This window comes from Perognathus longimembris, chromosome 18, assembly GCF_023159225.1.
Source record: "Perognathus longimembris pacificus isolate PPM17 chromosome 18, ASM2315922v1, whole genome shotgun sequence".
Taxonomy (NCBI): Eukaryota; Metazoa; Chordata; class Mammalia; order Rodentia; family Heteromyidae; genus Perognathus; species Perognathus longimembris.
Window position 1 is genome coordinate 18,772,951 of NC_063178.1, and position 576,716 is coordinate 19,349,666.

Genomic DNA, 576,716 nt, shown 5'->3' on the forward strand with positions numbered 1-576,716 from the left:
AATTTTTGTCTTATGAAGTTGGGTATTCCAAGGTTTGATGTCTTCTTGACATATTGTTGCTTTACTATTATAATGTGTTGATCTTTCTGTATCTCTTCTAGTTTGAAGTATATTTTACCCAAATTGAGTATGTGCCTGCTTGCTTTCAGCCTTCACTTTGTTTGTGTATTATTTTCCATCATTTCACTTTCAGTCTGTGTGTCTTAGTGAGGTATAGCTGTTGTACACCACAAATAGTTTCATCTTGATTGTGCTCCAGCCAATCTCTATCTTTTAATTGAAGGGTTAAGGCAATTTACACTTAGGGTTAAGGTTGAGAAGTGTTTGTTTTCCTTTTTCCTTTTCTAAAAAGTTATTTTGGCTAATACTGTGATTTGCACCTCACGACTTTACATCTGGTAGGCAGGCCCTCTACCACTTAAACCACACCCTGAAGCTTTTAAGTTTCTTAATTTTTTTCTTTAGTGTTTTTTTTTTATAATGTGTTATGCTTTTGAATGTTAAAAGCATGTAGGTCCAGCAATGGTCTTTCTACCTAGACCTCTCAGTATCTGGGATTATAGGTACATGCCACTGTGTTGGATTGTTGGAAGATGGAGTCTCACTCGTTTGTCTACCTAGGATGCCTTGATCCTACCTATATGTGCCTCTTGTATGGCTCCACTGTAGGCCTAAGAGGTGTTTTCTGACATATAGCACACAAAACTGGATGGCTAGTGGTTTGTCTCTCCCACATCCCTTTCTGCCTCTTTCCTGTGGGATTTTGTTGACTAGTTGTACTGTCCATGTGTTTTGTTTTGCTATCAAGTTGCTCCATCTTTGAGAACTTGATTGCAGATTCTAACAGGAGTGTTGGCTGATACTTGTATAGCATTGAGTCAAGAATGGTCTCCCGTGTCTGGTAAGGCTATCTTCTTTGACTCAGCATGAAACTTCAGCTAAGATGCACATGGAGGTGTGAAGGCAAAGGGAACATGTGTCCGGTCATCCAACTCAGCCACATCTTCCCTAGCAGTCAGTGGAGTGACAGATGTCACAGCTAGATTACCCTCAAATCCTACTTTCTCTGTCTTTTTTTTTTTAATTTTTTTTATTATTAATTGAACATAAATTTTTTTTTTACAAGGTGTTGTGCAAAGAGGGTGCAGTTACATAGTAGGGCAGTGTGTACATTTCTTGTGATATCTTACAACCTGTTTTTCCATCCCTTGTCTAGGTCAGGTAGACCCATATGCAATATACAATGTATCAAGCACATATACAGTGTTCACAGACTTGGTCTCTACTGTCTCTCCATCTCCCTTTGTTAACAGTCATATATCAGGGAGATCATGCCCCTTTGTTTTCTGTGTTCTAGGCTTGTCTCACTCAACATTATTTGTTCGAGTTCTGACCATTTCCCTGCGAATAACAATATTTCACCATTCCTAATCGCTATGTAGTATTCCATTGTGTATAAGTACCATATATTTTGGATCCATTCATCTGTGGAGGGGCATCTGGGTTGTTTCCAAATTTTGGCTATTGTGAATTGTGCCGCGATAAACATGGAAGTACAAATGTCCTTTTGATATCTTGGGTTTTGCTGTTTAGGATAGATGCCTAGGAGTGGTATGGCTGGGTCATAGGGTAGGTCTATATTGAGCTTTTTGAGAAACCTCCATACTGTTCTCCAAAGTGGTTGTACTAATTTGCACTCCCACCAACAATGGAGAAGGGTTCCTCTTTCCCCACAGCCCCTCCAGCATTTGTTGTTTCCTGAGTTCAGAGTATAGGCCATTCTAACTGGGGTGAGGTGGTATCTCAGGGTTGTTTTTATTTGCATTTCCTTTACTAGCAGGGATGTTGAGCATTTCCTCATGTGTTTCTTTGCCATTTTTATATCTTCTCTTGTGAAGTCTCTCTTTAGCTCTTTTGCCCATTTCCTAATAGGTTTATTGGGCTTGGAGGGGCTTAGTTTTTTGAGTTCTCTGTAGATGACAGATATCAGGCCTTTGTCTGTTGCTGTGCTGGTAAATATCCTTTCCCATATCGTTGGCTGTCTTTCTGTGTTGGTGGCTATGACCTTAGCTGTGCAGAAACTTTTTAATTTGTAGTAGTCCCATTTGTCGAGTCTTTCCCCTATTTGTTGTGCCCCTGGGACTCTATTCAGGAAGTTCCTTCCTGTGCCTATAAGTTCTAGTGTCTTTCCTACTCTGTCCTTCAGTAGTTTCAAGGATTCAGGTCTGATGTTGAGGTCCTTGATCCATTTTGAGTTGATCTTGGTGCATGGTGATAGGCTTGGGTCTACTTTGAGTTTTCTGCATATGGCTGCCCAGTTCTCCCAGCACCAGTAGTTGAAGAGGCTATGTTTATTCTATTGTATGTCTTTAGCTCCTTTGTCGAATATCAGTTGGTTGTAAGAGTGCGGTCTTATTTCTGGGTCTTCAATTCTAATCCACTGGTCTTCCGATCTGTTTTTATACCAATACCATGCTGTTTTTGTTATGATGGCCTTGTAGTAGAGCTTGAAGTCTGGTATGGTGATACCTCCTGCACTATGTTTTTTGCCTAGAATTGCTTTGGCTATTCTAGGTTTTTTGCTGTTCCATATGAATTTATGGATTGGTTTCTCTATTTCAGTGAAGAATGTGGCTGGGATTTTGATAGGTATTGCATTGAATTTGTATAACAATTTGGGCAATATGGCCATTTTCACTATATTGATTCTGCCTACCCATGAGCATGGGAGGTCTTTCCATCTCCTTGTGTCTTCTTTGATTTCCCTTATTAGATTTTTGTAGTTTTCATTGAATAGGTCCGTCACGTCCTTGGTTAAGTTGATCCCTAGGTACTTTATTCTTTTTTTGGCTACTGTAAATGGAATTGTTTCCATAATTTCCTTTTCTGTTTGTCTATTGCTGGTGTACAGAAAAGCTGCTGACTTTTGTGGATTGATTTTGTATCCTGCTACTTTGCCAAATTGGTTTATTAGATGTAGGAGTTTGGGTACTGAGTTTTTTGGGTCCTTGAGATATAAGATCATGTCGTCTGCGAATAGGGATAACTTGATTTCTTCCTTGCCGATGTGGATCCCTTTGATGTCCTCCACTTGCCTTATTGCTATGGCTAGGGATTCCAGCACTATGTTGAACAGAAGTGGGGAGAGTGGGCATCCTTGTCTTGTTCCTGTGTTTAGGGGGAATGATTTAAGTTTCTCTCCATTTAATATGATATTAGCAGTTGGTCTGTTGTATATGGCTTTTATTGTTTTGAGGAATGTTCCATCTATTCCTGTTCTCTCCAAAGCTTTTAATAGGTATGGATGTTGTATTTTGTCGAAGGCTTTTTGGGCATCGACTGAGATAACAATGTGATTCTTGATTTTAGTTCTGTTTATGTGGTGAATTACATTGATTGATTTACGGATGTTGAACCATCCTTGTGACTGAGGGATGAAGCCTACTTGGTCATGATGTATGATATTCTTGATCACTTTCTGGATCCTGTTAGCTAATATTTTATTGAGGAGCTTTGCATCTGTGTTCATTAGTGATATTGGTCTGTAGTTCTCTTTTTTTGTTGGATCTTTGCCTGGTTTGGGGATGAGTATGATATTAGCTTCGTAGAATGAGTTTGGGATTTCTCCCTCCGTTTCTATTTCGCGGAAGAGTTTGAGGAGTATTGGAATTAGCTCCTCACTAAAGGTTTTGTAGAATTCATTGGTGAATCCATCTGGGCCTGGGCTTTTCTTAGTAGAGAGGTTCTTGATTACTTCTTGTATCTCACCGTAAGTTATTGGTTTATTTAGTTGATTTATTTCTTCTTGGTTCAGTTTGGGCAGTTTGTACTTCTCTAAAAATTGATCCATTTCTGTAAAATTATTGTTTTTTGCCGAGTAGAGGTTTTGGAAATAGCTCCTTATGATTGTTTGAATATCGTGTGTACTTGTTGTAATTTTTCCTGTGGAGTCTCTGATTTTACGAATATGAGTCTCTTCTCTTCTTTTTTTTGTGAGTCTTGCAAGGGGTCTGTCAATTTTGTTTATTTTCTAAAAGAACCAGCTTTTAGTCTTATTTATTTGTTGAATGGTCTTTCTATTTTCAATCAGATTTATCTCTTCTTTAATCTTTGTAATCTCTCCCCTCCTAGTCGTTTTAGATTCTGTCATTTCTTGTTTCTCCAGTTGTTTTAGTTTCATCGTGAGGGTATTCACCTGCTCTGCTTCCATTCTTTTAATGTGGGTACTGAGTGCAATGATCTTGCCCCTCAGTACTGCCTTAGCTGTGTCCCATAGGTTTCTTTGTGATGTGTTTTCTTTGTCATTGTGGCTATGAATTCGTTGATTTCATCTTTAATTTGATCTGTGGCCCAAGTGTTGGATAGCAGCGTGGGGTTTAGCCTCCAAGAGTGTGTATAGGCTCTGTGGTATCCTTTGTTGTTGAGGGTTACCTTTAATCCACTGTGATCAGATATAATACATGGGATGATGTCAATACTTTTGTATTTGCTGAGGTTCTTTGTGTGGGCTATGACGTGGTCTATTTTGGAATATGATCCATGGGCTGCTGAAAAAAAGGTGTATTGGGTCTCTGTAGGGTGGAAGGTTCTATATAGGTCTGTTAGATCCATTTGGGAAATGGTGTTATTTAGGTCCTCAGCTCCCTTACTAATCCTCTGGGTGTTGGATCTGTCTCTTGGAGAGAGAGGAGTATTAAAGTCACCCACTATGATTGTGTTTGCATCTATCTTGCTCTGTAATTCTGTGAGAATTTGCTTGACATATGTCGGGCCTCTTTTGTTCGGTGAGTATACATTTATCACCGTGATGTCTTGGTTCTGGATTTTTCCTTGTATTAATATGTAGTGTCCTTCTTTGTCTTTTTGAGTGGACTTTAAAGAGAAGTCCAGCTTGTCTGAGATCAGAATGGCTACACCTGCCGTTTTGGTGGGTGCATTTGCTTGGTAGATCTTGCTCCATCCTTTCATTCGAAGCCTGTTTTTGTCCCTTGCTGTAAGGTGGGTCTCTTGTAGACAGCAGATGTCAACTTTTTGTTTGCGGATCCATTCTGCCAGTCTGCTCCTCTTGATCGGGGAGTTTAAGCCATTTATATTTAAAGAGATCAAGGATAAGGGTGTTTTTTCTCCTTCCATTTTCTTGTTGGGCTGTTTTTTCCTGTTTTTTTTTTTTTTTTTTCTTCTTGTCTTTAGTGAGCTGGTGTTTCTGCTGGACTTTGGCTGTTGAAGTTTCTTTCTGATTCTGTCTGTGTGTCTTTTACGATCTCTGTTGGGTGGGCTTCCCCTCTTAATATTCGCTGTAGGGCTGGTTTTTTATTCACATACTCCTTTAGCTCCTCTTTGGTGTGGAAAGATCTGGTTCTCCCTTCGAATGTGAACTCCAGTTTCGCTGGATATTTGATCCGAGGTTGTAAATTGTTATTCTGAAGTATTTGGATGGTGTTCTTCCACCCACTTCGAGCTTGGTAAGTTTGTGTGGATAAGTCAGATGTTATTCGAATCCTCTTCCCATTGAAAAAAGTTTCCTTCTTCGCTTTGGCTGAATTCAGAATTTGCTCTTTAATCTTGAGGTCTGTAGTCTTGAATATTATGTGCCTTGGGGTGGTTTTCCTGGGGTCTGGCCTGCCAGGTGTCCTATAGGCTTCGGTTACCTGGATGGGGTCCCCTGTGAGATTGGGGAAGTTTTCTGCAATAACTTTATTGAGAACATGATTAAGCCCTCTGCTCTGATATTCGGCTCCTTCTTCTATTCCAATTATGCGGAGATTATATCTCTTGTCTTTGTCCATTAGTTCCTGGATTAATCTTCCCTGAAGCTTCACCTTTTCTTGGAGTGTGGTCATTTTCTGGTTGTTGTCAGCTGCTTCATCGTCCAGGCGAGAGATTCTGGATTCCATATGGTCAACTCTTTGTGTTATGGTTTCAATTGCGGAGTTTATGGATGTCAGAGAGCTATTCATGGTTGTCATATCAGCTCTGATCGTGGAAATTTCTTCCTTTAAAGAGTTGTATTTTAAATCTATTTTTTCATGCATTTCAATTCTCAGGGTGTGGAGATTTTCTTTAAAGGCGGCTTGCATTGTATCCATTTTTGCTTCCATTTCTTTAAACGAGGCTTGCATTGTATCCAGTTTTGCTTCCATTTCTTTCTTGGCTTCCTGGGTGTCCTTCCAGATTTCTGCTCTAAACTCCTGGAATTGTTTTCTGATTTCATTTCTGACGCTTTCGATCATTCCTGTTAACATGGCCTCATTTGCTTTTTTATTCTCCATCTCCTCTTCAGTCGTGCTGCTTTTTGGAGCTGGCGAGTTGGCTTGTCCTTTGATGAACTGAGTTATGTTTCTTTGTGATTTGCGCATCTGGAGCTCTGTGTAGGTCTTCCCTCCCTTCTGTGTAGGCGTGTCTACGGCAGCAGGTGCTGTCACTGTGGCCCCGCCCACCAGTGCAGGGCACGCCTACCAGAGCGGGCGCTTTCGCTGGGGCCCCGCCCTCCTGTGCACTGTGAGTCCCCTACAACAGGCACTTTAGCGGGGTCTGCCTCCCAGAGCGAGCCCTGGGTTGTTGGGTTGTGCTTGCGCCCTCCCGCGAGTCCGTTGTGGGGGGAGGCAGGATGTGTGGGGCACGGTGGGATCGACTGTCCGGGTGTGGCTTGGCACCCTCAGACCTCGCCTCCGCTGCGAGGAGGGGGAACGAGATCAGGCTCAGGTGACCCTGCTGGGCTGGTATTGCCCACCAGCGCCTGTGATTTTAGTTGTAAGAGTCCGCAAGGTCTAGGCGCCTCGGGTGGGGCTTGCCCTGCTGGCCGTCCCCGGCCCCTGTTGGGTAGGGGACGGGGCCGGTTCTGCCAGTTCAGGAACCTTTGGGGGCTTGGGGCTGTTCCGCCCTTCCCCTGCTAGACTGGCTTCCCAGCGCCTGATGGGAGCTTCCCGCCTGATTTGGGGGTTCTTTGTTCCCACGGGAGTGGGGAGGGGGAGGGAGGGAGATATAGCTTCTTTGTCGGGCTTGGGTCTCCCGTTGGGGGAAGGGATTATGGGGGACTCACTTTTGCTGCTTTGTGTGTGTGTCCCGCGCAGCCGATGGCCCTTCAGGGGTTGGCGAAGTGTTGTGTGTGGTTTCTGCCGCGCTGGGTTCCCTTGTCCGAATCCGGTGTGGACCCGAACTTCTCGTCGCTGCCGGTGTGTGTCTTGCTCCGCACCCTGCCTTGTGTCCGTGGGGTCTCCCGCTATATGGATTCTGCGCTCCTGGCAACCTGTCTGCCGATCGCCGGGTTCCCCTTTCCCAGCCTGACCCTGTTTGGGCCAGGGTCGGCTGGTGGGGGGAGGGCGCCCCGATGAATCTCCGGCTCCGTGTAGGTTTTCGGTTCTTCTTTTTTGCTCCTTTTTGTTTTCCTGCGTGTCTCCACTGCTTCTGGATGATGGTTTTGCTGGGTTCTTGGTGGAGTGTTGGGTGTTGGAGTTCCCAGCTCGCTATTCAGTTGGTGCGAGTCGGGGTGCCTCCCTATTCTTTCGGCGCCATCTTTCTCCTCCCTTTCTCTGTCTTTTATAAGATGTAGAGGCATTGAAAACTATGAATGTACTGCCACCATTCTTGATTATTGTCATTGTAAAGTATATATATATATATATATATATATATATGCTAATTCTATCTTATTTTCTTTTAAAAATCAATTCCACAGAGGAAAAGGAAGTGGGATAAAGAGTACCCTTCCTTTCCAGAAAAGAGTCCATTACAGGTCAGAAGAACAAGTCTTAAGACAGTGGACACAGCTACCACCTCCCTCTCTGAGGCATGGCTCAAGTGTGGAGAAGGATTTCAAGACACTTCTGAAACTTTGGTAAAGTAACCCCCAAAAATGCAGTTGGGCGAATCTTAAAATTACTGTTTGGGCCATTGTTAGTGTATTTTGTAGTGTTTAGTGTATTTTCTTCTATAATTGATCCTGTACTTTTTTATTCTCATTCCTTGAATTGCTTTACCTCTGGCAATTTATTCACCTCTTTATGCAACTTTTTTTGTAAATTAATACTATATACTGAGAGTCAATATGCATTGTAGTCATAAACTGACATATTGAATTGAAACTTTTGTGTGAGTACTAAAAGATTGTAGTCATAAACTGACATATTGAATTGAAACTTTTGTATGAGTACTAAAAGATAATAATAATAGAATAAGGGCACACACACAAAAGATGCTCTCAAAAGATGCTCTTTAGTAATGTATTTATGAAATATTTATGTATACAGACATTTTGGCTCTTGAGTAATTTCTTCTAATGTTAATTTACAATACATGGCAATACTATCACAGTCTAAATATAGTGCAGGCACAGGTAGTAACACAAGTAGAGTGATATATATGAACCATCACTGACATTGAATTAACACAAAATGTTCTTTGTGGGGTTTTTTCCAGTCCTGAGGCTTGAACTCAGGACCTGAGCACTGTCCCTGGCTTCTTCTTTCTCAAGGCTTGCACTCTGCCAACTTGAGCCACAGAACCACTTCTGGCTTTTTGTATATAGGTGGTGCTGAGGAAGCGAACCTAGGGCTTCATGTATACCTAGGGCTTGCCAGTAGGCCATATTCCCAGCCCCAACACAAAGTGTTTGTTTTTTTTGGCCAGTCCTGGGCCTTGGACTCAGGGCCTGAGCACTGTCCCTGGCTTCTTCCCGCTCAAGGCTAGCACTCTGCCACTTGAGCCACAGCGCCGCTTCTGGCTGTTTTCTGTATATGTGGTGCTGGGGAATCGAACCTAGGGCCTCGTGTATCCGAGGCAGGCACTCTTGCCACTAGGCTATATCCCCAGCCCCCCGACACAAAGTGTTTTGATCAACTCTTTACATTCTGGAAAATATGAAAATAAAATTTTAAGTGTATGAAGAGCACAAGCTGAATTCAAGCCAAAGATAGCAGAGAGGAATATACTGAGAGTAGAGTTTAAGACTTTGTAACTGGATTTTTAACTAAAAAGAATTTTGAATGTTGTTTGCTCTTATTCATAAATTACATTATTGTTATTATTTTGCCTGCAGCCAATAGTTGCCAATAAGGCAACTATTATGGAAAAGGATATTGACTTATCTCCAAGACCAAAGAAAGGTAATAATAATTTGTTGATTTCTTCATAGTGAAGGTCTAAGGCTATCTTCTCTGGTGTGTTTTGTTTTATTGGTCCTGGGGCTTGACCTTGGGGCCTGGATGTTGTCCTTGAACTTCTTTTGCTCAAGTCCAGCACTCTAGTACTTGAGTCATAGCTCTACATCCAATATTTTTGAGTAGTTTGTTGTTTCATGAACTTTCCTGCCTGGGCTGGTTTTGAACCATGATCCTCAGTTCTCAGCCTCCTGTGTAACTAGGAGTACAAGCCTGAGTACCCACACCTCGCTAAAAGATATTTTTGAGAATTCCTTAATCTCTATCACCATCTAACCCATTTTTTTTCTTTCCTATTGATAATTATTGTTTTTTCATGTCTTTACTAAGTTTACTTTGTTGTTGCTATTGAGAGTAGAAAGTTTTGTCTCTTTGACTCTTTATCAGATTTAATGCTTCCCTTGTAAAAATAGAACCAAGATTACAAAAGCTGAAAATCAAGTACTTGCCAGAGATTTTTTCTTAAGTTTTTAATCATAGAGTTCTGTAGGTTAGTCCAGACTACATCTTCAGAGTAAAATAAAACAAAATAAAATCTCAAAGCACTCAAGATTTTGGTCCTAGCACTGAAGGAGAAAGAACTTAGGATCTATAATATAAGAACTGTATTGCTATAAAGTAAGAAATTCTTATTTCAGCAATTAGGGAAGCTTTTTAGCAACAAGTACTAGGGAACTTTTGTTGAATTTATTTCCTGTGATAAGATATCCAGAGAGCCCAACTCAATTTATACTCTGAAGCCTTCCTGTGGGTTTGATATTCATGGGAATAAGATAGTAGCAGAATTCTTAGGGTGAGCGTATACTTTTATTAGATGAGCTTGCCTTTCTTTGGGAAGGACTGTCTGTCCTCTTCAGGACCTCTACCTTTCAGTCATTTCCAGTAAAGCCTGTCTAGTTAAATTAGGATTTTTTTTTTTATAAAGATGCGTTGCTGTCAGTAAAGCTGAAGAAATGGGGGTATGTATCAGGTAACTCCTCGGTTTTGATGCCATCCTCTGTCAGTCACCCCGTGGCTGAATGAGAAAGCAGAAGCTAGCCGCTACAAGGACTTTGCTGTGCCTTCACTGTAATCCTGGGAAAAGAAGCTCAACGTTCGGAGTTTCAGTTTCTGCCTCTGGAAAATGGACATAGCATGGTGCACTGCATATATTACAGTATTAAATGAGCTATAAAAATAGTCAAAATACCTTGCTTAGAACTTTTTTTTTAATTGAGTGCAGGATGGTAGGGAAATACAGTCATAGTACTCAGTATACCTACATGAAAATGAAACTGGGAGGGCTGGGGATATAGCCTAGTGGCAAGAGTGCCTGCCTCGGATACACGAGGCTCTAGGTTTGATTCCCCAGCACCACATATACAGAAAACGGCCAGAAGTGGCGCTGTGGCTCAAGTGGCAGAGTGCTAGCCTTGAGCGGGAAGAAGCCAGGGACAGTGCTCAGGCCCTGAGTCCAAGGCCCAGGACTGGCCAAAAAAAAAAAAAGAAAGAAAATGAAACTGGGAAACCTGAGGAGATAGTGGGGTTGGTATAGGTGGAAAAGGGGGCTGAATGATGGAGGAGTGACACTGATCAAGTTAGATTATACATATATATTGATACATTGAATTCCTTTGTGTAACTATTTAACTTTTATTTATTTATTTATTTATTTTGGCCATTCCTGGGCCTTGGACTCAGGGCCTGAGCACTGTCCCTGGCTTCCTTTTTGCTCTAGGCTAGCACTCTGCCACTTGAGCCACAGCGCCACTTCTGGCCGTTTTCTGTATATGTGGTGCTGGGGAATCGAACCCAGGGCCTCATGTATACGAGGCAGACACTCTTGCCACTAGGCCATATCCCCAGCCCCACTATTTAACTTTTTTAAAGAACCTTTTATTTAGCAGGTGGTAAATTGATGGTAGCAATTGGTCTTACATCTAATGATAAAAAGTAAAATGCAGAAGCCTGCTTAACAGTCCACAGAATGGAATACAGTTAATCACAGGATTTTTGTGATTAAGAGATTGAGCATTCTAAGCTAAATTGTTATTTCACTAACACTCAAGAAGATTTCTATGCAAATGAAAAATAAAATATCTTAAAAGTCTTTAAAATATTTTACATGAATATGCTGTCATGGATCTTCCTATAACACATAATCTTCTGATGGAGCTTTTCCTTTTCTTATTTTACTTTTATTAGTGACAAATGCTGTGATAGTCAAGTACTAATTTAGAAGCAGTATAAGTAGATGTGGCTTATAATATTTTTCTGGAAATTTCTAAACATAGTAAATTTTGTCTGTGAGAGAAAGGTACTTTATAAATTACTACATTCTGTTCAATGACTAGAAGATGTTTTGGAATAATTTGCTCAGGTCAGAAGATGCTTGATTTTTCTCTGCTATACTTTTTGGAATTCTCAAAGAATGAAAGAACTTTTACCAACATATAATTATTGTAGTTATATTAATAAAGTCTTAGATAGAAAAAAGCATAGAAGGTAATTTGTACAAATACATTTTAAATGTAGCAGCTCTTGAAGTCTTAGTTTAAGACTGACTACTAATTTAATACCACACTTACTTTATGAGAGCTGAAATGTAGAGCTGGGAACACATTTTTGCAAAGTTTTCATAAGGTCAAAGTCTTTTAGAAATTATCTCAAGTAGTTTTTCTCCTTACAACCTGGCATTAATTAAGCACCTCCTTCCCTGATTGTACATGGAACTTTAAGCAGGCAGGTTTGATATATGATATAGTTTTTACTATCAAGGGTTTATATGGTTGGAACTTCAGAAAAATTAACATGCTTAAAATCTCATTCTGATAAATAACCATGTCACTTGTTTACATTTATGTATTTTCTTTTTCTTTAACAGAAACTGCCACCTCCAGTACCGTTGAGCTCACAAATATAACATGGAGTTCCAGTGGAAGTGACCTGTCAGATGAAGACAGGACAGTTTTTAAATTACAGAGCAATAGTGGGAGAGGCTCTGGAATCCGCAGGAATACTTTGTGTCCAGAAGACGGGTCTAGTGAAGGTAAATTGCATGTTTGTATAGGAAATCTACTTTCTGTGGAATAGTAGGGGTTCAGTAGTAGAAGAAACTTCAATTCCTCGTTAATAGGATTTTCTGAGACCTAATCCCATGGAAACCCTTTGTGGCCACGTACCTTGCCTGTAATTCTAGCTCCTCGGGAGTCTGAGGTCTGGGCAGAAGTGCGCGGTGTTGCCTGATATTGCACAGTGCTTTATAGTATTATACTTTAGCAGTTTAGGCTTAGACCCGTTAGAATTGATTGGGTTTCATTTGGTCTCTTTTCCACCAATACCCGTTCTCTGTATTCCCACATAATGTTATACCCACACTGCCTTGCTAACTTGATGCTGAGTAAATACTAGGACAACAATGTCCGTTATTATTTGGTAAGGGCTAAATTGGGTCTTTTCTGAAGGCATTTTATATCAGTAACATGTTTTAATTTAAAGCAGACTTTCTCAATTTTGACACTGTTGCTGTTTGACGCCAGATCCCCTGAAGCACAAAATCCATTTGATGATGATATATATTATGGAAATATCCTCTGCATGCGTGTGTGCGTGCGTGTGTGCACGCGTGTGCACTCTTCCTTGTCTGTGTGCATGCCCGCACACTGCTCCTTGTGCTGAAGCTCAGGGTCTGGTCTCTGTTCCTGAGCTTTTTTGCTCAAAGCTAGCACTTTACCACTTAAGATTTTTTACTGATTAATTGGAGATCTCACTGACTTTCCTGGCTTTCTACTGCAATCCTCCAATCTCAGTCTCGGGAGTAGTTAGGATTATACGTGTGAGCCACAGGCTATAATATCCTTTTAATTTTTATAACATGTAGCTATCTAGAATTTTTTAAAGTTTTAGTGCATTCAAAATAAGCTTGTTACTTAGCTCTGATAGTTCATGTTAATTTGGCAAGATTGGGTCCAGACAGGCAGCTTATACATAAGATTGTTAAATTCCTTTGATCTGTTTGCATGTCATTTTGGTTACTGCCATTGACATTTTGATAGCCATCAGGTAAAGTGGTACTTTAACGTTATACATTGGCTGATAGTTCTCACATTATTAAATTCAACTGTATTAATTTAAACTCATTGTGATATAAACATGGTTTGCCTTCATTCAGTTCAGACTAAAATTTCAATATAAAAACATGTGCTCTTCATAGTGAGAACTGTCATATGTGAGTTGTATTGCAATAAAATTGGCATTAAGAAGTAAAAATTAGGGGCTGGGGATATAGCCTAGTGGCAAGAGTGCCTGCCTCGGATACACGAGGCCCTAGGTTCGATTCCCCAGCACCACATATACAGAAAACGGCCAGAAGCGGCGCTGTAGCTCAAGTGGCGGAGTGCTAGCCTTGAGCGGGAAGAAGCCAGGGACAGTGCTCAGGCCCTGAGTCCAAGGCCCAGGACTGGCCAAAAAAAAAAGAAGTAAAAATTAGGTTGTTTCTCCTACTGAAAGATTTTCAGGGGCTGATCATGATGTCTTATACTGTAAGACACCTATATACACCTACTCATGAAACAGAAATTCAGAAGAGCATGGTTCTAGACCAGCCTTGGACAAAACATTACCTAGACCCTATCTCATCCAACAAATAGGGAATGATGGGATTCACCTGCAATCCCAGCCTTCTGGGAGGAAGAGGTAGGAAAATTGAGGTCTTAAACCAGGGCAGGCAAAGGAGATGTGATACCTGCCTGCAAAAAAATAGCAAAGCCAAATACATGGCTCTAAGTGGTATAGTGCCTGCCTAGCAAGTACAAAACCCGGAAGTCAAACCCCAAACCGTGTGTGTGTGTGTGTGTGTGTGTGTGTGTGTGTGTGTGTGTGTGTGAGAGAGAGAGAGAGAGCTCAGTAGTTTTCACACTTCTGTTTATGATGGAAAGATACACTGAGCTTTAAAATAAGTTAAAACATTGTGGACCTCTTGTCTAAGTGGATCTTATATAATGATCCCTGTTCCCTAATGACCCCTATAATGTACCATCATGTTTATATATGTATAGATGCTGGACTCTTCCTCCCTTGCTCCACTCTCTTCTTCCATCTATCAGTAGGTGGTTTTTGTAATGTGCATATCTAGATGGGTTTGATGAGGACTTGGTAGGCACTTGCTTTGTTGATTGAAAAAGTGAATTAATGAATAAGTGATTCTCAAGTATGCAATGCTGGCAGCTGCTCGGATTACATGTTTGTTCCTTCTTTGGCTCTTCCCTGTTTCTTGCTGAGATGGTTCAGCAACTTGGTGAGTTTCTCATGCATTTATTTTTCTGCCTGGCTTGGATAACTAATTGTAAAGTTAGCTGTGGAAAGTAAAATCCCTTTCATATCTGCTTTTCTTGGTGGTAGTCTGAATTCAGATCTTTTTTTTTTTTTGCTGGTTTGTCCTGGGGCTTGAACTTGGCCTGGGCACTGTTCCTGACTTCCCTTTGCTCAGGCTAGTATTCTACTACTTTGAACCACAGCACCACTTCCGGCTTTTTCCTGTGATTAATTGAAGATAAGAGTCTCATGGATTTTCTGGCCCTGGATGGCTTCAAACCTTGATCTTCATACCTCAGCCTACTGAGTAGTTAGGATTGCAGGCATGAGCCCTGGCACGTGACTCCAATCTTTTTTTTTTCTAATGTGATACCAAGGAATTGAACCCAGGGCTTCTAATACATGCTAGGCAAGTGCTCTACCACTAAGCCATATCTCCATCCCCTCCAATCTTTTATAGTAGACTGCATTTCCTCTAACAATATCAGAATCATTTTGTGTGTATTCTATTCCATATTTTAATTGTAGCCTATTTTTCCTTTTTCTTTTATGTACTAAATGATGGTGCATTTGTTTCTTTCTAATAGTACTTCAGTTTTCTGGAAGTGAGATTACTACTATTAGAACCTCCAAAATAAGACAGTAATATCTTATTACCTTTCTGAATTGATGGACGGAGGCAGTACCTGTGCTTTGTACTTCATGAAATGTTTTGTGTTATATGTCATGCCTCAGTGACTATTTTTATCTTCAATAACTTCTCTCATTTATTTAGGCATGGCAGATTGGAATCAGTGTATTTGGTCACTTAATACATGAGCATAATGTAGTCTTTTGACCTAAAAGTATAGAAAAGTATTATCAAGGCAATGCTTACTGGGCTAACAGTTTGAATTGACCTTAGTTTTTTTTTTTTTACTGAAGAAATAAATCTGTAGAACACATTACTGGGTAAAGACATCTGAAAGTCATTTTTAAAAGTTGGACTGTTTAAATAAAAATACGATTCCATGATGAAGTAATGGTAGAGAAGAATTAGAATGCTGTGTGTTTACTAGTAAGAAAAAAACTCTTTTTAACTAGAAATGTCAAGATGCAAGAATCAAGAATAAGCTGTAAGAGTGGAGGATAGAATGGTATTTAATTTTCATGCACATGCCGGCAAAATTACAAGCATTTAAAAACAACTAATAGGAGAAAGAAGAAACAGTGACTAGAGAGAAGTAGGAATGCATTTTCTATTGTCAGTAAATTTTTAAAAAGTTATAGTATACTAGCTACTGAGAGTCTATTTTATAAATAAACATTAAGGGGCTATAAAATGAAGAAAGTGAAGACTTGGATTTGTTTTAGGTGAAGTACAGTGTATTGACTGGGACATGGATAGTGACAGGGAAGACGCTAGCGACGGCGATGAGTCTGAAGATGGAGAGGGCGCTGTGGACATCTCGGACTGCGCTTCTTGTGCGAGTAGTCATTCTTTGGCAAGCGATGACAGGAAGCCTGAGCTCCTTAAGGTAACAATGAATTATTTCGAAAACTTTTGTTTGCTGTGTAACATTTGCTTATATGTAAGAGCAAACTGTTTAAAAACTTTTATAAACTAGGTAACATTTGTTAATTATAGCCTATTGATGTTCCCACTCTTACCCTTGGCGCCTCCCCCCCCCCCACCTTTTTCAGGGATAACTGCTTTTTTATTCCAGTGGATTCTTTTATTCTTAGCTCCTCTCTGTCTCAATGTCAGGCTAACCCCTTTATCTGTAAATAATGGGCTTGGCAGTACATGAATACTGAGTCCTTGTTACACACCCTTCACTCTCAACTGTACCTTGAACATTTGCATCTTTTCATTCTCCCTAACCCTAACCCTATCAGATGTATCAACAGTTGGTTAGATTAGTATTCGATAATTATGATTGTTCATCAATAATAATCACTAAAGTGAATTGTAGAGAAGAATTAGAATTTCTTTCACAGCCTTTTCCCCTCTGGGGCTTAGCAATTACTTTGGAGTTTTGGAGTTTTTCTTTCTACTAATAAAATCTTCAGTCTTCAGGCATTCTATCTGTTCCGTTTACTTGGAGAATTCCAGACCTCAGCTTCCTATGCACTCCAATTTTCTCTAATTGCTTATTGTCTCCCTAAGGCCTCGTTTTACCTTTAGTATTAGTTACTTTGGCATGGCTGTGATAAAAATATTTGAGAGAACCTTAAAATAGGAAAGATTTACTTTGGCTCGGAGGGTTTAGTCCCGGCAGCAGGAGTGTTTGACAGTGACAGAGAAGAGTCTTATTAAATAGTAGTAATGGACAGGACATAGACAGGAGTGGAAGTGGCCACTGCTACAAACAGCAGCTATCTAAGGCACACACCCAGTGACCTACTTCCTCCGTCGAGGTCTCACCGCTCAAAATAGCACTACCAACTGGGAACCAAGCACTCCTGCAATGAACAGTGCAATTCCATATCATTACAGTACGGGAATTTTTTGCACAGCTCTCTTCTTCATGCAGCTCCATTTTACTCTGTTTCATCTTTACTTTTCGCTTGGTTTTCATTCTGACTTTAGTGAACATATCTTCCAGTTGTTTCTTCTAAGTGATTTATAGAACAGTTTTTGAGACTTGACATGTTTGAAGATGCTTTTAATATGCAATGATAAATGGTTGCAAATTGGTACAGAATTTTAGGTTGGGAATAATTTTCCTTCAAGACTTTCAGTATAGTTTCATTGTCTTTTAATTCCATAGTTACTGTTACAGAAGCCCCTTGTTTTCTCTACTTGCTAGCTCATCAGCTGGTGCTCTGCCCTTCAGCCATGCCTCTAGCCATTTTGTATGCTGGCTCATTGGAAATGGAATCTGCTTAGACTGGCTTTGAGCCTTGGTCCTCCAGATCTCAGCCTCCTGCAATGCTAGTACTACAAGAGTGAGTCACCAATACCTGGCCAGCTATTTTAATTTTTAAGCTCTTAAGCTTTTCCCTATTTCTGGTTTTAAGCAATTTGATTGTGCTATCCCTTGGTAAGGTTTTTCTGAATACCTAGGATTATTGACGTCCCACTAGTGCCCCGCTGAACTTGCCTTTTGGTTACAACTTATTGCATGACGTCAGACATGGAATTTTCTACTTGTGGTACTGTGCAAAAAGTAGCATGTGGTAGCATGCACAAAGTTTTAGATTATGAGTGCTCAGTTATACAGATTTTTTTTCTCTCAGTTTGAAATTATTTTTGGAGCATTTTGGGAAGGATTGATATTAATTCTTCAAGTGTTAGGTAGAATTCAGCAGGGAAGTTGCCAGGTTTCAGGCTTTCTTTTTTTTTTTTTTTTAACTACCAGTTTAGACTCAGTACTTGCTAATGACTTAGATAGATTGTTCAATTCCAGTGTTTTTTCCTTATTTACTATTTGTCTGTTGTTGATAGTGAGTAATGAAAGTATATTAATTCTATGATACACTCTTTCTTGAGATATATTATTTGCGCTTGAAATTGTTAAATCCTCCGGATGGATCAATCCCTTTATCATTGTAAAATGAACTTCTTTCCTTACAGTTTGTAACTTGAAGATCATTTCCCCTCCTGCCTTCTCCCGGCTTTCCTTCCTCCTTCCCTCCCCTGCTGTCCTCTCCCTCTTCCTTCCTTTAGGCAGGGTCTTGCAGTGCAGTTGAGGCCGGCCTGGTACTTGGTTTCCCCCTTCATCTTTCTTCGTGTGGGGATTTCGGGCGTGCACCACCACCTTGGCGTCCCTAACCAATCTCATGTGACTATAGCTACTTCTGCTGCTTTCGTTTCCACTTGTGCAGGAAACCTTTCTGACCCTTTCACTTTCAGTTTACATGTATTCTAAGGGCACCGCCATTCTTGGCACAGCATACATGTGGATTTTGCAATCTTTGTAAAATCCATTTAGCTAGTTTTGACTGGACTTATTTATTTATTTATTTTGTCGGCTCTAAGCCTTGGGGCTCAGGGCCTGGCCACGGTCCCTGGCTTCTTTTTGCTCAAGGCTAGCACTCTACCCCTTGAGCCCCAGCGCCACTTGTGGCTTTTTCTGTGTATGTGGGGCTAAGGATCAAACCCAGGGCTTTGTGCATGCTAAGGCAAGCACTCTGCCACTGAGCCACATTCCTAGCCCTGGACTCATGTATTTAAATTCAAGATACTAATCCAAAGGTAAAGACTTACTCCTGCCATTGGTTCTTGGTTGTTTTTTGTTTGTTTTTGTGTGCCAATCTTGGGGCTTGACCTCAGGGCTTGGGCACTGTCCCTGAGCTTCTTTTGTCATTCTATCACTTGAGATAAGTCTCATAATTTTCCTGCTCAGTCTGGCTTTGAACTGAGAGCCCTAGATCTCAGCTTCCTGAGTAGCTAGGATTACAGTTGTGAGACACTGGTGGGATCTTTTTTTTTTTTTTTTTTTGGTTGTCTTAATAAATCTTTTCATTTATCCTTCTATGCTCTCTTGTGCTTTTGTGATTAAATGATTATCTGTCTTAGTCTGATTAGATTCTGTACTTTATGCTATAAAGAATAAAACACAGGAAGATTTTATGTATTTACTGTGTTTTTACTTATTGGTGTTGTCAGGCTGACGTATAACATCTTATAGTTACAATGCTATTTTTTGAACCAGTAGCACTTTCAAGCCTTTTTTTTTTTTTTTTTTTTTTTGGCACAGGTATCAGGGCTTGAATTCAGGGCCTCTCTCTTGCTTGTGTTTTCCACTCAAGGCTAGCACTCTTCCACTTGAGCCATACCTCTGGTTCTGGATCTTTGCTGGCTAACTCCAGGTAAGAGTCTCATGGACTTTTCTGCTGAGGCTGGCCTTAACCCACAGCCCTCAGATCTTCACCTCCTGAGTAGCTAGAATTATAGGTGTAAGCCAGCAGGCTTGGCTTCAAACATATTTTTAAAGTCTTCACTTTTATTCTACCCTCTCATATCTTGTTTTTGATATCTCATTTTATATCTTTTATGTATACCTAGATTATTCGTTTAGCTCTTCTTTTTTGTTTTGAGACAGAATACAACCTGTAGCTCAGAGTGGCTTGGAACTTGGAATACTTTTGCCCCTGTCTTTCAAGTAATGGTATTAAGAAGTATACCACCACACCTAGTTCTCCTTCCTTTCTGAGGACAGCTTTTTATCAGTGTGTAGTTTATTTACAGGACTTTGAGCATATCATTGCCAGTTTCTTCTAATCTGAAAGATTTGTGCTGAAAAATCTGTTGATACCTGTATTAGAGATGCTTTGTATGTAATATGCTTTTTTTTCTCTTGTTGTTTCCAAGATCCCCTTTTTGTTTGATTTTTTTTAATGGTTTAGTTATATGGTTTGGTGTAATAATATTAGGATTCAATCTTGGTAGCTATTTGAGATTTTTGTACCTAGATATATGTATCTCTCCCTAGATTTGGGGAAATTTCTGACATTTTATCTTTAAGCTTTCTCCTCCTTGCCCTCCCTCCAGTCCTTTTGCTTTTTTCTCTCTTGGTAATTTTAGATGACTTATCTTCAGACTCTACTGTTCTGCTTTGTTGAGTCAGTTGTTGAAGCTCTGTGGAATTTTTCAGTTGCATCATTGTGTTCCTTAGCTCAAGGATTTTTATTTGTTTTATTTTTTAATAGTTTCTATATTTTTGTTAAACTTTTAATTTCACTTATTGGGTTAACTGATTTTATTTAATCATGTCTCTACTTTCTTACAACTCATGGAACGATTTTTTTTTTGCCAGTCCTGGGGCTTGAACTCAGCGCCTGAGTGCTGTCGTTGGTTTCTTTTTGCTCAAGGCTAGCACTCTACCACTTGAGCCACAGTGCCACTTTAGGCTTTTTCTGTTTATCGGGTGCTGAGGAATCGAACCCAGGGCTTCATGCATGCTAGGCAAGTGCTTTACCACTAAGCCACATTCCCAGCCCTCACGGAAGTATTTAACATAGTCAAGAAGTTTTTAAGTCTCCTTTTCTCTGGAGCATCTTACTGCTGCTTTATTTCGTTGGGTTTTCTTTTTGGTGATGTTATAGTTTTCTGATTCTTCTCAATCTTTGTGATTACTCATTGTTTACTTAATTGGAATTAATTAGTAGCATTACTCAGAAGTATGTGGCAACCTAAAATATATGGGAATCTTTCAAGATATAGACTAGACTAATAAATTCTGTATAGAAGTAAAAATTTCTTGTTAGTCTCTGCTTCTATTGGTATTGTCGTCTTGAATTTAAAAAACATCCTTTAAGTTATTTTCTCAATATTCACTTACTGCCATGGTTGCTCCAGTAGCTGATTACCTGTTAATTCATATTCCTAGCCACCCCACTCCCTCCCATTCCTCCTCCCTCCCCCTCATTCTGGAGTTGAAGTCAGTGCCTCACAAGTGTACTTGAGCCGAGACTCCAGCCATTTTTGCCTGATATCCTCCTATTTCTGCCTCTTGTAGTTGGAATTTTGGAAGTGTACCACCATGCTCAGTGCGTGTGTGAGTGCATGTGTGTGTGTGTTTGTGTGTGTATGTGTGTATGTCCATAGCAGAATTATACTTAAATTCAGAGGGAAGAATTGGTTATAATTCAGATCTGTCTTGAATCCCTTGCCATGCTGAAGTGAGGTCAGGGCTATTAATTCAACGTAGAACCTTGCCTGTGATCATGGTTTCATGGAGTTCTTGGAAACAGAATCCTATTATTGCTTTTGTAAAGGCAACTGGACTTGTAATATCAGTTAACATATTGAGTACTTTCTTGTTGAGTGCAAAATACTTAATGTATATTTTCAGATCATTTAAACTTAATATATTTTCCAGAAGAGGATTATGAAACAGAAACAAAATAATTTTCCTTCTTCTCTCAAGTAGCAAGTAAGTAACTGAGCCAGAATTCTAATTTGGCCACTTCAGCTTGCAAGCTATGGCTGTAGCCATTTTACTGTGTCAATAGTGGTAATACTATTGACCCCCCTCCCCCATTTTAAAGATGAGGAAATGGATGTGTAGCTAGTAGATGACAAAATGAGACTCTAACCCATTTAGCTTGATGCTATATATTTTTAATTATTGATGTTGTACTTCTTGGAGTTACTATTTGGAGCAAAAGCAGAAGAGCCAAACCCTAAAATAATTCTGTGTAGTATTTCTAGAATTATTTTTCACTGCTTTATTGTTAAAGTGATGTACAGAGGGGTTACAGTTTCATATGTAAGGCAGTGAGTACATTTCTTATCCAACTTGTTAACTTGTTATCTCCTCCCTCATTTTTTCCCCGCCTCCCCCTTCCCCATCCCCCCCCCATGAGTTGTACAGTTGGTTTACACCATATAGTTTTGTAAATATTGCTGTTGCATTGATTTGTCTTTTTATCCTTTTTCTCTTGATTTCGGTATGCCCTTTCTCTTCCCTAGTTCCAATACACATATATAACAATATCTAGGGTGCTAAAATCAGTTACAGTGATATTGGGTAAGCCATGAAAAGTCTTAAAATATTGGTATTTAGTTTGGCAGTACTGTGGCACTACTTTCTAATATTGTTTTGTTCGTGTTTTCTCAGATCATTCCTGTAGAGGGCAGCAGAGGCAAAGCAGGGAGTTGTCTTCATAACCTACATTTTTCAGGAAATTACTGTTATGTAATTCTCATATGCTTTACGTAGTGACCCGTATGCAAGTACACTGTAATCGACATAATAAACATCAGATAAACCAAATGAGATTTGGGCTTTTTAATAAGAGAGAACAAAGCTTGTAAAAGATCCAGAAATAATTTATATTAATTATTTAATTTTCAGTGTTAGTCCCAGGGCTTAAACTCAGGGCATGGCCTCTGGCCTTGAGGTTTTTTTGGTCAAGGCCAGTGCTCTACCACTTGAGCCACCAGCTTTTTGATGGTTATTTGGAGGTAAGAGTCTTGCAGACTTTTCTTGCCTGGCTAGCTTTAAATCACAATCCTTGTATTTTACCCTCCTATCCTAGGATTACAGACATGAGACACCACTACCCGCGGCTTTCATATGAATTTTAAGAGAAGGCAAATGTGGTTTTCAAACTTGAAATTTAGATCCATTGTTATAAAGTAGATGTCTTCTTTATATTCTTACCAGTATAGGTAGGGAAAAAAATGATCTAAGTAAAGATCAAATTTTGGAGTTGTTTTTTAATGTAACATAGGATTTTAACCATTTATAAGAAAGTGATCTGACAAGCTTCAAACATTTTATGTTTAAAAATCATATTTAGTTATGAAATACATACAATATAAACTTGTCATCTTGACCATTTAAAAATGTATAGTGCTGGGTGTTGGTGGCTCATGCCTGTACTCTTAGGAGGCTGAGACCTAAGTATCACAATTCAAAGCAACTTGGACAGGAAAGTCCATGAGACTCTTATCTCCAATTAACCATCAGAAAACCAGAGGTACAACTGTGGCTCAAGTGGTAGACTGCTATCCTTGAGCTGTAGAGCTCAGGGACAGCACCTGGGCTCACAGTTCAGGTCCCATGACCAAAAAAAAGTATACAGATAATGTTATTAAATAAATAAAATTATTATATATTATATTTATTTATATATGTTATATATTTATTATATATTAATACACACAATGATATGCATATGTGTATGGACACAGCTATGGTCACAACTCTTTTTGTTGTTCTTTTCTCTGATATTTTGGTTTGAATTAAAAATTTAACTCTGCTAGGCAGTAGACACACCCCTGCCCGTAGGCCTCTTTGTGTTTGTTATTTTTCAAATAAGGTCTCAGTTTCTATCCAGGCAGACTTGGAGCTAGATCCTACTATTCACACCTTCTGAGTGGCGTAGATGGCAGGTGCATGCTACCCTACCCATCTTGGTTGAGATGGGGTCTTAGAAATATTTCTGTTGCCCTGTTGCCTTCAGATCGACATCCTCCAAGTAGCTAGGATTACAGATGTGAGCCATCAGCACCTGGCACATATAGAGTATTTGGGGCAAGTTCATAACTTTACAATATTCCTCTCCCCCAATCTTCTCCCTTCCTTTTACAAATAATATGGCTGAAGTTTGTCATACTATCTCAGTTCATATATATGTAATGTACTTTGCTCTTCTCCCCAATCCTATAATCACTCCATTTCCCTGACCCCTCCTATTCAATAGTCCCCTTCAACAGAGACTAATTTGCATTTCAGTCTCATTATTATTACTCTGGTCATTTTAGACCTAGGTGTCACATATTGACTTGAACTTAGTAAATATGATATCCAATTCCATTCATTTTCCTGCAGATGGCATAATTTCATTCTTCTTTATCAAGTTATACCTCGTTTTGTTTGTATTCCACATTTCCTGTATCCAGTCATTGCTTGTAGGGCATCTAGGCTGATTCCACCACTTTGCTATTGTGAATAAATGGGTGTGCAGGTGTCCATTCCTCTTACATGTTGATTTACACTCCTTTGGATAGATGCCCAAGAGTGATATAATAGAGTCATAAAGGTAGGTCTACTTTTAGTTTTGTGAGGATCCTTGATATTGATTTCCTAGTTGGTTACACCATTTTACATTCCTACCAGCAGTGTATGAGGGTTCCTTTTACCTGTATCCGTGTTAGCATTTGCTGTTATTTGCTTTCTAGAAGCAAATTTCATCCATTCTGACTGGGATGAAATGGAATCTTAATGTGTTTTTTTGTTTGTGTTGGTTAAAAATTTTGTGTTGTTATTATAAAGGGGATGTACAGAGGGGTTACCACTATGTAAGTCAGGTAGAGTGCATTTCTTTTTGGACAGTGTCACTCCTTCCCTGGCTTCTAATGTGGTTTTGATTTGCACTTCCTGCCTGGATGATATCTATTAACCACTCATAATTTCTTCTTTTGGCAACTATCCCGTTCGCTTGTCTATTTATCTTATGTCAGTACTGGAGCTTGAACTTGGGACCTTGTGCTTGCAGCTTTTTTTACTTACAGCTAATGATCTACTACTACTTGAGCTATACTTCTAGTTGCAGCTTTTTGCTGGTTAATTGGAGATACATTCCCGGGATTTGCCTATCTAGGCTAGCTTTGAACTTTGATCCTCAAATCTCAGCCTTCTTAGTAGCTGATTTGCTTGCTCATTTATGAATTACTTGGGTTTCGTTGTTCAGTTTTTTGAGCTATGTATATTCTGGATATCCTTTGTGGGTTTTTTTTTCCTGTGTAAAGATTTGATATAGTTGTATGAAACTGTAACCTCTCTGTAATTCCGTTTGATAATACAAACTTTAAAAGAAAAGATTTGATATAATCACAGTCAAATTTTTGGATTTTTTTTGCAAGAAAATAATACTTAAAAGAATAATTATCGGGCTGGGAATATGGGTTAGTGGTAGAGTGCTTGCCTAGCATGCATGAAGCCCTGGGTTGATTGCTCAGTATCATATAAACAGAAAAAGCCGAAAGTGGCACTGTGGCTCATGTGGTAGCGTGCTAGCCTTGAGCCAAAGAAGCTCAGGGACAGTGCCCAGGCCCTGAGTTCAAGCCCTAGGACTGGCAAAATAGTAATAACTATTATAATCATAATTGTGCCTATAACTTACAAGGTTTTCTCTGTATTAAAATTTCAGTTCTTATTTTGAGTTCTCTGATGCATTTGGAGCTGGTAGGGTTCAAGTTTTAGTTTCCTGCCAGTAGCTAACTATTTTCCCAGCACTATTTGTTGAAAAGTCTGTCTTTTCCCTAGTATGTATGTTTGGCACTTTTGTTGAAAATTAAAATGTTGGTATTTATCTAGTTTTTTAAAATTGTGTTCCATTGGTTTTTGGATTTGCTTTGTGCTTGTACTGAGCTATTTTTATTACTGTTCTAAGTAGTATAAAGTTGAATATTATGATTGCTCCTAAGTTTCTCATTTCATTCTGAATTTCTTTTGCTTTTGAGGATCTTTGATGTTTCCTTGTGAATTTTTAGATTGATATTTCTATTTCTGTGAAGACTGACATTAAGACTTTATTTCGTTCAACTTCTTTATTTTTCAAAATTGTGCCACATGTACAAACATTATATAAGCTTAACAATCTCAAACAAGATTTGAATGCAGCAGCTGTTTGCCATATCATGCTAATTGAATGTGATTTTCAACATTATCTTTCTTGTTCTTTTCCAATCACTAGAAGAGACAGACACGTGTATATGATGGGGAATCTGTTACCCATGTATCACCAATGAAGGAGTCTCAAGCACACACCCATTTGGAGTTACGATTCAAGAACAGCATTAGTTGGTATAATACAGGTTGATACCCACATGTATTTAATTTTAAAGCTCGAGGAGCCACATTACAAAGTAGAAAAATAATACGGTCTAGAAGTCAAGGTGGGGATTTGTTCCTAACTCAAAACTATATACAAACTAAGTTTCAGTCAGTTTCTAGCTTTTGTATCAGTTTTCTGATATATAAAATTAAAAAAATCCATTTTACTAAGTTGTTATGAAGAAGAATGGACTAATGTATGTAAAGCACATTTTTTAACGTGCATTATCTTTGATCAGTTCATTTATTTAGGAATGTATTCTGTTGGTGCATTGAGGTTCATGAAATAAAACACAACAGCACACAGAAGGATTAGAAATAAATATTAAGATTTTTGTGTGTGTGTGTGTTTGTGTGTGTATGCGTGTGTGTGTATGCCAGGGTATACATTGGTTCAGTACTATAATCACTAATTGATAGTGTACAACATAAGTCCTCTGAATATTATCTTTAAGAAAGCACAACACAGTGTCATGAATGAACAAGGAACCCAGGGAAGTTGAACATACATTTTAGGAATATATTTCTGAGAAGAACTAGCCTATAGAAGAAGTTCTTCTTTTGCTTGAGTTGATGTTGCTGCCATGAATGACATTAAGACTTTGATGACTATTGCATTGGATCTATAGATTTTTTGGCATTATGACTATTTTCACTGTATTGATTCTGCCAGTCCATGACTTACCACTTTCAGGTGTTTACCAGGTCTTACCATTTTTCAGTGTTTTCTTCTATTTTTTTTTTCTTCCAGGTTTTGTAATGTTCTTTTAGTCTCTCACTTCCTTGGTTAAATTTTTACCTAGGTATCTGCTCTCGAGACTACTATGAATGGAATCATTTCCTTGATTTCTCTCTCTGTAGATTCTGTAGGTATATGGAAAAGTTACATTTTTTGAATGTTAATGTTCTGATAAACAGCTCTCTTTCCAAAGTTGTTTTTCAGATCTAGAAGAGTTTTTTTTATTTTTATTTTGTTTTTGTCAGTCATGAGGCTTGAACTTAAGGCCTGGAGCTGTCCCTGAGTGTTTTTGCTATACCACTTTGACCCACAGCACCACGTCTGCTTTTCTGGTGGTTAGTTGGAGATAAGTCTCATAGACTTTCCTGTTAGGAATGGCTTGGAACTGTGATCCTCAGACTTGAGCCTATGAGTAGCTGGGATTATAGATCTGAGCCACCAGTGCCTGGCTAGAAGGAGGTTTTATTATTATTATTATTATTATTATTATTATTTTGGCAGAGTCTGTAGGGTCTCTCCAGTTCAGAATCATGTCATCTGCACATAGGCATAATCTGACTTCTCTGTTTGAATTTCTTCTCTTTCTCATTTCTTACTGCTCTGTTTAGGAATTCTATTATCATACTGAATAAGAACGGGAAGAGTAGACTCCTGTCCTATTTTTGCCTGTATGGGGAATGATTTCTCGTTTTCTCCTTTTAACATGATATTGACTATAGGTTTGTCATATATATCCTTCATTAATTTCAGGTACATTTGTTTCTATTTCTAGCTTCAGTTCTTTCATCAAAAAGGATATTGACACAACTACAATATCTTTTAGACTAAAATTTTTTAATGTCCTAGGCTTTTAGGTCATGTAAAAAAATCAAGAGTTCAAATGCTGCTAGCTTTTAAAATCTCCATGAATTGATTACTGTTAAAATAAATGGGAAAAAATAATTCACCAATGTTTTACATTGTTCAGTATACACATCTGTTATTTAAATTTATTCCTATCTATTCCTATTTTTCTTAGCTTAGTCTAATTTAATTTTTTAAAACATTTTCTGAGTTTTCTCTTGAGATTGTTCATTGCTAAGATATAGAAATGTAATAGATTTTAGTATCCTAAAGCTTTGATGAGTTTGGTTACTAGCTTTAATTATTTTTTCTTGGGGAGGGAAGTTAGGATCATATCATATGGTAATAGAAATGGTTTTAATTCTGCTTTCTATTCCTTTTTTCTTTCCTAAATGATTTGGATAGAACTGCCAATGTAACGCTGAGTGGAGTTTTGTGTTGTTTCTGATGTCAGAGGAGATGCTTTCTCTCTTGAATATGTTAGCTTTGACTTTTTCATAAGTGCCTTATATCTGGTAGGCAGATTCTTTTCCTATTCCTAGATTGTTAATCATGAAAGGGTGTTAGATTTACTAAATTTGTGTAGATGGGGTGATGTGATTTTCCTTCTTCATCTCATTGGTGTGGTATAATTTACTGATTGGTTTTTGTATGTTGAAATAACCATGAAATGCTAAGATAAACTTGCTTGTGCTGTATATCCTTTCAGTAAGCTGCTGGATTCTGTTTTCTGATATTTTTTGAAGATTTAAAAATCTATATTTATGAGAGATATTAATCTGTTTTCCTGTGATGCCTTTGTAAGGCCTTTGTCAACAGAATGGACTAGGAAGTATTCCCTCTTTTTACATTTTTTTAAAGAGTTTCGGAAAGATTGATACTAATTCCTCTTTCAAGAGTCCTGGTATTTTCTTTCTTGAGAAACATGTACTACTTGGCTCTTTCTACTTGGTGTCATTCTGTTCAGATGTTTTATTTCTTCTTGAGTCAGTTTTGGTAATTTGCATGTTTGTAGAGATACATCCAACTCTTGTAGTTATTTCATTTATTTGCAATATTATATTCTTATAATTTATTTTATTCCTATAAGAAAGAGCCATGTCTCCATTTCCATTTGTTGTTTATTTGCACACTTTTCTTTGTCATTTTGGCTAATGATTTGTCCATTTGGTTGGTATTTTCAAATAACAAGATTTGGTTTCATTAATTTTCTCTTTTTAAAAAAAAGAAATCTGTTTAAAATTGCCTCTAGAGCTGGGATGTAGCTCAGTGGCAAAGCGCTTGCCTACCAAGTGCAATGTCCTGGGTTCAATCCCAGTACCAAAAACTAAAAGACAGAAAAAAATACAGTTAAAAAATTGCCTCTAATATAATCTCTTATTGTTACTCTTTCTGCCAGTCTCGTGTTTATTGTACCTTTACAGTCCTATAAATTGAAAGTTAGGTTATGATTTTAGATCTTTGTTCTTTTTATTTTTCATAATGACATTATACCACTAGATTTTCCTTTCATCACCAATGTGGTTAAGCTCAAAACTTTAGTTATGCTATTAATCAATTTCAAGTATTTTTAAAAATTTATTTCTTCCAGACTCCTAATTTTTTAATACCTATTGTTTACTTTCTATGTATTGTGAATTTTTTCAGTTTTCTTCTGTTAGTGATTTTTATCTTTATTGTGTCCCAAGAACATGTTTTATGTGATTTTTAACCTTTTAAAAAGCATAGTGATTTGTTTTATGGTCTAACATAATGTTTTATCTCAAGATCAGAGTGATGGCATAGCCATGTTCCCTCTGATGATATCACAGAAGAATCTGTTTCAGGTCTTTCTTGAAGTTCCTTTGCTTGTTGCAAAACTCCAGCATTCACATGATACACTCTTTGTGGATTTGACTCCCAAGTCCATCCCTCTTTTAAAAATAAAGATACTAGTCATTATAATTTTTATTACTGGATTTAATTTTTAAAACTTGACTGAAGTCACATTTTGAGATCCTATGTTAGGACTTAAATTTATGATTTTTGAGGATAAAATACATGTCAGAGAGAAATATTCCTGTCTTGTAAATGTTTCACAAGTTTGTGAAGGATTGGTGTTAATTTTCTGTATCAATGAAGGGAAGTTTTAGTATTGCTAATTTGGTTTCTTTATATAGTCTTTTCCCTCCTCCTTTCTTTCCCTCTCCCCCTTCCTTCCTTGCGTGTGGGAGTGTGTGTGTACATGCAAGTGTGTGTGCATGTGCTAGTGTGTGTGTGTGTGCTGGGACTTGAAATTGAGGGACTTGTATTCTTCCTTGGCTTTTTCAATCAAGGTGGTGTTCTACCACTTGTGGAACCACTCCTCCACTTGTGACTCTCACTTTCTGTTGACACTTGAGATAAGTTAATAGTTTTATGACTTGCTAGGAGTTTTATATTTTGACTCTGTTACCTTTTTTTCTTGGAATATATTTGTTCACCGTCTTCCTTTGGGATCTTTTTTTAAATTTCTGCCACCTAAATATCTTCTTTGGTAAGGTGTTCAAGGGATTTTGTTTTGTTTTTTATTTTGGTACTGAGGATTGAATCGAGGGCTCGCTCTGTACATGCCAAGCCCACATTCTGTCATTGAGCTGTATCTCTAGCCTTGACCAATGTAGGGGTTTGTTCTTGTTAAATTTTAAGGGTTTTTTTGGTAAGGTTCGGATAATATTTATTAAATATGTTCACTTCTATCTTTTAAAAAAAAAACAGTTAATTGGAGGTAAGTCTCATGAAGTTCCTCCTCAGGCTGGATTTGAACTGTAATCCTTGGGTCTCAGCCAACTGAGGAGCTAGGATTGTAAGCATGAGCCACTGGCTGATTTATCTTTTTATTCTCTTAAAGACAAGTTTCTAACTTTAATATCTTACAGCTTACCCATTTTTTCTTTTTGGATGATGCTTTGTTATGTCTTAACATTTTACCAAACAAGAAGTTATCTGTAGATTTTCTTGCATTTACCTTCTAGGAATTTTATAGTTTCGAGTATTTTATTCTTATGATTGTGACACATTTTTAGTTAATTTTTGTGAAGATTTTTGTGAAGGTTTGGGAGCAAATTTATTCAACCTCCTGAGTATCTAGTATTACATATGTCTAAGCCATAGATGACCAGCAGGATAAATTTTTATATTTGTGTCCCTATTAGTAAGGTTATTTCCCTCTGGCATCTGTCAAAATAACTCCTTAAGCTTGATTTTTTTTTTTTTTTTGCCAGTCCTGGGGCTTGAACTCAGGGCCTGAGCTCCGTCCCTGGCTTCTTTTTGCTCAAGGATAGCATTCTACCACTTGAGCACAGCGCCACTTCCAGCTTTTTCTACATATGTGGTGCTGAGAAATCGAACCCAGGGCTTCAAGTATGTGAGACGAGCACTTTACCACTAGGCCATATTCCCAGCCCCACCCCCCCTTTTTTTTTTAGTTTAAAAATGATAGGTCAGCCAGGTGGTGGTGCCTCATGCCTGTAATCCTAGCTACTCAGGTGGCTGAGATCTGAGGATCATGATTCAAAACCAGCCCAGGCAGGAAAGTCTATGAGACTTTTATTTCCAGCTAACCCCTAGAAAACTGGAAGTGGAGCTGCTGGCTTTGAGCAAAAGAGCTCAAGGACATTGCCTGGGTCCTGAGTTCAATCCCCATGACTGACCAAAAAGAAAAAAATGTCATATGTAGTTTTGTTTAGTGTTTATTCAGCTTTGCATACCTTGAGCTTCCTGGATCCTGGATCCATGGTTTGGTGTCTGATGGTAATTCTCTTATCATTGTTTCAGCACCAATAGTTGAAGAGCTTATGCTTTTTCCATTGTATGTCTTTGGCTCCTTTGTCAAAGATCAGTGGACTGTAAGTGTGTGGTTTTATTTCTGGATCTTCCAGTCTATTCTATTGGTCTTCAGGTCTATTTTTATGCCAGTACCAAGCTGTTTTTGTTATTATGGCTCTGTGGTAGCACTTAAAATCTGGGATTGTGATACCACCTGCATTGCTTCTTTTGGCTATAATTGCTTTGGGTATTCTAGGTCTTTTGTTGCTCCATATGAGTTTTTGGATTGTTTTCTCTATTTCAGTGAAGAATTTCATTGGGACTTTGATGAGGATTGCATTGAATTTGTATATCATTTTTGGCAGTATGGCCATTTTTGCAATACTGATTCTGCCTACCCATGAGCAGGGAATGTCTTTCCATTTCCTGGTGTCTTCCTTGATTTCTCTCTTTAAATTTTTTGTGTGTGTGAGACGCGCAACCCAGCCCCATTCTCTTTAAACTTTTATACTTTTCATTGTATAGATCCTTTACATCTTTGGTTAGGTTAATTCCTAGATATTTTATTCTTCTTGAGGTTACTGCAAATGAAGTTTTCTTTATGATTTCCCTTTCTATTTGTACACTGTTGGCCTAGGGAAAGGCTACTAATTTTTGTGGATTAATTTTGTATTCTGCTACGTTGTTGAGTTGTTTTATTAGTTCTAGGAGTTTGGGAGTGGAGTTTTGGGGGTCGTTTGAGTATAAGATCATGTCATCTGCAAATAGGGATATCTTAATTTCTTCTTTTCCTATGTGGAGCCCTTTAATCTGCTTTTCTTGCCTGGTTGCTCTGGCTAGGGATTCCAGTACTGTATATGGCCTTTATTGTTTTAAAGAATGCTCCTTTGACTCCTATTTTCTCCAGAGCTTTTTCAGATTTTTCAACTGAGATAAGCATGTGGTTCTTGACCTTGGCGCTATCGATGTGATGAATTACATTTATTGGTTTCCATATGTTAACCCATCCTCGCATCTGTGGAATGAAGCCCACTTGGTCAGAGAGTATGGTTGTTTTGAGTTTGTTTTTGGATTCTGTTGTGTAAGCCATTCTTATGGAGAACACTTTTCTATACATGTTTCTTCAAACTTGTGCTTGCTGTTTTCTTTACAAGTTTCAACTTTTGCTGTTCTGTGGGAAAAACTTAAGGAGATTTTTTTTGTTTTGTTTTTGTTTACCAGTTCTGGAGCTTGAACTGGCCCGGGTGCTCTTTTGTTCAAGGCAAATGCTCTGCCATTTGAGCCACAGCTTCACTTCTGGCTTTTTGGTGTTTAATTGGAGGTAAGAGTTTCATGGAGTTTCTGCCCAGGTTGGCTTCAAACCGTGACCCTCAGATCTCATCCTTCTGTAGTTAGGATTACAGGTGTGAGCCACCAGTACCCACCTGAAGGGGATACTCTTATATGCTATTTCTTTGTATTTTTCAGTCTCCTTTTCTAAAGCTCTCTTGCACCTGTGGTGACTTGTGTCACAGCAAGTAGACAGCTCGGTCTGACACCGCTGTGTTAGCAACTCCTGCAGAAATCTCCCTTGGCAATCCTTGTCCCCCATTCTTGGCTGGCATGCCCAGGCTTCTCAGTGCTGTGTCTGCTCTGCTTTGACTTCTTACTGCAACAGAGCATTATGAAGGGGTTTGTTTCAGCTCTACTTTATTCCCAACCCTACTATTTCTAATAATCATAAAAAAGGATATTTTGCAGGGAAAATTGTATTTAAAGAAAACTGCTAAAAATCTATTTGTTCTAAAATTTAACTAAGGAGAATTTTCCCTCATATTTCCATATGCCATTTTTTTCCCCACTTAGAAGCATCTGAATTAGAGAAGCAAAAGGACTCACTATTGGAGGGCTTGTCAACCAGGAGCAGGGTAGACTAGGCCTGCTGTCGACGTAGGCTATTCACAGCAACCTTTACATCAACAACACTGACATACATTATCTTCTTGTCACAGGACTGCAGGTGTATTTTCTTCCTCATACTTCTGGTCGACCCTCTATCATACTTAAAAATTAGTTCAAATTTTATATTTTTGAAGGTAGCTTTTACAATGTATTTTAAATTACCTTGTGTGTACTGGTATATAAATACCTACTTATCTTTAGTTCTGGTACCTCTCTTGGTGGTCCTTTCTGCTGTAGGCGACACTGTACTGACATAGTAATTGTGCTCATTTTCCCAGCATATTTTTTAAACCAGACTGGTCACATTTATGAGCAGACATTCCAGAATACATAGTTAATTTGTAAACCAAATTTCCCCCTAAAAGCTAGAGCTCTTGTGGATTAGAATGTTAAAATACATTCTCTGTGCTCATTATCTTACTCGTCAATTTATGTTTAATTCAGTAGATACTGTATTGTCCATGTTAACTTTTCATTCAAGAAAGATTTGAAGGAATGTAGCCTTGATTTTTTTCAAATATTTTTTCGTTTAAATTACCTAATAAAAAATCTAGTATTATATATGCGAATACACACACACGTGCACACACTCACACGCGCACACACACACCCATACATGTGGTTATTTTACTTAGATACTTTCACAAAAAGTTATTGTAAGTGTGAAAATATGATTTCAGTACTATAAGTAAGCAAATTAAAGACTGCCTTATTGTTAATACCATTTTAGGCTCTGTGTACCTGGGGGTTGGCTTTTCCTTCCTTTTTTGAAAATTTAAATTTTATTGTAAAGATGAAGTACAGAGGGGTTGCAATTATGTAAGTCAGGTAATGAGTATATTTCTTTGTGAGCAGTGTTACCCTTCCTTCATTTTTTCTCCCAGTTTTTCCCTCGTGACCTCCTTCCCCCCATATTGTAAAGCTTACTTGATTTGGCTTGTCTTATGTTAAAGGAAATATTTTGAATGATTCCACCTCTTCCCTCACTCTCTCCTAGTTTTCCCCTCCCATCCCACACACAAGTTGCAGAGTTCATTTTTCAACAGCGTGTCCAGCGAGTGCCACTGCTGCATTTGTTCGTCCTTTGTTCCTCATTGCTGTGACATCCAAAAGGAAACTTACTCTTAGCCTGACTTATATAACTGTAACCCTTGTGGGTTTTTTTTTTTTTTTAGCATTTTTCAAATAAAAATAATTTAATAAGGAAATGATTTTGAATCCCTTGTTTGGTCTTAAATCTTAATTTCTCATCCACAGATTTTAGTGTAGTAGTTGTCACGCAATACTCCACAAATGTTCATTGAATTAAAAAATTGGTGAATTGGAGGTTTTGAAGCAGATTCACCATGGATAGTTACTAATTTACAGGTTTAGTGACATGAGACAACCCCCATATAACAAGTTACATGAAGTATATTTATTACTTACAAATGTACAACAGGTACAAAAAAGACTAAGAATTCATTGTGATCTAATTTCTTAAAGCTTAAAAAAGTCATGAAAATGTCAACAGTATACTTAGACTTCTTATTTTTTTTTTTGATCAGTGGTGGGGCTTGACTCAGGGTATAGGCATTGTCCCTGAGGTATTTTGTTAGTGCTAGGCTAGTGTTCTACTACTTTGAGACACAATTCCACTTCCAGTTTTTATGTAATTTAATTGGAGATAAGAGTCTCACAGACTTTTCTGCCAGGGCTGGCTTTGAACCGTGATCCTCAGATCTTAGCCTCCTGAGTTGCTAGGAATCCAGGTGTGAGCTACCAGTGCTTATCTTCAAGACTTTTTATGTATATTTTCTTTAGCCTCGAGATTATATATTGCTAGAAGGTGAGAGATCTAATTTCTGCTATCAGTAAGAGTTCTAGTAGTTAAGACTGAAAACTATAGCGTTTATGGATGAAACAAAGCCATAAACATTGTCCTTTTGGTGGGACTTCTGCCAGTGTGGACTATTTAATGTTGGTGATTTGAATCATCATCACTTTGAACAGTCTAGGACTCATGTAGGTTTCACAGATTATGAGATCAGAAATTCCTTTAAGTAAGGAATGGACTATCCCTTGTTATACCAAGGATGGCATTTTAAGAGAGTTGGAATTTGAAGAAGGATAAAAGGAGAATGGCAAAAAGTAATGGAAGAGATTAGTGTTTTTTTTCTGAAGACAGTATGAAGATCAACTTTGTATGACAAATTGTGTTTCTGTTGCCTTCTTATCTTTATACTGTCTTATAGGCTGAGTTAACCTACCTCTGTGGGAATGACATAACTTTACTCCTTCTTTCCTACTCAAACAAGCATGACAGAGATGAACTGTGACCCACATTTTCCCTAGCTCTCCACGGAAGTGAGTCAGCACATTGTTTCTGGCTTTACTTGTTGTCCCTCCCTAATACACCAGCTTAGGGTGGTGTGGAATTTTCCAGGTACCATGTTGAAGGGGGAGTAACCACAGGAAGGACAGAGCACAGGTTTAGTGTCTGCCTCTTAGTAGGTGGAAGTGATAATTCATCCATTAATGCATTGCAAGTGACCAAAATGCACAATGAGGAAATCATGTAAATACTGATTATACCAAAATATCGTTTATCATAATAGATAAATGCCAATTTAATGTGTATACAGAAGATAATTCTTCATGAGTTGCCACACATTTCTGTGCATGTATGTGTATATGTGCATGCACACTAAGAACACACTTCTGTTAAGTCCTTGAGTGATGAAAATGGGTCAGGTTCACTCCAGTAAGTTCAGTATAGAGTCTGACCAAGGAAGGAAGGTCTCGGATGGCAAGTAGTTCTGGGTAATTAGTTATTATTTAAACAAGCTTATTGACACTTTTTTCCAGTTACAGTTTTTTCTTTTAAGACTTGATATATAAACACAAACTGCTTTGATAAGATATCACTTTTTTTTTTTTTTCTCCCAGTCCTGGGCCTTGGACTCAGGGCCTGAGCATTGTCCCTGACTTCCTTTTTGCTCAAGGCTAGCACTCTGCCATTTGAGCCACAGTGCCCCTTCTGGCTGTTTTCTATATATGTGGTGCTGGGGAATCGAACCCAGGGCTTCATGTATATGAGGCAAGCACTCTTGCCACTAGGCCATATTCCCAGCCCCAAGATATCACATTTTTGACTGCTTATTGGTCTTGCTATGTTTGAGTTGTTAAAATCACTGCTCTTTTACCATGCCTCATATTGATTCTGCTGTGCCATTTACTTTATACTGTTCAAGGGATAGATTCAGAAAGTATTTTTCTCGGTCATGTTTAAAAATAGGAAAATTAGGTTAGACTACTTCTTTTCTTTTTTGAGGCAAGGTCTGGCTGTGTAGCCTAGCTAGACTGAGAGTGAGAATCCTTCTGCCTCTTAGCCTCCTGAGTTCCGAGATTACAGGCATGTACCACCGCATTCCTGTTTGGAAACATTTAACTTATATGATAGCTTTCTGCTTTTTCATCTTTGACTTACATGTAGTCTTAGATCCAGATTTCTGGACCTTGGCATGAAGCTGTGTCTGTTTGGATTATAAGGGAAGGATAGTCATTCCACCAGCTTCCCATACCAAAACACCCACTCGTTGGGTACCTGTTAGGACTCGTCGTGCTTATCTGGGCTGCGTGGGAGACTGTCTCACTCCGCTCTGCTCCTAGAGAGGCCTGCCAGATCCTCTGTGTACCAGAGGAAGACACAGGTGAAAGGTTTAAGAGGGCAATGAGAAATCGACTTCACTCAAACTTCTCTCATTTGTCTTATTTTTACTTCTGTCATGTTTACTTTGGTTACAGTTTACATTCTCTCTGTAGGGTGATGAACTAATAGCATTTATTTTCCCCAGCCTTTAAGTTTAGTTCTTTGTTTTCATTGAGCCAAACTTCTAAGAAAGAACAGCCAACCTTATGCTTATTTCCACAAAAGTATGCTTTTGTTTTTGTTTTCCCTTGTAAGAAAATAATTCTTGGTCTGCAAAGTCAACAAGTAGAAATTGACTGAAATATAAATAAGGTATACTTCCTTGTGATGTCAGTAGGCTTTTGAATTTTGAGGCAGGCAACTTTTTTTTTTTTTTTTTGGCCAGTCCTGGGGCTTGGACTCAGGGCCTGAGCACTGTCCCTGGCTTCTTTTTGCTCAAGGCTAGCACTCTGCCACTTGAGCCACAGCACCACTTCTGGCCTTTTCTATATATGTGGTGCCTGAGGGATTGAACCCAGGGCTTCATGTATATGAGGCAAGCACTCTTGCCACTAGGCCATATTCCCCGCCCCTGGGCTTTTGGACTTTTAGTCACTAAAATTTGTGTGACTGTTCACTCTGGTCCACTTAGGTGATAGCATCCGTTTTTTACTAAATTATTAATAAGTGAATTGACTGCTGGACAAACGTTTTGAGTTTGTGTTTGTTTCTTGTTTTCTTGACAGACCAGTACACATTAAAGACATAAATGTTGAGGGAGTCCTTTCCATTTCCTCCCCAAATAACCTATGTGAGAGATGTTGTATTTACAGTGTTCCCTTCTCTGAGATTGGCTCATTTTCCTGAGATGTCAGGGGAAAGGACCTAACACCTGAGTTTTTGAAGGCTAATTTCTCCCATTTCTTTTCCATAATAGTCTGGCAAAGAGGAAAAGATGAAGTAAACCCATGTCATTCCTTCTCCCTGTCGCTTGCAGTAAGCATGGCGTGACATTGGCTTGGCTTGTCCGGTTGAAATCAGCCAGATCAAGAGCATTTACCTGACCCTTATATTACTTCCATGGGAAGCTTCTTTAGATTTTATTTAAGTGAATTTTTTTTTCTGGTTTTGTAGACTTCAATCCTGCTGTTATTTATATTTAAGAATTTAAGATATAGGATATGTACACTTACCTTGTTGAGTTTTTTCTACATTACCAAAATAATACATAATCATAGTAAATTCCCTGTAGTTTCTTGCAATTATAGTGACAACATTTTTGTAAAATTTCTTTTAGGACACTAGCTCTAGCATGACTATGATTTCATAGACATCTGGTGATGGGAATGAGGAGGGATCTCAGACCCTGTTACTTTTACAAAATTTGAGAATAATTCTGTTTTTATCAATCTGTGGTCATTCAATGAAAAGTTTACCGTTATGTTTTAGCATTATGTTTTTACCATTATGTTGGACAAAAATCTTTGTTTCAACGTTGACATTTTTTTCCCTTTGGAAAGTAACTCAGGTCAAAGCCTCTGCTTGTTTGGTAATCTCAGGTATGAAACAGAGTGATTGAAGGAGATACCTTTTCTTTTTGGATATCCCTAAAGGGGCAAATTGGGATAACAAGCTGATGAGTTCAAATTAATGATTTTGTGTCTCACTTTTTCTGCAGGGGCATAGGTAGGAAATGAATTGGCTTAAATATGTTTCCCCATATTTATAGGAATTTGATCTAACTCCTCCAGATAAACTGAAGTGAGATTTTTATCGCTGATCATTGTATCCTATAGAGTGTATGATTGATCTCAAGTGTAGTGTGGGGAGCATCCCATCTCCAAACAAAGTATAGTTGTTTCTGTGTAATGTGGGTATTTTCTGTGCTTCAAGAATATATGATGAGGGGCTGGGAATATGGCCTAGTGGCAAGAGTGCTTGCCTCGTATACATAGCCCTAGGTTCGATTCCTCAGCACCACATATATAGAAAAGGCCAGAAGTGGCGCTGTGGCTCAAGTGATAGAGTGGCTAGCCTTGAAGAAAAAGAAGCCAGGGACAGTGCTCAGGCCCTGAGTCCAAGCACCAGGACTGGCCAAAATAAATAAATAAATAATATATATACACATATATATTCATATATATGTATATATATGATGAATGGTTTTTATTTCAGAATGTGCCACTGAATTCCTCCTTCAAAACACAAATCCTCGTTTCTTTTCCATTCCCTCCCCCTCTCTCTCCCCCCTCCCTCCTCCTTTCCCCCTCAGTCCCTCCCTCCCCTTCTCCCTCCTCCCTCCCTCTCTCCCCCTTTCTCTCCCCCCTCCCTCCTCCTCTCCCCCTCAGTCCCTCCCTCCCCTTCTCCCTCCTCCCTCCCTCTCTCCCCCTCTCCATCCTTCCCTCCCCTTCTTAGTCCCTCTCTCCCCTTCTCCCTCCCTCTGTCTACCTCTCTTTCCTTCTCCCCCTGTCTTTAAACTCGGGGCCTGAGCAGTATCTATGAGCTTTCTTGCTCAAGGCTACCATTCTATCACTTGAGCCACAGCTTCACTTCTCAGATCCTCAATACCAATAAGGTTACAATGGTGTGATAAGGATTGGCTTTCATAATGTATTATGTGTATGTATCCGTGTGTGTGTGTGTGTGTGTCTGCGCGCGCACATGTATGTGTGTTTTAAAAACCTAGAACAATTTGTCACTTTCTTATAGAAGTGGAGGGACTGGATGTATCTGAGAGGCAGCAAGAATTAGACTCTCTGTCTCTTTACTATGTGTCTTGTGTTTTTTCTGTTTTCTTAGTAGTCTGTAATCACCAAACTATTATACTTAAAGTATAATGTGGAGAGCCTGGAGAATTTTCTTCTACTCATTCTACTTCTTATTGATCTGTTTTAACTGTATATGGAAAAGCTCCAAAGCCTGCGTTCCCTGCGAGTTGTTGGAACCAGGCCCATGTGCCACAGGCCTGGACCAGGCCAGGATGGCCAGGTGGGCTGCTGCCAGAGAGGCTGCCTAAGCACAGCTAGCTGCACTGGCTGCCTGTGGCCTCTCAGGAATACAACTCACTGTCACTCAATCCTCCAGATTCCTAGGGAGGTAACGTTCTAGTCTGCATTGCAGTCTTCCCAATTTCTGTATGTTGTAAGGAGTTCAGAAAAAAGTAAAGAAAATGAAAAGTAAAATCTCTGTAGGGGGAAAACAACCTACAGATTGCCACTTCGTGCTGTCTTTGCCTTGTTCTTGGAACTGCTGGGCCACAGACTTTGCGTCGATGCTCTTTGTATTGATGGCAGAATGAAAGTCTGATTCAGCCAACATTTGTAAGTGTGTGTGGTCAACAGTCACACATTTTTTTTCCAGTTTGTTAAATATCATCGTACTTTTAGTACTGAGACAATGATGAATGATGCCAATGCAATTGTGAGAAAGTATGCAGCTAAATGAAGATTTCATGACCACAGAGACAAAAGAAGCTAAAGAACTAGAACTGTGATTGTAGGAAGTAGGCCCATCATGTCTAGAGCCCACTGTGATGGTTACATGGCTTGCTCACTTGCGGCTAGCTCAGCATCTGTAGCAAAAGTAGTAGTTTATAAGTGTTTGGGGTGTAATGCCCGTGTTGCTTAGTTCTTTCTGTCAGAAAACTTGTAAAGACATAGATGTGTTTTTCCTCTGGAAGCTGCCTTCACAGGATCTGACTGCCAGCTTCCTCCGATATGATGTATTCTCACCATCTGTAAGACCTATCGCCTACCCTTTATAGACAGATGACAGCGTATTCCACAGCTGCTATGCACTTGGAAGCATGCTTGGCATGACTCAGGTCTTTCGTGATGACACAAGAAGTCGTATCTTACACTCTGGCATAGTGTTCCTTATTCACATAGCTTTCCTCTGTGAATAGACTTTCAGATTGGTTTACATCTTAGGCACGCAAAACTGCACACTTTCCAAGTTCTAATCTTTAAAGATTGTATTTCCATATGTCCGCAATATCTGAAAGAAAAAAGATACTTTTCTATAATCTCTTTTCTATTTATTCTCACTTTTTTTTTTGGTCTGTTATGGGACTTGAACTCAGGGCCTGGGCACTAACCCTCAGGTCTTTTGCTTAAGGCTAGCACTCTACCACTTTGAGCCACCATACCACTTCCAGTTTTTAAGTGGTTAATGGGAGATGGGAGTCTCACAGACTTTTCTGCCTAGGCTGGCTTTGAACTGTGATCCTCAGTTTTCAGCCTCTTGAATATCTAGGAATATAGGCATGACCCTCTGGCACCCGGCTTTTATTATCAACTTTTAGAGTCTCAAGTGTAATTTCTATCAAAATAGTTAAGGAACTGGCTGTATCTAACTCCACTTTAATTGCACTATTTATGACTTTACTCAAAGTAGAGTGAATGGCTTACTTTATTGACTTCTCTCCTAAAGACTTGGTTTTTCTCGGCAAGGAAAGATTTGAGATGATAAGAATAGGTGAAAGGTCAAGAATGAAGTTGTAGATGTATTGTGGGGAAAAGGAATTGTTTAGCTTTCTATGAATGTTGCATAAGATGGGATATACTGTACTTCACACTCACAAACACACACAGACACATGATACCTGATACATAGTAGGAAAGGTAAAATGTACCTTAAAATGATGAGATACCAGAGCAAGTTAAAGATAATACCAGATGGTCTAGATCAGAAGATAGCCAAGAAAGACTGGATGAGAACAGTGGGGAGTCTTGGTGGAACAGGTCCTTCCAGACTTAGATGTGTCTTCTCTCTCCTTCAGAGTGCAATTGAGTAGAGGTTTGAGGTGGGGTAAAATGGTGAGACATCCCAGAGGTGAAAAGAATGGTATGAGATTGGATGATGATGTCTGACTGTGAGTTTGGGGCTCGGGGCCACTGGGTGTTGGCTGTGAGCGCTAGGATGAGCAGCATCGGGAGCTGTGTGTGAGAGAGGGGCTGGTGTGGTTCCTGAAGAGAAGGTTGAGCACAGCATTAGGGAATTTCTCACTAGGAACGGTGAGGACAGGACATAGAAAAACAAAGTAAGGGAATAGAGATCAGGTGAGAAAGTCTCTGTTTCTAATGATCCTGACTTAGACATGAAGTATTGGAAATGGAGAGGAAGAATAAGTTGACAAGATTTATGATAATAAAAATTCATTAAAAAGTACATAAAGTGAATAATAAGTAAAATACTCATTTGAAGATTAGAATCCCGGGTAACAGAAATCTGAGCAAGGGGAAGATTATTATAATTTGTTTTTGTCATGTGAAGTAGAGTGATACATACAAATATTTCTGACCCATTTGCACAGGTGAATGTATTAAGGCCAAAAGTGCTTTATTAAAGCATAGATCTGAGTGTTATTGTAGTTAACTGTTGTTACAGTTTCAGTGCCATAATATCTCTTCCTTCTCTTTGTCTTTTCTCCTCTCCTCCCCTTGGCTTCATACCTTCTTTTCTGTTTCCTCTCCTTTCCCTCTCTCTCCCTCCCTGTCTCTATCCCCCACATACTCTCTCTCTCTCTCTTTCTCTCTCTCTGTCTCTCTGTCTGTGTGTGTGTGTGTGTGTGTGTGTGTGTGTGTGTGTGTGTGTGTGTCTTTCTTGCTTCCTCTCTCCTCCCCCCTCCTCATCCTGGGGCTTGAACTCAAGGTCTGGGCTCTGTTTCTGAGCTCTTTTGCTCAAGGCTAGCACTCCTACCACTTGAGCCACTGCTTCTTGCTTTTGGCTGATAGGAGATTAGAGTCCCTTGGACTTGGCTCTTGGTTATATTTGTAAACTTGTTAATAAACAGAAACACAATACAGAACATTGTTTGTATAAATAAACAGTTTGAAGGTACTTAGCCTATTATCATTTTGTGTGTATGCCAGGGCTTGAACTCAGGGCTGGAGCACTGTCTCTGAGTTTTGTTTTTGTTTTTGTTTTGCTCAGGGTTATCATTCTACCAATTGAGCTACAGCTTCACTTTTGGCGTGTGTGTGTGTGTGTGTGTGTGTGTGTGTGTGTGTGTGTGTGTGTGTTTAATTGGAGATAAGAGTCTTAGGGAGGAGTTTCTTGTCCTAGCTGGCTTCGAATCTTGATCCTCAGATCTCTGCCTACGGAGTAGTTAGGATTACAGGCATGAGCCACCTGTGCCTGACCCTCTCTTTTCTTTTGAGACAGTTTTACTATCTAACCCAAGTTGGCCTTGAATTCATGATCCTTTCGTCTCAGTCTCTGAGCTCTAGAATTGCAGGTGTGGTACCATACCTATGTGTAACCATATTTCTTCAAGTTTTTTTTGTTTTATTAACTGTTGTTTGTAGAGTTCTAAGTTACTTCCACTACACTGCTTCCTACTACATGATCTAGCTCTAGGCATAAAGAACATTTTGAGGATGGAGAGAATGGGGGAGAGGAGTATTGAAGGATTGTGAGAAGGATGGATTTTTTTTAAACTACTGTGATTTGCTTATTTGTTTTTGAGAAGGGGCTTTTATTCTCAGTGAATTTGACCTAATTTCTTTTTTTTCCCATCTCTTTATTGTCACAGTGATGTACAGAGGGGGTTGCAGGTTCATATGTAAGGCAGTAAATACATTTCTCATCCAACTTGTTACCTCCTCCCTCATTTCCCCCCTCCCCCCTCCCCATTGCCCCTAAAACTGGAGTCTAGCAGACTTCTTTTGGCTGAGGAAATCATAAATTTGAAGCAGGAAAGGATTTGGTGTGCTTTTGCTGGTCTGAAGAAGGGAGGCTCAGAACAAGAAACATGGCGGCATTTTAAAGCTCACAGTAGACCCAGCTCAGTAGCCAGTAAATAGGAATTTTAACCCTGTAATCACAACTTGCTTAATTTTGCCAACAAAAATGAGCTTGGAATTGAATTTTTTTTCCTGCGCCTCTAAAGCAGAACTAAACTGCTTTCACAATTAAGTTGTGAAAAGCTCGGTTGTATTCTGCAGAGCATATAGCTAAGGTACCAGATTGCTAGTAACTGTGAGCTAATAAATTTGTTTGTTTTAAGCTATTACATTTATGGTAGTTTATTACCCAGCTGTAGAAAATAAACACTCAGTTAATGACCAACATATATGTATATGTATATACACACACAGTGTGGACCATTTTATACACACCAACATAGACAGTGGGAATGTGGTTATATATAGAAGTTAAATATTTGACAAGAAGTTTTACTGCTAGCCTCCATTTTTCTCTTCCTCATTCTCTTATAGTGCTTGCCATCTGATTTGTAGTATACTAGCAGTAGCCCTTAGCAGATACTTGGTATTCAGCAAATCTTGTTAAATGAGCAAAGTCAGGAAAGGTGGAGAAAAAAGGCTGAAGGAAGGAGAGCAGATGAGCCTATAAGAACACAGTGATTCAGAAAAAGACTTCTGTGCATGATTAATACAGGTAGATGAGCTACTGGAATATGAAGTTCCTTTGCGGTTCAAGCATTTTAGATAAAGGGGCTGCAAACAGCTTCTACCAGATGTTCCTCCTTCCTTATTATAAAGTCTGTATTCATGTAAACAAAAATGTGTTTTCTATGACTAGAATACATTCCCTACGTATGTGGAAATGACCTGTCTGTGAAATTAGCCACTTATCAGGTAGTTATCAGAGTGTATTGAGTGGTAGATTTATATCTGAAGAGGATGAAACAAGTCATCATAAAATATAAACATGACCAATATTCTTACAGCATGTAGGAACTGGTGAGTCAGTGTCCAAGTTCTTCCCTGTCCCTTTCTGTTATCATCAGATATTTTTTTCCGGAAAAGGTTTCTACAAGGAATAGAGCAAGAGAGAAGTAGCTCCTAAGAGGATAATGATTATATAAGTATTATTTGATTTTTTTTCAGGCAAAGCTTTACCCTGAAGTGCATGAAAGGTTTGGACTTATAATTAATGATTACCTGAACTACTTAATGTTTTAACTGCATTTGAGCCACAAGTAGTTTCTTTAACCTTTTCTTAAGTGCTTAAGCCACTCAATTCTCCCTCTTGACTTCCTCTTCAACTTAGAAACTGTAATTTCCTTTGTAGGGACAACTTCCTACTGCGTGCTGCCCTCTCCAACCACTTCTGTCTCGGGTGCAGTGTGCTTGTATCCAGTGCTGTAAATGCATTGCAACACTCACCATTGCATCATGGCTGAATTGAGAAAGCCAGATAGGAAGTCCTAAGTGGTCCCCAGCACAAGCCTCATGTTTCTTAGTTGCTGTGTCATAATAGTCAGTTGATGTTCCAAATGGCAGTTATGAAGAGAACACTGTACAGAGGACTTCTTTTCTAAAGGATGTGTTTAATCTGTTCATCTGGAGAGCGAAATATATATGGAAACATGGTGTTTTCATTGTCTAGAAAATAGATTGTGGCCCACTGCTATTTTCTCATAAGATTATATTAAGTTCATTCATTTTTCAACCATGACTTTTCTGGTTTATGTTCTTAATTATATTTTCAAGTCCCTGTCCTCCATTGTAGTAATATTTTCCTTTAATAGGATAGAAATTTCCATTTGTTTCATCATCCATTCTTTCCTGTTACCTGTACTGCGAGTCTTTTAGGTACTGTTAATGTCATCTTTTCTGTGCAGGAGCTGCCTTCAGGATTATCGGCTGAGATGAAAGCTTCTGTAGGCATAGGAATGGGTCTAAAGTGGTTACCAACAGATTAGTGTCTATAAATAGAGTCATGGTCTCTGGAGGGTCTGTTCCCATGTATAATATCTAATGTAAAAAGAAATTTGACTCTTCTCATTGCAAGACAGAAGAAACGCTTTCAACTGCAAAAGTGGTGTAAAGTATATTTCTCCTTTGTTGGTGCTCAAATAAAACAGTTACCTCTAGGGCTTCCAACACATGAGGAAAGGTATGTTGTGAAAGATAGTTTTTCTTTGTCATACGAGAGATGACATAAAGAGAAGTTTTCAGTAAGTGGACCAGATATATTTATTTCGTAATCTTACATAGAGTAAACTTCTCTATGCTAGTCTGTATTCTTAGAACCAAGCACCCAAAAACCAAGTGGGGTCTTCAGTCTTAGCCCATAGTATCAGAGAAGGAACAGGTATATGGGTAAAAAATAGTTGTAGCATACTATGTGCTAGTGACCAGCTTTTAAAAAAAATGCTCATAGGAGATCATGCTAAGAATTCCTTCCTGTTTGTCTTCCTAGACCTCTTTGTGATGGTTTGGTTTAAAATGTTCTTATTTTTAGTTGACTTTTAGTCTTGCAATTTGTTCTGGGCAAATTTGGCATTTAGTAAACCCTAATTTAATGAAGAAGACAAAACCTCTATTTTAAGAAATACCATTTAAGCCTTTCACTTTCAAATAAACATTCTGTTTCCCTTTATAAAAAAGAAATACCATTTAAAAACAGACAATATTGAAGAAAGGAAAGACATAGTAAGTAGACAGGAGACACTTATCCAACCCATAGCAAGTGCTGAGTTGAATTTTAACATTCATTTGAACTTGAGTTTTATTGTAATATATAAAGTTACTTTAAGTAACTTTAAAAATCTTGTGATTTTCCAAAAAAAAAACTGGTTTTGTTTCTTATTTTTTAAGCTAGAAAAGAAGTTGAGAAAAACTATTTTTATTTATTATTAAACCAGTTATTCTCAGTTATTTTGGATCAGGATTGGCCAACTATAGCTGGCAAGCCAGAGTTGGCCTACTAACTGTCTTTGCAAACAAACTTTTAGTGTAACCTAGCTGCATTCTTTAGTTTATGTGTTGTTTCTGAGTTGACATGGCTGTTCTCTAAAATGAGCTTATGGCATCAGGAATCTTTAAAATTGGTAAACATAGTAGACATGGTAAACATTGCTTTGAGCTCACAATTTAAGCCAATGTCTTTAGAGCAGGGTTTTCAAGCCTGCCTTGCTGTTTCTGTTTTCTTATAGAAATAAAGTATCTGACACTTGATTTTTCCATAGTCATATTGTTTCATGGATATCAAAGAGTAATCGTCTTAATGATAAATTAGCTCCATACTTTGTTTTGGCTTATTGTGACCAGCGAAATTCCCAATAGCATATTAAATATTATCTTTTGGGTATTGAAATAATGATGATGAAGCATTATGAAAAATGTTTTATACCTTTTAAAATTCTTTAAATTTCTTGGTATATCACATTTATTGAACCTCATGGTTGTGGAACAATACATAGGCCAATTGTTTTTTCTCTAGCGATACCTCATGTTACCTGTTACATTTGTTATTATCTGTTATTAAATTGAAATATTCTCCCCTTGCCATTCGTCTGGCTTCTAGTATTTTCTAAACAGTGACTGTTGTAATGTGTGCAGGTACTATGTGGATAGTGCGAATTCTAAAGATTATTTTACTTTTTTACTGTGTGACTCTAGTCAACTACATATAGTTAAATCATCTAAACTTAATTTACTGTCTTTGATCTCAGTAATCTCATAGTTTATTTTGACAAGTTGAGATTATTTAAAGAAGTACCTTCATGTGCACATGAAATATAGTGATATGTACTTGTTAGAAGTTCAGTCAGGGCCTTTGGTTCTGACCCTCCAAAATAATTCCTTCTAGATTTGTTTCATAATTGAGTAGCTCTTAGTATTTCACTTCTTTGTGATTTTGAAGACAGATGTCCATCTCTGAAGATTTATATCTATATTTTTATCAATTACTTTTGTCTTCCTGGTGTGGAGTTTTGCAACTCCCACGTTGACTGTTGCTGCTCCCTGATTTCTTTTTTAATGCTTAATTTATTTATTGTGAAAGTTTTGTACAGAGGGGTTACAGTTATCACTTTTCTTCCTTGAAAAGCACTGCTAAACTATGTAGAAAATGTCCATTACTTGGAATTAGTTCTATTTCTTTTTTTTTTTTTTTTTTTTTTTTTTTGGCCAGTCCTGGGCCTTGGACTCAGGGCCTGAGCACTGTCCCTGGCTTCTTCCCGCTCAAGGCTAGCACTCTGCCACTTGAGCCACAGCGCCGCTTCTGGCCGTTTTCTGTATATGTGGTGCTGGGGAATCGAACCTAGGGCCTCGTGTATCCGAGGCAGGCACTCTTGCCACTAGGCTATATCCCCAGCCCCAGTTCTATTTCTAACAGTAGAATTTCAAAAATAATTTCTCTATGTTTATTATTTGTTAAAGTGATGTACAGAGAAGTTACAGTTTGATACATAAGACAGTGAGTGCACTTCTTACCCAACTTGTTACCTCTTCCTCCATTAATTTCCCTCCTTCCCCACTCCCCATTTCCCTTCCCCCCATTGGATTATGGCATATAGTTTTGCAAGTAGTGCTGTCGCATTGGTTTGTCTTTGACCCTTCGACTCTCTATTTTGATGTGCCCTTTCCCTCCCCTTCCTTTTTGTTCCCTTCCCTTCCCTTCCCTATTTCCAATAAACACACACACACACACACACACACACACACACACACACACACACACACGGTCCCACAATCAGTAACAGTGACATCAGAGGTAAATCCCTGGGGAAAGTGGCATAATTTCAGATGGAAGATTGAAAATAACAATGACAATGGTAATCTACTTATTTCTATAACTTGGGAGTTCATTTCACTTAGCATCATCTCATATGTTAATATGTACTAGCTATTGAGCTATTGTGATCTTCTGCTAGGACTATCCTAGACAAGTACTAATTATTCCCAGTGAGGGAAACCATAGAGTCTATATTTCTTTGGGTCCGGCTCACTTCACTTAGTATGCTTTTTTTCCCCCCAAGTCCTTCCATTTCCTTATGAATGGGGCAATGTCATTCTTTCTGATAGAGGCGTAGAATTCCATTGTGTATATTTACCACATTTTCTTGATCCATTCATATACTGAGGGGCATATGGTTTGGTTCCATATTTTAATGATGGCAAATTATGCTGCAATGAACATTGTTGCACTGGTGGCTTTAGTGTGGTCTTGCTTGTAATCTTTTGGGTAGATGCCCAAACGTGGGGTTGCTGGGTCATAAGGCTATGTTTAGCCTTTTGAGGAACCTCCATACTGCTTTCCAGAATGGTTGATCAAGTTTACATTCCCACCAACAGTATAGTAGGGTTCTACTCCCTGATTTCTAAATACAAGGTAAACAAGAAGTTTTGAGTCAGCTTGTAAAGCATTGGGAACAGAAGTGGGGCATTATGGTAGTGCAAAAGCTAGCACCTTGCAGACTTGATGATAGGCGGAGTAACCCATCTGGCACAGGCAGAACTCCCTCTGTGTCCAGAACCATGGTTCTGCACAAGAATAATTGAGCTGGGGATATAGCCTAGTGGCAAGAGTGCCTGCCTTGGATACACGAGGCCCTAGGTTCGATTCCCCAGCACCACATATACAGAAAACGGCCAGAAGCGGCGCTGTGGCTCAGGTGGTAGAGTGCTAGCCTTGAGCGGGAAGAAGCCAGGGACAGTGCTCAGGCACTGAGTCCAAGGCCCAGGACTGGCCAAAAAAAAAAACAAAAAAAACAAAAAAAACAAAAAAAAAAAAAAAAAAGAATAATTGAGCTATAAAGGGAATAGTCAACTATATACAATATATAACATTTAAGATGACAGAAGTTGAAGAAATGATGGAAAACTTCACTTGTAAGAGATTTTCATTCAAATGATTAAAATGAGTGTTTTTAGGAGAATCTGTACCATGAAATGCTCAGTGAAAGATTATTATAGACGCCTTACAATACACATCTAACATCTAAAACGCTCCTGAGAAACCTCACCGTAAAGAAGCCTATCTGAATATATTCAACCAATGTGATAATGGAGGCCCTCGTCCTCTTCATGCTGGAAAAGCTGGCAGGTGCATGAAGGCCTCCTGCAGTGGAGGCCCACAAGGTGGCTCCGCACCAGCTTTGTGCCACTGCTTTTGCTTTTGTTCGCTTCCTTTGTTCTCTCACAGCACTCACCTGGCTCCATGCCTCCTCTGTCTTCCTAGGGCTTCTCTCTGTGCTTCTACTTTCCCTTCTTCCATAAGGTTCCACCTTCTAGGATATTAGTGTAGCTCGCTGCTGAACTAGCTTGTAGATCTTGAGGATAGTAGCTCATTGGTGGAGCCTTTGCCTGAGACACATATTTTATCCTATTTACTGCTCAAAAAAACCGATTTGCAGTCTTGCTTCAGGTTCATTTGTATAAATGAACAGACTTGATTTTAAACATACTTTTCCTTGGTATGATGATATACGTGTATAATTTCAATCCTCAGGAAACTGGATTCCAGGTACCCTAGACTATATAAGGATACTGTCTTATAAACAATGCAACCACCACCACTTCTCCCTGCCCCAAATGATCACCAAAAAAGAAAAAACCATGCCGTTGTGTTTACTTCTCTATCAAGGTATGAGTGTAGACCTCAGTTAGATGATGTTCACCCGTCACAGACTAAAGAATAATTCCTATCCCATTCAGAGACTGGCAGGAGGTCAGAGACTCAGGCTATCTCTCACCAGATAGCTTTTGAAACACAGAACATGACTTCTTAGGTTATATCACAGTTGAACACTGTTCTCCTTTAAAAAGGTTTGTTTCTCTTTCTCTTCAACTGTGATTACTGCAGACTTCAAGTGCAAGAATCTCAAAGGCTGAGGAACTGCAGGGCCAAGTAGGACATCTGCTGTGTGTTGGGGCAAACTGCTCTTTTTCCTCCTTGACTTCTGCGCGATGAACTTGGACTGACCCAGCAGGTTCCTTCCTGGAACATTTTTATTTCTCCCTCCCTCCCCTCTTTTCTCTTGGTGTATTTTTGCCCATGTTCTTCATTTCTTGTCCCTTGGCACATGCGAGCAGGTGCCTTGGATGTGGGATGCAGTGGAGTGGTGCTTTTGCAAATTCACCGTGGAAAAACTTTTCTCACTAGGCCTCTGCCACTTGAGGTTAGAAACATATTTGGTTTGGCAAGCTAAGTGGTTTGCAGAGGTATAACTGGGTGTAGCTTGTTAAACCTGTTTACCTCAGAAAAGATTTTTTTTTCCTTGAATCTGTGAGAAAACCAATAGCTTTTGTTTTCCCTCTCACTAGCTGGCTCAGATTTTCATGGATACAGTTTCAGTCAAAATAAGAACACAACGTAGATAGTGAAAGTATCTTTTACCAGTAGGCCTTTCTTTTGTCTGTCATTGTGTTAATTTTATTAATTTTAATCCCCATAAAACCTAAAGATCTATTTGTAGCTAAGAGTTAGTGTATTGTTAATTTTGAGGGTTGTTTTATTGTACTTTTCCTATAGCCAATATGTTGGTGGATAGCCAGAGAAGAGTTGTCATTAAGATGTATGTGTTGTAATCCCACTAGATAATAAAGACCACTTGGATAAGGACTCTAGTCCTTTGCACCCAGAATGCTTCCTGATACTTAGGAGTCACCCCTATAATTTGTTAAATGAATGCATTCCCATTTTAGAATTGGAAGTGGGAATGATGACATTAGATCCACCAAGTTTATTGGTATGGGAACCACCAGTTCTGTTTCATTCTTCTTAGTATTTAAAAGCAATTTTGGTTTTGATGATTTTACTTGCCATAACATGTCTTCAGTAGCATTTATTTTGTTACCCATTGTCCAACATGCTTAGTAGTTTGTGAGGGATTAAATGATTGTAACCTTATAATGCTCTTGTTCTTTTCCTTGCGCTGCTACTGACTGCTCTCATTTGCGGTATGACTTTAAGAAACAGGCTGTACCCGGGAGAAACAGGGTGAACTTAGCATAGCACTCTGGATGATCTCATAGGATCCTAAGAAGACAGGTCTGGGCCTTGCCAGTAATTGGGTGGGAGGCCTTAGAGCCGAAACTAGCTCCTGTTTGACAGGATGTTATGGGGAACATGCAAACCTGGCCTGCAAGTTAGGGCATAGCCAACCCCTGCCCACATGACACCAGGCACATAAGGGATCCTCACAGGGCTGCCAAAGCGTGCCTTCTTGTGCTCATGGAGGCCGCGACTTCAGAGACTTTTGTTTTGGCATGAAATATAAGTGAAATGAGACGCTTCCTGTATTGCAGTTGGATTGTTGAAGAATGCCTTTAGTTTCATTACTATCTTCTCTTTCTTTGTTCTATCAATTGGGTAAAGATTTGGTTAAAGGAGTCAGTTAAAGATAAAAGAAGAGATCCTGTATTAGTGGTATGCCACTATTGCTTCCGGTTTGACCTCTTTAAATTTTAGAACCTTAAAACAATTTAAACCCTTAATTTCTGAACTTTAAGAGCAGTGCTTCATATGACTCATTTGGTTCATTAGCCATTGAGGCAGCCTTACCAATGTTTCATCCAGCAATTAGAGCCAAATTTATTCATGATAGTAGGAAACAACTTTAAATCTGAGAGAGCCCAACACATGTAGATGTTCATACATGGGTTTAGATGAAGACTTGAGACACTTCAGTCACCTCGGGTGATCACTTAGAAGAATCTTTTCTGAACATTTTATGAAGAAATTTGTAAGGATTATAGGAAGTAGCAGCTTAGTATATGAAAGTAGCTTTCATATTTAAAGCTTTTTTTTTTTTTAAGTGCTGGTGCTGGGGCTTGAACTCAGTGCCTAGGTATTGTTTCTTAGCTTTTTCAGTCAAGGCTGGCAGTCTGCCACTTGAGCCATACCTCCACCTTGGCTTTTTGGTGATTAATTGGAGATGAGAGTTATTTAAAATTTTCAGTATTAGTTTATTTTTTTTAAGACAATATCCACCAGGCCAAGACAGCTGATATCTGTGAACCTGTAGATCCTCTCTGTGTCCACACATGAGATCCCTTACTCTCAACAGAGGGCTTGGGCTTAATGGGAACTGGCTTCCAGTTATCTTTTCCCAAAGGTGCTTACTATGCCTTGGTTCTGTTAAAATTACTATTGAAAGAATATATGATTTACTTAGATGGTTAATACAAGGTTTTGACTGCCTGTGAAAGATATTCATTACAGCATTTCTCACTATCCTTAGAAATCAAGAAAAATATCTTTACAGGAAAAATAAATACAAATAAAATACCTAAAAATAGGCGTGAAGGTATGTTGTAAAACGTGAGTTTATATGAGATATAGCTGTGTCTTCAATTTGAAGATGGAACAGAAACATGGAGAAGTTAAGTAACTTCCTTAAGGTAGCCTGCTAGTAAGCGATAGGACCGACAATGGGACAGTCGAGATCAAACATCATCTGTGTTGGGGAACACTTAAAGCCAGAGTAATACGTGGGATTTTATGTCAAAACGGAGGCCCCAGATACTGTATTTAAAGAGCTGGCTTGAAGACTATAATCAAAAGGAAGGAAATAGAATGAGAGACATGTATACATGAATAAAGTATATTTAATTGCATTTTTTTTAATTTTTCAGGCAGTTTCTACAGAAATTTTAGAATATTCATCAGATAGTGACAAAGAAGATGGCCTGGAGAATAACTTGGTTATTAATTCAGAATCTCCTCACAAATACCATGTGGATTCTGGACCCAGTGTGAGTCCGGTTCTGGACAGACTTACAGTCTCAAGTGTGACCTCAACAGAGCCCATCTTCTGTACCCCCCAGAAACAGACAGCCAAGTCTCCCAAGACGCCAGAAAGTTCATCAAAGAACAAAAAACTTATAAGGTGAGTATGCCGCCCCCGTGTTTATCTTTAAAAAAGCAAACACCTGCGCTGTTAATTTAAAATACTTGTTTATGCAGAAGGACATTGGCAGGAAAGAATTAGAATTCTGACGTGCAGTTGTTGAAGCTAATTTATGAACCCGTTCATCCAAACAGAGCATTCTGATATTTATAAAGATAGAGAAATAGAAATATATACAAATATTGTCAGATTACTTTTTTGTGAGTATAATGAAAAAGATTAGCTAGAGTAACCCTTGAAATGCAAACAGGTTGTCACGAGAGTGACCAGTCCCAATCTTGTGTCATACAAGGTGACTTTCTTTGTCAAAGAAGGAAACAATACTCTCCCCCAAATAAAGCAATTAAACTGAGAACCATGGTAAAGAATGTCACAAGAGGAAAAGTCATAGGGAATTCCTAGGAAAAGAAGTCTCAGTAGAAAGCAAATATGGTCCTGAGGAATAGACTGGACATATTGATGTTATCCCTCCATGAAAGGAGAGAAAAGTATGTACCCTGAGAGCTGGTAGAGCAAGGAATCCGTAGTGCATGGATGGAACCAAGGCCCTTATCTTGTTTTGAATGTGGGCTTGGGAGGGTGGTTGGGCCAGCAGCTTGTGTCATGGAAAAGAGCTAGCTTCTGGGACAGGTTTGGGAGAATAGGAAAGAAAGTAATTTTTAGAGCAAGTGGAAACAGAGAAAGAGGAATAATGGCTCTTAGTATCTTGCAAAGGAAGTCACAGAAGAAAGACTAGTGGAAAAAATGGGTGTTTGTGTGTGAGTGTGAGAGAAAGACTGGTTATATATAATTTTGTGTGTTTTTTGTATTTGCTTGTTTTTTGGTTTTGGTTTTGGTTTTGGTTTGTTTGCCAGTCTTGAAGTTTGAACTCTGGGCCTGGGCACTGTCCCTGAACTCCTTTTGCTCAAGGCTAACACTCTACCACTTGAGCCACAGGACCACTTGTGGCTTTGTCTGTAATTTAACTGTTAAGAATCTAACAAACTTTCCTGCCAGAGCTGGCTTCAAACTGCAATCCTCAGATCTTAGCTTGTTGAGTAGCTAGGATAACAGGTGTGAGTCACCCACTTACCTATTTGTAAATACATCAATAAGCATGTATATTCATTGCAAATATTGGAATTGCCTTCCTACCATCACTGGAATTTTTCTTGCATGTTTATAATTTGTAGAGTTTATGTAAGAGTCTCATACCTAAATGTTCTTATTTGAGTGCTGTATCTACCAACCACTTATAAAGATTATTCTTGATTGGAACTCTGAACACACTTTGTATTTTATTTGTTTTTTTTCCTTCAACTGCTGAGGCTATTTAGAGGTTCTCCCTAACTCCCATTATGACATCTAGCTACCTTGTATAGTTTGTATTTTGCAAAGTGCCAAGTGGCAGGATGTAGCAGATAACAAGTAAGCAGTGTATATTAATGGAATGAATAAATGAACTAAGGGAGTTAAATTTGTATTTAACTTATATTTTGAAGAATATGATATACTTAGGAAGTACTATTAGTCCATAGTTATGTATCAGAGTTTCTAAGAAAACCATAAACTAAAGAGGTTTGACTCCTAGAAAGAGATTGTAATATAAAACAATGTCTAAATTTTGTGTGCTTTTTGTCATTTTTTGTTAGGGATATAAAATGTAAGTGTGCTAGTCATTTTGAAGCATCTTTTGAACTAAATACATTGTGATTCATCAAACAGGGGTGGCCTAGCAGAAAGACTCAATGGACTGCAAAATAGAGAGAGATCTGCCATTTCTTTGTGGAGAATTCAATATGGTTCTTACCAAAAGACACTTCCAGGTAAGATTTGCACAGACTTCTGAGATGGTGGATACAAAACTTGCCAGGTAAAAATTGTTTTTACATTGAAGGAATTTTCTTCACATATCATTTTTTTACGTACTGAGAGGCAGTATCTATTTAATGTTTTCAACTTGAAGTTGGAATGCGAGTATATACCCATCAAACCTTTTTGTCTCAGTCTGTGCCTCAAACCTTCCCGCCACCTCCAAACATTTCATTATGCTTTCTTACCTCTCATGCACAAAGCATGTTGGGTAACACTAGACTGTCTTCAGATTTCCCCTAGTAGGATTTAAGAATCATTCCTTTTTGAAAAGTACCCATTCCCCTTATGAACTACAGTACTATATTACCTGTAGATTCACGTGCATGTGGCCAAGTGAACAACTCCATGCTTTCTAAAAGGCCTTAGAGAACGTTTACTGAGTGCTTCTGCTTTCTTGGGTGTTCATCATTTTGTCAGATTTGAGATATACCTCTCAAGGTTCCTCAAACTGAAAACTTAAAAGTTCTATTTCTTTATTGTGGTATTAGGGCCTTGTCCATTCAGCTAGTCTACTGATAAGCTGCATCCTCAGCTCTTGAATGGCTTTTTTTTTTTTTGAGACTAAGTTTTAATAGGTAGCCCGAGTTGTCCTCAGATTGGAGATACTTCTGCCTTAGTTTTCTGAGTACTGGGACATCAGGCCTGGTCATCATTCATAGCTCCAAAATAAACTTTAAATGTGGGCCTGTTTCCTTGTCTACTTTGTGTTGTGCTGAGCAGACAGATCAAGCCTGGCTGTTTTTAAGAGCAGCTCGTGTATTGATTGCACAGGAAGCTGAACAAGTGTGGTAGCTGACGCCCAGGGAATGGCAGGAGGTACAGAGGCTGGACCTCACAAGGTCCTGGAGACCTTGGCTATATATTTCATTATTAAGGTGATGCTTTGGAAACTAGTACTTTTAAATATGGCTGTAAATATAGAGTGGCCGGTTATAGAGTCAAGGCAAAATATTTTGCAGATTTCTCCTTAGGAACTATTTTACTTTCCTTATTTTCTGAGGGGAAACAATTTTCTAAAATATTTTTGCCATTTACCTAAATAATAATGGCCAATGTTTGTGAATTTTTGTTTTCTTTTTGGTTTTTGGTTTGGTCATGGGGCTTGAACTCTGAGGCTGGGCATTGTTCCTGAACTCTTTTGCTCAAGGCTAGTGCTCTACCATTTTGATCCACAGCCTGAGATCTCAGCCTCCTGAGGAGCTAGGATTATAGGCATAAGCCACCAGTGCCTAGCATGCGCTGTGTGTGTGTGTGTGTGTGTGTGTGTGTGTGTGTGAGTGTGTGTTGCCAGTGCTGGGGCTTGAACTCAGGGCCTGGGCACTGTCCCTGAGCTTCATTGCTCAAGGCCAGCGCTCTACCACTTGAGCCACAGTGCCACTTGTGGATCCTTCTGGTACTGAGGAATCGAACCTGGGCTTTGTACATGCTAGGCAAACACTCTACCACTAAGCCACATTCCCAGCCTTTTTTAAAAACTCATTTAGTCCTCGTAACATTCTCCCAATTGGAGTCCCACCGTGTGTGTTTTAGAGATGAAACAGAGGATGTGTCTAGGCTTGGCCCTGTGTGTAAAAGCCTGATCTCACCTATAGCCAGACTTGGTGGGTCCTTAATCCTGGCAAGCACAAAGAGCCATGAATATGACCAGGTTTTATAGATGTAGTCACAGGGATGCCATGTCCTAATTCCTGCTTGGTCTCTGTTTAATGCGGTTTGACATGTTTATGAAGTATTCAGTGCCAAAACATTTATTTATTTATTTATATATTTTGGTGCTGGGTTTTGAACTTAGGACCTCATGCTTGTCAGACAGATGCTCTACCGCTTGAACTATACCTCAAGCCTTTTTTACTTTATCTATTTTTCTGGTAGGATTATTGATTTTGCCTGGGGAATCAGCCTCAGACCATCATCCTCTTACCTACTAGCTATCTGTCCACCTGTGAAACACCATCATTATTAGCTTATTGATTGAGATGGAGTCTTACTAACTTTATCTCTTGAATGATCCTTCCGACCCTTGACTTTTTTTCTCCAGTTATTTCCCTCCCAAGTCCCTGTCCCCCATTTCCAATATAGTGTCTAGTGAACATCACCACTGAATAGTTCACCCTTTCTCCTCACCATTTCTGTGCTTCTCCTTTACCTCCCTAAATCAGATAAAGTTACATACAAGACAGAGAACAGAAGTAAAAAACAGCAGTAAAAGGGGAAAGACAGAAGGAAAAAACACACAAATAGTATTAAAATAAAATACCTCCATTCCATTTCTTGGAGTTCATTTTGATAAGCATCATTTTATATGATCATATGCGCATAGCTGTTGAGCCCATGTGATCCTCTCCTGAGAATAGCCTTCTTTGGTTTCACTGTACGAATGTTTAGAGTCCTGTTTAATTAATCACATCCAAGTGTAATTTTTGTCTTTTACTATCCACTGGGTATACTTGTAGATTTATAGGCACATTCTAATTATTACAAATGAGGAAAACCAATGCAACCTATGATTTTTTTTTGCCTTAACCTTTAGTCTTTAAGCTAACTTCGCTTAATATAATTTTAATTTTTTCTAAGTCATTCCATTTCCTTATGAATAGGGCAATATCATTCTTTTTGATGGAAGCATGGGATTCTTGTGTGTGTGTGTTTGTGTGTGTGTGTGTATGTGTGTGTCTGTAACATTTTCTTGATCCATTCATCCACTGAGAAGCATCTGGGTTGATTCCATATCTTAGCTATGGTAAACAGTGCTGCAATGAGCATGGTTGTGCTGGTGGCTTTCATGTGGCCTGGTTTGTAGACATTAGTAAAACTGCCCAGGAGTGGGCTTTCTGGGCCATAGGGAAGCTCTGTGTTTAATTTTTTACAGAACCTCCATAATGGTTAAACGAGTTTACATTCCCACCAACAGTCTAGTAGCATTTCCTTTTAGCCACATCCATGTGAACAATTATTATTGCTAGCTTTCTTGGTAGTGGCTGTTCAAACTGGGCTGAGGTAGAATCTCATTGTTGTTTTATTTCTCTCTCGTTGTTTTGATTTGCATTTCTTTTATGGTCAGAGATGTTGAACATCTCTTCATGTGTCTATTGGCCATTCTTATTTCTCCTGAGAAGTTTCTCTTCAGGTCTTGAGCCCATTTATTAAATAGGTTGTTGTTGCCTTGAGGATTTGTTTTTGGGGAGTTTAATTTTTTGAGCTGTAAGTATATGTTAGATATAAGGCCTTTGTCTGATACATAGCTAGTAAAGATCTTTTCCCATTCTGTGGGCTTTCTATTTATCTTGCTATGTCCTTTGCCATGCAGAAACTGTTCAGTTTTGTGCAATTCCATTTATCCAACCTTTCTTGTGATTCTGGTTCTTTACTTAAGAAGTTTCAACCCATGCCAAGGTGCCCTAGTGTTTTCCCTAGTGTATCCCTTCCTGTAATATTTTCAAGGTATCTGGTCATATATTAAGGTCTTTGATCTATTTGGAATTGATTCTGGTGCAAGGTGACTTATAAGGATGTAGCTTTAGTTTTCTGCATGTGGATAGCCAGTTCTGCCAGCACCATTTGTTAAAGAGGCTGTCTTTCTTCCATCCTGTCTTTTTACACCCTTATCAAATATTAGGTGGCTGTAGGTCTATAGGTTAATTTCTGGGTTTTCTGTTCTATTCCATTGGACCTCAGGCCTGTTCTTGAGCCAGTACCAAACTGTTTCTATTACTGTGGCTTTGTAATAGAGTTTGAAGTTTAGTATTGATATTCTTCCAGCACTGTTCTTCCTGCTAAGGTTTTGCTATTTTGAATCTCTTATTATTCCATTTGAGTCTTTGGATTGAATATTCTATATCATTGAAGAACATTGTTGGGATTTTGATGGTTATTGCCATTCAGTAGATAGCTTTGGGCAGCATTGCTATTTTCAGAATGTTAATTCTTCCAGTCTAGGTGCATGGAAGGTTTGTTTACATTTCCTTAGATCTACTTTAATTTCCCTTTTCAGATTTTTAAAATTTTCATCATATAGGTCCTTCACATCTTTGGTTAAGTTAAGGTTTGTTTTTTGTTTGTTAGTTTTTGAGGCTATTACAAATGAATTGCTTTCCTGATTTCAATCTCACCCTTCTCATGGCTGACATACAGAAAAGATACAGATTTTTGTTGGTTAATTTTATACCCTGCTACTTTGCCAAAGTTTCAAATCTGCTCAGGTAACGTGGGAGAGGAATCTATGGGGTTCTTTAAATACAGGATCATGTCATCTGCAAAGAGAGATCGTTGAACTTCTTTTTTCCCTGTTTGAATCCCCTTTATGTTTGTCTTTTGCTTTATTGTTCTTGCTAGGAATTCCAGTACTATATTGAAGAAGGGTGGAGGGAGTGGATATCCTTGATGAATTACATTAATTGACTTAGATATATTGAGCCAGAGCTTTTATCATGAAGGGGTGTTGGGTCTGTTAATTTCTTCTTCAAAAATATTTTATTTAGGCTGGGAATGTGGCTTAGTGGCAGAGTGCTTGCCTAGCATGCATGAAGCCCAGGGTTTGGAGTGCGCTGGAAGTGGCACTGTGACTCAAGTGGTAGAGTGCTATCCTTGAACAAAAGAAGCTCAGGGACAGTGCCCAGGCCCCGAGCTCAAGCCTGGGACTGGCAAAAAAAAAATTAAACAATTTCAAGAGAAAACTATTATCCTAATGAGTATGATAAACAGTTATTGTCTTTGTAGAAAATTCTTTATATTATATACTTGTTTGAAAGTATGAGTAAATATAATATAAATGAACCTGTGGGAAGCAGTGAACCAAGTTAACTATTTGGAAAGAGGATCGGGATAGGATCTCTCTCTAAGAGGAACTAATGGTACAGAGGGGTGTATTTTGTGATATTTACATACATACGTACATATGTACAATATGCTTTGAAAAAATTGACATTCTTTATTATTTTGTAGATTCCTTTGTAAACAGTCAGCAAGCCTTATTATTCTATTTTCCTATGTGTATGAAGTACTTTGATAATATTCATCCCTCCACTCTTGACCTTCTACTAGTTGTCACACCCTTAAATTGTTCGCCCTTTTCACATCCATGTCATTCTTTTTTCTTTAGGCATTACACATGAGAGAACATGTGATATTTGTCTTTCTCACTTATTTTTGGTATATGTTGAGCTAGTTTCTGAATCTTCTTCTGCATTGATCTGAGTCTTTTTTTTTTTTTTTGCCAGTTCTGAACTGATTCTGTTACTATGGCTTTGTCATATAGTTGTAGCGTAATTTGAAGTCAAGTATTAATAAATATCCACCATTGATCTTTCTGCTCAGGATTATTTTTGGCTTTTTTATGCTGCTATGTAAATTTTATGAATGATTTTTCTATTTCTGTGGAAAATGACACTGAAATAGATATAAATTACATTAAATCTGAAGACTACTTTCAGTAGTGTAGCTATTTTCACAATATTAATTTTGCCAATCTATGCACATGGGAGATCTTTCCATCCCCTAGTGGCTTCAGTTTCTTTAATAGTTTTCATCGCAGTGGTCATTTACCTCCTTTGTTAGGTTCATTTCTAGATACTTGCTATTGTGAATGAGATTATTTTCTTGATTTCTTAGCCTGTTAGTAGTGTAGAAAGCTACTGATATTTTAAATACTGACTGTGTATTCTACTTTTTCGAAAGTATCAGATCTAGGATTTTTTTGGTGGAGTCTTTAGAATCTTTTAAGTATATTATTACATCATCTGAAAATTAGCTCCTTTTTAGCTTTTCATTCTCGCCAGCTAGAGACTGCAGTCCTCCTACTTGTCTTCTGCTTAGCTTGGATTACAGATATTTCTCACAGTGCCCAGCTTATATAAGTTGTCCTGTGCATCTGATGAAAGTGCAGGGTAGGATGGAGCTGATGATGAGTCTTAAACCTGACTCATCTCATTTCCCAGGTCCTCAGGCAAGCCTTAGGTACTCTCATTAGTGAAACTCATAAAATGAGGTTCTGTGGACCTTTTCAAGAACACGAAGCCAGAGGTTTGACAACTTAGTACCAGCTGCTTTCAAGGACCTTCTCTGAGGTTGAGATGCTCTTGAAACGGGGCTGTGACCCAGACCCACTTCTTGAGGAAGAAGGAATATCAGGGATAGTATTTATATACAGAAACAAGGGGAAAGAAGACTAAGGATTCTGTGTAATAGGTGTGTGTCTCAAATTAGAGTGGGGAATATCTAACCTACAGGCTGTATAAGGCCTGTGGAATCATTTGGTATGGCCCTGCCAAGGCAACTAAAGGCAGGACTAGAAATTCACTAAATCTAGGGTTTGTTTGTTTGTTTTGTCAAAGTATAATTTAATAAATTGAGGCCCGAGAATGATGTTATAAATATCCAGATGGTTCCTGACAGAAAAAGGGTTCCCCATTCCTGGTAAAAGACTTTACCAATTTCCTTGATGTTTTCTAATAGTTAAAGACTGTTGGGATAAAAAATGGTTAGCTGATCATTTCTACCAAATAAGCTTGGCTGATCTCTCATTTATTGACAAGTGTTTTTTACAGACGATTTGTATTAAGTCTATAGTACTGTATATTTAGCTCCAGAAAAGTATCTGATTATCCATCATTTAATTTGACCAATACCTGCCAATAGTTTATACATTTCAAAATATAAGAGATCTTTTACATAGTATGCCAAATGTAAAAAACGGTGTATATTTGTTTAATGTTAGAAATGAAAATGATTCATGAAAATAGGAGGTCACTATATCTTCTTCTGTCCTCTTCAAGTTCCAGGTATATAAGATTGTTCCAGGTCTATATATATGATTGTTGTGGGTCTAAAAGTATATTGGCCACTTGGCCTAATCACTTTTCTCTTTCAATGCACCATAATTATACTTTCTGTATCCTGTAGTATTCTAATTATATAAAGTCTGTGGGATGAAGAAGGGTTGTTTTATTATAGTTCAAAGTCCCTAAGAAGTCATTTAATTTTTTTTTCTTAAGACTATTTGGTTACTGTATTATCTACCACACTTTATCTCTGGATTTTGCTTGTGACCTTAGCATGTATCTGCCTTCATTTGGCCAGAAAGATCTAGCTTCAGTTCCTCTTTTTACTTCCTCTTTCTTCTGGGGTCAAAGGAGCTGATTCTGGATTATCTCCATGTTCCCTCAGCCCAGTAAAACCAGAAAGCCAAAGCAGTGTTAGCCTGTGCTTGTCCCCCCTTTTTTATATACTTACCCAAGTTTCAAAGCATTGATGGTAGTTAATGTAGTTCTTTGTTGCTGTGGAGCCACAAAAATTTGCATGGAAACATGGCTGAATGATTCATGTCAGGAAACTATAATATTAGTTTTTCTGTTGTCAGAGCTATAACTGTCATTGTCAAAGATCATTTTTAGTGTAAAATAACAGGAGTAAACAGTTAATATCTGACTTTCATAGGGATACTTAAATGTCAAACTGGAACTGTATAGCTAATATATTTGTAATACTATAGCTGCTTTTCTTATATTCATTTTAACATTTATTCCTGCAAATAAAATGCATGAGGCAACATTTGGCTATACTATGGAATTGAGTGATTCTTTTGGATGCCCTTGTGCATCTATTTAACCTATGCTTTCTCCATTTTTTTTCTCACAAAATGTTTTAAGATAATTTTTGTAGACCTAGACTTTGTTTCTGTTCTCTATTATAAATGATCCAAAAATGAGACTGCAAAGTTAACCCATTCTAAATGTATTATATTGTAGGTAAATGTATTTTTTGTTGAATTCCATATGTGCCTTTATAGATAACTTATTCATAGTTTTAAGACCTTCTTAATGGTGAAAACTGTGTGGAAAACCCTGGTTTTGCCACTCATAAAACTGGCTAAGATAGCATTTTCTTTGGCCTGCTCAACAGTGTCTTTTTTTTCTCCCCCTCAGAATAGTTCATATCACTAGCATTTGTCCATGCTGTGAAATCTTGCCAATAATATAGTTTGCCAAAGGTCTTCAGCTCATTTTCTAAAGTTATATATTTTCTTTATTTTCAGTTTTCTTTATTTTTTATTATCTTTTAATTGCATAAAAGAGTTGCCATTTAACAAAGCACTATATGAATACATTGCACCTTGATCAATATTACCTCTTTCAACATTCTCACCCACCCCCTCCCCTCCCTACCCCTTCCTTTAGTTTTCCTCGTAAGGTATACATTGAAGTCTTTTTATTGTTACTGGAGTCCTATTCCCTCTCCTCATCTTTTTGAGATTTCCCATGGAAAGAGAGTTGGCAAGGCCGATGGCCCTGGTGTTGCTGGTTCACATGTTTGAGTCTTCTAGAAATAAGGCCGTCTAAGATAGGATCGTGGCTTATAACAAAGCACTTCCTATGAAATAGTTTATTTTTCCATTAAAGTATAGGAAGCTTATCAAATGGCAAATGAACGAAATTAGTACTAGAATTAGTAAAATGTTTTGTAAAGTTGCGAGACAACAGGAACTGCTATTTTGTAATGTGTTGGAGATCTCAAAGAGCAGCCTGTAGCACATGTTCTCTCCCTGTCTGGTTTTGTGGTTTTGTTTTGTTTTGTTGCCAGTCCTGGGGCTTGGACTCAGGGCCTGAGCACTGTCCCTGGCTTCTTTTTGCTCAAGGCTGGCACTCTACCACTTGAGCCACAGCACCACTACTGGCTATTTTCTATATACATGGTGCTGGGGAATCGAACCCAGGGCTTCATGTGTACAAGGCAAGCACTCCTACCACTAGGCCATATTCCCAGCCTCTGTTCTCCCCCTTTCTACCCTTTCTTTCCACCTGGCTAAAGACAGGTCTCTGCTGAAGCATACATGCAACACTGAATTCTTTTAGGGATCAAGCCATAGCTTTTACCATGTAAGTTTGACCCCTAAGACACTAGACCTAATCCACTTTTCTGTCTTAATGCTTTCTTTGTAATTGTACTTTCAGTATCATGCAGTATTTTAAATATACAAAAATGCTACAGAGAAGTTATCTGATTTCCTAGTAGTCTTGAATCATGGCCACTAACTCAGGAAACCAGTGTTTTATTTAAAATTTTTTGACATCTAGGTCTAATAACGCTCTCAACTCTGCCAGGGCTGAAGGCCTATGTAGGGTACTTTATTTTTGCTTTAATTTACTGAGAAAGGGTGGCCTTATTAAATCTGAGATTATTTCTACTGTGTTGTATTTTACTTTGCTGTTTTTGTCATTCTCAAAGAGTGTTTTTATTCAGGAATCTCTGTGTATGACTGCTCTTACAGTTTTTGTTGTTGTTGTTGTTGTTGTTTTGTTTTATTTTGAACACCAGACAGAGCTCACTGCCTCTCGCTGGCTTGCCTTTCAAGTAAGATGTTTATATGGCAGTGGTCACTATGTGTTTTTATCATAGCATCTCATTTTAAGCTAATTTCACCTCCCATTTTTCCTTCACTCCTTGCCTTATTGTTATAGCACCATGGCAAGGAGGTAGCCCCAAGACACAATATCTATTTGTGTCTAGCAGTTGTGCCTTTGCTAAACTTCTATTCAGACATGTACTACTCTTGTGGATCTTGCCAGTTTCTACCCCAATAAAGCAATGCAACCGATTAATTAAAAGATGTTTATTAGAAGCCAGGTGTGGTGAGGATCCAGATTTCTAACCAGCCTGGGAAAATAATAGCTTGTAAGACGTACTTCAACCACTACCTAGTCATTTTATTGGGCTTATTGGCACACATCTGTCCTCTTCAGTGACATAAAAAAGCATAAGTAGAAGTTTCACAGCACAAACCTGCTCTCTCATAAAGCAAGATCCTACCTTAAAAATAGCCTACATAGGAGCTGGGAATATGGCCTAGTGGCAAGAGTGCTTGCCTCCTACACATGAAGCTCTCGGTTCGATTCCCCAGCACCACATATATGGAAAACGTCCAGAAGGGGTGCAGTGGCTCAGGTGGCAGAGTGCTAGCCTTGAGCGGGAAGAAGCCAGGGATGGTGCTCAGGCCCTGAGTCCAAGGCCCAGGACTGGCCAAAAAATAAAAATAAATAAAAAATAGCCTACATAAAAAAAAACTAGCCAACATTGCTAAGTGCCAGGGGTTCACACCTGTAATCCTAGTTACTCAGGAGGCTGAGATCTAGGGATTACAATTTGAAGCCAGCCTGGGTGGAAAAGTCCCTGTGAAACTCTTATCTTCAATTAACCACTCAAAAAACGGAAATGGAGTTGTGGCTCAAGTGGTAGAGCACCACCATTGATTGCGCAAAAGAGGTCAGGGACGGTGCCCAGGCCCTGAGTTCAAGCCCCACAACCAACAACAACAACAAAAAATTAGCCAATACAGGAAAGATCTGGAAGCATGGCTCAAGTGATGGAGCACCTCTCTAGCAAAAGGCCCTGAGTTCAACTACAAAAAACGAAAGGACAAAAAAAGTTCTTTACTGGTAATCATAGGATTGAAGGTGTGTATCAAAGATACAGTGGCAGTAGGAAGGCCCTGGATTCTGTCAGTTGGTCAGGAAGTCATCCTAACTCTCTGCTACACAGAAGCACACTGAGTTGACTGTGCAGTGAAAATGCTGTTTGCACATATGTGAATGCATTTGTGGTATTCATAGGATTGCATGGAGGAGAGTGGGTTTGTGGCCTTTAAACCCTAGAGGACTAGAGTAACCACATATAATTAGTAACTTGCTATTTTAAAGTTGAGTTCCTGAAAGTTTTCCCAGTACTTATTTATTTCTTAGTTGATGCTTCATTTATAAAAATAGAGCTATTTAAATGTGTATTTGTGTACTTTCTCTTTAACCCTATGACCTTTTAAACCTTGTTTTCAGTATGATTTTGTGGCACCATTTTATTTTTTTCTGAGCCCAAAATATGTAGAGTAGTATGAAACACGATGTTTTGAATAAGGAATTTTTCTTCAATAAAGAATTCGGTTTCTGAGCTGGGGACCAGTAGGTCACACCTGTTACCCTGGCTACTCAAGAAGCTGACATGAGAGGATCATGGTTCAAAGCTAGCCTAGGCAGAAAGATCCACAAGACTCTATCTCCCGTTAACTAGTAAAATGCCAGACAGCGGGCATAGCTCAAGTGGTAGGTCTAATTCCAGCCGTGAGCGAGCAGTCATAGTCACACTTCTGAGTTCAAGTCATGGTACCAGCACACAAGAAAAAAGGGCGCCTTCCAGGTACTCAGAATGAGTGGTGGCCGGTCAGACACATCTGTGTGTATGGCAGGCGGCTGTCTGTGCCACAGCACGCCAGTTCAGTTGGCCCTGCTGATGTCACAAAGTCATCGCAAACTGTGGATTAGACAACACTCACGTGTTTTCCATAGTGCTGCAAAGTTAGAAGTGGGACCAGTGGGGTTAGGCTCTGTTGAACACTCTTTTCCTAATTTAGGTAGCTGCTTTCTCACTGTGTGCATGTGTGAAAAGAGCGAGTTCGCCTGGCATCTCTTGTACAAATGCTAATTCTTCCAGACTGGGGTCCCCCCAGTACAACTTCATTTAACTACTACTTCCTTACAGACTTTGTCTCCAAACATAATCACACTATATGAATTTAGGGAAACATAAGCATCACCTTGAGTTTAACTGTGCTAAGAGATCTTAGTTCCAGAAAACACCCTGGAACTCTTTGCATGCATTTTCCATGCATCGATTTCTTTGACAGTGGGATTTTCACTGTCCGTTCGCCCTCTGTAGGAATCTATAGAACCAAAGAGTGAAGAGATGTACTCAGTTGTAGGCAGCGCTATTGACATTGTCATAGTGTCTTGGGAGTCCGAGTCCGAGGTGTTCAGCCTCACTTTGATTGCTCTTATCCCTGTAGATTCTGATCACCTGCTTAGTCTTGTCTGATTTTTTTTATGAGTTGAGTTTCAGATTTCTGTTTCATGCTTAGAATAATTGTGGCTTTTGGAGAATATTTTAAACTGGGTGAAAAGGCAAAAATGTGGAATCAAGAAGTGAAAGCACAATTGTTTACAGTTCAGTAAGTGGTTGTGGTTAGGAAATGTGTCTGTTCATCATTGCCAGATGACTTAAAATTTTATACAGGAGCATAAGTTCCTTTTAAGTTATTATATTGTTTTACAGAGTAAGGATGTAAATTTTTCTAGAATTCTTTAGGTATTATGATTGAGATGTGCTTATTAGTCTTGTAAACTTTTCCCTAAAATTCTCTGTGATTTCAAAGAGTATAATGACAACTTAGATTTAAACTCAGTGATTGACAGAAACTAATTTTTCAACTTTTCACTAGACTATATCATTTATATATATTATATATGGAGAGAGATTTCTGGTAAAATCTGGCATAGCTATAACTTATCAAAAATAAGAGTATTGTATGTTAAATACAATTCATGTTTAATGTATTTTAATGAAAAACAACAGTACAGTACAAACAGTGACAGCTAAAACCTTATTTACATTTGATTGGAATGTATAATTGTTCACTTTGAAGTATCATTTGAATCAGTTATCTGGATATACAAAGTACAGTTGTAGTAAATGAAGGCAAATCAGAAATATCCTGCTTATTAGCAAAATCAGAACTGAAAACAGTCACCCAATTTTTTTACACCAGTTTGTATTAGAGTTTATCCAGCTTTTAATGTATTTATTAGTACTGTTCCAGGTATAGCTCTGAGTTCACAGATTAATAGAAAAAAATTTATCTTCCTATGTCAAAATAAGAGACACAAATGAGAGGTAGTGGGAAAACAAGAGTATTAGCTCAGAGAGATGTTCACAGGGAGACAGTGATGGGCTTTATTCCTCATATTAGAGAAATAATTTCAAGTTATTAAGTGAATTATAGAATTTGAGGCTAGACCAGAAGGAAGTAATAGATAACAAAAGAGTTTCTATACAATGGGATAGAGCATAGTTTGGATTTGGGGTGTGTGTACACCAGTCTTCCGGCTTGGACTGAGGGTGTGTGTGTGTGTGTGTGTGTGTGTGTGTGTGTGTGTGTGTGTGTGTGTCAAGGCTAGCACTCTACCTCTTGAGCCACAGCACATTTCATGCCTTTCAGTGGTTAAGGGGTGATAAGATTCTCACATACTTTCCTACTAGCTGACTTTGAACCATGATCCTTAGATCTCAGCTTCCTGAGTAGCTAGAATAACAGGTATGAGCCACTGGCGCTCAGCTTATAATTTTGATTTTATTCCCTAGATAGCCATTGAAGGTTTCATATGCAAGGTGGCTGTCATTCAATGTACACATGACATTTAAGGGAGAATTACTCTGGTGGGCCTCGAGCACATTTGGAAGAGTCAGGTACTAGACTGGGAAGGCCATTTAGGACCAGGCAATTGTAATAACTTAAAAGCATCTCAACTTTAGTATATCCCCACTTTTTTTATATCAACTTTTGATCTCTCTCCCTTTCCCTGTGAAAAGAAACTTGTTCATATAAATCTTTTCTATCTCAATAGATAACTATTCTTGTTCTTATATGACTCCCTGCACCTCAGCTATTACCATCTTTCCTGAATTGCTGCACTTCTATAATCCCAACTGCATAAAGGTGAAAATTGGAAGGATTGAGATTCAAGGCCAACCCTAGCAAAGTTAGCAAAACTTCATCTCAACAAATAGTTGGGCATGACAATAAAAGACTAAATTAGTTATTGCCCCTGAAATAGCATTTTGCTCTAGCAAAACTGGATTCAGAAGAGACATTGTTTCAAAATATTTCACCAGATACTATGTTAGAAATGAACTTTACAATTTGGGGGGGGGAGGGGAGTAGGGGGTCGGAAGGTGGGAGAGATTGAGGGAGGGGATAGCAAGGTTCGACAAGAATTATATCCACTTCCTTACGTATGTAATTCTAGCCCCTCTGTATATCACCATTACGTAAAATAAAACAAAGAAATTAAAAAAAATACTTGGCCTCACCCTCAGTTCTAGTTTCTATAACCTTCCTGTGATCCTGAGGAGAGCATTTGCCAAAGGGACCTGATTAGGAATTAGCCAATATTCAGAATGTTGTGGGGCCTTCCCAAATACCTGATGATAATAAGTACAACAGGTCAGAGCATAGCCCATAGTATGAGAACCTCTAGACTCAGGGTCAGACACAGCGAGAGCCTCCTGGGGAAAAGAGGATGGACAGACAGAGCAGCTGTGGACAGTGACAGCCAACAACAATTCCAGCAAGATACTGCTCTTCTGAATAAAGTTCTTCACACTTATCCTTGTTGTCCTGGACTTCATGCATTGAACCCAAGGAGGCTATAGCAGAGCTGATAGTGTAGTTGCCGCAGTAACTGGCATTGTCTGCTGCTGAGCTGTGAACAGGTACACAGGATTGCAACCTTAGCCATCTCTGCTGGATTCTGGGCCAGAAGGGCTATATGGCCTGTGCCTACCTTGAGCCACAACAGCAGTGCTTCATGTTTGTAATTCCAGAGGTAGGAGGTTGAATTTGGAGGATATTGATCTAAGGTTGGCCCCAGGCAAAAAGAAAAAACCGTACCTCAAAATAAAGTAATTTGCTGGGCACCAGTGGCTCATGCCTGTCATCGTAGCTACTCGGGATGCCGAGATCTAAGGATTGCAGTTCAGATCCAGCCTTGGCAGGAAAGTCTGTGAAATTCTTATGTTCAATTAACCACCAGAAAACTGGAAGTGGCACTGTGGCTCAAAGTGGGAGAGCCCTAGCCTTGAGCTGAAGAGCTCAGGAACAGTGCCCAGGCCCAGAGTTCAAGCCCCATGACTGGCAAGTTAAGTAAATAAATAAATAATAAATACATAAAAGTAATTCAACCAGGATTTAGGGTGTGGCTCCAGAAGCAGAATACTAGCCTACCAAACATAGGGTTCAAACCCTAGTATGATCAAGAGGGGTGGAGACAGTCATAAGCCCGTGTCGTATTACAAAGCTAAGATTCCTCCCCTTGAGAAGTTAATCAAATAGGAAATGTTGCTTAGTGATAACTATTTCACAAGTAACACCAGATATACTCCAAGCCATTTTGGTTCTGACTTAGACCCCAAACCCGTAAAGTAAAGGGTAACATATGAAGTAGTTATTACATCCTGATAGTTTGTCATGAGTGCTACAAAAGATTTGTCAGAGTGTGTTGAATAAGGACAGAGATCTTATCATTCAGGGAAGCCCAAAGCTTTTAAAATGCTCTGTCACCTGACTCCAGTGGCTCACACCTGTAATTCTGACTACTCAGATTGAGATCTAGGGGTTGCAGTTCAAAGACAACCTAGGCAGGGAAGTCTGTAAGACTTATTTCTCATTAAAACACCCCCAAAAGCCTAAAGTGGAGCTGTGGCTCAAGTGCTAGGGCACTAGCCTTGAGCAAAACAGCTCAGCGACAGCACCTAGTCCCCAAGTTCAAGCTCCAGGGCTGGCATAAAAAAAAAAGTCCACTGATGTCCATTCTTGACCTACTGTGCTATGTTAGAGCTGATATGTTGGGGGTGTGAGTGTGTGTGCATGCGTCTATGCACGTGCACATGTGTTTGTCTCCTTGTTCCTATGTGTGGTGGGTGAATAAAAGAAAAAGTGGGTTCTTGAAAGTACTACTTTCAGAGCAGGCTACTAGATAGTGATAGGCCAGCGTGTTGGAATAGAGAGAGATCGTAATAATGTAGAAGTAAAATTCCAAATTACAGTGTGGGCAGTTTGGATAACTCAGTGAGCAATTTACTGTAGTGTTAGCAATTGTCAAGAAATATTTCTGTGAGCAAAGTATACAGAAGTTCCTGTCCTCTGTAGCTATGTAAGTTCAGATCTTTTCCATGTACTAATAACTATCTGCTTTTTGTCTGTTCTTGTACAGCATTCATTATCCCATAATGTGTTAACTTATCAACATAAACCACTAAAGAAAATTTGAGTTGACATCCATTTAAGTAGACTGGTTACCAAATCAAATAAGTCATAGGTCTCAGTAATCGCAAATAGATTTTATTCTTCTATCACTTAATTTTTGTAGCCTCTTTGTCATTTTAAACCAAAGATTTTTAAAGGAACTGTAGCTGATTAAGTACCAATTGATGCATTCATTCCGCAAATGTTAGCCTCTGGTTTCAATATTTTGCATTTTGACCACAAACTTTCATCTGCCAGCATATGTCTGTATAGATTCATATATTGGTGTATATTCTATGTGACTCCTCATGTCTGTTCATTTAGGATCACTGCTGTTGTCTATTAATATTTGTGGTCTCCATTTAATCTCTGTGGCACTGTTTGACATTTAGTGTTTGGCAAGTTATTCTGTTTTTTAATTGCATGTTCTGTTGCATGTTCTGCTATTTCTCATTCCAATGAATGCACTCTGTTTTGCTACAGTTGTAGATAAGCTCCATGTTTTAACATCATGAAGTAGAGGGAAACAGGTCACAATTTTCTATCTCTAACTGGTTTTTATCCAAGAGTCATTTTGGCTCTTGTCTTGTAAGAATACTTGATTTCTAGGATTGGACCTGCTAGTAGTACTAATTCTCTCTGTTCTTTTGTTTTATTTTGTTTTGTTTTGTTTTGTTGTTTTGTTTTTGGTTCCCTGACTGGGAATCGAATCTCTCTGTTCTTAATAAGTGCCGCTTAACTAACCTTTACTTTATTTTCTGTCAAGAGGGAGACCAGTGTCTTCCTTATCTTTTAAAATGGTTCTTGTAGATGGTGTAAGAAAATGAACCAGGAAAGGTGATGATCACTGGCTACCCCACTTGCTGATCCAGGCAATGTGCTGCATGTTTTCTGAGTTATTTCCTGGATCACAGTGCTCCCAGGAACAGCCCATACCGGGTGCTTTTGAAAATTCAGCTCCTCTTCTTAGAGAGAAAATGTAGATAAGATACTTGAGGATGTTAAAGGAAGAAATAATTGTTTTTGGCTAGGATTCATAGAATACTTACTGGATGAAGTGATATTTTGGCTAAGTCTTGCAGTATTTATGGAAAATCCTGCCCTGCTGGCACAGAAATGGCCTTGTATGTACCATTCATTTAATTGCAAAACAGTTTTCTTTGTTTGTCAAGTGAGTATCTCTTGTGCTTGGATTGGAAGCTTGCCTCAAGCACATAATTTGGCATAGGTTACTTTTGCTTTTTTTCTTTAAGCAAGAGGAAAACACTGATTCATTTTCTTCTGGTAAGGACGACTGCTCTCTTCTCAGGGTTCTGGAGGTGCCCTGCCTGGAGGAGAGAATGGAGTGCTTTCTCCTCCTCACCGCTGGGTTCAGAGTGACAGTCATTCATCACAGCTTCCCAACCTGCTTCCCAACCAGGCATTGTGGAGTATATAAAGCATTATGATAGTGAACATCATAAAATAACTTGTTTATGATACAAGGTATTTGATGCTACATAGCTTGAGCAGAATTCATGGTTTCGGGGATATTGTCAGGATTTACTGTAATGGTTTTCAAAGAAACCACAGTCAATGTCAATGTGATTCATCTAAGATACACGATGGTATTTTTGCTTAATACTGTTCATATGTTTCTGTAACAGACTCCTCAATAAATGCTCAGGCTCTTGGGCTAGGGCATGTCGTTGAAAGTATGTCACTTGTTCAACCCAGCTGTCCAAGACAGTACCAGTAGAGTGGACTTCTGCTACTTGGCAAGTGATTGATTACTCATGCCTTGGAACTGCTTAGCAAATACTGCAGCCTGTAGGACCAAGAGCCTGGGCAGGTGCTCAAGAATGCAGGTGGCCATGGAACCCTGAACAGTACTTGCTTTTGGAAGAATAACAGGCCGATGGCCAGCCTGCCATACTGTTGGGAAGACCCCCTAGTACAGGTGCACATTTTCACGATTCTGAAAATATGTCCATAGTGCTTCTATGGTCACAGCAGCCCCTGTATTTTGTACTTCAACCCTTCGCTTCTGAATCCCAAATGTCCTACCTCTGCTCTTGCTGCCCTGAAGACCAAATGGCTCCATCCTCTGCTCTAGTTGCCCTGCCCGGGAACAAGTATATGAACTCATAATGACCTCCATGTGATCCTAAGTTTCCTGTCTACCATGATAGAGCAGCTCCTTCCCATCAAAAACACATCGGTTGTGGCAAAGGCACTGTGTATTCATCATAGTCGGTGCCTGTCCTCAGATGCCGATTTCTCCTTCTATTTTTCCCCCTCTGGTGACTAGCAGCAGCTTCACACTGTGGCTTTTAGTCCCCTTCCCTACTCCCCTTACCTCCTCCCCTTACATCCTCCCCTCAAGAAACTGCAACAAGGTAAGTGCAAACCTTTAGAATTTAGAAATGGTTATTTCTGGGACAGCACTTTGGGAAGATGAATAGCCTAGATTGATATGTACACTTGTGCTGGAAACAGACAAAAGAAAGGAGGAAGTTTGAAGTTCAGTGAAGTGAAGTGAAAGTGAGGAGAAAGAAACAAAATTAACATGTATGAATAAAAACTAAATATCAGGTTTTTTTTTTTTTAATGTTTTTGCTTTTAACAATTGGCTCCAGGGCTGGGGATATGGCCCAGTGGCAAGAGTGCTTGCCTCGTATACATGAGGCCCTGAGTTCAATTGCCCAGCACCACATATACAGAAAATGGCCAGAAGTGGCGCTGTGACTCAAGTGGCAGAGTGCTAGCCTTGAGCAAAAAGAAGCCAGGGACAGTGCTCAGACCCTGAGTCCAAGCCCCAGGACTGGTAAAAAAAAAACAAAAAACCAAACAAACAAACAAAAAAAAAATTGGCTCCAGCGGAGGAGAAACTTTTAAAATGAAAACAAGAAAAAAGCCAGTCACATATCAATCAGTAGCTCATGCCTGTAATTCTAGAAGATTGAGATCTAGGCTGAGATTGGAGGCTGAGACCTAAGGATCAAGGTTTGAAGCCGGCCTGGGCAGGAAAGTCCATGAGACGTTCGTCTCCAGTCAGCCACCACAAACCAGAAGTGGAGGTGTGGCTCAAGTGGAAGAGTGGCCACCTTGAGCAAGAAGATCACAGGAGCAACACTCAGGCACGGAGTTCCAAGCCCGGAAGTGGCACACTCACACACACAGTTAGAAACCCCAGGTACCAGCTGCCACACCCAACGTAGAGAACCAGGAAGATGTTTTACTTTTGTTAGTAGTATGGGTGCCCTACTGTGTGACCGGCTAGCCCCGTACCCCTGTACCCCATGCTGGTGATGGACTCATTCAGGCCCTCACACGTGCTGCGTGAAGCTCAGTACTTTGCCACCGAATCAACATCACCAGCCCAGTGTATGTTTGTACTTGGATAGACAATATTGTATTCATTTCTGTGTTTTTTTCTTAATTACATTATAGGCATAGTGAGCTATGTATCCTGTTTATTCTACCTTGTTTTTGAGGTCTCACAGCTAATGACTGTAGATCTGTCTACTTGCTGGAAGAACTGTGTACTGTATTGTGGTGTAAACACTCTGTCCTTCTCATGTATACTGATCTTTTTTTCTGCTCTTACAGCCATATTGAAATGTATATCCCGGTCTAGGTCCCCCGGTGCCTGTGACCGTTTCCAGCTGATGCCTAGGGCCAATGAACTATAAGTGATGCATACCACCGAACTTCATGTATCTCATTTAATTCTCACAAATATGCACTAGAGCATGATCTTTATTTCAGATATGAGAAAAATTGAGGGTTTGAAATGCTTTAATATGGTCAACTTTACTAAAACAGTCACTGCCTGAATCCAGGTCAAATTCCATCCATTTAAATCCCGAGTTCTAGCACCTAAAATTTTAACCTTCATGATCATTAGAACAGTTGCAGCCAGCCAGTAATACGCGTGATATTAAAATCAAATCAGATAATGAAAAGTGGGGGGATAGCGTGAAAAGGAATCGGGAGAGTTGCTATATTCCCTTTGTTGTGGTTATCAAAAGGGTTCAAACTGGGGAATAAAAACTTACTCTGGCTGGGCATTGGTGGCTCACGCCTGTAGTCCTAGCTGCTTAGGAGGCTGAGATCTGAGGATCAGGGTTCAAAGTCAGTCAAAGCAGAAAAGTCTCTGTGAGACTCTTACCTCCAGTTAACCAAGCAAACACCAAAAGTGGAACTGTGGTTCAGGTGGTAGAGTGCTAGCCATGAGCACAAAGAGCACAAAGACAGCGCCCCTGAGTTCAAGCCCCAAGACAAAGACAGAAAAAAAATGCTCTAAAGCGTTGAACCTGTGGTTTCTGTACGCACAAGACTAATAGAAGACTATCATGCTTTTTTATTTTATGTGTATTTATATATTTATTATTTATACATGTAAACATATATTTTATATGTTTAACCTAACATATTAAGCCTATTTTGATGATATTACAGTGAACAAGAAAGTCTGTTTTACTTTGCAAAATGTGTAGAATACTTTCACCACGTACAGAAAACCATCTCAGAGTGTGTTGTTTTTATAACGACACTTTTTTTTATAGTGGCACTTTATTCATGCATGAACCATGTGCTTCATTTTTACTCATATTCTTTACATCAACTTTCAGGTGGACAATCTGGAGTATTAACTGTAAAGATTCTGGAGCTCCATGAGGAATGCAGCATGCAGGTTGCGGTGTGTGAGCAGCTAGCGGGCCCGCCAGCCACCAGCCCCACCCACAGTGGGCCCCCAAGGCCCGGAGCTCGCCTGAAGGTTCTCTTCACCCGAGAGGTGGCGGGACACCTCCGGGGCCACCCCGAGGACATCATCCACATCTTCCCTCCCTGGTGAGTGCAAAGAGCTGAGCTACAAGGCTTTCTCATAAGAGAAATGCATTTTTATCAGGGACATTTTTGTCACTTTATTATAGATAAATGCCAGGGAAGAAAGCCAGGATTTGATACAGGTTTTATAAACAGCACCACTGAATTGTCTCTGATGTCTGTTTGTGCTTCTGGCAGCAAAATTTTGATCATTTGGGGGTGATTAAATAGGAAACAACTACAGCAAAATTCTTGCTCAAGTAGTGTGCTGTTATAAGAACTAGCTGTTTTTGTTTTTATCCTTCTTAGGAAAATAGTTTTAGTAAGATGTATTATGTGACAGTAGAGTAGTGTGTATTAAATTAGTATTTCTTTGGGAGTCACTTAAGGGGAAAGGATAAAAGGATACTAGTATGGGGGGGAACTCATCACTTTTGAGAGAAAATTGAAGCAATCTTGTTTTAAAAGTTATTAGTTTTATTGATAATTTTATCGGGCATGGTTTTGTTTTGTTTTGTTTTATAACATGTAGGTGAGACTGGCCTGGAACTTGTTAAATAACCCAGGCTATAACTTCTCTTTGGCTGTTTTTTTGGTTGTTTTTGGTTGATTGTGGGGCTTGAACTGAGGGCCTTGGTGCTGTCCGTGAGTCTCTTTGTGTCTAAGGCTAGCTCTCTACCACTTGAGTCCCAGTGGTTAATTGATGATAAGAGTCTCAGGGAGACTTTTCTGCCTGGGCTTCCTGAGTAACTAGGACAACACCACCTGACTAAACTCCAGCCTCAGGATTCTATTACTCAGGTCTCCTGGGCTCCCTGAAACAGTGAGCCAAGGGATTGAACTGGTATCCAGAGGAGGGAGAACTTTGGGCTTTACTGTCTTCAGGCTATATATGAGCCCGACACTGTCTCCTCATATACCAGCCCTGTTCCTCCATGAAACCATGTGGCTAGGATCCCTTGTTCCAGGCCATCAGCTTTTCCCCACCCTTTCCCCCTCCCACTTCCTCATGAGGATTTTAACTATCTATGCTGTCTATGCTGACTGTCCTGGCCACAGGCCCTATAGCTGCTTCTCCTTACCCCCAGCCAGGACAACTCCAGACCTGTGTAGACCCCTTTCCTTACCTAAGGCTTATTATTCTTATGAAAGAGAATAAGAAGTGCCATACTTTTTTTCAACACACACACACACACACACACACACACACACACACACACACACACACGTATTTAACAGTTTATCAAAGGACAAATAGGGCTTCCTCACTATACTTGTTCATTCATTCATCCATTTATTCAGATGTGTTTATTAGTACCTCCAATAATTTGCCAGGTAGTTTGTCTCCCCTCAGAATACAACCCTGATATGAGGGAAGAAAGTGAAGCCTGACTTTTCCCATTATCCCATTATCATGAGTCCCTACTTATAGATAGTAAAAATCACATAAATGACCACTTAGAGCCAAGGGTGGTGGAGCACACCCACAATCTCTGATGCTTTGGAGATAGAAGTAAAAGCATTTTCTTGTAAGGCTGGCCCTGGCAAAAGTTTGTCACCCTACTTTTTTTTAAAGCTAAAATGAAAGGACTGGGGCAGAGCTTAAGTCATAGAACACTTTCCTGCTAAGCATGAGGCCCGGAGTTTAATCCCCAGTATCCCAAAGAATTAAAAAATGAAAAGTAAGTGTGACTTTAAATCATGAACTATCCATGCAGTGGAATATTAAGTGATTTTTTTTTGTAATACTGGGGATTGAACTCAAACCCTCACAGTTACTTAGTAAGCACTCTACCAGTTGAACCTATCCTCAGTTCTTTTGGATTTTTTAAATAAATTTGCTTTTCAGATAGGATCTCATTCTAACTTTCCTCCAGCCTGGAACTTGCAGTCCACCTACCGCCTCAATTTGCAGCTCACCTTACTTGCCATCTACCTAGCTCCTGAGGCAGGTGGATTGCATGCCCAGCTTGCTTTTTAAGACAGTATCTCACTTTTTGCCCAAGTTGGCCTCTAACCATCCTCTTGTCCCTTCCTTTCAAGTAGCTGAAATTGCAACACCATACCCAGAGTCTTTATTTGGGGGTCTTTAAGGTTATTTCCCAATTGGGGCTGTTTTAAACAGTTCTTGAATAAGATATTCATCCCAACTCACCCTTCTTATCATATTCTTAGCATATTTTTAGAATTAAAAATTCAGAGGATATGAATGGAATTTAAATCTTAATTGTTGTAACAGAAACCTACAGAGTTTGTATCTGTTTCTACTGCTGCCAGTTTCACATTAGTACCACACTTAGTGTTTTTTGTGGATGTATGTTATGATATAATTGCTTTAATCCTTCCCATGCAGTACATATGTATAGTAGACAATGGTACATGTGTAGTTTGTGTATACGTCAGATGATTTTTCTAAGAGATTTTTGGGGACTGTTTTAGTAGGCTGAAGGGTGTACAACTTGTTGCTGTTGCTTTGACTTCTTACTGTTAGTAAGAGTAAGTTGTCCATAGCAGAGTACATGCTCTTGGTCATATTGAATCCTTTTTCTTTACAAAGGATTTTTAAAAATAATATTTACTCATATTTATTGGGATCTTAAGGTCTCCCTTACTAACTCAGGTATCTGTTTTAGATAATAATGTGGTTTCCAGTTACATCACTTAAAATAATATTTTCTTGTTTCCTTCTCAAGAGTTATGACTATCTTGTTCATGTCTTATTACTTTGGCTAAACATCCAGATCAATTTTTTTCACTACTGTGTTCCAATTTCCTAGAATAATGCTTGGCATATAGTGGATAATGAGTAATGTAGAATATTCAGTACTGGAGACCTTGCCAGTCCTGGTATGCCCCCTTTTTGAATGAGAAGACTGTTGATGTATATATTTACTTTGAAATATTTATTGACTATTTACTGAGCATATGATATCTCATATTAGAAAATGGGAATGCAATATCCAAATACATTGTCTCTGCCTTTAGGAGGTTAGAAGTGTGTTGAGAGAAAAAGATAAATGAACTTTATATAAAAATCAGAGTACCTGTTGGTTAGCAGGGTCATATACTCTATATAGAGGTGACAACACTGAGGAGCTAAGCCTAACCCGTAGTGGTGAGTGGTTACATGTTTGAGGTGGGCTTGGGTATAGTGCCTGTGCACTTGAGCTCTGGGCAGAAGGTCCCAGTGTCACAGGTAGCTTCTTGGATTTGGTGATGCCGTAATTGAACGATAAGGGCTAAGATGGAAAGAATCAGGGGAGGAAATATAATGAGATGACTAAAGACCAAAAAAGTCGTAATAATACAAGTATCAGACATACTTAGAAGTATACAGAGTGCTCTGTGGACAGGGTAGAAATGACAAGGTGGGGGTGTTAGAGCGTGAGGCTGGAGAGTACACTCACACACTGCTGTTCATGAGGAGGGGTGTGATCTGATTCACGTGTTCAAGTCACTGATGACGACTGGGGGACGGAGGGAAGAATGAGGTCATCTCAGAGGCTTGGGAAGAGGCTTTGTTGAGAAGTTAGTTGTCTTCCTTGTATTCTATCTTGCCTTTCCAAGCTGTACCAGCAACTAGTGGCTATTGTATCCAACTGCATAATCCATTCCTAATCCACTGTTTACCATCTTAGTCCAAACCATTCCCTAAGTTGTTGGCTTGAAAAATAAGTACATGATGATGCCATGTACTAACGTGCGGAAACGTTGGGACAGATTTGTGAGCGCATTGAACATGTTTGGTACTAGTAAGACCTAGAGCCCTGAGATGACACAAGAAGCTGTGATGACAAAAGAGAAAATTCTTATCAGTTGGTCTGTGTGGCCAGTATAAGCCATGTGATCCATGTGATGGATAGACAGCAGAGTATTGAGGTACAGCCTATATAGTTTTGTTACAGTTGCCTTGGTTCCTAAATTATATAGTCTGTCTTGGAGTCTTTGAACTGAAGAAACTACTAACAGCAGCGTGTCTTGAGGGGAAATAAGTAGGAAAGAAAACTAATACAGTACCAAAAAAAACAAAGCAAAGAAGAATGAAGACTATGAGAATAACCTGTGGAATCTGCAAAACCTGGAGGGAGGAGAGAAGGAAAACAATCATTTGTGCTGGGGCTGGGGATATGGCCTAGTGGCAAGAGTGCTTGCCTCGTATACATGAGGCCCTGGGTTCAATTCCCCAGCACCACATATACAGAAAATGGCCAGAAGTGGCGCTGTGGCTCAAGTGGCAGAGTGCTAACCTTGAGCAAAAAGAAGCCAGGGACAGTGCTCAGGCCCTGAGTCCAAGCCCAGGACTGGCAAAAAAAAAAAAAAAAAAAAGAATCATTTGTGCTTACATGACCATGTGAAGCAGATGCCACTTTTCCATGCAGTGTTGCTGTAACTGTTCAGGTCTCTCCTTTGCAATGTGGAGTGCCATTTCTAATAGAAGAAAGCAGAAACAATGGGGAAAATAGAAACAAAGCATTAGTAACAAATGACCATGTTCTTCCTAATCTTACACAGTGGATATAGATGATTCTCTGGAATTATTTGTTTATTTGTTTGTCCTGGTACTTTGAACTCAGGACTTTGAGCTCTAGGTTGTCTTTCTTGCTCACAACTAGTGCTCTACCACTTAAGCCTGCCTCTACTCCTTTTTTTTTTTTTTTTTTTTTGCAATGAGTTGAACTCAGAGCCTTTGTCCTTACAGGAAAGCACTCTGCTACTTGATTACTCACATCTAAGACAATAAACAAAGAACAATCGAGACTGTGACGTGACTCTATCTCCACTTTAAAAACTACTAATCCAGTAACCTCTAAGCAGTGAAAGAATTAGATTTTGAGAATTACTACGAAATTATACTTAAATGGCTAATTTTCAACAAAATAACACAATATATAAAGAAACAGTAAGGCATGAAAAGAAACTATACTTCGCTCCTTTGCCATCTGTCACATGGAGGTTACACTGAAACCCACATCAGCTAACAGAACGTTTTCTTTTTTTTTTTTTTTTTTTTTTTTTTTTTTTTTTTTTTTTTTGGCCAGTGGTGGGCCTTGGACTCAGGGCCTGAGCACTGTCCCTGGCTTCCTTTTTGCTCAAGGCTAGCACTCTGCCACTTGAGCCACAGCGCCGCTTCTGGCCGTTTTCTGTATATGTGGTGCTGGGGAATCGAACCTAGGGCCTCGTGTATCCGAGGCAGGCACTCTTGCCACTAGGCTATATCCCCAGCCCCAGAACGTTTTCTTTGGTGTCACAGCTTCCCGTGTTTATTTAGGGCTTTAGCTATTGCTGTTACCAAAAAGATAGTATTGACTGTGCCCTGCAAATCTATTCCAAGTGTCTCTGTTTCAGTACATGGCATCATTCACTTAACTTTTGAAAACCAAAGTAGTAAGAGTTGTAATTACTAACTTTTACATGCATGTTCAATGTATGTCAAGTACAGTGACAGTATCCTGAGTCTCCTTTAACTTCACAGTAGCCTTTGGGTTTTTACTCTTTATCTTCCCCATTTTCTCTACCAAGAAACCTAAGCATCTATGCTTTTCTCAGCCTCTACAATGAAAAGTAGCAAACAATGTTCCTTCAGGTCTTTTTGGGCTTAACAAAAAAATGACAACTGGCTGCAAACATCCACCTACAAGTGCTGCTATGGGATTGACCTAAAACCACACCTTCTACTGTTCAAAAAGAAATGTACTCAATACCCCACTTATGTAAATGTAACCCCTCCGTATAATACCTTTACAATAAAAATTTTAAAGAAAAAAAGCCCATATCTTCACTGTTTAAGGAGAGGCAAGATCATAGGCTGTCAACCAGTTCAGGCCAATTGTGGGGATCCGAAAGCCAAAATGGAGAGCTGGTTGCTGATATACTTAGGTAGACACTACTTTGACCTTTTATAATGTGGCTGCACTGGCCGGGGGGGGGGGGGGGGGGGGGCGGGGGTTGGGGACAGCCTTCTAACCAAGTGTTGATTGGGTTGGGGGGCTGTGGCCACTGAAGCATGTAAATTTCTTAGACTTGAGGAACCTGGATGGAAAGAGAACAGAGCAATGCAGTTTAGGGCCCAGGATCACATTTATGGTCATTTCTCTAAGCTTTATACTGTGCCTTTGTAACATGAAAGATAATATCTGTTAGGCCTCTTCACAAAATGACCGAGAATAGATGATAATCAATCAGTAGTTCATTGTGAACTGATATTTTTTCTTCATGGTGTTCTCTGACACAATATGAAAATATAATAACTCTTAAGAGCTCTTGATTTCCTATTCCAAAAAGGGAAATTGTCACTTGAAAGTAATAGTTCCAGAGAATTTTAACATGACACAGAGTACCAGAGTGTGATATGTTAACATAAGATGAGACTGTACTTGTTCTATCCAGAGCAAGGTGTTTTGTTGTTGTTTTTTTAACTTTACAGAAGCCATATATCTCTGGTCTCAAAGTAAGTAATTCTAATGCAGCACTATAGAAGGCATTTTCATCTAGCTTTGAAGCTTAGTAAATAACTTTATGGCTAAAATAATAAACTGTGGTTAACTATTAAACATTATTGAATGAATGGAATGCTTCTTTCTATTGCAGCATTCTGATTGGTTCTTTTGTATTCTTTATCACAAAGGTAAAGATTAGGAAAGCAAATAAAAGTGTTAAACTGTTTGTTTTTTCTCTTTCTGGCCATAGTGTTCTAGGGTGGGGTGTTAATAAGACCTGGCAACCAGCCAAGGTCTGTGAGCACCTGGACGGCTAGGGTGTGTTGGTCGCAGTACTGTTTCACAGTACTTCCCTTTGAGAGGACATGCTATGGAGCACGCTGTGGCTTATCAGGCCAAATAATGTATGTCAGCAAATGAGTATGATTTTATTATCGAATACAGATTTATTCTTATTTAAAAGGTATTGGAAACCATCAGATTCTGTCTTCTGAGTTCACGTGGTGTAAAGATAATGGGCTGTACCTGCACATCAGCCCACTTGGAATGAAGAATATCTTTAGATTTTCTGTTATGTTTCTTTATACTATAAAGGCAGAGATCTGGAATAGAAATTATCTTTAGGCTTAAATTTAATTATTTAGGCCTACTGTGGACCACAAATCCTGGAGTAAACTTGAATACTTCTGCTCTGCCTAGGAATGCCTATGTCTCCCACCTTCTTTCTTTCCTCTCTTTCTCTCAATTCTAGACAAACTTGGGTGGTTCTCTCCTACATGGCACCGTTGTTTCTTCTACATGCTGTCCATGGCAGCAGCCAGTAGAACCTGTCCTTATATTTCTGTCTTTCCTTATACAGTATACTCTGAACTTTGGGGGGGTAGGTAAATGCGTTTTGTGACTTATGTGGAAATCTCAGTGTGCAAGATCAGTCTAGCCCTATAGTCTTCATGTTTCTCCATAGGATCTTAAAGTTAGAGAACATTTCATTTCTATTTTTTTAACTGATAAGCCTTACTCTTCCTAAATTACAGTTCTAAAGTATTATTAGACTTTCATCTATAAGAGGTGCTAATTTATTCCTGAAAAACTGTACTGGGCTCGTGTGTCTCAAGAGAGGAAGAGTAGGTCTAAAAGGAGACCATTTTTCAACTACTGCTCAACACTGGAGTTTTGTCATTTGGGGGAGAAATTTCAGCAACAGCATCTGCTTCAGCTGTTCTGTGTCCAGAAGTCAGCCTTGGTCTGTGCACTGAGTTTGCTACTGCCCCTTGTTTGTGGCTTTATTTACTTTTTTAGGCAGGCTCATGCTATATAGTGTAGGCTTCAGAATCCTCTTACCTCTGCCTCCAAAATGCTAGAACTGAGGGCACACACCATACCTGGCTGGCCATCCTTTTTAAAAATTGAGTTCATTGACTTTATAGCACTTCTGAATGAGGTGAATGCATTGTTCTTCAAAATGAAAAATAGAAAAAGGTATTAAAATTAAACCATCTTAATTATCTTATTGCTGTAAGTAAGGAATGACTTTAATGAGAAGCTAATTAAACATGGCTATAGATCAGTTACTCAGAAACTGAAGCTTTGATAAAGATGCAGTATACTCATAAATTGACATGTTGGGTTGAAACTCCTTTTATATGACGAAAGGTAATAAAACTAATAAATAAATAAAACAATTCGAAAAAGCTGTAGCCTGTGTGAACATTCCTCTCCTTTCAGTGATCCACGTTATGGCCAGTTTAATGTGGCAGGTCCACCTGATGTCTTACTGGGGTATAGTTCAGTAACGTTTTACTGTTGTTTCCTCTTCAGTGCGGAAGTAAGAGCTTGCAAACACTCAGAAATGCTCCTTCCTGGGCAGAGTGTTGGACCACGTGGTCCTCTTGGGTTCCCCTGACAGCCTCTCTGCAGAGTAGGCCAGGCATTCTGGGCACACTCAGATTCAGTACTTCTTTCAGCAACCTCAGCTCAGCTGACTTTAAAGCACAGTTGCTCAATGTGCACATGTCCAAAGTGTGAAGAAAATCCTAAACCTGGCCTCCTTCTTTGTTCTTTCTTGTGAAGGCAGTACTATCTATTTATTATACTAGGCTTGAAGCTGCCAGCTAAAAACTGTTATCTTCCAACCTGCATTCTTCTAGTCCTTCTCAGGATCCATCAGGATTCCTCCTCATTGATGCTCACTGCTCTTGGTCCCTTTTGCCTGATGATCACTACTGTTACCTCCTTAGGGGTGTGCTTTTAACCAGGCTTCATCCTGTACTAATTCTTTAAATCACAGACCGGATGTACGCTCTCTGTAGACTTTCCAGCCTGTGTTTATTCTCCCTCACAGTCCAAGCCCTTGGTACCCTGGATGCTGCGGTAAGTACTCTAGCTTCATCCTGGCCGAGTTATTTTGTTCCTAAGGTTTTCCATTGTGGTCTCCAATCCTGCCTAGCCTTTCTAGCTTCTGCTTCCTAGTGTAGCAAGGCTCTTTATGCTATGGGTAATGTCTTAGGAGTCCCTGCCCTCCTGTGCTGCGTGCTCACTGTCCTGGTTAAAGAACTGCCAGCTCTATTAAGGCCCTGACAGGACAGCACCACAGACAGCACTCAGTACCCTAAACATATTTATCCAGTGAAACAAAGAATGAAAATAGTACTTGAAATGCCTTGCCAATCAATGCTTATCAGGAGACATTGGTGCAAAAATTGACAGTAGTTCAATAGTATCTTAAAGAGTTTACACTAGATATAACGAGCATTCCTCAATTAGATACACCACTTCCAGCTTTTTCAAAAATTATTTTTATTGCAAAGAGCATTACCAATTACTAGGAATAATAAATTAACATTATTGAACATCTACTATGCACCAGGCTTCTTATAATGCTTTATTTTTAGTTTCTGTTTTACTCATTAATAAACCATGTCATGCCAAGCTCTAGTGGCTCATGCCTATAATCTGAGCTACTTAGGAGGCTGAGATCCAAGGATCATGGTTCAAAGCCAGCCTGGGCAGGAAAGTTTGTGAGACTCTTATGGCCAGTAAACCACTAGAAAATCTGAAGTGGCACTGTGGCTCAAAGTGATATAGCACTAGCCTTGAGCAAAGAAGCTCAGAGACAGTGCCCAGGCCCAGAGTGCAAGCCCATGACCAAAAAAAAAAAAAAAAAAAAAAAAGGAAAAGGGAAGAAACAAAGTATTTAAAATACTGAATTTCATAGAGCTTCTGTGAGGATCAAATGATTTTATAGGACAGAAAATCACAAACTGTATTAAAGGACAAGTATTTTATTATACCGCATGCCATTGTGTATGGCTTATGATAGCTATTAGAATGTTAGACTAATTGAGACCCGCCTTTCTCCAAGCATTAAAGAAGGGATTTCCTACCTCCAAGCAATTCTTTCACCGTCATTCAGCAAGGATTTAACATGCCCTGCTAGTTCTTATCGCCAAAGTGAGATATTTCTGTTAGTCCATCTCTGAATGTGGTGTTCAATTATATGATCTGATCATAAAAGGGAAGGTGTATGAGGCTGTGTGTAGCTTACAATCACGTTTCCTTTGTTGAGTACTACTCCAGTGAATGTTTCTGTTTGTGACTAATTTTATTTTTCTAAAGCTACTGTTAGAAGTCTCTTTTCCTCCTTTAAAAAAATTTATGGTTGTACAGGGAGTTTTAATTCAACAAATCAATTTATAAGAAGATATAGCTTCATCAATGTCACCCCTTTGTTCTGTTTGGAATCTTACTTTGCTGTCTTGCGTGCATATCTATTGCACAAACCAGGCACCTGATGGACAAGGCATGGCAGCAATACTGCCACTAGGCGCGGCTCTTTGAGGTTAACCCAAAGATATCATCCTAATACATATTTTCATGTCAGAATTGGCTTGGCTCCTACTAAATGAGCATTCTATCGAGTGCATCCAGATCAATTCTGACTCAATATATTGAGGTTTTCCGGTGGCTGATCACATACAAAAATGCAAGATCTTATCCAAAGGTGAGGTTGGGCTGGAGTCTGCTCAATGGGCCCACCCGAATTCAAAACCCAGCACTGCCAAAAATAACCACAGAACAAATCATCTTCAGATATATTAGTTCAGTGGCTCTTAATATATCCATTGTTTTGTACAACTGTTAGGACAATCAATATATTCTTTTCAGCTAGAATAATTTTAATGGATGTGTTGTACAACATGTTGACCACAATTAATACCAATGTATTAGTTGTGTTCTTGTGTTGTTTGCAAACTTATATTCTTGCAAATTGCTAAGAGAATGGATTTTAACTATTTTCATCACAAAATAATGCTAAGTATGTGTGGTAATGTACATCTCAATGAACTCTGTTGCTCCTCGGATGTATCTATATTTGTATTTTACTTTTCTTTGCGTTAACATACATGTATTGAATGAGAGGGTTTCATTGTGACATTTCCATACTTGCACTCAGTGCAATTTGAACAATTCCACTCCTTCCCTTTTTAATTTTTTTAAATTATTATTATAAAGGTGATGTACAGAGGGATTATAGTTACACAGCCAGGTAATGAGTACATTTCTTTTTGAACAACGTCACTCCTTTCCTCTCTCTTCCCCAGTATTTCCAACTCCCATCCCCACCCAGAAGTTGTAGAGTTCATTGTCAACAGAGTATCCAGTGAGTACCACTGCTGCATTTGTTCACCCTTTGTCCTTCCATTTCACTGTTCCCCGTACTCTCCCAAAGAGAGATAGTGAACAAGATGTAAAGAAAACAAAAACAGTAAAGAAAATTTTTTTTTAAAAAACCTCGTTTCCATTTCTTGGCCTTCCTCCCTTCTTCAAATAGCATTTGCTGGGTTTCATTATAGCACAATCAATTTAGAACATTTTCACCACTCCCCATTTAAAACCCAATACCTATTAGTGGTTACATTTGATTCCTCTCAAGCCCACAACACTAGATAACCACTAATATACTGTCTCTGTAGATTTTTCTAAAGAGACATTTTACATAAATGAAAGAGTCAGTGAATGTTTATTTGTAAATGGCTTATTTCATTTATCATAGTGAGTTTACTTCAGTCCTCTTTGTGGTCATATAATACTCTATTTTGTGGATATACCTCATTTTGTTTATCTTCTGATGAACATTAGGGTTATTTCCACTCTTTTGGCTATTGTCAACAGTGCGACAGTGAATACAATAGGTAAAAGTTTTTAGGTGGACATGTTTTTAGTATCTTCAGATCTATATGTCTATGCGTAGGCCAGTACCATCCTGTCTTGATTACTTTTGTTCCTAGTAGGTTCTGAAATAAGGATGTGAATCCTTCAACTTTGTCTTTCTCAATATTGTGTATGAGGCGAGCACTTTACCACTAGGCCATATTCCCAGCCCCTCGCAATATTGTTTTAGCTGTTGTAGATCCCTTGCATTTTCATGTGACTTTCAAGAGCAGCTTGTCTTTTCTGCAAAATGCCCAGATAGGTTTTTGCTAGAGGTTGAGTCTGTTGATAAATTTAGGATACTTGGCTGATTAATATTAATTAAATCTTCTAATCTATGAATTAAGAATGTCCTTTCATTTATCAAAATATTTTTTTAATTTCAAGAGTTTTTTTGGTAGTTTTCAGATTAGAAGTTGTGTTAAATTTATTCTTGAGTATTTTGTTTTTTGATAGTATTGGATATGAAATTTTGTTTTAAATTTTCATTTTTTACACTGTCCATCAGTGGTATGTAAAAATACAAGGATTTTTGGTGCTGTTTTTACTTTTTGAGTCAGGATCTCGATATGTAGGAGTACCTTTTCCATTCAAGTACAGCAATCTAGAGCTGATTTTGTGTGTGTGTGTACTGTACTGATTGTTATGTTCTGATCTTTTATATACTGATCTTAAACACTGCACATTTCCTGAATTCATTTAGTATTTAGAGTAGTTTCTCAGGTTGGTTGTGCCAATCCTGTGGCCTGAACTCAGCGCCTAGGCCTTAGCCCTGACCTTTTTTGTTCAAGGCTGGCACACTACCACTTGAGCCACAGCTCTACTTCCGGCTTTCTGGGTGCTTCATTGGAGATGAGAATCTCACAAACTTTCTTTCCTACTCTGGCTTTGAATCTTTTTTTTTTTTTTTTTTGTCAGTCCTGGGGCTTGGACTCAGGGCCTGAGCACTGTCCCTGGCTTCTTTTTGCTCAAGGCTAGCACTCTTCCACTTGAGCCACAGTGCCACTTCTGGCCGTTTTCTATATATGTGGTGCTGGGGTATCCAACCCAGGGCTTCATGTATACGAGGCAAGCACTTTTTGCCACTAGGCCATATTCCCAGCCCACTGCCTTTGAATCTTGATCCTCAGATCCCAGACTCCAAATAGCTAGGGTTACAGATATGGACACTGTTGCTCAGCTTCTTTACAGTACTTTCTAAATGGATTCTTTAGGATATGCACGAATATGTTATCTGCTAATATGGATTTTTACCTATTGCTTTCCAGGCTGGATACTTTGCTTTCTGCCTTTTTATTTAATCTTCTTTTTTCATCATATTACTCTCTGTGTCTCTCTTTTTCTCTTGCTTTTGTTTTCTTTTTCTGTGCACTCCTTTCTTTCATGCCAGAGGGAAGCACATTGTTGGTCAAATGACGTAACAGTACCTTTGCTTCATTCTGCTAATAAACAACATGAGTAGATATATTCTTTCTTGAATGAAGACCAGCCATTTTTTATCAAAATGTTGTGGGTTAAATATGCTTTTCTGTTCACTAACACATGGTATATTCAAATCACAGTTTCTAAAGGTGAACACTATTGAAAAGTGATTTGTTTAAAAATCTGTAACATCATTAATATATTAGTTGTAATGACCACTTTTTATGTTTTTAAACCTTCTCAGACATTCTCTAAGAAGACTTCTCATCTGCTGACTATAAATATAACTAGATTCCTTGAATATTACTACAGGCAGATTCTTTTTTTTTTTTTTTTGCTGCCTAGGGAAAGAGTATCTTGGCAAACAGGTCATGAATTATGTATGTTTGCAACAAATATGTTAAACATACCCTATTAACTTTTCCATCAGAGAGAATCCTAATGTTAACTTTTTAGTAGCTGTATTCCCCTACTTAGCTGGTTCACTCATATCCCAAGTCCAGTGTTTCCTTACTTCACCTTTTGATGCTTATTAAAAGAAATATTTAGCTAGGTGCCAGTTGCTCATGCCTATAATCTTAGCTACCCAGGAGGCTGAGATGCCCTGGCAGAAATGTTCATGAGACTCTTATCTTTTTAACCTCTAAAAACAAAGTAGCAACTAGAAGTGGAGCTATGGCTCAAGTGGTAGAGTGCTACCTTAGAACAAATAAAGCTCAGGGACCCCACCACCCAGGCCCTGGGTTCAAGCCCCAGGACTGGCATTAAAAAAAAAGAGGAAATATTTGTACCATTGAGCCACAGCTCTACTTCTGGCTTTTTGGTGGTTAATCGGAGATGAGTCTCATGGACTTTCTTGCCCAAGCTGACTTCAAACCTTGATCCTCACATATCTTAGCCTCCTGAGAGGCTAATATTATAGGCATGAGCCACTGGGGCCTAGCAGTTCTTTTCTACTCAGCCATATATATATTCCCTTTAGTCTCAGACACTGTGGAGAGAGGTTGCTTACTTTGTGTCCTGGCACATATTAAAGGGTTTGTTTTTCTGCCTCATTTAGTATTGGTAGCTTCACAGGGTACTCACTAACTATGTCAAGGTCACATACAAATGGATGACATGTTCTTTCTCTAAAGACAATAGGAATTTTTTCCTTTTGATTTTTTTTTGTAGTAGTGGTACAAATATTTTTTTATACTTTGGAGGCTATGTCTTATACTCTGGTTTATTATCCCAGTAGAAATTTTACTCAGGGAGCCATTCCTGAAATTTTTCAATATTTATGTTCTACCCACTGACACATACTTGTTTTTACCAGGATATCTCCAGAAGAAACAGAGTGGTTGTTCTTGCTGATAAATCCTATCAATGCGATATCATCGTGTTTTGTGGCTAGTCAGATAGTTGGCACATCTGTGGACTACGTTAGGACATAGAACTACAGTTGACATAGTCCTCAATCCAAATGTTCTAAATGTAAAATTCTATAAATAAGCAATAAGTTTTAAGTTTCACAATGTTCTGAATAGGACTGTAAAATCTCATGCCATCCTGGTTGGGCCAGAACCATACTTTTGTCTAGAGTATCCATGCTCATTAGTGATAGTCTTCTCAACTGTGATGGTACTAGGCTAATGTTCTAGTTATTTTCTTTTTATAATGCCCGCAAAGGACCTATGATATGCCAAAGAGAAGCATTGGTGAAAGTTCTTGACTTAAAAAAAGAAAAAAATATTGTCTACTCAGATTGCAAAATCTGTGGTATAATAACATATTGAGACAGAAAGAAACCACATTTACATACAATTTCCATTTTATTATTGTAGTTTATTATAATTATTATAACAATTCTGTTTCCTCTATCCCTAAACTTTTTGACATATGTGATAGGAAAATATTTAGCAGGTTTTATACTATCTGTGGTTTGGAGCTGGCAGTCTTGGAATATACTCTATCAGTGAGGGAAGACTACTATACACAGTTCCAAGCACAAACATGAAAACTCAGCCTGTTTGTGAATATATACTCCATCTGTAAACTCAGATTCTGAGGATGTAATCATTTGTGTCTTGACTCATAAAGCCTCCCATCTGATGAATAAGACCCATGGGTAGTGAATCCTAAGGATTCGCCTTAGTTTAGGGATTCCATCTAATAAATCTCAGCTAGTCTGATTATTTTCATTTTGATTAAAAGTAGCTGTACATTGAGAAGGAATAGAAGAATTTAAGTTACATTATTAGATTCATTTTTTTCTGTCATGGCTATTTTTTAATTAACTTTATTGTCAAAGTGATGTTCAGAGGGGTACAGATGCATATGTAGGATAGTGAATACATTTCTTGCCAAATGTGTTACCCCTCCCTCATTTTTCTCCCTTTCCCTCCACCTCAGTGTCCTCCCCCCAAGTTGTACAGTTCATTTCCAACATATCGTCTTGTGAGTATCACTGTTGCACTAGCTCTCCCTTTGTCCTTTATCTCACAATTGGATGTTTACCTTCCCTTCCCTAATTCAGATAAATATATATACAATACCCAGAGTGTCAAAATCAAATACAGCAACAACAGGATAAACCATAGGAAGGAAAAACGAAAGAAAGAAGAAATAACGTCACATAGTACATTAAAAATAACAACAATGAAAAACCTTGTTTCTGTATCTTGGAGTTCATTTCGCTTACCATCTTCTTTTATATAATCATATGTACATAGCTGTTGAGCTTTTGTGATCCTCTGCTAGGACTATCCTAGATGTATACCAAATGGATCAAAGATCTCGATGTAAAAGCAGATACCATTCCTTTGGCCCTCTTTCCGCTAGAAATTTAACTTGAGTGTTCCTAACCCTCATGGAAGTCAGGAAGCTCTTCAGGCAGCATCCACGTAGCCTCCTGGAAGAATGTAGTTAGCGAGCTATTTGGTAAGTCTTCCCCTCTCTGCATTTTATCAAGACATTTCTAACATCTGGCTCTTCAGATTTCTATTCTGGGCTGTTACTACAATGCCAGAAAGTTGGAAGCTCCAAGCACCTTATCTCATATCAGGAGAGTGCCAGTTGCATACACATATTTTGGCAGCTGTGATGAACTCACAGTTTTGTAGTTTGGAAATCTTTCGTAGTAACATGTTTGAACACCTGAGAAAAACAACATCAAATAATACCAATAATATCACAGAGTACTTTCGTATCTACTTTCTTACTTTTTCATCTGTACTTCTCCCGGGAAGCTTTAGACATTGTACCATTGAGACTCACTAGGGCATGGTCTGCTGGCTAAGACCCAACTCCTCTGTTGTGTACTCAGCCTGTCTACAACACTGACGCCTAAGATGACTGCTCAGTAAGGTTTGGTGATCAATTAGACACCCCACCCCCTGTGTCTTACAAGTCATTCATCCATTCTTTGTGTTTGTTCTTACTTTTATGCTTTTCTTTCATTTTCCCTCTTTCTCTTCCGCCCCCCCCACACCCCAGCCCTACACTGGCCATCTTTAAAGCACAACACAGGCTCTTAGTATGATTTAGTACAGGCCTGAGCTGCTATCTCTCCCAGTGTCTTTTCTGGAGGCCTGAACTTCCCGACAGCCCTGACCATGGAGAGGTGGAATGCGGTGCTGACGTCATGGCTGCTCCTGGGAATGTTTTGCATTCCTCTTCCTGGCAGTGGTCAGGTGGCTTCCAGCAAAAATGAAGGACAACAGCTTCCAAAGGAAAAACAGAGAGGAGCAAAGGAACAGTTTATAAGCAAAATATTGTGGGGGAGATACTTTTATTTTGAGCCAAAATTGAAACTAGAACCAGATGGTTTGCATTCTGAAGCTGCATGAATGCTAAGGACGTTTATTAATGGCTGTAATAGCTCAGCTATTTGGCTTTTTCCTGAACTTAATTCTTGAAACTATCTTTAAGAATTAAATGACAGCTTAACTAAGAAAGCAGCTTTCTGAGTATAGTAGTAAGAACTCTTGATGAAAATGACCTGAAGTTAAGGTACAGGCTCTCTTAAAGTCTGTTGGTCTCCTGCGAAGTCATTTCTGAAAGAAGCACAAGCACAAAAGAAAACTTAACGTATTTTGTGCTGTTAAATTATTTTAGTATCTACTACAGAACTTTTTTTTCTCAAAGTATGTACATTTCCAGTGTGATTTCCGTTCAAACCATAGACTCTTACTTTACATTCCTTTTCAAACCAGATATTCAAAACAGAGATCAGCAGATTCTTAATATAACAAACACAGGCTGTGCCAAAGCCATACAGCTCTGCAATAATGTTTGCAACAGAAAAGCCAACCGTTACTTAGTTAGCTTTTAAATTTAATTTGTGCTTTCCTTTTCTCCTAGCCACTGAAATACTTATGTTCAAATTTACTATTCCGATTTAGCTGATCAGTTTGTGTGTTTGCATTTTAAAATAAGATAGTGTGATCTTTAAAATAAAATTGCCTTTCAGTATCTTTTCTCTTAGTTTGTTGTAACCACAGTTACATTAACAGTAGTTCCCCAGTTTAGGTGAAATTCACTTGAAAACTTCCTGTTATACATTGAAATGGAAAGTTGGCTTCCTGTTAGGGGTCATGTTGCTGGTAAGGAATTTCCAGAAATGTGGGGAACTGCTGACTCACAGTATACAGTGGACTGATCCAGAGACAGCAGGGCTTAAGGGGTTTTTTCGAGCTCTTGGCGGAAGCAAGCAAAATATGTGGCTGTAATGTTCTCATTTATTTTTAGATCTAGGAATGGGGCGGAGGAGAGACTGTTGCTTTGGATGGGATCCTTGCAAATAGCTTTAAAATGGCTAGAATTCATATTAGGTATGTCTTTCAGAGTATGTTTTTCCATGCTAGAATTTGGAAAACAGATTGTTGTCATTCCCTGATATACAGGTGAGCCATAAGTTGGTGTAGTGGGTTGGCTGAATACTATATACCAATCATATTAGTGCTTGCATGTAGAGTTAGTTGGTCCAGAAAAAGGCCCAGGTAGTGTGCCTCTTATATTATGAATAGAAGTCTCTGAATCTATCTATTTACTGAAAACTTTAAATATTAGCTGCCCAGAATCAAAAGAAAAAGTAGGATTGTTGCGTGTGTGAGTGTGTGTGTGTGTGTGTGTGTGATACGCATGCATGCAAGCGTATACAGGCTGCTCCTGGGGTTTACCTGAGGGCCTCCTCATGGTCCCTGAACTTTTGTGCTCAAGGCTAGGGCTTCCACTGTGAGCAACAGCTCCATTTCTGAGTTTTTGGCCATTGAGATAAGAATCTCGTAGACTTTCCTACCTGGGCTGTCTTTGAACAGTGATCCTCATATCTTAGCCTCCTGAGTAGCTAGGATTGTACTAGTTCGTCTCCAGTGACCTGCAGAAGGTCTTTTTTTTTTGGCCAGTCCTGGGGCTTGGACTCAGGGCCTGAGCACTGTCCCTGGCTTCTTCCCGCTCAAGGCTAGCACTCTGCCACTTGAGCCACAGCGCCACTTCTGGCCATTTTCTGTATATGTGGTGCTGGGGAATCGAACCCAGGGCCTCATGTATATGAGGCAGGCACTCTTGCCACTAGGCCATATCCCCAGCCCTGCAGAAGGTCTTGTTTTACCTCATAGGTTTACTGTTTACAGAAGTGTTTAAACCTGACATTATTGAGATTTCTTAGGATTCATTTGATACTGAAAAGACTGTTAGATTGGGATTCAAAGGAGGGAGGAAGTTCTGTAGCAAAAACTCAACCTTCTAATTGAATCTCTGATGTCATTAGGGTTACTATATCTACCAATTCCACAACTCCTCCGGGCCAGGGCTGAAGACAGGAGGATGAAGAAGATGTCTTCCTTGTTGTTTGTTTGAGGGGAAGGATGTACGTACAAAGCATGTATAGTATTGCTTGATACTTACTTAGCATGGTATAAATCTAAGGTCCCGATGAGACACAGAGGAGGGAAATACTTCAAAGGACTGCTTTCTTTTGCTGTGATTGTGGGACTGTTAAGAGTTGCTTATTGATTGTAATTTGAGCAAACCATGGTAGAAAATATAGAAAACACAATCTATTAGCAGATAAGAGGAAAACAAAATATGTGATATATTCAGACTGCTTTAAAGGAAAAGAATAGGTTCACAATATAAACAGCATACTGAAAATTATATTTATAATAGGATTTGAAGCTACCAGCCAAAACAGCATGGATGTCAGTGGTTTCACTGCGTTGGTGAATGCTTTCAGAGAAGCCAGCATGCCCTGTTACTTCTTTTTTTTTTGGCCAGTCCTAGGCCGTGAACTCAGGGCCTGAGTACTGTCCCTGGCTTCTTTTTTGCTCAAGGCTAGCACTCTGCCACTTGAGCCACAGTGCCACTTCTGGCCATTTTCTGTATATGTGGTGCTGAGGAATCGAACCCAGGGCCTCATGTATACGAGGCAAGCACTCTTGCCACTAGGCCATATTCCCAGCCCACCCTGTTACTTCTGAATGCTACCTATCTCTCATACATTGCTGGGGATTTGAATAGTTGGATATTAACCATAGGAATCGCAGAATCATAAAATACTCTTTTAAAACTATTCCTTTTGTTTAAGATTAATAAAAAGAGACATGCAGCCAGATACTGGTGGCTCACGCCTATAATCCTAGCTATTTTGGAGGCTGAGATTTGAGGATTGTGTTATCTCTGATTAACCACCAAAAAGACGGGACGTGAACCTGTGGCGCAAAGAGGTAGAGCACGAGCTTTGAGCAAAAGAGCTCAGGGACAGTGCTCAGGCCCTGAGTTCAAGTCCCACAACCAACAAAAATAAAAGGAAAGACACTTGACTTTTTTTAAGCAATCTTTGTGGGAAAGACGGATCATTGCTGTATATAAGATGCCCAGTTAACCATAAACCATAATTCTAAAGTGCTTCCTGACAACAATCCTATCATTTAACTATATCTACAAGTTTTTTTTCTGCTAAAAGAAGTTAGAAACTAGTGTTCTGTTTTGGTGCTTGTGAGGAAATATTCACAGAATAAAGTTTTTATTTCTTGCTTTTTAAATTGTGTTCTCAGAATTATTAGCAAAGGGCTTTGTAACCCCAATTCATTGCACGAGAACCAAATGGTTATTTATGTGTGGTTGTCTTCTGTCTGATGTCTTCTTACCCAGGAGCCACTGAATGCGATATGTAGAGTCCCTTAGGATTTGTCCCAGGTTGCAAGCAAGCCTTTAGAAAAATAATAAGCTCCTTGCATCGTCAGTTTACAAGACTCACAACTGGAGTAAACACATTTGTTTTCACATTTATAGGCCTTTCTTGTGCCTATGTATTTTTTTCAGTTCTTGTCAATTGCTCTATGAAATTCTAGGTACTAACTTCTGAGCCATTTTTCTGTGTACATACTATTAATTTTTAAAGAGTGAGTAAATGAAGTTTCTCTCCTTTAAGCTTTCCTGTATATACATATACACATAGTTCATGAAGTGCTTTTTTAACAACTGTGGCAAACCAGAAATGTCTATATTCCTTGTATTTTGGAGATGGAAGCAGGAGTATTGCCAGTTCAAGACCAGCCTATGCTAAACAGAGCATTCGAGACCACACTGAGTAACATAAAGAGACCTATCTCCCAAAACATAAACAAAACAGGGTAGTAACATGAATATAAGATAAAATTTACCTTTGCAACTGTTTTCAGGTGTCTATGTCAGTTATACTAGCTATAGTCATACTGTAGGCCAACATTCAGTATCCATTTCAGAACCCAGTACCTCTTAAAAGACAAACTCCTTCTCTCAGCTAGCCCTGCTAACCTCTAGTTTACTTTCTGTGTATATGTCTTTGCCCATTCTAGATAACGCATAGAAGTGAAATCATGCAACATTTATTCTTTCACTATTCATCTATATTTATATACATATAGTACATATATAATATAGTATATAAAATATTAATATACATATATAATGATATTGTATTATATTATGTCATAATAGGTGCATATCATATAATATATGTAATACATATTTCATTTAGTATGTGTAATATACATATAACTATATATAGTTATACATATAACATACACATAATATGCATAAAACATATTTAGTATATATGATATATACTATGATAACAACTATATGATGTAATGTACTTATGTATATATATGATATACATATACTAAATGCACTATAATTATGTAATATATATTGTGTATGTTATACACACATGCATATACCATATTTTGCTCACTTATCTGCTCACTGCTATGTAGTTTGTTTCTACCTTTGGCTATTGTGAATAATGTTGCTATGTGTATGGGGGTGTGGGCATTTGTTTTTGAGTCTTTTGATTTCATATTTAGGAACTGCTAAATTACATAGTAATTCTCTGTTTAATTGTTAAATTCTTTTGTACAAGTCTTTGCATATGCTAGGCGAATACTGTAACACTGAACTATATCACTAGTCACACCCCCACTTTTTTTTTTATGGAACTAAAGCTTGAAATCACAGCGTCTTTGCTAGGAAGGTACTTTTCCACTTCTGTACCCTCAGTGCTCCCAGCCCTTGGTTGTTTAAGGTGGTACTGTGTAGCCCAAGCTGATACTGAATTCCTAAATCTTTAGTTTCCTCATGGTGAGTGAGTGTTGGAATTAGAGGACAGTTCTACCACATCTATCTGTATCTTTGACATCTAGTTATGTGAGTGTGTGCGTGTCTTGTTTAGTGCCTGGTATGGAACCAAGGTCCTAACGTGCTAGGCAAGTGCTCTAGCACTGTGCTACGTCCCAGCCCTGAATCTCTACCATTTTCACAACCAGCTGGTTGGCTGGAACATTCTCTTAGCAGAAACTTTTCCTTGAATATCACTTAATCATCTTTGGTTGCAGTGTACAAATGTTTATTTAGAAGTCTTTTTTTGCAACAAGAAAAACCTCTTGTTTCCATTTCCTGGAGTTCATTTTGATAAATATTACTTTATATGATTAGCTACACATAGGAATTGCACCTTTGTGTTTCTCTCCTAAGAGTGTCCTCCTTTGGTCTCACTGTGTAGAATTTTCTTTCCTTTAACACATTTTATTGTGGTTTATGATGTTTTTCTCTTTACTCAATGTTTCAGTGTGTTCAGTCACTGTACTGGATGTGGTGAGTGGCACACACACACACACACTCCTGAGAACCTTGCATCTTGTGATGGTCACTCATTGGTACAGATTCAGGAATGATAGTGCATTTTATTATGCCATGCAGAATTTACATGACTTGAGCAAAGTGAAAAGACATAAATACTGATAAAACCTATTCAAGGCCTTAAGAAACCTTCAAAAACTACAAATTGAAAAGTCATTTTAACAATGCAATTACAAAGTAGTCAAGAATATTATAGGATTGACAGTTATCTGACCTGATATGTTCTTGTAAATCTCATAACAAAGTTTACCAGTTTTTTTTTAAATAGTTTGGCTATCTCTGAAAAGAAGTTGACAAGGAAAACAATTGAGATTATCAATATAGATTAATAGCCATGATTACAAGAAATAAACCTTAGCCCAAATTTACCCATTACATCTTGTATATATAAGTAATTTGTAAGTAAGTCTGTTTGGGTATACGATCTTTAAAAATTAAAATTGACATATGTAGTCAAACACAACTAAAGACAGACTAGGGAAGGGAAAGGGAATACCAAAATCGAGAGACAAAGGATAAAAAGACAAACCAATGCAACAGCAATTCTCACAAAACTCTATGCTGTACACCAACTGTACAATTCATGGGGGGGGGAAGTGGGGGAAAATGAGGGAGGAGGTAACAAGTTGGTTAAAAAATGTGCGCACTGCCTTACGTATGAAACTGTAACCCTTCTGTGTATCACTTTAACAATAAAGAAATGGGAAAAATAAATGCAGACAATTTCAGAGATGTTAATCAGTAGAACACATTCTTCTTATTGAAAGGGGGAGGCTAAACAACTAAAGATCTTGCATCCTGGTAATAAATCATACATAACATATACTCATTGCAAGGATTTTGAATAGAGTTACCTGGTACTTGATTCTTAATTATTTTCATTCCTCAGTTTACCTGAAAAATTCTAAAAGGAATGTCAGTGTTATGCCTCCTGTAACATGGAAAGCCAAGTTTGTTTGTTTGGTTGGTTCCTTAGATTTTTGAGGCAACATCCCACTGTGTAGCTCAATCTGTCTAAAAATGTGCGATCCTCCTGCCTTAGCCTGCAAAGTGCTAAGATTCTAATCATGCGCCACCATGCCTGGTTTCAGAAACAGATACACTTGTCCCTCACTATATTGTGGTTCACTTAATGCCAGCTTCACTGTATCACAGACTTTTTGCTGTATCATGGAATTTTGCAGTACATAAGTATTTTAAAAGCATAATATTTATGCTTTTAATTATTTTACCTAAAATTAAAAAATATAAAAATGTTAATTCAAACATATTAAAAGAATGTTAAATCAAAGCAAAATATAGTATATATTTCATCAGCAGATGAATACCGTAATGTACACAATGGATATACAGTTCACTACTACCACCTGAGCAAGTTTGCCAACATGAGATTGTATACTATTGACTGATAGAATGGAAGGCCACCAACCACAGAACTGTGTTCTGTATCCTGTGTGCTAATTGGCTCAATGATGGTAGCATCTGTCTACTCTCCTGTACTGTGCCCATACGTTGAACATCTCTCCTTGTCCACTTCACATCAACGTCTGGTCACTGCACATAGTGTGGCTCTGCAGTGTTGTGTTTTTGTGATATTTCTGTAAAAGGTTGAATTTATTTTGAGCCCTACAGTGCCACCCAAACTTTCTGTGCACCTAAGGCTTCTGGCAGTGAAGCCAAGGGCCAGAGGAAGATGCTTACCATCAAAGGAAATGTGGAAGTTCTCAACATGTTAAAGGAAGGCAAAAGTGATGGCTGTAGGCCACCATTACAGGATCAGCAAACCCGCTGTTCACTACCTAAAGAAAGACGAGAAGAATTACTAGGTCTATGGCAATGATGACTTTTCACAAGACTGCGAAGAGGGTGGCACTTCCCGCAATAAGGCCGTGCGAGGCTGGAGTCTGCCTTGGTCCCGTGGATAAACGACTGCAGGAAGAAGAATGTCTCGCTGGACCCCAGCACCATCCAGTCAAAGGCCTAGAGACTTTGGTAGTGTTGTGGAAAGCACAGACGCTCATGAAGGTGACAGGAGGAAGACGAGGGCACAGAAGCAGAGCCATCGAGTGCTTCCCCCAGCTGACCAACCCCATTCAGTGCCAGCAAGAGCTGAGTTGACACGTTTCAAGGATGCTTTGGACCCAAGAGCATTTCTCTGCATGGAGAAGTTGTCTCTGCGGATAAAGGCAAAGCCAAGGAGTTCATGAACAACATGCTTAAGTCTGCCATCGAGGAAGGGGACTATTAATCCTGCACAAGGTTGTTTGGTTTTTTAATTGTCAAGGTGATGTACAGAAGGGTTACAGTTACATACATAAGGTATTGAGTACATTTCTTGTCAAACGTGTTAACCCCCTCTCATTTTTCTCCCATTTTGTCTCCCCCCGACCCCTCCCCAGTTGTCTTGTGAGTATCACTGTTGCATTGGCTTGCCCTGGTCCTTTGCCTCGCCATTTCTGAACATGTTTTTTATCATGAATGAGAGGAAGTCAGCAAGTGAAGAAGAGGATGAGGAACAACCAAAACTATGGGTTGGAGAAAAGGAGGCCTTGCACTTGATCATCTGGCAGACATGGTCAGAATGGCCAAAGAACTTCAGTGAGTGGCTGGAGAACAGGGCCCCCAGTTGCTTTGTTCATTGCACACTTCATACATATAACAGAGTTTATAAAAATCTTTTCACTCAGAAGAAAAAGCAGCACAAGCACCTCCCCGTAACTGTGTTCATCACCCAGAGGGAGTGATGAGTTACACCTAAGCCTTTAGTGGAACTAGAAGTTATGGCCCAGAGCGAAGATACTGCACCGCCTGATGAGCTGATGCAGCGGAGCCTTCGGAAGAGCTGTCACGGTCTTCTCAGCTGTGCGTGCAGTGCGCTCCTCTCACCTCAGCCTCGCCGCCAGCAGTGCCGCACAGCTGCCTAACCATGATCTCCACCTTAGGTTTCTGAATTGAGATTTCCACCTTTGGAGCCAGGGTTTTGGTTGGAGGTTTTTTTTAATCTCCTATATTCTTTCAGTTAAAGTGTTTGCATCATTGAGGCAAGACTAGGTAGGGACAAGATTGAGGTATAGTTTCTCACCACTGGACTGGTGGCACATCTTAGTAGCTAAATATTTGCTGATGGGTTCAGGGCATCAGTTTGATCCCCAACACTTCTTAGGAATAAACTAACTGCAGAGGCAACCAAAATGGTTAGATATAGTCACTATCAACTGAAAACATTGCTAATAATGAAGAATGGTAGAAAGAGAAATAGAGAAACCAATGAGAAAGATATTTAATAAGATAATTAATAATTATTACTATAGCCAAACTATGGAATCAGCCCATGGATGGATGGATGGATGGATGGATGGATGCAGACAGATACACACACACACACACACACACACACACACACACACACACACACACGGGTTTTTACTCATCCATTAGTAAAAATGGTATTGTACCATTTCTAAGTGTTTGGTCCACCCAGTAAAACTGATCCCTTTCCCATTGTTCTTTCTGGGTGTCCCCTTCCCTGGAAGCCCACACCTAACATTTGTAACCTGCCAGTTGGTGTACCTGGGTGTAGTGGGAGGTCCCCCGGCTCCGAGGCCTTTGCTGTGGCCACACCTCCTCCCCGCATGCTCCCTGTACATATCCGTCTCCATCATTAGTTCACCCCCTTTTTGCCCTGGCCCCCTTGCAGCCTTGCCCTTGCCTCTGGCTCCTTTCTCCCCTTTCCCTTCCCCTGAATTCCTTGCACTCCCTGCATGCCTACATCTTGAGCAGGTGAGCAATAAACTCTTTTCTGCCTGAACCATATGGTAGTCTCCTTTCAGCCAAACTTTACAGTAAGGAAATGGAAACACTTGGAAAAAAATATATGAAGTGAAGTAAGCCAGATCCAGGGAAACAAAGGTTGCATGGTTTCCCTGATTTATGGTAGGTAGAATGTGCCTTTAATTCTGTAAGTAAACAGGTTGGGTGGTATGCAAATGGTTATAAATAAATTAGCTAACGTATAATAGACTCTATGGAGAGCTCAAATAGTATAATTTTTTTAGACAGACTAGGGGTTAGAGCCCAACAAAATAAGCACCAGGAAATGGGTACTTACAAGAGAAAGGGGCCACGGAGGGAGAGGCAGGGTAGAAGGGGAAAAGGGGGAAAATGCAAGCAAGAATTCATCATATATGCCATAAGCTTATGAATGATGAAGGGGTAACACTGATCAAGATACATTGTATTCATAAATTGCTTTGTTAAATGACACCTTCTCTTGTACAATTACTTAAAAATAATTTAAAAGTAAGAAAAGAATTTAATAGCCAAAGTAACACACCGCTCTCAAATGTCACTTTGGAAAATTACACTGATATCAGTCATGTGTTTTCTTTTCATCATTTGCTCCTTGAAACCACTTAGTTTCTGTTGGACTCAGTTTGTAAAACTTTATTGCTTACTGACATTGTCTGCTTTGAATCAAAGCTTTACCAAAGGACTTGAAACTCAATAACAAAACAACCATAAATCCTCCCTTATTTTTAGGGTGTAAACTTTGCTTCTGATATGAAAAAATTATTTTTAATTTTCCCACACCGCTCTTAGTTCTTCTAAATTAGGATCTGATCTCTCCTGACATGGCTCTCTTACTAACCTGTTGTTGGTGTTCTATTTGGTGTACTTAACATTTGCCTGCAATGGTTTCCAGAATTAGTCTATATTCCAAAGACTATATAGAGTAGAGCACTGAGGATTTTTTTTCAGGGCAATTTAATGAAAGAAAAACATTTAACTGTTAAAGATGGGGTGTGGTGGCTCACATCAACAATTGCTGTACTCAGGAAGTTGAGTAAGGTAGACAGTGTGGGCCCTGTGGGAAGAGTTCATCTCAAAGAATGAATCCTAAATTCAAGGCACTTGACCACAATGGGCTGCTAAGAATGGAGTATCACATTCGAGACAGATTGGATGTATTAGAAGACTGATCTGTTTCCTGGGGGCTGACTCCAAGAAAAAGTTTACTTGTAGACATTCAATTGGAGGTGCCTTGACTAATAAACTAGCAGTAACCAGATTTCACATTTCTTCTGATTTCTTTTTAAGATCAAATAATTAAAACCAGAAATTTCTGTATTAGGTATTATGGACCCCACGTGGCTATAAATGAAGAAAACAGGGAACCTACCAGGAGGATTTTAGAAATAATCCCCAGATGTTGTGATGGTGGTTATTCTAATAGAGAAGACACCAGTTTTGCCTTTGGAAGCATTCCAGTTAGTTTCGATAGAAATCTAATCTAATCAGTAAGATATGGGAGTATTTTGTGTTAATGGCGGATGATCCCAGCTGTTAGGAATGTATGAGCAGGAGAAGCAGCAGCATAGACTCATCCTGTTCCTACCAGCTCCCACTCTTCCATGGACCATGTGCTTTGACTCTAGTTTCTGCAGCGTCTGTAATACGTGAGTCTGTTGACTTACATGTGTCTCCTTGCATAGCTCCTTTCCCTGAATATGGGGAAAACGCAACTTTTAAGATTGACGTATTTTCTCCATTTGTTCTGGAGGGTTGTCTGTTGACAGTCTGTTGAAGGCTTGGAAATGCAAAGCACCAGAGAACTCAAAAGGAAAGGGGAAGTTTTCCTGTCATGGCTGTTCCAGTGACCCTAGGCTAATAATTCCCAGATATTCTCCCCCCTGCGGAGGCTAATTAGGGCACAAATATGTTCATACAAAAATATGTTCATGCAAAATATTACTGAGTTGTGTGTGCTCAATATTATGTTGCTTTGTTCATTTATAAGAAAATGGGGCTGGCAGTATAGCTCAGTTCCCAGCACTGCAAGAAAGAAAACTGAAGTTTAGAAGATTTAAAGTAGAAAATATTTGTTGAATATTGAAGTTGTCTTAAGGTCTATCTTTATTTTTTTTAATTCTAAAATATGTTATATTTTCCTGTTTGGGGTTAGTTAGGGGTTTGTTTGTTCATTTTCCCTGGTAGTAGTCTGTTTCTGAGAGAGCTCTTTATTGTGAATTATTTTTGAAATTTATAATAACCAGATATTTATGCCAGATTGTCTCACAAGCAACCTTTTAAATAAAAAATTAGATTTTACTAGAGCAAGTTTTTCTTTTAGAATTTGAGCATTAATAATGCTCTACTGTGTTTCTACCTAAATTCCATGTTGAGAGTTTCCTGGATTCTATTGGAAACCTGTTGAGTTTTGCTTAACCCTAACAAGACTGGCAAGATTGAGTTATTGTGCAAAGCTGGTCTCTGTGGAATTGTGCTCACAAAGAAAGGTCAGTTTTGTATCCAGATAAAGACTAGTGTAGAACAAGAGTCTGGCTTGGGAAAAAGATACCTTTCCACCTTTGCTAGGAGATTTTGAAGACTGTATGCATGTACTTTGGGGAACAGGTCAACTGAATTTAGGAAGGAAATGTGGTAATTGACACTTTAGCCTTTTAGAAATCACTGCATCTAGCCTCACGTAGAGCCTAGCCCATTTGGTGGCTCTTTAAATTTTGCTCAGCACACTCTAGTGGTATAAGTCACATTGGAGCTTTAGTACAAATCACATTGCATCTATATCCAGCATTTTTCTCTTAGTTGTGGTGCTATACACCGTGGAGGTCTCTGAGATTTCTCCTTAAGAAAATAAGCTGGGCACTGGTGGCTCATGCCTGTAATCCTAGCTATTCAGGAAGTTGAGATCTGAGTATGGTAGTTGGAAGGCAGCCCAGGCAGGAAAGTCCATGAGACTCTCAGCTCCAGCTAACCAACAAAAAAGCCAAAGGTGGAGCTGTGGCTCAAGTGATTAAGCTCTAGTCTTAAGCACAAAAGATCAGGGACAGCACCTAGGCCCTGAGTTCAAGTCCCAGGACTGGCATCAGAAAATAAATAAATAAATAAAAAGATCAGACCTAATTGAGTCATGCTTGCTTTCCCAGGAAAAGAGAAGTAAGATATATACCAGTACAAAACCCATTTCCTCTGGTGGCAAAATTTTCGTTTTTCAGCATTGTTTTCCTAGACAGGGTGAAGTTTTGACAGTATTGTTCATGTAACCAAGAATGCACACAGCAAAGGCTAGTTGAAAGTCCCAGTGGCTCATCGTCTGCTTTAGTTTAAGTTATCATCCTAAAGTCCTAGAACTATAAGTTATAGGGATGAATTGACACCTGATTCATGTTGCCAGATAAATGTGTATTTCAGGTAGACCACGGGGCGTGCATATGAGAAAAAACTTCATTGTTTATCTGAAATTAACATTTAACTGGACATTGTATATCTTAGGTGATAAATATGGCAATTGTACACCTGAAGTTAGTTTGAGTAAAACATCAATTCATATTAATCCTTGTGTATATGAAAGATATTCCCTTCTTTTTCACCTAAACTTTTTAGTTTATAAAGCTTGTACCATTTTTTCTATATTCTCTTCCCATGCGCACACACACACACACACACACACACACACACACACACACACACAGATTAAAATGTTTGTACCTGGTGTTTAGCTCAATTTTTTTTTGGGGGGGGGTGCTCATGATGCTTGAACTTAGGGCCTGACTGAGTACTTACTGTCCCTGAGCTCTTCAGCTCAAGGCTAGCGCTCTACTACTTGAGCCACAGTGCCACTTCCAGCTTTCTGGTGGTTAACTGAAGATGAGTCTCACAGACTTTCCTGCCCGGGCTGGCTTTGAACTGTGATCCTCAGATCTCAGCCTCCTGAGTGCTGGGATTACAGGCTGTGATGATCTGTACCCAAAGGCGAAAGAGCAGATCTGACAATTTCTTGCAAAACACTTCTGATATCACTTAAAATTTTTAATCTTTTGTAGAGACCTCTTCCTGAAGGAAGCTTTAATTTCCAAAGCACTTCATGAAAGGTGTAAAGGCCATATTGTGCATTGGGGGATGAACACACCCTGTTTTGAACTGCATTTCCTGCTAGTGCCGATCGTAGGCATTCTTCCCGGATTAGGGTGAATTCAGTTCCAGTGTTTGCTTGTAAAACTGAATCCACTCATTGTATTTGCAGTTTGGCTTCCTGCCTGTACTTAAAGTACAGAGCAAACTTCAGCTACTCCTTATGATTCTGTGTCCTCCATAAAGAGGAGGGAAAAGAAAGGGGAAAACCCAAGAGGTGACTGAGTTCATTTACATGTGGAGTGCCAGAAGGCAGCTGCCTTGTGGTCACATGATTCTGTGGAGAATCCTGATATTCCATTTACTGGAATAGGAGGCAGCCTAGGCAAAAAAAAAAAAAAAAGAAAAGCTCTTTTGTTTTTGTTTTATAGTTTTAGCTATGCCATTACAGCTGATTAACCTACTTACTTTGTCTTTAACGAATCCTTTCCCATCCCACACCTTTCCAAAGTATTTGATAAAAAGAGCTTTTACAAGGAGAAGCTAGTACTAGCTGGGACTAGAGCTCTCATGCTGTCCTGGTGGGAGCACTGCAGATTGAATTTGGGGGGAAGGCCTCTGGGGCTCTTATTTTCCTGGCGCTATAGAACCTGTGAAATGGTCTACTCAGTGTATGTCCAGGAGCCCTCTGAAGACACCTGGCAACAGAGTCGCTCCGAAGGGACTAACATGTTTCACCAAATGTGAAGAGATTCAAAAGGAAACCATAGCACCAACCTGCCTGCCATTAAGAGCAGTGCGCTGAGGGTCGCTTCCTGGGCTAAACTTTGAGCCTCTGGGTTTGAGGAAGAGACAAAAAGGAGGGGTGGCAACTACGTAAAGATTTAAAAAAAAATTTTTTTTTTGAAGTAACGGGATGGTCTGTGTGAGGCTGTTCCCATGGTCCACTTCCTCATGCTGAGACAGTATCATCCTGTACTAAATTAAAAATCCTTGAGAAAAACCCTGGGCCCAGGGAACTCTCGGGAATTTGGTGACATTGAAACTCAGGAATCTCTTGCAGATTGTTAGCTTCTGGTCTGGCCCACTGGATTAAAGACAGACCTATTTTTTTTTTCTTTAGGCTGAGAAAAAGAAGAAATTTGAATGTAAAATTGAGTAAATATTAAAATTCCTTTGACTTTACTATTAACAAAGAGCAGAGATATGCTAGGAGCTAAGAGGAAAATCAGCAGCCTTAAGGCATGAGATTTTGATCACAAGGGATCTGTGATCTTTGATTTGGACTAGAAGCCTTAAAAAGCACTAGAATCCTAATACTTGGAAGGCTAAGGCAGAAAGCCAGCATAGGCTACATAGTAAGACTCTGTCGCAAAAAATATAAACAGGACTGGAAGTGTATCTCAATGGTAGAGTATTTTCTTAACATATGTGACCTCCTGGGTTCAATTCTTAGCACCACAGACATAAAAATATTAATGGAAAAATGTGAAAGTCACTTTAAAAGGCAGATAGAACTATATTCTGCTGGATTTTTAAGTAATTTAGTGTCTTTGTGTTTAATTATTAATCAGTATAAATTATCAAATGTGTATAATTTTTAATCATTCAGAAATACTAAGCTTCTCTCATCCAGCCTTGAATATAGCAGTTATAATAATTTTCCCCTAAATCTTAGTTGTGATCTAACCTGAAGTTCCTAGAAGTGTCATAAACTATTCTCTTTTTTCATTATTTCTTTTGTTTTTGCTTTTCTTTTACTTTTCCACTCTGTACCCAGTATCATTGTTCAGTTGTCTTAAAGCTTCCTTTCAGGAAGTTACATATACAAGAAATGGAAATTATACTAGAAATAAACCTAGTCAGAATTGGAAAACATATTAAAAATGAACCAAACCCCAAATATATAAAATAACCATTCGAAGCTAAGAATGAAATTCTAAAGGAACTGAGAAAAACTCATGCCAACAAATATCCATTCTTTTCTTCTATTTGTCTAGCATTTACTGTGAAGTTAAAAAAAAAAATCAAAGAGGTAATTCCAGTGTCTCATATCACTAAAATAGCATTGGAATATTCATGGTAAGTGTATAAAAGAACTCCACTTCCTTCCTGTGTACATGGCAGTTTAATGGAGCCAAACTAGTTGGGATTGAGAATGGGGGGGTCATATATGTTCTTTGGACAATGTAATGCATCTTCTCCAAGAAGAGAGACACAAGATTTTCTGGATATGATAGTTTTCATCCTTCCAGTGGATACTGAGGCATTCTTGTGGGTTTGGGTTCTAAATATTCTATGGATGTAAGTTCTTACTCTGATAAAAATCATATATTACACTGTCATAGCAACAACGTTACAGAAAGTTCTCCAGGCTTTTACTTTTACATCTACCAAATGAGAATATTGACCTAAGAAGGCTGTTACAGGATGAGAATAAAATAATGAAAGCAAAATATTTAAAGAAATTATAGGCATAGTGGTGAGTTATTACATGACCCTAAACAAGTGAGCATTTTCAAGTACGGTCTGGTTATAACTGATGTATTGTCAATCAGGGATAACTTTTCTTCCCTGCTGCTCATAGTGAAGCCAGGACATAAGAACTAAACTAGCTCATAGTTCCCACAGCCTCAGATTTAGAGGCACAACTGTGTCAGGCTGACCTCAAACAGCCTGAATAGGGACTGGGCAGGGTTTCATTTTTTGAGAGTCATTGGCTTAGCTTGCCACAATGATTGTCTGAAACTGAATTCCAGCTACTTCATTCTACTAGAGTTAAGTAGAATTGCTGGGTCTAATTTCATTCTCCAGTTTCAGAGATGCCTCCCAAACCAGATCATTGGTCTGAGACCAATATATTTGAGTTGAAAACTCCTACTTTTTGTTTTCTGTAACAGATGTGTCTTATAAAAACATGTATGCTATTCATATTACTTGAAGAAAAAAGTCCTGTTGTTAGTCATAAACCTATAATATCTAAACTACATGCTCTAATTTAAACCTATAGGTGAATGCTTAGGACTAGAAATTATCACAGATGGAAGATCAAAGCTTAGTAAGTTTAAAACAGGATATTTGTGTGTTCCTACCTTACTAGTCTTTACTTTCCTATCACAAAGGACAGAGCTTTTAAGTAAGGACAGATTGTTTCTTCAAATTGAATTTTTTAGAATTTAAACTGGATTTTCTTAGAGAAGAACAATAGAAACCATGGATCCATTCCCAAGTTAGCCTCCTTCCTTTATTTCTAACATAATATTTTATTGATAATAGGATTTCAGTGCTCCCTAGCCATATATATAACATTATTTCCCTGAAAATAAATTTAAATACAAGTCCGGATGCTATTGAGAAATGTCCCCTGGAATGGAAAAACGTGGGGTGGGAAAAAAAGAAAAGAAAATAACTCTAGGTATTTGTGGGGCTGACATGTGTGAGCAAATTAGAAAGCATTCTTAAAACACCAGAGACCAAAGTCTTTATCTCTGTATAGAGAAGTTATCTGTGCAGGCCAGTCATTGTTTTTTGGCTCTTCAGTGGTAGGTAAAAGAGCAGTTTCTGGCTAGGCTCTGGTGGCTCACGCCTATAATCAATGTTCTTAGTTTCATAGGATATGCATTGATTATTACAACTGCATTCATCCTCCCTTCCTCTTTTCATTTGTCTGTCCCTCTTGCCTTGACATCCCCCTCATGTATCTCAAGTACCTGTGTCCTGGTATTATTTTCTTGGACTAGGAATTTCTCAAAGGAGTTACATTATTTTAATTCTCCTCTGCATATACAAACTTCATTTAGTACATTTGTATGTACTTGCATATGACTCCATATGTTTCCTGTGTATGAGGTCTAACGTCCCCAGATTAGAGAAAACATGCATCCTTTGTCTCTAGGACTGACTTACATCATCACTTAACAATTTTTCCTGGTCCATCCATTTCTTTGCAAATGATATAATATCATTCTTCCTCATGAATGAGTAAAATTTCATTATATATAATATATTCTATTACATATATGCATATTTATTTTTTATATTTGCCCACCGAAAGTCACCTGAGCTGATTCTACTTGGCTCTGGTAAATAGTGCAGCAATGAACATGATTGTACAACTGTATTCTTCTTTGTAATCTTTTGGATAAATGCCCAAGAGTGGTATTGCTATCATAGGGTAGCATAGGGTAGGTTTGTGCTTAGTGTTTTGAGGTGTCTTCAAACTACTTTTCAGAGTGATTGAACGAGTTTACATTCTACGAGTTTACATTACATTAGGATTCCTTTTCCCCTACATCTGGGCCAGCATCTGTTGTTATTTTTATTCTTTTTTTGGGGGGGGCAGTCCTAGGCCGTGAACTCAGGGCCTGAGCACTGTCCCTGCCCCTAGATCTTAACTCAGAAAGTTCCTGCCTGTGCTAAGAAGTTAAAATGTATTTCCTACTTCTTCCTTTGGTAGTTTCAAAATTTCATGCCTTACATTGAGATCTTTGATCCATTTTAATTGACAGTATAATACAGGATGAGAGATAGGAATCTAGTTTTAGTTTTCTGCATGTGGATATCCAATGTTCCCAACATCATTTGTTGTAGACATAAAGAGCATCCAAATAAGAACAAATGAAGTAAGATTATCCATGATAACAGATGATAAATCCTGTACCTGAAGGACCCAAGAGACTATACTCCCAACCTCCTAGAGCTAATTAATAAATTTGGCAACGTATCAGGATATATAATCAATCCACAAGAATCAATTACTTTCCTGTATGCTGACAATGAGAAGATTAAGAGTGAACTCAGGAAAGCTACTCTATTTTAATTAATGGTCTTTAAAAATAATAAAATCGTTGGAATCAAGCAAGGAAGAACTTCTGCAATTAAGTCTATAAAATTTTGAAGAAAGAAATTAGGAAGTAAAAAGACTTCCTGTGTTCCTAACTTGACATAATTAATAACATGGAAATAATAATACTGCCTAAGGCAGTCTACAAATTCATTGGGATACCCATCGAAATACCAGTGTCATTCTTCACCGAGATTGAGAAAACAATCCAAAAATTCATATGGAAGCACAAGACCCTGAATCACAAAAGCAACCGGGGGGGGGGGGGCAACAACCAAAAACAACAATGCTACAGTAAGAAAAATAACTTGCTACTGTTATAAAATAGGCCCCAGGACCAAAGGAACAGGAGACCCAGAAATAGACCCATAGATCTTAATTCTTTAATTGAATTCACTTTTGTACTTTATTTTTGATTGTTCTTTTGTGGAAAAGAGAGTTACAATGGGTACATATTACAATTCTAATATTGTTAAAGATAGAGCTATTTAACTTTGATACAACTATCTATATCATATGTGTTGAGTCTTATATAAGCTCCTGTTGAAGTGTGTGTGTGTGTGAGTGTGTGTGTGCATGCGTGTGCCAGTCCTGGACTTAACTCAAGGCCTAGCTGCTGTCCCTGAGCTCAGAGCTTTTTTTGTTCAAGGCTGGTGCTGAGCCACAGTTCCACTTCTGGCTCTTTGTTGGAGATAAGAGTCTCATTGACTTCCCTGCCTGGGTTGGCTTTGAACCATGATACTCAGCCCTCAGCCTTCTGAGTAGCTAGGATTACAGGCATGAGCCACTGATGTCCCACTGAAAATAAATTATTTTTTTCTTAAAGAGAAAACATCCTTCAGTGTTTTTTAAAATTTTTTTTAAATTTATTTATTTATTAAACAAAATTTTTTTGACAAGGTGTTGTGCAAAAGGGGTACAGTTACATAGTAGGGCAGTATGTACATTTCTTGTGTTATCTTACACTGTGTTTTTCTTTCCCTTCCCTAGGTCAGGTAGACATATATACAATACAATGTACCAAGAACATATAGAGTAGCCACGTGGCCTACGCCAAAGAAAATTCGCCTAGGTCTTTAAATGTAATGTCTACAATAGACAGTATGTCGACAATAGTCTTATATGAACATACATACATAGCTTTTGAGCTATTGTGATCCACTGAGAGGTCAATTTTTGACCTTTATCCTTCAGTGTTTTATTAACATACCAATAGGTATGAGTTTACACTCAGAATTTCTGCATGATGATTATCTTTAACAACCCAGTTCTGGATAAATAATCAGTTTTATACAGAAAGAAGACTCTAGATTCCAAAGTAATCTTGAAATAAACCAGTGCAATGATGTATTACGTGGTCTGGCTTTTATCTGAAGATTTTAATAACCTTTGTGGTTGCTGGTGACGTGATTTGTTTTAGTCTGAGGAATGTTGCTCAGTTGTTTCTCTAGTTTGTCACTTGTTTGGAGTGACCTGACTATATAACACAAAAAGAAAATAAAAACAAGTTGAGCGTACAATGGTGAAAAAAACCCTACCTTGAATGAATAGTGATAATAATACCATTCTTAAAATAATCACAATTCACACAGAACAAATTTGTTCCTGCATTACATTTAACCAACTGTAAGCATCTTAGTATATTTAGCTTTATCTGTATATTATATTTTCAGAATACAACTGTGTCCTGTCTAGCTCTATCTACAGTACATATTTATGTTCCATTGACAACAAATGCTTTGCATATCCCACTTCAGACTATGTAAATGCATCTTTCTTCCTTTACTCCAAGTCACTAGCCACCGATCACCTATGCGTCTGCTTCCCTGACTATAAAGTGTCTATAACAGCACAAAGAAATAGTTGTCTACTAAAAAAAAAAAATTATGATTATCTTTCAGTAGCTGTATAGTGGAGTTGCCTGTTGACAGTTTACGAATACATCGTATCTTGATAAATGACCGTCAACATTCTCACCAATCCCTCCCCACTCCTTACCTCACTCTTCTTAATTTTGTAGGATATACATTGGATTCTTCTCTGCATTTTCCCCTTTTCCTCTTCATTCATCCACCCCTTTCCCCTTGACCTCGCCCTACCCCTTCCTGGTGTTTTATTTTGCTGAACTTTAATTTTGCCTTTTTAAGGAATTATACTATTTTAGATCTCCTTTGAGCCTACAATAGTTCAGTTAATTCTACATTTTTTAAAGGAGAAAGGTCACTGAAAATTAGGTCTTTTGTTAATACAGTGTTAATGGAGAAGACAGGAGACTCAGATATGGCTTGACCTAGAACTTTTCCATACTCATAATGAATGTAAAGATTAGAGCAATGGGAAACATCATGTGGTGCTATATTCATGGATCTTGCTTCCCTTGCTTCCTGTTGTGAAGAAAAGGAAGTGAAATAATTATGAAATTATTCTTGTAGGAAAGACTCCTTTTGGTAGCATCTTCTGGCTTTCATGATCTGAATCCAAGTTTTCTCTTTCAGATGAAAGTGACTGTAGTAAATACAAACAGAAGCCTTGATTTTCTTTTAAATTAGGTGTAAAACACCATCTGATGGTAAAAATAATATCAAATATAACGGTAACTGTTTAAAGTGAAATGTTAATTACCTTGGGGGAAGGTTAAAACAGATAGTGACTTTTAAACTGGTTAAATACAGTTGACTGGCTATATATGATAAATCACATGTGATTTATCATGATAGCATAAATAATATGAGCAGATGATCATATAGAAAGAGGTTATCCTTTTTTATTTTTTTTATTATAAAACTGATGTACAGAGAGGTTACAGTTTCATACGTTAGGCATTGGATACATTTCTTGTACTGTTTGTTACCTTGTCCCTCATACCCCCCTCCCCCCTCCCCCTTTCCCCCCCTGAGGTATTCAGTTCACTTACACCAAACAGTTTTGCAAGTATTGCTTTTGTTGTTGTGAGGTTATCCTTTTTTATTAGCATACATTAGTTGTCCAAGAGATTTTATTGTGATATTTTCACATACACACATACAAGGTATCCCCATCAACCTCTATCATTCTCCTACATCCTACCCCACCCCCTTCTTAAAGCACTTTCTACAGGTTTCATTGTTCTCTTTCCATACATACAGATAAAGTGTGTGGACCACACTCGTTTTCATTTAACCATTTTGTTAGATCTCCACACTCTAGTTGGCACCCATGTACTCCATTCCAAGCTTGTGTTACAGAAAGGGGTTATTTTTATTGGCAGAATCAAAGATTATTTCATAATTTTCACTGATAGTCCCTCCTGTAGACTAAGAGATGCAAATGTTAATGTGCAGCTTGACATTTGCCTAACTTCTGATAGGAATTACTGTTCTTTCACTTTAGGTGATATTTCACAGTTTGGACTGTTGTTTGTGAATATCCCTCTTCATGCACAGTGTTGGTGGATCAAAGGAAGACTCTTCTCTAGCTATACAGATTATTGGGCCCAGCCTAACTTCTGGACAATTTCTTCCAGTGCTTTTGTGTCACAGACAACCAAGCACATGTTTTTTGTCTCCTTTAATTTGCAACTCTCGTCTTCAATCTGACCAGGTCCTCAGTTCCCCAAAAAGACTACAAGTGTCTAGTGATTAAAGAAGTTTAGACTGCATAGCCAGTGTGCCTAAATCTCCTAGGCTTGCTTAGGGCCAAAAGTCCAAGAAACCCTCATTACATATTACACCAGAATTACATGTCCATATGGTTATTTGCCTAATGATCTTTTTTTTCCTTCTCATTTTCTGTTTCTTCCAAGTTAGCTAAAATGACCATTCATGACTCTTTAATAATCAGAAAACACTTTTCTTTGCTTTTTTATTGTTCTGTTCTCCATTTGCATGCATCTTGGAGTGACCTAGCCATTCTTAAGTCTGCAGTGACTCTTATATTTTACCAGAATTAGTATCTCTTTGTATTTTCTTCCAAAGGACCAAGGATTTCCCTTTTGAGAAACCAACACAGTTCTTTTGTTCCTCAAGGGTAGTGTTGTTTGAGATTATTTAAGGCATACAATGAAATGTAGCTTCTCCATTCTTGGATTTGTCAAGTCACTAAAGTAGTGTATCATTCCTCAGTTTCCTCAAATTTGAACATGTAATAATAGTAGCATCTCCTTTTGAGTAACTGTGATAGTTCATTAGGCTAAAGCTGCAACGTGCCTAACAGCATGTCTAGCATGGAACAGTTACTCATATATAGTCTTTATTGTTGTTTTATGATAGCTCCACAATGAAAACATCCAAATCAGACCCAGGTCCCATTGCTAGCTCTATCTCAAGACTCATCTCCATGTTGAAGAAGAAGCCCACAGTGTCTCACATTAGATTTCCCTTTCTGCTCTCAACCAATTGCACTTGATCTTTAACTTGCCTGCTGACATTGCTGTCCCCTAGCAAATTCTTATCCAACTAACTTTTTAATTAACTTGTTTTCTTCAATGTACATTCTGTTGGCTTCTTCTAAGCCTTTCCATTACCGACCTTGGACCTGACCAACCTGGCTATCTTCCTCCTTTCTGTGACCCTCACTGTTGTTTCTTTGCCCCTTTTCTGCCCTTGCCATTTTTCCCCTTTACCTATCTCTACTCACTACTTCCTTGCTTCCTTCCTGCCTCTCCCCACTTCTCCGATGGGTTCCTCGCTCTATTTCCCTATAGCAGGCTCCTTGTGCTTTCTTTCTGTAGGTCCTTCACACCACATCTCCTGTAGCTGCCCTGACCATTCCATATGTAGGACTTTGTATGAGTCAACATGGAGCCTTTTAAGCAATAATTGACACATATTTACTATTTTAATTAGATAAATACAAAGAAATGTTATGTAACAGCATCAAGAAGTAGTGTAATAAAATTTGTTTAAAGCCCAGTTTACAGCTATGAATATGCAAAGTAACGGGTGACTGATCATACCAGTATTCATCACTACTTAGGAATAGTTTTTCTTTCTACTTTTCTTATTTTTTCCAAATTTTATATTTACTTTTTTTGTGTGTGGTACTACTTTGGATTGAACTCGAGTCCTTATGCTTTCTAGAGAGGCACTACATTGAGCCATGCCTCCAGCTTCTTTTTGCATTGGTTATTTTCCAGTTAGGGTCTTGCTCTGTTCCTGATCCAGCCTGGGCTGAATCTTCCTACATGTACTTACAAACCTAGTGTTACAAACCTAGACAAACAGAGAAGCTCTTGTCTTCATCCCGTTAGCATTTTATTCTAGTTCTATAAAATAATAGAAAGTTTCCACACATTTTAAATCAGGTGGTTGGTTTTCTTTATTTTTGTTTTTAGTGTACTAGAGTTTGAACACTTGCCTAATACTTGTGAGTCAGGTGTTCTACCATTTGAACCACTCTTAAAGCCCTTTTTGCTATAGTTGTTTGTTTCATTTTCAGATACACTCTCACCTTTTGTCTGCACTGATCTCAGACTTCCTTCCATTCTCCTACCTAACCCTCATGGGATTTTGATCAGAGGTGTGAAACACCATGTCCAGTTTGCTGAGATAAGGTCTTGCAGGCAGGCCTTAACAATAATCCTCCTGATTTCTACCTCCCATGTAGTAGGAATACAGGTATGAGCCACTATGACCAACCTCATAAGTTAGAATTTTGAATAGAGATTGCTACCTTTGATAATTTTTTATTTTGGTATAAATAGAAAGAAAGAACCACTTATATAACATGGTCTCTAAGATTTTTGGCGGATTACTTTCTGGTTCAGTCTGTAATTAATCTTTGGTTGTAGTAAAAATCATAAGTAAATCTTTTACCAATCATTTATGAAATCACATTCAAATATTTGGTTTTTATAGAACTTAACAATTACGTTTATTTTCATAATTGCGAGGTATGTATACTTTTCTTTATACTAGAGATACTTTTTTTTTTTTTTTGGCCAGTCCTGGGCCTTGGACTCAGGGCCTGAGCACTGTCCCTGGCTTCTTCCCGCTCAAGGCTAGCACTCTGCCACTTGAGCCACAGCGCCGCTTCTGGCCGTTTTTTCTGTATATGTGGTGCTGGGGAATCGAACCTAGGGCCTCGTGTATCCGAGGCAGGCACTCTTGCCAATAGGCTATATCCCCAGCCCTAGAGATACTTTTAAACGTTTATTAGCATGCATTATATAGTATATTTCATTGTGATACTTCCATATGCGTATACAGTGTACCATAACCAAATTCACCACCCTTATCACTCTCATCCTCCCATTTGTCTTAGAAAATAATCTATGTAGGTTTCATTGTTCTATTTTTATCTGCCCCTCCCTTACCACAGGTACCCATCTTCCGAGAGAAACTGTTTTACATTCCTGTCACTTATGTTTTCTATCAAATATGCTATCTAGCCATAAAAGATAGACATATATACACATACATACACACATATATATGCATATATGCAGGAACACTACTGTTATTGTGAAATTTGGAAAAAGATGAGGGGAACAGGAGGGAGGGTAAAAGAATGATCGAGAGGAGTATGTCAGAATACATTGTGTCTTTATATGAAGAGAGCCTAAGGAAACACTGAATAATAACGGAAGGAAACACCTTTGTCTAATTAACATACAAAATAAAAGTTATGCATAATGTAAGTACATATTTTCAGAAGTACCGTGTCTGCCCTTTAATCTCACCAGATTGGACCAATGACAAAACAAATCAGAGAAACAAACCTTCTCCTGGCTAAGCTCACTTATTCTGTCCTTCGCTTTCAGGTGATTGGAGGCTCAGAAACTCAGTTTCCGGGGGACAATCTTACTTTCTAGGTACAGCATACAAAAATTGCTCATGTGTTTCTGACTCTCTGCGTAGTATAGTATAGGTTTAATTGCAAGGGTGACTGGCCTTGCTGTGCTCTTTTGCTGTGCACCAGTCTGCGGTTTTGCTGTCTTTGTTGTCCTAATTTCTTTGTGAAATAATCTGTGCCATTCAAGAAAAATTGTTTCCTCTGTGAAAAGTAGCTTTAATCCAAGAACATTCTTACTACTCTTAAAAAATTAAAGCATTGTCCTCTAACCAGTGTTGCACATTTATCTAGTTTAACCGGGGTTTCTTCTATTTGAAGTTAGACTCAGCTTGGTATTTGCTTTGTGCCTTTTGAAGACAGTATTTCTTGTTCTTATTTTACTGAGTCTTTTATGTTAGTAGTGTCAACTTCAACTCTTTTGTAGTTGTCTTCTCAAACTTATTATATTGACATTCAGTATGAGTAAAGTGAAGGCTTTTGTTCTGAATTGCTTCATAAGTTTTCAACTGAAAGTTCAATTTAGGATATTCCCGAGATTTTAGAGAAACCTTGTTGGGTCTGCTTGATTTGACTTTGGTTTTCCTTTCTGTCTTCAGCATACTCTTCAGATACTAGTCTGTTCTTCATATCTCATACCATCTGAGTGTGGTTTTCTTGAGGGGGGGAGTGCTTGGATTTGATTCCCCCTCAAGTCTTTTGCTCAAGTAGTATACTACTACTTGAGCCATACCACATCACATCACCAGTACTTTTTTAAAAATTTTTATTAAATAAGGTATCACATTCCTGCCCAGGCAGGCCTAGACATGATACTCTTATTTTTACCTCCCACATAGCTGGGATAACAGACAACATAATAAGCGATCTCACTCTTTTTTTATTTGAGTTGAGATCTTATTAACTTTTCTTCTGGGATGGCCTCAAAATCCAATCCTGCCGATCTCCGCCTCCTGAGTAGCTAGAATAAGATTTAGCCCACCATATCCAGTTCCATTCCAGTTTTCATTTCTGCTTCTGTACCTTTGTGACATCACAATATTTGGCCATTGGGCTGGAAATGAGTGCTTGTCTAGCATTCATGGAAGCCCTGGGTTCGATTCCTTAGTACCTCATACACAGAAAAGCCAGAAGTGCCACTGTGTCTCAAGTGATAGAGTTCTAGCCTTGAGCAAAAGATGCTCATGAGCAGTGCCCAGGTCCTGAGTTCAAGCCCCAGGACTGGCAAAATAATTTTTTTCAGTCATTGAAACATATTTTATGTATGAACATCCCTGGCTTTTATTGAGATAATATTATAGTGACCATTAAGAGAATTTTTTTATTTTGCCAAGTAGCCAGGCTTGAAGAGTACATTTTTAGTAGGGCACCTATAGCTTAGACGTGTAATCTTTGCTACTCAGGAAGCTGAAATCCAGAGGGCCATGGTTTGTATCCTGCTCCAGCAGAAAAGTCCTTGAGACTCTTTTCTCCAAAATACCCAGCAAAAAAGTAGGGATGGCTGTGTGCTAAGACCACTACCACCACTGCAAAACAATACTGTGTGAAAAAGACACCAAGTTATCCGTATATAATTCTTTCATGTGGGAATAAATGTCTTAATTTGAGGAGTATAGACCATTTACTTTCTCATTTCAAGAACTTTACATTAGTAATATATACTCCTGCCCTCTTGAGATCACATAGTCATAGAAGTCAGGGTCTATTCTTCTTAATAATGAAATGGGAACATCTATAGTACTGTTAAAGATATTTTCTGAATTAGGGTTTTTAATGCCATCCTACATAATGGTTATTATTTTCTTTTTTCCTAGAAATTTAGTCTTTATTTTTTACTATAATAAGATTAGAATGAACTTTTTAAAAATATTTTTCTCCCTGTCTCTGATTAATTATTGGTATTGATTCTTTTTTTTTTGTATTGATTCTTAACCTGTTAAGAATTACATGGTTATAGGGGCTGGGAATATGGCCTAGTGGTAGAGTGCTTGCCTCGTACACATGAAGCCCTGGGTTCGATTCCCCAGCACCACTTTATATAGAAAACAACCAGAAGTGGTGCTGTGGCTCAAGTGGCAGAGTGCTAGCCTTGAGCAAAAAGAAGCCAGGGACAGTGCTCAGGCCCTGAGTTCAAGACCCAGGACTGGCAAAAAAAAAAAAAAAAGGATTACATGGTTATATATAGGAATGAATATATAGCCATTAGCCTTAAAAAAAGAAACTAATTTTTTCTAAGTTAACTTGTCTACCTGGATATTGAGGTCATTCTCTAGTAATATTAACTATTGCTATAAATGATAAGGTTAATAGACATGCCAAACATTGTGCATGTATACATATACATATACATAGACACAAAAATATGTGTGTGTGTCTCCATGGCTAACTTGTACACATTACCATATTCATAAACTTTGACAGCAACACCATTAGGTAGGCAGTATACTCACATCAGATGTGAAAAAGTGAACCACGAAATTGAAACGATTTGGTCAAAACAAAATATAAGGCTATAAACTTCCAACGTGAATCCCTCCCCCCCTTTTTGGCGGTACTGGTGGCAAACCAAAGGCCTTGCACAGGTGTTCTGCCAGGGAGGCACGCTCCCAGCCCACAGCATTGAATTACACAGGTTGCTCTGACTTCAGACCGTCTTCTTCCTCTTCCTTCATGCTCCCTATTTCTATTTTCTTCTGTTAAGTTCTAGCAAAGTTTTCAATAATTTAATGATAGAACAGTATTTAAGCTTGAAAATGAAATTTACAGCTATCGCCAGAAGTACATTGTCTCCTTCAAATTTCATTTCCAGTGGCCATATGTCTCAAGCAAGGAAATCTTCAGTCCTGACACAGGTTTGTGGAGGCAATTAGACTTTGGATGTGTAGAGAAAGCTGTCTCATTTTTCTGTATTTTTCTTTAATTTATTATACTCTCCTCTTTCAGACAGAAACCATGTAAATTGTGGTCTGCCCCTCAGTGGTTCTTTTGTTTTTCTCTTAAGAATTGAATTAAACAAAGTATACTCTGAGAATTTAAAAATAGCATGCGAATCACAGATGGCAGTCCTTTAGTACAGTGTTTTTAATCCGTTTCTTAGGTATGTGGATCTGGCCTGGGCAGGGAAGTACAAGAAACACACATGGAACCCATAGATATGGAGGTAGACTGTATAGTCATTCATATAGCAAACAATTTATTGAGTCCCTTGCAAATGTCACATGTTGTTGAACACTTTAAAAAGGAAGGAAAGAGCCTGGCACTGATAGTTCAGTGCTATAATCCTTGCTACTTAGGAAGCTGAGATCTGAGGTTTGTAGTTCAAAGCCAGCCCTAGTAGGAAAGCTGTGAGACTTTTATCTCCAATTAACCACCAGAAAGCTGGAAGTGGCTCTGTGGCTCAAAGTAATAGAGCACTAGCCTTGAGCACAAAAGCTCAGGATCAGTCCCCATGCCCTGAGTTCAAGCCCCACAGATGACAAAAGAAAAAAGGGGGAGAGGAGGCAAGAAGGAGGGAGACAGAGAGCGTGTGTTAAAGTTAAAACAAGAAACAGCAGCTGTATTGATTCGGGAATTGGATGTGGAGAGATACTTTAACAAGTGCAAGCACAGAGAAAATAATAACTTTTCCTGGGATAGCTACAAGAAGGGTGGCATTTATTCCAAAAAGATTTTTTTCCAAGGGTTATGGTTTTGAACAATGAACTGAATTTTCTCCCCAAGATTAATAAGCCAGTTAATGAAATGCATACACATGTCACATGGCTACCACAGTGTAGCTGTCACAATGTCCTCACCCGTACACTGTGTCAGCTGCATAACAGTGTCCCTGAGTGCAGATAGCACCGCATCCTGCTCCAGTCCTGGCCGGTGGGGCTTAATTGAGACTGAGTGGTAAATAAAATCGATGGCTTATCCCAAGCATGTCCTCAAAAAAAGAAAGAGAAAACCTGGGTGCTGTTATGCTGGCCGCTACAATTCTTCATACAACTTCCTTTAGCTAGCAATTTATGAAAGGGTAGAGAAAGGAAGGAAGAAAAAAAAATTGCATGTTTTTAGGTCACTGAATTAATCCCCATTAATCTATTAATCCTGTTCACTAATCACATTGTACTTGAACATATTTGTCCTAGACAATATAGAGGCAAGAGTCTTATTTTTATGACTTTGAGTCTCTCTTTGCTTTTGAAGGTGTTATGATAATCTACGTATTAGCCACATTGTCCCAACCTACACATTCAGTGCCAAATGCAATCTTGACCTAAATAGTTGCTAGACATAGAAAGTATTTGACCAGATTAATAGGAAAATAAAAGTTAATTTCTCTCACCAGCTCAGGATTTCCTTAAGTTGTTAATGAAGTATTTTACACATGACTGTGTTGACAGTGAGAAGAAAAGTAAAATGATATTTCAGCTCCCTGAGTAGCTAGTATTACAGAAATGAGCCACTGGTCCTTGCTAGCTTCTTTTCTTTCATGCCTTATTGCATTAGCAAAAAGGTACTAAGTTGAGCGTCATACTAAATTGAATCACAGTGATTGTTTGTAGTAGGTGAAAAGCACTGGGACTGTTTTGAGGGCTTCTTTTTTGTCAGCATCCATTGTTTGTTTTCTAGATTGCTGGCTCTTTTGTCTCTCAGTGTGGGATATGGGAGGTGCCCAGAAATACCAGGACTCTACTGCTATGTTGTTCCTCATTTCCTGAGGTGTCTAGCTCCCAACTGGTCTGCCTTCTTCTCTCCATTTTGCCGTTTATTTACTTTATTTACAATGTCAGGTATTTCAGTTTTACGTAATGAGAGAGATAGGGAAAAGTATGTCTCCTTTTCTTCTCACAGAATCTGAAGTCCCAAGTTTTTCTTATTAGCAGTACCTCCTCTATTAAGGAATGGGCATTAAAATGTTTTGTCTTGTCAAAGGACTGAAAGGAACTTGGGGAAATTCATCTCTATGTTTCCAGACTCTTCTTTCTATATAGTTGCCCATGTTTATTTCAGTGACTGATCATGGATATTTTGGCAGCAAAAGAAAAAACTCCTTGGGCATTTACTGTCATGTTCTTTGAATGATTCAAACTACTGAAATATCTGAGATTTGATTTATAAATAATGTTTAATTGTTTATTTGGAGACCGTGCATATTGGTAATTTTTGCTCATTCTGTGTATCTGAATTTCTTCCTGAGAGGCCTGGAGGTCTGGCTTATAAGAGTCTTCTACTCTTGACATAGGACTTTCACTGGGAAAGTAAGATCAGCTCCACCGATGGTCACATTGAACGTTATGGGCTATGGGTTGCTCTCTCTGTTGTGGTAGGCTCCTTGCTATCTGTTGTTGGGGATGACTATTACTCTATGACCTGACCCTGGTTATCGCTGTCTATCATTATGGGCATCGTCACTGTGTGGACTGGCTTGGTCTTAGCTGTCTATAATAAGTGTGTGATTGTTCTTTTCATTCCTGGTTTATCAAAAATACAAGGAGAATACAAACTACAAATAAGCCTCTAAATTTGTCTTTTCCAGGCAAAAACTTGTTATGCCGAATGGAAGTTGCCCAATTATTCTGAATGCTTACTTTTGCCAGAAAATCATTGCCAAAGAAGATTCAAAAACAACTCATGAAATGTATACCCCCCTACCAAGAAGAAACATCACTTTGGCCCAGATCTTTCAGATTAGGGATCTAATCAGTAATTCACCTAAAAGCCAGGTAAGGGCTCATTGGCTTAGAGGGCTAATGTTTGCAGTAATATTAGTGACTGGAGTTGAAAGGTTTTAGGTGTGAGCTATATACATTTTGTCCCCTCCAAATATTTATGCTACCTACCACATCTTTAAATTATACTTAAATATTTGCTAGCTCAGGTAGCATGTGGTTATGGATTTCGTGTTCCTGATTGACTAAAATAGATGAAAACATTTATTTTCTCTCTTCCTTTCTAATTATCTAAGAATCTTATTTAAGTACTTCTAAGTGTCTTTTAAAAAGCTTATTTCTCTCCATAATATCTGTATCCCTAGATATAAAAAGCTGCATAAGCTTGAGATTTTTTTATAATTTTTTTTTACCCTGAGCCATGACCATCTGCTAAAATTAATTTGAGACACTACTGAAATGCACTGTGAATGAACACAGTGTGTGCCCAGGATGCCCTGAGCTCTGGGAGTCAGGGGACACTACTGAAATGCACTGTGAATGAACACAGTGTGTGCCCAGGATGCCCTGAGCTCTGGGAATCCGGACACTACTGAAATGCACTGTGAATGAACACAGTGTGTACCCAGGGTGCCCTGAGCTCTGGGAGTCAGGGGACACTACTGAAATGCACTGTGAATGAACACAGTGTGTACCCAGGGTGCCCTGAGCTCTGGGAGTCAGGACACTACTGAAATGCACTGTGAATGAACACAGTGTGTACCCAGGGTGCCGTGAGCTCTGGGGGTCAGGACACTACTGAAATGCACTGTGAATGAACACAGTGTGTACCCAGGGTGCCCTGAACTCTGGGAGTCAGGGGACACTACTGAAATGCACTGTGAATGAACACAGTGTGTACCCAGGGTGCCCTGAGCTCTGGGGGTCAGGGGACACTACTGAAATGCACTGTGAATGAACACAGTGTGTGCCCAGGATGCCCTGAGCTCTGGGAGTCAGGACACTACTGAAATGCACTGTGAATGAACACAGTGTGTACCCAGGGTGCCCTGAACTCTGGGAGTCAGGGGACACTACTGAAATGCACTGTGAATGAACACAGTGTGTACCCAGGGTGCCCTGAGCTCTGGGAGTCAGGGGACACTACTGAAATGCACTGTGAATGAACACAGTGTGTACCCAGGGTGCCCTGAGCTCTGGGGGTCAGGGGACACTACTGAAATGCACTGTGAATGAACACAGTGTGTACCCAGGGATGTCCTGAGCTCTGGGAATCAGGACACTACTGAAATGCACTGTGAATGAACACAGTGTGTACCCAGGATGCCCTGAGCTCTGGGAATCAGGACACTACTGAAATGCACTGTGAATGAACACAGTGTGTACCCAGGATGCCCTGAGCTCTGGGAGTCAGGACACTACTGAAATGCACTGTGAATGAACACAGTGTGTGCCCAGGGATGTCCTGAACTCTGCGAGTCCATCTTTCTGGATTACAGGATTCACCACAGAGCACAGCACTGAGACTGCCAGGTTGAGGGCAGGAAAACATGAAAGAAAAATAGACCAACGTTCACCCTGTTGCATACCATAAAGTACCCCATTGACTGTCAAAAGAAGTATCTGGCGGAGATTATTTGAAAAGCAGGGCACTGTAGTCAACTTAATGGTAACATTTTCTTCCAAGTTTTATTTTTTATTTTTTGAGACAGCTATACAGTGTGAAACTGTAGCAATCAAGCTGTCCTAAAGCACAGTGACTCCGGGTAGACTTGGGAAGTAGGGTGCTTGATGCTGAGTGACCTCAGGCAGTCTCTGTGTCTCCGTTAGCGGGGTAATGATGTAGTCTGCTTTGCTGGGTCATTGTGTAGATGAGTATATACAGCAAGGAATCTGGATAACAGGAAGTGCTTGTGGAGTGCCATCTGTGATTGTTGATGTGCTCACAGAGAGTCGTTGGGAGGATGTATGAGCCTGCAGCGTCTACATTCAAGCACATTATGGAATGGTTCTTTTTTTTTTGTTGTTTAAAAATGCAGTATTTTGCCAGGTACTCATGGTGGCTCACTCCTGTAATCTTAGCTACTCAGAAGGCAAAGATCTGAGGATCTCAATTCAAAACCAGCTCAGGCTGGAACGTCCCTGGAGAGTCTTATCTCCAGTTAATTGCCAAAAAGCCAGAAGTGGGGCTGTGGCTCAAGGAGTAAAGCCCTGCCCTTGAGCACAAAAACTCAAAAGCAACACCTAGGCCCGGAGTTCAAGCCCCAGGACCGCCAAATAATAGTAATAATGGTGTTTACTACTTGTTCTTTTTTACTTTAGTTTGTCTTCTTCAAACAAAAAAGGGGGAAATACTTAACTACTGTGAAGGATATAATAGCAGGAATTCACTATGGGATTACATTGGTAGACCATACACCGCTCTTGCCCACTCTCCTCAAGAGAGCTGTAGCCTGGGAGATACAACATTTCATACTTCATGTTCCTTTACTTTTGTCTTCATTCCCCAGGCATTGGAGAATGATGTCATGATGTAGTAGTGAGCAATATGTTATAAGCCAAACTGAAACAACTTCCTTTGCATGTCTTGGCCAGGTTGTATGTAGTGATCTGGCCACTGCCAGCATAGACTTGAGCCATGGGCATGAAGAGACAGAGCAGCATCCTGCAGCTGGCACTGCCCTGAAGAACTCTCTCCTAGATATGGTGGGAAGCCTGGGAACTGCCCCATGGAACAGAGTGGGGGTCCGAGTGGTAGTGCAGAGAGTTTACTCACTCCCTGGAAGAGATGGCACCAAGATCCAGCAGGAGAGCCTCCCGGGGCACACGGACCCACCTGGAGATCGGTGAGTCGCAGAACATAGGCACGGGTGGGCAGGAGTTATTTTGGGGTATCATTTTCTTGCATCAAAATTTGGTACGTATGGTGTGACAAAGGATTTTATTTATTTATTTCGAAAAGATGTATTAAAAGCTGAAATGGTTGCATTTACTTTTACGCCCAGTAGCTCGTGTTATTGGAAGTAACACAAGTGTAATAAGTGTTGGTATTGTTCTGGAAAAGCAAATTCATGTGGTTACCATCATTACAACACGGAATATCCTATGTCTTCAATGCATGATGGCAGTTAGAAACTCTGCGGCTCTCAGAGGGTGCTCTCTCCAGTGGCGTGCCTACGGGCCCACTTCAGCAGCATATACACTAAAAACGAAATGCTACAGAAAATAGTCTCCCGCCCAAGGGTGGCTGACATGCAACTTCATGAAGCATCACATATTTTCTTAGGATTGAGGTATGACTCAAGTGATGATGATAGAGGACCTTGCCTACTAAGCTCAATCCCCACCACTACCAAAAAATAAAAAACAATGTGCATTAGTAATGCCTAAGAGAATGTCCTGAAACACGTAAATGTGTATCTACACTAGCCAGTGAAGTAACACCTGACCACTGAATGTGATTTCCTCCATAAGAATAATCACAAACAGTGTACATCCTTGAGGCTTGTCTCTAGGCTGCCTCACTGGTGCTTACTTTAGGTTTGTTGGTGGTGGTGTTTGATCTGGTTTGGGTAATTTTTTGTTTTGTTTTGTTTGGAAATGTGTGTGTGTGTGTGTGTGTGTGTGTGTGTAGGTCTTGGGCTTGAATTCAGGGCGGTGTGTGTGTGTGTGTGTGTGTGTCTGGGTCTTGGAGCTTGAATTCAGCACTGTGTGTGTGTAGTGGTGTTGGGGCTTGAATTCAGGGCCTGAGTGCTGTCCCTGAGCTTTTTTGCTCCGTGCTAGCACTAACACTTGCGCTACTGCTTCACTTCAGGCTTTTTAGTAGTCAATTGGAAGGTTGAATCTCATAGATATTCCTGCCCCAGCCTGCTTTGAAATGCCCAAGTATCAAAGATTGCAGGCTTGAGCCACTATCACCCAGATTTTGCTTTAGCTTTTGATTGAAGAGACTTTAAAGCTGAAGTCTGGTGAATAATTGCCAAAGTTCAGCCTTGTCAATATTTTACATTTTCACCTTGGAACATTTACCATGATATGTGCTTACGGTATATTGAGATAAACCCAGGCACATACTTCAAAACAAGAAAGAAGGGCTGGGGATATGGCCTAGTGGCAAGAGAGCTTGCCTCATATACATGAGGCCCTGGGTTCGATTCCCCAGCACCACATATATAGAAAATGGCCAGAAGTGGCGCTGTGGCTCAAGTGGCAGAGTGCTAGCCTTGAGCAAAAGGAAGCCAGGGACAGTGCTCAGGCCCTGAGTCCAAGCCCCAGGACTGGCCAAAAAAAAAAACCCCAAAAAACAAGAAAGAAATATTTATTCAGTAGTAGTGAATATTCCTGTCACGTGGTACATTTCTTGTAGCACAGATGAGATGGCATAACATTGAAATAGAGGACATTGTTCCTATTTCACAGGTAAGGAAATAGCTTCAGAGATGTACTTACTTGCTGATAGCTATAAGTGGACAAAAAGAAAGGTGTAATGGAATATAAGGCCTGCTATGAAAAGGTGCTATATTAGAGTCAAAAAGAATAGGAGAAAATTAAGTTAGAGTGATTCGGATAAAGGAGAACTTAGGTTAGGCTATACTGAGGCAGAAAATTGACTCACTCTATAGTATTTGATTGGACTTGGTAGGAAAATGAACTTTGACCAGAGAGTCATAGCAGTTGGCCTTGGATTTGAAGACAAGACTGCTGAGAGAACTTTGGGTATCAGAAGGTCTAATCAGTAATAGTGCATTGATATATTTGTAAAAATTGAAATTTAAAAAGATTTAGAGATGAGTAACAGTCACCATAAAAACAGGATGATTGTTTATATTCTTCTTACCTACTTTAGCTAAAACCAAGCAGAAAAACTGCTTTGATGAAGTTGCATGTATACTTTTTTTTTTTTTGCCAGTCCTGGGGCTTGAATTCAGGGCCTGGCTTCTTTCTGCCCAAGGCTAGCACTCTACCACTTGAGCCACAGCACCAGTTCTGGCCTTTCCTATATATGTGGTGCTGAGGAATCAAACCTAGGGCTTCATGTATGCGAGGCAAGCAGTCTACCACTAGGCCATATCCCCAGCCCTGCATATGTACTTTTAATTCCTATTCTTTTGCAAATCCATAATTCATCAACACCAGAAACGTAACCTCAAAAGATTCTGTCAAAAGTTATACTGGTCTCTAGGCATTCACACAGAGTGAGACCAAAGGAGGACATTTGTAGGAAAGAACAGAGAGGCACAATACCTATGTGTGCCTCATCATAAAATCATATTTGTCGGGCTGGAAATATGGCCTAGTGGCAAGAGTGCTTGCCTCGTACACATGAAGCCCTGGGTTCAATTCCTCAGCACCACATACATAGGGGAAAAAAGGCCAGAAGTGGCACTGTGGCTCAAGTGGCAGAGTGCTAGCCTTGAGCAAAATGAAGCCAGTGGACAGTGCTCTGGTCCTGAGTTCAAGACCCAGGACTGGCAAAAAAAAAAAAAAAAAAAGAACTCCAGGAAATAGAAACATGGGTGTTTTTCTTTGTTGCTGTTTCTGTTTTCCTTTTGTCTCGTTTGTTTGTTTATCCTGTCTCTGGGAGGGTAAGGGGGGGATGGAAATGAAGGTACAAAGGGGAAACAAATGCAGCAGTGTTGCTCACTGGACGCTGTGTTGAAAACTATACAATATGTGAGTGGGGACAGGAGGGAAAAACTGGGAGAGAGCAAGGGGAAGGGTGACATTGTAACCCCTCTGTACACCACCTTTACAATAACAATATACGATACATTTTAAAAAAAGAGTAAGGGGGGCTGGGGATATAGCCTAGTGGCAAGAGTGCCTGCCTCGGACTCGGATACACGAGGCCCTAGGTTCGATTCCCCAGCACCACATATACACAAAACGGCCAGAAGCGGCGCTGTGGCTCAAGTGGCAGAGTGCTAGCCTTGAGCGGGAAGAAGCCAGGGACAGTGCTCAGGCCCTGAGTCCAAGGCCCAGGACTGGCAAAAAAAAAAAGAGTAAGGGAAGGAATGGGTAGAGCGGGATGGATGAAAATGTTGAGAGTGGTGACATTGATCGAAATATAGTTTATTCATAAACTGCTCTGTTAAATGGCAACTCCTTTATACTACTCCTTAAAGATAATAAGAAAAAATTTTAAAGCAAACAAAAAGCATTCAGCTTATAAATCATATTAATCTAAGAGACTTGTATTTAAACACCACTAATGACTTTTCCGTGTGTTTATGTGTGCATATAAACCTATGTATTTGCCTTAGAAACACTTTGGTGACAGGGTTTTTTTTCTGCATTTTCTATTATTGTAAGGATGATATATGGAAAAGTTACAGTTGCATAAGTCAGATAAAGAGTACGTTTCTTTTTTAACAATGTCATCCTTTCCCTCACTCTCTCCCAGTTTTTCCCTCCTACCCCTCCCCACGAGTTGTATAGTTTATTATCAACATAATATTTAGTGGCTATCACTGCTAAACTTGTTTACCCTTTTCCCCACCATTTCTGTGATATATTTTCTAATGTAGACTTTCCGGTATATGTAATATGTGTGTATATGCGGGTGTGCACTTGTGTGTATATACAGCACATATATAGATGAGAGAACGCTATTAGAAAATATAATGTTTACCACGACTGTGGCGTGATGTCCTGTGACATCTAGGTTGTTCTTGGACTATTGTTCAGTGCAGCAGATAGAAGGACAAATGTACAGGCAATACTCTCTTCCCAGCAAGGGATCCCTTATTCTGGTCTCTGTTTTTCAGAATGGCTTTCCTTGAGCTCTTGCTTTACTATAAAGGTCCTCAGTTTGTCAACTTAAAACCATGCTTAATCATGTGTTTTTCTATGAAGTACCAGAAATTACCATGTCAGAAGAAATGGAGGCCTCTAGAAAAAAGAAATGTCTGTGTGACCTAGTGGACTCTCTTGCTAAAATCATTGCTAGAGCAGCTCTGATGTCTCTTGAAACTTTTCAATAAGTTTCTGTCTAGCTTCCCTTAGCGCCTCAGCAATAGGTGTCATCTCTGCGTCCCCCGCATTCTGGCAGGACCTTCTGCTGAGGTCAGTATCTTCTGAGGGCTGTCAGCCCACTTGGTGCCAACTTTGAAATTAAAGAAAATTTATTGAAAGCCAACTAGTCCTATCCTGTTCTGGGTAAGATAGGCTCAGTAAAAAAAAAACAAACAACTTCTATCCTCATAACTGGGTGCTGGTGGCTCATGCCTATAATCCTAGCTACTCAGGAGGCTGAGATGTAAGGATTGCAGTTCAAAGCCAGACTGTGAGGAATGTTCTTATTGCCAACTAACCACTGAAAAGCTGGAAATGGAGCAATGGCTCAAGTGGTACAGCAACCTTGAGTGAAAATGCTAAGGAATAGTAACCAAGTCCTGCATTCAAGCCCCAGTACTTGCCAGAAACAAACAAACAAACAAAAGGCTACTGTTCTCTAAACTATAAAAATAGACTTTATACTTCAAAAATAGAATAGGTAGTAACCTCCCATTTATTGTTTTTCTGGGTGATTTCATGTAACTCAGTGCTGTTCGTGAAAGCAATTCTATGGGGCTTCTCATGGTGCGTAGGTGAGAGTAACCAACACAAAGAAGTTTTATAAATCACTGTGATAAAATGTTTAAAAAATGAAAGTCAATGCAAAGGATACTACTTAACTAAAAAGTTTGGCAAACTTACCAGAGCCCCAAGCACAGCTTTTTCTAGATCAACTTCATGTTGAATGTTGTTAAATAAATACATGAAAGCCAGAAGCCAGTGACTTACACATATAATCATAGTTACTCAGGAGGCTGAGATCTGAGGATCATGGTTCAAGCCAGCCCAGGCAGGAAAGCCTGTGAGACTCTTATCTCCAATTAATCATCAAAAAGCCAGAAGAGGTACTGTGGTTCAAGTACTAACATGAGCAAAAACAGCTCAGGTATAGTGCCAAAGCTTTGAGTTTGAACCCCAGACTGGCACACATAATAATAATAATAATTTTTAATGCATGAGTAATAAAACTAGATTTTTTTTATTTCCTTTTTTTCCTTGTGGTACAGAGGATAGAACTCAGGACCTTCCAAATGGGAGCCATGTACTCTACCACTGAATATGCTTCTAGCCCTAATCATAATCTTTCTTCCTTTTTTTTTTTAAGTAGAATGGAAATAGTAGTATTGGAGTAACCCTAAGAAAACTAGTAATTAGCATTCATTCCCTAACTTCTAGTGGAAACTGAGGCAAAGAAAAGGAAAATGAATTCCCTAGTGACTCCCTTTATTCTGGTGGAATGAGACTAGATTGCCTCACTCCCTGCCCATACTGATCCCCTTCGGATGTCACCTTCCTTTTTCCCATCTTTAAATGTGTTCCTTTCTCCATGGGATACTTAAGTTATGACCAATAATTGCCCCTCAGAAATGCCTCATTGCAGAAATATTTTAAAGGGGACAAAGTCTCTTGTGAAAGTATTTAATTTGGAGAGCTTACTAAATAGCTGTGTCTTCAAACAAAAATGCTAGAAGGAGTATCTTTCTGTTTAATAGTTTGTTTCCTTGCCTTATGGTTTTTGGAAGTTCAGTAAGCTTAGTCCAATAAAAAAAATGTTCATGTTCACTTTCTATCCTCTATATTGATGTTTTGTTCTAACATTTCTTCCATTGTCTGTTAATGCTTCCTTCTTTTCACTAAAAAAAAAAAAATACATTCTACTATCATGTCCTGAGCCAATTTTTGGATTATAGTAGTGAGCAAAACTTTGTGCTTATAAAGTATAGTCTAGTGTAGTCCCCAAAATAATGAAAATCATGCATTGATTATTATACCTGCGGTTAAATACCTTGATGACACAAAACAGAATGCAATTGATCGTGGATAAAATTTAGCTTAGAAAAATTAAGAATGCCTATACTCAGGTGGTTCACACCTATAATCCTAGAGGATCTCAGTTCACAGCCAGCCTGGGCAGGAAAGTCTGTGAGACTCTGATCTCTAATAAACTACTCAGAAAAAGCCAGAAGTGGCACGATGGCTCAAGTGGTAGTGCCCTGGAGCAGCACTGTAATTACAGTAGAACTTTTCTATGAACCAGATTTCAGGTCTGGAGTGTATCTTGGTGAGATGATAGTATGGAGAAGAGAGCCCATGGGAGACAGAGTGCAGAGCGTGGCAGAGTCTGCAAGGGTGACCAGATGCAGGTACATAGTATCGCATGCCTCTGTGGCCAAGGAACTCAGATAGGTTGAGATCAAGCTTCATTGGACTTGACTTCCTGCACCAGAGAAGCTGCTACACCTTGCTCTCCCTCTCCTCCCTGTTTCCCCCTGCCTAGTAACCCACTCTGTCCTATCACCCAGCTGCTCCCAAATCCAGAGCACTTGTACACCAACCGACAGTCTTGGTAGGGTCACCCCTGTGCTGTATCTTGGGTATTTAAATGGCTTGAGCCAGATCACCTCCATCTGTGACAAAACTGAAGCAAACATACTCCCAAGCAATTTGTTCAATGAACACTCTCTTTCCTGAAAGAGAGACAGGCAAACTGGCTAACTCACTATGATGTAGGAGGAGATAATATTTTTTCCTGACCTGTTGACCTGGCAGTAATATTAAAAATATTCAGAACCTTCACAGTTACTTGCAAAAGAGAGTGAGATACATAAGGACATCTAGACAGGTACTTGCTTATATAGTGAGACTAGTGACCTGATAATACACGTAATGATATCAAGCCAACACCTTCACACTAAGTCCATATGTGTTTTCTTCTCCCATTGAGCCATAAATAAGCCTTCTGAGACCATCTCGTTTGGGTACATAACAGTGAACTGAACACAGGAGACATTTAACAAGAGTATACTGATGAGAAACACAGCACCCAAGAACGCAGCTGAGGAAGTATAATGAAGTTGTATGATCACTTTCTTTTCTCATGGAGCTGTGCTGCAAGCATTGTCCTGGGTCTAAAGATATTGACAGGGAAGCCTGGTGAGAGTTGCCAGAGATACTCTGCTTTAGTATAAAAGTGAAATCTTTTCCAGTCAGATAATGGAAACTGGGATAATGAAACTGGGATTCCTGGAAAGTGTTTATTCAATGAAAAGGACCGATGAAGAGGAACCCTTAAGGAGTTAAGCAAGGGGGAAACAATTCTTGAATGATGATGTTTATCTTTTTTAAGTTTCAAACTGATGATTTAGGGCTCTAAAACATTCACTAAAATTAACATAGAACAAAGATCAAGAAAAAATTAAATAACCACAGAAAAATGATTAAAGTATCAAAACATAACATTTAGTATTGAATGAAATCAAATTATCTGGGAAGAAAAAAACCACTAAGACAATTTTAAAAGAAAGTAAAAAAAGAAAGCGCTTAGCAGTGCAGGAGAATGGAGCAGAGACTCCAGATTTGGGATGGGTCTGTCATATAGCACTGTGTGACCCTACCACTACTGTGCCTACTACTGTGCTTTGCACTCGGCCTTCTCTGTGCTATGTAATCTGCATCTCGGTGGAGGTGTGAGACGCTCAGCAGGAAGGAACAACAGCAAAAGAGGACCAATCTGGTTCCTTGGTCAGGGAGAAGAAGAGTGAAGTGAGTGTCAAGGTCTCCCCCGTGTTTAGCACTCAGGAGACCTAGGAAACTTTGCAAGCAGCTTATTTGATTCTATATGTGAGCAGTTGTGCCTCCTGGAAACCCGCAGACATTGGAAGGGCAAAAGGTAAAAGCCTCGGAGGATCCATCCATCCAAGAACCAGACAAATGTGGGAAACCGCTTGTGGTCAGCAAGGAGACTGGAAAATCTTGTCTTTCAAACTTTTGAATATGACTAATTCCAGTATTTACTCAGTGAAGCGTTGAATGAGATGTCCTAAAGTGAAATACTTTATACAAGGGATACTCCATATTGAAAATTAGGAAATATTCATCATATCTATTATGCGAGTACTATACAAGTACACTATGAAAGCACTGTCCATTGTTGTTTTGACAGTTTTTCTCTACGTTAAATTTTTGAATTTCTAAAGAATATCCGAGTCGTGGGTGAAAGGTCAGATAATCTATGAAACTGAGAAGTAGTGAAGCTGCCTGTCTGCAAGGGCTCCATCGGGCCTGGCGACTGTGACTCATCCGTCAGCTCGGCCTGGAGTGAGCATGTTCAGCTAAGCCTGGGGTAGAAGACATAGCACTGAGTAGGCATACCTGCACGCATGTGTCCATGTACCCTCTTCCGTATAGCCGATCTGGAAGTCTACATGAAAGGAGATTGTTTCCAGTCGCTGGCATACTCAGTATCTTGGAGGAATTCGATTCTGTAGAGCAGGTTCCTCTATGACCTAGAAGAACCATGGGACTTCTCTGTAAGCATATCCATTTTTTCATTTGTATGACTGAGACTAATATGACATGAAATTAATCATTTTAAATGTACAGTTCAGGGCTGGGAATGCGTGTTATTGGTAGAGTGCTTGCCTCGCATACATGAAGTTCTGGGTTCAATTCCTCAGTGCCATATACACAGAAAAAGCTGGAAGTGGCACTGTGGCTCAAGTGGTAGAGTGCTAGCCTTGAGCAAAAGAAGCTCAGGAACAGTGCCCAGGCCCTGAGTTCAAGCCCCAGGACTGGCAGTAAACTGATAAGTAGCTAAATAAATAAATGTACAGTTCAGTGGTAGTATATTAACAGTATTGTGTCACCTCCAACTCTATGTAGTTCCAAAACATTTTCCCCGTGCTGAGAGAAAGAAACCCTGTACCCACTGAGCAGCCCCTCCTCAGGCCCTGCTGTGACAGCCGCTGGTCCGCTTCCTGCCAGCGGTGGCAGAGGCAGCCGTTGCGGGGATCACAGGTGAAAATGTCACAGCAGGATTGCTGGGTGTCACCCTTGTTGCATTTCTTAGAACCTAGCCTGGCACCAGGTGTGTGATAAGCACTCTGCGCGGCAGGTTTTTGATGCAGGAAACTGAAGTAGATGGCTAGTCCTGTGCAGTCTCCTTGTCCCCTTAACCTTACCGTGGTGGTGGGAACGTGCAGAATAAAGGTCTCGTGCTCTACCGCGCCTCTGCACCTGGAGCCGGTTTCCCAGCAAATCCCCTGCCACAGCTGGGGTCAGGCGCATTGCACTCCTGCACTGGTCTTGAGCAGTGCTGTCCTTGAGTGACACCTCCTGCCGTGCGCCCTGTCACCGCTCCCCAGGGCAGCCCTGCTGTCACCGTCTCAGTGCCGTCCTGCGTCCTCCCAGCTGCAGCGGGGACCTCCGAGAGCCCACCGTCCTGTGCAGATTCGTAGGCAACCAGATGTCACCTGTCTTTCTAATTGCCACCCGCCAGGCCAGGTTCCGTTTCCTAGAATTGCTAAATAAGCATTTCGTTTGTGTAGTCTGAGTGAAAGCACTAGAATAAAAGTCTGTTTTTGACGTAGTCATTTCATTTCTTGGTCTTTAAGTGTGTGCAGTGGGGTGGAGTTGCTGTGTGACGTGCATGCTTTGTAAATAAAAGGACACATCCCTAGCCCCATCAGGCGCAGAACAGAATGAGCCCTATTGCTCGGATGCGTGTTCTTGTCACAAAGGCTCTACAGACAGCTAGACCTAAGTCTGCAAACTGGCTCCACCCCCTGCTTGCTGCTGGACCTCGAATGTATATTTTTAATGAAAAAATGGGAAGACTACACATGCCTATTGCGGCCTTGTTGGAAGCTTGCAGTGACTGGGTTGTGAAGCAGTGAGCCAAAGAGTACTAAAATCATGTTGATTTGGATAACTATTCACATTTTACATTAAGATTTCTGCTCCTTTAATGGTTATGCTTTTGATTTCGGCCCTAGAAGCGGAGAGTTATATAACTTATTATCAAAGCAAACAGTGGCAAACCCTCAGCTATTCCAGAAATCTTCATCTTGCTGGCAGTGAAAGGCTGGAAGAGAAGAGGACTGACCACACAGAGTAGGCGGGGTGAACACTGCTGAGGACCCATCTGAACCGTGTGCAGTGTGCGTGTGAGAAGCGGTCTAGAGATGCCAAGGTAGATAACATACTGGGATTCGATGACAGATGGGAGTGCTCTCTGGTGCAGTGTTCTAGTGTCGGACCTTCACATTGCACCGGCATACACACACACACACACACGCACGCGCGCACACACGCAAGTGAGGTCTGGTTGATAAAGAATCCACATACACAAGAAGGAAGGCAGAGACCACGGGTCATTTTATCAGTCAATATTCAAGGCTTGGAATCAGAGTAGTACAAAGAAGCTGCCAGTCACAACGTGAATTATTTAGCCTCCCTAAGACTGGATTTCCTCAAAATGCTGATGCCCGACAAAGTCCATGTGTATAAACCAAGTGTGTCCAGAAATGTCAAGTGTGAACACAGCAATAATGCCCATCCCCCTTCCTAGGTGACACAGCAGTCCTAAGGGAATATGGAGGTGATACTGCCATAAAAACACACATGCTGTATCTTTCAAAGTGCAGATATTGTGATAAATCTCAAGTTAGTGAAATCAAATGAAATACCTTCAACGTTACACGAAAGGAATATTTGATTTGGTAGTGGGGATTAGGGCTCAGGGCCGTGTCAGGGACAAAGCTTATGTGTAAACAGAAATGAACCTGACAAAACAAGTGACTTCCTTTCCGAGCTTTGAAGCTAGAGGTCAATGTTCAGCCTAAATGAAATGGGGAGTTTTTGTTAAGTTCTGGAGCAGGAGAATAATAAAGAAAAGCTCTCACTACATTGAGATGCTATAGAAAGAACAGTACCTCACACTACTAGGTTTTAATTTAGACGGTGGTGTTGCCTAACTGCATTGGCATGCAGCAGAGAGTCACCACCCAGTTTTAGTTGTGATTTCTAGTAAATAATCTGACTCATTAGTGCTAATCTTCACAGTGTTTTATTCTGTGGTTCTTTTGTGTCTTTCAGAACAGTTCCATTCTTTAGTGTTATATACATATTTTTTTAAATTTTTGTCGGTCATGGGGCTTGAACTCTGGGCCTGGGCACTGTCCCTGAGCCTTTCAGCTCAAGGATAGCGCTCTACCACTTTGAGCCACAACACCACTTCCAGTTCTCTGATAGAGAGATTGTCTCTAATTGGAGATAAAAGTCTCACAGACTTTCCTGCGCGGCCTGGCTTTGAACCATGATCCTCAGATCTCAGCTTCCTGAGTATCTAGGATTACAGGCGTGAGCCACTGGTGCCCAGCACAACACTGCCCTAACTAAGCTTTGAACTCAGGGCCTCAAGTAGCCTCAGGGCTACAGCTCAGTAGCTTTTACTGTGTTCACAATGTTGTCCGACTATCACCAATGATTTCATCCCCCAGTAGGAAACTTGAACATTGGCGGTTATTCCTGTTCCTCCTAGCTCCTGCACTTTGTCTATCTGGACATTTTCCATCAGTGGGCTAACGCTATATTGTGGCTTTCTGTGCCTCATATTTGGTTTTTAAGTATTTCCTTACATGATTTATCTTAACAGTAATGGATAATACCAAACAAATGTCCTGGACACCTCATATAGTCTCCTCCTGCCACGGCTACCAATAAATTACATATGTATAGCTTCATGATCACTAAAACCACATTGTCTTGTCATCTCTACTCATGCCCTATATTGTTTGGTTAGATCTGTTTTCTTGTGTGAGGAGCATCTTTGAAGGAGATTATGTCTTCTTCGTCTATATGTGTACTCCTCCATTTGCCCCCAGGCTCTTCAATACTGTCTGACACAGCTGGGTGAATGGTAGGACCTCCATATATTTGATAAATAAATGGTATATTCAAGTCTATACCGAATGCCCAGACCACAGTCATACCTTAGCTCTAAACAGTTTTAAGTGCAGAAGTGATTGTAAATAAGATTGGAAACATAGATTGAGATTACATTGCAAAGACCATTAGAGTATATTTTATTGGCAGATTCCTGACTTAAATTTGACATGATCAAAGTAGTGTTTTAGTGGTGAGGCTACCAGCAGCTTGGAGAGGGTGAATGTCAAGGGTGAGGTGCTCCAGCCCTGGGAGTACACAGCAGAAAGGGGGAAACGCAAGCAAAGGCTTCTTCAGGGAGGGGGAAGTCATTAGGATTTGGTGATGGTTTTGTTTCAGGAATAAGGGAGACAAATGAGGTCTAAATACAGGTTTGAGGAACTTGAAAATGACCTTGAGGAAACAGGCTTCAGAAAGGATAAAAGAATGATTAAATTTGAAATGAGAGACCTGCCAGTGAAAATCACTGGGTCTCTGGAGAAATGGCTCAAAAAATGAGCACCGCGAATCAAACACCAAAAGAACAAATAATCCTTTTAATTAAAGAGAAAGGAATCATACTGACAAGTCTCAAAAGAAGTACAAATGGCCAATAAATCCAAATGTTTAACATCCTTAGCTACAAAAGAAATGAAAATTAAGGCCAGGAGCTGGTGGCTCACACCTGTAATCCTAGCTACTCAGAAGACCTGAGGATCTGAGGATCGTAGTTCAAAGCCAGCCTGAGCCAGAAAGTCCGTGAGACTCTTATCTCCAATTAACCAGCAGAAAATCGAAAGTGGCACCATGGTTCAAAGTATTAGAGTGCTTGCCTTGAGTGAAAAAGCTTAGAGACACCACCTAACCCCTGAGCTCAAGCCCCACAGCCAACAAAAAGGAAATTGAAAAGGATGCTAAGATTCCATCTCCACTCAGGAAGAAAGCAGTTCAAAGTCAGCCTTTCCTTATTGGATTCCATCTCCAAAAATACCGAGCAAAAAGCAGTGCTGGGGGCTTGCCTCAAAGAGGTAGGATGCCTTCCAAGTGAGCACACAAGTAAGCCTTGGGAGCACAAGATCTGAGTTCAACCCCAGTATCATGCACGCACACACGCACGCACAAAGAATGGCTATCCTTAAGAAAACAAACAACAAATGTTGGCAAAGATGCAAGAAAAAAGATACCTTCAGACACTATTGGAATGTAAAATAGTGCAGCTACTAAAATTTACTATGGAGTTTTCTTTTAAAAATAACAAAAACAAGTAAACTAAAATTAGAATTCTAGAATTCCCTATGATCCTTCTATATCATACCTGGCCATATATCCAAAGGGTCGCAAGTCAGCAGGAGACCTACTTACACACCATGTTTATATCAACACTTAATAACAAAACTATGGTATCGACCTCAATGTCCATCAGTCAATAAATGGATAAATAAAATAGATAGATGGACAATGAAATATTATTCGACCACCAAGAATCTAAAATTGTGTCATTTGAAGGAAAATGTCTGGAACTAGAAAAAAGACAACTATTTTATGTTTTCTCTCATATTCAGAATATACACCTAAGAAAACGGACAGGTATATAAAGGGAGACTCTGTGGGAGGGCTAGCATAAAGGGAGGGAAGAAGGGAGCGGGGTCAAGTGGGAAGAGCCACACCGCATGTGCTTACATGCAGCAGGGCCACTGGCCTGGGTCCCGCAGTCAGCGCCAGGCCCCTGCTGTCCCCTGGATGTGCACCCCACACCCAGGTGGGGTGTTAAACCCGAGATGGATGCTGGGGCTGGAGTTCTGGGCCAGGGACATGAGTCACGAGTCCGCATCTGTGCTGCAGATTACCGTCTCAGAAACCAAGCCTCAGTTCTCTGTCGCCAAGAGAAACTTTGATCCAACAGACCAGCTCACTGAACAACACTTTAACCCCATTCAAGAACTCGAACAGAATGCCAAGGCTACTCCCTAAATGTTCAGCTGACATTGCCAGGAACCTCATTTACTAAAAGACTAGGTTAGACCAAACCCCATGACATGATGAAATCATCCGGGAACTCTCTCTGACTTCCTCTCAGCCCTGTTCATAGCCACAGCCAGCACAAGGAACAGTCAGCAGTGCCAGGATAGGTTCTTGTGCCACCAGGCAGCATCATGTTCTTTGCCTTAGATTCGCTGTCTGTGAAATGGAAGAAAATCAGCATGGTCTCATCTAGCCATGTAAAGAATTAAAACAGTGAAGATTCCTTTGTCTTAATATAGTCTCATCCTAGAAATAAATTAATAAGAAACAATTGATCTTCAGACCTGGAAGCTACATGCAATGGGCAGAGGCCAGAAGAGTGAGTGTTGTAGATCAGCCTGGGCTATAGCAAGACCCTGTCTCAAAAACAAAAAAGGGGTGGTGGGGGAAGGGAGGGAGGAAAGGGAGGGAGGGAGGGAGGGAGGGAGGGAGGGAGGGAGGGTGGGAGGGAGGGAGGGAGGGAAGAAGGGAAGGAGGAAAGGAGGAAGGAAGGAAAGGTTGATTTGTGGCTTTTCTTTGCCTCCTAGTTGTTGGCTGAATTCAATCCAAGATAAACCAGAAAAATTGATTTTGTGCACTAGTAGTCCATATGACATATATCCCACCCCCTCCGTGCTCAACAAGTCTCCTGCACACACTGTTCAGTAAACAAGTTTAGAGAACCAAGCTTGGCCAGTTCTTTCACTGAGAGCATTTGGAAAGCTCCGCGCTTGTGCAGTCTTGTGTACTGCCCTGAGTGGAATAGAGAAGTTAGCATTTGTGTTTTCATTAGTTCTTTTTATAGCAATGAGCCAGCTGTAGCTGGTTAACACCGCCTGGCCGCCTGTGAGTGTGCAGGTCTCTTACGCAGGATAAAGAATTTGTGATGGAAATGGATTTTGTTACTCATGATACCACTGGCTGTGTTTACATGAACTCACTCATGCTGTCATGTGATGTGATTTAGAATGGCCCTGTTAAAAGACAGGAAGTCCTTGGCTACTGTTCAACTCTATACTTACAAACAAACAAGCGATTCAAAAGTGCAGACTGCTTTCTATATTAAACTAGCCATCCTTGGGTAATGCATTTAAGAAGAGCTAGGTTCTAGGTTGTTTCCTCCTCGGTTTTTTAAAACCTTGAGTGGAGAAAGTCATTTTCCCTCATGCTTTAAGGAATTGCCTTCTGAGGGATAGAAAATAATTAACTACTTCCGGTTAATTATTTTTTAAACTTCCTATTACTGTAGCTTTTCATGGGTAAACATTAACTTTTTAAGAATCACGAATTTAGTAGACATTAATAGATGCATTAGTTTTGTAGACATCCATAAAAATTTAAATATACATATATTAATTACTGTCTGGCGAATGGGCGTGAGAAATGAAGAACATTTTTGGGTTTTTTTTGTGCTGGCATTAGGCTTGAACTTAGGGCCTTAGGCACTTGTCCCTGAACTCTCTTGCTCAAAGCTAGTGCTCTACCACTTGGACCACAGCTCCACTTCTAGCTTTTGTTGTAGTTAACTGGAGATAAGAGTCTCACAGACTTTCCTCCCTGGGCTGGCTTCAAGCCATGATCCTCAGATCCCAGCCTCCTGAGTAGCTAGGGTTGAAGGCGTGAGTCGCCAGTGCCAAGCTGAACATTTTAAATGTAGTATGTTTATTGGAGGATTTGTGTGTGTGTGTGTGTGTGTGTGTGTGTGTGTGTGTGTGGCTTGCTTTAAAATGAAAGGATAAACCCATTTAGACAATATTGTCATGTATCTACTTCAGTTAGTTCACTTGAGAAAAAGTTTTATTTCATTTTTTCCTGATGCTTTTCTCTTCATAGAAAATAGTATAACAAAATAAGAGATTTAGTAAATTGTATGTGTTAATAAGTTGGTGGGATAGACTGAACTATTTATCATCTACCTCTTAGAAACAGTTAGAAGGTAAAGTGAACAAATATGACATGCCTAGAATACAGTAGCTCTTGACCTTTGTTTTTATCTTCTCATATTTACTATATATACTATGATAAACATAGTATGACACAGTATTTTATTTTTAGCAGGCCATTCCATTGTCTCTTTTGCAAATACTCAGCTGTATGAAAAACAACCATAGACAATAATGAATAAATACATTGATAGAGCCAGGGTCGGTGGCTCATGCCTACAATCCTAGCTATTCAGGAGGCTGAGATCTGAGGGTCATGGTTCAAAGCCAGCCTGGACAGGAAAAGTCTGTGAGACCCATCTCCAAATAAGTACCAGAAAACTGGAAGTGGCACTGTGACTCACATGATAGAGTGCTAGCTTTGAGCTGAGAAGCTCAGGGACAGCTTCCAGGCCCAGAGTTCAAGCCCCACAACCTTTTCTTTTTTTTTAAAAAAAGATAGATACAACTATTTGCTAAATTTTTTAAATAAAATCAGGTGTTAGAGTTAAGGCACTAGTAGCTCAAGCCTATAATCCTAGCTACCTAGAAGTATCCAGCCAAGGCAAGGAAGTCCATGACATTTATCTCCAGGTAACCACCAAAAAGGCTGGAAGTGGAGCTGTGACTCAAGTAGTAGAGTGCTACCAGCCTTGTGTCAAAGAGCTCAGGTACAGTACCCAGGCCCTGAGTTCAAGACCCAAGATTGGCACACACACACACACACACACACACACACACACACACACACACAAAGGATGGCAGAATTTGTCCACAAGCTATAATTTGCTAACCTCTGATCTATAAAAGGGGTTAATCTTTATTTCTAGAAATGTCTTTGTACGTTTTGTTGTGTTTTTTTAAATTTTGTTTATTCTGTTTGTGACACGATCCTACTAAATAGGCCAGAATGACCTCTAACTTTCAGTCTTCCTGCTTCATTCCAAGTGCTAGTGTTACAGACATGCAGCCACACACCTGCCATCCTTGTAAATGACAAGGGAACTTTCAGCCGCTGCTTCCTGCATATTTCCAACCTCACACATCGCACATCAAAGCAACACTTGCTTATATGCTTTTGAACTACAAGCAGAAAAGAATATGAAATTACATTGATGAATATATTTATATTAATTTTCAGGTCAAATATATCCTGTAACATGAGGTAAAAAAATATGAAATTTGGAATTGTCATGTTTTATCTATATACTTTATCTTTCAAATATGTTTAATTATTAAGTGACTTAGGTAGCAGTGCAGACTTTTGTACCAAGATAAAATAGGAATGAGAACCTTTACACTAGAAGTGAGAAAAGGGAGCTTAAGGAAAATATAAGACCCCAGTAGAAGAACATATAAGTAGTTTAAAATAAAAATATGGGTGAAAGCAACATTTACTATAAAAATTCTGAGAAAAGCAGTGGCGAAAATTAGGAAAGAATCTAGGATTTACAATCAAAGGCTCTAAATCCAGTGCCAGCTCCTATCTCGACCCAAGCACGTGACCTTGAACTATTTATTTAATCGCTTTGGGCTCTAGCTTCCTCATTATTAAGCAGAGAGAATAATATATTACGCACGTTGTTTTACAGCATTAAAGAGATGCGTGAGGTGCTTTGCAGACGTTAGTTGGTCGCTGACTGTTCCAGGACAATAGGACTTGCAGGACCGAGGACCCATGCCCCCTCTCCGTTACCCACACACTCCGCTGTCTCAATCTGCCTTTACAGCAAGTGCGTTCGGGCTACATGTTCTGAACAAGAAACAGTACTAACTTCTTATTCTGCGGTGTCGCATAACCTACAGACTCCCGAGTTCTTTGAGTTCACCTCTGTGGGGTAGCCCTCACGCTGCCCCGTGTGCTCGATGGGGCTCCCTGAACCCCACTACTTGGGACTGCCCGGATGCCCTGCAACAATGGAGAGAGGAAAGGGCCCACTTTGGTTTAAACATCTGTATGAATGATAGGCACTTTACAAGCTTTTCATAAAAATAAGAATTTCGGCTTTAATTTGCAATCGTGAGTCTGTGCCTAATGATTGTTATTTCATGCATTAATTAAAGAATGATAAAACCCCACACAAATATTATTAAACGATGTTTTTAAACTGTAAAGTAGCATAGGAAAATTCTAGAACCATAAATCACACATATCAGGCAAAATAGTGAAAACGCACATCCCTATCTCAAGCAGATTTAGGTTTTATTTGAGATTCACACAGAGGGAATGAAAAATCAATAGGAAATTGTTGTGTTATTCTATTATTGTTGATGTGGTAGTAGGTATGGTTTGACCTGAGGATTGAGTCCAAGGCCTGTGCACAGTAACCGTATGTTCTACCAGTGAGCTATACCTATTTGCTTTAGTGAAGGATTCTTTTTTGTTTTGTTTCATTTTTTGTTTTTTAAGATAAGATCTCCCTATATAGCCTAGGCTGATCTCAAACTCCCAGTTCTTCTGCCTCTACCTCGTAAGTACTGGGCTTACACCTGGCTGATAATTCTCACTTGACTTTTCAGAGTCACAGTTTGCCAAAAATGCAGAAAATCAATGTACAGTGTTCCCATTTATAATTGTGGTTTACTTTCTGTGTGATTTATACTGAAATTAACTCCAAGACAAACAAGAGCCTTTCTAGTAAAAACCAGAGTCCAGAATTTAGCTACTACCTCAGGACGATCTGAGAAAAATAAAGAGCCAACTGTTTTATTGTTTTAGATTACTTAGGTGATGATAACCATGAACATTTATAATATTTTAGAATTGGCCCTGTGAGTTTTTAAGACACAGAACGGGATGTACTGCCAGATACTTTTGTGCAGGAGTCACAGATGTGAGAGAGATCTGCACACATCCACCTCCCCAATACCCACATGCAACATGTTTGGGGATTATTTTTAGAGAAATGGAGGTGGAGAAATTCTTTCAGCACAACTTTTTTCATTACATATAATAGAAATACTTAGATTTTAATATAATAGTAACATTCTGGACAGTAATAGATCCTTCATATAGTAAAATACTAAGTTGAACGACCTTCCCTTCTTTTTCAAAGGAAGGACAAAGTTTGGCCTCCTCTGAAATTTGAGAGTTAACACATGGTACCCAGGCATGGGCCAGGCTTGACAGAACTGAAAATTCCAGCAGCATTGCTCAGCCTCTCACTCTTTTCACTGTTTCTGCTCGTGGCTCATCTAGTGCGTAAAATAATGCAACCTTGGAAATGGTACCCTGGTCCGTTAATATTTTTAGTATAATTTTAAGTGAAGAAAGCAGTAGAGTGACATAGGTTTCAAAATTTGAAAAAGTAGGGGGTGAGAATATGGCCTAGTGGTAAAGTCCTCGCCTCCTATACATGAAGCCCTGGGTTCGATTCCTCAGCACCACATATATAGAAAAAAGCCGGAAGTGGCGCCGTGGCTCAAGTGGTAGAGTGCTAGCCTTGAGCAAAAAGAAGCCAGGGACAGTGCTCAGGCCCTGAGTCCATGCCCCAGGACTGGCACCAAAAACAAAACAAATAAATCAAAAATGTAAAAAAAAATTTTTTTTGAAAAAGTAGAATGTTCTCTACTTCCCATATAATTATTTTACATATGATCTGCTAGTCTTTTTATAATGATTATTTTGTTAAAATCATGAAATGTTTTGTTCTTAACCCAAAGAATGTCAGCAAACTCTTATCCTCTGTTTGCTCTGTGCAACATTTTAATTTAACTCTATCTCTGAGAGCAAGAACAGGCTAGGTGTATTTTCTCTTGTCTTCTGGGGGGCAGGAGTGTGTCTAGCCTGCCTGCCTGCCCGCCTGTGTGCTGTCCCTGAGTTGGGCTGGTTTTCTTTTCTCCTCAAGGCCGGCACGCTGAGCCACACGCTCCACTGCTAGCTCTTTTGGTAGTCTCTTGGAGGTAAGCATCTGATGACTTTCCTGCTCAGTCTGGCTTCAAACCTTGATCCTCAGACCGCAGCTTCTACAGCAGCTAGGAAAATAGTCATGAGCCACTAGTGCCAGGATAAGTCCTTGTTTTTAAGGTAGCTTCTCTCCCTCTTCTCTCCCTCTTCCCTCCCCTCCCCTCCCCTTCCCTCTCCTTGTCCCTCTTTCTCTCCCTCTCTGTCCCCCTTCCTCCTCTCCCTCCCATTTCCTTCCTCTCATTCTCTCTCTTCTCTCTTTCCCTCCTTCTCTCTCCCTCTGCTTGCTCTCTCTCTTCCTCTTTTTCCTTTATTCCTCTTTTACCTGGCTTTTGGGTTATTCTTCCACAGGGGTTCTGGAAAGAAGAGCCCCACTGAGGGGTTGTGTGGTCTCCATTGTCCAGAGGAATCAGCTAATAGGGACTTGAGCCTAGAAACTCATCCTGGGCCAAGATGGAACTTGAGGCCAAGTCTGTCTGACTCTGAGCATTAAAGCCAAGGAGAATACAAGGCAATTGGCCTTGATACATGTAGCAGCCAAGTTGTTTTTACATTGTGTGCTAGGAACAGCAGCTATTTAGAACTACTGGTCATTGGCAAATAAACAGTTATTCTCACTGACTCTAATGGGAATCACTAATCTTACAGATAGATTTAAAACTAAGAGTAATATTTGCATTTGAAGAGTGGACAGTCATCTATCAGCTTCACATTGAAAGAATCCAATATTAAATAGGCATCTGTAATCTGAAATTAGGCAAATTAACTTGTTAGCATGTTATTTCTTGATGAAGGAAAAAGACAAAAGTCAGTCACCGTGGACTCTGATGATGTAAGGAAATAAATGTGTTTCTTTGTCACCTTCTGCTTTTTTGAGTGTTTGACAGCAAGGAAGAGGCTCCATGCTTTTTTCTCACAAAACGATAATAGCAAATCCAACAGGGCCAAGAACAATAGAATATTGTTTCCTGCTGCTCTTAGGCTTCTCTGTTGCTCCCTGGAGTGGATGACGGGGCATGGAAAGATTATTTTTTCATGACTAAACAGATGGGAGGGGTATAAAGATAGGAAAGAATAGGTAGTAACATGAAGTAAGTCTGGAAGCATGAAGAGAATGGGAAGAGAATCACTTCTGGTTGGATGTAACTGTAGAATTGCTGCTTGTCCTTGTTCCTGTTTCTACTTAAGCCCAATCCCGCAGACAGAGTGCATACTTAGGGAGGAGGCTGAACCTCTAGGGTAGATACTTCTCTGCCTTTCCTGGATATTGAATGAGAATCCCCAGGATTCCTGGAGGGACTTGGTCCAGGAAGGCCTTCACTGACTGGTCTTGCCCTTCCACTTAATAGAAAGGCAAGGCCTACATCATTGATAATTAAAGATGTTTAATCCATCCTAAAATCAAGACAAATCTGTGATAAGAGAGGTTTAGCTAGAAAGATGCTTATGGAATCTGTTTCCTGTATCATGTGACTAGGTATATTTATAGTGGAAACATTAGACTTTAGTTCTCATGCAACAGCGATTTTGGTAATAAATGGTCTAGCATTGTTCTCAGCAAAGTATTTTTGTGTGTGTGCTGGTCCTGGGGCTTGAACTCAGAGCCTGGGTGCAGTCCTTGAGCTTTTTTGCTCAAGGCTATCACTTGAGCTATAACTTCCTACTTTGGGGGTAGTTAATTGGAGATAAGAGTCTCTTCGACTTTCCTGCCCAATGTAGCCTTGAACCTTGCCCCTTAGATCTCACCCTCCAGCGTTGTTAGGCACCTGCACCTGGCTTCAGTAAAGTTTTTAACATCACATTTGGCTTGGGGGTTTTCCCTTTGCATCTTTTTGATTGAAAAATTTTAAATACTTTTATTATTTTTTATTTTAAATTTCTGTTGTCAAGGTGAAGTACAGAGGGGTACAGTGACATACGTTCAGTAGTGAATACATTTCTTGTCCAGCTTGTTACCTAGTTGTCTAATTGGTTAAGTTATAAAGATCCTAGAATGGATTTTTTAACTTCATACATAAGGATTGTACTGTGTGCAATCTTATGAGTAGAATATTGTAATTATTGGATATTGGAATCTGGAATATTGTAATTTACTTTATATTGAAAGCCATTACTAATATATTACTTTTCTTATCAAACATCTTACACATTGATCAAGGTTTCAAGGTTTGTAAATGTCTAGAAATATGATGAATATATACAAAATTGTGGGGTGTTTCTCTTTACAAATGGGATATATTTGTTGGAGATGTGGCTCCAGTGATAGAAGTCCTAAATTCAAACCCTAGTACCAGCAAAATGTTAAAAAATATTAACTGAAAAAATAAATAGCATGTGTTTTAAGCCAGTTCAGCCTATATTTCCTTATTTATATTAGAAAATACTAATATTCAGATGACTCTTCTATCCAGTATTGTATGTTTTCTCCATATATCTGTATCTGTGACTATGTACTTCAGAGGAAGCAAAAATTCAGTAATTAGTGGAATATTTCCTTTAAAAAATGCCTTTGATGGAAACAGCCCAGAATATTCTATAACTAATGAGTGAATCAAAAAAGTATGCTATAAATATACAATGAGTGTGATTCTGCCATAAAAGATAATGGAACTATGTTACTTTCATGGAGATGGATAAAACTGGAGATCACCATTGTTAAGTAATGTGAGCCAGATTCAGAAGGACGAAGGTCACTTTTTTCTCTTCTATGTGGATACTGGGCCTAAAAGGTTAACATATGTACATACATACAGAATTTTATATATGTGTACATACTATGTTTGTGATTGTGGAACTGTTTGAGGAAGCTAGAAAGAGGGAGAAGAAAAGATGTTAGAGGGTAAACAATACCAAAGAACATTGTGTCTGTGAATAAAGACTGCAAAATGAAACTCACTGAAAACAGTCAAACTTCATAATATGGGCTAGTGAGGATAGAGAAAGTAAGAGTAAGCAAAGGATCAATCTCTATAATGAATGATACATTAACATACATTTTTTAAGTGAATGACATAGGGTGGGAAGTGTTAAAGATGATAAAGGAAGGTGAATATGGTCAAAATACTTGATATACATAAGTGAAAATATAAGAAAACCTTTTGATATTGTTTGGGGAAAGAAAATGATAAGGGAGAATGCCAGAGCTTAATGGCTGCCAAGACAGATGGGCTTGCTGTGTTCGGATTGCCCAGGGAGGCTCATGTACCTGGGGCTTAGTGAGCTCAGGGACTAGGACAGAGGGGAACACAGAAAGGAACCGGGATGTTACTTTAGGCTTCCGAGGACAATTAGAAGTGTTCAGGGTGTTCACCGTGGGATGGATGGTATTTAATCTGTGCCCTTAAGAAACCACTGTGGTTGGCTGCTGAGGACTCAATGGAATATGGAAGTACAAAATAAAACGAAGAAATACTCAGACTATTTCAGAAATTCAGACCTGTCAGACTGGTGACCAGGACCAGAGTCCTAAGAGGCACATCATGAAAAACAGACAGATTCAAGGACCATTTCAGAAAAGCCACACTTGAAGTACTCAGAAAAATTAGTATTGAAAAGATCAACTCTATAAAAATAGGGTAAGAATGTGAACACAGCTCCTAGAAAAAAAGAAGCATTTGAAAGGACAGTCAACATTTATTCAGCAAATTTTTATTATGTGCCTACTGAGTGTCACATTATTCTAGGTAACAGGAATACAATACTGAAACAAAATTCATAAGCCATTGGAATTTCCTTATTTTGGAAGCACATGGCACCAGACAGGTACAGTCTAAGAAGGCAATCATGATTGCATCTTCAAAGAACACAGGAGAAGGAATACTAGAGGTGTAGGGTTGCTATTTTTACATGAGACACAAGTACAGCCTCCTTGAGACAACTGGCATTTGAGCGAAGCTCCCAGAGGATGTGAGAGTAAGCCGTGCCGCTGGGTGGACAGAGCAGAGAGAGTCTTAAGGGCGTGCGACACAGGGGTGTGCTCCGTGTGCTTGTGGAATGGCAAGGAGGCCCGTGTGTCTACTCAGTGCTATAATAGGGGCACAAAAGTTAGGCCAGGTTTGTGGTCATGAAGAGGTCTGGGATGCCATGGGAAGGCCCTTAGACTTGATTCCACGTGTGCCATTAGAAATGTTGGATCACAGAAAGAGCCTATGTGAGGTCAAGCTGGTGGACAAAGATATGGGGAATCCCTGGAGATAGATGGGTGGTAGGAAATGCAGCAGCTTGTTATTGATTCAAAGTGGAGGCAAAGGAAAGATCTGGAAGGATACTAAGGTGTGGGCAGCAAGGTGATTGATGGTTCCATTAAATGAAATAGGAATTGAGGAGGGAGAATGAAACTGGTAAGAGCTATTGAGTTTGAGGGAACAGTGAGAAAAATATAGAGAGATCAAAAATGAGCCAGAGAGGCTGGGAGTGTGGCTTAGTGGTAGAGCACTTGCCTAGCATGCATGAAGCCCCGGGTTGATTCCTCAGCACCATATAAACAGAAAAGGCTGGAAGTGGGGCTGTGGTTCAAGTGGCAGAGTGCTAGCCTTGAGCAAAAAGAAGCCAGGGACAGTGCCCAGACCCTGAGTCCAAGCCCCTGGACTGGAAAAAAAACAGCGAACCAGACCCTAGGTTAATCAGAATTAGTTGTAGAGTACATCTAATAGGTAAACATGTGGATGAATAAACAGAAGCAAATGTGTGTTCATGTGTGTGAAAGGCGATATATATACACATTCCCCAGTTCCCAGGTAGTAGCTCCTAAGTATCTGCAAGGAAACTGAGCTCCTAGGCAAAGTGGCTGAACACATAAGATTATATGAAGCAAAATGAACTCCAAGTTATGGAAATAAGTGGTTTATCATTGTGGTTTTACTCCTGATGTCACTATAACTGATTTTGGCACCCTGGGTAATATATATATATATATATGTATATATATATGTATATATGTATATATATATATGTATATATATGTTTATTGGAACTAGGGAAGGGAAGGGGAACGTCAAAATGGTGAGACAAAGGTGAACCAATGCGACAGCGGTACTTAGAAGACAATATACTGTAAACCAACTGTACAACTCGGGGATGGAATTGGGGAGGGGGGAAGATGGGAGAAAAATGAGGGAGTTGGTAACAAGTTTGATAAGAAATGTACTCACTGCCTTACCTTTGAAACTGTAACCCCTCTGTACATCACTTTGACAACAAATAAATAATTTTTTTAAAATATGAGAGCCTTGATCATGGAGTGTTGAAGATATCAAAGCTAATTTTAAAAGCCAGCTAAGGCAGAGCATGCCTATAATCCCAGTACTCCAAAGGCCAAAGCAGGGGGATCATGAATTTGAGACAGCCTGGGCCACATATCCAGCTTCAGCTACCTAGAAAGAAAGAAGGAAGGGAAGATGGAAAGACGGAAGGAAGGAAGGAAGGAAGGAAGGAAGGAAGGAAGGAAGGAAGGAAGGAAGGAAGGAAGGAAGGAAGGAAGGAAGGAAGGAAGGAGCAATAATAAAAAAGGGACCAAAAGTTAAGGAATGGTATGTTACATAAATGTACATTATCTCCCATGCAAGATTTTTTATTTTACATAAAACGGAGTAACTTAACCTTTGAGAAGCCTGGTACATATCATCTTAATCAAGTACCATCGAGACATCATGTCATCTCACAGAATGTAATGGTAGGTGTACAATAGACAGAGGTGGTAGGTGTGTAGGCACCAGGGCCAGCTAGGGATACCCAGCTCTGGTAAGGAAGTGGGTAGTGATGTTGGCCAGGCCTAACAGGCTTCCTATAGGCTAGAGCATTCACAGTGGGGAAACTTCCTTTTCCCTGGGAGAGTTATCTTCTGAAAGTAGCCACTTGTCTGCTCTTTCAAGTACAGTAAACTGAATATGCCTTAGTCTGAAATTGGAATAGCTTTAAATTAATGTTTTATTATCCTTACATAGCTGTACAGAAGTGTTTCAACGACTTAATTTATAACTTATCTAATTATTTACATATGAATTTTTAAGTATACCTCATCTTGATCAGTGTCATCCCTTTCATCAATTCCCCTCATCTCTTCCAACCCCCCAAAATATATTTTAAACCATTTATTTCTTGTTGCGACTGTTCCTAGAACAAGCACTCTTAGGATTGTAGAAGATTTTACAAAATTCTCATTGGTATTTGAAATAGAAAAAAGAAGCTTTTTATGTATTCATTTTGCCAAGATTGTTTTTTATTTGACATAGTCAGAGCGGGTAGAACATGTATGGTACTTCACAATTCAGATAATTTATCAGCTATAGCATTGGACAGGACTGGTTTCTAGGCCAGTTAGTCGGCTTTGAATTAAAATGTCTATTCAGAAGTAAATGTCTCAGCATGACTCAACACTGTGCTCCTTGTTACAATACCAAGGGGCACTCTCCAGTAGTGCTAGACTCTCAGCTGGCTCCCATGTTGGAACTAACTGCAGAGCCCTGGAGGTTAAACATGACTGGCTTCTCAGTTCTCCCAAGACGACACTGCGTGATCTGTGCCATCCATCCACAGACAACAGGGCCGTGCCATGGGACTCCAAGGGCTTGGATTCCTCACAGGCCGCTGACTGAGAAAGTCTGGGATAACTCAGTTTTACCCGTATACAATTTTGTAGCCAGAGGAAGCTGTAGAAATTTGTAATGTACCTTTGATACAACCGTAACGCAAAGCCACCATGGTTGGTATTTCTATTGTTGCCCTTTAAGAGTTCAGTAAAGCCAGTCACTGGTGGTTCACACCTATAGTCCTAGCTACTCATGAGGTTGAGATCGGAGGATCACAATTAGAAGCCAACTAGGGCAGGAAAGTCTGTAGACTGTTATCTCCAAAAGCACCAAAAAAAAAAAAAAAATGGAGCTAAGGCTCAAGTGGTAGAACACTAGCCTAGCCTTGAGCAAAACATCAGGGACAGCTCTCAGGCCCTGAGTTCAAGCCCAGAACCACTCCCCACCCCCCACGGAGGGAAAAGTGACTTTCCATAAGGAGGAAGCAAATGAACGGGGAAATAGCAGAACCCCTCATTTAGGAGTGGAGAGGGGAATAAATGAGAGAAAACAAGACCACAATCTCCTTTGGGCTACTGAAGTGATGGACTTTCTTGGACTAGGCCCTCGTCCTTCCTCCTTCCATCATTTCCTTCATCATTCTTGTTCTAATTTAGAACTTTACCTGGACAACTAACACATCCCTTACTGCTTCTATACTGTGTAGTAATATTCAGATCTCAATTTATGAACTACCACATAAAGCATTTTAGTACCTATTAGTCCCCAAGGGCAGGAGCTGAATAATAACCTTAACTCAGCTCGATACAACAATCATGTATTGGTCATCTTTAAAGTATAAATCTGAGTGAAGAGCTCTGGTAGGTACAGGGGGAATAAGAAGTATGATTTCTGCCCTCAAGAAACTACCAGTCTAAAAGGAGAGAGAAAAGATACCCTCAAATTGTTATACTACAGAGCAGAATGTGTTAGCTAAAATCAAGTGAAAAAGTGAATTACTCTGAATGCAAAGACTAGGAGTGTTGGGGTTCAGCTTTGGCCTTGAGGGGGAAGGGCAGAGGAGAGCACTCCCGAGACACCGCCCTACCCCCAGCCCTGGGGGAATGCGGAAGCAAGCCACAATTCTCTGGGTCCGGAACCAGAAGAACTGGCTTTGCGACCAGCCCCCCAACTTTCTCGCCAGCCCATGTGCTCCCCATCTTCGCGGGCTTTGGGTGGTGCTATGCAGGTGACGTTAGCTCATGAGGGGGTCCTATGACAAGCTCGCCAGCCTATCGCCAGCTCTTTGGTCAATGACCCCTTTTCTCGTCGCCCCTACTATATCAACTGCTAGCCACTCCCTTATTAAATCAGATTTGCTCTCGAAGCGTCTCCGAGATCCGCACACGCCTGGCTTTCTCCACGGGTAAGGAGGGAGGACAAGGGATCTCCTACGGCCGCGTGCACCTGAGGTCTTTCCTGAGCCCCCCACTCCACTCTGGCCTTCCCTGCGGGTCGGGTGACCAGGGGAGAAGGTGAGCAAGGGAGCGATTAGAGTAGAGCCTGACCCCCCCGTGCCAGGGGAGGTGACCCAAGCCCGGCATAGGAGGAATAATTTATATCATGGGAGTGAGATGAGCATCTGTGATCCCAACCCCTGTGAGGCCAAGGAAGTAGGATTACAAATCCAAGGGCACTGTAGGCTGTGTAACAAGACTCTTCAGAGGAAGGAGGGAGAGAGTTCCCATGGAACTGTGGTTCATACCCATGACACTTGGCTAAGTATGTTCTTGTAACTTCTGTACAGATGTTCGTAGTATTATTACTCAGAGAGTGGAAACAACCTCAATGCCCATCAGCTGATGAAGTGATAAGTAAATATAATATATCCATGTAGCGGAGTATTATTCAGCAACAAAGAAGAATGCAACCACATCCCGTGGTACAACACGGACGAACAAAGACTAAGTAAAAAGGAGCCATTGCATAAAAGGCCACATAGTATATGATTCCATTTAAGTAATTTATGTAGACTAAGCGAATCCATAGAGACAGGAAGATGTTGCTAGGGACTCAGGGTAGGAGAGACTGGGGGTGACTGCCTTAGAACCAGATAGCACTGACAGCAGCAGAATATTCCCAGTGCCCTCAATGGCGTGGCAGCACACTTCTAAATGATTAAAATCATAGATTTTATGTTATGTGTATTTTTCTACAAAAATGAAATTTACGATGTGTGAGTTATATCACAGATAAAAACAATGTTATTTTATAAAAATAAAAGTCATAATACCTTATTCAGCGGATTGTGCTAAAGGTAGGAATACAGTTTCAAAGATTACACTAAATGATTCTCTTTTTATACACTTTTGAAGTGGCACAATTTTAGCGAGGACAGGTTAATGCTTTCCAGTGGGAGGGGTAGGACAGGGTTGGTTATGGGACACACAACCTGTGAACCCTCTGGCAATGGAATCGAGTAGCCCAGAATCCTGGGCTGTTGTTAAGCATCAACGCATATTATGCCTTATCTTCAAAAGCAGTAACCAGAAGCCAAAGTCCAGGCTGGCCCCGAGCGTCTCTCCCTGGTTTCATTTGGGCCTTGCTTAAAGACCAAGCTGCAGCAAGCTGTTACGGACTCCAACAATGCAGTATCGTGCACAAAGAAAGAGGATGTTGAGTATTTAAACAAAACCTTTCATGATTTTTTTGTTAATCATATTTACCAAAGAAAGATTGGGGCTCCTTCCTATTCACTGGCATTAAAATTTTAGCTTACATGTCACATTTCAGCAAAGGAAAAAAATATGATTTTTAAGTCCGTATAAACCACATTTATGTGTAGCAGAAACTGTGCTGTTAACATCTCATGTTAAAAAGATAAACAACAGGATTAACTGTTTACTTTGGGAGCCTGCGCCTGGTTGTTTTTGAGGAGAGGAACACAATGTCCTGCTGTCTCTAGTTCCAGTCTGGAGGCGGCTACAGTTCAGCCCTCCTCCCCCTCCGCTGGGGAGCTCCCCTCACACACTCGGCCCCCCTTCTCTCCTTTCTCTTACTTCCTCTCTAATTTCTTTTCTCTCTTCCCTAGGTTGAGACTTCATAAGAGATTAGGACGTGGAAAGCAAGCTCCCTGTTGATTTTGAGCCTGCTTGTAGTTGACAGTGACCTAGAGTAAAACAGCCCAGCCTGACTCCGATTCCCGGAATTCTTGGTGGACTGCTAAGAACTGCCCCCATCGCTCACGTAAACACCCACATGGTCATTTAATCTCCCTTCTCTCAACACACATACATGCGCTGACACACACGTTTCCCTTACTCGTGGAGCTAGGGAACGGAGCCAGTGAATGAAAGAAAGGGAAGTTGCACAGAAAGGAGGGGTTGGGCATTGAAATTTTCAGAGAGGAATGAATTGTGCTCCCTAAATGGCCCTCTACAAACCTTCAGTTTGCTTCCTTTGTGATTTTTTTCTGTTGCCTTTACAGATGAAAAAGATGGTGTATTTTTGGGGGGGTAATTTTTGAAATGTTCTCTAGTAGACATGATGGGACATTCAGCTAACTAGCTTAGTGGTAGAGCTCTTTGCTTTGTATGCCCAAGACCCTGTGTTCAGTCCTCGACACTACAAAAATAAATAAATCCTTCTCAAGGACTAGTATTTTTCCAGCATGATACAGCTGTAGTGAAACCACAGCGCTCTTATGTATATGATTTTATATTGCTGGTGATGCACTGAATGTGACTTCATTAGTTGATTCTTCTACCCTCGTGGCTCACGATGGCTATGCTCCTGCTAATGGCTTCTAATGACTGAAACAGGAAGGTTTTCTGTAAATCTGTTTTCTTGGTTTCATTTGGTTTGGTTTGATTTTGGAAAAGGGATCTATGAGCCAGTTTGGCCTCAAATTCAGAATCCTCCTGCCTAGGCCTCTTTACTGTAGGGATTAGGAGAATCTTCCACAACTCCCAGATGTGAATCTGTTTCACAGAGAGACTAGAGTGTGGCCGGCTGGGACCAGGACAACCTACAGACAGTGAGCAGTTTCACAGTCGCTTGTGGCTCTACCCTGAACGGAACTTCACGTTACAAAGCAAACCTACAGAAGCTAAATAATGGGATCAGTGGCGTAACACGGATCATAAGGTGGCTTTCCACGTGAAGAGCTCATGAAACGTGAGGGGTAGAGCAGTAAGCCTTAGGCTGCTCAAAGGCTCTTCCTCGCGAGCCCCTCCACCCACAGCAATCACCCTTTTTATGAAGGCTTTATTTAGTGCGTGGAGATTTCTGATGATGTAAATTTTCCTGATGCAGATTTTTGATGTGTTCCAGGCACTTGGCTAAATGTGAAGCAAGTGCTGAGTGGCACAGGGGCGAGGACCGAAGCTCCCAAACCCAATTGGCACCCTGGTCCATCAGCTGCAAAGGTCGGGATGGAGGCTCTTCTCTAGGCTGTACCCGGAATCAGGGTGTATGTCTTAGGACGTGTGAAAATTCTTGATCTTGACATTGAGATGGCACAATTCACTTGTCATTGTTACCCCGAGAGCTTTTAGGGAGTGAGCGCTCTGTCTCACAGAAGGAGTACACTTTGGGGGCTCTGATTCTAACCTCTAATAGTCCTACTTTCTAACAGGTGTGTTAGCCCATACCTGTAACCCCAGCATTCTGGAGACCAGGACAGGAAGATTACAAGTTCAAGGCTAGCCTGGGCTATACACCAAGACTCCTTCCAAATCAATCAATGAATTATTGAGCCAACAAGCAGACAAAAAGAATGTCAAACCATGACTGAGTTTTTAAAAAAAGTCTTACTTCCTTATTGTAAGACATTTTTGTGTTTGCTACCCTAAACACTGATTTAAGGTGATGTCTCTCACTTGAGTTTCAGGATACCCATCGGCCGTTCTCAGTGCTGCATAAGGCACGAGAAATCGTCTGCAGCTCATCCTTAACAGGAAGTTAGCTGTGACTGAACGTGCACGCTTGCCTTGCTCAGAGGCAGGCCCGTCAAAGGACGAATTCAATCTGCTTCCCAAAGTGGAAGCTCAGCGTTATGAATACTAATCCATTGCACAACTGTAAAATGTCAAACCCTCTCACACCCGCTCTCCCCTGCGGCTTGGCTAGCCACTGCTCCCAGCGTTTCCGAGCCTGCTACAAACGAGGCTGCGTCTGTTTGTTGTCGTGTAGGGCACACCATGTTAAAGCACCTCCTCCGTGAACTCTGGCTCTGTAACCCGAGTTGCAGCCTGCTGTAAAGATGCAGGTCCAACTAACCATCCGTGAATGAGCTTGTGGATGTCTCTAGAAAGTCTCAGCTTGGAGGGCAGGTTGGCCAGTATCCTAGCCCTCTGTTCTTGTATTTGTCTCTGCTGCATGTTTCAAGTCCTATCTCCACTGAGCAGTGTGGACTTTGAGATTCACTGTGAATCAGCTCAAGCCTTGACCACATCCTGACTACAGTCACTCAATTCCACAGCTTCTCTCTTCTCTGAAAGGAGACATCTGACTGCAAGTCTCCAAGGCTGCTCTGTTTTCTCTGACCACTGCTTTGAAACTGAGCTCTGGAAGGCTCTCCCTGTACCTCACCTACCATTCGTGACCGTGTTTTTCTGTCTCTACCTTAAACTGGCTCTCTAGTGCATTCTCACGTGCCAGCCGGAGCCAAGGAAGCACAAAGAATGTGGGGGATGAGGATCCAAGACCAAGCAGGAGGAGATGAGCAGGGGGAAGTTCCAGACAGTGAACTCAGTGCCACCAGAGTTTGGGGATTTTTAAGACAATGAAGAACTTGAGTATACGTAAACAAATAAACTAGTGGATGTGGCTTGTGTGAAGTATTTCACAGCTTCACTTCCTTTAGTCAAGTTATTATAGGTTAGGTATGAACTGTTCTCCCCAAAAGCTCATGTGTTAAAATTGTGCTCTCTAGGTGGGAGGTTCTAGAAACTGTCTAATACCCTTGAGTGACACCTCGACATTTGTTTGAGGACAGCACGAGATGTAGAAACTGTCCCCAGTGCCCTTTATTCACCACCCCGCGTCCCTGGTGAAGCCAGCCTCTTCGTATAGGTCCCTCCGTGCTCTCATTCTCCACTGTGCATCCCTGGGTACCATTTATGCTTCTCCAGTAGACGGTGTGTTGGTGCCTCTCCCCCTCCCCCCACCTTCCTCACTACCTCTCACTTGCTCCCTTCTTTTCAAATGGTTATCAGAACTTTCACTTCATATGAACTGAGCACGGGGACAGTGGTCTCATCTACTGGCACGTCAGTACTGCTCTAGAGTAAGTACTATGGCAGGGGTGTGGCTCTTCTGGACTTTCTCCCCTCTTAGGAAGTGTTATATCTGTGGATGAGCTGAAGTCGAAAAGTTGTATCAAGATTCTTGGCCTGCCACATTGGATGAGTTGCAAAATATAATAGTGGCCAGCCCTCACCCCCTTCTAGGTCCCCTACACTTGGAGCTTAGCAGAAGTAGGCATCTTCTTGATTGTACCCCCTGGAGAAGCGCCACAGTATAGTATAGCCACCGCATGATGAATTCGTTGGTAGTAGAGTGGGCTATGGATCAGGGGTGATATATGAATTTGGGGAATACGCAGATCCTGAGACCACAGAAATAGGAAAGCAGAGCTAAGCAGAAAGACTCGTCTTTGCAACTAAGTAACTGGGAGTTTCTATATGACTTGTTCTTTACTAAAAATCAAATTTCTATGTATAAAAGCCCAGGGAGGAAGACAGCAAAAGGGAAGCATAGTGTAACACTTCCTAAGGGAACTTCACTCAGAGCACAGAGGGAAAGTCCACGTCCATGTATGTGTTGAAAATAGTAGGGATCTTGATGGAGAGCAAGTCTGTATGTGCAGCTCCATGATACTTAGCCACCAAAAATGGCAACGCAATAAGTTTACGGAGAGAATCAGAGAAAAGAGAAGAGCCCTTGGAGTGAGGAGGCAAGGTGCGCCCCTGCACCCACTCAGAAGCAGCCCGGGCAGCCCAGGGGGAGCCGCAGAGCGAGATCAGCCAGCCAGAGCCGAAGGCCTCACTGGTACTGCAGCTTCAGTGCTGCTACTGACCACTCGAGGGGAGCAAGGAGGCCGCTCAGACCCAGGACTGCCCCAAGGACGCCAAGAATTAAAATAAATCCACATGCAGCCTTGGCAGTCGGGCAATCCCATTTATCCAGCCTCTCTTTGATTTGTTGTGATTCTGGATCTTTACTTAGGAAGTTTTGACCCATACCAAGCAGCCCTAGTGTTTCCTCTATGCCTTCCTGTAATATATTCAGGGTATCTGCTCTTACATTAAGGTTTCTGATACATTTGGAATTGATTCTGGTGCAGTGTGATATGTGAGGATTCTACCAGCATTATTGTTGAAGAGGCTGTCTTTCTTCCGTCCTGTGATTTGGGTTCCCTTATCAAATGTTAGCTGGCTATAGGTCTATGGGCTCTTTTCTGGGTCTTCTATTCCATTGGTCCTTAGGCCTATTCTTGTGCCAGTACCAAGCTGTTTTTATTACTATGTGGAAGCCTATTTGAAATACCTTCTTATGTTCTGGACTTCCTAGTATCCTCTTCTTTGTTATGTATTATTCTTCAAAAGCTTGATTTCCCCAAAGTCATACTTTTCTCGTTTCTCTACTACTCATGCTATTAAACTAGAGTGCCCACTAGGGTGATCACTAGCCACATTGGTTATTTATATCTAAGCAAATTAAAATCAAATAAAATTTAAAACTGTTCATTAATCACCTTAGCCACATTTCAAGTGTTCAGTATTCATATTGACTAGTCAAAGATAGAGAGCATTCCGTTAGTACAGAGTAGATGAGCTTCAACCTGAATTTAAGCACTCATGGAGTGTTAGCTCCAGAAATTAGACAGTTCTCCACTTTTGTAAAGCTTACAGAGATACTTATATACTTATTTCATTTCACAGTTCTCTTATGTAATGTTTCATGATTGCTTTAGCTTAGATCTGGAATGTCCACAATGAATTGGCTTTCTTACTTCTTCCAAATTGTCAAAACACAGATCAAGCCTTATACAAATTACTCAGGGAAATGAAGTCGTCATCAACTCATTTTTTGAAGCTTATGTGAATGATGAGATCAAATATGGATGAAAAATGAAGTTTAGGACCAGTTCACTAATGGGCATAGGTAAAAAATAATCCTAGGTATATCTGCAAGTAAAGAATTTGTAGCCTTTAGCAAGTATACACAATGATTATTTTCAACATAATCAAAGAGGGGAATTAATACAAAAAATACATTTGACCATCTGTGTATCACTTTGACAGTAAATTAATTAATTAATTAAAACACATTTAATAAGATCCAAGATAAATGTGTATAAATTTTTAAATGTCATAACAAACTAGGAATTCCTAATCGGAAGAGAATTATCTCCCCCAAAATATTCAGAGCAAACAATCATTTCTATAATGTATTGAAGAGATTTTCTTCAAAATCAGGAATAAGGATGTCCAAAGTTACTAGCTGCTCTTTAGTACTAAATAGTAGCCAGATAAGATTCATGAAAAGCAAAAGGGTTAGAAAAGAAGAACCCAAATTGACATTATGACATTCTAAGGAACTACATAAAGAGGAATTACAAATAAGTTTAGTGAGATTCATGGGTTCTAAGTCATTCATACTTTGTATACCAACTACACGAGACAAACAACTATTTAAAATAGCAAATAAGGCTAGCCACAACAGTGATTTGTGTCTGTAATCGAAGCTAGTTGGGAGATGGAAATCAGGATAATCATGTTTCAAGGCCAGCCTGGGCAAAAAGTTAACAATACTCTAAGCTCAACAAGCTGGTCATACTAGCATGTTCCACAATCCACAATAGTGGACGGAAGGTCATAGAACAATCTGAGTCTAGGCTGACACTGGGCAAAATCACAACACCCTATCTAAAATACTGCCTGGAAGCAGAGAGGGTAGAGACCTGGCTCAAGTGAGAGAGCGTTTGCCTAGAAAACACAGGACCTGTAGTTCAAACCTCAGTACTGCCAAAAAGTTTTTAAATAAAACCAATCCATAAATGATGTATGCATAGATCTAACAAGACATGTACAAAAATACGGTGAAAGTGTAAATTTTTATTATGAAAACTGAGCAAGGTAAGATTTTGTTTTCCACTGCCATTAATGAGCCTACTTCTGTTATGCAAGTCAGTTTAGTGACTACTAGAGTCCTTATTCAAGCCATACAATTATCTTTTGGGAAATCTAGAGTCTCTAACCTGAAGCTTCCTCCCTGGAAAGGTTGTACTGAACATGATATAATTTACAGTAAATTTCAGGTGTCAGGAAAAACAGGTTGATCATGGGTCCCTTTCCTGCCCAGACTTGCCCTGCCAGCACTGATTTTAGGAGAAGCATTGACGAGTTGTTCATTGTGCGCCACTGATAAGCTGGCTCTGGTGTGGAGGCTTTTTAATGCCCGTTCCAATCCAGTTGAGCCAGTGGAGAGGATGACGGGCTCCACCTTGGGCGTGAGCCAGCCTGTCACTGAGCCTCAGCTCCGTGAGCGAGGAGAGCATGTGTAGTCAGGCATGAACAAAGGGAAAAGGGCAAGAATGGTGACAAATCATTGGTAGGGTGAAAGGAACAAACAAAAGCTCTCCTCCTTGGTTATTTGAGATAAAGACAAAACATGAGGCAAATAGAGTACCCAGTTCCCACCTCTCCTCAGCACACCCCAAAAGAAGGAAACTTTGTATTTGGACTTACGGGGATCACAAGCAGACATTAATGTCATGATATACAGTGGGCAGGAAACCTACGACCCAGCTTCCTCTAATAAAAACCCTGGGGGCTCCTCCTCAGAAAATGTAGCCAGGTTCCATATCTGTGTTCTGTTCCCAATGCCCTGCTTCAAGCTCCCTATTTAGAGTTGACAGTATGGTAAAGAAGACCTTTAAGTGGTCACAAAGACAGACAAAAGTTCCACGTAAAAATGTGTACTGTTAGCCAGTTGCCAATGGCTTGCACCTGTATTACTAGCTACTCAGGAGACTGAGATCTGAGGGTCACACAGTTCAAAGCCAACCTGGGCCGGAAAGTCCTTGGGACTCTTATCTCCAATTAACCACCAGAAAACAGGAAGTAGAGCTGTGGTTCAAGGTGGTAGAGTGCTAGCTAACCTTGAGCACAAAATGCCCAGGGCAGTACCTAGATCCCATGAGGGGGAAAAAAAATGTGTACTGTTGTTCTTGTTCTTACATAGCACTCTGGAAACTTAAAACAGTCCTCAGCTCCCAGAAAGAGGGAACAGAAAGAAAGCAAGATTGGATTTGAATAAAAAATTAGTTGTAATCTAGAAATTGATATGCAGCCAAATGGCCTTAAAGTCAGAGGACAGGGTATCAATAATTTCATGGTTTCAAAATGTTTTTCCTTTTTCTTTCTTTCTTTTTTTTGGACTCTGGGTCTGGTGCTGTCCCTGAGCTTTTTTGTTCAAGGCTATCACACTACCACTTGAGCAATACCACCACTATCAGCTTTTTTTGTGGTCATTTGGAGATAAGAGTCTCACAGATTTTCCTGCCCAGGCTGTTTTCGAACCACAGTCCTCAGACCTCAACTTCCTGAATTGCTAGGATTGTAAGCATGAGTCACCAGCAACTGGCTCATGGTTCTAAATTTTTTAAGGAGGACAGATGCGGGGTATAGGAAACATGAGATCCAATATAACTCAGCAGCAAAGAAAACTCAGGTTTTGTGACTAGAAAACCCAGGATTGTGCCCAGATAGGAAATTTTAACACATCTACACTAGAGGAAAATGCAAGGCTTCCCAAGAGCTTCTCCAGATTCAACCTGTGAGGCTCTGAGAGAAGAATTTGGTAATGAACAGAGGTTTGGTATAGAATTTACTAATTTTAAGGTGTAAATAAGAAAAAAACTGTTTCATTGTACGGAAAGCTATCAATTCCTTAACCATAATTTTTTTCTTTTCATCAGTAATAACTGAATTTTCCCTTTTTCAAAGTCTTTTTTATTATATTATTAGTTTTAAGTAGTTGTACAAAGAAGTTGCCATTTAACAAAGCAGTTTATGTATACAATATACCTTGATCAATGTATAAATTTTGATGGGTGGTATTTTTTTATTAACTATTGGCTATTCCACTGTGATTCTATTGATATGTTATAAATTTTCCAAATGTAAGGTTTTTTTAAGCGCATATTTTTGGCTTGGTTATTCATTCCATTACATCATAGAGAATGTGTGCCTATTAGATACAAGCTCTTTGAAATTCGTTGAGACTTCCCCCTTTTTTTTTCGGTCAGTTATGGAACTGTTATGGGCACTGTCCCTGAGGTCTTTAAGGCTAGTAGTGTTCTGCCACTTTGAGCTACAACTTTACTGAGACTGGCTTTATGGCAGTACAGATGATCAGTTTTTATATATGTGCACATTTGACAAAGGACTTTTTCTAGCTGTTACAATTTTCCTAATGTTTATCTAGCAAATCAGACTCATTAAGCATCCAAACATTTTATAAATCATTTTTGTTTGAGTAGAGGATTGAATCCAGGGCCTCACACATGCAAGGTAAGCAGCTACCACTTGAGTCAAACCTTTAGCACTTTCATTTGTATTTTGTTTTTGAAGCAAGGGGCTTCCTAACTTTGCCAGGGCTGACCTCAAACTTGCTCTTTTCCTACCTCTGTCTCCCAAGTAACTGGATTACAGGTATACACCTCCAGGCCCAGCTAAGTTTTCTAAATCTCTAACTTCTGTTGACGATAATTGACAGTAGTGTGTTTGATATTTAAAATTTTTCCCTGTATCATTAGTTCCTATGTTATATATTTTGAAGCTATTAAGTGCACACAGGGTTAGCATTCTGTGCTTTCCTAGTAAATTAAAATATGAATGATAGCAGCCTCTCTCTTATTAATAATGCTTTCTCTCCTGAAACTCTCGTGAACCTTCTTTGGTTAATATTTGTTGAATTTCTTTTTTCTCTCCTTTTACTTTGAAGCTTTCTGTACTTTAGTAGTTCTGTCAATAATTTGATGGAAGACTTTTTTTTTCTTCCTTGAAATAACATGACAAATTCCTTCAGCTGACAAGTTTAAATAACTTTTATTCTGTTTCTAATACATAAAGATTTAAGTCCAAGATCCTATTACTTTGTTTCTTGTCTCTTTATAGTTTTTCCTTATGTTTCTTATTGTTGTCACAGGCCTGTATTTCTCATTCCATTTCTTCTCCCTCTTACCTTCTCTATTTCTCTTGAAATTTCACCATGTATATTATACTTGATAGCTTAGCTTCAGGAATGGAACGACACCCTGGAGCCTTTGATCTTACTTGATTTTCATGCCATCTGCCCTCCACTTTCTAACTCTACTCATTAAATAATGTTCATGGTTATGTTGTTATTTTATTTCATTGGGTTTATTTTGATTTGTTTATATGTTTCACCACTAGTCCTTTTATCTCAAGCCTTTTTACATACAATATTTCTATAAAATTTCCTTCTAATTTAGAAATTATTTTAGCAATCACCTTAATAATGAGCAAATATAGTCTGTGTAGGTGGAAAATGCTCCCAATTTTTGCATAATGTGAAAATATATTTTGTGACCATTCTTGATTATGATTTTGTTGCTACACCATTTTGAAGTGGCTCTCAGTATTTTGTATTTTGATATATTCCATGACTTTGGCTTTACACACAGCTAGAAATCAAATTTTTACTGTTTGAAGATGTTCTTCGTGAGACACTGGTGGCTCTCACCTGTAATCCAAGCTACTCAGGAGGAACAAGAGATCTGAGGACCAGATCTGAAGATCAAGCTAGGCCAGACAGGAAAGTCTATGTGACTCTTACCTCCTATTTCGCACGCCCCCCCCCCCCCACACACAAAGTGGAACTGTAGCTCAAGTAGCCTTGAGCAAAAATGCTTAGAACAGCACCCACGCCCTGAGTTCAAACCCCAGGACTGGCACACAAACAGTAATAACAATGATGATGGTAATGATGATGATAGTTTTATCAAACTCATTTATATGCTCTTGCTTTTAAATTTCCATCATCTTTACTGTTCTCTCTGTTGCATTATGGTATCATTACAAGCATTTGTCCTGCTCAGTACTTTTGTACCTGTACCTTAAATTAGTCCAGAAAAGTTGTCACTAAACTACAAATGATCTCTCCTTCCTCCGTTTATTTTTCTTCTGGGATTCCCAACAGGCCTATGTTAATGCTTCGCATTCTGTCTTCTCTATGTTTCATCACTCTTGTATTTTCTCTTAACTCTTTCCTTTTTCTTTTTGCCAGTCCTGGGGCTTAAACTCAGGATCTGGGCACTCTGTCCTTGAGCTTCTTTTGCTCAAGGCTAGCACTCTACCACTGGAGCCACAGCGCCACTTCTGGCTTTTTTTCCTATATATATGTGGTGCTGACGAATTGAACCCAGGGCTTCATGCGTGCTAGGCAAGCACTCTATCACTAAGTCACATTCCCAACCCCCTCTCAACTCTTATTAAACTTTTTTCTGGGTGACCTATCCAAATGTGGACCTGGGAGCCCAGACCCCCATATACACATTCTTCCTATAAAATGTAGCTTGTACACACTTGGTTAATTTGTTATTCCAACAAGCAGTTTCCCTTTCTAAAAGTATTTTATTCTTTTTCAAATCTTCCAAGTAATTTTGTATAGTTCTTGAGCCCTAGTAATATGTTTGTGATTTTTATGTTTTTAAAATATTTGTTCTCAGTTTTACACGTGTTAATTGAAACATCTCTTGTGCTCCTTAGCTCTTCAGTTTGGGGATCTTGTGTTGTTCTGCATATGCCCGTCCCAGGTCTTCACACTCTCATTAGGCCTTCCTAATCACAGCTTTCTTTTTCAGGGCTGCCACTCTACCATTTGAGCCACGTCTCCAACTTGGCATTTTGCTGGTTAATTAGAAATAAATTCTGGAAAAGCTTTTTTGCCTGGCACAGCTTCTAACTGAGATCCTCAGAGTAGCTAGTATTACAGATGAGAGCTACCAGCACCTGGCTTCAGTTATTGTTTCAGACTCTTTCCATATCGTGATTGTGTTTGATAATTTTTATATGGGGACATCATTATTTGATCTTCATGACACATTGGTAACCCAGTAATGAGGCTTTCTTCCTGGCAAGATTTCCATTTGCTTCTCTTACAAACTATACTTCTCTGTTCCCCTATGACATTTCACAATGAAGTATATTTTTTGTCCCACTTACCACTGTAGCACTTGAGACCCATGACTTCAGATGTTCATTATTTGCTTGTCATTTGTTCTTCTCTTTACATTCTTATCTTTAATATTGTTTCTGTCCCTTTGTAGTAGTATAGTTTACTACTTTTTAAGCCCCATGACATGCCTTTTGAAAATGTTTCATTTTGTTTCAGGACTTCGCCAAAATAAAAAACTACATCAGAAATAAAAATAATAATAAATTTACCAAGTAGAGTAAGCTCAAGTCTCATATGCTATCTGAAAACTACAAACATTATTAACATAAATTAAAGAAGACCCAAAATAAGTTGCAAGTTAGTGGATGGTCATCTTTTCATTTATGTTTTGCTTAGGATTTTATGACAATAGACAATTATGTCTCTATTTTGTGGCTAATGACCTAAAATATGTGCATGTCTAAATCAAAACAATATATGCAGGAGTCCAACTTCATTTGCCTTGATTTAACCATTTAGGAAGATGACTGCAGTGAATTTCTAATGAAATAGCAGGAAATCAGATATCCTATCTCTTCAAAAACTAAATGCTAAATTTTTTTAAACAGACTGTGCCTTCTAGTGCAAGATGCTTGTGGAATGTTTGGTGAAGTCCACATGGAGGGAGCTGTCTCACAGATCAGACAGCTGGAAGGCAAATCCTGCAGCCTGACTGGAATGAAGGTTCTACAGAAGGCCACCAGAGTAAGGTGAGCACATTCTGGAAAATTACACAGTTTGCTACAGTTCCTTCATTAGTCTTTGATCTCTAATTTTATCTTTAAAGAGAGTATCATCATCCCATACTTTGCTGTGAAATAATGGTGAGTGGAACCTTTAAAATACCTCTAGGGAAACATAATTGATAATAAAAAGAATCGTGTGTGTTTAGTGATTCATAATTTTATTGAAATTAATAAGGAAAATGGGGATTCAAAACAGCAAAAGTCTCCTGGGCATGACATCTACATGAAATCATGTGTCTGGTACAAAAAGTAGTGTTTTACATTTGCATTGCAAATGTACTGTCATTTTGGTTTTCAACGTTTGTGGTCCCTTTTATAGAAATAAATGAATTTTAGGGACCGTAAAGTGGGTTATACCTTTTTGAATACTATTTCAGGTTAGAATAAAGATAGCAAACTGCAAGAATGCTAATCACTCCTTGGAGTGTCTATGGAAACCGCCTCCCGGAAACCACTTTCTTGAGTGGTCCTCTCCCTCTGCCTCTCCAGCTGTCCATCAGCAACCTGTAACTATAACCAAAGACTTGTTTTCTGTAAGTTTTCCCAACAATAATAATAATACATCTTTACATGATATTTTTTGTAAATAAAAATCTAATGTAGTGAAAAAGACCTTATGATCTTTAAGCAAAACTCTTAAGTTATGTTGTTGTGTTTTCCTTAGTAAACAAACTCATTCTCTGTAAGTATATGACACTTTGCCCTAAAATCTTTTGCATAGACAGAGGTACAGTGGTACATAGATCTGGCCTGAACTGTAGCTATTACCTCTCCAATAATCATCCTAATCTATGAGAAGAAGGAACACTTTTTCTTTTTTGCCAACCCTGGGGCTTGTGACTTGAGGCCTGAGCACTGTCCCTGGCTTCTTTTTGCTCAAGGCTAGCACTCTACCACTTGAGCCACAGCGCCACTTCAGGCCTTTTCTGTGTATGTGGTGCTGAGGAATCAAACCCAGGCCTTCATGTATCCTAGCTCGGCAAGCACTCTACCGCTAAGCCACATTCCCAGCCCAAGAAACACTTTTAATAGAACTATTCTGTCATACGATTAGTTTAAACAGTAAATTGGGACTTTTCAATCTTGTACCTTTATTCAAATAGTGTTATTTTAACTCTCTTGATGTTGGTATTTTGTTTAATTATAGTAATATCTGAGCTTCTAATAGTATATAAGTGGAAGGAAGCCCATTATGGTTGTAATATTTTTATTTGAAGTATTTATTGTTAACATTCCCTGGCAGGTTCTAGAAAGGCTTTTCTGACATGACCATTCTAAACCGTGAATACTCACTGAACAGTTTTCCTGATTGAAATCAGTAAGAAGACAGCTTTCCTTGTAGGCCTCAGCCACGTGACCTGTTTTTTTATTTTTTTTGGGGGGGGTGGTTGGCACCATGAAGGTAGATATCACCTCTGCCCAAGAGATTATTTTCCTGGACCATCATGAAGAAATCTACTATTAGCCTATTAATCCACTATTCCACTGTTAAGTAAATATAAAAATGTATATTCGTTATATAGGTGTATCTTAAGACAAGTGCTTCCTTTTTTTGTTTTTATTTTTATAAAAAGTGGCTGTGTAATTGGGATGTGGAGGAGCTAGGATCCTGTATTGGAAAGAGTCGATTTGACTTGATGTTTAGAAGGCATATCTAGACATGAAAAAAAAAAATGTTACTGGGGCTTATGTCCACTATCCTCATTTAAGATGAACCTCATGTAGGTCTTCTTAGAATATCCTTTGTAAGCAGTTTCAGACTCCCAAGCACCTATGGCTAATGGTGTTAGGGTAAAATAACATCGCTGTCCTGAAACCAATGAGGTGACATTACTCCAGGAAAGCCATTTAGGGGGGCATGCCGCCTGCCATGAACTCCACACAGAAGTCACCCACCGGGGCCCATCGAGGACCTGAATGGGCTCCACCACCAGACACTCCAAGCCCCGAGACCTACACTGGCTAGAAAACGCTGGACCTCCCTTCTTGTAGAAATGCTGTGGAATACTGCCATACTGGAGTCTCTGACGCCAGAGAGTTTATGTTTTCTCATCATCCTGTACCTAAAATTTAACCTCGTCTTTTGCGTATTTCTTCGGATATGTTACTACCATGGGAAATACACTCAGTTCAAGAAAGTCTTTTGCCAATAAATTTCTCCAGCCCTCACACATACTGAGGAAATTATTGCTCCCAGCCTGATTTACTAATAAACATCTAATCCCCTTTCCACGTTTAAGTGGCTGACACAATATTTGGTGCTTTTTTTTTTTTTTAGATTGGGATTCGTTATGCATTTAACTTTACTGGCATGTAGCCATCCACATAAATATTTAGTGTCAGTTTGTTCTTTTGGAAGCTACATTTCTTCAAAACAAATTATTAAATTGTTTTGGAATGCTGGATCTTATAATTACCTATTAGTGACATCATCCATTGTCAGCCATCCACCCAGGCCCAGTAAACACAATATTGTCCCTCTCCAATTTTTTGTCCTAAAATATTATGTTTCATAGCAACTCTCATAAGCTTTAACAAAATCTACTTCTTGAAAACCTTAACAAAATATGCTTCTAAAAATAAGCTAAAATGACTAACTTTTAGATACTAATATCTAGTACAGAAAATAACTGTGAGGTTGAAAGATAGCTGTGGGGTAGATCCTGGAGTCTTCTGCTCTCGGTAGTCTACCAGATTTCCGTGGGAAGGGAGCGAGGATGGCCGGAGCCCTCCTGACATCTCGAGGACCTTCTTCCAAAAGCAACCCCCGACCTTTGTCCTCCTGAGTGGCCTGCGCTGCCTAGCGGACAAGCATATCAACCTCCAAAGAGAAATCACACTGCTTTGGTGCCCTAAGACTTCATTTGAACCTTTTGATCCTTAGTGTTCGTTTGCCTGCGGTATTTGGGTTTGAAGTCAGGGCTTTTCCCTTGTTAGGCAGGTCCCCTACCACTGAGCAGCACATCTTGTCCTTTCTTAGGCTGGATATTTTGAGATAGTCTTCTTACCAGGACACATCTAGACCCATGTGCTTTAGGCTTCCTGTTGGAGCCGGGATGGTAATAAGTGCATGCCACCCACCCAGCTTCTTCAGTTATCATACATACGTCTTGCACTTTTTCTGCCCGCGATCACCGAGACCCATAATCCTCTCGATCTCAGTTGTATGGGCACCTGTTTTGACAGGCATGCATCTGCATGTCTACCTCCCGGGTGAGAACAGGTCTTAGGCCTGGAACTGCAATCCTCCTGAGATCCGCCTCCCAAGAATCACAGGGCTGAGCCACTGGCACCCAGCTTTACTGTGGTCATTATATGATTTAGTTCTTATAGAACAGGACAGGAGTGAGAAAAAGAAAAAGCAATCTGAAACACATTCATCTACTTTAGGCATGGGAACAATACCTAGTAAATTATTTTGTTTGACAAGGGAATGAAGTAACTTATTTCAGTTCACAAATCCTTAAAAAAGAAAAAAAAAACCTTCCTAATTTGTTAAACTAATACTACTAATCTCTTGGTCTAAAACAGATGATTAATTTATAGGTGCTATTTTGTGTAGACTGTTTAAAGAATCCTTTTAGAATAAAGTAAAATCATCCCATTTTCTTGAAGAACATTTTGTTGGTACTCAATGCATAGAGTTAGTTATTCCTCAGTGCTGAAAGTGACAAAGGTAGCAACTGACTTAGTCTTTGACCTTGAAATGCACCCCTTTGAGCCAGAAACAGGGTAGGCATAAGTAGTGGGGCAGTTGGTTGGTGATTTAAGTGACTACATAGGTGTTAGCTGACTCTTCTCAGATTTAATAAAAGAGGCAAGCACACATGTTTTAAACAGCTTGATGTGGCAGAAAGACAAGTCAGTTCCCATCGATGTTACAAGATCAGTGACTAGTTAAAAGTAGGATTAAGAGAGATACATGCAAAAGAGAAAGTAAAGGGATTTGTTTTAAAAAGCAAAGACAATTCATTTGGGCAATGTGCTCACACCCAAAATCCTAGTGCTCAGAAGGCAGAGGCGGGAAGATCACCAATTGGAAACCAAATTCTAGACCAGCCTAGGTTTTTTGTTTGCTTGTTTGTTTGTTGACACCCTATCTCAAAAAGAAAAAAAAAAAAAAACGGAGAGAGAAATGGAAGGAAAAAAGGAAGGTGAGGAATTGTGTCATTTATTTAGCAAACATTAAATACCTCTTAGAGCTGTATCCCTGGCGAGACACTGCAGTGGTAAGTCATGTGCTAGAGTAGATTTGAGAATATGTCATGTTATAAAATCAGTTAGATAAAGCTTTAAATCCTAGTGATAGGGATTTTTACATTGTTCCCAGAAAAACTGGTGTCGCTTAAGGAGTTTTTAAGAGAAGGGGAGAAGTGATTTAAAAAAAATTAAAATGGAATAAGATTATCCTTCCTATTGACAAAAAGTGGAGATACAGTGGGGAGAAGACTAGTGTGGTAACCTCTGTTGAGGGAAGAACTGAACCAAGCTAATCATGCTAATGAATTTCGAAGCTCCATTGTGTACAGAGCTCTGTTAGGAGCAGCAATGGCGATCCTGGCACTCGCAGAGCTCTGTGGAACCAGGAGGAGACTCACCGAGACAGCCCACGGCCCAGGCCCGAGGGGAGTCCCTGTGGCAGCTGCTCAGAGGGTGGGATACGGTATAGTAACCGACCAGAGAAAAGGAAAACCTTGGGCCAACAACTAGAATTAAGCAGAGAAAGAAGACAGCTCCACAGGATAAATCACTGTTTTACCACCCTGTAAAGTGACAGAAGTTACAGACAGGTTGCTGCCCCGGTCAGCTTTAATGATAGGGTCAAGGGGAAGGGCATTTGCATTGTGCAAGGTATTTTTGCATGCATTGTACTTTTAGTTAACTCTCCGATTCAGTCATCCCAGAAGTTGGTAAAGAAAGCATAGGCTATGCTCCCATCTTGTCTCAAGGAGGAGGCCCAAGTCAAAGGTAGGGAGGCTCCTCTAGAGTGTGGCTCTGGGGAGTGGCTCCACATACTCAGATCCTCATCTTAAAAGTTAAAAACCAATGTTTCATTGCCTTTGCTGAGTGGAGTACTGTGGTTCACACTGAACAATTGTACGGAGAAGCATAAATAACAAACAGCGGATAGAAAGGTCACTGAAGCAACTATTGTCAAAGTTTACCCCTATTTGATAATCAGTAGTTGGGCATCAACTTTTTTTCAGTCACTTATATGGTGTATGTGTTGTCTTGTGTTCTGATGCATCACGTCTTTCTTTCCTTCCTTCTTTTCTCCCTCCCTCCCTCCCTCCCTCCTTTCCTCCTTCCCTCCCTCTCTCTCTTTCTCCCTTCCTTCCTTCCTTCCTTCCTTCCTTCCTTCCTTCCTTCCTTCCTTCCTTCCTTCCTTCCTTCCTTCCTTCCTTCCTTTCTTTCTTTTTTTTCTTTCTTTCTTTCCTTCCAGTCCTGGGGCTTGGACTCAGGGCCTGAGCACTGTCCCTGGCTTCTTTTTTTGCTCAAGGCTAGCACTCTGCCACCTTGAGCCACAGCGCCACTTCTGGCCTTTTCTGTATGTGGTGCTGAGAAATCCAACCTAGGGCTTCATGCATACAAGGCAAGCACTCTATCACTAGGCCACATTCCCAGCCCCCCCCCAACTCTTATTAAACTCTTTTCTGGGTGACCTATCCAGATGTGGACCTGGGAGCCCAGACCCCCATATACACATTCTTCCCATAAAATGTAGCTTGTACACACTCGACTAATTTGTTATTCCAACAAGCAGTTTCCCTGTCTAAAAGTATTTTATTCTTTTTCAAATCTTCCAAGTAATTCAGTAACCATCTCAAAAGTATCACTAGCCTTTCTCCATCACTACCTATCGCCACATAACCAAGGGACAAAGGTAGAACCTGTGAGCTCAGAAGTATATGACTGTAAGAACTTGCAGGATGAATTGGTGGGTGGGGGAATGCAGTTACAATAGTCAATGCATATCCTTTGAAATTAACAAGATGGAGAGGAGATGGGTGCTTGTGGCTCACACCTGTAATCCTAGCGACTCAGGAGGCTGAGATCTGAAGATCATGGTTCGAAGCTAGCCCTGGCAGGAAAGGCCATGAGGCTCTTTATTTCCAATTAACCACCTAAAAACCACAAGTAGAGCTGAGGCTGAAAGTGATAGAGCACCATCTTTGAGCAAAAAACTCAAGGACAGAACCCTGGCCCTGAGTTCAAGTCCCATGACAGACCAAAAAGAAAAAAGAAAAAGGTTGGGAAGGAGAATCCAGAAAGGGTGAGAATGACGAAAGGGGTGACATTGATTGGGGTGCGTTGCTTTCATAAACTGGTTTGTTGAATGGTAACGCCTTTGTATAGCTATTTAAAGATAATAAAAATATAAAAATTTAAAATTATGCAGGAGGAGGGCTGGGAATGTGGCTTAGTGGTAGAGTGCTTGCCAAGTGTGCATGAAGCCCTGGGTTCAGTTCCTCAGCACCACATACACAGAAAAAAGCCTGAAGTGGCGCTGTGGCTCAAGTGGTAGAGTGCTAGCCTTGAGCAAAAAGAAGCCAGGGACAGTGCTCAGGCCCTGAGTCCAAGCCCAGGACTGGCAATAAATATATATGCTTTTTTAAATTATGCAGGAGGGTCTCTAGTTAGAAAGGAGGGAACTGTGATTCAGTGCTGATTCAAGGCGCTGGTCTTTGAATCATTGTACTTCAGTGCATATATTTGGTTCTTAAGTGAGCTCACTGATTGACACTAATTCCGTTCTTTGTTATCAATCGGGATAAATAGCATCTACTCCCCAATTTGTTGGAATTCAATGAGATTGTGTGCATAAAAGTGTTTTATATGGTATAAAACAACATGTAAGAAGTATTTCTTTGCCCTAGGCATAGTGGCACATGGCTATATATAATCCTAGCTAGGTAGAAGGCACAGATGGGAAGACCAGAAATCAAAGCAAAAAAAAAAAAAAAAAAGAAAAGAAACTTAATGATACTCTTATTTGATGCACAGTATACGTGTCAACCCTGCAACATCAAAGCATAGGTAGAAAGATCACCACTCAAGGAGACCCATAAAATAAACAAGCATAAAGTGCTGGGTATGTGGTTCAAATGGTATAGAATCCAGACAATGTAAGGCCCCGGTTCAACCCCAGTAATTTTAAAAATAATGTGTTAAGTATTTCTTCCTCTGTTTTGTTTCATTATTTGTTTGTTTCATCTTTTCAAGTGAGCTAAGTAGAGACCTAGCTAGTCAAGGCTTTGTTTGTCCCATTTTTACAGCAAATGGGGAGAGAAAGACCATCAAGAGTAATTCAGAAGAAGAATGAATTTGGAAGTGTTCTTTTTCCAAGGAAGGAAATCAGTCCAGTTGGCTATTATTGGACCTTGCAATTCCCTGATAATAGTTAGGGGGGAGATAGATAATGAAACCAGAGGAATTAAAAGCACAGAGTGTATTAATTAAAGTAGATTAAAAATAAAAAACCAAAAGAACAGCTGATAGGGAGGCATTAGAAACAAATACTACACATCCTTCCAGGTCTGTAATTTAACCTACGTAACTAGCTCTCGGCATAGTCAGTCTAGAAAGGTGTTTTGCTTTTTTAATTTAATTTTTCTTTTTCATCTTCCCTGTCCATCCATCTTTCTACCAGGAGAAAGTGAAGTTTTAAAACTTGCAGATTCTCCTTTTAGCATGGCAGTGTAAAGAGGAAGTTCAGTGTTACAGTGCCTGTGGAGTTGGTTGTTGAGTCAGAGACTGGAAGGTGGACGGGCCCAGCTGCCCAGCCTCCCCACTCAGACTGAAAGCTGGAGAGTGAGTTACTGCACAAGCAAGCCTTTCATATGGGGAGTGGGTTTTCTCTCAGGTGACTATCCTGCAGCTGTGAACTTGAGGACGTGATTCGTAAGCACAACGAAACTACTTTCATTATTTTATACAGAATCTCTCATATTGACCAAGGCAGCCTCAAACTCATCCTCCTTCCTCAGACTCCTGTTGAATATGTTTAAATTAGCTCTGCTCTCAATTTTATAGTAATGGATTTCAATTTTACATAGAATGCTCTTAGATCTTGATACTTTACTAATAAAGATCTCTCTGTTTAGTGGATGCTGATGGAATAAGAAAATGAGACTTTGAGTACCACTACAGTTGGTTTCATTTGACCCTCAAACTAGCTGGAAAGTTAGGTAATAGTATTTGTTTTTTAGATAAAGACCCTGAAGCTCCCTGGGTTAAGTAACGTGGCTTCCTCTCTGTGAGCTGGGCCTCTGGCCAGGCTTGTCACATCCCGAAGCCTGTGTTTTTGGTGCTGCAGCTGACATTTAATTACTTCCAGTTTTCAGAGATCCATTTCTGTAAATTTCCAACTTGTTTCATAGTTAGAATCCTACCCTCAGAACTGAAATCCTTTTCTTCTAAGTAATATTGATACTCATATATATTCTTAGTGTTTCTATCACTTTAAACATAAAAAGCTGTCCCAACTAGAATTTTCCTTAGTAACCAGGAGGAATATTAGATCCACAGTAAATACAGTACTGCATTTCCATTGTGGACAGTACAGTATTCATCCACTGATGAGATACATACTGTATTTTACTTCAACTTAATGTTCTTTTACTATGTTTGAATTAACTTTTTATGTTGTTTTAAATTTTAGGCCAAAAAATTAAAATAATAAATATTACATAAATACCTATACACTGCAAAATCCCACAGTATAGTGAAAATTTCACTATATATATATATATATATATATTTATTTATTTATTTAACCCACAATACAGTGAAGCCCAATAAGTAAACTGTGATATAGTGAGGGCAACTGTAATTTCACTGTACGTTTTGGTCTTAGCTATGTTGTTTTTGTTTGCCCATTTTTCAGTTTACTTAGACACTAATGAAGATATGAACTTTTAAGAAGTGAATTTATTACCACTGTTAAAAATATAAAAGCAAGTGAATTCATTTTTCTTCCTAGAACTGCTAGCCACAGAATGGGCTGTCATGAAATTGTTGGCCTTAGACCACACATTTCTTTTTTTTTTCTTTTTTCTTTATTGTCAAAGTGTGGTACAGAGGGGTTACAGATTCATATGTAAGGCAGTGAGTTCATTTCTTGTTCATCTTGTTATCTCCTCCCTCATTTTTCCCCCTTCCCCCTCCCCCTTTCCCTCTCCCCCAAGAGTTGTGGCGTTGATTTACACCAAATGGTTTTGTAAGTGTTGCTTGTAGAATGGTTTGTCTATTTGTCCTTTGTCTCTCGATTTTGATATTCCCTTTCCCTTCCCCAGTTCTGTTTATATCCGTATAAACAGTGTCCAGGGTATTCGGATGAGATACAGTGTAGACCACACATTTCTAAAAAGTCTCAAATGAAGAGTTTCACTGTTGTCAGACACTGGTGCTCACATCTGTAATCCTAGCTACTAAGAAGGCTGAGATCTGAAGATTGCAGTTCGAAGCCTCTTCAAGCAGCAAAGTCCCTGAGATTCTTATCTCCAATTAACCACCAAAAAACCAGAAGCAGTGATGTGGCTGAAGTGGTAGAGTGCTAGCCTTGAGCAAAACAGTTCAGGCCCAGATTCAAGCCCCAGGACTCCCTACCACCACCACCAAAAAAAAGTTTCGCTACTATTTGAAAATGAGGTAATAATATAGTTACTGTTGGTTAGTTGTTGCTGTTGAAATAACATATAAATTAAAAGAAATCTAGTATTCTCCTTTATTTCCTTACTCATTGGATATTCGGTCCAATAAGCAGGTTTCCACACTTTTTGTGTAATATTGTAAACATAGCAACAGAGTGGTCACGATTTGCTTTTTCCATTAAATTTCATATGGTGCCCCTCTCTTCATAAGCATTCAGATTGTGTCTGATTTTACCTCATTAGAGCAGAGCTGCATGTACCTGTATATTTATCTCCTTTGCTTCTTCAGCTTTGTATTTTAAACTCTTTTGTCATGAACTATAAGAAACATGTAGAAGCCTGCCACGCTGGGGGCTCATGCCTGTAAAACTCCCTACTCAAGAGGCTAGATCTGAGGATCGAGATTCAAAGCCAACCCTGGCAGCAAAGTCAATGAGACCCTTATCTCCAATAAACTACCAAAAGAGCTGGAAGTGGAGCCATGGCTTAGGTAGTAGAGTGCTTGCCTTGAGCAAAAGAAACTTTGGGACAGCACGCAAGCGCCAAGTTTAAACCCTGTACAGGACCAGCAAAAGATAAATATATAAAATAGAAGCACGTGGTTACAGTGAGTAATGAATACTAAGTGAATGAATAAAGACTACGTATTGCTGGGTGCTGGTGGCTCACGCCTGTAATCCTAGCTACTCAGGAGACTGAGATCTGAGGATCACATTGGAAGCCAGCCCAGGAAGAACATTCATGAGACTCTTATCTTCAATTAATCATAGAAAAAGCTGGAAGCAGCGCTGTGGCTCAAGTGGTAGAGTGCTAGCCTTGAGCAAAAGGAACTCAGGGACAGCGCCCAGGCGCCAAGTTCAAGTCCCACCAAAAAACAAACAAAACAAACCTATTATGATACCACTAAATTTAAAGTCAAGGAAGAAAAATGTGGCCGGGATCCAGAAGCCACATGTCCCGTGTCCCTGTGTCCCTTCCTGGTAATCGTGAGATTGCATGCATGTGTTTCTGTACAGGTGTACTATTTTGGGTGCATCCTTACAAATCTGTGTAGGTTTGCCTGCTTTTGAACTTCAGAAAGATAACACCGCGGTTATGCTTCTCTGTGTTTTGTTTCTCTCTCACCAGACATGCCGGTGGCGGGCTGCGTACCAAAGAACCCCAGCCAAGTGGGGGGGGGGGGTTGCTCACTTTGGAATGTGTTGTATTGTTCAGATTTTGCTAACCCCATAAGCTTTGTGGGACTCATCTATGTCCTGCACATAGCTCTGGCTCTTGTGTACACTGGCCATAATCTATGTATCTATGCAGGTAGGGGCATTTCCGCCCATGAGAGTCCAGGCATGAGTCCCTGCGGTGTGTCCCCTAGGTCGCCATGGTAACGGAGTCTCTTCTGCATCTCTGGATGATGCCAGGCTTGCTTCTGAAAGTGGACCTTCAATGGCTTTCTCTGTTAGAGGCTTCCCACTGCTACTTTCTTGATAGTTCGCATTTGGCACCTTTTTAGCCTGATAGGTCTCTAATGGAAACTCCTTGTGGCTTAAATTGTAGTTCCTGCTTACTACAAAGGCTACAAACTTCTTGCTCAGTATTGGCCATTTATATGTTCTCTTTGTAAGGTACAGTTCAGATATTTTGCTTATTTTTTTTTCAGAATGTTTTTATATATTTTGGATAGGAGCCTTTCATTCCTTTTATATATATACATATATATATGTGTGTGTGTGTGTATATATATATAGTTTTGTTTTGTTTTAGGTGGCTTTTTTATTGTTGTTGTTGTTCTAGTTAGCTGAAACACCATTAAATTCATCCATCTTTTCCTTTGTGATATTTTTTCCTATTTTTTTTTTTGGCCAGTCCTGGGCCTTGAACTCAGGGCCTGAGCACTGTCCCTGGCTTCTTTTTGCTCAAGGCTAGCACTCTGCCACTTGAGCCACAGCGTCACTTCTGGCCTTTTCTACATACGTGGTGCTGAGGAATCAAACCCAGGGCTTCATGTATACAAGGCGAGCACTCTACCACTAGGCCATGTTCCCAGCCCTATGTATTTCTGAAATCTTTACAAACCCTGAGTCATGAATAGTATTTTTCTTCAGGGTAGCATTCCCAAGGAGAGACTGCTTGACCAGAGGCTGTAATTTGACTTGTTTCCAGACCCTGGGGCAGGGCCTCGGGAAGCCTCATAAACTCTTTGAACTGGCTCGTGAACTCTTACCTCTGCAGATGGGGTCATGTTTACCCGGGCCACTTCCAGCATGTCTCCTTCCTCTAGAAACCTCCTGCGGATCAAATGAGATTCACTGTAGCACAGGGAACTATGAAAGAAGTCAAGTGAGGGGTGTTTGTAAGGATGAGACCTACCGTATACCACATATTCTACATGTGCTCTTGAGTTATCACATTACATAGGTCAAGGTCTCCTTTCGGGCAGTGGAGTGCTATGGAGCCCAGGTTGGAATCCCAGGCTTGGCCTTCCTGCCTCCACTTCCCAAGTGCTGGGATGACAGGCGTATGCCACCGCACTCGGAGCACAGAGCAGGAATGAATCCTCCACCCTGTGTTACACAGTTAGAAAATGGGAAGCAAGTGGCCGAGAGCCAGTTCTGCTCCCATGGCAGTAGCTTGAGGCACAGTCTACCTTGACTGTACCAGAGTCCTGAGTCTGGGAAGACTTGAGGACCGAGAAATCCGAGTCACATACCTAACCGTGAGAAGACCCACCAGCCCTGCACACGGCCTCCTCTCCTTACTAGCAAGGCGGCACGAAAGGACCCACGGGGCGTCCTCAGGAGTGCCAGTCGCGTTTCCAGCCGGGCAGTCACAGGGCTTCCCCTCTCCCAAGCAGGTGGGTAGGGCCCCGGGCTGCGTCCTTACCCCTTCCTGAGGTTGCCGCAGCTCAGGTGGCTTACTGTGTGGTTGAACATAGGGGTGTAACTCATTGGGGGAGCACTTGCTTAAGGGGAGGCCCTGGGTTCCTACTCTCATCACCACCCCCCCGCAATGTTGACGCCCAGCCCCTCGGTGTTTTGTTACTTTTTCTCTTCACTATTTAATATAAACGTTTCTTTTTCTAAACAAGGCCTCACTGTGTAGCCCAGGCTGGCATGGCGCTCTTAATCCTGCCTGAGCCTCCCAAGGGCTGAGATTTACAGCTACCATACCTGGCCTCCATGTCAATTACCTTAATAGACGTCCTAGTTCACGTGTTGAAAGAATATAGGAAGCAGCATTACTTGATACATGATTTTAGGGTCATACACGACAAGGATTTTTTTCAGTTACCAGAACACATTTATAATAATATTTGGTACAAACATAGTTTCTATGAAAACATATGGCCTGACAGATGATGCGTGGAGATGTGGGTGTTCCTGCCCCTGACAAGTGTGTCATGTGACACTGGTGAAACACTAAGCACCACCTGGGGCATGAGAGGAGATCAAGTGCGGGAGCAACGCGTTTCAGGAGTTCCTTACTTCCTGTGCTAGTGAATGCACGTCCGTGTGTGCATGCGTGTGTGTGTACGTGTGTGCGTGTGTGCGCATGTGTGCGTGTGAGAGAGAGAGAGAGAGAGAGAGAGGGATGTACTGAAACGTACCAATGAGGAATGACTTTTTTTATTTTGTAGGTCTTGGCTTGAACTCAGGGCTTGGGCTGTGCGCTCTACCACTTTGATCCACAGCTCCACTTCCGGTTTTAGGGTGGTTAATTGGAGATTAGAGTGTCACAAACTTTCTTACCTATGCTGGCTTTGAACCATGATCCTTAGATCTCAACTTCCTGAGTAGCTAGAATTACAGGCATGAGCCACCAGCACCTGGCTGTCATTCTTTTTTTTTTTTGGCCAGTCCTGGGGCTTGGACTCAGGGCCTGAGCACTGTCCCTGGCTTCTTTTTGCTCAAGGCTAGCACTCTGCCACCTGAGCCACAGCGCCACTTCTGGCCGTTTTCTGTATATGTGGTGCTGGGGAATTGAACCCAGGACTTCAAGTATACGAGGCAAGCGCTCTTGCCACTAGGCCGTATCCCCAGCCCATGACATTCTTTACTATAACTAGCAAATGCTCTATAACGTGTGAAGTCTCCCAGAGTTAGAAATTTTTGCACTGACTCACATGAACAGTGCAAAAAGCCAAATTTCAGTTACATGTCCCTTTCTTTCTTTTTGTAATTTCTAACTAATTTGAACTTGAGAAGACTCTTCCTAGAATCTAGGGAAGTAGCTCTGGGAACTATACCGTGATGTTTCTCTGGAGTCTGACCCCCAATCTCGCGCTCTTGGGAAGGCCCATCTTCCCAGGGCCACCCTCGGACAGCCGGGGGACAGCAGATGTGCATGCCCAGCAGATGTGCATGGTAGGTGTCATTGCTGTCCATTGTTCCCTGTTATTACTGGAATACAATTTTACAGTTGGTATTCCGGCTTTTTTATTATATCATCTTTGTAGAAGGCTTAAGTATGAAATATATAGAGATATTCGCAGAAACCTAAGGTGAAAGGACACAGTGTTCTTCCTATTCTAAATCACCTTCTCCAAAATCGCTACCAACACCGAGGCTGCCAGTACAGCCGACCTGCTGCCGCGACCACCTCGCAGACCCGTGCCGGGCTCACCGGGATGCGGGACGCCGCTCCCGGGCCGTCCCCTGGGGGTCAGGGGGAGCTCCTGTCCCCAGGTGTGTCTGTGTGGACTGGGGAAAGGGAACCGCAGCCATTCCAACCACCAGCACGGATGACTATCTCATCGCCCTCCTCGCTCTGCCTCTCTCCTCTCACCCTCCTTTCACCCACTACCTGTAGATCCAGAGTCAGCTTTCCAGGGAAGATAAGGGCTTTACTATTTTATTGCAGAAGTCCCAGCCCTTTCCTGGAATCTTTGAGATTAGTTGGGTGGGGGCTGCTAGTAAAAGGAAGGAAGATAAAGTTTGAAGCAAAATCTTTAATCTGAAGATGGCAAACAGTTCTGGGTTGGAGGAGTCCTTGCTAGAAATCCTTGTCTTGCTTTAATATTTCCTTGTTTTCTTCAGTGCTGAGCATGGAACCAAACATTGGGCAAGAACTCGGCCACTGAGCTGCTCCCCTGCCAATGATGCCTTTTTAATAACATAGTCCAATTCCTAGAGAACTTACCATTTGAAAATATGCCAACATTGAGGATTTCTTATATATGTTCACAACGTTGAACAAGCATTACTGTTTAATTCCAGAACATTTTAATTGCCCTCAAAGAAACTTCACCATTATCAATAATTACCCATTAGCAAGTATTGCTTTACTTTCTATGACTAATTTTCCTATTCTGGACATTTCATATATATATATATATATATTCTGGACATTTCATATATATATATACATATATATATATATGAAACCATTCAGCGCATGACCTTTCGTGTCCCGTGTTTTCCATTACCAGCATGTCTTCAGAGTTCATCCATGATGGAACATGTATCATAATGCCATTCCTCTTCATGGTTGAATATTATCCCAATGTGTACTTATATCAGAGCTGTTTATCTGGTCACTAGGTGTTACACATTCAGGTTATTCCATCTTCCGAGGTGTTGTTAATAGCCTGCTGTGAATTTTCTCATGAAAGCTGTGCGAGTGTAAGTTGTCAGTTCTCTGGGGTGGACACCTAAGGGTGAGATTACTGGATCAATGCACTAGTTTGCGAAGCAACTGCCCCACTTTATTTTTTTTTTCACATGTAAGGTTTCATATATTTATTCCTGTTTGACTCTGAAAGTCTCGTGAGAAGGCATGGCGAGAAGCCCAGGCAGGCTCAATAACCAAGATGGCAAACAGGCAGAAGAGAGCCTCACTCTATTTTAATCATAGCATATCTAATCTTATTATGTCCCAAGGATTTCACAGTGCCTACCAATTTGTTAATGATTTCCCCCAGTAATTATTCATTAATAAATGAATAGTCTTGTTTAGTATTGGGGCAAAGGTTTATTTCATCCATTGAAGTTTTTGCCTTTTATTGTATAACCAGGCTTTTATAAAATACAAAAGACATTCTTTTTCCTTCTTCTGTTATTTTTTTGAGCCAGAGTCCCATTGTATGTACAGTGGCCTTGAACTCAGTGAATCCCAGACTAGCTTTAAACTCCTGATCCTTCTACTTCAACCTCCTAAGTGCCGGCCTACAAGCGTGTGCCACCACACCCAGAACCACCTTCTTCTTTTCTAAAAATTCTTTTTGGCAGCTCTGGGGTTTGAACTCATGCTTACTAGGCAACTGAGCTGTCCTCAGCCCTTTTTATTTTGGTTATTTTTTCAGATAGCATCTTGTGCTTTCTTTTGCCTGTGACGAGCCTCAGACCTTGATCCTCCCATACAGCTGGAATTACAGGCATGCACCCATGGGTCTGGGTTTGGCCATTTTTCTTCTTAACTGTACCTCAGCTATACCTCCAGCCAAGCATAGGGTCTGATACTAGATGAATTAAATGAGCTTGTCTCTCCAAAAACCAACAACCAAAGGTCATGAGGAACTCTCAAACGGAAGCATTGAGGGATGTTTGCAATACATGCATGACAGGTGCCAGTGTTGCTGAAGTGCTGCTGTGTTCTTCACGGTGTAGTGTGCTGACCGCGGGGACCTAAAGAGGACACAGGTCTACCAGCACAGCTGCTAGACTGGGCGACTCTGCCCCTGTGTAGGCAGCCTATCTAGAATGGTTGCCTGGAGCCTACACTGAGGAGGCTCATATTCTCAGAGGAACACAACAAGCACTAACCAAGCGAGATGATTTCAGATTCAAGGAGGAGAGCGAGGGGGGCAAAGGTGCTTCTGATTGATGACCAAGGAGACCTTTCTGCCTCTTGTCACCTTTTGATCCTACAGAAAATAACCACGACTCTCGATATTGCCTCTGGTGCTGATGTAGCACTTGCAGGAGAAGTGGAGGCAGACAAAGAGCACACCTCAGGAGACAGGCCTTCTGGGCTGGGTGACTATGTTGCCTGTCTCTTAGCTTGGGCACAGCATTAGAACCTGGAGATGGGTGTACAGCCTCACCTCACACACTTGGTGCTGGGAACTGTGAAGACCTTTCCTCCAGCAGACACAGAAGCTCAGGATGACATCAGCATTCAAGAGTGGAGGAGAGGAAGTTGAAAGAGATCTCAGAACTCTGCCTTGCAGATAAAGGTGTCCTCTCTAGACCTCCTTTTCCTGTCTTCCTCAGAGCTGATCCTCAGTGGTTGGAATTGAGAATGTGCCCCCTAAACCTTGACAGGGATGAGTTGGCAGGATTCCTTTTTTAAGTGACTTCCATCTCTATTACAGGCGTAAGTCCTAAGTCTGGGAGGCCTTGGTTAGATTCAAGTACTCTGGTACTTCCTCCTCTTCATTGTATCCTGCCTGCCTTCTGCCAGGACTTCTTTATAAATGAGCCTAGGTTCTTGGAAAAGGTCTCCTGCATTTCAGTAACTAGAGGCTTGTGGAAGACTTGAACACAGTGTTGAAAGAGATTCCCTATTCCACTCCCTGCCAGGAGTGTGTGTGAGCGTGCCTGAAGCAGTGTTCACGCTCACGAACTCATGAGCTCCCATCGGTCAGCTTGTTCTGCTGCACAATGCTGAGCCAGTCTCCAGCTACTGGCTTGTTGGCTTTCTGCTAAGGTAATTCTTAAGTTTATCCACTTTTCTTCCTAGGAAAGTTCATCTCTAAGAAAGACCTATGAACATCCAGGATTTAATGAGGCTAACTGTAATAAGAGCCTATTGGCATGTAAATTATTTTCTTAAGGAAAAGAAGATATCATTTTTCATTATTTGTTCAAAAGATTATGTTAAGAATGAAAAGCATTTGAAATTTCTCACTCCTAGCCTTAGCAAATAGACAGTGAGGGGAAAGTCTAAGTCTCTGAGCAATGTTAGCCACCCTTCTGCTCACCCCGACCGCCAGTCCACTTGCTCGAGCGGGGCTCTAGGTCCCGGCCAGTGCATGCTGACTGATAGGCAGTTGTTGTTGTTGTTGCTTTTCTCTAGAGGTCCATATTGGTTCTGTCCACCCACCCTTCTTTGATTGTAGTTTTATCTGTTTGTTTTGTCTGAGAGAAAACGACCAAGACAGACTCAGGGAAAGAAGTGTTTGGAATCTGAGTGAAGATAATAATGTGAATGTGACCTCTCAATGTCATCCTTGTTACTTCATCTGCTTTTGCAGGGTCTTATCACTGACACTGGGTCCACCATGTTAGGAAAATGAACTCTGTTTTGTTCATGGCCTTAATGTGCTCTTACGGAGTTTTCTTCTTACATGATAGCCTGGGCTAGATAGCTTAAAAAAAAAACACCAAAAAACTAGACAAACTTTTGAGCAAAAATTGCATACAAGTTCATGGTCCTAATAAGAACATTACTAATAATACAACATCAGATATATTGACATTCTACTCTAAAACACTGCTTGCTCATATCTTTTACTTGTTTCAACAATACAGACCACAGGTACTAAGGAAACACAGATCCAGTAACTGACTTGCTGAATGTCTCACAAGTACATCAAGGTGGAGGGATCTACGGAGAGAGAACCAAGTGTTTCCACAAAGGGCTGGAGTAAAGGTCGAAGTTTTGTCTTAGAAAGTCAGATTGAAGACATAGAAGTGGAATCATAGGATGTTTGTAATCGTTTTTCTTACTAAATAAGCAACATACAAATGACTCCTGCTTTACAATGCTTCGACTTAAGACTTTATGACCTTATGATAGTACAAAAGCCATATGGATTTCAGTAGAAGCGGTGCTTCAGATTTAGTTATTTTCAAAAAATCTGATCACAAGGGGAAAGAACTCCATGGTGTACTATTCTGCCAAGCTATGATATTTAATAAGTTAAGTAGATATGTGTGTATATGTGTATACATACTCAGATCCAATATATTTTATATGCAATGTTTTCAAATTATAGGTTTATCAGAATATAACCCTCCTGAACATAAGTTGAGGAACATATACATATATAAGTATATATATACATAAATATATATGAATATATATATATATGACCATCATTTGCTACTGGCTTATGCCTGTAATTCTAGATACGTAGGAGGCTGAGATATGAGGATTGTGGTTCAAAGCTAGCCTAAGCAGGAAAGTCTGAAAGACTCTGTATCATTACTTAACCAGTAAAAAGCTGGAAGCTGAGCTGCTCAAATGGTAAAGCATCAACCTTGAGCAAAAAAGCTGAGAGACAGTGCCCAGGCCCTGAGTTCAAGCCCCAGCATAGTGTGTGTGTGTGTGTGTGTGTGTGTGTGTGTGTGTGTCCTCTAGATATTATACCTACAAAGAGGCAATTTAATTTGTTGCTTGGTTTTCACTTAGCAAGTTTTTCATTCCAAGTTGTGTTTTTGGTTAGTGTTTTCAGTCTTTGAGACAAGATCTAGCGATGTCCCCACCTAACAAGAGCTAGGATTACAGGCATGAGTCACCACTTCTTAAGTGTCTTGTACATAACTGTTTGAGTGGCTGGATATATGTCATAGTACACAGCTTTATAATTTAATGAGCAGTCTCCTATCACCTGTGTCAGTGTGTCAGTGTGCCACAGATGGCTACAGGCCATCTGAAATTGTAGCTCCTTGGCTGATGTCTGTTTTAAGTATTTCAACAGTTAACTGACCGGACACCTAATAGGAGATAATTTGAAGATGAATACTTGTGTCAGAGTCTTTTCTTTTTCTAGGACACCTGGACTCTTCAGTTTGATTGACACTCTGTGGCCCTCAGTGATGCCACTGAAATCTCCCAGCCAAGACCAGCCCTGTGAAGAAGTAAGTCCATTATCCACAATCCCCTCCCTTCTTGGTAGGCCAGTACCAAGCCAGATACTTCCCCTCGATCTCTCTACTCCCTGTCTCTTCTGTGGCAGCAAGGAACCCCTGCAGCCAGTCCTTATGTCCGTGGTCCCATGCGGATGTAATCCAGCACCAAGCTGTGATGTCCTTCCTCCTCCAGCTCCAGAGACCCAGCTCTGGCTGATGCGCGCACGGCATGCGTCTCTGCTTCTCAGAATTCTAATTTCTGGATTCCTAAACTGGAAATGGTATTTTTTCCATCCCCTTCTAATCATTCATGTAACCAACTCTAAATCACTAATTCGATCAGGAACAGGATAGAATCTGTATTACTTCAACTGCCAAGGGAGCCAGAAGTTTCCATTTTTCTGCCCCATCACATTGTTTATGGTAGTGACTCACCGCAGCAAACCTGGCCGAAAGGCGTCCTCTTCCCTTCTTCCTTGAACTTTGTCCAGCAAGGTGCTTTGAGCAGCCTATAACTCTGAACTGTGCCAGGCAACACAGTCGTCAAAAATATTCATGTGTACATTATTTAAGAGGAAGCAATTTGTAAATGGCGTGTTGAGTGTGCCCTCTAAAGAGTAGATTCTAAGCCGGATGCCAGTGGCCCACACCTGTAATCCTAGCTACTCGGGAGGCAAGAATCTGGAGATCATGGGCATAGCCAGCCAGGGCAGGAAAGTCCATGAGACTCTTATCTCCAATTAACCACCAAAAAAAAAAAAAAAAAAAAAGTAAATGGAGCTATGCCTCAAGTGGTAGAGAGATAGCCTTGTGCAGAAAAACACGACAACGCACAGGCCCCGAGTTCAAGCACGCGTCTATAAGCAACCATGTATGTATGAAAGAGCAGATTTTAAAAATATATTTGTTCAGTAGTATATTTTCAACAATACATTTTTGTTCTACCTTTGCCTTTATTTTCAACAGATGAAAACTAATCTACCTCCTCCTGCCTTCTGCTATATCCTCTCGGCTCTTCCCAACGTGGGACAAATTGACATAATCAAAGATGATTCTCTTTTGAAGCTTTACCAGCCTCCAGTGCTCCGCTGCTTAAGAGAACTTGTCCAGGTAAATCTTTATTCCTAACAAGTTCGCCAAGCACTTTGACCATGCCTGTACGCTTTGTATGGCGTTACCAGTCTTCCTCAATGACTTTCCAGATTCCTGAGGTGGCTACCCGGTGCAGTTTCTATGCCAGAGTGCTTTATCAAAGGCCACAGGTAATCTCTCAATCAATCTCCCTCTCCCGCCCTCTCTCTCTCTCCCTCTCTCTCTCTCCCCCCTCCCCTCCCCCATCTCTCTTTGTCTCTCTCCCTATCCCCTCTTCCTCTCCCTTTCCCTTCCCGCCCCCACACTCCGGCTATAAAGAAGAATTATTAGGCATTATTCATACTTCATAACAGAAAATGGTCTTTAAACTTCAGGTCAGCATGGGCCATGATGAGGTGGCACTGCACTCGTCCCGAGCTGGGGTACAGCTCAGCGGTAGAGCACTCGCTGAGCTTGCACAGTAGCCTGAGTTCCATCCCCAGCACCAGAAAAGGACAAAGTGGATCTCTCCCTCCGTGGACATGTGTTGCTATGCAAAGGACTAGGGTAGAACCAGTCCAAACGTCACCTTGTCCATCCCCAAACATTCTTGGCCTTACAGTGTTTGTTTTGCTGACATGTAGGTAGGATGAAGAAAGGACAGAAAACGGGAAACCTGTGTGGTAGAAGTGGCATTTGCAGGATTGAGCTCAGCTACTTATGGGAACACCAGAGCCTTCCAGGGTGGAAGGTACCCTAGAGCCCTTATAAGGCCTTGGGTGGTTCTAGTAGTGTCAGCCAAAAAGAGCTGGGTGTTGGGTCAGCTAGACATGGAAGAAAACAAACACGTGGGCCATCTAAATACGTGGGCAGGCTTACCACTTTGGAGCCTTTGGAGCCACATTAATCCACTGCACCGAGAGGCACAGAGCAGGTCCCATCTGTTAGGCCCTGTCCACTGGTGCGCGAAGCGCCCCGTGCATCTGCTCCAGGGTGGGAGAGGGCAAGGCCCGCACTGCCTTCTCGCAGGGCAGCTGCTGAGGAAACGCCTGAGGCCAGTCGGGAAAATGGCTCGTGGAGGAAGCTGAAGACTGCTCGGGGAGTACAACGTAGGGGCAATGTAGTGACACGGAAGACTGCCAAGTTTCCCCCCACAATACTGGAGTCTGACCGGGAAGCCCCGTGCTAGCCAGACAGGAACTCTGAATCTGACCCATTCACCCCAGGCTTTAATGCTTCATTTTTCAAGTAGGATCGTGGCTTTGCCCTGGCTGACCCTGGGCTGAGTTCTTCCTACTTATGCCTTCCCTATAACTTGGATGACAGCTGCCCACTGGCATACTGACTGAGAGGAGACCTTGCCGGCCTTTGCCTGCTGTCCTCCCCGTATCTGCCTCCTAAGCAGCTGGGGTTACAAACATAAGTCACCATGCCTGGCCCAGAGGCTGACTTTTAACAGACCTGGACCTGGCTGTCAAGATTGGATACATTTACCCAGTTTCTCTTTTAGTCGCTGAACTATTCTAAGGCAAATTCCAGGCCTCGCATAATTTCAGTCTTGCACATTTAATATGAGTCCTAAAAACAATCTATGCTTTATATACAGCCACACATAGGCTGCCATGTTTGAGGGCCTTTTTTTTTTTTCTGTATAAGCTACCCAGAGTTCTTTTCTGTTACACATCTATTCTGAACCCTTCTTTTGGGGGTGGGGGGGTGGGACATGTCTCTGATTATCCTTAGAAAGAGCTAAAGATTACCAGAAAAATATGCTTCTTCTAATCAAGTTACTGATGAGTTTACAAGTATTGAAATATCACTAAATTTGTGTCATCACAGATGTGATATGTCAGTTTATCCCTTCCTCATCTACATCAAGAATGAGCAGACTATCCTTGTGAAGGAACAAGTAGATGGTATATAATTCTCCCAGGCCATATGGTTTCCAAGCAATGAATCATTCCACCATGTAGTACAGAAACAGACATATTGTCAGTCATAACTGGATAAAACCTTATTTATAGACATTGGAATTTAAATGTTATATAATTGTGCCACAAAATAGTCTTGTGGTTTTTTTCAGCCAACATAAGAAATTTAACTTTTAAAAGCATACTTAGCAGCCAAGAGCCAGTGGCTCACGCCTGTCATCCTAGCTACTCAGGAGGCTGAGATCTGAGGATAGAGGTTTGAAGTCAACCCGGGCAGGAAAGTCCATAAGACTCCTATTTCTAATAAACTACTCAGAAAAGGCCCGGCGTGGGGCTGTGGCTCAAATGGTACAGCACTAGCCTTGAGCCAAAGAAGCTCAGGAGAAGCACCCTGTCCTGAGTTCAAGCCCCAGGACAGACAAAAATAAATAAATAATAAATAATACTTAGCTTGCATGCTGCATATAAGCAGATAACGGGCCAGATCGGCCTCAGGCCGTAGTTTACTGACACACACCCCCACCCCCCTGCCCCCCGTCTACAAATCTTCATTGGGCTCCTTGTGCGCTGTGTGCGGCTCAGGAGACAAGGCCAGGGTTGGCTTGAGTGCGGTACGTGCATCTGAATGAGTCCATGATGTGTCTCTTACTTTGCAAACGTGAGGTGCGCTGAAGGCCGAGGTTGTGTTCGCGGACGAGTCTGCAGAGCACCGAGTGTGTAAAGGCGTCCCGAGCATCCGTCCCATCCTGTTAGGCCAAAGCGCGTTCCAGGCCCGAGGTTAGGCGAGGTTCCCCGTGCAGGCGCCCTTTACCCTGAAGACCTCCCGCTGTCTCCAGAGGCCGTGGACGCCGGTGCTCCTGCCCGCGCTCCTGCCCGCGCTCCTGCCCGCGCTCCTGCCCGCGCCCCTGCCCGAGCTCCTGCCCGCGCTCCTGCCCGCGCTCCTGCTCCTGCCCGCGCTCCTGCCCGCGCTCCTGCCCGCGCTCCTGCCTGTGCCTGCAGCCGAGGGCAGATGCTGAGGGGGGAGTGGGGGGTGGTATCCACGCTCACTCCAGTGCCAAGTGAGGGAGCCCAGGAGGAAACGAGGAGAAACCACGTCCTCCCCCCACCGAACAAGGACACGGGAGGAACACTCCTCGCTTCCCATGGGAGAAGCAGGCACCCATCCTGCAGGGCCACCAAGCCGGGCTCTCCAGGAAGTATGTGCACCTGAGAACGGGGCTCACCAGGAGCAAGTCGCAGGCCGGGAACAGGGGAACAGGTTCCTGGATTCAGGAGAATTGTGGGTAGCCCTTCCATCTGCTGTCACGGTAGAGGAAACCGGCTTCCCCCCGAGGAAATGACATAGCGGAGTCTGTGGCCAACTGCCTACGGTGAAGGCTGTTGCTTAGAATGGCAGGGAATCTCGACTGGAACCCAGGGCACTCATGAATGCAGATGGCAAGTGGGGCTGTGGCTCCAAGCGGCAGAGCACTGGCTTTGGGCGGAAGACCTCAGGGACAGCTCCAAGGCCGCGAGTTCAAACCTCCCCACCACCACCAACAGCAGCAAAGGATACAGTTGCATTTCCATTAAACTAGCAACTCAGTTATAGAAAAACAAAGGCTTTGAAAACTTTTCATTTATGATTTTAAGTAATTATAGATTCAAAGTGTCTATTTCAATGAATATGCCAAGACGCCCCAGGTCCTTTCCCCGCCACCATCGCGTCCACAGCACCCAGAGCACACAGGATCTCACACTAGCACGGGCCACTTTGCCCGTGTGTGTGTGTGTGTACATGTCTGTGAGCTCCAGTGCAGTTCTCTGTGGTCTAGCCTTGTGTCACTATCACCACGCTTGCTGTGATGGACTCTGCTCGCTTGGCCACATTAACCGCCACACCGGTGCCCTTCCCCCTCCTTTCTCTGGCAGCCGCCCTGCTCGCCATTGTTGTGTTCTTCTATAATCTTTACCTACATAAAACCACACAGTATGTACCTGTGTCCATGCCCTGGGATGCGTGGCTCTGTAAGTGTGAGAATAAATGTGTGTGTGTGTGTGTGTGTTGAATGTTGCTGGGAATGGAACCCAGGGCCCGACACATGCTAGATAAGCACTGTCCACTGAACTATACCTCCAGCCCCACCAGATGGCTTAAACACACATCTGTAATCCCAGCTACTCAAGAGGCAGAAACAGAGGGAACTTCAGTTCAAGACTAGCCTAGACAAAGCTAGAAACCTGTCTCAAAGCCAGAATATAAATATAAAGGGCTAGCTCAAGTGCTAACACACTTGCCTACTATGTACAAGGCCCTGAGTTCAATCCCCAGTGTACACACACACACACACACACATACACACACACACAAATTTATTCTCACACCATACAGAGCCAAGCAATCTGAAATTCAGGAATGGAAAGTTGTGCTTCTCTAACAGCCCCAAGGGAGGATCCTGCCGCCTCCTGTCGCCTCTGCTGTTTGCTGGTAGTGCTCCGGTGGCACGCTGTCTCCTCCCTGTGTGTCTTCATGTGGTCCTCCCTGTGTCTACATCAATCCAAACTCCCCCCGTGTTGTGACATCCCAAGATACTGGATGAGGGCCCACCCCCATGACCTCATCTTAACATAGTTAAAGCTATGAAGCCCGATTGATAAATTGCATTCTTAGATGCTTTAGGACCACAACAAATCTTTTTCTTTTGAAGTGAGGGGACACAAGTTAAACCTATAACAGATTGTTTTGAGATTGGCTTTTTCCATTACTGTAATTCTCTAGACTAGAGATTTGTCCAGAGGACTAATGATGTTGAACATTTTTTCTCCTGTGCTTGTTTGCTATCCTTGTTGATGAAATATCTGTTTTTCTTCCTCTCATTTTCTAATTAGATTGCTTGTTAATTCACTGTTGAGTTTTAAAGTTCTTTATGTATTCTACATACAAAGATTTTAAGTTTGTGATTTTCTTAGGGATTATAAATTATCTTTTCATCCTTTCAACAGGGTTTTTATTTTGTATGGTTCAGTTTTTGTTTTTTTCACAGCAGAAGTTTTTAATTTTATGTGGTCAAATTTACCAAAATTTTGTCAAAATTTTATTGTGAAATCTAAGACAAGCCAAATCTGTTTGCCTAGTCTTGGGGCCCACATTTATCTCTTACATTTCTTTTTAGAATATTTATAATTGTATATTTTATATTTTTATTTATTTGTTGTCAGAGTGATGTACAGAGGGGTTACAGTTTCATACGTAAGACCGTGAGTACATTTCTTATCCAACTAACATTGTTACCTCTGCCCTCATTTTTCTTCCTCCTTCCCCCTTTCCCATTTCCCTCCTCCCCCCATGAGTTGTACAGTTGGATTACAGCATATAGTTTTTTAAATATTGCTATTGCATTGGTTTTTCTTTTATCCTTTGTCTCTCCATTTTGATGTTCCCCTTCCTTTCCCTAGTTCCCATAAACATACATACAATCCTCAGGGTACCAAAATCAGTAACACTGACAACAGAGGTAAAGCCCTGGGGAAGAAAGACAAAAGAAAATGACATAATTTCACATGGTACATTGAAAATAGCGACAGTGGTAAACCACGTATTTCCATAACCTGGAGTTCATTTCATTTAGCATCATCTTATATGTTCATATGTACATAGCTATTGAGCTGTTGTGATCTTCTGCTAGGACTATCCTAGATGTGTACTAATTATTACCAATGAGGGAAACCATAGAATCTATGTTTCTTTAGGTCTGGCTCACTTTCACTTTATGCTTTTTTCCAAGTCCTTCCATTTCCTTACGAATGGGGCAATGTCATTCTTTCTGATAGAGGTATAAAATTCCATTGTGTATATGTACCACATTTTCTTGATCTATTCATCTCCGGAGGGGCATCTGGGTTGGTTCCATATTTTAGCGATGACAAATTGTGCTGCGATGAACATAGTTGTGTTGGTGGCTTTAGTGTGGTCTTGCTTGTAATCTTTTGGGTAGATGCCCAAACGTGGGGTTGCTGGGTCATAGGGGTGTTCTATGCTTAGCCTTTTGAGGAACCTCCATACCGCTTTTCAGAGTGGTTGAGCAAGTTTACCAACAGGGTAATAGGGTTCCCATTTGGCCACATTCTCTCCAGCATCTGTTGTTGTTAGTTTTCTAGATAGTAGTACTGGAGTTTGAATTCCAGCCATGCCTTGTAAATCTTTTTGCTTTAACTACTTTTCAAAGAGGTCCTTACATTTTTGTGGAGGGTGAGCCTTCCATTGGATTTTTAAAAGGCTTCATTAGTATTTCATACACATGTGTGAAATTCTTGGATCACATCCACACACTATTGTTCATCTTGATGTTCGGAATTTCCAGAATTTAGCTGGCTCCCATACTCTTTGGACATGTTTCCATCATCTTTTGAGTCTTCCCTTACTTTTGACACAATATGTATCATACTTATCTTTCCTCTTTTTTACTTTGGAGTCAGCCCTCCCTTTAAAGAGTACTGACTGTTAATGAAGAATGGCCTTTAGAACCCAAGATCTGGATTCTAGGTGAGCTTCCTGCTATTGAGATGCCAGTGCTTTTAGAACGTCTCAGTGGACAGAGCAAGGGAAGAGATGTGTGCATAGTCATGTACGTGGATATCCATACCTACTTCTGTATTTCTATCTAAAGTCCCTTGCCTGTACCACAATTTGCTCTAGACTTTTCCATATGCATAAGTCCAGCCGCATAAAACCTGGCTCCATTTTTTCCTCAATATTACCCCCAACTTCCTGTATGTCATTCTCCTCCCACCCATGAAGACTACCTCCTCCACTCCCCCCCAGCTCCCGCCTATGCGGTTCACATGTGTGCAGTCCCGTCCATTAGCCAGGGTGAATTTTCAGCCTGACCACAGAGTCCACACTAGCAACATGAGTGTGAATCTCCGGCTAGCCACGCTGGCAGGCTCTGGCCTGTTGGCTCTCTCTTTGGCCCCATTTCTATTGAATCCTCAGTTCTAACCCTTGAGCAGAGACAAAATGCTCATTTAGTGAAACTTGAAAAAGCATTACAACTATGCAGGTAAGAAAGAAATAAAAATGAAAGAGATGATAGAAGAAGTAAAGAAGAAAGACTAAGCCAAGAAAAGCAAAAGCTGTTGCAGATTCATGACACCTACTTTGCTGCAAGGTTTCATGAAAATCTAAGGGCCAAGGTGATCCATTGTTAGCAGCTACCCAGAGACAATGCGTGTGCACAGAAAGGCAGCAGCATTCCAGTTATATGAAAGTAGGACCGGCAAGGAAAAAGTGATAGACGACGCCTAACCCAGAAGAGGATAGCGGAGCTCGGCCCGCGGGAGGGGGGCTTCAGCACAGCAAAGGAACACTTTAAGCAGTTGCATAGTAACAAACACCAAAATCGCACTGGGGCCGTAGCTCCAGCCCCGATGAAGTACTGTCATTAGGGATCAGACACCTCTAGCTGCTTTGACAGATTGACCTGGGGTGCCGCTGACAGACGTTCCTTTCCCACCGTAGCTGAAGAGTCTCCTTCTTTTGGAGCCAAGGGAGATTTGGTTGCTGGTCACTGACAGGACCCTGCAAGCCCAGGACGAGAGGGAGCCCCGCCTCCCCAAGACCCTGCCCGTCTGTGTGACCCCCGCGTGTGTGCTGGGCCCTGAGGTCCTGGAAGCGCTCACGGCCGCACCTCACACCGTTCTCTTCAGGGATGCGCTCCGAGAGAAAGGTAGGCCCACCCCTCCGCCACCGCTGGGCTTGGGGTGCCCGGCCAGTGCCACCCAAAGGCCCTGTGGCTCGCACCCGCCTCCGTGTCACTCCGCGCGGGTGGCACCTTCCGGAAGCCCAGCACGCGCACAAGTCTGCAATCTTACCTACTCACAAGGCTGAGACCCGGAGGATCATGTTTCAAAACCAGCCAGGCAGCCAGCCAGGCCTACGGGACTCCATCTCCCAATTATCCAGCAAAAAGCAGGACTGGATGCGTGGTGCAAGTGGTAGAACACCAGCTGTCACCAGCAAGCTAAGCCAGCACAAGGCCCCACAGTTCAATCTTAGTACTAGCAAAAGAAAAACAAAAACAGTTCAGCGCAGACATTGTGTTTGGGGTCTAAATGGTCAGCATCCTCGCCCCGGGCTTTCAGTGGTCCTGGCATGGCTACCAGGGCAAAGCTAGCACCTCACGGTGACGGTCAGTCCAGTGGAGACATCATTGACCACTCTGACTCTGTCGGCAGCACCCTGTGCTGGCATGGACGCCACCTGAAGCCATATCCTGGCTAGCACATTACACGTATTGCTCACTCCAGGTGTGGTGCTGAGTCATTTCACTCTCAGCATTCGAGAGACAAGGCAGAAGGAGTACCGCTTAAAGCTAGCCTGGGCGAGGTAGTGAGATCTATCTCAAAAAAAAAAAAAAACCCTTCAATTATTAAGCCCTTTTTCTGCAGGAGTAAAACTAAAGTCCTAAAGTTAACTAACTAAATATATATATATATATATATATATATATATATATATATATATATATATATATATATATTCCTGCTTCAACAATATGTGTGTGTGTGTGTGTGTGTGTGTGTGTGTGTATGTGTGTTTGCTGGTCCTGGGGCTTGAACTCAGGACCTGGATATTGTCACTGAGCTTTTTTGCTTACGGCTAGTGCTCTACCACTTGAGCCACAGCTCTCCTTCCAGCTTTTTTAGTGGCTAATTGGAGATAATGAGTCTCACGGACGTTCCTGCCCTGTCCGGGCTAGCTTTGAACTGCCTCAGATCTCAGCCTCCTCCTGAGTGGAATCACTGGCACTCAGTACCAAGCTGAATTTAAATGTAGTACTCAGATGCTTTTCTGGCTTAGTTCATTGGCTGCTTTCAGACAAAACTGTACAGAGCGTGTGCACTGCTAGACGCGTCCTGGCATTGGGCGGACATGACCTTCATCTCTCAGAGACTGAAGAACACTGTTTTTGCTAGCCATGAAAACTTAAAATTGTCTTCAATGTTCCAATAACACTAAGGGTCTCCGTTGTCAGGTCAGATCATTTGTGTTGAACGGACCGTCCTCTTGCCTCAAAAGCTGCTTGTGTGTGAGGATCCTGGTGTTGGCCCCTGGGAACTGCCCGGCCCGGTGACGCTGGACGAACTAAACTCCTTTACACCTGTCAACTCCATTTGCAGCGTGCGAGGTAAGCAGCCATCTCGCCAGAGATCGCCGTTTATATCCTCTTAAATAATGTACTACTTTATACTCAATTATTCAAGAAGACTCTGTTTTATTCTAGACATTGATCCATAAGGAACAAATAAGAAGAGGGTTTGTTTTTTTTTACTACTGGCTTAGAATATATAGAGAAAGATAAGAGTCAACGGCATGCATGAATGAGTGGAATGTTTTGAATGTCCCAGCTTCTAATAATGAGACCCTCACCCTAGTGGGGAAGCTCAAGGAAGCTCACTACAGACTGGAGTATGGGTCTGAGCTCCGTACCGTACCGTGTGGAGCAGGTGCACCAGGAACGGAGCCGAGGAAGGCAACCCACAGGAGAGAGTTCACAGGCAGTCGTGTCCTGGAAAAGGCAGAACAGTAGGCCGCGGGGTGGAGGAATGGGCTGACTGAGGGGGCCGGCACTGGCAGTCAGGTATCGGGGTGCTGCTGTTCAGGGAGACCAGCAGCCCCGGGGAGGACGATGCAGGGGGAAAGGGCTTACTTCCACCCAGGCAGAAGAGACGGAGCCGTGTGGGCAGTATCAGATCAGGAGATAGAGCGAGCGTTCGCCCCGCGGGGAAGTGGATGGATGGGGGGTACAGTCTGGGGTGCGTAGAGCTGCCTGGAGCTTCAAGCGTCGGCGGAGGTGGGGACGGACAATGCTGCTGGCCACGCAGTGCACGGTGGGCAGCTGGGAGAGGACCGGCCGCCTGTCTGGAGAGGGTGGGTGCTCTCCATGTGTTTAAGGAGAGGATGGTCCAGCAGCTGGCTGGGTAATCACATGAGCGCTCTCTTTACATAAACTGTTTTATGATGAAAGCAATACGTGTGCGTTGGGACGGCTAAACTCGGTGGCAGGCAGCCGCGTGGGGCTGGGCGCCCACCTGGCTCGTCCGCGCTGCCTCTGGGGGGGAGGGCGCGTGTCTGCCGTTGGGATGGCCGGCCGCGGGCTCCTCTGTCCCTGGCTTCCCTCACGCAACAGTCCAGCCGAAACCTCTGTCGAGAGGGGTATCTGAACCAAGCAGGCCCAGCCATGGCCGTCGACAGTGTCCCCTGTTTCTGCAACTCTAAACCAGGCTAAAATATGTTCTTGGCCATCATTCCCTACTGATTTCTAAAAAGGAAGATTGCAGGGGCTTGGAATCAGGAATTTTCTCAACCATTTGGGGCCTGACTCACATATTCTAGAATTCACTATTACACACCAGTCTACTTTCTGCTTGAGTGATCTTTGAGTATTTTCAAGGTTCACCCACAGTGTAGCAGATAGCATTTCAAATATATCTTCATATATCTTCTCAAAGAACCGGAGTTTATGTTCCTTGGGATTCTGTCCCCAGTTTTGTTGATTCCTGCTCTGTTTTTGTTCCTATTTTTATTCTCCTTGGTTCTAATTCATGATTCTTTTCTTTGTTCAAGTAAAAGTTTAGATTGTTGTGTTTACATTTCCTTTTCTAGTAAAAGGTGAAATATCCAGTGCTATAAATCTTATAGTTTTGCTTTCATTATATTCACAATTTTTTGTTTCATTTTACTTTGATTTTCTTTCTTTTTTTTTTTTTAGACAAGATCTTACCATATAGCCTAGCTGGCCTTGAACTCACAATCCTCTGCCTCAGCCTCATGAGTGCTTGGATGACAAGAATGCCCCATTACAGCCAGTTCTAGATTTCTATATTTTTTAATGTAGAATTTTGTAATGCTATTTTGAAGTGTGATGTACAGAGGTGTTACCATGTCACAAGGCAGGTAAAGAGTATGTTTTTTTCTGTTTTGTTTTGTTTTTCATTTTCCAGTCCTGGGGCTTGGACTCAGGGCCTGAGCACTGTCCCTGGCTTCTTTTTTTGCTCAAGGCTAGCACTCTACCACTTGAGTCACAGTGCCACTTCTGGCCTTTTTATATATGTGGTGCTGAGGAATCGAACCCAGGGCCTCATGTATGTGAGGCGAGCACTCTACCACTAGGCCACATTCCCAGCCCCAAGAATATGTTTCTTTTTGAACAATGTTACCACTTCCTTTGCTCTGTCCTAGTTTTTTCCTTCCCATCCCCACCCACAAGTTGTATAATACATTTTCAACATGGTATCTAGCGAGCACCACTGCTGCATTTCTTCATCCCTTCATTTTTATGCTTTCCCTTGCCCCTCCCAAACACCACTATATATATTTTTAATGTGGCTAAGTACGTTTTACAGCCTAGAATATAGTCTTTCTTCAGGAATGTTCACTGTGAACTTGGGAAGAATGCTTATTCTGCTGCTACTACTAGATGAATAACTCAGAAATATCTATTTAGTATTGCATGATGGAACTCTCAGTTTGATTCTATTCCAGTAGCTTTTCTGCCTGCTTTATCAGTCACTGGTAGAGGGTTGTTGAAGTCACCCATTATAACAGGAAGTTTTTTTATAAAGGAACTTTCCTCCAAGTTCCCTTTAACTTCATATTTGATGCGTTTTCAAGTACGTACACATAAAGGATTGCTAAATCTTCTTAGTAACTTGGCCCCATTCTCATTGTCTAATGACCTTTTTAGCCCCAATTATTCTCAGTACTCTGAAGTCTGCTCTGAAAATGTTAAAGCCTTTCTTTTTTCAAGGTTTAGTATGGCATATCTCTATCCATTTAAAAGCACAGGTCTTTATATTTAATGGAGGTTTCTTGTAGACAGCATTTATCTGTTTTTTTTGTCCACTTTGATAATCTGTCTTTTAATTTCATATTAGATTGTTCATACTTAAAATGATTTTTGATTAAATTGAATTAATACTGTCTACATCTATACCTTTTCTAATGTATTGCTCCAGATTCTTAGTCTTCTGTTCCTTTTTTTGCCTTTTATCACTTGATGAGCATCCTGTATGAACCCACTTTCTCTTTTCAGCATCTCAGTTTTTTAGAAGTTAAAATCTCAGCCCAATGTGGTTGACACTGCCCCTATCAGCACTTAGACAGGAAGATGGTAAGGCCAGCCTAGGATAAATAAGGAGACTGACATAAAATAAAAATTTTAATTTAGTAGAAGGCATCCTATTTTTTTCATGTTGGTGATTCCCCTCGATTTTGCAGATTACATTTCCAAGCAATCAAGTCCACTTTCAGAGGGCCTTTCCCTCCTTCTCCAGGAACAAGGGGGCCTTGCAAGGAAGCGGTAGGGATTCCCACTCCCGCCCTTATGTGATATCACTGTCATTCCCTTTACTTACCTATTAGGCACAAGCGCTTAATACATCATTGTTATTATCATCTAAACTGTTAGGTCAGTAATAGCTTATTGATCAATTTAGAGTAAGGAATGTAGAATAAGGAATGCGCCAGGGGCTGACGCCTATAATCCTAGCTACTCAGGACGCCGAGATCTGAGGATCACAGTTCGAAGCCAGTGTGGGCAGGAAAGTCTGTGAGACCCTTATCTTCAATAAACCCCCAGAAAACTGGAAATAGCACTGTGGCTCAAAGTGGGAGAGCACTCAGGGACAGAGCCCAGGCCCTGAGTTCAAGCCCCATGACCGACCCCACTCCCCCCCCTCCAAAAAAAGAATAAGGAATGTAAAAGATTTTATTTTACTGTCCTATATTCCATTGTTGGCCTGGGTTTTCCCCCTATAGATCCAAGTTTCTGACCCTTTGACCTTTTTTTTTTTTTTGGCCATCTTCCGTTTTCACTTGAGGCCCCCAGGCAGGTCTGCGTGCAGGCCTCCGAGCCGCCTCTCGGGCCTGGGGGACAAGGAGCCTGTGTAAACACACTGTGGCCACAGAGCAGATGCCTTCAGACCAGAAGAAAGCCCGGCCCCGCGCGCTCGGCCGGAAGGCCTGCCTGCCCGCTCCCCAGCCCCTGGGTGTCACCCGGGTCCTTCCCCTGCCACTGTCCCGCTGATGCCCGCCAGCAGTCCCTCCAGGCCCAGTCTCGGGGGGACTGAGAGCTAGCAGGACTTTCCAAGGCTCTGTCCCACGGGGGAGAGGTCCGCGCAGCCCTCGCGGCGCTGCGTCTCGGCAGCTGAACACTGAGCGTTTTCTCAGAGCAAGAGCCGAGAGCACCCTGGACACATTTGCCGCCTGGAAGCCATAGGTGTCCAGAGGTCCCGGGAAAATACCTGGGGCAGGGGTGGGGGGGGGGGGCAGACGGACAACCCTACTCCAGGCTTATCAGCACATTCCAGAAAGTCAGTTCCCAGAGTAGGCAGATGTCCTTCCAGCCTCTTATCGCGAGTGAAGCAATCCTGCAGCATGGACTTCTCTCTCCTTCGCACAGCTCATGCTTCTTTCTCCATGGCTCGCCGTGACTGGGAATCTACCTCTGGCACCCTTGCTGGGGACAGGGCAGCCACGCAGACTTATGCCACATGCCTCCTACAACAAAGGCAGCAAAATGTCCTCCTCAGCCTCCAGGTAGAGGAAAACCCAGGGCTGACACCGACTTCTTCCTTTAGGAAACTGGGGAAGAGTTACCAGAGAGACAGGTACTGGAGAGATTGGGACACCGAGCCTGGTGTGAGTTCCAGCCCAGCCCAGGACTCCAGGGCCCCTGGGGGTGCTTCCCTCGGGACTCTGTGTGAGTGTGCGTGTGCGTGTGTCTGTGCAGACACTGGGGCTTGGAGGCAGGGCCCGAGCACTGTTCTTTAGCTTTTCACTCAAGGCTGAAGTTCTAGCACTTGAGCCACAGCTCAGCTTCCCGTTTCTGGTGGTTAATGTAAGTTAAGAGTCTCACAGACTTTCCTACCTGGGCTGGCTTTGAACTAGGAGTCTCAGCCCTGTCTCCTGAGTAGCTGAGATTGCAAGTGTCAGCTACCAGCACCCAGCTGAAAGACTGGTTTTAAAACTAATATGCACTTTCCCAAGCATAATTATGATAAATGTACATAAGGCAAGCTGAATAAAGATTTTTCATATATTCGTTTATTTAATTTTTTATTATTTAGTAGTTCTATGAGGAGGTTCCGATTTGATAAGGCAGATTATGAGTACTGCATAATGCATCTGGGTCATGGTTACCTTTCCGTAGTTCTTCCCTGCTTTTCCCTCTTATCCCTACCCTCAAGCTATGTGCTTGAGTTTATACACGATGTGCATTGGATATAACGGCGGGCCAGCATCAAGGGTACAGTAGCAAATGCTCGTGGAATGCGGGGAAGGGAGCCCGGTTACACCGTTGGTAGGCATAAAAACTCGTGCAACCACTCTCTAAGACAGCTTGGAGGTTCATAAAAAAAAACCAAAACCCTAAACATCAAAACGTCCACTAGCCGGCCTCTCGGGGAGTCTGCAGGCCACCCGAAGCCCCTGGCACACCCACTTTCCTTCCCGCCCTCTTCCTTCCTCCCTTTCCTTCTTCCTCTTTTCTTTGCTTGTTTTTGAGACATGGTCTCATTACTCAGCCGAGGACAGACTCAAACTCACCATCCTTCCTCTGCCTCCCAAGGGTTGCCATTGCTGGGGTGCGAAGCCAAGCCTGGCTCCTTTTCTACATTTCCCAGCCGTTCTTTGAAAACCATTTAAGGTTATCCAAAATAGTTTCCAATGGCTTGCAGACCCCAGATGAAGTGCATTTCCTCAACTTTTGCCTTACTGTCCCATTCAAAGGAAATTACTTAATTCCCTATAATTGCAAGAGCTGTTAACACTAGCAGATACCCTTGGGTAAAAGGAGCTTTTGTTAGTGGAGTTTACTTTTTTATTCATTTATTTCATGGTTGCTTGCCAAGGGCACTGCCCTGACCCAGCTTGGTCAGCAGACCCGGCCACAGCGAATCACAGGACAGGACCTTGTTTGGGGCTCGGGGTACAGGTTCCTTCCTCTCCCTTGGACCATTCTGTATCTGATACTCCTTTCCAGCTGCATTATAAGACTTTATTGACTTTCTTTCTCATCCCTTTGAACCCACTTTGATCCTATTAGCAAAGACAATATCTTTAAATAAAGCAGCCTTTTCAAAATCAAGGCCTATTGTTCTCACTTTTAAGAAGTTATTCAAGTCTACATTGCATGAAGGCACTTCAATAAACCAAGCTCGCTAGTGGTCACAATTCTATTTTATCCTCTACTGATATATCTCCCAATGTCTCTTCTAGTTAGGAATGACATTTTTTTGCTTCAAGAGTGGAGACAGGGCTAGAGGCAGAGCTCTTCCGTACAGCGCTACCCTAGCCTACACACGGCCGTGGACTCAGTTACCAGAACCACAGAAAAGGGGCGTGAACTTTGGTGGGGTCTTTTTTTTTTTTCTGGAAACTTACATCTTTTGTTTTCTTCAAACATCTGATCACATTTCTCCGAGGACGCATCTACCATGATGTCTGTCATCCTTCACCCCCAAGCGGAGGTAGCTGTGGGTTCTGGCCCCGAGGCTGCCTCTTGGTGGCTCTGTGGCCCGCCCAGCCTGCTGCGTACGCTGGTGTGCGTCGGCTGAGCTGCAAGTTGGCCTGGTCCAGGTCGGCCTACAGATCCACCGTGGTCCCTGCTCTGGGAAGCCGGGCCCCAGGGACATCCCAGCTGTACTTCTTCTGGGTCTTTTTGATTTCTCAGTTTCATACTCATTTCATGGTATGTTTTCAGTCACTGTTTGTCAGTTGGCTTTCCTAAGCCACTCTTCCTTCCATGAAAGTAGAGACTGTGCACTGTATCTTGGTTAGTAGTGTTCCCTACAACAATCAACATACTACAGATGTTTCAGTAGGAGCTGGGTTCCAGTGGCGCCTGTAGTCCTAGTTACTCGGGAGGCTGAGATGAGATCTGGGAATTGCAATTCAAAACCAGCCCCGGCGAGAAAGTCTGTGAGACTTTCTCCAATTCACCACAAAAAAAAGCCAGAAATAAAGCTGTGGCTTGAGCTCAGAGACAGCACCCAGGCCCTGACCAAAAAATTAATTAAATTGAAAATATTTCGGAAGAAAGGAAAGTTACGTATTCTTAATCATAAATAACTACAGATGCCCCAGAAATCGTAAGAAATTTTCTCACCAGGGACCAGGGGCTCGCGCCTGTAATCCTAGCCATTGGGAGGCTGAGGTCTGAAGGTCAAGACAGTCCGGGCAGGAAAGTCTCTGAGACTCTTACCTCCAACTAACTACTATAAACGTTGGAAATGGAGCTGTGGTTCAAGTGGTAGAGCATTAGCCCTGAGCAAAAAAGCTCGTGGACAGCACCCACGACTGTACACACGCAAAACAAGTGTTTTCTCTTGAAAGAAGTAGAGCTCAGTAGACAGTGCTGGGTGCTGGCGGTAGCCCGGTGCTCGAGCACTTCACTGGCTTGTAGTAAGGCCGCAGGTTTGCCAGCGCCTCAGAAGACACTGACGTCAAGGTCAGTAGAGTAGAGTATAATAAGCAAGGCTGGCGCTCCGTGAATTAGGACCTTGTACAGCGGAAGTATTAGGGGGACATGTTCTAGAAGGATCTTTCTGTCTTGAATACTCTCTGACATGGCAGTCCCACTTGCGGGCATGTGTCGTTAGGGAAGCCCTCAGAACAGAAAGGGCCTGCATACAAAGATGGTTGCCGCCATGTCACTAACACAAACCCTGACGTGCTCCGGGGGGAACTGCCGGGGACGCCCCTCCCTGGCCCACCCCCTGCGTGGTGCTGTGGACGTAGTTAGCAGTCCCCAGGGCAACCGCGCCACCGGGTAAGAAGGAAGACGTCCATGAAGGCTGGGACTAACTATGGAAATGTGCGTGCTTGGGGAGAGGCAGCCCACCACCTCAGCGCTCAGACGAGGGCAACGTCTAGCAAAGCCAGGAAATCTTTGGTTAGATTGAGGTATTATAGACAATTTTTTTTAGTGGTACTGGGACTTGAACTCAGAGCCTTGTGCTCTCTAGGCAGAGATTCGACCACTTGCACTGTTTCCTCCCCGCCCTTCTTGGCTTTCATTATTTCTGGTTTCTTTTCAGATAGGCTCTTTTTCTTTTGCCCTGGCGGGCATGGAGCCATGATTCTCCTGCCTCTACTTGGTGTATAGCTAGCGTAACTTTCTGTCAGAGCTGACCTCGAATCACAGTCCTCCCGGCCCTGCCTACTGGAATTACAGATGTGAGCCACCTGTAGGCAACTTGGAATAGTTCTCCTTGTCATCGTTCCGTGTGAACTCTGCACAGTAATCAGAAAAAGCGCGGGAACATTTACGTACACTTACAAGTGAGAAAGAAAATGGCGTGTTCTCTCCTCCTGTTGTCTCGCGTGGTCAGAGCAGAATCCCCCTGTGAGGGTCTGGTTTTCCCCCGCTGTGTCTAGGGGCTGTGGTTGGCGTGGACGAGAGCACGGCCTTCTCCTGGCCCGTGTGCGATCAGTGTGGCAACGGACGACTGGAGCAGAAGCCGGAAGATGGGTGAGGCCAGCCCCGAGCCCCGAGCCCTCCACGGAGCCTCGCTTCTGTCCGTCCCCGCCCCAGGGCCCCAGGGCCACACGGCCTGGCACCCGCCCTGCTGAGCCGCCACAAAGAGGCCCTGTGGCCCCTGGGGTTCCCAGGAGGCAGTGATTTTGGCTTGTGTCCTCGGCTCCTTTACTATCAGTCGGAAGGGGAAAAGAAGGGACAGACAGGAGCCCGAGAGCGCCAGGTGGCCCCCGCACGGGGTGTCTGTCCTCTGGGAGGAGCTGACTCCCCGGGGACTGGGGGGCTGAGCACAGGTCCCTTCCCTACCCATTTTCCTGCATCCCAATGGGCCATGGCCAGCACCAGTGGCTGGTGACATTTGTCCCTCGGAGTCATTTGTGGACCTCCCAAGTAGACTTGTCACGTGACAAAGGGATGCGTTGCAGATGAGCTGGGGAGAGGGGGGGCCATGTGTCCATCAGTGAGCGCCGGGCGCAAGCGGTGGGAGTCCGTGGGAGCAAAGGCCCCCCCGTCCCCCTCTCCCCCGGCCCCCTAGAGAATCCCGCCTCCCTCCCCGCGGAGTTGGCCGCCCGCCCGGCGGTCTGTGAGCAGTGCTCTCTGCCCATCCACCCGCGTTCTCGGGCCCCCGCCGCCCCTCGCCAACCCCAGGCAAAGCCCCCTCCCTCCCTCCCTCCCTCCCTCCCTCCGCACACACCCGTGTTTAGAGAAGCACCTGTCTGCTCCTACAACGCTCTCACCTGGGCCTCCCCATGTGCCCCCACACCGCAGAGGCTCCTTGTCCTGTGGGCAGTGTGTGAAGGTGGTCACGTCCCCTGTTCTCAGGAGGCACCTGCAGGTCTTTCTGGAATGCCCTTTGAGGCCTCAGTGCCGCGTGAAGGTCAAGGTAAGAGCCGGTTCCTGGAGCCTGTGCTCATCGCCCATCTCTCCTGTGGGCTGTGTGTGAGTCTAGATCTGGGGACACAGGTCACCTGCTGCTGCCGCCACGGGGGGTGCTGTGTGGGACCTGGGCGAGGCTGAGCTGCCCCCCAAGCTCTCTCCCTCGGGAGCTTCCGTGGAGAAGGGTGGGGGGCTTACCCTTCAGGAGGTCTCTCTGTACCTCTAAGTCACGTTGGACTTGCAAGTCCGAGACTGAAGGTCTGAAGAAGAGACATTGTGTTTCAGTGTAGCCCTTTGCTGGGGGACAGGCACGATCTGAGCAGGACTTCCTTGCTACCTTTGGGGTGTAACCCAGCCCTGTCTCCCTGTCGCTGCAGCTGTTACAGAGCAGTATTTCTTCCCTGCTGAGGTCGGCTGCCTCTGAGGATGGGGTAAGTGAAGGGAGGCCCAGCCCCCCACCGCCAGTGCCCGCTCCCACCCCGCCCTGCCATGCCGCGCCGCCACCTTCGTAAGCGCGGGTGCGGCTGGCCACGGTCATCCACTGACACGACGCCCGTCCGGCCCGGCGAGATCTCTTCCTCTTCGGAAATGAGATTCTTTCCAAGCCTGCCCATTAAGCAGGTCACCCCCACTTCAAGCGTGGCTCCACAGCCTGGAGACCGCGCGTGTGCGCCCCGACTTCCCCCGCGGGGTAGGGTGGCTCGGGCGCGCTCTGGTGTCGACCGCGCGTGTGCGCCTCGACTTCCCCCGCGGGGTAGGGTGGCCCGGCCGCGCTCTGGTGTCGACCGCGCGTGTGCGCCTCGACTTCCCCCGCGGGGTAGGGTGGCCCGGCCGCGCTCTGGTGTCTCCTGGTAGCTCCGGGGCACAGCTGCTAAGAACTGCTCACCCGCCGGGCGGGAGAGGCGCCGCGGCCTGACTCGGTACAGTGCTCCTCCCCGCAGAGTGGGAGCATGGCGGGGATCATCTCTCGGCCCGGGACAGTGTCTTGCGGTGTGAAGCAGGCTGTTCGGAGGCCGGAGCTCTCACCCGGCGTGCGTGAGGCCGCCCGCGTCTCCTGGAACCGCCAGACCCAGAAAGGGGCACCGCTGGAGGGCGCAGGCCCGGCCCCGGGGCGACCCGTCCAGGCTGACTGAGGCTGGCCGGCCGGGCAGACAGAGGGGACGGCCCTCGCCGGAGGACTCTGGCACACCAAACAGGGGACTCTTTCTATGGGTCTCCGTGGCTAGCGGCCAGCTCCAGTTCCGGCCAGAATGTGTGCGTGAGGAGTTGAGGGGTCACTGCAGGCCCCCCTCCTCCCCCCCCCCCCGTCCCTCCCCGTGTGCAGCCAGGACTCTTTCACCTAAATGGAGCTATCAGAGTTTGGATTGGACTGGAATATGGATGCGCCCGTGAGGGGCAGGGCGGACGATGGCGGGGCCCAGCCCTGGCCCCGGCTGCAGGCCCGCCCCGTAGAGGGACGCGTTGCAAATGAGCTGGGGAGAGGGCCGTGTGCCCATCAGTGAGCGCCCGGCCATGGCACAGAGCGCGGGCGCACGCCGTGGGAGTCCGTGGGAGCCAAGGGCCCCGTCCCCCTCTCCCCCCGCCCCCTAGAGAATCCCGCCTCCCTTCCCGCCGCCTCGTCCCGGAGCCCGCGGGCCCTGAGAGCCGGAGGACGAGGTGACCGGGAGGCCGCCAGGCTCCGACAGCCCCGGCCCTGAGGTCAGGCCGGGTGGAGCGGGGCGGCGAGCTCGCCTGCTCCGGCCCCGGGGCGACCTCGGCAGCCAGCGCGGGGGACAGGCAGCGGGCCTGGGGGCCCCGGGGTGACAGGCAGCGGGCCTGGGGGGCCCTGGGGCGCAGGTGACCGGGCAGCGGGCCTGGGGGGCCCCGGGGTGACAGGCAGCGGGCCTGGGGGCCCCGGGGTGACAGGCAGCGGGCCTGGGGGGCCCCGGGGTGACAGGCAGCGGGCCTGGGGTCCCCGGGGTGACAGGCAGCGGGCCTGGGGGCCCCGGGGTGACAGGCAGCGGGCCTGGGGGGCCCCGGGGTGACAGGCAGCGGGCCTGGGGGGCCCCGGGGTGACGGGCAGCGGGCCTGGGGGCCCCCGGGGTGACGGGCAGCGCCTGGGGGCCCCGGGGTGACAGCAGCGGCCTGGGGGGCCCCGGGGCGCAGGTGACCGGGCAGCGGGCCTGGGGGCCCCGGGCCGCCCCCTCGGGCCCCGGCTTTGGTCTGAATCTGAAGCCGGTGGGAGGCGGAGGGAAGCCCCGCCGTGTCAGGGCCGCAGGGCCGTGCGGAACCGGGTCCTCGTTGGAGGCCACGCACCGAGCGCCGCTGGAGCGGAGCGGGCGCGGGATCGGGAAGCGGCCGCCCGGGAGGAGCGCGGGGCCGGGCGGGTCCTCGCTGCCCCAGGCCGCCCTTCCCTCTGCGGAGCGCGGCCACCCCGCCGTTCCCGCGCCCTCGCGTGGAGCGGGGGCTGTGGTCCGGCCTCGCCGTGCCGCCCTAAACCGTCGCCCCCCCCCCCGCCCCTCACCCGCCTGTCTGTCTGTCCCCGCAGAGCTTCGACGTGAGCCGCGTGCTGGGCGCGGAGCTGGCCCTGCCGAGCTGCTTCCTGCGCTCCGTCAACGCGGGCCCCGGCCCCGCGAGCGGCGCCCGGCTGGAGGAGGTGGAGCTGCCGGGCTCGGCGCCCCGCGGACCCCGGGGGGGGCGGGGGCGGGGGGGGCGGCTCGCTTGTTAACCATTGACCGAGAGCGTGTTTTATAGCCTTAAAATAAAGCGGACTTTTCTAGAAAGCGCCTTGTGAGTGGCTGTGCGCCCGGGGCGCCCCCCACCCCCCGCGGAGCTTCCCGACCCCGGGTCCCCGCCGAGCCGCCGCGCGCCCTGCCCTGCGCGGGGGGGGGGGGGGGGGGTCGACCTCCGCACCCGCACCCAGCGGGCCTGCCGGGCGTGTGTCCTGCGGGGAGGCCCGGGACCCCGGGGTCAGGCGCCTCCCCGGGCTCGGCAGGGACTCTAAGGCGTCCGGGTCGCACCGAACGCCCTGATGGGCGGCACCTGGACTGCGGGGCGCGGGGTCATCACCGAGGCTCAGGCCTCGCCCGCCCGCCGAGGGGCCCGGGGTCCGGCGCGCGCGCTCCCAGCAGGAGACCGGGGACCGCCACGTCCGGGGGGGGGGTCCCCGGGGCGCCCCGCACCAGCGGAGCCGCTGGGACCGACCTTCGGTCCGTCTGTCCGCACGTGCGTGCGTGCGGCCGGCCTGGGCGCGCTCCCCCCCCCCCGTCCCCGCGCCGGCTACCCGCGCCCCCTCCCCGCGCCGGCGCGGCCCTCGGCCCGCGGGACTCAGTGCGATGCAGGAGGCGCGGGCGCGGTTGGAAAGCGGCTTTATTACAAACACCGTAAAAATGGGCGGGGGAGGCGCGCGGGCCTCCGGGGCTGGGGCCGCGGCGCGGGGCCTCGGGGCCTCGGCGCCGCAATAACTTAGGGGCCGCGGGGGCTCCGTGCGCGGCCCGGCGCCCGCCGGGGGTCCCGGCTCCCCCGCTGTCCGGCCCCGCGGGCGGGCATGAGTCCGGTGGCGGGCGGGCTGCGCGTCCCATGGCGGGCGGGCGTGAGTCCCGTGGCGGGCTGTGTCCCGTGGCGGGCGGGCGTGAGTCCCGTGGCGGGCTGCGTCCCGCGGCGTCCCGTCCCGCGGCGGGCGCCGTCCCGTCCCGTCGGGGCTGAGGTATGGGTGGTTGGCGAGTCCGTGCGGCGGGCGGGCCGCGGTTACCGGGCGCCGGGGTCGGCGGCGGGCGGCAGGAAGGGCGCGCCGGGCAGCTGCTTGAAGAACTGGCGCAGGCCGGCGAGGTCCCGCGTGAGCTGCTCCACGCGCCGCCGCAGCTTCTCGTTGTCGGCCGACAGCTCCACGAGCCGCTGCTGCATCTCCTGGTTGCGCCGCTTGGCCTTGTCGCGGCTCTTGCGCACGGCGATGTTGTTGCGCTCGCGCCGCTGCCGGTACTCGGGGCTGCCGCGCTCGGGGCCGCGCTTGCCGGCGGCGCGGTCGCGGGGGGCGCCGGGGGGCGCGGGGCCCGGGCTGGCGCGCGGCGGCGGCGGCGGCGGCTCGGGCGAGGCGGGCGGCGTGGGCTGCGCGGCGGCGGCCGCCAGGCTCACCACAGTCTGCGCGCACGCGGCCACCTGCGCGGGCAGCAGCGAGCCCCGCGCGTCGCCCTCGCCCCAGTCGGGCTCGCGCTTGAGCGCGCGCGGGGCGGCGGGGCCGGGGCCCGGGGCGCGCGCGGGGCCGCCGGGCGGCAGCAGCTCGAGCGCCGCCGCGCCGCCCGCGGGCCCGGCCTTGTGGTTGCTGTTGAAGAGGTCGGCGAAGAGCTCGTCGTGGCACAGCTCCAGCGTGGGCACGGCCGCCATCGAGTCGATGTACGCGCTGAAGTCGATGGCGCTCTCGTCGTCGTACATGGCCGGCGCGGCGGCGCCCGGCTCCCCCGGCTCGGCCCCGCGGCCCGGCTTCCCCGCGCGCCCGCCCGGCTCGTAGAAGGCGCCGCAGTCGGCGGGCCAGGGCGCGCCCCGCGCCGGGCCGTCCAGGCTGAAGAGCGCGGCGCTCATGGCGGCGGCGGCGGCGGGGCCCGGCCGGCGTCCTGGGGCGGCTGTCACCCCGCGCGCCCGGCCGCCGCCTTTTCTAGCCCGGCTGACGCGCTCGCCCCGCCCCGCCGCGGCCCGGCCCGCCGGGGGCGCCCGGGGCCCTGGGGCGGGGGGGGCGGCGGAACCCCGCGCTGCGCCCCCCCCGGCCCGCCCCCTTCCCCCCCCCCGGGCGCCCCTCTCCCCGCCGGCCGCTCCGGGGACGGACGCCCCTCGGCGGCGCCCCGACCCCCGCGCGGCCCCCGCGCGGCCCCGCCCCTCCCGCCCGCCGCGCCCCGCCCCGCCGCCGCTGCCGGGAAGGAGCCGCCCCCGCCCGCCCGCCCGCGCCGCCCTCCTTCCTGTGTGCGGGGCCCGGGGCCCCCGCGCTCCCCCGGCCTGGCCTCACCGGGGGCTGAGCCCCGCGCGCCCCGCGCCCCCCGGCGGCCGCAGCCGCCCCGCTGCCCGGGAGCACGGAGGCCCCTGGACGGCGGCGCGGGCCCCGCGGGGCGGAGCGGGCGTCCGGGCGGAGGGGGCGGTGCGCGGGGCCGGCCGGAGGCGGGGCGGTTCTCGGCTCCCGCACAGTCGGGGCGCGCAGCTCACCCCGCGCCCCTGCCCCGCGTCCGGCGGGGTCCCCCGTGTCCCCCCCCCCGGCTGCGCCTCCGCGGACGGCGGCGCGGGGCGCGGGGGCCGTGCGGGGCTCGGGTCGTCCTCCCTGAGCCCGGGCGCAGCCCCCGCCCGCCCGCCGGCGCTCTGCGGGCTCCCGCTCGGCCCTCGGCCCCCGGAGCCCCGGGACGCCCCACCCGTGACCCCGGCCGCCCCGGAGGCTAAGGTCGGGGGTGGAAGTTCGGGGCCAGCGCAGGGAGGAAAAACCCACGCAGCCCGCACGCCCGGGCCGGGGGCGGAGAAGACCGAGCCCAAGCACCCCGGTACCGAGCCCAAGCACCCCGGTACGAGCCAGGAAACGCGACCGGGCCCACCGGGCCGCAGCGCCCCGCGACCCCAGGCGGCGGCGCCCGAGCTCCGGGGAGAGGCCGCGCTGGCTGCGCCCTGAGAACCGCGGGGCCCGGCGGCCCCGCCCCGCCCCCGCCCCGCGCCGCCCCCGCCCCGCATCGCCCCCGCCCCGCCCCCGCCCGCCTCCACCGCGTGCACCGTCCACCCTCGCGCTCTTTGCCGATTCCCGCCAAGGACCGGGAAGCCTCCCTGGCGGGGTCTGGGGCGCGCAGCCCCGGTCACCGCCCTGTGCCCCCCACCCCCGCGCACGCGTCCCCCCACCGCCCCGCTCGTCTGCGGGTGGCCGAGGACACCGCGTTCTAGAACAATCGGCTCTAGACAGGAGGACTCTCCTCCTCTTACTAAAAAGGGGGGCGGGGGACCCCGGGACCCCGGGGCGCAGCGAGCATGCGGGGCGCGGGCGGCTGCGGGCGCGCTGAGAACAGAGTCACTGAGGCTTAGGTTGGGGTCACCCTCACCGCGCCCCTCCAGGAGCCCGGCCCCCCACTGCAGGCCAGGAGGGCTCCCGTCCCCCCACCCTGAGCGGATCCGGGGTTCACTCGTGTCCCCCCCACTCTGAGCGGATCCAGGGTGCTCCCGTCCCCCCCACTGTGAGCGGATCCGGGGTTCACTCGTGTCCCCCCCCGTCTGAGCAGATCCGGGGTTCACTCCCGTCCCCCCACTCTGAGCGGATCCGGGTGCTCCCATCCCCCCGGTGCTCTCGAGCCCTGGCGGCGGCGCCCAGCACCGCGGCGGTCAGCACGTGTCCGGGGAGCCGCGTGTTCTCGGGTCTTCTGGAAGGTTCCAGTGCGGGCCGCTCGGCGGAGTGTGCGCCGTCACGTGACGCCTTCCCGCGCCGTGGCGGGGCGTCGGCGGGGCTCCCTAGAGGTGCGCGGCGTCCTCCCTGCCCGGGGGCGGGTGGGGGGCTCCCCCTCCACGCGGGTGCGCGGCGCGGCTCGAGGGCGGGGCGGGGTGCGGTGGATGGAGAGGAAGAGCGCGCGTTCTGGGCCGCCTGCCGCCAAGCCTCGACCCTGCACCCATGGCGGCCATCAGCCCGGGCCGGAGGGGCCCCGCGCCCCGGCCCAGCGCCCCGCGACCCCGGCCCAGCGCCCCGCGCCCCCGGCCCCGCGCCCCGCGACCCCGGCCCAGCGCCCCGCGCCCCGCGCCCCGCGCCCCGCGACCCCGGCCCAGCGCCCCGGCCCCGCGCCCCGGCCCAGCGCCCCGCGACCCCGCCCCCGCCCCGGCCCAGCGCCCCGCGACCCCGGCCCCGGCCCCGCGCCCCCGGCCCAGCGCCCCGGCCCCGCGACCCCGGACCCGCGCCCCGGCCCAGCGCCCCGCGCCCCCGGCCCGGCGCCCCGCGCCCCGCGCCCCTGCCCAGCGCCCCGCGACCCCGGCCCAGCGCCCCCGGCCCCGCGCCCCGCGCCCCCGGCCCAGCGCCCCGCGCCCCGCGACCCCGGCCCAGCGCCCCGCGCCCCCGGCCCCGCGACCCCGGCCCAGCGCCCCGCGCCCCCGGCCCCCGCGCCCCGCGCCCCGCGCCCCCGGCCCAGCGCCCCCGGCCCCGGCTCCGCGCCCCGCGACCCCGGCCCAGCGCCCCGCGACCCCGGCCCCGCGCCCCGCGCCCCCGGCCCCGCGACCCCGGCCCAGCGCCCCGCGACCCCGGCCCAGCGCCCCGCGACCCCTCCCTCGCTCCTCTCCCTTCCCGGCCGCGCATGCGAATCCTGCTATGGGGACCTCGGAGGCTCCGCCCGGAGGCGACGCACCGCCCGGGGCACCGCGCGGGGAGCACCGGCCGCTGCTGCGGGGACCGCGGGGCTCTCCGCGCTCCCCCCAAAGGACCCCAGCAAGGAAGGCCCGTCTGCTTTTGTTGGAAGGATGAAAACCATTGGCTAAGGCAACGTGACAACGGGCTAATGTACATGTGTGTATGTGCACGTGTATGTGTGCACGTGTATTTCTGCACGTGTATACATGGATGTGCACAGGCACGTATGTTTATTCTGGGAAGGGAGAATTTGGGAAAGCGGACAAGGTAAATAAGGGCCGTTAGCTCAAGGCCTCGAGTTCGAATCCCAGGACCAGACGAGAAAGACGGCGCCCGAGAGCACAGGCGCCCCGCAAGCACAGCGACGGTCACGCTGGGCGAGCGCGAGGCGGGCGGCTGGCAGAGCCGAGCTGTCGTCATGTTCAAGATGTCCGGTGTTGGGACCAAAGTTTACCGGGCTCGCGAGAAACCCGTAAAAAAAGGGGGGGCTCCTCCGCAGAGTCGGTCCGCGAGGAGCGGGATGGAGACCGCGCCGGGGCGCCGGGTTCGAGGCCACGGCCGGGCAGGGCTGCCTGTCAGGAAGCCGAGTCAACCGTGAGAGGAAGCAGCTCGTGCCCGGCCCTCGGGGAGCCCGCGCGGGGGAGGGCGGGGGAGGACGCAGAGGCGGCGTCGAGGGAGCGCGGGCCGCCCCCAGCCCCCCCCAGCGCTCCGTGGAGGAGGCGGGGCCGCGCCCCCAGGCTCGGGTGACCGACGCAGCTCCGCTCCGCTCCGGGACTCACAGCCTGCGAGCCGTGCAGAGCGACGGGAACGCCGGGCCCGGCGAGGTGGAGCCCGAGGGGCCGCGGCCCGGCCCGCGAGATGGAAAGCCCCGGGTGGCCCGGGCCGCAGCCGCAGGGGTCCCGGGGGCCGCGGGCTCCACAGGGCGCCTCCACCCGGACCCGCGAGCACCGGGCCGTGGGAAGCGGCGGGGCCGCACGTGGGGCCGGTGCGGCTGCCCGTGCCCAGGAGGCCGCGCCCGTCGTCCTGGGGAGAAGGGGGGGCGGAGGGGGGGGCCCCCCCTGCACTTACCCGGACTCGGGCAGCACCACCCGCAGCGCCGTGGCCCTGTGTGGACGCCCCGAGGCCCCGCGGGCACAGCGCAGCCGCGCGGCTCGTCTCCTCCGTCCCCAGGCCTTGCGCTCTCCATCCCCATGGTGTCAGTGTTTGTGAGATGGAGCGCAATGTCCAAGTCTCTTGCGTGTGGCTCTCCAGACCCCGCAGCCGCCGGCAGAGGCGTCCCGCCCCTCCCCTCACCCCTTCCCCTCTCCCCTCGTTGGACAGTTTAGCACCACTGCGTCTCAACAGGCAGGAAGGGAAGGGTTCGCTTCTTGGCCTGCATTTCCCTGGCGGGTCTGTGCAGTTGCGAGCACAGTGCCGTCATGTTTATGGTAAAGCTCTGTCACAAGTTCCTAAATCAACACGCACAAGCCACTCCAACTGTGTGTCTCCCTTTTCAAGCAAGTTTTGACTGCCCAAGTCAGTGATGATTATGCACGACTGTAATGTCATAAAAATATTAAACCTTCCAACCCTTAACACGTAGTTTCTTTCCATTTCGTCAGGTGGTCTTCGTTTTCAGTAGTATCTTAATTTTCAGTGTACCTATCTCTGAATAAACTTTTTATAGACTTTATTCTTGTTTTGACAGTACTGGGGATTGAACTCGGGATGGTGCTTGCTAAACAGACGCTCGGCCCATTAAGTCTAGTCACTCAATCTAACCTGCTCAAGTTCTTATACTGACTCCATAGAACTCGCCATACGATATGATGAATGTGAATCTGTTTAGTTAGACATAATGCGCTTCTTCCCAGCTTTAGTTACTTTTCGCATGACAAGGGTTAAAAACTTACGCACAGAAATGGGGGATAGTTTTTCCCTCCCATCCCCACCCACAAGATGTGTAGTCCATCTTCACCAGTGTCTCATGAGTACCACTGCAGCATTTGTTCACCCTTTGTCCCCCCAAAACTAGAACAGGTATCTAAAACAGCAGACTGTAAAAACCTAAGGTACACGCATGCACGCACGCACACACCCCCCACACCCCCCTTGTACCTGATGTCCTCACTGGTGAATGCTGTGCCATTTAAGGAACTCATCCAGAGAAGGGAAACCTTCCTAAACAGTTCTATAACATCAACACGGCCTTTGCACCAAGCCCAAAGGCAAAAGAAAACTGGACACCAATATCTATAATGGATACTAATCAGTTTTATTGTGCCTGTCCTTGAGCTTGCGCTCAAGACCTGGTGCCGTCTCTGGACGTTTCTGCGCAGGGCTAGCACTCTACTTGAGCTGCAGCTCCACGTCCGGGTTTTGGTGGTTAATTGGAGATGAGAATCACAGAGCCGGCGCCAGCGGCTCGCGCCTGCAATCCCAGCTACTCAGGAGGCTGAGATCTGAAGATCGGGTTTGAAGCCGGCTCTGGCAGGAGAGTCTGTGAGACTCTTAATCTCCAATTAAAACCACAAAACCAGAAGCAGCGCGTGATAGTGTTACCCTGAGTAAAAAAGCTCACAGACAGTGACCCGGGCCCTGCGTTCAAGCCCCGTGACTGGCCAAAAAAAGACTCACGAGACTTTGCCTGCCCAGGCTGGCTTTGAACTGTGATCCTCATGAATAGGTAGGCTTATGGGCATAGCCCCCCCCCCCCCCCCCGCAATAAAACCCCAAACTGAAATGAGCCGCGGATGGCTCCTACACGAGAGGGCCCGTCACCGTGGCCGAGCGGGGTCCGTCACGGCTCAGCGTGCACGCACACACCGCACACCGTGCCAACTGCAGGATGGGACGCAGCGCCAGCCACGCAGCACCCAGGCGCCCTGAGAAAAGAGAACTGGGGGTGGGGGTGGGGGTGCCAGGTCTACAGCGTCCAGAAGAACTAAGTACCCAGGAATAATGCCAACCAAGAAGTCACAGCACCGCGACAGCAAGCTTCTGATTCAGCGCAGGCCCCGCGCCTGCCTTTGCGTGGTGAAGTCTCTCCTGTCAGGAGCCCGTCGCGCGTGACCGCGGCCGGGAGTGCAAGGCGCACAGTGGAAACACCTGAGACCATTAACCCAGAAGCTAGCGTCGACCACCGAGAAGCTCGGCGCGAGCTGTGCTTAGCAGGTACAGGGCCGGCGTGAGGGAAGAAGGCCAAGCGAGAGTGAAGAGCACTCAGCTCAAGTCCCAATATCAGCACGTGTGCACACGCGCGCACACACACACAGAAAAGCCAATGCCTGCATTCTTTGTCTAGTTTCATGAGGTTGGGAAGGGAGGAAGTGCTGTCGGGCGGCGCCACGCTCCCGCTGGGCTGCAGGGCGATTTTCAGGGCAGAGGTCACTACTTACTGGTGGCTGGCAAGGGAGGGCGCGCGCGCAGGGAGGCCGCTCTCAGGGGCGGCTCCGCAGGGCGGCTCCGCAGGCGGCTCAGGGCGGCTCTGGGCCGCGTGGGCGAGAGGCTGGCGAGAGGGCGAGAGCGGGCGCAGTCACACCCGTCCCTATCCACACACCCACACTCACCGCAGCGGGATTCGGAGGCTGGGGCGGATGTGCGTGTAACGTACGTGTTAGCACCCATGTGTTTACAAAGCCAGAGCACAAGCACACCAAACTACAAAAGCAAAAACACAAACACGAGCACCGCAGCCCCCAGTGTGCGGCAAGTGGGCGGCGCTGTGACTCAAAACGGTAGAGCACTAGCCTTGCGCATGGAAGCTCAAGGACAGCATCCAGTCTGTGAGTTCAAATCTCAGGACTGGCACGAGACCAAGCAAAACAAAAAACGGGGTTTGTTATAATGCGGAGCATGAATACAGCCCACATTATCAGGAGCACAAATTACATCTAAAATCGTTGCAGAGTTATGATGATGGAATGAACACGAGTCCAAACAGGCCTGTACTGTTGGTTTGTGTGCTGCAGTGAGGCATCTCCTCAATCATGCAGAGACTGAATTTTCATGTCGTTCCGCGTTGGTTCAATAGGTGCTACTTCATAAGGAGGCAAAATACATTCGACGTGTGTTTACCTCAATCAACTCGGCAGGTGATATAACGAACCATTTTGTAAGACGAACGTCTTAGTCTTAAAACTCCACGAAGGACTGTGTGCTCCATTTGGGATTTTTTTTTTGGGGGGGGGGGGGGCGACGACAGCACTAAGGTTTAAATTTAGGTCCGCGCACCAGCTGGGCTCTTCCCAGCCCTCTCTGCTAGTCATCTGCAAGGCAGGGCCTTCCCGGGCTGCGCCCCCCCCACTTTGTGCTTCCCCGTGCTGATGGGGCTGACAGCAGTCCCGCTGGGCCTGACCCTGAGCGAGGCTCCTGCGATCTCCACCTCCCCGGTAGCTAGCGAGGCTAGAGACGCGAGCCACGACACCTAGCACTGAAACGCGGAGGCGGATCGTTTTCCTTGCGCTGCTGTAGAGTGGATTTAGACCCTAGCATGTGCAGGACGAGAGGTTTGCGGAGCCACAGGCCCCAGAACTAAGCAAATTCCCAAGGTGACTTCTCAAAGCCACAGAAAACCTCCCAAAGGGAAGTTTCCAGACCAAAACCAACCAAAGTCCCGGAGCCAATCTGCAAACAGCTACGGACGCAGCCTGGAGACAGCGCTCTTTCTAGGTTTCACAATCAGCTCTGGCTGCTCCAGATGTTCCAAATAAGGAGTCCGGCTCACGCAAGGAGACCTCTCCTTCTTATCTTCCTCCTCATCCTCTGTGAGGTCTGGAAGATTCGCGACTGCAGCTGTGAATCACAGTCACAAGTGCGCTAAGACCGAGGTTCCTGCCCTCCTCAACTTCCTCTTTGTCAAAACTAGAAAGAGAAAAAAACCAAAAGCCCCAGAGAAAGGCGCGAGCTCGCCTGCTTCTAAACAGAACGCGTTCCTCGGGCTGAGCGTCACGCACAGCTCGTTAGAACGCGCACTCCTCGGGCTGAGCGTCACGCACAGCTCGTTAGAACGCGCGCTCCTCGGGCTGAGCGTCACGCACAGCTGCGCTGGTTCTCAGCGCCGCTCGCCACGCACACAGCGAGTGGCGGAGGCCCGGCTCTCTCCAAGCACCAGGCCGCTGCCCCACCGCTTCATTTCCTGGCCATTTCCTGAAGACTTGGATGAACCTGAACACGGTTCCCTTTATCAGGTTGTTGTAAAATAGGAAACGTTGACGATCAACATTGCTCCACTCGTCGTGATCTTCACTGAAGCCGTGCTACGGATTCTGTCACGAAAACTGGGCGGCTCTGCCAAGCCCGCCTGCTGAGGGCGGGGGCGACAGTCTAGAGCTTTCAATAACGTCTTCAGAGTCAACGCACGGCTTTATTGCCCCCCCCCAACTCACACCCAGGGCTCCCAGCCCTCCCAGGTTCTGCCCAGGATGTTGGGGTCGGTAGCCTGGTCCAGCAGGCACCTGGCTTGCGTCTCCTCCGAGAGTCCGCTGTCGGGCTCCCGGGCACGGACGTCGTGGTCTCTGCTTCCTCGAGCGACGGCCGTGTAGCCCCCGAAGGCGGGCGACTTCTCGTGGCCCAGAAGTAACTCGTCACTGGAAAAGAGAAAACAGCCATGAAGACCCAGCACCTGGACGGCACCTCCTCGCCGCCCGCGCGCAGCCCTCCTCGAGAACCTTCTAGCTCACACCAGGACCTCTCTCTGTGGCTCATAACCTTAAAGTCAAGAGTCGCATTGCAAGGAAATGAAACCCAGGTGACGCCGCTGGCCACAGTCAGTTGCTCGTGCGGACACAGGCTTTCCATTCCTCAGCGACACTCACAAGCAGCGGCTGCGATGGCACCTTCCGTCTTGCTTTTGCCCCTCTCGCGTCTCAGGGCTGGGGAAGGGCCCGGGTGGCCTGAGCCGCCCCTCGCCCTGGGCGGCAGCCGCATTTCACAGCCTCCCACTCACCAGCACGGGGGAGCAGCGGGGGGGCAGCGAGGGGCAGCGGGGGGCAGCGGGGAGCAGCGAGGGGCAGCGGGGAGCAGCGAGGAGCAGCGAGGGGCAGCAGGGAGCAGTGGGGGGCAATGGGGGGCAGGAGGGAGCAGCGGGGAGCTGCTCCTCACCGCCATGCCAGCATCTGCCTTCTCCTTCCTGTGTACTGAGGGGCTAGCTGTGCGCTTTCCTTAGAGAAATGTGTTGATTTTTTAAAAATTGCATTTTCTTTCCTTCTTTCCCTCCACCTCCCTCTCCCTCCCCCGCCCTCCTTTCTCCCCTCCCTCCCTCCCCCGTCTCTCTTCTCTCCTTCCTTCCTTCCTCCTCCGTCTCTCTCCTTCCTTTTTGTGTTAGTCCAGGGTCTTGAACCCAGGGCCTGTACACTGTCCCTGAGCTTCTTTACTCAAGGCAAGCGCTCTTATCAATTGACCACAGCTCTACTCTGGCTTCTTGTTGATTAACTGGAGATAAGAGTCTTACAGATTTTCGTGCCTGGCCGGGCTTTGAACTGTGATCCTCAGATCTCAGCCTCCTGAGTAACTAGGATTACAGGTGTGAGCCAATGCCATCTAGCTGGGTTTTTAGTTACTGATTTGTAAGAGGTCTTAAATATATTCTATATAAAATTCCTTTATCAGACATATGATTAACAGGGCTGGGAATGTGGTAGAGTGCTTGCCTAGCATGCATGAAGCCCTGGGTTCGATTCCTCAGCACCACATACACAGAAAAAGCCAGAAGTGGCGCTGTGGCTCAAGTGGCAGAGTGCTAGCCTTGAGCTAAAGAAGCCAGGGACAGTGCTCAGGCCCTGAGTCCAAGGCCCAGGACTGGCTGGGGGGAAAAAAAAAGCCATGACTTATAAGAATGCTCTCCTAGTCTGCGGCTCTGCACTGCCTCCCTTTGGCAGGGCCCGCTCGCGTGCGGGGCAGCGCCCTCCGCCGCCCACACCCGGCCCTCTTGCTCCTTTCTCGGTGACATCCTGTGAGACACAGAGTGCTGAGCGGATCTGCTTTGTTCTCGCTTCTGGTGTCAAACCTCAGAATGGTAAATGCCACAGCCAAACTCAACGCAGTCAAGATTCATTCCTCTGCTCTTTCCTACTTGTTTTACGGTATTAGCTCTTACATTTGCTCCATTTTGAATTAATTTTATAAATGGCATGAGAGATCCAACTCCATTCTTTTGCCAGCATGCTTTGTCGGAAAGACCTTGGCAGCCAACCACACATGGCCATTGACTCCTACTTTTCTTTGGCCAGTCCTGGGCCTGAGCACTGTCCCTGGCTTCTTCTTGCTCAAGGCTAGCACTCTGCCACTTGAGCCACAGCGCCCCCTCTGGCCGTTTTCTGTCTATGTGGTGCTGGGGAATCGAACCCAGGGCTTCATGAATATGAGGTGAGCACTCTTTGTACTCCTACTTCTTAACTCTTACTTTTCCATTCCCTAAGAACAATCTATATATCTAAGTCTCAAGAAGAAAACAATTAAAACCAAGCGAGAGCGAAGGCACTGTGGGTTTTGGTAGTGCTTGAGCTCAGGACAGGGCCTTGCGCCTGCCAGGCGGGCATGCCTCCAGCCCTCCTCCTGCTCGGCACACTCCAGCCTGGAGCTGGGGCGAGCGCCACCTTTTACTTGTGCTTCCCAGGGCATGGGCTTCTTTGTTGAGAGGAGGCCTCAATCACGTTTTGCCCAGCCTAACTTTACACAGAGGATCCCTCAAGCAAGGCGTCTTGAGTCGCTGGGATTATCGGCATGCACTACTACATACGGCCTTACGAGCACACACTGTGTGAATCACACCTTAGCGCTGTGGCAATGAGGGCCCGATGGGGCAAATGTGCTAGAAAGAAAAGCTGAGAGACAACTGACTGTATTTTGACATCCACCTAAAAACGCACCTTTGTCCTCATGTGGGCACCGGCTATGGCAGACACTGGCCCGGGGCGGGACACGCCGGTGTCCACGCAGCCAGCCCTCCCCCCCACCCCCGTCCGAGCAGCGAGGACGGCCACACCCCCGAGGCCCGAGGCGCTCAGCACGCCGCACACAGTCCCGAGGGAGCGTGTGACCACTCACCACGTAATAACGGCTGGATTGGCACCTGCCAACTTTCTCTTAGCGTAACAGATTTTCTGTCGAGGGTACCAGTTCTTCTCAGTTATATTTATTTCTTCAATCCATGATCCTCCTTTCCTCAGCATTTTTTGCTCAAAATTCTAAGTAAACAGAACATGATTGTTGTCTATGTGTTATAACAACATGCACAAACACATTCATATTGGTTGAATCAAGAAGTAATCTTTGTAAAAGCAGACACTCCAGGTTGGGAACAGCCGGATTCTCGGAGCCCTGCAGCGGAGGTGGCAGGGAGGTGCGTGGGTCCCCCCTCCACAGGGTGACGCCTCTCGGGAAGACCTTGGAGACTCAAGACAGCACTGTCTGCTTTGTTTGCTCAAGGAAGCCTTTTCATCTAGTGCTTTTACACTAAAAGTTGTGTCAGGACTGGGAATGTGGCTTCGTGGTAGAGTGCTTGCCTAGCATGCTTGAAGCTCTGGGTTCGATTCCTCAGCACCACATAAACAGAAAAAGCCAGAAGGGGCGCTGTGGCTCAAGTGGCAGAGTGCTAGCCTTGAGCAAAAGCAGCTCAGGGACAGGGCTCAGGCCCTGAGTTCAAGGCTCAGGACTGGCAAAAAAAAAAAAAGTGTGTCAAGAGAAACATTGGACCGCCACCACGAATGGGTCCATTTTCAGTAAGGAATAAACTCTAGCGAAGCAGCAGTGTTCTTCAAATCAAGTTTTCGCTTTTTAAAGTGCTGATCCTGGGTGATGCCCCTCAACTTCGTTCAAGGCCGGCACTGGACCACGTGGGCCACAGGTCCACATTCAGCTTTTTGTAGTTAACTGGAGATCAGAGGCCCATGAACTGTCCTGCTGGGGCTGGCTTGGAATCACAATCCTCAGATCTCAGCCTCCTGGGTAGCTAGGATGACAGGCGTGAGCCACCAGACCAGTGTTTTATGTTTTTATCTGGATTTCAGACCAAAGGACTCTAAATGTTAATTGTGGGAAATACACCAAAAATAGTAACTGGATGCGTTTTGCCATCCAACAGGAGGTACGGGATCAATCACTGGGACAAAAGCAAAGCCTACTTTCCAGTCAAAGGAGGGCTCCTTCACGAACACGTCCATGGTGTTGGTGAGCAGGTCGGCGTCAGCACGGAAGGCCCGCAACGCGTGCACCATCACACCGTACAAGAGGCCCGTCTCTTTCATCGGTGACATCAGGGAGAGAAACTGGCGTGTGAGACGGAAAGGCATCAACTCAGGAACCGGGAGAAACTAAATAAAAGGAAAAACAGACACGAAAGAGGTAGACCACGCGAGTCTCAAGGTAACAGGCAAGAACAAACAGGTTTCCCAAGATCGTTACTCTCAGCGAGACTACCAAGTCCACGACTTCTCTTTCCTATCAGTCATGGGCTTCAACGCAGCAGGGCTGGGGCGCTGGCCCTGAGCTTCAGTGCTCGAGGCCAGCCTCTACCACCTGGGCCACAATGCCCTTTCCAGTTTCCTGGGGGTTAACCGGAGCGTCTCATGGGCTTGCCCGCCCGGGCTGGCTTCGCACTGCAATCCTTCCATCCCAGCCCCCCAGTCGCTGGGACTACAGACATGAGCCACCAGTGCCGGGGACTCTGCTTAACCTCAACTCCCCAGCCTGGCCACGATCTCATCCTGTAATCCCAGCCGCTCGAAAGGCTGAGCTCCAAGCCAGCCCAGGCAGAGGAGTCCCCGAGAGCACATCTCCAGACAGCCAGCGGAAAGCCAGGCGGGGCCATGACTCAGGGGGTAGAGCACAGGCTGAGCAAGCACTGGGCTCCGATTTCAGACTCAGGTGTACACACGCACACCATGTGCTGCCTCTCACCTGACTGTCTAAACAAGCCCCAAGTGAGTTTCCTTCCTTCAAAAATGTCAACTTTAATGACCACGACAGAAACCAGCCTTGAAAACCGTCCCCCTCTGGAGGGTGTCACGCGAGGGCTGTAAGCTAACGGGAGTTGAGGCGTACCTGCGTAGCCGACCCGAAGGCGTGGCCAAAGTCGATGCCGATCACGCCCCCCGTGTCCGTGGCCACCATGAAGTTGTTCAGGTGCCGGTCTCCGATGCCGAGGAGCCAGTGGCTGACGCACAGCAGCGCGTGGGAGCTGGCGAAGTGGGAGCGCAGGGCCAGGAACGCCTCGGGGCCCGTGCTCATCCTCACGAAGGCCCGCCTGCGGACACCGTGCCCGTCACCATCCCCGCCCCGGGTCCCCGCCCCGCCCGGCCAGCCACCAGCGCAGGGGAGGGACCGGGACGCTCACCTCAGCAGGTCGGCGGGCACCTGGCTCTCCCGCTTTCTGAAGGCCGTGACCGTTTCCGTGCGATTAGCGCTCCTAGGAGGTCACAACCGGAACACAGCTCGTTACACTTGCACGTTAAGCGAGCGGCGTCCACGCGTGCTCCACCCCATGTGCGAAGGGCCTGCCTGCCCGGGCGTCCACGAGCGCCACCCCAGCTGGAAAGGGGCCGCCTTCCCGGGCGTCCATGCGTGCTCCACCCCATGTGCGAAGGGCCCGCCTTCCCGAGCCCCTTGGACAGCGGGGTCGCAGGCACGTGCCGCCAAGCCCAGCTCGAATCTCAACTCGACTTTAAGGATCTCCGAGACAAACATCCTAGGACGCGAGAGCGTGCAGCGGTGTCATTGTGAGAACGAACAGAACGACAAATGCCAAACGCCCCTCGAGGCCGCGCTCACCTGAACACCTGCATATAGGCGCCAACATCATGTTTCCCTGACATTTTTGTCAGCCAATCTTTATATTCAAAAATGGGTGCTTTGGGACCACTAACAAGAAGAAAAAGGGTACAGAATTAGAGCGATAGCATCCTATGATTTCTTTTAAGGTGAAAATCACCAAGAATTTGTTGAGAAACAGTGAAGAGTCAGGGAAAAATAAATACAACTTGTCATACTGATCTCCCATTTCTTACACAGAATAAGATGAAGCCAACACCAGTTCCTGTCACCTAGGCCTGAACGCTAGCATATCATGTAACAAAGGACCGCGACCACGCGGACGGCCACACACAGCGCCCGGGAGCAGGCCGTGGAGTGGAAAATGAACCTTCACAGGCTGCGGTGAGAGTCAATGAGTTCACGCGTTAGGAACTGAAGCTACGATCTGGAACCCGGGAGATGACAGCCCGTTAACTCTTGATCTTATCATTAATGAATACTGTCAAGGCTGTACACCATGAAATCATCCCAATACTCCGTTCTAGTAAACATTCACTCTGTTCACCTCACCAGAGGCAAACACAGCCCAGGCCAGGGGAGTTTTGAGAGCAGAATCACAAGGCGTCCCGGGCGCGGCTGGAAATGGTCGCGCAGACACCAGTCCTGCGTGCCAGCTGACAGAGGAGCACCCAGGGGATGTGGGGGGAGGGCAGGAGCACCCAGGGGATGTGTGGGGAGGCGGGATGGAGGGCGGGAGCACCCAGGGGATATGGGGGGAGGGCAGGAGCACCCAGGGGATGTGTGGGGAGGCGGGCTGGGGGGCGGGAGCACCCAGGGGATGTGGAGGAGGAGGCGGGCTGGGCTGGAGGGCAGGAGCACGGAGCGCGGGCAGCGTCCAGTACCTGGTGTAGGCCGCTCTCTCCCCGGGTGACATGCTGGTGAGAAGCAGCTCCTTCAGGGTCACGGTGTTTTCAATCCACTCAATGACTCCTAATCTGGAAAGCAAAGCGCACTGTTTCTGGGTAACCGCAGAGCTGCGCGCGGTCTCTTGGCTGGAGCCTGACGGGAGCAGCTGTCTGTCGGGTGGTTCTCCGCATCCTCTGGGTGGAGGTCCCGCAGCCTGGGACGCCAAAACCCGGCCCGCGTTCCCGCCTGCAGGATACGGCACTGGCGGCCCTGCCTGCCAACCCTGACGGGGCCGACAGGCAGCCCCAGGACCACGGCCGGCGCCTCTCTCTTCCTCCCCCTCGCTCCGTGCATATCCCCCCTCCCCCCCCGTGCACACCTGGAGGTCATGGGCACGACGCGGTAGGTGTGCAAGCGCAGGCTCCTCTGGCTGCAGGCGGCGTCGCGGGCGAGGACGCCGTTCATGACCTGGCAGAGCTGCTGGACGCGCTGGTCCTGGCGCAGGTCCTCGCCGCCCTTCACCAGGAGAGGGTGCTCCCGCGCGTCATGGCCGCGGACGACCAGGCGCTTGGGCTTGCGCAGGGAGGCCATCACGCTCACCTTCAAACCATCAAGACACTGCTCGAGGGGTTTCTTGGTTGTTGCTGTGGCTTTTTTTTTTTTTTGGCCAGTCCTGGGCCTTGGACTCAGGGCCTGAGCACTGACCCTGGCTTCCTTTTGCTCAAGGCTAGCACTCTGCCACTTGAGCCACAGCGCCACTTCTGGCCATTTTCTGTGTACGTGGTGCTGGGGAATCGAACCCAGGGCTTCGAACCTAGGCGAGCACCCTACCACTAAGCCACATTCCCAGCCCCTGCTGTTGCTTTTTTTAAACAAGAAAGAGAGAGAGAGAAGGAAGGAGGGAGGGAGGGAAGAAGTCTCACTTATGGAAATCTCTGGACAGTGAAAACTTGGAAATTCACTTTTAGGACATAATACCTCCCAACATGCATACTATCATTCCAACTTTATTTTGGGCTTGTTTCTTTTTATATTGCATTTTCTTTCCACTTCTGGCTTTTTTCCCCCCTCTATACATATGGTGCTGAGGGGCTTCATGTATACGAGGCAAGCACTCTACCATTAGGCCACATTCCCAGCCCCTGTATTGCATTTTCTAGACTCAATTTACATTTATTACAGAAGAGACTAATGATTAAATCTTATAATGGATACATACAACTTATTATTTGAATCTACTACAGCCTTAAACATGATTGATGTTGACCCACTGGCAACATCATTATAAGTAAGAAATTTAGTCAGCAATAGAGAAAAAAGTGCCATAAAATCTGAGACCAGCGTAGGACGAATCGCACATTCTCACATTTACATTAACACAACGAGGGTGCTCACAAATGCTCACACATACCCGCTCGTCGAACCCAGAGATCCGCACATGGTATTCAGGCAATGGTTTTCCCTGGCCGTCGTACTGACCTAAAAGAAACCACACAGCCTTGCTCACGTACAGCTCGGAACAGAGCCCGCATGTTTTAAAGCACATCTGTTGATCCAATAAAAATGTTCTTTGGATATGATCAATTTAAGACTCAAAGTGTTCATTTAAAGAAAATGCACTCAGAATATCTCCATTCAGCCAATTAATGGAAGATCGTTTCCTATTCCAATCAGACACATTTCCAGCAAAAAATATACCACACTGACCTAGAACACAGCATTATCTCAAAAAGGGTCTACACATTAGAAAACTTATAGGTGAATGTCTTCCTTGAAATCGACAGAAAGCAACTGCATGCTTGTCAATAAAAACATACTTTTTCATATATTTGCCAGAATGAGCCAGATGAATACATTTTCCCCCCTTTGGAAAATTCCAGGGCAAAGAACACGGAATAGACACGTTTCTCCTGAAAATAATTACACCTTGTTCCCACCTGGCCAACCTGCTGTGTGACTCCACCCCCAAGGCACAATCCAGCTCCTCTGGGTAGGTCATTTAACCACCAACTAGTCCCTTTAAAGGGGGTCAGCTGGTGCCTGAAGTGACCTGTTTCTGTACTCTATTTCTGAAGAAAAAGGAGCAAAGCAGGACATGCTTGGAAGAAATCTATAGTTCGGGATAACCATTTTACTAAATAAAAATCTCAATCACAATTAGGGATATAAAAAACCAACAACTCTCATTGCCTTAGCCATGTGGTAAGGTGTACAAATGCGCAATAATTAAGTATTTTCCTAAAAATTAAAAGTATAATAATTTATTTAAAGGGAACTGACATGACCTGAGCTTCACTGTTTGGAAGCAAAGGGTTCTTGCACAGTATAGCATACCACTGCTTTGCATAGAATTCGGTTTTGTTACACCGGTGGTAAACCTACCAGGAATCTCCAGCTCATTTCTCAGAAACTCCACTTTGAACTCGCTCATCCATGGCGAGTATTCTTTCAGATTTCCAGGTGGCTTCGAGTGTTGCCTCATTTTTGCAAGCAGTGAGTCAGTAATGGCATTGAAGTCACAGAGCTTCATTCTGGAGAGCTTAGAACCGCTGTTCCCAAAGTGTTTATCAAATTCTTTCCCAAAAGCCTGAAACACACAATAAATTACTATAAAGATTAATAATGTTCAGCTGGAACTTTGGAAAAACTTCTATCCTTACAAACTTTCCTAATAAACAAGTACCCAATTATACACATTTCTTCTTTTTTATTATAGTTTCACCTTCCTTGAACATTTCAATACTCTAACAAATCTTTTGTTTGTTACATGTCTTCCTTTAAAAAGATTATAGCTAGAATGGCTGGTAGTTATAATATAATTTTAAAAACTTCTTCGTGCTTTTGTCTAGTTCTGTGTTTACATCATTATGATGACATGAATAACTAGGAGCAAAGTTAAAAGCAAAATTAAAAAAGTAATTCAATAACAATTAATAGCTCACATATTTTTCTTTTGAGGAGGAAAACATAAAATTGCTATTGTCCTTAGAATGGGTCTTTGGAAACATTAGTCTGAATCAAAACAGTTTGAATCATATAAGAGCTATAAATAAACATTATTTAGAAAAAATTATAACTATAAAAATATAGAAGCAGGGCTGGGGATACGGCCTAGTGGCAAGAGTGCCTGCCTCATATACATGAGGCCCTCAGTTCGATTCCCCAGCACCACATATACAGAAAATGGCCAGAAGTGGCGCTGTGGCTCAAGTGGCAGAGTGCTAACCTTGAGCAAAAGGAAGCCAGGGACAGTGCTCAGGCCCTGAGTCCAAGGCCCAGGACTGGCAAAAAAAAAAAAAAAAAAAATAGAAGCAATATCTTGGAATGTAAAAATTCTTTGTATCATACCTATTTAAATAATCTTGATATTAAGATTTTTAAAAGTCTTAGGAGCTATCAAGATATACCTGAACAGCATTAATTTAAAACCTTTTTAGCTGGGCAGTAGTGGTTCACACCTGTCATCCTAGCTACTCAGGAAGCTGAGATCTAAGGTTCAAGCTACAAAGCCAGTCCAGCCAGCAAAGTCTGTGAGACTCTTATTTCCAATTAACCACCAAAAACCTGGAAGCAGAGCTGTGGCTCAAGTAGTAGAACAAAAAATGCTAAGGGACAGTGCCCAGACCCTGAGTTCTTCAAGCCCTAGCACCTGCACCCCCCAAAAAAAATCTTTAACTAATGCAGAACCAATTCTACAACATAAACCTGGTCATCATGAAATACATTATTTCACTATTTCTAAACTCCATTAGTTTCTAATACAAATTAGTACCTCAGGTAATTACAACTCCCGTTGTTTATTCAAGGATCTACAGCATACAACAGGATGTGAAGTAAACTACTCAGTTTGTGTGGTATTACCTGCACTTTTAAAATGTCTACCTGGTCATATTAGGTCCTGATTGTTCCTGTGTTCATGTCTTTAACTCAAACTACACTAAGTGGAAATGACCCACCCCAAATGACCCACTTAGCAAAATTATCCCATTCAACCAGGTACCAGTGGCTCATGGCCATAATCCTAGCTACTCCTGAGGCTGAGATCTGAGAACCACGGTTTGAGGCCAGCTGGGGCAAGAAAGCCCTTGAGAGTCTTATGTCTAACCATCAAAAAACACTGGTAGTGGAGATGTAGCTCAAGAGATGTAGCTCAGACCCTCAGGGACAGTGTCTAGCCCAGGCATACCACTCCCTAGTCTCGATCTCAGGCCTGGGTTATTCACAAAAAACACAATCACGAAGCTCCTCTTCTGTCTTGTAAGATGGTGGGCTGAAGAATTGCTGCCAACCTGAATGCCAGGACTTCTCCTTCGTGCCCTTAACCTTCTTCATGTTTAACGAATAGCTGCCAGCTTGACAAAGACGGGGAGGGAAAAGTCCGTGTGAATGAATGGTGAAAACAAGGCATATGGAAGGTGCTCTGGACCACTGGGAGGAAGAAGGCCAGGGAAGACCCTGAAGAGGAGAGGATGCTGGAGTCCGTGTAGGGAAAGGAATCACAGCAAGCTCACTGCAAGCTCCACTAGCTCCAGGACTCCCTCCAAACACAAGGGGTTTCCTTCCAACGCTAGAGCAGTTCTGAAAATCAATTTCCTTTACTACACTATCCTGTGCGCAGATTTCTTTAAGTGGCTGTCATGTGACGCCTGGCCTCAGGAATGGAGTCTGTCTTTGTATCTCCAAGTACAGCGTATTTCCTGTGTCAGAGCGCTGCTTGGGAATATTAATAATTAACTCAAGTAAGATCAAAATATTTTCTTGATCCCGTCTCTAAATCATCTGAAGAATTAAAAATATCAAGCTACGTAAGCTTCAGACCTCAGAATGTGCAAGTACAAGTTGGCGTACTGACCCATCCCGCCGCCATCTGAACTGAAGGCGTCCTGGCGGCACCTCGCACCAAGTACCAGACAGGTGTAAAGCAAGTTCGTAAATCCAACAGACATTCCAAAGCCAGAGCTGTCAGCCAGCCACCGGGCATGAGCAGATTTCCCCAGTGCCCGTTCTGCAACCAGAGCAGGTGTGTTCCCGCCTCACCTGAACGAACCTCCTTCTGAAGGGCCCGAGGCCTGGGGACTTCGCGTTGCCCAACGCTGCATGCATCCTTTCATAAAGCTTTTCAATGTTTTTTTGATTTACATGCATTTTTCCTAATTCGTCTTTCATATCAGCAACCCAGTCCTGTGTGAAAAGAAGAGAAAGGAAAAATGATCAAGAATCAGGCCAGGCTGCAAGTGAGCTTTAAATCTGCTTTTATGTATCAAAACATGTTTTCTTACCTTAAAGAGCAAATCAGGATTAGAGAGCTGTTCTAAAGCATTAATAAAATCTTGAATCACTCCTCCTTGATCTAACTTACTTTTGATCCTATAAAAAAATTGGACAGACTAGGCAATCAAACACCTTCAAAGATCAAGACATATACAGATATTATTTATACAATATGTAATAACTACTGAACAGCTCCATAAAATCACACACAAGTATATGTATCTCATTTAGTCTGCCTGACCCAACAGATGATCTAAGATCACAATCCTGATCATAGGATCACTGAGATGAAATCTGTTTTTAAAAGGAAAGAAATGCTCTAACAAGTACTACACAAAACAAGATACCTTCAACAGATGTCTAAAGTCTTCTATGCTTTGCAGAGAGGTCAGGGCTATTGGTTTCTGCAGGTTTGCTTTTACCACACACCTTTCTTATACCCTGTAGTATGAAGATAACTCAACCCTTTTCTATAGCATCACCTTGCCACAAACTCCTTGTTCTTATGACCAGCAGCTGTGTCTTGGAAGGAGAAGTTCTCGCTGCTTATGATGAAAGGATAGACGAGGGCCTGTGGGTAGTGACTGGCTATCTCCTCCACCGTGGGCTGCACCGCCGTGGCTTCCTCTTTGTCCAGCAGCGCCACCATGTGGCTGATCCAGCCAATGAATTGCCAGCAAGGGATGCAAGACATCTGAAACACAGATGGGTGAAACGGAATCACAAACAAAACAGTGAACCGACTCTGTCCAAAATGCTATGCGTACAAGGTAATAGTTCCTATTCCTTGGATCTCTTTCAGTGAAGTGAGTGCTGTTTTCTTCGAGACATTTCCTGTGCAACAGAACACAGAACATAGTCTTTGTTTACAAGAACGAATTCAGACTTGCTGCTTTTCATAGCTGTAGCTCACTTTTTTTTGGGGGGGGGTGTCGATCATGGAGCTTGAACTCAAGGCATGGACGCTGTCCCTGAGCTCTTTTGCTCAAGGCTAGGGCTCGACCACTTTGAGCCACAGTGCCACTTTTTCTGGTGGTTGATTGGAGGTAGGGGTCTCACAGGGACTTTTCTGTCCCGGGCTGGCTTTGATCCATGATCCGCTGGCGCCCAGAGACCACACTCTTCCTGACAGCAGCTCACTTTATTTTTACTTTACTTTTCAGATGGAGGGTCTTGTACTTCTGCCTGGGTCTGGCAATGGGCCACCATCCTCTTGTTTCAAGACTGCACTTAACTATGGTGAAAGAATAAAGGTGTGGGCCACCACCACGAGTGTGCTTCCTAAGGTAAGATCTTGCTATCTTTTTGCCCGCGTTACCCTCAAACTGCGCCCCTCTCATTTCTATCTCCTCCAGAGCTGGGACATAGGTACTGTCCCAGGGAGGGTCACACCAGGCACTTTCCTTCAACCATTTCCTACTGGTCTTTGGCAATCACTTACTTCAGAAGTTGCAAATGTTAGTTTTCTGTATCACATCTACTTTTCTTAGCGTTCTTTTAAGCTGTACCACTGTACCGATGGCATTTGACAGACCTTTTATGTATTACACATATCAACATATCTTCCATTTACAACTCCAAGAGATGGAAATAAGAGGTTTTTTAAAATTATTTATTCCCTTCTGTGGCGGCTTTTGATTTCTATACCCTTTGCCTTGTATGTAAGTTTATTTGATTTAGGGAGGAGAAGGGGAAGCACAGAAACGGTGGGACAAAGGGTGAACATCTCAGCAGTGCAGTTCACTAGACACCACCTTGGGAAGGACATGGGGAGGGGAGGGAAGGGAAATGTACTCATTACCCGAGTCATCTAACTGTAACCCCACTGCACATCATTTTTACAATAAAATTCAAAATAAAAAAAGAAAGAAATAGCTTCCATTTAGTAGCTTCTGGCTTTTGTCTCTTAACTCAGCAGTCCCTTAAAAATGTGCACTTGTTCGCCTCCAAGTTTTTAAAGATGGTATTTTCAAGGTAAACCTTGATATGCTTGTAATGCTAGCATAAGGAGCTTCCCAGCTGCAGGTAAACTGAGGACAGGGCAGTGTGTGCGCAGACAGGAGGAGGAAGACCACAAGGCATCTGTCATAACAACACTAAATAATGTTTGATTGACTAAGTCAGATTGGTTTCTGAGCTGGGCCCTTGCGCCCAGGCCTCCTTTGTGATGGGATTAAAAGTATGTAAGTCACAAATTCAAAATGGACTTTTCCACATATAAGTAACATATTACATTAGGAAAAAAAATCAAGCCCATAAATGTTACTTAAGTACTTCCTCACTTATCTTTAAGAAAAACACATAGCCATGAGCCGGTGGCTCAGGCCTGAAATCCTACCTACTCCGGAGGCTTGGATCTGAGGACGGAGGTTCAAAGACCGGGTAGGAAAAGTTCATGAGACATCTCCAATTAACCACTATAAACTGTGCTTCAAGTGTTCGAGTGCTAGCCATGAGCGATAAAGAACTCCTGGAGCTCATGCCTATCACAGTTACTCAGAAGGGTGAGATCTAAGGATTGTGATTAAAAGCCAGCCCACGCAGGAAAGTCTGAGATTCTTATTTCCACCTAAAAGCCAGAAGTGGACGTGTGGCCCAAGTGGTAGCACTAGCAAGAAAACCGGGGACAGCATTCAGGCCAGGAGTTCACGCCCCAGGAATGACTTAAAGAAAAAAGAAAAACACATATTTTGCAGTTCTGCATTTACTTTACTCTCCTGTTTAAGGCCTGCTGGCAAAGCCTACTAATGGACATCCACAGGAAGTGAAGAGTGTAGTCAGAGCCCCGATAACCACGCCAGATCTGCACAGCTCAGACAGTACTGTTTAAGAACTTGCAATACAGCAGGAGTGGTGGCTCACACTTGTAATCCCAAGCTACGTGGGAGTCAGCGGCAGGAGGCTCATGAGTTCAAGGTTAGCCCAGGCAGACCCTATCACCAACACAAAATAACAATAAAGGGAAGGCCTAGGGGATGGCTCGGTCCAATCACCAATGCTAAGAAATAACAAATAACAACACAAGCTAACAGAGAGTGCCAGTCAAGCCTTTCTGAACTTGTAATTTCAAATCACAGGTTGGCCCTATTTTCTAAGACAGGCCAAAGATCCATCGAAGACAGGTCTTTCCGTAAAATCTCAAGGATTAATAGCCGCAAGCCTCTGCAGGGAGCCTTCCCCACAGGAACAGCGCCCACGGGACAGCACGGCCAGCAGGTACGGTCCCAGGAAGGCAGAGGAGCAGAGCGGGGGCAGAGGTGCAGTGCCCTGTGTGCGTGTGCACATGCATGCACGCACGCACACACACACACACACACACACACACACACACACACGAACGCCTCCGTCCCACCGACGGCGAGTCCTCGGGCCTGTGGGGCACGGGGCCAGCCGCAAGTACTATCCACCGTGGGAGGGGGGACGCAGACGGAAGCGTCGTCATCCCCCTCGGCCACGGAACCGAACCTAAGGCGGCAGCAGATGCTACAGACCGCAGCTTCATCTACGTGGGTCACACCTGCGAGAAAGTCCTTGTTTCCGCCCCGGACACAACACTTTGGGTCCTTGATTGCTTTGGACGTTTGTTCAGATGCAGCGTTCTTACAAACACCCAAAAGGAGTCATTGTACATGCTCTGTCCCACACGTTAAATGATCTGTGTCGTGAAACGGCAGCAGGATCCGGTGCTGTCTGGAGAAGCCGCAGCCCGTGCGTGGCCCTCGCTAAGGAGGTCTCTGTGTGTGGGGGGGGGTTTGGTTTGAGGGTCCTGGGATCTGAAGCGAGCGCCTGGCATTCGCTAGACCAGTGCCCTTCTGCTTGAGCCGCACCTCCAGCCCACCAGCGGGAGTGTCTTCGTGACGTTCCGTCAAGTTCCCTTCCATCCCCTGGGGTACCAACCTCTTTTGTCATCAGGCTCAAGGTCTCCTTTGGATACAGTTCTACGATCTGAAGTAATCTAGGAAACTTGAGTCTGGCTTCCGTGGAATTTAGTTTTAAAGCTCTCAACATTTTCTCTACCACAAGTGCTGGATAGGCCTCCAGTTCGACACAACCTGTACCTTTGAAGGAGGAAAACAACGATCAACACGTCACTTACAGGCTATCAATAGGATAAGTGGTAACATTTTTCCCTTTAGGCTTATATTTTTTGCATGTCACTGCTGTTTTTTCTTTTGTGCTTAAACTCAGGTCTTCGCACTCGTCCTGAACTTTTTTGCTTAAGGCTGGTGCTCTGCCACTTGAGCCTCAGCTCTACTTCTTGCTTTTTGCTAGGTAATTGGAGATAAGAGTCTTTCAGATTTGGCTGCTGGGCTGGCTTTGACCCTCGATCCTCAGCTCTGTCACCAGTGTAGCTAGGATTATAGCGTCCAGCTGTAACGCTCTCTTTTGAACTACTTTTAATCAACAAACATCATACACATTTTTGTTTTTTGTGTCTGAAAGCCAAATTTTTCCTTTAGAGTATGCATAACAGACACCTCCTGATCACTGCATTTATTCCCAGAGCAAAAGGCAGGCCACACGAGCTAGTACCAAACTGTAACCAAAAACATGAAGAAGTTGTCTCATGCCTCTAAATCTTAGCTCCTTAAGAGGCTGAGAACTAAAGACAGAGGCTCTAAGCCAGCTTTGACAGAAAAGCCCATGAGACTTTTATCTCCAATTAACCAGAAAAAAAAAAGAGAAATGTAGTAAAAAAGAGAAAGTAGTAAAGCACTGACCTTGAGCAAAAAAGCCAAACAAGCTTACTAGGAAGGCCCTAAGCAAAAGCCCCAGTACCAACACACACACACACACGAAACAAAGCAAATGAGCGGTGTGGGTTGACACTTATCCTCCCAGCACTTGGGACATGAAAGCAGGAGGATCCTGACTTAGAGTAGCCTAGGCTACCTAGTACAACCCCATCTCAAAACACCTTGGGCTTGGGATGTGGTTCAGCACTTACCCACCATGCACAAGGCCCTAAGTTCAACCCCAGCAACATCAAAAGTAAGTAAATAAACTAAAATAAATCAAAGGGATAGACTGAGGACAACTTGACTCTTTAAATGCAGGCTACCATGCCTGGAGATACTAATACCATTAAAAAAGAAAAAGACTTCTTTCAAGAAAGCTGTCATTGGAAAACAAATGGAAAACTAAAAGCATCTTCAGTTTCCTCTGGACATTATACTGATAGAACAACACTAACTTGATTTATTCTTTTGAGAGTCACCGGTTGTATTTTCTTCCACTTTGCGGAGCTCTTGGTCACAGAAATCAACCAGCGTCATATAAGCCCTGGTCACCCCAGTCACAGGCCCGTGGCCCCTGGAGGAAGGCGGGACTTCCCCTTCCACGGACTGCAAGGCCTTGGAGAGGTGATGGAACGCTCTCTGGTGCAGACCTGTGATCACCTGAGAATACATGCCACCTCAGTGAGTCAGTAACTTCAAAGTCACACGGCACGTGCCAACAGACGCAGAAGGATCACTTGAACTCGAGGCCAGCCCGCACAACATAGCAAGACCCCATCTCAAGATAAATAAACTACTAATACCAAAAGCTATGGTAACAGGAACAGGAGTTAGCCCTAGTTGTGAAGGAGGAATAATCTCCCAGTAAAATCCTGGGCATACAACAGCTAGCCAAACAAAAGAGACAAAGCCAGGGAGTCGGAGAGCCACACACAGAGCTGGAGCAGGCCAGCAGGGCCGCGGCCCCCCTGGGGATTTACGGTAAGGACGGAAGCTGGTGTCTTAGGCTGTCTGTCTGCAGGTGGCATCAGCCCGTGAGAAGACAAGGCCTCACGACTCCCTAAGGTGAGGAGGAGGCTGCTACCACGAAAACGTAACACAATCTGAAAAAAGCTAAGCCAGGCAACACCCAGCACTAGCTACAAAGGAAAAAGGCCGGTTTGTCCCACAGGCTGGGAAATGTCGGCATGACGACTAGTGGTAACATCTCATTAAGAAAATCCAGGGAGGAACTCCCCACATCAATACAACAAAAAGTCCCCAGCTTTACCCCTAACACGTTTGTACCATTCAAACAAACAGGAAACACATGGAACAGGTCAATTTTCAACCTAAGAAACTTGGCTGTGCCTAAGTGTCACTCTCCTGTGGCCCGCAGGCTAGGTGTGCATGAAGGACACACTGCACACAAACAAACTCTGCCATTACCTGCTCTGCACTCGCGGCACTGGCTCCAGACAGCTCCAAGATCCGCCTAGCCTTGTTCTCCTCGAGGTTAGCCAGGCAGGCGGGCTCCCTGCCGAGAGCCCCGGCCATGAGCCTGTAAGTGGAACCCAGGAGAATGTTCTGATCACAGGAAGCCACAACATTTTTGCTTAAGTAGCTTGATGTGTTGTTCTCCTCTGTTGGATTAGGAAAAAACAGAACAAAAAACAGGATTTAAAAAATGAAGTAGATTAAATAGAAAACATTCACACAGTGTATAAAAGTTGTTTTCTGTTAAGATATTAAGGAAAATAAATCTTGAAAGCACAGAAAAACTGGCTTTAAGAGCTGGTTAACAAATTTCATAAACTCAGTTATTAATGGAAAAATATTTTCCATTAAAATCTTGGTAAAAACAACTATATCAAGACAAATGCAAAGGAGGGAAGGTGAATTCCATCAAAATGTGTGAAAATGGAGCAAGGAAACTTGGCAAGAATGGTTTAGGAAGCAGAAAGGGGAAGAAGGAAGCTGGCAGGGGAAGGTTAAAATCAAGAAGCACTATAGACGTAAATGGAATCCAAATGAACACTGATATTGATTAAAAGAAAAAAAGTAACTGCACACAAGTCAAGTAACTAAAACTAGAATGAAATCTTTCATTAGCCTACATTTTATCCAAGCAGCTTGGATAGTAGGAAACAGATCTTATCAATGCATTTGCGCATACACATTGACACCCAGGAATAGAGTTTGTAAGTGATACTGTGTCATGAAACTGATGAAACTTCAGCAACAGCCGCAGCTGAAGTCCTCGTCACACTTGTGATCGAATGGTGCCGGGCAGGGCTCCGGCCTGTAACCCCAGCGGTGTGACGAAGTGTGCTCCGCTCCCTGGAATCCTGGCAGGGTGCGCCCCACTTCCCGCACTCGGGACTGTTCCAAGCCACAGCCAAGCAGCCAGTACCTGCAGGGCTGCTGGCGTTACGGCGTGGGGACCAAAGCCAGGTCATCACGGATGGTCGGCGAGTACGTTCACACGCTTAGCGTTGGCAAACCCGTCCCCATGATGACCCAAGTAATCCCGGGTCACACAGAGCGAAGGCTCACCACCCCCCGCCTTTCCCTGAGGCTGCTGCTCCGGGATGTGCTACACGCGTGGGCAGAGCCACGGCATCCCGAGAGCACGCAGACAGGAGCGCCCGGCCACGCCCGCGAGAGCTTCGCAAAACGGGCGGATAGAGTTCAATACATCGAGCACCTGCCTAGCAAGCAGGAGGCCCCGAGTTCAAATCCCAGTACTGCAAAAACAAACGTAAACAAGGGCAACAACACTAACAGGGGCGCGGCAGCGCGTACCCAGCAGGGAGAGGCTCTTCAGGCCGGCGAGGGCCTGCGCAGGGGCGCTCTGGGCCCGGCCCCGGCGGAGGCTCAGCCGGCAGTAGCTGTGCGCCCAGCTCACCCGCCAGTCGTCTCTGCTCTTGGACTCCTTGTGCAGCTCCTTCAGCAGTTTCATGGCAAGGGCAAAATTGTTCTATAGGAAGAGAAGAAAAAGACGATGCCACAAGGACAGTCAAGGAGGCAGTTCAGGAGAACCATTATTTTACCAAGGACATCTTCAAAGGCCTTCTCTTTTTTCAATGACCCTGACTTGAAGCGGCCAGTCCATTTCCTCAGCTGGTTTTTTGTTTCCCCCCTTGGGGGGGGGGGGGGGAGTAGGCATTCCTGGGGCTTGAATTCAGGGCCTGGGCGCTGTCTCTGAGCCTCTTTGTGCTCAAGGCTAGCACTCTACCACTTGAGCCACAGCGCCACTTCTGGCTTTTTGATGCTTAACTGGAGATACAGAGTCTCATGGACTTTCCTGCCCTGGCTGGCTTTGAACCACAATCCTAAGACCTCAGCCTCCTGGGGAGCTAGGATTACAGGCCTGAGCCACCAATGCCCCTCTAAGGAATAGGCTTTTGGGTTTTGATTGTTTTCATTGTTTCTGTTTAGTATAGTTACAAAGTCAGACAGCCACCATCTAACCCCAGATTTAAAAGCTTCACGAGAGGAGTTCTGCCCACTCGCAGTCAGCAGCCACCGTCGGAGGCACTGGCGACCATTGCATCAAAACGACCCCAGGGAAGATTTCTGTGTGGCTTCTTTCCCTCAGCATGCTTTCCAGGCTCACCCAGTCGTACTTCATCCCTCCACACACCAATGATAGCTCGCGCACGGCTGCGCCATACATGCCCTGTTCATCCACCTGCAGACACACATTCCCGCTGCTTCTCTTCCCGGATGTCTGAGTGAGGCTACTGTGAACCGCGTCCGGACTTCTGTCTTCATGTCTCTTCAGTCCCGGCCGATGCGTGGAACGGCTGGGGCGGATGGCAAGACTGAAACAGCCAGTGTGGTGTCCAGAGCAGACACAACAGTGTGGGGGAACAAGGGCGTCGGTTTCTCCACACCCTGAAGAATGGCTGGCTCTCTCACGGTGACTTTTATTCGCGTGGCCACGGTGACTGAGGCGGGCATCTTTTCATGGGCTTGAGGACTATGTTCACATCTTCCTTGGAGAAGTGTCTGTTTACATTCTTTGCCCATTGATTTAATTAGGTTGCTTGAATTTGTGTTCAGTGGCAAAGAGTCTCTTTTTAGAAAATGGCATTCTCTTGGTTTGCTTTGTGAGCTGCGGTCTCCCTCCCCTGTGGCCCAGACCCACCTGCTTCCGTGCGCTCTCGACCATCTTCATTTTCATGGAGAACTTGCAGCTCTGTATCAAGGAGCGCACGTCCTCCTCCGGCCGGCTCGCTTCCGGCCTGTCGCTGGGATCGGAATCTTCGTCCACACTCATGCTGTGCTCCTCAGAAATGGCCAACTTCTCCTCCAGTTTGCTGAGAAAGAAACACCTGCAGAAAGCAAGGGAACGACACTTCAACCGCAGAATCACCACAGAGATCCTGGGTGCTTTAGAAGCTGCTGGAAAGCAGCGCTCACCCATGGAAATTCTATAGTTCTGAAGGCTTTGCTTAGGAAACAGATTTTCCTCACTTAAAAACCAACCCTTGAAAGCGTGACAAGGATATTTTAAAAGAATTTTCTAGGTATCAGTGTTTTTTTTTTGGCCAGTCCTGGGCCTTGGACTCAGGGCCTGAGCACTGTCCCTGGCTTCTTTCCGCTCAAGGCCAGCACTCTACCACATGAGCCACAGCGCCCCTTCTGCCTTTTTCTGTTTATGTGGTGCTGGGGAATTGAACCGAGAGCTTCATGTGTAGGAGGCAAGCACTCTTGCCACTAGGCCATGTTCCCAGCCCAGGTATCAGTGTTTTTACTTGCACAAAGGAAAAGCATTTCAACTCCCAAGTTTTTCCATTTCTGAATAACATACTCTATGTTGTGTCAAAAGCTACCCAAAGGTTAAAAAAATAAATAAACAGATCAAAGAATCACTAAGAATTCTAAAACCTAAGCTTATAGAAATTACTTTCTATATAGTCAAATATTTATCATTTACATGTTTCCATATACATTTTCACAAGTAAATCTCTAATTATATATTTATAATTTACACTTACAACCTTGTTATTTGAACAAGGTTCAATGTTCTTTGTTAATGTCAGTGACTTTCACAAAGGGCCGTAACATATAATGCTCATAATGCTCATCCCTAACCAATAATTAAGTAACTTCCATTATTTTGAGATGGAGGTCTTGCATTATTACTGAGGTTGCTCTCAAACTTGTATGTTCAAGCAATTCTCCTGCCTCAGCCTCCCAAGTAGCTTAGACTACAGACATGGAACATTATACCCAATTTCCTTAGAAACACTATTGGTTTGCCAGGCAAACCAACATGCCTCCCATCTACCTTTTGTTTCTTTTTCTAGGAACTTCCATGATACCAGCCTTTCTGGCCAGTAGCCCGCAACTTTTCTCCTTGCCATGCTGGTGTGTACTCTTGACACCCCCCCTTCACACAACCGCCTCTGCCACCCACAAGCCATTGTTTTTAAGCTTCCATTTGTCGATCAAGTGATAGTGGGACAAAATGAGGACTTAACACATATTCAAATAAATAATGAATAATATGTTCACCACCCACTAAGATACATTGTAGTCATAAAGTGTTACGTTGACCGCTTTGTGCAACTACTTAAATTGAAAAAAAATTGTTCACTCACCAGTATGAGTAAAATGCCCTGCGATAACAGAAAGAGGAGGAAGACAGAGGGCGAGTGGCTCTGCCACAGAGGAGACGGAACCTCTGGGGCTACGAGGGAGGCGCCAGGTCCAGGGGGGCAGAGCTGGCAAGGGAGCCCCAGGGAGGAACAGTGAGTGAAACCACGGTGGAGAAGTGTTATGCCATGTGGCACATTTTTCTGTGGCATGTTGGTGAAAACAGAGCCTGAAGTAGAACCATTTTTCCTTGAAGTAATAGAGCTGCGGCCCAGTAGCATTATAACCGTGGGAGTCCATCTCTTTGCTGGTAATGACTAGAAACGCTGGCTAAGATACATAACACACCTCCTTGACTACAGAAGAAAAGAGCCAGGCTCCTGTGTTGGAGGAAATCAAAACTGGGAGAAGATGCTGCTACTGGGGTAAGCTTCGCACGTCTTTTGCCTTTTGGTTCTCCATGCAGAAAGCCGCCTGCCGTATGGAAGAATGTGAAGGTGTGAGTGACACAGATTCTGTGCCTGTGCTTTCTGTCCAGAGAAACCACAGAAGCCCACAAGGGGGCTGGGAAGGTGGCTCAGTGGTACAGTGCTCGCCTAGCACACAGGAAGCCCGGGGTTCGATTCCTCAGCACCACATGAACAGCAAAGGCCAGAAGTGGCGCTGTGGCTCAAGTGGCGGAGTGCTAGCTAGCCTTGAGCAAAAGAACTCAGGGACAGTGCTCAGGCCCTGAGCCCAAGCCCTAGGACTGGCAACAAAACAAAACAAAACAAAACAAAGAAGCTCAATAAGCTTAAATAGGGTAAAAGAAAATTATACCTAGACTCATCATAATCAAGTTGCTGGCAGCCAATAATAAGGAAAAAATCTCAGATTGGCTGGCCTGGCCAAGCACAAGGACTCCTGGGAGTTGTAGTTCGTGTCCTCGGCTGAGGATGCTAAGAAGGACCAGGGGTCAGAGGATCCAAGCAGAGTTCCACATATCAGAGCCCTATCATGTGAAACGCACTTGTGTGGACCTCGTAGAGCTGATCTGGCATGCTTGTCATTGATGTCACCTTCTCTCCCACCATTTAAGTTGCAGGAAATCCAATTTTAAAATCACTGTGCATCATTTTTGAGAATCTGTGTCACTTCAATGCACACATCAGTCAAGTGGTGACCTGCCTACAGGGCTACCGTCTAGTGTGTGTTCCAGACAGTGGTCCAGACAGCAAGAGAGAGAGAGTCCTTTAAACACAAGGTCACCTGTGTTTCTGGCTGGCCAGGGCAGGCCAGATGGAGGCTTACAGATGACCCTGGGATTGGGCTAGTGAAGGAGAAGGAATAAAGAGCAAGACTGGCACAGACTGTGCTATTCTAGACTTCCCAAAGGCCTGGGATGACATCTTGGCCTAGAGGTAGTTAGGAGGTTCTTAGGCTATGAGCTGACCTTTGGTGGGTCACTGTAGGTGTCTGTGTACGTTTACGTGTCTGTGTGAGAAACAGACACAGAGACAAAGAAACAGAGGACGACAGAAACAGGCAGACAAACATGCTAGGAGACATAACCAGAGGACTTGAACCATCTGATTAGGCAGAAGGCATAACTGCTGTGGTTGTCCTTCACAACAGAGAAGCTGCAAATCTATCTTCAGGAACACAGAGCCGCTCTGTGATCTTCCCCAATGGAGCGCCTACACAGCGGCCCCGAAGCGGCCTGTGCAGTGCACTCCTTCAACATCTCAGATCACAACAGCACATCCTTAAGGTGCAGCAGGTGTGGACACGGACAAGGATGACCCACTCCTCAAAGTGCATCAGCTACTTTGATATGCCCCAGCCACTTGGATGTAAATGGTTTTCTGTGTCCAGCAAGCCTTGGTTTGGACCACCAGAGAGGAAAGTGTGTGGCGAGAGAGCAGATGATACAGGGTCATTCCCAGCAATCAAACACCCAATGACTCCAGAATGAGTGGCAGAAGTGCCCCCCCCCCCCCGCACGGTCTGTGTGTGTGTGTGTGTGTGTGAGGATAATGCACTACAAACCCAGAGAGTTTTGTCAGAAACTAATGTGAATGATCAGCATGAAAGAGAGAGGTACAATTGGCTCAAATATCATGTTTCTTTAAGCCATGGTTTGAAGAACCCTTATGGTAATTTTGCTAAAGAAGCCACATTTGGCTTGCAAAGATCACAACTCACCGATTTGTGATAATATCATCCCAGATGTTCATGGGGTCCATTTTAACATCTGGGTATCTGTTTGTCCAGGTTTTCAGAAGTCTCTTAAGGGCAAATTGAGATGATAAATTACCTAAAAATAATATTAGAGAATGATCTTACCCATAGTTAAATGATACAAACCAACAGACAGAGGGGTCATCATTAGGTAATTGAATTTCTCGAATTTCTTGTCCAAATTAAAAAGAAAAAAATTATTTTCTTTCACAAAAGCCACACAAATACAATTCTGATACTTAAATTCAATCACTTGGGGATATAGGAAAAAGATTCGCACAAAACTTTTTACAGGGCTGGGAATGTAGCTCAGTGGTAGAGTGCTTGCCTAACATGCACAAAGCCCTAGGTTTGATTCCTCAGCACCCCATAAACAGAAAAGGCCAGAAGTGGCGCTGTGGCTCAAGTGGCAGAGTGCTAGCCTTGAATAAAAGAAGCTCAGAGACAGTGCCAAGGCCCTGAATTCAAGCCCCAGGACTGGGGAAAACAAAAACAGAACAAGCACAAAAAAGTTTCACAGATCCACAATCCTTTATTCTACAATTTCAAAATCACAATGCATTCAAAACCACAGAGATTTTCATAAAGGCGTGGTCAACTTTGTGGAAGACCAAAATCTGATCTGAAGTCTGGCACTGGGGGCTCATGCGTGTAATCGTAGCTACTCAGGAGGCTCACATCTGAGGATGGCAGTTCAAAGCCAGCCTGAACAGGAAAGTCCATGAGACTCTTATCTCCAATTAACTGGCTCAAAGTGGTAGAGTGCTGAGCTCAGGGACAGTGCCCAGGCCCTGAGTTCAAGCCCCAGATGACAAGAAAACAAACAAAATAAATCTGATCTGAACTGACACACAGCTATAGTCTTCGTTTACATGGATGAGAATACTACAACTTAGGTTGGAGACTTAACACTATGTTTAACTAGGGAACACGGACCTGGCCTGCGTACATTTCTAGTGTCTAAAATAACTGAGCTTCACGGATCTTAAAAGAGTTCCATCATCTTCTTGGAATTGAAATTTTACACTATAATATGCTTAAAGTTTTAGTTTGCCCTCTTTTTTTTACTTTTGTTCTCCTTTCCTTTTCCTTCCTTCCTTTTCTTTTATGCTGGTAATGAGACTTGAACTCAGGGCTTCACACTCTCCCTTGGGCTTTTTTGAACCAACCTCCAGTCCAGTTTTCTCTCTTTCTGTTGCCTGAAAGCAATAATTAGGAATACCTATGTGACATATAAAATGAGGAGACATTTATCTCATAAGTTATAGGATCAAGATAATATAGATTTAAGAAACTAACAAACTCAAACTGCAAAAAGCTCTTAAGACTTCAAATTTATAGCAAGTAACAATGAGAAAGATACAAAAACTGATTTTTGTTTGTATCCTGAAAAAACTTATTTGTTTATTGTTTTTGGCAAAGCTGAGATCTGAATCCATGGGCTCGTGCTATTAGGTAAGTACTTACCTACCTCTTGAGATACTCCAACATCCCTGAAACATAATTCCCATTTATAATTACTTTCAATCATTTAGAGCAAAAATTGAAACAGACTGACAATTTGTAACTGAGCCTCTATCAATTCTTAATGAAGACTTTCGACTGTTCCTTTGGAAAGATGTGCTGTCTCTCTGGGACTCTTAGGCAGCTCCTCCCTCCTAGGCACAGGATAAAAGCTCTTGGGCTCACACAGACCCTCTGACCCCTATAGCCTTCTCCCATACTCCCTCCAGAATCCTCTCGGTGAATGGCCTCCCTCTCAGGCACCCGGCGGTGGAATTTTCTACAGAGTGAGCTTCGGTAAGCTTTCTTCCCTACTGCATTGGGTCCCCTTGGGCCCCTCCAACAAAAGCCTTCTGTCCTCTCAGAGCAGAGTGGACCAAGGGCCTACACTTGCTCACGACATGCAATCATCCACCATTCTAAATACTTATTCAAGACGGTGTTTTGTTGAGCTTTGCAGAGCTAGTGCCCACAGCAATATCTGATCATTGTATACATTTATTCTAAGGACCTCAACATATGTATCTGTAGAACAAATCCAAGGCAATTTCCGACCCATGCATTAAGATTGTTCTTACACGAAGCAAAAGAAAAGCAGGTGCTAAAACTCATCCATAACTAGAGAGGAAAAAGAATGGAAAATTAAAATCATATTACCTTGTTTACTGATAAAGCTGATGAACTCCTGAATTTCTGTTAATGCTTGTATAGACTGTAATTTTGCAAGTCTACTTTTATGTAAGAGAACATCAATACTAGAATAATTCTAGGAAAAAGAAAAGGTATTTAGTAGCATTTGTCATAAGCCAACTTACTACCTAATTTTTTGAATTTTTTTAATGTGGGAATACAGCAAATGACTTATACATTAACTAGGCAATGTGTTTTAGAGTTGTTAATAATTAGGTATAAAAATGTCATAGGAATAATTACCACATGGTTTAAAGTTGTATAATAATTTAGGTTTGCAATCATATTTTAGTTCAACAATGGCAACAAAATCAACATAATCAGACTACTATCCCTACTTGTACCCCCTCCCAAGTTGGAAATGGAACAGAGGGTCTTAAATAAGTCAGGTTTCTACCACTGAGCTATAATCCAAGTCTGAACCAACTTTTAAATATCATAACATTTTAAAATGCAAAACTGCCAACCATAGAAGCCAATGGTTCTTTCTCTTTGAGTGTACTAATCAACTTTAATATGAAAATAATGAATGCATTTGTATCTAGGATACACGTGGCAGTGATAAAATATTGGTGGTAGACTCTACACATGATTCTGGCTCACAAGAGCTAAGCACAAGACTCAGGAAAGTACGAAGGCTCAATGGGTGTTCTTCTACACAAAGCAACAGAATTTCTATACAGCTATTCTAGAGGGAAGAGTCTAGCCTGAGACTTCGTTCACAATGTGGGAAAGAGAAAAACCAAATAAAGAAAAACTCCAAATGGAACTTCTAATATGGAAAAAAAAATTTAGTTAAAAAAATTAAAAAAGAAATTAAAGATAAAAAAACAGTCAAAACACTCAAGAGCAAGAGAAGGAAATGGGTGGTATACAATGGTACATACAAACGTAGGCCTACTCACTTTTTATGAGTTTACTGACTTTGAAAACCACCATAAGGATGGTGTAGTTCAGACAGATCTATCTGTATTACCTGCATAAAAATCTGGATGCCATTTTCAATATAGTATTTGGCTCTGTCCACATCGTCTTGCAATATGTAGAGCAGACTCAACTCCTGACTGTACTGAAGCTCCAGCAGAACCTGCTGCAGCTCTCTGTGCATGGCCTCGTCCATGAACGTCAGCAGGGACTGGTCTCCCTCCCCTCGAAGCAGGAGCTTCAGCTTGCTGCGAATCATGTAGGGCAGATAGGTCTCCTGGGGAACATCAAAACTGTCCCATCATTAATCTGGACATATACTTTGGAATAACTACTTCAGACACTATAAGCCTAACCGTATAATTTTAAAGTAAAATTAGCCTAGTATGCCTTATTTTGTAACCATAAAACTTTTCAGAAATATATGCTATTAAATTTTTTTTTTTAGGGCTGGGAAGGTAGGGCTTAGTGGTAGAGTGCTTGCCTAGCATGCGTGAAGCCCTGGGTTTGATTCCTCAGTACCACATACATAGAAAACCGGGGAAGTGGTGCTGTGGTTCAAGTGGTAGAGCGCTAGGCTTGAGCAAAAGAAGCTCAGGGACAGCGCCCCGGCCCTGAGTTCAAGCTCCAGCACTGGCATGCGCATGCATGTGCACGTACACACATGTGCACACACACACACACACGCAAAACTGGGATCTTAGCCAGGTACCAATAGCTTAGGCCTATCATCCTTGTTATTTGGGAGGCAGAGATAAGGAGGATCAAGATTCAAGGCCAGTCCAAGGAAAATAATTTTGTAAGCCTCCATCTCACGGAATAGCTGAGGACAGTGGTACTCGCCTGTCTTTCTAATTGCATGGGAGGCTGAGATAAGAACCTGCAGTTACAGGCCAGCCCAGCCAGAAAAGTCCACAAAACTCCACTTTTCAGGAAAAAGCATGTCACCTAGGCAATTGCAAGAGGAAAAAAATAAGGAGTATCATAGCTTAAGTGTGTGCCAGGGTAGAAAGTGAGACTCTGTCTCAAAATAACCAGTACAAAAAAGGCCTGAAGTCACGGCTCAGTGGTAGAACAACTACCCAGCAAGTTAAAGTCCTAAGTTCAAGCCCCAGTACTGCCAAAAAAAAAAAAAAAGAAGAACCCAAAACATAAGTGAAGGGGCCTGCTCTTAGCTGCAGATACTAACATGTAGGATACATGGCAGACAGAGCAGGAGGGGCCAGGAATCATTTCCTGGTGTGGCCAGGCAACAGGAAATATCTTTCCATGCAGCAACACCAGGGCCGTTACTCCTTCCTTTAAAATGATGAGATTTAACACTATCAAGTAGGACTGGAGTCAGGCAACATACACAGAGTCGGGTGACATAAATATCCAAATGCTTCACAACTTCTGCCTTGTGAAGGATCTTTACACAACTTTACTAAGCCGAAGACACTGGACCATCTAAACTATTCCTTTCAGTGACCTGGATGAAATTCTACCCACTTGATAAAATGGCTCGCTCCACATTTTATTTAGGTCTGGAGGGTTCTCACTGTCCACGCTGGCTGTAGAACAGTACTCCAGCGATTTCCACTCTGAGAGGTGGTTGTAACAGTCCAGGGCTGCCACTTCCCAAAAGTCCTTCTCGGACTCGCTAGGCTCACCATCTTCCCACTCTTGCTTGTTGAGAGCCTGGCAGAGAAAAGATAATGGACTGCTTTACAGAGTGGAAAACAATACAAAGAAAACATGTAAAAAAGAGGGAAAGAGTACTCAGAGTAATTGTTCATGTAAAAAGAAAGAAAAAACAGAGATCTTATAGGAACAAATGATGAAACTCTAATCCTGAGGAAGTGATTTCACTGAGAAATTTGTCAGTGAAGCCAATAAGTAACTCTAAAGATTTTTAATCTTAAAATCTGTGTTATTTACTTCTCAACAAGCTCCTAGACTAACACCTAAAATACAGAATGCTTATACAACATGGAAATGGTTTTAAAACTGTGTTTGCTCCTTCAACAGCCTCAAAGATCAGGTCCTGGCCACTAGTAACTCAGCAAAATGTACTGAGCCAAAGAGTAACGATCCCAAGTTCTTCTTACTTCCTTAGAAATTCCATACTTACCAAAACTAACAGTTCTCAGACAGATACTGTAACAAAAGATGTGAAAACAACCAGAAACAGTGTTTTGATATGTGGAAATTTATGAAATACTTTATCTTCTATGCCATGTTTTCTTAAGAAAGTCCAAGAGATAGCACAGTAAATGTCACATAGGGTATTTGCTAACCTTCGTTAGCAGTAAGAAAAAAACCAGTTGTTTTTCATAAAGAGAATCAAATTGTTTAAGCAAGTGACATACTGGCTAAAGACTACTCACCTCATTGTACAGCTTAGCAGCTCCAGAATAATCATTTCTGGCTTCTGCTAATAACGCATTCTGACTGTGCAGTTTTGTTCCTATCTCAGTGCTAAAAATCCCACGGAGTACGTCATACTCTCCAATCGATCTATACAGCCTACAAAACAAATGAAGACAGGTCCAAACCAGTGAACATGCAACTATTTATTTCACAAGTGCTTACACAAATGAAGTTGATGCCACACAATTAACTAAAGAATACATTTAAAGGGTTTTTATTTTGCTAGAACTATTTTGAAGTTATCCCTAGATTTGACTGTTTTAATCATACAGAAAGCAAAAGGTATTCTAGTGTACTTTTAAAAGGAAATCGGAAGAGCCAAGAGTTTATAGTGTGCAGATTCTTTCATTAAATAAATGTCTTCAGATGATACATTTGCAATTTTTATGCAGCAAGAACAAAACAAACAGCAACTTTTACCCTATTGATGGCACATTTTTTTTAAACTCACGTCTTAATAGAAAAATCTGTTTTTCGGGTATGGTGTTATGTGCCTATAACCCCAGCACTCAGGAAGCTGACGCAGGAAAACCATACATTTGAAACCAATCTAGACTACACAGTGAGACTATCTCAAAAAATAAAAATAAAAATTATACCTTGATCTTGTCAAGCAAGCGTCCCTATGAAAATCTCCAGTTATTACTTAAGTTTATCCCCCTGCTGTTGGAATTGCTTTTCCCATTCTCAACTCTTAACCCCAAAGTCATCTTTTCCTAAAACTGTAAGCACCTGACCAGTCACCCAAGGTCTTTTCCTTGGTTCTACTGCCTGCCTGTGGATTCCCATGCCAGACACTAAGGCGCTGGTCCTCCCGTCAGAAAAGCAGCAGAATCTCTGCATACTTACTGATTACAAATCTAAACAGAAATCTAGTCGATCTCTGTTAATGCCCAGACTATAGTACCCTTTTACATAATTAGGCCTAAACAAGGTCACTGAAATTATTGCTACAATACTGAGTCCTGCTGCAAACAGTAGACGATCTAGTTTAGCCAAGTTGGGGAAATAAAACATTAAGAATTATTGTTACAGACACTCTTATAAGGAAGCTAAACTAGATAGAAAGTAAGTCCAAACAAGCACACAATGAAAGAACTTGACAGGTTTAATCTTTCATCGTGTACATTCGTTTTCATGGCAACTACTCTGAACTTTCGTAGAGTGGTATTCAGCTTGAGTAAGTTTTTAAAATTTTCAGGCAGGGTTATGACCCATTTCATGGATTCATTTCCTGCTAAATGAAGCCCAGTGTGTTTGGGTGTTTGCCTGTGTCACACTGGTTGGACGCACGGCTTACCTGGCCAGTTCCAGCCACCGCAGCACATCGGGAGGAAGGGGGGACTTGCCCCGGATGCGTTTGGCAGGGGGCTCTGTGGGCGTCAGATGAAGCAGGGCTTGCTCAAGAAGGCAGATGCCCCCGGGCTGCTGCAGACTGGCCAGGCAGCTGGCACGGACGGCAGCTGGGTCGAGACCCAGCAAGTCTGCCTGCTGACAGCTGATTTCCTGTGAAGGCCAAACACGTGCCCGGTGAGCCTGTGAGGCCTGGAGACATCTTCACAACTAAGTCACTGTGCTAGACATTGAAGAGATTTCTGATGCAGTGATAGCACTACGAGCTTCTCTGATTCTACTCACAAACTTCCCTCCAATATTTAATTTGCCCAAAGGAGGAAATTACCTTTTAATTTTACATTTCCAATCTAGGAATGTAAGGCAAGAAAAGCAGTGGTAAAATTAACACACACGCACACACTCATTCACACTCACACAAAATCCCTTGCCCTGTCTGCCCTCAATACATCCAAATAACATTTGCAATTTTCAAGACTATTAGTTTTAAAAAGCAACTGAAACGTGAACTTTTCAAATCCAATCACCAAAAAATGGATCTGATAATATTTTTTTCTATATAGGAGCCTTGGTTATTCAACAGTATCGGAACAGATTTAAAGGATTATTGTAATGTTCTTTACTTTGTAGCTCTTAACTCAAGAGTGCTATAAACACATTAAGTTAGTGAAGAATAACCCCCAAATCCATGACAGATAAACCAGAACAGTGTGAGAGCCACATGCACAACTGCACTGGCCCTACAAGCTCCCTCACACCCGAACCACAATGCCACTAGCCATGCAGCAGCTGGTGCATATGGAAGAATGTAATTTTCCACAGTAAGCAAAACAAAAGCTGTTTGTCACCCTTAGGAAGAGCAGTGAGGTAGGAAATCAAATTCACCAGGACTAACAGAAGAAAAAGAGAAGAAATCAAATTCAAATATAGCTCTATTTCAAATAGTAACCTGTGCTTATGCCACATAACCATTTTTTAAATGAGAAGACATTCTTCTGATGAGTATCTTTAAGCAGTAACTGAAAGCACATCCACGTTAAGTTCTCTGCTCAAGCTGGGTTCCCTTAGAAAAGACTTCTCCAACCACAGTGTCCAGGCCATCGATAACAGCACACATGCCTACCACATCAAGAGGACACCCGTGCACTTGCTTTGTTACTGCTCTATGCGGCTTGAAGACCACTGTCTTGCTCAAGTACTGTGGCAAACCGCCTCAGCTTCTGTTCTGTGTTTATCTGTGCATTGCCTGTCACCTCTCAAAACAGCAAATTTGAAGGGTAGGGATTTTGTCTCTTCATGGTTGTCATCTGACCTGACCTCTCCAATTAGAATAAAGCCAGACATATATGGCATCAACATCTTAGGAAGCAAGATAATTACACAAAATACAGAGTTTAATTAAAATGCTAAAGAGACTGGCTTAATACAAAATAAAACACTTTGAAAGCAACTTTCACTTTAGATTATTCTGTCATATTTAAGGAGTCTGCCACATTAAAAAAAATGTCATGTGCCCACCTGAAAAGAGGTAACTCAGTGAAGTTTCACTTCTCAGTGAAACACCTTATTTTTACCGAGTTTCAACTCAAGAAACAAAGTGATGGTGACTTTAGCTACATGTATGAAAGTAGACAATGCACGCTTGACCAGGAACAAGTATATATGCTCACCTGGATGCAAGACACAAATGGTGGAAAGAAAAAGAATGTGGTATTAAGAAAATGATTAAAGTTTTGGAGCAGTTTCTGAGTAATCATGTTTTTTTCAGACTTCATCTTTAATTTATCCATCTCTTTTACAATCCCAGAAAACAAGCCACTGAAGAGCTGTTTGGCAATTATTGGATCTCTCTGTAAAAATTAAAAAAAAAATTAAGAGCTGAAGTTTAAAAAACAAAAAGAGAGCTGAAGTTAAAACACTGTAATCCACCAGTACCATCAAAGCTTTTCTTTAAATATCAACTATGAACACATCTTTTTCACACTTGAGTTCTGCTCAGAAAATCTTTTTTTTTTGGCCAGTCCTGGGGCTTGGACTCAGGGCCTGAGCACTGTCCCTGGCTTCTTTTTGCTCAAGACTAGCACTCTGCCACCTGAGCCACAGTGCCACTTCTGGCCATTTTCTGTATATGTGGTGCTGGGGAATCAAACCCAGGGCCTCATGTATATGAGGCAGGCACTCTTGCCACTAGGCCATATCTCCAGCCCTGCTCAGAAAATCTTAACAGGTAATGTACATGTACAGAATTTGGAATTTATCCAAATGAATACAGAGTTGATTATGAAAGCATGGACCTTTGAGAGATCAATTTAAAAGCTCACATCTTGACCTCTCAATTCCAAAGCTTCACAGCTGTGAGGAAAACTGGCCAAAAATAACATGTCAAGTGTTTTGCCAAGAGCTGGACAAGACCTTGGGTAGAGTGGGGTTCAAGGTTCAACATTTGGCTTAGAGTAACTAATGATGAGCGTAAATAAAAAGTCAGCTTCTGTTTTTGATGCTGTTTTTGTGTTTCAGTTATCTAACGGTGTTCAGCCTTAATCCTCATTGGCTCCATTACCAAAGAAACACCAGACCCTCAAGCACGCCTGCACACATCAGAAACAATAGCAATGCCGATCACCCAGATGTATCGAATAAACGCCTACGTATAAAAATCAACAATTAAACATCACTCTGAGCCAGGCGCTGCTGGCTCACACCTATAATCCTAACTTCTCAAAAGGCCGAGATCTGAGGATCGTGGTTTGAAGCCAGCCTGAACAGAAAAGTCCCTGTGAGACTCTTATCTCCAATTAACTACTCAAGAAGCCAGAAATGGAGATGTGTGGTAGAGTGCTAGCCGTGAGCACGAAAGCTCAGGACTGATGCCCTGGCCTGGAGTCCACGTCCAGGCCTGGCACACAAAAAATAAAGAAATCAAATCACTGAGAAGAATACGCGTGGCGGGTGGGGCAGACCTGGGCCACGGCCTGCAGGGGGGTGATCAGGCAGCTGTGCTGGATCTGGATGTCAGGAAGGTCCCCGTGACGGTAACTTCGGTACAGAGTGACGTGGGCGTCCCGCTTCATCTTTAACTCCGTCTCCATCTCCTGTGATCACCCACAGCAAAAAGAGAACAGAAGAATCTCCATTTAGGAAAACCAGGTCTGTGTGCGCTATGAACCTGGATGGATGTAACAATCCATCTGTGATGGAGGGTGAATAATTTCAAAATGCAATTCATCCACACGTAAAGCAGCATGAGGAACCGCAATGAAAGCTGCAGACCGGTCAGGGGATTCGGAGAAGAGGAAGAGAAAGAAAATGAGATAGTTCCCAGCAAAACAGAATATATGCATGTCTGAAACACCAAGCTGAAAACCTCTTAGTGAACTAGAAAAAAAATTAAATCTGTGACCAGAAAGTAAACCAGGCTGGGAAGCAGCAGGGGAGGTACAGAAGAAGAGAAGAGAGCAAACAAGGATGAATAACATCCAGGTACATAGTCTGCCCATACAAAACCAGGACAATAAAACCTTGTTGAATTTGTTTTAAGAAGGGAGAGGGAGGTAGTAGGCGAATGATAGATGGGTAAGGCTGATCACAATATTTTATATGCATGTGTAGAAACCCTTGTACAACTAATATATGCTGATAAAAATAAAGGATCCATCTTTAGCATAAGTGAAGTGATACTTTTATTCACATGAGTATAGTCACTGTGGCAGAGGAGCACTGAAAAGGTAAAAATGCTCATTGCAAAGTAATCAGAAGCTTCAGAAAACAAGAAAATTTGATTTAAAACTTCTGTAAAAAGTATTCATCAAAGGCTGTGGTTCCTTTTTAAGCCCTCGACAAGTAAACTTTGGCTGAAGGCGCAAAGTAACTCTCAAGGCTTTAGCCATGACAAACCCCCAGCCAGATTGGGGGGTCTCACTGTCCCTGACCATCCCTGCTGAAATCAGTCCATCTGTTTTCCCCTTCTCAGTATTATCTTGCCATAGAGGCTTTCTTCTACCATCTCTCCTACACAGGTCTTCTCTAGATACGTACGCACATCACGTGTCTACTTCTAACCCCGCCACTGCTACAATCTCAACTTGTCTGCCTGCCTCTCACAAACTGCACTCCGTGAAGTCTTATATTCTGCTTACCACTACACTGCTAGCACCTCGCCTAGTGCCTGGCAGTCAATAAAACGCTTATTTTTCTCAATGAATACATTACTATAAACACAGGCCCTTCTGATGTCTGATTACCTCTGTGCCACTCCAAATTACCGCCCAGCAGCTCCACACATGAATCCTGTATGAGAGGGAATGTGGGGGCTTTTTGGAGAGAGAATCTCACCATGTATACCCAGGGCCCACACCTCCCAATTGCACTGCCCCAGCCTCCTCCCAGTGGCTGGAATTACAGGCATGTGCCACCATGTCCGCTGTCTTCCGGCAGCTTCTATCTAGCAATCTGGGTTTCCATGCCTTCTGTAAGTAACCTATCAAGCCCTGCCTGAAGAAAATGGCAACAGTTTGTCAGCAGCCAGAAAAATCTCAGAAGAATCTGAGGAAGCAATGGAGGCTCCTGAGCATTGTGATTTGCGACCTTTATGTTTAAAAGAATTATTATAGTTACAGAGAAAGCGATGAAAAAGGCAATGTATTTTCTCTCACTTTGTACTCAGATTTGAAAGGATTTACAATGAATTAAAACAATGACGGGGTTATTCATAATCTATCCTAACTTTCCTGGAAACTTGTTCATAATTTCTGCTTTGTATGCAAAATCAAAATAGTTAAACAAATTCAGGTTTCTGGACTGTCAAGTAGCTTTCTCCGGCCCCTTGTCTGTGCTACAATGTTCTCCAGGTTTATACCCTTGCTTTCCCACCGCAGTCAGATCTTGAGATTCTCTCTCCAACACCTTGGCCTTCAGATAGATTTGGGCCGATGCCTTGACAGCAGCTACCACAAAGAACATCAAGGAAGCAAGGTGGTCATGTTTTCACCCACAGAGAAAGCCCATTTGTAGAGAGAAGGGCAAAGCTAGCTGGAGTAGCCACAGAAAGAAGAGGCAGAGCTGGGTCCTGGCGGTCCCACAGAGATAGACAACAGATTCAGGAGGACATCAGGCATTAAATAACCTTCACATTCAGGGATGGCAAAGGTGACTTTGGTTCATAACCAAACCAACTATGGTTTTTAGTTTAAAGACTGATAGTGGAATTAACATCTCGAGGGGAACTTGTTCCCTTAATATAGCTACTAAGATATAAAATAAGTACTTCTGAAATTAAATTCATGAAAAAGATACAAACCTTCTCCCGTTTTTGTTCAGCAAGGCCTTTTCTGGCATAAATCATACTAAGTTTTTCTTGGTCTTTTAAAAATCGTCTGCGTAATTTCAGTATTTCTGCCCGGCTGTCTGTGCCTAAAGAACATAAAGTAAGCTGGTTTCTAGCAGTCAACTCAATATCTGTAGTTAACCTCAACTTCTTCCCAAGGTCCACTGAAGTAAGAATATATGTTTATCTCTATGTTTTAATTTTTCTCATTAATATTTTCTTTAAGACATTAACCCACAAGAAACAGCAAGGGAGACCGTTAACAAATTCTGGAAGCTAAAGAACAGGAGGATCATCTCAGTGAATCCTAGCGAAGCATTAGAGAAAACAGAGACACAACAAGGACTACAGAGAAAATGGAAAAGGCTGAGGATCTAACAACAATAAAACTGAATTATAACTTCTAGTTTATAAACTCTATTTTCTTTCAATGATAACAAATAGTATACAGTAGATATTAATTTTAAGAAATGTAAGATGTTTTTATTTAGGCAAGAAAGTACACATACCCAAAAATGGCATGTGAAATATTTTATATCTATAAAGGTTTATGGGCAGACTTGAGTATGCTAATCAAGTGAAAACAAACAGCTAATGGCATCAAAGTTAGCTACTTAGCTACTTATATGACTGAGTTTTTACAAAACGCATACATAAACTCCTATGAAAAATGGTTCTGGGGCTGGGAATATGGCCTAGTAGTAAAAGTGCTCGCCTCGTATACCTGAAGCCCTGGGTTCGATTCTTCAGCACCACATATATAGAAAAAGCCAGAAGTGGCGCTGTGGTTCAAGTGGTAGAGTGCTAGCCTTGGGCAAAAAGAAGCCAGGGACAGTGCTCAGGCCCTGAGTTCAAACCCCAGGACTGGCAAAAAAAAAAAAAAAAAAAAAAACAAAGAAAAATGGTTCTAAACTAGGTTTTACCTCTTACTTTAACTTGGACACAGTCTCTTGAATTCCTTCCATACCATCCATGATATTTTTTTACTTGGAAAAGGCAGACAGCAAAGCACTGCTGTTTAATTTGAGTTATGACAACCGCTGCACCCCCAGCAATTTTCACTTCATGCTGAGCTTCATCTTCATTCAGTAAGAAGCCAACTAGCCCAGAGACCATCTACCAGTCTGCACACATTAAGTGGACTACACACTGCTCCAAAGGCAGACCTCTCCTTCACAATGCGTCAGAGCTCACTGCAAAGGCCTCATTCACCCGAAGATGCGTGTGTCTATATGTCTGAGACAATCAACCAAAGAAGTGATGAGAGGCAAGAGCCACCTTAGGACTTCCTTTTAAACATGATAGCTTAAGCTTGTGGGAAAGACCAAGGGCCATACACACTTGTGGACCAGCAGCTTGAAGGACTAATAGCAGCAGAAGAAAGTAAGAGGAGGATTTGTGAGGAGCAGCTGAGCAGGAAAAGAGAGAGAATGAGATCACACTATTGAGTGTGGAGCAAGAAAATGGCTACTCTTTCCTCTCTCTAAAGATAAAGGTAAAGAATTGTGAAGAGCCACAGATTGGTAACTGAAAAGAATGAAAAGGAATAGAGGAAAGAGTGCATGTACGTATCACCATTACATAAACTTAGTTCCTACTTTTAGTTACTCTAGTAATCTTACTTCTATAAATCTCAACAGACATGGTTCGTTTCCCCAGGGGTCCATACGGGGTCCATACGGGGACCTGGTGCTGCCCATTTTCTTCCTCTGGGCTTTCACTCACTCCCAGAGCTGCAAGTCTTATAGCGAGTTAACATCCGCCGTGTCCGCCTGGCGTAAGGTCTGGAGCCTATCAGACTTCCTACTCTGTTGCCTTAGGATCTCACTGGCTCGGACACGAGGATGTCCCCTTCACTTTCACGCCACCAAACCCTTACGTAATGGTGCCTCTGGCCCTGCTTCTTTTTTTTTTTTTTGGGCCAGTCCTGGGCCTTGGACTCAGGGCCTGAGCACTGTCCCTCGCTTCTTCCCGCTCAAGGCTAGCACTCTGCCACTTGAGCCACAGCGCCGCTTCTGGCCGTTTTCTGTATATGTGGTGCTGGGGAATCGAACCTAGGGCCTCGTGTATCCGAGGCAGGCACTCTTGCCACTAGGCTATATCCCCAGTCCTGGCCCTGCTTCTTAATATTCCACTCTACCTGCTGGTCTCAAGTACCGCTCTAACAGGGCCAGAGTCCGCACACCTGCCTCTACCCGGTGTACTAGGTGGCTGCTTCTGAAGTAGACCTCACCTGCCACAATCCTGTCTCCTTCTGAGCGTCCTTAACCACACCTTCCTATGTGTCCCAGAGCACCCACCTCGCCCGCTTAAAACCCAGGCGGCCTTTGCACAAACAGCTCTCCATCAACATTCCTCACTCAAGCTCCCTGAGTTTCGCCCACTACACCAACACCTTGCTGCCTTTCCATCCTCCTCCCCTCCTGCATGCCAGGCCCTCTCCTCTGAGAGACCCCTCCTCCTCCAGACTTCCTCTCCATTCCCACTCTCGCTGTAAACTCACTCAAGGCTTATTAGACTTGGCTTACAAGTATACCTTATGTGATGATAACCCATGCAACTGATGGGTAAGGCTAATGTTGGACAAAGGCATTAAATAACTTCATTTCAGTTCGCTCAGTTATTCTGCAACATTTAAAAAACAATACTTTCAATATGCCAGTGTCCAGACAACACTTACTGAATTGAATCTTAATGGGTTTAATTATGTTACAAGGAAATGTAGATACAGGCAGAAATACTTTCTTGAGCTAAGCCTTGGCAGGCATTTAAGAGGGTAAGTAATTTTAAACATGTTTTAGCAATCTTACCATCTTTTGCTTTGTTATCCACCTCATCTCCAGGAAGGCCCAGCTTTTTTTGCCCAAAATCAGGTCCCACAGATTTCCAAGACACTCTCTGTGACTTTTCACCCCTCTTGTTGGCAAACAGCAAGGAGGAAGACAAGGAATCGGATGACAAGGACACTGTGTAATCTTCCAGTGGGTCAACGCTGCTTCCGGTCAGCCAATTAAATGAATTTCTTCCATCTGTAACACATATGGCCAGAGCAGTCAGGACACTGGGCATCATCCGACACAACCCGCACAGGGCAGGGACATCCACTAGGGGGCCCCGTGGAGGCAGATCTCCAGGACAACTTGAAACTCTGGGCTGAGACAGTTTCCCAGTGTCCAACCCAAAGCAGACTAGGCACCTTAGACTCTTATCTCCAACTGACCACCAGAAAACAAGAACTGGCGCTGTGGTTCAGGTGGTAGAGTGCTAGCCTCGAGCTCTTCTGTAGAGCTCAGGGACAGCGCCCAGGCCCAGAGTTCTAGCCCCATGACCAACAAAAAAAACAAACAACAAAAAAACCCCACTATAGCTCCCCAGTTTTCTTCCCCTACTTCCTAATAGCCATTATTCTATGTCTTTACTGTTCTAGAAACTTGCATCATCTCGTCCTTTGGCTTTTCTTCACTGTGTTTCTTATAATTGTATTACTGTCATTTAATGCCTCACAAAGGGCAATGTTCAGGCAATAGTTGCCGCTTTTTACCTGTAGTTTGTACCTTTTTACAGGTGCTTTTTACCTGTAGTTTGTGTAGGAGTAAAATCATACTGTTGTTGGGTGACTCGAACTTGTCCAGCCTTTGGCCCTCGAGTTTGGAGGCGGCCTTCCTGAGTTGGGGTCTGGAGGGTGCTGGGGGAAGCCTGGGTCTCAATAAACATTGGAGTGAGAACAGTACTTCGGAAGCGCCAGTCAGGATCAATGGTACACTCCTGCAGGAAGAAAGTTTCCAAGGAAAGAATGTTCTTTGGACAGCAGCGGTAGATATTTTTATTTAAGATCCAAGAATAAACCGGATGCTGGTGACTCACATCTGTAACCCTAGCTACTCAGAAGGCAGAAATCTGAGGATCTCAGTTTAAAACCAGCCCAAGCAGAAAGTCCATGAGACTCTTAGCTCCAAAAGCCAGAAGCAGAGCAGGGGTGGCTCAAGTGATAGAGCATCAGACTTGAGCAAAAAAAAAAAAAAAGCCAAGTGAAAGCAAGAGAGAGGCCCCGAGTTCAAGTCCAAGTACTGACAAAAACAAATAAAATAAAACCCAAGAATACAGCCAGATGAGCTTGGGCTCATTATAATCCCAGAATTAGGGTGATAGAGGCAGGAGGATAGCAAGTTTGAGGCCCATCTAGGACTACATAGTGAGTTCAAAGGCCATCCCATAAGATGCTGTCTAAAAAATTTAAAAATAAATTTAAAAAATCAAACAGAATCAGGCATTGGTGGCTGGTGACTATAATGCTAGCTACTCAGAAGTCTGAGATCTGAGGATCTTGGTCCAGCCAGCCCAGGCAGACAAGTCAGAGTGACTTCTACCTCTAATTAACCAGCAAGAAACCAGAAGTGGAGCTGTGGTTAAAGTGGTCTACCACCGGCTCTAGTACCAACCATGAGTGAAACAGCTGAGCAAGAAGACAAGTTTTTCATTCCAATATACAGTAAGGGCACAACAAAAGAACCAAACACCACCATCAGTAAAGCAAGTGCACCTGAAGAAGAACCTTCAGCAATTTAAATATTTCAACAAGAGCAAAAAAAAACAAAATTAGTCTCCACCAGGCAGACACCGTTCCCCACTTCCACCCTGTGCGTGGGGAGGCTGACGCCCCTGGGCGGTGGAGGCGGAGCTGAGACACAGCGTGCACAGGCCACACCACGGCCGAGCCGTGGGAAGGAGCACCCCTAACCTGAACACGCAACACCCAAAGTGCTTCAGCCTGGGACGTTTCTTGAGCAAGGACATGGTGCCTTAAGGGAAAGGCTCAACTGGCTTCCTGAGTTGGAGTTTAGTCAGAGTGTATGAATTTACCTTTACACTATGTGTTTATAGAGCAAATGAAACACAAATAAGTTTTGTGTTTACATTTGGGTTCCCTTCACCGGACAACTCATTATAGAAATGCAGATACTCCAGAATCCAAAAATAATCTGAAATCCAAAGCACCTCTGATCCCCAGCATTTTGGATAAAGTATCTTCAACCCGTACCAAGGAATACCAGAGTAAACAGGATACAATCAAGCCCAAGGAGTATCTTTGTCAGTGTGTAGTCTATTGTGATCATATAGCTGTCAGGGGAAGGCATGAATTGCAAATCCCCCAGGTAGGACAGAGAAGTAACAGGAAAGGGAGAAATCCAAGCAGAATTAAGAAAGCAGGTTTAACACTACTAGAAGACATTCACTAACAAAGAAAGTGTGTAGGGCTCATCATGCTCCATACACAAGCACTTCACCTGAAATTCGCATTCTGACAGGGGATGCTCAAACATGGGGTTCAGATAATCTGGGCTCATCCTGGTCATTTCAAGCAGAAAATTTGTAGCTAAACTTAAAAAGTGAACTTCAATCTTAGGAGAATATAAAGAATTTAGTGCCAATAATCGGTCCAAGGCATTTGACGGTAATCTGGTTTCATGGCTCCAGAAATTCCGAATAATTAATCTGGAAAACAGAGAGAAGAGCACAGGTTCAGACACGGCCAAAGGCAGGAAATGACTGCACGCAGGGTTATGTTTGAAGGATATGGCTTTCCATCCACAGGCGGGAAAACCACACCCAGAGCTTTGTCAAGTATGAACTGAGTGACACAAAGGAAAGACACACAGAAGCAGGTATATCCCTAAGAAGTATATCCCTTATCAAGAAGTAAGGCACTCCCGTTTCTACTGCTCCTGTCTCTACTTCCTGGGAAGTTTTCAATGACAACTAAATTAATGTTAGCAATGTTGAAACTGAAAACTCATTTTACGGAGTTTCAGTCGCTGATGGCTAACATTGTTAATCCTATATGCTCAGAAAGGCTGAGATCTGAGAGTCATGGTTTGAATCTAGCCCAGGAAGGAAAGTTGGCTAAGACTTTTATCTTCTATTAACCAGCAAAAGGCTAGAGGTGGAGGTGTTTCAATTGCTAGAGCTCCAGCTTGAGAAGAAAAGCCAAGTAAAAGTATGAGGTACTGAGTTCCAGTGCCAATGTGCACATGTGTGTGCGTGCATGGATGCATAAACGCACACATGCACACAGACACACTCACAAAGAAGATAAAAGAAATTTCAGAGCCAGGGTGTAGCCTAGTGGTAGAGTGCTACCTAGCACATATAAAGCTCTGGGACTGATCCCCAGCACAAACAACAACAAAAAATTTCATATAGGCTGGGAGTGTGGTTTAGTGGTAGAGTGCTTGCCTGGCACACTTGAAGCCCTGGGTTCAATTCCTCAGTACCACATACACAGAAAAGGCCAAAAGTGGTGCTGTGGCTCAAGTGGTAGAGAGCTAGGCTTGAGCACAGAAAGGCAGGGGCAGCGCCCAGGCCCTGAGTTCAAGCCCCAGGACTAGCAAAGAACATTTTTTTTTCATATAATCATTATTTCTTTACTAAAACAGTTCACTGTAAGATTATAGGTTATGAACAAAGAGGAATTAAAAACTGTTTTAGACTTAACAATTTAATAATCTTACGAAACCTAGGTGTAATTTCTGAAAGCTTAATGAATTTAAAATTGCAGCCAATGAAAAATAAGTGATATATCAAATTGAAGCTTATGGCCCTTCTTATATAACTGGTCCTTGATAAGACATGTATATAATGAGTTAGGGTAGACATTAGATCACTACTATTATCATTCACATTCCCATATGAACATCAACTCATAATACGATTGTTTATTTTTCTAAGGTTTCTAACATACCACTCATCGTTAATACGTACAGTATGATGGTGACTATTGGTGTTATGTGCAAAGCAGAACAATCATTATTTTCATAGTGAAAAATTATAACCCACATTGCAGAGGGAATGCAGGAAGTAGAGAAAATGCTCATAACATAAAGACATTCCTAAAGCTACTAGAGAAATATTTTAAGCTGCTCTACAGAACAAGATCCCTAAAATGTCATATGTTAGACCAATAATTCCAGGAAAAGCACATACTGAAGCCCAAGGTTCTCATCAATCAATCCTTGAATCAGCACATCTTTGGCCAGTTTAAGTATTTCCTGGGAGTCACTATCCATTTGACTTTCTGGATCTCTGTTTGAGAAATTTTGAAGGAAAAAAAAAAAAGACAAAACATTAGAAGTCTTTTCTATCTCTGCTGTGTAGACTGAAGAGAAAAAGGATGGCTTTCCCAGAGGACCCCAACTTCCTGGGATGCTGCCTCTGAGACTGTCTTCCCTGCGAGGCACAAGCAGGGAGAGGTGACACATCATGGCAGAATTTCCTCCTTAATCTAGCCAGATCTTAAAAGTGAAGCTACAAAAATAAGCCACTTAAGAGAACACCCTATATATTTACAATGTAACTGATGTATCAGTGCCTAAATATTTTCAAACATTCATGAAATGGTTTAGAATAAGGATAGAAATCAACATATGGAAGTAAGCGTGTAAAAACTTTAACTATGATGTAACTTGCCTGTAGTTGTCATAAATCCACATGACGATGTTATACATTTGTTCCCTACACATTGGAGAAGGATGGGAAACAAACTCCATGACAGGGTTCAGAAGTTCTCGGAGTTCTACTGGTTTTAATTTTGCCATCATCTTATAAATTATGTCCAAACACACCTTTTGTCTTTCATCATCTCTATAATAAAAAAGAGTCTTTAAAACATACAAACTTAATAACTCTCATCATCATACTTTTTTTTGTTGACACTATGTTTTTTTCTTTTGAAGGTACTAGAGTTCGAATTCAGAGCCTCATCTTTGCTAAGCAAGTGCTCTACCCCTTCAGCCACACTGTTAGCCATTTTTGCTTTCATGAGACTCTGTCTCAAAAAGAAAACAGGAGGAATGAAACATAAAATAAGAGAGGAAGAGCCCACCAACAGCATACAACTTTCAAGGGTACATTCACAGGGTGTATGTGATTCTACTATTAATTAATAACCCTTTAAGGGGGGAAAAAAAAAGGGAGGGTGGAAGAGAGGGAGGGAGGGAGGGAGGGAGGGAGGATCAAGTTGTTTCTAGCAACTGTCATGTCAGACAATGAAGTTAAAGTGTAGCCTTGGTTCTAAATGAAGCAAGTGACTATTTCCTTGGTTTTCGATCTTGTAGTCCTTAAAGCACTCAGCATAAGGCCTATACACAGTAGATATTTACTGAAGAGTAATAGAATACGACATACATGCTTTGCTAGTACATTATGCACTTATCAATCATTATATAAAAGGTATGTATAAACGCTAAAAAAGAGTAATAAATAAGTAACCAGTAGCTTCTTCTTTGAAATTTACTTTTATGCTGCAGCATAATTTTGAAAATAAAAGGACAATTTTAACACATAACAAAAGGCTTGTACCTGACAGAACAGGTATGGAGCTCTAAACCACACACAAATCTGAAGAGCCAGAGACACTACCTGCATTTATCGGTAAGGTGTTCAAGGCCCAGGACATGGCCTCTCAGGAGAAAGGCAGGGATGGGCCCCCATCTTAGTCCTATACCGTTTCCCACCTTTTCCTCTTAGGATCGAATCTTGCAGAGAGGCCTCTCGTGAAAACTCGTAAGTACTTCCTGAGTGTCATGAGATACACGAGAGGACATCGGGGATCCTGGGTGTGGGCTGCTGCTCACTTACCTATGTCTCATGACTTGAACAAAGTTTTTGCTCTTCAGCTGGAAGTACAGGTCTGTTATTTCCTCTGCACGACAAAGTATGACCTCTAGACAAAGTGTTTTCATTATTCCGTGAAATTTTGGCAAGAGAAAGAACACAGCGTTCAAGAACCTAAAGGGCAGGACAGGGGCTGGTGAGGAACTGGCCACTGCCCACCTTGCTAACATGTCCAACACAACCCACCCAGCGGACCGGCCCCTACCTGTCAGCAAGTGGAGGGAAGCCCTTCACTGCTTTGTTCAAGCACACAATAAACTTGTCTTCCATGGTATTCTGATGTTGCTTCAACTGTTTTACTACCAGTTCATGTACCGACTCTGCTAGCACCTAAAAAATTAGGTTGCTTTTGAAATACACAAAAGTGGAACGTTATGTTAAGTATTTAAAAATAAGGTTTATCTTGAATACTTAAGTGAACCCAAGGATGATGTCCAATGTTGTTGCCTACACCAAAGAGAGAGAGAGAGAGAGAGAGAGAGAGAGAGAGAGAGAGAGAGAGAGAGAGAGAGAGAGAGAGAGAGAGAGAGAGAAAGAAAGAGAGGAAGGGAAAGAAAGGAAAAAGGAAGGGGCTGGGAATATGGTTTAGCAGCAAAGTGCTTGCCTTGCATGCATGAAGCCTTGGGTTTGATTCCTAGGCACCATATAAACAGAAAAGGCCAGAAGTGTCACTGTGGCCCAAGTGGTAGAGTGCTAGCCTTGAGCAAAAAGAAGCCAGGGACAGTGCTCAGACCCTGAGTCCAAGCCCCAGGACTGGCAAAAAAAAACAACAACAAAAAAACAGAAAAAGGAAGAAAGGAAGGAGAGAAAAAAAATCGAGGGAGGGAGGGAGGGAGGGAGGGAGGGAGGGAGGGAGGAGGGAGGGAAGAGGAAGGAACGAATGAACGTAGGTTAGGTACATCTAGGAATATCATTAACCACAAATTTCAGTGAGACTGAACCCAACAAATAATATTTCAACTATTATTTTACTATTGATTTATATATACTAGCTAGCTTGTGTCTGCTTAATATTTAAAGTATTTAACGACATGAGGAAATGGCTTAGCAAGTATACAAGCATACAAAGCAAGTTATGGAGTAGTATGGATAAAGAGCTAGGAGCAGGCGCCCGGCTACACAGAGCTGGGAGTAAAGAAGGACAATGCCTGGTGGAGAAAGCAAAAGAAATATTCTACTTCCTCATACTTTGTTTTACTCCCCAAATTTCCACACCAACTCTCTACAAATTTAATACTTGTGAAAAAAGAAACTATGTAAGGCAAAAGCATTTATCATTTAAGTTGAAATGTAAGTAAATGAGTCAGGCACCAATGGTTTTACACTTGTAACCCTGGCAATTCAGGAGGCTCAGATCTGAGGATCACAAAGTCCAAAGGTAGCCCGGGCAGGAAAGCCCACGAGTCACTTCTCACCTCCAACCAACCAGAAAAAAGCTAGAAGTTACAGGCCCAGTGGCTCACGTCTATAATCCTAGTTACTGAAGCTGATCTCAGGTTCCCAGTTCAATGCCAGCAAGGGCAAGAAAGTCTTTGAGATTCTTATCTCCAATTAACTACCAAAAAGTCAGAAAGGAAGCTGTGGCTCAAAACGGTAGAGCACTAGCTCTGTGCACAAAATCCTCTGGGACAACAGCCAAGCCCTGAGTTCAAGCCCCAGGACCATCTGCCCTCCCCCGCTCCCCAGAAACACACACACACACACACACACTTATTTTCCCAAGGGGTGAGGATGGTATTTCTAAGTTGGTTAATTTCACTTAAATATAAACAAACCAAGAATCAGAGCTGTGAATATAAGCCAAGTTTGCCCTCCTGCATCCCTTGGTATATACCTAGGCTCTCTGGACTCTCCTAAGACTCTTGCCACCAGCACTAGCACCAGCCTGACAACACTGTAGACCAGACATCACCCTGTCTTTCCTTTAAGGGAAGAGTGAAGACACAAATGTGGGAATCCTAACACAAAGGCAGTTTTAAATCCATAAAGCTGGATGAGGTAGGCAGAAAGGTAACGAATAAGAAATCAAAAACAGGGGAAAGCAGCTAGGAAAATGCAGAAGGAGCTAAAGCAAGTGGGAAGGAAGCTACGAGAGTATCCTGGATGCCGGAGCTGCCTGCCCCACCCAGCCCAAATGCAGAACTGAGATCCTGGGGAGCTGTACAGCAACTCTTTTGTTTTCCTGGCACTGGAGGTAGAACCTAGGGCCTCCCACATGCTGCACTCTGCATCCTCCGACCCGCGCATGGCATCTGAACACGGGAGGAGGTTCTGTGCTGCAGAAGCCTCCCTAGGCTGCACTACCGTCAGTGCAGTTAGAGCATGCTGCTGGACACACCCCGATCTCAAGGTGAACTACACTGGAATGCACACTGCAAAGTCATGCGAAGTTAGCAGGCCACAGGAGACAGGGACGTGCCCCGAGAAGCCCCTGCTCCTGCTCCACAGCTCTGGGCATCTGGAAGGAGGATGTGGCCAGGATACGTTGGCCTGAACCACAAGATATGTCTACCTGCATACTTCTCCCTAAAAGAACTCCTATAAAAAACAATCTGGTAAAAAAAATACTCTTATCCCAATTCTTAAAATAAAAGCCAATTTTCAAATGTTTTGCCACAATTCTAGGTATGTAAAGTCTCATGACAGCTTTAAATTGAAACGGCATTATATTTGATAGATATATAGCAGGAAAGAGAATGAGACCTAATCAATGGAGGTGCCCACTTTGTTTCACAAAGCATACAATACACACATAGAATGTGAAGGACCACTAAAGAACAAAACTGGAGAATAAGTACTCATTGAGAATTATTTAGCACACTCACATTTTTTCTTTCAATCAAATACTGAAGAACCAGTCCTAGAACTTCTGCTGCTGCTGCATACACCTCTTTATATTTTACAAAAGACATGTTATTAACCAAGGCTTGAAAATATCTGCAACAAATACAGAAAATTATAATACGCATAAAATAATCCATGGATCTTTGACACAAAAATACAGTGACTCTCTTCCTTGTGTCCTAATAGCACCCAATGAGACAATGTGAAGATAAACACGATGCGCGGCTGGGAATGTGGCTTAGCGGTGGAGTGCCAGCCCCGGGACTGGCAAAAAAATGCCAACTGCTTGTACAGAAGCATGCTGACAGATGGACTGAAGGGCTCTGACATCGTAACCATGCCAGCCCACTGTTCAACCTCGGGGGATCACTGGTCGTATACTGCCTCGCTGACACCACAGCAAACCGAGAAGAAGGCTGACGTTCTATGTAAAGAGCACTCTGTGAGCCCTCAGACTCCGTCAGGTTGTTCCCGGTGTGGAAACCAAAGCTCAAAAAAAAAAAAAGTCTAAAGGTGAGCACGTCTGTGCCGAGCCAGGAGCTACCTCGGCCCCGGGCTCACATGGCCCCTAGCCCCAGAGGCTGATACAAAGAACTAACCGGAAAAACTGAAGCACCCCTAGCAAGTGGAGAGGTCAGCAGACCGGGCGAAAGTGCATGGAGCAACCACCATGTAAACACCCGCTTCACAAGTCCTAAATGGTAAGGTGACAGACAGTTGAACACTATCTCACTCAAGCCCTTCCCTTCACGCGGGGGCTCACGCATCCCATCTCCACGGAGGGAGGCCTGACTCGGTGGGGGAAGCCAGGCCAGGGGCAGGGCAGCTGGTGTTGGGCACAACCCCCCCCGCCCCCCAGTCAAAACCTTTCAATCAAGCTTCTCACTATGTCCATGTAATTCTCCAGGGTAAATGCTGAAAACGTCCATTTCCATCTAACACCTCTCATCTATCCACACGTACGTGAAAAAGATTACACTAAGGTTTTCAAATTTTGATTCATTTTGTTCACTGCAGAAATATTCCTCCTCCCATTTGGCTTGTTAACCCAATCGCATAATTTTAGGTACAAATATTTAAAACTCAAGTTCTGGTCCTTAAATGTATCAAAATGGAAACTTGCTCCACTTTGAAAATCTAGTCCAGATATACTACGACCTAAAAAAAAGAAATCAAATAAAAACTATGATACTTACTTAATACTCTCTATGCCACACTTTGGGTCATAGGGAGGCAAATTATTGGCCATGACAATGCCTAATAACTGAATCCCTATGGAATTGTCTTTAGAATTAGAGTTTGGGCTGGAAAACTTCTCAAATATTAGCCTGAAACAAAAGTAGAAGTGAGAAAGCAGATTGTCATGAAATGAAATGAGAAGTAGGGATATAATGCAATTTCTAAAGCTAATTTGCAGCTAAAAAGTATGAGAAGCATGCCTTTTCCCACCTCTAAGACACGTTCTTTTTTCTTTAAATTGAGATTAAGTAACTAGAGTTCCACTGTATACAGGTACCACCACAGTGTTTGGATCCGTTCCTCTGTAGTGAGGCATCTGGGTTATTTCCAAATCTTGGCTATTGCAAACGTGAAGCAATGAGTATGGAGGTGCAGGAGTCCTTGTCATATCCTGATTCCTATGGCTCTGAGCAGGTAACTAGGAGTTGTATGGCTGAGTTGTAGGGTATGTCTACGCTGTTTTCCGAGGAACCTCCAGACTGCTCTCCAGAGTGGTTGTTCTAGTTTGCATTCCCACCAGCAGGGCAGTAGGGCTCCTCTTTCTCCTCCTCCTTGCCAGCATTTGTTGTTGTCTGAGTTCAGAATATAGGCCATTCTGACTGGGTATGGTGGTATCTCAGGGTTGTTTTTATTGGCATTTCCTTCACGGCCAGGGATGGTGAGCATTTCCTCATGTGTATCTTTGCCATTTTTACTACTTCTTCTGAGAAGTCTCTCTTTAGCTCCCTCGCCCATTTGGTGATTGGTTTATTAGATTTCTTGAGCTCCCTATATATGATGGATACTAGGCCTTTGTCATTTGCATTGCTGGTAAATATCTTTTTTGGTTGGCTGTCTTTCTAGTTTAGTAGCTATGTATTTAACTGTGCAGAAACCTTTTATTTTAATACAGTCCCATTTGTTGAGTCACTCTCCAAACTGTTGTACCCCTGGGACTCTGTTCAGGAAGTTCCTGTCTGTGCCTGTATGCTCTAGTGTCTCTTCTACTCTATCCTGCAGTAGTTTTCAGTTTTAGTTCGGATGTTGATGTCTTTAATCCATTTTGAGTTAATATTAGTGCATGGTGACAGGCTGGGATCTACTTTGAGTTTTCTGCATGTGGCTGTCCAGTTCTCCCAGCACCAATAGTTGAAAAAGCTGTTTTTTCCACTGTATGTCTTTGGCTCCTTTGCCAAAATCAGCTGACTTTAAGCACGTGGTTTTATTTCTGGGTCTTCTAATCTATTCCACTGAAAAAACACGTTCTTATATCCTCCCCTTGTCCATGTAGTTTATTCTAGTTTTGTAACATCAGTAGTTTTATATTTCTTATATCCTAGAAATTTAAATGCCCAAAGTCCTAATAGTCAACATGAAATCCTGTTTGTAAGTTTTTGCTTACATTAGGCTGTGCTACAAGTAATCAAACAAAAAAGTCCTACAGGTCACTCCTGGAATGAGGCAATACAGGGCAGATTGCGCAAGGCATGGAGGCAAAGCCAGGCCTGAGCCAAACCAAAACAGGGACCATAAGAGGCACTGTCTGCAGCTATGGACAAATTCTGGAGGGTGTGAGTTTATGGGTAGCAAAATATTTCGTATAAGTGGGCTCTACTTCAAATTACATTCCACATCCCATATAGTTACATATTATTACCATCACTATTTACAGTATTTTCTGTTATTGTTATTGTTGGTTATGGGGCTAGAACTCTGAGCCTGGGCGCTGTCCTTGAGCTCTTCAGCTCAAGGCTAGCTAGTTCTTTACCATTTAAGCCATTGTGCCACTTCCTGTTTTCTGGTAGTTAATAGGAGATAAGAGTCTCACGGGCTTTCCTGCCTGGGCTGGCTTTGAACTGTGATCCTCATATCTCAGCCTCCTGAGTAGCTAGGATTACAGGCGTGAGCCACTGGCACCTAGCTTATTTACAGCATTTTATCATCAACTTCCAAATAATATTGCAGAAACCAGAAAATGAATACCTGTAAGGAATTGAGAGACAATCTTTCCAGCATTCAACAACAGTTTTTATAATTTCAAGGTTGTGTCTAAACACAGCTCTTTTTGAATGAAATACATGTTGCATCAGGAAATGAAGCAATCGATTTGCTAATATTTCATTTTTGGGGACCCCCTGAAACAGAGAGATTCTGTATTAATATACAGCATTCAATTACAGAAAAAGCAAGTCTTAATCCGAAAGTCCCCCCCCCTTTTTTTTGTCATTTGTAGGGCTTTGAACTCAGGGCTGGGGCGCTGTCCCTGAGCTTTTTTGCTCAAGGCTAGCACTCTACCACTTTGAGCGACAGCACCACTTCTGGTTCTCTGGTGATTAACTAGAGTTAAGAGTCTCACAAACTTTCCTGCCCAGGCTGACTTTGAACCCTCAGATCTCAGCCTCCTGAATAGGTAGGATGACAGGGGTGAGCCACCGGCACCTGGCTGCCAAAGTCCCATTCATTCAAAAACGAAACCAAACCTGCAAGACGTGGATGCAATCAGGATCTCAGGCCTTGGCTGCCGTATTCTTCGTATAGCTACCCAGAGCCAGTAATTATAAATTATAGGTCCTTTTTTCCTGAGGCCCAGGACAGAGGCCTCTGATGAGACCTCCTGCCATGAGGGGCAGGAGTGGTAAGCAGGAAGACTTTTTCCACCGTTACCCAGTGCTCCTTCTCTCCTGCATCCTCCCTGTCCCCCATCTATTTCTAAGTCCATGAAATTACACGAGTCTTCTTTGGGGCTCTTCCACAGAATTCAGCTGCCTGAGCCCGAAACAGCCTCTGCTGTTCCAGACATTTTTTTTTTATTTTTTTTTGGCCAGTCCTGGGCTTTGGACTCAGGGCCTGGGCACTGTGCCTGGCTTGTTTTTGCTCAAGGCTAGCACTCTGCCACTTGAGCCACAGCGCCACTTCTGGCCATTTTCATGTGGTGCTGGGGAATTGAACCTAGGACCTCCTGTATACGAGGCCACTAGGCCATATCCCCAGCCCCTTTTTTTTTAAACTCAAGGCTAACACCGTATCACTTCAGTCACAGTGCCACTTCTGGCTTTTTCCGTGTGTGTGGTGCTGAGGAATTAAATCCAGGCTTCATGCATGCTAGGCAAGCGCTCTACCACTGAGCCATGTTCCCAGCCCTTGTCCCAGAGATTTTGATTCATGCTAGCACACTGACCACTGACGTGACTGAGACTGAAGGCAGCCCAGGCACTATCTTTCATGATTGTGTTGTTCCACAAGTGTATGTCACCTCTACCCTTACCTGCTTAGCTTAATTCCTGACATCTACATCTGTCACCTCAATGGTTCCCAAGTAAAACTAACCACACTCGCAATTTTTTCATGGCAAAATCCTTGAATTAATCTTCTCATCAAGTCCATGTAATTTTCAAGTCCACGACTGCCCCCTCTCGCCTCCCGGAAAGTGTCAATGGTCCACCATCCAATCTCTTAGGTATCATCAGCAAAGGAATAATAATATGACTACACAGAGATATATTGTTCCTTACTGTAGGAGTAGCCAAGCTTGTCCATGAGAGAACAGTAGCTACTATCTCAACCACCATGTAGTGAATTCCTTCTCCGCCATTGTTTTCAGAAACAGCTAACTGTAGTAAGGGGCTAAGCCAGTGCTTTGCATAAGGGCGAAAGACCTAAAAGAGATTTCAGTATTGAAGAATCAAATGATTAATTCAGAAACGTATCCTCCATCAGTTAAAATTCCACTGCAACCTGAATTGAAAACAGATGCAGAATTATAAAACACAGCATTTACCTTGCTTAATCAGAATGTATTTGCACTGACTTTCCTCTTCATGGAATCCTCAAACAAGTCAATGATAATTACTAACGACGCTTACAGCTACTGTTACCATGGGACAGAAGCCTGATGAGCTGGAAATTCAATGAGGCTCAGGAAGGCAGGCCTTGCTGCAAACAAGGCTGAATGTTCCCGGTGGGCAAGAATCTGCACAGCATCCGGGACCTTCTAAGACTCAACGACTGAGCCAGGCACAATGGAGGGCGCTGGGCAGCCTGGCCAGCTCACCCCGCTCGCGCCTGCCTTGCACGCAGAGCATGTCCTCATGGTCCATGTGGCCACTGCAGACATGGTAGCTCTCGCAGGGCCCTCCTTTTTTTAGGGAGCTCGGGGTGTGAAGGGTGCTGAGAGTGGAGCTGGAGCTCAGGGCTCTGTGCTCTTGCTTGGCTTTTTCACCCAAGGTGGGTTCAGCTTGGGAAAATGGCTCCGCTTTCAGGGGGTTTGGGCGGGTTAGTTGGAAATAGGAATCTCTGGGATTTGTAGGCATTTGCCCAGGCTGGCTCTGAGGCACAATTCTCAGATCTCAGCCTCCTAAGTCGGGAGGATTGCAGGTGCGAGCCGCTAGCACCTAGCCAGCTCTCAGGGCCCAATTCTCCTTACAGAAGAACGGTACATTCAACCCTGCTAAGCTCAAGATCATTTCCAAAATATCCTTCAGTCTCATTTTGTGGAATGTGTTCCATTAATGCTCATTATGTGTGTACACAAACTAATAAATTCAGCAGGCACAGAAGGAAGTCAGCTATTTTTATAAAGTTAATAGGAACATCTTCACTCATTCTGCTAATCTAAACAAGGTTGAAAGCCTTAAGAAAGTACATGTACCTTTACTTTGTACATAGTTCATCTTTAACTCAGTACAAGTTAGTTAACATGTTTGCTAAAAGAACGTTGAAAAATCAGATCCAGGGTCATGGTTCAAGAAGTAGAGTACTGTAACCCAAGTATAAGATTCTGAATTCAAACCCCAGTACTGCCAAAAAAAAGTTGAAGTAGTTCATTCTGTCATGGTTGGGTAATTGATTGCAAAAACAATAATATCATGCTCTATTCCTTTAAAGCTTCTTTTGTTGTGCTATTTAAGTAGATGCACGAATATACAAAGAACTGTTAAAGAAATAAGAAATTACCTCTTCTGCATTAATAACAAGCTTGGCTAAGAAGAGACGAATATTTAATGGTACTGATGAATTTCCTAGTTTGTCATGAAGAAATTTCATCCAGGGAGGAAAATCTTTTGACACTGAGTCCTGAAATACACAGAATTACTTTAAAATGTAGGAAAAAAGACCTCACATTTTAATATAAGAAAACAATGAGAAAGGAAGATATAAACATTAAAAAAAACAAACAGGTTTATTTGATATACATTGTGATTTAGATTTCCACATAAAATGTTAATCCTCAATAAGTCAACAGATAATATAAACACAATATAAAATCAGTGGGGAAAAAAGAAACACCCACCTCTTCTCCTTTGGGGGTCAGATTTCTCTTTATGTGTTTAATCAGCGCTGTCATAGATGCCATACATTCATGCTGATTGAGCTCATCCATTTCTAACTCCAAAACGTCACCTTGGATCTTGGGGTCTTGTTGTTCCTGTGAAGGGAAAAATCCAGTAAAACAGAATACACCTCAAATATAAGTGGACCAGAAATGGAAATAATATCAAGTACATGTTCCTAGTGGGCCAAAATCTGCAAGCATCCAGGACCTTCTAATGACTCAACAATTGAGCCAGACACAACGGAAGGCGCTGGGCAGCCTGGCCGGCTCACCCAGCTCTCGAGTGCCGTGTGTGTGACACACACACACACACACACACACACTCCTGGGACTTGAACTCAAGGCCTGGAGCCATCCTTGAGCTTTTTTTCCCCTCAAGTCTAGAGCTCTAACATTAGAGTCACACCTCCACTTCTGGTTTTGACGGCTAATTATAAGAGTTTCATAGACGTTCCTGCCTGGGCTGGCTTCGGATCTCAGCCTCCTGAGTAGTTGGGATCACAGGTGTGAGCCACTGCTAGCACCTGGCTGTCCTATGTTTTCTTAATAACTGAATAGTGAACAGGACCTCTATTTTCTTTATACTCCAGGCATGCATTTTCTCCAGATCCCATATGGCCAGTCACTCTCTGGGGTAGCACTTCAGGTCAGAGCATCCCTCTACCTGGACTCTGATCTCACAATTTGCTTCCTGTGCTGATGAAATCAGATTGCAAAGTTTACCAGATCAAATGTTAACAATTCTTACAAAAATCTTCCAATTAACACTACTCTCCAAAGACAAACATGAAAAACTGGCATCTACTAGTATAGCTACGACTTTTACAAACTTGATTTAATACATGAAATGTGATTACTCGTGTTCGAAAATGACGGATGGAAGATTTAGGGTCTTGGGAGCTGTACGAATAGCTCTGGACTCCAGTTGAGAAATCAAATTGACTCATTTCCTCACTGAGGCTACTGTCTGCCATATATGACAAAGAAGACATATAATGGGGACCATCTGCAAAAGAAGAAAACACACGGGTTCAGAAATAGTAAGAAATCTATTTCTCTCAGCTCAAATGATATTAAAATTAAATGACACTTTTAGATAATAAGGCTTTTATTCATCCCTGCAACCCTCCAACCACTGAAGAGAAAAACAAAAAGGAACTGAGGATAAAACTACCTGTCTTCTGTCATTATGAAGCACTCTCTTCCAGTTTAATTATGAAGAAATTAAACTAGATTCAATTTTCAGTAGAATGAATCTAAATGTAAATTTGGATGATGAAGCCAGACATAAAAGACATACCTGAAATCCCAGCACTCAAAAGTTTAAGCTTAGCAAGACTGCAACTTTTCAGGATAGTCTGGGTGACAAGGAGATAGTCTAGCCAATAAAAGCAAGCTGCCAATGGTTAACTCTTGTAATGTAGCAACACTGGAAGCTAAAATCTGAGGACTGCAGATCACAGTTCAAAGCCAGCTTGGACAGAAAAGTCCTAGACTCTATTTCCAATTAACCACACACACACAAAAATGCAGAAGTAGAAGTGGTGCTCAAGCAGTAGAATGCCAGCTGTGAGTGGAAAACTGCCCAGTCCTGAGTTTAAGCCCCAGTATTGGCATGTGCGGGCGTGTGTGCGCGTGCACGTATACACACACACACACACCTACATAACTTATGCAGAAAAATAAAGGAGAAACATCGTTTAGCGGTAAAGTGCTTGCCTCCTATACATGAAGCCCTGGGTTCGATTCCTCAGCACCACATATATAGAAAAGACCAGAAGTAGTAGCACTATGGCTCAAGTGGTAGAACACTAGCCTTGAGCAAAAAGAAGCCAGGGACAGTGCTCAGGCCCTGAGTTCAAGGCCCAGGACTGGCCAAAAAAAAATAGCTCAACAACTAACAACAACAGAAATTACAACAGTGAGTAGATGTAAGGAGAGAGGGTTAACTTTAAGCAGGGAGAGTTTCCTTCACAGGCTGGCTTCAAATGAACTGTGCTGAGGAAGCTGACATCCAGAATGGACAGACAATACAAGTGCCCAAGGCCAACACCAACCCTGAACCCTTGAGGCCCGGGGGAAGCGGGCGGAGGGAGAGGGCGGCAGGGGCAGCCCCACGGCAGCTCCAACGCTTGAAACTAACAAGTCTGCAAGAGGGGAAGGTTAGGAAGACTTCCATTCTGTCCTGTAGCTCCCTGAATGTGTACACATAAAATACCAACATAACCCACACACAAACGCTAAACCAGACTCGCCTCAGACAGCACTCCAAAGAGAACTTATTAGTTAAATTTAGCTAATTATCTTTCCTTCAAATTTTAATTCCAGCAGTCGCTTGAAAACAATATACTTTTAAAAAGTCAATTTCAGTGTTTTGGAGTGTTTAAATGTATCCTGCTTACGTAAATACAAATGTTAGACATTTTCTAATCATTTTTTAAATGTCCTACCTGAGCCTCCGCTTGCTGCCTCCCTGGCTTCTTTCCAAATTTCAAAATACTTTTTCTTTCTCTCCATTGGGACCTATTTTTAAAAATAGCACCGTTTAAAATATTTCAGTCACATTTTTTATTTTTATAGCAATCTAGCCGAAAAAAAAAGAGTTGTTATTATCAATCAAACCCAAGGTCTCATGCATGCTAGGTAAATGTACTACCTCTGAGCTACATCCCCAATTTACTAATTTTGAAATAAACAGTTTACCAAATTTAAAAGCATTCATTAAAAAACTATGTAGGTGTGTGTGTGTGTGTGTCCTTATCCTAATAGAAAACCTTTCCGACAAACTCCCATAGAACCCAACAGAAGTACTCGGCTTTAGTGTAACTTACTGAACGTACTGTGTGCTTAGCTTTTGCAGTCACAGACCTCCATTCCTCAATTACCAAAGTTTTTATTTGACCTTTGAGTGTCCATTTCCTCAATTACATAGCTATGATATATGCATCATATCCTTGCTATATGTTACATCTACCTTTTAGTGTATAAATAACATACTACAAGTATTTATATCCTTACATAAGTAGGTACTATTTGACTTTAGGGGGGCTTTCAACAAATACCTTGTAAAAAATAACCTTATTCTTGCTCCCAAAGGGCAGCAGCAGTAATTCACATCCACTGAAGAAGAACTGAGACGGCTGAAGCCAACAGCTGGGCAGGGAAGATCCAGTCCACACTGTGTGAGGCTGGTGTAATACCCATCTTCCCATGTCACATGAGACCTAAAGGCAGGAGCCACCCCCTTCTAGTCAAATGCTATGGCTGGCACCCAAGGTGAGCTAGGCTAATGCCTCATCGCCTATCCTATGTGCTGGACAACTCTCCAGATATTCCCATTACTTCTCCATCATCCTGTCAGGTCAGACAGGCAGGGCCACACAGCCACAAGTCCTATCCATAGGAAACAGAATTTCTGGATAATTGCACTGCAGTTGCTTAGGATGATACCTCAATAAAAGTGCCCATTTTTGTGTACTTGGAAGCAAACTTTACTAGTTAAAGTCGTTCATTCTATATGTCCCCTATGAATAGTTGGTAAGCTTTTTAACTTAAAAACAAAATTAATAATTTCACTCACCTCAACTTCAATAGGAAATGTATAGCAGCGCTTCAAGTCCAACAGATTTTCAAAAATAAGCAAGTTCTAGAAATCAAAAAATAATCACACATAAATGTGTAAACTGGCAGAGATCCTTATTATTATTATTTTTTTGGCCAGTCCTGGGCCTTGGACTCAGGGCCTGAGCACCGTCCCTGGCTTCTTCCCGCTCAAGGCCAGCACTCCGCCACCTGAGCCACAGCGCCCCTTCTGGCTATTTTCCATATATGTGGTGCTGGGGAATCGAACCAAGAGCTTCATGTGTAGGAGCTCTCTCTACCACTAGGCCATATTCCCAGACCCCAGAGATCCTTATTACCAATCATATTACAGAGTTATTTTTCATATCAGATCACTGAAAAGCACTTCATATTTAAAATGCATCTATCCAAAGCTAAAAACTTTAAAGTTTTTATAAACTTCATCAGAAGGCAGAAGTTATGATATAAAATTAATTGATAAAATCTAACTTTTAAAATCTGGCAATGGCAACCGCAGTGAAAACCTACGGAGAGGCTACCTTTTCTGGTTTTTCAGTGAACAGAAAACCGTGGTAAAATTTCAATTCATTGAAGACACAGCAGATAACAGAAATGGCGCAGTTGTACGCAGCACAATGGTAAAGCCTTCTCCTCTCCAGCAACTGGCTCTCTCCTGCCATGTTCTCTGTAAATGCATCATGGCACAACCTGAAAAGCAGATTCAGGTATTCAGTGGGGGAAAATGAGGGAAGGGAACACTATTCAAAAAGAAATGTACTCATTACCGGACATGTAACTGTAACCCCTCTGTACATCACCTTTACAACAAAATTTAAATTTGTTGAATTCATTAATGAATTCACTCAACTTGGAAGTCGAAGTTGGAGCCTAACAACACCAGAAAACAAAATTTAACTCATTTCAGTCTTTTAGCATCAGTTTGGCTTTTAATGCCTAGACACAGCAATGGGCATTAAGAAGATAAAGATTGGAAGGCCCCGAGTTCGGTCCTCAGCCCTGCAAAAAAAAAAAAAGGACGAAAGACAGGATGAAAGGATGAGAGAGAGAGGAAGAAAGAGAGAGAGAGGAAGAAAGGATAAAAGAAAAAAGAAAGGAAGGAAGAAAGGAAGGGAGGGAGGGAGGAGGAAGGGAGGGAGGGAGGGAGGAAGGAAGGGGAAGGAAGGAAGGAAAGAAGGAAGGAAGGAAGGAAGGAAGGAAGGAAGGAAGGAAGGAAGGAAGGAAGGAAGGAAGGAAGGAAGGAAATAAAGATGAGCTGAGAATCAGTGGTTCACACCTGTAATCCCAGCTACCCGGGATCACAACTGAAGCCAGTCCTGACAGGGAAGTTTGTGAGACTCTTGTCTCCAATTAAGCAGCAAAAAGGTTGGCTATAAAGCTGTGGCTCAAGTGGTGCAGAGATACCCTCCAGTTCAAAAGCTCTGGAAAAGCACCCAGGCCCTCAGTTCAACCCTGGGACTGTCCCGCCCAGTCCCCCCTCCCCCTCCCCAGAATAAAGACTATAAACAGGTGTCACCATTTCTCAGCACAGGCCATATATGTGGATCTCAACACAACTATGTGTCAAGTGAAATAGGTACAAATACAGAGATCAGGATGTAAGGAGGAGGGACGGAAGCCCAGCTAACAAAACTTAAAAAAACAAACCAGATCCTTTAACATACCAAATGCTCTACAATTTTTCTACAGAGTATTCTAAGGTTTTGTTCTATTTTTCCCAGTAATAGATTGAAATTCATTCTTTACAAAAGATGAGTATAGCATAAAACATCTGCTATCCAATAACACACAAAAGCTGATCTAAATAATTTGTAGGGTTTTTGTTTTTATGCTGTGAAAACGAAAAGGTAAACATTTAAGTGGAACTTTCATTTGTACTATATACTCACACAAAAGCATATGCAACAAAATACGAATACATCAAACAGGATCCAAAATTGAGAAAATTCTTACTTAATAAGTTTCTTTGTAAGTTCACTTCCTTCTGTAGTACTGGAGCCATGGAAAGCTTGATTAATTATAGATTCCTTAGAGTGAACATCATCTTTTGGAAGACGAGAATACATCACATCTATTATCTTATAATAGCCCATCTTCTTGGTGATTTGAGTGTCAAATGTAAATTCATTTAGCTTAGAAAAAGCAACAAGTAATTATCTTTGGTTTTATCAAATATGAAAAATACCTTGTTCAAAATATCAAATTTAATACTTAATGCCCCTTACACAGAAAATTAGCTTAACAAACATGCTAAATGACTTCAGTAAGAGATTGCCCTGTTATTTCCATTACGGATATAAGACTGAGGTAAAACACAAAATATCACACAATGTCTAAACAGTGAACCTAGGATATACAATATTTACACAGTCTTATAGAAGGCATGTTTAGAATCAGCAAAAAATCTAGCATACTGCAATTTCAACTTCCCAACTGCTTTGAAGTTTACTTTATGTGCCTTCTGAAATCTATGTTATCTCTAAAAGTAACTCGTGAGAATCAATGATGTCTCCATAAAACTATCCAAAAGATGTCCTCGTTCCTGGACTCTGTGATGTTAACTTCCTTGTATACTAATAAAAAAAAAACACCAAAAAAAAAACCACTCTGGGACCTGTTTTAAGTTAAAGACTCATAGATGAGGAGGTTAACTGTGGATGGTTTGGATGGGCCCTAAACGAAGCCACATGCAAACTTGGGAGAGAATAGGAGGGAGATGAGACAGACAGGAAAAGCTAAGGTAACAAGAAGGCAGAGACTGAAGTGACATCGGCACAGGCTCAAGAATGCCAAAGCCATTTGAGGCTGTAAGAGACAAGCAAAGGCTCTTCCGAAACGGCCTCCCCAAGAAGTGTGGCCTACCAAAACTCTAAGTGACCCAGTGGAACTCACTTTGAATTTCTGGCCCAGAACTGTGAGCAAATCCATTTTTGAGATTCTAAGGCATCACACTAGCAAATGATAGAGCAGGCACAGTGAACCGAGTGAAGTGCAGATTGCTAGCTCAGAGGGAACACTCCTTGATGAGCACACAGCAGTCTCTAATGACCCCACATTCTCATTACAGTTTAATATAACATAGAATACCTTTGTAAACCTGGAATTCAACACATCAATGGCATCCACAACAATTTTACTAAAGAATTCTCTCAGGGTGTCCAGACTGCAGTGCCACAACAGGGTAAGGAGACAACGATCTACAAATGCTTGGCGCATGACATTTGAAAGTAGGTCATCCTTCCGGAACATTCTATACACACTTTCCAGAAGGCCTAATTGCATGACACCAGAACTCCTAAGAAACAGATATAATAATATGGTCATTCGTGCTTTGAATAAATATTTTAGCTCAAGTGGTAGAGAGTCAGTCTGTCTAACAAGTATAAGACCTGAATTCAAATCCCACTACAACCAGAAAACAAAAAAAACAACTTCCAGTTTATTGCTTCTCAATTTTTTGTGTAAGATCCAGTAAACAAATATTTTAGAAATGCGTACTTATATATGAATTGAAAAAATAAGTAGCTGTTATCTAAATAGATATTAGAGTTAAATATATAAGAAACCCAAGAAGTACAAGTGCATTATGTTGTTTCATTAATTCCCAGAAATCTATTCCCTACCCCTATCCCTGGTCCTGGGACTTGAACTCAGGGTCTGGGCACTGTTTCTGAGCTTCTTTTGCTCAAGGCTAGCACTCTACTACGTAAGCCTGGGCTGGCTTCAAACCATGATCCTCAGACCTCAGCCTCCTGAGTAGACAGGATTACATGCATGAGCCACCCGCACCCAGCAAAAAAATCTATTTTTTAAAAAGTTAAGCATTAGGGTCGCAGTCTCTCTCTCTCTCTCTCTCTCTCTCTCTCTCTCTCTCTCTCTCTCTCTCTTCGAGAGCACTCACACCATGTTGGTGTAGGCCCCTACCCTTCCATTTGTCTGTCTACTTGCTTACTTAATAAAGCTCCAAGTTTTCTTGCAGAAAAAAAAGTTAAGCGTTAGGAAGAATGATCTTTTCCATTATTCTCAAATCTATTCTTGCTTAAAGAACATTTGGAAAAGCTTTTGAAGAGTTCCAAGCCTAGAGACAATCACATTTCAAGGATTTGAAACTCAACTAGTCTCTCCCTACTAAAGAACATCATTCCGCAGGAGGCATAACTTAGCAGCAGAGCAACTGCCTAGTAAGTGCAAGAATCTGAATTCAAACCCCACTGCCACCAAAGATAAACAACAACAAAAATCATTGCGATTGTCTACTCTGAAATCTACTCTTTCACCTAGCCCTGCCTCACCTGAGAAAATAAAACATTCAAATGACCAACTAACTCTAAGATTTCTGTCAATAAATCTATAAATTAAGAGTATTTCCAGGCCTGGTTGCCCATACCCATATAATTCAGCATGGGACTTTCAGCCTGGTCCTCAACTACAGAAGGAAAACATTCATTTTCGCTCTGAAATCTTTCTTTACTATGTAATAAAAAAACAACAACCTGTTGGCTTTGTCATCAATGAGTATTAGGTTTTGTTTAACATGAAAACGTAGCAATGGGACTCACTGGACACTGTGTTGCAAATGAACTATACAACTTGTAGGTGGGGGTAGGAGGGGAAACCTGGGAGAGAATGAGGGAAGGGGTGACACTGTCCAGAAAGAAATGTACTCCTTACCTGACCCATACAACTACAACCCCCTCTGTACATTGCCTTTATGATAACAATTAAAATTTTTAAAGGATTTATTAAAATATACTTCATTTTCTTCCTTTTTTGTAAGTGGTACTGGGGTATGAACTCAAGGCACTGTGTTTGCTAGGCAACCACTCCATCTGCCACGTGAGTCCTATCTCCCACCCCTAGTTCTTTATTCAGCCAATATGCTCTAAAACACTGAGTTCTAGCTAAAGCAGCTGTGCATCCCTAGGATAAATACCAATTGTGTGTATGTGCGTACAATGGCTTCAACTCAGAGCCGAGGCTCTGTCCATAGCTTTTTCATTTTGACTGTTTGCTGATAATTAGAGGTGAGAATCTCATGGAGTTTCCTGCCCAAACTGCCTTTTACCCACGATCCTCAGATTTCAGCATCCTGAGTAGACAGGATTACTGGCATGAACCACAGCCCCCTGGCTTAGCACATAATCTTTTTTTACATATACTGGATATGGCTTGTTAATGTATTTCTAGAGTTTTGCAAATGTAGACTCGTGAGGGATATTGGTCTATTTTTCTTGTGCTATATTTCTGGCTTTGAAGCTAAAAGTTCCTCAGTAGAAAATATTATTTTTTGTATTTTTGTTTTTGGCATTACTAGGTTTGACCTCTGAAACTACTATTGAGCCACACCACTAGCCTTTTATGCTTTTAGTTATTTTTATATAGGGTCTTATGCTTTTGCTAGGACAGACTTCAGATCTCAGTCCTCCTATCTCTGCCTCCTGTATAGCTAAGAACACAGGTGTGCACCACTACCCTAGGCTTGCTCATTGAGAAAGGGTCCTGTGACATCTTTTTGTCTGGGATGTCTTCAAACTGGGATCCTATCTCCAAGAAGCAGGGATGACAGGCCTGAGCCACTATGCCTGGACAGGAAACAGCATTATTAAAAGAGATGGAGAAAAAAATTTGAGGTGAAATAACAAGGCACCAGACATGTTTTGTTTTTTTTTGGCCAGTCCTAGGGCTTGGACTCAGGGCCTGAGCACTGTCCCTGGCTTCTTTTTGCTCAAGGCTAGCACTCTGCCACTTGAGTCACAGCGCCACTTCTGGCCATTTTCTATATATGTGGTGCTGGGGAATTGAACCCAGGGCCTCATGTGTAAGGGGCAAGCACTCTTGCCACTAGGCCATATCCCCAGCCCAGCCAGACATGTTTTAAAACTCAACAACCACAGGAAAAAAAATGAGGGGAACAAAGCCGGAAAAATGCTAATTTGGGGGACTGGGAATGTGGCTTAGTGGTAGAGTGCTTGCCTAGCATGCATAAAGCCCTGGGTTCAATTCCTCATACCACATAAATTTAAAAAAAGCCAGAAATGGTGCTGTAGTTTAAGTGGTAGAGTGCTAGCCTTGAGCAAAAGAAGCTCAGGAACAGTGCTCAGGCCCTGAGTCCAAGCCCCAGGACTAGCAAAAAATAAAAAAAAAATTAAAAATGTTAACTTTTTTCCCATTTCGAGTCTCATTTATACTCACATTTATCTTTAAGAATGTTTGAAAAGTTTCATAATGAAAATTTGTTTTAGAGAAAAATAACAAAGAAACAATACCAAGGGTTTGCTACAACTGCCGCTCAACTTTCCTTGGAAGAGACAAGGTAATCCTCCCCAGATCTAACCTGTGTCCCCTCTGACATCTGGGATTCCAAACTATACACTTACCTCCTGGCAATATTTTTGAAAGTGGTTTGAAATAATTCTTCCATGACATGTTGCTGTTCCCGACAAAGAATTTCTGTCATCAATTGTAACAATATCGGACTTCGAGATAATTCCAGTGCATCTAAAAACTGAAAAATTAAAAAGCATATCAATTATAAAATTTTTGGTCGATTTTGTTTTTAGTTGGCTTTCTTTTATTTTTTGGCAGGACTGGGGTTTCAAAAGGCCTTGCACTTGGTAAGACAGCGCTCTATACTAGACCATGCCCACAGCAGTTTGGTTTTAAACTGTTCTAGGGGCTGGGAATATGGCCTAGTGGTAGAGTGCTTACCTCGCATACATGAAGCCCTGGGTTCGATTCCTCAGCACCACATATATAGAAAAGGCCAGAAGTGGCACTGTGGCTCAAGTGGTAGAGTGCTGGCCTTAAGCAAAAGGAAGCCTTGAAGCATAAAGAAGCCAGGAACAGCGATCAGGCCCTGAGTTCAAGCCCCAGGACTGGCAAAAAAAATTCTCAGGAAGCTGGGATCTAAGGAACACAGTTTAATGCCAGTCCTGGCAGGGAAGTCTGAAACTCTTATCTCTAATTATCCAGAAAGAAGCTGGAAGTGGAGCTGTGGCTCAAGTAATAGAGTATCAGCCTGAGAGAGAAAGCTAAGGAACAGCACTCAGGCCCTGAGTTCAAAAGCCAGTACCAGCACGTGCACACGTACACACACACACAAAATATACAAATGCCCAACAAGTACATGAAAAAGGAAATGAAATCATATGTCAAAGAACTACTCATAACAGGTAAGAAACTGAAATAACCTAAGTGTCTATCAGCTGATACATGAATACATACATAATGAACTCCTCTTTAGCCTTATTTTATCATCTATGGTGACAAGGATGAAGTTGGAGATCATTCTGGAAAGTAAAGTAAGGCAGGCACAGAGACAAGAACGACACGATGTCACTCGTACGTAGTAGCACGTTAAACAGTCCATCTCACTGTAAGTTCAGAGAACTGGTTACCAGAAGCTGGGGAGCACGGGGATGGGGGAGGTCGGTCGATGAGTACTAAGTTACAACTGGATAGACGGGCGGAAGAGGTCTGGGGCTCTACTGCACAGTAAGGTAACTAGATAATACAGACTTATTGTACATCTATAAGACCTACAAGAAAGGATTTTCAAAGTTTTCACCAAGAAGTAGTCGTAACTATTTAAAGAAATAGATATATTTAGCTTGATTAAAATACTATACAATATATGCAAGTATCTAAACATTGTATGATATATAAATGTATGGTATATAATAATTGCATAATATATGGTATATATACAATATACATGATATATATGTATGACATATAGTAATATATGTGTGTATGATATAATATATAATTGTATGATATATAATATACAATGCATATAATTTTTGTTTCTGTGTACCAGTGAAAAATATACTTTAAAAGAAACTTTAAGTTTTAAGAAATACAGCAAAAGTCTATCTATATTTTAACTTTGATACATCTAAAAACTAACCTTTTTCATGCAGTCCACATAATTGTTGTACTTCAGAGTTCCTGGGGGAAATTCAGTCGACTTCATAGGGAAGCTGGAAACGATGAGCTGCTCGAGAATATGCTTCAGTTCTTCCAGACTGCTGCCAGTCGTGTTGGTGAAGAATGGAAGAAGAATTATAGCTTGACTCTGTGAGCAAAGAAAACAAGGGAAATCAGTAATTGTGGCTTACAGATCATGTGGAATAAATAAAATTACTATATTCTGAAGACTGTAAAGAAAGCATTAAATGACTTCATCACACATTCTACATTATACTAAAAACCGAGAATAATAAAAGGGTGACCCTGATCAAGATCCATTGCACTCATAAACTGACAGGTCAAATTAAAATCTCTTTGTACAACTACTTATAAATAATTAAAAGTAAAAATAAAAACCAGGTTAAAAGTAAAAAAACAACCTTAATGCAACTGTGTGTCTCAGCTTTGACGCTAGAGGTCAATGGACCGACTTAGGAAAATAATCACAGAGACATAGGACACTATACACTAACTCTGTATACATATATATTTTTTGCTCTACAAATAAAACCCTTATTAGAAATGGATGGCACATATTCTGTGAGGAAAGATAATATTCATTCAGATATTCATACTGAGCTTAAGAAGAACAAGGTGTTGATTCTGGTCTTCTTGAATGGCAAATAAATTCCAAGACATTCTCATACAGTAAAATGGAAAATTTCATCAATCAAGCAAACAGAAAGTTACAAAAAATTATCCCTCCTATCAAGTAAAAAAAAAAAAGGGGGGGGACATTTACTAAAATCTCAACTTAGAAAATTTAAATTAATATTATAATTATAATATTTACAAAAATTATTGGTTGAAAAAGCTTACCAAGCGATTTTGTATTACTTACAATAGAAACAGGATTGAATAATAGCTTATAATTAGTATAGCAAATCCAAAAGCAATTTAAATCACGTGTATGCAAAGATAAATGTAAGTTATTCTAAGAATGCTAAGTTCATGCTTGTACTCACGGCCACGTTAACCAGATAGATGCCACCTGGGTGGGGTGGCGACAGTTTCTGTGCAATCCTATCTTTGCATATTTAAAAATTTCCACACACAGGGTTGGGGATGCGGCTTAGTGGTAGAGTTGCTTGCCTAGCATGCATGAAGTCCTGGGTTCAACTCTTTAGTACTGTCTGTATACACAGAAAATGCCAGAAGCGGCGCTGTGGCTCAAGTGGCAGAGTGCTAGCCTTGAGCAAAAAGAAGCCAAGGACAGTGCTCAGGGCCCAGAGTTTAAGACCCAGGACTGGCAAAAAAAAAAATTCCACACACAAAAAACATGACCAAACAGTAACATAAAAATGTAAAAGTAAATGAGAATGTACTCTGGAAAAGAGTAGTTTAACATTGTTTACCTTTAAGTGTAGATCCAATTTCGAATCAGAAAGTATACTTGTGTATGTTGTAAAGACTTCAGGAAAGGAGCTGTGATTTGTATTAAAAGACACAGACGAATCAATCTAGAGGACAAATAAAAACATAACACTCTTTTTGTAGTAGGCCTCTATTCAGTGTTTACAATTTAGGAATAAATTGTGCATTTGTTCTAAGCCTTTGAATATTTTCTAAAATCTTGTTCTAAAATACTTTCATATTCAATATTAATTACTAATACAAATACTAGTACATGTAAAGATGCAATAGAAAGGATAAAATGATCATGATAGGTAAGTATAAAAATGAGAACTTAAAAATGTATGGTAATTAGAAATCATCTCCTCCAAATATATTCTTTATCAAAACCAATGAGCTTTAAAAAGCCAGATGTCATGTTTTTACTTATATGTATTAGTTTAAATATATATCTATTTGTTGATACCTATTTGTCTATATGCCTGTAAACATTATTATGGACATTTGTAGAACATGAATTTAACTGAAAGGACTACTTATGAGAAGAAGAGGAAGGGAATGGAAAAAAGAAAGAGCAATTTTGAAATACATGGCAATAAAAACAGCATAAAGAAGCTCAATGGTACCTGCTGATCAGTGGCAGGTGAGCAGGGAAGGAAAGAAAACAGGCTCCACTGGAGAGTGGGAGGTGAGTGAGAACAAATGCGTGAAAATGAAGATGCTAAACTGTCAGACTTGCTGAAATAGTTTTAGGAAGAGGGGAGGGACAGGGCTTTCAGCAACTTCAAAGGCACCTTCCAGCACTTTGGAAGACACAAATTTCAAACTTCAAAGCCTAAGCGTAAGCCAGGGCTCCAGTGGCTCACACCTGTGAACCTAAATGAGGAGCCTGAGATCTGAGGATCTCAAAAGCCAGCCGGGGCAGGAAAGTCCATGGGAAGCTTAGCTCCAATTAAGCAGCAATAAGTCAGAAGTAGAGCTCTGGCTCAAGCGGTAGAATGCCAGCCTTAAGCAAAAGCGATGGGGCACTGCCTAGGCCCTGAGTTCAAGGAACAGTACCAACATAAAGGAAAGAAAAGGCAATAAACATGCCTGTCACGGAGGCCCACACACTGTAAGGAAGCTGAGGCAGGCTAACTGCGATTTCGAGGCCTCTGAGCTCCATGTTGAGGCCTTGTTTCCCAAGCCCCGTCAGCCCCTGAGGGGAGGAACACAAAAGTGCAACGCTTCTGTGCCTCTGACCATGTAAGACAGGATTTATCAAAATGAGCTCCAAGAAACGGAAACAAGAGGGGCTCTCTGCTTTGTTGCTTCTATTTTCCTTTCTCTTTCTCTTGTCTGTTCACTTACCCATCTTGGGGAGAGAGAGGCACAGAAATGGAGGGGACAAAGGGTGAACAAATACAGCAGTGGTACTCACTAGACACTAGGTTGACAATGAACCCTACATCTTATGGGAAAGGGGGATCAGGAGGTAAAAATCTGGGAGAAAAGAAGGGAATAAGTGACACTGTTCAAAAAAAATTTTATACTTATTACCTGACTTACAAAACCCCTCTGCATATCACCTTTATAACAATAAAAATATTTTAATTCAAGTCAGAGTTAATGTTTCTAATTAGTAGGAATGCTAGAAAGGAAAGTAGTTATGGGAAATTAGTAGCCTATTATTGTGAAGTATAATTTTAAAATTTAATAATAGTTGTGACAGAATTGTTAGCAAACATGGATATATACACATCTATAACTTGTACCCTAGTCTTCCAATAAAAAGAATTGAAAGTGGAAAGAAAAAAGACAATAAGCAAACAAAAACCCTGACCATGATTGCCTTTTTTAGGCTTCTCAAAATACCTGTAAAATTTTTGCCAGTAATGTCAGCACTGCCATTTTGCTTTCTGGCGCAGAATCCCTGGCCCACCATGAATCACACTTTCTCCAGTTGTGTAGAATTGCAGTTGCAAGCTTCAGGCCCTGGTGTTTCTGAATGGCTCGATCCCTGAAGCTCTGATCCAGCATGCCATTTAAAATAGCACTCACCTGAAATACATTGGTAGTGTTTGAAGAAAAAAAAAATCTTAATATTAAGATAGATACAAAGCTGACTTTAGTTTCAAAGCTATCCTTGGAAAGTGAGTATGCTTCTTCTTCTGTTTCTCTATTTTAAAACTTGGGATTTAAAAAGCGCACTCTAACACATGCAATTCAGCCACAGGAAGGAGAGTGTGGCCCGGTTTATGTCAGCATGCCCACCGTGCCACTCCTGGGCTCTCAGGGACATTCTTGACGGATTCTGCCTACAAGAGAGCAGAGCTCCTTTTTGTGGCCACCTTCACAGCACATGCACCCATACCACACCACCCCCTCACAACAGTGACACCCTAAGCTTGCTTACATTAACATTCACTATTCCTACCACTTTCCATGTGACTGGTGTTTCATAGTGAAACCCCGGGGTTCTTAATCCTTAGGGAGTGAGCTCCATGTTGAGTTTTCTCCACAGACCTTTTCCATCGGGAATGTAGGGCTTTCATTACTTCAGTACTCCCGAGCTATCACGGGAAGCCTTTCTCAGCCTCTTTCCTCTGGAGCTTCTATCTTGCTGCTCAGCTCTATGGAACTATGGTAGATCACCATTTCTCTCCTATGTTGGTTTGTCTTTTCACACTAGTCACTGTTAGAGTTCCTCAAGTTTATCTTATAAATCCATTTCACTTTTAATTTCTGATGCTTATGTTCGATTCTAGAAATGTTCTTTTTTAGCAGCAATTCTTATTTCATGAATATACTGTCTTGATGAAGAGTCCCTGCCTTTCCTTGCTTTTTATCCTGATATTATTTTTGGTAGCCCTCTCCTCCAGCTGGCTGTTGGTTCAAATATAAGAACTGATTCGGGAGAGAGTGAGGGAAGGGGTAAAATGTATTCCTTACCTAAATTATGTAACTGTAACCTCTCTGTACATAACCTTTATAATAACAATTACTAAAAAGACCTGGGGGCTGGGAATATGGCCTGGTGGTAGAGTGTTTGCCTCACATACATGAGGCCCTGGGTTCAATTCCTCAGCACCACATATATAGAAAAGGCCAAAAGTGGTGCTGTGGCTCAAGTGGTAGAGTGCTAGCTAGCATTGTGTGAAAAGAAGCCAGGGATAGTGCTCAGGCCCTGAGTCCAAGTCCCAGGACTGGCAAAAAGACAAAAAGAACTGATTTAGAGGTGCCATGCAGAGAGGAAGGGCTACAGGCTATCAGCGCACCTAGTTAGTAAGGATTTCTCTTGGGCCTATCACAGTGTTTTGATATCCTGCAGGAGGCTGACAGTAGTCCATTGGCCTGGACAATAATCCAGGAGGAGGCTGACAATAATCCATCCAACTGGCTGACAATAATCCATAGGCCTAGAATCTACGTAGGCTTTAGCCTAGTTAACTCCTCCAGTTTCCATGTGGAGTGGGGAACACTGGCCCATGCACTGAGAGACTGACCTTGTTCCAGGGCCTCTCTTCAGCTTCTCTACCAAACCCTGCTCAGCATGCGGGCTGTGGGCTGCCCCAGCCTCCTGCTGCGGCTAGAGTCTGCCATACCTGTCCTTTTTCTTCATTGCTTTTCATTCTGGGAGGCTTTTGTCTATATCCTTTAACGCTATGCTACTGGTGTTGGGTTGTTGCAACTCTATTCTATAATTTTAGAGGAACGTAGAAAAGGAACATAGGACTTTATCCATCATTTTCATCAGAAATCTGAATAGCTTGAAAACTCAAAATGTCAATGTCCTAAGAGTATATTTCTACTATAAGTCCATTTGTAACTTCAAAAACTACCAAGTCCTGATGCAATCTACTACTACAAAAAAAAAAAAAAAAGAAGAAGAAAGGAATTCTCAGCTACTGACAAGCATTCTTTGGTTAAAAAAGTTTAATTTGTAAGAAATATAATGCTCATATACCAACAGTGTATCATTTTTGACCATCTACAGACACGTTATATTTTCAAAATCCCCTAAGTTTAGGAACCCAAATCAAACATGTATTAACTGGAGATCTCAAAAGAGACAACATGAGGGGACAAAGAAGGCCAGAGCAAGATCAGACAGGAAATGATGAGCTGGCTTTAGGACCAGAAGCACTCTAACGACAGAAAGGTCCGGCAATGTATAGGTTCAGTTTGCAGTTGCAAGAACAGCTCTGGGCCACAGTTCAGGGTGGAAAGTGCCAACTTGACACCTGAGCAGAAGTCAATTTTCTGTAAGGTCAAACCTTATATTAAGCCTAGAGATCTGGGGCTATAAGGAAAAGGAAAAATAATGTGTTTTTTGTGCATAGGTGTTGGTTTTCAAACATAAGCAAGAACTTATAATGTTTTAAAAAGATACCTTGGTGTGAGAACATACTTCAGAAATATGGTAACTCTTTTATGAGCATTAAAAGAAAATACTTACCATTTTGGGATTATGCGCTGATGATCTCATGAGCTCCGATACAGCAAGGTCGAGATCTCTCAAGAGTTCGCCGTTGATGGTTTCTGAGAATAAGCTATAGAAATACTCTCCATGGGAGAAGCTGGTGAGGCTTCTCTGTGAGCTGCCCGAGGAGCGTGTGGACAGTGTTGCTGGACTCAGGAGAAGACGGACAAGGTGCTCACACTGTGAGGACGCGAAGACAAGACCATGTTAGGGACCCATCTTCACATGCCAAAGGAGACAAACACACTGTATGTCTACAGGGACTCCAATAGGCCAAATCGGGGTTTAAGTTCAAATTGTACATACTTCAATTAACTTCTAGGTTCTAGGTTTTACTTTCGGGAAGAACGTTTCCTTAAGTGATACTGCTTCAAATTTTCCAGAAAACACGTCTGCTGCTCTAGGGAGAGCCCAGTAAAGTAAGAGTAAGGAGTTATCATTTTGTCCACATCAAATGGACACTGGGAAAGGGAAGAGGCTCCTGCAGTGGGAAGAAGGACAAGAGAGGATGGAATGGAGAAAAGTGACTTAAGCCACAGCAGACTATCCGAGAGCATCCCTGGCCAGTTTCAACAACTATGAGGACTTTTTGCTGTAGTGCCTCTAGAATTATCCTACAGGACCATATCAAATCATCCATCCCAAGAACCAACAAAGATAATGGAAGAAATTGCTTTTTAACACAGGTCAGCTTTAGATTCTGGTGTTGTCTGCTTAAAGTCCTTTTGAAAACAAAGTGGGACAGACAAACCTCAATTTAAGAATGTTGTTCTATTCTTTGATTAAAAAAAAAAGTGGTGGGGGCTGGGAATATGGTCTAGTGGCTAGAGTGCTTGCCTCGTATACATGAAGCCCTGGGTTCGATTCCCCAGCACCACATATATAGAAAACGGCCAGAAGTGGTGCTGTGGGTCAAGTGGTAGAGTGCTAGCCTTGAGCAAAAAGAAGCCAGGGACAGTGCTCAGGCCCTGAGTTCAAGCTCCAAAACTGGCCAAAAAAGGGAGAAAAAAAAAGTGTTATGGGGTTAGAGGTATGGCTCAGATGGTAGGGTACTAACTAGCCAATGAGTGTAAAGAGTTAGACAACCAAGTTTGAATTCTAATCTCCAATAAAAATCTCTAGTATAAGGAAAAGTTAGCAATTATAAATCAACTACTAGTCCAACTCACACTTTACCTAATAAATCCTGCTGTTTCAAGAGACACATCTCAAGTGAGTAGGTAAGTTGCCTATACCTCTCACTAGGACAGCACAGAACAAGGGTGTTTTTCCTACCAATCCTCTAAAACAGAAGGCCAGCTCCAGAAGTCCTCTGGCCAGACGTAGAGAGCTGGGGTCCAGGGATGGGAGGCACTGTCTCTCCTCTCCAGATGCAATGCCTTTATAAACCAGGGAGAGAAGTCTTGTGCCAACAGAATGACAAACAGCTGTAGGCTAAAACAGAATCAACATAAAGTATTTGACAAGAAAAACTACTTAGCAGAAAAGCCCAATTTCACTTCTTTCCTTAATTAAAAGGTCCGTATTTGAACCAGGGATATACCTGGATGGTACAGTGCTTGCCTAACATCGGCAAGGTCCTGGGTTCTATCACCATCACTACACTAGTCCCTCCTCCCAAAAAATTCATGTAGACTTCCAATACTTGGGACAGTTCTGATTCAGTTCTGCTTTCCTGTTCCCATCTGTCATTGAGCGTCTCACCACACAATGACAGATGTTTCCCATAGTCTTCCAGAAATTATCAGCTGTCCGTCATTTCACTTTAATCTTATATTTACTTTCATGTTCCTATTCCAGATAATATCTACATGTCTAGAGAAAATATTCTAAAATTCCTATCTCAACATAAGTTATAGGTGAAAGATTTGACAAAGAATATAAATGTACATAGATTAAAAAAAATTGGTTCTGATTACCTGAGATGGTAAAATAAGAAGCAAGAAGCCAGCTTTGTGAAGTTGTTTACAGGCTGACACTAGAGACATCAGCTTAGTCCTCTCCAGGTGAGCCTCGGGACCATTTAAGTCAGTGGAACAGAGCTCCTCAATACTGGCCAAGTGAGGAAAACAGAAAATCACATGAGAGCTAACACCACTAACTGACCACACTGAGGAAATGGGTGTGTGGTTAGAAATTCACTAATTAGCATCATCCTGGAAAGCAAGCAGACAATACCAGACAAGGCTTTCCTGGAGCAGGAAAGACAAATGTAACAAACATATTATGGATGAGAGCCTTCCTTAAAGGCACAGGGACCACAGCAAGTACACCAGTGGTGCATGTGGTTGCAAGGATCACTGTGTGCACGACAGCTTTCAATCTGACTATGCAGTGACTGACAATGAGGACTGAGTGCCCACCTCTGTGCTGTTATTTCTTCTTTCAGGTGAGTCTCCAACAGTCTTCTGTAAGGAGACTTCTTTAGTGCTTTCATGAGGTCCACACATATCCTCGGGAGACTATCCATGACCTGGACATCACCAATATTGAAACCTATGCTCGAGGGCTCACACAGCATTTTCACTAAGAGTTTCATAAGGTCTGCATTACATATATCCTTCTCTAGGAGCTGCAAAAAATGGATTGAATAAAGACTTCTATTAGCCAGTAACTATAATTTCACCACAGTGTAGACCACAGGTTGGAGACAGTCATATAACTAGGACATGGAAAACTTTCTCTAAAGAACTGGGCAATAGGTTAAACATGGTGGCCCATCACTGCAATTCAGGTTACTTGGAGGTGGAGATTCAAAAGGATCACAGTTTCAGGCCAGCCAATGCAAAAAGTTAGCAAGATGCCATCTTAACTAATAAGCATGGTGGTAGACACATGTGACACAGTTATGCAGAAATCCTAAATAGAAAGACTGCAGCCCAAAGCCAACCCCCAACAAAAATATGAGCTCTTATCCAAAAAGGAACTAAAAGTAAAAAAAGAGGTGGTGATGTGCTCAAGTGGTAGGTGGAAGGCCCCGAGTTCATACCCATTACCACCACTGTATCACCCCCCACCCCCATAAGAGTTGAAACAACTCTGTGACCCAGAAATCCCACTCCTGTGTTTTTATCTACAAATAAGGCCCCACTAAAGCCACCAGCACAACTGTGTTCATTGCAGCATTATTTACCATAGCTAAGATATAGAATCAACCCAGATGCTCCTCAATGGACGAACGGACAGTAAAAAAAAATTACAATTGGACATGATAAATTAAAAAGGACTCTTAAACATTTACACACTGAAACCAAAGGTGGATATTCTTAGAAGATAAATACAAGGGCTTAATAGCTATGTGCATATGATCATAATGCTGCTTATCAAAATGAATGCCAAGAAATGGAAACAAAAGGTTGTCTATGTTACTTTTTACAGTTCTTTTTTTTTCTGTTTTCCCTTCTTTTGTAAATGTTTTTGATTTCTGTACCTTTTGTCTTGTATATAAGTCAAGGACTGGAAAGGAAAGCACAGACATTATGGGACAAAGGGTGAACTAATTCAGCAGTGACGCTAGACACCGTGTTGGAAATCAACTATATAGCTTGAGGGAGAGGGGAGTTGGGAAGAAAAAGCTGGCAGAAAATGAGGGAGAGGGTGACACTGTTCAAAAAGAAATGTACTCAATACCTGGCTTAAGTCACTGTAAGTCCTCTGTACATCACCTTCACAATAAAATTTTTTTTAAAAAACAGTAGCAACAAGGCATGGCAAGACACACCTCTAGCCCAGCACTCAAAAGGCTGAGGCAGATAAATCCTGAGTTTAAGGCCAGCAGCCTAACCTATAAATGAGATTCTGTAACCTATAAATGAGATTCTGTCTCAAAAGCCAAATATCCAACATGTACAAGGAGCTCAAGAAACTAACTCCTCCCGAAGTTAATATACCAATTATTAAATGAGCAAGGGAGCTACGGAGAGACTTCTCAGAAGAAAAGCTAAGAATAGCAAAGAAATGCACATGAGGAAATGCTCATCATCCCTGGCCATAAAGGAAATGCTAATCAAAATAACTCTGAGATTCCATCTCATCCCCCCCACCCCAATTACAAAAACAACAAATATTGGCACAGATGTAGGAAGAAAGAGACCCTGCTGCACTGCTTCTGGTGGGAATGTAAGCTAGTACAACCCCTCTGGAAAGCAGTCTGGAGGCTCCTCAAAAAACAACACACAGGGCTGGGAATATGGCCTAGTGGTAGAGTGCTTGCCTAGCATACATGAAGCCCTGGGGTCAATTCCTCAGCACCACATATATAGAAAAAGCCAGAAGTGGTGCTGTGGCTCCAGTGGCAGGGTTGTTAGCCTTGAGCAAAAAGAAACCAGTGATAGTGCTCAGGCCTGAGTTCAGGTCCCAGGACTGGCAAAACAAAAACAAACAAACAAACAAAAAACGGACATACAAACCTTCCCTATGACCCAGCCATACCACTCCTGGGAATCTACCCTGAACAGCAATAACCAGGATATGATAAGGACACCTACACATTCCTGTTCACTGCCACACTATGCAGAATGGCCAAGATATAGAAACAGCCCAGATGCCCCACAATAGATGAGTGGATCGAAACAATGTGCTATCTATACACAATGGAATTTTACACAGCCATTAGAAAGAATAAAGCCATGCCATCTTCAGGGAAATGGATGGAACTAGAACAAATCATGTTAAGTGAGGTAAGCCAAGCATAGAGAGACAAATGACGCATGTTCTCTCTATTATGTGGAAGATCTAAAACACACGGGGACATGAGAAATTACATACATACTCACCTATAGTGAGACCAAGAGGACAGTCTTGGAAGGAGGAGTGCGAAAGGAACCCTCATACAGTGTTGATGTGAATATAAATTAGTTCATCAATTGTGGAAAACTTAGGAGTTCAGGCATGTCCATCACCTGGAGGAGGGACTTCACCTTCATTCACCAATATGACAAGATGGCACCAGTTAAGCCTAATTCTCTATTATCCACCACACTGCCAAGATGGCGCCAGTAGATCCAGTATACTTATTTCAATTTCTTTATATATAAACATTAGATTTTCTTTATCCACTCATCTGTTGGTCACCTAGGCTGATTCCATAACTTACTACTGTGAACAGTGCTGCACTCAACATGAACGTGCAGGTATCTCTATTCAATGCTGACTAACTGCTCTGGACATATGGCCAGAAGTGGTATACTAGAAAGCTACAATAGTTCTATTTTAAGTTTTTTGAGGAACCTCCCTAAGTTTTCCACACTAGATGGACTAATTTATATTCACATCAACACTGCATGAGGATTCCTTTCCCACTCCTCCTTCCAGCCTCACAATCCCCACCAGCATTTGTTTTCTGTATTCCATTTTTCACTTTACTTTATTGTACATTTCATTTCATTTTCGACAGCACTGGAGTATAAACTCACATGGCTTGCTTGCTTAGCTGCAGCTGTACCATTTGGGCCTCTCTGCCCCAGCCCTGCTTTTTTGCTGGTCATTTTGGAGATGGAGTCTTGAGGGCTTTTCTGCCCAAGATGGTTCCGAAACACAATCCTTCTCCTCTCAGTCTCCTTAATTGCTAAGATCATATTACAGGACTAAGCCACGAGCACCCACTTGGTTTGGGTATTCTTGATGACAGCTATTCTGACTGGAATGAGATGGAATTCCAATGCAGCTGTTTATTGATTTACATTTCCATACCAGTGAAGAACAGAAACTCCTATCTTTTGGCAGTACTGGGCCTCACACTTCCTAGGCAAGTGCTCTACCACTGAAGTCACACAGCCAGCCCTTTCTCTACCTTAGTTTTCTGATAGGGTCTCATGTTTTTGGCCAGGCACAGGTTTAGACCTTAACCCTTCGATATAACTGGACGACAGGCTTGCACTCCTATAGTAGCCACCACGTCTGGCCTAGTAAGATTTAAAATCATACCAAGTACTAACTTCAATAACAAAGCTGCAGGAGAGAACCTACCTTCCATCCTTCAGGGGAAGTACTGAGCAGGGTTGTGGTAAATTCCATAATTCGGACAGTAACAGTGCACTTGCTATACTTGTATTTCTCCTCCTCATGTGGACTGGGATGGCTACCTGCTGTCCCTGTGCCAAAGCACTGTTCAGCGGCGGTGATACCATGAGCAGCAATGCGTTCTAAAAAGAAGCCCACTGACTTGAAGAGTGAAGACTGTGATTCAGCACCTAGAAATAAGTGTGTTAAAGATTAACGTAGAACTGTTTCTGTACATATAGGTCAGGCAGACTTCCAGCCATAACTGCACAGTTAAAAAATAGTTCTGCTGGGTTCTGATGGCTCACATTTGTAATCCTAACTCTGGAGGTTGAGATCTGAGAATCAGAGTGCAAAGCCAGCCCGGGAAAGAAAGTCCATGAGATTTATCTCCAGAAAACTTCCAGAAAGTCAGAAGTGAAGCTGTGCCTCAAGTGATAGAGCAAAAGCCTACCACAAAAGATCAGACAGTGCCCTGGCCTGGCACACACACGTACAAATGCACGCACACATGAGCATACACATACACGCACACAGTTCAAGAAAAGAGCTGATTCCTCTTTTATTGAAGGATCTGCTGATTCTTCTCATTTCACACTGTATGATTATAGTCTATATAGAACTCAACTTCAGACTCATCTAACTACAATATGTTTATGTAAGATTAGCTCCATTAGAGTCCAGCTAGGAAATGCCTCCACAGGCTCAAGTATCTGAGCAATTGACTCCAAGCTGGTGGTGCTATCTGTGAAAATTCTGAAAACATTAGGTGGAGGGACAAAGCTGATGAAAACAGGCTTGTGTGAAGAATCCTGGGCCCTTCTCGTCTGGCTCTCCACCTCTAGTCTACCCTGACGTGAACAGCCTCTGTACTCACTCACAATGCCACGATGTTCTGCCCAAGTACACAGGGCCACACCACGGCGCACCGGATCCCCCAAAACCTTGAGGCAAAAGTAATCTTTAGTCCTTTGAGCTACCTCAGAAATTTGACCGCAACCAATGTCTGACTAACACAAAGGGTGATTCACAAACACTATTTGTAACAATATAAATGAATGACTATTTAAAAAGAATAATTTAGGGCTGGGAATGTGGCTCAGTGGTAGAGTGCTTGCCTAGCATGAATGAAGCCCTGGGTTCGATTCCTCAGCACCACATACACAGAAAAGGCCAGAAGTGGTGCTGTGGCTCAAGTGGTAGAGTGCTAGCCTTGAGCAAAAAGAAGCCAGGGACAGTGCTCAGGCCCTGAGTTCAAGCCCCAGGACTGGCCAAAAAAAAAAAAGAGTAATTTAGAAATTCATCCAAAAGCTTTTAAAATATGCATTCTAATCCCTATCAAATGTTTTAAAATTCAAGCTTTGCACTAGCACTGAATTTTTAATTTAGTAAACTAAGGCAGAATAGCAAAGAATGTTTATTTTAGCTTTTACTTTTTTGCTTTTTTTTTTTTTCCTGTGACAAGGTTTCCCTGTGTAGCCTAGGCTAGCTTCTATTCTGCAAGTGCAGGGATTATAGTCATGTGCTACCACACCTGACAGCATTGCTTTTAGTAATTATTACATTTAAATGTTCTTCAAAGGGGTAATATAAAAATAAACAAAGTGCATATAGACCCTGGTCATCTTAGATAGTCAATTTCCAGATCACCCTCACAACTTTACCAAAGCCACCCCAACAGTGTGAGCCAGGTTTTCTCCTTTCCAACTCATGCTATCCACCATGACCCTCTTCCCACCTAACCACACCACTAACTGCTCCCCATTATCACTGTGCATGTTGCTGTTGCAGGAGGTAAAGACCTTTAGAACCTCAGACAAAGGGACATATGACGTAGTGGCACACACATTCAAAGAGTGAGCAAAGGTAAGAAATCTTGAGTGAGAAATAATCCTCTTAAAAATCTGTGGATTGCTGGGAATGTGGCTTAGCGGTAGAGTGCTTGCCTAGCATGCATGAGGCCCTGGGTTTGATCCCTCAGACCACAGAAACAGAAAAAGCTGTAATTGGCGCTGTGGCTCAAGTGGTAGAGTGCTAGCCTTGAGCAAAAAAGGAGCCAGGGACAGTGCTCAGGCAAGAAGTCCAAGCCCCAGGACTGGCCAAAAAAAAAAAAAAAAAAATCTGTGGATTGTCAGTTCCTTCAACTACAAAATTTGAATGAATTTAATCAAATCATCAATACATAGACCGTTATAAATCGTTTTAGTAGCCAGGCATCAATGCTCATGGTTGCACTCCTAGCTGCTTGGGAGATCTGAGATGTGGAGAGTGGCAGCTGAAGGCCGGCCCAGGTCTACCCGTGACACTCCCTCGTAGCCAAGAGTTGGGTGTGATGATACAAGCATCCCATCGTCATTATTAGGGAAGGTGAGACGGGGGGATCACAGTGTCAGGCTAGACGATGCAGCCAAGTCCATGAGACTCCATTTGAATGGATGAAGCTGGATATGGTGATTAGGGTTCTGTTATCTCAAACAGTGGAAAGCATGGAACAAGAATACAGCTGTTCAGGAAGCAAGACACTCTTTCAAAAATAACCAGTGTGAGACATGCTGGGCATGTGGCTCAGCCGTGGAGCACCTGCCCTGCCAGCACAAGCCGAGTTCAAACCCCAGTACCGCCAGAAAATAGAAGAACCATAATAATGACAATAATGTTATCTAGGCTCGGTGGTCCGCACCGGTCATCCTATGACATCGGAGGCTAGGATTAGGAAGGTCACACTTTCAAGTCAGCCCAGCAAAATAGTTCACAAGATTCCATCTCAAAAAAGAAAAAGATGGGTGTAATGGCACCTGTGCAGCTGTGGCAGAACGCATAAGACTGGATCACAGTCCAGGCCAGCCAGGGTGCTGCGGCCCCATCGCATAAGCAACCAGAGCAAAAAGGCCCGGAACTAGGGCTCAAGCAGTCAATCGCGAGTAAACGTGAGGCCTGGAGTTCAAACCCCATCAGTCTCCCAATCAACTTTTTTTTTTTTCCTTGCTGGTCCTGAGGCTTGAACTCTGGGCCTGGAAGCTATCCCTGAATTTCTTTAGCACAAGTGCTCTACCACTTGAGCCACAGCACCATTTCTGGCTTTTTTTGAGTAGTTTATTAGAGATAAGAGTCTCACGGAGTTTTGTTTTTGTTTTTTTGCCAGTCTTGGGGCTTCAACTCAGGGCCTGACCACTGTCCTTGGCTTCCTTTTGCTTAAGGCCAGCACTCTGCCAACTTGAGCCACAGCGCCACTTCTGGCCTTTTCTATATATGTGGTGCTGAGGAATTGAACCCAGGGCTTCATGTATACGAGGCAAGCACTCTACCACTAGGTCATATTCCCAGCCCTCTCACGAAGTTTCTGTGCTTTGAACCATGATCCTCAGATATCAGTCTCCTGAGTAGCTAGGATTACAGGTGTGAGCCATGGGCGCCGGGCTCCAGAAACCTTTTTGATGAGAATAGATTGAAAGGACTAAGAGAGCCTATGTTAAGAATTATATCCTTAAGGACTGGTGGAATTGTTCAAGTGGTAGAATGTCTGCCCAACATGTGTGTGACCAAGTTCAAGCCCCAATACTCCCTAAAAAAAAAAATTATTCACATCAAACATCCTTGAATTCAACAGAAAGACATATCCCAACTTTACAGATCTGTTAAATGTGAGAAAATGTGTTATTTTATACTCAATTCTAACAATTGTTTATTTAATTAAGTTTTGTCTTAATGCAGTCATGCACTGTATAGCAACATTTCAATAAAAAAAAACAAGCAATTCTCAAGATTATATCACCTAGTGATATGGTAACCATGAAGTTTGCTCAAAGGTGAAATAGCCTACTATCTCAGAACACATCCCTTTCATTAAATGCAACATGACTGAAAAGACAAACCATAGCATTCTAACCAGATAATTTTTATATACAAACTTTTTATATACAATATTTACCAAAAGTTTATATCTATTTTTCTATAGATAAAATAATAAAATTTCCTTAAAACAAATGTGGTAATAATACAAAGTAAAATTTTAAATATGCTTTCTTACTAAAGCACTGCTAGGGCATAAATAAAATCAAAAGCCTTAAAAGCATAAGGGCTTCAAAGCAAAGTGTTGAAGGGTATGAAATGGAAATTCTAATGTGAAGATTCTACACAATTTTCAGTGAAGCAACTTTATTTTGAAGTGATGGTGCTGAGAATGAAACTACCGCGGTTCTTAATTCAGTTCCGCTGTCCTCTTTGGCCAGGCAGGTCCTGGTGTCATATTTCACTCCTCACTCTAACACTCACCGACGCTGTCTTTTGGAGACGTGCCCTTTCACAGACCCAACAGCTTGGGTGCCAGGCTTGGGGCAGTACAGGGAAAATGTGCACCTTTTAGGAGGTGGCACCTAATGGAAGGAAGTTATGTCACTGGGGGACATGCTCCTGAAGGGGAAACTGAGGCTCTGGAACCCCCTGCCCTCTCTCAGCCTCTTTGCTTATCGATTGCCATAAGGTCAGCAGCATCCGCCAGAATATACCCTGCCACAATATCCTGCCTCATCACAGATCTAAAAGAAATAAGGTCAATGTTGGACTAAAGCTTCCAAAACTGTGAGCTAAAATAAGCCTTCCTTCTTATGAAGCTGATTATCTCAGGCATCTTCTTGTCACAGTAATGGAAAGCTGATTAACATGCATGAAAATGCAAGTAAACTCTTTCCTTCACAGTAAGTAACCATGTCTGCAGCCCGTACTGATACAGCACCGAGCTTCCACCTGAGCCAACTCTCAGCAGGACTGGGTAATGTTAACTTAAAGGCTTTGGCCAGGTAGGGTGGCCCACCTCCATAATCCCAGCTCTTAGGAGGTTGAGGCAGAAAGATCACAAGTTCAAGGTCAGCCTGTGCGACCTACAGAAGCCTTATCTCTAAATTAATCACTACGCAAATGAACAGATAAATAAGTGAGGTAAACTTTACCTCCTAGGACCTCGTGAGCGTCCACGGTCTTCTCCTCAATAAACGTGTTGTAGCACTCCAAGGCGGCCAACAGCAGCTCCAGCCACTGCAGGGCTGTGTGCAGGCTAAATGGGCCTCGCAAATGGGAGAGAGTTGGCTGGGCCAGAATCCCCGATGGCTGATCACGTCTGCCGCCTCCCCCCTCAAACAGGTTTGTGAGAAAGGAACTATCTTCTTTCTTGATAATATCTTTTAGCCACAAGGAGGGGGATTTGTTGCCTTAAAAGAGAAACAAGGTTGAACATTTCATAAGGAAATCTCTGTAGTCTAACTGTTCCATTAAAATTAAAATTTTAGATGATATGAAATCATCTTTTTACTGCGGTATTCATCACTTGTTTCACTACAGTTACAGACCAGAGCCGTATCTCCACCAAAGCCACTCTCCTTAGTTTCTTTAAACTTTACAAAACTGCGTTTGGCATAGTTATTTACAAAGACCCTCCCCCACATCCCACCCCCCGCCACCGTTTTCTTTTAAAGTTATAAAAGAGTGCCATACATTTACCTCTTCAGTTGTTACTACAATTCAATTCAGGGCCTTGAACTCTCTCTTGATTTTTTCACTTATGGCTTATACTCTACCATTCGAACCTCTACCTCTGGCTTTTTTGGCGCACGCGCGCGTGCGTGCATACGTGCATGCGTGTTTGTGTGTGTGTGTGTGTGTCTGTCTCTTGGGGCTTGAACTAAGGGTCTAGGTGTTGTCCCTGAACTATTTTTTTCCCTCAAACCTATTTTGTGTGTGTGTGTGTGTGTGTGTGTGTGTGTGTGTGTGTGTGTGTGTGTGTGTGTCTGTCTCTAGGGGCTTGAACTAAGGGTCTAGGTGTTGTCCCTGAACTATTTTTTTCCCTCAAACCTATTGCTCTACCACTTGAGCTACGACTCCACTTCCTACTTCTGGCTTTTTGCTAGTTAATTCCAGATACCAAAGTCTATGGGGAAATTAGTGAAAAAGCCTACAAGGGCTCAGAATGTGTACTGAGTTCAAGCCTCAGTACAGGAAAAAGAAAAGAGAAAGAGAGGGAGGGGAGGGTGGGTTTCTTGGATCTGAATCTCTAATCCTGAAATCTCAGACTCCTAAGTAGCTAAACATGAGCCACTGATACCTGGTTCCATATTTCTTTTCTCATAAATACTCCTATCACTTTCGCTTAGAAAGACAGAAACCTAAAAAGATGCAGTGACCTAAAGAAATATTCAATCCTCTTTAAAAAAAAAAACTGCAAGTAAAAAGAAAAGGACCACTTTGACAATAAATTAATAATAACTTTTAATTAAAAAAAGCAAAAATGAAAAACCACAACACTGAAAAAGCTAGTAACCAGTGACACATGCCTATAAATCCTAAGTACTTGGGAGGCAGTTTGGGAAGCTAAAAGTTAAAGGCCATTCCAGGCAAAATTTTCATGAATCCTCATCTCAACCAATAAAATGCTGGGCATAATGGTGTGCGTCTGTCAAGAAGTGTACAGTAGGAAGTATAAACAGGAGAGGGTGGTCTGGGCTGACCAGAGCAAAAACAGACTATATCTCAAAAATAACTAGAACAAAAAGGGGTATATGCATGTCTCAAGTGTACGGTACATACTTAGCAAACACAAGGCTCAGAGTTCAAATCCCAATATCTAAAAACAACCAAAAGAACAGGTGTAGGGAAAGCTTACCAAAGAAGAAAGTGAGAGGTTAAATGCAACTCAGCAGACCACAGAAGAGATAAGTCAAGGAAGCTCATGGGTTTTGTTTTTATTTTGTTTTGTCAGTCATCAGTGCTAGAACTCTGGGCCTGGGCTGCTGTCCCTGAGCTCTTCAGTTCAAGGACAGGTCTCTATTACTTAAGCCACAGCACCACTTCCATTTTCCTGGTGATTAACTGGAGATAAGATTCTCTCAGACTTTCCTGCCTAGGCTGGCTTTGAACCACAATCTTCAAATCTCAGCCTACTGAGGGGCTACAAGCATGCAACACCTCCTTCTTCATTTCAACTCCAGTTCATATTAAAACAGAACTCCATCGGGGGCTGGGGATATAGCCTAGTGGCAAGGGTGCCTGCCTCGGATACACGAGGCCCTAGGTTCGATTCCCCAGCACCACATATACAGAAAACGGCCAGAAGCGGCGCTGTGGCTCAAGTGGCAGAGTGCTAGCCTTGAGCGGGGAGAAGCCAGGGACAGTGCTTAGGCCCTGAGTCCAAGGCCCAGGACTGGCAAAAAAAAAAAACAAAAAAAAACAGAACTCCATCACTTGTCAACTCACTATTGTGAACGTGTTTGTGCATATCTGTGTGTACAGTACTAGGGACTAAACCCAGGTCCTTGGGCATGTGCATTCTATTGCCAAGTCATATTCCCAATGCCCAATATTTGGAACATTCATTAAGTAGGTTAACCGAATGGCCATGCAACTATTACTTACTTCATTTAAATGGAATAGAAAAAGAAAAACCACAGTGAAACTTAAAATTACTAGCAAATGCCAAATTTCCATCTTCTGTATCATGTAAGTATCACTAAATAGTAACTTTCCCCCTCTACCTATCTTCAAGAGATGTACTCATAATTTAGAGTCTGTCATACAAATTTAAATTAATCACATACTCATTTTTTTGTATTTACTAGATACATATTAACATTCATTTAAATAGATGGGCAATCGTATGTTTAATGAGTTTGCATCTCGCAGCCACCAGTAAAACCAAAACTCTTTTTCACTTCATAGAATGTAATGGATTAACATACCTGGTAATAAAGGAACGAATTTGTAAAAAAGTTCTATGGTCTTGTGTCGACATTCTGTCTGGGGTCTTCCACAGTGAGCTAACAGCCACTGGACGAGATCCAACAAGCACAAAGACGCTGATGGTGGGAACCCTCTGCCCAGAGAAGATAGGTGAGCCTGAGTCTTCCCCAGAACCCAGAGCTTAGCAGGAGTCCAGAAGTCACGGACTCAATCGCACCACAATGATAAACATGCAGAGACTTCCTTTAAGGCTTTCTATTACCATGAGGACGCAATGAAAGCATCATGGCTTAAATGGGCCTAAGAGCTCTTGGTCTTCACTTCAACTTAGTTCTTATTTTTTAACTTTTGTTTTTAGTGGTGCTGGAGAGTGAACTGAGGGCCTTTGCAGTGACAGACAAATATTCTGGTCACTGAAGATACATCCAGGGCTGGGAATGTGGCTAAGGGGTAGAGTGCTTGCCTAGCATGCATGAAGCCCTGGGTTCGATTCCTCAGCACCACATACACAGAAAAAGCCAGAAGTGGTGCTGTGGCTCAAGTAGCAGAGTGCTAGCCTTGATCAAAAGAAGCTCAGGGACAGTGCTCAGGACCTGAGTTCAAGCTCCAGGACTGGCAAAAAAGAAAAAAAGAAAAAGATGCAGCCATTCTTATTTTCTCATCTTTACAAAAATTTAAAAATATGTCTCAACAGAATAGCACTGAGTATTTCTTTTCCAAGTGCCTTGAACAAACGAGGCTGTAGGCCCCAGAGCAGCACTTCTCCAAGGTGGCCTCTGGGCCAGCTGCACCAGCATCTTTGGTAAATGACTTAGAAATGCAAGTTCTCTGGCCCTATCTATACTACATCTGACACAGCAGTGCTTACGATAGTCAGCCCAACACCTGTGTTTTAACAGGACCTCACACAGATTTTACAGATTCCTTCACTCTGACCTCTTGCCAATTGTCATATGTACTAACGTTTCAGGGAAGAAAAAAAAACTACCTAAAGAAATGTCGTAAGTCAACAGAAAAACTCAAGCAAACTTTTTTGTTTGAAATTGCTTCTCACACTGTACTCTGACTGGCAATCCTCCTGCCTCAGTATCTTAAGTACCTGGGATTACAGGTGTGCACCATTACACCCAGACAAATCAATGTTGGAACAGAGGAAAATACTAACATCTACTCTACAAGGAACAAACTTTTGCCCAGAGAGTGGTGGCTGCCCGCACAGACACCAGAGCTCCCCAAATACTGAACAGATGAAGCTGGGGGGGGGGGGGGGGCAGTGCCGCAAAGCTCAGGGCTGAGAATAGGGTAACAAGTGGCATAGAAATCAAAGTACAACCACTAGCCACTTCCCAACTTGGCTCGCCATTGCTTTGCAATTCTGTCTGCCGAAATCCTGTGTCAACATTCAGTTCCTATACTTCAAAATGAACTGCTTTTTCCAGCCAATTCCACATCAAACTTGCATTCAATAGCAATACTGCCTACTCAGGAGGCCGAAGGCCTCCTTTGCAAATACCCACACCAGCACGAGCAACCAAACCTGTCCTCTCTTAGCTGAGCATCAATTTTAAGGTTGAAGGGAAAAAACTGAAAAGGAAACATATCACCTACCGTGGCACACGTCTTTTTCTTGCTTTGTTTAAAGAAACGTGCTTCTTTTCAACGATGCGCCTTAGGTGATCAATGGCGTCGCAGCACTGTTGAATTGTACCTGTTCTCAATACCAAAAGAGAGTCCAAAGAAAACCAATCTGTTGGCTTATTTTATAATTATAAAGGTGCTTTGGTTATAGACTTTATATTGCATCACCCCCTAAATGCAAAATTAAATAATTACATTTCATGTCTAAGATAAAACCCGAGCTCAAACCCCAGTACTACCAAAAAGAAAAAAGAGCATGAAATTACTATTTTCACTTACAACAGCATACTAATGCATATTTGAAATACTGGTAACAATTGTATTTTAAGGATAAAGCAGTCTGGCATATTGATGTCTATTGATAGGCCTGTGAAATGTATATTAAACATGTATTAAGGCTTGAGATGGGTACATAAATTTACATTGTGTCGCTTGTTTTCGGCTAATATACGGAAAATATGTAACAATAAAACGCTAATAGAGATAAGCAGGCAAGTAGATTTCCTGGGAAAACATGGAAGTATATTCTACTTAACAAAGTACTTAGGAATTTTGAGTGAGAGAAGTGCTAAAGAATAGCAGTACAGTTAAGTTTACAGATAGTATTGTAGAACTCTGATGGACATGGTAACCATAGTGTAGTCAAGAAAAAGGTCCTGAAGAAGTAAGCAAAGCACAAAAGCTCCGTGGAACTGTAAGGGGACGGAAGTGGCAATAAGGGGAGCCCACATACAAGGAAGCAATGTGGGAATCTTGCCTAAGCTCCAAGCCCAACCATTACATGGCCTAGACATCCTGAGACAAGCCTTTCACCACTTTGAAACTCAGATTCCTCATGTAAAGTGGAAACTACTGTCCCACAGGATAGCAGGGCACAGAGACACATACATGTACACCCAAGACCACATCCAGCTAGAAACTACACCACCAGCACTGTGAGCACACCCCCACACAACTAACTCCTCCTGCCAGGCCAGAGCTGTTATTTTATTTTATTTTATTTCTGATCCTGGGGCTTGAATTCTGGGCCTGGGCACTGTTCCTGATCTTCTTTTGCTCAAGACTAGTGATCTACCACTTGAGCCACAGCACCACTTCCAGCCTTTTCTGAGTAGTCTATTGGAGATGAGGGTCTCATGGACTTTCCTGCCCAGGCTGGCTTAGAACTGCAATCCTTAGATCTCAGCATGGTGAGTAGCTAGCATTACAGGCGTGAGCCACTGGTGCCCAGCCCGAGCTATTCTTTAAAGGGTGTAAATTCCTTAATCCTTTTCTACCCCTGTTACAATTCAATAATATGACCAGTGTAGAAGACCAAAACTAAAATGATGAACCACCCACAGAGGCCTACAATTGTTTAGAAAGAGAAAGGAGTCTCATCAACCAAAAAAGCGAAGATAATTTTATTTCTATGTATTTTGTGGGGGCGGGTAGAGGCAGCACTAGGGGATCAAATGCAGGGCCTGGCACACAGAACTAATTTGAGAAAACGTTTCATTTGTTGAAGAAAAATTATACATATGGGAAATCAAGATAAATCAAAATTAAGCTAAGGTAAAAACTGTTAACATCTCTGCCAGTGGTATACTGTCAGTGTAAAGGATGGCAGAGCTCAGTCTGTCAACATAAACAGCTCAGGTTCTTAGCTCGTGGCTACCTCCCTAACGACTCGGGAGGCTGAGATCTAGAGGATGGCTGTTCCAAGCCAGCCTCCGCACAAAACTCCACAAATCAATCCCCACTTAACTAGCAAAAAGCTGGGCTGGGCTTTTTGGCTCAAGTGGTAGAGTGCCAGCCGTGAGCAAAAAAAAAGCTGAGTGAGAGAACCAGTATACAAGTACAAGCAAGCCCAGTAACCGCCCCCCCCCCCCCCCGCCCCCGAGGGGAAGCGGGGAGGGAGGCCAAGATCTGAAGCAGCGAAAGGGAAGTGTTGTCACACCCATAGCTATGTGACCTAGCTTTCACTGACACTGACCTCCAGGTCCTAACCATACCAAGTGATGAGACAAACAAGGTTCTAGAAAGTCTTCTAGCTTAGAAACTGTATGACGTTCCCAAAGGATTCTAGACAAATTTTAATTTTAAAGATTCTTGTAGCACACTTCATTTACTTTTCTGTTGTTGTTTTTGTACCAGTGCTGTGGCTTGAACTCAGGGCCTGGACACTGTGCCTCAGCCTTTTCACTCAAGCCTGGTACTCTACCACTTTTATGTTTCTTAATCATGGCTAAAACACTCTTACAAGCTTACCATGAGTTCAAAGACAATGGCTACAACTCGGTGTTTTCTGCCACCCATCTCTGGTGCTGGGGATCTGTTCTATTTTCCCCTCCGTGCTATGGCTGCATGCGGACTAGCTACACTGCCTTGCGGGTCCTGGGCAGGATCTCTCCTCAACCAGGGGTCAAGCTCATGGCTGCCAGGGGTGTACAGATACACACACACACAAAGGAGATTCTAAAAAGGACTCTGTGCGGAGGAAGGAGGAAAGTATTCTCTCTCACATTTATCAGATTTATTTATGGGAGATATAAGAAAGGGAAATAACATTTGATGGAAATCATCTGTGCCTTTATGAACTCCAGAGTAGAAAAGCTCTTCAGCCTGGAGGCAAACAGAACTGGCATGCAAACCACACGCTTGGAGAGCACATACCTAAGGATTTCTCATCTGCATGGGCCAGAGCCAAACTTTCCAGATATACCACCAACGCTTCAAACACAAACTGCTCTACCAGAGACTCTTCTTCCCTACAAAATAAAAGAATATTAAGCTTCATATAAAAAATAGTAAAGCGCCTTAATAGAGCTAGCAGTAGACAAACTTTAGGAGGTAACCCAACTGCCACTCCATGCTCCCACGGCCAAGGACTGGCAGCCACCAGGTGACTCACATCCTGCCTGGGGAATCGCACAGCCACGTCCTCAGCCCCAACCTCTGCCTTGTAAATCTCAGATACGTCACTGGGGTGTTTTTTTTTTTTTTGCCTCCACTGCCTCAGATGGCAGCTTCTTTCCTATCTCTACTCTTCACCCTTCATGTCCCACCCGTAAGGGAAGTGGCCTACCCTACTCACACATACCCCTTTCCTCTGTGCTCCGAAAGACCTTATACGTTGATGTCTTCTGCCTCGTTCATGAAACTGCTGCAGTGTTACATCTACATATATTTCTCAGTCGTTTTTTGTTTTGTTCTGTTTGGATACTTAACGGAACTAGAGTCTGAACTCGGGACTGCGCGCGTGCTCATCAGGAACTTCGAGCCACATTCTCGTCCTTTTCTGCACTAACTCTTTTTTAGACAGGGTTGCAAGTCCTTTTCTGAGGCAGCCGCAGACTGCTATATTCCTACATAGATGGGATGACAGGCAAGCAGCATCGTGTGCAGCTTACTGGTTGAGCTGGGACAGCCTGGGCTGTCCCTGAACTTGATGCTCCTGATCTCCGCCTCCCCAGTCGCTGGAATGCAGGCACAAGCTACCATGCTTAGCTCCTGCTAGGACTGTTGTGGTTTGTTTTTTTTTTAAACATAAACTGAATTGTACTTGACTTTTTAAAAACCTCAGAACACAACACTCAGTGCAAAATTAGTTTATAAATTTGTGACATAGATACATGGAGTTAAACAAGCTTTTCGAATCACTGAAGGTTTCAACAGCTCCTTTTCCACTCTTGCCTACCATGTGGCTTATGTACCTGAATTCCCTGTAGATGTTATTAAAAGCAAGAGCTGCTCCCAGCCTCTTGAAAGCATTAGGATGAAGTGCAAAACTGTACAACCGCTTGAAAAGTGATTTGGTGTTTACTGGACTCTTCTCCTGTTGCTGTGGTGTTGTTTGTTTAATAGACCATTTGAGGAATTCTCGAATACATCGACCACAAAAGTCTCTTAAAGTGCTATCAATGGGGTCCACAATACCATCCTGGAACAAAACAAAGACATTCTTACTGTACTCATTGCGTGTCCACATAGTGACAACTGAATGCCCGTGGTCTGCCTCTGAGCATAACTAGAGTATGCTACAAAAATGACATTAGTCAACAAAAAAGAAACACTGAAAATACCAGTCTAGTTGTCTAGACATAAGAAAAACATTCTCTTTTAACAAATAAATAAACAGAAAAACCTAGATAAAATGGAGAAAATACTGTAGTGGTTTAAATTTGTTCCCCAAAATGATGTAAACATAATCTCGGGGCTGGGGATTTAGCTCAGCTGAAGAGCGTCTGCCTGGCAACTGTAAGGCCCTGAGTTCGGTCCTCAGCTCTGGGGAAAAAAGAAAATCTATAAAAACAACCTCTAGGATAGGCAAAAGAGCCTATGCCTGTAAACTCAGCTACTTGGGAAGTGGAAATCCAAGAATCATGGTTGGAGATCAGCTCAGGCAAAAAGTCAGGGAGATCACAATTCAATCAACAGCTGGGCACAGTGGCACGTGCCTGTCATCCCAGGGGCGTGGGAGTAGGAGAGTAGCAGTCCAGGCTGCCCGAGCAAACATGAGAGCCACTGAGGACATGGCTCAAGTGACAGAGTGCGCATGCAGCAAACACAAGGCTGAGTCCAAAGCCCAATACTGCCACATACACATGCAAAAAGAAAAACAAGACACCATCTGAAAAGTAACTTAAGTAAAAGGGGTTGAGGGCAGGTCTTAAGTGATCGAGAGCCTGCTTAGCAGGTAGGAGACTCTGAATCCAAACCCCAGTACTTTCAAAAATAGAAATAAATGAGCATAATCTCTGAGCTCCTGGTGGTGGCATCTGGAGGGCCTCTGAAGGACTGAGATTGGGTGAGGCAGCAGGGGAGAGCCCTCATCAAGGTATCAGGGGCTCTATCAGAAGAGCCCCAAGCTGCCAAGTGATGTTGATACAGCAAAGAAGGTCTTTCCAAGTACCAGAACTTTGACACTGAACTTCATAGTCTCCAGAAACACAAGCCAACTAAGCGTCTATCCTTTCCAAATTTCCCATTCTATGATATCCACGGGCACTGCAGGGTGAAGAACCTTGTATCAGCCCAAAGGTCATTTGGATATCTGTAACATCATTCATGGGCCAAACAAAATTACCAATACAGGAAGTCAGCCAACAAGAAGCATGCCTGTGTGTCCTGTCACGTACTGTACCCAATGATTTCTTGGACCTTCTATGGACGGCGGCCCAGAGGTCCCTCATGAATTACAGCAGCAGAAGACTTGCTGATGTTAGGGAAGTGGCAGTTCTCACTAGGAACCCTATGCTATGCCTGTCCTGCACTGCACTGCTGCTCTACCTTTTACTATTTCTTCTTTGCCTCTTTCCTTTGCCATCTCACTTGACTTTACCCCATTTTACCAGATTTCTTCTGAAACCCTCACTTGAACCATTTTCAAGATGGAAAAAGGAAAACAAATCAAATGGAAACCTCAGAACAGAAACACTGATTTGAGTAAGGCTATCTGCATACAAAGAATCCCAGTTAAATTTAATTAGCCATGTTTATTACATGCAGTGTTGACTAGTTGAAACTGTAGCAAATTAAAACCAGAGATATAATGTGGTCACTATTTTAACAAAAAGTATTCAGTAACGGGCTGGGAATATGGCCTAGTGGCAAGAGTGTTGGGAATATGGCCTAGTGGCAAGAGTGCTTGCCTCATATATATGAAGCCTTGGGATCGATTCCTCAGCACCACATATATAGAAAAAGCTGGAAGTGGCGCTGTGGCTCCAGTGGTAGAGTGCTGGCCTTGAGCAAAAAGAAGCCAGGGACAGTGCTTAGGCTCTGAGTTCAAGCCCCAGGACTGGACCTTCCAAAAAAAAAAATCTTTAAAAAAAATTATTCAGTGACTCTCCACTGTCCAAGGATATGGTACATGACTAGACTGACTCTGAGAACAAAAGAAACCCTATTAGTACTTACACTGCCTGGCAGCCCTGGACAAGCCAAGTCGGGATATGTGTCTGTTCTACGTGCCTCACCCAAAACATTTAAGTCATTACAAACACATAAATGTAATGCTGCCTGCCTGTCCTCCCTCCCCCCTCCCTCCCTCCATCCTTCCTTTCTTCCTTCTGCTAGTTCTAGAGCTTGAACTCAGGCTTGCTTACTCACAGCTAGCATTCTACCACTGGAGCCACACACTTCCAATCTGGCTTTGTGCTGGTTAATTACACAGAATCACTCAATTTTCTGCCTGAACTGGCTTCAAACAAGATACTCCGTCTTACCACCCAAGAAGCTAGGGTTATAGGCATGAACCACAGGCACCCAGCCCTCTTTTTCTTCTTTTTGCATGTTCTTGCCAACTTTCCTAGTTCCTCTAACTCATATCCAACTTAGTATAAAAAAAAAAAAAAGCCATAGAAACACAAACTGGAATCAGTTTCAAGAACACAGAATTAAAGGAAGCTTGTTTGGAAGAACTCACTGTATATTTAACTGGAGCTTTTGAGTTTATGAAAAGGAATATATGCTAAGAAAAATACGGGTTAAAAAACAAAACCACAGAAAGTCACATAATAGAAACTGAATGTAAACTTATTACACAAGTTCTAAATTATAATCAAATAATGTTAAAAAAAAATCACTACAGTTTATCTGACCACACTCAGTGAGCCAGAGATCAAATTCTAACAATTCTGCCTTGACCATCACAGGAAGAGTTCTATGTAAAAGGTAAACTGGTTTTCTAGGTAGCTTTAAGTATGGAATCTAAGTGCAAGAGAAAACTGAATAGGCTTAAAAACTCCTTTTACTCTTAAATCCGTTCTTTAAGAAAAGCAGCTCCCACACAAATTGAAGAACATTCTTCTCATGCCACCAATACACATTCTCACTCGCTTCTTCTCTCTCCCCCTCACAAACATACACTCTCATTCTCTCTAATCCACACACTCTCATACTCTTAACTCTTGCACATCCTAATGTCAATAAAGTTTGTAGAATTACACAATTTTAGCAGAAAACAAAATAAAAACTCATGTGAACTAATACTTAGTAACATATATTGGAAGTATCTCTGGTAAACGGCATTCTACAAATCAAACTGAAGAGACAAGATGGTCCAGAGAGTGGCTACCTTTTGATATGATAACAGGCAATTTTTCCTGAGGATCTAAATCTACAGGATTAGTAGGAAAAGTCAAGTACTACTCACCAATATGGCTTCTAGTAAGGTAACAGTATCTTGGCTTTCAAATTTCTTATTGTTAGTGAACCAGTGAATCAGCTGCATAACAAGTGGCTCATACAGTTGCCTTGTTACCTGGAGAAACAATATTACCAGTTTATTGCCTTCATATAAGTGCACATTGAAAATTAAACATTTACATGGCATTTGCAGTGAGGTAAAAAGAAGCAAAGCTGCTTCTACTGTTTTCATTTCTAGTTCAACTTTGTGAACATACTCCTCTTTTAGTTTTTTTTTTGGCAATTTGGGGCTCTGCCCTTGACCTACATATTTAGTCCTATGATGAATATATTCTAATGTCTTCTCATCTTCCTAGGAGTATAATAAAAAAATATGCAAACTAAAGCTCAATGACCCTCTAGTTAGAAGGGTAATTTGAAATAGTTAGACTTTTAATATTCATCTTTACTAATGTGATCTTTGTTTAGTTATTTTTGAAACAGTATCATGATAAATTTCTCAAGCTGGACTTGAACTTGCAAAATACTCCTGCCTCAGCCTCTCAAGTGCTAGGATTATAAGAATCTGGCACTGCACCCAGCATATTCATTTGAAATTTAACCTATTCATGAGGTATTCAAGATTACAGATTATCATTATTCAAAATTTTCCCCACATTAGGACCTTGTGATGACAAAACAAAAAACCAGACAGAAATTGTACATATACAAGTTTCAAAATCTATATCACAAGGGAAAAAACACTGAAGGAAATATTTAATTTAATGATGCGCAAGACAGAGCTTTCTCTCCCCTGGCTATCTACTCCAGTTTCTGAGCAAAATCTTCCAGCAACAGGCACTGCTCCCCGTGCTCTGGCCAAAGCGCATTAGGAGTACCAATGCTTCACATACAGGATGACTTGGCTCAGATTCAAGTCACTGTCCTATCAAGATGAAGCAGCACTAAGTCACACCTATAATCCTAGCTACTGAAGAGGCTGAGTTCTAAGGATTGCAGTCTGAAGCCAGCTCAGACAAGAAAGACTCTTCTCTCTCATTAACCACCACAAAAGCCAGAATTCTGAAGCTGTGCCTCAAGTGGTAGAGTACTAGCTTTGAGCACAAGATCTCAAGGCTAGCACCCAGGCCCTGAGTTCAAGCCTCAGATCTGGCACCCCACCCTCCCAAACAAAATTATGCCCACTTTACCAGGACTTTAGGGCTTCTACAGAGAGGACCACTGCCCCATAAATCTAGTTCTCTAGTAAATTTCCACATACTTTTACCTGTGGCACTTCTTAGCACACCATCAGATTTTATTTATTCACATATGTTATCAGAGTGCTCATCTACCTTCCTAAGTATATCTTTTGTGTGCACACATCCTATTAACAGGATAAATATATTTCAATTCATTATCATGAAATGAATTAAGGAAATTTCTATGACTTTCTACGTCATGGTGGCAGCAGCAGCAGATCTGTCCATAAAGTCCTGACGAATGGGCCACTTGCAATAGCTCCAATTTCTCCTATTGCTTCTAGTCACAGTTGTGTCTTCTTTGCTCCCTCAAAGATTCGCCCATTCTTGAGCGAGACAACAGCTCACCCACCTCAGGAAATCTAGACACACAGTAGAACAGAGGTTCCCATAACTTTGTGGGAACTCATTGGAAAAGATTTTGAAGGTCATGGTCATATTTCTGACCAATAAACTTCTGAGTGTCTTAAGGTGACAGCCCAGGCAGCAATGGATTTTCTGTTTTTGTTTGTTTCTTTAAAATTGTCAAGGATTCCAAAATGCATGCTCTGCTGACCAGTTAAACAAAACCATACTTTTTTAGGTTCTGTAACTGTTCCAGATTCAAACTCCTGTGCTTACCTGATCCACATCACAAGCAAGGCGAAGCAGCACAGGAAAAGTGTGCTTGTAGAGCTGGTACATGGGTGGGAAACCCTGGTCACTTTCAGGTATCTGAGTGGCTTTTCCCAACATAAACATGACCGTGCTGTGTAACAGTTCACAAGCCGCCACCTGAAAGAGGCCGGGAGTTCAACAAACCTGATGCTATTATGATCACAAGAGAAAAATACTTTAATGTTTTACATGGTTTAACCATTGAAGAAGAAAAGCTTCCTTCTAGCTTGCTCAGGAGGCTGAGATCTGAGGATGGTGGTTCAAAGCCAGCCAGAGCAGAAAAGTCTGTGAGACTCTTATTTCTATTCTAATCACACACACACACACACACACACACACACACACACACACCCCACCCCCACCCAGAAGTGGAGCAGTGGCTCAAGTTTACCACTAGCCTTGAGGAAAGGAAGCTCAGTAACAGTGTCCCAGGCCTGAATTCAAGCCCCAGGACCAGTACACACAAAGAAGACAAAGACAAAGATGAAGGAGAAAAAGGAGAAGGAAGAGGAGAAGGAGGGAGGAGAGGAGGGAGAGGAAGAAGAGGAGAAGGGAAGGAAGAGAAGGAGGAGGAGACTAAGACGAAAAAGAAGAGGAAGAGGAGGAGGAGGAGGAGGAAGAGGAGGAGGAGGAGGAGGAAGAGGAGGAGGAGGAGGAGGAGGAGGAGGAGAAACTTCTATTGCAGATAACTACCACATAATCTAGTTAATGGAAGTAGTACTTCTTATATAAAATTAATGCTTTAGTTAATTTTTATTTTTAAGAATTAAGAACTAACATTTAAACTTTAGATACTGGGCTAATATACTCCTAAGAAATAAATTTTAAAGCTACCCCTTTACAGAACTATGTAGCCTCATGTTATTTGTAAGTACTTTTTTTGGTGCCAATACTGGGTCTTGAACTCAGGGACTTGCATTCTCTCTCAGCTTTTGAACTCACAGTTGGCACTCTACCACACTGAGCCTTGACTTTAATCTAACTAGTACTTTGCTAGTTGACTGGAGATAGAGACTCATTGAATTTTCTGCCCAGACTGGCTTCAAACTACACTCCTCTAGGTCTCAGCCTCTGGAGTAGCTAGGATTACAGGCACGAGTCATCAGAGCCCACTAAAGTAACACTTGTAAATACAAATTTTAGTAAACTTATTTGAAAGCACTTCAGGAACTTACAAATTTGCACTAAAATCTGAGATTATTTGTTTCTATACTCCTAGGTTAAAAGAATAATTGAGCATTACTTTCAATGCCCTTTGTACTATACTTTCTCTGATAAAGAACTGTTGGTATAATAATGTTTTGCCAAGTTATTATCTATTAAGATAATCTAACATTTAACTTTCATTTATCAGTGACAACTACTTCTGGTAAATGGTTACAGAAAATATAAAACTAATGATCTCTGACTGGCTAAATACATCATCTGTTTTAAACATATATTTACAAGCAATACATTACAAATGAGTGAAATGAAACTGAAAGTACTTTAGTTTGTCTATCACTAGCTGAAAGAGCCAATTCAGTGACTCGCGGCAAGAATACATCCAAGTAGATAACGGGCTTCATGTCTCTGAATGGCACCGCAAAGCTGAGTCTCTTCTCTCTGTCCCAGGCCACACACTTCTTCATCATTTCATCTGAAGACACAGCTGACAAAGAAAAGTTAGGGAAGATGACACGCATTCATAATCTCCCTAAGAACACTCAATCAGAGTGCTTTTAGACTTTTAAACTGAGCAACTTATTCATCTTCAGAGCATTAAAAAATAGTAAATGAACAATGTTTTCATTAAAAATCTCTCTAAGACACTTTCCAACTACACGTTCTAATATTCTAAATAACTAAAAGTCACTTGAATAGTTAACATTCAATTTAAAAAATACACCCAGGTGAGTTCTTGCTAAAAGTTAACTCTCTGTTTTAAGAGAGGAAGAAGGAAGCTGGTTCACCCCGGTAATCCTAGGTACTCAGGAGGCTAAGATAGTTGGAGCAGGACAGTTCAGGAAACTCTTATCTCCAACTAAGAATCCCTTTAGTACAAAATTCAGGGACAGTGCCCGGGCCCTGAGTTCAAGCCTCAGGACTGGCATTTAAAAAAAAAAAAAAGGGGGGGGGGCTGGGGATATAGCCTAGTGGCAAGAGTGCCTGCCTCAGATACACGAGGCCCTAGGTTCGATTCCCCAGCACCACATATACAGAAAAAACGGCCAGAAGCCACATATACAGAAAAAACGGCCAGAAGCGGCGCTGTGGCTCACGTGGCAGAGTGCTAGCCTTGAGCGGGAAGAAGCCAGGGACAGTGCTCAGGCCCTGAGTCCAAGGCCCAGGACTGGCCAAAAAAAAAAGAGTTCTCAGAAGAACAAGCTACAAATACCCACATATTAAGCCAATAGAAAGATTCTCTTTTAGGCCATAACATTCATTGTATATTGAATCATTTCAACTGCAGGTATACATTTCATTATGTGAAATAGTCTCTATAATTTCACAGGAAAATGACTGTCACACATAAGCACAGAATATGCTGTAATCTATATGTACCTAAAGTAAAATACAAATATACCTATACCAACTGTTAAAGTTTACCTGTCACAAGATTTTTGTTTATTTGTCCTCCTAGAGATCCAAGCATTTGTACTACTCGAATTCGTATTTCTTCTAAGGACAGTCCTTCTTTCTGAAAATATATACAATTATATACATGTGATAACTGAATTAAAAAACTAGAGATCAGCAGAAAAATTATTTTACCATCTTCTCTACTGTTAATGCTTCCTAATGCTTAATCCAGAGATCTGCAAATCTGCATTTTTACTGGATAAAAGATATGCTTAGGAATAATATCAGTTTCTGACTTGCTTACTAGTATGAGCTATAGTCCCTTTCACTAAGGACCTAACACATTTGAGTATAGGGACAAGTAGGAAAGTAAGGTCAAAACAAGAGGCCAAAATTATATATTTTATAGTTTCATTGCTAAAAGTATACCAAAATTATTCCTATAGTGTATTAATTCGTTGCAAAAACAAGAGTTTTTTCTTCTTTCCATATGCTGGTCTCTGTATTATTTAATGTAAAGAAAACATAAAAGTTTTTCTTACTGATGAAATGGTCTTTGTCCTTTTCAAATGCTTTAACACAACTTTATTAAATCCTTTCTGGGCAGCATGCGAAAGTGCTGACACTTCCCATTTATTCTTGGTGTCATCTATCAAAAACAAACAAAAATCAGTTTTATACAATATTCACAATAGATGGCAATGTTATCACACTGCCATCTTAATTAGGATACACATGCCAATTCTTCCAAACCTCACCTGATAAGGTAGACGTTTTCAGGTATCCATCAAGAGAGGGGAGAATGTCTTTGTAATAAGGCTGAATTACATGTTTCTGGATATGTACTGACCAATCCTCAAGAGCATTCAGACCTACTTCAGCCAGGGGTGGATAGCTCAGGCCCAGCTTGAAAGCCATCTATATGTCAATACAAATAAGATAAATTAAGACAAAAGAAATTTAAGGTTCAAGGAAAACAGAAAGTAGCAATTACTTGTGGTTTATAATATAACTTCCACTGCTGGAACCAAAAAACTGCTTTAGGGAAGTAGGTATAGCCCAGGTCACCATGAGGAAGACCAACTGCACCAGCACGAGCAAGTGGCAGTTTACTGCAGATTTTCACTATCCACAAGACTAAATTCTCGTGTTAATCTGCAAAGGAGGCCCAGAGAGGCCACGCCAGGTATTCCAAGCTCTGAAACTTGACAGTGGCAGAAGCAGAGGTGGGACAAGGTATGCTTCCTAGGTGAGCACCTGCTATGACTACCAGGACAAGGCACTGATATTCCCACATCCTCTACGAAATGGACACTGATAAGGAGATGGATACGCTCAAAAAAATGTAACTACCTGCAATGCAGGAACATAAGCTCTAATGTCAAGTTCAACGATGCTGGGTGGCAGGGACAGCACAAATGTCAAACAGGAGGCCAAAAGTTCATCTTTGTATTGCTTCATTTTAACTGATACCTTAACAGGAAGAAGAAAACAGTGTTGTATGCCTGAACAGATCCAACAACAGGAAAATCCATTAAAAATAGCTGCATTCTTTTATTAACTACAAAAAACAAGCAAGTAGACTTTACAGGACATGACTTCATATACTTACAAAGTAAGGGTTAATCTCTAAGTTAAATCTCTCTACATGGAAAAACTAAGGAATGGACTTAATTTTGAGCTGTCATCACTCAGCTGGATTACTTTAAGAGAACTAAAACACTTTTGAAGCACAATCATTTCTTTTTATTGTTGCTGTTGTTGGTTGTGTGGCTTGAACTCAGGGCCTGGGCACTGTCCCTGAGCTCTCTGGTTCAAGGCCAGCGCTCGATGACTTGGAGCCGTATTGCCCCTTCTGGTTTTTGAGTAGTTCATTGGAGATAATAGTCTCACAGGGACTTTCCTGACCAAGCTGGCTTCAAACCACAATCCTCACATCTCACATCTCAGCCTCCTGAGTAGCTAGGATTATAGGTCTGAGCCACCAGTGCCCAGCTCACAATCACTCCTAATGATAGTTCCTATAGAGACTGTACTCTCAAGCAGGTTATGACGCACACCTACCCAGGAGGTTGAAGCAGGAGGAACACAAACTTAAACGCAGCTCGGGCGCGTACACAGAAAGCTCAAGGCTAACCTTATTCCATTTATCAGGATCACCAATTTTTAAGTAATTAGGTCACTGACCTATCATTATGACATTTTTCTCCATGTATTCATTGAAAAATATCCCATGATACATGAAATTATTTTAAAAATTACCTCTTTACCAAATTTTGCAAATAAAGCAAAACAAGAATATTTTTCTGGTTCCTCAGGAGACTGTGTCAGACTCTTTGGGCTTACTCCCTGTGAAATAAAATAGCAAATTAAGATACTGTGCAAAAATTGAGCAATTTATATCCAAATCTAACGGCTTCCAACATTACTCCAGAGGTGCTAATAAATCTCATTTTATCAAAGTCTACTGTGGGAAGGAGACAGATTCGGCTCCATGTTTCTAGGCAGAAGGCCAGTCGCCAGTCAGAAACAACAGAAAGAGAGGAGGCAAATTCGGGTCAAAAGCTATGGGCCTGGGCAAAGTCCATCCTCTTTCCTCACCTTATAGAAAAGTGGCACCTATGCCCTGAGAGACCTGCCCACCCAATGATTAATTACTCAAGCTGGCTCCTGTGTGACTAAGTTGAGCCTCAGTAGTACAGTCATTCTCAAACCTCAGTGTACCAGGGTCACCTCTATTCCCAGAGATCCTTATTAAATGAGTATATAGACAGCCTGAGTTTCCAGAGTAATACTAATATTGCTGGTGCCAGAACCAGTTTGAAAAGTACTGTTAGTGTCACATAATTATGCAGATGCTTAAAAATCCAAGCAGAAAATTCGACTACAAATATATGTCCTACCACTTACGAGTCATATAATTGACATTTACATACCAATTTTTTAAATATACATGATGAATAAACAATGAAACCTATTGAAATTATTTTAAGAAATAAGGAGGGCCAGGCACCGGTGGCTCCTGTCTGTAATCCTAGAAGATTGCGGTTCAAAGCCAGCCCACGCAGGAAAGTCAATATAAAACTGTTATCTCCAATTAGTAGCCCCTCCCCTCCAAAAAAAGACAGAAGTGGAGCTGTGTTAGAGCATTAGCCAACAGCACAAAACTCAAGGACAGCACCCAGGCCCTGAGTTCAAGCAAAAAATAAATAAACAAGGGAAGAAGGAAAGAAAGACAGAAAAGAGGGAGACATAAGAAAGAGTGATCAGAAGGCATAAGGTTGATGAGTACACTATGTGCATACATGAAAATGTCACAACACCCTCGCCTTATATAACTACTATATTATAATTAAAAACAAACAAATGACCTAAAATTTCTTAATTCATAATTGGGCACTAGTGGCTCATATCTATAATCCTGACTACTCAGGAGTCTAAGATCTAAGGATTGAGATTTGATGCCAGCTCAGACAGGCAGATCTGAGACTCAAAATCTCCGATTAACCATCAAAAAGATGGGATTGCAGGCATGGCTCCAGTGGTAGAATACTACTTGTAAGCAGAGAGCCAAACATGAGGCCCAGAGTGCCAGCCCCGGCATCATCACCAAGAACAAACAAACAAATAAACAACCTCTCAAAAGAGTACGTATGTTGTGTGTATGCATATATTTGTTTGTGTTTTGTATACGTGTATATATAATGACATTGGAATTCAAAACTCTGTATGTCATGGTCACATACTTGGTAATGCATTTTATTTGCCAGTGTAGACTTAAACAATTATGCTCAGAAAAGACTTACCTCAAAGTATTTTATTTTCTTGGCATTTCTCACCGCAACAGAAAGCAACTTGTAGAAACCACTGATAAGAGGCAACCGTGTAGACTGCAAAATTAACTCATATGCAAAAGAATACACCCATGGTTCAAAATATCTTACTTGTTTCTCAGGGAGGAGCTCTCTGTAAAAACAAATTAAATGGTTAAAGCAGAAATTGTAGCTTTATACTACAATTTTATCTTACAATATTTTTAGGTATTCTAGCAATTTTAAGGATGCATATCTTCCTTTTTACCACATACACCATGTGTGTTGTGTGTGCGCGTGTGCACACGCATGCACGCACACATACACTACGAAAAAGGCAGTACTGAGGTTTGAACTCAGGGCTTCACACTTGCTAGAAAAGTGGTCTTCCACCTAAGCTGCACCTACAGCCCATATCCCAAAGATCTATATCATTATGTTTTAAGTCTCATTTCTTAAATTCATATAAGGGTGTTTCTTCTATTTTAGCCTAGATTGATCAATTAAAAAATTAAAATTTTACAAAATACCTGCAAAACTCCACCAAGTTAATAAAAGCTGAAAAATCCTTAGGTTTAGCGGGATGCAAGTTAGCGGCTGGATCTGAGGTAGGGATCACCCAAATGCCAGCAGCTTCAGCTCCATCCTGAAAAATGAATTATACCAAAATCACACCATCCAAACAAACTTCATTCAAAATCTTTCCAACTGACTGCTCCATCTATACCAGATATTATGAGGAAAGGGAGCAAAAGTAAGAAGACAGAGATGAATCCTCAAAAACTGACACTTCAAGAAGAACAACAAAACTTGGAGAAACATTAAAGGACTCACAGGAAGAGACTTAACGAATACAACAAATATACCTTGTAACTACTCAGAATGTTATGATCTGAGGATAAGTTCAAGTCCAGCATAGGCAGAAAAGTCCATGAGATTCCTATCTCCAATTAACCACCAAAAAAACCAGATGTAGGGGTGTGGCTCTAATGATGTAGTGCTAGCCCCTTGAGCAGAAAAGGCTAAAGGAGAGCACAAGGCCGTAAGTCTAAACCCTAGCTGCGGCAAAAAAACAAAAATATAGAGGGCAGGTAATACTTTTTGAGACAGTTAACAATAATGCCTTGATAAATGGATATTTAAAAGGTATAAAATCTCAATAAAGATTAGACTAGTTCCAAGTGAAAAACAGAAAAAGAATAATGAGCAATAAAAAAAGAAAAATGAAAATCTTAATAGGGAAAGTACATGAAGGTCAGTTTGTTTCTACTCTAAGTCAGATTCTTGCTATGTAGGTTAGGCTGATCTTGAACTTAAAATTCTATTTCACCTTCCAAAATGCTGAGATTGCAGGTATATACTTGGCAAAAAGAATGGCTCTAGTACATTAAATAAACATAATGAGAAACTTTTTGAAAAATTAATTGGTAATACTTTCTATACATTAGACTATATCCAACAGAAAAGAATCGATTGCCCATAATTACCACTTTAACTGAAGAAAGCAATTTTCCTCAGTCCTCAGAGGATGGGCTATTACTTTATATGCAAAGACAGCTAGCATAAAAATGATACAAAATTATGATCAATAAAAACTTCTAACCTCATGTTCACCAGGAGTCTGTTTTTCTAATGACAGGTCCAATTTCTCCACAATATTCAAAACTGATTTGACAAATTCATCATAGAGTAAACGGTTCAGACTTCGCAGAGATGAATTCACAAAGAGAAATGTCTCATCTACTAAAAGGAAATCCTTTGAAGAAAATTTTAAAATGTCAAAATCTTGTACATAAAGTATTAGTGTGAACAATATAGTCAAAAAGATAGAGAGGCATATGTATATTGAGGTATTACGGCTAAACTATAGCAAACATACTTGGAATTTTCAAGCTCCAAAATTTAAATACCTCTCAAATCAATGTGATAACATCTTTTCATTCAAACAATCTGACTCAGAGTCTAACTGTGCGACTAATAATATATAGTAATAAACAAGATGATTGAGGTCAGTGCTTGCCAGCATTTACCCCAAGCATTTGTGTGTGCATACATAGGCTCATGTACGTATGACATACATACTCTCTTACGCTTGCTGATATACATACATGTATGCATGTATATACGTACAAATAGATGTGTACGCAAGCACTCATAGGTACATAAATATATTTCCAGCCTCAGAATGAGATTTTCTATTTATAAATGAAGTTTTCCCCTGCCTAAGTAATATAAGCTTAAAAATATATTCCTAAATATTTGAAAAAAAGAAAATATATACTAAGTATATGTATACAACATATGTATATGTACATACATGTTTGTATTTATGTATATACATACATTCTATATATATGTGTGTGCGTGTGTGTGTGTGTGCACAGGTGTTGCGGGGAAGTCTGAAGCTGGAGTGGCCGTAAACCTGGAAAAGCTTTGAGAGGCCATTATTACCACCTCGACAGCACCTGGAACACTGAGCTGGCCAGGGCAGGGTTGAGTCTGGAATGCGGCCCCCTTCCTTAGTGCTGGACCTTGGGTGCTGTAGACAGGAGGGCTGGACCAAGAAGCTCACAGCTTCATCTTGTGGGAGCTAGAGATGGGGGACTTCATTCATGTCTGGACTTTCCCTGGCCTCCAAAAGAATAAGGGAACCAGTTCCTCTCACAAAGTCCCTTCTGGCTCTGATCGTAATGTCAATATAGATGGTTTTTATTTTTTGCGCGTATCCATGGTATCCTTCCCTGTGTGAACTCAAATGAATCGGATTGCCTGTGGGAACTCAGGGCCCGCGTGCCTGTGTGCTCCACTATCTCTCTAGCTGTCTAGTCTCTTCTTTTTTTTCTTCTAATTTTCTTCGGCTCCAGTATCCCATCGCTGACTCACCTAACATTTCTTTAAAAGTTAGGCTGTTTGGGTTAGGGGTGTGGTTCTTGCAAGCAAGAGGCCCATAATTTAAACTCTAATTCCACTATAAAAATTAAAAATAAGGGCTGGGGATATGGCCTAGTGGCTAGAGTGCTTGCCTCGTATACGTGAGGCCCTGGGTTGGATTCCCCAGCACCACATATACAGAAAATGGCCAGAAGTGGCGCTGTGGCTCAAGTGGCAGAGTGCTAGCCTTGAGCAAAACAAGAAGCCAGGGACAGTGCTCAGGCCCTGAGTCCAAGCCCCAGGACTGGCAAAAAAAATAAATAAATAAAATTAAAAATAAAATTTTTGACAAGATAGAAATCACCTACTAAAAAAAACTTCTTCTCTTGCTCTACTAATACATCAAAATGTGTATTCAAGTACTAGCACCAGCAAACTAAAGATGTATCATCTAGAAATGCACTAGGAGGCACTATTCTAACATAAACAATACCGTAACTGTGATCCCTCATACATACTAATAAGCCAATTAGATTTGTCCTCATCTTCGACAAGAAGAGGATTGAGGGTGTAGCTAAGTAGGGCATGGTTTTAGGATTCACAGGCATTGGGTTCAATCCCTAACATCACAAAAAGAGAATAGCTCTTCTCATAGTAAGACCATGCTACATAAAACCAAACTGAGGATTTAGCTACAATAATTTTAAGAGCTTTCTATATTTACGTTCCTTTCAGTTTATTCAACTCTCTTGACTGACATTGTCTTAATTTTTAATTACCTGAGGAATGTTTTTAAAAAGAACTTTGAAAGTTGTAAAACATAATTGTGAACTAAGTAAGACCTGAGGCTCTATAGACTTTCTTAATCAAGATAAGAACTTAAGTTTTTTTTTTTTGTTTTTGTTTTTTTTTTTTGGCCAGTCCTGGGCCTTGGACTCAGGGCCTGAGCACTGTCCCTGGCTTCTTCCCGCTCAAGGCTAGCACTCTGCCACTTGAGCCACAGCGCCGCTTCTGGCCGTTTTCTGTATATGTGGTGCTGGGGAATCGAACCTAGGGCCTCGTGTATCCGAGGCAGGCACTCTTGCCGCTAGGCTATATCCCCAGCCCAGAACTTAAGTTTTTGATGGCTTTCAAAGAATAAATTTTACCGTCATCTCATCACAGCTCAAGAGATGTCTGAAGAGATCCACATAGTCTTTGTACGTGGGCACCTTCCATTTGCCAGTTCTAACCTCCCCCGAGGCACGAAGGTCTTCAGATTCAGACTCAGCACCCTGGCCAGGAATACAATAAACCAACTGTGACTTGGGAGCTCACAAAAACAGTTGTGCCAACAGTACATTCATAATTTTCTAAAACTGCGAGAGGAACTAGTAGAAGTCTGTGCAAATAGATCAAGAAGACAGTTTTTATGAGAGCATAATTTTTTTTGAAAAGCTGGATAATTCTTCTCTGACTAAAACCAACAAGTATTTTGACACAGTATCTATCAGATTGGCTAAAAACCCTTCATCTCTTTCTTATACATTCATTCTGTCATTAGTCCTGTATTTACAGTAACTTAGCCACACCTCTCACCATACACACATTTTCTCCTAGTTTCAAAAGAGAAAACAGTTTCTTGTAAAAATGCAATTAACAGTAAAGTCATGCTTTGGAATGTTTTAATAACATAGAAAAAGCATATGATCTAACAAAACAACGGCATGCACACTTCAAAATGTAAGACAAGAGCTGGGAGCATGGATGGCTCAAATGATAGAGCCCTACCTAGCCATCACACAAGACCCTGAGTTGGGGCTGGGAATAGGGCCTACAGGCAAGAGTGCTTGCCTCATATACATGAAGCCCCAGGTTCAATTCCCCAGCACCACATATATAGAAAATGGCCGGAGGTGGTGCTGTGGCTCAAGTGGCAGAGTGCTAGCCTTGAGCAAAAAGAAGCCAGGGACAGTGCTCAGACCCTGTGTTCAAGCCCCAGTATTGGCAAAAAAATAAAAGAAGATTGGCAAAAAAAAAAAAAAAAGACCCTGAGTTGAAACCCTAGTTACTGCAAAAGAAAACAAACAAACAAACAAAAAAAAACAGTAAGTCATGGATAATAACTGAGAAAGATTATTTTTATAACTAAAAAACATTTTACTTATAAGTAAAAACCGTAGCTACATTTCTAGCTTAGAAAACTAATTTTTGAATTGTTAGATCCAGAACTTACCTTTTGAAGGAGCACTGGTTTAGAACATATTCTGATTAAACCCTGATGCACTGGAGAAAAGAAAAAAGAAACAAAGAATGAAAACGAGTAAGACCATTACTCAATTAAAAAATTTTTTTAAAAACCATTATAATTTTACCTAGAATTTCTACCTTTCTTAACATCACCAGCTTTTAAAATTTATTTTATTTTATTAAATTTTTATTGTCAAACTGAGGTACAGAGAGGTTACACTTTCATACATTAGGCACTGGATACATTTCTTATACTGTTTGTTACCTCCTCCCTCATTCCCCCCTCCCCCAGCTTTTAAATTTTGAACTATTTTAAGACTTAAAACCTTTACCTGACTTATGTAACTGTTATCTCTCTGTATATCACCTTTATGGTAACAATAAAAAAATAAAGTTTTTTAAGTTAAAAAAAAAGATTTAAAAGCTAAGGATATGAACAGAGAAACAAAGGATTTGATTCACCAGAATTTTAGGTACTCCATGTAAATCACTAAAGATATAATCATTTCTTAAAGTAAACTTTTAAAAACTGGTAAGTATTCTTACTTACATCTATATTAAATATTCATCACTCATCATAAAAGCAAGAATAAAAACTCACCCACAGTACTAATGCAATTCCAAAGAACGGGTCCTTTTTCTGCTAAGGCTAGGAACACTTTCACTATGGCTTTACAACATAAGGACTGCATTTTTGGACTATACTGTGGGAAACTGTCTATCTGTACCACGAGCAGATGTTCCAGAACCGGAGTATAAACCTCAGGAACCTATTAGAAATACAGAACACACTAAAGGTTAGCGGAGAAAGTAAGTGTGGGAACAATACCAATATACAAAGTACTTACGACTGAATTACACATATTAGACAGAGAAAAAAACCTGGCTTTTCTAATCTACAAATATTAACATTATTTAGACCACCGACCCCTGAAAAAAATCAGAGTAAAATGGCCTGAATGATATTTAAAGTATAATTCTATGCTATGCAGCAATTCTTAATCTTTTAGAAAAATAGAGTAACAATATTTTTTCTCTACTCTGGACAACAAAAAAATAAAGTTTTGAGATGAGTGGGGATGAGACTGGTGGGAGGGTGAAGGAAGAATTACTAAAAGGGTGATATTGGTGAAGATACATTGTCCTTGTGAATGGACATACTGACTGAAACCTTTGGATAACATTTTTGAGAAAACTTTTCAAGCTATCAAGTTTCATGCTGACAATTCCACTGACATAAAATACTAATTTAAAGTGTCATTTGGCCACAACGGTACCTACACTAAATCCATTATAGGACGCCATCAAATTACTAAAGGAAATGAGATTTTACTTTTAACTGTTCTCAGTTTTAACCCTTTCACTTACTGTGTCAAGGTAGAGCAAGACGCTTGCGATAGACTGCAGGAAGGTGGGCATCTGGTAAATGTGGTCATCCGTAGCATCTGCCTGGGTGAGGAACATCTGCTTGCAGCGCTGAATGAGCTCCACATACATGAAGTCAACATCTTTTGCATTTATGGCCTTGCAAGGCTTTAGGAAAGATAAAATGAAGTGTTTATTGATCTGATCATTGTTAAAGATATCAAAGTGAAATACTAATAAGCCATGTGACTTTAAACTAAAATTAGCAAGCTACTTACTTGTTTTATTGTATATGAAATACAATTATTTTCTAAAATGTTAATTATAACCCATAATCACAAATTAAGTATATATGTCAAAAGGTCCGGGCTGACCTTGAACTCTTTATGTAACCCAGGCTAGCCTCAAACTGTCAATTCTCTTGCCTAAGCCTCTAGAGCGCTAGGATTACAGGCAAAAACCACAATGTGCAGCTCAGCTTTAGGTCTTGTTTCTATTGACTGATGTATATTTAACAAGCCTCCTCATGTGTAAAACAGAATAAAAACTCAACTTGCATAAGAATTATGAGGATTTGAGTTCTTGTAAATCATTCGTATTTAGAACATTCACTGTTAATCAATATGTAGGAAAATGACAACAGCATCAGAATGTCACATTTTTTTCTATCCCTTTGAACACTAAAACCCAAAATATAAATTAACAAGTCATACTCCTGCAAATAGTCCATATCCACGAATAGCAATGGATAACTCTTTGTTGCTTGAATCCACGTTTCTGATGATTCCATAGAACTGCTCCATAAAGTACTGCAGCTTACTCTTATGCATCGCTGCATCTTTTGCCACCATGAAAGAAACCTGCAAATGCATGGTATTTTACAATCAAATAAAATATATATATACAATCTGAAAAAGCTAGAATTATTTGGATACTTTTTTTTCCCCCTATGTGCTCATATTGGGGCTTAAACTCCAGCAGGGACTTAGGATGCCGGTAACTGTGTGCGTGTGCGTGAAGGCATGCATGTGTGCTGGTCCTGGGGCTTGACCTCCAGGCCTGGGCACTGTCCTTGAGCTTTTGTGCTGAAAGCTACAGTTCTACCTATTGAGCCACAGCTATACTTCCAGCTTTTTGGTGGTTAACTGGAGCAAAGAGTCTCATGGACTTTCCTGTGAGGGCTTGCTTTGAACTCACATCTCAGCTGCTGAGTAGAAAGCATCACAGGTATAAGGCAGTGGCGCCCTGCCTCAATCAGTTTTTTGGTTCACAACTGGTGCTTCGCCATTTGAGGCATACCTCCACTTCTGGAATTTTGTTGGTTAATTTGAAGTGGGAATACTGAGGATTTGTCTGTCTACTGGCTTCAAACCACAATTCTCAGATCTCAGCCTCCAGAGTAGCAAGGATTATAGGCATGAGCCACTGGAGCCCAGCTTATCTAGATGTTTTTAACATGGCGTTACAGTTATATTTAGTTGCTGTCACTCATAAAAACCCTTAATTTCAACTTATTTAATGTCCATCAAGTTCAGAAAACACAGTCTCATAAATAAGGCTATACTGGTGGATTTTTTTTTTTCCTGAGACTATAGTGACCAGATAATTTCATGAGGAACCTGGTACACAGGAAAGACAAGTTTAAATTAAGGCTCTCTGATGAAGCAAAGCTGTCTTTAGAATTTCTGTCACCTAGTAGGTGACTGGGTTATTGGGACCAGTGGCCAGTGAATTCAGAAGTCATCAACAAGAAAAGAAGAACAGGTGGACTGCGCAAGACCAGAGTTGCTCCAAAAAGCACTCCTACTTTTAGCTTATATAAAGCCGGCTTATTCTAGTCAAGTAAAGGAACACTGCAGAAAATCACCAAAGATGAGGAAACAACCCACCTTCTAGCATCAACCTGCCAATAAATACACTCTGTAATTCTACCCAAAGCTATTATGTGAGCCTATGTCCTTCATGTGTCTTAATCTCCATTCTGAGAGAATCGAGTATCACATGGAGTGCTTCATGATTTCCTTTCACAGAACAAAGCACCTACATACCTCTGGAGAAGTAAATAATATACTCAATTACAAGAGAGTTTTTTATTTTGTGAATATAATGCAATTTTTAATTGTTTAAACTGTGGCTTATTCTTTTATTACTGTGTTTCCAGCAAAATGGACTTCCATGTGCTTTTATCCAGTTATTTCCAGTTTTTAATAGTACAAACTTGAGAATAATTGTCAAACAGAATAGAGGATTCTACTATTAACAGAAAAAGCACAAGGTATTTAACTCCCATATCTGCACAGAGAGCAGGACATGTTTCTTTCCTCTACTTTAATCCTATTACACAAACATCAATCCCTTTACCTTGTGTGACTCTTCACCTTGTGAGATACTCTGGAATGTTTTTCATGAGTACATCTCAAAGACATGTGGCACTGCATGGAAACCAGGAAGTTAAGTAAAGTTCTTAGCCACCCTCTGGCGACAGATCTAGGGACAGGAACTGCCAACCATCTCAGCAAGTACTCAAACCACAAAGGCTAATGTTATTCTCACCATAGAAATGACTGATTTTCAGTCTATTGAAAGGGTATTCTTTTCCTAGTAAATTTTATTATCATTTTTACAGAAAGGAAAAGGGAGAGGGAAGCAAGTATTATGGCTCATAAATACAATGGCATATAATGACATTAAAAAATTAATCAAGTGGGGCTGGGGATATAGCCTAGTGGCAAGGGTGCCTGCTTCAGATACACGAGGCCCTAGGTTCGATTCCCCAGCACCACATATACAGAAAACGGCCAGAAGCGGCGCTGTGGCTCAAGTGGCAGAGTGCTAGCCTTGAGCGGGAAGAAGCCAGGGACAGTGCTCAGGCCCTGAGTCCAAGCCCCAGGACTGGCCAAAAAAAAAAAAAAAAAAAAAAATTAATCAAGTAAGCCAGGCACTGGTGGCTAACACTTATAATTCTAGCTACTCAGCAGGCTGAAATTAGGATTGTGGTTCAAAGCCAGCCCAGGCAGGAAAATCCATGAGACTCATCTCCAATTAACCACCAAAAAATTGGGACTGGAGCTGTGGCTCAAAGTGGTTGAGCACCAGCCTTGAGCAAAAGAGCTCTGGGACAAGGCGCAGGCCCTGAGTTCAAGCCCCATAACCAACAAAACAAGAAAACCATATGCAAAAAACTAAAAATGGATCCCTGTTTGTCACCATGCACTAATAGCAATTCAAAGTGGAACAAAGAACTCAACATCAGACCTGAAACCTGGAAACTACTGAAAGAAAGTAGGAGAAACATTAAGACTTATAGGTATGGGTAGAAATTTCTTGAAATGAGTCCCAGGGGCACAACAGATAGGAGACAGCTTTGACAGGTGGTACTACATGAAAATAAAAAGTTCATGTACAGCTAAGGACATAGTTACTAAGCTAGAAAGACAGCTAACAGATTGGGAGAAGATATTTACCAACAATATATCAGACAAAGGCCTAATATCCAATATCTACAAGGAGCTCAACTCCTCCCAAACAATAAACCAATTCCTAAATGGACAAGGGAGCTAGAGAGAGACTTCTCAAAAGAAGAGGTAAGAATGGCACAAAAAAAAAAAAAATGAGGAAATGCTTATCATCCCTGGACATATAGGAAATGCAAATCAAAACAATCCTGAGATTCCATCTCACCCCTGTTAGATGGGCCAACAACAAAAAAATGTTGGCAGGGATGTGGGAAAAAAAACCCTAGTGCGCTGCTGCTTCTGGTGGGAATGGAAACGAGTACAACCAACTCTGGAAAGCAGTGTGGAGGGTCCTCAGAAAACTAAACATAGACCTTCCCTATGACCCAGCCATACCACTCCTAGATGTCTACCCTGAACAGCAATAACTAAGCTATGATTAGGACACCTGCACATTCCTGTTCACTGCCACACTATGCAGAACCCCCAAGATATGGAAACAGCCCAGATGCCCCACAATAGATGAGTGGATCGAAACAATGTGCTACCTATACACAATGGAATTTTACACAGCCATTAGAAAGAATAAAGCCATGCCAACTGCAGGGAAATGGACGGACAAATCATGTTAAGTGAGGTAAGCCAAGCATAGAGAGACAAACAGCACGTCCTCTCTGATATGTGGAAATTAAATCTAAAACACACTGGATATGATAAATTTTACAGGATTCTGAATACTTACGTACAGTGAATCCAAAAGAATCACAAAGGTGCAATGACCAAGTGCTTCTTCATATTTATATAAATTTTTACATATGAAAACAAACTCCAAGATATGGAAACAAAAGACTCCTCTTTTTCTTTTCTTGTTTTTAGTTTTTAGCTTTAAATTTTTTGATGATTGTCCCTTCTTTCGCTATGTATGTATTAAAGCATATATTTTGGGAAAGGTTGGGGAGAGGGTATAGAACTCCAAAGAAAAAAGGTGAGAAACAACAGCAGTGGAACTCACTGGACACTGGTGAACGTGAACTCTAACATGTGGTGGAGACAGGAGGGAGGGGCTGAGAGGGAGGGGACAGGAGACACTGTACGAAAGGGAGTGTACCCTCTACCTGACTCATGTCATTACAATCCCTCTGTATATATCACGCCTATAACAATAAAGTAATTTTTAAAAAATTAATCATAAAGTTGTCAATGTACTGCCAGGAAAACATGCAACATGCTGGATAATCCTTTTTTCTTTCTTTTCTTTGTTTTTAATTTTTATTGTCACGGTGACATACAGAGGGGTTACAGTTACATACATAATTTTTTTTTTTTGCCAGTCCTGGGGCTTGAACTTGGGGACTAGGCTAGGCACTGCCTCTAAGCTTCATTTGCTCAAGGCTAGCACTCTACCAGCTGAGCCAGAGCACCACTTCTGACTTTTTATGTGGTACTGAGAAATTGAACCCAGGGCTTCATGCATGCTAGGCAAGCACTCTAACACTAAGCCACATTCCCAGGCTTGTACCATCTTAAGGTTAAAAAGAAGAATGCTTTTTGTCAAGATACCTCTTCTGGCTCCTTCTTTCTTAATAAAGAGGAAGAGAAAATGGAAGAAGACATAGGGAAAAAAGAAAAAAAGAGAGAAAGGTCATCAAAACACTAAGTGACTTCAGAAGATAGGAACCGTCGTCTTCTTTGTATTACATTGTTTTGAATTATGCTTAAGTAATACTTAAATTCAAATTGTACATACTACAGCCAAGTAACAAAAACAAAGGTAGCGAAGATCCATTACCTAATTTCCAAAAAACATAAAGAGTAATCGAGATAGAAAGGAACTATCTAGTGACAAAAACAAGGATAAATGGAACAAACTAGAGCACCCACAAAGCCCATGCACACGTCAGTTGAGTTTTGACAGGAATGGGAAAAGTCTTTTCAATAAATAAACAGTACTAAGCAAATGTCAGAAGACTAGATCTCTAATCCTAGATACTTTATAATCTTGGCAATCAGAAGCAGGGGGCTCCCAAGTTTGAGGCCAACTCAGGTAAAGTTAGTGGGCTTCTTTTTAAAAAGAAAATACAACAAAAGGGTTGGCTGTGTGGCCCAAGTAGTAGGACACAAGATTCAATCCCCAGTATCTAAAAAAAAGGCACAGCCAACACAATCAAAACCACAGATATTTCTAACGCGATGGCCAAAGTAAAAATTTATATCCACATTATGAAGCAAAGAATTTAACCTTTCCCCAAAAAGAGGTTTAGCTTTGCCTTAGCTTCTAGAAAATAACGGCTAAGATGTTGAGATGGCATCCCTGGTAGGAATGCTCACTTTCACTGGAAGGTGTTTTTCAAGTCACATAGGAATGACCTAAGAATGTGATTTGGTACCAGGGTTGGAAGTCTGGTTCACCATAGAATGCTTGTCTACCACGGGAGTTCAAGCTCCACCACGACTAAAGAGAGATATTAAAGAAAGGGAAGGAAAAGGGAAGAAAAGAAGTAAAGGCTGCAGAAAGCTGACAGTGAAACTGTGAGTTAAGGTGGGGTGTCTTGAGTCATGTGTTATGTGACTTGGAAGAGACTGCAATCACATACATGGGCAGTCAGTTAATCTACTGCATCAGTGTAACGGAGTCCACCCAGACTTGCGAACAGCAAGCACCATGATGATGTTCCGTATGCACTGATACAGTAACACTGTCCTGACTACTGGAAGAGGACAAGGGGAGCAGCACACCAGTTGGTCTCTATACTGCATGCTTTTGCTCTGCCTTTAAACTCTGCTATGTAGCTATAAGGCCTTACTGTAAGTGTAACCACTGTGAGTTCCTTCAAGCAAATTATCAAACTGGAAACTGGCTTCAGAAATCTCTTTTTTTTTGGGGTATTCTTAGGAACGGATCACAAGGGCTAAATAGCAATAGCATATAATCATAGAAAATGATGTTTATCAAAATGAACTCCAAGAAATTGAGGTGGTTTTTTTTGTACTGTTTGCAGTTATATTTTTTTTCTTTTCCTTCAGTTTATTCCTTTTAGTCACTGTTCACTATTTTGTACACTTTGTCATGTATAGAAGTTTATCCGATTTGGGGAGGGAAGGGGAATCACAGAAATAGTAGAACAGTGGGTGACCAATTCAGCAATGATACTCACTAGACACTATGTTGGAAATGAACTATACAACTTGGGAGGAAGGCAGATGGGTCAAGAGAGGAAAAAGTTGAAGAAAATGAGGAAGGGGGTTACTGTTCAAAAAGAAACGTACTCATTACTTATATAACTGTAACCCCTCTGTACGTCACCTTTACAATAAAACTTAAATTAAAATATTTTTTAAAAACCCTCTTTTTTTTCTGCCAGTACTAGGGCTTGAACTCAGGGCCTGAGCTCTGTCCCTGAGCCACTCTGTGCTCAAGGCTAGCACTCTACCACTTGAGCCACAGCACTACTTTCAGCTTTTCTGTGTGGTACTGAGGAATCGAACCCAGGGCTTCATGCATGCTAGGCAAGCACTCTACCACTAAGCCACATTCCCAGCCCATGAGTATATTTCTTGTCAACCTTTTTACTTTTCTTTATTCTTCTTCGTTAGTTTATCGGTTCTTGGAAGGATGAGGGAGAAACGGAAATGGATGGACAAGGGGTGAACAAATGCAGCAATGGTATTTACTAGGAACTATATTAAAAATGAACTATACAACGTGTGATGAGGATGAAAGGGGAAAATGGAGAGAGCGAGGGAAGAGGTGACAACTGTCCAAAAGAAATATACTTATTACCTGACTTCTGTAACTCTATCTCCTCTTTATGTCACCTTTATAATAACAATAAAAATGGTTCACAAAAATTTTTTTGAAGTAATTTTGTTCCAAAAAAAGGAAGAAAAGAATATGTACATTAGACTCAAGTTCTACATAGCCTATCTCAATGAAAACTTCAAAGGACAGAAGGAGCTCTCCCTGCTGTGAGGTGACCTCTCACCCATTCATCCATCTTCTCTCAGCAGCCTGCCCTCCCCCAATCAAAGATGGGCTCTTACTCCTGGGACCGCCCTCTGGCTCAAAGCAGCTCTGACCTCCCAGCCCTTCCTGAAGCATCTTCCAGCTCCTGCATGACACATTTTCATTCCATTAGACAGGCTGTGATCCTGGCTCTGGGTCCTTATCAAGTCTGGGGTCCAAGCGCTTTCAGTCCAAATACTATCCAGGTGAGTAATCAATGATAGAGCTTTCTTCCGTGAATGCTACAAGACCTCATGGACTGACTTAAATTTCTTCTTTCAAATGTGCGGGCACGAGACTGAAATTTAAGTTTGATAAAGCCAATCATTACTGTTTTTAAGTGAAAGCGGAATTTGAAGTACCTGTTTCAGGAAGGACTCCAGGGCGGAGTATGCAGCTTTCTTCAGCTCTACGTTGAGATGGCTGCACCACTGTGACAGGACTTCAAACAAAATAACATCATTGTCCAGCAGGCAGGTGCTAAACTGAGAAGCGTGCAGAGTGAACAAGCGTAGGCCAGCTGCAAATGCAAATACACAACGAGAACTCAGAGAGGCCCAGGCATCCAACTACATCCACATACACACATTGAGAACTCAGAGAGCTCCAGGCGTCCGACTATATCCACAGACACACAGTGAGAACTCAGAGAGCTCCAGGCGTCCTACTACATCCACAGGAAAAGGATAAATGCAGATGGACAAGGTTAATGTATTTTATTTGCATGTATGAAACTGGAACAATGAAACCTATTAAAATTGCTTTAAAGAGGTGCAGGGGTAAGTAAGGGAGAGTGATTTGGGGTTGATGGGTTAAATGAAACCCTCTTGCACAATTAACATATGCTAATGCTTCTTTTAAACTATGTTAGTGCAGGTAAGCACATTTCCCTACAATAAGGGATTCAAACATTTGGCAATGAACTCCACAGAAGGGTCAGAAACAGTCAAGATTTATGACATCAAACAACAGCAGAGTCAAACAACCTGGGTAACCTGAGCCAAAGTTTGTACACTAAAACTAACTCCCCTAAAGCCTCTTTATAGTTACTTTATTGACAGTTTAAGAAAAAACTTAAGATATTTTAATAACCTATTATATCTTATTAAATACAGAATCTTACCTAAGGGCACAGCATATCTCTTCAGATCAATCTATTAAAAAAAATTCACCATTAGTGTTTTAAAAAAATCACAAGCGTGAACTGCAAAAGAATTTAAAAAATATTAATCCTACCTGAGGACGAATGGCTTTTAGGGCAAAATCAAAAATCTCCTTTGAAGTCTGGGGGTCTGGGGAAATGACAGGAAAAGCTTCCGTTATAAATCCTACGAATCCTAAGTCTCATCTGTCACACCTCATCAAGGACTTTTCAACTAACAGCCTAACTTCCGGTTAGCTGACAGCTGTCCACGGAGAATCCTGTCAATTCACAAGAGCCTCTCTCATCACGGCACCCCCACGCAATGACAAGTCATTTGCTTCTGTAATTATTACTGTGGAAAAGCACGCACAAAATCCCAAACAAGGAAGATGTGTTTGCGTTCTAACTCGTTACTTAAAACCTGTTAAGACAATCTCTGTGGAACTCAGTTTTCTTCTCGTCACAGATACACTTTACACTTTTTTCCCAGATGGCACTGGGGTTTGAGCTCACAGCTCCAGCCACTGTTATTTTTCAGATGGTCCTTCACACTTTGGCCTAGGGCCAGTCTCAGATGAGTCTCCCTCCGTAGGCCACACACTTAGCAGGGACTACAGGCACATACCACTATGTCCAACCTCCTTGGTTGAGATAGAATCTGGATAAAGTGGTCTCTCAAATAGTTGGAATTACAGCTGTACCACCACACCCAGTCCCAATTCACGCTTTCTTTTAGGACTATCTGGTGGATTAAATGAAGTAACTCATTCAAAGGCACAACAAACCCTGCCCCCCATTTTCTCGTATTTATTCTACATATAGTACATACCAATTATAGGAATTAATAATGGGAATAAAACACGGCTTTGACCTGAGCAAAATTACAATTGGAATGGGAAAACAGAAAAGGCACACTGAACTGATATCAACTATCTCTATTGTATCACTCACTGAAGCTGTATAGAAGCCATGATTTATTCCTCACTGATTCTTTGATTTCCTAAGCAGTCATTTGCACACAGAAGAAAATGTTTTGCCTGATTAAAAAGACTAACATATCTGAAGACAATTACTGAAGTGGAAGCTAGAGGAAGAATGAGGTCACAGAAACCTTAAGGAAGAAAAAAAATTCTTTATTTTTAGGATGCCAAAGAGATATTTTAAAAAGACAAAAAGAAAAACCCTACTTTTGAATTCAAAGCTAGAATAGATTTTTAGCTGTCATTCATGAAAGATTTTGTTTTGTTTTTTGCCAGTCCTGGGGCTTGGACTCAGGGCCTGAGCACTGTCCCTGGCTTCTTTTTGCTCAAGGCTAGCACTCTACCACTTGAGCCACAGCGCCACTTCTGGCTGTTTTCTATATATATGTGGTGCTGAGGAATCGAACCCAGGGCTTCACGTAGACGAGGCAAGTGCTCTACCACTAGGCCACATTCCCAACCCCTCATGAAAGACTTAATACATGTGTCAGCATTTGAACCGAGACTGCTCTAGGTATCACCTGGGGAAAAGGTCATTCACGTAGACAGTAACAGTGCAAACTGCAGACACGAGGGTACCAAACACTCCTCAGAGGCCCGGGGCAGGAAGGAGTGGGCTTGGTGAACACGTAGGAGGCTTGAGCTACTGTGGACAGGCTACCTTGGCCTCTGAGCCCCCAACAAGGATACATCTCCAACTGCTCCCCCTCTTGATCTCCCCATCTCTCTAGTAGACCCTACACCAGCACACTCTTATTTTTCTCAATATAGTAAAGTCTACATAATATTAATCACTTTAGCAATGTGTAAGGGTACAATCTAATGGCATTACACAGTCTCACAATGTTAGATCTATCACCGTCTATACGTAAAAGTTCTTCATCGCTTCCCAGGATGTACCTACTACACAATTCCTCATTCTCTTCCCCAGTAACTACAAGTCTGTTCTGCTTTCTTCCTCTGTGAATTTCCTGGTGGTATGTGTAATGATGCAGTATTTGTCCTTTTGACACTGGCTTATTTCATTTGACATAATCTCATCAAGACACATGTACACAGTGTGTATTCAAATGTACTTCCCAGTTGGGCACTGGGTGGCTCATGCTTGTAATCCTAGCTACTCAGGCTGAGATGTGAGGATTTTGTGCCAGCCTGGGCAGGAAAAGTCTGTGAGACCAGGACTTCCTTTTCAAGTCTGAATAAGGGCTGGGAATGTGGCCTAGTGGCAGAGTGCTTGACTAGCATGCATGAAGCCCTGAGTTCCATTCCTCAGCACCACATACACAGAAAAAGCCGGAGTCCAGAAGTGGTGCTGTGGGGACAGTGCTCAGGCCCTGAGTTCAAGCCCCAGGACCAGTGAGAAAAAAAAAAAAGTCTGAATAATATTCCATCGTATGTAGATAGTAAGAACCCAACAGAATGGGAAGCAGAGTACGGAGACAGACCACTGAAGAATTGAAAGAAAAGACTAAGGAAGAAAAATCACTCCAAGTTATTTCAATGGTTTTTTTCCGATAGGAAACAATAATGAAGGGTTGATGGGAAATGGTATACACACAAAATTACATTTCTGCAAATCAAAGATGAATGACTGTATATGACTGGAGATGTGACTCAAGAGATAGAGCACCAGCCAGGAACAAAAAGATCAAGCTGGGCTGGGAATTCCACAGCACCACGTATATAGAAAAAGCCGGAAGTGGCACTGTGGCTCAAGTGGTGGAGCGCTAGCCTTGAGCAAAAAGAAGCCAGGGACAGTGCTCAGGCCCTGAGTTCAAGCTCCAGGACTGGCAAAAAAACAACAACCCAAAAACATCAAGCAAAGACAGTATGTTGGAAATTAACTATACAACTTGGGGGTGGGGTGTTCGTGGGGGTGGGGAAGGTGGAAGAAAAATGAGGGAGGGGGTAACAAGTTTGACAAGAAATGTACTCACTACCTTATATATCTAACTGTAACCCTGTGCACATCACCTTGACAATTAAAAAAAAAAAATCAAGTGAAGATGCAAAAGCCCTGAATTCAAGCCCTAGTACTACTATCACACACACAAAAAAGAAAAGATTATTAGATATCAGATGGGCATTACGTGTGCATGGAATCAGCTCCATACAAGTCTAAACAAATCGGCAGAAAGCAATGTTTGGAAACAGACATATCCTAAAATGATAGGAACGCACAGGATCTATGAAACCAACATTATTTACAAAATAGAAATAAAATGGGAGGATGCACCAACTCAAGATAAAAGCTTATCATGTAGCTACAATCAAAATCACACTATAAGCTGGGTGCTGGTAGCTCACATCTTTCTGAGTTATTTCTCACAATAGTAAATTCAAAAAAACAAGTAAGCAATTTTTTAGACTTAAAATTTGAACAGAGAAAGAAAACCAAGTGAAGACCATGAATACCTTCTTCAATGGACTTAGTGAAGTTGCACATAAGTGAGGACAATCCCTTCAGACAGCCGGCCACAACAGGAAGTTTGGGTTCTCGTACAGTAGATGTCATCTAGAAGCAGATTGTTAGGAAGATGTTGCTTAATGAGAAAAAAAACTCTGCAGCAGTAAAAATCATGAAGTTTATCATACCTGGGTCTTAAGTTCACCCAGAATGGCCCGGAACAGGTTTTCTGAATAATTTATCATCTCACTAGGATGTACTTCACCTAATACTCCAAGAAGCTCATATACTTTTTCTAAAACTGAAAAATTGTAGACAAATGAGGTCCTGAAACTACATGTTAAGTTATAAAAAAAGTTACATAAGAGATGTCTGATATTAAAGTTATTTTAAAATAAAACGTATCCATGTACCAATAGCTCACAGCTGTAATAACAGCTACTTAGAACGCTGAGATCTGAGGATTTCAGTTTGAAGTCAGCCAAGACAGACAAGTAGAAGATAGATACTCTTATCTCCACCTATCTAGCAAAAAGCTGAAATAGGTGTGGCTCAAGTAGTAGAGCACCAACCTTAAACAACAACAACAAAAAAAACTAAAGGAAGGCATGAGGCCGAGTTTAAGCCCCAGTACAGGTACAAAAATTAATTAATGAATTAAAATAAAATATCTAACTCTGGATACTAGACTCTTTCCTATTAGAATAAGAAAGATATTACTATAAAATAATCCGAAGTATAATGTAAAAATAACCTATAAATCAATCTATAAATATAATCAAAGTATAAAGTAAATGCTATTTCACATATGCTTATTTTTTGTTGTTGTGGTTGTGGTTGCTGTTTTAAGGTCAGTCCCAGGCTTGAATTCGGGGCCTGAGCGCTCCCCCTGAGCTCTTTTGCTCAAGGCTAGCATAATACCATTTGAGCCACAGCGCCACATTTGGCTTTTTCACGCTGACTTGGTATAAAAGTCTCATGGACTTTCCTGCCTGGGCTGTGGACTCATGCATCATCCTGAAATCTCACCCCTCTGAGTAGCTAAGGCGCAACCTTTGAAGATTAATGTATTCTTCACACATTGCTTTTATTAGTTTACATTTTGGAGTGTTTTCAGTAAAAAGATTTATCTGCAAAACACACAAGATCTTGGTAGAGGAAATCTAGGTCATGTACTAATGGTTAATGTTAATTTATTAAAGTATTTGAAAAAAATATTTAAATGTATCTTACCTGTATCTGGTATTTTTGTTTTCATTGCAAGTTCTCCATAGAATTTATTAAATAATTCTCCAACCTTAAAGTCATCCATGACTCTAGAACTTCTCAGCATCTGAAGTAACTAAAAGAACACAAATCGACATTTGCTTTAAAAAAAAAAAAAGATAAAGAAAAGATTCTTCTACCTCCATGGGTATGAACACAGTCCCTAGGTTTCTCGGAACTCATGTAAATACATGTAGATGGCTCGGGAGGTTGGACTTGATGAGTATAAGTATTTCTTCCCTAGAAATCACTAACATGATGAGAACTTTCGAAGTCATGTTAATGCTTGTTTGTTAAAACATTAGAAAATAATATTTTAGCTATCAGTATGGCAGACCAACCAGGCCCAGAGGAACACTAAAATGAAAATATAAAAAGAGAGAGAGACGTGGATGAGAGTGAGACCCAGGGCACAGGACAATCTAACACCCGATCCACCCGTGGGGGTTCCAGGAAAACCCTCATGAGAAATGCAAGAAATCATCTTGTAGCAATCCCTAGCAGCATTAGGGATAGTCAAAGGAAAGATGGGTAAAAAAGCACTAATTCCTTTATTTTTCTCCGTTATTCCCCTTACAATCCAAAGTTCTTTTACTGCTCAGATAAGAACAAACACTAGAGTATTACCAGGTGATGGACGGGAAATAACATCAACCAAAGTAATTGTGCTCTTCCTTCCCCCAACTCTTACCTTACTCTTATCTTTCATGAGCTATATGTGTAAGGCAAAGTATGTGTATTTCAAAATAGGAGGACTGGGAACATGGCCAAGTGGCAACAGTGCTTGCCTCATATATATGAAGCCCTGGGTTCGATTCCCCATCACCACATATATAGAAAAGGCTAGAAGTGGCGCTGTGGCTCAAGTGGCAGAGTGCTAGCCTTGAGCAAAAAGAAGCCAGGGACAGCGCTGAGGCCCTGAGTCCAAGGCCCAGGACTGGCAAAAAAAAGAAAAAGAAAATAGGAAATTACCTTAATAAGAAGATCTAGGGCTGGAACTTTACATTTAGCAGCTCTGTCTTTTGTATATACACTGGTGCAAATATTCTGTTTTAAAAGACAACAACAGGAGGATATAAGCACTGAGACTTAACAAGAGCTAACTATACATTCCTTAGGGACAATACCAATGTATGAAATAATAAATTTGACATTAAGGTGTTAAAATTTAACATTAGAGTATATAAAAGTACAGATTCAAAATAACTGAAAATACTGACTCAATACGCTATGGCATGCCAGATTCCAGTGGTTTATGCCTATAATCCTAGCTACTAAGGATTGCAACTCAAAACAAAACCAAGCATAAAAGTCCATGAGGCTTTGATCTCCAATTAGGCAATGAAAAATCACAAGTGGTAGAGCACCAGGCTTAAGTAGATAAAGCTAAAAGACAGAGCCTAGACCCTGAGTTCAAGACCCAGTACTCATACAGAAACACAGACACACTCACATACAAAATCATACTATTGTAATAAGGTATCAATGATAATAAAATAGACACCTTGGCAGAAATTTTCAAGAGAGATCATCTGCCAAGTATCAGTTCATAGCTATAATCCTAGCTACTCAAGAGGTTGAGATCTGAGGACAATGGCTCAAAACCAGCAAAGGCAAGTAAGGTTTGTGAGTCTCATATCTCAAACTAACCACCAAAAAAGCTAGAAGTGGAACTGTTGCTCAAGTGGTAGAGCTCTAGCCTTGAACAAGAACAGCTTAGGGGCCAGGCACTGGTGGCTCATACCTGCAATCTTAGGTACTGAGGAGGCTAAGATCTGAGGATCACGATTGAGAGAGTCTTATCTCCAATTAACCACTGGAAAATCAGAAGTGGAGCTGTGGCCTCAAAGCAAAAAAACTCAGGGACAGTGCCCAGGCCCTGAATTCAAAATCCAAGATTGACACACCAAAAATAAGGAAGAAAGGAAAAACAATTTCCCTACATATGTTCCATAGTACTAGTAGATATAAAAAAAAGAAACACACCTGTGGTCCCAGTTACTCAAGAGGCTGAGGTGGGAGTACTGGCTATGTACCTAAGTTTGAAAGCAACCTAGGCAACATGGAAGAAAGGGAAGGAGGGATGAGAGGAGGGAGAGAATTTAGAGAGGGAAACAGGGAAAAGATGAAGGGAGGAAGGGAGGGAAGAAAAGGGGGAAGTTAAGAGGGAGACAGGATGGCAGGCTAAAATAATTGAGAAGGGCTAGAGAGTTATGCCTCAACATGTGAAGCGTGTGCATACTAAGCACAAGACCCTGAGTTTAAGCCTAGTATTGCTGAGGAAAATAGGCAAGCAAGCAATTATTTGGTGGCTCACACTTGTTGAGGCCAGCCTCAAAGAAAAAAACCCGTCTCAAAGTAAAAAAAAGCTCAATATAATAGTTTATCAACCTAGGTACACCTGTCATCACAGCTACCTAAGAGGTCTGACTAAAGGATGACAGTCCAGGCTGTCCCTGAGCAAAACCACGAAACTCTATGTGAAAAATAGCTAAAGCAAAAGGGGCGGAGGGTAGGGCCCAAGTGGTGGAGCACCTGCCTAGAAAGCACAGACCCTGACTTCAAGCCCAAGCTTAAAACAAAAAAAAAAAAAATCAGAGAAGAGATTAGGGGTGTTGCTCATTGGCAGAGTGCTGGCCCAGCATGTATGAGGTTCTGGGATCATTCCCTAGCACCTCAAAAATGTGCAGAATGTGACACATTCTGAAAATGCTAGCTATTCCCATCATTACTCTTGATAAGATTCTTACCAAGATAGACAAAAAAAAATTTTAGTGGCTTAAAAAGACGGATAATCAGGGCTGGGAATGTGGCTTAGTGGTAAGAGTGGTTGCCTAGCATGCATGAAGCTCTGGGTTAAATTCCTCAGCACCACCTAAACAGAAAAAGCCAGAAGCGGTGGGGGGGGGGGGGGGGGAAGGTAGATAATCGAGGCTGGGGCCAATGGCTCACACCCATAATCCCAGCTCCTCAGAAAGCTGAGATCTAAGAATCCTGGTTCAAAGTCAAGATGGAGAAGACAAATCCAAGAAGGAGGCTCTCAGCTCAAATTATCCAGGAAACGCTGCAAGTACAGATGTGGGTTAACTGGTAGAGCACTAGCCTTGAGCAAAAACACCAAGCAAGCATACAAGACCCAGAGTTCTAAGTCCCAGTCCCTGCATACACACACACATATATTTCAAAAAATACAATTTATTATGGTAACATCAGCATTATTTATCCCATGTTAAAAAAAAAAGTTATCCAGTTACAGAAAGATCTCTGTCCGGGTTTCATCCCACTAAATTAAAACAAAGAGCTCAGTTCGTTTCTCAGGCAAACAAGAGGGGTGCAAATAAAAACCTAGCTTCCTGGCGTAAAACAGAAGTTGACATCGGACGAGATAACACCTGTGTTTTCTTCGCCTTACCTTAATATCAAGGGAATAAGGCATGACCTTCTGGCCGATTTTCTCTAAGAAGATAAATAAGAACTTGAGGATTTCTTCTCTGCAATCACGGAACTGTAAGAAATGCACAGAGAGTGCGGGTGTGAATGGTTCCCTCCAACCGAAGGCGCACGCGGGACGTCCAGGGAGCAGGTGGAAGGCTTCCACTTACGTCCTCCACGTCCAGCGATTTCCGAACAAACACCAGCAAACCGAAATCCTTGGAAAAGATCAAGGAGGTCTGCAAGGCTGGAGGAACGGGAAGAGAGGGGGGCCGTCAGGAAGCGGGGAGCGCGGACCCGCGTCCGAGCCCCAGCAGGGGCGCGCGCGCCTGCACGGCGGGGCTGCGGGCGGCTCGGCCCGCACCCCCGGCCCCGCGTACCCACCCTGCACGGCGGGGCTGGCGCTCAGCACGCACTCCCGCCCCAGGCCGCGGACCAGCTGGGAGCCGGCCAGCGCCGCGCCGTGGCTGTCGGCGGCCGCCAAGCAGTCGTGCAGGTGCAGCAGCGACGCCCGCACCCCGCTCCCCGAGTCCGCCATGACGACGACGCCGCGCGCCGGGCGGTCCGCGCACGCGCGGTTCTCCGACCCCGCCCCCCCCGGGCGGGGCGGGGCGGGGTGGGGCGGGGCGTGGGAAGCTTCCGCGAGACCCCGGTGGGAGGCCGGCCCCGAGTGGAACGCGGGAACCGCGAGGACTTCCCCGGGAACGTCGTCGGGAGTCGCGTCCGCCCGGACGCCCAGCCCCGCGCTCCCGGGGTTTCCCGCCGAAACGCCTTCCGCAGGCGGCCAGCCCATCCGAGCGGAGGCGGAGGGGGGCCCCGGGCGAGGCCGACGCCGGCTTCCCGCGGGAGGCCGCCCGTCCCCCCCGGCCCCCGAGGCTCAGTGGTGCCTTCCGGGGGCGGGGCCTCCAGCGGACGCCCCTGTGATTGGAGGGCTGCCGCCGGGGGCGGGGACAGCCGTGCTGCTGGCGGGAACTCGGCGTCTCTCGCGCGCGCGCCGCAGGGGAAGCCACCTGGTCGGGTTGCCCGACTCCCGGGGAGCGTGCGGCGCGGAGCACCGCGGGACGTCCGTGTCGTGGGCTCGAGCCTGTGCGTGGCGCACACACCCCCGTCGTCATGTCGTCCCCGGCGTCGACTCCCAGCCGCCGCAGCAGCCGGCGCGGACGCGCCACCCCCCGCCCAGACGCGTGAGTCCGCTTCCCCTCCCCACCCGGGCGCGCGGGACCCGCTTCCCCGCGCGATCCGCTTCCCCTCCCCACCCGGGCGCGCGGGATCCGCTTCCCCGCGCGATCCGCTTCCCCTCCCCACCCGGGCGCGCGGGATCCGCTTACCCGCGCGATCCGCTTCCCCTCCCCACCCGGGCGCGCGGGACCCCGCTTCCCCTCCCCCCCCCCTTCCGGAGCGGGCCTTGCCACCCCCCTCTGCCCTCCTCACTCGGGGTTCCCGCGGTGCGTGCTCCCCCCCCCCCATCCCCTTGGCCCCGCCCCGCCCGCAGCGCCGTGGAGGGCTTCTGCGCTGGTTGGTTCCGCGGGCCCTTGCCTTTTGCCTGCAGCGTTGAAGTCTGTCTTATTCTTTTGATCCAAGCTCGGAGCGAGGAAGCCAGGTCCTCTCCCTCTCTGAGACGCAGAGGCGAGGACTCCACTTCCACGGGAGAGTTGCAGCCCATGCCCACCTCACCCGGAGCCGACTTGCAGAGCCCTGCCGCTCAGGATGCCCTGTTTTCCAGCCCTCCTCCGATGCACTCTTCAGGTGGGTTTCTGAAGAGCTGGGTTGGTTCACTGTAGACGGTCCGATTTGCAGGGTTGCTACAGTAGTTTACCTAATACATAAGCATTTCCCAGCGTTCAAATCCTAACTGGTACAGAAGTCTTAAGAGAAAAGCGCGCATTGTTTCTTTAATAGAGTACTTAATAATAAAGCCTTATGCACCAAGTGAGATGTTTAGATGACAGATCAGACAGCACACATGCTACAGTTTAGAGTTTATGCACTACTAAGATTTCATTGTCAACTTTCACATCTTGCTTTTTTTTTTTTTATAGCCATTCCTATAGACTTTGATATTAGCTCACCGCTGACATATGGCACGCCCAGCTCTCGGGTGGAGGGAACCCCAAGAAGTGGGGTTAGGGGCACACCAGTGAGGCAGAGACCTGACCTGGGCTCCGCAAGGAAGGGTCTGCAGGTGGATGTACAGTCTGACGGGGTGAGTATGAGCACGCCTGGGCTGGCTGTGACACAGGGAGATATGTTCTACACGGGAGCTCAGTATTCGCCTGTAGGGGACAGGTGGCCACCCCTCTTGATAACCCCAACCTCTCTATGGCCTCCTTCAAAACATGCCATTCCAAAGCTACCTTATAAAATCACAGAGCTAGGTGCTGATGACTTACTTCTTTAATCCTAAATTCCAGCCTTAGTACCAACATACATACACACACTGTATGTGTGTGCATGTACACTGGATGCTAGTGGCTCACACTTATAATCCTAGCTCTTGAGGAAACTGAGATATAAGGATCCTAGTTCAAAGCCAGCCTGAGCAGAAAACATACTTCCAATAAGCTACTTATAAAAAAAAGAAAAACCAAGAGTGGCATGATGGCTCCAAGTGGTAGAGCACTAGCCTTGAGCTAAAGTATCTCAGGGACAATGCCCAGGCCCTGAGTTCAAGCCCCAAGACTGACATACACACACGCACATATATATGTGTGTGTGTATATGTACACATAATACGTAATTCTTTTAATTACATAGTTCTGTCATTTTGTAGGCAGCAGCAGAAGATGTAGTGGCAAGTGAACACTCTCTTGGACAAAAACTTGTCATCTGGGGGACAGATGTAAATGTGGCAACATGCAAAGAAAATTTTCAGGTAAGCTGTGTTAAGCGTTATTACTTCAAGGCCTTGAAATCTGTATGTAAAATAGCCATCGTCCACCCAACCCAAATTGGTGGGTGGCTTAGCATTATTGATGTTTTTCAAGAGATTTACATCTAACTGCAAGGAGCCACATATTCATAATTTTTGCACTTTAATTATTGCCATCTAAGTTCATTAAGCTTACTGTTCTTTTTCTCTCCACATCAAGAGATTTCTTCAGCGTTTTATTGATCCCCTGGCTAAAGAAGAAGAAAATGTTGGCATAGATCTCAATGAACCTTTGTACATGCAACGGCTTGCAGAGGTAATTGTCATAAATTAAAGGTAGATACTTGGTAATGGTACAATGATCAAACTATGACTTTCATTTTTACCTTACAGATTAATGTTATTGGGGAGCCATTTTTAAATGTAAACTGTGAACACATAAAGTCATTTGACGAAAGTTTGTATAGACAGCTCATCTTTTACCCACAGGTAAGAATCTGGCTTTGACCTGGTAAATCACAGTAAATTGCTATTATAAGAAATGTTTTAGGTAACAGTTTCTTTAAGGTAACAATATGCCTTTGAAACCTGAATGCTTTTTACTTTTTTGAGTGAATTTGTATTTTTTTAATAATTATTTATTGTCAAACTGATGTACAGAGGGGTTACAGCTTCATAAGTAAGGCAGTGGGTACATTTCTTGTACAATTTGTTACCTCCTCTCTCATTTCCCCCCTCCTGAATGCTTTTTATTTGCCTCTTTAAGAATGACTTTTTTTCACATTTGAATGTTTCTCAGAGCAGCAAGTGTATTGCTGTCTTTGAGATGTCACAATTTAATTGACTCTTAAAATGATGAAGAGTCTTAAAAATGACAATTTCTCAGATTTGTGAAGTAAATTTTATCTTGAAGGAAAATACTTCATACTTACATAGCACATTTTTATTTGCATCTTTAGCAAAACGTTAGTATATATTATGGTCTTTATTTTAGAACAAAGATCAGATTTTACTAATCAAATGTAGTTATAGACTATGACAGGCAGACTTGATTTTTGATTCTTTGCTGCTTTGTAGTCATATAAAACCTCAGCCAAATTCCTAAAATCTGTTTCTTCAACGTACAGTGAGGACCATATTAAGTTTGGGTGGAATAAGTTTGACTTAATCCATCTTAGAATCATTTTACTTTGGAGGAATTATTAAGATAACAGAAGTATGAGCTTAAAATCCTTTTTGTGTCTGAGTGCCAGTGACTCATACCTATAATCCTAGGTACTCAGGAGGCTGAGATCTAAGAACCACAGTTTGAAGACAGCTAGGCAGGAAAATCCGTGAGATTCTTATCTCTTAATTACCCAAATATCAGATGTGGCACTATGGCTCAAAGTGGTAGACTTCTAGCCTTGAGCAGAAAAAGCTCAGGGATAGTACCCAAGTTCAAAACATAACATATACCAGTATATCCAGAAGACACTTTTATTTATTTAACCCCAAATAAGGCTTCAAAATGACATATATGCCTGGTTCTATAGGTTGCTGTTTTGGAGTTGTGCCATGTTCTTTTTTTTTTTTTTTTTTTTTTTTTTTGCTTTTAAACTTTGCTAATATAAACTGTTTCATTTTTCACTGCAATACAGGAGTAGAAACATAGCAGCATCTATATGTTTGTTTTTACAGGAAGTTATACCAACCTTTGACATGGCTGTCAATGAAATCTTCTTTAACCGTTACCCTGACTCTATCTTAGAACATCAGATTCAAGTAAGACCATTCAATGCGTTAAAGACAAAGAATATGAGAAACCTGAATCCAGAAGGTAATGTGTTTAGTAATGTGAGAATATTTTACATGAAAATACACAAAGCCTCATGTTATAAAGGAGCTTGAAAAGACTGGTTGATGTTAATGACAAAATAATTCAGATTCATTTCTCCTATACACTTTTATGAAAGAATCCATTGTATCTTTCTCTAACTGGACAAAACTATGAACATGAGCTAGGCATGTAGTATGTGTATAATGTAACTACTTGTGAAATACTGACCTGGTGTTCAAAAAGGAAAAAGTAGTAAGACCCTATTTCAGAAACAAAAACAGACTTGACTGTGGTTTAAAAGGTAGAGCATTTAACTACTATGTGTGAGGAAATGTGACTATTAACAGACCTCTACCTGAAAGTAAACTTACTCAGATGTAATCAATCTGCACTTATTAAGGAGTTTTCTTAGTCGCCATAGGAAAAATCCTGAACATGACCACCGCCCCTGAGCTTCAGAAAAAAATTCTAATTTCAGAAGTAAATGAAAAATGGAGCAAGCCAGAATGCCAGTGGCTCACTCCTATAATCCCGGTTACTCGGAAAGCTGAGACCTAGAGGTTCACAGTTCAAAGCCAGCCCAGGCAGGCAGAAAAGTCTTAAAACCTCATCTTCAACTAACCAACATATACCCAACTGGCACTGTGGTTCAAGTGTTAAAGCTTCATTCAGCCATGAGTGAAAAAACAAGCAAGAGCCCAGGCCTGGAGTTTATTTCCCAGTACCAGTACAAAAAATAGTACTAAGTAGGTAGTTTGGGGTCAGGTACAATGGAACATGCTTAACATCCCAGCCACTTGGGAGGCTGAGGCTAGAGGGTTGAAAGTTGGAGAGTAGCTTGGGCAGAGGTAACAATGAGACGCTGTCTCAATAACAGAAGGGTTGAGAGATAACTCACTCAAGTGGCAGAACTCTCGCCCAGCATGTGTGTTTTGAAAGATCAGACGTGGTGGACCTTTCACAAGTCACGGACATCCAAGCCCTCTCCCCTCTAGACATTGACCAGCTCATCACCATCAGCGGCATGGTCATCAGGACCTCCCAGCTGATCCCCGAGATGCAGGAGGCATTCTTCCAGTGCCAAGTGTGTGCCCACACCACCCGGGTGGAGATGGACCCGCGGCCGCATTGCCGAGCCCTACGTGTGTGCCCCGCTGCCACACGACCCACAGCATGGCACTGATCCACAACCGTTCGCTCTTCTCCGACAAGCAGATGGTATGTGACAGCGCTGCACAGGAGTTTGGACGGGGTAGCTTCTAGACGAAGACTCCACCCGTGTCTGAACCCTCAGAAACTAAACTAACATTCTGTTTATTTGTTTTGTTTTTGTTGCTTGTTTTTGTTGCCAGTCCTGGGGCATGGACTCCGGGCCTGAGCACTGTCCCTGGCTTCTTTTTGCTCAAGGCTAGCACTCCACCTCTTGAGCCACAGTGCCACTTCTGGCTTTTTCTATACTATATATGTGGTGCTGAGGAATCGAACTCAGAGCTTCATGTATACGAGGCGAGCACTTTACCACTAGGCCATATTCCCAGCCCCTAAACTAACATTCTGAACTCTTCAACCTTACTTCCTAAATGACATCTCCTTCTACTCCTTGGAAAGTGTAGGTTTTATTAGTGAGGTATGGGCTGGAATATGTAGAGGACATTGACAGCGCTTTTATGGGAACCCTAGCACTGCCTAATGTTCTTTGAGTTAGGATATGTAAAACATTTGAGACCAGATATGACTAAATGCCATGATCCAGCTACTGTTCCATTAAAGTTTAATGTTTAAATATTCTTGCCAAATGTGGCTTTAAAAAAAAAACTTGCCTAAAATGAAGTTTTATTCATTCATTTAGGCAGAGATTTGTCTGTCAGTACTAGGCATGGAATTTAACCATTTGCACCACATATCTCATTCACAAAATAATTTCCTAAAAGGCGAAGATGCATAGATATCAGACATCGTTCTATCTGGGTTATGTACAATAGCAATTGTTTTGTTCTTTTTTTGTTTGTTTTGTTTTGGTGGTTGGTTTTTGCCAGTCCTGGGGCCCAGGATGGAACACAGGGCCTGAGCACTACCAGTTGAGCCACAGCGCCACTTCTGGCCTTTTCCTGTGTATGTGGTGCTGAGGAATCGAAACTGTACCCCTAAGCCCCATTCCCAGCCCCCTAAGGTTTTTTTGTTTGTTTAATTACTTTTTTCCTGGAATTGTTTCTCAAGTTCTCTTTGCAATTCTTCCTTCAGATTAAACTTCAGGAATCTCCTGAAGACATGCCTGCTGGCCAGACGCCACACACCGTTATCCTGTTTGCTCACAATGATCTTGTGGACAAGGTTCAGCCTGGGGACCGAGTGAATGTCACCGGTAAGAGTTCACATCTTGGTGGTGGTTTTCTTCTTTAAGGTCTGAAACTGGAACTTGAACTTAGTAGTTGATGCTTTGCTCATTGACCTAGTACTCTACCAACCAAGCCCACCTTTAACTCCTTATTTCTTGTTTTTAATGTCTGTTTAATAATAATTCCTTCAGTTCCATCATCAGTCCATTAGAATGGAACGGTTTATGCTTGCCATTGTAATTGCAGGTATTTGAGGTTCTAAGAATATACCTGCTTTACCCAGCACCTTTTTTTATTAGGAAATCTTTCTGTTCTTCCCAGACTTAGATTTTTTTTTCCCCCTTGTTGTGAAGCTTGAACTCCAGAGATAGCCAGGGCGCTCTCCCTGAGCTCTTTTTGCTCAAGGCTGAGAATCAAACCCAGGGCTTCATGTATAAGAGGCAAGCACTCTTGCCACTAGGCCATATTCCCAACCCGATGGAGGTAAGAATCTTACAGACTTTTCTGCCCAGGCTCCTTTGAACCATGATCCTCTGATCTCAGCCTCCTGAATTGCTAGGATTACAGGCGCAAGCCCTCAGTGACCGCCTGGTATTTTTATGGTCTTGGTAGTCACTTCTTGCTCCGTGCGGGTCTCAAATTGGTGGTATTGGGACTGTGAGAAAGTAGCTTCAGAAGGTTGGTATTGGTAGCATTTGACTCATGCCAGCAGCTCAGGGAAATAACAATAGCTACAGTCATAAATCGTTTCCACTTATTTCTCAAATGTACTTCTAAGACTTAATAGTGACCCAGAGAGAAAGGAAGGACAGAGCACCTTGGTTTCCAGCTGGGAGGCTGAGAGACATGTAAGTAGCTACAGCTCAACACGGGTGTATCACGAATCCAGGATCTAGATTACATTTCTTGACATCTGTACTTAGGAGACATGTGGGCACCTGATTGCTCAAGGGGGCCTCTGGAAGAATCTTATCTGCCTGTCAGTCAAGCTCTTTTTCCCCCAGTACTAGAAGTGGAACTCAGGGTCTTGCGCTTGCTAAATCACTCTACAACTACGAGTGAGCCACTTCAGTTATCATAAATAAAATCAACTCTCCATCCTCTATCTTGGTGTGAAGGATAGTCTATTATGTATGAGCTGTTTTTTTATGTTTTAAATGAGTATTGCATTGACAGGTTAAGTAAATAGATAGCAGTAATTTATGCCATCTCTATGAAAGAAAGATCAAACTTCATTCTCAAAAGGCAGCAGGAACCAAATCAGCCTGAAGCTAAAGCCTTCTGGCTTGAAATTCAAAGATAAGCATAAGACATCTGTTTCGCGTTTTGTTTCAGTGCTGAGAGCTTTGCACACCGAAACAAGCATTCTACCACCCAACTAACTGCATGTGTGCCTGCCCTCCCCACCCCTCATCTAGAAGCACTTGTTACTAGAAACTGAAAATAGTCATTTTCCCTTCATGTGGGCCCCAGTAAGCTATTTTGGTTACCCATGGCATCATTTTTAAAATATTTAAGCTCTTATAACTTATTTTCCTTCCAGTTTGTTAGTATACAGTTTAAGCATTTTGCTGCAGTCACACACTAAGATTTTTACAGTCAGCCTAGGAACTAATGGTACTTTTGATTGAACATGATGATGAGCTCCACCTTTTGCTGAGAGCAGTCTTTCATCTCACTCCGGATGAGTATGTGTCGTGCAGTTATATTCAGTTGGCTGCCCATTGTCAGAGCTAACACAAGTAGACAGGGACAAACATCATTTTAGGTTTGTTGTTCTCAGAGAACTATGTTCTCCCCAGCTTGGACTTGTACTGCTGCTGTCTTCCCAATTAGTCAAAAGAGGGGTGGCAGGTTTGCAGTTTAGGACTCAGTCTAGAGGCTCACAGAGCCAAAATATACCAAAGAAATGTGAGACGGAGTGTTTACCGTGGTACTGCCAGTTATCTGTGCTGGCTACTAAGTCCTGACAGGAAATGCAAGGAAAGGTAAAAATGTTATCTAGTGGCCACTGGGCCCTGAGAAGGAGACGTACAGGGGGTAAAAGCATGCTTTGCGGCTGTGTCCTCAGGCATCTACCGAGCAGTGCCTATTCGAGTCAACCCCAGAGTGAGCAACGTGAAGTCTGTCTACAAAACCCACATTGATGTGATTCATTATCGGAAAACGGACGCCAAGCGCCTGCATGGCCTCGATGAAGAGGCAGAACAGAAGCTCTTTTCAGAAAAACGTGTGGAGTTGCTTAAGGAACTTTCCGGGAAACCAGACATATATGAAAGACTCGCTTCAGCCTTGGCTCCCAGCATTTATGAGCATGAAGATATAAAGAAGGTAATGGTGTATATTTTAACCTGCCATCATTCGCAGGAATTGTCCATTCCTCCAAGGAAAATAGCTGTTTCCTGTTTGACAAAGCAAGGTTCTATACCCCTACTTTGTCACTGGTTGAGAATGACAGCTTTGTTATTTACCCAATCCTGTACTGAAGCCACTCATGTTCCTAAATGTTACAGGCCACACAGATCCCAACAGCAGTTTATGTGTACAGTGACCTGGCATAGTATGTGTGATTTCTCACTTGCATTTCTTTTTTGTGTCTGTCTTGGGGCTTGAACTCAAGATCTGGACACTATCCTTGAGCTGTATGGCTTGAGACACTTGAGCCAAACCGGAGTCTGTCTTCTTTTTTTTTTTTTTGGTGCTTAATTGGAAGTAAGAGACTTGTACATTTTCCTGCCCAGGCTGACCTCCCACCTCTGCCCAACTCACATACATGCTTTCTGTGAGAGTACTTCAATTCATAGCTTAGAAAAATACTCCTAAATCTTAAGTGAAATGTACTACTCAGCAGTAAGACTTGGCGTTGTTTCGTTTTTTTTTTAGGGGATCTTACTTCAGCTCTTTGGTGGAACAAGGAAAGATTTTAGTCACACAGGAAGGGGTAAATTTCGTGCGGAGATCAACATCCTTCTGTGCGGTGACCCTGGCACCAGCAAGTCCCAGCTGCTGCAGTACGTGTACAATCTGGTCCCGCGGGGTCAGTACACATCTGGAAAGGGCTCCAGTGCGGTTGGCCTCACCGCCTATGTGATGAAAGATCCTGAGACCAGGCAGCTGGTCCTGCAGACGGGTGCCCTTGTCCTGAGCGACAATGGCATCTGCTGTATTGATGAGTTTGACAAGATGAATGAGAGTACAAGATCAGTGCTGCACGAAGTCATGGAGCAGCAAACGCTGTCCATTGCGAAGGTAAGGCTCAGTCCTGGTTGCGACTTCAGACACGGATCTCGGACGTGTGTCCACATTGGATAGGAACCGTGCGCAGAGCTGCCGTGCAACCTTGCCCCCATCTTTTATTGCTCTGCTATGCGTAATACTTCTGGAGCTTGAATTTGAGCTGATAGAATTCGTGCTGCAATTCACACCAAAGAGTGCGCCTTCTGAGAAGGACTTGACAACAGCACACATGCGTCTAAGCTCAGTCCCGTGTCTGAATGGTAGAACAGGGCATGTCCACATGCAACTGAGGAAGTAAGTGAAGGTTAAAAGGCTCTTAATTAGCAGAACAAACGAAATGTAGCTGGAGACAGGAAAAGATGGCTCTTGTCCCCACCGGCCTTAGGGAGAAGCTTGTAACTGCTGTTGTCTTTCATAGGCTGGGATCATCTGTCAGCTCAATGCACGCACTTCTATACTGGCAGCAGCAAACCCCATTGAATCTCAGTGGAACCCTAAAAAGACAACTATCGAAAACATCCAGCTACCTCATACACTGTTATCAAGGTATTAAAACGGCTTTATAAAGATAGGTGTGTTTCTGTTGTCTCATTTACAGACTCTTCATGACGGAGAGAAATACCAAGGTTAAGCTAATAGTTTCTTTGCTTTAATGCAAAATGTTTCAGATTTGGTTAATGTGTGCTTTTCACGGCAAGGTTTGCATTCTCTGCCAACAAGTAGATAACATCATAACATTGTCTAAAGCCATTAGAACATTTCCTTTCAGCATCTTTTCAGGTAATGCTACTTTTCCTTAGTCTGAAAGCTACTATTGATAGTCCACAGAGAACAGTTTTGCTATCATACCACTTATTTCAGCCCCACTACTCCTCATACCAATGTATGTCATAAATGGATTTTAGAACTTAATTACGTGTGTCTGCACACACGTGCGTGCGCGACTAGTGTGCTGGTCTTGGAGCTTGAACGTAGGGCTTGTGCTCTATCCCTGAGCTTTTTACTCAAGGCTACTACTCTACCACCACTTGAGCCCCAGCTCCACTTCCCGCCTTTTTCGATAGCTAATTGGAGACAAGCTATCAAGCAGCTGGACTGGCTTTGAATCTTGATCCTCAGATGTCAGTCTCCTGAGTAACTAGGATTGCAGTCGTGAGCCACCAGCACCTAGCAGTAGCACCTTTTATTTCAACTAAATTTGTTTTTATTGTTTGTACTGCTAGGGATCAAACACAGAGCCTTGCACATACTAGGCAAGTGCTCTACTACAGAGCTCACCCCCAAGACCTACCAAATAGTTCTTTTTCTCTTGAACGTTGTATATATTTTCATTCCGATCTTCCACTCTTCAAAGGAATATTTTCTAGAAAGTAGTCTTGTGCTCACTTGTTACTTAAAGTTACCGGAGGGTAAGCTCTCAAGGTCCCTCTCGGGTAAAGAAGTAATGGCCCTCACTGGCCACGGACTCACTGCGGTCTGATGGCCCAAGGACCTTTGAGCTCTTGTTTGTGGGTGGGAGCGTTGGTGTCCCAGCTGGGAAGACAGTCTTTTCCTTCTGTTTTCTCAGGTTTGATCTGATTTTCCTAATGCTGGACCCTCAGGATGAGGCGTACGACAGGCGTCTGGCCCATCACCTGGTCTCCCTGTACTACCAGAGCGAGGAGCAGGTGGAGGAAGAGTTCTTGGACATGGCAGTGCTGAAGGACTACATTGCATACGCTCATAGTACCATCATGCCCCGTCTGAGTGAGGAGGCCAGCCAGGCTCTGATTGAGGTAACCTCGCGTCCTGAGAAAGGGTGACACAACTAATCATCCCCCTTAAGCCACTAATATATGACTAACATTCCATTTTCTTTTAACTACCTAACAGTTTTCTTCAGCTATAGATTGATTTTTCCAAATGTAAAAAGGCAAAGATCCATTTATGTTACATGGCACTTTTTTTCGTGGGGGGGGCAGTCCTGGAGCTTGAGACTTTTATGTGGTGCTAAGGAATCGAACCCAGGGCTTCATGCATGGTGGGCAAACACTCTACCACTAAGCCACATTCCCAGCCCCCCACACTTTTTTATATTCAAATACTTACAAGCACAGTGCATTTGAGGTTTAAATACTAAGATGTTTAAATACTCGTAAATGATGTGATTCACATTCAAATACAGGTGGTGTGACTTCCTGGTTTCTAACTGGAAAAGTCACCCCGTCACGCAAACGTGTTTGAGAGCATTAAGATATGTAGTACACGTTCACACACCTTTGTACGTGGGTGGGCACGCACAAGGGCCTGTGTGGATCAGTCACTTGCTGTGATAGGAGATCCTGAAACATAGAAAGGATTTATATCTTCACTGAGCTCCACACATACTCCGTGGAAGTTGTATACACAGTGTGTTAATATTTCATTTGGACTCTGAAAGAAAATTATGTCATTACGTTTAATATTGGTTCAGTTTCACTATTACATGTCATCATGATCTCTTCCTATGCCTTATCAAATGGATTTGTACCCAGAGTACATACCAGATTCAGCATGTAAGCCCTTTTCACACCGGCCCCTCTGACTCATCTTCTCTTTACAACCTGCTCCTAATTCCCTATGCCATGTTACCTTCCTCTGCTACAGTGTTCCATTGTAGTCCATTTCTGGTCCTAGGAATCATACTCAGAAACTTGAGTATATATGCTAGGCAAGCACTCCACCAGTTGAGCAACCTTAGTAGTCCTCTGTTCTTCGTAAGTATACAAGACTTCTCCAAGTTTTCCCAAATGTCTCCGTTGGCTATTTCTGACCAATATATATAGGACACTGTTAGTGAAAATTTCCAGGATTTACACATCTCGTGTGCCTGTCTGTCTGTCTGTGTCAGTCTCCCACTTTATAAGGCCAAGGCCTAGATCTGATTTTTGATTGCCCCCTGTAACTGCACAAGGCAGCCAGGTGGAACTTGGTTTGGCTTATTTGCTAGAACCCCATGGCACTATCTAGTTCTTGTCAGCAAGCAGTTTTACGTGTGTTTTTTATACCTGCACTAGGCTTATGTCGACATGAGGAAGATCGGTAGTAGCCGTGGAATGGTTTCTGCATACCCTCGACAGCTGGAGTCATTAATTCGATTAGCAGAAGCTCATGCTAAAGTACGATTTTCCAACAAAGTTGAAGCAGTTGATGTGGAAGAGGCAAAACGCCTCCACCGGGAGGCTCTGAAGCAGTCTGCAACTGACCCCCGGACTGGCATTGTGGACATATCCATTCTCACTACAGGTTTGTTTCTTCGAACAAAATGTCTTCAAAATTATACCGGGCAGTGCTGGGATGTAGCTCAGTGGCAAAGTGCTTGCCTAACGAGTGCAACAACAACAAAAATTATACCAGGCACGGGTAGCTCACGCCTGTAATAGATGCAGAGATCTCAGAATCACAGTTCAAAGCCAGCCTGAGCAAGAAAGTCTGTGAGACTCTTAAGCCCAATTAACTACCAAAAAAGTCCGGAATTGAGCAGTGTCTCAAATGGTAAAACCTTACTTAGCTCACAGACAGACGGTGCCCAACCTGTTCAAGCCCCGGGCACGGTGTGGGGGGGTGGGGAGAGGACGGGGGACTATGTGCTCTTGAATAAATTTGGGGTCAGCTCTCTTATCTTTCTTGGCAAAATTTATGGGAATTTGAAAGAATGCTTATGGAAATTTAAAACATTTTATTGATTTCTTAATATCAGGAATGAGTGCCACATCTCGTAAACGGAAAGAAGAATTAGCTGAAGCATTGAGAAAACTTATTTTATCTAAAGGCAAAACACCAGCTCTAAAATACCAGCAGCTTTTTGAAGATATTCGGGGACAGTCTGACATAGTAAGTATTTATGTGGGTTTGGGGGTTGTTTTTTTCCTTAACATTGTTGAGTTTGTTTGGGGAGGGCGTTTCCTTTTTTTTCTCAAATAATAAATATAAGTAGGACTAAAAAAAAAGTTCAGATCATAAAAGTCATCAAGAAATAATCACAGTTAAATTTGTTACACTTTTTCAGAGTTTGAATTCATTTGAGGGGTAAAATTCTTGCATGATCTTTTGCAGATAATTACATGGGGCAAATGCAACCTGTTATTTTTGGGGAGGAGGCTATTTTCATAATATTATTTCATTTATTGTTCCTCACTGCATTGGCACCTTGAGAGCAAAGTTGAGGTTGTAATGTTGAAAGAAGAGGCCATAAAGATTTTTTTTTTTTTTGAATGTGTACAACTACCTAAAACAGATCGAGACTCTGGGTGTTACTTTGTGACTACCAGCTAGGGTTCTTGACTTCTGAAGTTTTTATCTTTCTTCTCTCCCCAAAGGCAATTACCAAAGATATGTTTGAAGAAGCCCTACGTGCGTTGGCTGACGACGACTTCTTGACAGTGACTGGAAAAACTGTTCGCTTGCTCTGAGGTTGTTGGGAGCCATACGGCTTACATGCCACTGCTGCTGCCGCCAATGCAAATAAGTTCTGAAAGGCACTGTCCAGCTGCATTTAAGTTTCCTAGCTGGATTCAATTTTGTTAGAAGAATTGCTGGGAGCACGGGCGGGAAGGGGGGACACTAATATGTTTCTCAACATGTTTCAATATTTTAATACACTGATCTATAAACATATACAATAGAGATTATTTTCTTGATGTGCCCTTTTTTTTAGAGCAGCAAGCAGAAGTAGCGATCGGGTTGTAGTTCTTGCATTAAAACCTTATGGCAGTCATCAGTGTACCTAAGGGCTTTTTTCTGGTTGTAAATTTGTTTGTAGATTTGTTTTTGAAATGCTGTGGATGGAACCCAGGACCTCACAAATTCTAGGCAAGTTTCTGCACCTGAGCTACGTTCTCTTAAGGATATTAAGACTTTTCTTTAAATAAATGATAGGAAAAGAAAAATAACAGTTGGTTATTGGTCACTTTCTGAGTAAGATGAAAGCTTACAGTTCTGGATATTTGTAATGGCAAGGTTGATAATAAAAGAATACAGTAGTTTTCATTTTGTTTTTATCTTTGTGTGTGTTTCTACCAGACCTGGGCTTGAACTCCAGTGCTCAAGCCTTATTGCTCTACTACTTGAGCCACAGCTCCACTTCCAGCTTTTTAAGTGGTTAATTGGAGACCAAGAGACTCACAGACTTCCTCCTGAATACCTAGGATTATAGGCAGCTATGTACAATACACTTAATATTTATTGTGTTTTCCTTCTTGATACTGGGAATTGAATCCAGATGTGCTTCCTAGTCAGTCACTTTGCCATAGAGCTACATCCCAGCCCTTTTTGCTTCTTCCTTTCCTAGCACCAAGGATTGAATTCATGCTCTCATTGGGCTCAGGGTCTCATGGTTCTCCTTGCTATGTTGTCACACTAGTTCTATAAAACCTTGAGTCCTACCTCCAGCATTTCTCTCGTCAATTAGAAAAAGAGTCTAGGTCTTCACAATTAGGATTGCAGGTGTGAGCAACTGTCTCCCACCTAACCCTTGATTTGAACTGGAGACCTGTGCTTGCTTGCTATTCGGGTGCATGCTCTATCACCTGAGCAATGGCCACAGCCCTTGAATCTTAAATTATACATGTAAACACTACCATCATAGTAAGCTCAAACATTTAACTAGGTGATTTCTCTTTTTTTTTTTTCCTTTACAACTTGGAATTTTTCTGTTACTATGAAGGATATGGGAGTTAAAGACTTCCTGCATTCCTTTTTATGTTGTACCAGGACTATGGCTTGAACTCACTAGGCACTGTCCCTTATCTTTCTCACTCAAAGCTGTATTTCATGCTGTACCACGTGTGAGCCGTACCTCCATTTCAATTGTTAATTGGAAATGAGAGTCAAATTTGTCTACTTGGCCTGGATTCTATCATTAAGTCTCAGCCTCATTAAGTCTCAGCCGCCTGAATAACTAGGATTACAAAAGTCAGCCACCAGTGCCCAGATTCTTAATTTATTTTCTGTCAGTTGTAGGACTTAAACTCAGGCAGGGCCTGGGCACTATCCTAGTGCTTTTCTGCTTAAGGCTAGTGCTCTATCTCTTTGAGCCACAGCTCTACTTACAGTTTTCTGATGATTGAAGATAAGAGTCTCCTGGACTTTTCTGCCCAGGCTGGCTTTGAACCTTGATCCTTAGACCTCAACCTCCTAAGTAGGTAAGAAAGTTACAGGGGTGATCCACTGGTGCCTGGCCCTGAATTCTTTTTTCTTTTTCTTTTTTTTTTGCCAGTCCTGGGGCCTGTACTCAGGGCCTGAGCACTGTCCCTGGCTTCTTTTTGCTCAAGGCTAGCACTCTACCACTTGAGCCACAGCGCCACTTCTGGCCTTTTCTATGTATGTGGTGCTGAGGAATCGAACCCAGGGCTTCATATATACGAGGCGAGCACTCTTGCCACTAGGCCATATTCCCAGGCCCTGAATTCTTAAAATAGCTTTAAAATAGCTTGTGTTACAGGAGGCCCTAGAGAGTTTGGGGTATCAATGCATGGCCACCTGTCCCCTAGGAATGTCACATGCATGCTTGTAACTAAGCTCCTAAATATACAATGCCTCACAGGCACCTTGTAGAATCAAGACAGTTCAGAGCGTGAGAAATCCCATGATTTATATCCCAAAGCAGATGAAGCTGGCATTAATGTAGCTCACTCTTCTGACTGCAACTGTCTTTGGCATGTTAATCTCTACCTGGGACTTTTAATTTGGCCTAGTACTTTTGGACACTGCTAAAAAAGTAACTAAATGTGAATACACAGCTCTTTTCACCTTGCATCTATGTCCTTTGATCTTAGCTATTGTTGTAGTCACTTTACAATCATTTTAGACTCCAGGATGAATAGGACTGGCCAGTAAGCACCTTTGTTTTCACTGTGAACTCAAGATCTTGTACTCTTGCTTGGCTTTTTTTTTTTTAACCCTAGGTTGCTACTTTACCACTTGAGCCACATCTCTCCTCTGGCTTTTTGCTGGTTAATTGGAGATGAGTCTCTAGCATTTGTCTGTTGGGCTGGCTTTGAATTGTGATTCTCACAATCTCAGCCTCCAAAGAAGCTAGGCTAGGATTACAAGCATGAACCAACAGCTTCTGGCTTGAGTTACTTTTTGAATTTAGAGTTTCTGTCTGAGCCAGTCTGGACTGAGATCCTCCTACGTACCTATTCCTTCCATAGGTAGGACAGGAGACAGTGGGATGACAGATGTATACTACCAAGTCCATCTTTTTTTGGTTGAGATGGGAGATCTCATTAACTTCTTGCCTAGGCTAGCCTTTAACCTCCATCCTTCCAATCTCTGCCTCCCAAATAGCAGGAAGTGTAAACACGGGCAAGCCGTTACATCTAGTTCTGTTATACTTACTTGTTGGCTATCTTTACGCTTAGTCTTTACACACACACACACCATCCTGGGGCTTGAACTCAGGGACTGGATTCTGTCCCTGAGCTTTTTTAGTATGTTTGGTTGTGGGGCTTGAACAGGTGGCCTGGGCCCTGAGCTCTTTTGCTCCACCACTTTGAGATACTTCTGGTTTTCTGGTGGTTAACTGGAGACAAGGAGTCTCATGGACTTTCCTGCTTGGGCTGGCTTTGAACCAGGCTTGCCAGACCTCAGCCTCCCGAGTAGCTAGGATAGTAGGGGTGAGCCTCCTCCGGCACCGGTCTCTCTCTGAGCCCTATTTGCTCAGGGCTGGCGCTCTACGCCTTGAGCCACACCCCCACTTCTGGATCTCGGTGGATAATTGGAGATGAGACTTTCCTGCTCGGGCTGGCTTTGAACCACAGTCCTCAGACCTCAGCCTCCTCGGCAGCGAGGAGGTCAGGCAGGCAGGAGCCGCTGGCACTAAACCAGCCGTGGATTGTAGTCACCCACCGGGTACACCGGGCCCGGCAGCCGGGGGCTCCCGCCCGCGGCCCTGGGTCGTCGGGGAGGTCGAGGCGGCGGGGGATCGCGGGGCCGGGCTCGCGGGGCCGGGCTCTCGAGCTCCAGGGTGGCGCTGGGTCGGGTCCGGCCCGGGGCTGGCGGGGGAGCGCGCTCCGCAGGGCTGCGGCCGCCGCGGCGTGCGTGCGTGCGAGCGCGGGGGGCGGGGCCTAGGGGACGCAGGCCGGCGCGTTCCGGACGTGACGTGCGCGTCCGTGCGCCAGGGGCGGGCGGCTGCGCCGGGCTGCAGGAGAAGATGGCGGTCTCCACAGGTCGGTTCCTCCGCCGTGCTGCCCGCCCGCGGTGCCGTTCCGAGCCCCCGCGCCCCGCCCGCCCCGGCGCGGCCCGGCCGCTCGCCGCCGGCCGCCTGGCGGGCACCGGGTAGCGGGCGCCGGGGGTGGGGCGCAGCCCGGCTCCGCGCTCCCCGTGGAGCGCGGCCGGCACCCGGAGGCTCGGGGTGGGGACGCACCCGCGCGGCGGCCGGGGGCCGGGGGCCGGGGCGGCCGTCGGGGCCGGCGGCGCGGGGCGGGGGGCGGGGAGCCGAGCCGGGGGGGCCCGGGCGCTGCGAGGGCGGCCCGGCCGCGGCAGGTGTCACCCTCGGGCCCCGGGCCGCGCCGGGGGTGGAGGGGCGGCGGGGAGTGGGGGGGAGCGGGCGGGGAGGCCCTGCCCGCCGGACGCCCCCCGGAGCCCGGGTGCGGGCGGGGGAGACGGGTGAGGTGACCGCTCGCACCCGGCCGACTCCCGCTCCCGACCAACCCACCGCAGCCGGGAGGCCGCACGCCGAGCCCGGCGAGAGCGAGCTCCCCGCCCGGTGCGGGGACCGGCGGTTCCTCCCGTGCCGGGCGCCGGGCGCCGCACGCCAGCCTCGCCGCCCTCCCCGCGGGGGAAGCCGTCGCCAGACCGAAGCCGAAGCCTCCGCGAGCGTCTCGCCCGTGTCCTAGGCATCCTCCCGGTCCCCTGTTCTAAGATGATAGCCCGGGATGTGTGTGCGTGTGCGTGTGTGCGCGCGCGCGTGTGCAGGTCTCCCGGGAAGCTAGACCCTAGGTAGTGTGACTGCTGTGTGACTTCATATTTCGTGGCCCCGTCGCGTCACCAGCAGGAGACGGAGTCCCCGTGTGCCCAGGTGGGAAGGCTCGGAGCGCGCCTCGCGATCGAGTCCCTGGAAGGCGCTCCGGGTACCGTGCACCCTGCCCGCGCGCGCCTGTTACTGTCAAGTGTCAGCTTTGTTTGTCCGTAGGCGACCGGAGTCCTAGCAATCCTAGCCCTGGGGAAAGAGCTCCGCGTTCTGGGGTTCAGAGCGAAAGCCGCCACAGCCAAGATTGAAAAGTCTCATTTTAATGCCGCAGGTCTAATTACTGCACGTGGTACGTGCTGTTGAACGAGACCGTGCTTCTTACAAGAGTTGCGTCCAGGTAGTTCCTTGGGGTTTGAAGTCAGGGCCTGGGCGCTGTCCCTGAGCCTTCTCCGCCCGAGGTTCCCGCGCTACTACCACCTGGAGCCACCGTGCCACTTCCAGTTTCCTGGTGGTCAATTGTAGACAAGAGTCTCATGAACTTTCCTGCACGGGCTGCCTTTGAATTGGGATATCCAGGTCTCAGCCTCCTGAGAACCTAGGATTACAGTTGTGTGTGTGTGTGTGTGTGTGTGTGTGTGTGTGTGTGTGTGTGTGTGTGTGTTTGTCTATCTCATTTAAACATGGTATTTTTCTACTTCCAATGGATGAGACAATGCTTTTTTGAAAGTATTTTAGAAAGGGTAGATTAATCCCAGTGGCACATACTGGGTTAACTGCTTTTAGTTGTTTGGGGGAGTTGAATATACATTGTAAACAAGATAGGTTATTGGCATATTAAGTCTATTTTCTGGTTTGTTTCAGTATTCTGTTACAGTTTTAAGATGTGGTTTTAGACAGTTAATTGAGGTGTCCCCCCACCCTTTTTTTTTTTTCTTTTTTGCTAGTTGTGGGGCTTGAACTGGGCCTGAGCGCTGTCCTTGAGCTTCTTTTGCTCAAGGCTAGCACTATACTACTTGCGCTACATCCACTTCTGGATTTTTGGTGGTTAATTGGAGATAATAGTGTCACAGAGCTGGGATATTATAGCTCAGTGGCAATGTCCTGGGTTCGATCCCCAGTAGCAAAAAAGAAAAGCCAAAAAGTCTCACAGACTTTTTTTCCTGGCCTGGTTTTGAACCACGATTCTTAGATATCATCTTCCTGAATAGCTTGGATTACAGGTATGATTCATGAACACCTGGCTTGAAATGAATTATTTTTTATATTATCCTATTTTACTTTTGTATTGCTTGCTTTTGGTATGTAAGAAAGGAATGGTACCTCTCTATTTCAGAAATAAGCCTATTGTTTGGTTTAAAAATTTGAAGTAGATAAACTAGATGAATGTAATATACATATTTTTCCTCTAAAATGTAGAATTTTGGTAGAAATAGTTACCTAATAGATCAAAAAGGGGGGATGTAAATAAAATGAGCAGCAACAACCTGATGACTGTGGTTTTTTTGGGGGGGGGAGAGGGTGTCTGTCATGGGGCTTGAACTCAGGGTCTGGATGCTGTCCTTAAGTTTTGTCCCTCAAGGACAGCACTGTACCACTTTGAGCCCTAGTGCCACTTATGGTTTTTTAATTGTAATAAGAGTCTCATGGGCTTTCCTGCCTAGACTGGCTTTGAACAGTGATCCTCAGATCTCAGCCTCCTGAGTAGCTAGGATGACAGGTGTGAGCCACTGGCACCTGGCTTAGTTTTAGATTTAGAATAAATGAAAATGCTAGAAAGTTTCTTTATACCTCATATTCATTTCTTACAATGAACCAAGACTGACATTAACCAAAGTTCATACTGTAATGCAATTTTGGTTTTGAAGGGTATTTTTTTTTTTTTTTTTTTTTTTTGGCCAGTCCTGGGCCTTGGACTCAGGGCCTGAGCACTGTCCCTGGCTTCTTCCCGCTCAAGGCTAGCACTCTGCCACTTGAGCCACAGCGCCGCTTCTGGCCGTTTTCTGTATATGTGGTGCCAGGGAATCGAACCTAGGGCCTCGTGTATCCGAGGCAGGCACTCTTGCCACTAGGCTATATCCCCAGCCCCCTTGAAGGGTATTTTTAAAGGAAAAGTTTAATTTTTGACTATGAAACCATGTAAATAAATGAATAACACAGGCTTAGTTTATATGGAAACCACTTGCAGCAAGGATTGCTGCATATGGGAACATGCACTTTGTCTTTGTTTTTCTAGTTGCTTAACATAATGCATCAATGCAGACCAAAAATAAATAATATGATTAAATATTTGAAAACTTCTCTTTTAAAAGCTGATTTGCTGGGCACCTGTGGCTTGTACCTCTTAAAGCTACTCAGGAGGCTGAGTTCTGAGGACTATGGTTCAAAGCCAGCCTGGGCAGGAAAGTTTATGAAATTCTTATCTCCAACTAACCAGCAAATAGCTGAAGTGGAGCTGTGGCTCATGTGGTTGGTAGAGTATTAGTCTTGAGCAAAATAGCTCAGGAACAGTTTCCAGGCCAGAATTGTAGCCCCAGACTGACACACAACAAAACAGAGAGGGCGCGCGATGTTTTTTTTCCAAAAACTGTTTTAAAGAGTTTCTGTAAATTAAATCTTTTGTGTAATAGACGATAGGGTCAGGACTGGGTTTGGGAATGATTTGTTTACAGAGTATTAGCTGATTTGTTTGAAAACAAGCACTATATTTAGTAAGTTGACTCAGCAAAGTTTCAAACTACAAAAGCTAAATCTTCAAGGCCCTGTGTGGATTCTTGATCATCTGTACTTTCAGCCACATTCATTTTACAGATTAGTAGCAGAAATATAGGTATAAAATGACTTTCACCAAATTATTTAGCTAGATAAGTAATTAACAATATAGTCAAGCTTGATTTGGTCCAGTTTTGTTCACTAGGTATGCTATAAGCAATAAGTAAACGTGGTTGCTAGCTCTTTCTTCTACCAGTCATTATGTAATATTAAGTAGTCCAGAGTTCCTCCCTCTGTCCGTCCCTTCCTTCCTTCCTTCCTTCCTTCCTTCCTTCCTTCCTCCCTCCCTCCCTCCCTCCCTCCCTCCTTCCTTCCCTCCCTCCCTCCTTCCCTCCCTCCCTCCCTCCCTCCCTCCCTCCCTCCCTCCCTCCCTCCCTTTTTCTATTCATGGCATTCTACTTTTAGAGCCAAGCCTCCGGTTCTGACTTTTTAACTGGTTAATTGGAGGTAAGTCTCAGATTTGTCTCCCTGGGCTGGTTTCAAACTGTGGTCCTCAGATCTCCTGAGTAACTAGGGTTATTTATAGCTGTGAGCCACTGCCATCAGACTTACTTTCTTCAAGTTTCTTGGGGTGGGGCAGGGTGGCGGGAGGGTGGTTCCTCTGTAGTGGGGATTGAACTCAGGGCCTGGGCACTGCCTCTGAGCTTTTTTGCTCAAGGTTAAGCACTCTTACCACTTTGAGCCACAATGCCACTTCTGGAGATCAGAATCTAAGGGGCTTTTCTGCCTGAGCTGCCATCTAATGGCTATCTTCACATCTCAAGCTCCTGAGTAGCTAGGCCTACTTGTGTGAACCAGATTTCTCATAATACTTTATCTGTTATCACATTGTAGTCTGGGTTTTCACAAAAGAAAAGCAATCAAAGTTCACAGTGATGTTTCATAACAATAAGACATACATTTAAAAACATTATAGATAATTAAAACTTAATTTTTTTTTTTCCTCTGGTGTTGGGGATTAAACAAACCTAGGACCCCATGCTTGGTAAATAAGCATTCTGCCACTTGAACCAACCCCCTAGTCCCATTCTTGTATGGAATGAAAGATTACATTAATACACTTTGTATAGCATTTTCAAGGGTTATTCATTTTGCAGCACATGTCAGTACTGTATATCTTTTTGCACCTGAAGAGTTTTTCAATATAGATATACCACATTTTGTTTATTCACAAGCCTGTTGATAACCATTTCCTTTTTAAAAAATAGCTTTTGTCTGTTGAGTAAAGCTGCTATAAATATGTATAGATTTTGGTATGTGTAAATATTACAAACATTTTTGTATAAATTTATATATATATATATATTTTCCTTTGAGTAGATAACTAGAAGTAGTATTCCTAGATAATATGATGTTGATGGTGGTGGTGGTGGTGGTATGTGTATACATGTACGTATGTGTGTGGGTGTACTGGGGCTTATACCCAGGACTTTGTGCTCTTGCTTGGCTTTTTTGCTTTTTGCTTTTTTTTTTTTTTTTTTTTTTTGTAGTAAGGATAATAGGTATGAGCCACCAGTGTTCGGCTAGTGATTGTGTTTTAAATGTTGGAAGAAGGACAGTATTTTCCCAAGGGAAATCATTTTTTGTATTTCCCACTGAAGTATATGAAGGTCTTGGTTTCTCCACATTCTCTCTAGCACTTATCTGGCTTTTGTTTCTAGAGACCCTAGGGGAGATGATGGGGTATTTTATTGTGACTGTGGTTCCCATTCCCCCATCACAAGTCTTGTGATGCTGAATATCTTTCCTTTCATGTTTTTACTTTTCATTGGTCTGTTTAGAGACAGGTCTGTTTTCAGATAGATTGTAAATATTTTCTCCCGTTTTATCATTTATCTTCTTTTTCTTCATGTGGTACTTTTCTGCCCAGTCTGGCTTGAACCATACCCTTTACCTTTTTTGGGTAGAGTCTCTAGTTTTTGCCCATAACTGGTAAGCACACACCACTGTGCCCAACTTATTGGGTGAGATGGGGATGTCAGTAACTGAAATCCTCTTAGTTTCTGCTTCTAGAACAGCTGGGATTGCAGGAATGACCCACTGTACCAAGCCTATCTTCATTTTCTTGGTGTAGTCCTTTGAAACCCCAAGTTTTAAATTTTGATGAAGACTAAATTAGCTACTTTTTTTTGTTCGAAAAGAATGTACTTTTATTTTTATTTTATTTTCTGCCAGTCCTAGGGCTTGAACTCTAGCCTGGGTGCTGTTCCTGAGCACTTTTTGTTCAAGGCTGGTGTGAATTATCTACTTTTGTCTTTATTAAAGTGGATAGTTTAGCTTTTGATATGTAATTATTGCACAGCAGGTTCTTTGCAGTAAAAAAATGTCCTATTTAAATCCTGTGAGTTCTAATTGCTTATCTAGTTATGATTATTTTAGATTATTGTCATATGACAGAGGGGTAGGAGTCTGAACTTCATCTTGCCAAATGTGGGTTTGATTTATATTTTAAAAATATTGCATAGCTAGATATTAAGCATACTACAGAGCTTTCATTCTTACGAAATACTGTATTGTGCCCTGAATGTTGTTGCCCATGATGATGTTACTGTAAAGACCAACTCGGTAACTGTTCTTCAGACCAACATCACTGGAAATACCAGTTAGAATTTACTAAACTATACTGAATGACTATGTTTCTTTAGAGGAAAAACTTCCTTTTTGCCTGGGGCTAGCCTCAGATTTCAGTCTTCCTATACCTCTACCTCTTAGAGCTGGGATTCTAAGATAAAGGGTCTTATCTGAAGTGGCTTCAGTCTTCAATTATTTCATCTCAGCTTCCCAAGATTATAGGCTGCTCCACATACCCAGCTATGACCTCACGTCTTCCGGAGTATGCTTGTCATTTCTAGTCTAATCTAGACATTAAAACTCGAGGGAACCAGAGTGTGTTGTAGCTCTCTTCCCTCCACTCGTTATTCCTGTGAAAGCCTGCCTTCATAGTTTTGTAATGGTCATTGTTAGTTTCTTTACAAGATGATGTTAGCAATTTCTATGCTTTCTTTGGGACTTTATTTCATTGAGATAGCTGTAGTGTATTGAGTCAAAATCTGCAACAACTTCGTGCATTGTATGTGAATTCACTTTTCTTCTTTACTGGATTGCAAGGTGTTGGAGAACGGATCCTGTTTCTGTGTTCAGTATCAGCTACACTTGGTATAGGCTGGTTCACAAATAGTGAGAAAGAATTAAAATATTTGTCATAAATTCACCATGTGTATATTGAATGCTTGTGTTGTCATCACTTTTGATGGTGTAAATCATTAAAAATGAGAAAATAAATTGTTCAAGTAAAATCTGTCTGTCTTGGTTTTTAGTTTAATTTTCTGAAATGAAAGAGTATTAGAAGAATACTTTGTGCCATGCTGAGCTGTTTATTCCCCCCTTATCTATTGCAGGTAGTATCTAAGAAATAGACATCCTTTTAAATGAACTATCCATGTAGTTCTGGGATTGTTGCTGGAGACCAGGGAGTAGGTAAAGGTAAACAGCAGTTCACTGGGGATGGCATAATCCTGTAATTCTAGCAACTTGTAAGGAGGAGATCTAGAGTTTGCAGTTTGAAGCCAGTCTTGACATAAAAGTTAGTGAGACTCCATCTCAACCAGTGGCTGGATGTGATGTTGGTGCTGTCGTCCCAAGCTACAGAAAAGCATAGTAGTTGAGCACAGTGGCAAGCACCTGCCACTACAGCAACAAAGGGAAGCACAAATGGGATTGCAGTCTAAGTTGGTCCCAGTTCTTGAGACCTGGAAAATCGCCAGTGTTGGCTGGGCCCAAGTGGCTCACATCTGTAATCATAGCTACTCCTACTCCAAAGGCTGAGCGCTAAGGATTATGATTTGAAGCCAGTCCAAGCAGGAAAGTCTGAGACTCTTATCTCCAGTTAACCAGCAAAAAAGCCACAAGTATGGCTGTGGCTCAAGAGGTAGAGTGCTAACCTTGAGTAGAAAAACTCAGGGACAGTACTCAGGCCCTGAGCTTAAGCTCCATGACTGGACCAAAAACAAAAAGAAAAATGACCAATGCTAAAAGTAGCTAGTGGAATGGTTCAGGTGGCAGAGGGCCTGCCTGGCAAGCAGGAAACCCCGAGCTCAAACCTCATTACTGACCTTCCCCACCAAAAGACAGTACTTGTTGTGATTCATTCTGCTGTACATAAAGGATCCTGAATTGAAGTGCTTTGCAAGTCATTGAATCCAGAAAATATACACTTATTTATTTGTATACTTTGTATACTTATTTCTTTGTAGGTAAAGGAAGTCAGATATACTTCAGATTAAAAACTGGAAATATGTTTGCATTCAGCTTTGGCTTTTGAGTTATTGCTGGTTTTTGCTCTTAATCTCGTGAGTGTGAATTCATTGTGATTGTAGGGAACTTCATTCAGTGGGAAGCCTGAAGACTTGAATTGATGTAGTTTGGCATCAAGTAGTTGTATAACTTAAAATTTATTTTTTTTTATCAACCACCTAGAAATCAACCTTAGCACATAACAGTTTTTGTGGTGCAACATCCCCATCTTGTGGCCTTTTTTGTCTCCACAGGAAGAGTTGTTGAAGCTTCAGTGGTTATTTGAAATTAGACTAGAATGCTGGGCCCTGAAGGAGAAAACATAAGTCACTATGTATTTTGGTTTTGAGTTTCATGTGTTAAAATAGCTTCTCCAGTTGCTGTAACTTTATATATTAATTATATTGCCAATAATGGGTCTGATAATCCATAGAGATGGTAAAAAGTTTAGCAGTAACAAAACAAAGTTTAGCACTAGCTAGGTTTGCTTCATTTATGATACTTTGGTAAGATGAAACGTTAATTTAACAGTTTTTTCTTTGTAGTTTTGGATGCTGGTAAAGGTCATCTGACTTAATTGATTTAAAAAGGAAGGAAAAAAGATGAACACATATTTAGATATTCTTAGGGGAATGACTTCCTATTGGCAAGGTTAGTTAAAATTGTTTAAGATTACTTGAAGCCTGGCAGGCATTGGCTTACTCCTGTATTCTCAGCTACTCAGGAGGCAGAGACCCCATCTTCAATTAGCTAGCATTAGCCAGACAGGAGGTGTGGATCACGTGGTAGAATGTCAGCTGTGAACTAGAAAGCCAAGCAAGAATGAAAGGCCCAAGTTCAAGCCCTGGTACTGACACAACACACAGAACTCCAAAAAGACTACCTGGAACAATAAAATGGTAGTACATTCTGTCAGTACAGCTTTTTTAAAAGGTAGTGGCCATATGGTATGTAAATAGAAACAATTAGGATGGTATTTATAGGAATCCAAGGAGAACTTTATTCTTTCCCTCCCTCCCTCTCTTTCTTCCAGTCCTGGGGCTTGAACTCAGGGCCTGAGCTTCTTTTGCTCAAGGCTAGCACTCTACCATTTGAGCCACAGCACCACTTCTGGCCTTTTCTGTGTATATGGTACTGAGGAATCAAACCCAGGGCTTCATGCATTCTAGGCAAACACTGTACAACCAAGCCACATTCTCAGCCCCAGGAACTTTATTCTATTTGTTTGTTTTCTTTTTTTATTAATTAAATTTTGTTGACAAGGTGCAAAAGGGGTACAGTTACATAATAGGGCAGTGAGTACATATCTTGTGATATCTTACACCCTCGTTTTTCTTTCCCTTCCCTAGATCAGGTAGGCATATATGTAGTACCCAGTGTACCAAAAACATATACAGTAGCCACGTGTCATACGCCAAAGGAAATTCACCTAGGACTTTAAATGTAACGTCAACAATAGAGTGTGCTTATTCTCGTCTTATATGACCATGTGTACATAGCTGTTGAGCTATTGTGATCCACTGATAGGTCTATTCTAGACCTTTTATGTTTAGTAGCTTGGTTTTAGATACATAATGTAAGGTCGCTGACCCAAACCTGTGGAAATACCATTTGAAAAGAAGTTTGTTGTTTTGCAGACCTGGTCTCTACTGTCATCCCCTCCCCCCACCCTAACAGTCCTAATATATCAAGGAGACCATGCCCCTTTGTTCTCTGTGTTCTAGGCTTGTCTCACTCAACATTTTTTGTTCAAGTTCTGACCATTTCCCTGCGAATACCAATATTTCACCATTTCTAATCGCTATGTAGTATTCCATTGTGTATAGGTACCATATTTTTTGATCCATTCATCTGTGGAGGGGCATGGGGGTTGTTTCCATATTTTGGCTATTGTGTTGTGAATTGTGCAGCAATAAAGATGGAAGTGCAGATGTCTTTTTGATATCTTGGGACCTGTTGTTCAGGATAGATGCCTAGGAGTGGTATGGCTGGGTCATAGGGTAGGTCTATGTTGAGCTTTTTGAGGAACCTCCATACTGTTCTCCAAAGTGGTTGTACTAATTTGCACTCCCACCAACAATGGAGAAGGGTTCCTCTCTCCCTGCACACCCTCCAGCATTTGTTGTTGCCTGAGTTCAGAGTATAGGCCATTCTAACTGGAGTGAGGTGGTATCTCAGGGTTGTTTTTATTTGCATTTCCTTTACTGCCAGGGATGTTGAACATCTCCTCATATGTCTCTGCCATTTTTATCTCTTCTCTTGTGAAGTCTCTCTTTAGCTCCTTTGCCCATTTCATAATTGGTTTACTGGGCTTGGTGTGGTTTAATTTTTGAGTTCTCTGTAGATGACAGATATCAGGCCTTTGTCTGTTGCTGTGCTGGTAAAGATCCTTTCCCATATGGTTGGCTGTCTTTCTGTTTTGGTGGCTATGTCCTTAGCTGTGCAGAAACTTTTTAATTTGTAGTAGTCCCATTTGTCGAGCCTCTCTCCTATTTGTTGTGCCCCTGGGACTCTATTCAGGAAGTTCCTTCCTGTGCCTATAAGTTCTAGCATCTTTCCTACTCTGTCCTTCAGTAGTTTCAAGGATTCAGGTCTGATGTTGAGGTCCTTGATCTATTTTGAGTTGATCTTGGTGCATGGTTATTGGCTAGGGTCTACTTTGAGTTTTCTGCATATAGCTGCCCAGTTCTCCCAGCACCAGTAGTTGAAGAGGCTCTGTTTTTTCCATTGTATGTCTTTGGCTCCTTTGTCGAATATCAGCTGACTGTAAAGAGTGCAGTTTTATTTCTGGGTCTTCTATTCCATTGGTCTTCAGGTCTGTTTTTATACCAATACCAGGCTGTTTTGTTATAATGGCTCTATAATAGAGCTTGAAGTCTGGTATTGTGATTCCTCCTGTGCTGCTTCTTTTGCCTAGAATTGCTTTGGCTATTCTAGGTCTTTTGCTGAGGAACTGTATTCTTAACGTTAATGGAGATAAATAGAAGTTTTATGTCACACAGTATAGGCACGAGAATGATCATAGTAAAAATTGGTTATTTGTGGAAAGAGCCAGAGCGGCACATGTGCGGGCCATAAGGTAATCAGCTCCGGGGAGGTGATGTGGGACCCGCGCTATTCCATTACAACTGCCCTGTGAGGAAACACCACTGGACTACTCCTAGAGCCCCTCCCTGCATGGAGAGTCTCCTCCTTCACAGCTTTCCTTTCGCTTTCAAATGAGCTTGCTCTCTTTACCTGAAAACACTTACATTGTTTAAAGAAGATTCCCTTTGAGGAATTCCCATTGAGGATTCCTGAATCCACAATGATTCAGTGACGTAAGAAATATTTAAAAAAAAAATTTTTTTTTTTTAGGTAAGAACTATTGTGATCTGATTTTTGTAGTTGAGGAAATGTTGCCCAGATCACATGTCAAAAGTGTGCAGAACTAGTGTGGGACTTGGGAGTGGACTCCTAGGTTTGTGCTCATATCACCAGCGTGTACTCCTTTGTAGCTTGCAGTGTTGTGCAAAGGGGAAAACAATTGTTGTAGTCTAGACACTAGGTTTTAGTGCTGGATCTGCCATTATGTGCTGTGTGATCTGGGAAGGTCTCATAACTTTAGTTTCAGGGTTTTGTTTTTTATTTCCAGGACTAATGGTATAACATAGCACTAATATGTGTTAGTAATTTTGATTATTTTTAATGTTACTTACAACACCTTTGTATTTCTGTGATGTATCATCTTCAAATATTTTTATGTTGCACAGAACAAAAAATGGTTAGTAGTTTCTGTTTTAAAATTAGAGTAATGAAAGGTTTTTCATTATACATCTGGAAGGGACATGAGTTACTAAGAATTAGGAAGTAGAAGAGATCTTTGACTTTAGCAGGAGAAACAATTACAAAAAATGATGGAGTCAGTTCTTTTAAGGAGACCTGATTTTGCGGGGGGGGGGGGGGTGGTGAGAAGGGACTGGTCTTGGGGATTCTCAGGGCCTGGGCGCTGTCTCAGAGCTAGTGCTCTACCACTTGAGCCACAGGGCCACTTCTGGCTTTTTTTGAGTAGCTTATTGGAGATAAGAGTCTCATAGACTTTCCTACCTAGGCTGGCTTTGAACTGGGAACCTCAGATCTTAGCTTTCTGAGTAGCTAGGGTTCTAGGCATGAGCCACTAGTGCCTGGCTGAGATGTGATTTTTTTTTCTTTCAGCTTTGAAATTGTGTGTACTTATAGAACATGTGATAGCGTTGAGGGAGATTGCACGTAAGATGCTATTTGAGAGCATAGAAAACCTCTTGATAGAGAAACTAAGGCCAGTAATTCAGACAAAGTAGAAAATTTTATGGTTTATGGTTGGCTACCAGGGATTGGACATTCTAATGAGGACAGAGAGAGAGAGAGCATGAAAGCCGAAAAAGTAGGAGGTTCTAGATCAAAAGACTTATATGTTAGGATTTTAGGGATCTAGCAAGGAGTAATGAGGTCTAAAGAGCAAAATCATGTGTGGCATGGGGTTGAGACGTAGAAAAGGATAGTGAATGCTGAATGGTTGGACCAGGAACAAAAGAAAGCACCTTTCTCAAAGCCAGCGACTCTCCAGTGACAACTGAGGGCTGCCTTGGGAGAGAGGACCCCACTCGTTCCTCACGGAAACCCTGACAGCAAGAGGAAGGATGGGAGATGAGGCCCTACCAACACTCTGGAAAGCCCAGTCTCTTGGTACATTTTCTCACGCTGAATATAATTCTCATCAAAAATCATTAGAGTGAACTTGAGCTTACATGAACTGTCTGTCATGCCTGCTTATTTGACTCAAAAAAATAGAAAAATCATGTGGGAAAAATATTCATTATTTCCTTGTGATGCATTTATGCAGTATCAACTTAAATAAATGGAAATGAATATTTTATGCTTCTGTTAATGTTTGATACAATGCTTATAGTATTTTTATTTTGAGGAGTTGTTAGACTAAGCATTTGCTGGGCTAGAATGTGTAAAAATAATCTTTTGGGAAAATTTTTGAAAAAAATCAATCTGAAAAAAGCTGAATTTAAATGTAGTTCTTTTGTGAGCTTTTTACATTTATGCTGACATTCTTTTGTATAGGAGTTAAAGTTCCTCGTAATTTTCGCTTATTGGAAGAACTTGAAGAAGGACAAAAAGGAGTAGGCGATGGCACGGTTAGCTGGGGCCTCGAAGATGATGAAGATATGACACTTACAAGGTGGACAGGCATGATTATTGGGCCACCAAGGGTCAGTGCTGTAATTATATGTTTTTTCTATTAATATTTATTGTTAAACTTTTTTTGTTTGTTTCGATGTTTTTGTCGGTTGTGGGGCTTGAACTCTGGTCCTGGGCACTGTCCCTGAGCTCTTGAGCTCAAGGCTAGCCCTCTACCACTGGAGCCACAGTGCCACTTCCTGTTAAAAAACATTTGATGTTCTAGTATTGATATAATAAACAATATGATAACTTCTAACTGAAATAATGCTTCTCTGTTAATTTACTTTGTATGCAATTATTGATGCCTCATATTCAGTATAATTATATACTAGAGGAATAGAGTGGGATAAAGAAGAGTGGCAAACGTTATTGCCATCAAGGTGTTGGTAGTATTTAGTAGAAGAGGAAAGAAAATCAGTTACAAGTCACAGATTCTAAATATGGCAGCGCAAATTCATTGTGGGACTTTAGAATATGTTTCTTCTAGCTGGAATAAATTGAGGAAGGCTCAACAGTGGAGGAAGTTGCCTTTGGAATGAGCCATAAAGGACTGACTAGTAGGATTTCTGAAGGTGGTGATGGGGATGGAGAACATTCCAGATAGAGAGGAAAAAAGGTGAGGAAATGGAGAGGATATTTATTTGGGAATAGTAAACAGTCACTTTGTCTTAACATGTTCTTAATCCGCTTGTATAACTGAGGGTTTTTAAATTGGTTTGTATTGAGTGAACATTGCTGTTTGTCCTCGGATGCTTCATATGCTTTGGAAATACCAGAGGCCTGGATTTCTTTATTTATAAAATACTTTTTAAAAAGTCTAGGAATTGGTTGGGAGTGTAGCTCCGTGGCTGAACCAATGGCTTAGTAAGGGAACCAACAAAGCAAAACAAAACAAAAATCTAGGCTTCTTACATATTTTCTGGTATTGTTGGTAGCTGGCTTGTTAAGCATTATTCCTAAATCTCAGGTTTGTAAAGTTTCAGTTTTACTCAAAATCTTTTCTAGATTGAGAAAATTTTTTCTGTATTACATTCCTAAACTCAAATGTTAGACAGTGTTCTCTGCAGTGTCTTTGAGGTCTGTTGAATGGTGGGTTTTTTTTTTGTTTTGTTTTGTTTTGTTTTATTTTTGCCAGTCCTGGGACTTGAACCCTGGCTTCTTTTTGCTCAAGGCTAGCACTCTGCCACTTGAGCCACAGCGCCACTTCTGGCCGTTTTCTATATATGTGGTGCTGAGGAATCGAACCCAGGGCTTCATGTATATGAGGGAAGCACTCTTGCCACTAGGCCATATTCCCAGCCCTGTTCTATGTTTTTGTCTTTTGGGAAATAGCACACATTTGTAGAGATTTTGTTGTTTTTCAGTCTTTGGTTTTGAAAGCATGCCAACTATTTTGCTGTTGGGTAAAATGTAGATTTACTCTTGACTTGTTACAAAACAGGCAATGTTAATTTAGTGTGAGTATGTGTGTGTGTGTGTTTGATGGTGGTACTGGGGTTTGTTCTTGTTTACTACCTCACAGTTGCTAGGCAGATATTGTCTACTGCTGAGCCATGCCTCTAAACCTATGCATTTTATGTTTTTAAAAAAAATTTTGCAATATTTATGCATACTCCTAAACATTTCCTTCTTTCTTTCCTTGCTGAGATTTTTCCTTAAGACATTTGAGGGAAGAAATATGATATTGATGGTTAGAAGTCTTCATAACTTTGTGTTTGTAAGAAAAACCTTGATTGTTTTTAACTGCATATAACCATTACCCTTATCTGTGTAGAAAAACAAAAATCAATTGTTACTAGCATTCAGAATGAGAGTAGTTTTAAGATTTAGGTCAGAACTTGGTGGAATCTTAATTGGAAATTATTTAGATTTGGCTTTTTTTTCTAGCCAATGGACTTACCAGCAGACTTAAACCTTGAGAATGTTTCATAGCTAGTGTCTCCGTTTGTTAGTGGTCCTGTGGGAAGAACCTTAGCATAGTTCCCAGATGTGGAGGAACTGCTCTAACTCCTACTTGATCTTCGTATGTGGTGGAGGTCCCTAACAGGATTCCCAAGCTAGCCACTTTTCTTGGTGTCATTGAAGCACATACAGTAAGTGCTGTGTCTTGCCCATGCCCAATGTGTGCAAGAAGGTCAAGGCTATTTCTCAAGAGTTGCTGTACTCAGAACACATAGACAAGATAAAAAGACCTTCCCTCACCAGGCACTGCTGGCTCACGCCTGTAATCCTAGCTAGCTACTCAGGAGGCTGAGATCTGAGGATAGTGGTTCAAAGCCAAGCCCAGGCAAGAAAGTCTGTGAGACTCTTCTCTCCAGTTAACCACCAGAAAAATCAGAAGTGGCACTGTGGCTCAAGTGGTAGAGCACTAGCCTTGAGCTGAAGTGTTCAGGGACAGTGCCTAGGAACAGAATTCAAGGTTCAAGCCCCACAACTGCCCCTCCCCCCTTTTCTGCTGTGAGTTTCTGTCTTGGAGCTTTAGGGGAAAATAATTTATAACAAGTTTATGGCTGAAGCACCTGTAATAAAACAAATTAACAAGAGAAAAAGGTGCACATTTGTTTTATTTAGGTTTTAGATTACATACCAACTTTCAGAAGTGAAGACCTAAAGAATCAGGTTAGTATTTTTATGTTAAGTTTGCTGAAAAGTAGCTAGTTGAATATGATTGAACAAAAAGTATGATCAAGTGGTAATAAATCGAAGGGAGAAACTTGGCAAGTTCTTTTTTTAGAACGTGAAATATTTGCAGCAAACTTGTCCCCAAATTTGAGTGATTCTTCAGCTAGTCTGTATCCTAGGAAAACTCGAACTGTTCAAGGCCAGGTGTGGCAGCATGTGCCTGTTACCACCAGTGACATGGGGTAGCCCAAATACATTCCTATCTGGCCTGGGCATGGAACGCGAGGTCCTACCTCAAATAACCAGAGCAACCGGGTGCCGGTGGCTCACGGCTGTGATCCTAGCTACTCGGGAGGCTAAGATCTGAAGATCAATCACAATGTGAAGCCAATCTGGGCAAGAAAGTCTGTGAGACTCTTTAAGCTTAAAAAATTTGAGGCCAAGTGCAGGTGCTCATGCTTGTAATCCCATCTACTTGGGAGGCAGAGATCAGGAGTTCCATAGTTTGAGGCCATCCTGAATGAAATATTCGTAAAATACTATCTAATCCAATAATTTAGGCCTCGTGATTCAAACCTGGTCCTAACTGCTCAGGGAACCATAGTAGGAGGATGGAGGCCTGAGGCTGGTTCCCACCAGCGGTGTGGGAACTACCTGTGAAATAACTAAAGCACACTGGAGACATGGCTCCATGTCTAGCGAGTAGGAGACCCTGAGGTAGACAGATTGTGTTGTGAGTTCAACAGATATACCTCGTGACCTATATCCATATTGAGAGATAGAACATCTCATTTGTTCCAGAAGATTATACATTTTCCCACCCCTATTAAGAATACGTTTGCATGTTTTAGAACTTCTGTTCTATCAGTGGAATTGTACAGATTTCTGTTTGCTTTCTTGGCTTTTTCTTCTTAACTATAGTACTGGGACTGAACTCAAGGTCTTGAGCTTGCTACATTAAGCCATATGACATTTAATATTTTTTTAAAATTTTGAGATAGGATCTTGTTAAAAGTTGCCCAGGCTTGTCTTAACATCTGCCTCTACATTCTGAGGAGCTGGATTACATGTGTTTGCTACTACTGGCTTAACTTTATTTTCCTCAAAGATTTGTGCAAAGGAACTTCAGTTCAATATATCCAGTTATATGTACAACGAATCTTGATCACTATTACCCCTTTCAATTCTGCCCTTTTTTAAAAAGTCCTTTTGATAGTCTGATATATTCAGTTGAAGGATAATCTCTTTAGGATTGTCTGCTTTAGTCGTTATTATATAATAGATCCCAAATGCTGGGTATGTAATAATAGTGATAGTAGTTTATTTGGATAAGTTTTACATCGCTCTTTTTCAACATTTTGAGCTATTTAATAATGTGTCAGATTATCATATACATTTCAAATTACAGCAGTTTAATATTGCAAATCTGATAATCAGTTGGTAATGGGTCTTATGGGAAAAGATTCAGTTTTAGTGAGATTTAGAGATGGCAGTTAGCTTCTTTCCTCACTGAGCCAGTATATACTAAATTCATTGTTTTCAGACAGGTGCTTAATGGCTCACACCCGTAATTCTAGAGTACCTGGAAGCCGAGACCTGAGGATCACAGTTTGAAGCACTTGGGGCACACTAAGCTGTGAGATTCTTATCAATTAACCAGCCAAAAGCTAGACCCGGAGCTGTGACTCAGGTGGTAGAGCTCCAGCTGTGAGTGAAAAAAGCTGAGCCAGAGTCTGTTGCCCTGAGTCTAAGTTCCCCCAAAATGTTATTTTCACTTATATTTTACTTTTCTAATGACAAAGTCAAACAAAGCCTTAAGGAGAAAGAAAAACTACAGTCATAGAAATAAACCCCCTAGATAATCTACAAGTTTAGAATGAATATTTTAGAAAACCTATTTTAAAATGATGTAAAAGCAGTTTACTGTTATGTTTCTGAATTTAGATAATAGGATATGAGGAACCACAAAATTAGTGAAGTAGTAATGGGAGGCATGAAATAATTGATGGTATGATATCCACCCACCCCCATTTTTGTAAGTTACTGCTTGCTATACCTACACAAGGTGACTGTATTGCTGGATGACTAGGGGCATATTTCAAGTGGTGAAGTGCCTTTATAGACCCTCAGTTGAAACTCTAGTACCGCATGGGGCTTGATAGCCATGACCATACTTTGTCTTCCTTTTGAGAATGGAAAGGGTAACTAATTGTTAGTAATTAATACTGGAATAAAATGAATACACAGATCAAATCCTCTGCCTATATGTTACATAGTCTTATTATGTGTCCCTTTTTAGCAAAATCTAAATTTAAGTGGTTTTGTTCTTATAATTTGTTGTAGACATTTTTTTGTACAACAAAAAGTTAAGAGAGGGGCTGGAGATATGGCCTAGTGGCAAGAGTGCCTGCCTCCATATACATGAGGCCCTGGGTTCGATTCCCCAGCACCACATATACAGAAAATGGCCAGAAATGGTGCTGTGGCTCAAGTGGCAGAGTGCTGGCCTTGAGCAAAAAGAAGCCAGGGACAGTGCTCAGGCCCAGAGTCCAAGCCCCAGGACTGGCAAAAAAAAAAAAAAAAGTTAAGAGAACCATACTCATACTATTTTGTTTATTTGTTTTGTTTTTGTTGCCAGTACTGGAGCTTGGACTCAGGGCCTGAGCACTGTCCCTGGCTTCTTCTTGCTCAATGCTAGCTACCTCTTGAGCCACAGCGCCACTTCTGGCTTCTTCTATATATATGTGGTGCTGAGGAATGGAACCCAGGGCTTCATGTGTACGAGAAGAGCACTCTACCATTAGGCCATATTCCCAGCCCCCATACTCATACTCATTGTTTTAGGGTTTTTGTTTATTTGTTTGGCTGGTTGTTTTTGTTTTTTTGTCATGGGGCTTGAGTTCGGCCTGGGCGCAGTCTCTCTCACCTTTTTTACTTAAGGCTAGTTAGTGTTCTATTACTTTGAGCCACAGCACTACTTCCAGTTTTCTGGTGGTTAACTGGAAATTAGAGTCTCACAGACTTTCCTGCCCAGGTTGGCTTTGAACAGGGATCTTCAGATCTCAGCTTCCTGAGTAGCTATGATTATAGGCATGAGCTACCAGTGCCTGGCAATTGTTTTAGCTTTTTAAAAAAAATCTTTGTTTTTAACTATGTTTGTTGAATATTTCCCTCTGTGGATCAAATAAGTTTGAGTGTACAAAAAAATTAATTCTTAATCTTGAACACCATCATAATAAATATGCTCGTACTATTTTTCTTTTTATCACTTGGACATTATCGTAGGTATTCTGATTATGATTTTCTTTTAATTTTTTGTCTTCCAGACAAATTATGAAAACAGAATATATAGCCTAAAAGTAGAATGTGGACCTAAATATCCAGAAGCTCCTCCATCAGTTAGATTTGTAACAAAAATTAATATGAATGGAATAAACAATTCCAGTGGAATGGTAAGTTAGACTTTAAAAAAGCATAAATATATGTATGTAACATCTAGTACATAATATGGAGAAAGTTTTTAAAAACCATTGTTTAGGTGAAAGACTAAAGAAATGTGTCACTCGGGGTGGAGGCAGGAAGATTGAGAGTTCAAGGCCAGCGTGGGCTTCAAAGGAAGGATCTTTGTCTTAACAACAATATAAAGTTTGTCTTATGTTGTTTTTCTTCGTGTAGCCTTAAAAACTTTAATGATGCAATATTAACACTTTTCGTAGGAGTTTATTTGTGGTTTTATTTTGATTGAATCCTTAATTTGGTGAAGATACTATTTCTCAATGAATATTTTTTTTGGTAGAGTTAAGGTACATGTGGTGAGAATAAAAGGACAGAATACTCATAAGGATGTTTTTCTTTGAGGAACACGTGTATCTACTGGAATAGTCATGGCTGACCATGACCTTGAGAGCTTGTTGGGAGGTTCTAGCCGGGGAGCGCAGCTACTCGAGTACCCTTGACCGAAGACCGGTCCTCCTTTCTCGGGGAGGACACTCATGGAGCAGTGAGGGAGGAAGGGGACACCCGCCTAGACAGCCAGATCAGCCGAGTCAACCCTGGCGACCAATGGGGTGACAGATGTCGCAGCCAGATCACCCTCACATCCCACCATGATCTTGTTAGAGCTAATAGTCCAAAAGAAGGTGCTGTAGTGTACTCATATTTAGTTAAAATAGCTCAGTTTTCACTACCTTGCGTATGAAACTGTAACCCCTCTGTTCATTACTTTGACAATAAAGAAAAAATTCAGTTAAAAAAATAGCTCAGTTTCTAATGTGTGCAGATTGTTAGGTTTGTGTTAGGACTTTGGGGTCCACACTGTGTTGGTGCCATATAGAGAGCACACTCACAGGCAAATACATGTTAGGAAGCAAAAATTATGTCAGTACAATGATAGGCATGTTGTCATCCTAGGAAGTAAGATGCAGTCTGTATCTTTGACTTTTCGTGTGTTTGTTCGTGCCATCTCCACCAGTGTTTTTCATACCTCTTAATACATCATGTGTATAGACATACCATCCTTCCTTCCCCTTTCTCCCTCCTTGTGTACTATTAAAAACGGTTATAAACAAATTCCTTCAATTCTATTCTAACATTAAAGGATTTCTTGTAGATTCCTTTCTTTCCACATTTGTCCAATTTCCCCTGCAAGTAACCTTTGGCAACAAGCACAGTTTTTGGATTTAGAGCTGGCTCCTTGACTGATCCTTGCCTCGTGTGCAGTTCTGAGGCTAGATTTCAAAGGGCCTGGTGCTTCCTGGCTAGGTGCACTAGCCCAAAGCATGACCCTGAGGGGATAAAAGGTCAGTGAAGGTTATTAAAAACCTCAGCCTTGGACATGCTGACAGGACCACTCTTTGTATCTCACCGCACCCTTCTCTCCTGCAAACTTCTTTCAGCTCAAACCAAAAATAAAGAGTGCCCTTTCCACTTTCCCGTTTCCTGTCAGTCTTTGTGACTTGGTACTGAGGAATTGAACCCAGGGCTTCATGCAAGCTAGGCAAGTGCTTACTCTACCACTAAGCCACATTCCCAGCCCGCCTCCAGCTTTTTTTATTTTTATTTTTTTATCCATGAGATAGGTCTTGTATTTCCTGGACTGGTCTAGATACCATCCTTCCACTTACATTTTCTACATGAATAATATCACAGCTATGTGTCACCATGCATAGCTGTTGCTATTTCTGTTGAGATGGAGTCTTGGTAACCATTTAATTTTCATACCAATACCAGGGCTTGATTTTAGCCTGGTACTCTTGCTCAGTTTTTGTTCATACCTTTGAGCAACAGTGCCACTTGTAGTTTTCACAAACTTTTCTGCCCAGGCTGGCTTTGAATATGTTGAATATGTTTTCTATGCCTTTTCATTTGTACTTTGTCTTTTATATTCATTGTATCCCATAGGTCTTCATGTTTCATTCATATTTTCATAGTATTTTTTTCTTTGTCTTGATTTGAGTGATCTAATTCTTCCTCCTGGGTCTATAAGCCTTGATACTTTATTTTCATATTTTCCCACTCTTTATTAATTTGGGTTTTCTTCACGTTTTATTTCATTTTAATTCTAAAAGTGATGTACAGAGAGGTTACAGTTACATAAGTCAGGTATTTAGTACACTTCTCTTTGAACAGTGTCACCCCCTCCCTCATTTTCTCCCAGTTTTTTTCCCTCCCTTCCTTCTTTCCTCCCTCTAGTGAGCGTTTCAACTGAGGTTTTTACTTTGGCTATTGAGCTTTTCTTTTCAGTATTTTCAGTCTCTAGATTTCTGTATCTGTAGGGAATTTCTCTCTTATATCCTGAATTTCCTTTCTTATCTCTTGAATTCTCTTTGAATTCATTCAGATGTTTATACATGTCTTCTTAATTTTGTTGGTTATTCATTGTTCTTTTTAAGTTTATTGTTTGAGATGTCATCTGTTTTGCTGATACTCAAGTCCTTTATTGTAGAATTGTTGACCTTTGGAGGAGATCTGCCTTGATTTTCTCATATTACTTTCTACATTGGGATTTGTGAATTTTAATATCTGGTATTCTTTCAGTGGAAATATTCAGTGTTTAGGCATACTAGTAGTGTACAAGTTGAAGTCTATCTTCTCATCACACTGGAGATTTGGCTCAAAATGCTCACTTATGTTCAAGACACTGGCCCTGGCTTCCTACTCCTTTTAGGGAGTAGAACAGTAGCTGCAGAAGCAATCACAGTTGATAGACACACCCATTGTGAGAATTTAGTAAGCCCCAATTAAAATTCATCACTGAGCCAAGTTCCTGTTGCTCACACCTGTAATCTTACTCAGGAGCTTGAGCCCTGATTGCAACCTAAGCCAACTGGAGCAGAAAAGCCTGTGGGACTCGGTCTGCAATTAGCCAGACAAAAGCTGGGCTATAGACATGGCTCAAGTGGTAGAGCTCAAACTGAGTGCGTTTCTTGAGTTCAAGCCCGGTTACTGACAGAAATAATCACTATCATGCTCTAGTATCTTTAGAGGAATAGTGGAGCCAAGATAATTCTTATGAACTAGGTAGTTACTAGTTAATTAGGGTAGTAATGGAAGTAGAAGGGATAGTATTAATGAATAGTATAGGATGTATAATGAAATAATGATGGGTTAGGAGATGGCTAAATAAAGGGAATAATGAGAAAGAGATAGAAAAGATCCAGGGGATAGGAATGTGGCTTAGTGGTAGAGTGGTTGCCTAGCATGCATGACATGCTGGTTCATTTACTTGGTATTGTTGTATCTGGTCAGCCAGGACTCATAACAGCCTAATCACCAGCACTCAGTCAATCGGGCTAGGAGTCTTTATTTAGCTGTGCAGAGTGTCTGCTCCCTACCATCCGATGGTAAACAGCAATGAGCCACTGCAGGGCTGGGTTTTTAAAGGTAGCAGCTATGCATTCTACGGCAGGTGGTCACATACTCAGGGGGTCAGAGAAAGTCACAAACGGGTTAAGCAAGCCATTTACAGAAGCAGAATTTCGCAGTCAGGCTGACCTAATATCAGCTTTATTTTAACAACTGTTACCATGTTTCCCTAATATCAACCAACCAAGCATGAGTGGGCTAAAACAATCCAGGACTCAATCGTAAGTGAATCACCTTGACAGTTGCCATGGCATTTCTGTAACTACTACTATGGTTATTTCTATAATCTATTACTATTACTATGATCATTTTCACAATCTGTTACTATGGTTGCTACCTCGGTAACAGAGAGGAACAAGGGCTACATATATTTTTTAAGTGTCAAACTATAAGGAACTAGTCTCACAGGTGGGGGTGCATGGAGTCACCAAAATGGAGTTATAGAAGCTAAGAGTAAACTCTAAGACAGTGAAATTTTACAAGCGGGGGGGGGGGGGCTACACTTTTCCTTGGTTCTCACAGGTATCACATAAACAAAAAATTCATTAAATCATTTTTTAAAAAGAGAAAAGATCCAGCCAAAGATACAATGGAAAAAAGGGAGAGGCAAAGGGAGGGGATTTGTGATGTGGGAAGAGAGGAGAAAAGAGATTTGACAATCTGACAATCTTAAAATGAGAACAAGGTAGGCAGAGGCTCATGCCTCTAATCCTAGCTACTTAGGAAGCTGAAATCTGGAAGATGAGGTTCAAAGCCAGCTGGAGCAGATAAATCAAGGATATGCCATCTCCAATTAACCAGCAAAACGCCAGGCTGCAAGCATTGCTCAGGTGGTAGACTTATTTTATTTTTGGCTGGTCCTAGGGCTTGAACTCAGGGCCTGAGCACTGTCCCTGGCTTCTTTTTGCTCAAGGCTAGCACTCTACCACTTGAGCCACAGCACCACCTCTGGCTTTTTCTGTTTATGTGGTGCTGAGGAATCGAACCCAGGACTTCATGCATGCTAGGCAAGCAGTCTACTGCTAAGCCATATTCCCAGCCCCTAAATATACCATTTCTGAACTTGCATCTTCTTTAAAATATGCTTAATGAGGATGCAATAGTGCTATCTTTTTATTTTTCTCTTTTAGATAGGGTTTTGTTATGTAACCCAGGAAGGCCTTGAACTATGTAGCTCAGGTTGATTTTGAACTTTTAACCCTCCTACCTCGGCCTCCCCAAGTTCTGATAGGTGAATGCTATCCTGTCTGGCTATGGTTCCATAGTACTTTAAACCTGGAAATTAATTGTGCTCTTTTTTCCACTTCAGGTGGATGCACGGAGCATACCAGTGTTAGCAAAGTGGCAAAATTCCTATAGCATCAAAGTTGTACTTCAAGAGCTGAGACGTCTAATGATGTCCAAGGAGAATATGAAGCTTCCACAGCCACCCGAAGGACAAACATACAACAATTAATTGTAGTGAATCTCAGATTTGTCTTACATCAACAACCTTCTACTCATATTAATGTCTTGATTAAATATCACAATGCAAAATACCTACACATTAAGTAAGAGAATTCCAGCTGGTAAACATGACCTGGACACTTGTAAGAATATATTTAATATATGTACACCCATTATATTTTCAGGTTACAGGAGGAAAAATGCAGCAGAATTTTTCTTTCTCTTGTTAAGGCACTGTCACTTAAACATGAACCTGGAGTACTCGAATTAGAACTCAGGTTTTCAAGGTGAAAGTATGGTGAGAAGAGTCAGATGGCAGTGGAAAATGAGTGTGCTTCTGAAACAAAATCTCCAGAAGGAAAAACGGAAGTGGCATGCTTTATCCATCTTACTTAGTGAAAAAGCTACAGTTGAAATTGGTTAAAGTAGCAGGTACAGTGAATATTGTCACAAATTGTGTTAATTTTTGAAATGGTGTGGGTGCTGACTACTAGTAGTATCAAATATGTTCAGGATTGTTTTGATACCTGTATTTATAATAAAAAGATGTTGGGGGGGTCGATGAATTTCTGTTAAAAGCTGTTCCTGTGTGTTACATGTAACAGACATGACAAATATTTGTTTACAGTCTTTGTTTAATAAACCATGCATTTATGTTTAAGTCAACAAAAAGGAAATAAGTGTATGGATATGTGATTTTGAGATTAAAGGTAGTCTTAAAAATGTAAATAAAATGTGGAACTGTCCTAAGAGACTATGCCATTTCTATTACGATATAGTATATATAAATAGTTATCTTGTCAAGGTAGCAAAAGTTAGAATTATTATAGCTTTTCATCAAAATACACCCTTTATTATGTATTCTATTTTGTAAACTTGTGATTGGAGTTTGCGGAGCTTTTACTTATCAAATAATTTATGTTCTTTTTGCACCATGGAATTTACTTTGCACTAGTTATTACATATCTAATTTGATTTCCTCAGAAATAATAACATTAAAATATTAAAATACCATTAAAAAGGTCTTTGGTGCCAGTATGTGAGGCCCTGGGTTAAATTCCTGATATTGAGTACAAAAAAAAACTCCTCTGAATTACAGCAATTCTTAGAGAATTAGATTGTATTCCCATTTGTCTTCATTACACTTTTTCGATGACTTTATTGAATAGAATGAATTGATTGGAGCCATTTCTTCCTGTAGTTAATGCTTTTGCAACTAACACAGTTTAATTTTATCCATTCCACTCTACAAATAGCTAATTGTGAAGTCAGACATTCGTTTATACTCTACGAAAATGACATGAGCCTTTAGATCATTGTTGCACGTGAAGTATATTTTATGTCAAGGTCACTGTTTCCACTGTATATTGCTTTGATACAGATGTCTTATGAATTCACTGCAGACTATTGAAAGACAGGTAAAAAGGGACCTTTTATTTTGGCAAGTTTGATTTTCTCATCTTTTATTCAAGAATATATAGGCAAGCCAAAATCATGATTGTCAACATGCTACATTACATGTCCAAACTTGTAAAAGAAAGGAAAAGCTGTTGACTTGGGGTTATTAAAACTTTTTAGGTACTTTTTTTTTTTTTTAATTGGTACTGGGGTTTGAACTCAGGGTTTCTCCCTTGTTTAGTTTGCCTGCTTGCAAGTCTGGTACTCTACCACTTCAACCATGCTTCTAGCTCTGCTCTTTCTGCAGGTTATTTTAGAGATGGAATTTTGTGGACTCTCCTGTCTTGTCTAGTTTCAGACTGAGATCTGGCAGATCTCAGCTTCCCGAGTAGCTAGGACTACACATATGGAGCCACCGGTGCCTGGTTTAAAAAAAAAAAAATGAGAGAGAGAGAGAGAGAGAGAGAGAGAGAGAGAGAGAGAGAGAGAGAGAGAGTGTGTGTGTGTGTGTGTGTGTGTGTGTGTGTGTGTGTGTGTGTGTTCTGGTCCTAAGGCTTGAACTCAGGGGCTGGGCACTGGCCCTGAGCTGTTCTGCTCAAGGCCAGTAACTCTGCCACTTAAGCCACAGCTCCATCTCTGCCTTTTAGCTGGTTCATTAGAGATGGATTTCCCTACCCAGGCTGGCTTTGAGTTGAGATCCTTAGATCTTAGCCTTCTGAGTAGCTAGGATTTACAGACGTGAGTCACTGCACCCAACTTTGTTTCTTTTATAGGATAACATGGACATGCCTTAGACATACCCTGGTGTGTTTTTATCAGACCACTTTTAAGAATGAAAGCCTTGAGCTACCCTAATTATAAGTGCACTGAAGTCAGTGACAGATTAAACATTAATTTTAATATGGCTAATCCATTTTAATCATTGAAGATAAAGTATTATGAAAATGTACACATCCAAATTAGTAATTTACAATTGAGAATGAAATTTATATTAAAAGCTTAAGTAATTAAAGAAGATTAAGTGGAATCACACTGACACTGTATGAAGTGTGATGCTAACTTATGGTCATGAGTCTGTAATAACTTCTTTTCCACTCTGCAAATGTCTTACACGTGAAAGCTAGTAGCTACTGAAATGATGTTGGCAAGCTGAGACTCCGATCCTTTGACCTTATGTCCCCTTTGCTTTCTCAGGATGCACCATTGTGCACCTCCTACCCACCCGGGTCAGTGGTGTCAGAGTTAGATCTGTAATGTTTTCTCTCCTTTGTTTGGGGGTTTATGAATCTTTGTTGAAATCTGCATGCCAATTAACCAGTCTCCAAAAGTAGAATCCATTTTGCATGTCACAATCCAGGTTTTCGTGGCAATCTGAGATGCAATGATTGATAATGAAGAGTTAGCATACATAGAGCCTCTTTCAATTATATTAACTTTTCTAAGACACCAATTGTGAATCCATTTTTCCTGCCTGGTTTTGTGACGTGGCTAAAGGTCATTGGAGTGTGTGGTATCACCTTTCAATTGAACTGTAAATTTGCCTTAGGAATTTGTTTAAAGACTAGCAAGTGAAACCTTGAGGATGTTCATACTAATAAAGATTACAAAAATAAAATTCTTGTCCTGTTAGGTCAGTTTTATGCTTTAATTATTTTAATGGTTTGACTAGTTTTCAGAATTGGTAATTTTGAAAATACTTTAAAGGCATTTGTTTTTGGTGGCTTGTGTGCTACTTCTTAGGATTTGGGAACGTAAACAAACATTGGGTAGTACAGATAATGACAAAGTCTTTTTGATGTAAAACCGAAAATTTATAACTATATTATCCTTTAAAGAAAGCACTACATTTTTTTCCATTTAATTTTTTTTCATGTTTTAAAATGGCAGTTATAAAGGTGATGTACAGAATACAGTGATGTACACCACTTGCAGCCTTTTCTGTTTATATGGCTGAGGAATCCAGCCCAGAGCTCATGCATGCTTGGCAAGCCACATTCCCAGATACGCCTTGACTTTAAAAAAAAATTAAATTATATATTCACAAATAGTTCTAAATGGCCAGGGCAAGTAGGTATATAATAGATTCAAACAGATGTATAGTATTTGTCACTGGAGTATTTGTATGTCACATGGTGTTCATGAGATGTTGAAAGATCTTGTATGCTCTTTTTCTCTAGTTTCAGATTTTGTATATGTTATGTATTTACAAAGAAAGCCTTTCAATACAGGCATAGGTTTTGTTGTTATTTAGGGCCTCCCATTTGGCTGCAATGACTACTCTGTTGATTTTGAGACAGTTCTTTTTAGAAAAAAGTTTTACCTGAAGCTTCATACAATGATTATGATCCTGTAGCCAGAGTTTGGATGATTGTGAGTTTGAGACCGGTCTGGTCTAAGTTGTTCCCAAAGCAAGAAAGAAGTCAGCTGCGTGTTAAAGGTCAGCTGCGTTAAAAGGGAATCCTACCAGGATCAAGGTTCAAGGATTAGTGACATGAACCTTGTTCGTGCTTTTACTTTATCATTGAGAACTATGTTTGTTGTCATCAAAGGTACCTTAGCAATGAGTAGGAAGTACAAATAAAACTCCATAAGAACCTCCAGAACTTTGTCATCAGCTTAGGTTTAAACATCTTGTAGCTGTTTTTTATTTTTAATTGGAAGTTTAATGAGTTATATAACATTTTTATTGTATTGGGAATCAGAGTCAGGACCCTATGTTTTAATATGGTTATTGTTATTAATGTTGTCTTTCTGGCTGACAAACAGAAACTGGAATTAGAAGTATTGGTAAGGTAATTTATGCATTTACCCAGTGCTTAACAGGTGCCTACTAGGGCACAGGGATTGACATACACCTGACCAAAAATACTGACTTTGGATGTGAATCTGGAAGGTAACTTTTCAGAGGCTAGGTAGTCCCCACTGGGCATGTGAACATGTGTGGAATGTTAAGGAATCGAATCAACTCGGGCAACTTGTTAGGAAAGCTGCACAATAAGGCTCTTTTTTTTGGTGGAGGGGGGGGTGTCAGTCATGGGGCTTGAGCTCAGAGTTTGGACCCTGCCCTTGCTTTGTTGCCCAAGGCTAGTGTTCTACCATGTCAAACCACAACTCCACATCTGGTTTTCTGGTGGTTAGTTGGAGATAAGAGTCTCATAGACTTCTGCCTAAGCTGGCTTTGAACCATGGTCCTCAGATCTCAGCCTCCTAGGTAGCTAGGATTATAGGCATGAGCACTGGTACCCAGCACTTAGGCTCTTAATGATGCTGACCAATAGCTGATGAGACCCCTCTCAGCACTAGAGTTGAAGGGAGACGGTGGACAATGCAGGGAATGCTGTTCTGCTGCTCAGTGAGCCCCTCCCACCCCATTCCAACCTTGAGGTGTCAGGCCAGAGATCACAATGCTGGGAGATGAGCTTCTGCCCTTTTTGTATTTATTGCTATGTATTTTCTTAATCTGGCCCCAAGTTCAAGCCCCAGTCCTCCCCCCCAGACACATAAAATAATTGTATAAATTTGATAATGTTCATAATCAATTGGATACAAGATAGACAAAGTAGTTTTATGTCTGGCCAATCCAAGGATTTATATTCTTGAGTTCTTCTGTTACCTAGAAATGGTCTATGGCATTGCTTCCTTAACTGGTTTTTTTGTTTGTTTGTTTGTTTGTTTGTTTTGCCAGGCCTGGGCCTTGAACTCAGGGCCTGAGCACTGTCACTGGCTTCTTTTGCTCAAGGCTAGCACTCTGCCACTTGAGCCACTGCACCACTTCTGGCCATTTTCTGTATACATGGTGCTGAGGAATTGGACCCAGGACTTCATGTGTATGAGGCAAGCACTCTTGCTGCTAGGCCATATTCCCAGCCCCCTTCCTTAACCTTCATTGCACTTTTGAGCATTCTATACTAATTCTCCATTTGGCTGGTGGAAAAAATAACATAAACTGCAAGGATCCAGTTGTTCATGGAGTCCAAATGGGGGGATTAGCCATCTCTTTCAAGTTATTTTTCTGAGGACCAAACCATACTTCATAATTGCATCATTTGATTTTTAAGCCCTAGCTCTTTCCTTGAATTCTCACTTCTTAGGATCCAATCCATGAGGAAATCAAGTCACTTAAAAATGAACATATTTCCTAGAATAACCGAATCGTATCTAATTATAAAGTTCCTGTTTTTATATTAGATCCTATTAAGTGCACATTGATATCATAATATGGTACTAAACATTAAGAAACTTCAGTGATCTGGCCATTTATCACTTTGTGTTATCTAAGTACTTATTCCAACCTCTCAATGCATTTATATGTTAAGATAAGACATTTGGGGGGCTGGGAATACGGCCTAGTGGTAAAGTGCTTGCCTCCTATAAATGAAGCCCTGGGTTCGATTCCTCAGCACCACATATATAGAAAAAGCTGAAGTGGCGCTGTGGCACAAGAGGTAGAGTGTTATCCTTGAGCAAAAGGATGCCAGGGACAGTGCTCAGGCCCTGAGTTCGAGGCCCAGGACTCGCAAAAAAAAAAAACTAAACCAAAAACCCAAAAGATAAGACATTTGGGAGGTCAAAATAGTCAATGGTTTGAGGGCATCTTGGGCAACAAGTTTATAAGACCCTATGTCTAGGAACAAATTCAGCTCGGTAGTGCTTGTTGAAGCCTTAGAAGTGGCCCCAGCTCCATGGGTAACAGAAGTAATGAAAAGGGAAGGTGTGAGGCCCTATCAAAAAACAATAACTAAAGAAAAATGTGTTTGGGGCATAGAACAAGCGGTTGAGTGATTACCTAGCTAGCAAGAGACCCACAGAGTAGTCTTAAGAGAGACAATACTCAAGAGCACTCCTGTGCAAATCTGGACAAGCAGACAGACAAGCCCTGGGTGGCTACATCTAAATAACAGACAGGGTGATTTATCAGAAATTTATTTTTCATACTTGGAGACTGGGAAATTAAAGATCAAGGTGTTAGCTAATTCATTATCTAGTGAGGGCCCTGCTCTGTCTTGTCAATCACCACCTTGTCTTTTTTTTTGCCAGTCCTGGGGCTTAACCTCAGGGCCTGAGCACTGTCCCTGAGCTTCTTTTGTTCAAGGCTAGCACTCTACCATTTGAACCATAGTTCCACTTCCAGCTTTTTTAGTGGTTAATTGGAGATAAGAATTGCATGGACTCTTCTGTTCATCCTGGACTAGCTATGAAATGGTAGGTGTTTCTGGGGAGAAGAATCTGTAAATTTATTCTATTTTTTAAGTTCTTTTTTATTTTTTATTGTCAAAGTGATGTAGAGAGAGGTTACAGTTTCATATGTTAGGCCTTGGGTACATTTCTTGTACTGTTACCTTCTCCCTGTAAATTTACTTTAAGACTGGGTAAGAGGGCCTGGGAATATGGCTTAGTGGTAGAGCGCTTGCCTTGTATACCTGAAGCCCTGGGTTTGATTCCTCAGCACCACATATATAGAAGACAGCCAGAAGTGGCACTGTGGCTCAAGTGGCAGAGTGCTAGCCTTGAGCAAAAAGAAGCCAGGGACAGTGCTCAGGCCCTGAGTTTAAGCTCCAGGACTGGCAAAAAAAAACTGGGTAAGAGTCCCCTTTTCACACGGTTTATAAACCTTTAATAAATGCAACTTTGGGAAAACTTACAAATTTTCTCCAGTTCAGTCACTAGGAGGAGCCTGTGACTAGCAAGTCCATGTTGCTTTCTAAATTCCCACGAATTTTCTACAATTCTACTTTGAAGATTTAAGTTGGATAAATTCTCAACTCTGCTTCTATCCTGAAGTAACTTTCATTTTTGCAGAAGCCTTGATTTGCTATAAGAATGAAGTGAAAGTATAATGAAGAATGTGCTGAAATAGTAGATTAGAAGGTTGTATTATTTTGCTTTTGGCTGAGGCCAATTCTACTGAATTATAGTTTGGGTTATTATAAATAGATTTATAAAACAAATGATAATCTGGGCATCTTTTTGGTGACTTAAGTGCATCTGTTCCCCCATTTAAGACGTTTCTATGTCTCTCTTGGGGTGTGTTTGAAACTGATGGAGGAATGCAAGTATTTGGCACAGTTTCCTGGGTCTACAGGAAAGGTGATCACATTTGCTTGTGTGCCTAGGATGTGATTAGGTGAGCTGTTGTTATGGCCAAAGAACTCGTCTCAGAGTCTCAAGTTAAACCTCATCCTTTCAAGCCTCGTCTGGCTGAGTGGGTCTCCTGCCTGCAACGTGGCCAAAGTTGAAATCCATGAGGAGATTCTAACGTTGTAGCTGGTTGCTATGTCTTGAGCTTGGAATCCTAACTACTTGGGTGGTAGAGTGGGAGATGGAAGTTTGAGGCCAGCCCAGGCAAAAAGTTCAAGAGGCTCCATGTCAACCAAGGTCTGGACACAGCTGCGTGCTTGTTACGCCGTCTGTGGAGGAAATGCAATGGTGTGCACCTGTCGTCCTCAGTGATAGAGAGGAATGTAAGTGTGGGGAGGTCGTAGTTTAGTCCAGCAAGACTAGAGTGAGGCCCCCAGTTAGAAAACAGCCATCAGAGGCTGGGTTTGTGTCTTGTGCCTGTAATCCTGGCTACTAGGAGGCTGCTATCTGGAGGATTATGGCTCAAGGCCAGCCCAGGCCGAAAATTTGGCTAGATTTTATTTCTGGCAAAAAGCTAGGCTAGAGATGTGGCTCAAGTAGTAGAGTTCCAGCTGAGGAATCTAGAGGCTCTAAGTTCAACACCCCCCCCCCATTCTGAAATTGTGCATTCAGTTCTTAGGTGAAAATCGCTTGACTATCTAAAATGAACCAGGCAGAGTTTGTGATCTTTTTATTCATCACTGGGTCATTTTGACTTGATCCGAAGATTTTTTTTTTCTGGTCCTGAGGCTTGAACTTTGGGGCTTGGGCACTGTCCATGGGCTCCTTTTGCTCAAGGCTAGCACTCTACCACTTGAGCCACAGCGCCACTTCCAGCTTTTTCTGTGGTTAATTGGAAAGTCTCACCAACTTTGCTGCCGGGGCTGGCTTCGAACTGCAACCCTCAGGTCTCAGCTTTCTGAGTAGCTAGGATGAGAGGCGTGAGCCAGCAGTGCCTAGCAATCAGAAGACTTTTAGAGATGATGAACAACACGAGGAAAAGGCATTTCTGTGATTAGCCAAGAAAATACTTTAAATTACTCAAATTACCCTTTTAGTGAAATGTCATGTATACAAAAGTCCTGTTTTCCTTAAGGGACTCTCTTGACAATAAATGAAGCTCCAACCCCTTATCCAGACCTCTACTTCCAAGGCCTGTTTGTCTGCCTCTTTTCTTACCAGAATCTTTGCGTCTATCTTATACTCTCTCATTTCTATCATCTCTGTGTCTCATTTTGACTTTTCACCTGTTGGCCGTCATGATGTTACTGCATGCTTCTGGTGGGCTTCAGGGGTCTAGAAGGAGGCTGTGGTGTTAGGAGAGTTCTCAAAGAGCAAGCATAACGTAGGCACCAAGTGTTTCTGCAAGAGCTCCTGCTCTGTGGGCCTAGAGATGCCTGGAGGTCCGCTTCCACCCTGCTGCTCAGCCCTGGACCAAAGCTGAAGCATTTGTCCTGACACTTGAAGGGGCTTGGTTGGTCTATACACTTAGAAGTTCAGGGCCTTTCTACTTCAAGCTCAGCTCCGAGGCTTCTGGAAAATGCATTGGGTGGGATGTTTACCTCACTCCTAGACTATGGGCTTTTTTTTTTGGCTAGTACTCAAGGTCTTGTTTGGCTGGTGCTCTACTACTTGAGCTATACCTCCAGACTGGCTTTTTTGTGCATGCTAGTCCTAGGGCTTGAACTCCTGGCATGGGTACTGTGCTCAAGCATTTTTGCTCAAGGTTAGTGCTCTAGTTCTAGTACTTGAGCCTCAGCCCCCCCTTCCATCCTTTTTGTTGTTGTTGTTAATTGGAGCTAAGAGTCTCCTGAACTTACCTGCCTCGGTTGGCTTTGAGTCCTGGTCCTCCGATCTCAGCCTCCTGAGCGGCTGGGATTACAGGTGTGAGCCGCCAGCGCCTGGAACCAGCCTGGCTTTCTACTGATTGTCATTGGAGATCAAATCTCATGGCCTTTTTTTTCCCCAGCTGGCTTCAAACTATCATCCTCTAGATCTCAGTGTCCTGAGCAGCCAGGATTCCAGGCTTGACACTTAGTACTTGGTTGTACTTTTTCCTTTTTTTTTTTTTTTTATAGTGTTACTGAGGTTTGAATTTAAGGCCTCACCCTTAGTAAAGGCGTGTGTTCACTTAAGCTATACCCTCAGCCCTTTTGCTTTTCTTTTTTCCTATTTCTCTTTCTTCCTCCCCCTCCCCATCCTCCTCCACTTTGTCGTCGTCTTCTTCCTCCTCCTCCTCCTCCTCTCCCTCCTCCTTCCTTTTCCTCCTTTTTTGAACTCAGGGCCTGAGCACTGTCCTTGAGCTTTTCTACTCAAGGCTAATGCTGTACCATTTTGAGCCACAGTTCCACTTCTGGTTTTTGGGTGGTTAATTAGGGTTAGAGTTTCATGAACTTTCCTGCCTGAGCTGTCTTTGAATTGTGAGCTTCAGATCTCAGCCCCCTAAGTAGCAGGGATTGCAGGTGTGCGCCACCAGCTGTTTATGCTTCTTGAGTAAGTAGGATGACAAACTTGCTGCTGATTGAGATGGAATTTTTACAACTTTTTGCCTGAACTGGCCTTGAACTATGGTCAGGAGGCCTTTCTCAATGCTGCCCAGCTTATAGGCTGAGACCCCAGTAGAAAAGTTGGAGATTGAGGATTCTGGTTGAATGAGCTATCTCCAACCCCCGTTGTCTTTTTTTTTTTTTTTTTTTTTTTGGCAAATTCTGGGCCTTGGACTCAGGGCCTGAGCACTGTCCCTGGCTTCTTCTTTTTGCTCAAGGCTAGCACTCTACCACTTGAGCCACAGCGCCACTTCTGGCTTTTTTCTGTTTATGTGGTGCTGGGGAATCAAACCCAGGGCTTCGTGTATAGGAGGCAAGCACTCTCCCGCTAAGCCACATTCCCAGCCTCACCGCTGCTGCCTTTTTAACCCATTATCCCCCTCATTTCTGTGCCTCCTCTGCCTTCCCAGACCAGGATGAAAGTCACCTCGGTCTGTTCTGTATTTTATGTATTTGTGTTCTGTAACTTACTTTCTTCCTATGTGCTTTAGGTCCAATGTGTAACACCTGCTCTGTGCAACGGAGCCAGAATCCACAAGCAAAGAGAGCTGGGCTGTGGCTCCAAGTGAAAGCTGTCCCCAGTGGATGATGTGGGGAGCTCTGCGATGTCCTGCTCCAATCGCTGTGGGAGATTTGGCTTGTGGAGGCCTCTGCGGGACATGTTGCTCTACTCATGCCCTTCTTCTGAGGTGTTGTTTCTTGGTATGTTTATATGTCAGGGGCTTCTACCTTAGACAAAAGAAACGGCTCTGATGTGTTCAGAATCTCCACTTGCACACATTAAAACTACCCTGAGCCATGCACTGGTGGCCCATGCTTGTGAGCCACTCAGGAGGCTGGGATCTAAGGACTGACATTCAAAGCCAGCCCAGGCTAGGAAGCACATGAGGCTCTGACCTTCAGTTACCCTTCAAAAGCCAGAAGTAGAACTGTGGCTCAAGGGGTGGAGCTCCAGCCTTGAACAAAAAAGCTAAGGCACAGTGCAGACCATGAATTCAAGCCCCAGTTCTGGTACACACAAAAACCTTCTTGATTAGGAGAGGAACACAAAGGTGCAATGCCTGTGTACTTCTGATCATATAAAATAATTACCATATAAACCTCAGGAAATGGAAGCAAGAGGGTTTCCCATTGCTGTTGTTTATCTTTTCTTTGGGTGAACAAATGTAGCAGTGGTACTCACTAGACACTGTTATGGAGACAGGAGGGAAAAATGGAGAGAGACAAGGAAGAGGTGATACTGTTCAAAAAGAAGTGTACTTACTACCTGATTTAGGAAACTGACCCCTTTGTACATTGCCTTTATAATTAAAATTACCCCCCCCCAATAAAATAACTTTTCTGAGTGTAGAAATATAAAAGACTACCTTTTTTGCCTGACTAACCATTATAAAGAAACATTACAAAATGATAGCTGCAGGGCTGGGAATGTGGCTTAGTGGTAGAGAGCTTGCCTAGCATGCATGAAGCCCTGGGTTCGATTCCTCAGCACCACATAAACAGAAAAAGCCAGAAGTGGCGCTGTGGCTCAAGTGGCAGAGTGCTAGCCTTGAGCAAAAGAAGCCAGGGACAGTGCTCAGGCCCTGAGTCCAAGGCCCAGGACTGGCAAAAAAAAAAAAAAAAAATGATAGCTGGCATTCCGCCATGGGTACTGTAGGTTAGGTGTGAGCTAAACCTGGGACTGAGCTTGTGGGGGTCACACTGCGTGATGCATCTCAACAAGAACTGAGCAAGAAAGAGATTGGGTGTTCTTGTGGGATGCACCATAGCCAAAGAGGAAATTAGTAAACCCGCGTGCGTGCACACGCGTGTGCACACACACACATTTTTCTGGGAGGACGTGTGACTAAACCTGCCAAGGCTTGTCATTGGTTTTATAATGTGCCACCGTCTCTTTTCCCGCCCTCTCATGTGAATTTCATCTTGACCTGTCTAAGCTGCGCATTGTACATGAACGTGGCGGTGATTCACAGTCAGACCTTGGTGAGCACTTCCCGGTCCAGGTGACCAGATGTAGGTGCTGTCCTCAGTGGCCTCCGCTTGTCCCCCACCAGATGCGGATCTGCCACCCAGGGACCGGAGATCTTTAGCCTCATTCACAGATCAGCATTTGAGCCATCTCTACCTTTAGTTGTGGTGAATAATGTGCCTGTGGACATGAGTGCTGTATTTCTTGAAGTGCTTGTTCTCATTCCTTTCGAGCTATCGGAATCACACTTTTCAGTCAAGTTCCTTCGTGGAGGGAATGGTAAATTGTGATCCTTTGGGTCACCCATGGCATTAAACTCCAATACAGTAGAATCTCTTAATGATTTTCTTGGTTCATATTTTTTTTTCTTTCTCTTTTATCTTTATCTCAATCTAAATATTTTGTTGGTTCCTTCTGGGAAGGATCCTGGTTACCAAAATTTGCTTTCTCATGTAAGTGATACTTTCTAGATCTATTTTCCCCAAATTTCACACATTTCTGATCTCTTTGGGGACTATTCAGTTATGATAATGTTGCTTGAGGTTAGTGGGATACACAGATTATAGCCCTATTCCATCCAGGGCTCCCATCCTTTCTTGGCTTTCTTCTGGTTACTTGCCCTTATGACATTTAAAAATAAAATTGTGCTGATACTGAGCTTTAACTAAGGGCTTAGGAGCTGTCACTGAGCTGTTTGCCCAAGATTAGCACTCTACCACTGGAGCCACAGCGCCACTTCCAGCTTTTTCTATATATGCAGTGCTGAAGAATTGAACCCAGGGCTTCGTGTATATGAGGCAAGCACTCTACCACTAGGTCATATTCCCAGCCCCAACTTTTTAATTTTTTTTTTGAGATAATCTTATGGACTTTCTTGCCTGGGGTGGCTTTGAACCACAATCCTCAGATCTCAGCCTCCTGAATAGCTAGGATTATAGGTGTGAGCCACTAGCACCCCGCCCTTAGAACATTTTAAATAATCAAAGAACATAGATCAAGAACCTAACTGATGTCTGAACACTGAAGACTTCTCCCATCCCCAGTCCTCAGAAGCTTCCTTGGTGTCGTGTGTGGTCTTCTTGGGGGTCATGGATTGGAAATAGAAAATATCTTAGCAACAGTTTCAAGGTCTTCTTTGATATGTATTTGGAGATGGATGTTTTGGGAGAAAAGCACACTGAGCCTCTCCAATGGATTCACATAAAATGGGTTTATCTCATTCATCCCTGTTTGCCAGCATCGTTTTTATCCCCGTTATACAAAAGGTAGGAGACTGGAAAGATGATCTGGGCATGTGTGGACTGGATGCTGCCTCCTCCTTTCAGACGCTAGCTCATGTTTGCACATGAGCAGCAACAATGCAAAGGCAAAAATGCTCACTGGCAGAGTTAGCTGGACTTTCTCGAGCCTAGAGACTCAACTGGGGAGCTTGGAAGATTTGAACAAGACATAAAGACTATTTTATAGCTTATCTTTTTTTTTTTGGCCAGTCCTGGGCCTTGGACTCAGGGCCTGAGCACTGTCCCTGGCTTCTTCCCGCTCAAGGCTAGCACTCTGCCACTTGAGCCACAGCGCCGCTTCTGGCCGTTTTCTGTATATGTGGTGCTGGGGAATCGAACCTAGGGCCTCGTGTATCTGAGGCAGGCACTCTTGCCACTAGGCTATATCCCCAGCCCATAGCTTATCTTTTAACAGTGATATGCTATAATTTCCCACTAGACAAGAGAGGAGCCCGGGCATTATTTTTCTAATAGATTAGGGGGCAAATTGACCTAAATTTAGCTGGAAAATGATGCTTATGCCTGTACGGGGTAGAAGAGGGTCTGGCACTTGGGCCCACTTGGGCCTCTTCGTGGCTTCTCTGGGATAAGGAGGGCATTTTCCCGCTGTAGATTGCTGGCAGCAGGGACATTAATGGGTCTCAGGAGTCCAGAATCCCAAGTCTTAGGTGCTTTGCCACATTCATTTCCCAATTGGTTGTAGCAACGAGCTCTCCAGTAGAGCATGCAGGACTCTTAAACATTCCTCAAGGTTTGGGGCTATTACGATTGATGGAAGCGAGTATGCACAAGTTTTGGTGTGGGTCTGTTTTTCTTTCTCTGGGAGGAAAGCTCAAAGAATGGCCAGTGTATCTTTACATTTTGAAAACCAAGCCGATTGTGTTCAAGTGCCTCTGCAATTGCACATCCCACCAGCAAGGGCCGGAGGTCGTTGGGAGGGACCGCAGTAGCGTTTGGCCCTGTCACTCTGTTTTAGTTCAGCTATTGTGGTAAGTATGCAGCGATCTCCTGGGTCCTTCGTTTCCATTTCCCTCTGACTGAAGACACTGAGCATCTTTCCATGTGTTTGCCATCTGTTGTTCCTTTTGTCCATTTTCTAATTGGATTGTTTGATGTTTTTTTTCTGCTGTTGACTTTTGAGAGTTCCTTATATATTTTAGATAGGAGACGGTTATTAGACATATGTTGGCAAATATTGGCTCCGAGGCTGCAGCTTATCGTCTCATGCTCTTAATAGTCTTTTGAAGAGAAACTACATCGTCAGCTGCTTCTTCTTCCTCCTCCTCCTCCTCCTCCTCCTCCTCTTCTTCTTTTTCTTCTTCTTCTCCTCCTTCTTCTCCTTCTTCTTCTTCTTCTTCTTCTTCTTCTTCTTCTTCTTCTTCTTCTTCTTCTTCTTCTTCTTCTTCTTCTTCCTCTTCTTCCTCCTCCTCCTCCTCCTCCTCCTCCTCCTCCTCCTCCTCCTCTTCCTCCTCCTCCTCCTGCTCCTCCTCTTCCTCCTCCTCCTCTTTCACTTTTGATAAAGTCCAATTTATTTTTTTTTTGTTAATGAATCATGTTTTTGGTATGAGGTTTAACAACTCTTCCCAAGCTCTAATACCCCCAAATTTTCTCTTATAATTTTTCCATTAAAGCTTTATAGTATTAATTCTTATGTTTAAAATGAGTATCTGTTTTGTAGCCCAGTGACAGTGGTTCATGTCTCTAATCTTAACTACTCAGATGTCTAGTTCAAAGCCATCCAGGAAAGTCTATAAGAATCTCCAATTAACTATAAAAAAAAGTCATAGCTATGTACATATGATCATATAAGATGATATTAAGCAAAATGAACTTCCAGATATGGTAACAAAAGGTTTTTCATTGTTGTTATTTTTAATGTACTATGTGAAATTATTATTTTTCTTTTCTATGGTTTATCCCCTGTTGTCACTGTATTTGATTTTGGTACCCTGGATATTATATATATGTTTATCTGAACGAGGGAAGGGAAGGGGAATGTCAAAATGGTGACACAAAGGATAAAATGCGATCCAAGGCAACAGTAATACTCACAAGACAATATGTTGGAAATTATATGTACAAATTGGGGGGGGGGATTCAGAGGGAGGGAATGTGGTAGAAAAAATGAGGCGGACCATTTGTAAGGAAATGGAAGGACTTGGAAAAAATTATACTAAGTGAAGTGAGCCAGACCCAAAGAAACATGGACTCTATGGTCTCCCTCATAGGGAATAATTAGCACAGGTTTAGGCAAGTCACAGCAGAGCATCACAAGAGCCCAATAGCTACACCCTTATGAACACATAAGATGATGCTAAGTGAAATGAACTCCATGTTAATGGAAACAATTGTTATATCACAGTTATAACTACTTTCAACGTCCCATCTGTATCTGTAGCTTCTATTGTTGATGATGTGTGGTTGTACCTACACTATCTCTATAATCTTATCTGAGTATATTGGAAACCGTGTATACTGGTATTAGAAGTAGGAAATTGAAAGGGAATACCAAAATTGAGAGACACAGGGTAAAAAAGACAAACAACTACAAAAGCAATACTTGCAAAACTGTTTGGTGTAAGTGAACTGAACACCTCGGTGGGGAAAGGGGAAGGGGGAGGAAGGAGGAGAGTATGAGGGACAAGGTAACAAACAGTACAAGTAATGTATGCATTGCCTAACGTATGAAACTGTAACCTCTCTGTACATCAGTTTAATAATAAAAATTTGAAGAAAAAAATTTGAAGAAAAAAAGTGAGGGCAGAGGTAACAAGTTTGACAAGAAATATACTCACTGCCTTACGTATGTAACTGTAACCCTTCTCTACATCACCTTGACAATTTTTTTTTTAAACCAGAAATGAGTGGTTCAAATGGTAGAGTGCCATCCTTGGGCAAAGAAGCTATTGGATAGTATCCAGGCCCTGAGTTCAAGCCCCAGGATGAACACCACACACACACACACACACACACACACACACACACACACACACTACTCTCAGAACTTTTAGAAGGGAATGCAGCCCATAGTTCAGCTCTATGATCCACTGTCAGACTTCTGACCTATATAACAGATCTGTGCCATTTTGTGGTAACCTAAGTTTTTGGAGCAGAAATAGACAACATGCATAGTAAGTACCCCTTATCTCCCTCTTGTGTCTATATGCTCCATGTGATCTTGGCTGACAATAATAATGATCATTTGTTCATTTTCCTGTTCTTGGCAGCCTTGCTAGAGCTTTCTATTTGTCTTGACTTCCCAATAAATAGTCTTTTGTTTAACTAATTTTCTCTGATGTCTGTTTTTAATCTCATTGATTTCTGCTTTTATCTTTATTATCTCATTCTTACTTTCTGTATATTTATTCTTCCCATTATTGATTTCTCAGATTATTAATTTGAGTCTCTACCTCATTTCTTCTATGCCATGAGCATTTAGTGTTATATCATTCCCTTCATGATTTATTTTAGCTGTACCCACCCAATTTGATATATTTTCATGTCCATTCAGTTCAATATACTTTTTAATTTCCCTTGAGATTTTTTTTAAATCTATGGCTTATTTAGAGATCCTTTGGTTAGTTTCCAGTGTTTGGAGATTGTCCTGTTATACTTCTGTTATTAATTTTAGTTTGATTCCATTGTAGTCAGAAAGCTTTTTTTTTTTTTAAGATTTGCATTTTTTTCAAACTTGTTGAGGTCATTGTATGTCCCAGTGGTTTGTACCCTGTGGGTTCTTATAAAGGACATGTATTCTGTTGGTGTTGGATAGAGTTCTATAAAGGTCAATCCTATTGCTTGATGGTACTGTTGAGTTCTGTGGTATTCTTGCTGATTCCAGGTGTTCTGTTTTTGTATTGTGATCTCCAGCTTAAGTTATAGAATTATCTTTTTGTGTGTATGTATATTCCCTTGCTATGTTTTGAGGTACATGAGGATGTCACCAAGTACACACTGGCAAAATTTTAATATGTATATTTATAGCCTGCAGACTGTCTTTTTAAAAAGAATATCTTCCTCCATGTTTTCAGTTCCTCACAGTCAACTTTTATTCAGTAACTGGAACATTATTGAAATAAACAGTTCCTAAGTTTTAAGCTGTATACTCTTCTGAAAAGTACATGAAGCCCCACTATCCCGCTTCGCCCTGCCTGGAATACGCATCATCTCTTGGATAGCATACTCTACTCACCCATTAGACACAATAGTCTCAATGATCAGTTACTGTAGACGGGTCACAGAGCTTTCCTTTAGATAACCCTCGTTTTAATAGCCACAAAGCAGAGGGGTCCAGGGTGTAGAATCCGAAGGCCACACGGACACAGGACAAGGCTGTGAGCAGTGGTTAGCAGAGAGGAAAGACCATATAGACGGGTTGGATGCTATCCACGGTTTCTAGGCTTCCTCAGGTGACAGGCCAGCCTTTGAGCCACATCAATAGGAAAAGCATTTCCTCAGTAGAAAAGTCAGCAAACTATAAACAGGGCTTTCCATGGCCCTGTGCAGCCTTGGAGCCGCGTGGCCTGCTTACTGTGACAAGGTGTTTGCCTTCCTCAGCGAGCTTTCCTAGTGGAGGACTAGAGACCAGAGGCCGCAGGGGCCAGGGGCCACCTGTGGAGTCTTCAGAAGGCTCAGAAGTGTGCTATGTATGCAAAGGCATAGATGGAGTTACGGGAGAAAACATAGCGAGCTGGGCGGGGAGTGGGGGGGCGGCACTAGACTTCCTGGGGCCCGTGTTTCTCTATCATTTGGTGTTGCTGGGTTTTTTGTACCGTGTCTGTGTTGACTAGGCAAGTGAGTCATGCCCCTATCTCTACATTCTCATCTGGTGACGGTTTCTAGGAGTTGTGCCTTTCCAAAAGGAAAAGACTTCATTGCTCTTTGTATAGAGAAAGATGATGGCTTAGGTATGGCAATATTAAGCTGACTTTCTGCCAGCTCCTTGGTGTTATGGTGTGCATGTTTCCATCCTTGATTTGGGGAAAGCAACCTTAAAGTTGGACCATTTAGGAAGGACCCTGCCTCATTGTGTGTCTTCTCTCCTCTGCCAGTGGCGGACTGTCGTGTTCAGGTGACTTTGAAAAAAACATGTGCGTTTGATGTTTTTAGTATATTGATGATGCAGTTCACTTATATAAATAATGGATTTCACCATGACGTTTTAATACATAATGTATAATAGTTTGATCATATTCACCTTCCATTATCTCTTTTGTCTCTCTTCTCTCCATTTTCTTTTCTGAATCAGTACTCTTGTACCAATAAAACAAACCTAGAGTATATGGCTTTTGCTGCTACCATTCTTTTTTTTTTTTTTTTTTTTTTGGCCAGTCCTGGGCCTTGGACTCAGGGCCTGAGCACTGTCCCTGGCTTCTTCCCGCTCAAGGCTAGCACTCTGCCACTTGAGCCACAGCGCCGCTTCTGGCCGTTTTCTGTATATGTGGTGCTGGGGAATCGAACCTAGGGCCTCGTGTATCCAAGGCAGGCACTCTTGCCACTAGGCTATATCCCCAGCCCACCATTCTTTTTTTTTATTAAACTTTTTTCTTTATTGTCACAGTGTGGTACAGAGGGGTTACCGTTTCATATGTAAGGCAGTGAGTACATTTCTTGTTCAACTTGTTACCTCCTCCCTCATTTCCCCCTCTCCCCCCGCTGCTACCATTCTTGATATGGTTTTGCTAAGATTTCCAAAATCAGTTTCATTTTTTTCAAGTCACTTGACAAGTGAAGCACTGTCATTGTCTTCTACTCTCTCTTTTTTGGAAGGTCTAATTCATTCTTTTTTTTTCTTCTTTTGAAGGTTTCTTAACTTCCAAAATGTCCTACCGTCTTAGGCACTAACTTCCATGGTGCTTGCCCTAGTTTACATTCCCACCCACAGTATAGGACTCTTGCTTTCCCCTGTGTCCTTGCTAGCAGTGTTGTTTGTTTTTTTGATGGTTGCCACCTGACTGGAGAGAGATGAAATCATAGTGTGGTTTTGGTTTGCCCTTCCTTGTGTATCTATTAGACATTTATGCCTCTAATAACTTTCTGATCAATTTGCTTGCTCATTGATTAATTGTATTATTTGTTCTTTTGTTTATGTTTCGAGTTTCTGTATACTGTGGATATTAACCTTTTATTCATTGACTAGCTGGCAAAGATTTTCCCATCCTGTGTCTTATCTCTTGGTTCTAGTAATTGTTTCTTTTGCTGTTCAGGAACTTTAAATTTTGTGTAGTTCCATTTAGAAGAACAGTTCTTGTTCTTATTTTCTGAGCAATTAGATACCTACTCAGGAAATATTTAACTGTGCCTATATCTTCAAGAATTTCCCCCAGGAGATTTTAAATTTCAAGTTGATTTTTGTGGAGGATGAAAACTAGAGGTCAAGTTTCATTCTTGTACATGTAGATAATCAGTTTTGCTAGCAATGTTTAAGATGATGTCTTTCCTCCAGAGTATATTTTTGCTTCTTTTGTCAAAAATGAGATGGCTATAGTTGTGTAATTTTATTTATGAATTGTCTTTTATTCATTTGTTCTTCTAAGTAGCACATCGCTACTTAGTGCAAATGTGCTGACAACTATAATTTCTTCCTTATGAATCATCCATTTATTGACAGAGAAGTGCCCTTCATAGTCTCTTCTCATTGATTTCAGTTTGAAGTCGCTTTTTCTGGATATAAGCATGGTTTTCTGTAGTGTGCTTGGAATATCATTTACTCATCGCCTATTTTTTTTTCTATGTGAGATGTGTTTCAGCAAATGGTTGGGTCTTGCCTTCTAATCCAAATTACTATTCTATGTCATTTGGTTGGAAAATTGAGAACACGAATTCAGTATTAATATTGAAAAGTATATTTCATGTTACTTTTTAAAAAATACTTGCTTCTTCCCTATTCCTCCTTTTCCAATCTACTATCTAGTATTATTTGTTCTTTATTTTATTTTTAGGTTTTCAATAGTCTTCTTCTGTGGGCAGAATTCCTTTAAAAATCTTTTACAGAGCTTAGTAATGAATTCCTTTAGCTTTTGCTTTTCATGGTAGGCTTTTATTTCACGCTGCAATTATGAAGGGTAACTTCACTAGATATACTAATCTTGACAATGATTATATTTGAGGGCAATGTCTTCTATGTCCTTGCATTTAAATTTTGTGTTGAGAATTCTGTTCTTACTCTGATGAGCTTGTCATTGTATGTGACGGGTTTTAACTGTACTATGTGCAGTGATGTTCCTTTTCTAATCTTGCCTGCCTTCTACTGTAGAAGCCTCTTCCATCTGGACAATTCTCTTTCAAAGTTGAGGAAATTTTATTTCATAGAATATTTTATCTATGCTTTTAGTTTGTGTCTCTTCTCCTGGGTACCCATGATTCATAGGTTTGATCTTTTGATAGTGTCCTAAAGGTCTGGCATAATCTACTCATATTTTCTTACTGATTTTTCAATGTCTTTGATTGATCTAATTCCTCTGTTTTATCATCGATCCCTTATACTCAATTTTCTCTTTTTCTTTTTAACTTTTTAAATTTAATCTTATTGTCAAGGTGGTAGACAGAGGGGTTACAGTTACATACATACGTAGGGTAGTGAGTACATTTCTTGTCAAACTTCCGTTCTTATTGGTAAAGCTTTCCATTGAGTTCCTTGAGTGCGCGTGCATATATGTGTTTGTTCTGGTCCTCAGGGACTGTGCTCTCTGTTGGTTTTTATGCTCAAGGCTGGTGCTCTTCTACTTGAGCCACAGCTCCACTTCTGGCTTTTTTCTGGTTAACTGGAAATAACAGTCTTACAAATCTGTCTGCCCAGCTTGGCTTTGAACCTTGATCCTCATATTTGACAACCTGATGTATCTCTGGAGTTTCTAAATTTGAGTTATTGGGTTCTTCATTTCCAAGATTATAATTAGATGTTTTAAAGGTTTTCATCTTGATTAAATCTTTAAATATTCTGTGTGTGTGTGTGTGTGTGTGTGTGTGTGTGTGTATGCATGTGCCAGAACTGAACAGATACAAAATCAAGACCTTGTTGTTTTTTGTTCCTTACATGTTTTTTGTTCAAGGCTAGAGCCCTACCACTTGAACCACACCTTCACATCTGGCTTTTGGGTGGTTTAATTAGTGGCAAGATTCTCACTGATGTTCCTGCCTAGGCTGACTTCGAACTGTGATCCTCAGATCTCAGTCTCCTGAGTAGTTAGGATTACAGTAGTTAGTATCTGTAGTCCTAACTACTCATGAGCCAGCAGTACTTGGAAAGCTCTTTCATATCTTCCATTGTCTTATTTCCGTTATTTATTTATTTATTTTGCCAGTCCTGGGGCTTGAACTCAGGGCCTGAGCACGGTCCCTGGCTTCTTATTGCTCAAGGCTAGCACTCTGCCACTTGAGCCACAGCGCCACTTCTATCTTTTTCTGTTTATGTGGTACTGAGGAATCGAACCCAGGGCTTCATGTATGCAAGGCAAGCACTCTACCAGTAGGCCATATTCCCACATTGTCTTATTTTATTAAGCTGTTTTTAAAAAATTCTCTTTTGAGCTTTTGTTGATTCTAACTTTTAAAAATTTATTCAGCTGCTTATATATCTCTTTAATTTTGTTGATGATCCTTACCATACTGTTTTTTCTTTACTTTTTTAACTAGCTGAATTTTCTTATTTTTCACTACCACTAAAGTCCATTGTTGTGGGGTTGTTGGCATTTGAGGGAGACATGTTGTCTTTGTTTCACGGATATTGCATTTCTTCTCTGGGATTTATTTACACATCTCGAGTCTAACTTTGGTTGAAGGTTTCAATTTTTTGTGTCCCTTTAGTTGGGAATTCCTCAGAGTCTGTTATACTAGGCGGTGACTGGATTGTAGTGCCTTTTCTTGTCAGAATAACTGTGAAAGGGGTATGGTTCAGTAGACACACATCTACTTTTAATGTCCAAGACATTGTGTGCAGTTATTTTCTCTACTCAGGGTGAGGAAGCTATCACAGTTGATAAGCTACAATTCTGTGATTATAATAATGCCTGATGAAGACCAACCACCTTTACTTCTCCAGTGTCTTTAGATAAAATAGAAGGAAAGATGGACATATGTGTTCCAGAATGATTTTACTTTAGCTACGGTGGTACTGGAAAGGACAAGATGGGGATATTATTTTGATCTTGAGCTGCCATTATGGCCAGACAAGCAAAAATGGATATCTATATAGTCTGCAGATATTTACTTAGCCTCAGCATTACTTCTCTTAATTTGTCCACTGCAAATCTTCAGATGTCTTTCTGGAACTGGGAACTACCTCCAGTATGTTTTATGTTATAGGTATTCTTTTCTGTCCTGTAGAGAGAGCAAGGAATAGATTAGCTCTTGTTTATTCTTCTTCCAGAGAAGTGCCAAAATAATTTTGTCTCTCCCAGATGAAGTCAGTTTTAAAATTGTGGATCTCCTGAGGTTTATTTGGAAGAAGATAGTGCAGTTCTGAGAAACCAGCAGCAGGAGTTGCCAAGCTATCCCCACCCCTGGCTGAGGCTTCCGTTTCCTTTCATTAGGGTCAACTCAAGAATAAAAGCGCATTTGTACGTTTGGAGAGCCTGGCTTGAACACTTGCTCTTGCTACCTGAGGGATTAGGTGTCCCTTTCACTTGCCAGTATTGTCCAGTCCACCCGTGACACTTGTCCTGGTGTGTGCCCCAGCTCATTTGTGTCAAGATGCCCTTTGTGCTTGCTTTCTTTTTTTTTTTTTTTTTTTTTGGCCAGTCCTGGGCCTTGGACTCAGGGCCTGAGCACTGTCCCTGGCTTCTTCTTGCTCAAGGCTAGCACTCTGCCACTTGAGCCACAGCGCCACTTCTGGCCATTTTCTGTATATGTGGTGCTGGGGAATCGAACCTAGGGCCTCATGTATATGAGGCAAGCACTCCTGCCACTAGGCCATATCCCCAGCCCCTGTGCTTTCTTTCTTAAAAAATGTATTATATTTAAGTAGTTGTCCAAAGGAGTTGTCATTTAACAAGAAGCTTATGAATACAGTGCGTCTTGATCAATGTCATCTCTTTCAACATTCTTACCCACCCCTCCCAACCCACCTTTTCTCTTACTTTTCTTAATTTTGTAGGGTTGCATTCTTCCTTCTCTTCATTTGTCTACCTCTCTCCCCTTGGCCCCACTTCACCTCTTATAAGTATCCATGTCCTGGTGCTTATTTTATTGGATTTTATTGACTTTGCCTTTCTAAGGAATTATAGTATATGAATTCTCCCTTTACTATATTTGAGTTCTCCCTTGGATCTGCCTTCATTTGTAACCACTTGCATACCACCCAATGTGTCTACTGAAAGTTTTACAGGCTAATCCTAACTTCCACATATGAGGGAAGCCAATCAGCTTTCATCACTGTGGACCTGACTTACTTCATAATATAATTTTTATTATGTAAGTATATAATTTTATATAATATAATTTTCCCCAAGTCTTTCCATTTCTGCAAATGAGACAATGTCATTCTTTCTCATGGATGAGTATAATTCCATTGTATTTAGTCACCTTTCTTGATCCATTGGTCCACTGAGGGGCATCTGGGCTCATTCTATACCTTGACTAGAGTAAATAGTGCTGCAATGCGCATGGTTGTGCTGGTGGCTTTACTGTAACCTACTTTGTGATCTTTCGGATAAATGCCCTGGAGCTTCCTAAGGAAAGCTGAGGTTAAGTTGGTTTTAGAGGTATGCAAGAATTGGAGATGGCTGCATCTCCCTCCTCTCACTGTAGAGGAGTGGTAGGTACAACAGGCAGATGTGTAGCAAGGTGTTGTGAAGGCCATGAGAGCCAGGGAGCTCAGAGCTGAAGGAGATGTTAGTGTAGGGTGAAAGACTGGGAGAAACAGGAGTAACAGAGTCATGCTGATCTGGAGGGCACCTGGCAGATCAGTCGGAATATGTCAACTCAAGATGACTATCAGCATCTTCATGTGATAGGCAGGTTGGCATAGTTGTAAAATAGGATTGTTGTGGTGTTGAGGAAGGAGGAGCCAGGGGCTTCACCCTTTCTAAGCATTGTCTCATACTACTAGGGTATGAATAGAAAATTTAGCTAGTTGTGAAAGAGAGCTACGGTAGAGCTATGAGGTCATATACGGAGCAATGCCTAGCAAGTGTCAGGTAGCTGTAGTAAATGCATGGACTATCATCATCTACTACAGTGTTTTCTTTTCTTTTTTTGGATTTAAATACAAACACACCAAAGCCCAGAATAGCTGAGTGATTTTTCTCAATAGCATACACTATTTAATGACAGAACCCAAGAGCTTATCAAATCTCCTGACTTTCCCGTGTGTGTGTGTGTGTGTGTGTGTGTGTGTGTGTGTGTGTGTGTGAGATTGTAGGGCTTGGACTCTGGGCCTGAGCTCTTCAGCTCAAAGCTAGTGCTCTCCCACTTGAACCACAGCTCCACTTTCTGGTGGTTAGTTGGAGATACGAGTCTCACTGGCTTTTATGCTCGAGCTGGCTTTGAACTGCGATCATCAGATCTCAGCTTCCTGAGTGGCTAGGATTACAGGTGTGAGTCACCAGTGCCTGGCAATTTTCCTCACTTTTGATGCGATTCAGATCTATTAGTTTAAGTACTTATAAAAGAGAAATTATTTCAGTTGAAAGATTTTCATGATTGTCTTTTCAGTGTCAAACTAATATTTATGTGAAAATGGGAGGTTCCTCAGGTTAGCTCCTGCAGGCCAGAGGCAGTGGTGTGAGCAGTCTGCTCAGGTTTGATGTCATCTGGACACGACCCTGAGGAAGCCACTCGAGCAATGATTTTCAGTTCCCTTAAGCTTGGGAAAAGCCTGACAGTCATCACCATGTCTCCAATGCTATCAAGGCCTCCTGGCAAAGCTATGTTACTTCAGGACAGAGGGTTAGACTGGTTAGGCATCTGCTCCAGAGAGCAGTCATTCTGACATGCCAACGCTAAGATGGCGTTCAGAAGTTGTGATGAATAAAATCTTACCGGAACCCACGAGAGACTGCTAGTTTGTGTCAGGAACACAGACCCCCGAATCAGATTTTTCAAATGTCACATCCTGACACTTCACTTCTTGCCTAGGTATTGTTGGGAAAGTTACTGTACCTCCCTTAGCTCAATAAGATCACTGCTGCAGTGAGGATAATAATAGCATCTACTTCAAGGGATACGATGAAGTAATGCTTTAAGTTTCTAAAAATGTCACGGAATAAGGAGATAATGCTAGCCATGAGCCGGTGGTTTACTCCTGTAAATCCTAGTGACTCGAGAGACTGAAATCTGAGCATTTCAGTTCAAAGCCAGTCAGGGCAGGAAAGTGTGGGAAACTCCAATCCCCATTCATTTAGGGAAAAGCTGGAGATGGAGGTGTGGCTCAATTGGTAAAGCTTTAGTCTTGAGCAAAAAAGCCAAGAGACAGTGCCCAGGCCCTGAGTTAAAGCAAGTCCTTGTACTGGCATGCTAGAAAAAAGAAATGCTAGATAGCGTTATTCCTTGCTTCTTTTGACCCTTACCCTATCCATTGAGATAGGTGAGGTGGATATTACTGCTCCTATTTTCACCATATGGCCATAATGGAAGAGCGCATTGTTTTCAGTCCTACTTTAGTGACTCAACTACTTCATTGTTTTCTATCTCTAGGGACAGGAAATAACTGGTGTGTAACCTCAGTAAGAAAGCATTAAATGCAGAAGAATTTACCTTCCTCTTCCAGGAGCACTGGACCACACCATTCTTGGACTATGAAAACTACAATGAGCTCTAGTTTCTCCTAAACAGTTTCCTGTTCCTACCCGACTCTGGTATAGAACTCACACCACAAATTATTCTATGAGTGGAGAATCCTGTGGTTGCATAACTTTGGGAAACAGAAGCTACATATTTTCTGTTTAGAAATCTGTAATGCATATTAGCACATTGTAGATTAGAAAGCCTTGCTGAATTTTGTTGAGATCATAGTTTCTCTGAGTCTTTTTCCCATTAAACCTTACCCTTCTGCTGGAATTTCATCAAATCAGTACCAAATGGAATACACTCTGGAAAAACCATTTATTTATTTATTTATTTATTTATTTATTTATTTATTTATTTTGCCAGTCCTGGGCCTTGGACTCAGGGCCTGAGCACTGTCCCTGGCTTCTCTGTGCTCAAGGCTAGCACTCTGCCACTTGAGCCACAGTGCCCCTTCTGGACGTTTTCTGTATATGTGGTGCTGGGGAATTGAACCCAGGGCTTCATGTATAAGAGGCAAGCACTCTTGCCACTAGGCCATATTCCCACCCTGGAAAAACCTTTAAGATGCTGGATGCTTTCGAACTCAGATGTGAAGGCTCACCCATCCACCCATCCAATATGAAGTACTAATGGAATATCTATTGTGTGCCAGGGCCTGAAGCAGGCACCAGAAATACTGTGGCAGGTGATATAGGCGTGCTTCCTGACAAGATGGCACATCTTGTGGGCTCAGCAGTTTTCAACAAATAATCAAATAAAACCATGGACAATTGTTTTATGGTTATGCCCACAAAGGGCAAAATTGTTACGCAGTTGTGAGGAGGACACTCTGCAGTTGAGAAAGCCTTTGAGTGGGAGAAAAGATTGTGTGCCAATGGCTGGAGTATGGAAAAGCGAAAGGGCTGAATGCAGACCAGAGAGCCACGAGCCCAGAGTACAAGGACTGTGGCGTCTGGGACGAGGCTGGAGAGGGTAGACCAGGCCCAGGCGACTTCTTGTGGACTCTCAGGAGAAAAGCTCCTGGATGATGGCCACAGCAATGACTTTTTTGTGTATCATACCAAAAGCAAAACAAAAATAAACAAACAGGACTAGATAAAATAAAAAGCATAGCATAGCAACTGTCACAGTCACCAAAATGAAAAGGAAAATTTTAGATTGGGAAAAACACTTCCAAACCTGCTATCAAATAAGGGATTTATATCCAAGATCTTAATAAAAATTCATATAAAATAATAGCAATGGCTGGGAAAATGGCCTACTGGCAAGAGTGCTTGCCTCGTATACATGAAGCCCTGGGTTCGATTCCTCAGCACCACTTATATAGAAAAAGACAGAAGTGAAGTTGTGGCTCAAGTGGCAGAGTGCTAGCCTTGAGCAAAAAGAAGCCAGAGACAGTGCTCAGGCCCTGAGTTCAAGCCCCAGGACTGGCAAAAAACAAAAACAAAAACAAAAACATAGCAAGACAAATAGCCTGGTAAAATCTCTGGTAAGAACTTGAATAGGTATTTTCCTAAAGATAAAAAAAGAAAGGAAACGATCAATAGGTGCACAAAAAAACTGTTCAGCATCATATATAATTAAAAAAATGCAAGTCCAGAGAACTATGAGACATTTCTTCACACCTATTAAGATGGCTATTTCACAAACACAAGAGATGAGGAGTGTGGGCAAGGATATGGAGAAAAGGGAACGCTGTACACGCTACGTGGATAAGAATGTAGAGTGATTCAGCTATTGTGGAAAACCGTATGGAGGTTCCTAAAAATACAAAGCAGCCATGTAATCTTTAATGACACATACCTCAAAGAAATGAAATATTTACCTAGTAAAGACATTTGTTCATATGCGCACTTCAGCATTATTAATAGTCTATATGTGGAAGTAATCTAAGTGCCCATCAATGGTATAAAGAAAATAGGGTATGCATATGTAAACACAATGGAATTTATTCAGCTTTCCAAAACAAAGAGGTCTTGCCATTGACCACGGCATGGTGGACTTCCAGGGCTTGATGCTAAGTGGAATAAGCCAGCTGCAGGAAGGAAAACATTGTGTGATTTTCCTTGTATGTGGATTATAAACCAGTCAGATACATAGAGGAAGAGAATCAAATTGTCATTACTAAAGGGGGGGTGGGTTGGGGGAGGAAATGGTATATGTAGGTCAAAGAATCCAAAGTAATGATTGGGAAAGGTGTAAGTAAAAAAAATGTATAATGTGAGGGCTAGAGTAAATAACAGTGTACTGTGTTTGGGGCTGTTGACAAATGAGTCTAATAGTTCTTGCCATGGGAAGGAGGTGAATAACTGAGATGATGAACACCTTAATTTGTTCCATATAGTAACTTTTTTACTATGTAAATATCTCTTACAACATCACATAGGGATACAGATTTTTTTTTTTATGGCTTCAATCTTGCTCAGCACAATACTGAACAAGGGGATGATGTATTATAGCTGTAAGAGTTTCCCGTGTGTGTGTGTGTGTGTGTGTGTGTGTGTGTGTGTGTGTGTGTGTGTGTGTGTTCAGAAGGAAGAAGCTCATCAGGAATGATTTTCATCTCTCCACTTTTCAGCCAGCTGGGATGGCGGTGCTGCTCTTTGAGGAAGGAAAGAGATTGGAGGAGGAGCAGCTATTTGCCAGGGCACAAAAAGTTCAGCGAACTTTTTCTTGAATATATTCAGTTCTAAAAGATATTTGGTTATATGATAGCTTCAAATTTTCAAAACACAAGTGTTATCAAATAGGGACTGGAGCTCATAAGAAAAGCATGGATTAAAGGTGCGAACTTTGAAATTAGGAACTGGGTATTGGCTGAAACCTGGATGGGAGGAGCTCATCCATACACGAGCCGAGATGAGCACTCTAGAAACTCTTGATGCCCAGGCAGTACTCTAGACCAGTAATTAAGTCAGTCTTTGGGGGTGGGTTCTGGCATAGCGAATTTTACAGAAGCTTCCTGAGGCTTCTGGAAAATGGAGTAGATGTAGTTGTTTCTATATTTCCTACTAGCTATAAGGTAAAATAATACTTATAACAAACAAAGAAGGCTCTGAAAGATGGAGAGAAAGGCAGAATGGATGGGGACCTGTGAGTAGCATGGTGGTGAGTTCCCAAGTTTTCTTGCTGTCTCCTGCACCCAGACTTGGGGCTGGAGAAAGCAGTAACCTAGACATGTCATTAAGAGTAGAGCAACAACTGGGCCCTGGTAGCTTACACCTGTAACCCTAGCTACCGAGGAGGCTGAGATCTGAGGATTAAGAGGCAAAGTCGGCCAGGAAAGTCCATGGGACTCTTACCTTCAATTACCCACCACAAAACCTGAAGTGGAGCTGTGGTTCAAAAGATAGAGTGGTGGTCTTCAGTAAAAAGCTCAGAGATAGCACCCGGTTCCTGAGTCCAAATCCTTGGACCCCTTCTTCCCCCACAAAGAAAGAGAGAGAGAGAGAGACAGACAGACAGACAGAGACAGAGAGACAGAGACAGAGACAGAGAGAGAGAGAGAGAGAGAGAGAGAGCAAGCTCAAGGGAGCACAGGGAAACAAAAATCTCCACACAATTTATCTGACCTTTTGTAGCCCCACGACCATGGAAAGGGCAGTCTAACAAGGCAAAATACTTGAAATATTTGAAGATAGTAACTGCTCTACTGGCCATTCACTGCAGCAAAATAGTGGTTTCATTCATACTCATGCCAGAAAAGGCTGAATGGAATCCTAGACTTCTATCTCATGAAGCTATAATGAGGAGCTTTATCTAATACAGCTGCTAGTGTGGTATCTAAGGAGGCCAAGCAGGGAGATCAGGACTTTCCTGGGAAGGAAGAGAGTTGGACCAGGTATATAGACATGTGTATATATTGTATGTATACAACATGTATAGTATGCATTATATATATTATATATAATATATATATACAGTATGTATACAATTTTTGGAGAAACTCACAGAGATTGGTTCCATCTGGTCTTGTCTTAGAGAATTCAAGGTATCAGGCATATTCTAGATGCCTAGGTGCCAGCGAGAACAAAGTTGAAGGTGCTGGTGACTCACACCTGTAATCCTAGCTACTCAGAAGGCTGAGATCTGAGGATTATGGTTCAAAGCCAGCTCGGTCAGGAAAGTCTACGAGACTCTGATCTCAGATTAACCACCAAAGAGCAAGTAGTAGAGCTGTGGCTTAAGTGGCAGACTGATGGCCTTGAACAAAAAAACTAAGAGACAACGTCCCAGCCCTGAGTTCAAACCCAGTGCCAACATACATGCTGGTGTGTGCACACGGCTGTGCAGGAGCAAACACCGAAGGAGAAAGGATCATTTGGCCACCCAGGGGAATGAATCAGCCAAGCTAGTTTTATACATTAAGCATATCCTAATGAAAGGGGCAATAAGGGTCTACCCAGTTCATTTTTAGGTTGATAGGATAGAAAATGGAGGACCTAGCCGGGCACTAGTGGCTACAATCCTAGCTACTCAGGAGGCTGAAATCTGAGGATCGCAGTTGAAAGCCAGACGGGACAGAAAAATCCGTGAGACTTAAATCTCCAATTAACCACTAGAAAACTGGAAGTGGCGCTGTGGCTCAAATGGTAGAGCGCTAGCCTTGAGCTGAAGAGCTCAGGGACAGCACCTAGGCCCTGAGTTCAAGCCCCACGACTGACAAAAACAATCAAACAAACATTTCCCAAACAAAGAAATAAGGCAGTCCTCTAGAAACTGAGCTGATGACTTGACAGAACAAAACAGCCACAATAAAGAGGTCAGAAGAGTAACGTACGAACAAAGCGAGGACCTCAACACAGCAGCAAAAGATATGAAAAGCAGCAAACAAATCTGGAAGATGAAAATCGATGATTTGGGAAACTAACTAGAGGAGGTCAAGGCTGAATCAAGCAGAAGACGGGATCGGGAACTTTGAAGAAAGGTGATGGAAAAGTATCCACGGAGTGGAAGAAGACACATTTTAAACAACCCAGAAGGCTAAAGAGTACGTTGGGGAATGGGTGACATTGTCCAAAAAGAGATTTACTCATCACCTGACTCGGGACGGCGACCCCTGCGTCCATCACCGTCGCAGTAACCATAGGAGAACAGGAATGTTCTAGAAGTGTGGTGAGCAGGCCGGGAGGGGATCTCCAGGGACTTCCCCGAGTGTCGCACACGTGCAGGCCGCCGTGTCGGTGTTGAGGCCCATCCCAGGGAAGTGTGCAGAGACTGTGCAGCCTGAGGCCCTTACTGCCTAGCTCGAGGACAACCCGGTTCCCGGCTGACGCGGGCTCTCCGGTTGACCACGACTCTCCCCGGTGGCCCAGGGCCGGGCCTCAGGCTCGGTAACAGTGTGCCCCGTTGGCCTCCACGCGTGCCGGCCAACGGGGAGACGAAGTCGTCAGCTGGCCGGTGTGATAGGCTGTAGTAACTGAATACCAAAGCCACAAAACTCGTCACTGGTAGAGGACCGGTCTGGAGTGAAAATATCATACAAGAGCCAGAGACCCTGCGGGGGGGGGGGGGGGTGGGAAGGAAAGAAAAGGATATTGTGATTTCATGGTACTGCATCTCATTTCAAATCTTTAATTTCATTCTGTATTATGTATATTCTTTTTTTTTCTCTCTCTAGTCATGGGGCTTGAACTCAGGGCCTGGGCGCTGTCCCTGAGCTCTTCAGCTCAAGGCTAGTGGTCTACCACATTGAGCCACAGCGCCATTTCCAGCCCAGGCTGGCTTGGAACTGTGAGCCTCAGATCTCAGCCTCCTGAGTAGCTAGGATGACAGGTGTGAGCCACCGGTGCCCAGCAGAATTATGTATTTTCAAAGGCTGTGACAAGAAGCATATAAACGAATGCACTCATTTTCCTGAATCTCAATGCATTTATTTTCCAATCATTAGTAGAAAATGAGGATGATGATTTACTTTTGCTAGGATATTACTGAAACAGCACTGTGTGGTGGCTGTCTCTTCTCCAAAGCAGGCGGGAAGGCACTTTAATAAAGAAAAGCATATGCATCAAATAACTGCTCTGCGCTGCGGGGGGAGAGCGCGGGGTGGCCTGGAGTCCAGGCCTCGCGGGGGGCGAGGACGTCAGTGGAGGAGCTTGTTGGGCTAGATGAGAAGAAAAGGAGGACAGGGGGAGTTTTGCTGTGTGTCTGTGTGTGGGGTGTGTGTGTCTCTGTGTGTGTGGTGTGTGTCTGTGTGTGTGATGTGTGTCTCTCTATATGAACTGTGCGTGTCTCTGTGTGTGGTGTGTGTCTCTGTGTATGTGGTGTGTCTCTCTGTGTGTGTGGTGTGTCTCTTTGTGTGTAGTGTGTATCTCTGTGTGTGGGGTGTGTGTCTCTGTGTGTGTGATGTGTGTCTCTCTGTGTGGGGTGTGTCTCTGTGTGGGGTGTGTGTCTCTCTGTGTGTGGTGTGTCTCTGTGTGTGTGGTGTCTCTCTGTGTATGGTGTGTCTCTGTGTGTGTGGTGTCTCTCTGTGTATGGTGTGTCTCTGTGTGGGGGTGTGTGTCTCTGTGTGTGGTGTGTGTCTCTGTGTGGAGGGGTGTGTCTGTGTGTGGTGTGTGTCTCTGTGTGTGGGGTGTGTCTCTCTGTGTATGGTGTGTCTGTGTGTGGGGTATGTCTGTGTGGGGTGTGTCTCTGTGTGGCGTGTGTCTCTGTGTGGGGTGTGTCTCTGTGTGGGGTGTGTCTCTCTGTGTGGCGTGTGTCTCTATGTGTGTATGGTGTGTGTCTCTCTGTGTGTGATGTGTGTCTCTCTGTGTGATGTGTGTCTCGTGTTTGTGGTATGTGTCTCTGTGTGTGATGTGTGTCTCTGTGTTTGTGGTGTGTGTCTCTGTGTGTGGTGTGTGTCTCTGTGGGGTGTGTCTCTGTGTGGCGTGTGTCTCTGTGTGGTGTGTGTCTGTGTGTGTGGTGTGTCTCTTTGTGTGTTGGGTTTGTCTCTCTGTGTGTGGTGTGTGTCTCTGTGTGTGATGTGTGTCTCTATGTGAACTGTGTGTGTCTCTGTGTGTGTGTTGTGTCTCTTTGTGTGTAGTGTATATCTCTGTGTGTGGGGTGTGTGTCTCTGTGTGTGTGGTGTGTGTCTCTGTGTGTGTGGTGTGTGTCTCTGTGTGGGGTGTGTCTCTGTGTGGGGTGTGTCTCTCTGTGTGTGGTGTGTCTCTGTGTGTGTGGTGTCTCTCTGTGTATGGTGTGTCTCTGTGTGGGGGTGTGTGTCTCTGTGTGTGGTGTGTGTCTCTGTGTGGGGGGGTGTCTCTGTGTGGGGTGTGTCTCTGTGTGGGGTGTGTCTCTGTGTGGCGTGTGTCTCTGTGTGGTGTGTGTCTGTGTGTGTGGTGTGTCTCTTTGTGTGTTGGGTTTGTCTCTCTGTGTGTGGTGTGTGTCTGTGTGTGTGATGTGTGTCTCTCTATGTGAACTGGGTGTGTCTCTGTTTGGGGTGTGTCTCTGTGTGTGGGGTGTGTCTCTCTGTGTATGGTGTGTCTGTGTGTGGGGTGTGTCTGTGTGGGGTGTCTCTGTGTGTGGGGTGTGTCTCTGTGTGGGGTGTGTCTCTGTGTGGGGTGTGTCTCTGTGTGTGGGGTGTGTCTCTCTGTGTATGGTGTGTCTGTGTGTGGGGTGTGTCTGTGTGGGGTGTCTCTGTGTGTGGGGTGTGTCTCTGTGTGGGGTGTGTCTCTGTGTGGGGTGTGTCTCTCTGTGTGGCGTGTGTCTCTGTGTGTGTATGGTGTGTGTCTCTCTGTGTGTGATGTGTGTGTCTGTGTGTGTGTGGTCTGTGTCTCTGTGTGTCTCTGTGTGTGGTGTGTGTCTCTGTGTGGGGTGTGTCTCTGTGTGGCGTGTGTCTCTGTGTGGGGTGTGCCTGTGTGTGGTGTGTCTCTTTGTGTGTTGGGTTTGTCTCTCTCTGTGTGGTGTGTGTCTCTGTGTGGGGTGTGTGTCTGTGTGTTGGGGGGGTGTGTGTCTCTGTGTGTGATGTGTGTCTCTGTGTTTTTGGGGTGTGTGTGTGTGTGGTGTGTGTCTCTGTGTGGCGTGTGTCTCTGTGGTGTGTGTCTGTGTGTGTGGTGTGTCTCTTTGTGTGTTGGGTTTGTCTCTGTGTGTGTGGTGTGTGTCTCTGTGTGGGGTGTGTGTCTGTGTGTGGGAGGGTGTGTCTCTGTGTGGGGTGTGTGTGTCTGTGTGGGGTGTGTGTCTGTGTGTGTGTGGTCTGTGTCTCTGTGTGTTCTGTGTGTGGTGTCTGTGTGTATGGGGTGTGTCTCTGTGTGGGGTGTGTGTCTCTGTGTGTGGTGTGTGTCTGTGTGGGGTGTGTCTCTGTGTGGCGTGTGTCTCTGTGTGGTGTGTGTCTGTGTGTGTGGTGTGTCTCTGTGTGGGGTGTGTGTGTCTGTGTGGGGTGTGTGTCTGTGTGTGTGTGGTCTGTGTCTCTGTGTGTTCTGTGTGTGGTGTCTGTGTGTATGGGGTGTGTATCTGTGTGGGGTGTGTGTCTCTGTGTGTGGTGTGTGTCTGTGTGGGGTGTGTCTCTGTGTGGCGTGTGTCTCTGTGTGGTGTGTGTCTCTGTGTGTGGTGTGTGTCTGTGTGGGGTGTGTCTCTGTGTGGCGTGTGTCTCTGTGTGGTGTGTGTCTGTGTGTGTGGTGTGTCTCTGTGTGGGGTGTGTGTGTCTGTGTGGGGTGTGTGTCTGTGTGTGTGTGGTCTGTGTCTCTGTGTGTTCTGTGTGTGGTGTCTGTGTGTATGGGGTGTGTATCTGTGTGGGGTGTGTGTCTCTGTGTGTGGTGTGTGTCTGTGTGGGGTGTGTCTCTGTGTGGCGTGTGTCTCTGTGTGGTGTGTGTCTGTGTGTGTGGTGTGTGTCTGTGTGTGTGTGGTCTGTGTCTCTGTGTGTGTTGTGTATGTGTGGTCTGTGTCTCTCTGTGTGTGTTGTGTGTCTCTGTGTGGGGTGTGTCTCTCTGTGTGTGTTGTGTCTGTGTGTGGGGTGTGTGTCTGTGTGTGTGCGGTCTGTGTCTCTGTGTGGTGTGTGTGTGGTGTGTGTCTGTGTGGGGTGTGTGTCTGTGTGTGCGGTCTGTGTCTCTGTGTGTTCTGTGTGTGTGTCTGTGTGTATGGGGTGTATCTCTGTGTGGGGTGTGTGTGGTGTAGGGTGATGGAGTGGTGTGTGTTGGTGTGTAGTGTGTGATATGGTGCGCATGCCTGATGCATGTATGTAATCGATGTGTGTGTGGAGTGCATGTGGAAAGTGGTGTGTGTGTGTGTGTGGCGTGATGCACGTGTGTGTGATAGGTGAGGAGGGTTGTGTGCGTGTTGTTGCAGTGTGTGTGTGTGTGTGTGTGTGTGCGTGCTCTTCGCGGCAGGGGTGATCTGGTACTGAGTGGAGCGCCCGAGCGTGGCTCCGGGGCTCGGCTGTCAGGCCGTGGTCTCCGTGGCTCCTGGGCCGGGTCCCGCGGTCGAGGCCTCCCGACCCTCGTGGCGGCCGCTCAGGCGCCGTGCACCCAGCCGAGGCTCCGGGCGGTGCCGCGTGGCTCCCGGCTCCAGGAGGAGAGGCCTGCGGACGGGGGCGAAGCGGGCTGGGCGGGCGTGGGGGTGCGCGCCGGCGGGGGGCGGTGGCGCGGTGGGCTATTTGTTTAACCCGTGTTCTCCGTCTCCTGCTTCTTCCCGGGTAAGCTTCCAGCAGACAGAACCCATGTGTTGAGCTCACCGAGGGCAGCCCTGAACAGAGGGCCCGTGTGGGCGCGCAGCCTTCCTGCTAACTCCGACCTGAGCCACGGGGCCAGTGTAGCAGGGCGACTTCGGAAATGTTTGGTAAAAATGCTGTGGTTCGCTGGGTGATTCTCTGTGGCTGAAAAGCTCATGCTCCTAGGCCAAGTTTAGGTTACCCGTGTCCTTATGAAAATGCACGAGAATGTACTGTGCAGCTGTGACGTTTTTAATCAAAATACATTGCTTTTTATTTTGCTATTTAAAATAGCAAAAAAAAAAAAGCAGTCTGATTATTTTGGTGGCCTGATTGCTGGCTGTTACTTGTCCCTCACTGCCGTGTTCTTGGAGCTGAGCTACTCAAACATCATTTGGAACTAGCAAGCTGTATTTATTTTTAGATTTTAAAGCAGTCAACTAGTTTGCCCTCAATTTTCAGAGGGGAAAAATTTGCTGCTGGGCTAAAGCCCTGTGTCCTGAGTATACTCATGCTTGACTATTCCCATCCGAACTCCAAGTAGTGGAAAACAAAGGTTTCCAGTGATTCACTCTTAATAACAATGTGGCGGGTGCCAGTGCTTATTAAACATCAACTTCTTTGATTATAATGAAGGACCCAGTCACAGTCTGAGGTAGATTTAGTCAAGCACACAAAGCCCCAAACACCACCACACGGTGAGTAATTAGGAGGACGGAGGGCTGAGTCCATGCATTGGAACAATGAGACAAGTTTCTAGATTCCGGGTTCTCTGCCTCTGGGTTGATGCTGGATGCAGGGACTAGACCGAAGAAAGGAGCGATCTGATTTCAGCTTGTGTGTAGTGAAGGGAAATGGGCATGCGTCCTGAGCTCTGTGTCCTACACACGCTGCTTCCTTCGATCTCGTGATCACTGGAAGGTGCTGTGGAGCCTCCTGCCGACCGACAGCCAAGCCACCTGCTCCAGGGGTCACCAAACGAGGAAGTCAGTGTGCCCAAGAGCAAAGCCAACACAAGTCTACAGCTCGCTGCTGTTGAGAGTAGCTGGTACTTTGATAAATGGTTCAGAATTTTAATATGTTTTGACAAAATATACATTTAACTGTAACTGACTATAGAATTAACGAACTAGTGATTGGTAAAACGGACAATCTTAGTCATCGATATGAACATTCCGTGGAAGAGGCCTTTATGCTATAGAATCACACACGCGGGGATTCCATTTTTATTATTATTTGTTATTATAAAGGTGATAAACAGAGCAATGACAGATAAGTCAGGTAATGAGTACATTTCTTTTTGGACAGTGTTACGCTTTCCCTTACCCTCTCCCAGTTTAATCATTATTTTTTCCTTGTCAAAGCGAAGTACAGTTTCTTATGTAAGGCAGTGAGTACATTTCTTGTTCAACTTGTTACCCCCTCCCTCATTTTCCCCCGCCTCCCCTTTTCCCTCTCCTCCCCCTCCCACAAGAGTTGTGCAGTTGGTTTACACCAAGTGGTTTTGTAAGTATTGCTTTTGGAATGGTTTGTCTTTTTATCCTTTGTCTCTAGATTTTGATATCCCCTTTCCCTTCCCTAGTTCTAATACATGTATATACAGTATCCAGGGTACTCTGATGACATACAGTGATAGCGGGGTTCAACCACAGGAAGGGAATATGAGAGAAACAAACAAAAAGGTAAGGTTTCACATGGCATGTTGAAAATAGTTACAACAATGATATAACCTTTGTCTCCATTAACATGGGGTTCATTTCACTCAGCATCATCTTATGCGTTCATAAGGGCATAGCTATTGGACTCTTGTGATCCTCTGCTGTGACTTGCCTAAACCTGTGCTAATGATTCCCTATGAGGGAGACCATAGAGTCCATGGTTCTTTGGGTCTGGCTCACTTCACTTAGTATAATTTTTTCCAAGTCCTTCCATTTCCTTACGAATATCTCCCAGCTTTTCTCTCCTGTCTCTACCACAAGTTACATAGTTCATTTCAACAGTATCTAGCGAATATAACTGCTGCATTTGTTTACCCTTTTTCCTCCATTTCTTTGTCCCCAAGGACAGATAAGTAAGTGAACAAGACAGAAAGAAAAGGAAACAAAAAGAACAACAAAGAAAAAGCCTCTTGTTTTCATTGCTTGGAGTTAATTCTGATATATAAATATTATTATATATAATATATACATATATAAATTTTGTCGTGGGGCTTGAACTCTTGAACTCTGGGCTTGGGCGCTGTCCCTGAGCTCTTCAGCAAAAGGCTAGGGCTCTACCACTTGAGCCACAGTGCCACTTCCGGTCTTCTAGTGGATAATTGGAGATAAGAGTCTCACAGACTTTCCTGCCTGGGCTGGCTTTGAACTGCGATCCTCAGATCTCAGCCTCCTGAGTAGCTAGGATTACGAGCCACTGGCACCCGGATGATATATATTATTTTATATAATCAGAGGCACAGGAATTGTGCCTTTGGGCTCCTCCTCTCTTTCGGTCTCACTGTGTGTGAGTCTTTAAGGTCTTATACAGTTTATCATGTTCAGAGATTTAAGTCTGACTGTAATTTCTCAGCTCTATGGACCAATTACTTGATCTAAGCCTTTGCAATAGGGAGCAATACTAACTAACATTTACTTCATGCAGTTATTGTAAAAAGTAAAATATTTAATATATTCCACAATTACTTTTTCTTGGCCTGGGTCTAATGAATGGATTACATTTTATTTGTATATTATGCTTTATTTGGGGTTGATTACTGAGAAAATAACTCGTTACAAAAATGGAAAAACTCAGGAAAACTTTTGATTGGATATGAAAGTTTTTCATTAATAAGACAAGGTTTAATGACAAATGATAATGTTGATATTTTGCTTTGATCCGAGAAAGTATTAAACAAAAAAATAGAAAGTGGTTAGACTTCTACTAAAATAGCTTGATGGAATAATTAAACTTCAATCTAAAATAGTTTGACCTGCTATTGTAATTCAAGGGACGGAGTGATTACTTCATAAGCCCAAGCAAGGCCCTTGATTCAAATCCCAGCACTGCTAATGGTGATGATGATGACAATAAGAGCAACAGTAATAGTGTTTAAAATTAGCTTGTTTATTTGAGGTTAATTTCGCATAATCCTCTTTCCATGATGAAATAAATGAGTTGCCACTGTACTTGAAGCAACAGAAAATAGGCTTTTATGTACATTTTCATGAGCATGTCTAGGAATGGAGTAACTCAGCTTGGAATGATCATTTTTAGGTTTCCTGATACCTTATATTAAATAGCTTTGTAGAAAACGTAGGTCTGTTTAAATTTAAAGCTGATATCCAGCTTTTTAAAACTTAGATATTTCGAGCTAGGCCCTGGTGGCTCACACCCACAACCCTAACTACTCAAGAAGCTGAGATTTAAGGATTGGAGTTTGAAGCCAGTCCTACTAGAAAAGTCTTTGAGGATCTCCAGTTCACTGAAGTACAGGCGTGGCTCAAGTGGTCGCGTACCACCCTTAAGCAAAAAAGTGAAGTGAGAGCACAAGGCCCCGAGTTGAAGCCCAAATACTGGAACAAAAATTAAAAAGGGGCAGATGCCAGTGGCTCACGCCTGTAATCCTAGCAACCCAGGAGGCTGAGATCTGAGGAGCTGAGGATCTCGGTTCAAAGCTAGACTGGGCAAGAAAATCTGTGAGACTCTTAGCTTCCATGAACATTGTTAGACTATTCCTGTGTCTGTATTCCTGTGTGCATTAAGCCGCACGGCCAAATCTGGTTGGTTTTGTCCAGTTGGTCTACATTCTTTTCCTTTCTTGTTACCCTGCTTTCTGTTTTCCTTTTCTTTGTTCTTTTCTGTTTGTTTGTTTGTTTGTTTGTTATTTTAACTGGTGTTTTTTTTTGTCTTTTCTTTTTTGGCACTGGGGATTGAACACTTGCTAGGCAAGTGCTTTGCCACCCAGTTATATCCCAGCCCTTCTTTGGTTCTTTTTAAAAATAAATACAACAAAACTATTTCTACCGAGTCTGACCACCAGCTCTCAACAATGTCAAATACCCTGTCTCATAGCAGGTCGCAAGACCTTGGCTTCTCGGACTTCGGAGGCTTTGGTTTTGCTCGTGGATCGTTGGGCTGGCGAGCCTGGGGCTCCCGTCTTCCCGTTGCCTCCTGGATTGGGTGGAAACGTCTCTGCCTGCCGCGGGCTCCCGTGGTTCCTCCCATCTCGTCTCCCCCGGCCTCCTGTCTCTCCTCCTTGGCTCACGGTACGCAGACTCTTCTTGCTTCCCGGAAATCTCATTCCCCAATGGCATTTCCTAACCTTTCCACGTTTCCCCGGGAGAAGCCGCTGGCAGGCGAGGTCCTTTGCCCCGTGACATGAAGACCCGCGCGTGTTGTGTAGTCTTGTCTCTACTGCATACCGACTGTTCCGGGGAGGGTCCTGCTCTTCTCATGCTGCTGGGGGCCGAGACACCCTGAACCCTCCACCAGCTCAAGACCCCAGAATGCATAAATAATGACCTTGTTAATTGGCTGTTCTGACATTATTAGAATATTCCTGTGCCTATACACAAATACATAACGATAGATAGATAGGTAGTGATCATTCTACATAAGTAGGATTATATTACTACTTTTTTCATACAACAATATTTTGTAGACCTTATTCCAAGTCAATAATACTAACTTGTGCCATTATTTTTAGTGGTTAATAGAATTCCATAGGTATACTATAATTTAACTAGATTCCCATTAATAGACATATATACCATTTCCTATTTTATTTACATTTATTTGTGTGTGTGTGTGTGTGTGTGTGTGTGTGTGTTAGTACTGGGCCTCGAACTTCAGACCCTCAGATGTCAGCCTTTTGAGTATCTAGAATGGCAGGTAGGTGTAAGCCATTAATTCCCACTTCCTTTCCTATTTTTACTTTTTAAAAAAGTGAGTCAAAGCAAGACAGGGCAGGGCTCTGTTACCCCGTGAGGCCCGCTGAGGGTGGGGAGCACCGGGAAGGCGTCTGTGAAAGGTGCTGGCGCAGAATCTGCAACGCTGAGCATTTTCTCTTCTCTTCCTTTCCTTTCCTTTCCCTTTCCATTTCTCTCTCCCTCCCTCCCTCCCTCCCTCCCTCCCTCCCTCCCTCCCTCCCTCCCTCCCTCCCTCCCTTCCTTCCTTCCTTTCTCTCTCTCTGCCCCTCTCTCTCTCTGTCTCTCCCTCCCTCCCTTCCTCCCTCCCTCCCTCCCTTCCTTCCTTCCTTTCTCTCTCTCTGCCCCTCTCTCTCTCTCTGTCTCTCCCTCCCTCCCTCCCTTCCTCCCTCCCTCCCTCCCTTCCTTCCTTTCTCTCTCTCTGTCTCTCTCTCTGTCCCTCCCTCCCTCCCTCCCTCCCTCCCTCCCTCCCTCCCTCCCTCCCTCTCTTCCTTCCTTCCTTCTTTCTGGTGCAATCCTGGAGCTTGGACTCAGGGCCTGAGTGCTGTCTTGGGCCTTTTTGTTTTGTTTCTCAAGGCTAGCTCTCTGCCACGTGAGCCACAGCTCTACTTGGGCTTGAGAGTCTCACACATTCCTGGCTTCAGTGGTGGTCCTCAGATCTCACCGCCCTGAGCAGCTGAAATTGCAGGTTCGAGCCATGGTGTGGGCCGTTCTTCCGCGTTTTGTGTGTTCTGTACGGGGTCCTGGCTCCAGGGGAGCCAGAGGGGGGCAGTGTGGAGAAGTTCGGGGGACCCAGGCACGTGGAAGTGGCTTCTGGGTGGAGGAGATGACTCACAGGGCAGGTGCATCTCCTGCCTACGACCCGAATCCCCCAGAGCCGCCTCCAGCTGCGCCTGGACCACAGTGTGCACTGTCTGCAAAGCAAGGTGAGGACGAGAACAAACGCAGAGCCTCCGTGGTGTGGGTGCAGGCAAGGCGTCGAGATTCCCCCCGAGTTCGCGGTTGGGTGGTAGGGCACCTCAAGGCAGGACACGGGCTTTCCTGTGCTGGAGCCGGGCTGGCTCGGGAGCGGCTCCCGTCGGATCCCAGTGGCACCGCAGGTCACGTGGGGCCCGGAGCCACCTTCCCCCTGGTAGAAGGTCACAGTGAACCATTCCCGAATCGTGATGGAGCAGGCGGACAGCAGCTGTGACCAGTAAAAATAATGACCCCATTGCTGAGACAAACATTTTCGTGGTGATGCATGGGAACACTAAATCCAAACCACATTGTTTAGCTTTCACCCCAGGGAAGGGGATGCCACAGCCCCTAAAGTAAATGCAAGCGATCATCGTTTAGAAAATATGACACGGTTGACAACTTAAAGCTGGATCACACAGTAACATCCTCTGGAGGGGCAAACAACTGGTACAAGGGACTGTGTATATATTTCCGTCGCAGTTTACTAGTTTGGAGACTTCCCTAGTCCAAAAATGGAGCGCAGTGGCGGTGAGTCCGCGCCTCTGGCAGCGGTTGTGGGGCGGGAACCGGCTCAGTCACTGTGGGGAAGGGGGGTCAATGGCCGCGGGCTGGAGGGACGCACCGGCCCGGAGCGCCGTGTCCATGCGTCTGCTTCCTCTCCGTGTTTGCTGGACGCTGACATCCAGCGCCATACATGGAGCTGGAGGAGCCTCCTGGTTACACACGCGAGTCCCAGTGTGTCTGTGGACTGCACCCTCGCGAGGCGCCTGTACACACTGGGTGATGGATGGATCTGCGGAGGCCAGCTCCGGCTCTGCAGGGAGACCCCGGGGGCCCGCGGTGGGCAGGGTCCGGAGGAGGCCCGGCTGCTCCGCTCCCCTCCCACGGGAGCCGGGGCCTCCTCGGAGGACTCGGATGGACCGGTCGAGGTAGGAGAGGAAGCCGGAGCTCAGTGGCAAAGCCTTGCAGGGTCGGCGCTGCTGCTCAGCGAGGAGCCCGCAACAGAAAGGCGCTGGCTTCCCAGAGCTCAAGGCATCCATTGTGATTTCTGGGAGAAAAAAACAAACCCACCAGAAACTTGTGGTTGAAGGGGAAAAGTATCCCAGTGAACTTCCGGCGTCCCATGAAACTTTACGTTGTTGTGAATTCCTTTTCTTACACAAAGGCCGCAGTGTTCCTAAAGTTTACACTCACAACCCGAGGGCTCTGCGGCACGGTGAGTGTTAGCTGTGCCACCCCTGGAGCCTGGGTATCGGGGGAGATGGTTCTGGGTGAGCTTCGTTGCCTATTCCTGGCAGGGCAAGTCACTCCGTGGGAAGTGGCTGCGTACAGCAGACACCAGCCAGTATCCACGACACAACACGGGCTTCTACTGGAGCTAAAATGCAAATATGCATGGCAACATGTACCAGGCTCTGTGCATTTTCACCTGAACAAACTGACTAAAGGATGATGATCTACCTCGGAGAGGAATCCAAAGGTGTAACTAAGCAACTAAGGTTCTGTTTATCAAAAATGAAAACCAGGGCTGGCACCGGTAGTTCACGCCTGTATTCCTAGCTACCCAGGATCTGAGATCTGAGATCTGAGGATCACAGTTCGAAGCCAGCCCGGGCAGGAGATTTTGTGTGTGTGTGTGTCTCTAATAAACTACTCAACAAGCCAGAAGTAGAGCTACGGCTCAAGTGCTAGAGCGCCATCCTTGAGCGCAAAGGCTCAGGGACCCTGTGCTGAAGAAGCCCCAGGCCCAGCACACACACAATTGATGAACAGTGGGAAGTGGAAATACGTTTGGGGGGGGGGAGTGGGGGACACACAAATGGAGGGAGGGAGAGTGAGAAGATGCAGTCATCACATTCAACGTACATTATGTAAGAATTAAAGCTGTACCTTGAGGGTATGGACGGGAAGGGAAAAATGGAAGCCGAGAGGTGACATTGACCAAGAATCATTGTCCTCCTAATCTGACTTACGCGAACAACTACTTGATGATACATTTAAAAACGCGGGCTTCGAGAGCCTTTTCCCTGGGCCCCGCAAGGCGCTTCCTGCTCCAGGAGAGCCCCGTGGAGGAGGGGGAGGCGGAGGTATGGCCGTGGACAGCACTTCCCGGGGTGCGGGGCCCCCTCCAGCAGCTGCTGGGGGGGAGGGGGGTCCACTGGGCCACGCGCCCCAGCTCTAGACACGTGGACCTGGTGTCCGGAGGGTGGGGTCCCTTTTTCCATTCTGGTGTGACCCCCGTCAAGCGTGTGCTCCCAGCAGACACCCACATGCTTCCGCCTTACTTCACAGCCCTTGGTTCCCCCCCCCCCCCCCCCGCCGGCCGTGCAGCGTCTCCGCTCGCTGGTCAGGGAGCCTGGCTGGCGGAGCACTGGCCGGAGCACCGGCAGCCCCGTTGCACAGCGGAGGCGGAACGTCGTCATCCTCCTGTGAGGCTCTCGGGGCGCCTCCCAAACAAGGCTCGTGTGCGCGCCCCGTCGGGGACAGCCAGGGCCTCCCGCAGCCGCCCTGCAGAGCGGCCCGAGACCCCCTGAAGCTCTGTCACCCCTCAAACCCTGGGTCGGTGACGCAGGGAAGGGCAATAGTTTTCACCTAGCATTGCACTGGGACCACGGCGGAGACACCGCTGACCCCAGGGCCTATGCTACCAGAACGAGAAGAAGCAAAGACAGACGCGAGCGTGTTTCCTCTTCCTGGGGAGCAGAAGATGGAGCGCACGTTCGTGCACCAACAGAACCTAATTGCTATGTGTCTGCCTGTGCGTGTGGCTGGGCGGGAACTCTCCAGAATGCCCAGCACCAGAGCGGAAGCGTTCTCAGTGTCTCATCAAACCTCCAGATTCTGCAAGAAGAAAACATGCACTTTCATGGATTTATTTTTGGTGCTGGTCCCGGGCCTTGAACTCATGGCCTGTGCATGGTCCCTGAACTTCTTTGCTAAAGGCTAGCACTTCTGGCTTTTTCTTGTGGGGTGGTTGACTGGAGATGAGCATCTCGTGGGCTTTCCTTCACCTGGCTGGTTTCGAACCACAATCCTCAGATCTCAGCCTCATGAGTAGCTAGGGTGACAGGTGTGAGCCACTGCTGCCTGATAACATGGACAATTTTGGGACCAAAGTTGGGGTCTGCAGTGCATCAAGCGCCTGTGTTCAGCGAGGTGACGGGAGCGATTAGTAGGCCGTGGGCCCGGGCTCCTGCCCCTCACGCTCCAGTGTGCGTGTGGCCCTGCCGCAGGGCGGTGCTGGTGCGAGCTCTTCCTCGGTCCGTGAACGTGGGGCCCCGGGCACACCTGTACTCCTCGCTCCGAGGAAAGTGTCCAGTGATAAATCTGGAGGGAAAAACACAAAGCTCAGCTTGAGTGACGTCTTGTGCCCCACACGTATGCCAAACCTGTGCTTAAGAGGCAAAGAAGAAACGTGTGGTTTTAGTTTTTACAAGATAAGAAATCTCTTTTTTTTTTTTTTTGGCCAGTCCTGGGGCTTGGACTCAGGCCTGAGCACTGTCCCTGGCTTCTTTTTGTTCAAGGCTAGCACTCTGCCACTTGAGCCACAGCGCCACTTCTGGCCGTTTTCTGTATATGTGGTGCTGGGGAATCGAACCCAGGGCCTCATGTATATGAGGCAGGCACTCTACCACTAGGCCATATCCCCAGCCCAAGAAATCTCTTTTTGCTTCAGAGCGAGCGTGCGGTCCACGCAAGCTTTGTCCATGCTGTGGGAATGACTCATGTCCTCGGTGGATCCCCCCCCAGCCAGGCGCCTGCATGGGACCTTGAGTTTCTGCACCGCCTGCACCTGCGTGGTGAGGAGGAGCGGCTGCGGGAGCCGCGTGCGCACACGCGCACACACACAGCGAGCTTGACGCCCCTCGGCTGAGCTCCCGGAGGCCGGGACGGACGGGCTCTGCCCCGCGCAGTGCAGGGCCTGCCGCCACCCCTGCAGCCAGGCCCTGGGCTCTGGCCTCCCAGAGGCCCTGAGGATGGGCGCCATGCTTCCCGTGCCAGGCCCCCGCCGGCCCCGCAGGCAGTTTCGGGGCTGACCGCAGTGGCTGGGCAGATTCGTCACCCCCGGCCTGACCGTCCCCCGGGGCAGCGCCATAGCTGCCCCGCGCCTCCACATCTGGGCCAGGCTCCCGTGAGCACCGGGCACCGCACCCACCGCCCGCGTTCGGTTCCCGCTCAGCCACAGCTCTGTAAGTGACACGACAGCAGGTGACTGAAATGGCAAGTCAAACACACACGTGCGAAACACACGCGCCATCGTTTACGTCACGCCCAGCAGATGCACAGTCTCCCCCTCACATGGTTTCTCGCGATGGTTGCCGAATGCCAGCTCCGTTTCCTGTGCCCCACTGTACAGGAGCAGCCTCACTGTACAGGAGCAGCTTCACTGTGCAAGAGCAGCTTCACAGTACAGGAGCAGCTTCACTGTACAGGAGCAGCTTCACTGTACAGGAGCAGCTTCACTGTGCAAGAGCAGCTTCACTGTACAGGAGCAGCTTCACTGTACAGGAGCAGCTTCACTGTGCAAGAGCAGCTTCACTGTACAGGAGCAGCCTCACTGTACAGGAGCAGCCTCACTGTACAGGAGCAGCTTCACTGTGCAAGAGCAGCTTCACTGTACAGGAGCAGCTTCACTGTGCAAGAGCAGCTTCACTGTACAGGAGCAGCCTCACTGTACAAGAGCAGCTTCACTGTACAGGAGCAGCTTCACTGTACAGGAGCAGCCTCACTGTGCAAGAGCAGCTTCACTGTACAGGAGCAGCCTCACTGTACAAGAGCAGCTTCACTGTACAGGAGCAGCTTCACTGTACAGGAGCAGCTTCACTGTGCAAGAGCAGCTTCACTGTACAGGAGCAGCCTCACTGTGCAAGAGCAGCTTCACTGTACAGGAGCAGCTTCACTGTGCAAGAGCAGCTTCACTGTACAGGAGCAGCCTCACTGTGCGAGAGCAGCTTCACTGTACAGGAGCAGCTTCACTGTACAGGAGCAGCTTCACTGTGCAGGAGCAGCTTCACTGTACAGGAGCAGCTTCACTGTGCGGGTGCAGCTTCACTGTGCGGGAGCAGCTTCACTGTACAGCAGCTTCACTGTGCAGGAGCAGCTTCACAGTGCAAGAGCAGCTTCCCTGTGCAGGAGCAGCTTCACTGTGCAGGAGCAGCTTCACTGTATAGGAGCAGCATCACAGTGCAGGAGCAGCTTCACAGTGCAGGAGCAGCTTCCCTGTGCAGGAGCAGCTTCACTGTGCAGGAGCAGCCTCACTGTGCAAGAGCAGCTTCACTGTACAGGAGCAGCCTCACTGTGCAAGAGCAGCTTCACTGTGCGGGAGCAGCTTCACTGTGCGGGAACAGCTTCACTGTACAAGAGCAACCTCACTGTGCAAGAGCAGCTTCACTGTGCAGAAGCAGCTTCACTGTGCGGGAGCAGCTTCACTGTGCGGGAGCAGCCTCACTGTGTGGGAGCAGCCTCACTGTGCGGGAGCAGCCTCTTTGCAGGAGCAGCTTCACTGTGCGGGAGCAGCCTCACTGTGCAGGAGCAGCTTCACTGTGCGGGAGCAGCTTCACTGTGCGGGAGCAGCTTCACTGTGCGGGAGCAGCCTCACTGTGCGGGAGCAGCTTCACTGTGCGGGAGCAGCCTCACTGTGCGGGAGCAGCTTCACTGTGCGGGAGCAGCTTCACTGTGCGGGAGCAGCTTCACTGTGCAGGAGCAGCTTCACTGTGCGGGATCATCTTCACTGTGCAGGAGCAGCTTCACTGTGTGGGAGCAGCCTCACTGTGCGGGAGCAGCTTCACTGTGCGGGAGCAGCCTCTTTGCAGGAGCAGCTTCACTGTGTGGGAGCAGCCTCACAGTGCGGGAGCAGCCTCATTGTGCGGGAGCAGCCCCAGTGACCTATTCTGCATAGCATGCTGTGAGAAGTCCGGCGCGTCTTGCAGTGTGCGTGCATGGGTGTGAGTGTGAGCACGTCAGCGTGTGTGCCTGGCGTGTGGATAGGCACACGTGTCTGTGCACAGGTGGATGTGTACGTGTGAGAATGAGTTCGGGCGTCCGTGTGTGGGTTTGTGCATGCACGTGTGTGTAGTGGTGGCAGGTGGTGATGCTGCGTGTCAGCGGGTAATGTGCACAGGGTGAGTGTATGCGTGGGAGCCTGCCTGGAGGGAGGACTGGGAGCCAAGGCTCACAGGGGGAGGAGCCTGCTGGAGGGAGGACTGGGAGCCAAGGCCACAGGGGGGAGGAGCCTGCTGGAGGGAGGAGCTGAGAGCCAAGGCTCACACGGGGAGCAGCCTGCTGGAGGGAGGACTGGGAGCCAAGGCTCACGGGGGGAGCAGCCTGCTGGAGGGAGGACTGGGAGCCAAGGCTCACACGGGGAGCAGCCTGCTGGAGGGAGGACTGGGAGCCAAGGCACACGGGGGGAGCAGCCTGCTGGAGGGAGGACGGGGAGCCAAGGCTCACAGGGGGGAGGAGCCTGCTGGAGGGAGGACTGGGAGCCAAGGCTCACAGGGGGAGGAGCCTGCTGGAGGGAGGACTGGGAGCCAAGGCTCACAGGGGGAGGAGCCTGCTGCAGGGAGGACTGGGAAGCAAGGCTCATAGGTGGAGGAGCCTGCTGGAGGGAGGACAGGGAGCCAAGGCTCACAGGGGGAGGAGCCTGCTGGAGGGAGGACTGGGAGCCAAGGCTCACACGGGGAGCAGCCTGCTGGAGGGAGGACTGGGAGCCAAGGCTCACAGGGGGAGCAGCCTGCTGGAGGGAGGACTGGGAAGCAAGGCTCACAGGGGGAGGAGCCTGCTGGAGGAGGACTGGGAGCCAAGGCTCACGGGGGGAGCAGCCTGCTGGAGGAGGACTGGGAGCCAAGGCTCACAGGGGGAGGAGCCTGCTGGAGGGAGGACTGGGAGCCAAGGCTCACAGGGGGAGGAGCCTGCTGGAGGGAGGACTGGGAGCCAAGGCTCACAGGGGGAGCAGCCTGCTGGAGGGAGGACTGGGAGCCAAGGCTCACAGGGGGAGCAGCCTGCTGGAGGAGGACTGGGAAGCAAGGCTCACAGGGGGAGGAGCCTGCTGGAGGGAGGACTGGGAGCCAAGGCTCACAGGGGGAGCAGCCTGCTGGAGGGAGGACTGGGGGCCAAGGCTCACAGGGGGAGCAGCCTGCTGGAGGGAGGACTGGGGGCCAAGGCTCACAGGGGGAGGAGCCTGCTGGAGGGAGGACTGGGGGCCAAGGCTCACAGGGGGAGGAGCCTGCTGGAGGGAGGACTGGGAGCCAAGGCTCACAGGGGAGCAGCCTGCTGGAGGGAGGACTGGGAGCCAAGGCTCACAGGGGAGGAGCCTGCTGGAGGGAGGACTGGGAGCCAAGGCTCACAGGGGTAGCAGCCTGCTGGAGGGAGGACTGGGAGCCAAGGCTCACAGGGGGAGCAGCCTGCTGGAGGAGGACTGGGAGCCAAGGCTCACAGGGGAAGGAGCCTGCTGGAGGGAGGACTGGGAGCCAAGGCTCACAGGGGGAGGCCTGCTGGAGGGAGGACTGGGAGCCAAGGCTCACAGGGGGAGGAGCCTGCTGGAGGGAGGACTGGGAAGCAAGGCTCACAGGGGGAGCAGCCTGCTGGAGGGAGGGACTGGGAAGCAAGGCTCACAGGGGGAGCAGCCTGCTGGAGGGAGGACTGGGAGCCAAGGCTCACAGGGGGAGCAGCCTGCTGAGGGAGGACTGGGAAGCAAGGCTCACAGGGGGAGGAGCCTGCTGGAGGGAGGACTGGGAGCCACGTCTCACGGGTGGAGGAGCCTGCTGGAGGGAGGACTGGGAACCCAGCCCCTGCGGCGTCCCCAGCACCAGGTCCCCTCTCCGCACAGCCCCCAGGAGGCCCCGGTTGTGTTGAGAGCTGGACACGGAATCCACTCACGGCAGACTCTGCCGTGACCCCCCGCCCCCCTCCTTGAAGTGATTTGCCCTTTGGCCAGAAGTCTGGCTGCTCTGTGATGGGAAATGTAAACTGTGACATGGGATAAGCGAATGACTGTAGTAGACACTGTGTCACTGCAGGGTGACGCAAGACATCTCTTCTGCAAGACTGAGCACCAGAGGGATGCGCACAAGCCGCTCCAATACCCCACAGACATGCTTTTCTATTTTCTATTTTCTATTTTCTATTTTAAGGGGTGAAGCAAGTATTTCCTGGTTTTATACTTGGGGCTAAGACATACTTGTCCTTAAGCACTACTTGTAACTCCAAGTCTTCCTCTTGCCCAGCTTCCCTTCTCCTGAGGGCTTCTGAGGGCTTCGCTTGCCTGCCGTAGTGAGGAGCCGGCCCTGAGCAAAAGCAGAGGCTCAGCAAGGCCGGCGCTCACCCTGGAGGGGCTCCTGCTGCCTCACCTTTGTCCCGTCGGGGCTCCATTCTATAAATCCCAGGAAACACGTAAGAAAGATGTCTGAGTGCGTGTTCTCCTTCGGGTGCTCCCTGGTGGCTCATGTGAATTGCGTTGCATTGCGTGTACCTGTGGGGGTCTGACCAGACTGGGAGGTCAGCGCATGTTCCCTAGAAAGAATGTCATCATGCATTTGTAGCTGGGAAGGACATTTTTATAACAGTTGTTGACACCAGACATGCAAATTGAGAAAAGGAATAGTATGAACTGATCTTTGATCAAGAAGGCACAAGACCTCGATGGAAAGAGAACGCATCCACATGCAAGAGGAGGCTGGAAATGGACAGCGTAGCGAGCCTTGTAGTTAGGAGTTGTCTTTTGCATGGGGCAGAAGGTCCTGTTTGCACCAGGACAAGTGAGATGGCAGGGATTCTCAAATGATACAGGTTTCTTACCTCTGTCCTAAGTGCGTTTGGGGTCCCCACTGTTCCCTGGTACCGGGCACTTGACATCTGTCTGGCTTTGGAAGCCGGTAGAAATGACTCTGCTGAGCTGATCTCAGAGGGTCTCTTGGGTGAGGTCCAAAGGGAACAATTGTGGCCCCCGGGGGCCAGAGTGTGAGGAGGGCTGGTGCTTTCTTGGAATTCGGAGATTGTACTGAGGTCCTAGGGAAATATGCCTAAAGGGAGAATCAGAGTACAGGTCAAGACCAGCAGCCAAACGGAGGAGCCTAGAGGGCAGGATGGGAGAAGCTGACCACGGGGCGGGGGGGGGGAGGTGTCATGGAGGGTGGGGTACCCCCCCTGAGGCTAGCTCTCTGGTGCACACCGACGACATCAGCCCAGATCCCTGCATGAATGGAAACCTCTGCCTGCCCCCCTCCCGCCCCCCCCCCCCAAGTGTCCTTCTAGTGTCCCAGGGCTTGACTGTATCATCCTGCTCTGTATTTTCACATCAGACTTTTAAACTTACTTTTAGTTTGCTTTGGTGATACAACTCAGTACATAAACACACAATAAAGAATCCTCAAAAATTAAAAACAGAACTACCACATGATCCAGCACTTACAGTCCTGTGTTTGTATCCAAAGGAAATGAAGTTGGTATGTTTGAAGAGACATCTGGGCTCTCTCTTCATCGCAGTGTTCATCATAGCTGAGAAACGGAAATCACCCGAATACCTATCAGCTGACGTGTGGGTGAAGAAAATGTGATGTGTGTGTGTGTGTGTGTGTGTGTGTGTGTGTGTGTATGTGTGTATATATATAATGGACCCCTATTTAGCCTTATAAAGATGGCTGTCTTGTCCTCTATGGTGACAAGAATGAAGTTGGAGATCATGATGGGAAGTGAAATAAGGCAAGCACAGGCAGACAAGCACTGCGTGATCTCATTCAGATGTGGAATTTTAAAAGTTCATCTTATTACATTCAGGGAAGTGTTTACCAGAAGCTGGGAGCTTGGTGGGGGATGGAGAGAGGTTGATGGATTGGAACTAAGTTAGACAAGAGTAAGAAGCTTGGAGCTGCTTGTCGGTGGCTCATGCCTGTAACCCTAGCTACGCAGGAGGCCAAGCCGTGAGGATCAAGGTTTGAAGCCAATCCAGGCAGACACCTCTGAGAGACTCAGTTCTCTGATTAACCAGCAAAATTCTGTAAGAGGTATGTGGCTCAAGTGGTAAAGGACCAGCCTTGAGCAAAAGAGCTTCAAAACACAGTGTTGGTGCGCACACAGATACACACACGCACCACACACACACACACACACACACACAGAGCAGAAGAATCAGGATTATTATTATTATTATTTTGGTGCCAGTCCTGGGTCCTCGAACTCAGGGCCTGAGCACTGTCCCTGGCTTCTTTTGCTCAAGGCTAGCACTCTACCACTTGAGCCACAGCGCCACTTCTGGCCTTTTTCTGTTCATGTGGTACTGAGGAATTGAACCCAGAGCTTCATGTGTGCTAGGCAAGCACTGTACGCTAAGCCACATTCCCAGCTCCAGGATTAATTTTTTTAACCACAAAGAAGTGGTAAATGTTTAAGGAGGTAGACATGACTATCCTGGTTTGAACACCTAAACCAAGTAAACTTGCATCAAACATCACACAGAGCCTATATACATACAGATGTGGAATTTTAAGAGTTCATCTTAGTAACCTTTAGAGAAGGGTCTGGCAGAAGCTGGAGAGGTTGGTGGGGGATGGAGACAGGTTGATCAATGGGTACTAAGTTAGATAAGAGCAACAAGCTTGTTTAATGTGTCGTTCTAAAAAACTGAAAAATAGCTCATAGAGTGTGAATCAGCAGTTTCAATTTCTCCTATATTTGTGTAAAGAATTGGACCCAGGATATTTGCGTCACTATTATTCGTACAGTTCCCTATGGCTAATAAATGAGAGCAGACATTTATACCTGCTTTGCTAGCTGTGGAAAAGTTCCCGACATGAAGTTTTGAGTCAATAAAATAGGCAAGAGAAACATAAAAACACCAACGGACCCCTTGTCACTTCCTCTCTCTCTCTCTCTCTGCCCCCGGTGTCCAGGGCTGAACTCCCCTCTTCTGCAGAGCCGAGTCTCTTACCTGCTTCACTGGAAGGGAAAGCAGGAGAGAACAGGCTTAAGGGAGGAGGGCAAGTGGCTGCTGGGCCACTGGAGGAATGGGTTGCAGGGTAAGTTCAGGCCAAAGCCTGCCTCCCCCCCCCCCCCCCATTGCAGTGTGGAAGCGTCTCCTTTGTGGTAGTGACGCAGTCAGAGACAAACGCAAGCAGCTGCACCGCTGGAGGAGGGGGGTCAGAGGAGGTCCCTCCTGGGCCAGGATCAAGGCCGGGAAGATGCGCTCACCGAGTGATAAACTGAACGTTCTGTGCAAGGCGCTCAGCTTCGTCCGTGCTGCGGGGAGGGTCGTGCCAGCCCGGTGGGCTGTGGGCTGGGGTGGCTCCGGCGGGTGGCTCCGGTGGCAGCAAGTGCAGCATGCGCGGTAGAGCACAGTGCCCTCCAGGACCGTGGCAGCCAGGGTGGCCGAGGTTCCGGCAGTGTCACGGGCTGAGGACCACGCAGGACGGCGTGGTGGGTGGAACAGTACAGCTGGCTCAGAGGTGTTTCTTGAGTAAAGAGTGGGAAGCGCCACGTGGATTTCTTTCCCTTTTGGTCCTCAAAACTTGAAGATCTTTTCATGCTGGTTACAAATATGAATTCTGTTGATATAGATTCATGGGCCCCAGAGTTTGCTCACTTGACACGCACAGCTTAGCCTTCTTCTTGTAGAACCAGAACTATGAGAACGTCACCAAAGTGAATTTTTTTCCGAGAGATTAAACAATGGACATTTATTTATGACAAAGATCATTAAATTCACTGCGGGAAAACTTGGTAATACAGTGAAAGAGAAAATTAAAAATGGATTTTGCAGATGTATTATTTTGTTAAATTAAATTTTATTGATAAGGTGATGTACAGAGAGGGTATAGTTACATAATAAGGTAGTGAGTACATTTCATGTCATATTTGTTACACCCTCCTTCATTTTTCTTGCCTTCCCCAGTTCAGATAAGCATATATACAATATCCAGTGTACCAGAATCATATACAGTGACCACAGGGGGTACGTCAAAGGAAATTCACCTAGTATATTAAACATTGACAACAGTAAAATCCTGCTCTTTCCATCTCTTGAGCTCATTTTGCTTAGCCTCCTCTTATATGATGTATTATTAATATCCAGGCTGCACAGCTACCATAGTGAAGTTAGGACACTTTCGTCACCTGCAGAGAATCCCTGCACCTGCCAGGCACCCCTGCCTCCTTCACTCTCCATGCCCCTGTGGACACTGATCTACCTGTGCAGGTGGTCTGGTGTCTCAGTATGAACTCCATTCTCTACTGATGAGAAGCAGGGCAGTTTCTGGACTTCCATGCGTACGAGAAACCCCGCTTTGCATTCGTAGGATTATGTTTCTATCACACTTTCTTTCTGAATGGGAATTGGGGCCTGGGGTGAGAGGCCTTGCTGGAATCCTTCCCACACGACGTGCCCCTGTGATGGAGCGCAGTTGGCCACGGAGGACCCCCACGTGGAGCTGTGGGCGGGGCCGCAGCTCCCCTGGCACTCGGCGGTGTCACAGTCCATCTAGCCGCTCAGCCGTCAGCTGGGGGCCTCAGCGGATGGGTAGAGCCGGGGCCAAGCTTTGGAGCCTGGGTTCAGCTGGCTCCAGACCGTGGGGCGGGAGCCCTTTTCTGGCTTGCTGGGGAGGTGGCCTGGTTGCGGAGTGCAGGCCAGGTCTGTGGTATCAGCGACTCTTCATCAATCTGATGAGACCAAAGCCAACTCTCAAAACAAACGTTTCCTGCATGAACAATGTGTTTGTTATATTTCCCTCATTTGTTTATGATGGCTGTGTCAGCCACACTGATTTACATAAACACTGCCAATCTTGGGATGTTACACTCTCAACAAAAGTAGCTGAGTACAAACAGCGTTCTTCAGTTTTAATTCATATTGTCTAAACATAGCAGATGTCGATAAAGTGAGCCAACAAAATAATGCAACAAAGGAGACCATTTCAAGGGGCCTTTTGATTAAAATGAATTCCAGATTGACACAACAGTACAAAATTAATGGAGTGGATCACTTAAATGTCCTATCTGGCTCCTATAGAACCATAAAACAAGCCTGACTCTAGCGTGCGCGGCTCCCAGGCTGAAACTGTACAGGATAACTGTACACACGTTGTGACCGAGCCAGTTCTAGCCGTCCATTCCCAGTCTCTGGCTTAGCGCTTTGCTTTTGCACACGTGGTGCGGCTGTTGCATTGCAGACTCAGTCCTGGGCTTGCTGGAGGGGCAGAACCCCCCAACCGCCCAGGAGGACGGCTTCCATCACGCCGGGAAGGTCCCCCTTGGGTGTCCAACAAGGGACATACCCTTACCCTAGTCAACTAAGTGACTAATTTGGAACAACTTCATCTGTCACTGTTGTGACCCTGGGACTCAGGCAGGATCATTGCAAGTCAGGAACGAACAGGAATTCGATGATTCATTATATTTCACGCTGGCTATCATGGAATAACTTTCCAAGTATTGGCAAGCACCGCCCTGCAGTCATTAAAAATACCACTCTAGAATGAAGAGAGGGTTAACATTTCCCATCGCAAGGGTGACATAATCAACGTTGAATGTTGACAACAGCGAGCCTTTGTTTATTACGGATTATAGCAATCAATAAAATAGCACATGGTATATTTGCCTCTAAGTGAACACACTGGTTCAAAGAAAAGTCCCCTGGCGTCGGCTGCGGCTGCGCGGGCTGGTGGCCTGGGCGGGGAGGCGTGCCAGGGCAGTGTGAGCGATTCCCACGCGGCTGGGCACCCGGCTTACGCTCTCCATGTGTAGACAGCATCTTGCTGCACTTAGGCTTCCATCCTGGCCTTTGAGTCTCCCTTCGAAGTGGGGTGCTGACGCTCACCCTTTCAGTTACTTTCTACCACTTGAGCCCCAGCCCCAGTTCCAGTTTCCTGAGTAGTTTATTGGAGCTAAGAGTCTCGTGGATCTTTCTGCCCGGGCTGGCTTTGAACTGTGATCCTCAGATCTCAGCCTCCTGAGTAGTTAGGGTGACAGGCGTGAGCCATCAGCGCCAGCTTGGTAATAGTTTTTATAAAAGTTATTTTTAAGTGTACATTTACAATATAATGGCAATTCACTGTGGCAGCTTCACCAGTGCATACAGCATATATTTTGAACACGTATTTGAACAGTGTATTTCACCCCTTCTTATTATATTCCTTTAGCCCCTTTTTTCTTTCTCTCCATTTAGGCATTTGGTGAGTTTCATAATCTATCTTTACACACACACACACACACACACACACACACACGTAACACGCTTCGTTCCTTCCTACTCCCAAGTCCCTCCTCGTTTTCCCTCTCACTCCCACTGATCTTATGACTCGTGTCCCAGTATTATGACCACTTTAGAGAGAGACTCCGCACAGTGAGAACTGAGTGATGCTTGCTTTGGTTTTGGTGCGGTCCTGGGCCTTGTGTAGGCCCTGTGTAGCTCCCTACCCCTTCAGTCACAGCTCCACTTCCGGCTTTTTGGTTGGTTAATTGGAGATAGGAGTCGCTTGGGCATCCCACCCAGGCTGGCTTTGAACTGTGATCCTTAGATCTGAGCCTCCTGAGTAGCTAGGATGATAGGTGTCAGTCACCAGCACCTGACAATATTTGCTTTTGAGTTTGGCTTATCTTGTCCAATGATGATCTCCAAGTTCATTCATTACCTCATATGACATTAATTTCAGTCCTTGTAGATAATAATCCATTGGGTCTTTATACCACATCTTCTTTACCCATTGTGAATAGTTGTGTGATGAACACAAATATGCAAATATTTTTCTTGTATCTTGACTTACACATCTTTGAGTATATGCCTTTCCAAGAGGAAAAACGGTGGTGGGGTCATAAAGTAGATCTATTTTCAGTTTCTAGAGGATCCTCCCTACTGATTTCTATAGTGGTAACACTAGTTTACATTCCCACCAACAATGGATGAGAGTCCAGTCCTCCCTCTCTTTTGCTTCTTGCCGGCATCTGTCATTTTCTTGGTAATAGCTGTTTCGACTGGGTGAGATAGAATCTTAATGTAGTTTTGATTTGTGGCTTATATATTTTGTCATATATTTACTATTTGTATTTCTTCCTCTGTGAATTATCTGTTCAAGTTGTTGTTTAATTAGATTTGTTTTTTCTTTTCTTTCCTTTTTCTTTCTTTCTTCTTCCTACCTTTCTTTTTCTTTCTTTCTTTCTTTCTTTTTCTTTTTTCTTTTTTTTGTCAGTCATGGGGCTTGAACTCTGGGCCGGGATGCTATCCCAGAGCTCTTCAACTCAAGACTAGTGCTCTACCACATTGAGCCACAGCATCACTTTTGATTTTCTGGTGGTTAATTGGAGATGAGTCTCTGGGACCTTCCTGCCCAGGCTGGCTTTAAACTACGATCCTCAGATCTCAGTCTCCTGAGTAGCTAGGATTACAGGTGTGAGCCACTGGCACCTGGTGGATTATTTGTTCTCTTACCATTCTTTTTTTTTCCTATTTGGATGTTCTGGATATTTTGCAATATTCTACATGTGTGTTCTGGATCTTTTATCTGATAAATAGCTGGCAAATGCTTTCTTCCATCTTGTAGGCACTCTTGAGTCCAGTAATTGTTCCTTGAGTTTGAAGGAGGTTTTTAACTTGATGGAATCCCATTTTTTTCCAGTTCTTACTCTTGTTTCCTGAGCAACTGGAGTCCTCGTTAGAAAATTCCTATGAGCCAAGCTCAGAGGCACCAACAGCACATATTTCCTCCCATACGAGGAAGCTGGATCTGGATCTAAACTACACAGGGACATGATCAATTATACAGGACTGTCGCAAGCACAGTGTAACACACACAGGGAAGCCAAAGGAGGATACTCAGGAGAGGAGCACAAAGGCACAATGCCTATGTGCATCTGATCATAGAAAATATTATTTATTGAAATGAGCTCCAGGAAATGGAAAGGAGATTTTTTTCCCTTGCTTGCTGTTTTTCTTTTCTTTTCTTCTTGTTTTGCTTGCTCATTTATCCATCTGTGGAAGGGCAAAGGGCAGGCCGCAGACACGGAGAGAGAACGCGTGAACAAATACAGCAGGGCACTCTGTAGATGGGTCTTGAAAATGAATGGGAGGGAAAACTGGGACAGAGCGAAGGAAGGGATGACCCTGTTGAAGGCACCTGACATAGGCAACTGTTTCTATTGCCTCCAGGCGGTACTGCAGCTCGAGCTCAGGGCTTCCAGCGTGGTAGGCAGGCTCACCACCAATCAAGCCACAGCCCTCAGTCCTTTGGCTATAATTCTTTTTTCTTCTGGATAGGGTCTCAAACGTTTTTCTTGGGACTAACCTCAGACCTTATACTCTTACCTATAATTCTATATGTCTGGAATTACAGGTATTTACCATCGCACCTGACAGGACTTTTATTTATTTAAAAAAATCAATCGTGGGGCTGGGGATATGGCCTAGTGGCAAGAGAGCTTGTCTCGTATACATGAGGCCCTGGGTTCAATTCCCCAGCACCACATATACAGAAAACGGCCAGAAGTGGCGCTGTGGCTCAAGTGGCAGAGTGCTAGCCTTGAGCAAAAGGAAGCCAGGGACAGTGCTCAGGCCCTGAGTCCAAGGCCCAGAACTGGCCAAAAAAAAAAAAAAAAAATCAATCGTGGTGTATTTTTCCAGAGTCCTCGGGGGTGGGGGTGGGGGGCGGGGGGGGCGGGGAAGGCGTATTCTGCTCTTTGGAAGAATAGTATTTCCTTAGAATCTGTGAATGTTGTTGATGATTTATTATCTTCCTTTACTTTCTGTTTAGAAACAAGCAATTGCTGAGGAAGAAATACTGAAATCCCCAGTAATAATTATAGACTAGTCCATTTTGTTAGGTTAATTAAGCTGGCAACAAAGAGAACACCACGTGGTATTCAGGCAGGAGGGAGAAGCTTATTCCAGAACTGCTGGCCTGGTGGGAGAAGGGCTGAGCGCAGGCGGGGCATGCCTTATCTAGGGCAGGGTGGCAGGTGTGGCCAGGTGAGGGGCGGTGTCTGCCTCCAGGTGTGCCAGTTACCTAGGTAACACAGGTACTGGGTGGACCATTAGTAGGGGGTGGGTGGGGGCTTTGGGGCATCTGCATGGTGCCCTCCTGTGGTGGACCTTACACATTGCACCTTTCAGGTCTATCTGTCTTTGCTTGACGTTAATTTTGCTGTGGGAACACGCTTAGGACTGCTATGTTTCCTTGATGGATGGATCCTTTTATTAATTTTTATAGTGTCCCTCCTTTCTGGATATTTTGTTTTTAGGCCACTTTTTTTTTAGATATTTATATAGCCACTCTGAAATTATTTTGTTTCCTGTGGGTACAATGTATAGATTTCCATTCTTTTACTTTCACCGGTCATGCCATTAGGTTTGAAGTGAGATTTAAAAAAAAAATAGTATGCAATTGTATTATGTTAAGACCACATTAACTTAATGCATTCACTTATTTATTTATTCACTAGGATTTGAATTTAGGGTCCTGCATTTTCTTTTCTCTTGCTTGCTCTGTTGCCCTTCTACTACTTCAGACTGACTTCTTATTAGTCACTTTGGAGACCGTCTTTTGGACTTTTAGACCTTTTTCCTTAGACTGGCTTCCAACTTAGGTCCTCTGGATCTCAGCCTGCGGAGTAGCTAGGATTAGAAGAGTCAGCCACCGGCCCTAAGTTTCCATGTACTTATTGACATGTCATGGGTTAAGTCTGCTATTGTATTTTTAATTTCTGTTCCTTCTTGTGTTCTTTTTCCTTTCTTTCTCGAAGTTATTTAAACATTCTTTAGTTTGTCATTTTGATTTGCTATAGTGTGTCTGAGATAATTTTTCCCAATGTTTTACTGCAGGTACTGCATTGTATGATGATCATAATTTATAAGCATGTGTGTTGCCAGCATTACATCTCTGTAATATCCTTAGTTTAAAACTGCTTCTCTGCATGCCTCTAGAACCCACTGGGCTGTTATAATTTTGGTTTCAACTGCCTAATGTAACCTAGAGGGTCAGGAGGAGAAGGTAGGCCCGTTATATTACCCACGCACTTGCTTCCTCTCGCCTTGCTTCATGATGTCTCATGATGCCTGATTTTTTTTTTTAGTCATTTCCTTTGAGACAACTCTTGTTACTCCTTTAGAGTGGTGGGTGAGAGACAGGCTATTTTACTTTTTCTTCATTTGAGGAGCTTTTCATTTTCCTTTCTTCAGAGTCTTCACTAGGCACATTTAGTTTGACAACTCTTCCCTAGCACTCGAACCGTACTGTGCGGTTCCCTCTGGCCTTCATGGGTCCTGATGAGAAATCTCCTGTTGTTTAAACACTTGGTCTTTTATGGATGAAGTGTTGTTTTTTCCTGGATTCAGAATTTTTTTTTGCCTTTTTTTTAGTAGTCTATGATATATACTGATGAAAGCTTGTCTTCTCCTAAATTTAGGAAGTTTTCCTTCATTCTTTGGTTTCTTTTCAAACCCGGTCACATTTTCCTCTCTTCTGAGGCTCCAATAGCACAAACGTTAGAAATCATGCTCTGGTCACACAGGTCCCTGAGGAGATGTTGAATATTCTCCCTCTATAGATTGGAAAAATTCTACTGATCTATTATCCAGGCCACTGACTTTTCCTGGGTCCCTTCCATCTAGTTTATTATTTATTTTTTTTATACTTTTTTCTGTTCTAAAAATTTGTGAATTGATTCTCTTGTCTTTCTGTGGAGACGATGTCTTTGTCGGCATTGTTATCTTATTCCACTGATCTCAAACATGCCTGTGTCTATGCACACAAGTACTTTTACGTTGGTTATGTTTCAGTTGTCAGATATTCTGAATCTCTGCATCTCAATGTTACACATACCTTTCTTTTCTCACTTAATATGACATCTCCCTGGTTTTGGCATAATGAGTGACTTAAGATGGAAGCCTGGGACTCGAGACCTTATTGGACTCAGTGTTCTCAGCTAGTTTTTTTCTGACACTGTTCATTGTGGGAGTGTTTCTGTTGAGTCAAGTAGAAGAAGTCCAGGTTTCTCACTAAGTCTTCATTGACACCCAGGGGGCTCTCAGACGTGTGTGTGTGTGTGTGTGTGTGTGTGTGTGTGTGTGTGTGTGTGTGTGTATTTCGTCCTGGGAGTCTCTGGTTATGAGTGGTAGGATTGCTCCCTAGGTAACCTCTGCTGACATCATAGTGGGGTCAAGATGGATTCAACAGCCCAGCTGGCAGGGCTAAGGCCTATTCATTTGTCCAAAGAAGATGAATATTTCATGTATCAATCCAGTATTTTAACTTTGCTTGGTAGGAAGAGTCGGGAAAAGGATACCTACGCCATCTTCCCAAGCAGAAGTCTTGTCATTAGCTTTTAAATGTTATGCCAGATAAGAAACAGCAGATACAAAGTCAGATGTCTGAGACTTTGCTTGCAAGTACATCATCATGATCTAATTATGCTTTCAGAGGAGGACTCGGAATTCCTTTGTGGTTGCTTACAGTGCAGTTGCTGTTAACATTTTCTTGAAGTGTGTTCACCTCATTTTTACAAACTTATGTTATATCAGACTATTTTAGGACCATTGCCCTCAAAGAACAGCCAAGATGGTTAGGTGTAAAACTGCTTAGCAGCCAGCACCTAATTGGGAGCCTGCCGGCTGCTGCAGATGGCAGTGTCTGGGGTACAGAGCTCTATCTTCAAGGAAAGGGTCTTGGCTGAACACGGAAGACAGAGACATCATGGTTCACATCATCAAATCACCATGGATTTAAAGACTGTTTCTGGACAAGGAGCACCAGTGGATTTCCTGTGGCACTTCATCCCGAACAGTTAATTTTAGACCGCTTGGAGGAGAAAGGAGTCCTCACTGGCTTACAGCTCTGTGTTCAGGGAATCACTATAGTGACAAACACTGTTACAAAGTATACAGAGGAAAACGATTAATAGGTGACCGTTGATGATGAAGTGTGGCCAGATTTCCAGTGAAATGAAGAAGTAGTGTCAAGACCAGGCCGCCTATTGGCATCCGATTAATGGCCTTGTTAGCCCAACATTTCCATTTGTCTGTTGGGTCTAATGGGCAGAAATGGAAACTATTTATTTTTGGATCCAAAAGTCACATTTAGGTGTTCAGGATTCATAAAAAGAACATTAACACCTGACTCTACTAACTTTAGAAATGTAGACTATTCTAGAAGTCACTGGCTTATCTGACCCCGGGCAAAATAGACAAATTACCAGTAGCTCTGAGACTGCATCTGGTTCTCACGCCTTCCTCCATGAATAGTACTTCACCAATCAAAAAAATATTATTTGCAAAGAAATACTCTGACGCTCCTGTCCAAACCACACCATGAGTGAACGTAGCTCACTCTTTTGTTGCAGGCCCTGGACTGGTGTTTGGCCCAGAAACGTTTCATGAATAAACTGGTAATGGGAAATACATGTGTTTGTGACCTCAGAGTAAGGATGGTTGGAACCAGCTTTAGCTTGCCTTGAAACTGGGTGGACTTCAGATGAGCAAAGACATTTATTCAAGTTTAGGGGTCCAGGCAGCCCTAAGCAAGGCTTGTTCATGTATCTAAGGTCAGCTAGGTTGGCTGAGATTGGCTTAGCTATCTAACAGGGGGCTAGCTGAAGTCTAGGGTCACAGAGCAATGGGGCACGTGTCTCTCATCTCCTAACACGCGCGCTTCGTTGTGTTCCCGATGGCAACGCGCCTCCAAGACAAGGTGACGGAATGTGCAGCCTCTTGAGGCCCAGCTCAGAACAGCCATGGTGCTTCTGGTCAAAAAGTCACAGGCACGGTCCAGACTCAGGGAAAAGGCTCACTCTACTTCCTGGTGCGGGAAGCCTGAGAAAACGTACTGCCAAGGGGCTTGTGTTACATGTGGGAGTAGAGGACGGAGCTAATTTCGCAATGTCTCTCATGTATTAATTGTTAATTCAGTGACACATATTCCCACGTTCTACGTGAGGAAATAGAGTCTGAGAAGGTCTAAGTCACTTTGTTCCAAATCTCATCGTTTAGAAATGGTCGAACTAGGACACAAACCAGGCATTCTTCTCACAGAACCTGTTCTTTAATCCTGGACAAGCCCCCAGTATGTTAAATGGTAAATTATCTGAGAAGCCACATACTGAAGGATGGAATCTTGGAGTGTTTATCAGAGCACTAGCAGTCTGCAGGCAGCCAGCTGTTACAAAGGCCTGCAGCCCACACAGACCCTCAACACTGTCGGGAAACAGGCCAGAGAGGAAAGCAAGAACAAAAACCATACCAACAAATCAACTCAGCTCCAATGGAGAGCTGACTTGGGACGCCATGGTGACCGGAGACGAGCCAGGACACAGGACACAGGACGAGAAGACGGAGACATGTGGCATGGTGTAATGGCACCAGAGTTGGCCTGACCCTAAATAGGGTCAGGTCAAGGGGCAGGGTCACAGGAAGGTCCCAGTTCTAGCCACTTGACTGAGAGGTCCAGTAACCTATAGGCCAAGTGCCCACCTCTGTCTCCAGGGGTTCAGGAACACCCATCATCTGTGGGTGGGACTTCCGTTCCTCTAGGAATTCGGGCACACCCATCAAGACAAGATGCCAGATAGCACAACTCGCCATGCGGCCAATGATGGCGCGGGCCAGATCTGACCTCCTTTCTACGCTGGTCCTGGGGCAAGAACTCAGGACCTGGGCCACTGTCCCTTAGATTCTTTTTCTCAAGACTCCTGTTCTACCATTTGAGCCACTGCATCACTTCAGGATTTTTTTTTTAGTAGTTTATTGGAAGAGTCTCAAGCTTTTCTGCCTGTGCTAGCTGCAAACTGTGATCCTCAGATCTCAGCCTTCTGAGTAGCTAGGATGACTGGCGTGAGCCGTCAGCCCCCAGCTAGCCGGACCATTCTCAGCTCGCCTCTCACTACGTATTCAGGGCTAGAACATACCAAATGTGGTCATGTCCCGAGAAGCAAACTGATGATGATTTACACTGTGGCGGCTCTTGGAAACGTTTCTGTTGTTCCTTCTCGATTGTTCCAGATCGTAGTGGTTTGGTCAGGGGTAACATAGTCAAGAAGTCACTTCTCCAAGGTAGGCAGGCAGAGAAGAGAGAGGACACTGTGAGGGAAAGGTGACTCGTCGGATGGCAGGGTCCCAGGGAGCCACTGGCCACCACGTATTCATGCACAATTGCTGAAGCCATGCCACTGACTTCAGCATCCTGACACTTACAGGAGTGTAAGGACACAAGATCTGCCGGTAATCCCAGAGAAAACTAGTTTTAAAAAAGGATCTATTTTATTTCATTTCTAAATTAGCATGTGTTAATTATACAAAGTAGTTTCGTTGTGATATTTCCATACCTACCCACAATGTACCACCCTGATCAAATTCTTCTATCACTTTTTCTTCTATCCCCCCCACCATTTAAAAACACTTGTAAATAGCTTTTGCTATTCTATTTTCATACATATGTATGAAGTACTTCAACCATGATCACCACCCCCTCCTTTTATCCTCCTACCTCCCACTGGCTCGCAACCCAAAACAGTCCCTGTTTTATATTCCTGTCATTCACTTTCAAAGTCTATAGTTTGCATATGAGACCGAACACATGGTATTTCAACCTCTTTATCTGATTTCACCTAGCACGATTAATTCTCAGTTCCATCCATTCTCCTGAAAGCACCATAACCTCATTCTTCTTTATGGCTGAATTACATCCCTTCCTTTGTATATATGCATTTTCCTCATCTACTCATCATTTGATGGACACACTTAGGCTAATTCTGTATTTAGTCTCTTATGAATACTGCTACTATAAACATAGGTATGCAAGTATCTCTATTTATACGGACTTGCATTTCTATGGATATATGCCCAGGAATGGTATAGTAGGATTAGATGATAGTTCTATTTTTAGTCATATTGATTTCCACTAATTTACATTCCCATTAAGAATGTAAAGGTTCCTTCCTCCATCCCCACTCATCCTCACCAGCCTTTGATATTTGCAGGATGAAAGCCATTATACCAGGGGTGAGTTGGAATGTCACTCCTTTTGGTTTGCTGAGCCATAAAGGAAATGCAAATCAAAACAACATTGAGATGCTACTTCACCCCAGTTACAATGGCCATTATCAGAAAAACTAACAACAACAGATGCTGGCATGGATGTCTGGTGGAAATGTAAATTTGTTCGATCTCTCCGCAAAGCAGTATCCTCAAAAGACTCAACATAGAGCTTCCCTATTACCCAGCAGTTCCACTCCTGGGAATTTATTGAATAGACCACAAACAAGGTCACACTAAAGCCACCATCACAACCACGTTCATTGCAGCATTACTTACCATAGCCAAGATATGGAATCAGCCCAGATGCCCCTCAGTGAAAGAATGGATCAAGAAAATGTGATATACATGTATATACAATGGAATTCTACTCATCTGTCAGAAGAACGATAGTGTACCATTTGTAAAGAAATAGAAAGGCTTGGAAAAAATTATATTAAGTGAAGTAAGCCAGACCAGAGAGTCAAAGGTTGCATGGTTTCCTTCATTTGTGGTAGCTAGAATGTGCCTATAAATCTACAAGTATGTATACTGGATAGTAAAAAATATACACTGGGACATGATAAATTACGCAGGTCTGTAGGCATTCATGCGCAATGATCTTTTTAATGTGATGTTGTTGAAGTTGTTTTCCAAATATTTTATTGACATCAAACTGAGTAGCTGATTACAGGTGTGAGCTACTGGTGCCCAGCTGGGAATGATCATTTTAATATGCTGCTGAAGTCATTTTCTACATATTTTATTGACAATTTAAAAAAAAATCAATGCTCATGAAGCAATTTTCTTCCTCCTTTTTTTTTTTATTTTTTGCCAGTCTTGGGGCTTGAACTCAGGGACTGAGCACTGTCCCTGGCTTCTTTTTGCTCAAGGCTAGCACCCTACCACTTGAGCCACAGCACCACTTCTGGCTTTTTCTATATATGTGGTGCTGAGGAATCAAACCCAGGGCTTAATGTATACGAGGCAAGCACTTTACCACTAGGCCATATTCCCAGCCCCTTCCTCTTCTTTTTATTTGTGATGTCCTTATGTGATTTTGGTACAGGTATAATGCTGGTCTCACAGAATGAGTTTAGTGGTGTTACTTCTATTTCTATTTCATAGAATAGCTTGAGAAGCACTGATGATAATTCCTTTTTAAAGGTCTGATAGAATTATCTGGACTTTTCTTTGTTGGGTACTGCTACAATTCACTCGTTATATATCTGCTTAGGAAGTTTATTTCCTCTTGGCTTGATTTTATACATGCATCTAGAAATTTAACCATTTATTTCAGATTTTCTGATATATTAGAATATAGGTTGTTTAAATGTTCCTTAATCATCCTCTGAATTTTATTGGTAGTTGTAGTAATTCCTTTCTTACCTCTAGTTTTATTAAACTGGGTCTTCTCCCTCCTTTTGCTTACTTTGGCCAAGGACTTGTTGATATTGTTTATTTTGTTTTAAATAACCATTTGCATTGATTTTTCCATTGCTTTCATTGTATTCGTTCTGTCTCTATTTTATTAATTTCTGTCTATATTATTTCTTTTTTTCTCCTACTGTTTTGGGGTTTGGCTTGTTCTGTTTTATTTATTAGGGATATCTTAATTTTTTTTTTAAATGAAAGGTACTCATGGCTGTAAAATTTCCTCTTAGCACTGCCATTGCAGAGCTGAATAGTTTTCTGGTAAGTTATCTTTTAATTTTCATTTGAATCTAGGAATTTTTTAATTCCCATGCTTATTTCTTTGATGATTGAATATTCAAGAATGAACTGTTGAGGCTTCATATAGCTGGATAATTTCTGTAGTTTCTTTTCTGTAAGCTTTGTTTTTTTAAATCAGTTTTCTTGTATTTATTAAGACTTGCCTTTTTGGTGAGAGGCATGGCTGAGGAGGTAAGGTATCTGCCAATGAACATAAAGCATTAGATACTGAGTTTGAATCCCAGGCTACCACTTTTTTTTTTAACTTAGTTTCTTAAAATATGATAAATCTTAGAGAAAGGCCCAGAGACTGTTGAGAAGAATTTAAATTCTGAAGCTGTTGGGTGGAGTAGCTATTAAGTCCATCTGGTCTAGACGGTCATTTGATTCTGAAGTTTCTTTGCTGATTTTTTGGTCTGAATGACCCTATCATTTATGGCAAGCTACGAAAAGCATTTATGTCCAGTTTTTTTTTAATGACACTGGATGTGTTAAAGTTTGGTGTATAGATGCTTATAATTATTATATCTCCCTGATGGATTGTTTCCTCTATCAGTATGAAATGGCCTTCTTCATCTCTTCAGATTCATTTTTGTTTGAAATCTGCTTTGTCAGATACAAGCATGGCTTCTTCTGCTTGGCTTGGGGCTTCATTTGCTTGGAATCATCTTCCATCCTTTCACTTCTAGCTTATTTTGTGAGTCTATTTTTAGGCTGTGTGTAAGGCCAACATATCTTATCCATTAATGTGCTACAAAGTAGAGGATTACCTTCTCAGAATCACAACTCCTTATCAAACATGAAATCATAAGGAAGAAATGACATGATCCCTAGTCCCAAGCTTCTTCTGCTTCCTGACTCCAGGATTGGTATCCTGGTATAAAGACGGGTTTGCATGTGGAAGTGGCTAAAGTGGTAATAATGATGCCTCACTAGGCAGGAAGAACGTTTTGTGTACTCTGCTGATGAAGTCTGAGAGAGAAAATAATCAAGTGCACAACTGCTTCCAGCTGTTGGCACCTTGGTATGAATGAATAGGATAAGTGGATACATCCTAAAAAGCACAGATTTTTCTCTATAGCAAATAATTCAATTCCCAGGTCAGTGGTTAATGAGGTACACCAGTCCTTTCGTCTATGTCTCTGTGCCACAGTGGAATTGAGAACTTCTTGGTCATCGATCACCACTCGCTGATGAGAAATGATGCCAAGACTTCTTTCTACACAGAGAAAGGAAAGATGCTGAGGTTTGAAATGCACCTCCTGGAGAGCATATTGAAACGACAAGGGGCACATTGAGTCATGCTGAGCAGAATGCAGACAGGGCCTGCGCATATAAAATGGCCACATCAGGATACTGGGGAAGCTGTCTATTTCAGGGACTCTGGTTCAAGGATCTATTTCAGGTGTGCATTACAGCCGCTGCTCTGCCTGTTTCCAGCACTCAGTCTCAAATAGTTTTGGCAGGAGTGACTCTTCCATTTTTGTTTGGACTCAAATGGAAACAACTCCTTCCAGGTTGTGTGCTTTGAAAAACAAGCAGCTTGAGGATTATACCAGAGCAGCAAATGACCCAGTAATGCCAACAATTAACTGCCTGAAGGTTGTCTTTGTGGACAAGACACATCCAGAAAACAAGGGGAAACCGAGACAGATTCTGCCAGAGTCACATTCTCAGACATCAAGTCAGGAGCAGAAGGGAAAGGGCTTTGATGTGTCAACCATGAGATAGCCACAAAAATGAAGTCATTTCAGACAAGGGGGGGGGGGCACTCTGCACCCTTTCCAGTCACAGAGCAAAGGAATACCTAATTACTAGTAGTGACTTCTGTCTTCTCTTTCCAAGGTTTATCTGTATTGTGTACGATTTTCAGTTTCAGTGCTGCTACTTAGCAACCCCGACATCCTCTGCCTGAAATGATGGGTTTCAGTTGGTCTCGTTGGAACCACGCTCAAGAGTATTCTTTGATGACGGAAAGGAGGGCATCTTTGAATTTAAGCCACCAGCAAAGCGAGTATGGGAAGTACAATGCATAAAGTATGATAAAGGAAGTCATCTTGGAGAACAGGAGCCTGGAGGAGGGCAGGACACAGAGGATGTTTGCTCAACTCTCAACGGATGCCTCGCTTCCTCTGGACTTTTTCAGCCAGGAGAACTTACATGTTCCCCTTAGCTGAGACAGAGCAACCAAAGGGTCAGTAGGGGTGAAGGGAACATTCTGGGGTCCGGGTGCAACCTCCTCTCTTTAGCAATTGGCAGCACCTTGTGGAGCTGCCAAGTGACCCCTTTGCTTTGTAGTTTCCTCAGTAGGAAAAGAGATGTAGTCAGATTTTTTTCTACCCAAAGTTCCTAGTTAAAGTGAGGTGCAAAGGAGAGGTGGGCAGAAATGCTCGGGAGACTGAAGTATTCAATGAATGCAAAGCGGAATTGTTTGTAGCAACTGTGGAAACTTGACTACTGCTTGACTAAAAGATTTTTGGCTAATTCCAAAGTAAGAAGGTAAAAGCCAACTCGCAAAATAGTATAATTAGGTACTCTCTAAGTCTTCAAATTCTTGATGTTGTAAGTTTAAGGACTTATCTGTGGATTTGTGCCGTTTTATAAGCCTGGTTTAAAATTCTATAATCCTGCGTTTTTCAAGAGAGAATCTGGAAAATGTTCATGTATAAACAAGGAGCCTCACACCAGAGCAGTTTTAATTTTAAGATTTCAAATTTCAGAAATATGAATCATAATTTATCCTTATTTATGTCTCCACAAAAATAAAATGTAATGAAGTCTCACATCTAGCGAGAGAAATAGAACTCAGCTTCCTGGGTAGCTAGGATTATAAGGCCCCAGTGACGGATGCTCAGCAACTCTCACCTGATGCCTAGCCGTCAACCCTTCGTGGGGAACGTTTGCTGTCGATTTCTTTTTTCTTTTTTTTTTTTGGCATATGTCAAAATGAATTTTATTCCAAGGCAAGGGCCACAATCACAAATAACAGCACCAAGTTAATTATTTGCAATAAAATGACATCTCACCTGATCCTTAATGAAGTGATCTCTAAGGTGCAGTGGACAAACTTTTTCTCTAAAAAGACCAGATTGTGGTAAGCATTTTCAGTTTTGGGGAATAAAGCTTATCATTAAACTGTCCTATCTGCAGAGATGCAATGAAGTTATTATGTGCAGCATGGAAAGGAATAATGTGGCTCACTTTTCAATAGAACTTTCCTGATGATCACTGAAACTTAAATTTCATGATCTTCATGTGTTGTAAATTATTAATATCCTTATTTCTTATAGATCTATAAATTGTGCCGAACATTCCATGAGCTCGAGGTCCTGACTGAGCTCTAGCAAGGCCATTTCTCAGGGTTGTGTTTACTGCAGGCATCCTTGAGCAACAGGAGCAAGCTTTCCCTCCAGGGTAAAGTGTGGTCTCGCTCACTTCTTATTGTAACCATGGTGGGCTTCCAATTCTCAGTGTGTTTCAGGGGTCACCCAAACTTGCTGGGTGTAAAACATTCCTTTGTGCTGTGCTCCATTTGAGCCCCGGGGACAAGAAACCAGGATGCTCTCATGGATGCGATGCCCTGAGTTAGGAAACCGGTCTCTGATTCAGGAGTCTCCACTCTTCAGTCTTCTTCCAACAACTATGGAATGTAGACTGCCATACTCAGCTTTCAGTTACGGTGGTGAGATGCCCAGGGAAACTAACTTACAAAGAGAAAACTTGACTTTTGCTCACAGGTTTTTACGCTCCAATTGATGGCAGAAGTGTGCACTAGAGGCGAGGAGGAGGAACCCTCTCTAGACTTCCCTCTCCACAAGACTGACAACCCTTTTTCTAGACGCCACATCCTAGGCATTCCTCCTCCACCAGGACCTAACCCTTAACAACGGCTTTGGGGAGGGGGGTGGTATTTAAGAACCAAACGGTAGCACAGGGTAACGTGTTAGCTTGTAAAGAAAGTGAGAGGAGACTCCTGACTACTCACAATGTTGGCACTTGTGATCATTTGTATTTGATTTATCTTCATGCATTTTTTGTTTGTTTGTTATGAATTCTTGTCTGTGGTGGCTGTTTTCTTTCTCCCCTCTCTCTCTGTATCTTCACTCACCAGCAGAGGGAGCCCATGAGAATTAGTTTGATTCAGGGTAGCTGTCTCTGTGATGGACAGACAAGCACCTTCACGGTTAGATGGATTTGTAGTTCTCATGCCAGTGGTACCAGTACAGAGAAATAGGTAAGATATGAAACAGCAATATTTTAGTTTGGTTGCAGGGCACCAAAGGGGTAGGAAGAAGTTAAGGACTGTGTGTGGTTAACCTCAGAACAGCTGAAAGAAATAGTTCTTACAAAGCCAGTACAGAGCATGCACGAGCCATCAAACTATCAGTACAAGGCCCAGCGGAGGAGATCTAGGAGTCTTCTACTCTAAGAACTGTCCTCCAAGAGAACGCCATTGGACTCCTCTGTAGGGCCTTTTTGTTCTGGATGGAGAATTTCATTACTTTCCTTTCATGATTTTCCATTCACTTTTGGATAAACTTACTCTGTTTACCTTTAAAACAATTCTAAATCTATAGCTAATAGCACTGGATCTTGTGAAAGGAGAATTCCTGAAAAAAAAATATAACTTTTTATCTCTAGAATTGTGTCTATCCTTTAAACTCACATACATATATATGTATGTATACATATAAAACTCATATGTATATATACTATAAAGGAGAAATACATATATAGGTAAATATATACAATACACATATATCACACATGTAAATAAACATATGTATATAACACACATATACAATGTACATATGATAAAAGGGGGGACAAAGTAACATTTACATGTTATTACATGTGTGTGTATTATTAAGAAGTAAAATCTGAATTTAGAAATTGTTATTTACTATTCTTAAACACTGTACGTAAGTCAAGTCCATAAATGAGTCTATATATGTCTTATGTACTTTGCTTTAGTATCTTCATATTTATTCTTTCACTCACATGATAAAATTCAGAGCTAACCATCTACGCAAGGCTGATTTCCCACAAGAAGTTTCAATATCAGTCTGGCCATGCTCAGAGCCTCCTGTTTATGAAATAAACTTCCTCTCAATTGTGCTTTCTTCTGCCGGGAGGCACAAAACAAATCTCATTAAGGTGAAAGAGGATCTGAGTGTAAGAGTTCACTTCTTTAATACTAGCTACTTAAGAAGCGGAGATCCAGTGGTTTGAAGTTCAAAGCTAGACTCAGCAGAAAACCCTGCAAGACTCCATCTCCAAGTAACCAGCAAAAAGCCAGGCTGGAGACACAACTCAAGTGGTAGAGTTCCAGCTGAGCATGCAAAAGTGAGGCCCTGAGTATCAGCAAAAAAAAAAAAAAAAAAAAAAGGAAATTAAACAATAATTTAAAGTTGAACCTTGGAGATTAGTGCCGGTGGAACAAAGGCAAACTGTTATTATAAGGCCAGTGCTACTAAAAATATTTGAATCATGTCCTTTAAATTTCATTTTGAAACGCAGGTGCTCTGTGTATCGTAAAATCATGTTTTGGGTTTTGTTTTTTACATTTTCTGAATATGGCTCTTCATGTCTACTCCACAGTGGCACGCCCTGGTGGATCTGGAAAAGTGGTATTCTTATTTCATCGTTTTCAATTTCATCGTTAGCTTCACTTCTTTAATGTTTAATGTTCTTTAATGTTTTCAACTTCTGGTAATAGCTATCTTTTTTTTTTTTTTTTTTTTTTTTGCCAGTCCTGGGCCTTGGACTCAGGGCCTGAGTACCGTCCCTGGCTTCTTTTTGCTCAAGGCTAGCACTCTGCCACTTGAGCCACAGCGCCACTTCTGGCCGTTTTCTGTATATGTGGTGCTGGGGAATCGAACCTAGGGCCTCGTGTATCCGAGGCAGGCATTCTTGCCACTAGGCTATATCCCCAGCCCGGTAATAGCTATCTCGATTGGAAACACGTTAGCGCATATAACTAACTGGTAGCGGAATAGTACGAGCTATTTTTCATACATAGTTCCGAAAGCAGGCGATGGTCTTACAGAAAGCTTGCCTGAGGAAGTGATGTACGGCAGATCCCATTTTCCCACACAGGACTAACTAGTGAGAGGTTATTTCCTCCAAGCTCTAGTGCCTCGATTTTAAGTGAATTCTTGAAGTACCATATTGATTCAATTGCACACATCCCAAAGCTGTGGGCTTTTCCCCCCACTGCACACACGTTGATCAAGGGGGCCAATTCAGAAGCTGGTTGCACATTATTTACTGCTTAGATTTACCCAAGCAAGCCCCTGGGATGGAGGGTCTCAGCAAGTTCCCTAAAGTAAGAAGCGTAAGAAAGCCAAGCAAGAGGAAGCAACGTGGCCACAAAGAGGAGAAACGAGGCTTTAACGACCCCTGTCTACTTCACAATGGCAAAATTAATCACGGAAGCACTGTAGTCCACAAGTCTAGACGAGGCCGGCCCACAGCCTGGTCCCCACGGCAGCCGTGGTTGACAGCTTCTCGTGGGTGGCAATGCCTTTGGGAGCCTTGGAGCCGAGGAGGAGATTGTAAATGCTGGAGGAGCCCAAGACCGAGGCCATGTTGAGACTGCAGATTTGCGCCCCAGTGGCAGGCTTGCGAGTGTGATCCTGGCTACAGAAACCACCCCACGCCCTGGCATTTTACTAGCTCCCTCTGAGGAGCCCAGGAACCTGCGCAGAACCCAGCTCGTTCGTGACTCTGGGAACAGGTCCACCAACCTTGGTGTAGTTTGTAGATGACGAAGCAGCCTATGACCCAACTCTATTGCCTCTCACTGGCGTCTGGAAGCAGGACTTTCCAGTCAATGGGTGGTGGGGTTGGGAAGGGAAAGTTGGACTCATCTATGTTCCTAGAGATCTGTTGATCTCAGTTCTACTGCAGTTCCTGAAGCTATAGGGTGACTTGATTCTTGCCCCTCTCTGCCATGGTTTGGAGCCAGTTGCACCCAGCCCAGGGATCTGTTCAGTGACCAGAGGGAGCCTTCTCAGGGATGCAGAAGCTGCCTCATCCATCCATGCAATGAAAACACAACATACTAAGCTTGTGGGATGCAACAACAGCCATAAAAGTAAAAGTGTATAGCTATGAATACTAACATTAACAGCAATAATAACGAAGATTTCAAATACAGCTGGATGCCAGTGGCTCGTGCATGCAATCTTAGCTACTTAGAAGGCTGAGTAGAAGGCTGGTCATGGTTAGAAACCAGCCCAGGCAGGAAAGTCTGTGAGACTCTTATCTCCAGTCAACTGCCAAAAAGTCAGAAGTGGAGCTGTGGCTCGAGTGGTAGAATGAGAAAAGCTCAACGACTGTGCCCAGGCCCTGAGTTCATGCCCCAGTACCCGCAACACACACACACACACACACACACACACACACACACACACACACACACACACAGATGTCAAACAAATCGAAGGTTTGCATTTCAAAGAACCAGAAAAGAAGGAACAAGATAAAATCCACAGTTAGCAGAAGAAGGGAAATAATAAAGATGAGAGCAGAAATGAACGAAATGGAGTCTAGAAAGAAGGTTGGAAAGATCAAAAGAAGGAGTTGGGTTTTCGAAAGCTCAACAGAACTGTGCAGACTTCAACTAGACTAACCAAGAAGAGAGGAATCAAGTAAATAAAATAATGAAAGATGTGATATTACAATGGACAGTACATTAATTAAAAAATGATCAAAAGATGGCTATGAAAAAATTATTGGTAATACATTGGATAACTTAGAAGTGGATGCGTTTAGAGACACAAATATCCTACCAAGATTGCATAATGAAGAAATAAAAAATCTGAACTGACCAGGGAAATTGAAGCAGTCATCAAAATGCTCCTAGCAAAAAAATAAAAATAAAAAAATAAAAAAGAAATCCCAGGACTAGATGGCATGTACAGCGTTAAGTCACCCGCCTGTCTGTTTCTGGCGCATTCCCGCTGCCCTGGGGGGAGGTACACGGTGCCTTGGGGACCCCGGTCTCAGCGACACGGGAGCGTCTCCCGTCAGACTCTGCCCAGGGACGGGAGGCTCTGGCGGGAGGTGCAGGGCCACCTGTGCAAGCCTGAGTCTCAGGTCAGGCACTTGAAAGTCTGACGTGGGCTCCTGCAGTGGTGGGGGGCCGCCGGGTTCCACGAGCCACGCAGGAAGGGTCTTGGAGGGTCTCCCCCACCCCCCCCACCCCCCCACCCCCCCACCCCCCTACCCCCCCACCCCCCCCACGGCCAGGCCTCACAACGGCGCTGACGAGCCGGGCACCACAGACTCCTAATTCATGAGCCCGTGTGTTTGGAAGAAAGGCCCAAAGACTCTGCGGGTGAGCGCGGAGACAGTGACATCATAATGGTCTTTATTATTTCAGGGTAGACTGGCACCTACTAAATCATCAAGTCGCAGGTAGGTTTTTCCACTCAAGAGAAGCCTTCTTTTTTTTTTTTTTTCACCCAAAGCTGGATTACTGGGCAGTGTACGCGTTCCTGGAGGGCCGGTGCAGGTGAAGGACAGCCCCCCGTGATTCCTGGGTCACTTGATTTTCACACACTTGCCACCCCAGGAGCGGAGTGGATTAGTCCTCCCGGGGCTCGGGGAGGTCGGGCTCCCACGCGGGCGGTGGGAGCCGTCAGGCACACCGTGACGGGACCTCGCGGGACATCTCACCCCACGCGCCTCCTTCGGGGCCACGGGCGGCCATGTTACGTTCGGCCCAAGCTTTGGAGGCCCCCACCAGCACACGTACATCCATTTGGAACGCATAAACCCTAACACGATGACCATTTTATCCAGGTCCAATCTGTGACACGTAGCCTGACCTATGAAGGTCTAAGGTAGAGCGGCTGGCAAACCTAGGTCAGGAGAGAGGGAAGTGGAAGGGAGCCGGTGTGGGTCTGTGAGCAGACGTGCTAGCGTGCTAGTGCATGGAGAGATGGCCACATGCACGCGCATATACGCATGCACATGCATGGGCAAATGTGTGCATATCTACACAGGCATAGATACACAGACCTAAGTCTGAGCACGTGTGTATGTGTGTGTCCAGAGTGGCTGAGGTGACTGGGGACGGGGTGATGTATGTCAGGTCTTGACTTAGAAATTCTACCCAAAGCCAGGCACCGGAGGGCTCGCACCTGTCATCCTAGCTGCTCAGGAAGCTGAGCTCTGGGAAGCACAGTTGGAAGCCAGACCAGGCGGGAAAACCCCGAGACTCTTTTCCTCAATTAATTACCCCCAAAGCTGAAAGTGACAGAGTGCTGGCCTTGAGCAAGAAGCTAAACGACAGTGCCTAGGCTGGGTTTAAGTGCCAGCACGGGCACCAAGAATTCCATGCGTCCATGTCTATGTGTACGTTCATGAATTGTGTCCTAAGCAAAGCCCGGAGGGTAGCATCAGGATGGAGCATATCCCTGGTAGTCATCTGACTTGGCACGTTGAATTTCAGACATGGGAAAATTCTAAAGCCTCTCTTGCTCATCACGGGGGGAAGGTGCCAGGAGCACAGGGAGTGCTCCCCTCGGCCCTCTCGGGGCTGGCTGGGGAGGCCTTCTCTCGCCCGGTCTGCCTCGTGGCGGTCGGGGCTGCCTGCAGTCCTGGCTTCCTCCCCTTCCGGCAGCCGCGGTAGCGTTCTCCTCACCCGACCCCTGAAAGGCAGGGGGAATCCGTGCACTTAGAATGACGATGCACTTGGACTTACATAACGCGTCGAGTCCAGGAGGGTCCCTAAGTGCTGGGCGAGTCCAGGAGGGTCCCCAAGTGCTGGGCGAGTCCAGGAGGGTCCCCAAGTGCTGGGCGAGTCCAGGAGGGTCCCCAAGTGCTGGGCGCGTCTCCCCGGAGGGCCTGGTGGAACGCTCACGGGCGGGCAGGGGCAGCGGGGCTGAGGCCGTTCGATGTGTGTTGGCGGACGGCGCAGGTGCAGCAGGGGGCCTTCAGAATGGGCCGTCGAGGACACGAAGCTTGATCGTTTCAGCTGGGTGAGCTTTCCTCGTCCTCCACCGGAGCCGCTTCTAAGATGGGTCTCCTTCCATTGTACAGAGAGGAGCGGAAGACGAACGCGAGGGGACCCCTGTGTCCTATAGCAGGAAAGCTGGACCTCAGTGGCCACCACATAGACACGGGGGGGAGGGGAGCAGTTGCCACAGGTTACTCAGAACACTGGCTAGATGCTAGTGGGACAGGAGAGGGGTCCCGAACCCCTGTGACGCCCCCTCTGGACAGCCGGCCCCCTTGCGTGTAATCTACTACAGCACCATGTCCCTCTTTGAAATGATCTTCCAGTTTTATCCTTGGTGTTTTATTATCTATCTTCCAATTGGATTAGAAGCTTTAGGAGCCACGCTGTTCCCAGGGCAAAGTTGATCCACGAGGGGGGAAGAATTACTGGCCACGAGACCCCCAGTGGGACGAGGCCCGTGTGACTTCTACCTTGCAGCATCCCTGGTGCTCTGTAAGAGGCCAGACTCAGGTCCGCTATTCCTGACAGGCCCTGGGTCAGGGCTTGGATGGCATGGAGTCGTCCCCTGGTGAACTAGCGACCGTGAGACACCTGCTGTCCTTGCCGAGCCCGCCAGCCGTTGGGGGCTCTGGCTGCGGCTCAGGAAGTCTTTGTCGGCTGGTATTTGAGTAGATAGCAGTTAGGGCTGACACCGACCCTCATGCGCTTGTCCAGGGGCTTACACAAGGCTGCCATCTGGCTGAATTAAACGGACCTTGTGTTCTGGAGAGAGCTCTGCTCGGAGCAGGGCAGTTTGTACGTGTGGAAGCTGGGACAGTCGGAGCGTCTCTTCCCCTTCCTCCCCATGCAGGCCGGGTTTCGAAATGTGCTTTGGCCTACTGAAGCAGCCCCGTGTCTGTGACACCCCTGGAGTCTCAGTGTTTCCTTGAGTGGACTGAATAGGGGCAGCTCCCCCAAACAAGGGAGAACTGCACGGAACCGGCCTTCGAGACCCTGTGGCCCCTAGGCGCAGTAATGCAACCAGGAGCGCCAGCGCCAGCGCCGGCAAGAGTTGCTCAGGAGGTGGGTGTGGGAGGTCTAGACGGGGGGGGCGGGGGGGGTGTTCCGTGGTGGAGGCAAGCAGCGGGCAGAGTGGACCTGAGAGGCCTGCGGCCTGCAGGAGGGAGCAGAGAGCGGAGCCGTGGCTGCTGGAGCCGGGGGTGGGGGGTGGGGGGGAGACACCTGTGAGGATGCTCACCACCCTGGGCGAGGATCTCATGAGCCACCCAGGACCAGGCCTGGGCCGGCACGGAGCCGGGAGACCTCCCAGGAAAACCAGGCGTCTGCAGGGATTGGTGCTGGTGATTCACTGAGCAGCAAGTCTTCCTTCTGACTCATTCCACACGGATGTTCTAGACCCAGGGCGGGGCGGGGCCCAATCTTCGGGACAAGGAGAAAGGGAATCTTCACACCCCCCCCCCCCAGGTGGGAGGATGCCCCTGGGGTTGAGCGGTGGGGCTTTACTTCCCTTCAGTTGTTACTCTCACTGACAATGCCCCATGCTCTGCGTGCTGAGCTGCTGCTGATTTGACACTTGGGAAGATGAACACGCAGGAACATGTCAGCCCTGGGCTGAGTGGCCTCAGGCTTCGTGCAGAGTGTGTGTGTGTGTGTGTGTGTGTGTGTGTGTGTGTGTGTGTGTGTGTGATGCTGTCCACACCCCTTCAGGATGGAGAATCCAGGCTGGCAGGAGGAGGCAGGGCCCGGATCTAGGTTCACCCGGGGCGGATGGGCAGTGGGAAGTGCCTGACACACGTCACCGTGTCCTTCTCGTGTGGCTGCTACCCCGTGCCATGGCATCCCCTGTGGCCTGTACCACGCCAACCTTGGGTCTGCTGGCCTAGGACCTGAGCAGAGCTCACTGCTCTACTGCATCCTTGTCTGTTGAAAGTATTTCTCAGTTACTTTGGTCAAAGCAATAATGGTTAGGAAAGTTTCCTGTGCTGCTCAAGCAAGGCACTTTGTCTTCTGGGCTGAGCTGCTGTGTTTACTTATCCCGGACAAGTGAGAAGTACCCTGCACTTGCTAGGTGGTAGTGTACAGGCACCACAGCCCCCGGGGGCCAGGGGCCTGCCCTCCGGGTTGGGCTCTGCACCAGGTGAATAGGCCTGAGGAAGGAGAGTGACCTATAATCTGCCAGACAGATCCATTTCCTTCTTCTTCCACTGCTAATTTCAGGGGAAGGCGAGAGCTCACTGGAAAACCTCTGTTGCTCTGGTCTGTAGTCAGGATTTCTTGAGTTCTGTCTTGTTTCTCTCTTAAGTAAACACAGATGCTTAACTAACATTTTTATTATGAAACAGGATGATGTGCTTGTTGTTCGTACACTTGTAACTAAGACCCACAGATCAGTACTAAGTTTTAGAATGCTTTAGAAAGGACTTCGCGGTAGCTGGGGGTGGGATGTTGCAGGTGTCCCTGGCAAGTCTCTCCTTCTCTAAAATCACATCCCTCAGAAGCGAGGTCAAGAAAGCTCAGCCTCACAGCAGGGCACGGGTGGCTCACCCCCGTAATCCTAGCTACTCAGGAGGCTGAAATCTGAGGATTGCAGTTCAAGACCAGCCCAAGCAGGAAGGCCCGTGAGACTCTTATCTCCAGTTAACCACCAAAAGGCCAGAAGTGCGTCTGTGATAGAGCGCCAGCCTTGAGTTAGTAAAAGCTAAGGGATAACACCTTGAGTTCAAGCTTCAGTACTGGTATGTGTGTGCGTGTGTGCGCACGTGCGCACAAACACACCCACACACACACACGAAAACTCAGCCTTAGGACACTGTCTATTCAAGCACAAGTAGGTCAGGTGGCAGATGAACACATTAGCCTTTCCTGTGACATCACCTCCTTACATACGTCGGCAGGAATTTTACAGTTCCCTGCATGTCTTTCCTGCTGGTTTTAATATTCCAAACTATGCGTCAGTCACCGTGTGGGTTGCTAATTCACAAATGGGATTTCTATGGTGCTTGATTCTCATGTGTGAGTCGGAACTACGTAATGAATATTCTCATCAGCCTGGGCAAGTGTCAGGGACCTTCCGCGTGGTTCGTGAGCGCGCGTGTGACCGCACCCTCTGGCACCCCAAGTCCTAGATCTCTGGGAACACTGATCGCGTGGAACTTCACAATAGATTCCTGGACTGGGTCCAGGCGGGAGGTCAGATTGTCTGCCAGATTCCGGGGGGACGGGGCTGGGGAGCTCAGGCCATGCTCTGAGAAGGGGGTGGCCTTTGCGAAGGCACGCGGTCCCCCTGGACAGGCCCGGGCCGGGCCCTGCGGGGCTGGAAGTCTCAGGATCTATCATTAGCGGGAGCTATGGGGATCACCGAGCCTCTTCGCGTGATGGCGTCACCAGGGCGTGAGTGCAGGCTTTGCGCGGAGCGGTTTTGGTTTTCTTGATCAAATAAACTCCTTTCTGCAGCATTCCACGGTTTAATATGCATTCCTGTTGGATATGATCAGATGCATGTGCAGTTCACATTGGAAGCCCTTGGTTTGTGTAGGAGGGCTAAGCTGAATTAGCCCACTTGGCGCAATCCAGCTTCACCCCAGGGGGCCCCGAGCAGGTGGGGTGTCTACAGGAAAGAGGACAAAGCAGTGTCAGTCCCCGCATCTTCCTGTACTCGTGGGTTGAAGAGCATCGCTAGAGATGGAGGCTGCCTGGCTAGGATTTGAGGCCTGTGGATGTCCTGTTTCTGGACTCGGATGAAGGAGACAAGTCTCTCCCCAGCTTGTGGAAGACAGAAGGCGGTTTCTTTGTAGCGCGCCTTTTGCCAAGAGGGAGGCGGAGAAGAAAGAACGTTTGCTTTCTTCCTCTGGTCGAGCGGGCGGGAGTCAGCAGGTTGCTGCACGAGCCGGGATTCTTTCTGCTCTGGGCACATTCAGAGAGACGCCCGTCTTTCTGAGGCTCCCTGAAATAATTAGCTGGGTGACAGAATCGAAGGGTTTATCTACAGTTCACGTTTAGGCTGTGGCTGAGATGGTCCTAAGTGGACTCAAGAGAGCGCCCCGTGGCGCAAAGATGCCCGTGGGCAGAGGCAGAGGAGGTGGCTCGGGGGCTGTGTTGGCCATGAAGCGCGAGAGGGAGCGTCCGGGCTGAGCGTCCTAAGGCTGGCGTCGGGAAGCAGGGAGGAGGCTGTGTGGTTGACGAAGTGAAGCAGGTGAATGGTCACGTGGGCGGGGCCGGGCCCAGACCTCAGAGAACTCAGCCAGTGGGAACACTCAGGGCGCTGCCCAGTAGCAAAGGGCTTGCGTGAAGGTCTGTCTCCTCTCTTCCCTTTTTAAATGCTAACGGCTCTTATTATGCTCTATGTATGCGTATTCATTTATACGTAGTGTAGCTTTCATCGGTGCAAGAAACGTATTGCGTCTGACTCATCTCACTTAACGTGATGATCTCTGCTTCTGTCCCTTTTCCTGAAAGTGACGTAATTTCATTCTTGCTTTCGGAAGAATAATACCCTGTGGTTCCGATGTGCTGTGTTTTCTTTATCCATTCATCAGTTGGTGAGTGCATAGGCTGGTTCTGTAACTTGGCTATTATGAATGGTGTTTCACTGAACACGAGTACGCAGGTGTCCTTATTGTGTGCTGACTTACACTCCTTCAGACACACTCATAGCAGTGGACAACCTGTGGTGATTCTGTGTGTGTGTGTGTGTGTGTGTGTGTGTGTGTGTGTGTGTGCTAGTGCTATGGCTTGATCTCAGGTCTTGAATTCTCACTTGGCTTTTTTTTTGGTCGGTCTTGGGGCTTGAACTCAGGGCCTGGGTGCTGTTCCTGAGCTTTTGAGGTCAAGGCTACTCTACCACCTGGAGTCACAGCTCCACTCTGGTTTTCTGGTGGTTAATTGCAGATAAGGCCACAGACTTTCCTTCCCTGGCTGGCTCTGAATCACGATCCTCAGATCTCAGCCTCCTGATCAGGTAGCTTCCAGGTGTGAGCCACCAGCATCAGGAAATCACTTGACTTTTCTCTCAAGGCTGGTGCTCTACTGTTTGAGCTACATCTCCATTTCCAGCCTTTTGCCTGTTAACTGGAGATAAGGATCTCACAGACTTTTCTGCCCAGCTGGCTTCACCCTGAGATTCTCGTATCTCGGCCTCCTAAGTTGGTAGGACTATAGATATGAGCTACCATCATCTACCTGTTTTTACTTTCTCAGTCTCTTCATACTGATTTCCATAATGGCATCATCCATTTCCATTTCTACCAATAGTACATAAAGTGTTCTTCCCTCCACCCCATCCTCACTAGCATTTGTTGTTTGTCGACCTGACGATTGTCATTATACTCAGATGAGTTGGCATCTCAACAATCAATTCTAAAATTCATATGAAAGGACAAAGGATCCCAAGTAACCAAAGAAATTCTGATAAAAAGGCAATGATGAGGGAATTATAATACCTGACTTTCAATTATACTACAGAACCACAGTAATGCAAAAACTGTGGACTAAGTCAGTGCAATAGAAAACCTAGAAATACACCAACACACCTGTAACTAAATGATCTGATAAAAAATGCCAAAAAAAGTATATGTTGGATAACAGACAGCCTTTTCAAACTGTGTAAGGAAAACTCGATATACTCTCTGTACAGAAAACCCCAGGAAAATGCACAAAAAATGAAAACTTTGAAATTAAACCAGAAAAATATAGAGAAAATACTGCAGGGTCTAGGCAAAAACAACTGCTTTCTGAAAAGGAAATAAGAACTCAGGAAATGAGAGCAAGAGCTGACACGGGGTGCATCAAGTTTGAAAGCTTCTTCACAACCAAGGTAATAATTACCAGAATGAAGAGACAGCCAACGGAATGGGGGAAAAAAAATCTTTGCCAGGTATTTATCTGACAAGGGATTAATATCCAGAATATATAAAGAGCTTGAAAAAATTAAACACTCTAAGAACACATAATCCAGTTAGTAACTAGGCAAATAAACGGGACAGCTCTGAAAAGAAGAAATGTAATGACTAATAAGTACATGAAGAAATGCTCAGCCTCCTTAGCCATAAGGGAAATGCAATTCTGAATGAAAAGATTCAAGGAGCACGGCCAACGTGGAGGTAGCTGCAAGGACTCGGGCTAAGCCTGAGAGGAGCAGAGGCAGCTCTGGGAAGTGGCCAGGTTCTGGTGTATTCAGGCTGTGTCTGGCATGAGGCAGATCCATGCTGGCTAGCTAGAACTGGCACAAGAAGGACTGTATGTAGGAAACATTGACGAGCCCAGACGCTTCTTCCATATGGACTAGGGGTTAGAACTCCTGGTTCCCCCGCCCCCCCCAGGTTTGACTCTGGGCAAGAGAAGGCTCCTTTTTTGGAAGTGGAGGTGTGGCTCAAGTGGAAGAGCACCAGCCTTGAGGAAAAATGTTCAGGAACTCTGCCACCTGCTGGTTAAACCATTGGTGGCTTGAAATCAGCCTTGAGGGGGGTATTTATACCATGGTAAGGAACACTTTGGTGGAGTTGGTATCTTAGCACATCAGGGATTTGAGAGCAGAGGCAGATTTGCTCTTCCTGAGGGTTAATGCTTGCACTCGCACAGGTTTGGGGCGGACGCTGAATTCCTGCTGTGCTCTGCATTTGTAGGTAGTTTTGCTTTAAGACATCAGCCTTTCTACCAGGATGATTAAATCCACTCCGCGTGTCTCCAGGAAAACATCAATATGAAATATACCATATGGAAACAAGTGTTATATCATTGTTGTAATTATTTTCAACATGCCACGCGAAACCATACTTTTGTTTTATTTTGTTTTGTTTCTCCCGCATTCCCTTCCTATGGTTGAATCCCGCTATTACTGTGTCTCATCTGAGTACCCTGGATACTGTATGTACATGTATTAGAACTAGGGAAGGGAAAGGGAATATAAAAATGGAGACACAAGGGATAAAAAGACAAAGATTCCAAAAGCAATACTTACAAAACCATTTGGTGTAAACTAACTGAACAACTCATGGGGGGAGAGGGGAAGATAAGGGAGAGATGGGGGAAAATGAGGGAGGAGGTAACAAGTTGAACAAGAAACGTACTCACTGCCTTACATATGAAACGGTAACCCCTCTGTACTTCACTTTGACAATAAAGGGGAAAAAATATGTCAAGTAAAGTAAGTCAGGCCAGAGAGACAAAAGTTGCATGTTTTCCTTCATATGTGGAGGCTAGATTTGGCCTATACACTTAGAAGTAAATATATTGGGTGGTATGCAAGTGTATACAAGTGTACTAACACAAATATGGTAGAATCAAGGGAGAACTCAAATAGTGTAAGTCCTTAAAAGGTAAAGTGAAAGTTCAACAAAATCAACACTAGGAAATGGATACTTGTAAGGGGTAAGGTGCAGTCAAGAGAAGAGGGTGAGGCAAATGAAGATGGGAAGGAAGAAGACTAAAATCAAGAATCCAGTGTATAGCCTACAAAATGAAGCAAAGCAAAGGAAGGGGCGGGCTGGGGTGGGTGGGTGAAAATGTTGAAAGGGGTGCTGTTGATTAAGATGCATGATGCTCATTGTTAAATGGCAACTCCCTTCTACAACTACTTCAAGATAACAACATACAAACATGAAATAAAAAGAAATATACTATATGATTAAGAATACTCAAGCACTTCAGATCCACATTTTATTTTCTGGAAATGGTGCGTGGCAGCTAGACCATAGTTTTCTGCGGCTGTGTCAGATGAACCCGAGCCCCGACTGGCGGAAGTTTTGAAAGATGTTTTGGATACGCACATTCCTAGGAGCCTTTTCCCCATGCCACATTCTCATCCGCCTCTCCTGTTCTCACATTTGCTTCCCAAGGGTATCAAAATACTACTCACCCAAATATTTTTTAAAACGTTCATAAAGGAACCCCTAAAGTTCAATAGAGATGGTTTGGCATTGCCTGTGGTTCCCACTAGGATGCACTTGGTTTATGACTTCCTTTCCGTGCTGTCATGAACAGCTGAGGTTAAATTTCAGGAGGAATTGGGCTCTGACTCAGGCTCTATGTGGCACGCACTCTTCCGTGTCCCCAAAAAGTCCTGCTGCCCTTAGAACAGGCAGAGCCAGAGCAATTCAGAGCCCACAGAGTCTTCCTGCTGGGCCTAACAAAAACACACTGGGAATTTCACAAGAACTGATTTTTCTGTGAGGTTTCCAGAACTTTCACCTACTCTCCTGGCACAAACAACCCACATCCGCCTGTGCGCACCATTCCAGCTGGGAGCTCAGAGGTCTAAATCCACAATGAGGACAGAGGCGTCCTGGAGCCGGAAAGTCCAGGTACCAGCACCGTCTGGCTTTTGCTTACTCTTTCTGATGGGAAAAGCCAGGATGGGCTCAGCGTCTCTGGGGATTCTCGCAGGGTTTGGCTGCTGTGGGCCCAGGCCCTGCCCTTGGAGCGGAGCTGGGATGCTGCTTCTCTTTCCCAGAGGCATATGCCCTTGATCTAGGCTTGGGGCGAGGCCTGCTTGGTCAGGAGCAGGGCTTGGGGCTCAGGCCAGGGTAGCTGGGTTTCATCTCTTTGCTGCATGTATGTGCCAGCTCTGCACCTGAGCATGCCTAGGCCAGAGTGGGCTAAGAGCTTTGAGAGTGATGCGAACGGCACGCAGCCATCCCTGGTGGACCTGACCGGACACGTGGGGCTGAAGGGGAGGCTGCGAGGGACCTCACTGGCCTTTCTCAGGAAGGGCTGAGCAAAGGAGAGGGATGTACATGGTCTCTGCCCAGTTTTCCTCTGAGTAGTCTTTTGGGGCTACTTGGGCAGTGTACTGATCAGTCTTATGTGTCACTTTGATTGGGCCAAAGGTTGCCCAAGTATTTGGTCAGATGTTCTTCTGAACATGTCTGTGACGGTGGTTTGGGTGAGATTAACATTGGAATCCACCGATGAGCAAAGCGGACTACCCTTTCCAGTAGGGTAGGAGGGGAGGGGGCTCACTCCATCACTTTAGGGCCAGAAGGGAATAGAAAGGGTGATCCTCTTCACATCAAGAGAGAATCCTCTCTCATGGAGATCTTCTAAGTGAAGACTTTCCCTCTTCTGGCTGTACAGATGTTTCCAGTCTTGGGGCTAAAGTCGGCACATCCACTCTGCAGACTCTGGACTTGCCAAATTCCAGCCTCTACAATCTTAGGATCTCTCTGTCTCTCTCATTGTCTCTCTGTCTCTCATTGTCTCTCTGTCTCTCTCTGTCTCTCTGTCTCTCTCTCTCTCTCTGTGTCTCTCTCTCCCCCCTTCCAGGAGTCCAAAACCCTTTTATGAATACAAAACCCCCAGAGATGCCCATGTCCTTTTCAGAAAATGGCACGATATCTACACAAAGCCCATAACCCTCCTGTATACTTCAAATTACCTCTAGATTATTTGTAATACTTAAATAATCTAAATGCTATGTAAATAACTGTTATACTATAGTATTGTATTATTTAGGGAAAAATCATAAGGAAACAATACAGATTTTTTTTTCTCAGATACTTCCCATCTATGGTTCATTGAATCCGTAGAAATTAAGCCTGTGGATATAGGTTCAACTTCCTCTTACATGTATGTATGTATGCATGCATGCATGTATGTGCATGTGTGTGTGATGTATGTGTATATGTATGTATGTATGCATGCATGCATGTGTATTCACACACACATAGGCTATAAAAGGCTCTAAGTGCTATGGGTTCTGGAGTACTTGGCTAAGGGACAAATGTAACTCACACATTGGGATTTTCACTGTGAGATGGTGACACCTGGGAAGTGGCATTTGAAAGGGTCAGGGCTGGTGTCCAGCCTCTGCTAGGGACAGGAGCTTCCTGGAGAAGTAAGTTTGTAAGTCAGTTTGAACTGTGAAGCTGCTGGGAATACAAATGAAAAGTCGTTCTCGGTAGAGCTCAAAAGAGGAGTACAGGCCAACAGCTCTTAGTTCCTCCTTTCCTATCATCTGCATAGATGGCTCAGAATGAATAGAAAATGTGTACACATTTTCCAGGCGTTTGAAAGAAAGATTCTGGAGGAATATTTAGTGTTGCTGCTATGATTATTTTTAGGCTTAATTCTACTGTATTTAAAGTAAATTGGGGACAGAGATCTATAACCTACATGTTTTAGGGAAAAATGTTTAAAATTTTCCCCTGGCTTAAATATTTTTTTTTCATAAATCCCAGGTCAGACATATAAATATTCTAAGCAAAAAGCTCATTAGTTCTACTCACTGCGCCATCAATTGAGTTAAGACTGGCTAATCCAACAGCTGACACAGTCAAGTGAAAACGTTCGTCTGGAACTGTTAACACCGCGCAGTAACACCTTGCCCTTGTATGGGACCTTTCATGCAGGAGGGTACAAGGGGCTTCGCCGACGGAGGCCGACGGAGTAGAGATGGGCTGCCCCCCCGCCCGCCCCCCCGCCCAGCACACTGTGGCCCAAACAGCACATGGCAAGCTGTATGTTGGGAAAAAAATGCAGACTATATTTTCAGTTTCAAGCTGAGAGAGATTTAACTCTCTCAAACTGATACTTGGAAAACAACTGGGTCCAATGATGTCATTAAATTGGGTTTTTGTTTGCTTTTTGAAATAGGGTATTACTCTAAAGCCTAAGCTAGACTTGGATTCATGATTCTCCTTCTTCCACACCTGATTTTCAACTCAAGTGATACAAACTATCCTGGGTTAGTAGAAGCCCCACAAAACTCCCCTAATTTTTAGACTTAATTCCAAGTAGAAGGTCGGCAGGGTACTCATGATTTGTCTAATTTGGCTACAAATTGGAGATTCCCACAATACCCCCTCAGGGTTAATGATCAAATAGCAGGGAAACACTTCAGTTACCCATTGGTTAGGAAGGATACAATTCATGGCAACGTTTCAGAGATAGTATTACATATGCCTTCCACACCCTTTCCGCTTCTCACCATGCCTGCACCTGGACGCATTCAACAACCTCTGGGTTAGGGCTTTTGTAGTGGGCTCCATTATGTAGGTATGATTACACGAATCACTGTCCCTTGGTGACCAAACTGAATTCTCAGCCCCTCTTCCCTCCCAGAGGACTGGAATGGAGCTGGAAGTCCCAATTCTTCTCTGACTGGTTCCTCTAGAAGCCAGAAGCTATCTAGGGGCTTACCACGAACCACTCATTAGCGCAGCTCAGATGTGGCAGAAAGCTTCTTACGATTAAGAAGACATGATCTGGCCCTCATCACCCGGGGATTCAAGGGTATTAGGAGCTCTGTGCCACGATCGGGGGTCAAGGGTCAAATATACCATCCCATCGTATACATCACAAATATATGGCAGAACGTCTCCGCGGAGCACTTACATGTTACTGTGATTGCAGTGATATCTTATCACGATCATTTTATCTAATTTCAATCCGTTTGAATTCTCTGAGTACCCTCGTCTCCGGCTACGTGTGTACAAAGCTTGAGACAGTCTCTCCTGTCGGATCGGAGGCAACCTGTGCTGTTGAATTTTCCTCCCGTCTTTGCGACAGTAATTCCAAGTGAAGAAGGGGCTGGTGTCTCTAAAAAGCCAGTGTGGGACTTCTCCTTCCCTCCGCCCCGGGGAAGGGAGCTCAGTACCAAGCCCAGTGGGCTGGCAACACAACGGCTCGCCAGGGTTCTTGGGGGGCACAGAACAGACGGAGAAGAATACAGGGCAGAGCTGCCGGGACTCGGAGGGAGGACTGCCGAGAAACGCTGCAGGAAGAGCAGCTTTGGAAAGACGGTGGCCCCAGTCTGGCCTGGAGAGGGGGTTCTGGCCTGGTCTTGCGCATGCACAATAACAGGGATGCACTGCCCTTCCACAGAAGTGAACACGCACCCTTGCCTGGGCCTGGGCAGTGGGTTCCCAAGAGCAGCCACGGGAAGGCTGGGCACTGCCTGTGTGTTGGCACTGGCTGAAGGTGCACACCAGCTCACCAGGGTGCCCAGGACCTCACCAGGGAGCTCTGGAACGGCACGCCTGGCTCACGGGGATCTGGGACGCGTATCCAATCACAGTGACATCCCGGCCGACTGGTCTGGCCCGTGGAATCTTCATGGCAGCCCCGGAGCTCTCTTTCCACTAGGAGCACGTGTCTCTCACCGAGGTCCCTGGCTGACTGTGTGTTTCTCTTGCTCACTTCAGTTCCTCCCAGCCAACTTACACCTGTACCTTGGCAGGATGGGCCCAACCGAATTTATAGACACAAGTAATGCCAATACCTGTTATACAAGTTTTAATATCTAATAAATACAATATCTGGCATAGAACACTTATCACAGAAAACCATTTGTAATATAAAGCTACTCTAAAGGACATATTTAATATATTTTAAACATAGTACATGTAATATGTGATAATATACCCATAGCAGATAGGCTCCAGGACTTCCCATTGAGACCAAAACGCCCCTTTTTTGAAACAACATATATTTGTATGTAATCTATGTACTTCCCCCTGTAGACCTTTCTCTGGATTACTTAGAAGGTCTATTGCAATGTTAGTGCTATGCAAATAACCACATATTACATTTGAACGTAGAAATGAAATTTTCTTGAAAAGAATTTAGAGTGGAATTTATGGATTCTCCTATTAACATAAATCACCCATCACTTTGTTTAGGCTATCTGAACTTTACAACCTCACGTCATGTTTTAGGTCAGATTATTTTGAGTCCATTTTTCAGCTCTTAGGATATTTTGCACGTCAGTACAGGTACTAGTGCTATCAGGATTTCAGCTCTAGCGCCTCATTATAGCACTGAGAGCTTTGGTGTTGAAATGTGAAGGGCAGACATTCAGGCTTGGTTTACTTCATCCTTTGACTGTGTGCTGAGTCCAGCCTCAGGTGACAGGGCTAGATCACTTATCCATTCTCAGGGACTAGGAGACCTAGCAGGGTCAACTAGCTCAGTGTAGCTGAGACTGGAAGGCAGCCTGCAGGGGCTGGAACAATGGAGGGTGGACTGTGCGAGAAAGACCACCTGGGATCTGACAGAGACCTGGAGCCACTGAATTCCTGTCCTGTGTCCACCGTACCTTTGGCATTAGAGAAAGTGTTGATTGATAGCAGGTGGAAAGACATTGCTCTCAATTTGTGCCTGTGTCTCTGTGGGTAATATACTAGGCTAGAAGAATCTTACAAAGAAAATCTGCACACAGCCATAGTTAGGGCCTTTATTTAGCTTTCCAACTTCCTAGCTTCCTGACTTTGCTTCAAAATAGTGCTTCCTAGGGCAGTTTCTTCAACAAATGATGCCAGGAAAACTGAAGCTAGTTCACTTTCATACCCCATACTGAAATCCACTCAAAATGGATAGGAAAAAACTAAATACAGAGATGTTACTTTGAAACCATTAGAGGAAAACATAGGGAAGGCTCTTAAAGAAACAGGCAAAGGTAACATATTTGCAAATATGTTTCCAATTTGCAAGATATGATGAGTTGGAATTACTTCAAATTCAAAAGCTTCTACACAGCAAAGAAATAATGTCCAAAATCAAGAGATAACACACAGAATGGGAGAAAATATTTGACAGCTATTCATCAAATAAAGCATTAATATCTAGAATATATAAAGAGCTCTGAGAATTAAACACCAAAAGAACAAACAGTTTGATTAATAGTGGGAAAATTAAGTACAAATGACCAATAGATACATAGGGAAATGTTCTTTAGCCATAGAAGAAATGCAAATAAAAATGATATTGAGATGCCATCTTGCCTCAGTAGAATATCAGTCTTCAAAAAAAAAAAAAAACCCTAACAAATACTGGCAAAGATTTATATGTATGAGAGAAAGAAACCCTTATATACCATTGGTAGGGATGTAAATTAGTGCAGCCCCTCTGGATATCAGTATGAAATTTCTTGCAACATTTAAGATAGACCTACCAGAGGACTGCCATACAGTTCTACGTATATGCCTAGAGGAATCAAATCAATGAACAGTAGAGACACTTGCACATCTGTGTTTATCTCAGTGTCATTCTCAATGGAATCAGCCTGGGTGACTATTAACTGATAAAGAAAATGTGATATTCATACACACATATATACATATACATATACATACATATATGCATGTACACACACAATGGAGTGTTATTCAACTATAAAGTAGAATGTAACGCTGTCACTTGCAGGGAAATGGATGAAACTGGAAATCATCACATTAAGTTCAACAACCCAGGCTGAAAAAGACAAACAACACATGTTCTCTTTCACGTGTGGAGTCTTGACTTAAGAAAAAAGACTGACATGAGTATAAACCGGGGAGGCTGTTAGTGAATGGGGGGACCCGTGTCAGGGGGTGATGTTGGAAGCGTGAGAATGAGGTTGAATATGACTCAAGCACTTTGTATGTATGTATGCAAACAGAATAACGAAACTATTCAAATTATTTAGAAATGGGCAGGAGTCAGGGGCTGGATTTGATAAGGGTACAGTGTCTGTATGTATGGAAGCATCACAACAAAACCCTTTTGGACAAGTCATACACACGAATGAAGAAGAGAAACAAATGTTTCTCCTCTCACAAAGCCTTTAAACAATGAAGACAATGAATGGTGACTGTGATATTTGGGAATTGAGTCTGAAATGATTAACCGGGACAAGATTCTGAGTCATGCTTGTATCTCTGGGGCAATCGCTTTTGCTCTGAGTTGTAGCTCTCAGGACAATTTTGAATGATTTCAATCTGTAATTTCTTTTTTGCATTTATTTTTGTGCCAGTCATGGGGTTTGAACTTCGGGCCTCAACTCTTACTCGGTTTGTTTGTTCACAGCGGATGGTTTTACTGCTTGAGCCGTCACTCCAAGCTTAGCTTTTGTGCTGGTTTTGTTGAAGACGCAGTCCCAACGACTTTTCTGTCCAGCCTGGCATTGAACCACAGTCCTCTCCGTCCAGCTTCCTAAGTAGCCATGATTACAAGTGTGAGCTTCCAGCACCAGGCTCCAGCTGTGATTTAACACCGAAGTGTTCCCACAAGGCTGCCACTGTGTGGATGGGGGGGTGGGGGGTTCCCCCCCCCCCCCGCTAGGAAAGGATGACGACGGTGAGAGCAGACACAGGAAGCCAGAGCAGAGGAGACGGAGAGACGCCGGGTGGGTGGATTGGCTGTGCGTTCCAGCCAGGGCAACGCCGTTCCCCTGAGTGTGAACGCAGTGCCTGGCCTCCGCCCTGGCTGCTCCCTCGCCGATGGCACACATGCCCTGACACACGCAGGCCTACACACACACACACACACACACACACACACACACACACACACACAGGTCCTGTTTCTCCACACATCCCCGGGGCCATAATAGCTACAGTGTGCACTGTGTCCCCCCCCCCCCCCCCCGCTTTCCAAATGATCCCCAGCAGTGCAACCCATCCAGCCACACCTCCGCTGCTGGGCCTCGCCAGGGCCCGGCAGCCAAGAGCCCGGCGCTGCCAGCTCTGGACAGCGGACTCGGCCTCCGCAGGAACAGGACCCGGCCAGAAAGGCGAGAGGGGGAAGAGCGTGCCTGGGGAAGACATCGAGGCTGGGGGGTGGGGGGGCTGCCAGCACGCTGTGTAGCCACATTTTCCAGGGCTGCGACCTACTAGAGATGGGGTGACGAAGCACTCGCAGGGCTCCCCATCCCCTTTCCAAACGTAACGCGTCTAGTTCACTCTGACAACGAGCCAACAACATTCTCAATTTCCTGAGCATCCAGCTGCAGAGCCGGCTACGCAGTCTGATCAGAATCGTAAAGACGATCAATAATAATAATAATTGTTAGTGATAAAGCTCCGTGGGCGGTGGGGCTGGCTGCCTGCCGGGAGTGGAGGAGGAGCTCAGGCCTGCGCTGAGCCCCCCCACCCCCACCCCCGACGGCCCACTTGCCCCACGGTGCGTGCCCAGAGGGCAAGTGTGCACAGATGAGCGTGGGGGCAAGATCTCTCCTTCACAGAGCAAACCAAGGGGCAGCTACATCAGCGGCTGGCACTGGGCACGGCAATGGTGCCAACACAGCCGTGGGGAGCGAACAGTTTTATTAAAGTCGTTAGCATCCTGTCATGAGCAATCATTTCTTCTTGTGGTATGTTTTAGAATATTTTTATTATCGTTAAGTGCTTACAAAGCGGCCTTAATGGGACATGTTTGAGTACAATGCATCTCGATCCATGCCAGCTCCTTCCCCATTCTCCCCGTCTCTCCCACCATTTTCCCAGCTTCACTTTTATATGCATCTATTGACTATTCTGACTGCCTTCTTCCGCTCTTTCTCTCTTCATTCATTCACCTCTCTTCCCCTTGACCTCACCTCAAATTCCAGCTTCCTGGTTATTTATTTTATTAGACTGTAAGTTAGCTCTTCAAAAGAGTCTTCACCATTAGAATTCCCCCTTGCATAGACCATACTGTAGTTACTATGTTTGGGTACATGTGCATATGACCATGTATATGTTTACACACATATTTATAGGTACTTTTATAAATTAGATCTAATTTCCACATATGAGAACAAACATATGTCCTATGACTCTTTGGGCCTGATTTATTTCACTTAACATATTTTTTCCAGGTCCATCCAATTCTCTGCAAGTGATATAATATTATTCCTGATGGAGTAAAATTCCATTGTGTGTATGTACATATATATATTTATGTATATATCTATATATGTGCGTGTGCACGTGCACGTGTAACATGAAGGGCAACACCTAGAAATAAAGAAGCCAATAAAGGAATAAAATATTGCATTCGAAATTATTTACTTAAGCAATGAAAGAGCAATAGGGAAAAAAGATACATGATAAATAAACAACAAAATGTAAGATGTCGGAAACAAACACACTGCATTAATGATTATGCTAAACAGGAGGATAGTGACATAATCTAACAAATTAAATAATCAGAAAAGCAGAGCTTGTCTTATATGTAAGTATATGTTATCTACAGGGAATGCTTGGTTTGCATATACAAAGAGGTTGAAAGTAAGAGAACAGGAAATACACTTTATGTGAACAAGAACCATAAGAAAGTTAGAGTACCTGTAATAACAGACAAAAGAGAATTTAAGATAAAACACGTTGCTAGAGATATTTTTATCACTCATAATAAAACAACAACATGTGTAAACATGTACACAGCCGAAGACCCTGGGACAGAGAAAGCCCAGCAGACCCGCAGGGAGGTTGAAGATAATCCTCCAGCGGAGGCCTGCACTCACAGAACAGGAAGAACAGTGGTATCTGGCGCCGCTCCGCCCCTACCGCAGCGCAGCTCAGTGTCCCGAGCCCCTCAGCTCATCATTTCTCCCGAGTGCAAAAGCAAAAGCAAAGCCAGGCCCGGGTTTCCTAGCTGCCATCATCTGAATGCTTTTTATTTATTTATTTGGTGCTGGGCCTGGGCATTGTCCCTGAACTTCCTGTGTCCAAGGCTAGTGCTCTACTACTTTGAGCCACAGGGCCATTGCCAGCGTTTTGGTAGTTAATTGGACATGAAAGTCTCAGGGACAGTTCTGCATGGGTTGGCTTTTAGCCTCGATGCTCAGATCTTGGCCTTCTGAGCAGCTAGCATTGCAGGAGTGAGGCACTGACACCAGGCACCATCTGAATGTTCGTCTCCCCCCCTCCCCCCAATTCCTAATCCTCAAGGGAATGGAACTTTGGGGAACCGATTACGTCATTAGGGCGGAGCCCTCCTGTGTGGGACTGGTTCTAATCATAGCCCTTCAACGACACCATCCTGAATGCTGAACTTCTGAATGCTGAAATCCCAAGAGACGGATTTCTTAAAGTCAAAAACACCCCTCAACTCACAATCCCAAAAGATTAAAATTCCAAACGTCGAAATCTCGAAGTCCAACTCTTCTCTCATCACACACACTTGCCATTCCCACCTGAAAAGGGAAGAGCAGTTAGTGGAACGTGTGTGTGTGTGTGTGTGTGTGTGTGCGTGTGTGTGTGCGTGTGTCCTATTTTCAGAGGTCAAAATAAAGCAGCAATTCAAATGAATTAATGAAGAATATGAAGCAAATCCACTCTATGTAATCAATGCATGATTCAAAGTGTAGTTGGTAATTGTGAAAGCCAATCAATACATTTGGATGACCACAATTGCTCATGGTCTACGTAGGAGACACTTCTTCATATGTCAACTTTTCAGTGTTTTAAATTTTCCACCATTTTAAACTGTCATCATTAAGTTTGTACAATTTTCTGTGCTATGTACTTTATCTTCACACTATTACTGGTCTGGAAGGTATAAAATATGTAAAGCTTTAGAGAGTTCCAATGTATTTTTAAGCAAATTTAACTTTGTTGAGGTACATTATCACAGTGTACTTTGCTGAAGTATGCGATCACCATGTTGATTGTGCACGTGTGCAGCGACACTAAGACTTTAGATTTCCCATTTGCATTTTGCTCCTGGAGCCTCACCCCCTAGCTAGTCTGTGTTTATCTTAAGACAAAGTCTTGCTAACTTAGTATGGACTGGTCTTGGCTCTCCATCTCCCAGCTCTGCTTTCCAAGAGCTGGGGTAAGGTGTATGCCACTAGGTGCAGCTTAAAGAACTTTTAAAATTAACTTTCCAGAATTATATTTTTAGGAATTTGATCTTTGGGGATTTCGGATTTAATGATTTTGATCTTTCGAGGAATGCTTTCTAGGTTACAACTTTCAGGATGGTGTCTTTTGGGATTATGGTCCATGCTCACAAAAAAAATATGTCAACACAAACATCTGTTGCCCTGAGTTCAAGTCCCATGACCAGCATGTGCATATAGACAACCAGGACCAATGAATGACATGCAACATTCTAGATTGTTCCCCAGAGAATTATAATGAATGTGAAAAGCAAATACCAAAAGTTCAATGCTCTATCCTTTTGTTTATGTGACATTCTCAAATAACAAAATCATAGAGATCGAAAATAGATTACTGGCTACCAGAGTTAGGGGGGGAGGGGAGGGGAAGAGGATTATAAAGGGCTGACACAAAGGAGAACTTTGATGGCGATTCAGGATTGAGGCAGTACTTACATGAATCTACATATTAGATAAAATAGCCCCAAACAAGCACATCCATTATCCTGGTGTCAATTTTCCGGTTTTGATTTTATACTATAATTATGTAAGATGTAACCATGGGGCACAGCTGGGTGAAGGCACGTGAGAGCTTCCGGAACTATCTTTGCAACTTTCTGTAACTCTATAATTACTTCAAATGAATTACAGTATGGTCGGCAGCTTCTCCCATGGCCCCCATCGTCTCGGCCTCCTCTCTCCTGCCCTTTGGGAACTGTAGCCCCTAGAAAGTGACCAGATTCAGTGACGCACTGGTAATCGCCAAATACAGGAGGCAGAAACCCCCCCCCCCCATCCCCACTTACAGAGGCCGCGGCTTCCTCTGGGGACCCGCTCGCCTTCCTCGTTTCCTCGGGGAGAGGCCCAGATGGGGTGGTCAGCCAGCAGTCAGCCATCGCTACGTGCTCCCAACAGCCAAGAGCACCCCGCCTCGACAGCGGAGCCCTGGTGAGTTCCCAGCCCTGCCGAGCCATGTCCAGTCAGTGGCATTCGGCGTGTCAGTTATTTGTAGCTACTAACACAAACACACGAGAGAGAAAAAAGAACAACGAGTGAGGTTATGAGGAAGAACCGTGTGAACATAGGTGGGGGAAGTGGCGAGGGCGGGGGTGACTGACTTCACTTCCTCTGGGTGTGTCATTCTAAGGCCACATGATGGAGGCTGAGACTCTTGGGAGCAGTGGCTCTGCTGTTGGGGGGTAGGAGTGTTGTAAAGGTGCTTGTTGGGGGGCTGTGTTTGGGTTCCTTGGGGAGAAGGCCCCCTCGGTGGTGAGGACCCTGCTGCGGCGGGAGAAGAGGGCGCGAGGGACGCTCCGCAGTTGCAGGTGGGGAGCTGGGAAGCCGAGGGCAGCTGACTTCGTGACCTGGACACTCTGCTCCATTGACAGGAGACCCCGGGGCCCTTGAAGTGCTCGCCAAACCGCAGCACACCCCTTGGCACGCCCCTTCTTCCTCTTACTGGGGGCCGACCCGATGCTCTGGATCAAGCATCCAGTCAAGGTGGAGCGGGTCACCTGGAGCTCGAGTCTGCCTGCGAGCACTCGTGCCCCTGAGCGGCTGCCGGGCGGATGCTTGCCCATGGGAAGGGCAAAGCATGCGCTGGGCAGCCGCCGGCTTCCCATCCCCGCTCGCTCCGTCCCTGGAAGATGGGTTTATCCAGCGGCCTGGTGATGCAGTGGTGCTTATCTTTTCCCTCAACTTCTTGAATCTGTATTGTTTTATAGTTTATCAAATTTTTGCCCATTGAGATTTTTAGAATATACATCTAAGACCTTTGGCTATTAGCACAGATTCCTCATGCTCTCCTCACTTTCAAGTTTATAAGTTTATGTCATCTCTTCTGTTCAGATTAAATAATTTTTACTGATCTGGCTTTAATCTGCTGGACCTATCTACCATCGCCATTCTGCCGTTGAGTTTATCAATTAATTTAAATCTTTAAAAAATTACTTTTAGTTCTGTAATCTCCATTTAGTCCTTGTTTATCTGCTGATATGATTGGCTTTCCATTTGTTTCAAGAGTAGTTGTGACTAATTATTGAATCATTTGTGTAATCACTCACTGAAGATCCTCGTCTTCCAACCTGTGATTGATCTCTATTTGTGTTAGTTGGCATTTCTCCTTGGAGTTATCCTTCTACTATTACTCTCCTTGGTGTGATAAGTGATATTTGATTGTGCCTTGAACTTTAGTCGTTTCCACAACTCTTGCAATACTCTTCTAACTCCTACTGGGCCCGCTTTCCTTGTCTTGCCGGGAGGGGTGTAAGACATTTCTTTGGGCTGCTGGTCTGCCGAGTGCCACTAGGGGTCACAAGCTCGGAAGCCGCTGGGCCTGGGTCTTCTGACCGAGCTAACTGGGCGGAGCGCAGGGCAAGAGAGCAAGCTCATGAAACTGGCCCAACTGGGTTCTAGGTGTGGAAATTGGTTCTAGGGTGGAAATGGGGCTTCAACCAAAGTTCCGTTTGCCCTTCCTTTCCCCAATCTTTTGTCTAGAGAGAGTAGGCTAAGTTATTTATTTAGGTGTTACTTAAGTCTGTGTATCTTGGCGGTTCTGAGTTGCTATTCCCTCTTGTCCTGTAGAGAACAGAGAGAAACACATGGCTTTTTCTCAAGTCTTGACATCCTTTGTCAGTCCACATCCTTTTACTGGCTTTAAAGTTCTTTTGTATGTTTTATAGTTCTTTTTTCCCCCTCTATTTTAAAATTTCCATAATTATTCAGTTTTATTTCTAAAACATAAGCAAGGGAAAATGTACACATACATCATATCCAGATCTGGATTTTGAACATGCCATTAAGTATAGGAATTTCTTGCCACACTGTAGTTTGAATTCAAAAGGTATCTCTTCACGGCACTTTGTATGGTATTAGAGATCTCATTTCTATATACACAAAGTATATATAAAGTATCCTGATGTCATGATTCAACAATAGTAACTATTAACAAAATAACATTGCCACCTTCCTGGTATGTAAGCCCACCTCAGGCTGAATTTATGAGGAAGCATAATCAGTGCTTCAGCTTTCTACAGCCATTCAGCATTTGATAACAGTGGTCATCTCAGCAATTTAAAAATACCAGACTAAACCAGGTACCAGCGGCTCAGGGATGTAATCCTAGCTCCACAGGAGAAGGAGATCTGAGGATCTTAGTTCAGAGCCAGCCTGGGGAGGAAAATCCTTGAGACTCTTATTTCCAATTAAACACACACACACACACACACACACACACACACACACACACACACACACACACACACACACAGAAATGGAGCACTAACCTTGAACAAAAAAGCTCAGGGGCATTACCTGGGTAGAAGTTTAAGCTCCAGGACTAGCACACACAAGAAACCAACCAGACCCATCAGACCATTCATAGATTGGGTAGCATGAAAGCAGACGGAAGTGCTGAGTCTCCCACAGAAGAACCTTTCCCGCTGTTGTGCTGGTAAATGTTGACTGACCAGCTCCTGAACCCTGGCTCGCAGCATTTTCTGGCTTCTGTGGTGGGAAGATTCCCACCATGGAGGATTTCAAGAAAGCTTTGTAATGGCACCCAGGGAGGTATTGTGAAAATCTGTACACAATTGTTCTCTTGGGCTGTTGCAAGCAAGCTTCTATGCACATCGTTGACCCACGAGACTTTAAGACCCCCTTTAAGGAAACCCTAACATTCCTATTGGCACACATGCGATACAGTGAAAATCATAACTGTTTGCTTAAATTTCCCCCATCTTTTAAAAGCATGCACGCTTATGGAAACATTCCTTTCGGCACAAGTTCCTGTTAATGGAACAAAAAAATATAAATCGAGTCTTTATTTTCCTGCACTAGTTAAAAAAAATCTAGTTTTTACCAATCTCACAGTTTGCTTCATAAGCAAATATTTACTTTCAGCATGACAGACTCTGCATGCCTTGCAGTAGTTAATACCGTCTATTAAATGAGATTACTTTATGTTATTTACAAATGCACTAGCCTGGATTAGGTTTTTTAAAAAAAAAAAGGCGAGTCTTGATTCAAGTATCTTTGTTAATATAACAAATCGATAAAGAAACTGCTTCTCTGAATGCTGGAGTCCATGTGAGCAGTTTGCTTCTTGGCCCATGAGTAGATGCCCTGTCACCCGAGGTCAGCAGGGACCTTGCTGTCACAGTCCCTACTGTGCACGGGGACTGGCTGGTCTCCAAATGTTTCTCCATGTACACCGAACTGTTTATCCTCAGTGTGCATGGGTAATGTATTGTCTGGGTGTCCACAGTACTGGTAGCTTAATACTTCCAGCTTAGTGTTTTATGGGTCCTTACCCCTGGGACATTAGACAATAGTAGGACTCATTTCTTCCTTCCTAAGTCAATTTATTTGTCCGCATGTAAAGGCCAAACTCTGGCCATTCATACCATCGCTTCTGGCCAGCCTTGGAGCAGCAAGCAGAAACATTAGTTCAGACACAATTGACTCTTGGATGTTGAACGCGCTCATGAGGAGGACGTGGGCAGCACATTTGCCCGGAGGACGTGTGTTTTCACAGATTGAGCCTCCATTCTCACTGAAACAGATCTTTGACTGAAAAGAGTCACGCAGGCTCCTCCCCAACATTGCTGTATTAAAACATCAGGGAGCAGGAAGGAAGGCGGAATGGGATCTGGGAAAAGCAAGAAAATTGCTTTCTGAGAAATAGCCAATCGGTAATCTTTATCATGCCTCCTGTAGTTTCTTTCATATAACCGGGGACTTCTTATTCAGAAAGGTGACTCAGATGCATCTCAGAATTTGGATTTATCACAGGAAAGTTAAGCCATGCTCAGAGCACTGCACTTGGGAAAATCTAACATTTATGAGAACCTGCTGTGAGTAGAAACTTTCCCTCAAGTTCTCATTAACCGGTTTTAGCTTGGGCGGCTGTCATAAGTAAGATACCAGAAGTTTCTAGAGTTTCTTAAGTCCTACCAAGAACAGAGTTTCTGAAGCTCTGAGGTCTAGTTAGCGCCCTTGCTGGCTTGCAGATGGCTGAGTTCTTCCGATTTTTTTTTGCTTGCCAGAGTCAGGAGGAGTGCTCTGTATTTTTTAAAATTTAAATTTCTTATAAAGCTACCGATGTTACTGACTTAGGACTATACCTGATGACTTCATTTAATACAATTACACGATGAACCCCCCCATACAGTCACATTGGGGTGAAAGGCTTTAGCCTATGGGGAGAACATGATGCTGGTACTAAGGCTTGAACCCAGGGTTTTGATTTGTTGTTCTCAGGGCTGGCACTCTACCACTTGAGCCACGCTTCCCTTCTGGCCTTTTGGTGGTTAACTGGAGATGAGAGTCGCATAGACTTCCCTGCTCAGGCTGGCTTTCAAGTGCAATCCTTAGATCTCAGCCTCCCGAGTGGCTAGGGTTATAGGGTGAGTGGCTGGTACGGATAGCATGCCTTAACCCTTCCCCTCGCCTTGGAGATAGCTGGTGTTCCAAAGAAGAAGCCATAGAAGAAGAAGAAACTGAGACCCAGTAAGGAGAGAGAGCATGCTCCGTCACCCCGGTGTGCGGAGGGCAGGGCAGCCAGGCGCTCTGGTGAAGGGCACCGTGCTGAGGTGCCCGGCACTGGCATGGGCTGAAGGATGGGCAGATGGGGGCCATCTTCACGAGGTCACTCCAAGAAGCCTGAGAACAGCCCAAATGCCGCTGAGAGCAGGAATGCCCGTATCGGGCGCGGTGTTTCTCCTCCGCTGTGTCTGCCCCATTGTGGATTCCGTCTTTGCCGGGTGTGACTCCAGAGCAGGAGGGGCCCTCGTGTCGGGCCATCTGTGTGGCTCTCCACCATGGGCAGTGAATGAGAGAAAGTTGTTGGTCACAATTCTGGCGTAGGGACCTCCAAGATCAAGACATCAGCACTGGAAATGGCCAGGATTGTCCTTTGCTTCCACGACGGGGCCTTGTGGCTGTGTTCTTGTGTGTCAGAAGGAGGGAAGGGCACTATGGACTCTAGGTCTTCAACTGGCAGAAGAGTGGACGGGCAAAAGGTGCCCTCCCTCTGAAGCCTCTTCTATGAGGACAGAAGCTCTTGTGACGTGATCATTTCCCAAGGGCCCTACCTCTCAATACCTCCACGGTGAGCTGACGTTTCAACCGGAATCTTAGAAAGGCAGGCATTCAAGCCCCAAAGCGTTCGTCCTAGGTCCCCCAAAGTTCTACCCTCCTACAAAATAGGTTCTGTCCTACAAAGTAGTAGCCCACGAAGTCTCAACAACTGCAATGTCTACATCCCAAGTGTCATCTCCATATGTCATCTAACGGTGGGACACAAGCCACCCTTCCTTCTGATGCACCACAGTCTCCTCTTGCTGTGAGCTTGAGAAACTGAACAAGTTAGACCCTTTCAAAATCCAGTAGTGACACAGATGTGGACACACATTCTTATTCTGAGAGTGAGAAATAGAGACAGGAGCCAAGAAAACGGAAAGCCCAGCAAAGCAAATGCTAGGTTAGCTCAAGCCTCCAGTGGAATCTCCTTAGACGGCCCCTGTCGCCACCCTGGGCCCTGGGGCTGCAGCTCTCACGGTGGGAAGTGGGCAGGCTGAGATGGGCCTCTGGACGTGTACGGTTCTGGTGTCGTGGGCGTGGTTCCACTCTCAGAGCTGCGCGAGGCATTTCTGTTGGCAGGAGGCCTTCCCCTTCGGCAGGTCCGCTTGGCAAAAAGATGTCTGCATCCTCCCTTGGAATGTGGAGGAGGTAACTACGCCCCTTAGCTCCTACACCGTTGTCCCTGCAGAGCCCGCAGCCCTTAGGCACCGAGGGTCAGGGCCTGTACCTCTCAGTAGCCTGAGTCACCCCTGAGGCGGCTGAGGCAGAAGCGGGGAGAGGAGACTGGTGCTGGCTCTAGGCTGCAAGCCCGAAGGTGCCGTGGCGAGGAAAGCCCTTGCGGTCCCCTGGACACCTCCTTTACAGCCTTTCTGCTCTCAAGGACCTGCCATTCTGGGTCTGTAATGGAAAAGCAGCCATGGGGAAGACATGGGAAAGGTTTGGGGCTCCTTCCTCCTCCTCCTCCCACATGCATTGGTTGATTTGTTAACCTTAGGTGGCTGTACAGAGGGGTCGTCATTCAGCCAGTGTGTGACTAGGACGCATCTTGACCAGTGTCACCCCTGCAACGCTCTCTCAACTCACCCCTCCCCTCACTCTCCTTGGTTCTGTGGGCTATGCAGTGAATTTCGGGCTGCATTTCTCCCCCTTCTTCGCTTCATCGTCTTTGTCACTGAATACTGCTTGGCTTCCTTTGTCCACGCTGTGTGTCGGGTGCTCAGCCACGCCCTGGACGTTCCTTCCCGAGATGAACTCAAACCACACCACTCTGAGAAAGGAAATTCTCATCTCACATAGCCGTACCCTCCGCTGCTCAGGAGGCTGAGGTCAGAGGATGGACATCAGCCTAGGGAGAAAAGTCAAGGAAACTCCATTCCACATTAACTAGAGAAAAGCTTGACTGGAGGTGTGGTTCAAGTGGTAGTATACCAGCCAGGAGTGAGCAAACTGAGCAAAAGAAGGAGGCATTGAGTTCAACCTGAGGAACGAAAAGGAGAATTAATTCATTCCCATTGTGTGTATGGGGTTTAGATTATGGGTGTACCCCAAGTCCCATCCCCACTATTACAAAAAGAAAAAGAAATCCATTGAAATCCACACAAATAGCCTAAGAAGAAAGGATACCATTGCTTTCGCATTGGACTTAGAACAGTTAAAAACAAGCTTATTGAATCCTGCACACTCTGTGAGATGATTAAACCTTTATTTTCCTGGGAGGAAAACAGAAGCTGCAGTACGTGGATGGAGTGCACACAGTCCTAAGAACTGGGAGGGAGCCGTGGAGCTTCTCTGCTGGCCAAGGGCACCCACCCGTGCTGCCGTATGCCGTGGGTGTCAATGTCAGGGCTGGCCAGAGGGCCCTACCCTGGCTGTCCGCCATTCACTTACAATTCCTCCAGTAAACAGCTGCTACGCGCTTACAGAGCGTGACACTGTCCGGGCGCTGGAGACGAGGACGTGAGCTGCTGCCTCACCATCAGGACTCCCGGGAGGAGGGGAGACAAGGCCCTGATCACATGAGCCTCCTGGGAGGGCGCGGTCTTGATGCTTTTCTCTGTTCTCTTTTACGATTTGTATCTCATTTTATTGTTTAAGCTAAATATATAAACCAGGTGCAGGTAGCTCAAGCCTCAGGAAGCTGAGATACAAGGATCGCAGTTGGAAGCCAACCGGGGTGAAAGTCACGAGACTCATAGCAAGACAGGAAAGTCTGCGAGACCCTTTAATTAACCACCAAGGGCTAGAAGTGGAGCTGTAGTCCAAGTGGTAGAGCACCAACCTTGAGTGGAAAAAGGTAAGGGGACAGTGCCCGGGCACTGAGTTCAGGTCACCGTACAAGCAAGACACCTCTCTCCCCCTCTCTCTCTCTTTCTGTCTCTTTGTCTGTCTGTCTGTCTCTCTCTCTCTCTCACACACACACACACTCATTAGCAAGACACAAACCTCTAATTTAATGACGAGTGGTAACAATCTGAACATGCAAATGCCGGGTGAATCAGCCCTGGCTTGAAAGTCGGGAGAGCTCCACACAGACGCGGTGCTGTTACGTAGGAGAGGGTTAGGAAACGGAAAGCTGGAGGGACACACGAGGACCAGAGGGCTCAGAAAGACCCCTTGGGGAAATGTGGGAGGAGCTTCGGGTTTGGCTGCAGGTGCCCTGTCTCCCCATCCTATCCTCTTAGCCCAGCCTTGGGTGTCAGGTAGCCCATCCTGCGCTTCCTGCTGGGAAAAGGCTCCAGGAAGCTTCTCAAGGGAAAAAGATGGGTCGCTAGGTGGCAAAGAGGCCTTGCTACCATGCCTTGCTGTTGCGCTTCAAGGGGATTACTGGCTGCTTCAGCTGGAGTTGTAGGCCTGATGTCTGGAAGCCACCCTAGTGGAATACTAGCTCCTTGCTGAGCTTTAATGGCCTGGGTGTGGAGCTGGCTGCTGGCTGGGGGGGGGGGGGGGGGGCGCTTTCCTGGTGTCACCTGTATCACCTGTCTGGTAGCTCCTGCCTGGCTGGGTAGGAAGCTTCAGTGAGAGCTTTGGTGAGCATTTCAGGCCCAGGCCCACAGCCTGGTAGGGTCTAAGGAAGGCTGGGACTCCAGTCAGGGCTACAGGACAACCTGCCCTTGGATTTCCTAGGGATGTGAGAAGGAATGACAGCCCGACTGTGCGTTTCCAATGAAGCCAGAGAAGCAAACACAGAGGCCCCAGCTCCCTTTCCTCTCATCAGGCCCCATCAGTACGACAGAATTCCTGATTCCAGGATTACGCTGATTACTGTGGGTGGCAACACACCCAAGAAGAAACCAAAGACAGATGGTTCACTGAGAGAGAGAGAGAGAGAGAGAGAGAGAGAGAGAGAGAGAGAGAGAGAGAGAGAGAGAGAGAGAGAGAGAGAGAGAGAGAGAGAGAGAGAGAGAGAGAGACACATCTGAGCCCAGATCAGTCTGGTCATGATTGTTTTGGTTTCCTGGACTTTACTTGGGAGGTTGTTCTTTTAGGGGACAGGACATTAAATACTGCCATTGAAGTCACATTTCACAACAAAAAGCTATTCCTGATCCCAAAGAAAAACACCCATCTGAGAAGGAGTTCTTTCCCAGAGCGATTGATTCCAAGAGCTCCCACCAGGCAGAATACATTTCTCAGGACACTGCACATACTTATCAGTATGTAAATTAACAGATACTGCGGACATGCCTGTATTGTGTGAAATAAAGTGTATTGCAGAAAGAGCTTTCCACTATTAGAAAGAGGGCAGAGGTTGGTCCACACGTGTGCAGTTGAGAACTCCTTGTTCTCGGCCCAGAGCCAGACTGTAGACTGCGGAATGGTCTCCTCTGGGTTTCCCTGCTTAGTGGGCACAGGAAGTGGAAGGGACATGTTGACTGCTAACAGGAGCTCTCAGCCCTGGTCCTGTCATGCCGCACTGGAGTGGTTAGGATCTGCGCTAGTGCAGGGTCACTGCCCTTGGAAGAGAAGGGCCTGTGCCCATTACATCCCTGAGAAAGACACACAGACCTCTCCCTTTTCTATCCATAGATCGTTCCGTCGGAAGGTTGGCTTTGGGTGTGGATGCATTATCATGGCTTCACCATTGATTAGGATTATTTGGGGGTCTGAGATGAATGCAGGCATTAACTATCTGCCGCTTGCCATTCTGTATGTCTCAAAATCAATTCCACTGTTGGAGTGTTGATCGGGGCTTTTGAACTCCAGCCCCACCAGGAATAACTCAAGGTCCTTACTTCACAGAGCCTTCCCTGCCTGATCCCTCCACGACACTGTGGATTTCCTCGGCCATTGCCTCGGTCTGCATCCTCTAACCTCCATGCCAAGTGAAACGACCGGGTCCTAGGTAGCACTTGCAGGTTCCCCACTTCTGGGTCCAAACGCCCCTCAAGTATTACTTCCCTCCATATTGTGAGTCACACAAGACTTATATTAGTGTCCCCCTTTTTGGACATAAGTCAAGACCACAGGTCCCCGGATTTCTGCAGGTGCTGTAGCCTTTAAAGGCTTGACGCCAGCGTTGTCCGTGGAGACTGTACCAAGGTCGGGTTTCTCAAGGGGCAACACAGGCACAAAAGCCACTCTGGTCAGTGGTCCTGCCTGCAGGTCAGTGGCACACTGGAGCCTTTGCAAATCAAAAGTCCCCGGACTACACTGCTCTCAGCAGACAGGAGAATCTCATCAAAATGCCTTCAGTGCTTTGAAGGTGAGCCAAAGTTTGGAACTTATTTCATGTGGAGGAGTCGAGATGCACTCCAGAAGGTGGTGACTATTGAGCAAGCAAAGCGCCCTATGAATGTGTGCGCGTGTAGCATCCATGAACACGGATGGCCTCAGACATCTATGAGCCTATGGGAGGTGACAAGTCACCCGCAGTGAGAACTCTCACCGATCCCGACGGTAATAAAAAGTTCACAGGGTGAGTTCCTATAAAAGAATTCTAGGAGAAGGCATTCCATCTTAAAATCCAAACCTTTAACAGGAAGATAAATTTCTTCTAAAGCACATGCTTCTAATTTTGCCCTTAAATGGAGCTCCACTTCTGGGTTAATGCATGAGTAGTTATGGAGTATGAGGGTGTGTGTGTGTGTGTGTGTGTGTGTGTGTGTGTGTGTGTGTGTGTGTGTGTGTGTGTACTGGGGCTTGAACCGGGGCCTGGGTACTCTCCTTTAGCTCTTTCACTGAAGGGTGGCTCCCTACCCCTTGAGCCACGGCTCCAGTGCTGACTTTTAGGTGGTTTAATTGAAACTAAGAATCTCTCAGACTTTTCCTGCCAGGGTTGGTGTCAAACCACAGGCCACAGAGCTTAGCCTTTTGAGTAGCAAGGACGACAGGTGTGAACCATGGGTTCTAGGCTCAAGTGCCTTTAAAAAAAAAGTGCAACACTGGGGCTGGGAATGTGGCTTAGCGGTAGAGGGTTTGCCTAGCATGCACGAAGCCCTGGGTTCGACTCAGCACCACATAAACAGAAAAGGCTGGAAGTGGCGCTGTGGCTCAAGTGGTAGAGTGCTAGCCTTGAGCAAAAAGAAGCCAGGGACAGTGCTCAGGGCACTGAGTTCAAGCCCCAGGACTGGCAAAAAAAAAAAAAAAAACCAAACAAAACACAAAACAAAGGGCAACCCTTTCTTCATGCCCCTGCTGAGCCTGGATGCTAGCACTGGCCCTTCCTCGCGGTCCTTGCTGCCCTTCTTATCCTACTCCCCCTGCCAGGATGGATGGGGAACATTTTAATCTAAATTCCTGTCCACAAAGCTCACAAGCCTCCCTCTCACACATGGGGGGGGGGGGTAGGTGGGGAAGTAAAGCAAGAGCAAAAAAATAAAAATCCCAGGGTAGCAACTAACTGGATTAATTTCCCTTTTCTCTTGGCCCTTCGCTCCTCCTTGAAGGGTTAAGTATGTGGAGGGAAGAACTGCTAGACTTTGTGTCTGTGCTTGGTGGGAACTATTAAATTACTGCTGGATGTTTCTGATTAGACCACATCAGCGCCTGCGCGGCCCTGGGGCTCCATGCGCCCCCCCTGGCCAGCCCCCCCCCTGCCCCCCGCGGGCTCTGCAGCCCACCCTGGCTCACAGGGCCCTCCGTGGCACAGAAACAGAGTGGGTCCCCCCCCCCAGCCCCCCGCTTTGGAGTGCAAGGATGGGAGCTGGTGCTGGCAAAGGAGAAGGAAACGGGCAATAAAAGCCCGAGCTGAGCGGCTTACTGGAGCCAGGACGCTGGGATCTGCTTAATTCTGAAATGAAAAAGATTCGGGGGTTTTCGTGAAATCCCATCGGTACACTTGCCAACCCTCAAATATTAGATTGAATTACAGCTCCTAATCCCTCTCGTCTCCCCCCCTCCCCCCCGCCCCTCCCCAAGCCATGTGTCTTATTTCTTCTGGATGTTTGTCCCTTGCTTCAGGGCCTGGAAGGAGAAAGGTTAACTGAAATCACCACGCCATGGTTCCCAGGCTCTGGTCCATAAACACCCACGCCGGGCGCCCACGGGGGGGGGGGGGGGGAGCCCAAGAAGCGTTTGCACTGGGGGGGGGGGGGCGGGAAGTGCTTCACCCCCGGCCCAGGAGGCGCCACTGGAGGCCTGGGAAGCTGTCCCCCCGGTGCAGCTTCCTCCCTCCGGGGCTCGAGCACTGAGAGGGGAAACAGAGGTGCACAAGGCAGTCGGGGGGCTCCCGGGGAGACGGCGATGGGAAGGGGGGATGAAAGGCCAGGCTCCTGGAAGCCAGAAGTGTGCCGGGAAGGGAGCTGAGCCGGGATGGCTCAGCCCGCAGTGCTCCTCTGACTGCACTCGGTGGGACGGGGAGCTGGGTGTGGCGGGAAAGGCAGCGCGACGAGTCACTGGTCAGCTCTGGTCTGGGGGACTGCGGGGCTGGGGGCTGCATGGGGAGGGGGGCACGCCAGGCCCTGAGGCTCTGGTCTGGGGGACCGCGGGGCTGGGGGCTGCATGGGAGGGGGGCACGCCAGGCCCTGAGGCTCTGGTCTGGGGGACTGCGGGGCTGGGGGCTGCATGGAAGGGGGGCACGCTGGGCCCTGACGGAGCCGCTCAGGGCTCAGGCCGGGCGGCTTCTCTGCGGCTGCGGAAGCCAAGCGCAGGGAGGAGAGTGGGATTTGTGAGACGGTTCGGAGGCGGGCACAGCCTCGGTGCGGATGATCTGCTGGGGTGCCTGCCGCCCACAGAGGCTGGAAACTCCGACGGGGCTCAGCTTCCGTGGGGTGGGCCCCCCCCGCCCCCCGAGAGAACCCACCGCCGGGGGACGGACACCGTCCACCGGGAGCAAGCATCTGCAGTGGACTCAGAGGACTCAGAGGACTGCGTGGACTCAGAGGGCTCAGCACGCGGCAGGAAGCCATTGTCTTTCTAGCTCCACCTTCACGCCGCTCTTGCACGGAGCCCAGTGACATGGAGCAGGGAAACGGGTCGCTTTGTAGACTGCTGGGATGGCAGTCGCTGGAAGGTGGCCTCTGGGGGCGGGGGGGACTCCATGCAGGTGCCCCCACCTGTCTAAAGTCCCCGCCCAGTACCCGAGTCACCTAGGTCCCTGGCATACCCAGAGGGAAGCACCTCCCCTCCCCTGCCCTCGATGAGGCATTGGGGGGGGGGTCAGAGGGGGGACCCGCCCGTTCCTCTGGCCATGCGTCATCTCCGCCACAGGCCACGAGTTCAGAAACTTCTTTGGCTACCTTCTTATACAAACCTTGCAGTGGCTTCCGCTTGTCACACCGATGTCCTTATTCTCCACATAGTTCCGATGACGCATCATGCATGGTCCCAGCCAGTTGTGCGCGGCCGTTGGTGTTGCCATCGTGAGAGAACGCGGCACTGGGAGGAACGCAGCCAGACGTCCCGCAAGTCACCCGTGTCATTCAGACACGCGTCCACCCAATCTCAAGGGACCAGTCATCCAAAGGCCCCTTGCTTCCTTCTGCTATCCCCTGAAGACAGGCACCCCTCGCCGCATCTTCTGAGCACTGGAGCTCAGAGGAACGCGCCTGGTGGAAGGCTTTGAGGACCTCCACCTGACTCCTGTCACCTGCCCTCGGTCCCTGCACGAGGCAAGAATCTGAGACGGAAGGTTCCGTATTGCACACAGAGCCCATCTTAAACCCCCAGAAACATTGTTAGACGACGCATTTGGCCCCCATGATAAGACTGCTTTAAAAATGTATCTAAAGTGGCATTTTAAAACTGGAACAAGCCCTAGCAACACATAAGTTACAGTTCATATATTAATGAATAAGATACCAAGACTCTCAGATATATAAGGAGCGGATCAAGGTTTCTGAATTGGGTAACATGAAAATTAGGTCATGTGTTTGAGTCTCCGGATGCTAATAAACATCTGCTGATTTGTTCAAGCCATTTACAAGATTCTCCCTCCCTGAAAGCCATTAATAAGCACACAGACAGACAGACAGACACACACACGCACACGCACACGCACACACTCTTCAACCCAACTCCCATGTGTGAACATGAAGCACATTTTAGAAAAAGATGGTAGGAATATTTTGACAAAGAAAAAAACACATGTGGTTGTAGTGGCGGTGCCTTTTTTTCCCTTTGTGCTGCTTGTCAGGCTTGAACTCAGGGCTTGGGCACTGTCTCTTAGTTATTTTGCTCAGGTCTACCACTTAAGCTGCAGCTCCACTTCCGGCTTTTTTAGTAGTTTATTAGAGATAAGAGTTGCACAGATTTTCCTGCTTGGGCTGGCTTTGAACTGTGATAATCAAATCCCAGTCTCAAGAGTAGCTAGGATTATAGGTGTGAGTCACAGGTGCCCAGTGGTGACAATACCGTTTTTTAAAAATTGAGTTGTCTTTGGAAGGGTAAGGAAGGCACAGAAATGGAGCAACAAAGAGTGAATAAACAGCAGGGTTACTTACTAGACACTAGGTTGAAAATGACCTGTCCAACTTGTGAGTGAGGACAGGAGGAAAAAACTAGGAGAGAGGGAGGGAAGGAGTGACCCTTTACCTAACTTATGTAACTGTGATCTTTCTGTACATCACCTTTATAATCACAAGAAAATAAAGACTTGACTATAACACTTGACTCATGCCTGTACTCCTAGCTACTCATAAAACTGAGGTTTGAGGATCATAGTTCCAAGCCAGCCTGGGACAGACAAATTCCTGAGACCATCTCTGACTAACCACCCTCCAAAGCGGTAAGTGTGGCGCAAGTAGCAGAGCACTAGCCTTGAGTGAAAGCTAAGGGAAAGAGAGGTGCTGAGTTCCCAAGCCTCCGTACTAAAACGACACCAACAACAACAAATGGACTGCAGTTATTGTTGACATTGCTAGGATGCAGCGTATTTCTGCATATGCACACAGTCTGCAGGGAAGTGATCAGTACCCCTACTTTCTTTCGTTATGTGGGAGCCCTTGAGCTCCTCTCTTGTAGATCTCTGTAAAGTATATCATAGGTTAGTGTAAACAATATCATCCAATCATGCCGAGGAACGCTAGAACTTACTTCTTGCATGTATATTTTGATATCTCTTATCTCACCTACCCATTCCGTTCGCCCTCCCTCTAACTTCTCAGTATCTTGTAATCGCTACACAGACTCTTGTATAGCTTTTATATACAAAAGAACATTCAGTATTTGTCTGTGCCTGTTTATGTCAGTCATTATAATGACCTCAAATGACAGAATTTCATTTTTCTTTTTTTTTTTTTTTTGGCCAGTCCTAGGCGGTGAACTCAGGGCCTGAGCACTGTCCCTGGCTTCTTTTTTTTGCTCAAGGCTAGCACTCTGCCACTTGAGCCACAGCGCCCCTTCTGGCCATTTTCTGTATATGTGGTGCTGAGGAATCGAACCCAGGGCCTCATGTATACGAAGCAAGCACTCTTGCCACTAGGCCATATTCCCAGCCCCAGAATTTCATTTTTCTTTATGGATAAGTAACAGTCCATTTATACTACTTAAAAGAATCAATTCAACCATGAGTGGACATCTAGGCTGATCCCATATTTCAGCTGTTGTGATTAGTAGAAAAAGTCACGGCTATGGTAGGAATTCTATTCACTTTTCTTTCAAGTGATTTCTCCTCATTAGCTAACAAAAAAAAGTGCTCCCAACAGGTGGCAGAGGATTTTCCTGATTATTCACTGCAGTCTTGATTTCTCTGTATTTCATGTTTCTGCTGACCAGATCAGGAAAGAGAGAAATCAAACATCACCATCTCCTGAATATGGCTGTAGGACCCCATTGTTAAGGTTGGAACCCCCAGGTTGGTAGCAGAGCAGAGAAACGGGAAACAGGAAAAGGTGTTAAGTCTGTTCCAGTCAGGAGCAAAGAAGGAAGAGATAGGCCACACTTCATAATTCCCTTCCCTCTCCTCGTAAATTCCCTTCTTCGGAGATTGGAGCCCAGCCTCAACGTCTCCAATGCAGAACGCCCTCTCGTCTCCGTCCTGACCATGGCAAGGCGAGACTGCGAGCCGGAAGCGTCCTGTTGTTTTGTTCAAGCTCTCCTACCATCAAATAAGGGATAAAACAAAGAACAGCAAGAGAAAAAACCATCTCAACAATGACAGCCTGTGGATGCACATCAGCTCAGGACTGAACTCCTCACTGCAGGGTCTCGTTGAGTGGGGACTGGGTGGCCCTGATGTTGAAGGGGCCTTGCAGGGCCAGAGGGAACAGGAGAAACTGGGAAGCAAAGGCATGTCTGCCTAGTTTATTGGTATATGCAACAAGTCAAGTTCATGTAATGATGAGTGTGTGTGTGCGCGCGCATGTGCGTGTGTGTGTGCGTGCGTGCGTGTGTGTGTGCTTGTCCTGGGGCTGGAGCTCAGAGCGTTTGTTTGTGCATGGCTGGTGCTCAACCACTTGAGCCACAGCGCCACTTCCGGCTTTTGCTGGTTAATTGGAGATAAGGTTTCCATGGATTTCCTTGCCCTGCCTGGCTTTGAACCATTGATTCTCAGATATCAGCCTCTGACTAGCTAGGATTGCGGGCATGAGCCACCAGCACCTGACTTAAAACCAAATTTTTAATTGGAAGATTTTCAGAGCATAAATTAATCGAAGAGGAGTTTCATTGTGATATTTACATTTATGTGTATAATATACTTTTATTAAATTCACCAGGTTTATACTTCCCTCCCTCCTTCCCTTCCCTCCTTCCTTTCTTTTTTTTCCTGGTTGGTCATGGGGCTTGAACTCAGAGCCCCTGAGCTCTTTTGCTCAAGGCTAGCACTCTGCCCCTTGAGCCACAGCGCCACTTCCATGTTTTGAGTGGTTAATGCCTGGACTGGCTTCAAACCATGATCCTCAGATCTCAGCCTCCTGAGCAGCTAGGATTGCAGGTGTCAGTCACTGGCACGGGCCATTATTACTTTCCTTCACCTCATCCTCCAATCAAGTTTTAGTGGGTTTCATTGTTATTTTCACACATATATAAAGCACTCTAATTATCTTTCTGACCCCATCACTCTTTCCCTTCTCCTTTCCTCCTCCCTCCTCATTTTCGTTCCCTCTCCCCCCAAACAACAGTACACAACTTTTAAAAAGCCTTGTTGAAATCTCTTGGAAAGTGTACCATCTTCCAAGCCATTTCCCTGTACTTCCCATTCAGATAGACAAGGAGTGCAGGGAGCAAGCCAACAGAGGTGAAATGTAAGCTGTGGACTGAAGCCTTGATGCTTATCAATGGAGTAGAGCAAAGTTGAAACAAATTACAACAGTTTCAAGTAGATTACTGAGCTCTTTTTGGAGTCCGAAAGTGATTTTACTAGTGGAATTCTGGTCTTTTCCAAACCAATAGAAGCAGAAGACATACTCAGTGTGGCTAGGATGGAAGAAACCTCAAGTACAGCCGGAACATTGAGCCATCCCTTTTTAAACAGCTGGCCTGGGATGTCTGAAAGGATTTCATTGTACAGTTCAGATCAACTTCCTGGGACAGGCAATTGTATGATCTACCATGAAGAGAGAATGGAAAATCTGGAGAGAGTCGACAAGGTTTGTTTTTTTTAAGTGTCTTTCTTCTCAGTTGCCAAAGTTTGCTGATCGAGTGGCCTCCTTTTACTTCTTAAAATTGTATTTTGTTTTCCCATCTTAACGGGGGTGTCTGCTGCTATTCTCCTTGGGCTTGTTAAGGGAGCGTGCCATATTTCTGGCCTCTTTGGAGAAGAAGATGGAAACGCCTCCATTTCTAGACCGGAAGAGAAGGAAGCTGGACATGGAGAGTCAGTTCAGTTATTCTGAATTAGACTGTGGGCGCTTGCGGGGCGGACCACGCCGCAAAGCCTGCCAGTATCTAGAAGCAAAACCTCACAGGGAGCTAACAGGACCGCTTCTCATTTGCATGCCGCCATAGACTTGGAATCAGCAAAACAACCCCTTCCTCAGCTCAGCTCCTGGCAGCCAGGCTGCTTTTTGTTTGTTTTGGGTTTTGTGGTGCTGGGGATCCAGCCCTCAGGGCATCCTGCCTGGTGGGGCAAGTGTTGCACCAAGGAAGGACACCCCAGACCCAGCCACGCTGGTTCTCCACAGTGCGACCTTCTTATGCTGGAAACCTCCCATGTTGTGTTGTGGTAGCTCCAGTCCCGCACGTAGAATTGCTCAGGTGCTGGAAATGCACATAGCAAGGAAACCGTATGTGTTTTAAGGCCTTAGGAAGGCACTGAATGGCAGAGTGAATTCTTAGCATGTACAAGGCTACGGGTTCAATTCCCATTCCCCTGTAAAAGGAAAGGATTTAAAAACGAAATGCAAGGCGTTGGGAGGGCATGCGTTTTTCTTCCTCTCTCCCATCATTTCTGTCTTCCTCTTGTTAGAGAGACAGTCACAATGACTTCCTGCGGATAGTGCTACCAAACAAAAAAGTCCTTTCGCTTTAAATTCCGGTAGTTTTTAAACCTCTGGAATTTCACAAGAAGTGTCAAATTTAGCTGACCCCAAACATTTCACTTGGACAGAAATAGAAGCCTGGAGGAAGAGCAAGCTGTGTGCCCTAGGGGTGTGTGTGTGTGTGTGTGTGTGTGTGTGTGTGTGTGTGTGTGTGAGCTTCCAAGGAAAAGGGCAAGGCAGAATCTGCAGCGTGAGGGCTGAGCACTCATGGTTGGGTTCTACCTCTGTGGAGTTGGGGGACAGGGCTGGGGGCGGACTTGCTGTGTGTGTCTGTTCTCTACCTCTGTGGAGGTAGGGGACAGGGCTGGGGGTGGACTCGCTCTGTGTGTCTGTTCTCTACCTCTGTGGAGTTGGGGGGCAGGGCTGGGGATGGACTTGCTGTGTGTGTCTGTTCTCTACCTCTGTGGAGTTGGGGGACAGGGCTGGGGGTGGACTCGCTCTGTGTGTCTGTTCTCTACCTCTGTGGAGTTGGGGGACAGGGCTGGGGGTGGACTTGCTGTGTGTGTCTGTTCTCTACCTCTGTGGAGTTGGGGGACAGGGCTGGGAGTGGACTTGCTCTGTGTGTCTGTTCTCTACCTCTGTGGAGTTGGGGGACAGGGCTGGGGGTGGACTTGCTGTGTGTGTCTGTTCTCTACCTCTGTGGAGTTGGGGGACAGGGCTGGGGGTGGACTTGCTGTGTGTGTCTGTTCTCTACCTCTGTGGAGTTGGGGGACAGGGCTGGGGGTGGACTTGCTGTGTGTGTCTGTTCTCTACCTCTGTGGAGTTGGGGGACAGGGCTGGGGGTGGACTTGCTGTGTGTGGTTGTCTCAACTCTGAAATGAGTTTTTTTTTTAAATTTGCAAACTTAATGCCTTAACCAATAATATCTCATTCTTCCTTCAGCTCCTCTAAATGGACGTGGTTTCTTTCCATTCTCGATGGATGTCTATTCTGTGTCTGTTGGGAACTAGAAGGTAAATAAAAAGATTTTGTTTTGGATTGTTTTCGGAGTCAGAGTCTTGCCGTGTAGCTCAGAGTAGGTCTCGCATTTGAGATCCTCCTGCCTCGCTAGTGCTGACATTACAGAATAGATCACTATATGTGATGCAAAACACAGATTTTACTTCCAAGGAATTGTCTTGATTTATCTGTTTATAAATTATCTGTTTATAAATTTATCTGTTATACCTCTTTGCTCACAATCTTTCGATGACAGATGTTGAGCCCAGGACCTCATACATGCTAAACAAGTGACTTACCACGGAACTACACACTCAGCCATGTCTCTCTGACTTTTTAATTTTCCAGGGACATGATCAGATGCTTTTGATGTATTGCTCCTTGGGTCCATTCTACAAGTACAGATTGCTATTACATGATCAATATAAGCTGCCTTTCTCTATTTCAGAGCACTGTGTCTGGCTTAAGAGTTTGCTCAGAAAGACCCTTTGCAATGTCTAATTGTAGGCCTGATAGCAAAAGGCATGCTGGTCTTTTCTCCAAGAGTCTGCTCAGCAAGTCTACTAAGACTGCAGTGGATGAAATGCACCCCTTCCCCAGATTCTGGGATAGCTGTGGCTTTGTAGAGAGAAGGATGCAAACATGGAGGCTCTTAAGTTCAACAATGAAGGCTCATGCAGAGACACATGAAGCTCATGCGGAGGACTCTGGTTAGGATCTGGCTACAGGTGGACTAAAGAGCTAGGTATAGAAGAAGATTCAGAACAGATGGATGATGTTGGTGAGAAGAATCTTTCCAGAAGCTGAAGTGGCTGAGGAGAGGAGGGAGGCAGAGCCTGGGGATGGCAAAGTTTTGTACTGAGCCAAATGTAGCCAGGGCAGAAATTTCTTTCCAGGGTGCACTGACAACTATTCATCTCAGAGACACTGACTCTAGGTCTGTCCTTGGAACTAGAGGCTTTTGCAGCATAGAGTCTTGTGTTTAGCAGGGAGAGACACCCTTCGTGTCATTTCTAACCGAATCTCTCTGCTATCTTCCCAGAGAAAATCATATCTGAAGTCCTGGCATGGGAAGTCTAGGTGTCAGTCCTACTGAGGACACAATTCACTAGGCCAGAAGCCAAGCTTGGATCTGACTGTAGGAGACATGGACATTCTTATGGTTACGTAGATACATAACTGCTCTTCAGACAACACTGAGGAAGTTTTGCCTCCTGTGGCATCTGAAATTCCACTCAGGGTTTCTCAGTGCCTTCAGGAATTCACCTCTCTAGTCTTGTTGGCTGGGGACAGTAGGAATCAGAGGCTCTTTGCAGAGCTGGCTGCGCTTGGGAGGAGCTGCTAGGGTGGGCCAGCCCTACCCCCTGGGGTACCTGCTGGAGAGAAGAGGTCAGGTCCCAGATGTGAAGTACTGTTGGACTTCTGTGTGCGTGGCTGTTGTGAACGGCATGTTGGACGAGCATCTAGGAACTGCTGGGACCTGGGGACCCAGAGAGCAGCAGTAATGAACAAGGATGGTCTAATTTCTTTCACTCTGGCTCCTCAGCTTGTGAGTACTTGGGAAGACTTGGTTAGCATCCTCTTCATCACCCAGCATTCACTGAGAGGTGCAGGGAAACGTGATGGGACACACTTTCCCCGTCACAGCAGGAACGGGCTGGATTCGTCAGCTTTGGGTGACTGTCCTGGAATGGCAATAAACTTACAAAGAGGAAAGGTTTTTTCATAGCTGAAGTTTTGTAGTGCTCTGGTTCCTGACCAAGACCAGGCAGCCTCAACTGTGAGGTTTCTGCTCAAGACAGCATGACAGGAGCACATGGAGGAGAGAAATGTCTCACCCCACGTGCCAGGAAGCAGAGCAAGACAGGATTGCCAGAGCCCCACAATTCCCTCAGGGACATGCCCCCAATAATAAGGACCTGCATGAGGCCCAGCTTCCTGAAAGTCCACAGCACCTCCAACTCTATCACACGGGCCTGTGGGTGACAGAAGTACTATTCAAACTGTACGGAGGCAGACGGTTGGATCTTAAGATGCAGCTCCTCCCCCAGGCCAGAGAAATGGGCACCACGGTGGTTCTAGAATGTGGTCCCCTCTCTGCTGTTCCTAGGAGATACTGAGCAGACAGAGCTCATGTTGAGCTGTTTGCCCCCAGCCAAATAGCATCATGAACCAGGGTATGAAATACAGGCAACGCGGCACTGTTCCCAGCCTGGTCCAGACGTTCCATTATGAGTCCTCAGGGTTGGGTCAGTTGTTTACCTGACCTAGTTTAATTTTTTTTTAAATAGGATCTGAATCTGCAGCTTTGTCCGTGCTTAGATTATTGTAGCGTGGACTGGAAGACCCCACGTCTTACCGACTGCCTTTGCGGAGTTGCCATGTCCCACAGAGGCCCGAGTAAGGCTTTGGAGACCCAAAACACCTCTGCTGTGCAGGGTGCAAGCTTTTGAAAGTCTCCGTTTCTTCCCCTCTGAAAGGAGGAGCCGCAAGGCTCAGATGACAGGCAGCGCAGAGCCTACATACTGCTGCCATCACCGTTCACAGGACCATCATGCTCCGGGAGGGCACTGGTCCCTTCTATGCTTAGGAACACAGGTGCAAAGCCAGTTGGAACGTGACCTTCCAGATCTTCTTTCGCTATTCGATACACTGGGTCACAGAGGTGCAAAAGACAAGCGTAAACAGAACAGAACAAAACACAAGACCTGGCACAGTACTGTAGCTAGGCTCTGCGCCATTCCTCTGAGATGTATGGCATGTCCTAAATTTGTCTCAGTCTCGTTTGCTTCATCTATAAAATGGGGACACCAGCAGAGCCTAGTCCGTGCTGTAAGAGGAACAGAGCAGGTGTGAAGATGCCTCCCAGGGGCCCCCGAGAGCCTGCATGCCCTGCCTGAGTACCTACTGCTCTGGGGACCCTGCCCTCTTCCCTCTATCCTTTCCCCCCTCTCCCACATCTCCCCCCTCCTCTTCCTCCTCCATTTCCTTCCCCTCCTCCTCTTCCTATCCCCTCCCCCTCCTCCTCTTCCTCCTCCATCATTGTCCTTTTCCATTCCAATGATGAGACTTTGAAATGGTCACACTTGGCACTCCCTGGTCCTGTGAGATACTTCTTTTCATGGTCCTTTCCTGGTCCTTAGGTAAGGCGCTGTGAGCTGGAACCCCATCTGCTGGCTTTTATTTCTTGGTTCCTGGCTCCTGAGTTAGGCGAATGGAAGCTGCTCAGTGTTTGTTTAATGAGGAAAATGGGGGACGAATGAGTGCATTTTTGTGGCCTTTCTGGAGGCGGAAAGCATGCAGATTCCAGAGGTAGCTTTGGCTTCGAATCACATAGCCTTGCTGGGAAGCCTGGGCGGTCCTGGGCTGAGTGCCAGCCCCCACCCTAGTGTCCTGTGGTGACACCTGTCTCCTAGGGTGGCTATGGCCACACTGGAAGCAGGGAGCATATACGAAAGCAGCTTTCCTTTTGTTTTTTTCTTAAAGGAAGATACCTAGAGAAACAAACTAGTATGCTGTAGTTTTCTTATTCACTATAGTAACTTTTTCAAAAAGAGAAATTCTGTTTCATTGGCCAGGTATATATAGACATATACGTCGAACATAAATGCACTAAAATGAAGCTAAATCTTGTTTCTGAAAACTTTTAAGTAAATTATGCTGGTTGCTCAGTTTGAGTTGCCATTTCAGTCTGCAGTTCACACTTTGGCTTACCTGTGTCCATCAGGACACAGAGCTGGAGCTGGGCTACTGGCTAGCTTGGTTCTCCTTTCTTCTTTGCAATAGATTTGTTAGATCAATTTAAAAAAAATTTTTTTTGCCAGTCCTTGGACCTGAACTCAGGGCCTGAGCACTGTCCCTGGCTTCTTTTTGCTCAAGGCTAGCACTCTACCACTTGAGCCACAGTGCCACTTCTGGCTTTCTCTATATATGTGGTGCTGAGGAATCGAACCCAGGGCTTCATGCATGCCAGGCAAGCACTCTACCACCAGGCCACGTCCCCAGCCCCCTAGATGAATTTTTATTCTACCTTGTTTTGATTCTTCAGGACATACTGGTAGTGAGAATTGTTATCCGGAGCCGGGTCCCAGCGCCTCCTGCCTGTCATCCTGGCTACTCGGGAGGCTGAGATCTGAGGATCCTGGTTTGAAGCCAGTTGGAGCAGGAAAGTTACGAGATTCTTATCGCCAATTAAGGTGTGGCTCTCGTGGGACAGCACTAGCCTGAAGCAAAGTCAGGGACAGTGCCAGGCCGGATTTCAGACAGGTCTCCCCAGGAGCTACCTTGTGGTTCTGGGCTACCAGGCAGAGCGCCTGGGGCCGCATTTCCTCTTTGTTATGCATGGGGTTTTATTTTAGCTGCGTAGTGGCGGGTTGGGGGCACCCCCCTGGCCCCCCCCGCCCCGTGCTGGGTGCAGGCACCATTTCATCTCCCCCCCTGGGGTCCCAGGTAGCCCCATCTGTCTGCAGGTGGGAACACACTTCCCACGGTGGGGGGGGTGCTGGGGTCCCCTCCACCCCATGCAGACAGCCGGGGGCCAGGCAGCCCCGCCACCGTCTGGAGAGATCTACACAGGGCAGGCACTTGAGATCTCTCGTGGTTCCCTGCCCTCTGGCCGCCTTCCTTGTAGAGAGTTGAATCTCCCCGCGGCTCGGCTTGCCAGTAGAGCTGATGGCCCATTGCGCTGGCAACACTGAGGCTTTGGATTCGAACCTTCCCCGTGTCCGCAGTGAGCAATCCTGCCTGCACCTGGCATGGGAGAGGACCTGCTCAGCTTCACCGGTTGCTCCTGAGGTGTCAGGCAAGGCTCCCGGTGGGCGGTGGGTGCAGGCCCGGGGCTTGGGTGTGAGCTACGGGAGAGGCTGGGGAGGGCGGCTCTGTTCTGATCTGAAGGTGACAGGTGAGTGGCCCAGTTTCAGCGAGACGGGGAACTTCCCATCTACTTCTCCATCACTCCAGAGCTGCCGAGGCCAGGCCTGGCCCTGGATCTTAGAGCCTCTCCTTGCTTCAGGATGGCTGGAGGCTGCACCACTTCAGGCCTCGCTGCAAACACCCCCTGGGCAGGTCTGCTCCATGCGGTGCACCTGCTTGACCGATACCTTCTGTGTGGGCATGTATGCTCCTAAGTGGAATAGCCCATCATTGGAACCGTGTATCACCATCTATCTACTCTTCGGCCAAAAACAAAACAAAAAACCCAAACAAACAAACAAAAACCCCAAACCCTCCAATACTTCCCCTAAAACGAATGTGTTTTGGCTGACCCTAATCTCTGAAGAGATACAGCAGTGCTCCGTCCTACCTGAAAACCTAATTGTATGCCTCTCTTGAGCCCATAATCACAGATCCTATTATCTGACAAGAGATACTAAAATATGCCTGCAGTACTACAGTCCTGGAACTACTTTTTTTTTTTTTTTAAAGTAAAGGGCACAGTGACCTCTAATCTGTCAAACCTGTCAAATTCAATGGCCAGGTCCTAATCCTTATTTGCATCAACTTACCTAGACTGTTGAGCAAAGCTGTCCAGTCGGGATCTCATTCTGGAACTCTGATTTCTGCAACTACAATCTTGCCTTTCTACTTCTTTTCTCACCTCGTACCTCCTAGCTGTGAACAAGTACAGCCCTTCATTTCCAACAACTGTGTGTGTGTGTGTGTGTGTGTGTGTGTGTGTGTGTGTGTGTGTGTGTGTGTGTAAGTTGACTTGAAAGGCTAAACTTTTAGTGGTAAACATCAGGGTCGTATTTCAAGTGAAATCGGACATTTATGAGTGGCTGAACTGCCATGGTATTAAATGTAGCACGTGCGCTTAAATGTTTGTTCAGAACTGTTGAGAGCCTAGTAAGCTATGTTCTTGTGGTGAGCATCCGGTAGTGAAAGACAAAGCAGTAAAATCAACCAGAGCCGACTCCAGCGAGCTTGCAGTTGAACCGTCCACTCCTTGCCTCTTGGGAATACTCTCTTGCAGTCAACTCCGTTTCCCCTGAGCTTGGTTTCTTTTATTGCCTCAAAGCCTCTTGGTTCTTCACCCACAATGCCTTCGCTTTTCCGGCTCCTTTACCATGCTCCACTGGCATGTGGTGTTCTGAGTTCCTAACCCTATTTGCTAGTTTCTTTAGATACGTGCTCTCCTCTGCAACCTTGATCCATTCTCCCTCAAAGAAAAGATCAGAGTTGACCAGTTGAAGTATTTATGTGCCAAATACATCGGCATGTTCTCTGCACCAGAAACAGGAGCAGGTTCTAAGGTGACAGAGAACGAAAGACACAGCCAAGTAGACTTCGCAGTCTCACTGTCTACACAGACAATAGAGCGAATTCATAGATAGGGAAAGACATCGAAAGGCAGTGTGTTATCTAAGATAGAAAGATAATTTATGATCACACACAGGATTAAACTTCATTTGTCTATTTTTATTTTTAACTGGGTCCCAACCTCCTTACTGCTTGGGTTCAGCCTGGCTTCCCATCTCCTTCAACCTGCTTCCTGTCTTCAGGACCACACTATGCTGAGGGCCTCTTCTAGAGTGAGCCCCACCTTTCCTGCCATTCTCTTTCTGCCTCTGCCTCTTGTCTCTTTGTGTATAATCCCCTCCCCTTACTTACGTCTTACAATTTTACTCACCTCTCCAATTACAATTCCCCTTTTCCTCTAAACCAAGCCCAACCCCCACATCACGGAACTTTTACTCAGATTTCCCCAGCTGGAAAATCTAACCTCTTCCCCAATCTCCTCTAGCATTCCGTCTGGACCTTCCATGACAGTGTCAGAAGCTGTCTATTACTGAAGTTATAGCACGTCCTGCTATGCTGTAAGACCCCTAAGCACAGGGCCCCCATTCCGATACGCTATCTCCACAGTGACTACAATAGCGTTTCAACTAATGGGGACAAGCAGTGAATATTTGTGAGGTGATGGGTAATTAAGCGGTCACACAATGAAGTAAACTGTCTGGAGGCCTTATGGGGTATCATAGCCAGAGTGATTGATGTTAAGAGTTAAAGATCTTTCTGAAAAGTTAGGAGGTCATAAAGAGAGAGTAAAACTCTTAATAGAGGAGATAGCAACATTACTAAGAGACCAGAACCATGTTGCTATCTTGGGGGTTGGAGAGGTCTGTATCTACAACAGACTGTCCCATCTCTATAGTCATCTGTCTGCCTGTATCATCTATCTATCAATTTCTATCTATCATCTATCTACCTATCTATCTATCTATCTATCTATCTATCTATCTATCTATCTATCTATCTATTTTTGGTACTGGGGCTTGAATACAGTCTTCATGTTTGCTAAGCAGGAACTCTACCCTCTCTTTTCACTGTGGCTATTTTTTTTTTTTGCCAGTCCTGGGGCTTGAACTCAAGGCCTGAGCACTGTCTAGCACTCTACCACTTGAGCCACAGCACTACTTTTGGCGTTTTCTGTTAATGTGGTGCTGAGGAATCGAACCCAGGCCTTCATGTATGCTAGGCAAGCGCTCTAAGCCATATCCCAGCCCGTCACTTTGGGTATTTTTGAAATAGGGTTTTACTTTATGCCTGTACTTTGATCTTGTTTATGTTTTCTGCCAGAGTTAGAATGACAGGCACATGCTGCTATAGCTAGATTTTTTTTTTTTTTTTCTGTTGAGATGAGGTTTTTCTGAGTAGCTGAAATTGCAGGCAGTTGTGAACTACTGGTCTCTGGCTTGGGAGTATTTGCTACTAAAAGAATCAACTATGAGTGTGTTCAGGACCCCAGGGCTGGGGAAGAAGCCCTGTTCTTCTGGGTGAGCTAACGGAAGCGACTCTAGCTTTGCCAGGGGACAGGCTGCGGGGTCCTCGCCCCGCTCAGCGCCCCCCTTCCTCCCGGCCCCGCTGCAGCAGTTCCCGTGTGTCCGACCCTGCAGCGGCTTTTCCTTTCCTGTTGCCACCGCGTGCCCTCTCTCTTCTCCGGCCGTGTACTCGGCAGTTGCAATTGCATTCTGACTGAAGCCGTGGAGAAGCGGGGGAGGTACGTGGAAACCTTTATGGCTTTTGTTTTTTTCAAACTACTCTTCATTGAGCAAACATTTTTGCTAGAACGTGTGCACAGTTTCATCTTCCACAGCCCAGTGGGGACTCTACCAAGGGCCCATTAAAAAACAAACAAAAAACAAAACTTGCCTACAGCCATAGAGTTAGCACATTGTCAGAGTTCTGACTTCAGTCTCCGTGCTTTTAGCTTTTATAGTCCTCTCTCTCTCGTGGAAGGAAATGTAATGTTACGTATCCTAGTACTAGGAGCAAAGGAGGCTCATAAAGATCAGCATCTTTAACCACGGTGAATCCTTCATCTCAGTGGGTTCACTGATATCAATCTATCTATATCTAGATACACGTACTGAAAAACTCAGAAACAAATTCTAAGCTAGCTATGGGTGGCTCACACCCATTACCCTATTTAGGAGGTTAAGATCTGAGGATTGCGGTTCAAAGCCATACTGGGTAGTAAAGTCTGTGTGACTCTTACCTCCAACTAGCTACCAAGAAAGCCAGAGGTAGAGCTGTGGCTCAAGTAGTAGAGCACTAGCCTTGAGCAAAACCAACAAACAACACACACAAGAAAAAACAAAAGCATGAGGCCCTCAGTTCAAGCCCCAGTATCTGTGTGCATACGTGTGTGTGCACGTGCACACACACACACAATTCTAGAAAGTTCTAAAAGGTAAACCTGACATATACACTGCATCTGTACAGGTAGAGAAGAGATGTATATATAGGTACTCTATTAAGTGTAAACAGTAATCTAAAGCTTATTTAAAAGCATATGGGAGAAAATCCACAGGTTACATATAAATGCCATGTTATTTTGTGTAGAGATTTGGACATGCATGTCTTTGACATTTACTAGGAGCACACTCCTAAGTGTGAAGGCAGACCCTTTGCCCAGCATGATGCGCTTTGTAAGGTTGAAGCAGATCTGGGTGGACCAGGGGCCAATTTTGTCTCTAACATGGTTTTAAAGACGGGTCCAAGTCCTCTCGCTGGGTTCCAGGCTGGCTTCTTCGGGGGCATTTCTAGTGCGGAAGGCACTGGGGTCTGCAGGTGCTGAGATCTGGCTCGTGTCAAAGCAAGGAGGAGACACAACAGGATGACTTTGGGCCGTTTTGCCTTTTAAAGGTCTGTGATTCATCATTAAGGCTCCTATGCATACAGAGGTTTCAAATGTGGTGAGCACATTCCTGCCCCTCGATATCAAGGGAGATTGGTTCCAGGACCCCTTTGGGTACCAAAGTACATTGGATGCCCATTGCATAAAGTGGGATACTATTTGCACAAAGCCTATATACATCCTCTTACATAGCTTGAATCATCTCTAGATAGTTTGCAATACCTACTATAAGTATTATGTAAATAGTAATAATGCGATAATGCAACTTAAGTATAAAAACTATGGGGCAATGTCTACATTTTCGGTATAGACACAACTTGTTTTAAAAGTATTTTTGAACTTTGATTAGTTGAACCTAGCGATAATGAGGGCCTGCCTCATGGTAAAAGCCACAACCTTTGCCATTAAGAAATATGACACACGTGGATGTGTCTGGAAAGATCTGGTTCCTGTGACTAGGGTCATGGCGTTATATCTATGGAAAAGCTTCTACTCTGCTTCTGACTTCGCTGATAATTAGCAACTTCATTTTATAAAAAGGAAACACTGAGACCCGGCTTCATGCTCTTCCTAGATTCTCTAAACTGCCCTGTATCTTTCTCATAAATTGCTACACATTTGCCACTGGCTGGAGTAGACTTATGACAATCGCCAGCAAGGAGAGGTAACTCACACTATCAACAAAGGGGAACAGACGTGGTTCAGACGGCACGGAAATCAGATATTTCACCACATGGTCAGTACAAACCAACAACCACCGCCTGACAGCCTCGCCTTTATCTCTGTTTATAAAGATGCCGCTGAGAGATCTAGCGTAGCATGTCATCCCAAGAGCTCGGTGTTGAAATCATTCTCCTGAGAGAGAACCCAGAATGGGCTATTGGGCTGGCTCTTCCCAGGCCTTGTACCACCTGGCTCTACAAAGACTGCCTGTTTACCTGTTGTAAGTTACCACTAAGCTGTATACATCTATACCGGCGAGGGAAGGCCTGAGCGCACGCTAGCTCTGCTCATGACGGGGAGCAGAATTTCCTCAGACTTCATAGCCATCATGCATCCCACACTGCGCCTTTAGTAGGTAGAGACCCGGGAGCTCACGGAGGTGAGATTGACGAAGGCAGTCCCCACAGCCAGAGACGTGCGTAGGGGAGCCATGACCTGTCCTTGTTTCGGGGTTACTTCACTCGGTAGCGATGTATATCAGGGTACATCACAGACCCCAAGATAAAGTCAAGAGAAGGCCAGGTTAGCCAGAAAGAAAGCGAGGATGACGGCTAGCTGTGTTCTCTAGACCCCATGAATGGGAGCTTGAACTTGCCACACACTGTTCCTGGAGGCCACACCGAATCAAGCGTTGACTGAGATCTTGGCTCACTGCGAGGATATCACTGTGTTTATCCGAACACAAATGGGCTGAAAGAAGTTAGAGAGGCAGAAATATGACGTGGCCCTGCAGGTATGAGGTTAAAAGCAGGATATCACATTGAGAGCCGATGGAGTTTTCAATGGATTAATTTTATTGTGCCTATCCTGGGGCTAGAACTCAGGGCCTAGTCACTGTTCCTGAGTTTTTCTTGTTCAAGGCTAGAGCTCTACCATCTGAGCCATAGCTCCACTCTCAAGTGTTTTTTGTCTGTCTGTTGTGGTGGTTAATTGGAAATAAGAATCTCATGGTCTTTCCTGCCTGTGGTGGCTTTGATCTATGACACTCAGATTTCTGCTTCCTGAGTAGCAAGGATTTCAGGCACAAAATACCAGTGCTGTGTAGATTAACCCGCCCCCCCACCCCGCGATTATAGTTTTTGCATTGCTGCATATTATTCTGTACTTTCTTGGTTTGAATAAAAGGTTCCTCTAACTTTGTCTAATTCAAATGCTGCAGTCCAGATGAGGTCATTATTGAGCTAGCATTCTATGGGAAAAGGAAATCCAGGACCATGCCACCAAGACTCAGCTCTCCCCATCTCCACTCTTTCATTGGCCTGAGTGAGATAAGTCCTTCTTTCCAGGATGTTTCCTCTACTTATAATTCATGACACTACCTTCTGTGGGTGCTAGATGGACTGAGCAAGTAATAAGACTCTGAATTTAGGGTGTGTCCGCTTTCTGTTGTAGTGACCAATGCTGAAGGTCATCCAGTTGAAGGAGGAAGTGTTTACTGAGGATCCTGGTTTTCAGAGGCTCTAATCACACAGGGTCACATGGTGGAGACACAGCGGGGCATTGCTGGAGCACATGACAGGGGAGGCTGCTTGCCTTACGGGGGACTCAGAAGCCCAAAGAAACAAGAAGAGGGTAAGGTCTCAAACTCCTTCCCAGAAATGCCTCCAATAACCTAAGTTTCTCCCACTAAGCCCCACCTCCACCTAAAGGTCAAACCACTTCCCAACAGCCCCAGAGGCTGGAAGGTCAAGCTGTTAACATGTGGGCCTTTGTGTGTGTGTGGGGGGGGGTACATATAATATTGAAATCATAACATAGGCCCTAGATAATTCCTCACACCCTTCAGGTTATTGCACATCTTATCTCCTAGTGAATCATTACAGAAAAGCATCTCCCAGAAGATTCCTTCATGTTTCCATTTGTATTCTTACTTGGAGTATGAAGTGATATTCATTAAATCACTTCCTAGGTTAATTCCAGACATGAATAGACTCGTGGGAGGTGTGTGTTCTGCTTGCCCTATATGTATATAGTTTCTAGCATAGGAAATTAAAAACCCCACTCCCAATACTGTAGCCCCATAGAGAAGTTTCTTTTATATAGATCTGAATGGGGTGCTTCAATATTTTACAAGTGAATTGGCTTGTGTTTTATCCATCTTGGGTAAAGTTCTCCTCTTCCTTAGTCCCCGCTGAATATGAGCCCCACTAGACAGAATTCTGAAGTCTCTACAGTTTTGAAGCTTATAAACGTTTCTGGGCTTCATCTCTAAAGTGCTAAGTGCTATGGGATACCACATGCTGACACTACGCGATGCGGCTGGCAAACCTGTTTTCCTTCACTCACGGAAATAAAGATGTGGCCTGCAGTCAGTGGTCACATCCTGGAGATGGTTCCTGGAGCCATATGCACACTCCGACTGGGATCTGACGGTCGCTCTCCAGCGCAGAGCTCCTAATGGGACTCTGAGGAACAGAGAGGCGAGGGAACCGGACACAGTCTCCACACTCCAGAAACGGGGAGGGCCTGCTGACCCTTTGTGCATCTTCTCAGGGGTCCGAGGAGAGAAGGCCGCGAGGGGCCGACAGGGTCAGACGGCTCCTTCCACGGGGCGTGCTTCCTAACAGGGCACGTCCACTCTCCCCTCCATCGCTGCCACATAAAGGGTCACCGCCATGTCAACCTACTTTGAGGGCCAGAAAGCCAAATGGGAGAAATAGGAAATAAGATGACTAACATGAGAAAAGCTGGGGTGGTGCCGGGATGGTTGGTGGTGATTCATTTCTATTCCAGCAGGACACGGGGGGGGGGGGGGCTCAGAGCCACGGCGAGCGAGCAGATGGGGCTTCTCTCCCTTGGGGGAGCACACCGCCAGTGCTCTGGGCTGTCCGTGCCGGCAGCATCTATGTGGGGTGATGTGGGTCAGAACCCTCTGAGAACGTTGTGCTCGCCCAGACACTGTGCCAAGACCTCACCCAGGGCGAGGCCTCTTCCAGATGTCGCAGTGCCCAGTGGACGGAGGACCTGTTGCAGCCACAGAAGCCTGACTCACTTGAGAAACTCCAGAGTGACTCCCATTTGTCTCACAGCTAAGTCTTTGTCACGATCATCCTATCATCTGGCCCAGGTCGGTCCTCAACTGTTTTCATGGCAAAGGTGACGACATCTTGGTTAGCATGCTCTTCATCATCAATGAAAACAGTTATTATGTCTAGGGTAGTCCTAGAGGAGGATTACAATAGCGCAATAGCTATGTCCATATGAACATATAAGATGATGCCGAGTGAAATGAACTCCAGGTTATGGAAATTAGTGGTAGATCAGTGGTCGTTATTTTCAATGTACCATGTGAAATGATGCCTTTTTCTTTTGCCTTTCTTCCCCATGGTTTTACCCCTGCTGTCACTGTAAGTGATTTTGGTACCCTGAATAGTGTATATACTTATATAGACGTAGGGGAGGGAAGGGGAATATCAAAATGGAGAGACAAAGGGTAAAAGGTGAACCAGTGCAAGGGAAACACTCACAAAACTGTATGCTGTAAACCAACTGTACAACTCAGAAGGAGGGGAGGGATTGGGGAGGGGGGAAGGTGGGAGAAAAATGAGGGAGGAGATAACAAGTTTGATAAGAAATGTACTCACTGCCCTATGTATGAAACTTTAACCCCTCTGTATATCACTTTGACAAATTAATTTTTTAAAAGAGTGAACATTTACAAAGAGAACATGTATCATAGAATGATATAGTAAAGTCTGAATCTCTTTTCAACATTGAATTTGCCACAGAGAGGCAAGCAAGAAAGAAGAGATGACAGGTCACAAATCTCACTCCTACCCTAAATGCACACAACTTTCGGCCCTGGTGAGAGCTGCTCTCTTTTTGCAAGCCAAGCTGCTGAGAAAGCACACGCAAGCCACAATGGTGAAGTCATGCAAATGCTATGCCCCCAAAGGCCACAGGAATTGTGGAAAGATTTGTGTAAATAGCTCATGCATTCTTGTGATCTAAGGCTTATGGAAATTAAAACCACAGTCTAAAAGCTCATGCCACATTTATTCCTCCTCCCTCTTCTCCTTCAGAAGAATCTCATAGAACATTTTCTGGAGCAGCCAATGAAATAAATTACTTTTATTTTATAACCAGGAAGAAACTAACCCAAGTACACGCCATCCTATTCAGGGGCCATTTGCAAGAAGGATCAGTTGGGGACCCTAGGGTCCTGACAGCAAGGACACGAGTGACTCCCATGAAACCACTTTGCTTTCCCTGTTTGGGCTTGGTGTCGCTCGGTATTCAGGCAGCCTTGGCTTCTTTTCTTTCCTCTCCCGTCTTGGTTTTGGGCTGGATGTTGGAGCTGGGGTGTCTGACACACACAGGGAGAGCACAGCTCAGGCTGTTAGCTTGTAGATGAATCTCTGGCACCGAGTTTAAAGAAACCACCGAGGAACACATGGCTTCCCACACAGGCTGCGGCAGGAACACGCCCTCTTCCAGGGTCCCAGGAGCACACTTGGAGCCCTGCGCCTGGCGGGGAGGAGGGCCCCTCTGGAGAGGAGCCCGGGACGCTGCGGAAGTGCTCTCCCGGCCCTCCCTCCTCACATCACGTGGCAGAGAAGTCAGAGCCACGAGAACGGACGCCTCAGTCTTAAATAGATGCACCTGCGTGGGACGCTAACGTTTCTCACTGACTTTGCATCTCTAATTTTTAATGTGCCATCCCTTGTGTTTGACTCACCCGTAAGCTAGGCGTGCCACTCATAACACGGATGCATTTGACTAAAAAACACTGCAAAACAGAAAAGCACCCAAGTTTGATCACTTTTGTTGAAATGTTCATCCATTCCACAGCTCTTGGGAATCCTGGCTTTCTAAGTCACGTTCAAGTGACTTTCAGCCTGAATTAAATCCAAACTTGAATCGCTCACCTAACTGAAAGTGCCCATTAACCTCACCTCATCTCAGTCTTGATTTAGTCTCAGGATCTGCACTGGGGAAAGTGAACATCTTTCCATTTGTTTCCGCTCTGGGGAAAGAGCATTGGCGGTAGGGATGCCTGTTGGTCGGACGCAGCCATTCTCTGACAGTGATGTCTCTTTGGGCACTCTACCACTGACTTTTCCTTATGTTAATGCAACTAGAGTCTTTGGAGCACACTCAGTGCATGATGAGATCCGTGTACAGTCTAGTTGACTGCTTTGACTCACTCTTGACTTCAAGCTGATAGTAGCACCGGGAAATCTAGCTCACGGTGCCGCGCGCCATTACCTACCGCACAGGTAATATGTGTAGCTGTCGGCACAGCTCAGTCTCCTTGCTCTGCTCATGTAGCCCATCACAGACTTTTCCATCAAGGAGCAGGAGCACTAATCCACCCAGATCTCTCTGATGGGCCCTGTGGGGTGACAACCGGTCTCAAGAAGCACCCTCAATTGGATGAGGTGCCTGTGTCTTAGGGGACCTGAAAAATATTGCATCCTTCCCTCCCTTCTGAGCCCAAAAATGCTTCATATGCTCAGCCTGGTGCCTAGCCACTCAGGAGGCTGAGACATGAGGATCACAGTTCAAAGCCAGCCTGGGAAGGAAATCTCATGAGGGTCTTATTAACAATTAACCACAGAAAGAACAGAAGTGGAGCTATGGTTCAAATGGTAAAGTGCTAGCCTTGAGCAAAAAAGCTAAGGGGCAGCAGTCAGACCACAAGTTTAAGCCCTTGTATTGGCCTGCTTGCCTGAGGGCACGAGCACACACACACACACACACACACACACACACACACCTCTCTCTCTCTCTCTCTCTCTCTCTCTCTCTCTCTCTCTTTCATAATGTGAAATAAGTAAATTGGCAGAGTAGTCACAGAAAGTTCCCATCTCTCCGCAGAGTTTTAAAGCAAAGTCACAAGAATTCTGGAAAACAAAGAAAGCCTTGTGGCATAAAAATGTTTGACTCCACATCTCCTTTCCAGTTTGATAGAGGTCTTGGAGAAGGCCAGCCTTCTTAGGAGGGAACTCCGTTCTGACTCAGGGATCTTAAATACAAATGACTGTGTCTGTTGTCACAATCATTTGTCTGCTTTGGCTAACTCAGAAATCACTCATGATGAATAAGCAGTGGGCAGTGCTCATAAGTGCTATAAAGCAAACAGGAACGATGGATTTGTAACAACCCAACTTTTTCCTAAAGGCATTAGACAAAAGCAAGCCGAGCCCAAGGCTAGAAGAGTACAGAAACAATGAAATCAGATCAGAGAAAAAGAAAATAGACAATAGAAAGCAATAGAGATTCAAAGAAACCAAAAGTTGCTTCTTTGAACATATTAGCAAAATTGGCAAGCCACAAGTTAGACTCACAAAGAAAGAAGATGTAAATAATGCAAATTAGAAATGAAAGTAGTATTACTAATTTTGTAGACATAAAAGGCATTATAAGAAAATTGTATGAACAGTTTTATGACAACCAACTAGATGAACTAAGTGAATTGGACAAATTCCTTCAAAAATAATCAAAACTGATTGGTGAAGAAATAGAAAAACCTCAAGAGACATGTAATAAGTAAAATAATTAAATCAGCAATTAAATTCCTTCCTACAATAGAAAGTCCAAGATCAGTGGCTTTACTAGTGCATTCTAGCAAATGTTTAAAGAAGAGCTAATGCTACTCTTAAAAATGGAAATCCTTCACAAAAATGGAAAAGGGAGCACTTTCAACTTATTGCATGATGCCAGCATATTTCTCATACAAATTCAGATAAAAGCATCATATAAAAAGGAAATTATAGTCCAATATTCCTATTGAATATAGATGTAAAATTCCCAACAAAATACTAGCAAACTGAGTCTAGTAGCTTTCTAACTTGATTAATACACCATGACCAACTGGGTTTTAGTGCAGGACTATGAGAGCGGTTTAATATTAAAAAATCACACTTAACACAAGAAAGCATTTGACATAGCCCAACACCTTCATGATAAAAATTCTCTCCAAATTTGCAATAAAAGGGAATTTTCTCAATGATTTAAAGGGCATCTGTGAAGCTCTCACAGCTAATACCACACTCAGTAGTGAAAACTTCCCGTCCAAGATAAGAAACAAGACAAGAATGCCCATTTTTTACGACTGCCATAGCCACAGCAACTAAACAAGGGAAACGAAAGTATGTATATACACACATTTACACACATGCCTTAGTACACACACATATCTATCCATATGTATATGCAAGTTATATATGTATATACATGTAAACACATATATATGAAAAGCAGCACAATAATGTCTATTTGCAGACAAAATCCTATACGTGGAAAAATACTGAGGAACTCACAGAAAGGCTGTTAGAGCTAATAAGTAAATGAAACAAAGTAAGGTAGAATTAAAAGGGGATAAAAGATTAATGCACACAAATCAATTATGAGTCTACACACCATCACAAAAATATAAGTAAAATATAATTTCCTTTACAATAGTATCCAGAAGAATAAAATATTCATAAATAAATATAAGTAGGTAAAATATTTGTATGCTCAAAGCTAAATAAACCACGGTTGAAAGATACGGAAGAAGATACAAACAAATGAAAATCCTATGTATTCATGGGTTAGATGGCAGGATAACCAGGAGGTCAATTCTACCTGAAGCAAGCTATAGATTCAACACAATCACTATTGAAGCTTTAATGTCTCTTGTCAAAAAATGGAAGAGTGATCCTTAAATTCATAAGAATTTGCAAGGGCACTCAAGGAGCCAAAACAGTCCTGAACGAGAAGAAAGTTGGAAGATTCCCACTCCTCACTTCAAAACTTGCTACAAACGAGAGTAACTAACACCTTACATTACTAACATAAATAGGTGTATATTGACTAATGGGTTAGAATTCAGAAATAAAATTATGTGATAAATTGATTTTTTAAAAATTGTGATTAATTTTGACAGAAGTGCTAATGCTTTTATTGGAGAAAGAATAGTTGATTCAATATGTATTTGGTTCAATATGCTGGTTCAACTGATTCATATCCAATGAAGTTGGGGGTCTGCCTCACTTGACATGCAAAAATTAACATGAAATGAATCCATGAAGTAAATGTAAGAACAAAACTCACAAAATTCTTAAAAAGGACACAGGGGAAAATCTGCATTATTTGACAATGAGCTCTTAGCATTAGCAATGACATTAAAAGCATGAGCAACAAAAGAAAAAAAATCAAATTGGACTTCATGATAATTAAAAAAATTAGGAAAGTGAACGATAATTTATGGAAGAGAAGAAATTATTTAGAAATCACACATTTGAGAAGCGTCTAATATTCAAAACATAATCCCTTACAATGGAGCAACAAACAGATGATTCAATTAAAAAATAGGCAAAATAGTTTTTCCAAGGGGGAAATAAAACTGGACAACAAACCCATGAAAAGACGATCAATGTTACTAGCAGCTGGGAAAATTCAGATCAAAACTACAATGAAGACTCTTTCATAATTAGTTATAATGGCAACAATGAAGCAAATAGAAAACAGAAGGTTAGCAAAGATAAGGAAAAATCGGTTCCTTTCACACTGTTGATGGGGATATAATATGGTTCAATACCATGGTTAATATTTTAGAAACAGCCTTTTCTCACTTCAGGAACTTGTACATGACGGTCAATAACTGGACACTCTTTCCTAGGTTTTTTGCCTGCTTAAGCTTTTATGCTAACCCCTCGTTGCCTTCTAACCACTCCTACGCTAAAATCAATTTCTTCACATCATCACAACTCTCTCATTATACTCTAAAAACATCGTGGTAAACAATACCAACAATTCTTAACTTGAGATGGCAATTACCTAGGCCTGGGTATAGCGGTGCATGTGGATACTCCTAGCTACTTGGAAGTCAGAAACTGGGAGGATCAGGGTTCAAGGTCAGCCTGGGCAAAACCTTTGTGATTTCCATCTCAACCAATAGAAGCTAGGTCGATAACAAGTGGTGTGCCTGTTATCCTAGTTACTTGGGAAGTGGAAAGAAAGGGAAGATCGGGGTCTAGGCATACTGTGCGTAGCAGCATGTTAGTGTCAAGGAAGCACACTGTCAGGTACCCCCTGCCCTCTCAAGACCTGATGGCCTTACACTTAGAGGAAGAACAGCAGGCAAGCCAAGGCCAGTGCCATGACCTTGTATTCCTTCCAGGTCATTTGAGAAGTCTGTTACTACATGCTTACATATGAGTCTTGATGTGTTGAAGGGATGAAGGTTTCAGAGGGCTTTTTTACCCTCACATTCCAGTTCCTTTCCCTGCCTATATGGGGAAACTGAGGCGCAAACATGTTAGAACTTTGCCAGAAGTCTATAAAGATATAAAGTAAATTAGTGGCTGCCTGGGATTGGCGTGGTTGGTTGCAAATGGAGGGATTTCTTTGGGGATGATGAACTATTCCAAAAGAAATTGTGGTGCTGATTTCACAATTCCTTGAGTGTATTAAAGCATTGAATTTGCATAGTACGTGAGTAAATCGTAAGATAGGTGAACTATAGCTCGAGAGTGTTGTATATTAATTTTTATTTTTTTTTAATTTTTTATTTTTTGGCCAGTCCTGGGCCTTGGACTCAGGGCCTGAGCACTGTCCCTGGCTTCTTCCCGCTCAAGGCTAGCACTCTGCCACCTGAGCCACAGCGCCCCTTCTGGCCGTTTTCCATATATGTGGTGCTGGGGAATCGAACCCAGAGCTTCATGTGTAGGAGGCAAGCGCTCTTGCCACTAGGCCATATTCCCAGCCCTTATATTAATTTTTAAATACCTGTGGGGCAGGCATCAATGGCAGGTCAGCTCCTCAGCTCTTCTAGCATCATAGCAAGCTGTCACCAAGAGCCTCAAAGGATCCTTCATTAAGATCCTTCATGAAGCACATGTCTTGTGCTGGGGTGATCATGGACAGCTGCTGTGACCCTTCCCTTCAAGGTCGCTCTGTACATTCCTTACTGGGCCTCAAAGTCAAAGTGGTTGGTATCCAAGTGACATCAGCTCTGTGGGAATGCAGATGGCCCTAGGGTTTTAGATGAAGTCTGCTAAAGGTCCATACGCCAGCGTTCCCTCTCCAAGGTGGTTGTAGTGGGAGCTGTGGCGGATCTTTAGAACTGGAGCCTAGGGGTGATCCTTCAGTTATTAAGGATGAAACCTCAAAAGAGACGCTGAGGCTCTGGCCAGTCTTCTCTGTCTTTCTCTTTCTCTGTCTTCCCATTTTTTCTTTCCCTCTCACTCTTTTCTTCTCTCTTGCTCTTCCTAGTCTCTCTGCACCTTCTCTTTCTGCTTCCTGGCTTGAGAGGCCACCTTTCCCGCTGGCACATTCTTCTTCCATGACATGCTTCCCTCCCCAAAGCCCCAAACCCAAGAGGCCGCTCAATTTTGCACTTGAACTGTGATTCAGAACAAACGTCTCCTTGCTTCTTACATAGCCTGCTGGGTAATTTGTTAAGCGACGGAAAGCTAACTGATACAGGTATAAGCAAACTCTATCCAGGAAGTGAAGAAAGAAGTGTTCCGTTTTCAGAGCTCTCTTGCCATACTGGACTCGATTGGGACAGCCTATGGACACGGACAACAGAAGACCGTGTGCAGTGGAACGGGAAAGGGCACCCCTAGACACGAACCAGATGCAGGAGGCACGGAGCCGCCTGAGTAATTCGTAAGTGTGCTGAAGAACCATTCGTGAGAGTTGGGTACAGTAACACCTGCCTAGAATCCCAGCTGCTTAGGAGGCTGAGGCAGGAGGATATCAAGTTCCAGGACAGCCTGGGCTACATAGCTTGACTTTGACTCAGGTTTAAAATAAGAAGAAAAATACTATCAAATTACTGCTAGCAAAGAGGATTATCTGTGTGCAACAATTCCAAAAAAACCCCCACCAAAACAAACAACTATGGAAACTCCTATTGCAAACATGATTTCTTTCAAGCCTGCTGCCCTGCAGTCATTACGTTGTCTTGAACAATGAAAGGCTCAGGTGCCTGGAGTCTGGCCATACTTCTACCTCAGTTTCCTCTCTTGCTGGGGTTTTCCCCTCTAGAGCTGGTTCCATGCAGCACAAACGGAATAAAGACTTGGCAGCCACGTTGAGTCGAGGAACCCGTGTTGGGAAGATGGCCAGGGGGCTGGAGCCAGGGGGCCTCGGGGAGGCACAGAAACCAAACCCAGCCTTGTCACGCGGACGCTTCCTTAGGATGGATCCAGTTGTGCATTCACACAGATGCGCCCCTCTGGGCAGAAAGAAGCTACACTGGTGTGCCGGGGGTAGACGATTTTCCTCAGAACAGCATCTCCTTCATCCCTGCCCCCCGCACCCCTCCTTCGGCACCCCCATTGCTACTGAGAGCGGCTCCGTACTTTCCAGACCTGAGGTCAGGGGTCTGTCGCTTATTTTATCTCCCTGAATAAAACACGGTTCTCTCCATTCTGTCTTATTTCTGGCTAAACAGAATCTGTTGTTTTTCGCCTGTACCTTGTCAGCTTCCATGATTTTTTTTTTTCTGCCTTGAAACTTGCCGTGACACCCAGAGTCTGTGGCTTGAGGTCAAGGATTCCCTCCTTTTCCTTCCCCGGATTGTGCGGTCTCCCGTGGGCTGCTGCTCCCGGCCTCAGCGTCTCCTAGCTGACACGGGCAAGCCTGCCCACTGGTGAGGGGCCGGGTCCCTAAGGAGGGCGAACGTGACAACACAGACGGAACACGCTTCTCGTGCTTGTCTGCAAAGTGCGGGTGTGAGGCTTAGGGGCACGGCTTTCTCATACACACTTGGGGTACCTTGGTCACTAGCGCCCCTCACCTGATGGTGTGTATGCCCTTCTGCAGAGCAGACTGCTTCTGTGCTCCCAGGATGTCTTCAAAGGTCCTGAAGAAAAGTAGTTTAGAAAGAATAGTTCGGCTTTCTGTGGCTTTCAAGCAAGCAGGAGCATTTCCTTCTTAGGCTTCTTCCAGACGGCGGCGTCTTCACTCTCAGTACAGAGTAACTCAATCATGTTACCTCGCCGAAAATTCCTTCACGGGTTCAAATCCCCGCAGGGCAGGTGTGAGTGCCGTAAGCTGACTCTCTGCAAACTTCTAGACGGCAGCAGCCTTTGGTGACCATGTTGTGTGCATTTCTAGCGTATGACGACGTCTCCTCTAGGAGATCTCTGTTTCCCAGAAATTCTCCGTCACTAATGATAGCATTCACCTCAGAACCCTGTGAGCAAGTGTGTTCCAGCCCACTTCACCTGTTACATGAACTCATGTAAGGTTGTGGACTTACATCTAGCCTGACGCTAAGTGTGTAGCAGATATTCAAGAATTACTAGTTGGCCAGTGGTCTGTAAGATCGAAATGCATACAGCTTGCGGTTTCACTCAATGAACATTGTTTGAATATCATGCCTTGTGGTAGAGGCTTCTTCAGGGCTTCAGGGAGGTACAGGTTCTGGTGGAGAATCATGAGGCACACTGTACTGGCATTAGCATATCATGACAAACAGCAGATAATTGGATTATTAAAAATGCTAATCCATAGAACAGAAGTCTGCAAAAAGGAGTCTAGATATTTCATAGACAAAGATGTTTGTAGGTCAAATATGTTTTAGAAATGTTGGAGAAAGGTTTCTTTCTCCACTAGGATTATTGGGAATGCCCTATTTAACAGCACATTTAACCACAAAACCTGTTTCCCCTCAACAGTAACTTGACAGAGCACACATTTTGGAAATGGTGATGTGCTAGGAGGAAAAGAGATTTTCAGATATTACCCTCTGGTTCTGGTTCTATGCAGTGAGAGAAAAGCCCCCAACATTGTAGTAGGCTGTGTGATAATTTGTGGCAAGACACCAACAGCATGCAGATGAATTCTCAGTTCATGTGTGATTGATCACTTTACTCACACTGAGTAACGAGCTGCTTCTCCTCAGATTCCAAGGAAAATGGATTCTAGGATCTGTTGTGCATTTTAAAGTCCGAGAATGCTGCATTCCTTATATAAAATAGTGTATCATGAGGGGCCCTGGTTGCTCATGCATGTAAGCCTAGCTAATCAGGAAGCTGAGGTCTGTGGATCACAGTTCAAAGCCAGCTACTAGATGGAGAGATAGCAAAGATTAGGGAAGAAATCAGTGAAATGGAAACTAAAGAAACTACACATAAAATTAATGAAACAAAAAGCTGTTTTTTGTGTGTGTGTGAAATAATTAATAAATTGACTTACTACTGGTGAAATTAACAAAGTAAAGGAGAGATGAGATTCAAGTTAATATAATTAGCTGTCACAGGAAACAGTACAACAAACATCCAAGAAATTCAAATGATTTTAAGGGTGTATTTTCAAAGCCTATACTCACAAAAGAGGAAAACCTAGCAGAGATGGAAAAAATTTTAGAAACAAACTGCCTACACTGAACTAAGAAGGTGGAAACCAGTAAAACAAGCCAATAACACACAACCAAAATTGAGGAGGTAATTAGAAGTCTTCCAAAAAGGAAAAGCCTAGCCCAGATGGATTCACCACTGAATTCTAAAACACTTTTAAAGATGAACTAATACTAATACTCCTCAGGCTTTTCTGTGAAATAGAAACAGAGGGAGAAATTCCAAACTCATTTTACGAAGGCAATATCACACTCATCCCCAACCAGGCAAGGATCCAACAGATAATGAGAACTGCAGACCAATTTCTCTGATGAACACAGATGCTAAACTCTTCTATAAAATAATAGCCAATAGAATCCGCAAACAAATAAAAAAAAACCCAAAAAGCACACATTATGACCAAGTAGGCTTCATCCCACAGTTGCAAGGCTGGTTTAACACATACAAATCAATAAATGTAATTCACCACCTCAACCGAGCCGAAGACAAGAGCCACATGATCATCTCAATAGTTGCAGAAAAGGCCTCCTACACACTTAAAAGCTTTGGAGAAACGAGGAATAGAAAGAACACTCCTTAAAACAACAGAGGCTCTATATGACAGACCAACAGCCAACCTCATACTGAACGGGGGAAAATGAAAAGCATTTCCCATAGAATCAGGACCGAGGCAAGGACGCCCACTCTCTCCACTGCTCTTCAACTTCATTCTGGAATCCTTAGCCAGAGCAATAAGGAAAGAACACAGCCTCTTCAACAAGTCAGCATCATGAGCCAGGATAGGATAAGGACCCCTGCACATCCATGTTCATCACCCCACTATTCACAAGAGCCAAGAGAGGGAAACAGCCCAGAGGCCCACAAGAGGTGAGTGGATCCCAAAAATGTGGTACCTGTATACCATGGAATTTTACACAGCCATTAGAAGGGATAAAATAACGTCATTTCAGGGAAGTGGATGGAACTAGAACAGATCACGTTAGGTGAGGTAATCCAAGCTGAGGCTGAAGAAACACAGAGCATGTTCTCTCTGACATGCAGAAGTCAGATCTAAAATGCACTGAGATAGGATAAATGACACAGGATTCTAGATACTCACAGGTGGCAAGACCAAAGGGGAAGAGTCTTAAGAGAGAACTACAAAGTTGCAAAGCCTAAGCGCCTCTTCATATGTATATAAAATAAACCATATGCTAAAAGGAACTCCTAAGATGTGGAAACCAAATAGTTTTCTAATTTTTTTTCTCTGAAGATTCTATCTTCTTTACCTTATATACAGTGTATCCATGTGAATATCTTCGGGAGGGTGAGGGGGGGCACAGAACTTAGAGAGAAAAGGGTGACAAAAGTGTGGATGGGGTTGTGGGACAGAGAATTTCATAGGGAAAGATTGACCTTTTTGTGGTTAAATTATAGTTATCAGTAGTTGCTTGGCTAGAAGAGGGATAAGAAGAAAGGCTTTGCCTAAATATTATATAGAATACAAAAGATATCAAGTATCTTTTATACCTGTAACCAGATACCTTGTTTACTGAGTTAGCTAAAAAAATCCTTCAAGGGCTGCACTCTTTAAAAATCAAACTCGAATCCTCACTTGTTTGGGAATCTCCCCATTGCAGGCGGCTTTCTCCCCACCACGTCCTGTTTGTGGGAACCCTGGTGAGCGTTTCGTGAGCGTGATGACAATGATCTGGACAGGGCTGGGTCCCTGTGGCTCAGTCAAGCGTGGGGCTGGGCTGGGACTCAGCCAGTGGCCCTGGAGAAATCTTCAGGCGGCTCCTCCACGCAATGGACACGAAGGAGGTCCCTGCAGCATCGTGTGGGGCCCCAGAACTGGGCAGCCCGTGCGCTGGTCTCTAAGGACGACATCGTGGGATCGCAGTACATACAAAGTGCACAGGAGATATGTGCTGGTTGGAAGGGAGGGACATGGGAATAGCTACAGACAGAGGCAGTCTAACAAAGACAGATTTAACTGCCCCAAAGCTGGGCGTAGAGGTATGGCAAAATACCAGCCTTGAGCAACAAAACAAAACAAAGAACCAAGTGAGAGGGTAAGGCCTTGAGTTCAAGCCCCCGAACCGAGTGTGTAAGCACCCACAGCCCCCTCCCCACAGAAACAAACAGGTTAAGATAACAGATTTTATGTATGCATATTTTAGCACAACCCAAACCACCGACACCTCAGTCTAACCCTTAGCAGGGTTTCATAGTCTGGACAAGGGTTTGCATTCTGGTGTCACTCATTTCTGCAGACGTGACTCTCTCCACAGAAGCCTCGCTGCACGGCCACCGAGCGGCTCCCCTCGCCAGGCTCCAGGAACAACTCTCAGTTCTTCTCCAGGTCTTTGCAGTTCCCCTTCCTGCTCCTCTCCTCTGGGTCGCTCTTCAGCCGTCCATAGATGGCTCCCACGGCCCAGTGGGCTGCAATTCCCAAAGCTCGCTCTCTCTCCTCGGGTTTCCCCCCCTTGGCTTCCGCTCTCCCCGTTTTCGGGGTCAGTGGGACTCTGCAGAGCTGGCACCCTGGTCCCTCCAAACAGGACTCCCGTGGGGGAAGGCAGGGATCGGGTGGGCATCCACGATGAAAGGAACGTTTTCTTTTTCTAAGTAAGCTCAAACATCTAGTAACTGTCTGATACATTCTCACAGGGGACAGATGATTTTGACCGTTTCTTTTCTGTTGGAAAGTTCTATGTGTCAGGCCTGGCTCCGGTCGTTGGCCCGCAGGTGGCTGTGTGCGCGGGTGCTTTTCCACCGCCTCTGTGCTGTGCCTTGCTCCCCATGTGTCCCAGCAGAAAGGCTGCCCTTCCTGCCCCTCCCACTCGGGCTGGCTCGTGCCACACCAGAGGGCTGGTGGCTGTGACCGCCTGCTCTGTCCCGTCTCCGGCGTCAGGCCCTGCGTCGGGGCTCAGGTCTGCAGTCCTGGTTTGGATGACTGGGCAGCCACTGAGTGTCACTGATATCACTGGGGACATGGCCCTCGGGGCAGGACAGTCTGCCTTTGCCCACCAGGACTGAGACGCCACACAGGGGCTCTGGTACCTGCTCCTCCGCACCCAGCTTGTCTTCTTGCCTTGCCCCTTGGGTCACACCTGAATGGTGAGGACAGACACCCCCCCCCCCCATGGCCTCTTGTCACCCAAAGCAACCTTGGCGGGCTGAGGGCCTGGGTGGACAGGGCGGTGGACAGGGCGTGGCCAGCCCGCCCCCCCTGGGCGGAGGACTTGGTGGCCCGGCGCGCGTGTCCATCAGCGGATCTCCCTGGGGAGGGGTAGCAGAGCCCTCGGTGGCGGGGGAGGGCCGAGGCTAGGCGGCATCCTCCTCCAAGCCCGCAGCTCACCGACCATCTCCAGGCCTGGCAGTGTGTGAAAGAAGACTTTCTTTCCCTTTTGGCACCTTGCGTCTCGGAGGACACTCGGTTCTTGTTCGGGTGGGAAATCCTCCCACAAGTAACACATTCACCCCGCTCAGCCGCCTCCGCCAGCGCAATTCCTCTCCTATCTAGAAAAAAAAAGCCTGTCCCCCCTTCCCCCCCCTCCCTCCCTGCCTCCCCCCGCCCCCCACCCCCCCGCCCCGGCCTCTGGTGTTAATCGTCATAAGGTCAGAGCCTGAGCTCTCTGGGGGATCCCCGCGTTGTAAGGACTTGACTGAAGATCAGAAACAAATTGCAGCCGAGCGAGAGCAGGAGGGCGGCCGGGCGGAGGGCTGCGGGCCTCCAAAGGGCCGCCATGCGCGGCTCGGGGCGGCTGGCGCCGGGCGGCCGGGCTGGGCTGTTTCTTCCTCCCGTCTGTTTTCCTTGGGGGGCGGGAGGGGGGGCCGGGGCGGAGGGCGAGTCCGGGGAGGAGAGGCCCTGTGCGGGGCGTGCAGTTGCCCTGGGCCTGGTGATTTATGTTTGGTCAGAGCGGCCCTGTGCCGCGTCCCCGGGCTGGAATGTGTCCTGGCCGTGCTGTGTCGATGGGAGACGATCAGCTGGGCGCTGCGGAATGTCCCCGCGGACACCCGCGACCTCCCAACAGGGTCATTTGCTCAGCGGCATTCCAAGCCGCCTTCCCCAACATCTGCCTCCTATTAGGCCCTTCAGCTCTGGGAAATGGGAAGATGGCGGGGGCAGATGCTCTGCGCCAAGCCGTGTGTGTGTGTGTGTGAGTGTGTGTGAGTGAGTGTGTGTGTGTGTGCGCGTGTGTCTGCTGCTCCCCAGGGGCACGCTCTGTCCCTTCCTCTGCCGAGGCGCAGGTGTGCAGGTATGCTGACACTGACGGTGTCCGCGAGGCCCACGCCGGACGGTGAACTCGTAACCACCCGGGAGGACGGCAGCTCCGGAGAGCTGGGGTGTTATTTACATTCGTTACTAAGAGGAGCCGGTGGGAGAAAGGCCGCTGGGAGGAACTCAGGCGGCGGTGTGGCCCGCCAGGGGGCTCTCCAGGGGAGAAGCGAGGAGGAAAAGTCAGATTTCCAGAGAGGAGTGCAACAAGTAAGGGCGAGGGAATGGAAACGCGGCTCATCTCGGTGAGAGGATGAGCAGGGACTCCCCAGATGCGGCCTTGCAAGAGGCTGGCAGTGTACCCTAGAACTTCAAAGGAGACAATGGAGGCAGAGACTGCCCCGAGGGGAGACAGGTACATTTTCACCTGAGGAGCCCTAACGAATAGTCACCAACCCTGTTCATACAGGAAGCTGAGTATTCACCAGTGAATACTCACCCTCAAAGCGGCCTACTCCACCAAGCGGAGGGGAGGCCCGATGGGAAAGCGCGGAGCTGGCTGAGGATGCGGCCTCCGAGCTCCCGCTCACTTGCTGAGGAAGTCAGGGAGCCTCTGAAGACATGGCAGGAGCAGGTACAGGGGAGGACCAGGCCCGACTCTGCCTGGTGGCCAGGGGCCATCATCCAAGCCTCTGGGACATGACAGCTACAGGAAGACACAATCCAAAGCGTCACTCAACCAATCACACTAAAAAAGACACACACAAAACTAGCTCTGTACTATCCAAAGCCACTGGGCACATAACACTATCCAGTATTTACTCCGTCCCTTACAGTTCTAATGTACTCAGTCACATGGATGAATGGCAAGCCCTGGTTAAAATGACAGAGCAGCTTTCTTGGAAAATGAGGGTAAGACCATGGACAGATGAGGCCGGGCAGGAGGGACTGGCTATCCAACATGCCGGATTTTTCCTTTGCTGTCTATCTGTCTGTCTGTCTGTCAGGCACACCTGGCTTCCTATCTGGGCTTCCTGTCCTGTCTACCCTAGGCAAATTCAGAAACACAGATTGTGTCCCACCCCCTCTCCCCGCTCCAGAATCATGAATGTGCTAAGTGAGTAAATGTTTCAACCGGACACTTAGATATGTTTGCTTTTATTTCTTCTTTCCCTTTGTCCAAATTATGCAAAATCTCCTGGAAAACAAATAAACAGATAGAACAAAATAACTAGAATCAGATCATTGGCTCAGGAAATTCCTGAGCTCACGTGTTTGCTGGGAAGAGGTTCCCACAGCCTAGCCGTTATTTTATTTTATTTTTTTTATCTATCCCCACAGGATGTACTCCTACTCTCTTCCAGGGTCCCTCGCTTCCTGTCTGTGTTCCCACAGCTGCCGGGAGCCTTAGCTCCACTTTGCAGTCTGACGGGTCCTCTCTGCCTGCTCGCACTGCGAACGGACTGAACTAACTCCCCGCAAAATGTGGCAGATGTTCAACATCAGGGATCAAAAAAGCTTTCACACCACGCACACATTCCTCCCCCTCCCCTCCCCCTCCCACCCCGCCCCCGGCTCATTTCCTCTCCGCAGGGATGTGGAACAATTTCTTCCTTCCCTTCTGTGTTGCTTGCTCGGTGCATTTGGGATTTTGGTGAATTTTACAATGATATGCAGATTCCTCTCAAATCTGCTCAAAGCAGTTAAACACGAAACAAATAAATACATAACAGTAACAACAAGGACACCGAAAGCTTTGATTCAGTCCCAGGCTGTGTTTCAGCTTGATGGGTTTCTGCCTGCCGTGTGGGAAGCAGATGAAGGCGACCGGGGTCCACATGGGTTTCCTGGGCGTTGGCATCCCAAGAATGTCCCCACCTCGCTCAGCCTCCTCTTGCTCTGTTAAAAAAAAAAATGATGTCTGCAGGAATAAAGGAAAACGTAAGGCAGGTTCTGTTCATTGTATACTGAGTAGATCCCAAGCAAAACGATGTCGATTTTGTGTTACCAGAGGGCTTTGTGGAGGGAGACAGCACCGGGCTCCATTGTAGACCAGCTACTCCATAAAGGATCAGGGTTGTCTAGAACCCCCCCCCCCCCCCCCAGGCTATGTGCACTTCCCTTGACTCCTGTTCGCCTCTCCTATCAGCAACAGGGAAGACAAGCTCCCAAAAGGAGCTCCTCCCTCAGGACCAGTCAAGGATGCCCCCTACTTGGTTCTCCTAACCCTGTGATGTGTGCTGTACCGTCGAGACTGAGGAAGCCGAGCCTAAAAATAACAGCTTGAGCAAGGGGCAGGTGGGTCACATCTGTGGTCCTCGCTGCGCTGCATAGGAAGCTGAGATTTGCGGATTGGGGTTTGAAGCCAGCCTGGGCAGAAAAGTCTGTAAGACTCTTTATCTCCAATTAAACACCACGCAAAGTTGGAATAGAGCTGCGACTCAGGGGTAGCCTTGAATTGAACCCCCAATACCTGAGTGTGCATACACACGCACACACACAGGCACGTACGCGCGCACACACACACACACACAGACACACCCCATATCAGTCTTTTCAAAGTCAACTGGGAGCACAGATAGCTGGTATTCAAAATAACATCCAAAAATATTTAAATAAAACCTCTGTGTACTATGATCTATTTTTCTTTTTGGTCAGCTGTGGGGCTTGACCTCTGGGTGTAGGTGCTGCCCCTGAGCTCTTCAGCTCGAGGCTAGCGCTCTATCACTTGAGCCACAGTGCCACTTCCGGTTTTCTGGTGGTTCATTGGCAATAAGAGTCTCATGAACTTTCCTGCCCAGGGTGGCTTTGAACTGTGATCCTCAGATCTCAGCCTCCTGAGTAGCTAGGATTGCAAGTGAGAGCCACTGGCACCTGTCACTATGGTCTTTTTATTACAGCAAGTTGATTTCATAGAGTATCCACTATTTTCCAAAGCACTGGCTATGAAAAAAGACACACAATAGGAACTGAAGGACTTTTGTTTATGTTGGCTTCTTGCCACTGGAGAGCAATGGGCAGATTTTCAAGGACTCTTCCTTCTTGCCTGCCTCATTTCCGCTTTCTCTCAAGAGCACAGAGGGTTTCACAGATGTCATGCAGGTGACTGTACTTCACAGGAGTTGTGCACATCGGGTATTAGTAAGTGTTGGTGGAAACCGAGGCATCCCTTCATGCTGCTCCTGCAGAGAGAAAGCAGGCAGAAGTCTCCCAACTTGGGCTCTGCTCTGTGCATGAGCTTTCGGATTGTGTGTGGTTCAAGTGTCTATATGCTAACTAGCTCATGGATTTTTTTGTCAGTAATTAAAAATAATTATCTTTTTTTTAATATTATAGGAAGGGATCGGGGAAACACTAGGGCTTCGTGGCACAAGTCAAAACTTCCAAAATAAAGATCCAGAGACAAACAAATCAAAGAAAGACTGGGTAAATGGGATTGCATCAAACTGCAGAGCTTCTGCATGGCAAAGGTCATAGCTAGCAAGATGAATAACAAGCCTACAGACTGGGAGAAGATCTTCACTAGCCATACAACAGACAAGGGCCCCCTGTCTAAACTATACTTAGAGCTCAAAAAATTAAGCACCCCCCCCAAACAAATCCTCAAAGACACAAGTACCCCATTAATAAGTGGGCTAAAGAAATAAAAGAGACTTCTCCGGAGAGGAAATAATGACCATTAGACACACAAAGAAATGTTCAACATCTCTGGCCATAAAAGAAATGCAAATCAAAACTACATTGAGATTTCACCTCACCCCAATTAGAATGGCCATTAACAAGAAAACAAATATAACAGATGCTGGTGGGGAGGTGGTCAAAAGGGAACGCTACTACACTGTTGGTGGGAGTGTAAACTTGTTCAACCGCTCTGGAAAGCAGTATGGAGGTTCCTCAAAAGACTAAACATAGAAATTCCTTATGACCCAGCAATTCCACTCCTGGACATTTACCCAAATGATCACAAACAAGCCACACTAAAGCTGCCAGCACAGCCATATTCATTGCAGAATTATTTACTATAGCTAAGATATGGAAACAACCCAGATACCCCTCAGTAGATGAATGGATCAAAAAATGTGATATATAAATATACACAATCAATTCTATGCTTCCATCAGGAAGAATGGCATCACCTCATTTGTAAGGTAATGGAAAGACTTGGAAAAAAAATCATAGTAAGTGAAGTGAGCCAGACCCAAAGAAACATAGAGGCCATGTTTTCCCTCAGTGGTAATAATTAGTACATGTCTAGGATAGTCCTAGCAGAGGATCACAATAGCTCAATAGCTATGTACATATGACCATAGAAAATGATGCTCACCAAAATGAAGTCCATGATATGGAAACAAAAGGGTTTTTTGTTGTTGTTTTGTTTTTCTTTTTCTTCTTTTTTGCTTTTTAGTGTACTGTTTGCTATTATTTCTTTTTTTTTTTCCTCCTCTAGTTTATTTCTTGTGGTCACCGTTTCTGATCTTGGTAATCTTTGTTTTGTATATAAATTTATCTGGTTTGTGGAAGGGAAGGGGAAATCACAGAAATGGTGAGGAAAAGGGTGAACCATTGCAAGAGTGATACTAGACACTAGGTTGGAAACAAACCTTACAACTTGAGGGGGGTGGGGGAGGGGCAGTGGGAGGAAATGAGGGAGAGGGTGACACTGTTGGTAAAGAAATGTATTTATTGCCTGACTTATGTAACTGTAATCCCCCTGTACATCACCTTTATAAAAAATTTAAACTTAAATTTACAGTTAGATAAGTCAGGTAACGTGTACATTATTTTCAAACAGAATCACCCCCTCCCTCATTTTCTCCCAGATTTTCCCTCTTCTGACCACCCCAAACCTCCAAGTTGTGTAATTAGTTGATTTTCAGCATAGTGTCTAGTGAGTGTCACTGCTTAATTTGTTCACCTTTGTCCCCTCGTTTAGTAGTTGTACAAAGCGATATCAACTAGACATGCTAGTTAATGAGTATAATACATTTTGACAAATGATATCTCTTTCTTGGTGGATCTTTTTGCATTGCTTTAATGTGTGTGTATTTTTATGTTTGTGTGTGTGTGTGTGTGTGTGTGTGTGTGTGTGTGTGTGTGCTGTTACAGGGGCTTGACTATTGTCCCTTAGCTTTATTGCTCAAGGCTAGTACTCTACCACTGGAGCCATAGCTACTTCTGGCTACTTTGTGGTTATTAGAGGTAAGAGTCTCAGAGACTTTTATGCCCAGACTGCCTTTGAACCTTGATTCTCAGATCTCAGCCTCCTAAGTAGCTAGCTAGGATTACGGGGGTGAGTCACTGGTGCCTGGCTTCTTTCTTGCATTCTTAACGCAGCTATGTGCACTGGTTCTCTTTTCCTTCCCTGATTAGATGCCCTGGAATTCTGTTTCCCGCCCCTGCGGAAGCTGTAAGATGAGGTAGCATGGCAGCCAGCCTGCAGGAATCTATTAATAGCTTCATTTCCAGTATGTGCCCTGTAAAGTCAGTTCTCATTTTTAGCAGCTCACCATTACTCACAATTCTAGGAAAACTTGTATTTTAATATCTTCCTGCCAGAGGGTAGTTCGACTCCCTCCACTTGCCCAATGAGGAAGACAGGAAAGAGCCCATAAATACATGATGGGCGATGGGTCCACCTACCTCTTGGTGTTGTTGATCTTATCCAGACTCTGCCAAATAGGGGACCCATCTTTGTTTAGAGAGGGGCCCTGATGAGCTTCCTGGGGAAGGAGGGTGAGAGGCACTGTCGCTGCCTAGGGCTGAGGTCATGCTTGACTCATCTCTTCCTTCCACAGGGCTCCTTCAGTTCCTTACACATTCAGCCGGCTTCCCCTTCCCAAATGCACGCAGAGATCACTCTTCCGGCTCTGCCTCCCTGACCCCGCCCGTGTGCAAGGCCCCTACCCAGTCGCCCACCGGCCCAGCTCCCACCATCTCTCCGCCCGAGACCTGACAGAGCCTTCCCAAGGCCTCTCACACTCAGAGGGTTGGCTTCGGCCTCGGGTTTCCACGCTCTGGACCCTGCCCCCGACTGGGACTTTGTCTCCTTTCAGTTGGTTTGTGCCTTTCCTCCCTGGGCCAGCTACTCCGGCCGCGCGCTGGCAGCTGCTGCTGTTCCTGCGTCTGCGTTCTGCGCATGCTTCCCCACCCCTTCCATCTGGAATGCTTTTCTGTCTCATAACCAATACTCTCGTCGCTGCCCAAATGTTCCCCTATCGGAGAAGCCTTCTAGAGCCACTTTAAGTAAAATAACAACTTTGAGAAGTGGCCATCTCTCCACCCTTCCCCGTGGCTTGAATGAGTGTAGTGTCCCTCAGGGTTTATGTATTAATAAGTGGGGTCTGGCTGGGTGCCACTGGCTCATGCCTTCATTCTAGCTTCACAGATGGCTGAGGTTTGAGGATCACAGTTTGAATTGCCCGGGCAAACAAATCTGAGAGATTCTTGTTATTTCCTATTAACTAGCAAAAAGCTAAAAGTGGAAGTGTGGCTCAAGTGTTAGAGTGCCAGCCACGAGTGAGAAAGCTAAGCAAGAGCACGGGCCCTGTGTGCGAGTCCCAGTACTGACACCGAAAAAGAAAAGAAAGCGTAAATTGGTGGGGTTTTATGGGAAGTCCCGGGGCCGTGGGGGAGGGGTACCCACAGAGGGGGGTGTTGGACCTTGGCCTCGCTGTTTCTTGACTTGTGATATAAGCACTTTTCCCACGCTGCCGTGATGCACGTCCCTACCAGATTCCCGAACAAATGGAGCTTGAACTCAAAACAGACGGAAACCGGAGCCCAAATCAATCTCTGTTTACTTCCAAGTAGTTCAAGTCAGGTATTTGTTACAGTAATGCGAAGCTGACTGTTACACCCTCTTCTGTTTGGCTCCCTCCTTTGCCCTCTGGCAAGTTGGGAAGGCCGGACTCATGGCCTCATAACACAAGGCAGGGCCTGTCCAGAGCAAGAATAGAATCGATGTTTAGTCAAGCGATAGCTGTTGAATAAAGATGGCATGAGATAGTCAAACACGCCGTGGCTCATGGGGGGCAGACGTGCTGATGGAGTGGGGGAAGAAGGAAAATGTCCATAGAGGCTGTGTCTTTGGTACAGATGTGGCCACTGGCTTCTCAGGACCATCTGAGTTGGAGCTTTAGGATGTTGGCTTGTGTGTGGCAAGACTGCCTCCTCCCCTTACTTGTGTGTTTCATCTTGCTTTTGTAGTAGGGAAATAATAAGAGGAAGACTCTGTCCTGCAGTGAGCTAATCGCTAAGTAGTTCACACTCACTATAGTCAGAGGAAGGAGGTTCTCTGAATTATTATTATTGATGATGATGTAGTTATACAGAGGAGTTACAATTCCATAATTCCTGTTGTGAGTACAATGCTTCTTGGCTGATGCCATCCTTCCTTTGCTCACCCTCATTTCCTGTCTCTATCTTCAAGTTACATAGTTCATTGCTTACACAATGAACCACTGAACATGGGAAGAATACAGAATTAAAATATAAATCAATCTATGTAGATTTTAGAGGCGGTGATCCTGGTTGACATCTAGAAACATCCTTGGGCAGCCCAGATACCTGGTTCAGAAAAATCCAGAATTGAATTTCAAGCCAACACAAGGACACAGGATAAATAGAAATGTCAAGAACTTGGAGTTATCATTGAAAGTGTTCGATAATGAGGCACTACTGATTGCCAAGCTATGGAATTCAGACTCTAAGGAAACTAAAAATGTTACTTTGTCAGCTTTCCTTCTTATCTAGGCTCCTGAACATGGAGGCACAGCTGTGTCTCTGTATTTATCCTGGTGACATGGTGAGGGCCTCCATCCTGTCCTTCAAAGGATGAGAGAGAAAACGGGATTGCCAGATAGAGCTTTCTAGGAGCGAGAACCTGCTTCGGGTTGCGAATTCCTGAAGGTTTCTCTCTGCCAGGATTCATAGTCTCTTCTAAAACTTAGAAACATGAGAAGTTTAAATGAAAGACAGGAAGGAAGGAGAAAGAAAGAAGGAAAAGAGAAGAAAGAAGGAAAGAAGGAAGGAGGGAAGGAAGGAGAGAAGGAAGGAGGAAGGAAGGAAGAAGGAAAGGAGGGAGGGAAGGAAGGGAGGAAGGGAGGAAGGAAGGAAGGAAGGAAGGGAGGGAGGGAGGGAGGAGAATCAGAGACCTCAAAGGGCCCTGTACGCATCCTCATCACCGTCTTTGTCTCCACTTAACTCCCACATTGCTAATGACTCTCGGCCTGAGCAAAATTGATCAATGCCAACATGTCAGCTGTGTTTATTTGCGTCGGGGGCAGGGCTAGGAGGCGAGAGAACAGGTGCCTGTGGGCAGCGGAGGAGGCTGAGCTTGAGATGCGCCACAGCAGGATCTGGGACCTGAGGGATGCTTCCCGGGACTGCCATTCATGTAGCCGTGAAGGAATGGGTTCCTCATGATGAACAACAACAGAACGAGGCTCTGCAGTGCTCCACGTTCAATCGCTGCCTTTTCTCTTTCACCCTTTTCCAGAAATTATGCTAGACGTAGATGAAAGCCCAGGCTTGAATTCCTGCAAGAACCAGCCTCTCCGGTTGAGAAGGACACATGTTCTTGCGAGGACGCGTGGCCTACCGGGGAAGAGCCTCCCTGTCTGCACTGGGCAGCGCCCAGAGCTTGTGGCAGCTTGCTACGAGTTGTCACGTGACCTTCATAGAGGATCTCAGAGACCCACACAGCCCAGATACAAGGGCTTCTGGCTACCACTGGGTTCTGCCGGGGGAGACCTTGAGAGCCGCCCGGAGTGTTCACGGCCCCTGTTCTGATTTAACCAGATATCTGCAAGGATATTAACTGCATTATGGCTTTCTAGCTCCTCTCCCTACCTGTTTTGTGGTTTTAGAACCAAAGAGAGGAACCCCAACTTCCTCAAAGGGCTGACTTTGTGGGGATCCTGAGCTGTTACTAGGACAAGACTCAGGCTACACCTAGCTACTCAGGAAGCTGAGATCGGAGGATAGTGGTTTGGAACCAGCCCCTGGCAGGAAATTCTATGAGACTCTTATTGCCAACTAACCATCAAAAATCTGGGAAGTGAAGTTGTCGAGGTTCAAAAGGTAGAGTGCTAGCGTTGAGCAAAAACCTCAGAAACAGTGCCCAGGTCCTGAGTTCAAGCCCCAGGCTTGGCGCGTGCAGGTGCACACACACGCACACACTCACACACACACAGAGCCCGCACTGGTGGCTGTGAATCTGACCTTCAGTGAGCATCTAATCGCCAGCTGAAGCGTGGCTTGGGATTTCATATTGCAGCCAATGAGTTTTCCTCCTGAGAACCAATTTGTGTGTCGGTTCCTTCCGCGCTCTGCGTTGGCTTCCTTTCTTGGGAGATTTCGCCAGGCTTCCCGTGACTGCTTCGGTTCTGGAGCCTGGGAGCAATGGCTTTCGACGCGGACACTGTCCTTTCGCCTCCGGTCATTTCCTCGACTTCTCCACGCCTTAGGTTGCTCATTCATCATCTTCCTCGTGCGGAGCCCCCTCCCTTGCTCTGGCTGCTCCGTGCACATCCAGCTGGGTGCCACGTCTCTCGCGCGCCCTCCTTTGTGTCTGCCAGGGCTCTGGGCGTATACTGTATGGACCTCATGGAGGGAGGTGTGCTTCTGGGCCTGGGGCTGTTTCACACATCCAGAAGATGTCAAAAGGCATGTTTCCAGGTCCTACTTCTTCACTTTCTTCTTTCAAATTGTCGTTGGCCTTGCATTTCCAAATTTTATGGTGCTTTTTAGTCCTTAGAAAGGACTAAGCTTTCAGTTAATTCTCTCTGTTCGTGTGTGTGTGTGTGTGTGTGTGTGTGTGTGGTTTTTGTACTCAAGACTGGCACTCTGCTACTTGAGCCACACTGGCACATCCAAATTTGTGCTAGTTAATTGAGGATAAGAGTCTCACCAAGTTTTCTGCCTGGGACTGTTTTCAAACCAGAGCCCTCAGACTTCAGCCTCCTGGGTAGAGACATGAGCTGCGGCACCTGGCTTTCTCTCGTGTGTTTTTTTTTGGGGGGGGGGAGGGGGCGGGGCAGATAGAAAGTGATGGAATGCAATCAGGACTTACAGTGTTTCAGATCCAAAGTTCCCATGGATGATGGCAGTGCTTCTCTTGGTAGGAAGAACAGTTCCTTTGGCCACGGCCTTCCCAGTTGGCAGGCAAACACGCCCAGGAGAACTTCAGCTACTTTCTCTAATTGCACACTTAACAGGAAAGCCAGGTGGGACCCGAGGGCCCCGTGGCTCATTCAGGATTCCTTATGCTTCCCAGCCATTCCCAAGACGGAGTCCAGGTTCAAGGCCAAGGAATGTTCACACAGAGTCCTAAGAATAGCACCCACCCTTTGTACTTAAAATGAGATCATACAAGTATTTATTGAAGTTTTTGTATGTGTTTGATTTTCTACCCCTAGGATCGCCCAAATAGTAACATTTAATTTAATATTAAATTCCAAATATTTGAAGCATGAGTAGAACCCTCATGTGAAAACAAGGGCTTTGCCAGGAAAACATATACACGCACATCCCTCTGACACACACACACACACACACACACACACGGAGTCTCTGACCCATTACTGCTCTCTTGCAGTTAGATAAAAGCCACAAGCTGGGTTGTCAGAGTCCACCAACAGTTTATAACTGAAAAAGCATTTTATAAGACACATTTCCACACGTTGCTTGTTCTGCAAAGACGGGCTGGGAAATACCAACTTGACCTCCAGCCCATCACTGAATAGCTCAGGTGACTCAACGAAGTTACAGAAAAGTGGAAACGTCTGTCCCCTTCAGAGTCTTTTTGCCACTCCAGGCTGGTTCCACGGGCAAATAAGAAAGGCCCTGAGCTCAGTCAGGCAGCTTTGGGGATAGAAGGAACTGGAGAAGTTTAGATACCATCGGAAGGACCTGATTATGTGGGTGTTGGAGGAAGAATGAATTTGCGATACAAAGTAAGTGTGACTGCAGGGTGTTGGTATCTCCCGCCTTGAATCCAAGCTCCTCAGGTGGCTGAGGATTGTTGTTTGAAGCCAGCCTAGGCAGGGAAGTTCATGGAACTCTTCTCTCTAATTAACCACCAAAACTCTGACCTGAAGGTGGAGCTCGAGTGGCAGTGCACCAGCCTTGAGTGAGCAAGCCAAGAATATGGCACCCAGGCCCCAGGTTCAAGCCAGTCCTAGCCCAGAAAACAAAAGCAACCAGACAAACACAATAAACCCCACCCATGCCCCGAGTTCAAGGCAGCGCTAGCATTAGGAAAGGGGGGAGGGCGTGGGGACGGGAGACGTGGCCAATGGTGTGGCTGAGTTCTAGGAGGGCTAGCTGCTGATGTCGATGGCAGAAGGCCTCGGCTGCTGTTGAGTCTTGTTGAAGGTGGGATGGTGACTGGATGGATACCAAGCGTTTCTGTTAGAGCGGGACTGTGCGGCTAGACTCAAGCCAAGGCATGGGGCATGTGTAGGAGCGTGTGTAGGAGTATGGCCGCCATTCCACTGCGGCTGTTGTTTCTGAAGCTATCCCTGACTGGCCGCAGAGCTAGGGCTCCATCTCCCGAGTTTCCAGACTGAGCTTTATTTGACTAGGAGTTTGCCAAGCTCTGCAAATACAGTAATGACTTCTTATCATCAAGAGATGGGTTTCGAGACCTCCCGAGGGCTGTTCGCAACGGCAGAGAGTACTGACTCCACGTACTGATCTTGTGGTCTGTGCAAACACTTCCGGTTTAAATGAAGCTTCTCCTTGGCATACCCCGATTGTTAGTATCTCTTCTGAAGGAGAATTAGGTCTCTTTGGTTGGTCAGGTAGGGGTAAAGGATGGAGACATTACATGTCAATAGATAACATGTGGCCCATCGTGGCATTTCTTCCTCTCATAAAGCTTTGGGTTCCCACTCAAATACTCCAGTCTATCCTGCTCTGGGATTCACTCAAATGCCTTTTCTTCCCACAGTGCTCTCGGTTCCCACTCAGCCAATGAAAAGAGCTGGGATGGCACATGCCCCAGTCACTGAGAAATCAGCACGAAGCCCAGAAGAAGAGACGTGGAGGCGTCCGATTCTATGAGAACTGCCTCCTAGAGGACGCCCCTGAGCTCTCAACTCGGGGCCACCTCTTCCCGAAGAGTCCACAGGTGCTGCTTTGCTTTTGCTTTCAAATAACCTTGCTCTGTCTGCTTTCACCACGTTGATACTTTTTAATTCTCTCATGGACTTGCACCCACAGAGGGCCCCAACCACTGTGACAGCGATTTGGAGCCATGGATAAGGAAGATAGAGGCTACTTGAACAGGAGTACAGCGGTCAAGCTCATGGCCGAGGCTGTCCCTGAGTGTGTAACAGGCAGGTTGTTCGTGGGTTTGCTGGACAAAGGGTGGACTTAGCACTGGGTAGGACAAGACAACAGATCTCACCATGTTACTCTGAATGGTGACCCATCTATGCAAACGGTTTACTAAAAATATCTAATAAGGAAGCTTTCTCTTTCTGGAATCTTTCCACTTGGTATTTGAGACCACAATGGACTGTTGGCAACTTGACCTCCTGAAAGCAGGGAGACGTTTCCACTCTCGATGCCTCCCTGAATCCATCTTCTCTCTCCTATCTGTGCAGGGCTGGTGTTCTTGGCTTCTCCTGCCTGCCCCCTGAACGTTACAGTGTTAAGTGCGATGTCTGTGGCTGTAAGGCACGGTAACGAGGGGTTTCCGTCAGCCTCGCAACCCTGACACCTAGAGAGGTGCTCCATAGGCTGAGTGAGCCAGTGGTACGGGAGGGCTGATTGTCTGCACGGTTTTGTGGTTGAGTTTAGGGGTATTGTTGGTTTTGATTCTGTTCTCTTGTTCCTGGTGTTGCTTGGCGGTATTTGAATTCAGGGCTTTGCAATGGACAGACAGGCGCTCTGCGACTTGCGCCATGCCCCTTGGCCCTTTTCACTTTAGTTAGGTTTAGTCGTGTTTTGCCAGGGTCACCCTGATTGCAGTTTTCTTGGTTACACCTTGTGCAGCCGAGACATCAGTCACCGGAATGAGTTTGATTGAGGTGGGAATCTCACTAACTTTTCACTCAGACTGGCTTCACACGCTCACCCTCCTTAGCTCTGCCTCCTAAGTCAAAAAGATTAGCCACTTCCCTCAGCCATTCTGCATGTTTTATGTGGGGACTTTCCCATCTTTGCCTTCTGAGAGTACTTGCAGAGAAGCTTAATGAGCCTTGTATATTTCCATGGTGCAAGTAACCCAGAGCAGGACTTCAGGGAGAACAATACATTAAAACTTCTAAACCTGAAGTGAAGCGAATGGCCGGGTTCTCTACATGAACATGCATAATTTCCCAAGCTCAAGACTGAATGAAGATAAATAAATAGTGCTGCAAATCGTGAAAACCAAATTAGATCTTGAGGTTTCTCCCCCTCTCCGATCAAATAAGAAGTAATCCAAACAGTTATCATTGGGGGGAGTAAGGAAGTGATACTATAAAAATAAATGCTGTTCTCCGGCGGGGTCCTTTGTCCTTGCTGTTCTGGCCCCCGAGGCCCGGCTTGGCAAGCTGAGCGGAGCAGGGGATCTCCGCGAAGCAAGGGGAGCTTTAGTTACACGGGAGGGGAGGTCCGCTCAGTCCCAGCGGCCCTCGGAGGAAGGGAAAGCTGGCCAGCAGAAGACACTCTGTACTCGGGAAGCTGGAGATCTGTATCCAAAGCCGCCCCCAGATTTTCCTCCCCTCCTTGCCCCTTCCTCCCCTTTCTTCTCTTCCCTCCCCCCTCCCCTTCGTTTCTTCTTTTACATTGCTTTTAAAAGGAAAGAGTGGATTTTCCTTTCTTACAGTCTGTGTTCGTGAAGATGATTTTTTTTTTTATGATGGCAATTCTGCACTAGGGGCTTTGTGACTCTGCAAACTGACAACTCAGTCAGTTTCCTCCCTTCCCCCCCCCCCCCCCCCCCGCCCCTCTTCTGTAACTGGGCTCAGTGACCTGGCCAGGAAGTGGCTGCCTTGATCCAGGTAGAGGTCTTGGAGTTGGGCTCTTCCTGCTCTGCAGGCCTCCGGGAGGCCTTGAGAGTTCATCCCACCCCGCCAGCCGGTCTGGAAAGCCGTCAGGAAAGCCAGGATGGAATTCTTCTCCCTGTGCTCCCTCTGAAGCCATCCCGGGACAATGAAAAGTTGAGTATTCTCACCTTGAGAAAGGATAATCTCTGCTTCTTGCAATAAAACACAAGCCCCAGAATTGCATTGTCCAAAGTCCACACCCCGACCCTGGGAACGGCTCCTTCTTTCTGCATTGTCAAAAGCCCACATCCCCAACCCTGGGAACGGCTCCTTCTTTCACAGCGTGGCCTTGATGCAGGTGAAAGCACTAGCTTTAAAATCCGCCCCCCCCATGATTAAATGGATCAAATTTGATCAAGGATAGAAGACAAAATTTGCTAAGCACAGTAGCAAATCCCCCTCACAATAGGCCTTTGCTTTGCAAACAAAGCCTCATATATTTCTCTGTATTTCATAGACACAGAAACTTCTGGGCTCTTGCATTAGGAGAAGGGAAGGTGTCATTTGGATCCATTTCTGCTTCCTTGAGGACTGTGGCTCTTTTCACCTTCTGACTCACCCTCCTAAAGAGCACCAACCTTAGAGAGCACTGGAGAGAAATGTTTTTGTCAAGCTGCTCTGCTCCGTAGAATTCAGTTTTCAGCAGAATTTTTTTGCCACACCCAAACACAATCCTGGTGGTGATTTTATCATTCACATTGACTTCATGGTTGCTCTTAAAGCTTTGAGGAATGATGCGTAAACCCTTGCGAAGGCCATTTCCTCAAACCTTCAAATCATGGAGATGTATATTTGCAACCGGATTGTTAGGACTTGAGGTTGAAGTGTCCCCATGGGCTTGTGTGTTGAGTACTGGGTCCCTCGCTAGTGGAACTGGAAACCTGAGGAGACGGAGTCTAACTGGGGAAGTACGTTGCTGCAGGCACGCCTTTCAGTAGCATCTTTCTGTCATTCATGCTTGCCCTTACTTAACACTTTTGAGCACAGAGTATGTTCCAGGTAGCGTGCTGTGCATTAGAGACACATAGTTGGAGAAAAAGAGATGGGCAGTAATCAAGGAAGCCTGACGTTAAACCTGCAACCACAAACTCAACCAGACACCGCGCTGCATGTCTATAATTCCAACACTTTGAGAGGTTGAGGCAGGACTATTGGAAGCCTGAGTCTGGCTTAGACTACACAGACAAAAGCAAAAACAACCAACCAATTTTTTTTTTTAAAGTTCAACCTTAGTGAATGCTTTGGAGGAATAGTTATAGGTGCGATGCATTCTAGAACCATAGTAGTGGGAACGAATACAGTCAGAGTTGGAGTAGGGAGGACAGGGCGAAGGGTATGTGCTTTGGACTGAAGTCTAAGGTAGGTATACACGCACTGGGAACTAGTTTAGGATGAAGCGTTCCTTCTGATTGGTTGGTGGCGATCTTGGTGGAGAATAAAGTCCTCATGAGAGGATAGAGCATGGCAAGGCAGGTGTCTATAAACATCTCACGAGAATGGAAAAAGACAGGTCAAAACCTAAGCAGAGGCAGCTCTGAAGCAACAGAGTAGGAAGAGAGAAGGTCTGACCATGATTGCTCTTGGCTTCTCCAAAAGCTGCATGTGCAAGAGGGAAGAGTGAGGGTAGAAGAGGCCAAAGAGGTGGAGGAGGAAAACCATGGGGCTTAGAACAGGAAAGCTGGACCTGCTCCCAGCTTCCCTCAGAGATTCCTCTAGTGGTGAGGATTTGATCAAAGATTGGATGGAGAAGGAAAAGCAGAGATCATGTAAGCCCTCAAGACCTGGCTCCTTAAATTGTGTGTCCTGGAGGGAAATAAATTCCAGGGCATTCTTTTTTCGGGGAGGAACTGTGCTGTGTCTGAGAGACTTGGGAGACAGCTAAGTGTCTTTGGTGTGCTTGTGTTTATGGGTCAGGTGCCATTGTGGTGATCTATTTGGAAGTTCTCAGGGCATAGGCAGTAACTAAAAGCATGAGCAGGTTACACGACTAAAGTGGAAGATAAATTATGTGGTGTTTTTTTTTGTTTTGTTTTTGTCGGATGTGGGGCTTGAACTCTGGGCCTGGGTGCTGTCCCTGAGCTCTTCAGCTCAAGGCTGGCACTCTACCACTTGAGCCACAGCGCCACTTCTGGTTTTCTGGTGGTTCATTGGAGATAAGAGTCTCATGGACTTTCTTGCCCTGGCTGGCTTTGAACCGCGACCCTCAGCTCTCAGCCCCTTGAGTAGCTAGGATGACAGGTGTGAGCCCCTGGGGTCTGGCCTACATTACCATTGTGTTAGAAGGACTATCTCTCCGATGGTGAGGTGTGGCGTGGATGGTATCTCCCCACGCGAGTAGGGTCCTGCGTGGCTGGGCCCCTCCTGCCACCACCACCACACACCGTTGGCTGTGGTCACTGCTAGGCCTCCTCTGCGTCTCACTGCCATAGCCGGTGGGGAGGAGGGGGGGGGGGAGGAGGGAGGGCCGGCGGTGGCGCTGGGCTCCCGGGCACCCCAGTCCTCCCAGGCTGGGTGCGGTGGGCCGTGGGAACTTCGCCACGTCTGCACCGCCGCTGGTCTGTGGCATTTCAATGCACTGTACCACCGGAGAACCTTAGGAAAAACCAGGCCTGGCAGCGAGTACCCCAGTGGGACTAGAACCAGCAGCAAAGGGGAGAGAGAGGGTGTGTGCGCACGCCGGTGTGGACGGAGGAGGAGGCCTGGCCGGCCGTGGGTTCTGTGCCCCGCGGGCCCTCGGGGAACGCCTTCTCCAGGAAGCCAGGGACCTGCTTCCCCAGGGGCACTGGGCTCTGCCTGGAGGTGGCCGGACGCCCCCCAACCCCACTATTACCTTAGGTAGTTCAGGGAGACCGGGGAGAGGGGCCATTGCTCAGGCCCTCTGCAGGAAGGGGTTGATGTGTGTGTCTGCCCTGCCTCCTGGCTGCCTGTCACGGGGGGGGGGGGGGGGGCTGCGTGGCCCAGGGGAGGGCTCTGCAGAACAAGTCACAGTCACAGCTAGGAAAGTGAGCTAACCTCGGGTCAAGATGTGCAAATAAACACCGCGGCCCGTGGACGCGGCTCAGGCCTGGAATGACTGAGCACACATAAAGACCCCATTCAAGCCTCTCCATGGGGGATTGCACAGCCCTCAAGAGCTTGCACGAGCTCAGGGGGCCTGGTGAACAGACCCGGCCGGGGGCACAGGGGGCCCTTGCTGCTCCTGGCTCCCCGGCCACGGGCCCTGGTCCTTCATGGCTCCAAGACCCAGGATTGCGCACGAGGTGCTTTGAGGAAGCACAAAATGCATCGGCTAGTACTGAGGTGACAAGTCCCTTCCTCAGTGGGCGGGCCGGAGTGTACACCAAGGCTGCCTTCTCCTTGTGGTCCCGAGGGTGGGGTGTCTGATGGTGCGGCCATCCGCAGGTTCAGAGCCTCCGTCTTCGGTGGGCTGTGAGTCTGGTGTAGGAAGACCCTGCTAGGGTGTCATCCAGTACCGGTGCTTCTCTGGACAGTGCTCTTCGGGACCCTCTGCTCAGTCTTAACTGACAGGACAGCAGGGTAACTCACAGAACGACGGATCTGGGCCAATCTCACAGATCAACAGGAAGGAGAAGGCAAAGGATTTGAGGCAGAAGGAGAGTCCAATGGAGATATTGACAATCTCTTGGATAAAGTTGCTACACTGAATACATCGAGTCAGGTGTTTTAGTTGTCCAGGTTGGGTATGGAAAGAAATACGCCAGCGTGTTTACCACGATGTTCCAAGGAGTCCATCGGGCTTCAATGTGTCAGAAATGACTGGTGGAGAAGTTGCTGGAAGGAGGGAGATAGGGCCTGGTCCCGAAAGTAGACACAGAAGAGGCAGGTGACTCATGGCAGAAAGAGCAGGGCGGAGCCCCAGGGCCGACCCTCTACATACAAGGCCCAGACGGCTCCGGCAGAACCAGGCCTGCCTGTAACCCCGCGTGGGGAGTGCACGGCGTGCGGAGGTAGCGCGCCCCGGGGAACTAGCTTCCGAGTTCTGAGGCTTATGAAACCTTTTTTTTTTTTTTTTTTTTGGTTGGTCACGGGGCTTGAACTCAGGGACTGGGCACTGTCCCTGAGCGCTTTTGCTCAAGGCTGGCGCTCTGCCCCTCTGAGCTACAGCTCCCCTTCTGGTTTTTAGGTGGTTAATTAGAGAAAAGAGCCCCACCGTGTTTCTTGCCTGAGCCGGCTTCACATCATGAAACGCAGATCTCAGTCTGCTTGGTAGCGAGGATGACAGGCTTAGTACATCTTTTACTTGGAAATAGTCAACTTGCACGAAAGCTAAAGGGGTGCAAAGACTCTATCAACATTTCCTTTGTTTTAGCGATAACAAATGTTTCAGAGAAAGACTCGAGTTTGGAACTGTTCATTGCACCTGCTCTTTAGTCTCCTTAACCTTCTTTCATTTGAACAGCCTCTCGGTCTTCCCTTGGCGTTTAGGACGTTGACATTGTTGAACATTCCTGGCTAATGATTTGCAAAATATCCTTTTCCAGGATGGTTCAAAGTTTTCTCACACTTAGACCAAGTTTATATATGTCTCTCTCCCTGTCTATTCACCAGCAGAATGATTAATCAATCATTTCAGACATTATTCTTTCTGCACTTGCAGTTGATTTCTCTCAAAAGAAGCATTTTCTCCATCTCTTAAGAAAAGCATATATACATATCTATGCATTCATACATGCATTTAAAAAATTACCTCTGTAAGGTCTTGTGGATTCTTACTTTACTCAACTAGTTATAATTGTTATCATTTATTTTGGTGTTCCCATTATCTGGATTTGGGTGCCTGGGACCCTCCCATCTGGGGTCTGTGTCCTTTGGGCATGTCTTGTTCTGGGAAGACTTGTGTGCTCTAGCTCATCACCCGTTTCCCTCCCTGGCCCTCACCTAGCTGTTTTCCAGACATCTCTGGTTCAGTGAAGAAGGTTGTTTGGGAGCCAAAGCCTGGAGTATGGGCGTGGCCTTTGTTCCAAAGGTGTGTCTGTCTTCCCAGGTACTTGTGTGGACAGTAGTAGGAAATAATCTTTCTGTATCTATCTTTCTCTCTCTCCCCTTTCTTCTTCCATTCCCTTTGTACACACACACACACACACACACACACACACACTACAAAACTATGTCTGAACACACATTTGTGTCTTTACCATCTTTCCACATTTATTGAGAACCATGATGAATTTACAATCAATAGCTCATATGCCAGGCCAGTCTCGTGCATTTGTTCTACAGTCTTTTCCTCTTCTTTAAAAAAAATTAAAATTATTTTAGAGTTCTCTTAGAACTCCCGTTTGACATGTCAGTATAACGAGTACAACAATGTTGATCCGTGTCACCCCCTTCTATCTTGCTCTGCTCCATCTACCCTCCTTCTCTCTTCCCTTTTTGTAAGTCTTTTCCTCCACATTGGAAAACGTATCTTCCTTGCTGCTAGTGTACTTACTTACTTCTTTCTGCATGGCTGCGCTCCCCGTCCCTGCTTGAGAATCACCTGTTTAGTTACCTGGACTGCCAGGCCTCTGCCCATTACCGTAGCTCCTACTCACCTGCTCCTGAATTTTGTTAGTTTGTTTTGCACACTTCTGTTTTACATTAAAAAAAATAGCATGTTTATATAGCCTAGTAGAACAAATGTATCAGGAAATTATATTTGGGGGCCACTTTAAAGCCTTTGAATGTAAAGGAAGTCAAACTGTTGAGCGCAGGACACTAAATGAGAAGGAAACCACACGGAAGATAACCGAGTGCTGGTTGCTGCGTTCTCTGTCAGACGCAGGCACCGGAGAGCCGTGGTACTGACACAGACACTCAGGCACACGGTGCAGAATTGGAAGATTGATATTTATGCTCCCAATAGTTTTATGAGCAAACATCAGTTGAAGATAGTTCTTGCAGGTTAATTGGTGATTACTTAACCCACTAGGTCCTGTAGCATTTAAAGGAGTATTTATTTGCTGGGTCATGGGATAGTGAACTTCTGGATTTTTGCTTTCCTTCACTTCTGGGTGAAGCCCTGGCTCACCATGTTCTGGACACGTAAGCAAAGACGCTGACCTGACGTTGCCTTGCCATCAGAAATCCAAGGTTTCTCCAGGAAGACATGACTCGTCTAGATAGTAAAGAGCCTAAGAAGCTGCCCAAACCTGGGACAACACATAGAATCCTCTTTTATTGATTGATTGTGCCAGTCCTGGGGCTTGAACTCAGGGCCTGGGCACTGTTCCTGAACTTTTGTGCTCCAGGCTAACACTCAACCACTTGATCCACAGCTCCAATTCTGGCTTAAAAAAAAATTTTAATTGGAGATGGGAGTCACATGGAGTTTCCTGGATAGATTGGCTTTGAGCCATAATCCTTGAGCTCAGTCTTTTGGGTAGCTAGGATTGCAGACATGAGCCACTGACACCTGGCCAGAGTCCTTCTTTTTTTTTTTTTTTTTTTTTTTTTTGGCCAGTACTGGGCCTTGGACTCAGGGCCTGAGCACTATCCCTGGCTTCTTCCCGCTCAAGGCTAGCACTCTGCCACGTGAGCCACAGAGCCGCTTCTGGCCGTTTTTTCTGTATATGTGGTGCTGGGGAATCGAACCTAGGGCCTCGTGTATCCGAGGCAGGCACTCTTGCCACTAGGCTATATCCCCAGCCCCCAGAGTCCTTCTTTTAAGTACAAGAAGAAAACCTAAGCTAAGGTATGCTGCTCCTCTGAGGTGGTGGAAGGAAGGACTGGCAGATACAGGCGGATGGAGGCCGACCTAGTCCAGGGAGTGTCTGGCTGTGGTGTTAACTGGCTCCCGGGGCCTGAGTGAGTCCAGTAGCCAGAAGAGATGGGAGATGGACAGGAGCCAGCAGAGGAGCCAACTGCCCCTCTTTTCCTAGAGAAGCCTGGAGCCAATGAACTGAAGCATTTACATCAGAGTGCAGGTACAACTGAACTTTCCAGCAGGAGCCCTCCACTGAGGGAGACCTTCCAAGGGAAAGGAGAAAGAATGGAGTGAGGGAGCCGTACGTTGTGAAAGAGAAGTTCTGAGCGTTTGGGGCTACAAGGCTGCCTGCTGTCCTACGGCCCCTGCAGTCCGTCCTGGAGTCCACCTGCTATGGGTCTTGTCGGGTAAGCAGCTGAACACTTAGGTGTCCCCGGAAACAGGTCGACATCCTTGTCCAAGGCTCAACCCTTGGCTGCAGTGTCAGTAAGTGGGGGCTGGTGGATTACCTGGCGGGGGGGGGGGGGGGGGGGCGGGGAGGGGAGCTGCTGGGGTCTTGTTGCTTTGGGGTTCAGCTCTGTCAAGTTCACTTTGAAATACTGCCCAATAGAAACAGAATACCCACTCAGATGGGGTTTTTAAGTCTTCCGGTAGCTACTTTAAAAGAAAGTAATAGAAAAGCAGATGAACTTAATTTTAATCACATATTTTAGTTATCCAAGTATGTCTAGAATATTAACCTATCAATATGGAATCAATATAAAATTGTTAAGGATTTACATTCCCTTTTTTTTCACACTAGAGTCTACAATCTGGTGTGTGTTTTGCACCTAATGCACACCAGCTCTGTTTCAAGCCTGTGGGCATCTCTAAGGCCGAGTGTCGGCTGCACTGCATATTTTGAGGCCAGATTAGAAAAGAAGGATATGATTTTCCAGAGGCTATATCTGTTCAGATCACAAGAGACCAAACATCGGGCTGTACTGGGAAAGGCTAGGGAGACGGGTCGTTATTCAAAGATTACTTGAGGCTGAGGCAAGAGGATCGCAAGGAGGTCTCAAGAACAAGAAAAAGAAGATGAAGGAGGAAGAAGAGAAGGAGGAGGGGGAGGTAGAGAGGGAGGAGGAAAAAGAAGAGAGAAAGAGGAGAAGAGAGCAGTAGAAAAAGAAAAATGAAGCAAGGAAAAGAAGAGGAGAGGACAGCAGTGAAGAGAAAAGAAATGAACTCTTTTCTTCCATTATTGCAATAAATAAGCCGTGATACTCTTCCACGCCTGGTACATGTGTGTCGATGCGGGGCGGAGGGATGGCAGCAATAAAATGTGGTCTCCTCCACTCTAGATGATGAGAAACTTGTTAAAAAGTGAAGAAATCCTAACCCGGGGTGAAAAGGCTCGAGATAGTGAACATCAAGACATTGTCAGAGATCAACAGAAACCTCCTAAGTGGGCAAAGTCTCACAACGTCCTGGGAGCTTGGCAGCGGATGGTCTTGTAAACCAGGTCACCTCTGAGAGGTGATGGAAAGCCAGGTCCCCGTGTCCTCTGTGTCCATCCAGGAATAAGAAATGAGGGGTTCATCCAATGAGAAAGACACCTCTGAGTGCAGAGGCCATGCTGAAGGCGCTGGGTTCTCAGAGGCCTGGGTTGATCCGTTCCTGTGCTGCACTTTGCAGGGACCTCAGCCCCTTAGGCCGGCGCTTGCGAGGCCGGGCACGGGTGTCCTTGCTTCTCGTGAAAGGGTGTGCGTGCTCTGTGCGTTCTGCTCCGTTTCCTTGATGACCCCCAGAGGCTGCGGCATGCGCTCTTGGAGGGAGCTTGGTTTGCATCATAGCTGAAGGCTTTGGAGCTCAGGACTTTCAGATCCTGGGCAAGGGCTGGCCACCATGTCTGTGTTCTTAGTGACGTCAAGTAAAGAGGGAAGGAGAGGCCAACGGCTGGTGGTGCGCGCCTATAATCCTAGCTACTTCGGTGGGCTGAGACCTGTGGTTTGTGCTTCTAAGACAGCCCTGGACAGGAAACTGCATGAGACTCTCTAATCAACCAGCAAAAAGCCAGAGTAGAGGTATGGCTTGATTCCAGCACCCCAGAAAACATTTATAAATGTTCACCCCCTCTCTTTTCCTCCTCTCTTCTCTTCTCTCTCTGCACGCCTCCGTCTCATGCCCGCTGGCACTTGGCTCTCCCTCCAATAAACTTTCCTGCCTGCACCACGTGGCGCTCTCCTTCAGCAAACCTTGCGTCTGGTGTCAGAGTCACCTCCTTCCTCTCTCCAGGGACCTTTCCGCCTCCTGGTGGTCCCTCCTTGGACCTAACCTGCAGAGGAACCCCGCCTCAGCTTTACATGCCCTTACCGCTGCTCACCGTGCTCCACACACTGCCCCCGTCTCTACGTCTGGGGAGGGGCCTCCCCGTCCGTGGGCCCTCTGTCCACTGTCATTTTCAATGTGGTACCACGCCAGAGGGAATGCCCCGCCCCCCCCATTGCCTTTTTGGGCCAGTCTGTTCTCGTTTCGGGGACATCTGAATCAAGCATTTGACTCTACCTCCTTTCAGACTCCTTTATGTCCTCATGGACCCCTACATAAAGCCAAAACGCCTCATAGGGTAGACAGTCTGTCTCCATGGCCCAACCGTGGCTTGAGCCCTTGGGAGTGTGGCGCAGGCTGGGTCCCGGACCCCCCTCTAGGTTCCCTATTGAAGGCCAGCCATCCTGGGCTTGAATTCTGCAAGCTAAAACTGCCGTGTGTCTTCCTCTCTTCCTTTCATTAACTTTAGTCTGACTGTCCAGGTGAAGCACTGGGGTTACAGCTACACACGCGAGGTAGTGCGTCCGTGTCTGTCAGACGTGTTGCTTCCCCCTCCTGCCTCTTCTTGGGAGCATGGCACTCCGTCAGAGCTGCCACTTCCTGTCTGCCTGTCTGTGCGTCTGCTTGCCTGCTCTTTTGCTTACTCCATCAAGCTCTGCCAAGTTTTCTTACCATTTTTTCCCCCCAGAAATTTGCCCTCTTGGCCACCGCAGTGAGTTAAAGATTTAGCCTCATTCACCCCCTCCCTTCTACCAAGCTTACTTCTCCACCCGTCCAGGAAGTATGGATGATAAACTCAGTATACTAAGGTACCTTGCTACCAAAGTTGCCATTGTCTCCTCCTCAGGCCCTGGAAACGGAGGCCTGCCCCCGTAGTGTGCTTTGCTAGCAAAGATGGCTAAACATATTCTGTACTTGGCTATCTAGGACTTGGCTGTCTATAAGAGATTTTGTTCGTTTTGTGTCTTGAGTTTTTGTCTTGTATTTTGTTTGGTGTTGCCTCTTTTTCTAGCATTGAGCATATGGTTCTGTCATGCAATGGGCAAAGGTATCCTTTGCCAGTGGAACTCCAGAAAACTGATGGACAATTTTCATTAAAAAAAAAAAAAACAACAACAACCTAAGTATGCCTGAACACCTTTGGTGCACAAGTGTATGTACGTTAATATGTTCAAAATCTGGTATTTTGAGTAAAAAAACCAACACGCTGTGAAAAAAAAAAATGGGTGGGTTTAAGCCTAAACTACAAAGGTCATCAGAAGGTAAATGGGAAGGTTTAAGCTTAAACCACAAAAAGGCCACTGGAGTTGGGTGTTAACAAATGGTAAGAAGGGATTATAACATTGAATTAAAGAGGGACTTTAGTTAAAAGGTTTCCTATGGGTTAAATGCAAATCACAGCAAAGGGAGTATAAAGCAAAAAAGGGAAGTTAGCACAGGAAGGCTATGGAAGGAACTAAAAATGGCTTCCCTTGGATAAAAAGAATTTGGAAAGTAAGGATTGTCCCAAATGTTGGTTTCAAAATGGAGAAGGGGGAAATGAAGACTACCAAAGTTCCCTTAAGTATTTGTTCATGTCATGGTCTTTCAAATGAACAACTTTTAACTAAAATGCTATTTTTTGCTGTCTAGTGTCTGTTTCCCAAGGATGTGAGCTGCCTTGGACACATCAGTTTCCTGCATTCTTCACTGAAATCACAAAGGTTTGACTTAGTAACAGTGGTTTCAATTAGTGTCCTAAAATGCTATATTTAGTTAAAAATTAAGAAAATATGATTTTTTAATCAGTTACTATTTCAAAATTCAATAGTGGACAGTTTTGTCACCACAGCTTCTTTCTTCTGCAGCGTTTAGTCAGACCACAGAGGGATAACTCTTACAAGTATTTATTGGTCAAACTTCTATTCTTACTAAGTTCCAGGTAAGTTCCAAAAACGACTTCTGCTGATCCCTTGTTGCTTCGCTTGGAAAATTAAAAGGGTCTCATGGTTAAAAAAAGAAAAAACAAAACCCTGCCTTGACGGTCACCCCGCCTCCTCCAATGTGGAAGATTCCATCCGCCAAATGGGACGTGCTATCCCAGCTACTAGCCAAAATGCCAAATGGGATAATCCGCCCCACCAACAAGCAAGCACCTGGAACTGCCTGAACCCAGTAATCACTGACTGCCAATCATCTCTGTGGTCACTTCCTCGTTCTCTGAGGTCACTTTCTGAACTGTCCTGGCCTTTTTCCTCCAGATGAGGTCACTTCACATCTGCCGTGGTCAGAATCCCCCACCTTTCCCTACACAATCCCTCTCCACCGCAAGGCCCTCCCTTTTACCCACCCCCCTCTCTTCTCTGCCTCTCCTCTCTTCTCTCTCGGGCATGCCTCCATCTTGTGCAGGCCAGCGGTTTGCTGTCTCTTCAATCAACTCTTTTCTGCCATACTCAAGTTAGTAGTGAAAAGCTAGCAGGGAGGATGACAGAGAGCACTACCCTGCTGCTAGCGGCAGGCCAGCACAGAGGACGTGATTGGGGCGGCCGAGTCGTCGCAGAGGACTTCCTCAGCGAGGGTCCTCTACTATGTTATCCAGACTGGACATCCTCGTCCCTCAGCTGGAACTGCAGGCACCTGACACTGAACGGAGCCTGGACCGTGCAATCTGGAAAAGTCTAATGTTGCACCTTTTTGCCAGTACAAGTTTAATGGATCTAGGGAAGGGGACCTAGCACTTCTAATGTAATACCACTTCCCTCACAACCCAGTGGTTACACACCAAACGCATCTCGTTATTTCTAGCATTTCTCTTCTAGCTGACACATAATTGTATGTATTTATGGAATACAATGTAATAATTTGACAGATCTATAAATATATAATGACCAAATCGGGGGTAGCATTTCGGGTGCCGTTTTTCTTAAACAATGGTAATTTCTTTCTGTTGGGAGCACCAAACTCTTTCAGTTATTTATAAAGTAATTTAATAGATTCTTATGAACGATGGTCAGCCACTGTTCTATGGAACACTAGAACTTTGTTTTTCTTATTTGACTGGATTTTAGTTCCCTTTATCCATCTCCCTCTCTTCCTTCCACCCCCTTTCTAGCTTTTTTACACCTCTGTTTTTCATTTTTATTTATTTTTTTGTGCTGGTATCAGAGTTGAATTCAGTGTCTGAGGCTGTCCTGAAGCTTTTTGTTTTTTCTCAAGGCTAATACTCAATCATTTGTGCCACAGCTCCACTTACAGTTTTTTTTGTTTTTTTTGTTTTTTTTTTTTTTTTTTGCTAGTTTAATGGTGATAAGAGTCTCAGGGACTTTCCTCCCCAGCCTGAATTTGAACCTTGATCTTCAGTAGTCAGTCTCTTGAGAAGCTAAGTTTTCAGCTGTGAACCACAGGTACCCAGCTCACCTCTGTTTTTATAGGCTGAAAGAATAAATCTCTTGTTATTTCTCAAGAACCTTTGGGAAATCTCAATTACAGGTGTAAAAATACCATTTAAGGTTGGTGGGGGGGCAAAATATCAGAAGTTGTCAGGAGATTTAAGAACTTGATATAGATAAAAGCATGAATTCTAACAACTAGTATTTGGCTATAGACTTGTGTATAATAGCTCTAAAAAGTTAAAAAGATATGCCTCCAAAGCGCTTTCAAAGGCCAAAATACCTGGTTCCTGTCTGCAGCACACAGTAAAGCCTGCTCAAAGCGCAGGAAGTTCTGATAAGACAGCATTGCCTTGGAGCAGTTCACAGTCAAGGTAAAGGAAACCGTTTACAGCTCTCCACGCAAGCAGACCAGCAGGCCAAGAAAAACGGAAACACAGCTTGTTGTTTTTTAACAATCGTACGAGCAAACCCATTAAACCTTTGTTGACTTTGATCACTCCAAATAAAACTCTCATTCACAGAAACTGGCGCTCCTTTCTACCTTCATTCAGGTTATGCATTATACTCTGATTCTAGAACACCACTCATTTTATTCTAGGATAAAACGACTCCCCCTTTTTCTTTGAACAGAAGCGTACTCTGCCTACCTGGTACAAAGTTGTTGACTGCCATGTTCCTGTCCCTGTCGCTCTTCCTCTCCCTCTCTCCCTCTCCCTTTTGTTTGGTTTTCCTTTGAGATGTGGTCTTACTATGAAGACCAAGTGTGCCTAGAATTCAATTCACTGTGTAACCCCGGGTGGCCTCAAACTCATAACCCTCCTGCCCTCACCTCCTAAGTGATGAGATCACAGTGATGCACCAGCTACCCACTTGTTGCTCTTTTAATTGCTCCAAGTTGAATCTTATTCATGAATATTAATTATAACGTTAACCGAAGCAATTCCTTCTTTTTTTCTTTCCTTCCTTCCTTCGTCCATCCTCCCTTCCTTTCTCCCTCCCTCCCTCTCTTTTCCTTCTTTCCTTATTTCTTCTTTCTTTCTTTATTTTTTTGTGCCAGTCCTGCAGCTTGAACTCAGGGCCTGGACACTGTCTCTGAGCTTTTTGCTCAAGGCTAGTGCTCTACCACTAGAGCCACAGGTCCGTTTTTGGCTTTTTTCCTTTTGGTAGTTTTAGTGGAGATAAGAGTCTCATGGACTTCCCTGCCCAGGCTGGCTTCAAACTGTGATCCTCAGATCTCAGGCTCCTGAGTAGCTAGGACTACAAGTGTGAGTGGCTTAGCCAAGGTAATTGCTGTTGCACAAAGATAAGTACGAGGAAGCTATCTGTGAAACGTATGTTACAGGTCAGCATTTTACAACATGCTAGCAGAGCTTGTGGATACACGCATCTCACAACTTTCTATGACACACACCCTTTACAGTGTGACTTCTCAAAGCTGCAGAAATAAACAAGTTTCTCAACAGATATGTATAGACTCTGTGCATATAACAAAAGGGGTAAAAACCAAATTTATGCTTCATAATGTTTCAGTATTTTCTTACTCAGCAATGATCTTAAGAGCTAATCAATATTCATTAATCCTAAATTACCTGAAGATCTTGGAAACTATCCCTCAGCAGCATACCACAAAACACATAGTGTCATTTGAGATAAAGTTGATCAAAACAATGTTTTGTTTCAGATAGAGGCAAATTATATTTTTATATCATAAATATTTAGTAGAAATAATAGTAACTTATTTGATCAGTCAACTTTATATAAGTTTAAGAGGAGTATATTCATGTAGAAGAGAATATGAACTTGAAATTAAATTAGCGATATGAAACTAGCCTCCTTTGTTAACCTTACCTAAATTGAGTAATCTTGAGATCACATTGAAAATATGGAAGGTTAATTTCCTCTGTTTCTGCTAACTTTAGGAATATTCATTTTGGGTCTAACTAGTTGTAAGCAACCAGAATAGAGTTCCTTTCATTTAAGAGATACTATAATGTAATTTTCCAAAGTCATCTACAGGTAGGAAAATGTGACACATTCACAATGAGAGATAAGATCCATTCTAGATTTGGACAAGGAAGCGTGTGCGTGCGTGTGTGTGTGTGTGTGTGTGTGTGCGTGTGAGAAAAAGGGAGGGAGAGTTTATAGTTAAAATAGAAGATTTGGTACAGTCCACAAAACTGCAGGGCCCAGGACCAGCGCCGAAGAGCTGTCCTTGCTGTCTTTTCCTTGATGAGCACGGATGTTTATGGTGCTGGGATAAATGAACACAGCTTGGGGGAGAGGACGGACTGGGCCCCTGGATTGTCACCCAGCAACAGAGCACAAAGACCAGAAAACCTTGTCACCAGGGAGGAGACAATGGAGGTTTGAGGTGAAGCCTTGTTCTACCCAAGTCACAACGCTTATGGAGACAATCTATTCAGCTATGGCAACGGTGAGAAGGGTCTTTAGTAGGACATACTGAAAGCCAAGGACTGAAGAAAGTAAAGCAGCTAATCGAAGCAGATGTACGTGCAATCTAGTTTTCTGAAGGAACGGGGCGCCGCAGAGCCACTGAGGAAGGCTCAGGTAAGTCTGACCCCAGGACTTGAGGGGGCAGTGGGCACTTGGTATGCAATGTACTAGTTCTTGAAACACTAGCTCAAGTTGAATATTGCCATTCTCTTCCAAACAAATTAAAGTATATTAAAAGCAAAAAATCATTGTCTTACTGAAGATATTTTGGTTTATGGATCCATCAATTATTTATGATTCTGCAAATTCCTTGTGATATAAGAATATAAAGAGAATCTAGGGGGCTGGGGATATGGCCTAGTGGCAAGAGTACTTGCCTCGTATACATGAGGCCCTGGGTTCGATTCCCCAGCACCGCATATACAGAAAATGGCCAGAAGTGGCGCTGTGGCTCAAGTGGCAGAGTGCTAGCCTTGAGCAAGAAGAAGCCAGGGACAGTGCTCAGGCCCTGAGTCCAAGCCCCAGGACTGGCCAAAAAAACCACAAAAAACAAAAAACAAAAAAGAGAATCTAAAGAAGTATTCAATCAATTCTGGAGCACTAGCTTCTCTGTTGAAAATTGTATTTATGGACACTATAATGAGATCTGCTGCCTTGAATAAAAGGATTTTCATATTGACCAGATGTGGAGGCAGCTCTCTGTTCTCTGGGTAATAATATCAAAAAGAGATTCTTTGGCCAGACATTGGTGGCTCATTCTGTAATCCTAGCTGTTCAGAAGGCTGAAATCTGAGGATCGTAGTTCCAAGCCAGTTTAGGCAGGAAGTTGCTTGAGACTTTTATCTCCAATTAAAATATTTCCAATCTCCAGCAAAAAGCTGAAGTGGAACCTTGACTCAAATGGTAGGACACCAGCTTTGAGCACAAAAGCTGACAGTGCTGAGGCCCTAAATTCTAGCTCCAGAACCTGGTACATGTATGTGTGTTTGTGTGTGTGTGTGTGTGTGTGTGTGTGTGCGCACATATGCACACAGAGAAACAGATTCTCTGGATATTTAAATTTCTTGTGCATGCCTACATTTGTTTAGATTTTCAGAGCAATTATGTTATTTGCAGAATATGAGTAGAACTAACGATCATCATCAGTAAAATAAACCAGACCAAGTAAGAGAAAATATTGCATGTTCTGTCTTATGTAGAATATAGACCTAATAAGAAAGAACATAAATGCTGAAGGAGGACTGTTCGTGGAGGAACTGTTTGTGGGAAGACTCGTCAAGAGTGGGAATGAAAAAGGAGAATGAATATGATCAAAGTACATTATGCACATGTAAGGAAGTAGAACCAAGAAACTCATCAGAAACTACTACAAAGTAAGGGGAAGAGATAAGAAACGGCAATAGAGGGGTGAATATGATCAAAATACCTCAAATGCATGTATGAAAATGTCGAGACAAAACTCCTTTGGACAATGACTATGTGACAATAAAAACATTAGCGAATACTAGATGCCAGTGGCTCGTGCCTAGAATCCTACTTATTCAAGCGCTGTGATCTGAAGATCGTGGTTTGAAACAAGCCCAGGGAGGAAAAGGGAAACATGTTAGAATTTCATCTCCAACTAGCGCCCTCCGCCCCCCCACCCCCCACTTACCCAAAGCCAGAAGTAGAGATGTGGCTGAAGTGGTAGACAGCTGTGAATGGAAAAAAATTGTAAGCAACAGTGCTCAGATTCTGAGTTCAAGCCCCAGTGACCATCATCACTACTGTCAAAAAAGAAAAAAAAAGTATATAGTTTTCCCACCAAAGACTTTTCATCATTATTTTTCTAGGAGGGATTTCATAGCCAGATAAATTACAGAAATTCTAGTTTTAGGCTGCTAATGTTTTGGGAATCTTTTTTGGAAAAGCTGGTGTGTGTGTGTGTGTGTGTGTGTGTGGTGTGTGTGTGTGTGTGTGTGTGTGTGTGTGTGTGTTCCTGGAGCTTGACCTCAGGGCCTGGGCGCTGTCCCTGAGCTTTTTTTTTATTTGCTCAAGGCTAGCGCTCTACCACGTGAGCCCCAGCACCATCTCTACCTCTTTAGTGGATGACGGACGATAAGAGCCTGTCAGACGTTCTTGCTTGAGCTGGCTTTGATCTCGGCTGCCTGAGGAGCTAGGCGTGCAGGAGCGAGGCACAGACACTCGGCTTGCCAAGTATTTTTATAACGGAGGAGTATACAAAACAGGCACAAAAAGGAGCATCCTGGGGAAAGGATGAAATGAAGGCCAAATGAATCCTGGGTTGAGAAAGAAACTCCTTTGTGTGCCAGTGGACTGGGAAGCAGTGCTCCGTGTCTGGGGCTCATTGCTCATCCGCCCAGAGTGCAAACACCCACAAGAGCCCCACCCATAAGCCTGCAAAGGCTCCGCTCTCCTGCAGGCCCCAGGCGCTAACGGGAGGGGGGGCTGGGGTCCCCGGCCAGCCTGGAGAAGCCTGGTCCCAGGCTAGCCCCAACCAGCAACCTTGCTGGAGGACTAGCTAATGCGTTCTCTCTTTACCCCAGGCTAGTCCCCCGTCACAGGCATTGCTTGCGTTTGGAAGTAAAGAGCCACACGGCGGTGAAGTAACGTGGCCCTAGTCGGAGGTCGGCGTGCCGTCCAGACTTGAGACCTGCGTCCCCGGAAGAGCCGGCATTGGGTGCCTGGTGTTACAACTCCGGAGTTAGATGACAGAAAGGGAACAAGAAGAGACTTTTCCTTCTTCCCATGAAGAAGGGATGATAGCAAGGAGCAGCACTTACCATCATGCCTTCTTCTAGCCACAAGGATGGGGAAGGTCCAGCCCTACAGCCTTAGAAGGCTCAAGAAACCTTGTGGCACACGGTAACACACACACACACACACACACACACACACACACACACACACACACTTCTCACGTGCCCCTCAGCAGCTGTCTTTGGCTATCTGACTGTACTGATCATTTCTTATGGTTCAACGTTGATGTAACACATACCCATATCACCTCGATTGAGCAAATGGTTCCCCATTACTGAAAGTGGGGCTCAAGTGGTGCGAGGTCAGCTGGAGAGAGACGTCCCGAGTTCAAGCCCCAGTACTACTAGTCTGAATGGAGAAAGAAAGAAAGAAAGAAGAACGAAAGAAAGAAGAAAAGCGGGTGGGTGGGAGGGGAGAGCAATGCCAGTTTCTGGTATTCCTACAGCGGACGGATAGTCCCTAGGAGGAAAGGGCAAGGGGAGCGTGAGAACTGACGCCTGGAGCCACAGAGGTCCGGGCGGGAAGCACCAGTCTGGTTGTGGCTGGTATGCAGGTCATGTACTACAGTGAGGCGCTGGAACTTCCCTGGCAAGCAAGAAGAGGAAGCAGGCAGAGGAGAGGCCAGGGGGGCCACAGGAGCAAGGACCGAGGGAGGGCCACGTCTTTCCAGGACCGTAGACCATCAGAGAAAACCCGCTGCCATCCTTGCTTTATTATTTTCCCCATTCACCAAGGTAGTCATGTGATCTTCCACTTATAATCCCCCCCCCCCCGTTTTAAAATATGTTTTAAAAAATGCTATCTTAAAAAAAAAAATCAGGTTCAGGCTGGGAATGTGGCTTAGTGGTAGAGTGCTTGCCTAGCGTGCATGAAGCCCTGGATTCGATTCCCCAGCACCACATACACAGAAAAAGCCAGAAGTGGCGCTGTGGCTCAAGAGGTAGAGTGCTAGCCTTGAGCAAAAAGAAGCCAGGGACAGTGCTCAGGCCCTGAGTTCAAGCCCCAGGACTGGCAAAAAAAAATTGTACATGTTTTGAAATATATTTACATTGTGGTATGGTCAAATTGAGAAAGGTAACATAAGCATTACCTCACATACGTTTTTGTGGTGAGGACTGTTAAAATAGTCTCATAGTAATTTTCAAAAAATGCAATACATTGTTATAACTGTAGTCACTGATAGGTTTAGAACAGAACACTCCATAGTTGTTGTTTTTGTTATCATTATTATTATTTGCCAGTCCTGGGGCTTGAACTCAGGGACTGGGCACTGTCCCTGAGCTGCTTTTTTATTTTTTCCTCAAGGCTAGCACTCTACCACTTGAGCCACAGCGCCACATCTGCCTTTTTCTGTGTACTGAGGAATCGAACCTAGGGCTTCATGCATGCTAGGCAAGCCCTCTACCACCAAGCCTCATTCCCAGCCCATCCACAGTTCTTTGAAGGTCATTGGGAAGTAAAAACCAGACTCTCTGGCCTTCTTCCTTTCCATCTCCAACAACTCTTTCTGTTTGGAAGCTTCTCCTCCTCAAGGAAGGCACTAGAACCTAGCCATATGACCTAGAGAGGTCAACCTCCCTTTTCCTGCCCTAGAACTAGAGGACGGAGTACTATACAGAAAGGCTAAGGAGGGTCTGAAAAGACAAGTCTTTCTGCGTCCCTTTTGGTCTATTATTACACCAAATCAAATCACATAGTTGTTCGTGATTCATCCAATCTAAGCACAACAAAGACTTCATCTTTACATTTTACTATTTATTACATAATACTGTACTATTATTTTCTTTATTTCTGAAGCGTCCTATGTCGCACAAAACTTTGATGAAAGAAATAGAATTTTTTTTTCCACGCATTTCCTTTGCACCTCTGTTATTTGTTGGCATTTTGGCTGGGACTCTGGTGGTGAACGAGGGGATGTCCCACCTCTTTGCCGTACGCCACCACGATTTACAACCGTTCTTTCAATGCGCTGCTCCTGTTCACCAGGCGATTGTGCTCTCTGACCGATATAGTTCTAGCCCACGTCCTGAGCATGCATGTACACGCGCGTGTGTGCGCAGGTGTGTGCGTCTGTGTGTGTACGTGCCACTACTGGGCTAGCCAGGCCCTCACACTCTTGATTAGCTTTTACCGCTTAAGGCTGGCCCCTTACTATGAGGCTATGATTCTACTTCCAGCTTTTTGCTAGTGAATTGGAAATAAGAGTCTCTCGGATTTGTCTGCCTAGGCTGGCTTTGAACCTCAGTCCTTAGATCTCAGCTTCCAGAGTAGCTAGGATTACAGATGTGGGCCACTGGCACCTGGCTCCAATATTTTCCCTCATCTTTCTTTTTTTTCCCCCAAAAATGTTCTATTTCTTGGATCCTAACGAAGTTCTTTGCAGAAAAAGTAAGTCAATAAGCATCTATCACAAAAGCTTGAATTTTGGAGAATTAATTTTTTTCCCCCTAAAATTTCCTTGAAAGAATAGTCAAGTTGGTTATTCATTGAAAAATAATAATGCATTGATTTTGGTAAAGACTTCTACAATTTCCTGTTTGATAAAATGCTGGGGGGTGAAAGACTGCACAGGAGAATGTTTGGTTAGTAACTGAGAGTCAGCATTAAAGAGCTGAATTGATCCCAAGGAAATCCAACTTTATTTTTCCTGCTTCTCCCAACCCCCCACGAAGAGTTTATTCATTATAGAACTTCTTTGTAAAGTGATCTTTGTGTTCTTTTTGAGCTTGAAATTATACTCAAATGTACTTCTGGAATGTTTTCACTTTCCTTTAAAATAATACATTTATTGACTCTCTGGAACTAAATTAAATTAGGCAACATAGCCAGGAAGGAGAGGGGGAGACCGGACAGCGTTGCTACCCAGGGTTCTTAGAAGCTGTTAGCTTCTCTTGCTCTGGCCAGTGTGGCCTTGGAGAAGATGTCGCTTGCGGTTCCAGTGCACTCCATCCCTGCCAGGCGTGTAGGGCTGAGCAAATCCTTTAACGCTCTGTAGCACACACTTCTCCATGTGTGGATGGGGGCTAATACCACTGGATCCAATAGCTTGCCAGCAAGGTTAAACGAGAAAGTGTACAATAAATGCCTGGCATACAACGTGTTTTCCTAAAGCTTAGCAGCTAGAATTGCAAAAACAGAGAGGCCGGGAACACAGTTGGCGAAATAGGAAAACTCATCACAATGGGTAAAACTGCCAGCGAAGGGTGATGTCACATGATTGTGCCGTTTCCACAGAAACCCAAGCGGCAGACAAGCTGTGGTGTTCTAGGGAGGTAAAGCGGGCGGGGAGCCCCCACAAGTGCTCCCATCCTGCCTTACGAGGAAAGGGCCTGGCAGGGTGCACACGCTCCTCTCCCCAAACCTGCACGCATCCACAGGGAGGACCGAGATGTCCAGGCTCAGTGCTCTGGCCTGGGGCAGAGCCGGGTATGTACCAACCCGCGTCACTGTGACCAGGGCTAAGCCAATGTCCTTTCACCTGTGTTGAGTGTCCCTAACACGACATCGTAGGCTGAACTAGAAACTCCAGTTTGCTCGGCCTGTTTTCCTGAGATTCCTAGTCAGAGGTTGATGGAGGCCCAAAACCAGACGAATCAGTTTAAATTGGATTTACTACCCATTTAGATTTAGTATATGTAAGAAAAATTAGTGCGTAGGATATAAAGAACATTTTTTTGACTAACATTCATTTCTGTCATTGTCTTGATCATAAAAATTAGGCTGGAGGAATACTACAGATATTAAAGAAATGTTACAGGTCTTTGCCCTTAGTTGATGCCATTTAGTTAGGAATTCAGTACTAGGGCAGGTAACAGACTTCTCAAGTGTTTCTCCGCATCTTCTCTCGTCCTGCTCATCTCTAAGGCTCCTGGACTCTCACTGTGTCATTCACTTCTGGAGTGGTTTCACTTAGAACGGCCCATGGATGTTCTATGCGACCCAGGGGCTACTGTTTGAAAATGAAATGATTTCTCTCCCGACAGCTCATGTACTGAATAACGGTTCCCCGGCTGGTGATACTGTTTTGGGGAGGTGTTGTCAACTTTAGGGGGTGGGAAGAGCTGAATGGAGGAAGTCGGCCATGGAGGGCGATACCTGGTTTCTGATCCCTTCTTTGCTCTGCTTCCTGTCCACCATGAGTTGAACAATCTCCTCTTCCACATGTTCGTGCTGCTGTGACGTTCTGCCCAAGAGGGTGGGTCTGAGTGGCCACGAACAGAACCCTACGCAGCTATAAGCCCAAAGTCATCTCTCTTCCCTTAAGTTGTTTATGTCAGGCATTCTATCACAGTGACATGTGTTTGCACACACACACACAGAATTAACACAAGATTATTGTGATATACGGCCATTCTCAAGACTTGAGAAAATAGGAAAGTGACAAAAGAGTATGCTACGTGCTCTAACGAAGGCAAAGGGGTGACATTGTGAAAATCAGTGGGAAGAGGACACAGGTGACACAGGGAAAAGTGTTTGAAGTGTTTAGGTTATGGATCCAGAGAGATGAGAGATGTCAGCGTGCTCAGCATTCTGTGTCCTTCTGCTTGAAGGTTGTTCAGTAATATATGCGTGCGGCACAATAATGGGATATAAATTGGGAAATGCGTCATGTAGAGGAAGCTATACCAATGTTTTAGGGAGTATGTATGTTAACCTAAATGGCCCATGCCAAGCACTACAGTTGTTTTGTTTTTTTTTCTTTTTAATTACAGAGGTCTGGATTCACCCAAGCGAGGGCTGTACCACGGGCCACTCAGCTGGCTCTCTTGCGTTCACTGTGTTTTTTTTACAGGTTCTGGTGCTTTTGATTGGGATGGTGTTGGGTTTTGATCCTATCTTCACCTCATAGGATTAGAGGCATATGTTACTAGACTCAGTCTCAACGTGGGGTTTTTGATGCAATCAAAAAATTTGATTAAGGGCTGGGGATATAGCCTAGTGGCAAGAGTGCCTGCCTCGGAAACATGAGGCCCTAGGTTCGATTCCCCAGCACCACATATACAGAAAACGGCCAGAAGCGGCGCTGTGGCTCAAGTGGCAGAGTGCTAGCCTTGAGCGGGAAGAAGCCAGGGACAGTGCTCAGGCCCTGAGTCCAAGGCCCAGGACTGGCCAAAAAAAACAACAAAAAAAAATTTGATTAAGCAGGAGATATTTTAGGCTGATGCCAGCATAACGTAGCACAACCACACACATTTTTGTAAGTATAACACAGTAATAAAAGTATGAATAGTAATATAATAATACAAAACAATGCTAAAAATATTAATTGATATCCAAATGAGTAATAGTTTATCGTCATTATCAAGCATTACCACCAATTGTAAAGAATGCCTCTCGCTATCATACCACCAGGGCTGTAACCTCAGCAGGCAAGAAGAATACTCAGCTGCTGTGATCCTGAAGTATGTTTGGTCCATCTTCCTGTGGTAGAGGGTTATCGCCTACAGGTGGGAGGGACCTTTCCCACCTCTACAGAGTCCTATTCACACCGACGCATACACAATCCTAACTGCATCCGTGTGATAACCGGTGCCTCCCAGTGCAGCTCCCCACCAGCCTGCTGCTATGAAGGGCAGGGGGGCCGGTTCCTGTGGTTCTGGGGCTCCGCCCAGGTCCTCTTCTAGGCTGTGAAGTCGCGATCCCTGTGGCGTTAGGACATTGTCAAGCTCCCCTCACAGGGTGTGAGGCATCCGTGAGGACGTTCCTGACCCCAGGGCTCAGTGAGGCACCTCTCCCACTCGAGAAACAGGCCGCAAGCCTCAGGGCTACCAGCAAAGCCTCCAGGACCCACACAGAAGTGGGCAGCCGTTCACATTCGTTTAATTGTTTCTCGGGATAAATCGGTGTGACTTATCCAAAGACCATATCTGGTAGAAAATAAGGCCTAGACGTATATTTTTATTTATTTTTTGTGCCCGTCTGGGGGCTTGAACTCAGGGCCTAGGCATTTTTTTTTCTTTTTTCCTCAAGCCTAGCGCTCTATCAGTTGAACCACAGCTCCACTTCTGGCTTTTTGGTGATTGATTGGAGCTAGGAGTCTCCTGCTTGGACTGGCTTAGAACGGTGATCATGTGACCTCAGCCTCCTGAGCAGCTAGGATCACAGGTGTGAGCCAACTCCTGCTACTACCTGGGAGGGTCTCCCTTTGCGGCCTTGGCTCGTTGGTGACGAGGAGCGATGGCCTCGGTGAAGAGTGTTGAGGAGAGGTGGCAGTGCTGTCTCTTGTCCCTGACACCTGGTCCCACAAGCCGTCTTGAGAATGAGGCACAGCCGGAGCAGAACCCTGCTCTGACCTAGGAGAGCCAAGGAGACAGGGCCGGAGGAGGTGCTGTGGGGGCAGAAGTCGGGAGGGGAGATCGTGCATGGCTTCAGTGCTAACGGTCCAGGACCCTTCGGGCCTCACCGTTTTCTGAGGAAGGAAGTTAACTGAGGAAACTGCACAGAGCCTTAGAATGTGGGGTCACAGGGCGTGGGTCCAGCACTATAAAGACAGGGGCTCCGCAGCCTGCCTTCCAGATGCGCCTATTTCAGAGGCTTTCTCTGCTCTGAACTGGGGGGTACAGTGAGGGGGATCAGAAACCTGGACAGAGGCCTGTGTCCCTCGAGGTGACCAAGCCGAACTCCTCCTGGCTAAAGGAGGAAGGCGTGAGGCCAGAAGACATTCTAGGCGCGCTTCCGTTCCAATCCAGTTAATTTGACCCCCGGGGGTCCCATGGGCCAGCCAGTCCAGTGAGGAGCCCCAGGGCGGCCTGCTCGCCCTTGCCTTGCTAAAGCCACCCCGGGGCGGCTTGGTGGAGGAAGGCGGGCCTGCTCTTTGGAGCCCGGTGGGCTCAAGGGGCCGTCAGGTGTGGGGTGGTTTGCTGGAGGATTGGTGCAGGGGATGCCGGGCGAGCTTCCTCCTGCTGCTGTTTCCCACAGGGAGGCAAACGCCCGAGTTTCCAGAGAGCTCCGGGCTAGAGTGGCAAGCCGAGAAAGTACAAGCCCAGGGCATCAGCTACATTTGGATGAAAGATCAGGAACAAACGAATTTTTAGTTACATATTCCCCGACGCTTGAACTAAACAACTGTGTTTGTGTTGATTTAAAATTTAAGTGCTGATTAGCCACTGTCAATTCCACGAACTTAATATTTTCAAGCTTAATCCCCTCTGCCATGTTTTATAATGTATTATTGGATTCTGGAAACCAAGATGTGGACATCTTTAACAGAGAACATTATTCTGCCTACCCAAATTGCCAAAGAATTTTCTGTTGTTTCTGTTATTTTCAAATAGACTTTTCTTCTCCATACCCCACCCACTCCTCCAAATCCCAGCCACTATTCCCGCAATTCTTCTGCTGCTTCTTCTTTCTACTAAGATTGCAAATAAAAATGAGATCATGCAGTTATCTGTCATTCTGTATTTGGCTTATTTCACATAGCACAATGTTCCAAGAGATTCTGGATTCTCGTCATGGACCCAACAGGACTACAAAAGCTCTTTAAAGTACAAGGGAGGCAGAGGAGGGATTAGAGAAGGACCTAAAGGTGCTGTACTGCTGGCTTTTAAGATAAAGAAGGGACCATAAGTTGAGGAATGTGGGTAGTTTCTGGGAAGGGAAAAGTCAAGGAGCTCCTCCCCTAGACTCTCCAGAAAGAATAAAGCTAACAGCTCACAGTAGACCATGAGACCCCCTGTTGGGCTTCTTGACCTTCAGTGGTCAGAGAGAGAAGAAAACATTGCTTTAAACCTTGAGTCCATACCACTTTGTGACAGCAGCAAGAGGAAAATTAAGACTGTAATTTGGTTCTGTCAGCAAGTATCAGGAAAAGGTGATTCTCAGGTTGCATGATATTCTCATTTTATAAATTTGGGCAAAACTTTTCATCTCTAGATTCTCCTTTCCTTCCTCCCGGAGGTGAGGCAGGAAAGTAAAAGGAACTACAGTGATCATAGCTCTTATACACTAACTACTTAGCAGAGATATAAGGGAACAAAGAGAAAAGACCTGTAAAAGCTGAGGATTTGAAATTGTAGTGTTGAAAAGTATTAGCCACGGTGTGGAAACAACTTGTGTCCATCAATAGATGAATGTATAAAGAAAAAAAATCTGTCTATCATCATTAATTTGTTAAAAGAAATCCCATTCAGCCTTGAAAAAGAAGGAAATCCTGTCATTTGTGACATGGGTGAACCTAGAAGACATTGTGCTATGTGAAATAAGCCAAATACAGAATGACAGATAACTGCATGATCTCATTTTTATTTGCAATCTTAGTAGAAAGAAGAAGCAGCAGAAGAATTGCGGGAATAGTGGCTGGGATTTGGAGGAGTGGGTGGGGTATGGAGAAGAAAAGTCTATTTGAAAATAATCACACTCCCCCCTCCCCCCTCCCAACCCCCTCCCCCCCAGTTGTACAGTGAGTTTACAGCATATTGTCATGTAAGTATTTCTGTAGCATTCTGTAGCATAATGAGGGAGGGAGTAACAAGTTGGACGAGAAATGTACTCGCTACCTAACGTATGTAACTGTAACTCCTCTGAACTTCACCTTGACAAAAATTAAAAAACACACACATATATATATATATTGCCAGTTGTGGGGCTTGAACTCAGGGCCTGAGCACTGTCCCTGGCTTCCTTTTGCTCAAGGCTAGCACTCTACCACTTGAGCCACAGCGCGACTTCTGGCCATTTTCTATATATGTGGTGCTGAGGAACTGAACCCAGGGCTTCATATATATGAGGCGAGCTCTCTACCACTAGGCCATATTCCCAACCCCCAAACAATAAATTTTATAAAAGAAAAAACAATAATCACAGTCAGTCATTCGTGGTTTCCCCCTTATTTAAGCACTATAGGGAGACTTTACCACCAGGGACTGAGCTCCTACTGTTTGGTCAGCGTCATGCTAAATCTCATTCTTGCTCCCAAGAAATGTACCAAGTACGTATTACGACCTCCTTGTACAGGTGGGTGGATGGCGCTTGAAAGCATGGTTTGGGTAGGGGACAGGAACGGAGGGGGGGGGCGGGGGGAGGGTTGGCCTCGGCCTGCTCTGACTCTGTCCCTGGGCCTTTCTTCCTGTAAGCTCCTACCCGGGTTCTACTGGTCTTCCCAGTGCTGAGACTGGCAGTCAGACCAAGTAGCAGGCAGGAATTCCCAGGCCCTCAGTTCTCCAGGTAACAGCATCCCTCAGAGCAGCACAGGCCTGGGACAGGGTGCCAGGCTCGTCTGTGGCTTTGTATCCGAGGGAGCAGAGGTGAGAAACATCTCAACACAAGCACTGCACTTCTCACTGCACAGGGATCGTGCCCACCAACATCTACTTTACTCCAGTTTTGAAAAACGCTATCTTTAAAAAGTCAGGTTCAGGCTGGGAGTGTGGCTTAGCAGTAGACTGCTTGCCTAGCATGCACGAAGCCCTGGGTTCGATTCCCCAGCACCACATATACAGAAAACGGCCAGAAGTGGCGCTGTGGCTCAAGTGGCAGAGTGCTAGCCTTGAGCAAGAAGAAGCCAGGGACAGTGCTCAGACCCTGAGTCCAAGCCCAGGACTGGCCAAAAAAAAAAAAAGTCAGGTTCAATGGTCTAGAAAACCGTTCTTGCTTTTTGCACTCCGTGTGATCATTTCCCCCAAGGCCTGCGCTCACCACCTCTCAGGCGAGGATTGGAGCTGCTCTTTCTCTGGGTGGGCAGCATCTAGACCCAGCTGCTTGCTTCCTATTACAGGAAGGCGCAGCAAGAGAAGCAATTTGATGATAAAAAGAGATGGGGGAAATACTCTTGATTGAAAAGGGGACTTTTCCATGTTTATCGACTTTGGCTCCTCTTGGAATTCAGTTGGATGCTGTGTGCTGTTTCTAAGGCAAATTGGCTAATGGGTTTTTAATATCGCTAAGCTGATTCTGATGGGAAAGCAAGCACTCATATTTTTATGGACTAAAGTCTAAAGGCAGGGGAGGGGAGAGTGGAGGAGGCTGGGGCAGGGATGTGGGCTCGGGGCCTGTTTTGGGGGGGCAGGGTGGGGCAGGACCTGGCTCTGCCAGCCACCTCCACACAGAGTATCCAGCTGAGAGTCAGGTACAGGAGCAGTGCTGTTACACGGTCAATCTAGACAGAGCACTGGGCTCTCACAGGGCGTTTGGCCCGTGCTTGCTCTGGGAATGGAGCACTGAGAGCCTCCCTCAAAGCTTTGCCATCCAGCTGCCCCCTCTCCTGAGGAGCCCCGTCAGCAGTGCTGAGAGCAGGAGGTGCTGACACCTCACAGCTAATAGCTCCCAGGACTGCAAACGCAGGCGTAACATTCAATGCGCACATGTAAAAATGGAACCAGGTAACGTGAGGGGAGACGTGGCGTTGGGAGAGATGAGCTTGTGATACTGACCGAGATGCATCGTATTCAGAAACTGGTGTGTTGAATCCCCTTTGCACAGCTACTTACAGATAACAATAATAAAATAAAATCTTAAAAAAAGATTTAAGAGGGCTGGGGATATAGCCTAGTGGCAAGAGTGCCTGCCTCAGATACAGGAGGCCCTAGGTTCGATTCCCCAGCACCACATATACAGAAAACGGCCAGAAGCGGCGCTGTGGCTCAAGTGGCAGAGTGCTAGCCTTGAGCGGGAAGAAGCCAGGGACAGTGCTCAGGCCCTGAGTCCAAGGCCCAGGACTGGCCAAAAAAAAAAAAAAAAAAAAAAAAAAAAAAAAAGATTTAAGAAAAAAAGAGGTAGCACACAGAAGCCAGATGGTAAGGGGGCATGGGAACTGGCTAGCATTAGTCTGAGAAGTGGCCAGCCACAATCCAGTATTAAAACCTTAAGATCTCTCTTAGAAGTAGTGAACTCTGCTATTGCAATGAGAGCAACCAGAATCAAGAGTAAATGAATGGGTGAAGCTTGGGTTCCAATGAAGCTTTGTGACATTTGCAAAAGATGTAAATAAAGATAGGAACAGGGAGGGGAAAAAAATCTTCATTTTGTTTGTTTTGCCAGCCCTTGTTTCCTTTAAAAATTCATTTTCAGTTAAAATCCTCGAATCTTCCCAAACCCCTTTTGATGCCTTCTTGTTTGTCCTGGTAGAAAGGCGACACAACCTTGTTTTGAAGATATGTGAACTTTATACATTTTATGTGTGTGTGTCTGTGTGTGTCTGTGTGTGTCTGTGTGTGTCTGTGTGTGTGTGTGTGCCTGTGTTTTATCACAGGAATAGATTTGAATCTATGGAGTCGTGCACCTTTATGTTTTAAGCCTAAAGGTATCCAGTGGCCAAAGTCATTTGTTGAAAGATCAAGATCAGTAAGTAAACTTCATTGTGTTTTTAATCAATACATGGCAATTACACATATTTAAGAAACAGAAAGTGACATTTTAACATCTTTTAATACCAAATCAGGATATTGGCAGATTTATTACCTTAGACATTTATCATATTTATTATTCCTTTGTGTTGAGATTATTCAAAATAGTCTCTACTAGTTATATCAAAATATGAATTGTTACTTGTAATCTGAAACATATAAAATTTTAGAAGTTATGGCTCCTCTACTTCTTTTTTCCCCTCCCCGCCCCTTCCTTTCCCTTCCCCTTCCTTTCCCTTCCCCTTCCTTTTCTTTCCCTTTCCTTCCCTTTGCTTTCTCTGCCTTTTATGCCAGTTCCGGGGATTAAACTCAGGGCTGAATGGTCTTGTTTGGCTTTTTCAGGGAAGGCGGGCATTCTACCACATGAGACACAGCCCTAGTTCCTATTCTATTCTGTGTTTCTCTAATGTCAACTTCCTATTCTATTCCGTACTGCTCTAATGTGGACAACCTGTTGAGAAAAGAGGCAAAGTTCTTTCTTTGCGGCATCTCCTACAGAGGGACTTCCTCTGCCTCCCTCTCCACCGATGGCAGAGGAGCTCTCTCAGGGGACTTTCTCGGGCATCCAGGACGACGCTCCCATTTCTGAGGGAATGTTGATGTTTCCTAACTCCATCCGGCTTAGAAACCTGCCTACTAATAGAAGTTATCAAGAAAACTTGCTTCTGGACAAAGAGATTCTAGATAGACAATTCCTTTTCTAGAGGTAAACCACAGTAGAGAACTAGAAACCCCAGAAGGCGTCTTGGCAAGGTGGTAACAGAATGAGAGTTTTGTCAAGACACGGTCTCATTCTGGACTCCATGGGCAATGCAGTTAATCTGAAAGTTAGTAGACAATAGAACAGTCCCGAATTTCATTACAAATAACTGAAGAGAGTATGAGTCTCACTGGGCAAAAAGAATTGAGAACATTAGGCTTGTTCACAGCAAATAATGTTCTAAAATAGCACCTTAAGTTTAAGGTGCTTTTTATTCTGACATAAACCTTTCTACTATTTATTACTGCTCACCTAGTCCAAGAAGGGTATTCCTCTGCTAACAGTAAAAAAACAATTGGTGTTGTAATGTGTACTTACACCATTCCCCCAGGGTCATCTGTTCAGGGCTGCATGTCCTGCTGGGGACAATGTGAGGACCTTTAGAAAGTGTGGCAGGGGACGGAGGTTAGGCCGCTGGATGGGTGGCTTTGAAGGAGACAGTGAGAAGCTACTTCCTTCCTCGTCCTCTCTCACTTCTTGGCGAAGGTCAGTGTTCCAGTCTTCCGTATGCTCTTGGTCATGATAGGCTGACTCTCCACATGTCTCAAGAGCAACGGGGCCCGCTGACGAGGCACTGAAACCTCGAAGTGTGAGCCACACGAACACGTTCCCATTTTTAAGTTGATTGGCACAGGTATTTTACTGTCACACAAACTAACAGAATTGCATATGACACCTGCAGAGAATACCTTATAGAATTATTTCCAACCGAGAGGGGCCGGTTTTTCATCTTAGTCTGAGATCAATGTGCCGCCTAGGTTGAGGTCAGGTGAGGTCCTTCCAGATCTAGTCTGTTATTTTTGAGACAAGCACTCATGCCACGAGGCCATATTCCCAGCCCCAGCCTGTTATTTTCTCACTCTAGCCTTTCATGGAAACAATCTTCTTGATGGGGGACCCACATTGACCATCGATTTACTTCCTAAAGTTCCCACCCCCTAGGACCATCAAAACATACATATGGTTGGCTTTTCACTCAAGGCTGGCTCTCTACCGCTTGAGCCACGTCTCCACTTCTGGATTTTTTTTCTGGTTAGCTGTGTAGTAAGAGCCTCACAAGCTTTTCTGCCTCAGCTAGCTTCAAACCTTATCTTCAGATCTCAACCTCAGGAGTAGCACTGTATTCTTTTCATCCAAAGAACATGAACATGTTCCTGCCTTAGGATACTGCGTATTCAAATCATAGCTTTCGGATCTGGGGAGGGGGTTGGGCCCAAATCTATTCTGAATAATAGTAAAACATCAAGATGGGGCAATTAATTTAAATGAATCCTCAATTGTAGTTTGTGAAGTAGTACTCTTTAAACACTACTATGCCTGAAAAGCAGCAAGGAAGTGTGCTTAAAAAGGTAGGGTCCCAGGATCCTACATCAAGATTCTGACCCACAAGTCTATGAAAATGCTCTGGAATTTGTCTTTTAACAGGTAGATGTTAGTACAGTGGTGTAAGTGGTTCAGAGCCCCCAAGGAGAAGGCTAGGAGCCTCAGAGCCTAGGCCCCAAAATAAGTGGGAAGCTATCAAAGTGCTAAATAAGTGGAAATCTGTCAAAGAGGTGGGTGACACGGCCAAGACTGGGCAGATAGTAAGACAAGAATTCCACTTCTAAATCAGTATTCTCATAGGTTCCGGAAAGATTGCTTTTGATTTGTAGCTTAAGGAGGGGAGACTGCAGGAAAATGATTTCAAGTAAATATTGAAGATTCCCAAGCTAGCTAGATAGGGTGATATATGCCTGGAATTTTAGCACTCAAGAGGCTGTGATTATGAATTCAGAGGGCCAGCCTGGACTACATAGTCAGACTTTATATTAAAAAGAAAGAAAGGGAAAGAAATAGAAATGAATATTTAAAACTCCAACGTTCGCAAAAGAACAAAAAAGATATAGATAGATAGCTACATAGATCTATATGAAATATACCATATATAAGTTACTACCATTGCTTAATCCAGTATTTGAATAGACTCATTTGTAGGTTGGTTAGAGAGATGGGGAGTGAACAAGAAAGCAGGTGCATTCCTGGACTAGTGCTTTTGTCTTCCTGCAGGAACTGCGGTGTCCCTAGGAGATCTGTCCTTGGAGATGCCCTAACCTAGGTCTCTTAGGCTGAAGCTTGCGGCTGACCTAAGGAATTGTTTCCTGGTGAGACTGGCGTAGGGGTGCAAAGCACTGAATTTGTGTGGTACACCCCACAAGGGCAAAGGGTCATTCTTGGGCTTGGCAGGTTTTGCTATTCTATACCTCCATGTGCTGAAATGACACCGTTTCTCATGTGGTCTTAATCCTGACGATCAACGGAATCACTAGGACAGAACCCATGGCTGCATGCTGGCGGGAGCTGAGCTCAGGGCTCATCATTTGTAGAAAGCCACAGCAGGAGGTTCCTTGGCAAAGAAGCAGCGAAAGACAAGACTGCATGTCACCGGGCTTAAGAGATGGCACCGATCACCTTCACGCCGCCCTCTGGATCTCATGACACTGCATTTGTGCACTAGAGGAATATTTTATCACTGAACGACGGAACGTTTCCAGAAGTTGGCCGAGTCCCAGAGTGGCTACCTGCCAAGCTGGCCTCCTGGGATGTCCCACAGTGAAAACTGGGCTCAGGCTGGCGGGCGTGGCCATGCTGCTTAGACCCACCCAGCCCGGGAAGGCTAGGCTGTCTTCTCCCTTTGTTGCAAGAGGACGCTGCCAACAGCGAGCTATCTTGGGGGTGTGGTGGGTCTGAGGTGCAAGAATGATTCATAGAAAAGATCTCCGGCTGGGGACTGGTTTCTGTGGGATTCCCACGTTATGTGGGAAAATGCTGAATACAATGTACCCATCGGCCCTGAGGCCAGATGTTTGGATTCTGCATCGTAAGCGACTGGTTCTGTGTGCAGGCAGAGCGTCAGTGTCAGCGAGGAGCTGCGGGAGCCGCTACTCATCCCACGGTGTCCTCTCATCGTCATCTTCATTCTGTTTCTCTAGTCCTAGGTGATCACTAAACAGTCTGGGAAACGTCAAAGCTGAGTAGATCGTGTGCTGATGAGGTCCGGGGTTGGTGGCTCACACCTGTAATACCAGCTACTTAGGAGGCTGAGATCCAAGAACAAAGTTTGAAGCCTGCCTGCATAGACAAACCCAGCGCTGAGTGGCAAGACTTAGGATCATCTATACTCCAGATACAACTGTATGCTTGAAAAATAAGCTCTTCAAGTTATGTATCGTGGAATTGATGTTGATAGAATATCCCCCAGGACAATTGATTACTTTGTTCTTTTTCTGGTTGTGAAGCTTGAACTCAGGGACTGGGTACTTTCCCTGAGCCTCTTTGTGCTCAAGGCTAGTGCTCTACCACTTTGAGCCACAGTGCCATTTTCCTTTTCTTATTTTTAAATGAGGTTTAGTTTTGAATTTGAGACTATGAATATGAAACCTAGATACTATGCTTTTTGTTTGGTTGGTTTTTCCAGTCCTGGGCCTTGAACTCAGGGCCTGAGCACTGTCCCTGGCTTCTTTTTGCTCAAGGCTAGCACTCTGCCACTTGAGCCTCAGAACCACTTCTGGCTTTTTCTGTTTATGTGTTGCTGAGGAATCAAACCCAGGGCTTCATGCATGCTAGGTAAGCACTCTGCTGCTAATACACATTCCCGGCCCCGATGTCACATTTTTTTTTTAACAAAAAGATACTTTTTGGAGTACTCTAAGATTTAGTATGTTTTTGTTAGAGTGGCAGATGTTGGCAGAAATAAGAGAGGTTGATGAATTTTTTTTAAAGGAGTTAAATCTATTTTACTTTTCTCTAGAAGGCTTAGGGCAATATTAAAATGTGGCATACCATCACCTATACATTAATATCTTTAAAAATTAATGTTTTTATTGTTTATTTATTGGTAGAGACTTTGATCTGCAGTTCTCTGCCAACTTTTATTTTAAATTTGAAATGAGCCAAGTGGGAAAGATTATCTGTTTTTCTGAATCCATTTTACTTACACTCTCCAAATAAAACTGACTGCTTTGCCAGTTCCCGTGGAATTTACAAATAAAGGTGACCACACACACACACACACACACACACACACACACACACACACACACACACACACAATCATACATCTTTTCTTACCTTATCTTGACTCAAGCATAAATATCTTGGATTCAAACCCAATC

At 43.9% G+C, this 576,716-nt stretch overlaps 5 protein-coding genes across 5 annotated transcripts; 3 read left to right on the forward strand and 2 right to left on the reverse strand.

Moving 5' to 3' along the window:
* Positions 1-7,573: 7,573 nt before the first annotated feature.
* Positions 7,574-206,622, forward strand: Spidr (scaffold protein involved in DNA repair). Its single transcript, XM_048367602.1, has 19 exons — positions 7,574-7,834; positions 9,035-9,101; positions 12,019-12,183; positions 15,801-15,964; positions 53,037-53,290; positions 55,016-55,116; positions 72,035-72,127; positions 75,620-75,839; positions 123,052-123,238; positions 125,780-126,030; positions 167,097-167,237; positions 186,636-186,723; positions 187,681-187,824; positions 187,917-187,976; positions 195,214-195,421; positions 196,730-196,882; positions 205,135-205,228; positions 206,003-206,117; positions 206,488-206,622. Exons 2-19 carry the CDS (start codon positions 9,062-9,064, stop codon positions 206,620-206,622), a joined length of 2,613 nt encoding a protein of 870 aa, XP_048223559.1. The 5' UTR covers positions 7,574-7,834; positions 9,035-9,061.
* Positions 206,623-209,440: 2,818 nt separating this feature from the next.
* On the reverse strand, positions 209,441-210,767 carry Cebpd (CCAAT enhancer binding protein delta). The gene has a single exon (XM_048367552.1). It carries the CDS (start codon positions 210,662-210,664, stop codon positions 209,837-209,839), a length of 828 nt encoding a protein of 275 aa, XP_048223509.1. The 5' UTR covers positions 210,665-210,767; the 3' UTR covers positions 209,441-209,836.
* Positions 210,768-218,790: 8,023 nt separating this feature from the next.
* On the reverse strand, positions 218,791-344,989 carry Prkdc (protein kinase, DNA-activated, catalytic subunit). The gene is made up of 86 exons (XM_048367451.1): positions 344,836-344,989; positions 344,622-344,698; positions 344,432-344,524; positions 341,992-342,066; positions 340,987-341,095; positions 339,942-340,054; positions 339,762-339,861; positions 336,459-336,514; positions 336,346-336,376; positions 335,585-335,742; positions 328,478-328,624; positions 327,768-327,932; positions 327,001-327,169; positions 326,386-326,435; positions 325,319-325,444; positions 322,903-323,055; positions 321,830-321,945; positions 321,294-321,453; positions 319,750-319,836; positions 318,841-318,960; positions 318,246-318,405; positions 318,030-318,136; positions 317,515-317,605; positions 316,413-316,576; positions 314,890-315,042; positions 313,035-313,142; positions 309,592-309,818; positions 308,552-308,646; positions 305,867-305,966; positions 304,258-304,391; positions 301,480-301,737; positions 296,501-296,724; positions 292,897-293,105; positions 292,453-292,585; positions 291,809-291,967; positions 290,510-290,713; positions 287,926-288,111; positions 286,074-286,178; positions 284,657-284,824; positions 283,125-283,252; positions 279,835-280,042; positions 278,701-278,879; positions 277,269-277,437; positions 276,728-276,793; positions 275,598-275,670; positions 274,005-274,153; positions 273,106-273,240; positions 272,769-272,888; positions 271,328-271,471; positions 269,799-269,950; positions 267,794-267,925; positions 266,579-266,690; positions 263,959-264,083; positions 263,718-263,867; positions 262,548-262,721; positions 262,065-262,163; positions 260,369-260,576; positions 258,659-258,848; positions 257,894-258,112; positions 255,057-255,169; positions 252,721-252,852; positions 251,431-251,610; positions 249,708-249,913; positions 248,365-248,503; positions 247,487-247,675; positions 246,048-246,272; positions 245,039-245,147; positions 242,843-242,954; positions 239,205-239,391; positions 237,857-238,031; positions 236,501-236,694; positions 235,528-235,732; positions 234,231-234,391; positions 230,816-231,027; positions 230,342-230,429; positions 230,100-230,243; positions 227,445-227,649; positions 226,474-226,541; positions 225,442-225,662; positions 225,059-225,151; positions 224,175-224,264; positions 223,741-223,812; positions 223,449-223,650; positions 222,530-222,718; positions 221,454-221,593; positions 218,791-218,995 (listed from the first exon to the last, which is right to left on the reverse strand). Exons 1-86 carry the CDS (start codon positions 344,987-344,989, stop codon positions 218,791-218,793), a joined length of 12,432 nt encoding a protein of 4,143 aa, XP_048223408.1.
* A 499-nt stretch (positions 344,990-345,488) lies between these two features.
* Mcm4 (minichromosome maintenance complex component 4) lies at positions 345,489-359,260 on the forward strand. Its single transcript, XM_048367778.1, is given in 19 exon segments — positions 345,489-345,621; positions 345,623-345,635; positions 346,033-346,197; positions 346,491-346,654; positions 347,222-347,323; positions 347,541-347,636; positions 347,714-347,809; positions 349,001-349,139; positions 350,135-350,256; positions 350,258-350,290; positions 350,292-350,357; positions 351,381-351,501; positions 353,547-353,806; positions 354,359-354,724; positions 355,131-355,258; positions 356,280-356,487; positions 357,748-357,976; positions 358,431-358,564; positions 359,050-359,260. Coding segments are annotated over 19 exon segments (2,592 nt in total). The 5' UTR covers positions 345,489-345,564; the 3' UTR covers positions 359,143-359,260.
* A 3,569-nt stretch (positions 359,261-362,829) lies between these two features.
* Positions 362,830-388,434, forward strand: Ube2v2 (ubiquitin conjugating enzyme E2 V2). Its single transcript, XM_048367582.1, has 4 exons — positions 362,830-362,901; positions 375,798-375,946; positions 381,866-381,991; positions 386,713-388,434. Exons 1-4 carry the CDS (start codon positions 362,886-362,888, stop codon positions 386,857-386,859), a joined length of 438 nt encoding a protein of 145 aa, XP_048223539.1. The 5' UTR covers positions 362,830-362,885; the 3' UTR covers positions 386,860-388,434.
* Positions 388,435-576,716: the final 188,282 nt, after the last annotated feature.

What these genes read in the sequence shown, in the direction of transcription:
- Ube2v2 (XM_048367582.1), top strand. An exon ending in TGATTATTGGGCCACCAAGG is followed by an intron (nt 375,947 to 381,865) that starts GTCAGTGCTGTA and finishes TTTGTCTTCCAG; the next exon opens with ACAAATTATGAAAACAGAAT. An exon ending in TAAACAATTCCAGTGGAATG is followed by an intron (nt 381,992 to 386,712) that starts GTAAGTTAGACT and finishes TTTCCACTTCAG; the next exon opens with GTGGATGCACGGAGCATACC.
- Spidr (XM_048367602.1), top strand. Translation starts at nt 9,062, where the DNA reads ATGGAAAAGGATATTGACTTATCTCCAAGACCAAAGAAAG. An exon ending in GTAATTCACCTAAAAGCCAG is followed by an intron (nt 123,239 to 125,779) that starts GTAAGGGCTCAT and finishes TGTCTTGGCCAG; the next exon opens with GTTGTATGTAGTGATCTGGC. An exon ending in TGCTTTATCAAAGGCCACAG is followed by an intron (nt 187,977 to 195,213) that starts GTAATCTCTCAA and finishes TTCCCACCGTAG; the next exon opens with CTGAAGAGTCTCCTTCTTTT.
- Cebpd (XM_048367552.1), bottom strand. Translation starts at nt 210,664, where the DNA reads ATGAGCGCCGCGCTCTTCAGCCTGGACGGCCCGGCGCGGGGCGCGCCC.
- Prkdc (XM_048367451.1), bottom strand. Translation starts at nt 344,989, where the DNA reads ATGGCGGACTCGGGGAGCGGGGTGCGGGCGTCGCTGCTGCACCTGCAC. An exon ending in CCCTAGATCTTCTTATTAAG is followed by an intron (nt 341,096 to 341,991) that starts GTAATTTCCTAT and finishes GTGTTCTTTTAG; the next exon opens with TTACTTCAGATGCTGAGAAG. An exon ending in ATTCGTTCCTTTATTACCAG is followed by an intron (nt 301,738 to 304,257) that starts GTATGTTAATCC and finishes TTCTCTTTTAAG; the next exon opens with GCAACAAATCCCCCTCCTTG.